At 42.1% G+C, this 573,200-nt stretch overlaps 26 protein-coding genes and 2 long non-coding RNA genes across 78 annotated transcripts in view; 10 read left to right on the plus strand and 18 right to left on the minus strand.

The window, feature by feature from the left end:
- The first annotated feature begins 12,516 nt into the window (after positions 1-12,516).
- On the plus strand, positions 12,517-55,045 carry tmcc1a (transmembrane and coiled-coil domain family 1a). 11 transcript variants are annotated; one of them, XM_071476610.1, is made up of 8 exons: positions 12,517-12,601; positions 13,617-13,697; positions 22,446-22,491; positions 23,632-24,011; positions 48,211-48,468; positions 48,734-49,425; positions 50,893-51,028; positions 52,646-55,045. In XM_071476610.1, the coding sequence occupies exons 1-8, from the start codon at positions 12,521-12,523 to the stop codon at positions 52,958-52,960; spliced, it is 1,989 nt and encodes a 662-aa protein (XP_071332711.1). In that variant the 5' UTR covers positions 12,517-12,520; the 3' UTR covers positions 52,961-55,045. The 11 variants fall into 11 exon arrangements, with proteins under 11 accessions (XP_071332711.1, XP_071332712.1, XP_071332708.1 ...); XM_071476611.1 differs by having other exon boundaries at positions 23,731-24,011; XM_071476607.1 differs by having other exon boundaries at positions 12,538-12,601; positions 23,081-24,011.
- A 2,067-nt stretch (positions 55,046-57,112) lies between these two features.
- plxnd1 (plexin D1) lies at positions 57,113-116,100 on the plus strand. The gene is made up of 36 exons (XM_071476619.1): positions 57,113-58,468; positions 60,354-60,530; positions 63,691-63,822; positions 64,746-64,846; positions 69,547-69,676; positions 70,990-71,167; positions 71,429-71,537; positions 77,059-77,158; positions 78,623-78,721; positions 80,277-80,366; positions 80,680-80,788; positions 81,882-82,039; positions 85,586-85,731; positions 89,919-90,024; positions 91,402-91,541; positions 92,036-92,215; positions 92,541-92,625; positions 93,202-93,471; positions 96,365-96,514; positions 99,197-99,311; positions 99,922-100,029; positions 101,705-101,817; positions 102,885-102,989; positions 104,132-104,262; positions 105,375-105,573; positions 105,677-105,823; positions 106,009-106,165; positions 106,530-106,633; positions 108,000-108,063; positions 109,381-109,415; positions 110,034-110,138; positions 110,337-110,500; positions 110,593-110,740; positions 113,699-113,839; positions 113,954-114,028; positions 115,072-116,100. Exons 1-36 carry the CDS (start codon positions 57,248-57,250, stop codon positions 115,186-115,188), a joined length of 5,709 nt encoding a protein of 1,902 aa, XP_071332720.1. The 5' UTR covers positions 57,113-57,247; the 3' UTR covers positions 115,189-116,100.
- A 200-nt stretch (positions 116,101-116,300) lies between these two features.
- LOC139620770 (rhodopsin) lies at positions 116,301-120,298 on the minus strand. Its single transcript, XM_071476620.1, has 5 exons — positions 119,761-120,298; positions 119,374-119,542; positions 119,005-119,170; positions 118,125-118,364; positions 116,301-117,264 (listed from the first exon to the last, which is right to left on the minus strand). Exons 1-5 carry the CDS (start codon positions 120,119-120,121, stop codon positions 117,145-117,147), a joined length of 1,056 nt encoding a protein of 351 aa, XP_071332721.1. The 5' UTR covers positions 120,122-120,298; the 3' UTR covers positions 116,301-117,144.
- Positions 120,299-120,887: 589 nt separating this feature from the next.
- On the minus strand, positions 120,888-140,506 carry ift122 (intraflagellar transport 122 homolog (Chlamydomonas)). The gene is made up of 29 exons (XM_071476621.1): positions 140,274-140,506; positions 139,046-139,112; positions 138,860-138,944; positions 138,695-138,773; positions 138,521-138,597; positions 138,325-138,391; positions 138,090-138,236; positions 137,207-137,282; positions 136,165-136,356; positions 135,613-135,751; positions 135,078-135,280; positions 133,987-134,124; positions 133,557-133,721; positions 133,124-133,321; positions 132,710-132,850; positions 132,453-132,506; positions 131,598-131,759; positions 130,605-130,771; positions 129,599-129,770; positions 128,168-128,270; positions 126,015-126,155; positions 125,793-125,890; positions 124,522-124,622; positions 123,233-123,398; positions 123,008-123,125; positions 122,789-122,917; positions 122,107-122,183; positions 121,819-121,983; positions 120,888-121,629 (listed from the first exon to the last, which is right to left on the minus strand). The coding sequence occupies exons 1-29, from the start codon at positions 140,309-140,311 to the stop codon at positions 121,543-121,545; spliced, it is 3,552 nt and encodes a 1,183-aa protein (XP_071332722.1). The 5' UTR covers positions 140,312-140,506; the 3' UTR covers positions 120,888-121,542.
- A 506-nt stretch (positions 140,507-141,012) lies between these two features.
- On the plus strand, positions 141,013-144,434 carry mbd4 (methyl-CpG binding domain protein 4). Its single transcript, XM_071476628.1, has 8 exons — positions 141,013-141,140; positions 141,250-141,437; positions 141,821-142,509; positions 143,201-143,266; positions 143,376-143,510; positions 143,606-143,755; positions 143,946-144,049; positions 144,136-144,434. The coding sequence occupies exons 1-8, from the start codon at positions 141,105-141,107 to the stop codon at positions 144,208-144,210; spliced, it is 1,443 nt and encodes a 480-aa protein (XP_071332729.1). The 5' UTR covers positions 141,013-141,104; the 3' UTR covers positions 144,211-144,434.
- A 252-nt stretch (positions 144,435-144,686) lies between these two features.
- On the plus strand, positions 144,687-146,852 carry LOC139620776 (uncharacterized). Its single transcript, XM_071476630.1, has 6 exons — positions 144,687-144,902; positions 145,008-145,144; positions 145,254-145,381; positions 145,475-145,534; positions 145,662-145,851; positions 146,023-146,852. Exons 1-6 carry the CDS (start codon positions 144,893-144,895, stop codon positions 146,131-146,133), a joined length of 636 nt encoding a protein of 211 aa, XP_071332731.1. The 5' UTR covers positions 144,687-144,892; the 3' UTR covers positions 146,134-146,852.
- Positions 146,853-146,857: 5 nt separating this feature from the next.
- Positions 146,858-153,086, minus strand: LOC139620775 (protein disulfide isomerase CRELD1). Its single transcript, XM_071476629.1, has 11 exons — positions 152,359-153,086; positions 150,918-151,038; positions 150,762-150,844; positions 150,480-150,590; positions 149,721-149,812; positions 149,315-149,494; positions 149,120-149,215; positions 148,936-149,019; positions 148,566-148,661; positions 148,330-148,470; positions 146,858-148,237 (listed from the first exon to the last, which is right to left on the minus strand). Exons 2-11 carry the CDS (start codon positions 151,032-151,034, stop codon positions 148,017-148,019), a joined length of 1,221 nt encoding a protein of 406 aa, XP_071332730.1. The 5' UTR covers positions 151,035-151,038; positions 152,359-153,086; the 3' UTR covers positions 146,858-148,016.
- Positions 153,087-153,202: 116 nt separating this feature from the next.
- Positions 153,203-160,411, minus strand: LOC139620773 (interleukin-17 receptor C). Of its 3 annotated transcripts, none has more exons than XM_071476626.1 (16): positions 159,986-160,411; positions 159,154-159,181; positions 158,916-159,050; positions 158,607-158,732; positions 158,360-158,475; positions 157,712-157,832; positions 157,583-157,624; positions 157,216-157,349; positions 157,043-157,105; positions 156,882-156,939; positions 156,562-156,788; positions 156,002-156,049; positions 155,781-155,832; positions 155,452-155,547; positions 155,333-155,371; positions 153,203-154,699 (listed from the first exon to the last, which is right to left on the minus strand). In XM_071476626.1, exons 1-16 carry the CDS (start codon positions 160,109-160,111, stop codon positions 153,888-153,890), a joined length of 2,223 nt encoding a protein of 740 aa, XP_071332727.1. In that variant the 5' UTR covers positions 160,112-160,411; the 3' UTR covers positions 153,203-153,887. The 3 variants fall into 3 exon arrangements, with proteins under 3 accessions (XP_071332727.1, XP_071332726.1, XP_071332728.1); XM_071476625.1 differs by having other exon boundaries at positions 158,345-158,475; positions 159,986-160,408; XM_071476627.1 differs by lacking the exon at positions 155,333-155,371 and having other exon boundaries at positions 158,345-158,475.
- Positions 160,412-161,565: 1,154 nt separating this feature from the next.
- Positions 161,566-169,484, minus strand: LOC139620772 (interleukin-17 receptor E). 2 transcript variants are annotated; one of them, XM_071476624.1, is made up of 18 exons: positions 168,755-169,484; positions 168,530-168,545; positions 168,318-168,425; positions 168,117-168,205; positions 167,927-168,010; positions 167,716-167,818; positions 166,598-166,740; positions 166,418-166,486; positions 166,259-166,325; positions 164,690-164,871; positions 164,554-164,601; positions 164,421-164,466; positions 164,162-164,313; positions 163,984-164,052; positions 163,852-163,903; positions 163,637-163,744; positions 162,552-163,402; positions 161,566-162,518 (listed from the first exon to the last, which is right to left on the minus strand). In XM_071476624.1, exons 1-17 carry the CDS (start codon positions 168,866-168,868, stop codon positions 162,576-162,578), a joined length of 2,277 nt encoding a protein of 758 aa, XP_071332725.1. In that variant the 5' UTR covers positions 168,869-169,484; the 3' UTR covers positions 161,566-162,518; positions 162,552-162,575. The 2 variants fall into 2 exon arrangements, with proteins under 2 accessions (XP_071332725.1, XP_071332724.1); XM_071476623.1 differs by having other exon boundaries at positions 161,566-163,402; positions 168,755-169,483.
- Positions 169,485-171,981: 2,497 nt separating this feature from the next.
- Positions 171,982-184,285, minus strand: brpf1 (bromodomain and PHD finger containing, 1). The gene is made up of 16 exons (XM_071476640.1): positions 184,029-184,285; positions 181,902-182,689; positions 181,352-181,541; positions 180,980-181,267; positions 179,973-180,490; positions 179,639-179,828; positions 179,414-179,545; positions 178,966-179,094; positions 178,173-178,548; positions 176,947-177,255; positions 176,577-176,855; positions 176,340-176,487; positions 175,189-175,322; positions 174,118-174,233; positions 173,843-173,997; positions 171,982-173,144 (listed from the first exon to the last, which is right to left on the minus strand). The coding sequence occupies exons 2-16, from the start codon at positions 182,642-182,644 to the stop codon at positions 172,961-172,963; spliced, it is 3,891 nt and encodes a 1,296-aa protein (XP_071332741.1). The 5' UTR covers positions 182,645-182,689; positions 184,029-184,285; the 3' UTR covers positions 171,982-172,960.
- Positions 184,286-184,673: 388 nt separating this feature from the next.
- Positions 184,674-226,569, minus strand: LOC139620777 (serine/threonine-protein kinase WNK2). 7 transcript variants are annotated; one of them, XM_071476638.1, is made up of 30 exons: positions 225,916-226,569; positions 212,642-212,814; positions 212,188-212,408; positions 211,932-212,089; positions 210,137-210,225; positions 209,422-209,641; positions 206,987-207,266; positions 206,784-206,899; positions 205,542-206,456; positions 203,690-204,901; positions 203,540-203,578; positions 202,829-203,011; positions 201,448-201,771; positions 201,253-201,296; positions 200,159-200,318; positions 199,939-200,055; positions 199,159-199,329; positions 198,830-198,872; positions 198,493-198,591; positions 197,303-198,096; positions 196,850-196,907; positions 196,676-196,773; positions 195,800-196,464; positions 194,448-194,674; positions 194,020-194,244; positions 192,249-192,347; positions 189,354-189,398; positions 188,531-188,832; positions 188,212-188,401; positions 184,674-186,332 (listed from the first exon to the last, which is right to left on the minus strand). In XM_071476638.1, the coding sequence occupies exons 1-30, from the start codon at positions 226,543-226,545 to the stop codon at positions 186,319-186,321; spliced, it is 7,911 nt and encodes a 2,636-aa protein (XP_071332739.1). In that variant the 5' UTR covers positions 226,546-226,569; the 3' UTR covers positions 184,674-186,318. The 7 variants fall into 7 exon arrangements, with proteins under 7 accessions (XP_071332739.1, XP_071332734.1, XP_071332735.1 ...); XM_071476633.1 differs by having other exon boundaries at positions 184,674-188,401; positions 206,784-206,896; XM_071476634.1 differs by having other exon boundaries at positions 184,674-188,401; positions 196,676-196,749.
- Positions 226,570-226,645: 76 nt separating this feature from the next.
- Positions 226,646-239,277, plus strand: LOC139620782 (ninjurin-1-like). Of its 2 annotated transcripts, XM_071476650.1 has the most exons (7): positions 226,646-226,774; positions 227,611-227,711; positions 228,009-228,163; positions 233,477-233,714; positions 235,963-236,121; positions 237,626-237,818; positions 238,856-239,277. In XM_071476650.1, exons 3-5 carry the CDS (start codon positions 228,125-228,127, stop codon positions 236,103-236,105), a joined length of 420 nt encoding a protein of 139 aa, XP_071332751.1. In that variant the 5' UTR covers positions 226,646-226,774; positions 227,611-227,711; positions 228,009-228,124; the 3' UTR covers positions 236,106-236,121; positions 237,626-237,818; positions 238,856-239,277. The 2 variants fall into 2 exon arrangements, with proteins under 2 accessions (XP_071332751.1, XP_071332752.1); XM_071476651.1 differs by lacking the exon at positions 226,646-226,774 and having other exon boundaries at positions 227,600-227,711.
- LOC139620781 (caspase recruitment domain-containing protein 19-like) lies at positions 238,273-244,072 on the minus strand. Of its 3 annotated transcripts, none has more exons than XM_071476648.1 (6): positions 243,408-244,072; positions 241,914-242,059; positions 241,666-241,822; positions 240,815-240,883; positions 239,158-239,223; positions 238,273-238,942 (listed from the first exon to the last, which is right to left on the minus strand). In XM_071476648.1, the coding sequence occupies exons 1-6, from the start codon at positions 243,412-243,414 to the stop codon at positions 238,830-238,832; spliced, it is 558 nt and encodes a 185-aa protein (XP_071332749.1). In that variant the 5' UTR covers positions 243,415-244,072; the 3' UTR covers positions 238,273-238,829. The 3 variants fall into 3 exon arrangements, with proteins under 3 accessions (XP_071332749.1, XP_071332748.1, XP_071332750.1); XM_071476647.1 differs by having other exon boundaries at positions 238,273-238,945; XM_071476649.1 differs by having other exon boundaries at positions 238,273-238,945; positions 243,393-244,072.
- A 138-nt stretch (positions 244,073-244,210) lies between these two features.
- Positions 244,211-250,974, minus strand: LOC139620780 (uncharacterized). 2 transcript variants are annotated; one of them, XM_071476646.1, is made up of 5 exons: positions 250,837-250,974; positions 246,911-247,105; positions 245,905-246,052; positions 245,411-245,575; positions 244,211-245,294 (listed from the first exon to the last, which is right to left on the minus strand). In XM_071476646.1, the coding sequence occupies exons 2-5, from the start codon at positions 246,954-246,956 to the stop codon at positions 244,955-244,957; spliced, it is 699 nt and encodes a 232-aa protein (XP_071332747.1). In that variant the 5' UTR covers positions 246,957-247,105; positions 250,837-250,974; the 3' UTR covers positions 244,211-244,954. The 2 variants fall into 2 exon arrangements, with proteins under 2 accessions (XP_071332747.1, XP_071332746.1); XM_071476645.1 differs by lacking the exon at positions 250,837-250,974 and adding an exon at positions 248,754-249,287.
- Positions 250,975-261,583: 10,609 nt separating this feature from the next.
- Positions 261,584-314,880, minus strand: fgd (faciogenital dysplasia). 3 transcript variants are annotated; one of them, XM_071476641.1, is made up of 19 exons: positions 314,519-314,880; positions 283,506-283,676; positions 280,731-280,932; positions 279,826-280,444; positions 276,189-276,278; positions 273,779-273,915; positions 272,698-272,854; positions 272,349-272,487; positions 270,996-271,054; positions 270,305-270,451; positions 270,098-270,190; positions 269,924-270,003; positions 269,716-269,746; positions 268,747-268,851; positions 268,196-268,249; positions 265,730-265,831; positions 265,464-265,577; positions 264,316-264,456; positions 261,584-263,206 (listed from the first exon to the last, which is right to left on the minus strand). In XM_071476641.1, the coding sequence occupies exons 1-19, from the start codon at positions 314,538-314,540 to the stop codon at positions 262,961-262,963; spliced, it is 2,709 nt and encodes a 902-aa protein (XP_071332742.1). In that variant the 5' UTR covers positions 314,541-314,880; the 3' UTR covers positions 261,584-262,960. The 3 variants fall into 3 exon arrangements, with proteins under 3 accessions (XP_071332742.1, XP_071332744.1, XP_071332745.1); XM_071476643.1 differs by lacking the exon at positions 314,519-314,880 and adding an exon at positions 298,448-298,724; XM_071476644.1 differs by lacking the exon at positions 314,519-314,880 and adding an exon at positions 285,834-286,071.
- A 4,314-nt stretch (positions 314,881-319,194) lies between these two features.
- LOC139620784 (protein bicaudal D homolog 2-like) lies at positions 319,195-362,815 on the minus strand. Of its 4 annotated transcripts, XM_071476654.1 has the most exons (12): positions 362,290-362,815; positions 344,731-344,943; positions 335,556-335,708; positions 334,420-334,634; positions 334,084-334,330; positions 332,116-332,373; positions 331,769-331,972; positions 331,117-331,665; positions 330,423-330,574; positions 324,887-325,118; positions 323,120-323,213; positions 319,195-321,511 (listed from the first exon to the last, which is right to left on the minus strand). In XM_071476654.1, exons 1-11 carry the CDS (start codon positions 362,527-362,529, stop codon positions 323,166-323,168), a joined length of 2,511 nt encoding a protein of 836 aa, XP_071332755.1. In that variant the 5' UTR covers positions 362,530-362,815; the 3' UTR covers positions 319,195-321,511; positions 323,120-323,165. The 4 variants fall into 4 exon arrangements, with proteins under 4 accessions (XP_071332755.1, XP_071332754.1, XP_071332756.1 ...); XM_071476653.1 differs by having other exon boundaries at positions 319,195-323,213; XM_071476655.1 differs by lacking the exon at positions 323,120-323,213 and having other exon boundaries at positions 362,290-362,814.
- On the plus strand, positions 362,747-371,015 carry ptpdc1b (protein tyrosine phosphatase domain containing 1b). Of its 3 annotated transcripts, XM_071476657.1 has the most exons (11): positions 362,747-362,876; positions 364,692-366,393; positions 366,873-366,960; positions 367,421-367,586; positions 367,772-367,852; positions 367,974-368,092; positions 368,170-368,307; positions 368,419-369,446; positions 369,886-370,068; positions 370,188-370,298; positions 370,416-371,015. In XM_071476657.1, the coding sequence occupies exons 3-11, from the start codon at positions 366,915-366,917 to the stop codon at positions 370,548-370,550; spliced, it is 2,007 nt and encodes a 668-aa protein (XP_071332758.1). In that variant the 5' UTR covers positions 362,747-362,876; positions 364,692-366,393; positions 366,873-366,914; the 3' UTR covers positions 370,551-371,015. The 3 variants fall into 3 exon arrangements, with proteins under 3 accessions (XP_071332758.1, XP_071332759.1, XP_071332760.1); XM_071476658.1 differs by lacking the exon at positions 362,747-362,876 and having other exon boundaries at positions 364,445-366,393; XM_071476659.1 differs by lacking the exons at positions 362,747-362,876; positions 364,692-366,393 and having other exon boundaries at positions 366,441-366,960.
- Positions 370,833-374,777, minus strand: fbxw12 (F-box and WD repeat domain containing 12). Its single transcript, XM_071476660.1, has 10 exons — positions 374,580-374,777; positions 374,430-374,467; positions 374,094-374,260; positions 373,867-373,991; positions 373,171-373,377; positions 372,912-373,076; positions 372,532-372,739; positions 371,627-371,808; positions 371,369-371,499; positions 370,833-371,167 (listed from the first exon to the last, which is right to left on the minus strand). The coding sequence occupies exons 1-10, from the start codon at positions 374,679-374,681 to the stop codon at positions 371,068-371,070; spliced, it is 1,425 nt and encodes a 474-aa protein (XP_071332761.1). The 5' UTR covers positions 374,682-374,777; the 3' UTR covers positions 370,833-371,067.
- A 721-nt stretch (positions 374,778-375,498) lies between these two features.
- Positions 375,499-383,572, plus strand: LOC139620787 (protein Wnt-7a). The gene is made up of 4 exons (XM_071476661.1): positions 375,499-375,899; positions 376,465-376,691; positions 379,475-379,746; positions 381,827-383,572. The coding sequence occupies exons 1-4, from the start codon at positions 375,829-375,831 to the stop codon at positions 382,307-382,309; spliced, it is 1,053 nt and encodes a 350-aa protein (XP_071332762.1). The 5' UTR covers positions 375,499-375,828; the 3' UTR covers positions 382,310-383,572.
- Positions 383,573-401,995: 18,423 nt separating this feature from the next.
- LOC139619942 (uncharacterized) lies at positions 401,996-403,631 on the minus strand. Its single transcript, XM_071475007.1, has 6 exons — positions 403,254-403,631; positions 403,118-403,180; positions 402,937-403,041; positions 402,777-402,818; positions 402,504-402,632; positions 401,996-402,412 (listed from the first exon to the last, which is right to left on the minus strand). The coding sequence occupies exons 1-6, from the start codon at positions 403,552-403,554 to the stop codon at positions 402,129-402,131; spliced, it is 924 nt and encodes a 307-aa protein (XP_071331108.1). The 5' UTR covers positions 403,555-403,631; the 3' UTR covers positions 401,996-402,128.
- Positions 403,632-411,836: 8,205 nt separating this feature from the next.
- On the minus strand, positions 411,837-434,670 carry LOC139620788 (fibulin-2-like). 2 transcript variants are annotated; one of them, XM_071476662.1, is made up of 17 exons: positions 434,556-434,670; positions 430,758-432,230; positions 424,607-424,721; positions 424,220-424,349; positions 422,364-422,565; positions 421,234-421,452; positions 420,390-420,500; positions 419,706-419,807; positions 418,706-418,837; positions 416,357-416,494; positions 415,073-415,213; positions 414,639-414,767; positions 413,952-414,077; positions 413,429-413,545; positions 413,192-413,320; positions 412,649-412,772; positions 411,837-412,543 (listed from the first exon to the last, which is right to left on the minus strand). In XM_071476662.1, the coding sequence occupies exons 2-17, from the start codon at positions 432,118-432,120 to the stop codon at positions 412,186-412,188; spliced, it is 3,636 nt and encodes a 1,211-aa protein (XP_071332763.1). In that variant the 5' UTR covers positions 432,121-432,230; positions 434,556-434,670; the 3' UTR covers positions 411,837-412,185. The 2 variants fall into 2 exon arrangements, with proteins under 2 accessions (XP_071332763.1, XP_071332764.1); XM_071476663.1 differs by lacking the exons at positions 413,192-413,320; positions 413,429-413,545 and having other exon boundaries at positions 412,044-412,543.
- Positions 434,671-440,492: 5,822 nt separating this feature from the next.
- On the minus strand, positions 440,493-442,575 carry LOC139620790 (uncharacterized). The gene is made up of 2 exons (XR_011690883.1): positions 442,316-442,575; positions 440,493-441,139 (listed from the first exon to the last, which is right to left on the minus strand). It is a non-coding gene; the product is annotated as an uncharacterized lncRNA (long non-coding RNA).
- On the plus strand, positions 442,575-469,218 carry nup210 (nucleoporin 210). Of its 4 annotated transcripts, none has more exons than XM_071476667.1 (41): positions 442,575-443,239; positions 444,028-444,167; positions 445,799-445,930; positions 446,588-446,684; positions 446,967-447,117; positions 447,642-447,774; positions 447,990-448,148; positions 448,426-448,494; positions 448,593-448,699; positions 449,368-449,508; positions 449,645-449,782; positions 450,005-450,160; positions 451,061-451,259; positions 452,002-452,147; positions 453,100-453,318; positions 453,483-453,656; positions 453,972-454,164; positions 454,446-454,552; positions 455,020-455,124; positions 455,736-455,837; positions 456,045-456,173; positions 456,420-456,547; positions 456,625-456,760; positions 456,850-456,912; positions 457,400-457,579; positions 457,668-457,748; positions 457,835-457,966; positions 458,252-458,410; positions 458,803-458,894; positions 459,055-459,229; positions 459,876-460,051; positions 462,487-462,707; positions 463,075-463,211; positions 463,964-464,078; positions 464,618-464,764; positions 465,477-465,727; positions 465,862-466,066; positions 466,630-466,752; positions 467,257-467,334; positions 467,979-468,075; positions 468,168-469,218. In XM_071476667.1, exons 1-41 carry the CDS (start codon positions 443,079-443,081, stop codon positions 468,169-468,171), a joined length of 5,658 nt encoding a protein of 1,885 aa, XP_071332768.1. In that variant the 5' UTR covers positions 442,575-443,078; the 3' UTR covers positions 468,172-469,218. The 4 variants fall into 4 exon arrangements, with proteins under 4 accessions (XP_071332768.1, XP_071332769.1, XP_071332766.1 ...); XM_071476668.1 differs by having other exon boundaries at positions 466,633-466,752; XM_071476665.1 differs by having other exon boundaries at positions 467,979-469,218.
- A 4,881-nt stretch (positions 469,219-474,099) lies between these two features.
- On the plus strand, positions 474,100-565,339 carry iqsec1a (IQ motif and Sec7 domain ArfGEF 1a). 11 transcript variants are annotated; one of them, XM_071476669.1, is made up of 16 exons: positions 474,101-474,472; positions 491,540-491,569; positions 499,124-499,231; positions 550,055-550,334; positions 550,664-551,943; positions 552,558-552,719; positions 553,046-553,168; positions 553,622-553,788; positions 554,297-554,436; positions 555,535-555,564; positions 557,243-557,368; positions 557,447-557,546; positions 557,785-557,946; positions 558,311-558,487; positions 560,199-560,248; positions 561,553-565,339. In XM_071476669.1, exons 1-16 carry the CDS (start codon positions 474,213-474,215, stop codon positions 562,078-562,080), a joined length of 3,723 nt encoding a protein of 1,240 aa, XP_071332770.1. In that variant the 5' UTR covers positions 474,101-474,212; the 3' UTR covers positions 562,081-565,339. The 11 variants fall into 11 exon arrangements, with proteins under 11 accessions (XP_071332778.1, XP_071332770.1, XP_071332772.1 ...); XM_071476677.1 differs by lacking the exon at positions 560,199-560,248 and having other exon boundaries at positions 474,100-474,472; XM_071476671.1 differs by lacking the exon at positions 499,124-499,231.
- LOC139620798 (uncharacterized) lies at positions 565,187-565,898 on the minus strand. The gene is made up of 2 exons (XR_011690884.1): positions 565,647-565,898; positions 565,187-565,541 (listed from the first exon to the last, which is right to left on the minus strand). It is a non-coding gene; the product is annotated as an uncharacterized lncRNA (long non-coding RNA).
- A 193-nt stretch (positions 565,899-566,091) lies between these two features.
- Positions 566,092-568,160, plus strand: gp9 (glycoprotein IX platelet). Its single transcript, XM_071476691.1, has 2 exons — positions 566,092-566,286; positions 566,594-568,160. Exon 2 carries the CDS (start codon positions 566,595-566,597, stop codon positions 567,318-567,320), a length of 726 nt encoding a protein of 241 aa, XP_071332792.1. The 5' UTR covers positions 566,092-566,286; position 566,594; the 3' UTR covers positions 567,321-568,160.
- LOC139620795 (haloacid dehalogenase-like hydrolase domain-containing 5) lies at positions 567,702-573,008 on the minus strand. Of its 2 annotated transcripts, none has more exons than XM_071476690.1 (8): positions 572,624-573,008; positions 571,063-571,266; positions 570,806-570,918; positions 570,613-570,706; positions 570,489-570,522; positions 569,726-569,900; positions 569,391-569,579; positions 567,702-568,970 (listed from the first exon to the last, which is right to left on the minus strand). In XM_071476690.1, the coding sequence occupies exons 2-8, from the start codon at positions 571,207-571,209 to the stop codon at positions 568,574-568,576; spliced, it is 1,149 nt and encodes a 382-aa protein (XP_071332791.1). In that variant the 5' UTR covers positions 571,210-571,266; positions 572,624-573,008; the 3' UTR covers positions 567,702-568,573. The 2 variants fall into 2 exon arrangements, with proteins under 2 accessions (XP_071332791.1, XP_071332790.1); XM_071476689.1 differs by lacking the exon at positions 572,624-573,008 and adding an exon at positions 572,035-572,299.
- A 131-nt stretch (positions 573,009-573,139) lies between these two features.
- The window catches only part of cnbpa (CCHC-type zinc finger, nucleic acid binding protein a), a 4,345-nt gene continuing 4,284 nt past the window's right edge, over positions 573,140-573,200 (minus strand). For all 6 annotated transcript variants that reach the window (XM_071476695.1, XM_071476692.1, XM_071476698.1 and 3 more), the window contains exon 5: positions 573,140-573,200. This exon is cut by the window's right edge and continues 926 nt beyond it. The gene's annotated coding sequence lies outside the window, so the exon portion shown is untranslated.

Consider the following 573,200-nt stretch of genomic DNA (forward strand, 5'->3'; position numbering starts at 1 on the left):
TTTATTTTTTTTTTAATATAGCTATATCTATAGCTTTTCCATGCATAAATAATACATTTTCCAAGTTTCCAAGTTTCCAAGTTCCGATATTTAAGATTAAGTTTGTTAATTTGTCACAGTCGGTTGTTGTTACAGTTGATGAAAAAATAATCCAACTGCTTGGATGTGTCTCGTAATATATCCTGATATACATCCTTGCCTCTTGAAGATATATCCAATATTAACTGTCTGTTTTTGGTCTCCACCAACTCCATGAGAGCAGTAAGAGTGAACCAAAATATTAAAGTAGTGGGCCTGGAAAACCAAAACAGTGTGCTTAAAAGATGCTATAAAGCTACACAGAGCAGAAACAAACTATATTTGAGTGATAGTTCTCTGTGAGTCTGTCACTAGCGACCACTTTCACATTATACTTCATTTCATCTGTTGTTAATATAAAAATATTGATTATAGCTGCCTTATTTTATTGTTATCCATTTATTTTGATCGATAATTATGTTATTATTAATTTCCTTCAGTTTTTTTTCCAAATGAGTGTAAAGTTTGTATTTGACCTTTGAGTTGGATATACTTGAAAAAACTGTGCATTTTGTGACTGCAGGGACAGAGGCAGGCTTGATCAAACACACACAGGCAGGTCTGCTCACAGATCTCACAGCAGGTGAAGGTGTAACTAAGTGTTTTTATATGAGCACATGTGCAACTGGTCTCAGTGCAGATACGGCTCTACATTCTCGCCATGAGAAACACAGGCAGAATAAATGAGATCTTGACTGTGTGCCTCTCTGAACAACTTCAGACAGATTCCCTTAATAGATATTTGAACATCTTTATCCAAAACACACATCTTATCCTGTGTTTGAATCCACGATAAATTATTACTAATTGGAGAATAGTTTTTGATTCTCTTGGAGGTTATGAGGTTTGTATGGATGGTACTGTATGGATGTCTGTGTGATTATGAGTTGTACTGCCAGGGATTTCGATCAAATTAAATGATATGATAATGACATATATCAATGATGTGCACATCTAAGTGTGTGTGATGCTGCTCCAGTATGCTGTCTTCACTGTGGATGGAAAGCTGCCTTTAATTAACTTTTCTGCTCTTTGATCTTATACAAGCTATAGGAGCAAGTTGCGTTTTGAAGCAGATATGTAGCATTCACACACACACACACACACACACACACACATTATTATCTATTATGATCATCATATATGTGAACGACATGGAGCCATTCAGTGATCGTGAGCTCAGCATCTGCTACTGTGTTTGAAGAAGGTTTCCCTGTATAATACATGAGCAGTAATTGAGGGTCTTCATCGTTAGCATTTATGTAAGGTAGGCTTACATGTAACTAATAATTAACAGGGTTTCCTGACAGCAATTGCCACCCACAAGGAAAGAGAAAGGCCAAGCAGGGTCTCGTATTGTTTGGAGGCAACAGTATGACATCTGCAGGAGAGAATTAAAAAGACAAAGATAGCAAGGGGTTGTTTTTCTCTCACTCTCTCTCTCTCACCCTCTGTCTGTGTGTGATGGCCACAGTGCTGTGGGCTGTAATAGAGAGGAGAGAGCATTAGGCACACTCAACACTGAGGCAGCAGGAACTTGCAGCAGAACTCCACAGAGTCCTCTCCATCTGTAATCAGCGGAGTGAGAGGGGAGTCACACCTTCTTTTTCCTCTACACAAACAATCCCTGTCTCTCTCCCGCCTGCCTCCTTCATTATCGCTGCTTTTCTTTTTTCCCCTTCCATGCTGCCTTCTTAAACGCTATTTTACATTTATGCATATTCCGTTTCTGCTTTGTTTGGTAGGTGTATTGTTTGCTGTCTGTGATATTGTTGATTGGAACCTCAACACATATGCACAAGGATTTCAAGGAAAAAAAATAATAATTTACAGTTCATTGCAATGTGCTCAAATTAAAATACTGTATATACAGGAATGTGCTGGGAAATTCTTAATGTTGGGCCAGTTTAGGCAGAAGAATAGCTCCAAAAACTGAGACACTTTTTCAAAAAGGAATGAAGTCCTGTTAGCTGGTTACAAATGGCAACATTTGCCTCTGTCTGCTGTGACATCATTCAAAAGTGACTCCCAACACAACTCCTCTCGAACATTTAACAATAAGCCTGTCGCTTTAAACTCCTCTTTGCACTTCCCATCCCACTTCTTCTTTTCATCTAACTCTTACCCACTTGCTGAGTCTTACATAACCAGAGACGGCCCTCACTATTATTATTACCTGCTGTTGTCTCCCTCTGCCACTCCATTCATCCGTTGATACCAGCAGGGTTTTCTTTTTTAGAAGATTCATCTCTGTGCCAATGGTCGTCCCTTGGCTCCCTTAAGGAGCCAGTTCATGAATAAATGAATAGAACTGGCAAATGATAGCAAGATTGCTCATTTCGACGCACAACGTTGTGTGTGTGTGTGTGTGAGAGAGAGAGAGAGAAAGAGAGAGAGAGAGCGAGGGAGAAAGAAAGAGAGACTCCAATTCACTGTTTCCTGTTATCTGCACTACCTGAATTGTACTCAGGAGAACTACTTCCAAAATATCACAATGTCATGTCAAAGCAACATCTCAAAGCTACACTTTAACCAAGTGATCTAATGCTGATTTGCAAAATATTCAGCGTAAAATGATGGACACTTCTCTCCCTCAAACTTCGTCATCTTGGCTACGTAGTGGAAGGGTAAGTACCTCCAATGTATTTTCAAATCTGTGGAAATGGTGGCCAAGGAAGGAGGAGTACCCATGTCGCAGGAAAGTAAAATGTTATCTGTAAATCTTAACTCACATTCGCAAAGCAGTAGGAAAGAATTTGGGGGGGGGGTATTTTGTCAACATAAAATAATTGACAAAATACTATAATCTTCATGCCTAATACATAAGAATAATCATGTATCCTTGAGGTTTATCTGCACTAGGAATGATGGAGCGGCTAGAGGATGACTGAGGGAAGGTAGCTAGTATAGGAAACTGCTCTTTAATTCAACATCCATCCAGCCACCTTTAAAGATGGAGCAAAGCCAAGAAAGAATGAGAGGTGGGACCCTTGCAGAGTGCCAACTTTGCACTCTCACGATGAATGGATCTGGATTGACGGTCCTCTATTCCTGAATATCTTACAGTATGTGCTGCTCTGCAGTTGTAAAAGTTGCACCTGACCTGACTGTCTTCTTTATGCAAATCTCTCTTCTTTTAAGTGAATACTGGGATGACAAGGCCATACTGATAACCACCTCCACCAGGCTGCTTTGCCAGGGCTGCCATTATGGTCTCTGTGTAACTACATGTCACAGAAATTACAGCATATGACTTTGTTAAATTTCCCTGCAGGGACCCTAAAAGTAAAACCAAGACTATGGGTTGTGTTCAGTAGAAGGGTGCTATAGATCTGCATGTCATTAAACAAACAAACACACACTCTACAACATACAAAGCACACAACTGCTGACGGTGGAGCCGCCTACTCTCTCTCCCTTTAATTGACTGAGTAAGAAGTTACCGAATGGTGCAGTTGCTTGGCTGCTGTCACTGAGAAGGTCAGAGCTGTCACATGTAAATCGTTTGTTTGTACCTACACACATGCATGTATTTGCTATGGTGTGCCCCTTTGTATGCTTGTGTGTGTGTATAGAAAAAAATGTCCAGTTTTGTAGCCTCTGAACTGATTAAGATCTGCACGCAAAGACAAAACCAGTGAGCTCGACTACCGCACTGCGCAGAGTTTTGGCTTTGAATAAATCAGAACAATTAAGGTTCTTAGAGAAGATATTCACCTGCTGTGAAGACTTTACTGTTGAAACTGAGAGTGAACATACACAAGCAATCTACAGCCCAGTAGTGTAAAGTAAATTTTACATTTTATAGTCCTTTGGAGATGAATTTGTGTTGTATTCTAGTATAGAAATAGTGGCAGTAACAGTTTAAGTAGTAGATTGGAATAAAGGTGCTAAGACACTGTTGGGATGTCCTCAGAAAAGCCTTCTTTTCCAACAGACTATATGTGGCTTTTAATTGCTCACACCATTATGGCCTAAAAGGACTTGCGAGACTTCAGCCAAGAACTTTAATAAGACAGAATGTGGCTGAGACCCAAAGTGGCATGTCCTATTAGCACAACATAAAGAGTGGGGGACCTCAGGGTGTCACTGACACAGACTGAAGCACATTAGGCAAGTCAGTCCGTCGCCTGGGCAATCACCAAAAACTGTAAAGGTGATGCAGAGCAGGTATTATTCGCCTTCCTGCTCATTTTTCAGTGTTTGACTGATACATTTACATTTTCATTCAGTTGCATCAATGGATCATTTGAATCAGCTAAATTACAAACAAGTTCACACTTTTCCATTTTGAAAGGAACAGTTTGACATTTTAGGAAATTAGCTCATTTGCTTTCATGCTGAGGGTTAGATGAGAAGAACAATGATTGGTTTGTTATTGACTAAAAAAAGAAAGACACTTACATTTTGCCCAGTTGAGACAGGCTTGTAATGTTACTAAGAGGACTTGAGCATTGTTAGCTACTTGAGGGGTGTCTTTATTCTGTTTCCTCTTTGCTTCACATCACACACAAAATAAAATCAACTTACAACAGGCTCAACTCAGCGCATTTGCAAATTCATGACAACTTAATCCTTGAAGCAGGCTTTCAGATTACACCCACATAGTTAAGTGACACTACCCCAAATACAGTTTAGTGAATAATCCCAGTGTGATCTGTGGTTTGATGTCTGGTAATAAGGAGCTCACACTGTCCTCATGTTTGTGTTTGTCAGATTAGAACAGACAAACCATCAGATGAGGTTTCAGCTTCAGCTGTTGCTACCGAGCCTTATCCTTTATTAAAAGTTAAGTTAAATCTCGCCATTTCTCCTTTTGCCTGCAAACTTATCACTGCAACTTTCTAAGAGGAATATTCTCTGTGTCTTGATTCTGATGCAAGGCAAAGAGGTGGCTCATTTCTTTAGTTTTCTCTATTGATTAAATGACCCATACAATTAGAATTTGGCACATAATCCAATGTAGTGACTGCACTTTGGCAACGATTTGAATCACCCATTTGCATTGACACATAAGTTCATTATATTGGTGCGATGCCATATGGATTACTTCTGTTCTTCCACAGTCACTCTCATTACATTATCTCAGATCAATAAGACAAGTCACTGCTCACTGTGACCCACACCAGCAATTCTTGTATTTGCTTTGCACTAAGGGGTTAAAAGCTAATTAAAACCAGTTGGACAGTAGGTATGTGATACTAACAATATTAACAACAATGAACATGTTTTTGTCATAAGAAAAGCACAAGTCAACATTATGCACCACCCACAGAAAAAAAAAAATGATGCTAATGTTTTTCCCAGCTTTGGCTTTTAAAGGGAACTACTGCATCTTGTACAGTAGCTTCCACATTCTTATATTAGCCTGTGCTAAAAGTGAGTGTTTTGGTTAATTTATCACCTAATGCAGATTCTTCAGAGACATTAAGGAGTCATTTATGGAAATCCCTCTTCTCTAACTTGAGGTCTTACTCATACCATGATTCACACTAAATTGTGAAGTATTTGTATCACAGCCCACCACGATTCCCTGATAATGAAGACACCTATAAGAGCCCATGGCTGTAAATCAGGTTCAAAGAAAAGCAATTAGGATTCATCCTCACAGTATTTCTCAAAATATCTCAGCAGCCTCTTCTTTTCTATTCCATGACTATCAATGACTTTACATCTACCCTTTATTATGTGCCTCAAATTGAAATTGATAATTCGGAAAAGCTCCTGGTGCCTCTCTAAAACACTCTGCAGAGAATTCACTTTCTATTTACTGTAAATTGGCATCAATCAAATTTTAAGTGTTGTGTTAAATGTTGATATGGATTTTTTCTTTTTTTAAACACAGGCAAATATTTTCATAAGAGCAGACATACATAAAGATGATCATGTAAAGCAGAGAGTGACTTGAGCAACCAAGAGAGTTTATGACAAACAGCCGTTTACAGTGTAGAGATTGTACAGCTACATATACACATATACAGTGATTATAGGCTAATAAGTCAAGAAGTAACAATTTGTGGAGTGCTCCTTTTAAAGAAATGTTAAGCCTTTTATTTAATCTATTCTGTTGACAGTGAAGCTAACATGCTCATAGTGACAGTGTTAGCATGCTGATTTTTAAGCGTTTATCATGTTCGCCATCGCCATCCATAACAAATTTTACAGCTGGTGGGACATTTTGCTGAAAATGTTACTTTTTGGTTGTGGCGCAGGAGAAAAAAATCATATGACTATGAAAGTTTGCAGATTTGATCCTAAGGGGAACATGAATGTCTGCACAAAAGTTCCAAAGAGACTTTACCATCCATATAAAACTCCATGATGCTGGAACCACCTGAAAAATATTTCAATTCAGACCTCAAATAAAAACCGTGTTCAGAGACCTGGACCCATAGTGGCCCTGGGAAAACTCATAGATGAGAATTAGTCTTAATAGTCTCATAATTGCCATGGTGACATATGTTTCTGGAGGTAATTTTGGCAATTCTGGACAGCTGTAGTCCATGTTGTAGACCTGATGGTATATAACAGAAATATTTGGAACGTCGTCTCTGGTGTTTTAGCCATAACAGCTGTCAGCCCTGCTGGCATGCCCTTCCCTCTGAATGCTAATCCAAAATGAGAAATGGCAATTAGTCCTATTGGCATGCTGATCACCATGGCATGCAGGAACACTGAGGAGGAGGCAGAGGGGTCCTGACCTTATCAAAGCCTGAGCAGCAGTGGCAAGCTCAGAATATAGAGTGAGTTTGCGCTTATTCTGTCAGTTGCTCCCCAGATGTGATGTCTCTGATATACCTATAGTATATCCTTTAAACTGACAGTAAAGCTTATGGGCAACCTGTCATTCATAGAATAGCACTCATTAAATTTCATGTTGAAAGGAGAAGCTGGAGTAACTTCCACTCTGGGTGAACAATCACTGCTCTAGCAGGATTATTCTAAAATACATGAGGCTTCAAAAACTCACTTTCCCTTAAGCTTAGCTTAACATAACAACGCTCGAGGCACGAGAGACTTATAACAAGACACACCGCACTTTTTCTTTGCACTATCAGCAACTGAAGTTTGGAGCTCGAGAGGGAGAACAATTTCTAATATGTGAGGAGTGAGCATAATGACGTCGTGAGGTCAGACGCAGACCAACGCAATACACAGACAAAGATGGAGCCATATCTCCTTGAGTGTGACCTATGTATGATAGAAGAAGAAGATCCGGTCCCTCAGTCCCCAGGCTTTCCCATGTTGTCCCCCCAGCTGTGCCCTCACCAGGCTGGGGATCGATCTCTGTCTGCCTGCCTCGGCTCCCATGCTTCGGACTCTTCATTAGGCCCCGCCTGCTAGAGTAGATGCTCTAATTGGCGAGGGCCACTGAGAGCCAGCATCCTCTTCTGCCGCGCTCTGAGAGAAAGGGTCACCAGGCATCAGCCGCTCACACAAATTTTTCCCATTATCCTCTGCTCTTCCGTGGTAGAAGGAAAACAGCCTGCCTGTGGTTTGTGTGTTTTTGTGTGTGCAGTGTATGTTATATTTAGGCCTGTTTCTGTTTGTCTGTGACCACGTGTAAGCTTTGTTTGAGTCCTTTGGCTAATGGGAGCTCAGGTCTGATCAGATCACGTGATAAACAGAGCATCATTACACCCATCTATGACACTTGTTGACAGCTTGGTCTTTGGGGATGATGTTGTGAGGTTATTTTCTGTTCCACAGGATGTTTTTCATGTGATCTTGCTGAACTTTGCTGCTTTGCACTGCACTTCCTGTTGTGTGAGCCACTCTGACACATACATTCAGAGCTTTCATAGCAGAGTGAGACCTAAATCCTTCAAACTCTATCGGCTATACCTGTGTCCCTGCTGAATTTTCACATGAGAGTAGACTGATTTCATTTTCATTCACAGCTCCTCCGATGAGTCATACTTCTCATAGGTCTAATTTCATTCCTTAATCATCATGATTGAACATTTTAATTTAGAAATTAAAGCAATTTACAGCATGGCAATAATAATTTGCAGGTCACTTACAATCCTGCATGGCTTAATGAGAAATTAGATTAAACTATTTTTATTTACTTTGCATGAAGACTTTTTTCCGGGGCGGGGCCAACAAACAGAAAAATGGCACTCGAGTCAGAGAGGGTTGGGGCAGCACTTACTGCTGGAGGTACTAGGAGGAGAGGATGGAGAGCGTAAAAACAGTATAAATGTTACTGAATAGTTTTCTGTTGGGTTTTACTGCAATTCTTTCTAAAAATATTTAAGTATCATTTTCTGACCGATAAAAAAAGCACAATGCAACACAAAACAACATATTAAAGCAGTTACCAAAACAAAAGGAACAAAACAGAAAGAATCTGAGCATATAGAGTAACTAATCCAAATAAAGCAAGTGAAACATATAAAATAAAGAGAAAAAAGGGCATAAATAATAAATAATATTTTACATAAATTTATAAAATAAACAGTGACTGTCAACCATTAGTCCCATTTTTTGTAGTTTACCTGGTGTAAATGTTCCCACTGTATCAACTGACCACCTGGCATCAGCCAGTATGTTTTTCCCTTTATCTTAATTTATGTTTGAATTAAGTTACCATACTGAGTGTTTTCTATAATTTAATATAAAAAAAACAACTGTGCATTCCTAGGCAAATTGAAATTGGATAATCTCTAATTTTCACTTAAAATAAAGCCTTTTATGCAGCTCCTAATTTGTAGATATCCCCACGAGATAGTTTTAGACCCTTATTTATATTGAGAGATACGTAAGAGCTTATGAGCTTTTATCTATGTCTCTCTGGAATGCTCCAAAACCCGATTTTTATGTGATAATGCCTCCATTGGCCCAAAATCATCAGCAAGCAAGCTCACTCCCTGTCTGCATCAACCTAACCTTTTAGCTGCATATTTGGTTGCATTCTTGTTACAAGCAGTAAAGCACAATCTCCATGTGGCACTTCCACTGAAAGTGTTCCCGTTATTATCATATTGTTCGTTTGTCTGACATAATCCGTAGTTGCTCACATCAAAGACACACCTGTGTAAGTACAGACTCTGCTGTACTTTGTGTTATTTTGTAAAGACATTCACGCTCTGTTCAACAATATTAAGCCACATTACTTACAATGGCTTAATGGAAACGAAATAACCAAAGACTGAAGTATATCTACGCATAAATAAAAATACATAAATGAAAATTAGCATGAAATTAATTTATTGGCTTTTATTAAATGTACATGAACTGCACTAAGCATATACAGTAATATGAGATTGTGATTTCTTGTGTTTTATCATTCTTCCTGTCATCATTTTCTATTTTGGTTCTTCAGCCATAGATTTTGCTTGTTTATTCTCCAACATGAAGTGACTCACACTCCAACCTTTTTCGCAATTTTCAAAGTACTCTTATCATTATAAAATCTAAAGATGGTCATAAAAATACAAATTAATCAAAAAACATGATATAGGCGATATAGGGTCTGTGAAACGCAGACCTAGGTAATCAATTTGTGGTCAGTTATTGTTGATATATTGTATCATGGAACTGGTAGGAGTCTAGGCTCCTTTCTTCAAATAAAATGTGAGGTCCATGATGGAATTGGAAAGTGGAAAAAACCCATAGTTTTACATTGTTTTTTCTCGAATTGATTTTAAGCCAATCAGCTTCTATTAAGCAACAGGGTTCTTGTAAGGCTGTAAATTTAAGAAGACCATGATGCTGCCATGTCCAGTTGTCTGGGATCCAACTGTATGAACTTATGGTACAGAAAATGAAATTATTCTCATACAGGAACATAAAACACCCAAAGAGGAAAAGCAGTAATGTGTGGAGACATTACTCCACACTCCCACCTCTTCTCCCCATCTGCCTCTTCTAAACCCCATCAGGAAGCCCAGTGACTTCAGTTCGGTTAAATTTCAACATAGTTGAACAACGGGGGGGATATAGACCACACACAGTATGTTCTGATACAGACCACAGTCAAAACACACAGCTGCTCTCACCAGCATCTGAGTCACTGTTACCATCTAGTGGAGAGAAATTAGACCACAAGTTCAGCAACACATGCCATCACACAGAATTGTAGTCAAGTACCAGATGTATTCCTTCAGAAAATAGCATTTCTCTAACTGCATGACCTGGTGGATTACTGTACATTCATTTAGATGAGCAACACATACAAACATACTTGCAGCAGTTTTTACTTATGAAGACTAACAATCCATGTCACAGATTTTGGATCCCTAAGTGTGCCCTTGATGAAAAACATATATATATATATATATATATATATATATATATATATATATATATATATATATATATATATATATATATATATATATCATATATGTATATTGTCAATCAAAAATGATTCATATGCAAAATGGCAGGCGTTTTTTTACTGACTGTAAGAATAAAAAATGGCATCAAACATGATGATGTACAGAATATATCTTTAGATGTTACCCCTGGATTAGCACAAGTTCCACCTTCTCTGGGTGCCAATTTCTGCTCTTCACCTTATATAGGTCGTCTATGATTACACTGCTGACACAGGCTACTGTATATCAGCCTGTTGAGACTAACTTAATCTTGGACAGAAAATGCATGAAATGTGTGTAAAGGTTTGACTTTATATACCATAAAGTCAGCTTTTTGTTGGTTTATGTTTCAAACACCTTTTCACACCTGAAATCTCAAAGGCATGGATGAAAAGAGCGATTTTCAGCACTGACACTGGAGATACATCTAATGTTGCCATAGCTACCAAAGCTATGAGAAAGAGACCTTGCACTTATTATCCAGAAATGAAATGCCTCTACCGGCACGTCATGCTATCCTCCAAGCAGGTGAGAGAACAGAAAGACTGAAGTTAATGTAGGTTTGATGTAAAACTGGTACTCTGGAATAAGACATTGACATTTCCTTTGTCAGGTTTCAAGCCTCAGTCTGCTGACAGACAGTGGATGTGGACTGAACAAGACCCCTGTTGACCACTGTATAAGAAGTACTGAAGAAGAGATGTGAGAATGGTTAGAGGTCTTTGAAAGGTGATAGTCATGGTGAGGGCTATGTTGGGCTGCATTACTGCTACTATTTCACAAGAGCAATACTCTGTCCTATATAACCAGCCAATACACTTTACAAATAGGCTACCAAGCAATTAGAGTGACTTTATAGGATATTTTAAAAAATATAGATAAGTTGCAAAATAAAATTGCTAACTGAAGATTAACACTGAGTGTCCCAGATGAAAATTATAGGAAGAATGTGAGGGGATCTTTTGTTTTGGTATGAGATAAATCATAACAAATATTTTCGTATTACTAGTTTTCCACTGGGTGGACAGCAGAAGGTTTAGTTATATAATCATCTGTTTTGTATTTGGTGGGTTCTCTGCAGAGATGAGGTGAACTACATCTCTAGAAGTAGAGAGTGGTTAGAAAAACCCTGTAGACCATCTAGTTTTTTAGGAATCAGTGACATGCACTGAATTTCACTGTATCCAGAAAGAAAAGTATCCACATCACACAAAATACTACCTGTCATACCTTCAGTTTTATGCCTCTTGCAAATAGTGCTATCATTTTCAGTTCCTCACTGCAACTGTTCCATAAATTCACACATTTTTCTCAAGTCGTAAGAGCTGGCTTTCATTTTAGATGCTCTATTCCTGACTTTAAACTTGACTTCTTAGGTGCATGACCAAAGGCCCCACATGACTGTTGCAGCACTACGGCTGGTTTCGTCAAACTAAAGGTATTTGTAAGTTTATGGTATGCATAATTCTAAATGACAGGAAACAGGGCTGCGACAAACGATTAAACAAGCAGATCAACCTGCCAATTATTTTCTGGTCAGCTGGATTAGTTCAGTTTTTTTTTTTTTGTCTGACCAATGTCTGACCAATGGTCCGAAGATTCAGTTTAATGTCCCAAATAACAAAAAAATTGAGAAGCGGTAACTAGATTACATTTTTGGATTTTTTTACTTAATGAATAACTTAATCATCATTCAATCATCAATTATTTAAATGTTTTCTTTTGACCAACTAATTAATTAATTGACGAATTTTTTCAGCCCTAGTTGAAGACATCCATGAAAGGTCTGGGTTGTAAAAAGCCAACTTCTTTATCACAGCATTTACTTTAACAGATAAGTTCCTTACCTCATTTTCCAGTGCAGATAAGCTCTGTGTTGCCGATAAAATTACATGAATAAACACAGGACAATAGTATTGGAAAGGAATTATTAACAGAATTTGGTTTAGTTTGCTGTGTAAAGCAGAACACACTTATTTAACCGCGTAATTAGCCCACTGAAAAGACATGAAGTTATCACATTTTAAGCGGGCGAGTGATGCATCTTACCACAGGACGATCTTTGGTTAACTTCCCGCTAGGTTACGTCATGACGTCAGAACAAGGAGGGAGGGTGGATGGTGGGGCGTACGGCACTCGGAGGTGGGGTGCCGCTCGCCAAACGTCTGTGTCAGCTCCAACAGTTTGCTATCTCCCTTGTAAGTGTAAAATATATTTTTTGTTTATTTTTTTTTGGTTTTTTTGACCGTCCGTTTATGTGTTTGTGTGATGTGTGACCCGTCTGTGTCCCACTAGGAAAAGCTGTTAGAGCGTCAATGTAGATATTTCATCGTATTAGCGGCACAGTCCGATGACACATTAACGGGACTGTCAACCTGTGTCCGTTAACACACTGCTGCTCACTGACAACAACGCTGACTGTGGCACTGAAGTAACATTTGAACGGCTTTTAAAGCGTCTTACATGGCACTTCGTGTAATTTCACAATATACACTACGGCTCGTCTCTTATTACTTTATTTCTGTTCAGCGAAAAGTACGTTGTGTGTTACTTAACGGGGAAATTTTAGACTTATGTTTCGTAACGGTCGTTATATTTCATCTCCTGTAGTGTCACAGTATTCATATGCGGGCTTTTTCCTGAGGCACTTCAATAACAAAATGACTAAAATGTTGTGGTATATTGTTCAACACATTTGTCTCTTTACTTGTAAGTTATAGTAGGAAACAAACACTAAAAACAAGAAAATGTATTGCATCTTTAAATAAGACTTAAAGGAAGTTATATGTAGGAGCTTGCTTCCAGTTAATCTATGAAACATTGTTTTTATTTACTATGATGCTGTCATATTATCTCCGTGGCTTATGATATTAGCCATGGCCCTGCCAGTCTCTTGCAAGCCACAGAAGTTTTAATAAACCCTCAGCAGGGTTTATTTTAGTCTCAACTGGCTAATGCAATCTTATGAGCTAAAGACATTTCATGGCCAAGAAAGGATGGCAGTCCAAAGCCTCATTACATCTGATGCCTCGTATTTTTCACAGAGGAGCATTTTTTTGTGTAGCCTATTATTATCAGTGTCTGGGAGACAGACAGACATACACACTCTCACACACAGGCAGGCATCAGGCAGGGAGATGCAGAGTACAGAGTGCCAAGGAAGCATTTAGGGGATTACAGTTTCCATCTCACTTTTTCTCTTCTTTGTTGAAGACCTGTGGGCCTGATGTAGCAGGTTTTCATCTCCTCTGCAATGAAGGAAAGCTGCTCCAGCATCATGATTATGGACTGAAGGTTTGTTTTCATCCTCTTACTCTACTCATCCAACTGTTTCCATCTGTCATCTCTGACCATTTTTGTAACCTGGTGATTTTGACACTGCATTGCATGTACAGTAGATACACATGTAAAGGGTTGGAGAGGTCCGGTATGACATGATCTACCCCACTATCTGTTCAGCATACTCTGCTAAGTGGCTGAGAGCTTGGCTGCCCCTCCAGGGCACTGCTAATGCAGCCATTCATGTCTCACTCCGATGGTCAGACCACCACGATGACGCTGCCCTCCTCTTCCTCCTCCTCCTCCTCCTCCTCCTCCTCCTCCTCCTGTTCCCGCTGCACTCACGTTGTGCTTTCTCTGTTGGGAGCTGAGCTAAGAATTGAGAGTCTTTGTATGAGTGTAATGTGTTTGTGTGCGTATATATGTATGTGTGTTTGTGTGCATGATGCATACAAACTCAGTTGTTTTTAAAGATGGAGTTACCTCCTCATCTGACTTGTGCTCAGTGCTTAATGTAACACTTGAACAGGATGTGAGATGTGCTTATCCTAGATCAGATCTCAAGATTAACACAGCTTACTCTGTGCTCGCCTGCCTGTCACAGGCAGTGACTAATTGGCTGTGTACAGGAAGCTTGGTTTTTCTCACAAGATTTCTGCTGACACTGCAGATAAAAACATAGTTTCTGTTATACATATGATGGTTTTATTTATTTACCATATTGGTAGAGACTTGTAAAGTCTTGTTTTGATAACAAGGCAAGACAGATTGTTGTACATTAATAAGGTTTTTGTGAAGATGGTCCATACATTGTCATCTAACCGGTGTATGACATCATATCTCTTGAGGACCAGCTGCAATCTTTTCATTGTTTACATTAAATTTAACAAGCTATTTGTATCTAATGGGCTGTGTACATTCATAGTTGGTCTTAGTTTGAAAAAAGCTGTCAAACTAACTAAACAAAACTTTTTATGATATTGTAGTGTTTAAATAAGTAACACTTCCTCTGGGTGTTCTGATTTCTTCCTAAATTGGCCTCTCAATTTCCCATAGGTGTGACTGTGACTGTGAACATGACTGTGTTATCCCTGTGACAGACTGTGCTGTCTCCACAATGTACCAGACTTCTCGCGCAGTGTATACCATGCAAAGGCTTCAGCCGCCTGAAACCCAGAATAGGATAAGTGGAATAGAAGATGGCTTTACATGCTTTATGAATATTTTGCCACGTTAAATTACTTTTCTTTTTTGTTTTCTCTTGTTTAGTGCCTAATGCTTGGTTGTTCCCCTCTGTTGCAGAGGTTATGTTGCACTTTAGGTGCAACATATCCTGGGTTGCCTAGGTTCAGTTCTTGGCAGTAGTACCCCCAGCTTGGTTGTGCATTCCAACCAACATAATTGGTAGTGTCTGCGAATGGGAAGCCAGTGAGGGATCATGTCTCTGTTGCTGCACTAGAGATTCCTTCTGGTTTGTGAGGGCACTTGGACACTTGATTCAAGAGGATACAGATAATTGTTTTTTCACCTCAGTTGAGTCAAATTAATCTCAGCATCACTCAGAATTGGCTTTGTTCTCTCAACCAAAGGTCCAACCATGGCTAAAGAGGAAGTGTTGTATCTCAGAGAGGAAACACAGTTTTTCCTTTCACTCTCTCACCCTCTGTGTCACACTGTCTCACCTTCTTTATCATCCAGCTGTGCTTTGCTGCTTAAAAACCAATAGGGTTGCAGCGGTGTCATAGTGCAGTTTCATTTAGATGCCACAGAATTCCTCATCGCTGCTGCAATCAGTAGCATCAGAACGCACAAGAGTAAAAGAGTTTGTCTGTACCATCCTTGCTATTAATGTTCTAGCAGTTGACAGACTGGGTTTCTTCTCTCCAGTAGGACTGACTCCCACACTTAAAGAGTGAAGGTGAAATTCCTTTATAAAGGCTGTGGTTTCTAATGGCAACGAAATGCCTTCTTCCCTCTGATCCCTTCCTGTTTGAAGACAGAGGCAGAAAAGAGGCAGGGGTCACACAGTGTCACAAGAGTTTGCACTTTAAAATATGGCTGAGCTCCATGTTTAAGTAAGTCAGTCAGTACATTCCAAAATTACAGTCTTTTTAGGTTGTGCAGCAAAACCCTGTTTAGACCTTTATCTTAATCTGATGGTAGTTTAACATGTTGGTCTTATGTCTGAATAAGTACCCTTTTACCTAAAAGTCAACAGCAACAGCAACCATACTAGGTTGGATCTAGTGACATTTCTGTATCACTTTCAATATGTCTGAATGCTGTCAGGTAAAAGTAAAAGCGGCGGAGCTGCAAAGAAGTAACAGCAATAGCAGAAAAACAAGAGTTAACATTGACATTGCTTTCCACTACTGGAGATAGCTCTTGGTGACTAAAGGAATGAAGTTTGATGCTGAACAGGCAACGTTTCTTCTAGACAGATAAGTAATCAGCTCTCAGTGCTAATGTTGGCTATGCAGCAGTAGCAAAAACTTACATATGGCACCTTTAACATCCCTTTGATGAACTGAAAATAAAGTGATCAGTCAGTTAGCCACTAGCTTTTATGCATCACAGTAGGGTTGTGAGGTTTCACTCTTGAGTATTCATATCAGGCTCACTGAGTTATTTGGGAAATATTATGCCACACACATTTCCGTCTGCGCAAAATTTGATCATTTTTTATCATCCTTTCGTTTCAGTTTTGTTTACATCTCCTTGTCTTTACATGGTGGACTTAAGAATAGTGGATATTTAGGTTTAGAGGTCAGGATGAATTTTATCTTTCAATTTGAATCTTCTCCCAGACTGTAGACTTGATATTGTTGACCCACAGTCTATGTGCTGAGCCCAATATCACATTCATAGCAAAAGCTTCAAGACCAGAGCTTGGATGTGCTGATCCCCACTAACCCCTCTAGTGAGCTCAAGAGGTGTCTGGTTACCTGAACCCAGAGATCTGACTGAAGAGTTATTTAAATAGGTGACAATATGGATGATTTATATCTGACTGCGTAAAGTTGTTCTCACCTGCTGGCACCACGAACAGCCAGACGCCCTACAGCCTGATAACCTGGCAGGTTTCTCTCCTTAGTTGCACAAAGTGTGCATTGACCCTGACACGCATTCCTTTTCCCGTCCCTTATGGCTGTGCGCCTTTAACACAATCTCTGGTATGAGATTTCAGCTGGTGTGTAGGTGGTTTCCAGCCTGTTGACAGTTGATGATTCTCTGCCAGAGCGGGTGGAATATGAGCTATGTTGGCCAAGTTGAAAGCCTGGCCACTGTTAAACACCTATCAGGTTAGTAAGTGAAGGCCACTTTGCAGGGCTTGAAATCTCTACTAATTTCTCCTCTTGTCCACTGGAAATCCCCTCTTGAGATAATCTGTCTTACTTGTAAACAGCAAGAGAATCAGATCCTCAATACACTGACCATTAGGTCAGCACTGAGTGTGGCTGTAGTTGTAGTCAACATGGACCAGTGTCAAGTCCATGCACAAAGTAAATTATTCATTAGGATACTTGCTGTGGTGTTGTACATAGGTACAGAGGTGTCCCTTAAACAAGGCTTCCCAAGTAAACATACAGACTCATTCAGCATAATGCTTCATCACTCACAGCCTGTCTAGATTTGTTCACCGTCCAGCCCCACTGTACAACCTATACACAGACATACATGTGATATTCACAGCCTTGCACAAGCCTCTGAGACTCTTCGTCACTTTGTTTTTGCAGCTTCCCACTCCGCAGACTCTGTTAGGTTGTTTTAGATGACTCAGACTTGCTTCACACCTAATATACCACCTACTAGTCCCATTGTCGTAGTGTGTGTGTGTGTGTGTGTGTGTGTGTGTGTGTGTGTGTGTGTGTGTGTGTGTGTGTGTGTGTGTTGAATAAATATGTACATATGCATTTTTATTCATTTTTTGTGATCAACATTTTTATGTTTTTCACAGCACTATCAGTGGGGGAGATAAAGAGGGACATAGTTACATAGTTCTGTTGCCTAAATATATATAATACACTGTAGACAGACTTCCACATCCGTAATTGAAAGTTCAACCTCCACAGTCATACATTCATGATGAAAATGTTTTGAAAACATGGTATACAGGTCAGTTTCCCCAGGCTCCTATAATATAGTCTGTTTGGCAGCTTTACAAGCAGACTTTCATCTTTCCTTCTTCAACTTTTGTAAACAAGCAAACAGATATGTGTTTTCTTCATGCCCGGATGTATATGAGTAAATCATTGTGTGTCTTCTGGTTTGTCCTGTTCCTGGAAAGCTGAGCGCAACTTTGGCAGTGCGGCCTCCCTGTGGGTTTCATTTTACACAATAGGGCGTTGTGCCTGCTTCTGTCAGGGAACAACCTGCCATTCACCTTCTTATTCAGACACAATCTCTGCTGAGCGCCCGGGCTGAACCTGACACGGCCAGGCAAAACACGTCGTAGACCGTTGGATGCCTTTGATCCAGCCTGGTCTCTTTCACTCCCTCTGTAACCTTCTGTCTAACCCTTCTCTCACTTACTCCCTCTCCCTGTCTGGTACAAAGACTTGTGTCTCTTATCACACTTTTTGCACTATGCTGAAGTCATCTCCTGCGCTGTCAGGATTGATACAAATGTGCTATTCTCTGCCTCCCTGCCTCACAGGCAGACAAACACACACACACACACACACACACACACACACACACACACACACACACACACACACATAAAAACAATAACGATTGTTCCTGTTTCCTGCCGATGCTGTCATTATGCAGCTGCTGAATGAGATATGGTCCATTTTCCATTGGTCAAAGTCAAGACAACACACTCAAACACACACACTCACATATGTAGGTGCAAATATTCACATTTCCGCACAATATAATTCCCGCTATCTCTCCTTCTTTCTCTGTCCTTTTCTCTCTGTGTCTGATACAAACACACACACACACACACATTCATGCATGCGGTCACACACAAACATCGCTGCCAGAACTCTCTGGCCTAATTCCCCTCTTATTGATGTGTGTCTGTCAGTGAAAGAGGCGCAGCACAAAGAGCAGCGATGGGCCTGTGTGTGGCTCAGTGGGAACAAAGAACAGTCTATTCCACGCCAGCTCTCAGACCCTTCTGGAAACACTGCATGGGCTTGTTTAAGCTATGGCCATATTTTGAATTAACTGACTGTATGTTCAGCAATGAACAACATGGCTGATTCTGTGTCAAAGAGCACAGGCCAGATTGACCTCCACTTGTCTTGGTCATGCCCAGTTTGCAACTTTTTTTAAGTCAAGAGTTGAAAAGTTGAATTAAGTAGAGGAGCCAAGAAGAAACAGAGGTCAGGTTATTGTGCATATATTTGGCGTGGAACTACTGGAGCTAGTCACTGTAACTGCTATTTGCATGCAAAGACTGTAATAGCGCAGTGCTGATACATAATTTATCTTGCATTATGTTAAATTGCAGATTTTCAGCTTTATTGCTTAGCTATTAAAGCTGTCACCTTCACATTTGTAGCTCTGGAGCTTAATCTCGTATTAAATAATTACATTTGACGGTCTTCCTTGTTCAATAATGATAATGGATGTGATTTTAGAACACTTGCGTGCCACATCTTCATCAATATAACCTTTCTGCCTGAATGAAGCTGTGGCTGTTTTATATCCAGAGAGCCAAAGGGAACATTTAAGCTGTGATACTGTAATTCATTGTTAAACACAAGCACTTGACAGAGCTTGTTATCATGAAGCAAATAAGTAAGGAAATTAAAAAAACAAAATGATTGCTGTTTAGTCACAATACCCCATTGTTTTTATTAAGCTGAATCTTGGATCTACCATGTTATTTCACACGTTTGTCACTGTCAGCAAAATGACATTGTAAATGTGTGAGTTTTTTTAAGTCGACCAGTGCCAGAGCTCTGCTGAGCTTTCACCATGTCTCTAGCATAGCTGGCCAAAGACAATGACAGCAGGACTTGATGACTGGAAGCTCAGTCACAAGGTGTGTGTGTGTGTGTGTGTGTGTGTGTGTGTGTGTGTGTGTGTGTGTGTGTGTGTGTGTGTGTGTGTGTGTGTGTGTGTGTGTGTGTGTGCGTGCTTGTATTTATACAAGGGTATGAGTGAGGGTGACAGGGTTCCAGAGAGGCCATTGTCCATGTGGTCATTCGTCATTCACCTTTCACATTGTGAAATCTCTGAGATAACTGCTGACTCACAGAGGCTGCTGACCCCAGCTGTCACTGACACCTGTTAATCACTGAGAATCACACATAGTCTGTCACACATCTGTTGCTGTGGTGGATGGGGTTAAATACACCAAAATTCTATCCCCAGCATGTTTATCTGAGAAGCTAGTGAAGTGAGTATTTTTTCTAAGACAAGCACTAAAATATAAATTTTTTAAAATTTTTTCTGAAGCATTCTTGGGTTAAAGGAATAGTTAACTTGAGATTTCTTGTTCTGTCACATATTTCACAAAAGAAGTAGTTATAACCTATCAACAAAATTTCTTAGATTTTTAGAACTACAACAAAATACTAATTTAGATGTCGGAGTAGTATAATGTAGTGAAATTACTTAGTTTTGGGTGAGAACAGGACAAACATCATTCGAAGACCCATCTGGTGTTTTGTTCTTTTGCATCATCACCCCATCAAGGTGGAATGACAAGCTTTGCTTAAATTGAACAAAGATGCAGGAGCTCTCATGCATACACAAGCATCTACACCAAGTATGACAATACTGCTTTATCCTCTAAAGGCTCCTGAAAGAGGATTTAGTTTGAATATAAAACCATAGGTAATCAAGAAAGCATCCAATCCAGCATCAGAATCAGTTTGGGGATGAAGGAGGGGATTTACAGGCACAGAGGGAGGGATGGGCACAAGGGTTCGGACAGAGCTTCAGGTTCAACTTCAGCTTGAGGACAGGATGAGCTAAGGTTCACCCCCACCAACACTGACCAGCTCCAAAACAACAGCACAGCACACTGTCACAATCAATCACACTTCACTGTGACTGCCAGAAAATGCCACTTAGAAACTGTTTCAATGTCAAGTATCAAGTATGCATGTATGCATGACTATTCATCCTCTATGAGCAACTGCTCAATTAAAGAGCTTGGTCATATAGAAAATACATATCAATAGAATCATAGAATCATATACTATAGATATCTGCAAACATGAGTTTTTGAGTTTTAATTTATTGCCACAATAAAACATGAGTGGTTATAAAATGACCATTATGAAGAAATAATGACAGCCAGTGAAGAAACAAATGCATGGTCATGTTGAATATTAAAATCGATTTTGTCATTGTATTGAACTTCATAGTAATATATAACTATTTTTCTTCAGATATTTTCAGGTACTCTAAACTATAAGATTTCCATCGTATCCCATTTTTTGAATATTGGCAACAGACCTGTATTATGATAACTTGATGTCATTTTTTTCAACATGATTTACTGTATTTCCACTGAAATTTAAAAAAGTGGAATTATTTTCTCGCTGTAATCAAAAACACCAAATTGAAGCTGTTTATATTATTAGCGTGAAAGCCACTGCCTAATGGCTAACAGCACAATATCTTGATCGCTACAGGCAGCAGCCAGCTAGCAGGTGACTAAAGTGAACCTGTTTAACACCTGCTCTCTCTCTCTCTCTCTCTCTCTCTCTCCCTCCCTCCCTCATATTTAACTGATTGGCACCAGCATATTCACACGCAAGCTCTATATTAAGCACATCAGTAACTGCTGGCTTGAATCTGCTCATTGAACAGAACGGATTAGACAAGACCAGACTTAAGATCAGCTTCTGTAGAAAGTAAAACCTTCTGTGTGAATGTGTTTGTGTGCATGAATGCACCTTTTCTTGGCAGTGATAGTGTGGCCATTGTGAAAAGTGATATGTTACCTGCAAGTAGCTTCATGCTCATTCTCTCCTTCTGTCTTTGAACCTAGCACAGAACTGAACAGCTGACTGTATTCATAGTGATGTGAATTAAGACTGTTGCAGCTTCATTTGCATAGATTATACTCTTGCAGTTGTTAGAAGTGTTTGCATGTGAGCTCGTCTGTCTGCCCAACTTTGTGTTAGTCTTCATGACCCGACGATGCAGCTGAAGGAATATAGTTTGAATATGTAACTGTCCCTCCCCAGGCTCTGAATGTTCCTGCCTCGTTTGTTTTGTTGCCCTCAATGGGAGCAGCTATTGATGCTGCAGGGAGGCTCAGGCTGACTGCCTGCCTGTCTGTGGGTCTGTCTCTGAGGTGATCACTTCTCCACCAATAAGATTCCTTTCTTGAGGAAGACAGCTTGTATTTTATCAGGTGTCTGTGTTGGTTTTGTCACTGACTTAAATTCAGCCAGGCAGTGTGCGAGGCTGCAGGAGGCGATCATGCTCTGACCTGTTGTTTGTGACACAACACTGTGCGTCGGTTCTATTGCGGAAACCCTTGTCTCTTGATACTGCCACAGGATAAGGAAGGGTTGCCTTTGGGGATACTAAATGAGCTCCTGAAGGAACATACACACACAAAAACACACACAAAGTTGTGTCACACAGTATCATGCATGTTCTGTTCAATATTCCCAACATGTTCACAGCTCACAGTGAAAATGATAATTGATTGCAATCAGAGTAAGATGCGCAATAGATTGAGCATGTTGAGGTCACTGAGAGAACTGAAGATTGGAGTTTCAAATCTTATTCTCTGTTTTTCTTTCTTTGGTTTCCCTCATCTATCCACCTCCCTCTCAGGTAATTCACAAGAGTGAGTCACACGAGGCTGACAGTTGGGCTGATGGTAGGTGGGTTTTTCTTCTGAGCCGAGTCATCGTTGCTTTCCCTCTCTCACTCCTCTATTCTTTTCTGAATCATTCTTAGTGTCTTGTGTCTTTCTGGCCGCATCTCCCTCCAAGCTGTTGTTTATTTTCTTAACCTGCATGTACCTGTTTACTTTTGAATTAATTTAAGCTTTATTTTGTGATCCTTGTAATATGCTAGCTAACTTGGATCCAGCTTGTTTCCCTTTAATACTTGTGTTTGCTCCTGAAACATTGGCCTTTTTGAATGTTGAATGATTCAGAGGACTAGCACAGCTGTCACCAAGACAGCCTGTCCAACTAATGGTAGTGTATTTATCCTAGATTATATTTAAATTACAGTTGCAAAGTTGCTTATTCATATTTATCCTTCAATGCCGATTAAAGCTGTCCAGCTTACAGACTATAAAACTCTATTCTGATTACTGTGCATTCACACTTTGTTCCATTTGCATGAAATTTGAAAGATGCAAATTGTCTCAAGTAAAAGTGAAAATTGGTGATTGCATATCACTGGATCTAGGCAACATTCCAGCCTCTCATAATCCATCTCCTCTCTCTCTGTACTAGACCAGCATGGCTACTTGTTCCTGAATGAAAGATGCATGATCCCTCTTTGGATTCATCCCCCTGACCGCCACTGAGCCGATTGAACCCTTCATCAGACAGTCTCATCTCCACCTCCACTGTTTTCTACTTTACTCTACTGTAGTCTAGTCTTTTGTCCTTCACAGTTGTTTTCCTGTTGTGACCCTCTGCATGTCTGACAGATAGAGAGAGAAGTGTTAGCAGGCTGTTTAAGGACAGTTCCTCCCTGCTATTCATTAGAGGTCGGTGGGGCTACATGCAGCAGGGGGGTGACAGTCAAAGGGAGCCAGAGGGGGTGGGTCCCAGTTCTGGTCCTGGAGCTAAAAGAGATGCAGAGGGGTCTCAAAGCTCAGGGTGGAAGAGGGCCTCATCCCAGTCAGAGCACACTTTCAGTAAGATGAGCCAGAACGCGAGGGAGAGCATGGGGGTTCTTGGCCAGGGACTGAAACAGCTGTTCCAGCAGCAGCGTAAACACCTCTCCCTCTCTCGCTCCACCATCACCTCCTCATCCTCCTCCTCATCTTCCTCTGTAGTGTCAGCAGGTGGCACCTCCCCCTCTGCCCGTGAGGATGCCTCGGGGTCCTGCTGTCCTGACTCTGACCGCCTCTCTGCTCCTGTGGTTCCTTCTGCAGCTGGCCAGGGCTCAGCGGCTGTGGGCATGATGAGGCGTGGGACCAGCCTGCAGAGCCGGCGCAGTAAGGGGTCGGGATCAGGGAGCGGAGACCGCGACCCTCTCCTGAGAGGTAGCCCGCAGGCCCCACGCCGCCGAAATACCAACGATGCACAACAGCATACCAGCCGCCCACGCTCCTCTTCTACCACAGACACCACACCCAGCAGCCCCGTCCCTGGATATACTGGCGGTGATGTGGTGCTGTCATCAGGCTACCAGTCCACGGAGGAGACGGACAGGGTAAGTGACAGCATCCGTGAATCATATTATCACTAGACAGGCTGATCGATGTGCCTTTTTTCCCCTTTTACTGGTGTCAGGCCTTGTTTGTCAGTGAACTGTCAATCAAAGGCTTAGGTTCACCTTGCTGATGATGTAACACTCCCTGCTGTTTCAGCTGTGGTCTTTACTGCTGTCTTTCAGTACTGCTGTCTGATTTTGCCATGGACAGATATCCATGGTGCAGTTTTAAACTAATAAAACACTAACATACAATAACACATGCATTCACACACATATGGACACGTTAGTGTTAATGTATAAGTTCAAAAGTTTTTAAAGTGTGTCTCAAAACAATAGTCAGGTGCTCATATGAACACTGAATAGGTTTTGCTTTTGTGGTAATCATTCCTCCTCTTCATACTGGCCATTAAGTGATCCCTGTCTAACACACTTTCAATGGAAGTTATATTCACAAAACCTACAAAATTCACATTTCTTCTACACAAATATATATTCCAACTTTTTCTGAAACTATTATGAGGCTCCATCCACAAATCAAGTCAATATCCACAGTTACAGTCTTTTATCGTCCCTCAGTGCAGAAATGCTGTCCAGCTCAACAAAAAGAGGGAATCTTGTACTAAAACTAACTTTGGAAGACATTCACTCAGGACTGCTGAAGCTATTTATTTATGTAGTACATGTGTAGTCTCTTTAAATGACATGTGGTTGCCGTATAGCTTGTCTGTGGATAGCCGTGTCTTTTGTTGTAAGACCACAGTGTGTTTAATCCAGAGATTTTTTAGAGTAGTGTATGAACTGCCTTGTCTGTAATGGAGGATAAATAGCATAGATGTCTTTTGTGTGGTGTATTGGTTTCTTAAAACCTCACAGCCTTTTACAGTCTGATCTTTAAACGTAACCTCAGGTCCTGATTTTTAACCACATTTCTTTAGGTTTTCCGGGTTACAGTTTGATCTGTTTGCCACCAGAGGTCACTGTCAGATCACCTAACCTGCTGTAAGCAGCACTGGGCTTGGTTCATGTGGAGGTTGTGTTTGCATTATGAGCTCATGTTTGTGGTGGACTAGCCTGTTCCTTGTGTTAATGAAATAAGCACAGCCATGGACACTGTATCAGTGTGTCACAGATGGAGTGATGGCCGGCTATCAATCCAGCAGTGGTCAGTAAGTCTAGACCAATGGGCATTGATATCCACAATAACTGACAGCTTTAATCTGTGAGATAAATTTAATATTGTCATTCTAGTCAGTCCCCATTCATCATCCAAAAAACCAAGTTTCCTTCAGTCCTGTGAAAATGACCTCACCTGAGATGACAAAGCAGGACTGAGAGCAGACGTCTGTGCTCCATTAGTCCTGCTGCTGCCGTGACAGGCGACCGTCAACCTCTCCGTGGTCTTGCCCTTGTCTCCCTCATCTCTAGCTAACATCACAGCTCTGTCTCCACACAGCAACACAGCAGGTCATCCAAGCAGTCGCCGTGGTTACGCCAAAACTTGCTGCCTAGAACTACGCCCTGCTTGGGTTGCCATAGTAACAGTGTGGTCGACCTTGGAGGTGTGTGACATCCTGCTGTTAGTGTAGGTCGAGGGTTGTCGAGTTGCAGGAATGATTAACGTTGTGATCAATTCTCCTGTCATATCATCCTCCCCCTCACCCTCTTTCTTTCTTTCTTTCTTTCTTTCTTATTTTCTTTCTTTCCTTATTTCTTAAATTGTTAATTTCTTTTTTAATTTCTTTCTTTCTTCCCCTCTTGCACCCCCCCTTGCCTTCTCTTCCTTTTTCTCTCTCTTTCCCTCCATGTTCCCCTCCCTCTGTCCCTGGAGAGAGTTAGTATAGACAGTCAGCTGGTCCCTCCTCCTCTCCAATCTCCCCCTCCTCCTCCTCTACCACCGCCTCCTCCTCACCCCACCCTTCGGCTCACTGACAGGAAGCAGGAGGTAACCTTGCCTAGATGAGTGAGAGCTGAGCACTAGCTGTGTGTGAATGTGTTATCATTGCTGAGGTTTAGAAGAGGATGTGAGGGGTGTGTGGGTGTGTGACTGTAAAAGCCTCATTTTCATCTGCACGAGTATGTGTGTGTTTGTGTGCGTGTGTACTGGAAATCATTTGTGCACTAACAGCCATGTGGTGTGAGCATCTTGTGTAAGTGACTGTGTCTGTGAGCGAAAGCGACAGAGCTCAGGGGATCACTGTGAATATGAGTAGAGGGCAACACAGCTGAGCTGTCTTTATCTCTCCTTGCTCTCCCTCCCTTTTTCATCTCCCTCTTTCTCTCTCCTCATTTGTGTTTGTATAGTAGACGAAAGTGGCGTGGACTAGAAATGTGTGTGCACATGGATGTTTGGAGAGGAGGGTAGCGTGTGTGCCTTCAGTATGTGTGTGTGTGGAGTGTACTATGTGAGCTGTGTGTATTTTGGAGGGATATGAGTGGAGGAGCATAGAGCAGGGGGTCCAGCTGTGGCTCCATCAGTCAGTCAGTCAGGATGGTGCAGCGCTTCAGTCTTCGTAGACAGTACTCCAAGGTAAGCTTAAAACACACAAGCTTGTTTTTCATTAAAACAATGTCTGTGTGTCCCCATCTCCATGCTGCAGCTCTTTCAACTAAAGGTGCAGTTGACTTAAATTTTTGCTGTTGGCAAAGTCTTTCATTATCTTCATAACGCTTTTGTAATGCTTTTGCATATCGTTTTCCCCCTCTCTTTTCTTTCTCTCTGTCTGTGGTATTATGTCAAGAGCTTGTGGCTGCTTGATCAGAGCTTAGAGTTCTCCTCCTGCTCAAGACAGCAGTCTATAAAATGGTCAAATTTGAATCTGCTGTCATGTACAGAAACAGTGTACATATCAGCAGCCACTTGACAACTTTTTGGGGGGGACTTCGATCCATATAGTAAGTAAGCAGTCCACCTATGCACTTCATGTCAACTCTTGTTAAACAGTAACTCGTGCTGCAGCAGAGCGGCAGTCCATGAGGTCGATCAGAGCCGTCACTAAGGGATGCAATTATTAGTAAACATTGTGTTTGATTATTGGTGACTGGGGAGCATTTATGAGTCCTTTGCAAAAGCAGGGTACTTTAGCATGCTCTAAAACTGTCCATGAGATTCATGTGTCTTTCCCCGAGGGGTAGTTCTGAGTAGAGGGCGTGTATGAAAACTCTGCTTTAAGTCTGTTCTGCAGCTGGTGCTCAGCCTGTGGGATTAATTACAATTAGCTGCTGATTAATTGATTGACTGACTACACCCTCCCTATTCATCTGTGTAATGGTGCTTGGAGATGTTCATATGCCTGGAAGTATCAGCATGTATAGATGCACACATGGGCAAGACAGAAGCACAATCACACTTTCAGACTAAAAGGCCTGAACCCAGACTGATGGAGTCTGATCTAGTCTTGTCTTTTTTCTCCTCTCAGAGGGATGAAGAGATAGAACAATAGTAAAAACAAACAGGGGAAGTGAAGGGCTGGAAGGCGCAAAATGTTTAGTGTCAGGATGTAAGACATGTTTTGGACACGAAATGGGAAAGAACAGAGGAGTAGGTACTGCTGGGATATGAGCTACAGAATTGAGACAAAACAGAAGCTAAGCCTTGGGGCTAGTTCTCTCGCAGCATAGGATTTTTTTGTGTGAGAAAGACTGAAGCTGTGTTTGTCTTTGGAGAACATAACCGTCTCCGGGGCCCGTCTGCAAATGTTCGCTAACCTTTTCCCCGTCAATAGTGCGATGTTGGGAAATATTGGAAAAGAGGGGGGTTGGGTAGATGACCCCGTCTCTTTCCCTTAGGCCACTTCTCCACATGCCCACCTGTCCTCCTGCCCATCCCTTGTTTCTATTGTCTGTCATCATACTTTGTTTTCCATGTTTGATGCTTTGTTCATCTGCAGTATCCATAACCAGCTCAAAACATGCCACAAATTCAAACAAGAGCAGCAACATCCCGCTGAGCTGAGCTCTGCATGCATGCAGCTGTATGCAGAGTAAACTGAAAAAACTCAGTCTGAAAATATTGGCCGGATGATAAATGCATACTTTTTTTACTAACTATTTTGAACAGAGTAACAGAATTTCTTATTTTAATGTGAATTTTTCCTTACTATGTTGTGAGCTCTTTATGCATGTTGAAATATGTGACATGCTGTATGCGATATACACCAAAAAAAGAAAAATTTAGTTTGTACATACTTGTTTGGGAAAAATACTGAATAACACAGAGGAGTGTGTGGGGATTTGTATCCTGATTGCCTTGGATTAAGTTTACTGTGGGGTTTCTCTAATGTGCCTGGGTTAAATCAAATACACGCATATATATTATGTATTTGTCTTGTGCCAAGGGTCATTCTGGTCCGTAGAGGATAAAAAAGAGAACTGAAAGCAAATAATTTAATGCAATATTGTTTAAAAATGGACATCAACAATTAATAGTTTATCTACATTTTTGCCAATTATTATTTTCTATTGTTAGGCTAATTGAACTGTTTTAGCTCTAGTTTGTTCCATATCTCACAGTTTCCATGCTCTATGAATCCATGTTATATCAGAGGAACTAGTTCTTTACTGTCAGATTTTGACTGTTTATAATAAGGTTAATGGCTGCCAATTATAGGATTTGTAATAAACTAATGACAAACAAACAAAAAACTAAGTAATGAATTATTAGAATTCATGTCTGTATTTCTAGACAAGCTTCACTTTTGAAGGATTTGGTCCTCTTGTGTAATTCCACCAGTGTTTTTGTCCTGTAAGAGAGCAGTAAGGAGAAGTGTCAGTGGGAGGCGTCAGACATCACCTGGTCCCCTGAGGCTTGTTCCGTCCCTGCTAGTTTAACATCCTCATCACTGTGCTCTCATCGTCTCTCACCTCCCCAGGCTACTGGCTGTGTGGTGATGAAAGCATTTGTGCCCTTTGCAGCAGGACACCACAGCTCGTCCTGGAACTATTTTAGTGACACTGAGTTATTTGAAAAGCTGCAAAAGACAAACACGGGGTATTGCAAGGCCACAACCAGGGCTGCAGATGCATATGACCACAGTCAAGTCTTATCAAAGCACTGGCACAGCAGCTTGTCCTCTAGTCATAGTAAACACGGTCACAGAAGCACACAGACAAACCCGTGTATATTCAAACAACTGAGTTTCGATTGACTTTCAGCAGTGTGAGAGAGAGAAAGACAGCCATGGGGATGATGAAGCATGTGCTCTCAGTCCCCACTGAAGGTGATGTCATCTCAGTGCTGTTTTTGCCCACTACCAGCCCATAGCTAATCATTTTCAGGCACAGTGTATGTGCTGTCAGTGCACCATCATGACTCTGTGGTTTAGAGTTGTTGAATAACTATGAGACCTTATTTCAGTGTTACAGTCAAATGAGGAAGGGGTTGGCAGAACTGTGGCTTGCGCCTTGTGAGAAAAAAAGCGTTCTTCGCAAATGTGTTAATCTCCCTTCTCTGCTCTGTAATCTTTCCCCCCCTCTTGTCCTTTCCCTCTTATCTACCCTGTAGTCATTTCCTCTTCCTGTCGTTTCTCGCTCATCTTCTGTCCCTCATCTCAGGCAAACAAAAAACTCCTTTCTTTCAGTTGTCTTTTTTCATGACAAGTGTAATATTGCCTCGCCTACTTTTCACCTAAAGGCAATAAGTCCATTAAACCAACAGAATGTGTGTGTGTCGATTGATGATCAGCAGAGCAAACACTGGTATCGACTGTGAATTAAACACAATGGAGCTCCTGTTCTGACCCTTTATCCTGTCCTGTTTTCAGCTCTCTTCTTACATTACTTGCTAGCAATGGGCTGCGTGTGTGTGTACGTGTACTTTACTGTATGTGTTTGTTGGTACTCTAGTGGATGTCTCCAAACTCTACTTAAGGGGTCAAACACCATTCCACCAAATGGTGGCGTTTACATTTTTTTCCAAATATGGAGCTGACAGTGTCGTGCTGGCCAGTTAATTTTGTGTCATATTCCAATTGGTTGGTTTGTGGGGGTGGGTTATAACAGCAGTGTTACTTTGAGAATTTGTATATGAATTTTGGCGCAGGCCACCATAATTCAAATGTATCATCAGTGGACATGTCTCACAGCTTGATCTGCTGTGGGATCACAGTCAAATTGAAAACCAAAGATATAACTAAATTTTTCTCAGGATTGTCAACTTACACCTTTCACCAAAACTGTACAATGTATTAGGCCTCAACATGTCTATCCAAAATCTCCCATTGTGTTTAATCGGGGTCGGACAGTGAAGACTGTAGCAATTGATTCACAAACTTTTTGTACTCCTCAAACTATTCAGTGACTCTCATGTTCTACAGGGTTAGGGTTAGGGTTTTTCTTTAAATTTGGCTCTGTAGCTACGCCCACACTAATACAATTTCATTTTAAAATGAAAATAATCTCTGTCCAGATGAGCATTTTCACTCTATCAGAAATAATCTCCGTCCATACAACACACCTGAAAACACAGACCATTCATGTATACTGGGCATATGCGTGCTGGTGTAAACAAGCTTATTGTCTATTCAGCTGGTTAGTTGCAGAAAATACTACAAAAGAGGAACAGCAAAGGCAGTTGTAGAAATAAAATGCAGAATTTAACTGCACAACAGCTGCTAGCAAAGAAAACAAGCAAACAAATGCTTGCAATTCCTTATCCATGTAGCATTCACCACTGTAGTTGTGACAGATAAGACCCAATCGGGGGTGATTGTGGGTGACTGTCTCAAGTCTCAGTTTCTGCCTGTCCAGACTAAAAGGCAAACCTGGAGGATTCAAACTGAAACAACAATGTTTCCAAAAGTCTCCATTGAAGAGTCTTGAAAACTCTGGAGTTATGTAGACGGGTTTTAAAATTAAAACATATAAGTGTGGATGTAGCCTGTAGCCTGAGTTTATACTATTATACAAATTCATGCATTTATGAGCATGCTCATGCCAGTGTTGTAGCACTCGTGACTTAACTTGGACTTGAGCGCTGATGACTCAGACCTGAACTTGAACTCAAGCATTGACTGCATTCAAACTCGACAGTTAGAGACTGGAACTCTGACTTTTTTCATTTCCTTGCTCGTGTGCATGCTTGTGAGTGCATTTGTTTGGCTATCGTGCCAAACACAGTTAATAAACTCCCTTTGAAATGGTGACAGCTGTCTTGTTTGTGTTTAATGTTGACCTTTTTTGTTTGCCAGCTCTTTGACTTTGCTGTTTGGTGACTTGACCTCGGACTCAGACACAAACACTGGGGACTCGAGACTCGACTCAGAGACTTGAGGTTTAGTGCCTCAACTACAACAGTGGCTCATGCAGTTTTGTGCAGGATCTGTAATCAAACAGAAGGTTTTCCTTACCGAACAAGCATCTGAATCTGCTACTCTGTTATTCCTGTGCTTCACTTCTTCAGCAATGTTTCTTCCTTTTCTCTTTCCGTCTCTACACCCTTTACCCTCTCACTGCGTGTCTTACTTCATGTCCTAGAGACTCTCACTCTCTCTCTATCCCTTTCCCTCTCATCTGTGTCCAGTGCTCAGACATTGGAGTCAGTTGCCCATCTCCATGGTAACAGGGTGATGTTCAAAGAGGGCTGAAGCGCCTTTACCCAGCTGAATGCTCGGAGGTTCAGCGTATGATCTCACAGCCACCTCATCAGTCTGACTGGTGGAACAAAACCTCTTACAGTGTGGAAAAAAAATGTCTTCTAAAATTAAACCCCTGTTCACTTCACCAAATACGCAGACTTTGTATTAAATACTAATTGTTCTAAGCCTCATAATTAAGGTCTCTCTTTTGTCAAGTATTTCAAATGCCTGAGCTGCACAAAAGACATGTTGGAATGGCACCCTATCACTTCGATCTCATTGCTGAAGCGACAATGCTGGTTCCTGTTCCTGTTCTGACACATATTTAAATTAAGTCCTTTGAATGATGTACAAAGAGAGATGTGAATTGTGTGGCGGTGTCACTACAGAAAAGTTTGACAGTTAACAGACCTCAGTGGGACTGCTGTCTTCCACTTCAAAAGGGCATGAACAAAACAAAGTAAATAGATGCCCTGTAAATGTGTTGTTGTACCATGTAAAATCTGAGAGTAGCCTTGAATCAGACGCTCATCTTTATTGTGCAAGCGTGCATGTGTGTGCGTGTGTGTCTTTGTGTGCTTGAACTCTCCACCCAACTGTTTGTGTTCTCTTTGAAGCGTAGCCCCAGCCTGTTTAATTAGGCTGTTGAATATTCATGTTATTATACATATAGGCCAACGCCCTTATCCGGCACTGGCTGCTATTAGCATTCACAACACTGGGAACACGTTTGGGTACAAACACACATCACACCTTCACAGTTGATACATAACAAGCAATTTTGTGTGAAACCATCAAGGCGGATGTGATGGTGTGAAAGGACGGACTAAGAGAATGGCTCAGAAGGCAGATGGGGTGGAGGAATGTTTGAATGATAAATGTAGGTGTGTGTGTGTGTGTGTGTGTGTGTGTGTGTGTGTGTGTGTCTTAGGGTTGGGTTGATCAGCAGGATGGATGAAGTCACGGGGAAAGCAAGGAAGATAAAGCTGTGAGGTTGAAGCCATTCTTCCCTCTGAGTCAGTTTTATAGCTTTCTGATCTGGGTCTGAATGTGGAGGCAGTCTGCTGCAGCTTTCTGCCTGTTTCTCTGCTGCTATTAATAGACAGATGTCTGAACCAGTGCTGGTCAAGTTCACTTTTCAAGGACATTTAGATACATCATAACCAAAGAAAATGTCATAGCTTTTCCTCTCTGCAGATGAATGACATTCAGGCTGTCATGTTTATTGTATAACAATACCAGCTGATTGATTTTTCCAGGAAATATCCTAATATTCTATTGCTAATTTTAACTGGTTATTCTGATACTTACTGGGGCACTTTGTAGTCTGAATTAATATTTTTAAGTTTGTTGTCTGAGCATGAGGTCATGTGCATTTATGTGTGCATGTCAGCAGTGAGTCACTATGGGTCATGCTTTGTGTATTTATTTTTGGCCTGCAGCTGGTCCTTCCTCTTTGGGATGTGTGTGTGTGTGTGTGTGTGTGAGAGAGTAAGAGGACATAAGTGTGGGCATGCATGTGTGTATCTATACTGTTTTCTCAGCCGTTACAGGATTGCCACATACTTGGTCAGTCAGTCACTGAGGATGTTCTGGTCAACCTTGACCCACATGTCTGTTCCTCATACACTGTCCTGATTCATTTTGAGGGTTTACGGTGCTTGTTTTGACTGAGGCACCTGTCAGTATTAACTCTGGATATTACTTCTCTCACTTGTCAGAATATACTGCCGTGCACCTTCCTGAAAGAGTGATGTGTTTGGTTTTCCTCTCTTGACTCAGAGCGACCAGCAGATTGTTTTCAAAGGGAAATTGTTCATTCTGAGAGAGGGAGAACAGAGGCAGACAGATTGAGAGAGGGCATGCTCTAGCGTCCCTGCCACTCCCTGCTCAGTCTATATAATTTGTGTGACTCTGATGAATTATGGATGAGGCTATAGATCGCTGAGCTCAGCTCTGCTCCACTGACCCACTTAGAGCACACATCCACACACAATTCAAATCTGATCACATCCTCTGGGAAAATATGATCATTTCTTCTGTCCACTAATATCCAGAACCATTCCTTGCATTCTCGTGTGTGTCAGCCAAGAGGACCTTAGGAATCTTTCATTTCTTCACCAAGACCAAAATGTTCTGTAGACCACTGACAGTATGTTTTGTTTTTGTTCAGGCAAATAATGCAGTTGGTTGAAAATGTTCCATCTGACGGACATATCATGAATAGGTATTTTCTTTATGCTGACATAGACACATCTTTCATCATCTGACATTGCAGTATGTCCCCTTATCCTACCTTTTCTAATCTCTTCTGATCATCTCCTGTCTTGCAGTGTTTCCCTATATGCTAATACGACCACTGCTGCATATTTTGTTCTCTGTTTTTATGAGATTAGAGTAGACAGGAGAGGAGGGGAGAGGGCTCTGTCTAATCTCTTAAGAAACTAACGTCATATTTATTCTGTGATTCAAATGCTTCATATCCAGGTCAAATCACACACTTGTGATTAAAGCATATAAATGAGGTGTGTACCTGATAAGGACAGCACAACAATTATAACAACAAGCTCTGGGTAGATGTCATGAAGCAAGCAATGCTGATCACAGATTCAGGATACTTAGTCGCTGAAAGGAAAACAGTCAGCAATGTCACAAACACACTCATTAATAGGAATACACAAAGAAACACACATCTGTGACATGGACAACATTTGGAAGATCCATCTTGACACAAAGATAGACGGTAGTCCACATGCACTGATTGTTTTCTTCTTCATGGAGTCAGGCCTTACTTTGCCCCACGTAGTATTTGTGTTGTGTTTGTATTGTGTGTTGATTCCCTTAAAGAAACGTTGTAAATGTAAGTTATTTTGTCATTGCAAATGACATTACATTTAAGTAAATTAACAGTTTAGTGTTTGATAACACAACAGTGTGGTGATGCAAGTTAATTCTGGAAAAAAGGACAGTTTAGAATGAATAATTGAAAGAATGAATGACAGCTAGCTTACACCATTTGCCGCCCTCACTCTGGCCTTTTCTGTTGTTCATCTCCTTGACATATCCTCCCTTCCTCCCTGTTCACAATATCAGCCCACAGGGCACCTGTGTGCCGTGATGTGACTGCCACATCAGGTCTGAATTATGTTACATAACTGGCTGCATGCCTGTCAGTAGGATGAGTGATAATGCAGGAATGTAATAAAAAAAACAAGGACTTACTGAAAGGAAACCTGTCAGGAAATGGTTGCAGGTAAAGACAGACTAGTAACAGAATCAGTCGGTTGTCCATGCAGTAGATGACAAGCACCCTCTAGCATAGTTTGTGGTCTAGCTCCCCCTGGCGGGTCAACCTGTAGTTGGCTGTGGCTACAAAAGCTGTCAGTGAAGTGTGCAGGTTCTGTGGCCCTGTTATTGTGGATGCTGCCTTATATGCATTTCTACTGAGTCTTCTACAAGTGCATTTCTACTGAGTCTTCTACAAGTCAAAATGTTTGGTGTGAAAAAGCTGTGTATTTCCATAGCTACAAGTTCAAAATTAAATGGAAATTTCAGTATGATTATGATCATAGTTTTGTAAGTTATCCTCAGTGCATAAGACAATCACCATTGTTTTGTTAGATAATCACAACTGGGCAATGTGAGAATGCGCTAAGATTTTCATTAGATAATAGCCGTCCAGCACTGATGAGAACCAAATGCCGTTCCTTATTATCTGTCCTCCTGTTATGAAATCTGCTGCATCCTAGTGGCCTAATTCACACAGTGGAGTGTTGCTAAAACTTCCCAAACAGTGCTCAGAACCCAGACTGTCCAATAAGTCTGTTCCAAAGTGGGTAGCGAGGTCAACATGGGGCCACAATTTGAGGTATGGAGTCTGGGTGAAAAGGACAAGAAAACTGAGAAGGTGCCAGACAAAATAATCTGTCAGAGCCTAAAAGCTTGGACTGTTTGTACAAGATTCTTTATCTTCCTGCATATGAATAGGTTGGCAGTGTGTTTGGGCCTGCATACTACCCCATGGTACTCTGGGTATTGTACAGCATCCAGCCAGACCAACTCTGCATTTTGGGCAAGTGCCCTTTCTGTTTTCATGTTGGATAACAAGGATGGGCTGAATGTAAATAGAAACAGCTCCAGCTCCAACAACACCAGCATCCAACCACCACCAATGCTCAGTGTGTCTCCCCACGTTTCCCTTAATGTACACACACTGCTCTATACATACACACATTGTCTGCCTTGATATACCCATAGTATCTCTTGCACCTGCATATCCATTCAACCCTGGAGATTATAACCAGAACAATATTGTCTTTTTAGGCTGATTCCATAAATTGATTATCACAGAGTCAGTGGATAATGATATACAGTACATCAAATGATATCAGTTTTTTGTACATGAACTTACAGCATAAATACACAAAGGATCCTTTAATTTAAAGAATGTCAACATAATGTGCACAGAGCGGGGCGTAGATGACCTAAATTGCCTCCATCTTATCGTATTTCTGTATTGCGATGTTTTGTTACTTACTGGCTGACTTATACAATAATATGGATATATCTGCAATAAGCTAATACCAGCCAATTGCAAGACCAGATCAGTCTAGCTCTACTGAAGGTGAATTGGCATGTTACAGAAACATATTTTCCATTATCTTCTCTCTACACTTTCAACATGCACAGGCAATGCCCCAGTCGGATGAACTACAAACAAACCCTCATAGTGTACACCTGTTCTGCATGTTAATGAACACTGACCTCTAACCTGCTGTAGAGGTCAGTGATCAGCTGCAGATGTTCCAATACCATTTTTCCTTCCCAATACCAAATCTGATACCTGAACCTGTGCACTGGCCCATACCAAGTACTGATCTGATACCAGTGCATAAAAAAAAGAACCCTGTATGGATGTGATGTGATTGCTACCATTGTTGTATGGCATGGCTTTGGTTGAATCCTTTGTAAAACATGAATAGATACATGAATATCATAGAAGCTTTATTATATTATTTAATGTGACTGTCAATCATGAAAAAAAAATCTTGAAATAAATAACACTTGAAATTAAAGCCTTGCATACTGTACTCGTCACATTTTTACTGGTGAGACTTTCCAATGAAACATCCAGCCAAATTGCTGACATTTTGCTAACAGCTAACATTACGGTATTTACAAGAAATGAATTCCTCTTCGACACTCACTTCTTCTTTTACAGTGACTGCATAGCCCAACTTCTTATGTAATCAACTATTTTAGAGCAGCGAAGAAGAATTTAATTCTGGGAAAACTGCCATTTACTCGGGTGTGAAACTACAAAGTTTATTAATGAATTTTGCGGTATCAGATCCCTGCATAGACTAGACCCAATACTGTATTTTAGGCAGTATTGGAGGCATTTCCAATACTAGTGTCAGTATCAGAACAACTCTAGTTTTGACAACAACAATTGAAAGCAAGGTATTTGGTTTGTCCAGAGTAAACAGGAAAGTTTGTCTAGATAGATTATGTTAAATTGTTCAAATCTCATCTTTCAGTGCTTTGAAACCAGATAGAAAATTCCAAGTCATATATCTCAAAATGTGGGCAAATTGGACAAATGGTCAAATGGCACAAATCTGTGTGGCTAGATTCAACAAAAGTGAGAAAATATGTTTTGTGCATGTGTATATTTTGGTGAACTGACATTTAAAGATGTATTTTAAATAGTGGTATTACTAGCATCAACATACCTCTCTGATGTAGTACTGATGCTATTCACTGTTACCGTTTACCAGACAGGGAATTAGACTGAAAACGCCTAGTTATTTGGGTTGTTGTTATTGTCGTTTGTTTGTTTTCCTCCCTGCCGGGCTTTTGTAAATGCCAATATTAGAGTTGGCTACTAAGATGTTTCATGCACTCTCACCTCACCAGTCATAATGGCCTCTGTGTATAAAGTGCCCAGTGGTTTATGTAACTGCTAATAGGGCCATTGATTACACTGAAGCTTAGACTAGGGAGGAGTGGACAGCCTGGGTTGGACTGGGTTGGACTGCAGGCTTCTTTTTATGGGGAAAGTATTGTTCAAAAAGGCCTGAGCCCCAAGTCATGGTTGTCTCTTCTCTCAGGCTTGAATTACCCTCAGTCCATGCAGACAAAGCTCCCGCTCTTCTGCCTTTATGTAACCTCTCACACCCCCAAACCATTCCACAGCACAAGCCATCACAATTTACAAACACGTGGAGGGGACTGTGGTGTTGGCACAGTAAAACATACTTGTGTATAATTTTCATTTTAAAAAAAGTAAAGCCTTATAACATCATGTCCTAACACCAATTGCTCTCACCGCTAATTCTACTCAACTTTTATGTTGACTCTCTGTTTATCATGCTTACTCAACTTGCCCTTTCTCCAACCCTAGTCCAGTTACATCAGAGCCAGTCTCTTCCTTTTCTCTTCTGGATTCTTCCAGAACTTTTTGGCAGTGTGGCACCCGCCTGGCCTCCGTTCAGCACCAGGCTCGGTCCTCAGAGTGACAATGAGTATTATGTATTATGTGAGTCTTGTTGCCTTTGTCCGCTGGCCAAGGAAACATCTCTGCACAAGTTGTTTTCTGTGCCTTCATGTGTGAGCTCATCAACCAGAGTATTGTCTATTCAAAATGTACAGTATCTCTGTTGTTAAACTAGAGAAATCTTATGTATCTGTAGCTTTCTGTAAAACACCAGATTTTTGACCAATTTCACCACAGTAGTAGCAAGTTGCTACATTTTGATAACTAGTAGCGACAAAAATGAAAACTTTACAAAGGTGGTATTAGCAATAAATGGCAAATAGTTCACACAACATCCTAACTTAGTGCTAAGCCTTCCCAAAATGTACATCTTGTATGTGAATTTACTGTCAAAATATTCAAAATACTTGATTTTCCACACTAATGCCAGTTTTGTCATTTTTGCATGCAGCCCAGCCCCCATGTGAAATACACAGGTATAGACATATTGAAATCTGTCTTAATTTACTATAACAATGTAGTAGTTGTATGTGGTTTCCATTACTGTTTTTGACATTTTTTCCTGATTATGCACATGCTGTGTATTCCCTGTCAGTGTAGGTAGCAGGAATTCACATGATGCTGCATCAGTCTAAACTCCTCTTGCCGGGTGTGTCATTTAAGTAGATAAGCATGCCTGCTCTGGATTGGCCACATACATCACGAGTTTAGCAGGTCATGTCCCCTTAACAAATGCATAAAATGCGTGTGTGTGTGTGTGTGTGTGTGTGTGTGTGTGTGTGTAAGAGTACGAGAGAGAAAGATGTATTGTAATTCATCAAACTGGGTCATTGTTTTGTCTGCAAGGCACATCTGTCTCAAACCCATTAAATGAGATGCCACAGAAGGATCTCAGCAGAGGTTTTTTTACTGACCTCCTTTGCACAAATATTGTTGAAATTTTTACAAACGTTTAATCCATTGTGAATCTATTGTAAATGCTTGAGATTAAGTTAACTCTTGCAACTCTTCATTCACATGTTTTAGGACTGGGACGCAACTCAGATCCCAGACGTTTCTAGATTCAGCTCTATTGTTAAGTCGAGCATAGGTCAGGAAAAGATGAAATATCATGAATGGTCTGGATTGTGTTTGAGCAGTCAAATTTCATTCTGTAAATTGAACCACAGTATCTGAGATATCCAGTTAAAAATTTAATTGCAGTTGATTTTATTTAGTTATTGTACCCCATTAGGCCTAGTGGTATGTATTTGTCAAACTCTGGAACACATTACACAGATAAATCATCCTTCTAAGAAATCTATTGCCATCTTAATTAACTTGTAGCTAACAGTTTTCTATTAGCTAGTAATTTTCTGCTCGTGTCAGTAACACCTATGGCAAGCCTCAGCTGTTCTTTCTATCCTCTAATTTTGAGCAGATAATGTGGCACTAATAAGGTAAAACTGCCCTGGAGGCCAACATCTCAGTTTTCTATTTCTTGTCAAGCATCAGTCACTTGTCAGGACATGCGTATACCCCCCTCTGTGACTTCATCATTACGGAGCCACTCTGCAATTCGCGGCATGTTATTAAGGCATGCTACCAGACTGGAGTGTAAAGATGTCCTGAGTCACCCTGAAAGCCTGTGTATTCCTGGACTACCATTAGCCACTGGGGGCCACATAGCCCCCACAGGAGACTTGGACCTTAGGCTGGAATGACACTGAGAGCAGGGCAAAGAATGTATGTTATGCATTCATGTGTGAAGGGAACCTATTAGTCAACAGATCCAGTGTGGGATTCCTCGAAGTGACTAATAATTGACAGTTAAATCATCTGTAAGAAGACCTTAAGATGATTTTAACTTTGATTTATTTCTGTACTTGGTCCCACTACAAACAGTCCAGGAACTAGTTGCACCACCTGCTCTCAAAGCAGCTGTAATAAATATTTTTATACTAACAACGAATCAAATGACAATGTTAAAACGGATCGCTTGCAATGATGAACCTTCAGAGAATTATCACCTGAATCGGCAGCTGCCCATGTAGAGGGGAGCTCGTTGTGGTCTTAACTAGCTAAGACATTTCTTAGGTTATAATGGTGAAACCCAATCTAATGAATCACTAGTTTGAATCTAGATTGTAGTTACTAAGATCTTAGGAAGGACACACAAACCTAGGCATGGATTCACGATTAGCTGGTGCATCCCGTTACAGATACATGTGTTTGTGAGAGGCCAATTTTTGAATGAATAGAGACTAAAAAATATACTTTATATAGTACTTTATATAAAGAAAATATACAGTAGCTTTATGGACATAGTGCTTTGGAATAACTGGCTTTCTTCTACAATGTAACCTCAGACTTTAAACTACTAACGCTGCCATGTATCCCTTTTATTCAATACTGGGGTCAACACTACACGTCACACACTTGCACTTTCATCTGAGCAAGTTGGGTTTGTTCTTACATAAGCAGTTTTTTCCCTAAATCCTACTCTCCCAGCCCCCCTAACTCCTCCCGCTCTCTCATTAAAGCCTGTATTCATGTTCTCCTCTCCCCCTCCCTCCTGTCGGCCTCTGCACAGAAGTCTTTAGTAGCCCTTGTTCGGCCCTTACCCTCTATGCTCCCGGCTTTGCTTGCTCTCCCTAATTGGTTTGTACACTTTTGGTGATGGCTTATAAAACACCAAGGTTTTATCGTGGAGAACAATGCACCAAAGGTTATAAACTGGTGTCTGTGGGAGCATTAGGGCATGAATTTGAAAACAAATTTTGATAGTGATCTCAGGTCAAAATGAAAATATCCACTAGATGGTTAGGATAGTTGTTTTAATTTTAGCAGTTAGTTAATTTCAACCTGACAATTTAATAAGAAACTGTTGCCCATAATTGCCTGTAATTTAGTACTTTATTAAAAATGGTCACTATGCTGTTGCTGTGAAATTGTAGTAGAATGTTGTCAAAGCAGCGCTGAAACACGTCTTTCATCAGAGGATAAGTAATGCAGTGACGCAGTTACAGGCCATAGTCATGTGTGCACATATATGCGTAGTTTTGAATAGCAGCTTTGTAATAATCATATGACTGTCTAATCTGTGTAAGTAGGATTCTACCACCCCTAAACTAAAACTGTCCACTCCTTTGTGTCTGTGTATTTCATGTTGTACAACCTATGTGAAAAAAACATGCCACTTCATGCCACAGTTCAGTCAGGTCAGTATGTGTTATTGTTCAGCAGAAACTCTTGGTCTTGCCCTGTTTGTCAGCGGACACAGGCAGCGGAAGGTGATTCATTACAGCATGATCACTCAGCAACCTGATTGGCTGCGACAATCAAACTGTGTGATAATTGAAAGGAGGGAGTGGAAGATTTTTCTCCCTTTCTTTCTGCCTGAGCTAGCCACTGTTTTGGAGCTGAGCTGGCCTAGAAACTCCAGCAGAAGAAAAGCCGCCCCCCCTCCCTTTCCCTTGACAAAGCTTTCTCACAACCCCTCTCTCCTTTGCTCCCTCTCGCGCTCCGTCTCCGTCTCAGTGACAGCTCCTGGTGGGCTCTTTTTTTCCTGTCTGCTCCCTTGCTCCCCTCACATCCGTCCTCTGGGTCTCTGCCTCTCTTTTCTCCCTCTGAGGATTTTATGCCCGATGGACTCTTTGAACATTTAACTTCACAGTAAACTCTTTAACCTGCCTCCATCCAACCCTGCGAGTCTTCATCCGATTAACCGCCTGGGCTCTGTCACCCCAAACCTGCATCAGACGGACCCTTTGCTCCAGAGGAGTCCTTGTTCTCGCACTAACGCATGCTGTCTGGGAGTCGTGCTTGTCGAAGCGCATATATGAGTGTTCCATAGGCTCTCTGTTGGGTGCTGTGTACTGCAGAGCGTGTGAGCGGCTGCTCTGTGAACCAGCAGCGTGACGCTCTGTAGACTCTGCGGCTATCAATAGTCATGGTTCATAGCTGGAGGGACAGAGCACTCTATGGATTCTGGATATTCAATCAAGCCAACAGTAACTCCTAAGAGTTGGCAAGTGGAGTCTTTGTCCTGTGTACTTTAAGTCAAGTGGACTTTGTTTGGGAGAAGTGTCCAGAGTGATGAGCGCTCTCCCAGTGCCGCGCTCTGCCCCTCTTCCCCGGTTGTGGTCGTTTCCCAAGGGACACACGAGCAAATAGAAAAACCAAATAGAAATCAGTCCAAGCCGTGCACATGCGCCTCGCTGCCATGGAGGTCATCCTCAACCTGGTAACTGCTGACACCTCCCCACTTCCTACTCCCACCACCGTGAGTCTCTGCCTGTTTATAGTGTACCTGTGTGTATGTGTTCATGCTCATCAGTTCCATCACTAATGATTCAAGCTCATGTCACGCCTGGCACGCCTGTTTACATATATAGCTGCTCACTTGTTAAAATGGATGTGTTACTTGTCCTGTGTTTTGTAACTAAAGATGATACCGTATTGAACTCATAAGACTCATAGGACCAGTCTCTTGGTGTGAAAAGGATTTTGCCTTGAAATCATAGGGATTTAAAGTCTTTGTTGTGATAGTGGAGCCCTAGAAAAGCCAGTGTTTTTTTTCTCTCTTTCTCCCCAGACCTGCACTCTCAGCTTCTTTCTTTTGGATCTGAACACGAAGGGCTTTTCTCACACCCTCTGAATTCCTCAGGAAAATTCACTGGCAGGCATTTGCTATATGTTTGTATGTATGTGTGTGTGTGTGTGTGTGTGTGTGTGTGTGCGTGTGAGAGCCTGTCTGTTGTGCATATTTATCAGACCTACTATGTGTTGTGTGTTAATTCATAAGTGCATGTGTTGAGTAAACTGCCCCTTGTCCAGCATCACATGGAGTTATATAATTTTCCATATCTGGTGAATGGGGTTGATTGTTCCCAGAGTGGATCCCCTTAAAGGAAAACAAAAAGCGGATTTCCATTTTAAAACTTCTCTTTTGTGTCAATTTCACCACTGCCTGCATGGCATCACTGGGTGGGAACAGGAACCTTGAGGGGTATGAGAAGGAGTAGCAGAAAATAGGTTTGGGGTCACACACACTAATGTTTTTATCATTATAAATAAATAATACCAAATAAATAAATAATTATTGCAGCTACACACTCCATGGATTTACTCCATGCATACTCAGCCACACATGGCCACAGACACCCTAAGGCACATTACTGTCATATTGTTACCATGATGACAGCATTCACTTTCTGATACTTTGACTGCAGGGTTAAAGATCAGACCAACTAATCAGGAGTGTGAAGTTCAGTCTGCCGGAGATGATTGACTTCGATGCAGGGTGGGTGATGAAGTCACACAGATATAAGCAGTATAAATGGAGAGGAGACAGTTGTAAAATCTAAAGTGACTGAATGTACAGCTGTAGGTGTGCACCTAAAAATCCTGTATCTTACATCTTCTATGGATCCAAGGTCCTGTCCCTCATGGATATTGGACTCTATAGATAAACCAATCTACAACTGCCAAAACTTTGTTGGACCGTGACATATCAGCACTGCACCTTGTCCATAGTACAGATAATGCCGTAATCGGAGAAGTGTAGAGCAGAACACATTTCCCTGAAAGAAACTTGAAGTTACAGTATCCTCATGGTATCATTCTTGCATCTTGGCATGAGAAACCGCTGCTTCAAGAGAAACACAAGCTGACATCACAGGAAGCTCAGAGCCACTCACCAGGAATGCGAGGGTTAACAACCATCAAGGTACTGTTCCTTTGCACTAACAACTAGTAAAAGCTCGACCTTGACCACAGTTAGCATAACAGTTTTTTATGTGTAAAAGAAAATAGAAAAAGGTTAAGATAACTTAAGCGTTTCAGACCAAAATGTTTATATCTAAAACAATCACAGCACAGCTCTATGCTGTTGCTTATGATTGCCATGTTTATGCTAAATACTGTGTTTAAGACTATTATGTAATCTATAGGTCTAACACCTTACAAAAATTATGATGATTTTATTTCATCCTTAAACATGTGGTGTAAAAATGTACACATCTTTAAACAGTAAGCAGCTGTCAGGGGAGGAACTGGAGTTCAAATTCCACTCATCCTGATCTGGTTAGGCTGTAGATATCCATCAGTGTGTGACAAGAAGCTTAAGACTGCGTCTGTTTCCACTGTTTGTCCATCAGAACATCTCGACATTAAAACTTAAACTCACCTGAGTCATCTGACAATACAATAAACACGGATTAGAAGAGAGGAAGCATGTCTGAAGCTATGGGGTCAAAAGAAAAGAGAACTATTAGATTGCTCAAAAAATAGGAAATGTCTTATGACAGCGTCAGTCCATTTTCTGCTCTGTGACCTACATTGAACAGAGAGGAATTTGGGGCATATGTGTGTCCGTGTGGCTGAGAGAGATTGAGATGGGGCTGTACAAGATGTTCTTGTTCTGTGTATCTAATTATGTGTGATGCATATCGAACAACATTAGCCTGGTAATGGTTTCTAAATGCCTGTTTGTGTTAGACGTATGGCCACAGGTCTGCATGTTTAGATTTGGCTGGGCTTTTCCCAGGGTTCTAATGGGTCCTAGGTAAGTCAGTGTTGCCCTTTCATGGCTCTAACCAGCTTTACATAGGATCAGAGGCTGTTGCACAACCAGGGCCACCAGCAGGTGGACCTAGTTTTGGGTGGAGTGAGAAAACATTCTTCCAAGTGTGTGTGTGCATGCACAAGGAGCAGGGGGCAGGTCCATGCAGACCCTTTGTCTTTCCGTCTTACTGATAAAGTGTAATCAGTAGGATCAGGCAGCTCCCCAATTACAGACAGACACACATACACTCAGCTTCCCTCATTAGGCTGCACAGGCTCCAGTGATGCAGTTCCTGTCGCTTCTTGCTTCAGTGGCTCAGCACATCAACATGTTTGGCTCTGTGAACCCTGGGAAATTAGCCTAATCCTTCAGCTCACCATCTTTAATTATATGCATGATTAGTAACAGAAAAACTTGACCATTTGGTGATGACACTGATCGTACAGACAGTTTGTCTGGTAACCGGAACAGGGATGGAGATGAAGCATTTCTTTGCTATGTGTGGTAAAATAAGAGTGCCCCTAGCCTGTATAAAAATCACATCATAACAGTGCAGTGACCACTCATAGACAATATACGGGCTTTCTGTAGAGCTGGAAAAGAGCATGCACTCTTAGAAACCACCTGGCTGACTATTTGTGGTTCCTTCGCATAAGTAACTGAAGGAATTCTGCCGACAGTATTTTTTTTGATCAATGAAAGGGTGTTGATTTGGTGCCAGTGTGTACCAGTCATTAGGCCTTCTTATCAGACTATCTAAAACCTCTGTCTGCTCTGTGCTGCAGGGGTTATCCAGGTTAATGGTTCAGCAGACTCGTCCTTTGCCCTCTCTATCTTCAGTCAGAGGGCATATGTTTGGTTATTCAAATAATTGAGTTATCCGTGAGACAGGAGCAAACTAGGACAACTTCACATTTACCCCTTGAAGTGCTCACATGGATGAAATAAGCACTTCATTCATGCCTGCCCTCATAAAGCTATTAATACTGGTTTGTTTGTAGCCAAGAACAGACCAGACGCTGCTCTGAAACGTCACCTCTTAGTTTTTTTCTGTGCCAGCCCGGCAGGCTATTCTAATTCTGTGATACATTTGATCGCCTTGGCTGCCCGTCAAGAGGATTTAAAAATGATTAGACTTACAGTACAGTGTTTATTAGGTAAATTGACTCATGGATGTGGGCCGTCTTCTGTTTAATGCTGCTGTACAGTGTCTAATTAACAAAACACAAAATCATTGATTTTAAAGGCAAATACCCAGAAGCTTAAATGAATTGCCAAATGTGTAGTGTTTCCCGGCACTCAGGAATGTGCCATTGGCTATGTGAGTGTGTATGTGGTACAAAGATGTCAGACTGGTTTTTCTTGCCCTCTAGTACTCCTCTCTATCGGCTGACACAGACACAGACACAGAGAGACTGGGAGTCGATACAGTCTCACATTGCGGCCCAGACTCTCAGTCTGCCCTGTAGCCTCTTGTTCAACTCAACTACAGGGTTTAGCTTCACACAATAACGTTCTGATCGCAAATATTTATCACCCATGTGTGTAGCTGTTCAGCACATTATATTATAAATTTGCAAAGAAACTTTCTCCACCTAGTTGTACAAGTTAAAGATACTGCTCAGCGAGCAACTCTGAAACTCTGAATCATGTAAGAAACTCATCACATATTTTGTAAGTACATTTTTTAATCTGAAAAGTAAGCTGTACTTTAATTTTGTATTTAAGCATAGGACTTCAGTAAATGTCCGCTACTTATTTACACTCTACCACCACTCAGCGCTGTGTGTAAGTATATTGAGAGCTACTGAGGATCGCGTTCAAATTCCTTGTGTATGTCAAAACACTTGACCAATAAAGTCGATTATTGTAGTGATAGATGTAACAACTTTAACCCCAGTGATGTTTTTTTATGAGGTGTTAAAGCTGTATTCATATTTGTCTATAGGTGTTGTTGGCCCCTCAGTGATCCTCATACAGTAAATTAAAAAAGTCCCTGACTGATGATCTATTTTTGGGTGATTGGCGGCTGCCTGCCGTGCAGCTCAGAGCATGATGTCATCCCCCAGCTGGGAGGGGAGGGGAGGGGAGAGGGGAGGGGCGGGGCTCTCCTCACCGCCCAGTTCACTGAGTTTCAGGTGCGCTTCAACTTTCACAACAAGCCCGTCAGGTTGTAGCTGCAGGACTGTCCGGCGAAACTAGCGGCAATCGGCACTGGGGACTTTACAAGCTAGGATTTAGCTGTCCCACATTAACTAAAGTGTCAGGACAGATGAAACGAAACAGCTCGACTTCACGCTGGAGAAAATGCACTGGGAACAATTTCTCCGTTTGACGAATGGAAAGGTGAGCACCGCTTTTTTTTTTTTTTTTTTTTTTTTTTTGCGCCTGATTTGGTCTCTTTTGTGATAGAAGGTGAATAAAATGCTAGCTCGGGGTACTTTCTCTTTACTTTAAACCACTGGGTAGACAGAAACTTCTATCAGGAGTTTTGGCTTTCTCCCGGATGCGTTGTGGTTTCTGTTGTTGACTCTGATATCTGTCATCAAGTAGTCACGCCGATGTGCGCTCAGGTGAGCCTCCGGTGCTTTGTTTTTACCTGTTATGAGTGTGGTAATCATGGCAAGCCCATTTACAGCCTGAGTGATCTGTGAGTGGCGGACGCCGCTGTGAATAACTGTCACCGGCGTGTGTCTGGGCTTTCTGGCTTGGCCTCTAAGCCCCCGCGGTGTGCTGCTAGGTTCAGCTGCTTATTTTATGTTCACGCTCAGTGATGAGAATAATATTTTGATCACAATCCCCCCTTGAAGCACGATTAGCTCCAGCAGTATCACACTGTTCAGTGCGTTCTTCCCCTGAGGCGTTTGAGGAAATGAATCACACCGTCTGCCTGTGATTGAAGGTGCGAGGTTCATCATCTGCTCAGGTTGAGTTTATCTAGCTTTTTAGAAAATCCAGGAAAAACTCATTTTAGATTTTGTCTTTGATTTTTCCACAAATGCTTCCATGGCCTATTGACAAAATCAGATCAGCAACTGAAAAAGCAACACAGACAAATATTCTTAATCTGTGAAACAGTTGTAAACAAAAACTGATATCCAACCACTATATTGTGGCTCCCTTAACCAAAAAAATACATATAGCCATGGCTAATACTTTTTGTTCCTTTGTTGCTTGTTTAACCAAAGAAAAAGAGACTTGTGGATCACTCTGAATTCACACCGGAAGTATCGAGTTTTGTTTGGATTTGCTGGAAAAATTTAAAGAGATTTTTTTTTTCTTCTTTTTTCTCTCACTTTCTTTTCTTTGCAAAGCCGTGAATAAAATATTAATATCTTGCGTCTTCCGCTTCAGACAAACTGACCGCAAGTGGCCTTTTCAACTGCCTCAATTTTTTTCCAGGCGACTGGCTGCAGAAATGCAGAAGCCTCTGTTTTCAGTGTGTCAGCAAAATGACTAAGAAACCATCATATGCAACTCACACTTTTTTTTTCCTGTCCCCCCCTTAAAATTTCTCATTCTGTCCTCTGTCCCCCTTACCTACCCCAATCTTCCTCTTCCCTCATGTCCTCACTTCAGATCGACCGGCTGGAAGTGAGCGGGCTGGGCCAAACACCCCTGGCTGTGTCTTGTGGGGCAGATAGTTCATTTCCAGCAGGTGAGGATGTCACACCAGACCCTCAGCGCACCAAACAGGCGATCGCCCAGCTGCAGCAGAAAATCCTGAAGCTCACAGAGCAGATTAAGATCGAGCAGACAGCCAGGGATGACAACGTTGCAGAGTACCTCAAACTGGCCAACAATGCTGACAAACAGCAAAGCACACGCATCAAACAGGTGAAATGAAGAGTTATTGTGTTCTCTGAAAATAATAAAGTGTAAGTTTTGTAAAAGATTTAATCTGGGAGACTACTTGACTCCTGTTTTTAACAGACTGGTAAGATTATGTGACAATTAACGAATTAACGTTAAACCTGTTTGCTCTGTTTTGTTTGTACCTAGAGGTAGGGAGGGAGCTTACTAAATATATGGAAGTGGATTTTATTATTGCAGTGTCATCTGTGTTACCCTCTTTAATGACAACTTGTTTTGTGGCTGTCAGGTTTTCGAGAAAAAGAACCAGAAGTCAGCACAGACCATCCAGCAGCTGCAAAGGAAGCTGGAGCACTACCACCGGAAGCTACGAGAAGTGGAGCACAATGGTATCCCACGCCAGCCCAAGGATGTTCTGCGGGACATGCAGCAGGGCCTGAAAGATGTCGGAGCCAAAGTCACAGGCTTCAGTGAAGGTGTGGTGGACAGCGTCAAGGGAGGCCTGTCCAGCTTCTCCCAGGCCACCCACTCTGCTGCAGGGGCCGTTGTCTCCAAACCTCGAGAGATTGCCTCTCTGATTCGCAACAAATTCGGCAGCGCTGACAACATCCCCTCGCTTAAAGACTCTCTGGATGACCCCTCAGTGGACGAGGGTGTGACGGGGGCTGGTGGACGTTCACTGGGCAGTGCTGGGCATCACCTCCAGTCCAGTCCTAAGTATGGTAGCGAGGAAGACTGCTCTAGTGCTACGTCAGGCTCAGCAGGGGCGAACAGCACCACAGGGGCACCTGGAGGCCCCCCCAGTTCCAAGGGCAACACACTGGAGAGGAGCCAGAGCTCCAGCCTGGACATGCTGCTGCAGGAGGTGCAGGAGCTGAGGGAGGGCCAGGCAAGGCTAGAGGAGAGCCTTGATGGCTTGAAGAGCCACTATCAGAGAGACTACACAGTTGTTATGCAAGCACTACAGGAGGAACGCTTCAGGTACAGAGAGAAAAGAGGAAATATCAGTGTGTGTACCATACTTTACTGAAAGATTTCTAGTTAACACATGAAAACCCATAAATCTCCAATTGTGTGTAATCAAGAAGAAAGACCACATTTAGAAAGAGCTCTGAAACACATACATCAATGGCAGCACTCCAACTGCTTGTGCTTTAGACAGCCCCTTTTATCAAAGCTTGCTCAAAGAGGATAAAAACAAAACCCTGACCTGGACCTCATCTACATAAACATGCACAGCTTGCATAAAGATGCTGCTTTTATACTCAGTCTCAAGGCATATGTGCCACTGTCACATTCATTATGCAGATTTTGAGTGGCAGTCTTATTGTTCTCTATATATTCCTCATGAACAGGAGCGTTAGACATTACAAGTTCCTCTAGCATTTATATGAAATAGGTATTAGATTAGCTTCTGCCCTGCATATTAGAGAATTTTACAACAGAAGTGTATATTTAAACTGGTTGCTCCACTAAAGTGACAGACACACCTGCACATTTCACAAGTGTCCTCTAAGTGCAAAGATCTTCGGTGTTATTTCAGCCCTTGTCCCAGCTCTGCATATAGACTCAGATGTCTGTGTGAAGCTTCTGTGGGCAGTTGGCCTTAAAAAAACACATTCACATTCCTCCAGAATGTTCTGAGAGAGGACACAAAAATTAGGAGGGTAAGCAAACCGGCAGCTTAATGGTTAAGGGGGGGCAGTGTAATGAAAGAGCATTTTTCTCCCTAAAATGTCCATTTGAGTCCAGAACGGTCTGTGTTTGTCCTCTAAGACCAAAATAATAGCAAGCAATAAGGAGCTCTTTTCAGCCTGCCCACGGGGAATAATCATTCATAAACCAATCATGTTGCTCAATAGCTCCGCGGGGACTGAATGCATCCCTAGTTTAACCAAGAAATACCTAAAATGTGACTGTCTCAACTAGGGGCTGCAAATAATTATTATTTACCTTGTTCATTAATTTACTTCTGAAACAATGAACCAATCAACACAAAATTAATCAGTAAAATCACATCCCACCACTCAACATTATATATTATACATGGTTTATGTCACCTACCTCAATAAGTATAAGAATATCTGTATAATTCTGTTAAATTCAGGCCAACATACACAGGGGCTGTCTCCTCTCTATTCTTGTCCTATGCTGTCCATCCAATTGTATGTGCCTGCCAAAATAAACAGCAGTATAGCTCCATCTCCTTCTGCTCGGCACATCCCATTGGCCTGTCTCGTACTGTTGACTGTCTCTGATTGGCCAGTTGGATCAGCAGATGAGTAAGCATGTCCTAATCTTGTCAGGGCAAGTCATAAGTTAAGTCAGGTGCCGTGTGGTCAGACGCCTCTGGGGTCTGTTTCTGCTAATTCCTGCATGTGTTTCGTTGTCTAAGCTAATTATGCCACTGACTCTCACGTGTGTCTTTTGTTTCCTGTCCGTGTTCAGGTGTGAACGTCTGGAGGAGCAGCTGAACGACCTGACAGAACTTCACCAGAATGAGATCCTGAACCTCAAGCAGGAGCTGGCCAGCATGGAGGAGAAGATCGCCTACCAGTCTTATGAGAGAGCCAGAGATATCCAGGTTTGTTTGTCAGGCTAACTTCCACAAGCACACCATCCAAGTGTCTGAAATAAATTAGCTGCAACAGAAATCTGCCCTGTCAGAAATACTTTTTTTTTTCTTATTCTTTATTTGTTTTTAAAATTGGATGTGTTATAAATACACAGAGGAATGGCAGTATGTTGCGGGGATGATAATAAATTTTAAGCAGATAAAGCAAATATTCAGTTTTCTGGTCTTCACATGTAGTCATGTTGAGGACATAACAAAATAGCTGATAAACAAACACCAACGTGCTTGACATTTCATGTGAATATAACAGTACACTAACTGAAATTTAGCTTTCACTCATTGAGATAAATAAATGTTGTCCTCTGACATTTTACAAAAGCAATAAGCTGCTAAATACAGAATTTTGTGGTCACTTCTAACATATGGAACTCCAAGCTGACATACAGTATATTACGTAAAAAGATAGATAAATAAATAATCATAATGGGAAATGCAGGGAAACGCATATATGAACCTGTACTTACGTATTTTATATAACTCATATCAATATCTTATCTTTTGTTTCAGTCCTTATGTGGTAGTTTTATTTCGAAATTCTTCAAGTTTCACTGTGGTATTTTTCACAGTGACGCTTTTATTTTTATGTCGGCACTAATCCCTGCTTCCTGGACTGTTAGCCAATCACATGCCCCGCAACCTCTCAGCCCACTCACTACCTGCTACTGAATATGGCCAGGTAGCTGTTGTTAGGTAGAACAACAACAATGTCAAGGTAACACTGAGTTACTGTGATAACAAGTCAAAAATCACAAATTGCTGGTTTAAGTTTTCAGAAGATATCGTTATTTCTCCATGATTTACGTATTTAATTTTTGTTGCCTTGGAGTCCCACATTAAAAGGTGTCAGTGCCCTGCCTCTCTGGCTTACTGCCTTATGCTGTCGTAAGCTAATATGGGCTGCTCAGACTAGACGTCATTAAGTTCAACTGGAACTTTGAGGTGGTCACACACCCTCCAACAGTTCAAGGCATTATCTCATTGTTGACACTTTAAGCAGAAAGATGAGACAGAGAATCCAGTCTGGCCATCTGCATGTCTGTTTGCTCAAAACATAAGTATTTCCTTGTAAATAAGTCATATTACTCCTGTCCTTTCCTGTTATCGATGAGGGCTAAAGGTTGTGTTTGTTTTTTTGTTTGTGTGCACACCTGTATGAAGTGTATTTACAGCTGTAATTGCCCCTTGCTGCATTTCTTTTCCCTCACAGCAGGGGGTGGTAGAGGTCCATGAAATATACTCCCAGTGGCCACTTCATTAGGTCCACCCGTAAAACCTAATCTATCCCAATAGAACAGTTCCACCTTAATGAAGATGATAATTTTAATTTTTACACTATCAGACACTATCAGAGAGGTGTTAATCTAACTATGTGTTTATGAATGAGGTTGTAGTTTTCAGTGGTGTTGAACTGGGCTGCATTATACTCAGGGGTGTTTGTAATGTGTTTCCCACATTGATGTCTCAACAAACATTAAATTGGCCACTGAGTGTGTAATGTAGTCTAGTTTTTTGTTGACGTTTGTATGTGACTTGGCTGACCTCTCTTCTTCTGCATGTGCTCTGCAGGAAGCGTTGGAGGCCTGTCAGACCAGGATCTCTAAGATGGAGCTTCAGCAGCAGCAACAGCAGGTTGTCCAGTTGGAGGGGTTGGAAAATGCCACAGCGAGAACCCTCCTGGGAAAACTTATCAATGTGCTGCTGGCGCTTATGGCTGTCCTTCTGGTCTTTGTCTCAACTGTGGCCAACTGTGTGGTTCCTCTGATGAGGACCCGCTCGCGCACCCTCTCCACCCTCCTCCTCATCCTCCTGCTGGCCTTCTTGTGGAGAAACTGGGACGCTCTCTCGGGGTACACACACCGAGCTCTGCAGTCACCAGGATGACTAGACCGAAGCCAGCACGTGTTGGTTTGGTGACGCCAGATGATGTAACTGTAACCAGAGTCATGCAGGATGTTAGAAGAACACGATTGCCGCTAGGATGGCTTTGTGGCCGGGCACTGAAAATTCAGCTGAGCACTTTGGGACACACCCTGGAATCAAGATGAAGTGGAAGACACAGAGTACAATTGAGAACACTCATGATTTTCATTTAGGAAGAAGGAGACTGTTTACATTTTGAAATGAACTGTTGTGTTGTTATTCCTCACAGAATGCAGCATTGTACTGTTTTTATCTTTAGAGTTTAATCAATTATAATGTTATTATTTCTAATAATATTATTTTTATTTTCAATGTTATTTTATTCAGTATCATGTAGCGTTACGCTTCCCTCACTCTACATGAAGGGGAGTTTAGTCAGGAAACTGGGCTGGCGATTTCGCCCCGAAGGCCCAGTCCAATTGTAGAGACATGCAAATGTGATAATGTGGTTGACTGCCTTTAGGAAGAGAACTCTTACCTAGCTGTGACTGGTAGATTTGAACCATGGCTGAAAACCTTCCCGGGAGTTGCTTCTTTCTTGCTGTGATGAAATCTGTTCAGATAGAACATTCTGAAGGACCGACCATGGCTTTTGATTGTCATGATGACTAGAGACTTTTTGTGCTTCCTTACCATTTCTAATAGCAAAGATCACATGCTTTTACTTATTTCTTTTTTTGAGTAAAACAGGAAAAACTGTGTTACATAGGGGAGATTGTAAATGAAACATAAAGAGAAAATGGGCCAGTTTTAGAGGGAAAAGCTATGCCAGGCGGCTTACCACAGAGACAGCACATAAACACAGAGGACATCTGGTTATTGTCAAGCACCTGCCATATTTGCAACATGTGTACAATGTTGCATGTTTTCATCAAGAAAATTACAAAGGAACCAATTTTCCTTTAAAAGCAATGAGAAAAGGCCATAGTCCTAGTAAAATCAATTTACCAGGATAATTCCCCCTCCCCCCCATGTTTGATTTGATCAGGTTAGGAAAAATTGACCACTGGTGCTTTTCCAGATCCACCTCATTTGGAACAGTAATGCTGCTGGCCTCATATCTACAGTGCAAGTCGTCTCCACTGCCAGTCAAATGCACACTGCCTGTGTGTGACATAGTACTACTCATCGGACACCTTCGCTGCATATTATCTCTGTGGCAGTCTTTCTGTCGTCTACATGTACACTGTGTTAATGGTGTAATGACCCAGTGCCAAACCTTAGTTAACCCAGGGATGCCTGTGCACCCAAAGGGTCCAACCTGAGAGGACAGAAAGGGGAGGTTGCTCAGGTCTATTCAGATCTGTCATGAATGTCTTGCCTTGATGCCAAGGATGTATCTTTTTGGGAGATGTAATTTTTGCAAGGGAACATTTTTTTAGAGAATGCATAATCTGAACATGAACTTGACTCCAGATTCTCAGTTGTGTTTCTGCACCTTGCTTCATTTAGTACAGTTCCTTGGCTCAGAGTCCAGTCTTTCTTACGCTCTCCCTCTTTCTCATCTAGTGAAGGATGTGACAAGATGACCTAGCACATTTAATAGTCCACCCTGCATTTCATTGCTGAGGCTGATTTCCTAACAGATAGTGAGATCATTTGAACCGTACAGCTGCACTTTAGCACACTGCTAGATAACATGTAGGTCAGGCTGAGGCTTGAGAAACCTTTGATAAAGACTTCAAAGGTTGTCACTCTTAAGACATTAGTCCTCAGTGGGATAAGACTAGTTGACTCAGGTCAGGATCGCTGTCATCTTTGTCTAAAGATAAAACTCAGAGAAATTCAGCTCATTTCTTGTCAAAATGTTGACAAAGTGGATTCCTCTCATGTTGAACATGCAATTAAAATGACAGGAAGTAGATTTATTAATCTGTTTCAATTTTGCCATTGTGGTTGCAGCAGACAAGTTGAGAGTGAGCTGACTTTTGACCTTAGCTTGACCTTGAAGTATCTCCTATGATGTAGGGTTGTGTGCTAAACCACTCTAGTGCCTTCTGATGTCCTTTTCTAAGTGTGGAATAAATAAAGTGCATTCCTGACTAACTCATGTGCTGTTACTATTTCTTAAAAGTGACTTGTTTTAATTCAACTCTGTGTGTGTGTGTGTGTGTGTGTGTGTGTGTGTTGTGAACACATTATGTGGTCAATGTTCCCTTGCAGGTTTGTCATGTGACCACTAGATGGAGATCTTTTGCCTTGTATCCCCTTGATGTTTTTCCTATGACTGGAAGGCTGTGGTTAGTTTGTGTGAATGGTCAGTTAGAAGGGAGGTGGGGGTCTGAACACATGGAGGTGTCAGTCCTTATCAGGAAGGAAACAGGTTGGGTGGGAAGGCCCCTTTAACCGCAGTCTTACTGCCAAAAGTCAGAGTGGGCCACCGGGGACATTATTTTCACTATAAACTCAGGAGAGACCATTTCAGCCCCACTTCATTCTCTCTCTCTCTCTCTCTCTCTCTCTCTCTCTCTCTCTCTCTCTCTCTCTCTCTCTCTCACTCTCTCTCTCTCACTCACTCACTCACTCACTCACTCACACACACACACACACACACACACACACACACACACACACACACAGCTTAATTCCGTTGGATGTGTTTGATTGAGCAGCACCAAACCGCAACACTCAGTCACACCTCGCCAGTGATATCTGATGCTGACAGCTCTGACCCACGCTGAGTCTTATCCCTGCAGGACTTCATGTTCATGCGCGCCTCCCCGCGCACTGTTGAGACTGTCGGCGGTTCAGTCACTGTGCTGTGCAGTTGGGGGGGGGGGGGGTCATTATGTTGCACTTTATCAGTGCGCTTTCCTCCTTTTCTACCCTCAGATTTGATGCGCATGGCTGTGCGCCAAGGTAAACACGGGGCGCACTTATCTGCCCCACTGAAAGCTGCAAGTGGTGACGGGGGGAGCCGCTAGAGGAGAGAGTCAGTTTGTCCCTGGGGGAGTCCACGGCAAATAGGCACAAGCGATTGCGCACGATTTAGCATCAACTCTAATTATTGCAAGATATTTCAGAGATAACACTTCTCGGGCTCGCCTGCAAACGGATTTATGCAGTGTCTGACACATCCGTGCTCGCTTCCCAACAAGGGATCATTCATTTCTATTGAGAGATGTGAGCATATGCACACTCCATCCACAGACAAAAATGCTAACCATATTCGTGCATTTTTGAGTGGGGGGCCCATGTGTTGTGCTTGAATATTTATGAGGGAAAGCGCGCAAGAAAGCTATGTTGGATAGATGTGAATGTCAAAAAACCGGAAAGGTGTGCTGATGTGCCCATCTGGTAGCACTTTCACGGTGCTTACCGCGCCGTATGTGCCCAAAACGGAACCCTCCGGATCTGCAGAACTAATCTGAGAGCCGAGGGACTGGGGTGCACAGGAGGTGGGACGATGACCCCTCATTAACCCCGAGATGAGCGGAACCACGCAGGGGCGGAGATTCATCAAGTGGCCCATCTTGAAAGGAAAAGTAGATGGTCATTACAACTTCATATGGCACCATGAGTTCACCTTATACCTTAAATAAATTCATGCTTAAAATGAAGTTAATATTACACCTGGATGATATTCGACATTGTCTTGTAGCTGGACAAGAAAAGATAGTTTCAAATGTAGATGGACGAAATGAAAAATGACATTCAGGTAAAATTAGGTCCGATAATTGTGCAGTGATCGATAACAACAGAGTGGCATGACAGATGGGAGGCGGCATTACAGGAGGGAAGTGCCACTCCTCGATGAGTTGGCGACCCTGTTCCCAGTAAAGCCAATCGCACTTTGAAATGTATAGGCTACTTTAATCATTCTTTATTTGTGAATCAGTCGTCGAATGAGCCGAGCTAAAGCATAACTTGTAACAAGTTTGATCCCCTTAGCGAGGGTGACATTATCCAGAAATTACGCATCAGCAAATCAACTTTAATCTGCCTTTTTTTTTTTTAAATTTCTTGTCACGAGTAGTCTATTGTTTAAAGATCATAAAAATCTCAACGAGGTATTGTGGCTCAGTCCTTCAGGCGAGAGGCTGTTGAGCTGCACAGTGGGCAGAGGGGGACAGAGGAGGCAGCCTGAAAAAGGAAGCACGACTCGCTTATCGCGTCATTCTGGGTCTAGGCGTTGAGCAGGAAACAGCCTTTCCTCTCGGATTGTCGCAGTAGGAACAAACACACAATTTTGTCTTTGCTCAATGCACCCCTCGGCACAGAACACGCGGAAGCCGGTCAGAAGGAAAAATGCCTCCTTCGATAGAGATAGCTGTCCTGCTCCTCGGCGTCCTGGCTTTGGAGACGCGCCGGAGTGCCAGCGCGCTGCACATCCAACAGGCATTCGCGTCTCCAAATCAGACCAATAACTTCGTGGTGGACCCGGTGTCCAGAAAGGTCTACCTGGCCACCGTCAACACAGTCTACCAGCTGAACGGCACCTTGAGTATCGAGGTGGAGAAGAGGACCGGGCCGGTGGAGGACAACCTGTTGTGCCATGCGCCACAGCTGCCCCAGGCTCCGTGCGAGCATCCCAAATCCCTCACTGACAACTACAACAAGCTCCTTAAACTGGACCGAGAGCAAGGGGTCGTGGTGGTGTGTGGGTCGGTGTATCAGGGCTTCTGTGAGCTCAGAAGAATGGAGAATATTTCGGAGATAGCGGTGGAGTTCCCACCTCAGGGCGAGAAAACTGTTTTCCCCAGCATGCTCAACATTGCTGCTAATCACCCGAACGCATCCACTGTCGGGCTCATCTTCAAGAGCCCCGGGGGAAACACCCGGCTGCTCGTCGGGGCCACGTACACAGGGGCTGGTACCCAGTTTTTCCCCAAGAACCACAGCAAGGAGGACCTGCGCTTTGAAAACACCCCGGAGATCGCGATCCGCTCCCTGAACATCAAGGATTTATCCCGACTTTTCACCTATGACATTAACCCCTCGGAGGATAACGTGTTCAAGATCAAACAAGAGGTTAAAACCAAAAACAAGCTGAACTTCGTCCATGCTTTCATCCAGAAGACTTATTCATATATCGCCTTCAATAATGACGCGAAAACGGGCCACAAGGAGAGTCAGCCCAACAGCATCCTCGCCAGGATATGTCTGGATACCGAGAACCCCCGAAAGTCATCCGGGCCGGAGAGCAGGAAGCTCACTGAGTCCTACATCCAGATGCCTCTACAGTGTGGATTTAACGGGAACATTTACAACCGGCTGCTCTCCGTGTACCCCGCGGAGCTCCACACGGACGACGGGCTGGGCTCAGCGCCGTACCTGTTTGGAGTGTTTTCCAAGGACAGACAGACGGACAGAAAGTCTGCTCTGTGCGCTTTCAAGTTCGGAGACATCGAGGAGGAGATCCGACAAGGCCGCCGAAACTGCTCCAACTCTCCCAGCAGCGATGTTCAAGTGCTGGACAGCGTTATCCAGGGCTCCGGGGCAGCCTGCATCCAGAAGGGAAACCTGGTGGTAAGGACCACAGATCTCTTTTGCCTGTCTACATAAAGTTTCATTCCATGATTTCATTTGATCAAATGGGATTAGTCCAAAAGTCCAATCTAACACAGAGAAGATTAGTAGATTAGTTGATACAGCTTCGCTTGACTCATGTTTTCTATAAACCAGAGTCAGCATCTTGGGGCAGAATAACATTAACAGCAAGGGAACAACAAACAATTTATTAAACTCACCAAAAGATTTTCCACCCGATTGAAAAATGAAATGCTTTATTATTTCATTCCTTATTTTGATTCAAAATGGATACACCCCCCCCCCCCCCCCCCCCCCCCCCCCCCCCCCCCCCCCCTTGTAGAAAGCCTGGAGATGAGGAAGACTGGAGGTTTGGTTTATTTATCACCCTTTTTTATGACCTCTACTACTGCAGACCAGAGCCACCTTCTTTGCATGCCTAAACATATGTGGCATATAAACCTGCTTCTCAGTCTGATTTATGAAAGCTGCAGCCCTGTACAGTTGTTCAGGGTGTATGTAATAAGAAAAGCTCACTCATGGCTGCTGTAAATATCTGACAGTTTCCATTTATACTTAGAAGCGGTTATCCTCTGTAGCCCTGAGGCTCAAGACTTGGAGAGAGGATCTCCCATGTCAAGAGTAGAGGTCATGATAGTTGGAAAGATGCTCTAAAGCCACACCCAGGGTTATGGGAAGGGTGAGACTCCTCTCACATCCAGCAGCTCCCATTCTTATCAAATATGAAGAGAGGAAAGGGTCAATCGTCTAGGATGTTTTTCAGTTAAACCGCCAGACATCTCCTTTTTTTTTTTTTATTGCATGTGTGCCTCTAACTACAACTCTGCCAAAAATTTTACACAGTGTTGGTGAATAAATAGCAGCTTTGTCATGAACACATGGTCAGATTATCTTGTGTTTTTAATTTCATGCTTTCCTACTCACATACCAAACAAGATATTTGCTCTTAAGGAACGTATACCATGCACTATACTTGGGCTCCCTGTTTTCCCTCCACGAGGATGTTGTCTGATGATAAAGGCAGAGAAAGCTTTGCGCAGTTTCATAGGAATGCAGTCAAATTCCAGCTTTTCATTGTGGTGGCTTTGACTGACAGAGCTGAGGTCAAAGGGGGCTGTCCCGCGACCACTGTGCTGTCAGGTCAGAAAGTTGCCCCACTCCCCCTCCCGTGACCAGTTTTCTGAATCCTATCTTAATCAGCCCGCAGGCCGCCCCGAGATAGACAAGTGCTCAGTTCAAAGTGGTTGAGAGATATTTATTCTCTCGCTGTAATACAAACTACTTACTCCTCACAGAATAAAGTTAGTCTTTCTTTAGTTGAGCATTTTTGTTGCCATGACTGCTGAAATGTGATCTTTTTTGTAGTCAACAGTCTGAAGGCCAGCGCTGAGGGAAAGCCAGACACAATTTGAGATAAGAGAGACAAGGCCGTGAGCAGAAGGGCCCGTGGGAAACGGCTCTACAAATATCTACTGTGCTTAATTCTTTTTCTTTTTTTTCTTTTTTTGCCTCTGCATGCTCTAAAATATTCAAAGAATTCCCAATAGATCCTGGTGCTCATCCAAGCGTGGCACTAATGTTTTATCATTGCCTGCTGAGGATTTGACAAAAGCAGAGTCTTATGAGTGTTGAAGACCCTTGTAAGCCCTTTTCAAGTATTCACTGAGATGTCTAAAAAGTGATTTAGAAGAATGAGCAGCACCATTGTGATAGCTGCTATCACTTCTTGTTTTCCACTTCACTTTCATCACACAGCGCTCTTTTCATGCTTTGTTCTCTCCTGTTTTCTAATCTGTATGGAGTGCTCCTATATGAAAGCTGATGAGAACTGATCTCTCTCTCCCTCATTTTGTCCGTGTTCTAGTTGCAGCCCGAGCAGCTGGACTGTGGTGCAGCTCACCTGCAGCACCCTCTGGCCCTACGGAGGCCCCTGAGGGCCATCCCTCTCTTTGAATACCCAGGCCTTAGTTCAGTCTCTGTGGACAACGTACACAACCACACTGTGGTTTTTCTAGGAACCAGTAATGGACGACTTCGTAAGGTGAGTCACAAAAGAATTAACACAAACGTCAGCACACACACACACACACACACACACACACACACACACACACACACACACACTATCTGTGCTTATATAGTGGACAAAGAATGAAACTTTTATAAACTAACCTCAGGTAATAAGGCAGTTGCACCACATGGTCACCACAGAGTGGAGTTAATATTTTTAATGTGATTGAGCCCTTAAGCTTGGAAAAACTATAACTGTAACAGTTGCGTAGTCCTGCTCTGATGTGGCTTTCAATAAACCAAACGTAGGTGTGTGATGAAACACTCAGAGCTGCGGCAGAACAAGCAGGAATGTCTGCTTTCATATGATAGGTTCTCAGCGCTGTCACCGACCAACCCCCTCACTCCATTCATCCATAACCCATCCTGGCCCATTTAGTAGTCCTAATCATGTGCTCTAATGTTCCTCAGACTCAGTTATTGTTTGTGAGCTGTTTAACAAGGTCGGTCGACGACGTATGACTCAGTCCTGCCTTGCGTTGGTCTGCGACCTCAGCTTTCGAGCATCTGCAGTGGGTCCAGCTTGTGAAAACCTTTCCCGTCTAATTAACGGCATTCCTTAATTCTGTGTCAGCCACATTCCTAGTCACCCCTGACTGGGCTTGCTAAGTAGCGGCCTGCTTGCAAGCACCACGAGCTCCTTCTCAGCTGTCTGCGGGAACAACATAAACAGACTCTGAAAGCTTTCTGACCCTACTGTTTTGCAATATCCTGGTACCTTTTACAACATTAAAACTGTTCTGCTACAGGGTGTTGTGTTTTGGCCTCCTTGTTTTCCTCCCTAGATGAAGGCGCTGCTTTAGCCCCAGCTGAGCGTGCAGTAATTGGTTTTTGGATGGTTTATGCCAGATGCACAACACTGCTTGGGATGGTGTAAGCAACTGTGTGCGGGAGTGAGTTTGTGTTTGTCAGTTTTTGCTTGATTGCAGGTTTGACTCTGTTTTTAGGTGTTTGACTTTGTCTGTAGGCCAGTGCGAGTGGTTCAGTGATTTCATGTGTTTACTCAGATGAATGCGCACCCTGTGATTATGTGCCACATGTGTGTTCCCTCAGCATGTGTGTCAGTCTACGTATATAGGGAGAGTAGTGTTTCTGTGACCTTGGGCAACAACATGATCTGTGCGTTTCAGCTTTATGTGTCTTTGTTTGTGTATGTATCTGTGTATGTGTGTGTGTGTGTGTGTGTGTGGCAGCGTCTGTGAGTGTGTGTGCTTCTATGTGTGTGTGTCTGTGTGTGTGTGTGTGTGTGTGTGTGTGCCCTGAGGATAGAGCTGTTACAGAGGTTAATGGTGCTGTTAGTGTGTGTAATGTGATTCTGACTGTGAGTTTGGCTCAGACTAAACACAGGGGAACAGTGGTTGAGATTAAGTTAGGCCTCTTTTACTGTCTTTGAGAGAGCCCTCAGTGAAGTAATTTGTAATTACATGCATTTTTTAATGAAGTCTCTCCCTCCCCATTACAGCTGACTTCCATTTTCTGCCTCTCGCAGCGTCTGCCTTTATCTCACTCACTCTCGTCCAATTTTGCTCCCTCAGTCAGTCCTCCCCTCCACTCCTCAGTTCATCGCTTCATTGTCCCCTCTCTTTTACTCACTCATATATGAAAGGCCCTTTGATTCATTTTGCAAACAAACACACTTTATCTCTTTCTCTCTTGTTCTCTCTCTCTTGCCCCACCTCCATCTGTCTTTATTCTCTCTCTTTTACACCCAGGTACACACACAAACACACACACACACACCCATAGAGAATGAGCACAGAGCAGCTGAGCACTCCTTGGTTGAATAGGGTCTTTCATCTGCAGGCAGATAGACAAAGAATAGAGTCAGAGCGACCTGCCAGTATAGCAGGTGTTTTGTTGGTTGACCTGGTGGCACACTGTGTCACTGCTCTCTCCTCACGACTCCTCCTCTCTGCTCTTATTCTGCTCCCTGTCCAGGTGTGTGGGCTGCTGTTTACTCGCTGCTCACTGTGTCACTCTTATGTGTTTGTAGTCGCTGGGGTGTGGGGTGAAGACATAGCACAGCTGCTTACTATCTCCAAGGCAGAAGTGTGTGTATGTGTGTGTGTGTGTGTGTTTGTGAATGGGTGGGTGGGTGATGTTGTTACAAAAACGACAGTGATATTTGGAGGCTGAGATAATGCCTCTCATCACAAGCCAATGGTTTACTAAGCTTCTGTCTGCTCTGGTTTAACACTAACCAGCAAGTCTCAGTGGGTGGTGATGGTTTTGTCTTGTGTGTGTCTGCGTGTGTGTATGTGTGTGTGTGTGTGCGACAGCGTGTTTGTGTGTTCAGATGGAAAAGTGACACAGCCCGTGCTTGTCTCCAGATGCTGGTCAGTTTGCCAGTTCCTCAGGATGGCAGGATGTCTCCATTGAGGAGAGACCCGACAAATCGCAGAAATAAGAGCTTTCACTGTCTGCGTGACAGGAAGTCTCACTCAGCACAGTTTGTTTTTCTACGCAGCTCTGCATGTGTGTGTGTGTGTGTGTGTGTGTGCATATGTTTGTGCATACGCGAGAACATGTCACCCTTTTTATTATCTTGAGTTGTAGGAAGGCCAATGTGTAGATAAATCACTGCTTTGGGGGAACAAGATTAGGCACACTGCTTGAACAAAGGGCCTCCTAAAATATACTTGAGAAGGTTGAGCATGTAAAAAAATACTTTGAAATAAAAGATAAATACACTTCACTAAATCTGGTGGGTATTGTTTATACATTAATTTCATAAACAGTGAGAGCTTTTCGAGCTGTTTTTGTATGTCTCAGGTTCGGAGGAGCTAAAGTTTCCATATAAAAGAATACACTTATCTTTCTAAAACATGGTTGGAAGCTGTTGACTCAAAGTTAGTGGTGTGAATGTGATGTGAAAGTTGCTAGCATGAATCCATCAAACATATATAGAGAAATTAAGTGATGTAAGAAGCTGCTTCTTCTGAGGTGTTGCTGAACAAGCTGCTTATTGAGTCACTTGAACAGGAAACAACTGTGGTTATACTGAGCAATTCTCGTTTATTGAGATGTTGCTCTGTTGACTTTTCCTTGTTGAATTAGCCTTGAGAATGTGTTCATTCTGCATCTTTTCCAAATTCTGTGATCCAACCTGTGTCCTCTGCTCTTTTTCACAGTTGACCCTCCTGGCGAACATGACCTTGGCCAATCAGTGGGCACTGAAGCTGCCAGCCAGCGAAGCAGTCCACCACATCATGACCTTTGACCCCAACGACCGGAATTTCCTTTATCTCATGACCTCTCACCATGTAAGAATGCAGCTGAAGTTTGAGGCTCCAGTCTCAGGATGCTTGTTCATTCTGTCCGCCTTTGTCACTGATTTATTCATGTCAGCATGAAGGAGGATCATAATAGCCTCAATCAGACCTCATTTCACACCTGCTGAATCCTCCTCACCTCAATTTAGCTGAACACTCGCACATATTTGGCAAAGATAGTCCCGTGTATAGACCTTCAATAGGTTTCAGTTATGCATTTTCAAAACCATCATGACAGGATGTGGCTGCATCTACAGCAGCTCTGTTGTCCGGTGTAAAAGCACCTGATTGTTAGTCGACTGTGGTGTGTGCAAGAACTGATGGTTTGATAAGCACACTGGTAAGATAAAGCTCTTTTCAGACCCTGACATGGCAAACACGATCATCCACAGCATGATGAAATGCAACATATAAAGTTATTAGTAACACTTTACTTTAAAGTAATAATCTGTAAGATTTTCATCACTTTGTCAGTTCAAACAGCCAACCTACATTTACCTACAATGTGACTTTGTGTGGCTGCTCTGTAAACACCTGCACTATTTGCTTTCTGAAAAAAAAATTTCTTTAGGGATATGTATGTTTTTTCTTCTTTTTTTTTTGGTTGATTTTTTTGGTCAATAAAATGCCAGAGCGCAAGATGACATATTAAATTGCATCTTTTGTGTGAAACCCCCCCAAATATTCAATTTACAATGAATTACATAAAAGAGACAAAAGCAGTCAGTGTGCACATTTGAGAAGCTGGAACCAGTGAATGTAATAAATTAAAATTTGTAATAATTTTCTGTTAGTTGTTTCAGCACTAGTTATTTGCATATGGTCTGAGATGATCTCGTTAAATAGCTCCTTAAGACTGTTTTAAATTTTTGTCCATGTGTCTGTGTGTTTTGTCTTTGTGCCGTGGTATGCAGATGCTGAGGGTGAAAGTGGCAGAATGTGACCAGTGGAAGAGCTGCAGTGATTGTTTGGGAGCAAGTGACGCCCACTGTGGTTGGTGTACTCTAGAGAACAGGTACAAACACACACACACACACACACACACAGGTTTTGTTTCCCTCTCTCTATCTATCGAGTTAAGCCCCTTCTCTTGTTCTCTGCGTGTCTAAGCCTCTCCTCTGCGGCCAGTAAAACATAATTCAATCAAACAATCATATGTTTTGGTATCATGCACATGCCACATGCTTCTTGACATAATCTCCTGAGAAAATGTGAGCATGTCTGCTCTCTGTGCTGTCTATTAAAGCAGCTGGAGCCGTTTATGGAGTGATTGACTTAAGTTATTGCTACTCTTGAAGCAAGAAAAGATCAGATTGATGGCTTTATGAAATGATTTGAGATTGTTGTTCTGATACTTTTAGTGTTTGATTCACTGAAACCACTGAGACTCGTTTGCTGCTTTTCATCATCCTCATTCTCAGTTTGAAAATGTCGCCTGGCTGAATGAGTCTTGGCAGTAACTGAGTGTGTTTTTGGGGTTGGAAGGCTCTCGTTGGATCAAGCAGAATTGCTTTTCATTAGGCTTCAGACTGGGGAGTAACATCATTGTTTGGAGCGGTCTCTTGGTTCTTTGGTAGTTTCGGGAGGGAGTGACAGTCTGGGAGCGCCCAGCGAGGAGTGACTTGGCTGAAGTGTTACTGTGAGCAAGCGAGAGCACTCTGTGATTAATGTGGCTCTGTCAGGACTGGCTCTCTGGCTCTGTGCTCACTGGCTTTCAGGAAGAATATGTGTGGTGCCGAGCTCTGTTTGTTTGGGTGTTGTTTGTCTGCATGTTGATGTTTGTGTGTGTGTGTGTGTGTGTGTGTGTGTAAGAGAGAGAGAGAGAGATGGTTGGTTGCTTGGTGATTAAAGCAGATCAGATGAGATAGTGAATTTTGTGATGAGTTGTGTTGCAGCTCTGGAGGTTCTGGCATTGCCAGGGGCCATTCAGAGCTGGAAGAGTGGAACTGATGAGAGCTGTGTGTTTGTGTGTGCGCGTGTGTATATGTGTGGTCAGGCTGTCTTGCTGTCATCTCCCTGTCTCTTCTCCTTATTTGTCTATCTGTCGTCTCTTTATCCCAGTCCCTTTCTCGCTTCACTGCATTTTTTTTACCCTTGTGATTCTCCCTCCGTCTTTGGCTTCCTTTTTTCCCTTTCTTGCCCTCATATTTTCCAGTAGCTTTGTGAATTTAGTTATCCCTCTCTCAACCTCCCTCTCTGTCTCCCTAGTCCCTCCTCTTCCCCCAGTGCCCTTGTCCTCCTCTCTATCCCTCTACAAAGGAGCGTTGATTGTGATGATGGTGGTGGGAGGGAGAGTGCACACTGGTTCTTTTGACAAAGAAATGTCAAAGTGTGTAAGCCCGTGTGTAAGTGTCAGCGTGAATGTGTGTCGCTGTCTGGCTCTCGAAGGCCAGGGAGCTGATGTCATGAGTGTGTATTTGTGTGTTTGATGCACTGTTTGGCCAGTCATGCTGGCTGCTGCGCTGGTGCTGTGGCCTCAGAGCCCGGGGGATCAGAGGGTCGATATGTGTGGGTGGATGGTGTCCTCCATCACCCCGCTGTCTGATACAACTACAGACACTGAAGACAGGAAAAAAAAGGACCTCTAGAGAACTATCTACAATCTGTGAAGCCACCACTGTGTGTGACTGTTTGATTTTATGCATAGCTCTGACGTCTCTCAGCACGTCTGCGTGTAGAGAGCATGAAAACATGTCTGTTCGCTTGTAGGATCTGCACTGTAGTCTGAAAAAGAGAGAGCTAGTTCCTCTGCTAGAGATAAAGCTGAGTCCTTGATCACCTCTCTTCCTGCTGGAGCTGGTTTAATCTGCCACATGTCACAAGAAAGCACTTTAATATCTTTATTTGAATCAAATTATGCGTCATGTGCAGTCTTTGCTATTCACAAATTATCATGCCATTCTGCATGTGCTTGTCTCACAGTGACTTTGTGTGTGTCTGGGTGTGTGTTTCTGTGTCTGTGTGTGTTTCCATGTCTGTGTGTGGTTTGAAGCTCATATGTTCTCCTGCTGTTTAACAGTCTCACTGGCTTCCCACCTTATCTGACGTACAGACACTTAGGAGGTGATGAGTTTTCGCGGGTCATATTTTAGCTGCATATATTGACTGTGTTTAGTTTAAGGAGCCGTTTGGAAAGCTTTTAAAGTCAGCATGTTGCTGTGAGGCAGGTGAGGAGAATCTTTGTGTCTATGTGTATGTCTGCTGTGAAAAAAAGATTAGTGTTTTTGAATTTATTACTCACTGCTGCGCTTGATCAAATTGTTGTTGGAGTTAGCAGGAAAGCCATGACTGCATTTTAGGAACAAATAGAAAAAAAACAGAGACAGGAAGAAATATCATTATGTGACTGATTTAGTGCATTTGCAGGCCAGTTGTTACAACTCACATGCTGTTTGTTGATGCTCATCTGAGACTGCATGTCTTTTTCTTGTGCAACGGTTAGATGAAGTTTCCTGGATGCCTGCTTCAGTTTATACCAAGTGGCATTTATGAGGTATTCAGTTCTTAAAGATAAAATCTGGAGTTTACTGGATAATCTAAATATATTCTTCTTCATGGAAAACAAGGAAGGCACATTTGACCCACTGGAACCCAAGAGGAGGTTGTGTTTTACTCCATGATCGCTAAATGAAATTAAAATACTGTATATCTCAAAACACATGCACAAATCACAAATGTTTGCAATTACAATCTCAAAGATAGGGCTGGTGTATTACTGTAAACCTCAGTACTTTTTGAGTACTGTGTGAGTGACAAAAATGTGTCAGCATGTATGTCACTGAATGCATGAATGAATGAAGTCTTGTTTATACATTCACTGGTTTGTTATGTGTGTCTTTAGGGCATGATTTTGGTCTGTCCCTCCAATAAGTTCTTGTTTGACCAAAATCAAAACCAAAATTTGTTTAAGTCTGCAGCTACAACTTAGATACAGCCACGTGTTTACATCAGCATTCTCACAGTGATTGGTGCGTAACTGACATTTGCCATGATCACCATTTTTTCATGCATAATTGCTTATTAACAGAAAATGTCATTAGTTTTACATGTATTTGGTCATACACCAAAGTGATGGAGAAATTACATTTTTTACCTGATGTTGGTGACAGATGAGAGCTCACCAGAGTGATTAGGGTTCATTCCCAGGGGACCACGAATGTCAATAAAGAACCTTTGTGTCAATCCGTCTAGAAGTTGTCGACACAGTTCAGTCTAGACCGAAGTGGTGGAACCACTGACAGACAAGTTGTACAGATCGTTCTGGATCATTTCAGTATTCCTACTGGAACCCAGGCATCACACTGACGGCACTATCAAAACAGTTTCAAGCAGTACCCAGCTACTCTCAAAGAACAGCTTTCAAAACGAAAATTAAATCACTAGCTAAACAAGTAATACAATTTCAGCATATCAGACTGTTTATCCCTAAATCCACTGTAGTGTGACTGTTGAGTTTCCAGAGAATGTGTTCAGAGTTTATGAGTTTGTTTGTGTCGAGGGGATTTTTGTGTGGCTACCAGAGTCACTCAGTTCTATTTTTAGTTCAGCAGCTGACCTCATGGCCCCTCTCAGTCCATCAGTGCCAATGGGACAGAGAATGTGGACGTTCCCTTTCCTTGGACACAAATACTCACACTTACAGACATGCAAGCACACGGAGACACACACTGTATTTTAAAACAACTGCGAACGTGTGAGGGAAGTGGGATGTGCCAAACTCATTATGTGGCATGTTAGGACATTGCTAAATGGGGCCTGTTTGGTTTCTCCTTACTCTGAGGTCACTTTGTCCTTCCAGTCTGCACTGCAGATGAACTGAGCTCTGTGCCAACGGCTGGCAAAGTTCATGAGCGAAGCAGAAGTCAGAGTATGTGGCCACCTTGTTTGTTGAATGCCCTCTTTCAATTATTGTATCCTACACATGCATTATACTCACAGAGAGGCACACACACATACCCTGTATGCTCTATGTATGTCCACACAAGCACACATTCACGAATGCACTATTGGTCCACACGGATAAAGAATGTGTAGTATTTTTTTATTCAAGTATCGGTAACTGGCCCCTGATCTTAGTGCCTGCGGGATGGGTTGCCATAGCAATGTGTGTGACCTAGAGTCAAGTAGTCTCTTGTGTTGAGCTAGACAAACTGACAGCCGAGGTCTGAATGTGACATTAGGAGACCAGAGCACCTCATAAATCTGTGGGAAGCAGACCATGAAACCCCACGGTGAGAATTCGTCAAGTCCTGAAATGAAATGAAAACACAAAGTTCGTGCTCTCCCCACAAAGGATAAAATGTTGACCTTAAAACACCGGTGTGGTGGTCGAATGGCTGACTGGGTCTCGATTACCAGCTGTAGCTTTGACAAGCAATTTCTATACAGGAGATGATCATATTCTGATATGGCACAGATGTGCTGATGGAAAATCTAAAAGTTACACCAACTTTTCAGCTGCAGCCAAGTTTTCTGTGCAAGCTAGCAAGGAAATGTGTGGATAGTCATTACAGTAACTTCTGGATGTTGGTTTTTCTTGACTTTTTCAGTATAAAACTTAACATAACATATATACAGTGCTGAAAACCTCCTAAAATTATAATAATGAAGTCTCTTTGATCTAATCTCAACCAAAATATCATTTGATCAGATAAATATGAAATACCCAGATACAATTTGTAAACTTTCACTCTGTTACTTTCTGTTACTGTCCAGATGTACCATCCAGAAGGAGTGCGCTCAGGGGCTGTCAGCACGCTCTTGGATCAGCATGGGTGAAGGCCCCCAGCAGTGTCCGTCCATGACCCTGACACCCCCAGAGATCAGCATCTCTGCAGACATCAAGGTATCATCAACTCCCCTCATATTATTGTTGCCATCAAACCCTTTGCATAGGTCAAATACACATAACTGCTGTTATAGTCAGTGGGGGCAGTGTATTTAAAGCTGATGAAACAGGATATCTCATGACCACCTGTATAACCCGACGCCTCTCACTATTATTATACACACTATTATTATTATTACCCTGCTGATAAAGTCATGCCAACACTGTTTGCTGCTGCAGCTGCCTCGGCTATAGATAGATAGATAGATAGATAGATAGATAGATAGATAGATAGATAGATAGATAGATAGATAGATAGATAGATAGACCTGTCACAGTCTGTCATTTTATACACCTCACCTACATCTTTTAGAGTATGGATTTGGGAAACAGAGAAACTGTCAGATATTGAGTGCTACATAACACCACCAGTCTGATTTCAATCAAACCTGGCAGGATTATATATGCTGGTAAAAAAGAGTGCCTCCGTCATACTTGGACTGCACCATGTAAACTGTTGTTTTCAATCGTTTCCGCCAGTCAGCGTATCGTGTAATAGAAGCATAATAACAATGTGATAATTAGCTCACCGAATTCTGACACTTGGAATATATTTGACCTTTAATTACAGCTCATAATTAGATGAGGCTGAGAGACGACAGGTCATTAATTGGTTCATTAATTGTGGATATTTGCTTGCTATGTAGGTCATTTCGGCTGCTCTGTAATAGATCCTCCAGCTGCCTAATCCACATGCATCCTGCAGAGTCACAGGAAGCTCGGCTCAAGGTTGTCTCCCCAAACAGGAAGCAGCAGGCAGGAAGTTAGGGCCTGAGCCGGGAAATGATCAATTCCAACGAACAATAGAGCAGATTTTTAAGACTTGTTAGCACATGTTACCAACCACTTCATTTCAGCTTGTAGCTGCTGAGCCACGGAATATGTCATCTTGCATTTCCTCTCTGCCTACCCCCCACCTTTTTTTTTTCTCACATTGAAATCATTTAGCTGAAATTCAGTCATGTCAGTGAGGTGTTATGTTTCTCATTATATGTCTGTCATACTTCATCACATAGCCAGATTTAGATGTGAATCTAGCACTGTGCCATCTGTTTCTTGATTGCACTTCAGTTTTTCTATTCCTCTGACTGAACTCCTGAACAAACTTGAAGTTATGCCAGCACCATTTGCCCTCTATCAAAAACTAACTGTACATACACTGGATTTGAAGACGTGTGTGGGCATGTGGAACTGAATTTCTAATTAATTTCTGTTAAAATCAAGATCAGCAGTTATTTATACTCATGCACCTATATCTGTTCCTATCGTAGGATGTCGGAATCCTGATAAATGGCAGTGTTCCTGATCTGGTGGGCTCCCGAGTGGAGTGTGAGTATGGGCCGGGTGTTTCGACAGCTGCCACAGTACACCTGGACTACGGTCCCGCTCAGATCCAGACCTGTCCCCTACTCCCTCGAGAGAACTATCAACCAATCCTCCCTGGGACAGGTGAGACTGCAAACGGCATTCATTTGGCTGTGTACCAATGCTGCCAGCCATATTTTTCCACATAATACAAGTACAATTACAGTATGTGATTCATTTTTTTTATTCACAAGATGTTGAGCTATATAACAATAAATGTAATATCCCCTTTCGTCTCTCAAAGTCCAGCTAGAAGTGTCTCGCTGTCTAGTTTGTGTTATGACACTGATACCATCTTGAATGCTTGACACATGCAGCTTTGTATACATGCCTTTGTTTCTCCAGATCATCTGACTGTTTCTGTGGCGATAAAAGTGAATGGCACATCTGTGGTATCTGGGAGCTTCATCATCTACGACTGCGAGAGGACTGGAGCAATACACCCCAAGATGTCGTGAGTCACACATCCATTGTCTTCGCTGTTTATCTCAAATTCTTGATTTATTCAAAACTGGTGATGCTTGGTCAACATACAGCATCACTGAGATCCCTCACTTCAGTCATTCACTTAGTAGATGAATTGGCAACAGAGACAGTTCCCCTCTAAACTTCTCAAATGCTTTAATTTAAATAACTATTCTAGGCACAAAGTGTTAACACTACTAACCACATACAATGTACAAGTACAAAAAAAGAACACAAACACATATCGCAGCATCTTATCTCTTTTAAAGTTCCACATTCATCATCTCATGACCCCTCAGATTTATCTTGTGACCCTTTGAAGGGGCCTGACCCCTAGTTTGGGAACAACTGGACCAAACTATTATAGATAGAGGAGCTAAAACTCGTTGCACTTCAAAAAGATACAACAGTAAAATGCTACTCACACACTGATATGGCAAATGAATAATAATAATAAAATAACAATGATAATAAAAATAATATATATCATATCAAATATATCAATCAACAGGGGACATTTTCTCTTCTCTCTGTCTCTTTCTTCTGACATGTAATTACATTTTGCTCATAATATGTCTTATACTTAAATTAAGTAGGATTTCATAAACAGGACCTTTACTTGTAATTGAGTGTTTTTAAGTGCTATGGTGGATCTCAGTACTTCTTCCACCACTGCTCAGACCTTCATCCTCTGGCCATTTCATCTGCAGGAGATCCCTCAAAACAAGCCTTCCTTAATGAGACCTAAATACTAATAAACTATGATCATAGCTGTCCCTAAATGTAACGCTTTGCCAACCAATAGTATCACTCAAATATCAGCCAAATGTCAGCTTAAGTCTCTGTGGCACTGTAGATGTGCACATACTGTATAGCTGGAAGGTGAAAGACAGCAACGCTTCTCTGCTCTGTTTGTCTCAGTGGCCTTTTAGCTTTGTCCCTGAAGTCTCCCTCTTGTGTTTTTTCACCCCTGCTTCCTCTTTAGGCCTCAGTTGCTAAATATTGCCAAAACGTCCTCTTGGAGGGCTTATTGTGTATTTGGCTTGCTTAGGGTTTCTCAGAACAGGATCAAATGTGGAATTAATATGTTGTAAACATTAAGCCAAAGGAAATTGGATATGTATGTCTGGTTGGTCATGTTGATGTTTGTTTTTGTGAAGGACTGCGACTTTTATGGCCCGATCACAAAGAGGGTTTTCTCATGCTCGGGGGCACGCCAGCTGGCTTCCTCTTGCATGTTGGACCATGTCAGAGGATCCACTTTATCTGATGGGCAGATCTTAGGCTTAGATGGGCATTAGTGTGTGTTCCTGTGTGTATCTGTGCGTGTGTGTGTTTCCCGAAGATTGAAACCATTTGGGTGTGTCTCTTTTGTTCACTTTTTCAAAGCGGTCTGGAGGTGTGAACACAGCCGTTGCAGGTACATGTGTGCAAGCCTGCACATAATATGTGCACATGGCCTCAGTGCTCGGCGAGGTCCGGGAGTGTGAAATTAGATGGTGGTTTGTTGAAGGTGATAATGAGCAAAGTGCCATTCTCACAGGATGAGCAATGGGCTGCAAACTGCGGAGCTGCTATACTCTATCTGATTATAATCACTTCAAGATGTTTTTTATTAAATAATCCCTAAGGAGACTCTTATGAGCCACATCTCCTCAATGAAGGAGAGTGGAGTCTCTTTGTTTTGTGTTTCGTGGTAAAAAGCCATTGCTTATGTTTTATCTATGTTCAAGCTGAAACGTTTTTGAATTAATTTTTTATCATCCGCATGGGTGACTGTTATTAGATATTAATGGCAATAATTTGTGATCTGTGATGTGTGATGATGTGTGTGATTTAATTACTTGAGCAAAAACTAATTTTCTGCAGCTGTCAGTGAAGGACATTTTCATTCAGCTACATAGCTGATAACAACACACAGCAGAGCAAGATGATGTCCGCGGTGGGACTGTGGATAGCCTGCCAAAGGCCTCAACAATAAACCAAATTTTAAGGCAGCAATTATGTTCATTATTCATTAATAGCCAAAAAAAAAACATGTCCAAAAGCCCAAGCTTATGTCTTCCCATTGCATGTCTTATCCAGCCAACAGTCCAAAATCCAAATGTACAATTTACTGTCACATAACATGAAGAAAAGCAGCAAATTCTCACTGTTGAGAAATGGGAACTTGATATTGTTTAGACATTTTAAAAATTACAATGCTTAACAATTAATAGTTAATAGTCAACTAATCAGTGAATGAACTAATCATTTACTCTTAAAGAAAAAAGAAAAAAAAATTTTAATTAAATTAATTATTGACAATTTGAATATCTTTCCTATGCTAGGTTAACTCATATTGACATTTTCCTATAATAAACAAATTGTCTGAATTTAACCTGAGACATTTTTTTTATTATTATTTTAACAGAAAGCATGTGTTACACAGTCAGAAGTGGGGTTTGAAAGATTTTTATCAGTCAGTTAGAGTCTAATGGCTTAATTTGTGTTATGGGAAATGTAGGCTCCAATGTTTTGGGACTAAAAGTCAGGATATCTCTGCTTCCGCTGCTTCAATTTTGACCAGTATTTTTAAATTGTGTCTCAAGTGCAATGCTAAATCACCAGTTACCCTTCAAGTAGCCCCACTGTAATGAATTGGGATAAACATATAAAATGATCCCAAATAAGAAAGGAAGTACCATCAACAGATGTGATGAGAAGAAAGTCATTGCTACATTTATCATTATCAAGTCAAAATATCACAATTATTTTTGGTTGAAGTCTGAACAGTACCATAACAACGTAGAGGAAAGTTTCAGCTGTAAGGTCTTCATTCAGGATATGACATATGTTTGTGTGTAAGTGTATTTAGACAGCACTCCCATGACCCCTCTCATACTGGTCACTAGGCAAAGTGTTAACGACAACCAGACGATAGCATTCCAGTCTCACCAGACAGCCCGGTAGGACAAACCACCTAACCCGCCCTCTCTCTGTGCTTCTGTCGCTCTTTCTAGCTCTCTCAGTCACACTCACACTCTCTCAAACACACACTCTTTCTGTGTCGTATTTGCTCTGTACGTCTCTCCCTACTTCTTTCTTTTTTTCTCTCTCCCCGTCTGTCTCCGTCCGCTTGCTCCACTCGTTCTGTCCCTCTCTATCGCTCCCCCTCAGACTGCTCTTTTCTTTTGGACGTATTTCTCTTTGACAGAGACGTGATTGAGGATGTGTGTTTAACCGCTGTGTCCACTGAGAGGCCCTGAGAGTGTGAGCCTGACTGTGTATTTAGTGTGTGTGTGTGTGTGTGTGTGTGTGTGCATGGTCATTATGACTTGAGGTGGGCTGTGTCATAGGGTATTTACTATCAGTGTTAGGTCAAGCAGAGAGAGAGCGAGAGAGAGAGTGCAAACAATCTGCAATCAGTGTGTCTGTGTGTGTGTGTGTGTGTGTGTGTGTGTGTGTGTGTGTGTGTGTGTGTGTGTGTGTGTGTTAACATGCAGGGGTGGTGGTGTATAGGTGTTACAGCGGGACAGAAAGGGAGTCAGGGAGGGAAAACAGAAAACTGCAGCTGATATGAGGCTGTCTGCTTCTAATCACACACACACAAACACACACGAACACACACACAAATACACACACACACAAACACGTTTCAATCACGTTTCTGCATCCTCTTACACCCACTTCTCTCCCCCTGAGAGTGCTGCTATCACCAGAGGCGCTATCATTCCTAGTGTGGGACATCTGTCTCATCCCGGAGGCAATGCAGTGACACACACTCCACTCACACACACACTCCACTCACACACACACACACACACACACACACACATTGTACATTGGAGGTGTTCCACATAAGGTAGTTTATCTGGAACACACATGTTTCTACTGCACCCACAGTAAAGACGAGAATACGACGCATACCCTGAAACACTGGCCTTTATCATCTCTACTACACATCTAACCTCAGCCTCATCTGTCTGTAAGGACAGATCACACAAATCACAGCAAAGCAAATTATTACTAGCAGTCAGTGATGCTCTAACTTGCTTAAAGTGAGCTGATGAATAGCTGCCACTGCGACTTTTATGGGATTTAGCGCCAAAGAATGTAGTGTAAGAGGAGCAAAAGTAGCCACTTTGCTAACATAAGCAACCATATGCTACTGGTCATACAAGACCAAGTAAGGTCATAATAATAAACCCCTCAGTGTACTGAAGTGAGCAAGGGTGTGTTTTATTGCATATGAATTCAATTTTTCATTCATAAGAAGAAGAATGTGTTATTTCTTCTTCTTTCAACAGTTATATAATGTGGCTTTAAAAGACAAGGCTGCTGATCTTCTGAATTTTTGTTATTATTGTCATTAAATCTCATGTCATGATTCCTGTCTGAGCCCTGTATGTGTTGGCCACTCTGCCTCTCAGTGGCTCTCAGTGCCATGCCCATTTGTTCCTACTTAATACATAAATCTTCAAGAACTGGTTACAAATATATACTTTCTTTAAAAAAAAAAAAAAAAGTAAATTCCTGACATGGCCATGCACGGTTGTTTTTTTAGCAAACGTTACTATAACAGGAGTGAGTATTTAGGGCAGGTAAATGGTGAATGTGGGATCGACTCAGTGCTCCCATATATCATAATGAAAAAACAGTGCAATAGTGTGGCTCATTGATGTGTTTAATAGTTTATGGACAGCAAGAGGTCTCTACAGCATAGATGAATAAACCAAGCCAGTGTTTGAGTGCACAGGCAGTACTTGTCAGAAGGACCAATTCATTGTTGGTTGTTAGGTTTTCATGGAATTTGTTGACAATAAGAAAAATGCACAATATCACCAGACTGAACCTTAAACTGGGTCCTAACCATTAAGTATCCCTTTGAACTTAAGGAGTAAACCCTCACTTCACAAACACAGAAATTTTCATCTTTTAGACTCACCACCAGTCACTCCCACCCAGCAATTTATAAAGGGGGGGGGTCTGTCTTTGACCCATATATTAGGGCATGTGTGGACAAATGAGCATGAATTGAAGGGAGTATTAAGCTGCAGATGGACCGAAAAAAGTCATCACTTAAGGTGTTGCTGAAGACTAAATGGATCTTATAAAGACAGAAATGCAGACACATACACACACACACATCATCATCATCATCATCATTTACTGGTCGGAGTGTTTATAGAGAAGTGCCTTGTTTCATCTCAGCAGATTTGGCCCTGTTTGACCTCCAGGCTGACTGTTATAACTGTGGAATAAATCTGTCTGCCACTGTGACTAATCATTACTTCCTTTTATTAAAGCTCAACTTTGATGCCTGTGATCAGTTCAGCAGCTCCGTTTGTGTTACATTCCAAATGAGTCAGAGTCAGCCACATACTCAGCTTTTGAAAAAAACATATTTACTTCATGGGAACAGATCAGAGGGAGATACAAGGGAGAAAACATGCCAGATTTGGTAATATTTGATCCTTGTTTCTCAACTCTTTTCCATGTTTCTGTGCGTGTGTCTCCATCTGTTTCAGATGTGTGAGCTGCCTGAGCACAAGGTGGAAATGTTACTGGGACCAAGAGAACCACCTTTGTGTCTCCAGCAAAGACGAGTCAAAGCACAACCTGCTAGAGGTGAGTAATGCTCCCTTTTCTAATCCATCAACCAAACAGACGCCTGGAGGATCAGATAACATTAAGATCCCACAAGCCACAGCCTCTGACATAATCCAGACTCTGCCGTCCAACATCTCCAAGTGTGCTGTAATGATCTGCGTCCAGACGAGTTAGGCAAGAGCACTCATGTGGTAATTCAGGGTACAAGTGTCTCAACTACAGTATGTAGAAATGTTGTAACCAGCTATAAAATCTTAGGAGACTCTGGTTTTACAGAGACAGGGTAATGTACCATTTTAAAGTTCCTCTGACCTCCTCCAAAGTTTCTCTGTTTGGCAGTTTAGTTTAATATCCCAGCATGTGGGAAATTAGATTCTCAGTGCCCCTATTTTGGTAGGGAATTATTAATAAATGTCAAGACTGCTTGTTGCCTGCAAAGAGACAAATCTACACCTACTTTTTCAACCATGGTTTTATGTATCGCTTCAATTTAATCAGGCGACTATACAAATGGATTGTGTAGGTATGTTTGGCAATGTAAAGCCCCATGAGGGTGTAAAGTACTCTGTAAATCAAACAAAATTAAATAATGTAAAAAGCTTGGCATGAGTACATGAAAAGGCTGTGAAACTGATAAATGCATCCAAAACTAGTACAGCCTCATTGAAACCAATTAAAGCTCCCCAGATACCACCAGGCATTGCGCATGTTCCTGACAACATCTTGACAAAGCCAGCCATCGTATTATTCCTGTTCCCTGTGGAGTTTTATTGTCCAGCCCGGTCCCATGGTCTGTGTGTGGACATCCTCTCAGCAGACTTTGGCCCCCAGGGTGAGGGTCTGACTGCGTCCAGTCACACCACTGGTTCCATTTAGAGGGCAGATGATGTGACTCACAGTCCTCTGGTCAGCTGCTGGTCAACTGCTCAACTGTTAAAGTGTTTTGCTGACATCAGTGTTTAATCCACAGCTTTTTATCACAAGACCCCCCTGAAAAGGAAAGGAGCGCTTTTTGTTAAACAACTGAGGTCATAAAGACATCATTGCATTTTTTTAAGTAAATACAATAAATCTCAGTCAGGTGTGCTGTTTCTGTATCCCAAGATACAGAAAGACAAACATATTAAAGCACAGGAGGCTTGTTCTTTTTAAGTCATTTTTAGTGAAATAAAATTTAGGTTCTTTTTAAACATTTTTTTTTTTTTTATTAGGTCTTTGTAATGTAGGTCATAAGGAGAAGAGAGGGGCTTTTTTTGTTCTGCTGAGCCCATCAGTGTCCGGTGGGTCTGTTTTTGTAATCCCTCATCGTCCCTCTATTTGAAGCTATTGTTGTTTCCCTCAGAGCGAGACTTCACCCTCTCATTTCCTCCTCCTCCAGATAAACAGGACAGGTATTTTGGGTTGCGGATGTGTGCAGAGGAGCCATTGTTTTCTTTAACCACTGTATGTCACTTCCTGCCCCTACACCCTACCTCACCCCAGAATGCAGCTTCCTGTCCCAGCCTGGTTGCCTCAGAGGTTCCTCCATCACCATCAGAAATGGCGCAGGACTTCACCTTATCCCTGAGCAACATCCGGGAGGTACGGCAGACAACCTCCAGCTATAGAGCTGGGCTTGGACTTTGTCCAAAATGCATGTTGTGAAAATGATTGGAATAAAACTGAAACATATGGTGTGTTTGCTTCAAGCTGAGTTAAACACAGATGGATATTTGTGTGCTGTGATTTGGGTCAATGAACGAGCAAAAATTTGAGTTTGGGCAATCTCCGTGTTGTGAGACAGAAACACAAATGAAAAATGAGAAAGTGTCTTTATGCTCATGTTGCTCACTGCTCGGCTGTCTGGACGCACCATGCCTCTGGTATCTTACTGTGACTAGCTGAGTCGTGTCTTCGTCAGCAAAGTGTACAATGTGGAGTCGTTCTGGGGCAGCACACACTGCAGGAGATTTATTTGCTTGTGTTCATTTTAAATTCAGCTAGTCCTTCCGGATCAGTTTTTTAAACTCCTATTCTCATCCTTAATCCACACTGAGCGAGTCAGACGATGATCCTGCATCACTGATAAGGACACAACTGGGATCCTCTAAAAATTCCAGTGCTGACTAGTTGCCAGGTGTGGTCAGTCACACATGCCTAGCCCTGGCAGGCCTTTCAAGCCCTCTCCTGGTGTGTTGCTATGGTGATAGACACTGAGTCACATACAAACTCACACATGTGACACTCAGCCTTGATGTAATTGGCCATTCATATTCCTCTTTATTATGAAAGTTTATACAAGCGGATGTTGTTTGAATGACGTCTTCATCTTGTCTGGAAGTCAACAGAGCAGGAAATGTGGTGTCAGTCATTCATCCTCTCTAAAAAGCATTTTCATCACTCAGACCTTTGTGGAATTTGTGGTCAAGTTTGATTTGGTTCCCACACTTTACTGAAGGACAAGCTTAAAATAAGTTATTTAGACTGAACTGTGATAAACACTTCGCAAAAAGCAGATTCTTGCAAGTTTGTCTTGCAGTGTCTATTAGTTCTTAGACTGCACATAAGAGCAGGAAATTTCGAAGTGTGGTATGTTTTTCTGAGTTTTTCTGGAAAAAAGAAGCCTGCCAGATGCAAGAAAAATCAAGGTTCTCTGATGTCAAAAATCACAGAGAAATATCAAAGTCCTGGAGAGGGTGATCAAAGTAGACCACTTTAAGTTGGCTGGATTCATAGACAAATAGTTTCCTCCACTTTAAGTATTTATCCTTTACTGCTCTAACCTATCTTAGTTTAACCTAACATATATTTTCTCACTTAAACTCAGGACACCCATTTTGTGAAGAATACATTAATATTCATTACTCTGGTTCCCAGATGAGTTGCCGAGGTGTGGGAGCCCAGATGTTTATGAATATGAATTTTGAATAGATTGCCTCTTTTCCTGGCAGGGACAATTATTGTGGGTTATTCCACTTTCCTGTTACTTTTCCAGGGTTGTCAATTGTTCCCAGACAAGTTTGAAAGAGCATTTCTTTGCAGTTTTTTAAATCAGTGATTATATAATTATTTCTAAGAACAGCATAACATCACAGTTTGTTTGCTTGTTATTGTTGAAATACTGCATTTTGTTTGAAATAAGTGCTTTGCCTGACAGGGAGAGGAGCTGGAGTGTGACTTTGGGACAGAGCAGCGATATGAGGCCACATGGCTGAACAGCTCGACTGTCAAGTGCAGCGGAGTGACAGTAAGTATGGACAATGACCTACCAGAAATAACTAGTGAGTCAATTTGCCAAGTCTGACTACAGATCAGTTTATTTCTAACTCCATTACTGTGCATTCATTGGTTCAGTGTGTTGATTATTGTTAGGTTTTGGTGGTGTTTGTAAGTTGTTTTTGTCACAATCTTTTTTAACCCTTGTTTACGAGCTGAATGAGAACCTATTATTATCTAGAGAGCCAAGAGGTTAAATTAGACACAATAGACACACATTCACACCGAGGAGATGCCATGTACAACCTGTTTTACTTGTACCACCTACCTTTATGTCCTTGTAGCTGTCCACTAATCAGAGGAGTCAGGTTTACCACCTCAACCTGAGGAGGAAAGGACACTTTAGTGGACATGGGAGAGATATTTTTGTTGACAGCCCTCATCCCATGAAAGGTAAGACATTAAACCCATGGTTTTGTAGATGTGTAAAAAAAAAAAAAAAAAAAAGAAGAAAAAAAAAAAGAAAAAAACGTTAAAAAATACAATTGCCATCTGCTACGCTTCAGCTGTTTGCTCCACTCTCTGGTATTTGCAGTTTAATTAGATGGCCACAAAAACAAGGCAAAATCTGATATAGCTGCCACTGTTGCTCTCAGAATCCATTTCACCTGCGCCTGGATGTTTTTTGATGAGACTGGTGCATTTGATTAAACCTGGAGAAAAATAAAGAATCGCTTACAGGGACAAACAGTGTTAGACTGCCTTTCACTTGCAATAATAGTAGTTTGTGTATAACAACACATAATTTGCCAGTAACCAGTAATTTGCCATAATATCATATTCTGCTAGTGTCTAATTACACATAATGATTATAGAACATAGGGAACTGCAATTTAAGGTGTTATCAATGCCTCTTACAAGCTATGTCTGCACATATTGTTGCAAATACAGTTTGAGCTCCATGACAACAGTAAGATGATGAAAAGTGGCGTGCAAGTTGTTGAACTTGGCAAGTTGTCTATAGTGCAGCTACGAGCCAGTCCTTGTCTATCCCAGTCCCAGATGTGCTGTTCACAGGCCATGTGTCTACCATGTGAACAACAGCCCTGGGCCGCTGCCAGACACTCTGTTAACAGACATGACAGTCTCTTCATAACATGCAGCGTCATCACATTTTAAAACAAGGCACTCTTTATCACACAGATGCAGGGACATAGACACAAATGCATGCACAGGTGCACATGCAGTGATACAAATGGGACTTCACACTGGGAGGCACATTGGAACATGAACACAATCATCTGTTTCTCTCTGGCTTTGTTCTCCTCTACTACACTAGCTGTCTTTTTTCCTTGTTTATTTTTATAGTCATGAATATATCATCTTTCAAATTCTTATGCTGTTTATTTAGAGCATGCAGCCCATATGGTTTATATAAAGTATAAAATAATCACAGAAGTCCACAGCAGATAGTCACAATTTAATAATGCTGCATTACAACAATAGCTGCTTCTTTCTCATTCCCCCACCTCTCATCCCCCTCTAGTGGAGGTGTACAACTGTGGAGTGGGTAGCTCAGACTGTTCCCAGTGCTGGGGCCGGGAGGATCAGGGCCACCTTTGTGGCTGGTGTGACAACAGCTGTAGGCCACGAGATGACTGCCAGCCAATCAGGGATCAATGCCCAGCTCCTGAGATCAACAAGGTAAGATCAGATGATGAACATGCATGATTGTGGACCACATGTACTTACACCACCCCCAACCCCACCCTACCTCCTCAGTGTAGCCTCCAGGCCCTATTTTAAAGCCATAAAATGGTGAATCACGGGGTCACTCACATGGTGTGGTGCCCCCAAGCCCTGTCTGTCCAGTGTCAGCTGCTGAGTGAATGTTTGCACAGAGTCTCATTAAAGCAGTTGACTCAGTAATAACACTAACACTCACTTAGCCATAGGCCCCTGGGGACACAGCCGAGTTGAGCTGCAATCACTCAGGACGGCATGGGAAACACCTTCTGCCCTGTGTAACTACAGTATTTTTGTAAACTGTTTGGACTGGGGTATGAAAACTATATGTGTAAAGCACTTTGTGAAGAAAACCACAGAAATGAAGAGAAAGCAAATAAGAACCAGGAGGGATTTTAGATATCTGACCACAATAAGACCAAAACCACAATGGTAAAAGGAATTAAGGATAATTTATCTCACACAGGATCTGACCGCGGTCACATCAAAATGGTCACCACGATTACCGGCAGGGCCTTTTTTAAACTGTTTATGGTGCTTATTTGCATGATCATATTCATCTGTTTGTCCAGCTGTAATGGGAACGTGTTTAAAGATGTCCTCCAAGCTTTTTCTGCTGCTATCAAACTATATACCAGCGCGGCCACGGTAGGCAGTCATGGGAAGCACGGCTCACATGAGAACCAGTCGGCCTCAACTTCCTGTAGATAAAACCTGGTCAGCCCAAGAGAATAAGCAAGCAGAACAAAGCAGGCAGACACACATACAAATACACACACATTCTGACATACACACACAGGCCCACAATCTGTCACACAAATAGGCCATATTGAAGCATTCATGATTATCCCTCATTCTTTGTAGCTGTCAGCATACTGTGACTAACAGGATGCTCTGTGAGAGTCTAACTTATGTGGACTTCTTACGTGACTGAAGTTAGCTGGGCTGAGATGCCGTATGCGTGGGTAGACTATTGTTGCAATTTTCTCTCTCTCTCTCACTCTCTCTCTCTCTCCAACACACACACACACACACACACACACACACACACACACACACACACACACACACACACACACTCCCACCGGTTCTCTCAGGAGAACGGGTTGCAAAAAAGGATACTGGGGCTGTGGTTCTGTGGAGTGATGCAATGTTTTGGCAGCCATGTTTTCCCAGAGAATCTGCAGGGGTTAGAGCCTGAGCACTCCGACTTAGGGAGGAAAAGATTCACACAACCCTAAAATTTACACACACACACACACACACACACATATATATGCTGTGCTTTGTCACATATAGTCTCTATCACAGGGTATCAGCACCAGAATGCCAATAATTTGGAGGAGGATTTCATTATTCCCTAAACTTTGCTACACACCACCTAATTGTGAAAAATGCTTTCAATTCCATGCATTGACGTAACACAATGGAGACATTTATTATCTCTGTAGGCCCTTTATTCTCATGGTATGTGTGGGCTGGTCCACTGTATAAAAAAAACATTGATTAGAGGTACTTCAGCATCCAAAAACAGGAACTGCCAGGGATAGTTTATCCGTGACATGAAAAGAAAAGAGAACAGAAGGATCTGGGTGAGACATGAATGGTTTGAGAGAGAGGGTGAGGATGGAGGGCTAGTTGGACAGAGAAAGGGTGGAGGAGAAGTACAGTATAGTGAGAAGCTTTTTCCTGTTTTTGTCCGCACGTCCTCCCTGGTTAGTGTGATGCAGAGGGACTGGAATGAGGAGAGGAAGATGAAAGCTCTGACCTCAAAGCGATCTGTTCAGAACAGACAGAAAAGAAAACATATGGATTTTATCAGATAGGTAGTTTATCTGGTGCAGGTTATATATCTGAGTGTTTTTGGTTTGAATACAAAAATTTAATAGCTCCAGCATTCCTTGTGGAGGATTTTGCAGAGACACATTCACACTCTGTGATCTCCCTGCGGGCCTGGCAGAGTTTGCACTGTAAATCAAGACTCTTAGACCTGTAAGAGGTGTAAATGAACATCATGCCAGCTGATGTTGATGTCAGTGCTCAATGGCACCACAGAGACACACTAGGTGCTGTAAGACGCATAGTGATAATAAATAACTCAACTTACGGCTGAGCTCTGTAGAGAGGGTGGGTGCTTTTGTGTGTTTGTCTGCTGTTCCGTGTGTGCATACATGCTCACACATGCATTTATGTGCTGTTTGTACATGTGTATGAAAGAATGTGGGTATGTGTTTTTGTCAGTGGAAGTGTATACTGTATATGTGGTGTTAAGTAGGTACGGGCTGGTCACACTTTATAAGTAAAAGGTTAAACATAACCACAAAACCATTTACATCATTTTCATGTGGTGTAGATTGCACAGTAATAGGGCAAGCAATGGGATGGTCTCCAACAGTTTGTTTTCACACAATATTAAAAGTAATATATTCTCTCTTTTCTTAACCACCTCCACTTTTAGCTGGGCAATATGTGGTTTATTTATCTGCGCTGTCACTCTTTCAGACTTCAAATTATCTGGATGCAGAGCCTCTCACCTAGACGAAACAGAAAGGCTGTTTTCATTCTTAAGCTCAGTTTCTGATAGAGCCGGAGCCAGGCTAATAACACTGAGGGGTCACGGTGACCTCAGCTCAGCCAGGGGGTCATTCAGAAAAGCATGCATGCCGCTGGGCTAGCTATGCAACAGTGGCAAGATGATGGTAGATTGCTTCTGTCTGTGCATCGGAGATGGTATCTCTAAAGCTGTGTTTCCGTGGTGATTGGAGAGGTGACGGTCCTCTCCTTTCTTTCCATCCGGTCTTGAATGGAAAGTTAAGAGACCAAAGGCGGGGGCTGAAATGGTGCGTGAGAGTATGCCTGTTAACAACAGCAGAAATGGGACTAAGGAATTTGACAGAGCAGACACAGGAAAACAGATGAAAGGGAATAGGACTGTGAATTAATTCTCCTATTGAGGCCTTCCTCTCTCACCGCCACCATCAGCGTTCACCCTCCTCTCGACACTCAGTTCCCTAAATTGCCTCCCCACTCATCCACCTTTCTGCTGCGCTCTCCACCTCGCCTCTCCAGCCCTCACTCTCTCACTCTGTCTGTCTCTTGCGGGATGTGAAGGGGGCTCTTAGGCTGCTCTTTATTTGCATGTGCTGTAGAGGATTAGAGGCTGAAGAGTCTCAGACTGGCACAGTTAAGAGTCTGCTTTGTGTGTGTATGTGTGTGTGTGTATAAACCTAAACCGTGTGTCTATTCAATTAGATCTCAGTCTTCAGCAGAAGAACACTTACCCGAGCCACTTGTCCTTATCTCTCTGTGTGCTACACTCCATGTCAGCATCAGAGACAGCATCTCCATTCTCTTAATTCTCTGTCATGTGCGTTATCACCTGTCATTAGTGGGGTGTTTTTGGGGAGGTAATCTACTTTTGAGCTATAATTTATTGTGCACATTACAGGGTTTTCACTGGCTTTTTCTTTCTCCCTGCTCATTACTTTACTCTGTCTTTGTCAGATCTCCCCCTCGAGGGGTCCAGTGGAAGGAGGCACCATGCTGACAATAGAGGGTAGGAACCTGGGCCGGAGGGCTGGAGCAGTGAAGGTCTTTATTGGAGATGTGCCATGTATTCTCCTGCCTGAGCTCTACACTGTCTCTGTAGAGTAAGTATTACAACATATGGCTGAATTATGATTCCCAGGTCTATGTTGGTGTTTGCTGAAGCACAGCAGTGTGCAGACACCTTTTTTTCCTCTCCATTGTCAAAATGATAAGATGGAAGAAATGAGAGCTTGTACCATACATCAATATCATTTATATTTAAAACCCTGTTAAAATATGCAGTTATGCTGCAGCTGGGACTGCTGAGATGATAGCTGACAAAGACCCGTTGTCATGGCAACCTGACATGTTTTCAAGCAGGTGAGTGTTCAGGTGGACAGCAGAAAGAGACTGAGATTGTCAGTGCAAATGAATGAAAGATTTGTCACGGTTAATAAACCTTAAAGAAGTCCTGACATGTGCAGTTCATCTCAGCTACGAGCACAGTGTGAGCCCAGACCTGAGCCAGTGAAACTAAATTCAGATCAGACAGCACAGCGAGAGCTACATGACTTATTACATTTAATGGGAGCAAGCTGTCCCACTCTAAAATGACTTACCGATGACCGGGAAAAGCATGAAAAAAGTCAATGGTTTAAAAAAGTTTGGGAGCTGTAGAAAAATGTTAAATACCTGTAATACAGGTGTTAGAGCAGGTATCTCGACCAATTTCACACATCAAAGTATGTTTACAGGTCTTTGGGTATTGCTGCATATTTGTTGTACAACATAAAAGTTGTGTGAAGCCTCCCAGTGGGTGCTGCGGAAATCAGAAATCTGATAAATTGACAGATTAAACATCAGAGTAAGAGCATAGCAGACTTAACCCTCAGTAAAATAGGATATTAAAACACTCATGTGAGCCAGTGATACTTTCAGTTTGTAACTGATAAGCTTTCATTTAAAGAAAACCCCAGATAAACCACGTTTATATAAATTCCTAAACTTCCCCTCACAAATCATCATAGATCATTAGCAGAAAACACCTGTCCAGCAGCCTTGAAAATAGAAAGTCTTGAAGAACCTGGCATGGTTTAGTTTGCATGAATTCATGAGGCTAATTTCCACAAATATTATTATGCAGCACACTCATTTGAAATGACTCCATTGCCGTCCCTTTGTAGCTCAGGGACCATCACACTATCACCATGGAGACAGCAGGACAGCACTTTGACACTGGCATAACAGAGCTCGGTGGAAGTCACTAAAGCTACAATTACATCCAAACTTCCATTCAGTATCTGTAATGTTTCTTGAATGGAACTGTTTATCTGGTCTTGCTCCACTGAAGCCAATCATTGTATTAAGACCGGTTCGAGGGCGACCTGTGGGTCGTACCTGTCACTCCAGCTTCCTGACACATTCCTCCAAACCGCACATGCAGAAAACAGCGAATCACATTTCATTCCAGGGGTGATCTCATCTCGTGTCGTCATTCCTTATTGGCTCTCGAGGCTGGTTGTTATGACAGCCAAGCATATCCTCATTGCTGGAAGTGGCACTGACAAATCACAACACGTCAGTGCATCTGACAGTGTCAGCACATTTGACTTACACAAACACACACACATGCACAACACACATATATCTGTCTACTTCTATCCTTGTGGGGACCTCCTTGATTGATTTGATTAGATTTGATCTTATTAATTTGAACTCTTTACATTCAACTTTAACATTTAATCTTACTGTTCTCTAAATTAGGTTTAAACTAAACTTATTTATACCACCTTCCTAAGCCTCTTGAAGACACGAGGACTGGATGAAATAACCCTGTTTTACAAAAATATCCTCATTCAGAAGATCTAAATTCAAACTGGCTCTCACATTAATGCCAGACACACACACACACACTCACCATCACACACTCACCATCACACACAAACTTGCTCATCTGACCTCATTTTCAAGGGCTGTTGAGACAGGTGCCTGCTCGTGTGCTGAGAGGTGAAAGTTCACATCTGCGTGCCAAAAGGAAAATGTGCAGCACAGAAGAGTCGGTGCTCCACTCTCTCGGTGTCAACATTTTAATTAATGGCACAGTCAGTCCAGGCACACCTCATTTACTGGAGCACTTCTCTGAATATTTGGCTCACATCCTCCATACCGCCCTCTCGATCATTTTAATATGAGCCTTGAGTGGCCTTCGCACTGTCCATTTAGCAGAACCCAGACAACAATCACATCCAAACACACAGACTTCATTGTTGATGATCCTCATCATCCACTCGAGGGAAATGATCACAGACATATCAGTCCTAGCCAAAATACTGCCCTCTGAAACCCATAATATCTCCACAGTGGGGCTGTGCAGGAATGTGGAGCAGAGGTCAGTCCAGGCTCTGGCTGTTCCTACTGGGAGTCTGCCTGTCCTTTGACTCAGATCACACTGCATCAACATCACAGTGTGTGCATGGCAGGAATATTAAAAACAATGAATCCAGTTTCCTTAAAAAGGTTTTAGAAGGTATTAAAATCTCTTAAATTTCTTTTATTTATTTTTTTTTTGTATGTTTTTTTGTATTTGAGCTCACGAGTCCTTTTTATGGTCTTTCAGTCAGCACCAGCAACCACTGTCACCACTGCTAACTACAGTAACAGTCACTGTCTTATACGTGTCAAACTCCAATAATCATTTTTTATTGGTTAATCCATCCATTTTGTGCCACTTATGCAGCTAAAGGTCAGATTTATTTAATTAATTATATCATTACAGATTATTGGGATGCACACTTAGTAATAAATAATTATAGGCCATATTGTCCCTACTGGTTTTTCATTGTACTTTCATACTTTGGCTGGTATGAGTGTGAGACAGGTATTAAATTGCTCTATGTGGTATCAAAAAGGTCTTAAAAAAGTCTTTTATTTGATGAACTCTGATGAAGCTAATGTGTACTTTTTAAATGCTACAGACTTCACCACAGCTTTTATCTGCTGTCTGTGCTATTCAAAAAATACTGGTTTTATGTTTGTCTTGAAGCAACCCTAAAGGCTTCAATTTCTTTTATTTCCCTCAGGCTTGAATCTGTGAATAGTCATGTTTCATTTTTATTTGGCCTTTTTTTTTACCTTTTTCTCCTAAATCAGAGCATGTAAAATGATGCATTCTCTTCAAACAGGTGCACGTCTGCCCTCATGGCACGTAACTGACAGGACTGTAATTTGAATGTAACGACATTCCTTACCTGATGCTCCTGTAATTAATGAGCAGGGATGTAGACCCTGCTATCAACAGATGGCTGGTACTGCTGGTACTTTATTTGAGAATATTTTTAACAGCTATTCAGGCTTATAAGGAAAAAATATGTGATTTAATTGGGCTCATTAAATTCTGCTGTGACTCGGGCTCAGGTTCACTTATGGAGCGGAATACATGTCGGTCTGTGTAGAATAAGACCTGACATTTAAGAGCACACTCAGATACAGCTCTCTCCTTAGTCTCAGCCTGACCCCAGCCAAGCCCAAATGTGTCCAGCCGAGCCTCATCTCACCGTATGTCCTGCCAGGTCCTCCTACATAAAACACAGCTCCTCCGCTTATGTAAACGATTCCACTATTCCTCTGTCAATCATTCGATCACTAGCTGAGAATTCATAACCACTGTAGCACCAGGCACCTGACTAAATAAACCGACAGGGTGTCAAGCTGGATTGGGATCATGTGAGGTGATAAAGTTTGTGTGTGTGTGTGTGTGTGTGTGTGTGTGTGTGTGAATGTGTGTGTCCCCGCCGAGTACATTTATCCTGGTGAGGCCCCAGAACAGTAGATCCCTGTGCCGTGGTACACCACCATGTCATTAATATGAGACGTCCCTGTAGAGCATGCACTGATGACACAAGGCTTAATCACAGCCAGGAGGCAGGAGAACAAGCCTCAGCAGCCCCTTAATCTCCTCTGTGGTTAGACACATCTGGTCTGAGGAGCTTTGAACTTTACATCTACTAATATCTGATATCTCAAGGCCTTATTGGATTCCATATGTAAATGCAATATGGTTTGATGAATTAGTTCATAACCACCATTCTCCAAGTTTAATTATGTGTCTTTGTTTAGCAGTCATGATCAAGATCTCCTTCTTCATCTTTATATTGGTTCCTTTCACTTGCAATTTGGGTTGAGCAACTCCCATTTAATGCCTGCTTATTAGAATTATAAATTGCATTTTTGACTGCGTTTTTCAACTGTTTTGTTTTTCTTATTAGCTGATGTTTGATTAAGACGTTCACACTCTTTTTGAATTCCCCAGGCTGGTGTGTGTCACTGGGAGGTCTGCTCATGGCAGGACAGATATTGTCCAAGTGGACGTGGATCAGAGTGGGATGGGGACATCAAAGGAGAGCTTCTCATACTTAGTGAGTATTCTCCAGACATCTACCCTCCTGCTGATCTTTGCTTTCTGTTCTTTCTGTCTCTCCCTACACATTCTTCTTCTTCTACACTCTCTTGTTCCCTGTTCCCCACTGGGAGAGCCTTCCCAAGTGTGTCAGTTGAGTGTTAACAGATGCGTTTTATGATTCAGAGGAATGCGAGTGTGTGGGAATCTTCAAACGTTCATCTGAGCTGCAACTAAGCAGCATTGTCATTCTCCTCTTGCTGCCAGCAAAAACAAATATGGCGATTGTTGGAATGTCCCTTTCCTCTGAATTCATCACTGGTAAAGGCGAGCTAGCCAGCATTGTGTTAATTGACCTCGACCCACGCAGTTTCCCATTGGATTAAGAGCATTCAGCCAGTGGAAATACCCATGTAAGCGTTTTGTTTCTTTTTGTTTACAGACAAAGAGTTTTTCATAATTCGTTGCTGGAAAAGTTTATCATTTGAGCAGCTTCTAACAGTGGCTCTGCCTATGAGTCACCCCACAGAGAAATCACCCCGATCTTGAAGCCCTTCTTGACACATGAGGATGAAGAAAATCCAGAACAACAAACATTATGCTGGACTGTTGTGGGAACTCCCCTTGGGCTTCCTTATCCAACCCCGAGATGCTCAGTTTGAGAGAGGTTTTTACTGCGGGGTTTTGAGGGGAAGATGTGGAAGAAAGGGAAAACAGATTTGGAGACAGGATATGTGCCTCTACTGCATCTCCTTCCTCAAACCTTTAGACGGAAACATCTGCCTCCTTAACGCCCACCCTGACACACAAACGCACAATAGGTCTCCTCCATCCATGCACGCTGAGGAAGTGAATCCTGTCAGTGAGGATAAGAGGTTTCCCTTGAGGCGAGGTTCATAGCAGGGATAGAGAGTTTGGAGGGAGTGGGAATGCTGATGCTGGTTGCTGCAGAGCTGGACTGGGCTATTCATCTTCGCCTGAGGAGCCTTTGTGTGTGTGTGTTTGCATGTGCATATAAGACTGCATGCATGCAGTTTTTTCCTGTGTATGCATGAACAATATTACCCGCAGTATAGCTGTCCTGCAAGCTTGGGCCCAAAGGCCTGTTGGCTTCAGCGCCAATGTAACATACTGCAGCGTGGGCTGTCTTCACAGTTTTCTTCACTAATTTACTGTTATAGTCAGCAGCTGTCTGAGCCAATCTGTAAAGACGAGATATCTGAACCTCAAAGGATGAGAAAAGATTTTATTCAGTGTCAAGAGGAGCATCATAGAGCATAAAACACAGCATAAGTGAGCCTGTCTTTCCCAGTGACAGAAGCTGTCAGATGTCTGGTGATAAATGTTATGTCTTGTTAGTCATGTGCCATCTCTCTCCTCTCCTTTCTGTATTCAGGTCCCGAAGCTGCTGTCCATGGAGCCAAAGAAGGGCTCTCGTGCTGGAGGAACCATAGTGACCATCACTGGGGAACACCTAGACATTGGTTCTCAGGTCAGAGTCAAGGTCAACAACACACTGGAATGCAACATCACAGAGTGAGTATGATTTTTTTTAATTGCTTGTAGCCAGAGTCACATTTATGTCTTTGAGGCAAGTCCAGGTTTAGTCCAGGTCTATCAGAGCAGGTCTTAAATGACAAGTCTTCATGAGTAAATTGTGTTGGTAGTGTTTTTGTCATAGCTGACACCAAGTACGATACATGTGTAGACCTAATAATTACATATGTATGGTGTGTTGCTTTGCTATGTTGCACCTGCTTGAGACTTTTTTCTCACAATTTGAGACTTGAAAGCAAACTCTGCCTCAGTTTGTGATTTAAGTCCAACCCCGGTGGAAGTGTAAAGTTAAAAGTCAACAGCTCTACTTCTAGCTGTAGTAAATTGTCTTCCAAAGTAATGCTTGTATAAAACTCTGCCAAGCTGCAATAAACATAACTTAGATTCTAAGTGGAAACATTTTTTTTTTTGGCTTGAGGACTTGCAAACATCAGAAGATGCGCAGTTACAATGTTTGCCTCATCTTTTTTTAGGAAAACAGATGAAACCATTGAGTGCACCATGCCTCCAGCCTTGCTGGTACACACTGACTCAGTGACAGTGTGTGTGGAGTTTGAAAACCTTCCCTGTCAGAGTGCGGAGCTTAGTACCACATACACTTACGAGAAGAACCCCACCATCAGCTACATCCATCCCAAAAAGAGCTACCTCAGGTAGGTAGACTGCCACACACACCACTAGCAGTAAAACCACAATGTCTCTGTGGTTCGCCTCCTAGAGTCACTGACATAATACTGTCCTGATGTGCAGCATCTTCTGCCTATTGTGTTCTAAATAGCGCAGCATGTATGTGTCAGAGAAGCAGCGTGTCTTTGATGACATGTGTGCAGATTTCACCGCTGTGGAACTGCTTTGCATTATTATAACGGTTTCTTTTCTTTTGGGGCTGTGTCCCAAAGTATTTGCATACCAGTAGGAATTTGACATGTTTTTGTCATGGTTGAGATGTGACTCTCTGTTTGTGTGTGTGTCTCACAGTGGTGGCAGGACCATCACAGTGACAGGCCAGGGTTTTGATCTGGTGCAGAGTGTCACCATGCAGGTGCTGGGAATTGGACAAACAGTGAGTGATCAGCTACATTTGTTTCCCCTTTTTACTTGATTAAACTCTTTCAGCCATATAAGCAAACATGGAATCATACATTTTAACACTACTAGCAGCCTAAAAACCTTAAAGGAATACTTCAAAATTTTGAGAAAATTGATTATCAGCTTTGTGTTAAGAAGTTGGTGCTGTCAGCCAAGAAATAGCCTCCCAACTAACCAACCCCCCCATAAAACCACAACTTTTCATTTTTTAATTTGGTTGTTGTGGAGCCTTTTTAATGGGTTTTACAGGTTTCTGGCTTTCTAGGGAGGTTTTGTTACCTTCAGGTTAGCTGGTTAGCTGCCTCCAGTCTTTACGCTAAGATAAGCTAACGAGCTGCCAGTAGGTAATTATGCTTCATTTAATGAACACACATGAAATTAGTATCGATCCTCTCATCTAACTCTTGGCAATACAACAAAAAAAATATTAAAATATTTCCCAAAATGCCAAACTATTATTTTAAGAGAGTGAATTATGTTGTAAGTGGTTCATGTCATTAACCATGTGAAAGATAAATGAAAAAAACTGCACTGTTTTCTTCCTCTGCAGCAGTGCACAGTGCTCTCCTCCTCCATGATCACCTGCCTGTCCCCGGCATCCAGCCAGTCCCAGCAAACCTCCGTGCAGTTCTTCCTGAACGGAGTCCTCTACACAGGAGACAGCCCCTTCTTCTCTGACGACGAGACAGAGGAAGAGGGGGAGGAGCCTCATAAAGGTCACTTCCTGTTGGAGTACGTGGAGGACCCTCAGTTCTTCACCGCCAATAAGGAGAAGCTGATTAAACACCACCCAGGAGAACCACTGACACTCATCATCAATGTGAGTGACACCGCTGAGACAGGAAGTTCAGATTAGTGCTTCAGTGATATGTTGGTCTGCTGATAAATTGAGCAAACATTCATGTTCCTTCTACTAGAAAATGGATGTTTTCCAGTCAGTGTTTTCCACCTCCAGCTGCATATAATAATTCTGTTTTATTTATTTCATATTATTTTTATTTTACACAACACATTGATTAGATTCAACACAAATGTGGAGTAGATTTCAGGTAGATTACAGTATATACTATTTACTATTTAGCTAAGTAAATACCTCAGCATTTACCAAGGTTGCTGATAATAAATGATAATGCTAACATGCTGATGTATACCATATGATGTTTACTATGCCTAGCATTTTAGCTTTGCATGATACCATGCAGATGTTTGCATTTGTAATTAGAACTGAGCACAAAGTACAGATGAGGATGATAAGTCATTAGTTTTTCAGTTATAGTCATGAACCAATCTTCTATCTTGTCATCAGAAAACACTGGCTATTAACAACCTCGGCTTCCACAAACCTATGTTCAAATTCTGCATAGAACAAGTGATGGGATTTTCTAAAGCTTGCATGTTCCTTGGCTCCCAAGGCAGCACTGCCCCCACTGTGAACAGCAGACAGGGTTTAACGTTTCTTTATTCATATTCACATAAACCACAGGCACATAAAACACATCAAAGGTGTTGATTTCTGTTGGGGGTCTGAGGGGGCTGGAGGGCATGATGGCAGCTCGGTGGGAAGTCCCATGTTCCTATGTTTGGGCTGATCTAAGCACCTGTCTGCCTGGATTCGTAACCCATGTTACACCATACGACACGCACATGCAACAACAGCACAGACAGGGAAATTTGAACATAATGCAGCTTCCTCTTCATGTGTTTGTGTGTGTCAGGATGAGGCCCCTGCAGGAATCGCTGCCTCAGCCTGTCTGCATGGGCGACTCGTGTGTTGTTTCCTGTTTTCTTTTGGATGGTGAATTCCTCTTATGGTGGACCTGAAGGGGGGGAGGGGGGTCTGGAGAGAGAATGAATGTGTTTGTTTAATAGGGAAGCTTGTTAGTGAGCCAGATCCTATATTAAGGACCTGAGCTGGAATGTGGGTGGGTTTTGTTTGCTTTCATCCTGTTTTGGCGTTTAAATTTCATTGTTTTGGTCCAATACGTTTAAGTGTGAAACTGCAGTGTTGTAATGTGGGGGTTATACAGTGTATTTTCCAATATGCTCAAGCACATTTTTTACGGTAGTTTGATGTGTCTTTGTGTCTGTAAGTGCATATTTCATATGTGGATGCATATGTGTGTGTGTATGTGTGTGTGTGTGTGTGTGTGTATGTTTTGTCTATGTTAGGAAGCATTTGTTGACAGAGACCCAGGGGGTGGCATCCTGCAGAAGGGACAGGACAGGGCCCCAAGGGTGTAATCAAAGCAAGGAAGCACACAGGGGATAAACACACACACATACACACACACGCAAACAGTTCCTCATTTGTCATTCTTATATTAAAGGGAAATTACAGCTTCATATAAATTGAGTCTTGTGTTCGTACTTCAGACTATCATTCCTATTGGTAAAAACAACATTATACATACCAAGTTAATTGCAGAAAAGGTCTGGGAATGCTGCCACATCGCTAAAAAGAAGAGAAAAGAAATACAAGCAGACAGGTTGAAGACAAAACCCCCACTTCAGCCAACATTATTCGGAAGGGGAAAAAATAGGGGAGTGGTAAATTATTACCCAAATTGTCTGTTTTAAACATCTGCCAGACTTATCCAAATAAAAGGCTTTAGAAGATCTGGCTAAAACTCAAATCTGGTTTGTTAACAACCGGGATGATCATCTGTCTCCTCATGGGCTGTCAGACAACAAGGTTATCATAGCTTTAGCTGTCATAAACCAAAATTTCCCTTCCAAGAAAAATATGACTGCCCTTTGAAATAAACGCATGATCAACATACTATACAGTGAGTGTTATAGCTTCATGTTCTGTCACTGTAAATCAAATATGGACACTTGCCAATTAGAAATCCGTAGATACTTGATGCTATTGACATTAAAGGGGCATTCCAGCAATTTAGTGTCACACTTCCAGATGTTTTAGGGACCAAAAAGAAAGTTGAAGCAGCAGAGGCTGAGACATCCTCACATTTAGTCTCTAGTGTGAGTCAAGCTCCTCAAACTCTGGATGCTACATCTACCATAATGCAACCTAATGCCATTTCCATGAAGCCTTTCCTGTGTTTTTCAAACTCCATGCTCACAATTTATTAAGCAGGCTTTCTATTTTAAGTCTGTTGTGCCTAAGCTTTGATAACCCTGATGATGTCACTGTGACAACATCAGGGTCTTCTGTGGCCCTAGAGCACAGTTGTTTTAACAGGCTCAGTAGAGCTGCAGTAAGTTATTAAAGACTTTAATTAAACAAGCTCTTAGTGGTGAGAAGCAGGGCTTGGATTGATACAGGACAGAGTTAGATTGATAAAAGAGGCCATGCAGCTTATTCCAACAGGCTCCTGTAAAGGCCCTGAGAATGTTATTTTGGGCAGAGGCAGGGATGACTGTCAGCAAGTTTGTTTGTAGAAACTTCCCTGGCCATGTGAGAGAGGCAGCGGGAATGTTTGCTGCTTTAAGCTGAACTCTAGCCCAAACTGGATGAGTTTTCTGCTGGCTTCCTCTGTGTGACAGCTGTGTGACAGACCTGCCGCGGCTCAGTTTCTATATGTGTTTGTGTGTGTGTGTGTGTGTGTGTGTATATATACGAGAGTGTGTCTACACATATGTAAGGCTTAAAGCTGCTCTTTATGAATGTTATCTGTGCCTGTTCATAGCAGACCCCTCTGGTCTCTTACCACTGACCAGCTGATGTCTGTCTTTGTTCATTTCTGGCGCAGAAAGGGCCGAGCGATCTGGAACTGGGGCCCGAGGAATACTCGGTGATGATTGGCTCCTATCCCTGTAACATCAGCTTCCATAACGACCAGCTGTTTCACTGCACTATCAACGGACTGCTGAGCTCACGTGAGAGGGAGCTGCCTGTCACAGTAAGGACACAAGCATGTAAAACACCAAAATAAACGTAAAAACACACACAACCTTGTGTTAAAAAATATTGCTGCTTAGACCCTGATAAATTTAAGGATATCACCCATCTGTGAGCCAAACATTTAGTCAGAATCCAGACCATCTGTGATGTTCATTGAAATAGATTTAATCTGCACAGATCCACACACAGTCAGTGATTTCTGTGTGTCCTTCTCTCTCTCTCTCTCTCTCTCTCTCTCCATGTATTATGAATGGTTTCTAGTCTCTGGGCATGCCACCATGAATCAGCACTTACTGTGGGTGGTGAGCCATCACTCTGTGCCACAGTGCTACAAAAGAATAGTGAAATGTTTACCACTTAGCCTTTATCTCTTCAATCCTTCCAATCAGCCCGTCTACCATCAGCAACACCATCATCTATCACGCAGACACTATCTGCTGGCACTGGGACCCAAGTCCTCTGAGTCAGTGGTGATTTCCCTCCTCACTTGTGTTTTTATTTTGTCTCCGACTTCTCTCCATAACAATGCAGGACCTTAATCAAGACATGGCCGGGCCCTGTGCATGTCCTGATAAAACCAGACACTCTCTTTCCTCTACCCACGTTTCCCATCTGTTGTTGTCCATTCTGGTGTGTTTTGATATGGCTTTATTATGGGGAGAAAAGTGTTCATCTATATTTAAATATGAGCCAGACTGTAAGTGGTTTGCCGAAGTCGCTCAGAAACATATGTTAGTCTCTCCCTGTCTGTTGAGTTGTACTGTGAGAAGCATTTCCCCACTTTCACACAGAAATAGAAGGAAAGCTCTTCCTCTCTCTCTTTCTCTCTCTCTCTCTCTCTCTTTCTCTTTCCCTCTCTGTCTCTGTCTCTCTCTCTCCCTGTGTACCTGTGGCTCACTCGACTACCCAGCCACCCACCCCCCTGTCTGTCTCTCAGGATGTCTGAGAATAAACACTAGCAATTAGCAAAGACATAAAGGCAGGGCAAGGGTCAAATGAGATGCCATAATACAAATGGGTGGGCTGCCTGCACGTGGGCAGTGAGGATGATTTGTGTGTATATTTGACAGGGGCATAAATACACAGCGCATGTATATTTTTCTTTGTGTCGGCACATTTGAATAAATGCATACATGTTGGGCTGTTGCATAGCTTATGGCCATTCGTGTTTCTTCACTTACTTTCGGTGGCAAATCTATTTTTATATGCCTGTGTTGTGCTTGGCTCTGAAGTGTAGCTGAGCTACAGAAGTGGATGTGGGGAAGCAGTGTTTTTTGTACCCTGAGCGAAACAGGAACATGGAACAATGGCATTTTCCCCTCCATTACACCAGGTCTGGCTATTGCAGTCTCTGGAAGAGGGCCTTCTCTAGCTGGTATGGGTAAACAAATGTCTGGACCAGAATGAGAGAGAGAGGGAATAAGAAAAGAAGGAAGGAGGCCAGTGAGCCAGTTTCCCCCCTCAGAGTAAAACCAGTGTAAGAGGGATTTGGTCTGAGGATTGGAGGCTTTTTATCTAAGGTTCTTTTTATGAAGTATGTTCGGATTGGGGAAGGAGAGGGAAGGATGTGAGGAAGGACCACAGAGACCCTGCTGACTAATCAGAAGGCAGAAGTGAAAGTCCTTTTCTTGTCACATCTGGGTTACTCTGAACTGAGTGACTCCTCTGGCTCAGGCGTGAGACCATTTTTCAAAATCCACAGTGTGTAATTTTCTCAGGTGTTTCTGCACCTGTGTCCATGAAAAAAATGATGTTGTGTGCACTTGTGCATGTGTGCAGAGACATGTGTTCCCATTAAGAACATGTTACACTGTATGCATTTTTACTCTATTTTTCAAAGAAAATACCTAATGCACCTTCTCTCTCTCCCTCAAAATGTTTTTTTTTTTACTGGCTATTTATACAGAACATACATTGTACATACATAACATGTACATTCCTATACAATAATATCATTTAACATTTCTCCGAAAAAAGACAATAAAGGGTTATATTTGACTTCAGCCTGTCGTTTGACCACCAAGGATCCCTGGTGGTACAATCATTCTACCTTCGAGAACAAGAGAAAGTTACATAATGTTTGACATGTACAGACTTCAAGAAAGAAGTCTATGGCCTTATTTCCTCTCACTTGGACTACTGTAATCCTCCTTACCGCTAATATGTGTAATTTTCCAGCTCATCCAAAATGCTGCCACTGGGCTGTTAACAAACGCTAGGAAAACAGATCACGTCACTCCAATGCTTGCATCTTTGCACAGCTTAACTTATGACAATGTATGAACATGTGATTTCAGTGTGTATTATCACTTACATGATAATTAAAGATTTACACTTATTATAAATGCCCTTCATTATTGATGGATTATTTTGATTGAACAATTATGAAGGTCTGAATTGTGTTTTAGGAAGGGAGTCTTTTTTTGTGCCAGATTTTATTTGTACTGCTTAAGGGAAGAAGTTTTTTTTATGGTATATTGTCTTATGTAAGAAGTTGTGTTTTTTTATGACAAATCTTACCATTGTAACTGTATATTCGGTATATGATATGAAGAAATGTACTTTAGCATGTAGGTAATGGTGACAACTGTAGAAGAAAAGCAGTAAAAGAAGAAACAAAAGGAGGCAGATTGTCAGGACCTCATTTCACTTCAGTTTGTTCCTTTCATTCTCTTTCTAGGTACAAGTGGGGAACTTCCGTCACACCATTGCCAAAGTACAGCTCGGAGGAAGCGAGCTGGCCATCGTGGTGTCCATTGTAGTGTGCTGCGTGCTGTTGCTGCTGTGCACTGTGGGTAGGTTGTGTACACATGCTCACCAGCAGATGATGGATGTATGCCGTGGATGCTCCAGATGTGAAACAGAGAGACGTCATAGTTTCTTGCTTCATCCCTCTACAGTACCCGCTGCACAAAGACCTCACTGTTCCCCTCGCTGTGTGTACTGTCTGTGTGCTCATGTATGTCTGTCTGTGGTTATGAGTATGTGTGTGCGTGTGCTGTAATCTTTGTGCGAGTGTGTGTGCAGGACAGGTGGAAATTGGTGCTAGTGTGGATTTTCTCACATTTCCCAGCTTTGACTCTGTTCTCAGAATCTATTCACAGAGCCCTTTTGTTTTCTTCTCTTTGACTTTGAGTGTAACCTTCCTCTTTAAATAATTTGTGCAGAAATTTCGTTTTCACATTCACAAATCTGACTTTCTGAGAAACATTTTACTTGCATTTTCTCATACTCAGAAACATTCATGCATATATTTTTCTCAGGCTCACAGAAGGTTATGTACAACCATTTCTGAAAATAATTTCATGATCTCAAAATCTTTTAGACCCAATTTCAATCCCGTTATTATGTCCTGATTTACTGGAAGCTATTACTGTGATAACAGTCTTTTGTTTTGTTTTTCAGCTCTTGTCGTGTACTGCACAAAGAGTCGAAGGGCGGAACGCTACTGGCAGAAAACTCTACTCCAAATGGAGGAGATGGAGTCCCAGATCAGAGAGGAGATCCGTAAAGGTGTGTTTACACAAGAACGCACACACACACAGACAAAAACACACCCTCCACTCTTGTGTGAGCTCTACTATCACAGAGCTTTAGAGCACAAATGATGGTCTGTGTCAACAGACATGGAAAAAAAGACAAGAAGACAGAAATATTGACTACATATATTTGTGTATGTGTCTGTTTGTGCTCATCCATGTGTGTGTGTTTGTGTTTGTGTGTGTACACGTGCGAAATGTGTGTTTGAGATTTTTTCTGCTATGAAGTGGGAGGGAGATACAACAGTTGACAGATTTGTGTCTAGTAAGCGTGACTCATAAAATACAGAGTCTGACAAATGATCAGTCACACGCAGACACACTCAGTGGCCACATCGCCTCTGCTGTGTCTTCCCTACAGGAAGACACACACAGTGTGTGTGTGTGTGTGTGTGTGTGTGTGTGTGTGTGTGTGTGTGTGTGTGTGTGTGTGTGTGTGTGCATTTGGTTCTGTCTGTGTGCGTGTGTGTGTGAGTGTGTGTGGGGCATTAGAGTAAAGCCGTGTGAAGGCCACTGCATGTCTGAGCACCCAGATTTATGGCGTAGAGATGGAGGGGGACGGATAGAGAAAGAGAAATGGAGGGAGGAAGCGATAGGAGCAGGAGTCAGGGCCGCGAGTCCGAGGAGAAGCAGAAGCGTGGGAGGGAAAGGAGGAGAGGAGAGGAGAGGTTATTTAGTCAGAGGACGAGGATAGATTTGTGGTAGAGTTCAGGGTGAGTGTGCACAAAGCAAGGGATGGATGAAAGATGTGATAAAGGCAGAAGAAGGGGGAGTGACAAACCATGGGAAATTGACATATTCCAGGTTACAGGAATGGGAGGGTTTGTCAAAATGAGGCTGAGGGGAGGTTTGGTATTCAGACCTGCGTCTAATCAGGACTTGATGGTACGAAGTGACTGGTAGTTTAGAGGACACTACAGCGAGCAGGAGGATAAATAACCTGGAGGAGTGATGAAATATGTTTTAAATCCCTCAGGTCTAGTATTGCCTCCTTTCAACACAAACACAGTCTGAAGAAGCTGGCACTGTAACCTAAATACGTCTCTCATCCTGCAACAGGAAGCACTTTTCCATAAAGGGATCTCCAGCGTCTCATTAGAGGAGAATATTATCCCCCACCAGGAACATGCTACCCAATAAAGTGGCTACAATATTAGCATGCAGATTAAGCCCAGTGTGTGGACATGGCGATACTGTTTCTGCATGTAAACCTCAGCCTGCACACATGTTTTGGATGAGGGCCTCGGACTGGATTTGGCTGCTCTGATTTGTCCTTTGGTAAATATTTGTCTGTATGCCGTGCTGAGCTGCACAATCTCGCAGAGAGAGAGAGAAAGAGAGGAAAAAGATCAGAGGATTAGTGTTTGGTATATTTAGTACTGAACCAGAACATGACACCAGGTCTAGGAAATTAAATGATGCTATTCTGTGTCTAATCTAAAATATCTTCCACTGAAATCAGCCAGATTCTTTCAGGTCCCACAGCAGCCTCTGAGAATTTGGTGGTTACTGCATTAGCCTGCGAACAGATTTCTGATTAATTTTGCTTAGCAACAAATTAAGTTTGATCAGCCAGATGCAATAAACCCCTGTGGTTTAAAAACAATCCCACGATTTATAAGCTTTCGGTTGTTTTTTTGTCCTTTCAGGATTTGCAGAGCTGCAGACAGACATGACAGACCTAACCAAGGAGTTGAATCGCAGCCAGGGCATCCCCTTTTTGGAGTACAAACAGTTTGTCACACGCACTTTCTTCCCCAAGGTGAGAAAACCCTTTTTTTTCTCCACTATCTGATTTGAACTGGCAGTCTAACAATACCATTTTTGTCAATGGGGGGTTTTCATTTTTTTCCCCACCGCTTGTAATATGCAGGATAAAAATTCACCTTGGAACTTTTAAACATACAGTAGACGTCTAGCGAAGTGTATCTCAGTATGGCACCCTGCCGGAGATTTAATGTGTTCTCTATAGGTAAGCATTTTTCTGATGTGTGATCCACCCCAAAGGTAGACGGTGGGCCTATCTGTGGGTGGGTGTTTTTCCACCAGTATAGACAGACACAGCTCAGCAGGCTTTGTCTTCCAACCACAGGCATGGACTTTCAAGGAGACAGAACAATGGCGGGCACTGTGACAAGGAAACTTTCCCCCCTGATTTCTCAAAACACACTCTTTACTCAGCTCACACACCCACACAGTTTTGCAAGTATACATGCTCTTGTGCAATCAGTCTCACTGCTTTGTTGCAGTGGACACTGAGCACTGTTTTTGGGTTGTGAAGGAAGTGAGTGGGGAGAGTGTTGAAAAGTCGCATAGAGGGAAACATAAATTCAGGCCTTGCTGCTTTGGTATCGACTCTGCTAAGTTTTCTGCTAAGACAGCAAACACTCCACTCACTGCCCTTCTTGTTTTTCCACATGAGCTTCTGGTTGTCTTAGATTACACACACACACACACATATACACACACACAAAGCAGTGTTAGACAGACTTAGACACAGTTAAAGTACAAGCCAAATGTAGCTGTCCTGAAATGACAGACTGCGTTGAAAGGCTGCCTCTTGGCTCTGGGTCAGTTTGACTCTAAAGCCATTAAGGCTCATGTCGTTTTGTGTCACAGTGTCATCTTTCCTTTTCATGGTCAGTCAGGGCCTATTCAAGGCCTCTTAAGGAAAATTCTACCCTTTGGTTCCAGACTGCAAATGCGCCACCAAAGTCTCAAGGCCAGCTCTTTTTGTTTTCCCTGTCTATCTATCTTCCTGTGTTTATCACTAGAGCTAACTTTGTATCACAGTTTTCTGTGTGTGTTTATGGTTTATGTGTGTTTCAGATGTGCTCAGATTATGAGAAGAGTCTGGTCCAGCCCGTCTATGAGAATGATGCTTTGGGTCCTCGAGCACTGCCGGAGACCCACCCGCTGCTGCAGGACTGGCAGGTGAGGGGTTAAGCCATTAGGATGTTCGGTTAGGTTGCACTTCCTTCTGCCAGAGTGCCTTGATTTGGGTGCTTTTCTGCTCCCTTGCTTCACAACAAGGTCACACTAAGGCTTATAAAGGCTTCACGGCGGGCTTGTTGTTGATGAGGAGTAAAGAATGGCATATTGTGCTTTTTTGCCTTTGTGTGGTTGTTATAATGAGTGTGGGGCATGTCAGTATACTGTATACTGTTTGTGTGCACGTTCATGCTATTGTGTGACTGAGGATATGTGAATACTAATACATGTAATTCAGTGGCTTCCAGTGAGTGATTTTCAGCTTGTCAAACAACACGCAGCCCACGAAGTTGTGGGTTGTTGACACACTTCCCACTGGCTTTTGGACAACCAAACAGTGTGCTTTTCATTGAAATCCATCTCTAGCTGTTGTTGTTGTGTGTGTGTAATGGAGGGGCAGACTGGAGTGAGCGTTATAAAGAGAGAGTGGGAGACGCAACGTGCACTGTCACACACCCTCTGTGTGAATGCATGCTGAAAGTGAAAGCACTTGCGTGTGTGTGTGTGTGTGTGTGTGTATGCGCGTGCACACATTAGAAAGAGAGAAAGTAACGATTGCAGTGCTAGTTTTGGGTCGGCAGCCGGGGGAGCCTGTCTAACGGTGATGAAGTGCCTTGGATCCACTTTGTCTTCCCAGGAAGTGTTTTCCAGGTCACAGCAAATAAATCTCACAGGCGGGCATTTATCTTAATGGACACCCCTGTTCTCCTTCTGTCAGGCTGCAAACCACACCATATGGCTGCAGTCCAGAGGGAAGACTCCATCACACTGCTGCTTAGTCGCACCCATAGATAGGCCATACTCATTAAGCCGACTCGGCACATTTAGAGACAATCACACACAGTCAGGGACCAGAGCATGCGATACAGATACTGTAGAGAGAACCAGAGAGGGATGTGCCCAAGGAAGCAGAAGGAAGAGCTGTGATAGAAAGATGAAGTGTTCACTAGATGGGTCACTCGAGACGAGAGGTGGCGAAACAGATTAGGGAGGGCGCAGCAGGTGTGTAATGCAGTTTAGGTGAAATCACGCAGAGAAATAACTGTTTCACACCCACCCCCCTTTACCCCTCCTTCTGTCATCAGGCCACCAACACAACAAGGCCTAATGTTGAGGAAGGCATCACCCTGTTCTCCACTCTTCTCAATAACAAGCACTTCCTGATCACTTTTGTCCACGCCTTGGAGCAGCAGAAAGACTTTGCAGTACGAGACAGGTAACAGCTTCAACTGGTATATGTTTGACATTTAAAGAAGGTAACAACAGAAAAAACGTCCATCCAGATTGACTGTAGGCCACTAGATCTTTGTAATTTAATTAATTGCACTGAGCACTGAGTGACGAATGTTAGAAGGAGGTTCATTCAGTTCTGTGGTCACTTTGGGGCTTGTAGTTCACAGTGGTATCGTTGTAATGGATTGCATTATATTGTGAGGTGTTTTTAAAGCTACAACAACAGACATTTTTATGTTAACAATGGATCAGGTGATTGTATTTAATGTGAAAGGTGTTGCTTGTGAACCCACAGAGAATTAGCACCCAACTGTGCAGTTCACCTCATCTCCACATTCTGCTTTACCATCATGTATTCTGCCATTGTGTTCATTATGGATGGACTTATACTGAAAATAAATTATTCCCCTTTTGCTGGGGGCCCCAAGAAAACCCCTCAAGGACTCCTGGGGGTCCCTGGACCCCAATTTGAGAACCTCTATTCTACATCACAGCCTTATCCCTTTAACAACCAAGTAGTCTCAACAGAAAAAAACAAGGAATATTTTTTTTTGTAAAGCTGCTGTATTGCATGGGATTACATTATATAGGTGTCATTATTTATTCAGTGATTAACACAAGAATTTTTTAGTTCTCATGCAAGGCTGTCAGGTTGTATCTACAGCTGCTCTGTTCAGCACAACACATTTATTTGGTCATCTATCACTGTAGCTTCCCTGGTCTTAGGTTCCTTAAACTAGCCAGTCACTGTGGGAGTCAGGGAGAAATTCCAGAGGTAAGACCACATCCCTGTGCCAGCACAGTGTCAGCACTAAGTGACTGATGTAGCCTCTTTCTCCTGGATTAAAGGGGCTTTGTTAGGGAAATCCCCTGCACCTCTGGATTTAGTCACCCAGACACTCCCTGCATTAGATCAGCGCTTTATTTGGCTCTGCAGCCACAGGTGCCGTGGGGAGGACTGAGCCTTGTTGTTGTTTCTGTAATGTGTTTTTTTTTTTTTTTTCATCCACTGACCACACACTGACATGGCATCTTTGCAAAGAGTATGGTTTTGCTCATCTGTCTCCTCTGCTAATCTGTTTTCTCATCCTCCAGATGCAGCCTGGCGTCTCTGCTCACCATCGCCCTCCATGGTAAACTGGAGTACTACACCAGTATTATGAAAGATCTGCTGGTGGACCTGATTGATGCTTCGGCTTCAAAGAACCCCAAACTGATGCTGCGCCGCACAGAGTCTGTCGTGGAGAAAATGCTGACCAACTGGATGTCCATCTGCATGTACAGCTACCTCAAGGTGAGGTTGGAAACGAGGGAGGCTCAACAAAGTAACCAGAAGGATTGGAATAAAAAAGTGGTAAACAAATCTGATTTTTGACTCCACCTTTCACATTCTTCAGGAGACAGTGGGTGAACCTTTCTTCCTGCTGCTGTGTGCAATCAAGCAGCAGATCAACAAGGGATCTATAGACGCCATCACAGGGAAGGCCCGCTACACCCTCAACGAGGAGTGGCTTCTCCGCGAGAATATTGAGGCCAAGCCACAGGTCTGATACCTCACCTCATATTCATCCTCCACATCTTTCAGTTTTGCTCAGCAGTCCTCAAAGGTCAATGCCAGACTTACATGTGCAATCAAACTCACTGCTAGAAAGTTTCAGTCATACTGAAATTCAAAACTTACACATTTTTTCATGGTATGAAATATATTTCTCTGTGTTTGCCTTTCCAGAACATCAACGTGTCCTTCCAGGGCTGTGGCATGGACTCGCTGTCCGTCAGGGTCATGAACACAGACACGATCTGCCAGGTGAAGGAAAAAATCATAGAAGCCTTTTATAAAAACCTGCCATTCTCCCAGTGGCCCCGAGCTGAGGATGTAGACCTGGGTAAGAGCACATTTTCTCTGATTATTTTCATCCTCTCCCCTTCCCAACCCTCCAAGATATAGTAATCTCCTTTGCAAAAGGTCAGTTCCTCTCATGAAGCTCAACTAACCTGAGGCTGCAATATAATAAATGACAGAATGCATCGAGGAGAGTGTACAGTCATAATCACAAAGAGTTATTGCTTTCAAAAGCTGTGGAGCCTGCAGAGCTGATTTGATTAATGGCCCGAGAATATTTCCACAGGTCGTGACACGCAAATTTAGAGCAGGGCTGCCCTCTGTCTCATATATATTCTTTTCCAAATTTAGGATGAAATTGTCTAACAACACTTTCCTCCCTTCTCCCGTCTCTGTCTTTCCTCCAGAGTGGTTTGACTCTGGTAGCAACAGTAAACTTCTGCAGGACCTGGATAACTCCTCAGTGATGGAGGATGGCAGAAAGAAGCTCAACACAGTCTTCCATTACCAGGTGTGTATGTGTGTGTAAATGGTGTCACAGGCTCTTTATGGGGTGGTGGGGTGTTACTCTGCAATACATTTATACATTCTTGTATTGGTACTTTATGGCAGCATAGCTGCTGTATTCAAACTGTTATTATGAAGAGTCTGAAAGACATATAGTTCAATATACAGTGTGTTTTTTGTGTAATTTTGTCAATAAGTAGGAAATATTTAATTATTAAATTTGTAATTTCTAACAAATTAATTTAAAAAAATTTTACTTTTTAAATTAGGTACTCATTGATTAACAGTACATTATTTATGAATGTGATTTAATCGGTGATCAGAGCAATTTCATGGAAGGGTTATGCCAGAAAGAAAAGTTCACACATCATGTGAAGCTGTTTGTCCATCCAAATAAGTCATCAATAATGGAAGTTTAAATTTAAGATTTGTATCTATATACTTAAATAAATAATTAAACCAGTGACTTATAAATTATCTAAAAGTATTTGTCCAGTAATTAACACATCGTTGATGATAATAATAACTGATATTATCTGAGCCCTTAGAGCATTTAAATTATTTAAAATACTTTAACTGTTTATTGTCATTCACTACAATACTACAGTGTGTAAACTTAATAATGAATATACTTTTATAATATTATAATAATGCACATACATATTCATTATTTCATGAATGTTTACTTGCATATACATTAATTAAAGTGATATCATTCAATTTTGTTATACAATATTACAGGTAATTAAATGATAATTACTCACAAATGCAATAAATGTATTGTAAATATTTAAAAGTCATTTTGAACATTTATGAAGTTTATAAAAAGCTTTTTTTTGCTCTCACCTCTCTCTAGCCATGCCTACAACTTAAAATAACCACAGAACAAGTAAACTATACTGGTTTCCCATTAAGAATGTTTTTAAGTGTGTGTGTGTTTGCTTATGTCTACGTTTATTTGTGCGTGAGTACACAGACCTTCAGTGTGGCTCGACCTTTGACCTGTTACCTGTACTTGTTAAGTGTTCTGTTTAGTTTTTGCTGAGCCATGGGGACAGAGCTGTGAAAGCAGCGAGCTGCAGCGTGTACTAACAGTCACAGTTCACTGGCAAGGCTGTTCAATCCATTTCACCACGGGCTGACTTTAATGGGCCAGCCAGGCTCCCGCAGACTTGCCACCAGTGTAGATGCACGCAAGGCCAACACAGGCAGACACACAAACATATGCACCTCTCAGCACCACACTCCCCTGGAGGGCATGCTTAATGACGCTGTTCTAGTGCACCCCGGCTCACCCCTGACCCCTTGCCCTCTGTCCTCTCCTTGTCTTTCCTCCCTCCCTCCCTCCTCCTTCTTCTCTCCCTTCACAGATCCCAGAGGGGGCATCACTGGCCATGAGCATGAAGGACAACAAAGAGAACACCCTGGGGAGAGGTACGTCACCTTCAAACACACCCACCCTGTGTCGCTTTGTCACCCACACTCAGCCGTGCTTGGATAAATACACGCACTCACTCGATCACAGGAAACAGCACATGCTCAGTTGATCACGAGAACACGACACGCTCATGTAAACACGCATGAAACCACACACCCTCCCATCCCCAAAAGACACACCAGCCATCTAAACACACTTGCACCTAATAAATCACAACACATACTCTCCAGCTTCACGCAGGAGTTACGCTACTGCTCCTTTTCCGAGTTATAGATGTATTCCATTAACAAATGTCAGCTCCTGGGAAAAAATGCGACAAGTTGGCCCATTGTCCAGCCTCAAGCCGGAATATGATGACTGCTCTGCCTGTTGACAGATGAGTTTACATACAGCCTTTAATGGGCTTGTCCATTTGTTGTCTAGGGTCTACCTTACATAATCAGTACCAGACCACAGCTCAGCTCTGCTCAGGCTCTGTCCATCAAAGCCTCTCCTCTCATTTATACTCGGCCAAAAATAGGCTTATGTGGACCAAACCTGGCTTTGGCTTCAAAGCATCAAGGGGGTGTTATGAGACTGTAGTGCTCCCTGGCTAATATAAAACACTGTCCTGCCTGCCTGTGATCAGTGTTGAGGGTCTGGACTGAGGCCCGCTGGGCAGGAGCATCTCTGGCAGTGCAGCCTGTAATGAGAATACACTCACCCTCACATGTGTGTGTTTGTGTGTGTGTTGCACAAATGCTCTTTGTTTTTGTTGTGTATATATATATGTGTGTGTGTGTGTGTGTGTCTACAGTAATTTACTGTATTTGCTTGTGTTTGTGTCTGTATTTGGGCTTGTGTTTGGATATGTGTCTACATACGTCCTCATAACTGCTCATGTGTATGAGTGTGTTTGTGTTTAGACCTATATATAGACTAGCAAGGTTTAATGCTACTTCCCAGCGTTGGCCAAGCATTACCATCTCATTACACCGGCTCCAGAACCAATCACAGACTCTGTGTGTCTGTCTCCCCTAATCTCTCTCCTTTCTCTCTCCTTTCACTCGTAATCTTTCTTTTTCATTCTCTCAGACAGCTCCCCTCCCCTACCAGCCCACAGTCCACCTTAATCACTTTCTCCTCTCGCATGTACTCTATCTCCCCTGCTCTCCTGTCAATCTCCCTCTTGATTTTTTTTTCTCTCTCCCCTCTATCTGTCACACTCCTCTGTGCTCCCTCCTCCTGTCTCCTCTCATTCTCGCAGGTCTCCAACTTGCTGATTGCACATTGTTTCATGCTGCGTGTTTCTTTTTTTGTCTCTTTCTCCTTAGTCAAAGATCTGGATACAGAGAAGTATGTACATTTGGTGAGTATCCCCTTATAGGTAATCAGAATGTTTCCTGAAGTGGTCTCAGAGTTTATTGCCAGAGCTTTTCCTGTGTGTGCCAGTGCTAGTCAGCCAGGAGCAGGCCTGACAACAGAGAGAATGGGGGTGAACAGAGGTGAAAAGGAAAGCTGCTGAGAGGACATGACAGCCCTAATGCTTCTTAAGCTCTTTTATAAACGTCAGCCAAGATATGGGCCCTTTGACTTTAGAATAATGAGTTCCTTGGAACACAATTTGCCGGGTGAATAGTTAGTTTTACAGGACACCTCTGTAGTCCTTTTTTGACACAAGTAGGTAGAATTTGGCTGCTTTTTCTATTCCCCTACCCCTATTTATACCTGTATGAGCAAGTCAGAGACATGATCCCCTACACAGCAAAAAATCTTTAAAAATTTCCCAACTACCATCACTTCCTCAATTCTGTATATTATTCAGTGCGCAAAATACCCTGATGTGATTTCTGGATCATGTGTCTAATGCATGAAACAGAAAATTCCCCTCTGGCAACTGAGACAGCAGAGACAATGGAGCATTCATTTGGCATATTGCTTCAACCTGTGTGCTGTATGTTGACCTTTGGTCTCTGTTGTGTTCCAGGTCCTACCTCATGATGACCTAATGGAGACCAAGAAATCGCATAGACAGAGCCACCGCAAGAAAGTCCTGCCTGAAATCTACCTGACACGCCTGCTGTCTACCAAGGTAACCAGAAACAAGAGACTGCTTGTGTTGCCAGCACCTCAAACAGACTTCAGTTATAGCCCGATATCTATGTCATCGTTCCATTTCTTGTTTTTATCACCCATATTAGCCTCAGGAGCCGACTAGAAATTCCATCACATGACATGAAACCATGTCTCTGCGTATTTATGAGCCGCCTTTTTTTCTTTTCCTCCACAGGGAACTCTTCAGAAGTTCTTGGATGACCTCTTTCAGGCCATCCTTAGCATCCCTCCGGATCAGCCCCCTCTGGCTGTCAAATATTTCTTTGACTTCCTGGAGGAACAGGCTGACAAACGGGGCATCACAGACCCAGACACCCTGCACATCTGGAAAACCAACAGGTAGATGAGCTAACTCTATGATTAAAGTCCCCTATGGTCACCTCACTGTGCAAGTGCACGACTTTAAATGCTTATCTCCTCCTTCCTTCCAGTTTACCTCTGCGTTTCTGGGTGAACATCCTGAAGAATCCTCAGTTTGTGTTTGACATTGATAAGACGGATCACATGGACGCCTGTCTGTCTGTCATTGCCCAGGCTTTCATAGACGCCTGCTCCATCTCTGACCTGCAGCTAGGGAAGGTGAGTCTGTCTATCTACCTATCAATGTAAGAGTTTTCAAAGTCTCTCTCCGTGAACCGAGTAAAGAATTTAGACACTTATGATTCTTTGTCTTCCTATGATTTTGGAGCCTCTTTTTTATTAGCCTATATTTGTTATATTTTGGCAAAATGGCACATTAAAACTATGGTAATTTAGCTATTAGTTGCTCCCGTTTGCAATGTACAGACAAACTTAAAAACATGAAGATTCTCTGGCAGGAGTCATAAAGAGCATCTTAGTTTTATGACTTATGATTTATGATTTATAACAGATTAATGGATGTTCATTCAACATGTATCTAGCTGTTAATCTGCCTCCCTTGCCCCCTGAGGGGACGCTCGTCTCACCACTTGAAAACCTATGATCTATCAAAATGTAACTTTTTATCATATCTACCTGATTACTGATTAAATACATGATTAAATCATGGTTGTATATCCGGCTATTCATCTGTCTGTCTTTCTGCCTGTCAACATTTATATCTATCTAACACACACACACACACACACACACACACACACACACAAAGACACACACACCTCCCAAGTCCCCCTGAACCCTCATCCCAAAGCCTTCAGACTGTCAGCTCCATCTACCTCTGCTCATGTTATTTCAGCCCAGTCTGCTGATCCAAGGTCATGAGCACCAGGGATCTCTTTTTGTGCAATGTGTGTGTGTGTGTGTGTGTGTGTGTGTGTGTGTGTGTGTGTGTGTGTGTGTTCAAGCGTGCGTATGTCTGTCTGTCCGTGTGTGTGTGTGTGTGTGTGTGTGTGCGCGCGCGTGTGTGTGCTTGCATTTCAATGTCCTCACTGCTCACAAATCCGTCTCATCCCTCAGACACCGTGACCCTGAGCACGCTCTGCTTCCTGTCTCTCTCTGACTGGCTTCCTCCCTGGAGGAAGTCGAGGACTCATCAAATAATGCTTTCACTGAGAAACACTCTGATTTATAAACTTCACTTCAGTACCAAAGCCAATGCACTCACACGTATATGCAGGCAGATATATACCCATGGATATACAGGCATAAAACCAGTGTCTGCAGCCTCCTCATCAACATGTCGCATCTGGCTGTGCAAGTACAGCATTATGGAGTTACCAGGTTTAAGGATATGGCCACATTTTCTCCTGTAGGTCAAGGAGACTGACATGACACATTACACAGTGTTTACAGTCGCTTGTTTGTCCATGTGTATGAGTGTGTGTGTGATGGCCTCGGGACAGGACAGTGAAGGGTACAGGGTCTGGATTAGCAGGGGCACAGCAGGGGTGAGAAAGAGGGGTAGGAAACTCAGCAACGCTCGCTGTTTCCACGGAAACCCTCTTATCTGGCGAGATGCAGACATGGAGGGCCACGGGGTCACAGGGGGGTTACCAGGCAGATGGGCGAACAGCAGGAAGTGATCTTGTGGACAGGAAGAGAGAGGGTTCCCGATCAGAAGGAGCGACTGTGGCCGCAGCCCGTCAGTCCCCCGGCACCTTTAACACACACAAACACGCTCACACACAAACAAACACACATTAGGTGACACAAATAACTCATGACACATTGAAATATTAAGGTGCGCTGTAAGCACATTCAGTGACGCTGAAAGCTGAGGCTGCCCGTCTCTTTTACCTCCTCTTTTTCCCTGCCCTACTTTCTCTCTGTCCCTTCCCCTCATGCTCACACACAGCACAAAGACCCACGCACACTCACTCGCAACAGTAGTCACCACTTAAACCTGAATGTGCCCACAACCTCTTAGCCCCGCTACTTTTCTTCCTGCTTGAATAGGCATTAGTGCGCGAGCCTGAAGTGATTGTGGAGAGAGTGGCAGGGGTATGAAGAAGTATTGTTTACACTGGAATGTTCCCTCTTCAGCGCTGACTTTTTTGAGTCTCCTGTTGTGTGGAAAGGAAACTGTTCCCTCCCTCTATTGTCTCATTTTAGGCTAGTTTAGATTGGCTAATTAACAAATAACATCCAGTGTAACTGAACAGCTCCTTATTGGGACAATAGCACCAGTGATGGAAGAAATACTAGTAGTAATATCACCCTGTAGAAATACCCAGCTACAAGCATACAAAAAGTATTATCAGCTGAATGTACCTAATGTATCAAAAGTAAAGGTACCTGTTGGGTAGAATGTCCCCTTTCAGTGGAGGAGTTATGTAATTGGGCATGTTTATTGTATGTATTGTGTTATAGGAGTATTGTCACTGAAGCATTAACATAGAAGTAGCATTTTAATATGTTAGCTTGCTAAAGTGAAGCTTGATTTAACTCCTTCACATAATAATAATGTATATGATATAATAACAATCCATCATATTGTTTGGATGATCATACATTTTTAAGTGAATTCTGAAGTAAGCAGTGACTGTAGCTTTCAGGTTAGTGTGGTGAATTGAAAGTAGAATATTTGCCTCTGAAATGTTCATGTGGGACGAAAAAGTGGCATAAAATTAGAATAAAAGTACGAGTACCTGTACTTGATAAGTGAACTTGATTAGGGCCTGATTGCAACCAAACAATGTACAAATGCACAAACCTTTTCATCTAAGACTACTGAGGTCAATAATAATACATTTTAATTAACCCTAAAAGTTGAAGTTGTGCCATATATGGAGCTTTGGATAATCTTATAGTCCTGCAGTAGTTACATACATTCTCCTATCATGTATATCCATGACCTGTCTCACATTCAGTCTTCAACTCCAGCCTCTATTAGCATTTAGCTGTTTGTGAATTGTGAAATTTCCTTTTTATGTTTTCATTTTTATATCTCAGGCTCTGCCAAAGGCTCTGCGAGCTCAGAGAACGTCTGTACCAAGCTTGTTCAGATTTTTTCCAGGGCATCACATGAGCCGCACCATGCCAAACTAATATTAGTTAAAACTCTGACATGGGTGTCCGGACTGAAATATGTGTGTGCATATGTGTTTTTTCTTCCAGGACTCCCCTACCAACAAGCTGCTGTATGCCAAGGAGATCCCTGAGTACAAGAAAAGAGTGCAGTGCTACTACCAGCAGATACAGGAAATGGCACCTCTCAGTGAGCAGGAGATGAATGCTCACCTGGCCGAGGAGTCTCGAGTGAGTAAAGTGTTCAGAATGTACCTGTGTGTGTTAACAACCACCTGGCCTGCAATAACATGCAAGATTTATTTTGGAATTTAATCTTAAGTAATGCTGTTTTCCGTAATGCAGAAATACAGAAACGAATTCAACACCAACCTGGCCTTGACAGAAATCTACAAATATGCCAAAAGATACAGAAACCAGGTAAGAGATTCTCACGTTACGTCTCTGTCTTCCTGATGTTAGATTGAGATTAGATGTAACCCGTGTTTAAACCGGCCTTTTTCTGCAGCCACAACACCTCAGTCAACTCCTTTTGCTGTATAAAGTTTCGCAGATGGGTATCAGAGCGTGACGTATCATGGGCATGCTAAGAGATGTATCAGACTGTAAACAGACTCACATCTTGTCACTCAAATAACCAAATATGCTTTGAATATCCACACTAAATGAGCTGTTTTTTCTTTTGTTAAATGTTTTTAGACCAGAAACAATCAGAGGTGCACTATCTCCCGAGCAGCAGCCACTATTCAATGTGTCCAATCCTCCCTTCCAGCCCACATATACCTTTCACTTTAAGCAAACAACATGCTGTTTACCTTCTCTTTATCCACCACCTCTATCTGCTTAATGACAGTGTTAAGTTGCAGCTTCATATCGCTTGTTTCGCTTTGAACTAGCCCTCTTCCAGCCCTTGCTGTCCTCCCCCATGTTTCCTTACTGATGTGCCTATTCTCTGGAGAGGCTTAGTCAGTGGTGACTGTGCCTTAATGGAGCACCCTCATGATAATACAGTTTAGCTGCTTTCCACTGTCATGCTACCGTAGTGACGTGGGCCAGGGGCTTAGGCTCTGATTCACAGAGCTCTGTGAATGGCCCCTGATTGCCTTTTCTCTCGCCCCAGCTCAGTTCGCTCTGCCTGGTAGCACACTGCCGCTAAGAGCCCATAAATCCCACTGACACGGTGACAACTATTGGGCATGAAAAACAGAGCAGATGTGGGTTTTGTAAATATGTGAAGTGCAAAGGCTTTTGTGGTGTGGAGGCATGCATGAAGGCAGGAGAAGAGGCTGAAGCACTTCACTCGCTCCACTGCTGCTCTCCCCTTCGCTCTCGCTCAACTTTCTATGTCCAGGCAGGTGGCTGATTTTCCTCCCTCTCTCCCAGATAGACAGATGCATGAATGCTTGACAGCCACTGAAAGTCATCTTTGTTGTGTTTTTCTTTTCTGCCCCCCCGCCCTCCAGGTGGTGAACGCTCTGGAGTCTAACCCCACCGCACGGCGCACTCAGCTGCACCACAAGTTCGAGCAGGTCATTGCCCTTGTGGAGGACAACATCTACGAGTGCTGCAGTGAAGCCTGAACCTGCCAGTCTCTTCTGCAAGCCACCTCTTTCTCCTTACTGACAGCTGCCTTTCTCCCACCCACATGGTTACTTGGGAACGTCGAGCCACTGTGGAGTTAGCCTTCTTAAGTGTCATTGTTATTCCCGCAGACTCTAACAAGCGTGAAAAGTGGCAGAGCAAAGGACTTAAACCTGCTTCTCAGGCGTTACACATTTTGCGAGGTGTTCCTCCTGTCATCTGGGGAACGGCAAGAAATGTTCCCAAATCTTTCCCCATGACATGGACAGAATTCAGCTATGCTTTAGAGGGAATGTGTAGGAGATGAGGGGCTCTTTTTTTGTGGATGTCTTTACAGTTGCTGGGAGCTACAGTAAGCCCTGGTGGCAGTCTTTAACGCACTGAACCCTTATCTGAAGGGAACGAGCCAATGATGCACTGTACTGTATTATAATGTCCATAGCAATATTTATAGATGTGTTATAATGCTTTCAAGTGGCCTGTTCATCAGGATGAGTAGGAAGGAGCGTGATAAACTCCTCCCATCTCCTAAAGCCTGCAATGTTCTCAGGTGTGAGTGGTGAAGATGGGCGACTTGCTCCCATCGGTGCTCCGAACAATACGTCCCATTGTGCTTTGCAGGTTGATGATGGGTTGAGGGGGAGTGGAGAGTGGAATATAAATGACTGAAATAAATGAAATCAAATGTTATGTAGTTCACTGGGAAGAGCTGCATCAGTATAGAATTGTTGATCAGTGTGCTTGTAAATGAGTGAATATCATGTTGGATTATGACCAATTTAAAAGAGGGAAATTTACATTTATGGAAAAAAAAAATGTGAGCTCAATATAATCTGAAGAGAGACTGTATTTGTGATGCCAAATGACTTGTCAGAGTTTGTGAAATAAATTACAGTATTTAGGATTTTAAAGTGTCTAATGATGACAACATTTATTGTAGTACGTCTCAAAGTGCTTCATTTCTAAATGCATTTCAGCAAAGTGAATTTTAACATTTGAAAACCATTAAGATTTGGCCTTCCACCCAACAGCCCACAAACCAGCATCTGGAACATGTCAGGAAGCCTTGTAAATGTTCTCATGATGGAGCGGGTAAGGGAAAAGTCATGGAGACATTCAGCTTTGTTTTTATTGCAGGACACAGAACAACTTCCACAAGATGCTAGCCTTTAAACAATGATCAAAATAATATCCCCAAATATCAACCCTGTATCTCTTTAATACACACACTGACATTCTGACATCCATTAAATACATAAACATGCACCACACACACACACACACACACACACACACACACACACACCCAGTTTCCTGCAGGAGGCACCTTCTCAGGTCCATCTGTTTACACTCATGTCTCAGTCGATGCCAAGAGTAAACAAACCACCTCAGCTTCTTCACTGTAAAGACAAGAAGAGAGACAGAGAGACCGGAGGACAGCCCTGTCTGATGCCTTAAAAACCCATGAGATATCTAAACAAATTCATTACTAATTTCAACTAAGTATTCATAAATTTGATTGTTCAAAGCGCATTTAGTATTTTTGGGGGCTATATAGCTGCAACAATCACTTCAACAAGATTTGATGTGGACGAAATCATACGGTGTGGTTTGCAGAATTAGATTTTCGCCTATTATGTGTTTTGGGGGCAGTGGGGACTTGGAATGTGTTCAGTTGGATCATCACATGGACAACACTCCCTTGATGCCGGGTTAAACTCTGTAAAGCCAGCTGAACACTTTCCATGATTAAATGGATTGAGAACACACATGCTGGCTCTTGAGTAGGTCAGTCCCACCAAAGGTGCGGTTGTGCCGCTGCAGTGAAGACACATGGAGAGGTAAGTCAAGAGGATTGGCCAATAGAACATAGTGGTGCTTGGCGGTAGAGGGTCCCTAGGTGTGCAGGGACAGATGGGACTTCAAAGAGGAGGAGCCAGGGGGGTGGGGGCAGGTCAAGCGGGAGCCACCTGGCTGGAAGATACAGATGAAGTCTGGGTTTTGGAGACAGCGGCTTCATCGTCTCCAAACGGGTTCTTTCCGCAGCACACCGTGGTGATCATGCAGTTTCTGAACTGGAGGCCAAAAAGAAGAAGAAGATCTGAATCACATTTATGTTACAGCTTCACTCAGGGGTGGAAGAAGCATTCAGATCCCTTACATAAGTAAAAGGACCAGTGCATTGTCAAAACAACTACAAGTTAAAGTCCTGTATTCAAAATCCTACTCAAGTATAAATACAGCAATATTATAAATAAATTGTACTTAAAGTTTTAAAAGAAAAAGTACTTGTTACATAGAAAATCTCCCCTGTGACTGATCTAATATTTCATTAAATTATTAGACTGTCAAATACTGATTATACTGACTGTAACAATGTATTAGCAGTATTTTACTGTTACAGCTGCTCCAGGTGGATCTATTTTTACTACTTTAGGTAGAATTAAGTGGTTTAGGCCACTGATTCCCAAAGTAGCGGTCACAAAAAACCTGACAGGGTCATGAAATAATGAATGGGGTGCAAAAAAGTTTTTTTTAAATGCTAAGAAACAAAATATATTCATTTTTTGTGCCTTGTTTTTTTTTTTTTTGGTGGAACTCCGAACAACTCACTGCTTTTTTAGTAGCGGGTCACAACCCAAAAAAGGTTGAGAGCCACTGATTTAATCTTTAACAAGGTATTTTCTTTTACGAGCATATTATACATTTTTTATGTAAAATGTTAACCTGAAAAGTTACTACAGCTGTCAGTGTACTGGTAGTAGTGGGGTAAGAAGCACAATATTTGCCTCTTCAATGTTGTGAAGTGGACGTATGAAGCGGCATAAAATGGAACACTTGGGTAAAGTACAAGTACCCCAGAATTTACAGTTCAGTACTTGAGTATGTATTTAGCTAGAAAGAATAACCTAACCAGGATATTTGCTTCACTTGCCTGTCTGTTTAGCAGAATGTAGATGACTGGGTTGTACAGAGCAGCACTCTTGGCGAAGAAGGCTGGAGCAGTCATGAATACAGGGCCAAACTCAGCTCCCTGATTGGCAAAGATGTACCAAGCCACGCTGGCATAGGGCACCCAGCAGACCAGGAAGGAGATCACCATGACAATGACCATACGTGTCACTTCTTTCTCGGCTCTCTGGGTGGTTTCAGACTCCTGCTGCTGGGCCGCAGCCTGAGCACAGACAGATACAGCTTATTAACTTATGAAAGGACTCATCTGTGATGCAAATATAAACAGAGGGTCAATCTACTTAGAATGAAAAAAAAAATACACAGGATTAGACTACCAAATTGACAGACAGGTCTTTTAAGCAACAGATCAACAGTAGAAAACATCCAAATCTACCGTGTGTTAGTTATGTTTTCTCATGCTGTTCAAACTAAGCAGAAAAACGAACAGCTTGATATTCATCGTTAAGTCAAACTCCCCAATCTAAATATATCTGTAATTTACGTGTCAAGAAATAATAATAATAATAAGCTTTTTTTTAAAAAACTATTTATGACTGCTAAGACATTATCAATGCAGCTATGCTATTATTAATGAGGGCATCAGGATGACACAGTGAGCAGGCAGACTGCCCTTCAGCTTGAGGACCTGGGTATAAGCTGCCATGCTGGCAACAATCTGCCCTCCTGAAGTGTCCTTGAGCCATTAAATCCCTCACATCTCCAGAGACTCTGCTCTGTGATGCTCTAACCTCCCTGTGGAGTGGAGAAAGGTAAAAAGAAAAAAAAAGAATGTATCTATAGGGATAAACAAGGTATCAATTCCCTATTATTAATATTACATCCGACAGTGGTGTTCTTACCGCTCGGACAGTGCAGAGCAGGCGACTGTAGCAGAAGAAAATGATGAAGAGGGGGATAGAGAAATGGAGGACAAACATATAGATGACGAATGAGGTGTTGTTGATCTCAGGCTTGGGAGTGTAGTAGTCAATCCCACAGGAACACTGCATTCCCTCTGGGATGTACCTGCATCCACACATAATAATAATCCAAGATTTTCCATCAACACTATCACACCCAATATTTGTTACTACATACAGTACGTGTCTTTCAGTAAGTGTGGTACGAGTAAATAAAAATAATCTCTAATGGTGCTCTTATTGTGTAAATGATTAGTTCAATATATAAAAGTCTGGCTAGCACAGTCTATACACTGAAACATACTGTACCGGGACCATCCAAACAGAGGAGGTGCAGCACAGGTCAGGGCCATGATCCACGTGAATCCCAGGCCAGCGATGGCATGTTTTTCTCCAAAGCGGAAGTTGGTCATTGGCTTACAGACCACAATGTAGCGCTCAATAGCCAAAACCACAAGAGACCAGAGTGCAATCTCCCCTAAGACATAAAATAAAATAATTACAGAAAGCACATGCATTTTCACCTGATATTAATTAAGGTATTTTGGATTTTTACAAAATTTCTAAATGTTTTAAAAAATACTTTCAATTATGAAAGAGACACACAAAGGATAACATTTACATTTATCAACATCAGAATAAAAAAAATATAGCACACATGTGAATCTATGCCCCAGTTCACGTTCTCTCTCTTACCTCCTAAGGTGGCGAAGAATCCTTCAATGTTGCAGCCGGTGACCCCTAAGATGAAATATCCATGCAGGGCTGTGTAGAGAGTGACTGTGAAGCCCCCAACAACCATGAAGAGGTCGGCCACCGCCAGGTTGAGCAGTACGTAGTTCAGAGGGGTCCTCAGCTTTTTGTGTTTGACAGTGACATAGAGGGTGAGGAAGTTGATGGGGAAGGCAGTGATGATGAGGAACAGCATGTACGCAGCCACAAGCGAGTACTTCCAGGGCTCGGCCAGGTAGTACTGCGGGTACTCAAACGGGCTGCGAACCAGCCCAGTCTTGTTAGACATGGGGACGTAAAAGTTGGGTCCTTCTGTGCCATTCATGGCTGCTATTAGTGATGGTTTTTCTTCCTCTGAGACCTTGACAAAGGATGAAACAGTCTGTGCCTCTTCTCAGAATAAAATACTGTCAGAGAGTCTTTTGGTGCAGCTGAAGTGCAAATGGGGGAGAGAGGACAGATGGAGGAATGGATCTTGAGGAAGTAAGGTGTGCTCTGCAGCCCCCCGAGGAGGTGCGGCACCTTTTTAACAGGCCAGGCGGATTAGGGATGTGCAAGCAGCAAAGTGTTAGCAGACATGGAATTAAGACACTCTCAATCTCAGTGTCCCTCTCTCCCACTTTCACACTTGCATACACACAAGGCATTACAGGAGAAAACTCCAGGAATAGCTATGCAGTATGTCAAGCATTTTCAAGGTGAGAGGTTACAGCCGAGGCTATCCAAACCCCATCATTACTGTCATCTGCATCAATGCGTCACCAGAATGAGATGAGAGGAGGGAGTAGGAGGATGGCAAAGAGGGAACCAGCCTATCTGTGATTTAAACCATTCAGAGTGGACAAACTACAAATGAAATTTCTTGGGCAATCCAACTTATTTGCATCTGTGAAAGCCTAATCCCTAACCACTGCATAATGCAGAGCTCAACTCATAGCCTTAAGTGTGATCAGAATCAGTGGGGCATACCGCTCATAGCATGCACTCTAACTCTGGCTCTCTATTTCACAGACACAAATCCTAAAGTTCAGTCTGAAAGAGTAAAAACTCAAATTGTCTTAGGAACAATATTAATAAAACTCACTATAATAGAACATACCAAAATATTTTATTGGAAAGGCTTCTTTTTCTAGTAACAATATAAAAAATACATTCTCATGACTAAACAACAGGTGATGTATCCCATACTGTTATAAAACATACAGTATGGCTTCAGGATATAAGCCTGTGGAATGCACTTGTTGGCAGATGTATCTGGCTTTTGTGAATAATAACATTCTCTACATAACAAACAGATTATTCTATATATAGTGCTTATTTTAAATACATTTGTTTCTATAGTGATAATTTTCTTTATACTGTACATCCATGTTCCCTTTAAAGCGATGATATAATCAGTGACAGCTCTAGGTAATCTGATCCTAATAATCCAGTCGGGTTGATTGGCTGATGGTGCACTTTTCTTACACTCTATAATGACCAACTCACAAACACTACAGGTATTACTTCAGCCAGTCAGCCTCTGGCTTCTCTTCAGAGGGAGCTCAAGGAATAGAACATTAATCTAACACATTCATGTGGACTTGACAATAAACAGATGTCTACAATAACTGTATTACAATGAACAAGAATAATGATGGAATGCCAAAAAAAACAACTGCAGGATAAAAATCCAAAGGACAAACACATTAGCTTGAACATATAGTAACTGGAATGATTAAAATAGCTGCTATAGTTTTAAGTAGATCAGTTTGGTTCATCGATGGGTCTGCGACAGTAAGGACAGCAGTTGTGCTGAAGCACCAGGAGCTCGTAGTCCTCACTGTGAAACATCTACAAGGAAGTAGAAAGATAATATAATAATTATTATAACACACCCCCAAAAAAAGATCCGGAAAGAAATGTCATCAATGGAAGCTGTGCCAAATGACATAAAATCAACTAAACCATTGTCAGTGAAAGAAAGAAAGAGGTTTAGTTCACACCAGGCTATAGTAGCTGTGTGTCTTATAAATGCTGTACCTTGAAGCAGGTGGGGCACATGGTGATGCTCACATCAGGCAGCAGGGAGCGGAAGTATTCCCATTTGAGCGGCCTGGGCCAGCGTTTGATCAGGACATCCCTCCTGCTCATGGAGCGCAGCACGGAGTGACTCACCTTGACGGGGACAAAGTTCGAGCCCCCCTGCTATTTGGACACACACATGAACACATGCACATTCTATTATGGACCCCATCCTTTTCACTCTGTGCAGCTGGTTTGCCCAGTTGGTGGAATATTAATCACCTAATCTATTCTGTCCTTTCTTACCTCAAAGCTCATTTTGGCTGTAAATGGGTCTTCCTCTGCATTATCCAAACCATCATCCATCCTCAAAGCCTGCAGCTCTGATCAGTGTTAATCAAGGACAACCAATGCATACATTTCACACATTTTAAAATCATATTTTTTTAGTCGTTCTGCATGTTTTCTGTAATTATATATTTTGAGACAGGAAAAACACTTACAAAATTATTCCTGGGAGACTATTCAAAGAGTGAGAGTGTTCTAAATGCCAATCAGTCGTGCCTGTCAGTCACGTCATGGCTGTGGGAGAACAGAGCAGACCTCAGTGCCCTTGAGTGTCTGCCGGCTAATGCAGGTTAATCCCTGCACTAGGGCTGTGGCTACGGCTCTTGGAGGGTTAGTGTCATTAAGATGAGACAGGAGAGCCTCGCTAACCCTATTAGCTCAAGAGCTAAGATGACTTAGCTCTGACAGCTTACCCACCAGCACAGAATCGAGGCCAACGCAGACTAAACAGCTTCTTGGAACTGTCACAAGGCGGAGGAGAGTCATGTGCTTCATTTCGAAGAGATGTGCAGTGTGTTAGGGCAGGGATACATACTCTCAGGACCAGCAGAGTGAGGAGTTAATAATTCATACAAAGCTTGTGAATCTTCTGTGACTTTGTGTGTATTTATGTGCAGTTACATAAATGATCAAAGGATACCACCATTGTCCGTATGTTGCATGTGTGAATTCCTCTCATCCACTTGAGGAACTTCCAGGTCAATAAGAGACACAGCCTCCTCATCACTGATGCCCTCCTCCAGGTAGAACTGCACCAGAGGCAGCACCTCTGTGCACAAAGAAATACATTAGAGGAAAAAAAGAAAAAGAAATCACCCCTCTGTGGGAAATACTACACACGTGTTTGTGTGTCACTGACCATATGATGAAGCTGAGTAGATGAAAGGCTGCCTGCAGTTGATGCACATACTCCCCTGGTTGTTCAGCAGGGGGTTGTTGGTGGAGCAGCGGTAGCACATCATGCCCTCAATCAGATCCTGCAGTAAACACATGGAAGCTTAATCTATACAAGAATGCAGGCGGATAACAGCTCTAATACTCACAGAGTATTTATGAACAATCTACATCCAACTCTAGAACACACCTCACTGTCGTGGAAAGGTTTGGAGCGAATGGTGAGGCTGCCGCGCTCTATGGACTCCTGGAAGCGAGAGGGAATGTGCAGCTCCTGGAGCTTCTCGTAAGAATACCTGGCAAGCTTATATGCACCCAGTTTTTGACTCTGCTTGGCCAACGCATACAAGGTGTTACTAATAATCACATCAAGGCAAATTAATGTAAGGATAAGGGATATTGTTTTTTTTTTTAGATATTTCATTCATAATGACTTTCTTTTCATGCGTTTGTATGTACTTTAGTGTGCATTTATAAATAGGTATAGTCCCTCTTTTCTCTTAATGAGTAGAACAACAACCATGCTACGCCAGCAACTCTGGCTGATTGCCTTGGAAGTAATACCTTGGTTAGATCTTTGTGGGCTTGTGTGTGCTTACATAAAAAATGCGTGTCTGTTTTTGTGTTTTGAGTTTAGGAAATTGTTACTTATTTGTATTTATGTGGAGACAGATTGTTAGGAGAGCAGCGATGAGAGTGGCTATGACAGGTCAATGAGTTGCAGCTGCAACAGCTCCACGCTGGCACTCCTCCATCACCTAAAACTTAACACAACTCCTCTCCTTTCCTCTCCACACAGCTACTCTCCAGCTCCTCCCACACACCCAGTTCTGTTCCATGGCTGGGGCTGTTGATAAATGCATGTCCTCCTATTGTTTAGTGCAGCTTTTTTGTGATATTGTGTTTAATTGTTCAAACCAAATCCAACGCGACCCAGCTAAGTCCATAAATCTAAGTTCAAAGTTTTCCAGTTTGGCCACAGAGGATCCCAGCTGCTTAGCCTGATTTCCTCCTCAAAGGCTGGGCTTTCCTTCCTCATACCACTGTGTGAGACTACATGGATTTGTCTGTGGGGCTGTGGGGGGCTTTGTGTGTATTTTTTCAAATTAAAGCTTAGTTTAGTGTGTTTATGTATGTACACATATGCACAGAGTTCAGTAATCAGAGCATTTGTTTAGATAACGGAGAATGTGCCTCTTGCTGGCATCGTCTCCTCCTACCCATGATCAGCCCCTTTCATTCTCTCAGCAGCAGCATGGTTTCCGCAGTGGCGCCAACTCTTCCGTTTTCTCCATACTTCTATCTCTGTCCCACCACTTTATCATCAATGTCTCTGCCAGTCTTGATTTAAGATTGCCATGTCTACTCTTGAGAGTTTTCCACAGAGGAAGGGCTCCACAGTACTTTATTCTAAAAATATTTGCTTGATGCTTGACACCTTATGCAATAGTAGGCCTACTTTCTGAAATGGAAGGATACACTTTGGAAATGCCGGGTGGTATGTCCTTGCTGAGGTTGTTCAGGAGGAACCTGCAGATGTTGAACAGCGTCTCTGGCATGTGGGAGCTAAATGGCTCATCCTGAAGATGAAAAGAGTACAAATGAGAGATTGAAGATGAAGGGATTATAAATTGAGTGAAATCTCTGATAAAAGTTTGCAGGTTTTACATTTCTTTAAAAGCTCCATCTCTCCTACTCCCCTTATTAATTTTTTCATCTTTCAACCTGGTCTAAAAGCAGCCTAGCCCTTCACAGTGCCTCATTGGACCTCACAGTGCCCTAAAAGGGCAACAGGAATTTGCTAAAGCAATCAGTAATAGCACTTTATCCCAAAAGTTGATAGTTCAAATCTATTGTGCCTGCCCAGGAGAATTAAAGTGAGATATTGAGGTTTCCTGCTCTGGTCTGTATCACAACGATGCCTCTGTATTGCAGGGGTATGAGCACAGCCAAGCAGAAAGCTGTAACAACAAACTGAGGACACTGACACAGGCCAGGTCACCCATATAGTGCTCATAACCAGGAAGTGCTGGTTTGTAAGTAGGTTAGGACTGGGGGTTTGAAGAGGACCACTGATGAGGGACTTATCATGATCAATCAAGAAGCTGGTTACCATGGTGATGGGGGTCAGGGAGGTTTCAGGAAGCAAACCATTTTAACTGAGGCATAAAGGGCATATCTATCACTACTTGCAGTTATGTTAGGAATGTCCATTTAAAGTTTCCTGTCAATCAACTTTTAAGTAGAACAATTGAAAAAAAAAAAAAAAGTCTAATAATGGCGGCTTCTGCGTAATTCAAGCTGATTAAATCCACTTTCAGTGCTCACCTGCCAAACTTAACACCCTCATCTCTCTCTTTTCTTCACTTTTTAACAACCTCTGTGCATATCTTAATTTTTTCCTTTATCCTGTGACTCTTTTTTTGGGTTGACACAATCTTGCAGACCAGACCGCTTTCTTGTCAAACTCACAGTGGTCTGAAGAAATTTGACAACAAAAGTTGATTAGAAAATGGGCAGAAACACAGTGATCTGTCAGCATACTTCAAGTGGGAAAAAAAGTATATTGAGAACATGTTTGTTTGTACCCAAACAGAAATCTAACAGCATAGAAGGTACTATTTGCAGGGCTCAGCAGTTTCAATCTGACAGCCAATAAGATGACTGCCCTGTAATTTCAAAGCCTCCTCCCAAATTTGTCTGGTCTGGCTATGCAAGATTAAGGTTGACAAAGTGAAGTATGTTCTCACCGTGTAACGCTGGATGGAGCGATAGACATGGTAGAGTTCAGCAAGATGCTGAAAACGCTCAAACTTCTTCAGCATTTCATCTCTCTGGTCTTCACTTTCTGGTTCAAACAAACATTGAAATATCAAAAGAATTAATAGGGTACAATAAATTCATTAAGCATTACAGTAAACGCTAAATGTGGTTGCAGATTGTGGTATCAGTGCATTGAAGATGTGTCTCACCTCTAGCAATATCCAGACACTGCATAGACAGCATCCAGTAATAGTAACCTGCATCATTGAATCTGTTCTCCACCACTGCATTGTGGGTAAGCTGCTCCAGGACTTTCACTGCTTCATTCTGTTGCCCTGCCTTGTGAAATGCTGAAAGTGAAAGAAGATGCAATGCAATGCAAAGCCGGACTTAAAGTGGCAACTCAAGACACCTTGGTTTATTTATTTTTGTGTGACTCCTTTACTGATAAGTTCTCCTGTTAAAGCTGCTTTTACACAATACTTTCCATAAAATATTTCACATTCAAACACTGGGCAAGTATAATGGGAGCTTTTTTAAAATGAAGTTTTAGTTAGAGAAGTGCTCTTTGTTTTACACACACACACACACACACACATATACATACACGTCACATATATAAATGCCAAGACCAATTTGTCCTTAATGAATACAAGACAAAGTTCTCCCAATTTTTCACATGTAATAACGAACATAAGTCTTTTCCAAACAGGGAGGCTGCTCCTGAATATCAAACACCAAAGTACTTTGCCTTTAAAGCCTTAAAAAACATGAGCGCTATTCTTCATGTTCCTATCAGGGGGTAATTAGAAGCAGCTTTAGGGAGTCGACCCCATGAGTGACCCTGCCGCTGCAAACACAGTGGGGGTCAGAGCGTATTAGCGGTAAATATTTATCAGTCTACCTAAGTGGATAAAAACCACATTCAGCTGCTGTTGGTTAATGTTAGGAAACAGCACACATCCTCTTTCCCCTAACACTAAACACAAGCTGACAAAGATGTAGAGTATAGCACTTGTACTCAACATTTTCTGATCAAAGCTCCAAAACAAAAACAACTCACCATGGATTATAAAAGGTAAATAAATATTAGTTAAAAATAGAAATAAATGACCTTATCAATCTGTTAGAAGATTTTACATTGATCCAGTTTAACAAGAATTTGAATGATTGAAACTGAAAAGTATGATAACTAATAAAATATACATGCAGACATGAGGCATAGGAAATCTGAAAAATGAGAAAACAAGCCTTTAGGTGATGATTAAAATGCTGATGATCCACTGGAAAGTCTTTTTGGACTCTTTGAGGTCCAGAACCCCATTCTGGGAACAACTGAGTTTCACTTGAAGCCCTCAAAATTTGTACAGTTAAACATCTGTGAAGCTGTCATTGAGAGGTACCAGCACAGTGGACAGGGGACAGGCCAGAATCTTGGACTCCAATGCAATCACTAATTCTGCATCATCGCCTAACTTAAATACACACAATCAGCAAAATGCATGACCATAAGCAAGCTCCAATACAATCAGGCCTGTTCAGTCATGTATTCTATGTCGAGACAGGCAGAGGAAGATTATGTAGAAGAGGAAGCATGCCTGCTGAGATCATAATTATAAATCTATGAGCTGATTATAACTATGGTTACAGTCGGTAATCATCATCAGAGCTGCTTGTAGTACTGGTGATTAGAGGCATGCATGCATGTCATTCAGTTAACAGGCAGCCCGGCTCTGTTCTGCTCTGCTCCAGCAAAGAGGATCATGTTTTACAGTGGATACAGAGAATCTTTAAGTAGTGAAACATGTCTGCATCCAGGGCAGGCCAGTCTTTATCACTTCCATATGTAAACATTGGCCATGGCTGTAGACTCCAATGTTCACTGAAAGAGTCCTGGAAACATACATTTTAAAGAAGAATATGAATGCACTGGAGACTGCCGTATAGGCTGACTATGGGCAGTTTGAACGATGTGTTGTCTGACCAAGTGAGAAATCAAAAGTGTTTATAGAAGAGGAGACGTGATATTGTTTAAATATGGGGATGATATCACACATTTTAGACAGTCTCCCCTGAAAGACATTCGTAGTGATAAACTTAGTTGTTGAAAAGTGACAGCCGCAATTGGGTCCTGTCTTTCTTTCTCATCTAGGCACAACTAGTGAATCTCGGCGTGAAGTGGGTGTGAATATCAGTCAGTCAGTTTCAGCTCCTACACAGACACAGCCCCCACCCCAGCACCTCTTACAACAACAGAGAGGTGTGAGTGGAAGCTATTCAACCATCCAACAAGTTCACAGGCATACTGAAAGTTTAAATGTTTAAATTTAAAGGGGCAGCCCCGTTGGTAATGCAAACTCACCTTTCTGTGCCTCCTCGAAGCGATCATTCTCAGCCAGCCACTGGGCATAAGGCACAAAGACGTCATTTTTGAACTGGGGGTGCTTCTCCACCAGTGAGAAGGCCTGAGAAATGGGCAGGTGGGAGCAAAGAAGAGACGTGAGCTGTAATGTTGGAATGTAACCAGCTGAGGTGTGAATTTTTAAGTTCTACACATTGTAATATACAGAGAACAGCGTCAGACTGCCATGGGTAATTATGGCTTAACTGCAGTCGATTAGGGACATGCAAGTTACGACACATTATCCAGGGAAACATACATTACTTCCAGTCAAAACATCGCTACAGCATTATTCATTAGTTGAGAACAAAGAAAAGTGTATGAGCTAAGTTGATTTCACACTCAATTAGAACTGCATCTGCAGCTCTTAAGCTGTTTGAATGACAGGGTATAAAGAGCTATTGTAGTGCCCTGTGGACACATATTTACCTGTCATAGTGACTGATTAATTTAAATGTGCTGTGGCAAAATCTGAGCCAAGAAACACAAACCGGTCATACTATACAGTAAAAGAGAGGGAGAGAGTGTGTGTGTGTCCCAGGCCTGTGAGCCCAAAGTCATTAAAAGAAATGCTTTGTTTTAGAGGAGTGGGTGCCATGAATAGCATCCATATGGTCCATGCTGTAACTCAGTCTGTGCTCTGTCCTGTCTTGGTGTCCACCTCCCCCAGTGAAGCACATAAAGCCTAACAGTCCTCTCAACCTCTGCCTCCCACCCTCTGCTCTTTCTTTTTTCTCTCTGAGGATCAAATAAATATCCAGGAAGACTTCCTCACACACTGCAGCAGAATCGTGTGATCATGATTTGATGTTCTGTTTTTGGCTCGTCTGTTTCAGCATACAAATCATCAATGTGCATCTCTGTAACACCTTTAACTCGATTAAAGACTGCAAAAGGATTAAAGAAATGCAATATTTTCTTCTTGTCTGAACTGCATGATCTGTTCTGATGGAGGAATTTGAGCAGAAGCAGAATAGAGCTTTAAGCTGATGCTTTCAATGCAGTAGTTTTTTGTGTTTCTCACTCTCTAATCATCATGTGGGCATGGATTGAGAGAAATCCAAAGCTGGATGATTAGCTCTGCAGTGCGCGCGTGGTTTCAGTTTGTCAGTGTAGGAAATTAGGCAGATGTATTGTCTTATTGTTTGCATTCAGCTGTGATTACTTTAACAAATATAGTAGACTTTTCTGGAGATCCCTGCAAAGACTGAACAAGCCATGAACACAAAGTGGTTTGTGGTTTATGATATGAGTTTCTCTGTACCACAGCAGTTTATGTAGCACAGTCCTATGTGGTTCACATTATATTTATGTGATTGTCTCCGGACACACTATATATAAGTCATGATGAGCGGAGCAGGTGTGCCTCCTGTGCGCCTAAGTGTGTCAGACCTCTTCCCAGTGCCGGGTTTCAACATGCAGCTGCACCAGAGCCTGCAAGTCTCCCATCTTGGAATAAGTCTCTGAGGCATAGCCATGGTGCTTCAGCTTCTTGAAGTAGAGCGCACATTTTCCCAACGGCTCACGTTCAGCCTTGTCCAACTTGCGAGCGATGTCGATCAGCCTGGATGAAAGGAGAGAGGAATGAGCGCACACAGAGAGAACGCGTGCAGATAAACCCTAAAATGGGGGTCTGCTGTATCAAACGATGCTCATGACCCCAAAAATAATATGAACAGGTTAGGGTCACGAGCTGAATGTGATGGTTTGAGTCTTGACTGTGTTAAGCTGCAGTGTTTGCTGTGCTGACCCTCTGGTAGCGGCACAGGAGGCTTGCACCACGCAGACAGTAGGTGAGATAGAGTCAGTGGGGAGTGGAGAGCACGTCAAAAACACCTTTTAATAGCAATTTTCCATCTAAGAGACACATGTTCTGCATATTTACTATTACTACCTTGTGCTACTTGCAACTTAAACTGCAACATGTCAAATCAATAAGATGCAATCGACGGTTGAAGCATCTTGATGCCTCAGTTGGCAAAGGAGTATATCTGTACCAGCTTCAACCATGGATCATGATTTAAATCTGGCACTTTGTTGTATTTTGCCCCTGTAGGTCTGCTAAATATTTTTCATTCCACTAATCTTAGAGTATTTGGTCAATGTCTGTGCATCAAAGCAAAATGACAGAAATGCACCACTGAGAAAAATTGAGACATTTCAGTCTGAGAGCATGAATGTTTCTAACCATATTAACTTCATATTACTAATTATATTCAGTTATGAACTAGAGGAACTAGAACAAGAGGAAGCAGTTTCGAGGATTTCTATAAATCTGGGCTAAATTGTGCACACAAATTTAACCTTTTCTCAATTTAGAAAAGGTTAAACAGAAATGACAGTGTATCTTCAGGTGAAAGACTGATCTGCAATGATTCATACAGTGATTGACACCTACATGTCTGCCCAGCCGTGCTCGCCTATAATGTCTATGGCTTTGAGATGTTCCCCAGCTGACAGGTACATCTCTGCTGCTGCCCGCGGCTCCTTGCTGCTCTTAGCCCAATCCGCCTGCTTGGTCATCAGGAGCCGAGAGCTGTTCGGGTCTGTGGCTCCAACAAACTCCTGCAAAGAGAACACACAGTCTCAAAATTACTAATATACCAATTGATAAACAAGAAATCCTCATTAAGGCTGATGATGAGTGAGTAATCTAAAGAGAAAAAAAGAGAAGTCCAGGTCGGACACACAAAATCATGTGGGTTAAGGCTGAGACAGGAGGAGGAGAGTAAACCAACAAAGCAGGCAGTTCGAAGATATTTCCCTCCGGTGTCCATCCTATCTAAAACAAACAGCCTGTAGGACCAGATGGTTACACAGCCACATAAATATACAGCAGCCGCATCAGATACACATACAATCTGATACATAAGAATACACAAATATACACAAGTCATGGCTGTGTCATCCGCTCCAGCAAAGTAATGGTAATGCAAATGGTAATGTTCAAAGTGTCCCCCCCACATGTAAACATAATAAAGCATAAATGTGTCTCAACTCCTACTGACCTCCTCATCAAAGTGCTCATGCAACAGCAGATGCTCGCCTTACTTCTCTCTATTCGTGCTCCATTTACAACTGTAACTATGTGTGTAAATTAGCCTTGTGTTGTACAGGGAGACGTATGCAAAAGCACAGTGTCTGTGTGTACTGATCAGATGATATATGTGGAGATTGTGGTGATATATGAGGAGGTAAAAGACAGACGGTAAAGGGGGAACGTTTGAACACAGTGCAGGGCCCCAACTTGGCATAACTGCACATGATGAAGAAAAACATATGTTCTACACCCCGAATACAAGCAATGCTCTCCAGGTCTTTCTGTCTATATTGATACAAAGGTATGCTGTACATGTGCATGTATGTTGTTGTCAATCAAAGTTTTAATCACCTTGGCATACTCAAACATGCGCAGGTCAGTGTACATGCTCAGGGCTCTTGATTCATGGCCAGTGCGTTTGTAGAGCTTGGCTGCCTCATGGAATTTCCCCTGGTAGGCATAGACGTCTGCCAGGAACAGCTCATTGTCGTTTTCACCCCGCTTCTTCCTCTCCTGCGAATCAGTCAACACAAACACTGGTATATAAGCAGAGATAAACACTGAAAATGCATGCATACTCACACACACAACAATAATGTATGTGCGTTCACACACATAATGAGTCAAACAACACAGAAGGCACTAAAAATGTTTTTTTGCTGAAGGGAGACGGTATTGGTCTGGTCGACCCTCACTAAACTCTTATACTCTCGATCGTAATAAAATTAGAGAACAGATAATATTTTTTATAAAAAACAACCATTTCTTTCGTGTCACTGGAGGAAAGACCACTCATAAAGATGAATGTGACCATTTCAAAAGGGAACACCGGAGAGACACTCTCCTGACACAAGCCAAGTTCAAAAAGACTGACCTCTGCTTTACATGCAATATTGTCAAGGAATGCGTATCTGTTTAACTGCACGTAAATGTTTGCTTGCACATGTGTGTGGACGGAACCCAAGAAGTTCAGAAAGGATGTAAGTTCCTCGCTTGTTTAAGGTTTTGAAGTAGAGCCCAGAGAAAAGCGTAGCAATTAAATGTATGATGACAATAATAACTGTGATTGCCCTAGAGTCCCCTGAGCCATGTCATAACTTTGATGATGTCTTCTCTAGCCAGAAAATAAATCATCAAACAGAAAATGTGGACTTCACATTACACAATATTGGAAGGGGTTTTTTTTTCCTGAAGAATAAGTATTACCTCAATGCTATTGATGAGCTCCAGGTAGCGTAGGTCTCTGATTCTAATGAAGGCCTGAAAATGGGAAAAGAAAAGAAATAACTTAAAGGATGGCCTCTTAGAATTTCATGTTTTGTGTTTTCTTTTGTAATACTTGCTCGTGTTTATATTTGGTTTCCTGGACAATGTATATACTGCAAACTGGTGGTGAGTCTTTCTAGATGACAGGAAGCCTAAGAATAAGGCTGATCAGAACAGGTTGTGTATGTCTGACTGGCCTTCTTAGCGGTGTCAAAGTCAAGTCCCTCCAGGGCTTCTGTGGCTAAATCCCTCCAGTCACTGTCTGTCACACCCAGACAGGCGATCTGGTAGGCCTCCTTAAACATCTTCCTCTCCAGGTACTGGTACATGGGTGCTGACTGGATTGAGCAATAATACCACCATAAAAAAGCATTACAAAATTAATATTGTGAAAACAGAAGCAAACTAATCAGTAAGTAGGATGACAAAATCGTATCTTCAACACATACTTATCTCAATAATTGATAGACAAGCAGTCCACACAAGTAACTCTTGTCTTTGTAATACAAGCAAATACAATGATATTTAAGATACATCGACCACCGGTAATGATGTGCTCTCGTTTCTACATTATGACCACAAGGAACACTGGCTGACAACATAGTACACACCTGAGGCACCTCCACAGCCGACATGGAATAGACGTGGAGACAAAAGATCTTAGAGCCATTGTAGCCGACCATAAAGCCTTGCATCTTCTGCTGGTGTACAGGGAAGTTGCTAGCCTTGATGTTAAGGTACCCGTTGCCAGAGAAGCACAGCATGTCCTCACACTGGGTGTTCCATGCCACACTGTTAGCATTAGGCTCCTACAGGGAAGGCAAAAGAGAGGAGGCGGGTATAGGAGTGTAGTGGGGAAAATGGTCTAGAGGCGATTGTGGAACTGACCAGGCAGGAATGCATGTGTACAATATGTACCTATACTTGTGGAAAATGATTATACATACATGCATGTTTCTATTTTATTCCATTCCACTGCAACTACTGACATACATTAAAAAATCTGCAAAGTTAGCCATGCACTATACTCCCTGCACAGCTGACCTGAAAAAGAAGCTCTTTACTGTTGATGTCATAGACCAGGAGAGTGTTGTGCTCATCGACCACAGCCAGTTTATTGCGGGAGGCGCTCATGTCCAGACAGCGCACGGACGTTGACAGCTTCAGCAGCGTGATGGGAAACGGGTTGTCAACAAATATCTTCAGGATCTACATCACAAAAACAGAGAAGAAAATCAACACAGAGCATTGGTACTAATGGTAGTTAATCCAGTTATAATAGATGTAAACACTATGGGATGTATTTTATGTCCCATCCTCATAGAAATAAATCTCATCTTCTTCAACAGAAAAACATTCATCGAGAGAAGAAGATGAGTTCAAACTCCTAGACCACTGGCTTGTGAACTTGAGATCCATTTCTGAGTCATCTAAGATTGCTTAATGTGGCAATGCATTTTCTCCAAATACTCACAGCTCCATTTTTTAACCCCACGAGTAGGCCCTCTCTTCCTGGCGGGCCACCAATCACTTTGATGTAGCGAATTAGGGACTCCATCACCCATTCTTTTTCCCTGACGCTGGTAAAGGACAGGCACTGAAGCCTCTTCTCCTGCACCAGAGCAGAATGGGAAAGGTGAGACCACAATTTCATGTTACACACAAGACACTGACTGGTTCAGAGTGACCAAATTACTGTGTTTTGATCATTTCACAGTCCGTAAATCTCTCCCTTTCCGTTATTTAAACACACTTGTAAATGTCTAACAAATCTTAGCACATTGTTTTGTTAAACACTACAAAGTGTGGTTCAACGCCAGAAAGCAATGCTATAAAGATAAACAATGATCTGATTTGACACAGACATACACAGCCCATATGAGCACAGCCCATTTATTGGGTCTAAAAGCTGTCTGAGCCATGAAACACGAGTATGCCTGTTAGAGAGAGATCTGAAGCACCTCTGTCACAGAGACAGATTTAAAAGGAAATAACCTCTGGTGGCTGCTCCTCCTCCCTACCAGCCTCTGTCAAACACATAGAGACAAGAAGCAGAGGGGAACCCCAAGAGACACCCACTGGTTCAACAGACTGTGGTCCTTCCCTTTCATTCAACTGTCTCCCTTTATCCAGTTTGAAGAGGGTTGAGAGGGGGAGAGAGAGACAGAGCCCGCAGAGCACATGCACAGCTGGAGCCTTTTGCAAACCAGGCAGAAACATCTGGGAAACCAGCAATTCCATGATATTATCATTTTTCTCTTGGCTGTTTGGGCTAGTAGTGAATGGCTGACAACTGATTCATTCTGCTCCCATTATGTTAATAGTGCTCAAATGTCTCTACAGCCTCTTGCACAATCTGTCAAGTGCGCATTAGTGTAATTTAGAAAGAGCACTAGGTCAGAGTTTGGCCTGACAAGCATAAGCAGAGGAAAACTGTTTGTCTCATTATGTCAAGAAAAACCCAAAAGGCAAACAAGCTCTGGTAGCAACAAGCAAGAAACTTCAAGTTAGTGCGCTTTAATGCATGTTTTGGACCAAGGAAGTCTTTTCTCTTCTTTGCCTAACCTGACACAGGATGATATGCTGGGAGCAGACTACCAGCAAGTTGCATTCAAACTTCCTGCAAATTTTCTCCTTAATGCGGTAATGCATGTCTGACGAGTCATCTGAATAGAGCTCATAGATGAGGATCTTCTCAGGCAGCTGGATGGCAAGACGGTTTCTGTAGATGGCGATCTTCTTCACCAGCTCACGGCACTTGATCCTCACTGGGGAGAGAAGAAAATGAAAAAGAAAGTGGGCAAGGGTAGATGAGGAAGTTTTATTTATCTAAGACAGTGCATCCTGCTGAATGACTCAAAACTCTCTCCACAAATGATCTTCCCTTTATGTGTAAAGAAGACTTGACCAAAACTTGACTTGCTCTTAAAAATGAGCAGACTGCCTGCCCTTACAAAATAATTAATAACTGGATGACTGCTGATATGACTGCTGTGACAAAAGGAAAATTATAATTAATTCCTATTAAAGTATTTTGCAAGTTTAATTCACAAAATACTCACATAAACACCAATTTCCTGTCACTCAAACAAAATTGTACCTTTTTGTTCAGTGATGAGGTGCTGGACAATGACATCGGTCATGCTGTCTCTATAAGCATAGCGATCCTTGTAAAGGCCGTGAACTGTACTGAAGATAAGTTGGTAGCAGGCAATGGTCCCATCCTGGCAGCCCAACACCTAGATAAGAGATAACAATGTAGCAGTACATCCTATTAACACCTCTAAGAAAAGACTGTGAGAGTGGGAAAATGTTGCTGTTGTTAAAGCATCTACACAGTAGAACTGAGAGAATCTGCCAACAACTAATTCTCTCTTGTATACCTCATCACTTTCAGTTAAATATAGTGAAAGGAAAAGCTGTAAAGGTGTTACTGTAAAATAAAATGAGTTGTGTGTCTGTGTAGCTAAAGACAGGGTGTGTTATCAGACTAAGAAAATATATCAAAAACAGACTCGCACTCTGAATGTCAGGTCTAAGCTTTATCAGTGTTTTACATTCTCCTACCACTTCTCTCACACTGACACAAAAATTATTATTTAAGGGTTGGATAACTTCTCTAGACATATGGCCTCACAAGCTGTAGACCCACCACAAAGTTGGAGTCAGGCCTAACCCGGCACGTCCAGACCCAGGAATTCTGCTCTCCAATGGTGCCTAGCCGCACACCATCTTTCGTGTAGAGGGAGGCCTGCTTATCAGACCCACCCATGACTATATACTCGCCCTTAGAGAAGTAGCTGACGCAACACGGGTCATAAGTGAGGGTCCTGTCTTTTCCAATCTGAGAGAGACAAAGAGAGAAGCGGACATAAAACCAAGAACAAAACAAGTATTTCTCATATTTATTGCTCAGAGGCCTGGGCCAACACACATCAAAGTGCCTCAAAGCCTTTTTTTCTGGTTTAAATAGCCTCTATTGTATTAATGTTCAAAGTGCATTTGCACAGCATCACATCAGTTCCTCAACTTGGTGCATCTGTTTCTCCTCACTCTAGAAAAAAGTTGCCTGACAGTCCATAGTTATGTTGTTTCATTGCAAACAATTGCAGTGGTGTTCTAATCAAAACAAAGTGTTCACTTAAATAGATAAATAGGCAGATGACAATGTAGGAGCCTAAGGCAAAATGGCAGAGTAATGAACACTGCATATTTGTCCATAATTACAGAATTGCCCACAGGGAATTTAGGAGGGGTGGGGGGGGGCAGTGTGGGGGCCATTAAAGCATAGCAGGATCACTTCAAATGTGCTGTTATGGTTTCAATAGACCCTGACAGTCTGATTACAACAGGAAACACAGCTCTTAAAGTTAGTTGTGTTTCCAATACCATATATTTTGAACATAAGTATTCTTTTTTTCTTAGTGCTGTAGCGAGTGATATCACATACAGCGGACTGATAGTATACCAAAATTCTATTAGCCTTTTGGTATCCCCCAAGCAAGATAATGAGACTTTCAGTCATCTAAGTTTCCACCTTGCAGAGTCTGAGGTGACTGAGAAGAAAAATTTGTTATGTTAATATATATTACACTAATGAGACTTAGTATATATGTACATTGCGAAGCCACAATGCTGTTTGAACGTAGGCATATAAATTCAGGACTTTTATCATATAGACTTATGATATTCACCTGCTTTCCACTGAGCTGATAGAAGGAGAGCTTCTGACCCCAGTCTGCCACAGCCAGAATATCATTGTGCTCATCCCTGTGAAAACACAACAAAATTACTTTGGGCGTACATACTTTTTGTTAAGATACTGTACTGAAGGGGCTTTGGTTGTTCAGGTAATGTTGATAGTGTTAATGAGAGCAGAGAGGCCACCCTTCAACTAGGGGACACTTGGTCAAGCCCTTTCCTCTATCTAATAATGGAAAGCAAAGGAAAGCTTTACCACATTTTTACTCTTAACTGCAAGCCAGGAGACAGTATTGTATTTACCTTTATTATTTTTATATGTACCTATCCATCTACACCCTTGTGCTGAAAAGAATTCACCCTGGCTAAGCATCCATGAGCAAGAAACTGAATCCCTAGCTACTCAAGAGACACTGTTCCCTGGGTGATCTGACCTCCCTATGATGACCAATCATATTTCCTGTAGCAACCCAAAAGTAATATATCTGGTGCATCTTGTCATTGTGTCTCATCACTGCCATCTTTTCCTCTGCAATTTTTCATCATCCTGTCTGCCCTTTACTCTCAAATAACCTGTTCGGTAGTCCACTATAGTGGCTATAACCTTTCTCCTTGCTTTGGCTATAGAGGGCATCAAGGAGGAGAGATAGCTGCTCAAAATCATCATACAGCTCTCCCTTACAGAAACAGTCCCACCACTCCCTGATTGACCACTGCCACCTGCTGGCCTCACACAAGCTATGCACTTAAAATTCAAAGTACTCTCATTAGCACAACATTACGAAGAGTCTTGGTAAAATGGACAATGAAAAAGTTTTTGTAGCAAGATTAACTAAATTGTTGAAGGTGCGATAGCAGTCTGTTTTTTCTACTAACTTAGAAGGGTTCCAGGCTATAGACCAGATAGGAGAGGCGGAGCCTCCCGGACGCTCTATCTTAACCTTCTCCTCTCCATTCTTGTTTCGTATGCTCACTACTCCATTCATCATGCCAAGGGCAAGGTATTGGCCATCGTTTGTCCACCTGCAATCAAATTAAACTCTTTAATACAAATGTCTCACATGAAAGTGTACCACTGTTGCAAATAGATACAGCTAAAGATTTCACTTACCCACAACATGTTATTTTACTGCTCACTTTATGTTTGTTCACAGATTTTTGCTCAGGTGACCACAGACCTAAAAATGTAAACGGTGCTCAGATGATCAGTCTTCCATGTGGGATTTCTCTCTTCTTGGTTGGTTTTATAGTATATTATGTACAATACTTCAAAATACAGAATATAATTGCAGTCATGGTGCACTCACCAAAGTCACCAGAGGAGCAGGAGGCAAGTTGGTGAGTGACAGGGTTGTAGGCAACACACTGGATAGAGTCATTGTGACTACAGATAAAGACAGAAAAACACACAAGAGCTGGAGGAACGTGCAATACAGAGGAAGCATTAGTATTTAAGTGATGAGCAAAATAATGACACTTACGTATATTTTAAAATACCCTCCAGTTTAGATGTCCAGATGATGATACTTTTGTCTGCTGACCCAGAGGCAAACCTTTTACCTGAAGAAGAGTGCACTAGTTAGCAAGATAGCAATGATGACTGATGACACAAAATGTTGTGTATGAATGGAAAGCCAGTTGAGTACCATCTTTAGCATAGGCCACACAGTACACTATGTCTTTATGTCCTTTTAAAGGCTGGATAATAGATCCATCTGTAGCATCCCAAACCTGCAAGAAATGAATTAAATGAATTAAATGCAATAATAATCCATGTTCTCTTTAGATATGTGCATTTCTTGGCCAAAATAAACAAAACAAGAAAGTCTTACAAGGACACGATGCCCTGCAGCAATGATGAGTTGGCTACCATCTGGCTTGAAGGCAAGGTCATAAACACTGCAGAAGAGAATAACGGATTTGTGCTGAAACTGTTTTTCAATCGGTTGATCAACAACAATTTGCTGATCCATTCATCAGTGAGGTCATGTATTAAGGAAACATGGCAAACATATGCATGGGTTCCAGCTACTGGATTCACAGGTTCAGATAATTTTTAGTCTCTCCTGATTTAGAAATTTTCACCAACTCTTCCTGCAAATCACTTCAAGATATTTTTAGGCTGTTGTGGACACAAAGCATGTTTAAATTTACTCATCTAGCAGATGCGTGTATTCAAAGCAACTTATAAAAGCTTAAGAACATAAAGTCTAAGATCTTCCAACAGATTTTCAATGATGGTCAAATTGCTCAAGACTGTGAGGGCCCTTCCACAAGCTTCAACTTATGGATTTTGACGTCTGCTTTGCCTCATTGTCCTGTTGTATAAGCCAGCCTCTTTTCAGTTTCCCTTTCTTGACTAACTCCATGACATCGTCATCCAGGATTTTCAGTTTAATTTCTTTTTCTATTGTTTAAGTTCATTAAATCAACACCAACAATAAAACTGGAAGAAAGGCTTGTTTGTAATGTGTATTTGCTACGGGGGGGGGGGGTTGTAATACTACTTTTAGTACTACCTTTTCACTTCAAAAATCAACAAAATATGTAACTTACACTGCAACTATAGAGTAATCGAAAAATAGCTGACAGATGAATCAAATATGATGCCCTGCAGCCCTATCAATGCGTCACTGGCTTGTAAAAACAAAGAATTTGACAGCTGAAAAGTTGACAGAGGTATAGAAAATGTAATATTTTTATATACAGTCATACCCTACTTTATTCACATCAAGCAATGGTGTGCAACAATAACCAAGACCTAACCGTTAACAAGAGCTAGTTAGCTCCGTCCTAATGTTGTATCATGTTTCAAAAGAAAGATGACATTTTACACTATTGATAGGAAAACATATCTTTGCTTGAAAGCTTACATACACGAAATACAAACCGGCTTCAGCATCACCGGTGTTTATCACCGATAATCAAATTGCTGCTGGGCTAATGCTAGCTAGCTGGTTAACCCTAGTTTACATAGCAACCGCCGTTGCTAACCACCTAGCGTTACACCCCAGCACGGAACATACGTGGACAGCGTAACATGAATGTCCAGACTTTTACCATTCACTTGTTTCTTTCCATGCTAGAACGGCTCTCATTTCCACCTTTTAACAGAAGCCGATGTTATTTTATCAACAGGTTATTGCTTCTTGAGCGGTCGATTTTTCATACTAAGCTCTGTTTCCAAGATTCGTTCGCAGTGCGCAGACTCGCATTTAGTGTTGCCAGTTTTGACCGGCAAGAAGTAACTAGCTAATTCCCAGGGCCCTTAAAATGCCCAGCCTATATTCGTTTACACTTTGTAAAAAAATAAAATAAAATAAAGAACGCCGAATTCGCTGTTAACAGTTATTGGATTTAAGACAATATCACCGGAAAACGCGCGATGGTTCTCAGTCAAGTTCTGCAGATACAAGGAGCGCTTATGATTTCGTAGCGCTTTTATGGGCATTTATTTGCGATGGACATCGGAAACGACTGCATCCTCACAAAATAAAAATCCCACTGAATTAAAAACATTTGCGTATCATGCCTGTGGTCAGATTTATGAGTTACGAGTCCGAATTTTCGCACAAAAGCGAAACAAAGTACTTTGCTTTTCTTAAATCACCTGTCTGCACATATGCCTTCCCTCTCAGTCGGTGTATTTGCCTCACTTCTCTCAGTTTATAGATCTCTGGACTGCAGTCTAACGTTTCGTATCTGGAAACCGCCTTATAGTAGAAAAAGTTACCAAGATTATCACAACCCGCCCAAATGAGGACAAATTAGTCCAGTTTGGCGGAAAAACCGACCAATCTGGCAACACTGCTCGGATATACTGTCAACTTCCTGTGTGCAGAGCAAGCGGTTGTGTGTCCGTCTAAACTAGACTTCATCTCCGGTGTTGACATGTTAACAGAACCAGCCTTCACATCTGTCCTACACGTGTGTAAGGAGGGAGTTCGAGGCTGAGCAGTGTCCATGTTTGTATCCACCTTTGAATCAGACTGTTGTATTAACATTTTTCATCCACCGCTCACTCACACGGATTCAGAATCAACAACACATGCATCCCACTACCTGTGACATCCAGCTGGAGACCAGTGGAGACATACATAACGAAAGTCGTAAGGATGGTAATGAGTTGTGCCACACATCCACAATGCCCCCTGGCTGGATCAGAGAAGTGAGGCAGAGGAGAACAGGCAAGACAGCGGGCAAACTGGACGTCTACATTACAAGGTGACACTGTTTTCATGTAATCCTCTTTGTATGTATTCATACTGTACAAGAAAAGAACTAAATCTAAAAGTATTTGGTGTGAGCGCCATTTGCCTTTAAAGCAGCACCAATTCTCAGAGGTACACTACAGTTTTTCAAGGTACTTGACAGGCAGGTTGTTCCAAGCATCTTGGAGAACATGCCACAGTGGCTCTGTGGACTTAGTCTGTCTCACTGTCTTCTGTCTCTTCATGTAATGCCAGACTGACTCCATGATGTTGACATCAGGACTCTGGTGGTACTGTGTGATGGATATAAATCTCAACATTTACTGTGCCTAAAACTTTTATCTGCATTGCAGATGCAGTGAGATCAGAGTCTAATTGATCTTTCTGTTGATTAAGTCCCCAAGGGCAGAAGTTCAGGTCGAGGGCATCCCTGCACGCTTTCCTCCTAGAAGACAGAGAAGGAACCTTGGACATAAACCTCTTCGATTTCACTGTATCCAAGGATGATGTCATCACCACTTCACAAATACTCCCCTCCCAAATGAAACAGAAGACAACAAAGAAAAAACACGCAGACAGACAGCAGGAGTCAACCCAAGATGCAAAAGAAATTCTGGACCAACCTCTTAATAAATCTAAAAGAGCATCTAAAGAAGAAAATGTGAAGAGTCCAGATGATACAGAACATATTAATACTGACATTTTACCAGAGGTTTTAGATGTATGTAGAGACAAAACAGGTGAGGCTGTGAAGTGCTGCATACAAGCTGCGCCTTCAGCCACAGAGGATGATGTCAAACTGCAGAGGAGCCCTCAGAGAGTCGGGCTGAGAGAGAAGCTACTCCGACTAGCTCCATCTAGCAAACAGAAAAACACTTCCCGTGTTCACGAGGAGAAACAGGCAGAGTCGCAGCCTTCTGTCCCAACTCTGAATGTTGAACCTGCCACTGAGAGCGAGAATGAAGGTGAGGATGAACAAGGCAAAGACGAGATGCAGATTCACAGCAAAGGTGACAACAGGGAGGAGGTGTTGTTACCTGACATCACTGGCAGAAGCTGTACACCAGTGAGAGATTCCCAGAATAGTAAGTATAATCTATGCTGTCTGACAGCTTGAAAAAGCATCAGTTCAGCTGAGTTTTCCCTGATTCTACTCTTTTTTTTAAACTTTCATTTAGACTTTTAATACCTTATACAGTACAGTGCAATCAATGCAGTTTTCACGTTTTAACATGGCGCTATTCCTTTATACAGTTTCCAGCAACCTTCACATTTTCCAGCTCTAAATACATTAAAAAAATCAAAAACAAAAACTTAAAGTCACACAAAGAGCCTTTGAAAAAGGAAAAAGTAAATATGTAGGTGTCCGATAAAGAAAAAAAGAGAAGTGTCAATTACTACAGAATTTATGTAAATAAATATGGGTTTATTTTAGCCCTAGTTCTTATGTGATTTGCTCCATCTCATAGGGTTCCCATACTTTTTGAATCCATAATTCGTATGAGGCAGGATCAGGTTTCAAACACTTCATTGTAATATGGTGTCCAATAGTAGGATTTGAAACAAATACATTTAAACTTCCCATTTCTCTTTTTATTTGTAGGGTGTTGTTGAACAGAAATATTTGATATAGATTGGAGATTACTCACGGTCCTCTTTTTTTGCTTTGCAATCCTGTGAGGAACTGTTCTCTTTGTATTAGCTTTTAAACATGTTGACCATGCCGATGTTTGTGCTTTTTTATATACCGTACATGAATGTTTCCTCTCTGTCTAGAGTCCAAGGGTTTGGAAGACAAACGGAAAACGAGCCCTTATTTCAGCGGGAAACACGCTAAAGATGGTAACATTTAAATTACTGATTTGATCCAAGAGTAAGGTTGTGTATATACGTCAGAATTTATGAAATAAAGTCGTGCTTGGTTTGAGATATGTACACTGTACACACTCAGGACTTAGCCCACCCAGGAGGAAGGTCTTCAAGAAGTGGACACCCCCTCGTTCTCCATTCAACCTTGTGCAGGAAACCCTTTTCCACGACCCCTGGAAGCTCCTGGTTGCCACAGTTTTTCTGAACAAGACCAGTGGTAAGACCCTATATGCACACACTGCAATGCAATGGATAGTGTACCAACCAGTGCTCATGCCTAGCATTTCACTCTTTTATTTTCCAATACTCCAGGCAAGATGGCCATTCCAGTACTGTGGCAGTTCTTTGAGCGTTACCCATCTGCAGAGGTGACCCGGGAGGCCGACTGGAAGCCCATGTCTGAACTTATGAAGCCACTTGGCCTGTATGAGCTTAGAGCCAAAACACTCATCCGCTTCTCAGGTGAATGTGCTTGTCCACTAGTATGTGTTGGATTACAGTATCCACTTCTATTTACATGCCATTTACATGTATAATTAGTGTTATTGCAGTCTTAATGTGCTGTAAGAGTAGATTTTTACAGTTTTAGTCAGAAAATATGAAGCAGTGTCACTGGCGAGAAAACCCTCACACTACTTTTTCTCCTGTCTAGATGAATATCTAACTAAACAGTGGCGTTACCCCATCGAGCTGCATGGTATTGGGAAGTACGGCAACGACTCCTATAGGATCTTCTGTGTGGGAGAGTGGAGACAAGTGAGTATAATCCAAACTGTTCTACTTTCTATAGATTACATTAATGTTCATTAATCTGATATTTTATTGATATTTTTCTGTCAAAGGTGACACCTGAAGATCACAAGTTAAACAAATACCATGCCTGGCTGTGGGAGAACCATGAAACCCTTGGAATCTGAAACAAAAAGTATAAGGAACTGCCAGGAAGACATGTTGTGACACATACAAGGAAATCAATTGTATCTCATAAACACTCGCTATATGATCATTATGATGAACTAGCACTGTTAAACCTGAAACACCTTCAAATTATGCAGTGATACTCTGGAGATGTCATTGTTAGCCTTTCTTTAAAAAAAGTTTTACCCAGTTTGTAATAAAACGCTTGGTTTAAAAGTTGAAATGATTCATGAGTTCTTTATTCAGTCAGTTTTCTGGCTGTTTTTTTTTTGCCATGCCTTTACATGTAAATGACATCTGCAGACATATTCTGACTGCATCTGGTTAGTCCATTGTCGCAGGCTAATAATCTGTCTTGTTGTGTGCACTGATGCATGGCCTTACACTCCACACAGCAGCTTTCTTTTGGTGGGTGGGGGGTAACCTGATTCCCAAGGCAACTGTTGCCACCGCAAAACACTCAGTGAATGCACAGGCATGTCATGGTTTAATCTCTAACTAGTACCAGTACAGTAATTTATTACATTTAAATTTGGAGTGGTGTTTTGATTTAAAGCTAAAAGAATTACAACTGTAAGAAGAAAATAAAACGCGCAGGATTTGGCACTTTGGAAAGTTGAATTCCACGCAAAGGCTTGACCTTTCTGGTGGGTGACCGGAAGAAACATCCTGAACTACAAAATGAAACTACGTAAGAAAACAAGCTTTCTTTCTCCATTTGCTGTCTATTATTATATTACAAGTAATCATGTTAAAAATGCTGTGATTATGTTTATTTCAATTTTCATGACCACAGCAGCCATCTCTATAGCTTCCACACCGGTGTGTGTTCCTCATGACACACCTCCTGTGCGGCAGAGTCGCAGTCTGGTGGTCACTCCCATGACCTTTCCCATCATCTCAGATTCTGCCCGGCTGTGGACAAGCAATCAGGTGCACACAGATTCATTGGCTCTCCATTCATTGTGTGACTCTGCTCCTGTCTCATGGGAATATGTTTGCTTTTAGGTAAAAAAAAAACTTCCATAAATCTGTTCCCCAGAGTATTCCAAGACTGAACCCTTTACATCCACCAATGGTCCACAAACGCACCGTCAGTCTGGAGACACCAGCTGTTCACCACCATAACCACCAGAGGACACTGATCATGCAGAGAAGAGAGCATTGCCGGTAGGATCACTTGGCAATGAATCTCTTGCACCAATTCCATCCTTGCTTTGGAGAGCTCAGTTCAAAGTCACTGACTTGTGGTTGATATGTCAGGTATCACCAAGTGTGGCGAAAACCCTTTTATGGAAGCAGCAATGAAAGAGAAGAATACAGGTAAAAGTGTGATAACCCTCACTACCTCCTGTGCTGACGACTCTTTTTATCCTCTAAATCTCCTCTAAATCACATGACATGCTGCCTAGCTACTTCCTAAGGTTTGGTGTCTTTCTTTTTCTTGTAGGAAGGAGCTGCGAGAGCAGTTAAAGAGGCAGATAGAAGAGAAATGTGTAGCGCTGAAGTTTCAGCTGGCCAGTAAAGAGAAGGAAGCAGAGTACATACGGGAAGTGGACCGCCTCGCCCTGTCCAGTGAAAGAGAGCAAAGGGTCCAGCACAGAAAAGCAATGACAGCATACAGAGATGAGAACAAGAGGGTACAGTCCCACACATACATTATACAGCAAACCCACTGCTCATGCTTTTGTGCTGATGCCGCTTACAATGGTGTCCTGAAAAAGCTTCAACATGCTCTCAGGTTACAATATACATAGGGAGTGTTTGAGGTTTTCCTCATGTCTATGGTGTGTGTGTGTGTTTGTGTGCAGCTAATGGAGCAGAGCTGGAGGGACAGAGCACTAACACGCTCCCAGGAGGTCCTGAAGGAGAGAGAGCTGCTGCGCCTCAACCCCATTAACTGGAGTGGAACTCTGAAATAGGTTAAACCTCAACTTCCAGAGTCAAAACTTCAGGCCCTGCTGATGCACTCAGGCATGCATGTGTGTCAGATGAAAATGAGCCACAACATACAGCGTATAGTACATGTAATTTGTGCGGGGACAACTGTAGAAGGAATTTAACATGGATATTTCTATAGTTTTGTACTTTGAACATATGAGAATGCCAATGTGTATCCAATCCTACAGTAAATTCAAGACTTCAAAGAGTACTCCACCAATTTAGCATTGCACTTCTGGAACATTGTCATTTATGGTCAGTTTAACATAGATGAAGCAGAACCAGAGATAGCATCTTCTGAGTCAAAACACGGTGCTTCCATTACCCACAGAACAATTTGACCACCAACAGTTCTGTTTGGGATTTAGGTGTGTTATGTTAGTAGTAACTAAAAGATGAGGAGCAGACCACAGAAGTCTGGTATGCTAGCTTCTCTCTGTCACTACACCCTCGGATTTTCTTTCTCTGGAGCCCCAAAAAACTTCATTTTACTTTTTTCATATACATGCAGTAGTACTCCCCAAGACCTACAAACAAGCTTTGATGTGTAAAATTCTCTTTAAGGGTTTCTGCATCTTTAATTCATGATGCAACATTCAATTGTAGAAAATATTTTCCACATGCTTAATGTTTTTCTCATTATATATATATATATATATATATATATATATATGAAATTTTAAAAAATCAAATAAAAAACATGAGGAGTGATAAACTTTTATTGTAAAGCAAACATCTGAACAATTACTCTGTGGATGACCTCCCACCATAGGAAAACCAAAGACAAGTAGATGGACGGATAAGAACTGATGCTTCAGTGGCCTTTCAACATGATGCTACTATACCTGCTAGAATTACAATTAAATAGATTTTAAAATAGATTAAAAAATGCATTGAAAATACACACAAAAAATGCACAGAGGAAATGTCAAGAGCAAAATATAATGAACATGTTCCCAATAAATATTGCTTTCAAAATAAATTAAAGGCAACCGAAAATGGCTTGCATCATTGAGTAAAGAGCTGGTATTTACCAAAGCACATTCCTTAAAACACTCATGAAGTGGTCAGTAGCAGTAATGTTGGTGATCCAGCAGCTGTCAAAAGTCAGTCTTCCATGCCAAAGTAAGACAAATTAAGAGATGCAGTGTAGTACCTTTCACTTTAATTCCTATTATCATGCAGTATTACGAAAAAGAATCATTCAGGAAGTAAGAAGATAAAAAGTTCTGTGAACATAAATAACCAGCAGTTATTTCAATGAGCTTTCTCTTTGGGCTGATTTGGAAAAAACCTTGAAATTGATCTCATCTCATCTAATCCCATGTCCCTAGCAAAAAAGCTTAAATGTTGCAGTAACCTGGCACGGTCAAAACCAACATACCATTCAAATTATGGGAAAAGCTCTTTTTCACAGCATTGACATGGTGAAAAAACAATGGACATGATGACTGGAGGTTTTGATTGTGTGGAAGAAAACGACATCATTTCTCGAGCAACATCGAGGCCAGATGGAACATCCAAATGCATAATAGATTTCAACAATCAGTAGTGGTCTTCATGTCACCCTTGTTCCCAACAAAGTTGAGGCAGGGGTTTAAGTTCCTTTATATCAGTGCAGTGTATCCTTGTTACTTCCTCTTCAAGATTTACGGCTCCATAGCCTTAAAGTTCTTTCTTTTTCCTGCATTATCCTATTCATAATGATATATGAACCCAAGCCCTTTCAAGTAACTCCCCAAACCAGAATAAATCCCTGAAAGACAAGCATTGTAGGGATAGTTTCCTGCCCCAGTCGAGTCTTTATTCACTTATACTGGCTGGTATTTCAAGGTCCTTTTACTAAATCGTGGCTACAGACAGTCTAGCGTCCCTTCAGGAATCCATCCAGCATGTAGTCTCCCTTTTCTGTCAACCAGTATCCAGCCATAGCAGCCACACCTCCAATGAAAATGGCTGTGAAAACCATGTCACCCTTAGCCGCGAGTGTAGCTAGGGCACAGATTACAACACCAAAGAACATCTGCTGCAATACAAGGACTTCATCATCTGTCATGTCATCAAACAGTCCCTTCTCTGGGTCAGCTGAGGAGGTATGGGAAAAGAAAATTAAGCAACAGATCTGAGAAGATGTCAACACTATATGTTTTTGTGTATTTACTTCTACAACTACTTACCAGGAGGCTTATTCTCAACACAAATGCTGTCTCTTCTGATGAATCCATCAGCACAGTCACAGTGGAAGGAGCCCTCCTCATTGATACAGGCCTCATTGAGTCCAGGGCATGCTATTGCACGTTCACTACATTCATCTATATCTGTGCAAGGAAGCAAAGAAAAACTGTTTAAGGACATCAGGAGAATGTAGAGACGTAAATGGGATACACATTTAGGAGCTAAGTAGTATGCTTACCAAGACACTTGGCTCCTTTCAATCTGTAGCCACGTGCACATTTCTTACAGCGGGCAGGACCACTACCCATGCACCCCACACATGCCTGGTCACAGCCTGGACATGGCAAAATCACAGTGGTCAACACTACATATAGGATTGGGCATTAAGTGCTATATTGACAACTGTTTTTGTTACAATTTGTCCTACAGTGAAAAATGTTCTTATAAAAAACCTAATGAAGTTTTCACAAACCACTCAACTTTAACTGCAATGATTTGGGTTTTAGACAGTTGTTCATATATATATATATACATTTTAAATTATGAAAGGTATTTTAATTGACTTAAACTTTAAGTAACTTAGACAGCAGCTACACAGGAGAGCCTACCTCTGCATTCATAAGATCCATCTGTGTTGTGACAGTACGTGTTGGAAGGACAACGAGCTAGCTCTGTACCACACTCATCAATGTCTAAGAGACAAACAAACAAAGGCAGTCAGACAACACATATCCAACAAACTGGCACAAAGTCGATGATATGTTGCTACGTGAGCTCTGACGCCACACTCACCCACACACTTGTGGTCATGTAGGATCCAGCCGGGTTTGCAGTCGAGGCATTTGTAGTCCTGTGGCCCTGAGCATTTCTTACATGAGTGGTAGCAAGCTACAAAGGAGGGGAGACATGAGACAGTCAATTCTAGATGACCTCAAACAGAATTTAATACATGTAGAGGGTTCAAACAGTTGTCTGAATCTGAGGCACCTGCACAGGCTCCTGTGCTGTCATTGGAGCTTTTCTCTCTGTAGTAGCCATCAGCACAGCTCTGGCACAGATGGCCCGAGTATCCAGGATCACAGACACACTCTCCATCTCCCAGGCGAGTCCCCTCCCCCTCACAGCGGCCCAGACCTCCACACACACCACCAGGGCCTGATGGACACTCTGTATAGGATGAGCATGTCATTAGTGGTACTCTGGAAACTGGAGCTTTGAAACAGCATGATTCTAATTACAATCATTTGATCTTACATCTTGATGAAATCTAAATCATTCATCACATGGGACAACAATGGATAAATTAGGTCTGGCATGGTAAGATTTCACTATACTGATATCAGACAGGGGTAACAGCTTTCAGCTTTTGCTTATTGCTATATGTTTTTCACACCTTTGCAATCAGGTCCAAAGTGTCCAGGTGGACAACAGAGTCTCAGCTCCTCTATGCACAGCCACTCAAACAGGTCTGGTGCCTCCTGCTGCCTACAGAACACAAACATCATGTCAGTCATGGAGGCGCATAGTAATACAGCTTAACAAAATGTTAATTAATAATTACACACACAGCTGGTGCCAACCCTGTGTCAATATAAAAAATAAAATGTGGGATTACAGCTTGTCCAAATTTAAGACATTCCCGTAACGTTGATAACTTTATATTTTGATTTATATTCCTCAAAATATTCAAATTTTTTGTTGGGGGTATGGAAATTGCACCTAAATCAGATTGAACTATTATTTATAAAAGTTTATTTTCTACTACATGATGCACACTAGCCTGGTTTTTCAGCTGTTCAAATAGGACTGGTGTTGTGCCCATTGACGGCTGTTTCTGCCAACTGCAGAAACTGTCGGCCAATCAAAGCTTTGTGGGCTGGATTAAAAATATTAACATCATCTTTGCACATGGCTTAATAGTTACCTAGCAACAACCACGAAAAACAGACAGAGACAAAAATGGCGACAGGTGTAAAAAAAAAATACACCACCACCACAGCTTCTGTGTTGACTGAAAGTGAAATCAGCAAGACAGACATCACTTGCTACATCAGCCAACATTGTCACACAATGTCAGGACGAGTAAAAGAACTAAAACAAAATGGCAATTCAGTCTGATTGTCAGGCTACACACACACACACACACATTTACCTGTGGAACCACCATGTCTCCACTTGGTCTTCTATCTGCTCCAGCAGTTGGTTACATTCAAAATCTGTTTTCTCGCAAGCAGTTTCTACTATCTCTAGGAGCCGAGTCTCACTACAACGAGAAGCCAACAATTACGAGATGCAATACAGAGGTTAAAAAACAGAACGGATGCTGCCCCCCCCCTCCCCTCTCCTGAACCCATCCACAAAAAATGGTGAGTAGGTTAATAAATGAGTAAGTCTTTAATATCAAGAATAACTGAAGTATAAGTGTAACTCTTACCTGCGTGCATACTTAGCCAGCTTCTCTTCCTCCCAGGCAGTGTTACCACCCCCAAAGTTCTTGTTGGCTGTTCTCTCCAAGCCCTAAAAAGAGGGACATTTCAGGACTCCAAATATACGTGCATTAACTGATGGTTCACTGAGGTAATTGCGCTACCTTAATGAAACTTTCAGTGAGTTTTCGGCAGGTCTGGCATGGTGCCGTCTGGACTCTCACCACGGAGAGCTCTGAGAGAAGCACCAGAGCAGGTAAGAACGGCTGGGCCCACCACATGATCCTTCAGACACACACAAAACCAATTTGTATGGCAAATAAAAAACAGATTGATGTTAAATAGTTTTCAGTCATTATTACAGCACGTATCATCAAACACACCTATACACTAAAATGGTGACACTTTAAGTCCTTCTATTTAGAATTTATATGTACGATACAAACATTTAGTAAATTATTTGTAACTCATTATAATGTATTTTAATGTACATGTTTATTAATATAGGTTCATGGTTACTTTATTGTCATTTGCATGTTTCCACATGAAACGAAATTTGTCCTCAGGACCAGCGCGTAATAATAATAATAAAGAATAGTATACAGTAGTAATATGCAGTAGTCAATAAATTAGACCTTCTCTTATATAGACATATATATATTATTACAACTACGTTTTACTTAATTGTTATTCATTATCTGTTTATACAGCCGCCTCTACTTAAAGGTGCCCACAGCAGGAGTTACACTTGTTAACAAATACATTAATAAACAAGCAGCCTCTATCTGCTTACAACTAAATTGCAGTGTGTTTTGTAAACCATTCAATTTAACATTTAAATCCTGCTTAGGAATGCTAAATAGGGGGATTTAAAATGAAGTGTTGCCCAGAAAGATGTTACCAACTGTATGTGTCTTTAGAAACTCTGACATAATTTCCAATTTACTGTAATACAACCCTGTAGTTGTGTAATACGCACTAGCGATATTTGTTTCATATTTTTAAGCTTACAATGATCCGTGTCAGTGGTGATTAATTAACTCTATGGTATTCTTTAAGATGTCGTTTTTGTAGTCATACTGCATTGCATTAGCTATAATGCAGCCCTGTTGTTTTGTCTACCATCTCAAATGTCAGTGGTATTATTATTATTAATTCATAAAGATTAAAGTCATCTTCATAATTCGGGTGAAATTTAAACCGACCCCACTGCACATAACTAAATTCAATCTTCACTTGGTTCAGTTACGGGGCTCCAGATATTTTTACATTCATTCAGACTTGTTGGAAAAGCTTCAAAACACGTATCTTAGCCTGGTTAGGATGCTCCAGTTTCATCGTTAGCTTAGCTAGCTCAGCATCAGCACCACACAAAATTAGCCAACTAGCAGCCGGCTAAGGACGAGAGCTAGCTGCTAGCCAAAGCTAACGTTATATCATTTCATCACACGTTAGTCTTAAATGCTATTGAACTCAACGGCATTGTCCTCCTAAGATATTTCACCATGGTTTTAATAAAGAGTATTCAACGTTAAATATCTACAAAGTGGTCTTCACTCTCACATTAGCAAGCCGAACTGTTTTTATTGGCTGTTCTGATCTTACCTTATTGCAAAACCACCACGTCCGCTGCACCACCGATGATTGTCTGATTCCCTGCTGGTTCATACAATAAAGAAGGAGTTTCATATTTTGGACAGCCGGTTTTAAAGCTTCAAGTTTGCCATTTTAGTTGGCAACCAAAAGCAGCGGTCAGCCAGCCGGATGACTAGCAAGCTAACGCTGGCAGTGCTCACACAGGGTCATGCAGCGCAGGGATGAATGAATGAATGAGGAGCTTCCAGTTGGTTCTCTGCTCTCCATGCAGCTGCCACACAGAATATGGCACCGCCCAAACCCGCTGGGATTTAATTTATCAACCAATCAGTCAGCGCTACACTACACACAGACCGACTGTGTGTCAGCGATGTCAGTGAATACAGGAGCAGTATGTCTGACAAGCCATTCAAACAACAAATAATGTCGCAGCTCTTAAACGGTAAAGTTTACGGTAGCCCTGAGGTGCAAAGCGCATCAGTAATGTACAAGACACATTCACAAAAAAGGTAAACACAGGGGGAAAAAAACATACCAGAAAAAAACAACAACCAAAACCCAAAACAATACATTTTAAAACTCATTAGCAAACACAATAATATTTCAGACAACATATTTCAATAAAACTAAAACACATTATTAAAAACATACATACAAAACAAACATATATATGTGTGTGTGTGTGTGTGTGTGTATCAGAAGCATTTAAATACATTTTAAAGCTATTATGTAAACATTTTGAGAAATATTTGCTATGAGCTGGCTGCGCTGAGCTGTAATTTGATGGCATCCTCTATTTGTGCAGAATAGGAATTGACACTTGATTTGTAGTCATAACAGAGCATAACAAGACTCAAGAAACATTCTTTATTCAATCCTCAATCCACAAAACAGTGAAGACAAAACATAGTATAAAATGGATTCACCCTGCCCACAAAGCAAACGAATATACTCACGTAAACAGGTGATAGCTTATTTTTGTTCAAAGTTTTTTCTTCATGTGTCTCAGAGCTTTTATATTCAATACACGTGCTTGCAGAATGTCAAATACTAGTAAATAAACACACATTTATGACTGGAAAACAGCTGCAGGGTCGGGACCAACCGTGAAGCAATTTGCTTCACTGAGATTCTCTTTTTGTGTTGTTGTGTAATTTTGGTCGTCTACTAAGCCATGCTGGTTTTGAAATACTCTCACCACAGACCACTTTGTAGCTAATCTGTGTCATGCTTGTCCTTGAATTTTCTTTTTGAAGTAATGTGAGGTTTTAACGTTGTGTTTTAATTTCTCTGGAGCAAATAAAATAAAAGCAATAACTAAAAACGGGCTACTGTTTCCGCTGGCAAACACATGAAACACTTCACCCCTTTTTCGGCAGCTACTAGACCCCAGATGTTTAGACTAGCAAATGCAAAAGCAGAAAACAGATATTGATTTTTATGAGCATCTCCCAGAGTATCACTTCATGTTCTTCCCAGTCATTACTGGCTGCTCATTTGAAAACTGAAGCTTGGTCATGGGTCATCCTCTCCTGCTGTCAGACCCATTCCATTTCATTGACCTTGCAGGTTATGTCAGGGCTTGAGCGAGGCGTAATTAGACATGGCTGCAACGGCACCATTTCCCCAGAGTCCTCCTCTCCTACCCCAACACAGCTTTGGGACACCCCTGCAAGGCGTAACACAGTTGTCCCTGCTGTGAACCCTGACAGCCCTCTTGCCAGAGCTCGGGATGCTACCCTGAGCCCCCCTGCCCTCTTCCGTCTGGCTGATGCAGAGGCCATTTGCCGTGCCCCAGCCAGTTCAGTCAGAAAACCCAGGCTCTGGGAGGGGAGGCTGTAGACATGAAGGCCGCGGAAAAGTTCTGGCAGCGGCCGGAAACCACCTGGAGGCTCAGGTGGAAGTGATTCAAACTGTACCAACATAAACCGCTCACCCGCGCGGCCCTGTAAATAGTCTGCTAGGATGCAGCTCAACGAAGCACTGAAGACATCTACACAGGGAGATGAAGCAGGGTAGCTTCTTCCTGCCTCTTCTTCACCTCTGTCTCTTCTCCTCTCCATGGGAGTGTTTCTCTCCCAGCTCTTCGCTCCCCATTCTTCAGCCCTTATCCAGGTGGCCTGGGTTAGGACTAGCACCACTTTGCCCCCCTGCCTTTTCAATTGGTCCAGTCTTGAATGGAGCCAGGGCACGGGGCCCAGTACACTGAGCTCAGCCTGGCTCCACAGGTCTAGAGACACACTGAAGCCCAGGGCCTGGAGGGATGAGCCCAGGTGACACATCAGCTCTGGCAAAGCGTGGTTGTCATTAGGGGGGTACAGCAACACCACGTGACCACCACCCACTGCGCCTGAAACAGAAGAAGATTAAAGTTTTAAGGATTGGTTTGACATTTTAAGAAATATACTTGTTTGCTTTCTGGTAGAGAGTTAGATGAAAAGATTGATACCATGCTCACACCTGTCTGTTATATACACAGCTACAGTTAGGAGATGGTTATCCTAGCTTAGCATAAAAACTAGAAACAGCAGTAAACAGCAGTATTGCATCTGTCAAATAGTTACAAAATCCACCCAGCAGCACCTCTAAAGCTCACTAATCTGCATGTTATATCTCGTTTCTTTAATCCTTACAAAAACCAAAGTGTAAAAACCCACGATTTCCTATTTTATGTGGGATTTGTGCACCAGGAGCAATAACCTTCAGTCTCCACTGCTTGCCTGGTAACTATCAAACTATTCCTTTGAGAATATTCAAAATATGAGATAAGATAAGAGGAGATGATTTTTCTGATTACTGCAGAGAGGAATGAGCCACAACATCTGACAGTGGCAGAAGTGAGAAGACACAGTACGTCATTCAAGGAATACTACACAAGAACATTAATATTCATACATCTCTACAAATGTATGAATTCAGTCATGAAGATGTAATGTAAAACAGTGTTTGCCCAGTTTGAAATGGATGTCAGGCTCGCACATACCTTTAACATCATCTTCCTTCAACCATCTCCACACGTAGCCTTAAAGTAAAATGGAGCAAACATTGAGGTCTTTTGTTAAGGTGCTATTAATATTTAATTACCAACAAATAGATACTGACCTTTCAGGACCCCTTGTACAAAATAAGCTGCTAGTACGGCCAAACATATCAGCAGAAATCCGATAAGGAGTGGCAGGCTCCACCTCCAACGAGATGCTGGAAAAATAAATCAATTATGAAGCACAAAAGTCTTTTGTACTGTAAAACAAGATAAAGAAGTTTCACAGGCACTGATAATGGTTTTAAACATTGCCAAGTGTACAGTGCAAAGCACCAAGGTCTAATTACTTATTTGCCAAATAACAATGAAAAAAATATTTGTTTTAGCTGGCAAGAGTTAAACATTAGACCCATTTAATCTGGGTTTGGACAATAATTAGTAGTCTTACTTGCAAATAGACAGTGGGGCTCTAAGTATGACTCCATCCCATGTATCTTTATCTAAAAATTAGTAAAAGAGTTAATGTTAGTACAGTGTGTAACCTCATGATGTGTGTGATGAAAATTATTTACAGTATACAGCAGGGTCCACTGTATGTACTGCACAATATACTGTGCTGTATGTATAATATTATATTTCATATGTTTTGGGTATTAAGCCATTTATCACCTGAACACAAAGCAGAGGATGTGATGACACATTGAACTCTCCTGTTTTCTGAAAAGTGAATAAAGAATCAAATTAATTAAAAAATTAAAAAGAAGAAAAAGAAGAGATGATTCATTGTTAATCATGATATGTCAAAAAATGAGTTCACGCTGAATCATTAAAACTGATATGCATAATAAATAAATGCATGAGTGCTTGCTAAATGTAACATCACAATCGACTTGCAGAAGAGTAACATTGGCTTAAAATAGATGATTCGTGAAATGATTGAAGATCATTTGGTCTGCTTTATTTATTCATTTATTTACTTATCTTATTTTCATAAAGTTTTACTTTAAAAATTTTTCTTTGTTGTTTTTAATGAGGTTGCAATTCATAAACGTAACTGCCTCTCTCAAATCTCCATATGACTGTAACATAACTTTGAGACAAAAAGAAAGGTGGCCAAATGTTCCCTGACTACCCTTATAAGGCAAGTCTGAAATAACAGTAAAAATTTCACAATGCACCGAAATCCACTACCTGTCTGCATGGCAGGAAATCACTCTTAAAATGTTTACCCAGTGTCCATTGCGTGTTGCACTCCATCCTGCATGGCTGTGCAGTCTCTGTCTGGAGCCCGTCACCTCGGCACACTGGCCCCCTGCCATGTCTTTCTTGCACAGCCACACCTCTGCCTCCAGTCTGCAGGGGGCAGTCACATTCCAGCTCAGCCCTGTGCCACCCTCCCTCATCTGAAACTCCTCCACGGACACAGAGACGCTGTGCTGCATTCTTTCAAGTGCATCTGGAAAAAAAACAGAACATTGCCATGATATCTATTTCATTTACCATGCAGATTTATTTTGATCTGAGGTAGACCTTGGTGAGCTCCCTTTACCTTGTTGGTTCTTGAAAGGACAGAATTCTCTTCGCAGTGCCTTTCCCTTCCACCACACCTGGAAACAAAAGTTTTTATTTATATTATTATCTTACTTATTTCATTATTTTGATCAAAAGTGTCTATTATCTATTGTCTATTAAAATTGATACGTCAGCTACCTGGAAGCACAGGCATGGGGCGACAAAGTTTGACGAGATGATCAGTTCTCTCTTGTCTTTGGGCTGCAAAGTTTAAAAAAGGTTACACAGATATAAACAGACACCATCAATCTTGATATTAGATTGACAGACTGATATGAATACATTGTCTGGATAATTAAGCACTGACTGACCCAAGCAAGAATCTCTCCAGGCATTTCATTCCTCATCATCTGGCACATGAGATCGTCTTGTGTGGCATTAGTGCTTTCCAGCTGGAGGACGACCACATTTCTCTTGTGATCAGTCTCAGCTCGGAGCCTGGGAGCTGAGATAGAGACAAATTAATCATCATAACTCAGAAACGAGCTGTACAGGTGCCAGTCTACAAAACTGTGCTGGCACTCCCTTGGGCATGCTCATCAGAGTGTACACCATGCATACCAAACTAGATAAACAGATAAACCACAGACGGAAGCAAAGGATACCAAACTGTTTTATAAGATATTACCTTAAAACATGTGATCACAAAGAATCTTTGTGGTCTTACATTACTCTTACCATCACAGTCCTTTACAGTCCCCTCTAGGTTCATGGAGCAAACTGAAAAAAACAGGGGGAGGTCGATGTTCAATGAGATTACTCTGCACTACAGTGTGTCCGTGCTTACATCACAACACTCAACCTCACCTTCTTCTAAGGATGGGATTGTGACATTTTGGATGTTGTATGTTCCCTTTGAATGTGCGTAGACCTGGACCACAACAGGACTGCCAAACATCACTTTCTCTGTCAACAGCAGCTGCATTTGCTGGAAACAAGTACATTTGTAAACTGAAACTTTGAATCACTCAGTGAAGATAAACATTCTAAAAAAAACAGTGGTGTTCAGGAAACTGGTCTTTGAGCAATTAATTAAATAGGAATGCAGCACAATGGGAGACCAGCAGCGGTTGGAGAAAATATTTAAATCCTCTACACAAGTAAAATCTTTATCTGGGCTCAGTTTGTTGGTTTAATCTTAACAAGGTGTTGTATTTTATAAGCTTATCGTGTTCTGTTTTTAAAAAAAATCTTAATCATAAAATAACTCAAAAATATATATTTATTGGATAAATACAGTGCAGTAAAAAAGTACAATATTTCCCCCTTAAATGTAGTGGAGATCAGGCATAAAATAACATAAAATGTAACTAATCAAGGAAAATACCTCACAGTTCCTCAACTTTTGACTCATGCACAGTTCTTGAGTCAATCTATTTAGTTATTTCCACCACTTAGCAAAAACAGAAACAACAACTGCATGAGGTTATTCCTTCACACCTGCCTAGTATTAACCTCCTCATGTGTGGGCTGTTGAGAAGCTTGGACAAAACTGGAGTGGCTCAGTTTAAACTGGAGTGTCCTCCAAATTTCAATGGCACCCGGGGAGCTGAGACCTACTTTCACCAAAACTGTAACACAACAAATAGAGAAGAAGAAAACTGTGTTATTAGTTTAGAAAAAAAAACTATGAAAATGTAATGAATGACTGTGACTGAGTGTGATGCCGTGTGTGTTTTGGGTTGAGCTCATGGTTTTATACCTCTTGGTTCAGGGGGAACAATCTGACCACTTTCCTCTGCCATTTGATTCATACCAAGCAACTCCTCTTCATCAGTAAGTTCACCAGACTCCTCAAAAACCTCCTTTGTATTATCCACCTCTGCAACTACATGTGCAATGCAGTCACAGTCAGTACACATGACAAGCTTTATGTACCCTGCACGATGTTTTAGGTTGACAACAGCTGACTAGATGACAAGCTGAACAGGAATAAGGATGCAGAAAATGGCTACTCAAGACAATAACAATGCATTTACTGTGATGGCAGTAAGATTTATGATAAGGTCACCTTCGACTGTGATGATGACTTGCAGACAAGGTTCACAGAGTTGTGTGGCTGGACAGCACAGTATCACTTTAAGCTGCATATGCGTCACATCCACCATATCATTTGGATCGGGCAGGACAGCAGGGTACGGAGAGACTATGGAAAGATATGTGTTTCTGCTTTAGACAAGCTGTGGGCTTATTCTAATACGAGGTCATTGCCATAGTATGATATGCACTCATGTTGATCATGCTGTTACCTGAGCTCATGTGGCAGTCAGTCAAACCCTAAAGTAAACAAGATGTGAACAAGATGAGAACTGAGCGAGTCCACTCACCCATAATGAAACTAATCTCTTGAAAACCCACAAATGTCAACAATTGTGAAGGAGGTGTCAAAAACAAAAACAAAACAAATAATTCAAAATTACCCTAATGAAGGTGGGATTTTTTATAGGGTAGAGTATTTGGTATTATGATGTTGTTTTCAATGGATTTTCCTCTCATAATTACCCCGCAAAATTCAGACAAAACTCAAGCTACGACCAACCCTTGCTGGAAATGGAGCAGGGGAATAAAGTGTCATGCCGAGACACAATAGTAAATAAGTAATGCCCATTAAACTCTGATCTCTCCCTGCTTGTGTTGTGTCCCCTAATCCAGCCCAAAACCCAAAGCCTGCACACTACACTTAGTCATTACGCATGTACCCCATGGTTAAATCAACTATACTATATCAACCTAAGCAATAATAAAGAAAGCTGGTAATGAACCTCACATTATTTATAAAGAAAAAGTAGCTCAACTAAATTACAATCTATAACTTATCTTTTATTTGGCTGCTGTCTTGTATCATAAGGGTTATTGATTGATTTAATAGATGATGGTCTTGCAAATTACCTAATAAAAAACAAAAAAACCAAACAAACAAAAAAAAGGTCTGTCTATTATAATAAGTGGTTAGAAAACCCACTATCAAGTACATAACACATAAATACATAACACAGAGATATCACATAAGTCGGTGTGGTACAGTCTGGTTCCATAGTGACATTATTAAGAAAACTAAGGATTAACATGGTGACTTGTTACCTCGCTACAGGTGAGTTCAGGTGCGCCCTGGTCAATCATCTCCAGTGCGCACACAAACAGCCAGGGGCGCAGCGGGAACAGCAGTAAGAACAGGACGTGTGGCCCCCGGGGGAGCGGGGGAGCCATGTCCTGGAGAGTGTCCCGCGGATAAACCACGCTCCTCAGATCCACACAGAGGGAAGCCCGTCAGCCTTGGGTCCGACCAGCCGCGCAGCATGACAGTCCCCAGTCCCTCCGAGCGAGTCCCTCTGTGCCTGGTATTTCCGCCTGGTATTTCTTTCTGCGCGTCCTTGCCAACGGTTGACAGCTCGGGAGTTGGGCGTGTCCAGATGGGATGAAGGAAACTTGTGGCAACTTTCTGCTTGGTTGGTGAATGATTCGGTGCATGAAATACACTGTTACAAGTGCGACCTGACTGGTTGTTGTGTAGTGTTGTTTGAAGGCATGCATGACTCAGATTGTTGTAAAGCGAAAAGGTGAAAAATCTAAATGTTCATTTTGAGCCCATCAGATAAGGTCAACTATTTTCTAGGTTACCTCACATAGTCTACAACAATGATTACAATGACAAGGCCCCATGGCAATGCACAAGAACACTATTGAACCAACTTTTTTTCCCATGGTCATCATAGTCATTTATTTCTTTTACGCTTTGAACTCTTACAATAGGTGAGAAAGTATTCAGTGTTGCTCAACTGCACATGGCTTTCAAAACACGCATCATTTGGTGTTGCAGGAAATTCAACCTGTGACCATTTAGCTACAGAGTTGTCCCTCTAGAACACCATTGCGCCAAGTTGTTGCTAACATAGTGGCTCTTGTTTGGGTTTCTTCCATTGGCATGCTCTGGTTTAATCATTAACCTCTTACCAAGTGAATAGGTCAATTAAGTCCACTGCTGCAGATGATTATTTGTATTCTTACTTATCTGGAACCATAAAGCCTATGCAAACAGTGCTGCATTACAGTGTGCGCTTAAAAATGCAAATTCTTTGTGCATCTTAAATGTGTTTGCTTGTTTGCATGATGACCTTGTGCCCAACTCTCAAACTCTGCATTTCAGCTCTTAATTTTATCATATAAAGGCTGTTCCCATGTAACTAAACTCATTTCATGTTCATATATGCTTAAATTCAATTAACTCTATTAGCTACATCATTTTTTTTTCCATGGCTGTATTCTTTTACTAATCTGGCCTAGTTTGTCATTTAGTATAATCCACACCTTGAATTTACATCATGTATGTCATAGTAAAATTGAGAAATGTTTGGGTGAGTTCAGCGTCACTTCGCAGTTAACTCTTCTGACGTGAGACCAACCTTTCCACTGTGTTTCTTGAAAGAGATGGGTTGTTCCAGTGTTGCCAAAATGACAATTCACTTCCTTATTAATCCTGTCAAGCAGGTCTATCACGCAGAGGACTGGAGTCTTGTTGTTGTTGTGGTCGTTCAGTGTGACTCATTTGAAGGAAGACATTTTAGAAAAAACATGACGCCTATAAAACAGAGATTAGGATTACTAAAAAAAAAACAAACTGCAATTTTGCCTGTCAGTCAGTCATTTCAGTAATTACACACAGATCTTTATCAAAAGCATATCTTTTTTATTATTATTATTTTCCATACAAAAATGTACAATACCAGCAGTGTTAGGTTAGAAACTCAACATTTTTCACTGAAGCGGACCAAATATTTCCTTAAGTGAAAATCAAATTTGTGTGTAGATCCTGACTAGATCCGAGTTTGCCGTTTGAAATCGCTTTGCATAAAATTTACCGTTGAACTAAATGGAATTCCTGCAATAAAATAAGATCTGGGGAAGTACCCAAGTCATGGTTTTCTTGCTCTAATGCTCTGAGATTTTGAGGTAACCTGTGTATAGTACATGTGCCGTTAATGATATTTGAATAATACTGGCTTTCTCCTTTTCGAGATAAGACACATTTCTCATGTAAGTTTCAGTAACGTTACCAGGTGCTGAGAAAAAAAACCAAACATTTGTTTATACTTGTTCTTGAGTGTAGGAGGTAGTAAGTGTGCAAATAATTAATCATAGGCTCAGCTTTGGCTCGGCGTCTAGAAAATCCTATGCAAATTTACGAGCCTCAAAAACAGCAGTTTGGTGTCTGTGCTGTCACAACGCTGTCAAACATTAAATGCACTCATGAAAAAGGTATGATTTGCAACCAGATTTTCATAGCAGTTAGCATATTTACAGAGATAAGACAGGTGTTTGCTATGGATTCAGTCACGGAAGAGGCATAAAGAGACTCTGTCAGAGGTGAAATGCAGGAGACTGAATGGAGTATTTACCTCCTCTTAATATGCAAAACAACCGGTGACATTTTTGGCATGGCGAATAGCTGGAACTGAGGGACTGGCTCTGAGGTGCTTGCAATGGAAAACCAGCTCATGTTTCCATTGACATATTATGTTTCAAGCAGAACAAAAGTCTGTCCCCGGAAGACGTGTGAAACTTGAGATTAAAGCGTCTCTGCTCTCCGTGGTGACCCTACTCTGAGCCTACTCTGTGTCTTATCTGATATCTTTTTCTGTGATGATGTGACACTCAGCCCTTGCATTTTCTTCCCTCACGTCTGAGGCAGCTGAGTTTGTAGTCTGTGGGCTAGCTGTCGTGCCAGCCATATTGACTGCACTTTAGACAGGAGCCTGGGCCAGCAGTGCCACCTGAATTTACCAGCATGTGTCTTTCTTTTCATCCCTCCCAGCTCCTGTATTAAACCCCTGAAATCCTGTGGTAAGCAGTACCGAGGGACACCTCTGAGGGCTTTTGGAATGTCCCTGCTGTGGCAAAGTCCCTGAAAATAGACGAGGGCCACTCCTTGACCTTTGCACTGCTGCAGCGTCCCCTGCAGGCAGGCCAGAGCAGCTGCAAATACTGGTGCTATCACTGAGGAGGGTTCCTTCTGTGGATACCAGTCTTTACCATCACGTAATTCAACACAATCTTTTCTTCCTCCAGCTTTCTCTTTTTTGCATTTTGCCAGTCTTCCGTCATTTAGTTTGTACTCCTCTTCCACAGCCACTCTTTTTTTCTCATGTCGCACATCTGCTTTGCTGTCATCTTCCTTCTTGCTCTCATTCTGATCCACGTTTGCCCTCTCCTCCTTCCATTTCTCAAAGGCTGTCTTGGCCTCAGGACTCCAAATAATTACCACTTTTCCTTGTGCCTTGCGCACAGACTCCCACTGCCCGTACAGCCAGGGAAGTGGACCCAGATCGGCCACTCCAGTCCTAGTCTCGGTCTCACTTTGTGAGCTTTGGGCCCACAGAGCCATGTGCACTGTGGCACTAAGCTCCCCCTGCAGAATTGAGGCTAAAGCACAGACAGCAGAGACATGGGCTGACTGCTCCGATGAGCACACCAGCAACACTGGCCTCTGGATATACAACCAGCCTAGAGATACGGGAAAAGAAACAGGAGGGAAAAAAATATCATGTATCATTTGTTTGCTGAATTTCAATTAGTTGCTGTCAGGGTAATGCCAATTAACCAAATCAACTAAGACAATAAAGTCGTTAAAATGATTTCAAATCTGAAGCTGTAGACATGCCCAAAAGACACAAACAATGACGATTCAAATGAAATGAACCAAACCACCTTAGTGTTTCAAGAGGCAACTCAACTAACCTGCAGCTCCACTTTTAGTAAGACGGTGCATGAAAATCCCCAGTAATGCAATAATAACCAGGAGTATCAAAGCAGCCACTGCATACATGCCATATCTGTTGTGCGTGTCTGTGAAGGAACAGAAAAAGCAGGTGTTCTATTTACTTTTTAGTTGTGTCTGCATGTACTCATGCATTCATGTATGCATGAAGTGTGCATATCTTGAGAACATTTACAGTCAGGGCACAGAATTCTTCTTCCGTTAAGAGCCGGCTCTGACTGCCACACCTGCGTAAACACAGATTGAAGGGGTGAGAAGACAGAAAAAGTAATGCACCATGTCCAGAAGTTGTAGCATCTAACTTTACCTGCACACAGGGCTTCTCAGCAAGAAAGTGAGGAGGTCTGTTTATCCTTGCCTCAGCAGTTCCCCCCTCCTATAAATGTGTAAAAGGAGTTACATATTTACTCACATGAACATTTAATTACCTTTCATTTTCTCTCTCTTTAGTTCCTTCTCTCTCATAGACACATGCGTACGCTTACCATTCTTAGTGTGTGGACCGGGCCCAAGGGTGAACATCCCATCTCGTCAAGGACACAGAGTTGAGCCGAGAACATTGCTGGGACAAGAGAAGTGAGATATACAAACACACTCTGCTTGCCTGGTCCAATATACACCTCCCATGAAGACATATCTGTAAAGGACAAGGAGAGAGGGAGTCAAGATAAATTTAGACTTATCTCAGTTATAACCAAAAAAAAAAAAAAAACAAAACCCTCTTTTTTTTTTGGTTTAACTCACCAGCTCGGAAAGAGCAAGAGATGTTACGGCTGCCTTGTAGAGAAAACTGCAGAGATGAAACACAAATATGTGAATCTGCAGCTAAGAGGTAAACAACTGGACACGTTTGAATGCAAGCACATCTGTTTCTCACCTGCAAACACATGTTAGGGTGTTTGTCCACTGTAGATGTATTATATATCTGTCAGGGAGATGGATGTTTGAGAGAGCTTTAGTCATTTTTATTAGGAATATATCACCAATATCACCAACAGTACTGCCAAACTTACCAGGTTTGGTCCATCCTCCATTTCTTCGAGCGTGGAGTTGAGCACAGGTATGCAGAGGTGTTCATGTTGTCTCCAGCAGAGGGAGGCAGAGATCTTCAGGTCGCTGGCAGGACACACTGAGCTCCACTGCAAACTGGACTTATACGGTGTGACTTTAGAGGAGTGCCAAACATCTGCAACATCTGTAGAGGCAACATGAACGCAAATGTTTACAACACTATGACAACTATGACCTGACTGTCCAGGGATGCAGTTGCGGGTTAACATAGTAGATTTTCTTTTGCCTGACAATGAATAATAGTATACTGTATTATAGTGTATACAGTATCAAACTGAGTCATTACATTACGTGAACATGTGTTTTTAAAGAGTTGGTTTCTACCAATTTATTAGTCAAACCAAACAAATAATTTAGGTTTTATGTGCTGAGGTTTTGGGATATTTGTCTCTGAAACTTTACCCAGCGTCCCAGCACAATCAAGGTGAATGGAATTACAGTAATGATTTGACTATTTGGGAAATATGTGTCAAATTTGCTTTACTTTATTGCTGAGAGTTAGCTGTAGCCTCTTATTCTAGTGCTACCGGAGTGGTAGCTTATCTTAGCTTGGCATATAGACTGGAAACACTTAGCCTGGCTCTGTCTTAAGGTATCAAAATCCATCTGCCAGCACCTCTAAAGCTCACTGATTGATGCAGTGATCCATACAGAACCCCAAGTTTAAGAAGGACGTTACAAGTTTCAGGGGATTAAAGCCAGACTAGCTGTGTCCTCTGCTTCCACTTTTTATGCTAAGCTAAGCTAAGATAACTGTCTCCTGGCTGGAGCCCTATATTTACCAGACAAATATGGGAGTGGTATTAATCTTCTCACCTAACCTGCAGCAAGAATAAGTGTTTTTTTCCCAAATGTTGAACTATTCCATTAAATCTGTGCCACTTAGAGTAAAAAAAAAAAAAAAATTCAAAAAATGTTTTTTAAATCACATTTTGAGGACCTCAAAAACAACGTGTCTTTCCAGGAACAATTTCTTTAGTAGGAGTTCCAGTGAAAGGAAATGGAAATGGTTTCTGTTTACACAATGATTTCTGCAGAGTATCTATATAGAGTAGCAAGGACATTATTTCCGATAAGACAAGTTACTACTGAGGTTTTTAAAATGTCCTTTTTCAATTTCTATATGAACCACAAAAATCCCTTCAACTGTACTTCTCAAAACCTGGGCTCATATCAAAACCAAAACTATCTGCATGGCCACAAGGGGGGAGGTGGATAAATACTGTATGACTTTTTTTTAACCTTTGCAGCCTTTGGCCTTTTAAAGGGAAGAAGGATTTCTTAGTGATAGTGCTTCTGTTTTCTGGTCTTGTGAAAGACTGTGAGATGTCACTCAAATGCTTAAAGGGACCACTCCAGTTTTGCATATCTGCATCATAACAGAGTATTTCAATTGTCAATTACAAAACAATGGTAAAAGGACAGACATTTCTCCTTAAAATTAGATGTCCCTGCAAGATCTGTTGCAGTTTTCTGTATGACTATAACATGCATCACTCATTACCACTCACCTGTGATCCTTTCCTTTTGAAAAGGACACGTTTTATTTCGCCAGGCATCTCTGTAGGTGTAATATACCTGTAATTGGAGACAAGACGTGCAGGAATGACTACAGACCTATTCAATGAAAATAATAATAATATTTCCTGTATCAAAAAATATATATATACCTGTATGCATACGCATGGCAGCAGGTAAGGGATGTTAAGAACAGCTGATTGAGACTGAGATGGATCAATCTGAAAGGAATATACAAAACATTGCATCAAAAAGTAACAATCGTGCATGCTTTCTTTATTGTGTACAAACAAAAGTGAGTGTATGCATATAAATGTGCCATTGATACTTACAATAATTTGGGGGGAAAGTTGCCCACCAATGCACTCCACTCCACTGAAACACCATTTGGTATACACTTTTTGTCCAGGTGCCACAGTTACAGTGATGGATTTAGACGACCGATTCACAGACAGTTTAAACTCTGGTGCGGGATCTAAGTCACACACATACACAGACATCACTGCTGATGGCTTGAAACAAACAGATGGGTGAAGTGGAGGATAAGTGAGTTGAGAAACAACAGATGTCAGATGTCAGTTTACCAGGAATATAAGAACCATGTTAAGAGACACAGCATTGTCAAAAAATATGGATGAAGCAACGTGGGAAAGTTCATATTAAAGGCTTTTGTAACTCCTATTATTAGTCCTTTAAATCCGTTTGTCATTCTTTTATTTAGGGGATTATCATGCCTTGGGTTTTGAAACTACACTTGTAATATTTTGAGGTCTCTGGCAGATTTTAACAGAAAGCAGATTGTTGCCATGGATTCAGTGAGCCGCAAAAAAGCTGTTTCCATGGATGTACAAACAACTACTAAAGAAGGTCTAAAAACATGAGGGGTTCAACTTCTGGAGTTATAAGGAGCATCTTTTTTTCTGTGATTTCAAAGCGGATTCACAATGGGTATTGGGGATGCTGGCATCCTTGGAAAGTGACACTGAATCTAAAAATATCTGTATCATGTCTGTGTCGAAAATTTCACTGAATACGCCTCCAGCAAGGAGCATGAATTTTGATGCAAAATGTCTCTCCTGCCTCACAGTTTGAAAATCTGTTCTCTAAATAGAGGGTATACAATCGATACAAAGTCATACCGACTGATCACAGGTTAGCAGTGCTCTCAGTCGCGGGATGAGTGTGAATTATGTAAATCTTTTGCTGCAGTAGCAACCTAAAAGGATCCCTAAGACACCTAATGTTGTTTCTTTCCTTTTATTGGTCACCCCTTCTGAGACAGGACATCACACACGACTCTTACACAGCCTTTGTGCTATACAGGCTGCTGTATGAGGAATAAGGGAGGAAAGTATGGAAAATGCAAATGAGAAAAATGTGGCAGAAAAGAAAAATTTAAACAAAGAGGTAAGACATGAGGCCTGATGCCAGAAAAACTTCAGTAATTTACCTGGAACTGTGTAACTGACTTTGCAGCTTGTTGACGTTGTGCTGTATGACACAGAAACAATACTCCCTGCTTCAGCCTTTACACAAGTATATATAAGCTCCCACTTAAAAAAAAGACAAAAAAAAAAACAAACACTACCATCATTGTCATCATCATCGTCATAAAATCATCTGTAGTATGTTAGATGCTAGAACAGCAAATCCAATCTTACCAAAGGAAAACTGGTATTACTATGTGGCAACTGTTGTTTGACACCCCTGTTACAAATGACACACTGATTTCTTTCATTGTTACACTAAGAAAAAGAGAACAGATAAAAGATCAATGATACTATTGTATTCCACCTAATCATCATCATTATGAACATTTTATACAGGTACGAGAAAAAGAAGAAGTCCAACCTTTGCTTTTTTTTTACTTTTTTTCATGGTAGGCCTAATTATCTCTTTATATCGTGAGAGAATTTCAATCTTTGGGGCCTGAGAGAAGTCTGGAAGAAAAGAGAGTGACGCACTTGTCAAATTTTAAAATAAGGCAAGCAAATGCACGGAGGATCATGTGTGGACAGGATAATAAAATGAAGCTGCGGTTTGACTCTGTACCATCAGCCTTCATCAAAACATGGACAGTGACACATTCAAAGTACATCTCCCCAGGCTCCTGGTCCAGGACTGATGTCAGTTTCACAGGGCACCGTCCCTCAACATAATCTGTACAGACAGGGAAGAGCATTAGAACAGCAACGGACAAAATGCGGCTTCCACATGTAGTCAATTCAATAACACTGGGGTCTCACTGTAAATACAAAACTCACCATTTGGATTCCCCATCTACAGTAAAGACAAGGGAGGGACGGCATAAGTTTAAGAAATATCAAACATTCAGAAACCAGCATGTGTGTTTGTCCATGTACCCACCGTGTATTTATCATTACATCTAAAAATAAGTAAAAGACTTTTATATAGGCTGCTTTTTTTGTACTATCTACAGCTGACAGCTTCTGTAATCCAGCGTGTAACAGTGATGGTCTGAGACTCACCTGACATGCTGTGGTCGGGCTGCATTCCAGCTGCAGAGGAAACACCACGGCGGCAATAAACGCCAGCGCGGTGTCCAGACGCATTTTAAATACCCACAGATAAACAGCCTGCATCGTGCAGTGCCCTCACGAAGCCATCGCTCTCCCGCGAACCCATGTAGCCGGTTTCTGCTTTTTCTGGTTTCTGCGGAAACTCATGGTGAGACTCTCACACTCATGTGCGCTCTGCTAAACACTCCGCCCGCCCTGCGTCAAAAGTCGCCTGTGAGCGTCTCAGCAAACCCGAGCGGCCCAGTTCCCCTGTCATTTAAATGTGCCTCCGCCTCACAGAGTCTCAGGCAGCAGTGGGAGTGGGAGTGGGAGAGGTCAGGAGCGACCACTCTGAATCAAAGCCCCGTGTTTAAACGACAGGGGGACACTTTTGTACTGACGACCGGTCTGACTGAAAATGATACTGCAGGGGGGCGTGGAGTGCCAGGTGAGTCAGAAGCGTTCAAAAACCAAAGCATACCGGTAAATGTGTGGGTTTTTTCTCACACACACACACACACACACACACACAGGTTGTCATAGGTCACTTTTGGGGATATTAACTATTTTAACTGCTAACCCAAAAATCAACCCGCCCCCAGTTAACTAATAAACATAGCCTGTGACAGATCACACACACACACACAAAGACACAAAGTTACACTTCCCCCTGCGGCTACAATTTTTTTTTTTTTCTTTCGCAATCATCCTCACATTTCACCTCTCACACTGTCAGACTGGTCACTCCCCCCACAACACCGACACCGAGCATGAAGGACAACAGAGCCCCCCGAGCCCTACAAACCTCGCACAGCAGCACACAGGCGCCATGCTCGCAGGGTCATGTAGCCCTTCCTACTCAGTGATGAGCAGATGCAGCTGCGGCGGCAGGTGGCACAGCCTCCAGTCTGTGTGAGCAGGCAGAGGATGATGACGCAAACAAGCATTTTGTAATATTTGTTGTTAATTTAGGGAAATGCGTAGACAGCTGCTTTCACTTTGACATTAAAGAGTCTTTTTTATTTTGAAGTGTCCAAAAAAAAAAAAAAAAAAAAAAAAAAAGGCCTGATTAAATCCATTCTGATTTCATGCTGTGAAAGAATAAAACATGAAAACTCCAAAGGGGAGAGAATATTTTTTTAATACTTTCATTCTTTTTTTCTTCTAATCGCTTTTGGTGAGTTGTCCCCTAGCGTCATCACTAGGTTGACATTTGTAGTTTTGAGTGAAATATCTCTGAACTATCAGTAATATTGCCATGAAATCTAGTAGCCAATACACTCAGGTCTCCCTTGGGATGGGTTCTAATAACTTGGTGATCCCCTGCCATCAGGTAAAAACTTTTATTTGTCCAGCACGTTGGTTTATCACCAAAACTAAAGACATACCCACTGGACTCTGCTGTTCTTTGAGTTTAGTGATTTTCAAATGCTGATGTTTGCATTTAGCTCAAGAAGGCCTATGACTCACATAGCATGGCTGTAGGCTACAATGTCTTGTCACTCCTTTACTGACAGGCTTTAGTTCCTAGTTCCTTGCAGATAAAGATACATTTAAATACACAAAGATCTTCTGCACACCAGGATCTGCAAACTGTTTAATTGTGTACAAGATTTTGGCCATAGAGCTTCTACAGGAAAGGCACTGAAGAATGGCAATACTGTATATATATCTAAACTACTGATTGTCAAAACCTGTCGACTGAGTGTGCAGATCCATGTTTTACATGTGCTTGTAACTCACCACGTAGCAAGGATTCATAAAGCGATCAGTGCATGAGAGACTGTGTTGACTTAGATTAAAGAACAGTTGTGCTATAACCTAAATTAGCTGGGTTATTTCATCCAGTAAATACATGATTACATTACACATGCAAATGAATGCCCGTGCATTATTATGTGTGTGAACAGAGACTGTGTACATCTGATGTGACAGATACCAGCTAGAACGGAAAAAACTAGGCTGTGGTAGAAAAAACAGGTCTCCACAACACCATAAGGTCACCTCCTGTGTTAGCTGCATCCGTCAAAACCACTGACTGATGCTTATCAGACATTTCCACTCACGTTCTGAGCGTCGTTTATGGCAGGAAACAAGGCATCTTCACTGAGAGCGAGGTCGTTTTGTTGCGAATCTCTAGGCTTACATGTTGTGGTAAGTGGGTGTTGCAGTTGGGTGGGGGATCTTTATCAGGTGTGGAAAGATTGATCAAAAATTCTGGTTTGTGGAGAGGGAACTTTGTTAAGTGAGATTTGTCATCACAGCCAAATGAGCTCATATAGCAACTGATAATGTAAACACTTAGTCAACTTATGGGAAATACAGCTTAAATGGGTGTAAAATGTAATGTGATGAAGGTATTGAAATTAAGTGATGGGGCTGATGTAACTGTGACATCCTGTGATTTTTTCATTTTGACAGGCTATTACATTATATTGGATTATTATTATTATTATTATTATTACACTTTCTTTATTTTATTTTTTTATCCCCGTCATACATGATAAATGTGCCAAGTCACTGTCTTAACATTTATGATGCACAAAGTTTGTCTGGCAACTTGCACAACAAAATGTAAAAAGCAAAAGCTGAGAGGCATTAATGACACTTGGCACATGTGTTACTGTAAAGGCTGTCTGACCAGTAAAACCAGCGTACAGTAAGTCTGTGCTGGATGTACAAAGAAGTGTCACGCCCACACAGAAAAGTAATGACATTTAAAGTGTTACATGGTAAACATCACAACTGAGTGGAAGTCCCATGTGTTGCGATTGAACTCCCTTAGAGACAATGAAGAAAGCCTGAGAGTTGAACAAAGTATTATATATATTCTCATGGTATCAGATGCTTGGACACACAGCGTTAATGCTTTGATAAAAGAGGAAGTAAACTTGAATTTTTAGCTAAAACACTTGTCTTTGTAGTGTAGACAGTCCTGGTTAAGAAGCATAAAACCTGACTGGTTATGTTCATTGACAGCAAAGTCCCAACCTGAACTGAAGTGTTGTGCCGTCACTCTTTGTCAGTATCATACACACAATAAGCCCAATGAGTCACTATTTCCTCAGGAAGAATTAATGGGTGGCTCATTTTCTGCTGAACCTTTGGCAATTTCCCCTACGTGGCAATCAAGCACTAAGAATTCTGAGGGTGAACACAGTCCACAGATGCAGACAGAGAGACCACAATACAACCCACAAGATTAAAAAACTCAATTCTTTTTATTAAACTTCTATCTTTATGTAATCTGTATATATAAAAGTTCTAAAGCCATCAGCCTGAGACTAAGACAGACAGTGAGGCAATCATGTGTTTCAGTTTAGTCCTCATTATTCATTTACCAGCGGTCTGTGTGACACAGATGCACGTTAACAAAACCATAAGAACAGGAGACATGATGAACACATAGTGACAGACAAAAAGAACCACACAATGATGTCTTGTGTAGTCGGAGTGATTAGAAGTAGTCCATGATGAAACAAGTTTGTGGACCTTATTAGGAAGGAGTAAGCAGAATAAATAACATTAATGTTGGTTTGCCCTCGGTTCAGGCTGCAACAGTCTCTCTTTGTGCTCCATTGACAAATGACACTAGCACCAGGCCTGTTTTTTTTTTGTTTTTTTTTGTTTGTGTTTTTTGGAGAACTGGGTGATGAATGTGAAAACGTGCTTGAGCGATGGCATTTGCAGCCATACCCACAGTGTGTGCATTTAATGTACACTACATGCATTTCCCTGTTCACACATGGAAGATTACATGTGTGAATGATGTATGTGTGAGAATGACAGGGAGAGGCAGAGTTGTGTATAGATCATACTGTAATACTATGTTCATTTTTTGAGTTTGTAAACCATCATCTCATTTGTTATCAAACATATATATTGACCACATACAAGGAATATTCTGATTCATGATTCTGAACATAGCATATTTTTCCATTATCATTAATACCACTTTTTTTTCAATTCTCTTAAATACAATATTTTACATGTCGGATTAAATACGGCTTAGTGTGCATGAGTGTGCGTGTCTTGGGGCTGATGTAGTGGATGTCTTTTTCCACTTGGTGCTACTGGCACTATTTCTTGTGTTCTGTGACGTAGGGCTGGGCTCTCTATAGAGAAACATACACTCCACAACAGCTGCAAGGACCAACACTTAAGGTTTGTGTGTGTTCAGTCACTGTCACTGGTTTCACTGCTGGGGTCTCCCTGCACCTTGCTGCGGTGCTGCATAGCACGGTGATAGGCCACCTGCACTGACTTGCGGATGTTGGATTTCCTACCCTCCAGCATCTTCTCCTTGTCCAGCTCCTGGTCCACTCCGAGCGGCACCAGCTTAGAGCGTGGCAGCCACTGCCTGCATGATCACAAATACATATACAGTCAAGTGTTAAAACTTTGTCCATCGGAGGTGCTGTGCATTTAATTTACAGTAAAACATGCATCAAAAGAAAAATAAATACAGCAAAAAAAAAAAAACAGCACAAAGAAATTATTATTTCATTCAAATTATTACAACACACATGGACAGTTAATGGTTTAATGTGAAAAAAAGTATTCTGAAGTCATTTCAGGCACCTGCCAAGTCATTTCAGGCAGAAGATAAATAAGTTTAGATTTTTGTCTCTGCACTCTAAAGAGAACATCACAGCAGTTAAGAGAGACAACTACTGTTGTCATCAAATTTCTAATAAGTGATTATACTGCACATGATGACCTGAAAAGAAAACAAAAAACAGTTCTTTCACTCCTCTTCAGTTCTTAAAAACCACATTTGCCCTATTTCTGCTAAATGTTCTATCATATACTTCGGTACAAGGAGTGCAGTTTCCTTTGAACTAAGACCACAGAGTCAATTGTATGCACACATCCAGTAACATCAGACGCCTATTTTGCTTGCGTCTTGTGTTTTATTGTACATTTCATCAACACTTTGGGAAAAAAAACAAGACAGTGTCTGTGAGAACAAAACAAAGAGACAAAGTTTAAGAACATTTAGTGACAATAACATTAGTCAGTACAAAAAGATGAGTCAAGATGACCCAGAGCACTGACCAGGTTCTCTTGTTGTCAAAGAAGAGAACCAGGAAGAGGTGTTCCCTGGCTTCCTGGGTCATTTGTTCCCCAAGTTTCAGCACATCCAAAGGGGGGACAGGGATTGGGACTCCCCGGTGGAACACTCCCTCCCTGGGCATCTTTGGGTCAATTATCTACAGGCAAACAGTGGCAAGAGGAGAGCTTGACATGCAGTCATTAACCTACAGAATGTCATCAATATAACATTGCACTAGTCTACAGTATGCTGTGCGTGTTGTCTACTTGTATCTCACCAGAGCAGGATATGAAGGATAGCCTCTGCACTTGGCCCACACCAGGTCCAGAGCTTCCAGAGAGGAATAGTCATCAGAAGTCATCCAACATCCTGACCTGGCCCGGCCACGCACCACTGATGTGAAGAAAGAGAGGAACAGGAAGATAGTCACCAACCTCCCTTGTAGCTAAACATTGGTTATGTCCACAATCATACTGTTCTAGGTGTTTCATGCAAAAAACATCCATTTCCTTTGAAATGCGTGAAAAACACTGTAATGATAATCTGTTCCTGTAATGACGCAACTGGAATGGCCATGAAAGATCCAGTCATTTGAGCTTAAAACCTCAACACTTCATCACAGCAGCTGCCCAAGTCTAGAGTTGAAAAGGTCATGTTTCATGTGACCTGATTTACTCTCAGCTTTTTCATTAGACTTTGAACTTTTTACTATTACGACATCAAGCACAGACAAGAAAATAAGCAGTTATGTCCTGCAAATGCCTCTTATGCCATCTTTGTAATGTGCTACTTCGTACCATAAGGACCAATTCAGTCTTGTTTCTATTTTGGTGGAATAAATGGGATGGTTTATCTTTCTTGGCATGAATTGTTGTCACATATGCAGTTAAAAAAACAAACAAAAAAACTAAATATATAGAAAGAATATCATAAAATACAAGGGCACTGCATGTTTCATTTATCAAATTGGGCTCCAGGAAAATTTGAATGACCCATTAGTTTGTTGCAGACTCAAAAATGCTGCAGCTTTCCTGTACTGGATTAATTCAATTCAATTCAATTTTATTTGTATAGCGCCAAATCATAATATACATTATCTCAAGGCACTTTACAGGGTAAGGTCAAGACCTTACTTTGTTACAGAATAAACCCAACAGTTCCCACAAAGAGCAAGCGCTTGGCGACAGGGGGGAGGAAAAACTCCCTTTTAACAGGAAGAAACCTCCAACAGAACCGGGCTCGGGGTGGGCGGCCGTCTGCCTCGACCGGTTGGGTTTAGGAGAAGATTACTGACCCCATTAAGACTCACTTCTACATAAGCAGACAGTCTTTGTGAAAAAGTGCTTACAATGTGACACGCCCCGTGACCCTCCAACAGAGTAGGAATCGTTCTCGGTGCCTGATGTTTCCTCACTGCTGTCTTCCTGGAAAGCAGAGCGAGAGAACGATGCCTTTCCTCTGCCCTGTTTAGAGGGGGTCGTACTGAGAGAGAAGAGAGACAGGACTATAAAGATGCATAGAACTTAATTACAATTTGACTGGTCAAAGATGTTAACAGCTATTGATTTTAACATCATAAAATACAGCTAACCACACTTTACTGGTTAATTAACTGTTGAGGTAAACAAAACGTTGCTGATGGTCTTATTTTCTGGTTTTATACTTTTGTCTGTTTAGTGCTACTGAAAACAAAATGCTGCACAAAACCCATTATTACTATGAGATGACAACTTAGAATTTTTTTTTTTTGGCTGCGAGTTAAATGAGAGAATGAGTACCACTTTCCTATCTCTGCATTAGCTGTGGAACTATCTTTGTCTAAGATAAGTTTCATAGTTAATGCATGATACAGAGCAATTCCTGATTTCTTTATGCTAAGGTTTAGCAAAAAAGAAATCAGGACTCACAGGGTGAAGCAGCTAGCTTGGCTCATGCCAAAGCTCATAAAAACACAGTTTTTTCTATCTGTACATAAAACACAAGTTGTCAAGTTGTGGTTTCACAATGAGTAACATACTGAAGAGGTTTCTGGCCAGGAGCAGTGACTTTCTGGCATTTCTGTGGGCTGCCTTGTCACCTTACAATCTTGACAGGATTCCAGGAAGTCAAAGCAAATACGTGTATTTTAAAACTGCATCACGATTTTGTCTTTCTTTAAAAGGTAGAAGACCTCACAACAAACACACAACTGTTGAATATCATTGCCTTATACATGCCATATGCCATATACCTGCTAATTGTTGCTAATTGCTAATTGTTCATCTGCAGTGGTTAGAAACAAGGCTGATGAGAGCGGTGGGAATAAACCAAGCAGAGTAAATCTTTGTTGACAAACAATGAGCTAAAAGAGGCTAAACATTTCATTAGAGCTGCAGAAATGGTTGATAAGTCTCTGTGGATTTGTTACTGCAAATGACCTCTTTCATTTGATTTATTGGTAACAGAAAAACTGCATTTACTTTGCCGGCCTCGTGATTATACAGTTTGTGCACTAAGTACCTGGTCCTGTCAGAAGCTGCGCTGCTGCTGCTGCTGGTCGTAGACTCAGAGTCTGAGCTGGAACGAGGGAGGCGGGGCTCATTCCTGTACACACGGAAGCTCTCAGTTACTGGCTGGTTTCCTCCGTCAAAACCATTACTTGGCAAACCTGAAGAAGAGAGACAGAGAGAGGGGGAAAGTGAGTGTGTGACTCCAAAACTGAGAATCAAAAGTTTAATTTTAATGTGCCCACTGTACCTGGCAGCAGGTCGTCATTGTCACTGTCACTGTCAGAGCTGGAGCTGGTGTGGGGGCTGCGAGGCCTCTTTCTCTGCCTGGCTGGTGACAGCAGGGGCAGCTGTGGGGGACCAATAGGGCTTTGGCTCACTCCTGCCCCAGCGTAGGCAGCATCCCGGTTCTTGGGAGGGCGTCCTGGCCTTTTGGGGGGTCCAGTCATTTTTTGGTTCTTCTTGGAGAAGAGGACAGATGTCCGACGGCCCACCTCTGGAGCCAGGGCAGACGAGGAGACACTCAGATCTTGAAGAAGAGAGAAGTTTATAGGTTAGAAATGCGAGCAAATGTTAATTTAGTTTTATTATTATGATATTTTGCATCTTCCTAGACGCACCTTTTCCACCAATCTCCTGGCTACTGCTTTCTCCCCCCTCGTCGTGGTGTCCTGAAGAGGATGGATGATGGGGAAGAGAAGAACCCCTGTCTCCTCCTCCCACAGAGTCCCGCCCGCCCATGCCAGAGCCTCCCTCCCGCTGGTGTGCGAGCTTCCTCTTTATGACACTGATCTCTTTTCTCAGAGCTTTGGCTCTACGAGACTGACCAATGCTGTGCTTCCCAGAGCTGACCTCATCAAGTCGCACCTGCAGGAAATGCAGCTGCTCTTCGAGCGGCAGCCGTCGCCTGTTCTCTGGCAGGAGCAGGTCTGTGAGAGGCAGAGAGAGGTAGATGTTAAACAACTTCAGAGGACGTAAGGGAGTCAAATATGACTGCGGTCAGTGTGTTTGGTAGAATTTCTGTCAAAAGACATAAGAAGAAGAAACAGTGGGAGCCCCAGTTCCCAAGAGGATTTGAGATGATGCTTTTAGTTGATCAGTTGCATGAATGGCATGTGCCATCTTCTGGTCAAGAGGCTTTACTGCGCCTAAGATTATATTTCTCTGCAATATATTCTTATTCAGCATCTTAATCAACACACACTCTAATACCGTTTCAGTGTTTAATCCTTGAGACAAGGAAATTATTGTAACTGACATTCAACAAACATAGAAAGCTAAACCTTTGTATATACCTTTACTTTTCTCTCCTCTGTTAATGTAATATCTGCAATTCATACTCTGAGCCTTTTATCCCTGTCCCATCAAGACACTCCACCTCCCATTTTCAATCACATTTGTGTTAAGCAAAAACTCCTGCACACGATACACATGTAGTATAATATTGAGTATAATATTGTATAAATTTTCTTACTGCAAGTGTATGTGACAGTGTGCGGGACTTTTTTTGCTCAACCTCAGTTGGCCCATTGTCTTCTCCAACGCACCCGTCAATTCACAGGTGTGCAAAAGCTCTGCTTCCTGCAACCATATTTGTGTGAAATGACGCACAAATGTAAAACTTCTTCTAGCTCCTAATGTGCCAAATGTTCAAGCATTACGTGTGTAGCATTTTAGAACACATTGTATCTTCACCAAATGTAAGGTATTAACTGTAGTCGGACGACATAGAAGTTTTCTTTGATAAGATAAAACATTTAAAATATTTTGCCTCTCACTTATTTTTTTCACTTGTTGCTTAAGAAAAACGTGCTTTGGCTGCCAAATTCCAAAGTGAAAGACTTACCATCTTCATTGGAGGACAATGGTCGGTCTCTTTCTCTGTCCCTGTCTCGCTCCCGCTCCCTCTCTCTGTCTCGCTCTTGGTCACGCTGACTGTCTGGACTCGGCTCTCGGTGGAGGTGCATGCCAGTCTCATAGTCGAAGCCGATCCGTTCAGCTTGGCGCCTTGCTGTTCTTATCACGGCCCCGCCCATTTCTCGGAGGCGCAGGGCAGCACGGTAAAACACTGTATCCTTGGCGTTGTACTTGAGGCAGTTGTTGACAATGAGGCCAAAGTCTGCCTCAAAGGCCTCAAAAGTGAGGTAGCGATGGGACTCCAGCAGGTTCCACATGGTCTGGAAGTCCATTGGAGTGTCAATATGGTCCAGGTAGTCTGGCACCTGGATAGTAGCAGGTAAACATGTTGACACGTTGTGTGTATACCACGTTCAGGCTCAAATCCTGACCCTGAAGTTTTGTGGGTGATACAATTATCAGAAAGGTTTTAACAAAAACTGGCCATGCTAAGATTTGTAAAGGTAGAATATGTGACAGAGATGTTATACTGAACTGAAAAGGTGCACCTACTAAATTGGCCAGGGAGTGTAGTATACACATTTTTATTTTTGTGTCCATAAATTACTCTAAATAAATAGTAAATGCAATAGATTGACGGGGGGGAAGACAAATATAAATTAGTCCATGTTCTCAGATTTCAAAAATTCTAAAAGTAACTAAACTAAAAGTAATTATGCAAACTTTGTGTGTGTGTGTGTGTGTGTGTGTGTGTGTGTGTGTGTGTGTGTGTGTGTGTTTACCTCTGCCAGTGGTACAGGCTCAGTGAAAAAGTTGTTAGTGTCTCTTTCCTGTAACTGTTCCAAGGTACTCCTCAGCAGCACCAGGAAAGGAGTCAGCTGCATCTCCAGCGCCATCTGCTGCACTTTAATCTGATCATAAAAACATTTTTTTTTTAACAATGTGAACCTCCTGACTCTTTGAATAAAAAAAAATCTGCAGGGCCTTGCCTGCAGTTTTTTTTTGCCTTGCTGTTTTTGCAACTAATTCTTAAATGTTGGCTGTGCCAGAGCTTCCCAGCAGCACCTGACTGCAAGAAATACACTCTTAACCTTTAAGAAAAACAACAATTAACGAAAACTGCAAAGGGGTGGAAAACTACTGTCCTACACAGCTCACTGGGAATAATAGTGTGTTATTGCTTGTATTAAGATTTTGGTGAGTGAAACAAATAAAATTTTCGTGTCTCACCGTCTCTCTCTTGAGCTTTTCCCTCTTGCGGATGAGCTCCACTAGTAGCCTGGCTCTCTCTAGGTCATGTCTCAGTCTCTGCCATGCCTTAAGCTGCTCCTTTAGAGCAGTCTGTTTCTCCTCGCTGTCCCTCTGCAACACCAACAAGCATAACCCCACAGAAATGTTAAGTCAACCGATTGAGGCATGTATAGAATTAGAATAATAAACCCTAAAATTACTTACTGTCGGAAGCTGTGATGAAGGTGGTGGTGGGAGTGGGTCAATGTGTCGTTGTGACTGCAGGTGGGTTTGGAGCCGCCGCAGCAGAGGTACACCATTGCGACTTTGCCTCTTCAGGGTCCAGTAGCTGTGAAGCCGCTGCATGAACTGGCTCTTCCTGGGTACCGTCAGATTACTAGTGATTTTGCTGAGCCTGGAGGGAAACAAACACTGCTTTAATTCTTGTACTGCCGTGTCATAAATGATTTAAATTCTTTATTGGTATATGGGAAATTTCCCCTGTTCCACATGAATAACAGAAACGTTAACATGATTAAAATGTGGTGTGTATACCCACCTGTGGGGAGGTATACAGGGTACGGACACCACTGGCGCAGCAGCTCTCCTCTCAGCTAAGATCTTCCGCGCTCTCTTCATCTTCAGCCTGGATTTTGCCTTCGCCCTCTTGGCTCGCTCAGAGCTCCAGCCCTTGGAGTCATCATCGTGGCCGATGCTGGGCTCATCATCCTCCTCCAGCTCTCCTTCACTGTGAGATGAACCCATGCTGGCCCCGCCGACTCCTCCCAAAGGTCGGGCTGATCCTGGCGGTGTGTGGATGTCACAGTAAGCTGTCTTGCGGACGCTGAAAGAAGTGCCGTTGGCCCCAGTCTCTCTGACAGGCTCCATTTTCATATAGAGGCCCGCCTGCTGTGCACAGGTGACGTGGAAGGCTGTGTAACAGTTGGCTTTGTGACACTGGATGCAGGCGCCTGAACCCCGCTGCTTGCAGATGTAGCAGGTAAGTTTCCAGCGTGCAGGAGGAATGTGCTCAATACTGTCAATCGGCTCCAGAAAGACTGTGTTAGCAAAGCAGACCTGAGGGAAAGCAGCAAAATTCACCTTATAGCAATACTCTAGTCAAAGGGTTAGGGTAGTAACAAGATAACAGACTGACTGAGCACGGCTAAACTGTACAATAACACGTGATCAACTGGCTACATATCATTTTAGTTGTGCTTTGCATTTTATGATGTATATATCCAGTGCTATTTTCAAATCACTTGCATTTAAAATGTGATCAAAAGAGCTGAGCAAACATCAGCATAAGTTCAACAAATACATGTGCAACATTCTTACAAGATCCATGATGCATCTATGTATCATGCTCACAGTCTAGGAATATGCAAGCACGAAAATTGAAGAACCTCTGATTTTTAGGGAAACGGAGACTAATACTGAAATCTATGTGCAGCAGAGATGAACACGGCACAGTGCAGAGCACCTCAGTAGCTGCATGATTATGTAATTCTCATCAAACATGCATGTGGTGGTGGTGGTGGTGGTGGTGGTGGTATATGGATTTACCTCTGGGATCCAGAGGGCACACACTACATGCGCCCAGCGTGCATCGTCTGTCTGCTTGAAAGCCCCTCCCTTGTTTGGACAGAGAGCACAGTCCACAGCTCGACTTGGTGACTGCAGGCAGCGCCGACATAACCACTGGCCCTCCGGGATGTAGGGCACGCCATAGCACTCTTGGTGTACTGCCAGGTTACACATGTCGCAAAACAGGATCACATTGCTGTTCTGACACTCTCCATCATTACAGATGCAGCAGACGGCATCTTCATCGATTAGGGTGCTTGGGTCCGCCTGAGCAAAATGAGGAGAGATCAGTTTCTATATATGTTTCCCTTTTAAAATATCATCTTGCCCTCAGTATACCAGTTCAGGTACCTTGTTGTGGCTTTCAAAGTAGGACTCCTTCTCTAAGCGGTCCATGAGGTACTCAAAGACCTCCTGAGGGATGGGTGTCACACCGTCACGCCGCCGCTTGTCGTTCATGATGTCAAGCCAGATGTAGTCCTCCTCATCAATGTCATACTCCACCTCCTCATCCAGCTCCTCCACAGACTTATCAATGTACCTGAACACCAGAGAGGAGAAAAATCTGTTTTGAAAAGCACGTATTTAAGTGGGAGTGTAGGATTAGCATCCACTTCATCTTTCTGCAGAAAGAGGAAATAATGACACAATAATACGAGGAATCTGCAGTGAAATTAACATCCTGGAACATAAACGACATTGAACTGCACGGCTACAAACAAATGTGTAATTGTGCGCTTTAAATATTTCCAAATCAATTTCTGTATGAAATAAGACACCTCCTCTATACATGCACCCCTTTGTCTTTAAAGTGCCTGCCGTGTACTTAATAATTCTGCCTCTAATTATTATACCTGCTATGTAATTATTAATGAACCAGATTGTAATTCTCAATGCAGACCTGTAGTAAGATGACGGCCGTGGAGGGGCATCAGGTCTCTCTTGGTCCAGCTCTCTGAACACCGCCTCAGGGAGCTTGACTGCAGGCCCGGACTGAGCGCTGTGATGATGGGAAGAGCCGTCCTTCTTCTTTTCTTTACTCTTATGCTTCCCAGACTTTGGGGTGGCTTTGCCCCCATTAGAAGATGGGATATCTGGCCGGTCCTTGCCACTCCCTCCTACCTCACTACCTCCAGCTCCACCGTCACTACCGTTACACACACCTCCACCACCACCACCTGTACCAGATGGTGGAGCATCCTCTGCGTCGCTGTCTTCCTCTGACACCACATCAATGTTCTCAAAGATGCTAATGCGGTGAATGCGTCCTTGAATGTCCAGCTCCACCATGCGCTGTGCCTGAGCATAGGTCATTGTCTCTCTGCCTGGGGAGTGGGAGCGCTCTGACCGGTTGGGGCTACCAGGGGTGTTCCCCCCATGCCCCAGTCCCCCGCCTCCATTGCCTCCACCATCATCTGTATCTCCTGACCCTGCCAGTGATGCTCGAGGTGGCCGCCCCTTTCTCTTCTTCTGGGGTACAGTCTGTGCAGGAGTTGGGTTGTCATGGTCATAGTGGTAAAGGTGATACTCAATGCCGCTGTAGCTCTTGTAAACCTTACGGCAAGTCTCTACTGGACACTCATAAGGGGGCTTGGTGGCCCGCAGATTGTGACAGAATGTCTTTACATCAAAATCCAGCCCCATTGTGCCAACAGCCACTGCTGGGACAGATGCTGTTCAAGATTACATCTGAAACAGGGGGACACAGAGGACAACCATGGGAGGATCAGTTCCAGAGACACCATCCATACTGCTGTGCTATGTGCTCAACATACATTGGTTAGATACAGATACAAGATGCTGCCAGTGAACTCTAGCTGCTGGAGACAGCAGTCTAGACAAGTCGTGGCTGCACACTGTGCACCTGTTATGGTGCAGTCACATGACGAGGACCCCCCAGTCTCAGGAGCAAACTCGTTGTTTTGTTCTGTCAGTGAAATAACAGGTGCAATTCAGGTCAATATTTTTTGCTTCTGTTGGTCCTAGCCAGCTACAGTTGATGATCGGTTACCGTGCAAGGGAACAAACGGCACAACACTTCGCCTGGTTGGCAGTGAATTCAAGCCCGTAGATTAGAAAATAAATCAGGTGAAACGGTGCAAAGGTGAAATTTAGCGTGAAAACCCCGAGGATTACCAAATGGCTTAATATATACCAGTCCGGCTAACGTTAGCCGTAGCATTTTGCTGCTGCTTCCTCCTCAAACAATGAAACATTGCAGTCTGCCTGGCGCTGTTAGCCAGCAAGCTAACAGCAGCTAACAACAAACCCCAATTCACTTTCCAAATCGCACGGCCACGGCGAACACAGCCACCACTCACGAGTCAATGTTACAAACTAGCTTTTGCAAGTGTCCGTTAATTATTATTATCATTATTATTATTATTATTATTAATCTAAATCGACGCTGAGTGTTTCATTCAGGTCGGTAACGTTAACTACTTGGTTCAAATCTTGAGCTAAGCTGTAGCTGTACTCGTAGGACAGACGTTAGCTACGTCGCTTTGACGTTACAGAACATTTTAGTACATTTAGCAGCAATTTAAGAGCGAAAGAGTGTGTGAAGTTACATACGCTGCAGCCTTAACTTAGACGACCACTCAGCCCTCTCACAGTGTTTCCCTCCACAATGACCTCATCCCGGGAGCAGCAGACAGACGCTGAGCGGCGAAATCACAATGTAACGCCTGGTTTCGTGCATGTACCAAAGCACCACAGCAGATGTGATTAGGTTCAATACTAAAAATCAAATATCTAATGTCGATCGAGCGATTAGCCCCCCCACCACCCACCCCCACCCACCCCCTCCCCTCTCTCTCTGTGGTGAAACAGCTCTAAAAATGTGCGATACGAGGAAAACAACCAGGCTTATTATTATTATTATTTTATTTTAATTTTTTTTGCATTAGGGCTTTACTACTTCGTGTTTTGTGTTTTTACAGAAATTAAAGCCGCTAAATCACACGCAGAGCGCCTTCACGATGAGACACATTCGCTACAGATCTGGACCAACGTTATAAACACTTACTACTCCACGTTCCTCAAGACTGCGTGCTTCGGAAACCTCACGCCAGACCGGAGGGCTGCAGGTCGACTTTTTAATTCATGAGATAATCCCAGACGAGATCACGGGAAGCACAGGCACAGAGAAATGATTTTATGAAACAACATAACATCCCCCGATCATTTCATTGTGTTGGGAATAACTCAGAAACTCGGCTGAACAAAAGGGGCAACCATTGCTGTAACGTTACGCCGCAGACGCGGGTTGACACATTCGCCACGCAAAGCGGGATCTATTTTTCCACTTCGGTGTGAAATCGGAGCCTGTCTGCGTGTTTTCACCGCGGTTTCGTCGCAACATAAATTATATTCCGCGCGTAACGTTTGCTGAGTGATTTTATTTTTCATTTGTAGTCGATCAACTGTTATTTTGCGTCGGGTGTCGCGAATCTGTGGCTTTGTTTCAAAGATGTCGGGCAAGTCTGGTTATGAGCATAATTTTCAAGTAAGTGTTTTAACACTTCAACGCATAATAACTCTAGATTGGAAATGTTTCGATTGAATTTATGGCATTTGTTTATCTGTGACATCAGCTTATTCAGAAATACACTTTTACTATCATATCGCCACTGATAAATCCATATGGAAATAAAAACAATGACACACAGCATCAAGCACAAAATAATATTTATTTCTCTCTCAACATACAGTCTGTGATTAGAGTGCTGCAGGGTAGGGTGGGGTAATGCAGTGGGACATCCAGCAGGCAGAAGCAATCCCACACAGTTTAAATACAAGCTTTGAACGACCAGAGCATATTCACCAGGGGGCAATGCTGTCCAGAGAGAAGTGAGATGAGCCGAGCAGGAAGTGTCAGGACTGCCCCTCCTCCTCCTCTATGCATTTCAGCTCTCCCTTTTACTACTGCACCCATATGAATATATTAACAATAGTTATTCCCTCCTCTGCTCACAGTGAGTTAGCAGCAAGGGAGGTGGAACAAAACGTACCAGATACAAGTGACAGAGAACAGAAATCTCTTACTACTGGAAGTATTTCACCAAAGCAGAAGACTCTGCATAATATCCTATAAAAGTCCAATTCAAACCGAATTGATGGAATAATATACATCAAAGCAACCCCTCCAACACCACTACCGCCGCCACCACCCGCAAACAGTTCAACAAACAAAATGTACAAATATAAACTACAAGAAAACTGTACAATTCACAGCTTGGAAGGATTGGGGTGCTGAAACCTTTCAAATGTGTTGTGGAGATGTGATATTTCTAACCATAGTAGCTGCATTGTTTATCTTTGCTCTGTGGAACATGAAAAGTTGGCCATGCTTGTCAGTGATAAAACAAACAAACAAAAAAAAGTACAGGCGGTGAAACCCACTATATACAGTGTAGGAAATTCTTTAACATATGTTAGAATTAAGGGAGACTATGTGTTGTGCAAATCTCCCACATCAAGTATCATTTAAATTTAGCAATATATTACAGACAAGAAAAAAAAAAAAGGCTATCATCAAAAGCAACCTGGGAAACCAACACATCATCAAAATTTCAACAAGGCAATAACACTGCTTTGTGAGCGTCTCATTTGTTATTTAGAGAAGTCTTTTATTTTTAAGTACCATCTTGTGTGAATAGAATGCTTAACTGTACAGTGGAATCACCTCAGACAATAGCAGCATCATAAATCAAGCTTTAAACATCAAATAAGTTAAAAACATCAGACTTAACTGGTGATTGCACAGAACATTTTACATACAGTGTACGCTGTAATAGGACAGCCAAGTTGAAAGAACATTTAGCAGTAGTGAATTCAGAGTCTGCAGGGTGATTTGTAATATTTATACTTTGCCTGGTAACTTCTGCCTGTTGCTTGGTGATTTGTATCTTTGTTCAACTTTTCAGCTTGCTCCTGTTGCACACATCAGAGATAAGGCTTGTGGCAAAGCCACGATCAAAGCTTTGTGGAGGGGTTAAATTGCACTTTTAAGCCTCAAGCCATCACACATTAACTGCTACATTCTGATCCAAACACTACCGGAGGCATATACTGTAGAGAGAACTATGCACAGTATATATGGCTCAGGACACTGCCTTTCCTCTGAACACAAGGGTACAACACTGCCAACTCTTGTGCTGTCCAACACATCTGTTGTCTTTTCAAAAAGGGGCTGTGTCCAACTGAACCATTTGACCTGAAAGAGTGGATTTTGGCTGCTGGCGTAATTATTTTTCCTCCTCTCATCAGTCGTACACTAACCATTTGATTCTGCAAGGCAACGGTACGTCTCACCACTATGGCATTCCATCTGTCACAGGGGTGGAAAGTATTAAAGGATTAAAACATGATTTTATTATTTAAATAAGAGCATATACTGTGTTAATAGTGCAGTACTACAAGGGCATTCATATGTAAACCAAAAACAAAAGTGTCTGTAATGCATTTAAAAAAAAAGACTGCAGTCAAGATACCATCAATTAAACATGGATGCAGACATGCTTCGTTTCACAGAAGGGAAAAAAAAAAGTGGCAATTTTGGGTTTAGACCCTTTTGCGCTCAACAATAGGAAGTGGCTTCAATCTGCCAAGATTAAAGCCGTGAGCAGCAACGAGCAGGTTTTAGGCTTGACAAAGCCAAGCACATCAGCCACTTCAATTCTGTTTAAAGAAGTGAGACCAACCACACACTTGTTTCACAATCACTTAGCGTTCTGCCATTTGTATCTCCTTTCATCGCATTCGAATTAAACTTGGTGTGTCTGTTTGGAGACAGCACAGGATGTCTCCAGTTTCATCAGGATTGCTCAAAGGCATCTTGAGTTATGAGCAAATATATGACAGGCCACGCCCACTTACACCAATTAATATGGCACTTCAGATTTTTATTAATACTTCCCCAGAGCATACACACCTAAACTGGTGAAATTCTGTCAACTGGGTTTGGAGATGAACATTTGTTTGTTATCTGTGCTGTCCTCTATGGGTCACTGGACTGAAAATATCTACCAAGATTTATGGAGATTGGACACATATTTAGTGAGTTATGGCTAATTTCCTTCTAAGCCCCGCCCCTGTGAAGTTTATTGATCACTTATCTTGAAAACTAAACAAGACATCAACAAACTTTACACAACTTTTGAGCTTGGTCCAATTAAAATTTGGTCGCTATTGGTTTCGGAGGAGATGTCAAAAATGTGTTATTCAAAAAATCAAAATGGCAGAAAATCCATCATGGTGGATTTTTGTGGTCCAAGAGGCTTTATTGTGAAGTATATTGAGCTGAACTTGTGTGTCCAATTTCAGATCAGCCGGACTTGCGGTGGGAGGGGCGTGGCCTTTCAAAAATTGCATTTTTAGGCCTTCATTACAGCGCCACCATCTGGCCGATTGGGAAGCACATGCATTTCCAGTTACTGGCCCAAGTTTTATGTTTCTAGCTCATTCCAGCTCACAGCAATCTGAGCTGCGACAGAAGACAAAAAAAATAAAATAAAATAGAATAGCATAAAATAAAATAATCTGACAGAAAAACATTAGGGTTCTGCCCCTTTAAGGCTTGAACCCTAATCAATGTTCAAGGCACTACATTCCTTCAAATATCTTCATCATAAATACTGTCCTGTTACTGTTTCTTAAACCACTGGTATTTGGATTCCAATGTAGTGTTTAAAGTGTACGTAACACAGAGAAAGGCAAAACCAATGTGAAACTGCAGTAATAAAGAATATAGTGAAATGTTTTCATGACCGCAGACAGAATGTCTTGTATGGCTGAGTTTAGTCAAGACCAAAGCCAAAAAGCATTAGGTATTCAGACATACTTAACATGTACTGTATAGTAGACACACACTCACACGCACGCACGCACACACACTATTTACTACAGATATATGTGTTGTATAAAGAATATCAACACTGTCATATTATTTACAGTATCAGATTATGTACAGTTGTGGCTCTGGTGAACCAGAACAGAGTGGAGTTGGACTATCCAGCTCGCACACACTGACAAATTCTAATTAGCAGATTAGGTAGTCCTAGTGGTTTTTGGACAGGGGCCATTCTCGGGCTTGTGCATGACCAGAGGGTAGCCTTGGATCCCTGGGTTTGCCATTGTGGCATAGGGCATCATTCTTGCAGCACCAAGCAGGCCTACAGGACCCACGGACCCTACAGGACTAGGCATACCGGGCCACTGCTGAGGGTAAGGAGGACTGGGAACCATCCCGCCATAGGAGCCTGCTGGCAGAAGGTACCCAGGAGGGAGCATAGCTGAGGAGCTGGGAGCTAGGCTTGTAGGCATACCAGGGCCTAAAGCAGCAGTCAGGGGGCAGGAAAGAGGCAGCTGGAACTTGCTGGGACCAACATGGCATTTAATCTGGAACAGAAGGGAGTTGTTTTACAAAATGGTGCAAAGACCACCTCATAATTACATTAAAAGTTTTAGATTAAATTCCAATGAGCTGAAATCCTCCATCACTGAGTGCACACTATATTTTTCGAATACCTCATGTGTAGCTGCTCCCATGGGTGGTGCTCTGCATTCCAGGTCCCGTTGTCGTCTCTGCTGTTTGATCTGGTTCAGGGAGGGTCGTGGTTGATTGGCTGCAGCAACATTCTCCTTCGTCCAGTCATCTACCAGCTTGTGAAGATCATCGGTGAACGTGCCTCTCTTGTTGTTGCTGTTGTTGGTCTGGACCTGAGCAAGCCGTGTAATTGGCTGAGGAGATGGTGAGGGTGTGGCTGTGGTGAGTGGTGGCTGTGTCTGACTGGAGGCTGTCTGAGCTGTGGTGGTGCTGAGAGAGGACCCTGAAAAGACAAAAAGGTCTTAAAAATCTGCCCAGTCAAATAAAGATGACTGTCAAATCAATTGGCTACTGTATGGCATAATTTAAGGCACTTTTGAGACACAGTGAACCTTTAATTTCACCTCCATGAAAGCCTACTTTCAATACTTTAAGAATAGTCCTAGTGTTTTTGTTGAGGCCAGAGTAAATGTGTATACAGCTACGACTGTGACACATATTTTGCCAACATAGCAGCCAAAGGATTGCAACATGACTTAGACAAGTAATTGTAGACAAATGAAATGTCTGATGTGCAAGCAATGACAGAATTCAAACACGTAGGCATACTGCCATGCAAAACAACAACAAATGTTAATTAATGCAACAATCTGAAGAGTACCCACATTTTCAACAAGAACCGCCACATTTTCATAGTGCCAAAACAATAAAGAGAAAATAAAGAGCACATACAAACATAAGGAGGACTAAAATAGTGAGGACAGTAAGAAAGACAGAGAGTAGGAAAGTAAATGAGATAGTTACTACTACTGCGCTCTTTGCCTAGACATAGTCGTTTCAGAGTGGACCCTATAAAAGGTAAAACAGCACAAGACAGAAACAGTTAGGCCAGAACACACTGCACACCACAAGTATGTGGACAAGCTGCTTCAAAAGCACATTCAGCTATCAAAACAATTAGGGAAAGAGAGAGAGAAGGAGGAAAAGGGGGACAAGGGGTATAAAAATCAGTGAGGAGGACTGGAAAAGAGCCTTAGTGTTCTCTTTAAAATGGGCAATCATTTGAAAAGGTGACTACTAGAAAGTGGACCTGATATGCTTAAGAAAGAGAGCACACCTGGCCTTTGTTTGCGATGTTGCAAATGAATCAGTCCTGCATTTCTAGTGACTTTGTTAGGGTGGAGATGATCTGGTTTTATGCTGTCTAGTAAATAAACTTACTGACAATGTTTTCTTTTTTTGTGTAGAACAGAAATCTGCTTAAGTAAGGTCACTATCATCTTAATAATAAATCTTTGCATATAACATGTGGAATAATTTTGATTTATTTGTAAAATTTAGTATGAATTATTGGTCCATTAGTTGGTAGGGAGAGATCATAACATAATAGTGTTTCCTAGAGAAGGAGGACTGGAGCCTGGATTAAAAAGGGATCCCTTTGTCGATGTGAGAATGCCTGTGAAACAAAATTTGAAACCAAAATAAATAAAACTGAAAGAGCACACAGATACTAGCTGGAACTCATCAAAGTTAGCACTTGTCAGAAACATGCAGGTAACTCAGGAGAGGTGGAAGGAGAAAAAAAAAGTAGTAATATTGATGATACAGCCCTTCATATGGCGGAGCAAGTCTCCATCAGTGCACTGCCTGGCGCCTGCACCATGCACGTCTTCTCCGTCCAAACATGAGGGACAGAGAGCGCTCTCCTCTACCACAGCAAACAGCCCTGCCTATCAGGGAAGGGCTGGGGGGATTTCTCTGTGTTAGTGTACACAGGACCGCTGATTTGGGCAAAGTGCCTTGACTTGGGAGATGTTATCAAAATTAACAGTGGATGGAAACACACAACAAATAAATAGGGTATAAAGGCATTTGCATTCTCTCTCACACACATTTGTACAAACAGGCACACTGTCATATTTAAGATCTGACCTCAGGCCCATGTTTGGAGAGGACTAGCCATTCACAAGCCCTAGTGTGCTTATGGGGTCTGTTTTTTTTTTTTTTTATAAGCCAGAAGCACTGCACAAAGCATTTGTATGAGCGGGAGGAGGCATCGTACCCACAAATGAATGGTTATGAATGTCACTGGTTCTGTGAATTGTGTATAATTGCCAGAGGAAAGACATTGTACAGATAGGTATCTACAATTATTGTTATTGCCGTTATTTGAAGTATTTTAGTTCATACATACAGATTAATAAGAGATATGCACACCCTGGAAATGTTTCCTTTTCCATCTTCATGCAAAGATACTGAATGGTGCCCAGACTCTTTGGGGTCACCATGAATTCATAGAAAAGTGACTCTTTGTTCTATTTCAGTATTTCTCACCACCAAAGACTGTATTTACAGACTGGTGGACTAATGGTTTGTGATTTGTATTACTTACAAATCACTGTGAGCATAGTGGTAAAATGGCCACTGCTAAAAAATTACACAAGGCCATAATTACCCAGTGTAAGCGCACAAATCCATTTCGACAGCCCCTGCTTTACAAAGACATAGCATTGTATTTCAACATAAAAATTTAAATAACAAATCAGACTGCTGAAACCTAGTTGTCACCTCAACACAGCATCTAAATGCCTACACGAGGCACAACACGTCTGAAGTCATCCTGCCACTGTTCGGCAGAGATAAGGGATCAAGGAAGGGTTGCATGAAGTTGAAAATATGTAGCTGACATTATTTATTTTCAAATGTAGGCCACTCTTTTTTTGAACTGGTGATGATTTAACATGTCTGTGTGTTTTAAACACATCTTACATATATTATTGTCTGTCACGGTGCCTTTCATAACACTATCACTGGTCACAAAGTGGTTGTATAGTGTATACAGCAACAACTGCCTACAGATAAATTATATCAGAAGAGTGAGATTACTCCATCACACTGATAGTATCCTTAAACAAATGTCAAATTCAAAGCCTGGTTTCTAAAATTAGGGTTTTTGGGAAAAGTCATGAGTCACAGATACAGTTACTTCTGTCCCATAAAGATTTCAGAGTAGATAGTTGACTTCTGAACAACAGATGCTTAGAAAATGCAAAACAGCCATTTCAAATCCATTGCTCCCTAGGTTTTAAATAAAGGCTGATACAAAACTTAACCTGCTAAAAGGGCATAGATTTCAATAATTGAAGGCGTACCTGCTGAGCTCTTTTTTTGGGAAATCAACAGGACTACTTTCTAACTTAAAGTGCCACAAACAAGTGTCCACAAACGTTTCTGCACCAGTTAGGTGAGGGGACTTCCAGCAAAGTTATAAGCCAAAACTCAAGCTTCTCAGAAATACAACCTATTTCACTGATTGCTTGAAGGAAAGGAAACATTTTCTGGCTGCACAAGCCTTTTATTCTGGTGGAGTGTGCCTGTATTAGACAGATTCAACTGACTTTCATATGTGTTTAGCATACCAAAATCACATGTGCATGTGATGGATATCCTCTGGCTGTCAAGAAAAAAAAAAAAAATCATACAGAACACAAGCTTTGAGGTCGTAGAGGGAAAGGGTGAGTGGTAGGAGTAAAAAATGGATGATGTATGTCAGGTGAGGAGGCCTGTGAGGACAGTGAGATAGAAGATCCACTATATTATATTTAAATAAAACAAACTTGGATGACAGAAAAGAGAGGTAGATTAAATAAAGAGAAGATGGAGATGAGTGAGGGGAAATAGAAAAGAACAAATACAAACAGATGGACAGAGACACAGGTCCACTGAGGAATCTAGTGCGTGGTTTGCTACTAGATTTATAGGTGACTCTCTCTGACGTTTGGTGGTAAACCGTCCAGCCTGTAAAAATGAATATAAGAGGGAAGAAGAGAAGAAACAAGAGAGACACTTTGTAAAAGTGCACATAGACTGGGATGAGAAATCCCCACCATCAAAAGCACCAGCAAAGGATACTAAGAAGGAGTGCACGATATGCAGGATCCCACTACATTATCTGGTGATTAATGGAAAACTCAATTATCGTCCATCTGATGAAGGAATTTCAGCCAATAATTACAACTGATAATAGAGATTCATATCAGGGGGGTCAGGAAAAAAAAGCACCAGATAAGGGTATTGTGGCTGTCTTCTTTGGTTTTACCATTTGTTTGTCTGTTTATTTACTGTTAATTTATTAGGGTCAAAAAAGTATTTCGAGTTTTTATGGCATGGCGCAAGCTGTCCCTGGAAGTGCTCTTGGAGTAAAACCAGATAATACACTTGAATATTGACAATTAAAATGTAGTACCACTTCAAAATGTGCATCAAAACGATCAAATAATAATAATAATAATATTGACTAATATTATTCAGGTAAAATAAAATAAATTTAAACCACAACAAGTTTCTGCAGCTGGTTTCACAAAGATTAGTTTGGCTGATACATAGATCTAACAAAAAGAATTCAGATAGAAATGCACAGTAATCAGCAGCACAAAGCTGTTGAGTTCTTGACTATCTCAAGTTCAACTAGCTTGTTATGTATTGAGTAAATTTAAACATTTGAAATAAAAAAAAACTGCAAACTGCTACAGATTCAAGGGGAAGAATTTAAGAGATGCAATGGCACACGGATGCTGTGGTCACTAAATATTCTATCCCTTCTTATTGATATCTTCAAAATATCGTTAGCAAACTACAAAAGAGCTATGTCTTATTATCCGTCACTTGTTAGCAAGTGTTGTTGACTGTTAGGCCAAAAGTAAAGTTACCAACCTTTCAACCTTATGTATCTGTCTCTATTTTTGTGGTATTGTCTAACTTGGAGTAGACTAATACACATACAGCTTTGGTTAATCATTTGGTAATATAATGGCTACTGAAAACAGTGAGCCATATTTATCAATTATTATCATATAACCATTATTCTCTGTTCTGTGGATTATAGTAAATTCACTGTGAATAATTTTCCATGTTTTCCTTTATTTTATGTTTTATTTTTAGTATCTGCATTTGTCAGTTCTTGCCATGAACTAATATTAACTCACTGTTCTCGACCCCTTAATTTCTCCTAATGCTACACGATTGAATTTTTGGATATTTATCAGCAATTATCGGTTATTGTTATCGGCTTAGAAATTCCACATCTGTGCATCTGTATTACTCGCGACACAGATGGTATATCGCAGAAAACAATACACATATATAGCACAAGTGCCATTTCTGCTGTCCTTAAACCAACAGATGCTAATCACCTGATGAGTAAATTTACAAATTTGTGTGTCAAACATACGGCTTATATGTTAGTAAATACATGTGATGTTTAAGTGGTCCTATGTACAGAATGAAGGTCCTGTTTGTGTCTTTAATCCTTTAAGGTGAAATGCCTTTCATCCTTCTATTTGTACGAGGTTGTCTATGGACGGTATCGACATTAACAATTTTAAGCGTTTACCTTAACCCTAGTGGCGGTTAAGTAGATAGCATGTCCCATCCATACACACCAGCATGCACATGAACCTATAGTGGGTACCTTGGCCAGGGCCTGCTTGGGTGGCCATTCCATCACCGTGTAGACCAGAGTAGATGTTGTCTGATGAGAAAGAGCCCTTCAAGGAACAGGGTTGCTGTGTGTGGACCTGCTCTGGGGCGGAGTTGGGCTGATTGGTGGAGCTGAAGCTGCCACTGGAGTGGGCAGAGCCATCTGACAGAATTGAACTTTTAGCTGGGGAGCCGGATGAACTGGCAGCACTTTCACCTTGAGGCAAAGAAAAAAAAAAGAGAAAAGCATGAGTCAGAGTGAATCACTGCGTGAATCACACACTCCCACAGTTTTCTGAGCGTGATGCCATCCCTGTGTTTCCCACTTTGGCAAATGTGTACCTCAGAAAATGCACTCCCATACGCAAAAATCATTACATAAACCACCAGTCGCCCCACCATCCCAACCTACACACACACCTTTCATCTCAGTGGCGGTGTTAAGATTGTTTTTAAGCTGCTGCACCATCGGATTGAGCAGTTTTCCAGCCTTCAGCTTGTGTTTGCTGGCCCTACGCCTGCGACCGCTTGGAGGCGCTGCATGAAGTAGGCCAACATTGGGGGGTAGAGTTTTGCCCAGCTCCTTGTACAGACGCTCAATCTCACTCCTCTGGAACGCCTGCAGCTCAGAGATCTCCTTCATGTGTCTGGTGAGAAGGTACAGGGAGAGAACAGACAGAAATTAGCTTAAAAGATTTGGGGAAGGCCAATGACAGGCTGCTTTTCAATTTCATGGTCATTTTTTCCCAAGCCTCCTTCAACAAATGACTCTCTGCATAATCCACTAAAGCCTCTGTCATTATGGCATGCAGTCGTGATACCTGCGTCAAGTGTCAGTCTCTCCTGATACGTGTGTCAGGTTACTGAGTCATTCAAAATCTTTCAGAAACATGTCAGCTGAGTTGAAAAACTTCAACCTACTACTAAAAATACTGACAGAAGACAATAACATGTTCCCTGACCAAAATAGGGTACAAGATCCTCTGATCATATCGTGTGCCACCCAGGCACCCTGGCTACCTGATCTAAACTTTCCACACACCAACACTGACACTTTTCATGAGCACGGTGCACAAAAAAAAAAGTTTTGTCATATTCTAAGAACATCTCTTATTTGTGCATTTTTAGTTTAATGTTATTAAGATCACAGTAATGTAAGTTGCATCTGGCAAAAGCAGCAGTAAAAACAATGAGTAATATTCTGTGTATTTAGGTTAATTGTGTTATCAAAGGCAAGTAATCTTCATAGTGCCTTTACTCTTTATCCCCAATATATCACAATAAGCCTAATTTGACGAAAGTGTCAGGAATCGCAACCAGTCATGACCATTAAATATCACTGAGATCACTGGGATTTTTTCTGTCTTGTATCAATTGGCAGTTTACACAATGTTGGTTTCTTCCAAATACCGTAAATGAAATCATGCAGAGGGAACAAAGGATACAGTTTTAATTTCTGGCTTTATGAGCAGAACAGTAACAGTACTAGACCAAATGCTTTACTACTGTTGCTTACTGACTTTTGAAAACTGGATCAATGTACAGAAACTCCAGTAAATTCAAAATATTTTTCAATTAGCGCAGTCAGACCATAATAACTGAAAAATGTACCGTCCGTATTGTAGGAAATATGAAACATCATGTTTTTTGCAAATAAAGCTGTAAGAAACAAATATTCTATAACGTAGTTAGGCAACTATTCATGAAAAAACTTTGCAACACATTTGTGCAGCTGTGAGTGCATGTGTGTGCATGTGTGTAAGTCACTTTACTTTTCTCTGAGTTTTTGTAGCTCTTTCCTCATATCTGCATCCTCAAACTCAGAATCATTGTCACTACTGATGTAGGATGAGTGGGCATGTCCTGCGGAAGGCGAGAGAGCATGACCATTCATTGCCACGGGCTGTCGGCTTGGTGAATCAGAGCTCTGTTCACTTTTGGTCCGACCAGAGCGCCGCAGGAAGGCCACTGCCCTCTTCATGAGGTCGCTACCACTGTGCTCAGACAGGGCATGAGCTGGGGGAGCTGGGTGGGCCAGAGGGAGGGCTATGCTGCTGCTATCCTCATCTGCTGAGTCAGAATAGAGGTGAGAGGATTGGTGGTAGTGGTGATGGGTTGGAGTGTCAATGGTCTGGGCCCGGGGGATATGACGTGGGGTGACATCAGGGCTGGAGGAGGGGGTGGCCTGGTAGAAGTTGGGAGGGGCAGAGTAGCGGTTACAACTATGGGTTTTGGATGCTCCTGCACTCTCAGCTTCTGCTGCAGCTGTCACGGAGAACCTGCCCATAGCCACACTGCCCTTCTCTTTACTGCCTGGGCCCTGGGTCTGGCTGTGAGACCCTCCAGAACCACTAGAGGGTGCTGCGGAACTGCAGGAGCTGCAGTTTGTCTTGCTTTTCTCTAAACGATGAATAACATCTGGCGGAGTAGGGATGATCTGGAAGGAAGAGAAGTGTGTGTTCAGGATAACATCAGGTTCAATAAATATCATCAACTAATGCGGTGTTCAAGCAACAATCTGGACACAGAACAAACAACAACATAGACGACATCATGACCTGGCGTAATATAATTTAATTTGGTCAAAGGACATTTTAATTGAGCAGATTTTCTCAATAAAAGGAAAAAAGTGAAAAGTGGGTTCTTACTTGAAAACGGTTTTTGGAGCTGTGTGAACTGGAGCTGGCAGTCACATCTTTTCCTTTTAAAACCCTGTTTGCAGCTAAAGGACCAGGAAGGAGAACTTCTTTCAAAACAAACCAATTTTAAACTCTCATGCAGAAATAATGTGTTTTGGACATTACATAAATAATGTTACCCACCTGCCACTGCAGAGTCACTTAGTGCACCCACACTCTCTGTGCGCTCGGGAATCTGAGGCTGAAGAGAGAAAGAGAGAAGGGTGTGTGTGTGGGAGGTTGCAATCATTTGAATAGTGGAAAATGGTAAATAACTAGATGTGTTAGATCAGTGTAAGGCTTGCTATTATCCTCTCCTGACCTCAGTATTGTCTGAATAAGTCGAACCCTGATTCAAAATGAAGCTGCCAGAGGAAGGGATCATGATGAATTATCGTGCTGACAGCAGTAATTTTGTTAGTCCTCCCCTCTTTCGAGGCACAGTATTATGCTTGCTCTTTACAGCCAATAGTAAAATCAATAGCACAGTACAGGGAAACGATTTAATGACGATTCCATTAACGTAGCTCCTAACCAGCTCTCACACATGAACACACACACACACACAAACAAACACATGCACATAGTGTATTTTACCAGTGGGTCCCCCTTCTTCTTTGTAAGCCCTCCCTCAGTGCTCTGGCCGTCTGAGACCGGAGGGGAACTGACTCCCTCTGTGCTGGAGGCCTGGGGGTCAGATGCCGTGCTTGAAGGCTGGGAGGGAGCATGCTCCTGGTACAACAGGTTTCTTAGCTTTTCATCCAAAGTCTTGATGGTGCGGTCAACAAATTCCACCCTGCGTGGTCCCTCACTGTCCGACTCTCCAGGTCCCCCACTAGCTGACTGCTGGTGGCTTGATGACTGGGAGCTCTGGGAGGTCTGATGTGCTGGACTCTGGGGCTGGGAGGTAACCGTCCCAGGTTGCATGGGCGTGGCATATGGTTGCTGCAGGACCACAGACTGATGAGAGCCCAGCTGAGGGGGAAGTTCTCCAGTGGGACTGGCCTTCTCATTGGGCTGATTGGTTTGAGATGAGACCAAACCACCAGCTACAACTTTATCATTGGCATTCACATCAAGAGAGACAGGTGGCACAATAGCACAGCATGGCATGTCCGTCACCATAGAGACAGCAGAGATGCAAGGTTCTTCCACAGGAAGGGAGTTCTGATGGCTCACACCAGCAGCAGCACGGGCATGTTTAGTTACACAGGGCTGAGTCTGCTGGACTTGGGCAGTGCCGGTGTTTTGGTCTGGAGGTTGCACTGAGGTCTGAGCAGTAGAGGGCACAGAGGAGGAGGACGCGGTTTGAGAAGATAAAGATGCGACTGGGGTAGTCACTGCAGTCTTGTTGCTGTTGGGCCTGACTGATGACGCAGACTTTTCAGATTCTGAAGAAGGAAAGAGAAGAGTTCATTAGCGAGGGAACAGATTGGGAGTTAAACAGCCAAGGCCATGAAGAAGAGGGTCTGGGCCTTGCGAGTGCCAAAGTGTTACATCACTGCTTTTCTTCCCCCATCAGGCTCTGTCAGCTGGAGTATAAATCCTGCCCCTCATTTCTGCCTAGAACCACTGCAGAGGCACTCTTACATAACTGACCCCAACAGATGAACCACTCAGACGTTGAAGACGCTGCACATGCATTAAAGCATGTGCAGCATCTTCAGTATAAACAGCAGCGCAAACGATTAATTTTATTCTATATAATACAAGACATGATTGCAGAAAAAACAAACCCTCTTATTAAAGAATGTGGTTTCATAAGCAGTCGGTAATGTGCAGCATACCCTGGGCTGTAGAGGTGTGTGATGTAGTCCTCTCTTTGTCTAGCATGGGCGTCTCAGCCACGGGGCAGATGATAAACCAGCGCTTGCCAGTGTGGAGGACTGTCAAGGACAGAGAGAAAGAAAAACTCATCACTCACTTTAAAGCAAAATAACAAAGAAGGGGAGAATACAAACAGATTTTTAAGTAATTCATTAAATAATTCTTCTTCCAGTGCCTCATCATAAAAGGCCTCTTAAGAATCTAAACGTACAAGGAAGCAGTTAAGTTAAACTAGAACTGGAGTGTGTGGGTGGATTTTGTTTGAGTGAATGGCTGTCTGGTGGTCAAAAGCCTCACCATTTTGTTGGTATACCAGCTGTGGGGTGCTGGGTGCTGAAGCCTTCAATCCCAAAAGAAAAAGAAGGATTACTACACAGAGTTGGTGCATGTGCATCAGTTTACATTTAAAGGGTTTCCACAACGAGCCAAAGAGATGAACTTTAGAAATAAATTCAGTTAGATCAAAATGTCACATCAGCAAGAATGGTATTTTTGGCATCTCTTGTTGGCAGTGTTGCATGCAAAGTCATCTTGAGAGTGCTGTCAGGATGATGTATCCAAGGCAGAGGCACTTGTAGACAAATTGCGCTATCACAGCTATTAACTATCAGCAGTTCCTTTCTCACCTCTGTTCCCAGCGTGTCAGCTCCTTCACTCTGTTTGGGACTGCCTCCCTGGTCAGAGTTTCTCTCACCCTCAGTGTCCTCACTCAGCATGTCCTCAGCTTTGTCCACAATGTCCTTCAGCTGTTCAATGAAGACCTCTTTTTCCAGAGGTAAAATGAAATCATTCTCCACCTGAAGGGGAAAATGGAGAAAAAGACATCAGAACTTTAAAATGGTTTAATCAATGCTTAAATTAAAACTGTGGTTATGGCTGTGCCAGGAACAGCAGATGCATATTTATGTAAAGAGTAAACAAAATGATGAACTACCACATATATTCTCTTAATGTGTTTTTCCTGCCAAGATAGAGCAAATGTTGTCTCTGTTTAATTTAAGAAAATCAGATGACTACATTTACATCACATGTTAAGTATTTATATTTCAAAACATTTCACATCACGAAATGTATTTAAACATATTGCTTTAGAAAGCTTCAGAAGGAGGTGTTTGCCTTGGACCAACTATTTTATACATGATAAGTGAGTGGAGCAGTTATGCCATGAAATATTCATCTATCTATCTATAAATATGAGCCCAATATGAATTGGTTGGGGTTGGAGGAGAGAGAAAGAGCAAGAGACAGACAGAAAGATTTTTTGCTGCATTGCAGCTAAGAACAGCAACACAGAGAGTTTCAGAGTTCTGAGCCATAAGACAGCATCTCAGGAAATTCACAACTTGCAGCAGACTACAAAGGCCTTTGTACCGACTGAACTGGCAGCTACTTAGTTTCCTACTTACCATGTATGTAGCAATCTCCTCTGGTGCATCTCCATCCAGGTCAAACTTGAAAGTGACCATTTTATGGTTATGAGTTTCCAACTGACACTCTACCATCTTATCCCCAGTGTTACACACCTGCAACAGGAGAAGACACAATAAATACGTTGTCTACTATTACATTATTTTTGAGACTGGGCTCAGATGTGCTTCTTGCTGGAAATATATTTTGGCTTCTCACATTGAGCATGCTGAGCTTTGGCCTGCTAATCTTCTCTTGACGAGAGCGAGTGCGTGTGGACCTGCGGTGGTGTTTGCGGACTTTGCCTTCGCCTTTACCTCCATGTGTCCCCTCACAACCGTCACTCATCTCCTTCCCTGACGTGGCATCAGAGTTGACACTGGTTTTGGGAGCAAAAGGAAAGTACATCAGTGAAAGTGCTGTTTTATTCGTTATTATCTGAATACCAAACACACAGCTCTACATGTAGGTATTGTGGTTTCAAGATTAAAAAAGCGCCTGCAGTTAAACTCTATTCAGTATGCCAAAGATGGTGGATTAGCAAAGAGATAGTTAGTAAATAAGGTGTGTGAAAAATAAAACAAAAGACCTAAGTGAAATTTTGTGAAGTTTATTGCTGCTCTGTAGGATTTCACAAGTCTGATATATCAAGTCAAAGGTTCACAGGCACAGGTGTTAAGATTTTTGAGGGACTGTCTACCTGCTATCTATTATGAAGGAACAACTGAATTTCTGAAATTAAAAGAAGAGTTTCAGCTACTGCTGGTCTCAGTGATATGAAAGATTAAAAGATCGACATCAGAGAGTTCAGAGTGCTCTCCGGTTTTACAGGCATGTTTGTGTCTAATTGAAGCGCTTTCCTTTGGTCAACATTCTGCCAGAGAAGAAAGAGAGAGCATAATAAACTCCTCAATTAGGTCCACATTACAAAATAAATAATATGACAAACGGCACCCTTTCTACTTTAGGAGAAGAGCCAGCTAGTTATAAGTTGTTTGGTGGAACGCCCTCAATGTTTTGTAAAGGCAAACAAACAATATTTTTGCCTCCGGAAGCTTAAACCAAAACAACAACAGTGCGAGGTTCTGTTAGGCATTCAACATTTCTGTTTACAAGTGGCATTTTTCAGAGTTTCCAAATTTCAAAGTCTGAACTAAGAGAGGTCCAAAAACTGTTAAAGACCATGTGCGTTATTATTGTTACTGCTTATCAGGGGATTGTCAGTTTGACACCTGAGATTACTCATATCCAGTATGCATTTATTAGAGGCACTGTCACCTGCAAAGATTGTTGAGGGAAAATAAGATAAGTACCTGTCATAGCTCTGTCCTGCAGTGTGCTTCTCTGCAGCTTGATCCTACAGACAGAACACACGAATAAAAGAGAAGCATGTATGTAAGCAAAAGATATTACATGTGAGTGCATGGTATCTTTTCAAAGCAATGTGGGCAGAGGAAGAAATAAGCAGTGAGGACTAAAATGTTTGGAAGTGAGTCATGTGTCCATACCTCCATGTTGGTCTCTGTTGGACCCAGACCTGCAGCTCCTGTTAGAGTAGTGAGATGTTTCTGCTGAGTCACACTGGAACTGGCAGACCCAGATGATGCTCTTTGAGACTCAGAGGGCTGCAGCACAGGAATTTGGCTCTGAAATTGGCTCTGGGCCTGGGCCTGGGCCTGTAGGGCCAGCTGGCATGGATTATTGTTGTCCAGATGGGCAGCGGTGGTGACTGTGCCTGGGTCAGCCCCGTTCTGCATAGGTGAGGGGAAGAGTGCAGGCTGGACTGGCTGAGCAGAGGGGACAAGCTCAGGATGGCTGATCTGGGAAACCTGCTGTAAAAGACAAACAAGAAAACACATTATTATTAGTATTATCATCATTATTATTATTATACATAATTATTTCATCTTGGAAGCCTCTAAATCCTTCCATATTCAAATATGTACAGTGTGTACAACAACTTGCAAAGATTTGAGTCATTTCTTCGTCTGCATTATTTAATTAATCTGATTTTAACATATCCTTCAGCCAAAGAACAACAGCACAGTCACTTTAAGCACAAAACTTTTTTTCAATGCAAACAGAGACGTAAAAACAATTGAACAGTGACTTTAATAATGAAAGTTCCACTTAAAACCACCTTTGACACACACAAACACTCAAATTCCAGTTCACACCTTCTTGGTAAACATCTGCACTTCATTGCAGCCGTCATAATTACCTGTATCAGAGGCTGAGTGCTGCCATTTGTGGGAGGGTGTGTGTTTTGGGACAGTGAAATGTGCGTGTGTATGGGATGGGTGGTTAGTGCAGATATAAATGCAGGTTGTGAATGAGAAGCTTCACATCTAACACTCTGCTGCAGAGCACTGGTTGGCTGGTGCTGTGGGGATGTGGGTCCCATTTTCCCAAGCACAGGTGAGGGGGAAGGCATGAGGGACACTGGGATGGGTGAAACTAACGCACTTTCAATGTGTAGAGGGGAGAGAGGGGAGACAGAGGGGGTTACAGGAAGAGTCTGTCCAGGAGAAAGGAAGATGTGATTAAGAGAAGAGGAGGTTGAAGGGTGAGGGGCAGTGCAGGATTGAGGATAGGAGGATTCACAGTCAGTCACAGCTGCCATCACCTGGACTGTGGGATACTGTGAAGGAAACTGAAGGGAAAAGAAAAAGGGAAGATACAGAGGAAAATCAAATAATCTAGAGAACTAAGTTTAAACACAGTAGGATGATGCATCAAGACAACTTGCTTCAAGTCAATATTGTTACTGTTCTGTAAATATAATCCAAGCTAGACTGCTGAGACATACAACAACTAAGACTCAAGAAAAATGAATGGGTATTACCCAGGAAAGATGTTTGTGAGAGCAGTGAGAACAGACCACAATACCTGGGGTGGGTGAGAAGTTGATATCTGCAGAGGCTGGAGTTGCTGATGGACAGTAGCCTGAGCCACTGACTGTTGAGGAGGAAGTGCCTGGGCCAGAATACTGGAAGAAGGCTGGCTGAGATTCTGCCCATGGCCTTGTCCTTCTTGTCCAAGCTGTGAAATGCTTTGACCAACAGGAATATTCTAGAGACAAAGAAGAAGAAGATGGAGAAAAGGAGGGGGAAGTTCAATAATGGCAGGGATTCCAGTTTCATCTCTCAGTTTGGAAATCTGCATTTCCTGCTATTGGGCCAGATCAGAATAGCTCACATTTTCCATCCTGTCTCTAAGCCTGGAACAAGTCAGAATCTACTGGAGTACTTTGTACCACAAAACAAACACAGATCAAGCCTGGGAGGGCTAGCGGATGCAGCGGCTAAAACCACTGTTATTGTTTTCATTACTGTTTCCATTATCTCTCTGTTGGCTGTTGTCTGAGGAAACTCCTATTTATTGGGCTGTTCGTTTTTTCATTCACCTACTGTCCACCAACACAGCTGCTTCCAATTCAGCTGTACCAAATCAAAACCAGGCACCATAATATGAGTGGGACAAAAAGTAGCTACAGTACTGCCCTAAATAACAATGTTAAGATGTTTAAGTGCATGATTTTCTGTCCCTCCCATAGTGAGTCCCAAAGTGACAAAGTGTGTTGAGACAAAGGCATTCTACCTGATTCAGGAAAGCACCGATGCAAAGATAGGGTTGAAACTGATGAAAAATAAAAACAGGGCGAGGTCAGAGGAAGGAAAACAAACAAAAAATTAAAAACTGGGGCACTATGTATGCCACCCAACTACAATCTACTGCATTAACACTCACCTGCTGGACAATATGTGCAGGCTGGCTATGGTGGGAAGAGGCTGGAAGGCTCTGAGGAGTCACTACCTGGGTAGCTCCTCCATAGGTCTTTGGAGCAGCGCTGGACTGTGCAGATTGGTACTGGCTCTGAGCTGGCCCGGTCTGTTGCTGCAGCGTATTGAGGGTTGAATGTGCATAGCTCTGAGAGGCAGCATCAGGCAGACCTGCAGCAGGGTAACTCTGATGTGTTGCTGCAACCTGCACAACTGTGGGATGAGGCTGAGAAGCTGGGGTCTGAACCTGTTGGACTGTAGACTGGGATATACCCTGGCTCTGCTGTGGAACTGCTGTCTGCATGGCTTTCTGGCTGTGCTGCTGTAGAGTTGAGGTTTGCAATTGTTGCTGACCAGGAGACTGTTGACTTTGAGATTGGTGTTGTGGCTGTTGTGCCATTTGTTGGTGTATGGGATGCACAGTATCTTGGTTATGCTGGATTTGAGGTTGAATATAAGCCTGCCCAGCATTTTGTGTTTGTTGTATACTGGATTGAGTATTTTGTGGTACGGGCTGTTGGTGCTCTTGCTGAATCGGTATCTGTTGGCTGTAAAGTGCTGGTGTGGAGGGGCTCTGACCAGGCTGCTGACTTGGCAGTTTGACTGTAGCTTGGATGTGCTGCAGTGCACTGGGAGCTTGTGCAGGATGACACTGGGCTGTGGCTGCCATAGTTTGGGCTACAGATACAAGAGGGTAGGTTTGTGCTGGCTGCTGTGCTGGCAGGGGGCCTGTTGCTGCTGTAGTCTGTTTCTGAACTGGAGTAGGATATCCTGATGCAGACTGAGCCTGTTGCTGAGGTGGAGCCACACAATTCTGACACGTTTGATGGCCTTGCAAAGGAAAGGTTAAAGAGCTTGCTGCTGTTGCTTGCTGCTGCTGATGGCCTGGTGCTTGGTGGCTCTGTGCAACATGTTGTGGCACAGCTGATGCTGAAATACTTGCTGCAGCTTGGGTCTGTTGCACACTTGGGGGTGCGTAGCTAGCAGAGTTGCCTGCATGCTGGATGTTGACTAAACATAGACTAGCTGGAGCTGGTGTTGGAACACTAGGCTGACCAGCATATGGAGCAGCAGGGTAGCTGTGTCCAGGCTGGAGATACTGCAGTGGTGTGTGCCCTGCTGTGCTGGAAGAAGGCAGGCCCTGGACAGATGGTTGATTCTGGTGACCTGCAGAATTGGTCTAAGGAAAAACAAAAATAGAGAAATTGAAGTTAGATCCTTTTAGGGGTGAATTTTTCTGGTCATGAATGAAATCCCACAAAAGCTAATAACTGTGCCAATTAAATTAACTCATACCGGATGGAAGTATAATGAGAGGATGAGGGATAAAAATAAGTTAATGAAACATCAGTTTCAACAATGAGCAGGCAGTGACAGGTGCGGGCTAAAATAAGGGCACAAGGGAAAAATAGCAGGAGCCGAGAGGAGGGAGATCAGACAGCAAACCCTTCTTCAATCAGAGGCCGTCTTTCCACGGCAAGCTAAGACATACAGCTGTGGCATTGGGTCAGTAAAGCAGAAAGGAAAAAAAAAATTAAAATCTAGGTCATTTCTAGAAGGGATTGGTTAGGATTAATCAGCAGAGATTGTGCCTGTTAGAGATTGTGCCATTGTCCTCCGACACGAGCAAGCTTATGATTTCTAAGAAGACGGTCAGCTCTGGGGGCCTGTGAAGGCAGCAAGACTCAGACAGTAGACAGGAGATAAGACCAGCTCCATGCAGAATAATGTTGTGCCTCCTACAGGCTGGGAGAAATCAGTTAAGCAGGTGTTTGCCCCATATGGGAAACAAAAATGACTTGTCTGCTACTGTGACCTACCACTCCCACCGCCCTGGTAACTTGCTGCTCTCCAGCACAGAATCTATCCTCGCTGTCCTGGAGGGGTTCTTGGTCCCGAACTGAATTGCCACTCAAGACACAACTCTTCAAACTGCCGTCTCCATCACTGTGGGCAGGCCTGTGGGTGGCTGAAGGGTGCAGCGGTGAGGCTTGGGTGTGAGTGTTGTGGCAAGGGGCTGCTTTGCGGCTAATTATATTGAACAGGGACTTCTGAAGCAGTGAGAAATCAGAGCAATCATTGGAACCTTTAAGGCGACCATAACCAGGGGTGGTCGTTGTTCCACCAGAGGACGGGTGGTGTCTAAAATCACATGGACACTGGTGTGTTGGCATGGCAACGGAAGAGTGGCGGTGGCTCCCCTCTCGTGACCTCAAAAGAAGCAAAGAGATGCAAGCCTGGCAAATGTGAGATTTATGTATTCCAAGATGGTGGTTATGATGAGAGGTTATACTCAGAAGACTACTAAGGTCAGAGTGTCTGCGTTCACTTGGCACAGGCAGTGTTAAGTTCTCACTGGCCTCTGATGCCGGTCTGATGCTGGTGTCGCTAAGGCGGCGGTACTCATAGGGTGAAGAGACGGGGGAGACCTGCAGCACTGGCAGAGCACTCTGGAAGGGGAAACCATTCTCAGGCTCTGTGTGAAGTTCAGAGGGGCTGAGTTGTGACTGGTTCTCTGTTACTGTTGGGGTGGGACTGACTGATCTCTGAGACTGGCTGAGGGCATGGAGTTGAGCAATGTGGTTTGCCCTGTGAGTGTCAATAACAGGGGCACTTCCTCTCCGGGCTGCTGCTCCCAATCGAGTCCTGAGGTCTGGGCTCAGGGTGGCCCCCCATATTTCACCCTTTTCACAGGAGTGAGGCCGATCTGTCTGAAAAGGGCCACTGCTCTGCCACTGATTGAGCAGCAACCCAAAAGCAAAACATGTGTTACTCAAAATGCACAGATCAAAAGAAAAAGAATTATATGATGAGATGAGGATGAACAAACTTGCTTGCCAGGACATGTGCGTGTAATGTGCATGACTGGGATAATGAAGATTGATCATGTCCAAAAAATGTTTGCAAGTTGACTCTGCAGATGAACGTTCTTTTTAAGTGTGTGGATGCAACACCTGCGTCCACTGTCAAGGCCACGTGAGCAGTGAATGCTCTCAAATGTATTATTTCAATAAATTCAAATGTACATGGTCCACCAGGGTGTGTATGCTCTTGATACAGACCTGCTGCGTTGCCATAGTAATAGGCTCCAGCAGGGACTGGTAGAGGACACTCTGCTGGCTGCTGTGGGAGTCTGAGTACACAGTGGAGCCCATGCCACTGTCAAGTGTGCCGTCTGCTGCAGAGACACAGAAATCATGTATCATAAAAAAAGTAAAAGATTAAACTTATGTGTTTTTGAATAGAGGAGAAGAGAATCTCTTACATGTCACTGAGGTGGCACTGGTCGGTACGTTACGCAGCTTATTGTGCTGGTCAACCTCTGGCTCTTCAGGTTCCAGCAAAGGGGGCTGTCCTACATGTACAGCCCCAGCAGAGATGCCCTGAGACGGTGTCATCTGGACCCTGTGTCCTCCTTCACCCCGATCCACTGCAACTGCAGCAGACACTGTTCTCTCTCTTCTCCATTTGATCAGTGCCACACGGTCCCTGATCGACTTTCCCACAGTCTTAGCATCACTCTCGTGGAAGAAGCCAGACTCCACCTGACAAAGAAAAGGGAAGAGCATGACTTCCAGGGTATTTTTAGCATTGAGCATGTGAGAGAAGAGAGGGTGCATTAAAAAGGGGAGTGTGTGAGGGAGAGAGAAAGAACAAGAAAAGGAAGGAATAGAAAATCTATTTTAAGGGGATCAGAGCAGTGGGGAACTATTCCCTTTGTCAGCAGTTTGTTCATTGTTCACAATAGGACTATTACATCTGCAAATAACAAATGAAGACAGTGTATAGAACACATGGTGCATTTAGGCATCATTAGCACAAAAGCAAAAATGAAAGACCAGAAAAAGGACATCCATGTTCATCACTTTAGAAAAATGACATCTCCCAGGTTGCCTGTCTGGAGAGAAGTTACTCATTATTGTGGTTGAGGAGTGACGTGACATGGGAGCATGCTGGCCATACAATCTCACTGTGCTGTTGGTCCACATGTCTGCAGTCATCCGCAGGTTAATTGTTACAAAGAGGCCTTAATCTTTTTTTCTGGTTTTCTCCACAGACTGGTCAAGACCAAAAGAGAACCAACAAATCAAAGAAAAGAGAGCGGATGCCTCCGCCAAACAGCCCAGTTGCAGGAAATATAGTAACGTATTTCGTGAGTTACAGTGTTGAATAATGACCAGAAGTAATTTTGCAGAACATTATGATGTCACAGTGAAGTTGACCTTTGACCATTTGGATCTAAAATGTCATCACTTCATCATTTTATCCTATTAGACATTTGTGTTAAATTATGTCATAATCAGCCTATGCATTCAGTTCACCCTTGAATCTAAGCAAATGTTTGTGTCAAATTTGCAGAAATTCCCTCAAGGCATTACAGAGATATCACGTTCACAAGAATGGGACATACAGACATACGTGTGGATGAACGGACAACCCAAAAACATAAGGCCTGCAGCCCTGGCAGTCGTGGGCACGGAGGCATTAAAAGAGAAAGCCAGGAAAGCAGGTTATGTCACTGATTGGATCAGGTGGTTGAGTATTACGCAAAATGCTCCTCCTTTTTTAACAAACAGTACTAAAGTGATTAAGTGGTTGAGAGCAACTTCTCTCTCACTCCTTTACTTAGAGTGCCTACAGAGTGAGATTTCAGTGATCTTATAGGTTTATTGCAGGCTACACTGTGCCACTTGGATCAATAGATGTGGGTATGACATCAGGTTTGATGTACATAGGGCACATGATGATTAACACCTACAGAATTGTAGGCTACAACAAAGTCAATATCCAAGAATATCCAAGAAATCATGAGTGTGCATCATTCATTTGTATATTTGTATTTCATAGCAGTAAACAATGGAGCTATGCAAAGCATTGTTGTCATGCAACATTTTTATTGGTTCTTTCGTAGATGTAGGTTGAAGCAGCAGTCACATTGTGAGATGAACATCCTAAATTTCTGACATTGTCAGAATTTTGTCCCAGTCTAGCTTTGGTCGCAAGACATCTTTGAACATCTCTCACAGTAGGGCCACTGTCTTGGAGCCATGACCAAAGATTTTCATCAAAACCTGTTTTAGCCGTCAGTATTGTCAGAACAAAGCCAAACAATGGCAACATTTACATTCTCCAGCTGACGTTAACTTGATTCTCTTGATCCCATAACACAGTTATGGAAACTTTCATGGTATTGCAGAATGTTAGATGAATGATATTAAAGGCTTGAGGTCAGTATCATTAGGACTCCCACACAGAGAAAGCTTTGTTTATTTCCGGACCAGGTTTTATTGCTGGGCCTGTGAGCACCTTATCTCATGATCTACACTGGAGAAAACCATGTAAACAAAAGGAAAAAATAAAACCCAATCGCTGTATTCCTGGAATAGCAGGGTGAGTTATCACCAAGCATCTGCATTTGAGTGCATTCCCCACTGATGAGATACAAGCACTCCCAGCAACTAGAGCGCACTAAGCCACAAAGACATGCATAGCGTAACAAACTGTATTAACAAGCATGGGTTAAAACTAACGTCCGGAAACGCAAAGGATTTTGAATAGGTTCAACCATATCTACATGACAGTCAAATATTTTTAGGGTAATCAGCACAATGTAAAACAAAGAGATACAGTAAGTCACAGGACACCAAATCCAGATTTATCTCCAAATACTTTTACATGCATGAATAATTAGTCACTCACCATTTCTTGTGCCACAACCTCAGGCACCTCCTTTTCCAGGTCAAATGTGAACTCGATGGCTCCACTCTCCTTGTACTTCCCTTTTAACTTCTTGTGGTCCTCCACCCACAGTTTGAGGGCTATTGAGGCCTTTTTCCCATCGTCCTCTTCAGCTAGCTCTACCCTCACACCCGTGTCCTCAGCAAAAAAAGCATGGTTCAACAAGTCCTTGATGGTGTACCTGGGAGAAGAACAGTGAAGTTCAGATTGTGGCACAAACATGTACTACACACTTCAGCCACTTATCCGCAATGTTGAGAGTCTGCAGATAGAAATGCCATCAATAAGTTAGCTGTGGTACAAGAACCCTGGTGTGTTTACAGTGAAAGGAATTGTTGGCCTGGTCTAACACTGTAATTAAACATACATGGTCACAGATTACCTGTGCTGCCAGGACAAAGTCACTCAATGATTTCTATTATGCTGCAATAAAAAAAGGAAAACCACTGGAAGCTAATTAGGGTTTTTCCCCCCCTCTGTATACAAACTTATTACATAACAGAACTGAACAGAAAGACACCCTGCAGATATGGAGGGAGACTGCAGCACTGCTGAGAGCCCAACTGTCAGCACCGCAGCAATGAAGCAAGGGAGGTGACACAAGGCAAAAAGATGAGAGGGCACCTTGTGGGCCCTGTGGGCTGGACACTGGACAGTGATCAGGACATTCACTCACCGCTCCTCCTTCTTTTGGCAGATACATTCCCCAATAATCTCCTTGATTTCAGGATCCATGACCTTGTTGTAGCTGGCTGGCTTCACTCCCTGAGGAAGAGGAAATATAAACAAAACGTAGAGGACATGCCATTAAAGGATGCCGTCTTCATGAGAAATAATGATGAGAGAAAAACAAAGGAAAGGGTGTATGGGGATGTTTTTGCGATACTCCACCCCAAATCTTATGTTTTGAGTATCACACGCTCACATCCCGCATGCTTGTCGACCTTGACAGTGCACAATAACTGTGGTCAGCTTGAATCCAGGAGTCCAAAAAAAACACAAAAACCATCCATAGAAATCTCTCAATATACTCCTGCAGCACAGTCAACTTCTCTTCACGTGAAATCTTAATATAATCCCCAAATTGTAGCTTGCACAACTTCCATCTCAATTCTCGGACACAGCCTTAATGAGTTCATTAAAATGTACACGTTTGTGCAAATTAGAGCACCCATCTTCTGCTCTTCCATTTGTCAGAAGAAGCAGCTGTCTTGAGTCTGCCCTGGTCCTGATGTTGCTTTGTTTGTACACTATAATTAGAACACAGCTGGTATAAATTCCTATGGTATTTCTACTGCTCTAAACATCGTAGGCATATGGATGGACAGTGAACAAGTGGATTATGTGGTAGGAGTTTCTATAGACATTTGTCTTTTACACTGTGAGGTGTTTGATACTCAATCACTTTTAGTGATTAAAAAAAATCCCACACTGTCTAACTTGCAATAAACAGTTTATTTGCAACATAAATCAGGCCTGATGAAGATCTAGCACCAAAACGTTGCAAATAAATTTATTGCAAGTTAGACAGTGTGTTCTTCTGTTTTAAAATATCACTTAATACTACATTTATTTAGTCCAGCACTCTGAACCTCTGTGTTTTTTTTGGGTTTTTTTTTTTGCAGGCACATCTTGCCCTCATCCTCTCTATCGTGCAGCTGTATGGGTGGTGTTGACATTAACTTGTGAGATTGTTAATTTCTGAAACAGACATTTTCTGCATCTGCAAGATAATCTATGTACATCCTCCGCATTAACATTCCTACCAATTATGCAGCTGCATACTGTATGTATTCAGCGAATGGTATAAACTATCAGGGTTTCTCTTTGATCAATCTTCTATTAATATCCTGCAGTGCTCCCTGCAGGGCACTCCGATATGCATATGGTAACAATGCAGAGAAGAGTATCTAGAAACAGCTACATTGATGATGCCCAACCATTAATATGAGCAGAGGTCTTTGCTTCTTTAAGAGCGGGTGAAAGAGTCTTCTCTCAGATTCCAACCCTGCCAAGTCTCAAGGGTGGAAAATCAATACTCTTCATCAAATCAGGAGGTCTATCATGACTTTAGACACCCCCTAATCTAAAAACAGTTTGCAGTATGATTTGCTAGTAGAGGCACACTCATTGAAATGGAATGGAATACAGCCTTCAGGCTTTATCTAAAAAACAAAGGAGATTTGGACTCCCTCTGTGACTCCATATGGCTCATTAGATCCTTCACCCAAGAAATTCAAGGCTGAGGATCCATATAGTCGAAAAACGGAGCAGCTCTTGTACTCTGTAACAAAAAAGCTGCATTTTTTCAATTAAAAAAATCAATTAAAAACTCCCTGGCTTTTCTACTTAAGTAAAAGTTCACAAAACATGACCTTGAATTATAATACATGCTCCAAGCAGGTATGAAATTTGCAGTGAATATTTTCCCTACATATCTATCTGGAAAGTTATAGAGTATCTGGACTCACACTTGTGACTTTGCGGTAAATCTGAGCAGCATTCTGACATTCGGAGTAGGGGTATTCTGAGGTGGCCATTTCTAGCATACACATGCCAAAGGCGTAGACATCCACAGCCTCGTCATAGTGCTCCTCATACATCTCTGGAGCCATGAACTCAGGGGTGCCTAAAAGGAGAGAATGGCCAATGGATATGTAATTTACCCTTTTACTGTTTTACCTTCACTTTAAATCTGCAATGTTTTGACATTTTTAAGTCTCCTACCTATGACACTCTTGGCAAAGGAAGCTGCTTTGAGTGTCGCGAGTCCTAAATCCCCAATCTTGACTGACCCTGTGGGTCCAGTGATAAAGATGTTATCACATTTGAGGTCCCTGTGGATGATGGGTGGAGTCCTGGTGTGGAGAAAGTGGAGGCCTTTCAGGATCTGTCTGCACCAGCTCCTAAGCACCTTGGGCTTCATTACCTTGAAACGCTTTAAATAGCTGAAAAAAGGAGAACGAAACATGTGACCTGACAATCATTTGAGTTACAAAATACATTTTCAGTAAAACGACATTTCTTTACAAAACTATAGGAACAAGTGAAGTGATACGTTCACTTTAACCTTTGTAAAAGTCTCCCTATGGCACATATAGCTGTTTGAATGTGTTATATTTTCTTTTCACTAATTAGTCAGGAGTTGCCTTTACTATATTTGCCTTCATTAAGTACTCACGTTTTAAGAGTCCCTGATGTCATAAGCTCTGTAACCAGAACAATGCACTTCTTCCCTTTCAGGGGTGACTCCCAGAAGTCATAGAAACGGACAATGTTGGGATGTTGAAGACCTTTCAACATCTCTGCTTCCTCCTTAAAACGCTGACGCTCGACTTTTGACAGCTTACGATCCTAGAGGAAAGATGACAGATGCAGCAGAAAGAAATAATAAATATTAAACTCTAACTGTAGATACTAATTTAACATATTTGCTTGACAAACACTACCAGATGGAAGAGGCCATCACTTTGGAGGCACTTCCCTGCACATTTTAAATTTGTGCATCCAGTGTGTTTTAGTAAGCAGGAAAGACAGTGAGTGAGAGGAGAATTAGTGATAGTCTTTGAGCCATATATACATCTACATTTGGACAATATGTATATCAAAGATGATTACAGTCTGCATTTTGTGTGAGTGGAAAAAAATCCAGATCACTGGCTTCTCAAGCAGTAACGAGACTCAGCTTACATATCCTGCATGTACATGAAGTTTGAAGTATACATGTATTTAAAGTGTAATACCAGTCAGATGTAACCTCTCACTTGTTAGTTTTAATTTATCCAGATACATAGAGGCTGTGTAGAGACGATAGAACGGTGACAAACCACAGCTACAATGACTCCAGGGGGAGAATGAACCCACACATTAACATGGTCACACCCACGACACTCTGCAGCTAAAGGTGACGTGTCATTGATCTCTTCCATCTTTCTCCATCTTTTTCACTTGCATGCTCACTCTCTGATCCACTACCTTTTGCTGCCTTCCCCCTCCCCCCATATCTGCAATCCTTCTCCCTCTCTGCACCACTAACACCAACCACTCCCTTCTCCATCACCAAACATCCCACGCACACACACAGAAACTCATCTTCCGTAACCACTCCCTCTCAATTCCTTCCCTCTCCAATTCTCTGTAAGGTTGAGCCCACACTGAGACCACCTTACTCTAGGTAGCGCCAAGGGTATCTTTACTGCGATATCCGTTTTTTCAACCACCTCAGCAACGACTTACGTAACAAACACACACGTACACTCAGCACTGAGCATGGACTAGAAGCACGACCCCACCCCTTACAGAGACTGACTATACAGACGGTGGAATGCAATGAACACAACCTAGCAAGATCTAATCTATTTAATTATTCAACCACAGTAAACTCCCAGAGAGAAGAAATAACAGAAAAATACAAAAAAATCTGCCTGAATAACCTAAAAATTATCAATGAAGCAAGATGTGCTGTGATGCAATGTGTTGAAGAGTGGAGTAATAGGATGATAAGCATGGCGTGTGTGTGTGTGTGTGTGTGTGTGTGTGTGTGTGTGTGTGTGTGTGTGTGTGTGTGTCTGTGTGTGTCTGTGACATATCAGGTTTTGTGTGCAAGTGTGTGGGGGGTGGGGATTTTCACCACACTCTTCCGAAGCCCCATGAATAATTCAGTTCTGCAGAGAACCCTTTTTACTGAGGCAAGCTGAGCAATGGAAGGCTGGGGCTGGGGCCGCCCAGGTTGAGCTAGGTTATCCCCAAGTGCTCTTTGCTGCACAGTAGCAGCACATGGACTGAAGTCTACCTGAAACACAGGTCTAAAAAGAGAGAGAGTGAGGAAGGAGACAGACAGCTAAAAGCTAAATTTAACCCCTGAGCGATGCAGTTTTCTTGCCTTTAGGCAATACTGTCCTCTTATCTCCACATTGCTCCTTTTTATTTCTCCTCTCATCATTTCTACTCTAGTCTTTGAGGAATCCTGCTTCTTTTCCTAAATAGCCCCCATAACCCCACCACAGAGTGTTCCCAAAGTCCCAAAAACACTCCCCACACACACTTCCATTTGCTCTCCCACTTCTCTTTTCCCTCTGAATAGACATTGGGGCTTCTGCATAATTCAGAAGCCACATGTAGGCACAGAGGTGTTGTGCACAGCATGGTGAGATACACAGACAGAAACATATGCATATTGAGACACTGGAAGAATGTCACTCCCAAGACATGCACACACACACCAGACAAATCATATAGCAGAAGCATCAACATATGAGACTTGTTAATTGCTTTGTAGTTATTGTGAGGGATGTGAGCTCTGCAAGTGTGTGACTCATTATTGCATTATTTTTGAAACCAGAAGAGTGCAGCAAACATAAACATCAAGTGTTTGTGTGCATGTTTTCGGGACTCTTATCAAGGCTGTGCTGAATACCTGTTCAAAGAAAAGGCTCAGCTGGCTATGGCAGCGTGTGGAGCCGCCCAGGCGAGGTTAAACACACACACACACACAAAGCCATACTGGGCAGCAGTGACAGAAAAATAGATTGCTTCCTGCTAATGTCACAATCTATAAAGCTGTGCTCCACTCTGCTGCCACCCACTACATCTGTGTGCTGAACTCTATTTCTTCCACAGCTCTGGTAGGTTATAAAGCAGCACAGACATATCAGAATGAGACACCAAAACAGTGGGCCTATGGAGAGACCAGGTAATAGATTAAAGTATTAGTCCTGGGAACTTTGCTGGCTCATATACCATGTAATTGCAAAACTATGTGTTGAAATCAAGTTCCTGGCCTAATGTCACATGTTGTTTCTACTGCATACTGTCCATTTAGGAAGAAAGCGCCCTTAGTGTGGAGAGATGGCTATCAGCTAAGCTACTTTACCTGAGGATCTAAGCATAGACGCAACAAAGCTGTGGGAGTTACAGTTCCCAGTTAGATGAGCTAACTGGTTTTATATAAAAGGCTCTAGCTGTTCAACTGTCAACTAATAATCAGCAATGTATAATGTAACTCTATAGGTAACGCTTGCCTTAGTTTGGAGTTTAAATTACACTGAAGCCACCTATGCTAAAGAATGTACAGTCAGTATGCACTGGTAGATAGTATCACTCCAGGTGCCTTTGAGTCCCAGAAAAGTGGATATTTTGTTTATGAGCTAGACTCCTTGCCAAGTATGCAAATTTATCTGGAAACTTGACAAACCTCAGATTTTTTTGTTTATAAGTGCAACATACTGAATAAAGAAATTGCCATGCCTGAGTTGAATCTTTGTTACATAAATAGCTTTGATTACTGAAGAGTGTGATGTTGTTCTTTTTATTGACAAAATAAGCTGTGTAACGTAGTCAACTTAGGATAATAATCAAGCTTGATTAGCTATCAAACACATTCAGAGAGTAGAGACAACAAGAAATGCAACACAAATCTGTCAAACAATCAGCAATCTTCAAATGAAATTAGTTCTGGAAGATTCTGTTTTCCAACACACACACACAAGTACTAAGCTAGTAGTAGAAAGCTCTGAAAGCATGTCAAAGGATTTACCATTAAATTGGAATTTTTGCCATCAACAGAAGCATAAAAAAACAAGAACAACTTAGGATCAAACAACATCACAAACACTAACAGTGTGTACACACACAATGTAGGCCCAATCATGTAGACAGGTAAGTCAAAACATAGTTTCATGAACAACAGCCAATTTTTCCTACAGTAATTGCACTTTTTGTTTGATCAAAAAAACATAGCGAAGTGCCTCATGTGTTGAGGGGGCTAAAGCAGGATGAGTATCTACAACTGATTATCCACTAACAAAATCAGACTGTTCCTGGTAGGGAAGAAGAGTGTTGAGGCAGACCACCTCTCTGGAGCATCAATCTAAGAGGCATATCCCAAATAGGGTGACAAACTCATCCGTACCCACACACATACAAAGATGCCAATGGCGTTATCAAGCACAGAAAAATTTATAAACAATCAATTCTAAGGCTGAAAACTCATCGATAGTAAATTATTAACAACAACTCCCATCTATCATTATAAAATCATCACACACACACACATACACACAAATTTGATTTAGAAATGCAAAGCTGAGTCATGACACTTATAAAGATGGATTCTTAACATCTCATACCTGAAATTGCAAAACCCAAATTAAGGGTGCAAATTATTTTATAAGCCTTTAGCCTAGAAAGGTACAAACAAATTTTGGTATGGCTTACAGCAAGTAAACAGACAATAACTATTTTATATTAAATTTGTTTATTATTGTAAAATGTTAGTGGTATGCAACAGCCAAATAACTGAAAAATATGATAAATAGTTTTGGATTTAAACACGATATTCTAAAATAAGGGAAAGACTAAAACTAAATTTTAAAAATCTGCTGATTAGTCTCTTCATTGAAATGATCAAATACTTTTGACTTAATGCTTTGTAGTGAACACACAAAAAGGTGTTGCTAGTTCCACAAAGGAGAAAAAGCCAGTAGCAAAGCACAGATGAAAAAGAAATCTTAGGACCATAATGGTTCTGTTTCATACATGCTCCATCAGGGTTAACCAAGTAACTTATACATTTTTAGACATTGGCCTGACTGGATCTATAAAATGATCCAAGTCACAATCTCAATGGTAAAGCTAAGAAGAGGGTGGAAGATAGACAAGTTTTTATCTAATATTCAAATGTTTAAGATCAGTGACCCAGTGAGATCCATAGCCAGGGGACTAAATGTATCAGGAGAGTAACAGTTTTCAGCATTAGGCCTGATTATGGAAGCTAAATTACACACAGTATTAGGTTGGTCTTTCTGCACAGCGTTGTGTTTCTAATTACAATTTCCTCTTTCCCTCATTAACTTGGCCTCATCCTGATCCTTCGTTAACAAGGAGCAGATTTGCAACATTTGGAGTTAGTAACAATTGTGTGACAGGGATTTATATTCAAATAACTTGTCAACAACTTCTACTATAAAATCTACACAGCTAAACCCAGCAAACTCAATATGTGTCACAACATTTGGCTAAGAAGATTAAGGAATAAAATATTTCACCTCAGGATGTACTGAACCGAGCTAAAACTGGACTCTTATGAAAGCATGATCACATTTAAAGGCAAACAGATAAACCTGCATAGATTTATTTCATTCATACACTAACTTATATACTTGTCTTACATTAGTTGTGAGGACACTCATTGACATAATGCATTCCCTAGCGCCTTACCCTGACCTCAACCATCACAAGTAAATGCTTAACCCTAAACCACATGTACTGCAATGATGACTTAGGTTCAGTGATGCTTTATTGATCCATGCAGAATGACTATACTGCAGGCCAGAGTGTGAAAGAACACCACCCCTACAGCTGTGTCTTAGTCACAGCTTATTTTGCCTCATTTCAACAATGAGGCAGTTTGGACTCGATGCACATGAACCCTGGTTGCTAGGTTGGAGAAGATATGCTAATTTACTTGGCCACTCTCTGCACCCATCCCTTATAACAGATGACTATTGCAGTGCTTCTGCTCCTGTAACAAAAGCTGCTGCGGGACGAGACATGAGGCAGCAGACAGCCACAGCTGAACTGTGTCCCATCAGTCATGACTGCAGGAGGCTTTGGCCAGCACCTGTACCGGTAACTCCATTGTCTCTGTTTCAGTGTTACTCTGCCATGCAGACACTGTAGTACATTAAAGCTCTGCTAATTGGCAGACTGGCACCCATGGTGGCACAGTATAATATCTGAAATGGGGAAAAGTTGAAAAGGGGGAGCATGTATCAGCCAGCCTTGTCAAGGAAGAGCCTAAAAGACAGGAACAAGATGACAAACCACTGAGATAACAGTGACTGATTTTAACAACAGTGCTGTTAAAATCAGTCTATGACCAAATGATTACTCTGCTCTCTGGGTGTGCTGGGAGTGACCTACGGACAGATAAGGAAAAGCTATAAGGAGGAGATGTATGACAGACACCATCACACCTCCAACACTCATACTTAACAGTATACAATGACAAACATTTTCAAACAAAGTATTGTGCCACTTATGACTGAAATGAACTCTAAGTGGCCCATAGTGACGGGCACCTACAATATGTTTGTTTCATGAGTGTTTAGGTGTGTGTCTGGCTGATTGTGACTAGGAGTTAGCCAATATGGATTAGGGCATACAAACCTCCTGTAAACCTCTTTCCTGTCACAGACTAAATGCGTAGGCTGACAAACAAACAGTTCTTTGACACAGAGACAAAGAAGCAAAAATTGCTGATTACACACTTGCCTCATCAAAAGACTAATGCTGCTTATGCAATGGGCATGACAACTGCCGACTGATCACATCTTTGTTTAGCGCCTGACCGGCGGTGGATTTTTGAGGCCAACCCTGATATCAATATTTTAATCTTAAAAATCAGGTTAAGTATTTGTAAATATCTGGCATTATTATTTTTCTTACATACACACATCACAGACAGATATTCTTAAAAAGATCCCTCAGATTTGCTAAGGTATTATGATGAATATATGTAATGAGGTGCAGGATATCTAAAGGTTGAACTTAATAATTCCAGAAAATATAAGATAAAACCATATTTCAGTTTAATTCAATTTCTTTTTGCATATCTGATATACTGATCTGGACTGATCTGTAATGAGATAAATGGGGCTGCTACCAATGAAAATGTTGATTGATTTGCCCATCATTTCTTTGATTAATCAATTCATTCATTTGGTGATAAAAAGTGAGAAAATGGGGAAAACAGCCATCTTAATTTCCTGAAGCCGGAGGCAACATCTTCACATTGCTTGCTTTGTCCAACCAGCAATCCAAAACCCAAATATTTTCCATTTACAATGACATAAACCAGAGAAAAGGGGCAAATGCTGGAGCCATAGAATATTTCACATTTTAACTATTCAATTTGATGAATCATTTGATCGGCCAATTGTTTCAGCACTAAAGCCAAAGAAACACAGTGAAACAGAGAAAGATGGAGTCTGATGATCTTCTTACAATTGCTGAATACATATTAATATTGATGACAACTATTATTCATTGACAATTATCCTTTATTGTGAAACTCTACAGTCAGCAAAGAGCATACTAGATCATGTTCTGGGCTTTTTCATTTGTGATCCACAAAGCTTCATTGCTGGGGAGAAGTATTAACTAGTGCGTCCAGCAGAACCTGAGCTACGACAGCTGGTGGTGACATCCTCAACACACACTCTTGAACAGACACCAAACATTCATGCTTAATGGGAACACGCTGACACTCAGACAGATTGTAAAAACCATACCAGCTACAAATAGCTGTGGTGCTATGATACCCAGGGTGGCAATTTCACCCATCTGTTCTGAAATTGAAACAAATATTCACAAATGTGCTTAATGCCCATGTAAATGACTAAAGCCTAATGAGGCCAGCGTGGACTGGAGCAAGCCAGAAGGTGAGAGTGTGGAAGGTGAGTGGTCTTGCACATGTGACCCTTTTCCCAGATCACTGGTGATGAGGGTTTGAGCTGAGACTAGGCAGAGAACAGTTGTGTGCTGGGCAAAGATGTCCTGAGCCGAACTGTGCGGCATGGTCAACCCCCCCACCTCCCTTGACCATTTTATCATCCGCTGCAGTGTGGGGGCACAGAGCCAGAGAGACAGCCTTGATTCAGCATAATACCCTGACCCAGACTAAACACCACACAGGCAAAACACAAGCAAGGCTCTCCAGCATAGATAATTCAAAAGCAGCCTGTTTCTTAATTTCCGTGGCGCCTTCACCAAAACCTGTCCAGGTCATCAATAATAAAACCAATTCAATGTGTGTTCAATGCATCACTGCCAACTGTAACTGCAAATGCTACTTCAGGGTTATGGTAGGTAAAAAGACACTACAACAGCAGGAAATGTGAGCTAAACACTGCTGGCCAATAAAATCATTATTTACTGACAAGATGTCAAGCAGGAGGAAGGAACCAATGAACCAATGATGTCAAAAGTCAGAGTATTGGTGTTACAGACAAACTTGTCCCCCCTGTTAAATGGCAACGTGTGGAAACAGAAAAGCAAAATCTAAATGGATGCCCTATTGGGCACATTCATACATGGTTACTCAGTATTCTTAATTTTCAGGTATTTTAAGAGGTCACACCTCTGGTTCCACTGTTACCTCATCATAAGCCAGGCAAAATCCTGAAGCACACACACATAATGAAAATCTCTGAAGAATGACATACAAAATGCATACATGGCAGCCACACAATCCTCACAATTTCAGCAATGGTATTAATAAAGCAAAATTATTCAAAACACTATCCAACATTTGCTGCACATAAGGGGCATATGAAATCAGCTGTCAATATAAACGTTAATAACAGTTTACCATTACAGTGACTAAAGACTAAGTGCTGCAGTGAGGCCATATGTTTTTCACTCATTATTACATAAATAGCTTAGTGATGCAGAGGTCAAATAGAGTGTGTCATCATACCACAGAGCCTAAGCAGGAGGTTTTAACAGGATACAGAAGTGCTCTAGATTCATTCATACAAAATAATGTCCTTAAATTCCTAAAGGGATTACTAGTCCTAATGAGTTGTTGTGACACGTCCTATTGTTGGGGAAAGGACGAGGGAGGTCGAAGGCCATTTAGCTAAATCTTCATCTGTTCAAGGTTAGACTGCAAGAGTGTAGGTGTGCTAAAGGTGTTTCTCTGGTGGTTACTCTGGTGGCTTAATACTGGAATGACTGAAGAAAATAATATAGCATTGGGGCACAGCAAGCAAATTCGCATGCTGACCACTTACCAGTAGTATGTATCGGCTTTAGTAAAAATCTGACCATCACGGTTTGTTAAAGCTAGTTTTAAGTCAAAAAAAAGCAGGACACATAGCTACAGGAGGGCAGAGAGCCACTGCTGGCATTGCTGCGGCAGTGATGGCTAACACTAATGTAGAGCTGCAAGGATTAGTTGAGTGGTCATTCAAAAGTGCTATAAAAGCAGTCAATTTGCCATTTATTTTTTACCATTTTCTTACATTTTATAGACCAAACAATTAATTTGGAAAATACTCAGTTGCAGTCCTACTAATATATAATGTGACAAGGAGAGAAAAGTGCCTTAAAAGTGACAAAACAACAAATGACAAGCATTAAGAGCTTCACCAAAGAGATATTGGAATGCTGTATTGTATATGAGGTCTTTCTTAGTCCATCACTGTATTTTTCAGCTGAAACACTAAATTTATACAAGCATTCTGAATACTGGAAATGTTCTTATAAACACTTTTATACTTCAGCCTGTAAGATTCATTTCAACAGATGAGACAGGTTTTACAGCTCCAAGCTACACTGCTTTGATAGCCTTTTCTTACAATATGCAGAGAGGGTAGTGAGCCATACACCCATCTTTGGAATTCTGAGATTGTGTTTGTGTTGTTCAGCTTGTCATTCAAACTAGTCTTATCTCTGATCTGTAAGAAAAATGTTAACATGGCACAAGTAAGCTTTTTAAAATCTTTAATTAACTAGCCTCTTACCAACAAGCCTGTTGGAGCTATTCCACAGACCACAATGCTGTGGCTCTAACAGGCTTGCCCTTCTTCCCCCAGGGTCCTCAGTTGGCTGAGTGACACAGGAGCTCAGGCATGCCAGAAGATGGGGTCCACCGATAAGGCACTGTTAGCTACAGCCACTGGCTCTGGCTGCCCTCACTTCCCTGAGACTCCTGAAGCCAAATGGGCTGTAACCAATGACCCACTTGGGTTTCTCCAACTTTGTTTTCCTTTTTCCATCTGACCAGTCAAGGAGGGGTTATTGGTAACACTGTACATGTTAATCCAAAGAGACAACCAAAAGCTATGCTCAAAAGCATATTACCATCCAATAACGTGGCCCAATTTAATATTCCATTACAGTCTTGTAACCAAAATATTGACCTAGTGACTCATGGTGTCATTTGTTAGGTCTGTTTGGATCAAGAATGCCCAAATCTCCTGCAAATACCCAGAGACATTGATGCCACGGTATCATGACCAGCTCTGCATTCACAAGCTGAGAACCAGATTTAATCTACAGAACAACAAGCTCGCTGCCAAATACCACAGAGAAGTCTGCACATAGTCAGAAATAAACTATGTATCTGCAAGTGTGCACAAAGCATTCAACACTGAGATAAAAATCTATACACAGAGCCACAATTGGCAGAAACGAGAAGTTTCCAAAGTTTAAAAAATAAATTCCAGAGAGCAATGACAGAATGAGACAAGGCAAACAGAGGCACAAGAAGTGTTTCTTCTCAACAATAAAAAATTCACAACAGGCATCTTTCTCTCAGATTAACATCCTTGCCTGAGCCAGGGCCATCTGTGTTATGCCAGCAGCCTGGCACAGGACAGAGATGTGGGGGAGATGGGCATGGGAGGAAAGGGGCAGAGGGGTGAGACAGGGAGGGTGGGGGAAAGGAAGAATAAACACAGGACCAGATTAAAATTTCTAGGCAAGAAAGACATGTGACCACTGGAAGCAGGGAAAACAGTGGAAAATCACAGTCATATCTCTTTTGCTCCGTCTAACATAGAAAGCTCATCTATCATCCACTGTTTTCTACCACAATTCACTCAGCAAAACAAAGCTGGCATCACCTACATGCCACAGTGAAGAGTAAACATGCAAACCACAGGCATAAAATTCTCACTATTTTGGCTGTAAGCCTAAGACTAGTTGAAACCTGCACTTTCATTACGCTGAGAAGATCTAGTGTGATTGTGGGCAGTGTGGATTCTTGGCTCAGACCACCAGTCTCGGTCTCATGTTTAGGACGTGTTCAGTTTCCCCCAGCACACAATAAAATAACTTCCAAATGACTTGACTTAAATAACACACCGATTGTGGCATTGTGTGCTAGAGCAAAATAAAACATACACTGAAATGTTAACAATGACTAGAGTTGGAATGATTAGTTTATTTATCGATTGTTGCCAACTAATTGGTGATCTCCAAATAAATTATTTTTTTTTGCAAAAACACCAGAATGATCCTGATATCAGCATCTCAAATGTGAATATGTGCAGATGGTTTGTTTTTTTACCATCTTAAATTGAATACCATTGGGTTTTGGACTGTTGGTCGGACTAAATGAGACATGACGTTGGACCTTATAATTATTTTCATTATCTGATTAGTTTCTAAATTAACTAGTTTCTAAATCAACTGACATTATCTGATTAGTTTCTAAATTAACTGGTTGATTTATAGAATACCATTAAAGATGGTATGAAGAAAAAATGCTGATTACAATTTTTTAGAGCCCAGAGTGAAATTTTCATATGTCTTGTCAAACGTTTTGTCAAAAGTCCAAAACTTAAGGACAACCAAATTACTCTAATGTAAGACAACAAAAAGTAGGACATTCTTACATTTTAGAACCTGGCAACATCTAATTTCTCATTTCAGCTTGACTTTAACATGAAATGGTCATCAAAATAGTTGCCAATTAGTTTTCTATCAACTAATTGAAGAATCTATTAATCATGGTAGCTGTATTCTCTAGATATCACCTTAGACTCTGGGAACTTTGGTGACTTAACAATAATTTACATACTAAACAATATAATTTATAAAATAGCCAGCAGATTAATCAATAATGATAATAATAATTGTTAGCTGAAGCTGAAAAAATGACTATTTTATATTAAGTTTTGCATTTACATATCTGCCAAACTTTATTAGTATCTAACTCTGCACAACCCTAATGACAGTTTGATTGAACACTCCTTGTCCTAAACTGCTTAAATAGTTTAATTTTATAGAGGCAGAATTAATCATCATAAGATCACAAACAGTTCTGGTCATCTTAGAAGGCCCCACCTCATTGACTCAATCACACAAAGTCTCAATCAATGGTTCTGATCTGCTCAGAAAGCTGATGTTGCTCTTTAGAAACACATCAATCAGGTCAGTATAGTATTTTGTTTATTAACATTAACAGTTTTTATAGAAGCTGCAAAACTGTATATGAGAGAGCAACTACATGAGAACAAGATTGCGAAGAAAGATGATTTGTATTGTGATTAACATCTATTATTGATTGACCACTAGAGGGAGTTTTAATATATGTCACTAGGGAAGAATAAAATGCAGTAAATTGTTTCCTGTTGTACAGCCTATCATCTGAGTCCAACTGCAGATCAGTGCTGTCAAGTTGAGGGAGATGTGGGACTGCTCACTGTTACTACCGGTCTGTATGACCTCATCATCCAAATGAAATCATTGTGTCTCTCTCTGCACTACTCTTTCTTTACTCATTCCCAGCTAATGGCATGTTATCTTTCCAGTCCTTTCCAGTGATGAGATGCATCACTGTCTTGTGATGCTACAGTCATACAAAACAGGTTTAGTTCTTTTCAATGCATCAAGCCGTCTGCATTCTTTAGTCTCTCAGGTTACTGACGCAGCACATTTTCAGGATCCTAAGCTAAGTATTCACTGAGGCCACAGGACCATCACACACTTCTCAGCAGGCACCAACGCACTTCAGCTGCTTCCTGTCTGCCTACCTCCTGTTGCACAGAGGGAGGGAGGCAGGGAGTAGCACAGCTCATAACATACAGACACACTGCTGGGACAGAGCGCACACAAGCATCCTCTGCACTGTCTGCTCCAATAACTGTGCTTCGTGTCATTACATTATCAGCTGGGCAAATGACTACAGCAAAAATGAAGGGCAGCTGAATGTAAAATGAACCCTCAACTATTTTAATCTGAATGGTGCAAGAATAACAAGTCACAATGCAGGTTTTCTTTCTTTGAGGGGGCCAGTCATGCTTACTGTAGTCCCCCTTAAACCCAAGAGAGGGAGAGGGAGAGAGAGATAATCCCTGCTGCAGTCTCCAAAGGACGGAAATAATTAGTTAATACCTTTGCACAGTCTAAGCTGGTGATTTTCTTGAGTCTGTGTAATGCAAGACAAGATAGACTCTCCCTGTGCATTTGCAAAACTGCTGATCACTATACTTCAGTGGTGGCATGCATCTCCACGTCAGCAGAGAATGCTTGTCAATCACTTTTCCTGTGTAAACCATTTAAAATTTAGTGGTAACCCATTAGCAACTTAGTGGACTCCCTCGTGAGACTCTGGGTGATTGACAGCTCCCTGAAGACATCACCGTTATCATGATGCGTGAACCCTCACTCACAAAGAGCACAGAGAGTGGGCCTCCTGCGAGAGTCAAGCTTTCCACCACTCATATAAATCAGTGATTTACAGAAAAATAATTTGCATGTATTTTTTGTAGTGAACAAAAATGTGAAGAGGGTTATTTAAAATGTTTCAATAAATTTCTAAAACAAGTGTTTCAAGTGTCTCCCACGCCCATCAGCATCTAAAAGAATTAGGAAAAAAGGGACTATCCTAGGGTGTCACAGAGAGACAGACTGGAAATCAGTTGGACATCTTTAGTACTTTACCTGCAGCTCACACCAGGCAACTTCCACCCAGGTTTCGGTATCCAGGCCCTTGTAGACCGTCTTGAAGGACCCTCTCCCCAGCTCAATGTCAAATTTGAGGAACCTTCCTCCTGGGGATGTAGAGACTGCTTTCATCTCTGCCTCCTCCTCATTCTCCTCACTGGCTGCCTTGATGGCGGTTTTAGCACCATCACTGCACGTAACATTTAATGCATCTCCACCTTTTCCCTTCTCCTCATCGGCACTGGCGCTCTCTGTTGCACTGTCTTTTTGCCCACCTTGACTTTCAGTGCTGGAACCCTCTTGTACCCCACAACTAGTCCCCCGAGTCCTGTCCACTATTGTTCGCAGGTTTATGTTTAGGATCGTACTCCTGTTATCACATTCAGGTGCTTCAAAGGCCTGCTCATCTGTGTCTGAAAACCACAGACTTCTCCTGATGAATCTCTGATGCACATTCCTCTGATAGCTGGATGAAGGGTACGCACTGGGGTCACTCCCACCTCTCACTACTGAGTCCACCAGACTGATGTTTCCGTCCCCCATGGCCAGTTCACACTGAGAGTTGGGTACGGATGGATATTTCAGTTCTTGGTGGGCCACGGAGTTTGAATTAGACTCCGGCTCCATGGTGATTTAAGAGTTCAGTCACTTTGGTTTCCAGGTCATTCGTGTCATGGCTAGACTTCCCGACATGCAGATTTAGAGATGGATACCTGCAGCGCCCACTCGGTGACGCAGTTTGCCAGCAGAGGCCCCGAACAACACCGTGATGGATGGCACAGACGAGATTTCATCCGATATGAAGACCTGCAAAAGATATGTTGCCAGTTAGTGGAGCTAAACCCCACGATTACCGGTGCGAAAGCTACTGTTATAAAGCTATGAATTAGGTTTATGGGCGTCCGTCACTGCGGAGTTTAAGGGTAGTTGGTGTCAATAAAAGCAGGTGGATGAAAAAGACAAGCCTGCGAGTTAAAAGCACATTGTTAGCTAAAGCTATCGTTGTTGAGGTGAAAGAAAGACTAGCAAGCTGGTTCCGACGACACCCGTTAACGTTAAGTTTCACATTTCTGAACTAAGTTTACTCGGGTTTAATTAACCTCCAGCATCCAGATAATATCGGCGAGTCCGCAAACACTCGCATAACAGTTACATTAAACAGAGACAGGACTTACCTAGTTCAAAAAAAGCGAAGAAAACCGATCAAATAACCTCGGCTAAACTCATGCTAGCGGCACAAGGCACATGCAAACCTGCCAAGTCCAGAAACCTCGCTAACGTTAGCCGACCGTCCACGACAAAAGGTGGACTTTAAAAAACGCCCTATCTGCACATTATCCCCATTTTCACGGACAAGAGCTTCGCCCAACGACCGCAAACAAATTCAGGTTCAACTCGCCGTTTGCTAACTGAACATAAACCCCATAATGACGAGGGGAAAAAAAAAAAAATCAGGAATACGTTTTATTTATCTCCTTTCAAGTCCTCGCATCCCTCTCTTCGGGTGCAGATACAGCAGCTGACGATGCCCAGTCTCTCCACGGCTCCTTCGCGGCTGCTGTATGCGGAGCCTGTAGTTAAAGAGCAGCCGGGCCGCTTTAGGATACCGGGGATTTTAGTTCGCCTGTCCTCCCCTCGGAAATTAATGTACGTGTACAACTGTTTTCGCTTGTCATCGTCTCTCCCCTTTAGGTTGATACACCGGCGAGGCGCACAAATGTGTTTCCCATTCAGTCCGCTTGGTTCCACGCCCCTGGTAACGACTGGAGGCGATCGTCCAATCACACAGCACGGTGGGACACCACGGAGATCCTATACTGCAAGAGTGACACATATTTCACATGAAAAGACCAACAAATGTTTAGAGCTAACGCAATAAATGACAAATCAGCTGTGTTAAAAAAAAAAAAAAAAAAAAATCTTTCACGCCCTTTGAATGAACCACATGTCTCCCACTCAGAGTTGAACAGTCATATGCACAATACAATTTCTTTCTAAAAAAAATAAATATATATATATATATATATTATCTCTGTTGCTGTTGTGGCACATATTAGAAAAACTGCCTGTGCATCTGTTATTGTGTTCAGTGGGCTACATGCCCGCAGGACCCGTTTTCTCTTCCCCTACATCAGGATCCACTTCGCAGCTGAATCTTTCAGAGCTGCAGCCTGCGGGTGAGATGCGGTAGCATACGCATAGGAAAATGATGAGCATCAGCAGCAACAGGAGAAGTGGAACTGAGGTAGGATATCTGAGAGCATTTTTTTTTTAAATAAGGAAAACATGTAAATGCTGCATTGTGCCATACTGCTATGTGAGACTGATGTTTTGAAGAATTTGGTAAGGTTTGTAAATTGTAGGTTGCACAACTTGCAATTGCAAGAAGTGGAAGACGCATCAGTAGTTTTCCCAGGATGCATTGTTTCTCAAGATTTTGTCATTCTTGCAAACAGTTGTAGAGTGGAGTGGGGAATGTGTGAAATAAGAACCACACTGGGGTCATAGATGTACACGCAGAAATCCAACAGGGGCCATACAAGTGCACAGAGATGTACGAGGAGCATTAGGTAAACACAAATGAATTTACTGCAGCAGTCATGCAGTAAGTTCTAAAGCTGTTCAGCATGGTGGAAGGGGTGCTGCACTGCTGCATTTTAATGAAAGGTGATCATGTTAAAATATCCCAAAAACTGCATGAACTGTGAAGAACAGAAATTATGCTGAATGCAATGCATCGCGTGTCCACACAGAAACAAATCAATAAAGGAAAAACATTTAAACAGAGATCTTCATGTCTGTTGCAGGCATGCTGGGTCAGATGACAGTCTGGTTCAGTTGAGGAGTGAAGCATTGTTGGCACCTGAGTGACCTTATAAATAATGAATGCCCTCCTTTGTTTCCACTTCACCGGCCAAAATGCACACACAAACACATGCACATACACACAGATTTACATTATATAATGTCATCTTACTGCATGCCACAACTAGATTGTTGCAGGACAGGGACTGTTTATTGTGTTTTATGTGGTGATTGAAGTTGCCATTTGACAAGTAATTGCAAGATATTGTAGTCCAGAGCTGCATCCAGTTTTACAAGGAAAGGAAATGGCCTTCACTGTGTCATCACCAAAGTCTTAATAGCACCATTTAATTTCAGATAGATGTGTGTGTGTGTGTTTGGGGAAGAAGGGAGGAGGAAGAGAGAGAGTGACCCTTGCAGCCAGATACTTCTTTGTGACTGTCGGAGCTCAGCCAACAGATGCAGAATGTAATACCCTTACGCTCGATAAAATGAGCAATTGGTCTCATTTACAATGTGTCTCCCACCAGTGTGAGTCAGTAAGAATGGAATCAATGCATGGTTGTTTTGCGGAGTAAAGATCTTATATGCAGGCTTTCCACAGGCTTTTAATGTCTGTGTCTTTGTTACACTGAAATCTAAGACTAATCAGATTCTGTGTCAGATTTCAGCACAGCACAACAGCACATTCTTGAACTGCCCTTTTGTCTTTTTTATTGATAACAGTCGGTTTTACACTGCGCATTTCTGCCATAACAGGATAGAGTACGATCTGAAACGGCCATGTTTGCTTTGCACTGTGTAAAGCTGTAAAAACTAAAGGCCCTACAGAGAATCATGGAAATTAGATTTACACTTGGGTCGATCCTCATCTGGAGGAGGGCCAGAGTTTGAGGTGACTGAGAGAGGGAGGCCGCTGATAGGACATGATGGATGGAAAGCAAGGAAGTGCTGATGTATAAGAAAAGGGAAAAAAAACACAAAAGGAAGGGAAACACACACCCATGCAGTTACAGATGTGAGTTCATTTGCTTTTTCATCATGTTGCTGAACAGCAGCGAGTTCAATTAACTAAATGATAAGCGCAGGGTCTCACCGTGTCATGAGTGGTGTCATATGCATTGCTGCTGCAAAGAGCTTTCTGTATGTCAGAGGCAGAGCTTAGTGGTTCAAAACAAGAGTCATCGCTCAGTAACTGACATGCAGGTATTTAGCATAACTGTAGTCAGTCAGTGTGACGATGTGGGAAAACTGCAGGATTAGGTGAGTTCGTTTCTGTTGCTTGGAACTCAGCCAAAACTTAAGTTGGTCTTTGAATACACAAAGAAAGTCTGTTTTTGTGGTTCAGTTAGGTTTAAGGTTTGGGTTCAATCTTTAGTATCTAATCTATTATTTGTTTTTAAAGCACTGCATGAATTGGCACCGGTTTAAATCTGTCCTGCTTTGCCTGATCACTCCCTATTAGTTTCTCATCCCAGATACTCCTCTCCATTCCACATTCCAGGTGATTTTCTCCATTTTTCCATGTGTTGTACTCAGAGAGATCAGATTTTCTCTTCAATTTACTATTTAAACGCTGTTTAGAAGATCAATCTTACCACTCAGTCTACATCAAAGTTATTGTGACTATGATTATCCATATTTATGTGTTATGTGTTCTGTGCGCTGTGCTTTTTCATGTTATTTTTTAAATTAAAAATATAGTATACAAAGGTAGGACTAAAATTGGAAAATATTATATGTGACTTTCTATTATTAAAATCTATTTAAAGTATTTAAATGCATCTTGATTTGTCAGAGATCCACTATAAATAAATGATTTGACTATCTGATTTCCTTTGCACCACACTCTCTTACCCACATACTGACGCGTGATATGATTCTGCAGGAAGCAGGATATGTGAAATATCATAGCATGAATCTATCAGTTATCCCACTATGACGCATAAATGAGAGTTATTACAGATTCAAACAACTTTCCTATCTCTCACTGTACCCCCACCCCTCCCCACCTCCCATCCTCCTCCCTTCCTCTCTCCTCAGTGTGTCCCCTGAGTCTGTTTCAGACGAGGAATGCAGTGTGAATAATTCATCACAAAAATCAGCATTGAAACCTGGGACCAGTACGGAACGATTGCCTTAATGAGGAACTTTTGTTTTAGATTGTGCTGAATGACAACCGATCTGTAATGGCTATAGGTGACTGACATCTGCTCTGTTTTTTAAATGAGGAAACCAAAGTTGGTGCAAATATGCAAATGTGAGTTATCTTCCGTGTTTTTCAATTTGACCTATTATCCAAATGAAAGCCTGATCAGCCTGCACGTGTAGCATGTTTTTTTTTTTTTTTTTCTTTACCCCATGTGACAGTACAATGTGACATGCCATGGCCTATATTCACTATCTTTTTGTTCTACATGTCTCCTCTGCTGTGATTAGTCATTGTCCTATGTTCTCAGCCATATGATATGAGTAGACAGCAGGATTAATCCTGACAAAAAGCTTGGACTGGCTGAGTTGGTGGCCTCTGTATCTTGGCCTAGTGTGTACACAACACAAGCATCGTATACATGTGAAGAAGTCCATTATGTTTGCTGGTGAATTCTGGAGAAAATTCATCTGCCGTGTTTCTAGACATATTGACTACACGTTTCCAACCTGTGATCTCACAACAAGCATTATCTCATGCGGGCTGTTGACTCGGGGATAAAGGGCAGTCTCTGAAAAGCCGGTGTTAGTGTTTGAGAGCAGAATGGCTGACCCTGACACGTCATGACAGTGTGCCATTTGTGGCGTTTGGCACAAATCACAGTCACAAGGGCACTGCACCACACCACATTGCTTTTCCCGTGGAATCTGGGGGAACATGTTTTGAAGAACTGTTTAATATGAGCCGTACTGGGGGGCATTATGGCTCTGACTGAAAAGGATTTGGATAAAAACCCACAGAGACATTTTTTTGGGAAGGTTTGCTGGATGTTATGAGGATGTCTCTGCAGTGTTCACATGAAGCTATGCCAAATTATAAAATCTACACAGACAGATGCACCGCCGGATGAAAAACTTGGCCAGTGACACATGTAATCCATGTCCTAAAAAGCGAAGGGTTATTAAGAGAATTAAACATTGCTTGTCCAGTAGTAATCACAGGAATGGGAAAAAAAAAATAACAACCTCACCAAAAGAACTACTGCAACAGGAGTACATGCTCTTCTTCTTCAAACCCCACAAACCACACCTATGGTTCAGCTTGTACTTCCCCCTCGTACATCAACTTAACCATGCCAGCTGATTGTTGTGAATCTCCTAAAGACATTGTAATTCAGCTGTAGCCTACCCTGTCGCAAATTAGAGGGTGCAGCTCTTCTCGTCTCTCTTTTTGTCTCTATGCCTGAAGCAGCGGGAAGACAGTTTGTACCAGCTCTGTGGTTTGGTTAATCTCTGACAAACTATGCTTTCGGCAGCTGCAGGGGTGTGTTGTGAGAAAACGGGAAGCTCTAGTGTTGAGGAAAAGCACTGCTGATTATTTTATGTGCACAGTGAGCAAAAAGGCTTTGGCCTTGACATGACCGAATCTTCAGTCAAGTGATAGCCAGGCGTCTCTTCTCTGAACAGTAGGGGATGGATTTTCATTCAGCAGCGGTACTCCAAAAGAAAATGTTTTCTCACTATTTAAAAGAGCGCTTTTTCTTATTTATCTACAAGCAGACTGTTTATCCAGCACCTGCTCTTTTTCTCTATACGGTACGGAGTCCACTGGGATGTAGTGGACACACACACACACACACACACACACACACACACACTAACACACACACACACACAAAGCCTAGCTAATCTTTTGTTACATAATCATCACCCACACAAGAATCAATAGGTTTTAAAAATCACCTTAAAATCAAGAGGATGTTTTTTATTAAATGCTTTTATCACCCATTGATCAGTCACAGCAAGGATACAGCCTAAATCAGTCCCTAATTTATAGTGCAGGTAATATAATGAATAATGTACTGTGCGTGTGTTATCGTGCATTCCATTGCTGCTCGATAAATCAGTGACATGTTGGCTCTCAGAAAAACAGGGATTAATGAGGCAACTTTCACCCAGTGCAGTTATCCAGGTGACTGTAATCCTGCTTCGAGAGGCAGGGACATGAGCAGCATATCACTGAAGGCTCACAGTGTCACACACTGCCAGCATGTTTACACACAAGTCAGTGAGTAGTCAGACACACTGCTTCGATTTGAAAAGTCAACAAAATAGTGGAATAGGGGGCTGAAAGTGCATCTCACAGCAACACACGCAGTATAATATGCTCAGAGCTCACTGACATTTGACGTCAGCAAAGAAAAGGTCCAGACTGAATGTGATCATTTGAAACTGTAACTAAGTGGGAAGCCTTGGACACTGCACATGCTGACTTGTTCATGTTCACCACCTTTTAATGGGTCTGTTCCCAGTGTGTCAGTTTCTCTTTGCTGTACTAAAAGCTCCGTTTTGAAAGGCCACTCCTCTGTAAGAGCTGCTTGTTGTGCTAATTTGGTCAGAATGATAACCAGATCTTCACCATCAATGTGCAGGAAGCACAAAAATTACTGCTGGTCTCATCAACATGCTGCCTTGTTGCTCTATTGGGAGAACGAAGCGCCGAACAGAGAGTGCCTTTCTGTTTATTTCCAGGCATTCTTCTTCCAGGCATTATCTCAGAGCCATAAACATTATCTCTGTGTCGATTACTCTCTGCTTTCCCCAGGCTTCCCATCCAGATGTTTGGCCCAGCGGCCCAGCCCCACTGAACATGGACCACTACACCAATAAGAAGAGTGCAGCTGAGAGCATCGTGGATGTGGCTCTCCTGATGGCCAACGCCTCGCAGCTGAAGGCGGTGCTGGAGCAGGGACCAAACTTTTCCTTTTACGCCCCCATCGTCACCCTGATTAGCATCTCCCTCTGTCTGCAGCTCATAGTTGGGGTCCTGCTTATCTTCATAGGTGAGAAATTTAACAGAGCCTGAGCCCTTTTGTTATACTAGTGTCTTCTTTGTTGTCTGGCAAGCCTCACATCTCCCAACCTTCACCTGCCCTTCCTCTTTCATCCCCTCCACCCTGTCCTTCAGCAAGATTGAAGCCTCCCATATGCCACCTTTTGCCCTACAATGCATCCCACTCATCAATGTCAAGTCCACTGACTCCTGACAAACAACCCATTACCAGCTGGAGTCTGGTTGTAACCATGGCAACCAGGCCTGACACCAGGTCAGAGTTCACTTGGTTTTAGTGCTGCTGTCAGCACTTGTGGGAGTCAAGGGAAGGGGAGAGAGGTTGTTTCTCTCTCTCTCTCTCTCTCTCTCTCTCTCTCTCTCTCTCTCTCTCTCTTGTTGTGTATGTGTGTAAATGTGTCAATACATGTCATTGTACATGTACAAAAGAGAGCAAAAAGAGAGCAAACAAGCATAGACTGTATACAAAAAGTGCCAGATAAACTGGGGGGTTAGGAAAACAGGTCCATGAGGATGGTAAGATGAGTTAGGATGAGATGTACCGGTGCAGGTGAGGCTGTAGCTCATTTCACTCTGACAGACTGAACAACAGGCCAGTGAACTTCAGCCAGGTCACACTGACTCATCTCAGCTGCAGCAGGAGGAAAAAACATGAAGGAATGTTTGTCAGTATCATCTCCAAGCCTGAAATGTAACTGCCTATATACTGCCCCTCTCCTCTTTCAATAATGATCTAAAAATAATCAGTTATGAGTCAGATATTTTAGGACACACCCCAATGAATGTTTGGTTTAGTTTCACTTTAACTTAAACCTCCCTTTTTATATATTTCTACAATAGATATATCGAGTTTGTTTGTTCTGTGTGTGTAACCATTATTAATTGTAATTATTATAATCAATCATCAAACTGTTGGACAAGTTTTGCTGTGTATTTTTAAGGACCACGTGTCAGAAAGAAGGCTGGTGAGCATGTGAGAGGCATCACACATTCATGAACGAATGCCCCCTTTGACCCCCCCCTCCCTCTACCCACCAAATCCTCTGACTCCACTGGCCCCACAACAACCACCACCCCCTTAATCTTTGTCTCCACCGGAATATCAAACACATCTCATTCTCATTGCTCTTTTCATTCCCTTTTCTTTCATTTTCTTTGACTGTTCTGAACCCCGCTACCCTCTCTGCACCACCCTCCCTCCACCCTCCACTCATTCCCTCTCCCTTGGATCCAGCTCTGTCTAATGGAGCCAGTGGTGCATGATGTGAGTGGCCTACATACCACCCACCCCCACCCCCAACCCCAGCCCACCCCACCAGAGGCAGATCACAAAAAAAACACACGCACACACACACACACAGAACTAAGCGGGGTCCTTACACCATTTAACCTTTGGTAATCTCCCACAAATACACACATCCACACACGTACACAGTAAATGTGCCTGTGAATCACAGCTACTGTACAATCCCCCTACACACACACACACACACACACACACACACACACACTCACACGTACTCACCGACATGTCCCCGATCACACCTTAATTTTAACATTATTCATAGGCCAATCCCTGTGATGATGATGCTTGGTGTGTAGCAATTATTACAACATGGATTAGTTGTTTAGATCGAGTGAAATGAAGCAGCGTCATACAGGAAATAAAAGCTTCCCTTGATCACTTTCTCTCTTCCCCATATTGTTTTTCCTGTGTGCTTTGAGTCAGATAGCTTTTTGTCTTTGCTTGTGCAACATTACTGAATTTTGTGCAAATACTGGATTTTCCGTAGAAATTTAATGCACTGTATGTGTTATTTATTTATATTTATAGATGGATTTTAACTGATCCACAAAGTATTAGTAAATGGTAAATTAGAATAAACCCTTTGTAAATAGTGCCTTATTAGAAAGTGGTTTTGTTTCATTGACATTTGTGTCCCACTCATCTGTGGTTCCAACAACTAGCTGATCAGTGAAAAACTGAATCGCATTACTGCATTATCCTCATGTGCCCTTGTTAAAATGAAATATCTGATACCCTGCATTTTTGTGGGATCACTAATGAACACAAGAGCTCTCTGAAACCAGAATTAAGTAAATGTGGATTTATGACTGACAGTAAATCTGTTTGTCATAATGAGTTGGCTTGAGTCCTAGAATAAAGTAGATTGCTGACATTTTAATAGACATTCATTGAGTGTGTGTTGTTAAAGTTGGTTTCCTGGCTTTGTCCACAGTTCAGTGGAACTTGAATGATGAGCAAAAGCGTTGGAGGCTGAACACTATGGAAAACTTGGCCACAGGCCTGGTTTTTATCATCGTGGTAGTCAACGTCTTCATCACTGCCTTTGGAGTCCACCGGCCGAACCGCGGCGACTGACCAAGAACACACACAGGTATTCTTTCTATTTTTGCTAGACACATAGATTCTTTATTTCCACCCTCTTTCTCTGCTCCGTTCTCTCTATTCAAACAGGCATTTTCTCTCTTGCCTTACTGTGCAGTTTGTTCCTATAGACATTCATGCAGTCAGCATGTTTTTGGTCCTCTCCTCTCCTCTCCTGAGCTGACCTTCACAATCCCCTCCCTGACCTACAAACACACTGACCTCTCCAGGCTCACAGAGAAATTTCCAAAAAATCAACATCTTTTCTTTAACTAGAAAATCAATTGTCCTACACTGCTGCAGGCACAGAGAAAAAAAAAACAGTGAACAATAGAGAAAGTGGGAAATTGACAAAGGAGTCTGGTGTGTAAACAACACAACATTTGTTCCTAGTGGACAAACAGGAAAGTGGAGACAACAGCAGTCATGCACATGTGACCTCGTGCTGTCTGTCTCCTTCGCTGCCCGAGAGTGACCCCAAACACTGGCCAGACACGAATGCACAACCACAGTCACACACACGTGCACACAAATGCTGACTGCGGAACAGGGTTCAATTTTTAATCACGCCGATGACGTTCGAACAAGATGTCATGGTGCTTTTCCAGACGACTCGGACCGGGAGGTTTGATGGGTCTGCTGAGCACATGTATGCAGAGCAGGGTGTGCCTCATCTGACTCAAAACTCTGACCCACAGCTCCACAGCTCTAACCGTACCAACACATCTGTCCTCAGCCACAGGCGTCATACCTAACATTCAATTATAACAATGCTTGGTCGAGCCATGACTCCCTGTGCTATGAGCAAAGCTGGAGTGTGTCTGTGGTTCTCCGGACCAACAGCAGCTGGTGAGTCAGAGTCAACACAGCACAGACCCCAGCAGAACTGCTTGTTAAAATGGAAGCCTTAATTAGACTGTGTTTCAGCTATGTCACTGAAACCCCAATTAGAGCCCAAGCAAATGCTCATTTTATACACTTCAGCGGCTTCAACACAATAATATGAAAGCAGTCTGTTTCACATAATTATCCGCTAAATACCTGAAGAATATTTATGTTCCTATCTATAATTTCTTCAATGTGATTGTGACAAAGCACCTTTCAGATGACAAACCAACGTCACAATCTCATCCTTTTCCTCCTCCACAACTATCATTGGTAACCGTGGAAACAGCCAGACGAGCTGAGAGCCAGATAGATGACACACACAGCTCCACTCAGGGCAGATCTGTAGACTGATATAAATACATAATGTATATCTTTGGCTCCTATGCTTCTGGCGCCATCCCAGTCTTGAAGTTTCACAAACTGCCTCAGCGGGAGGTCGAAACATCCGCGGATGCAACAAGGAGTTTTACGTCTTGTGAAGCAGCACTATTAATAGCTCTCTCTCTCGCTCTCTCTCATGGGAATGTGGATGCCAGTACTCAAACTGAACAATCACCCTAGTGACACTTCCAACCCCCTTTTGCACCTCCCCATCCCTCCTCTTTCTTCTGTTGCTCTCTTTGCAGAGAAGACAGAGATGGAAAAGTGTGGCTCAATGCTGCGGATCTCCTGAGATCAGACACCTGTTCCTTCCTCCAGAGCTGCACTTTGCCATCTTAGATGTGGTCATTTTCCTACTGAGTCATTATTGTAACCTTAAAAGCATCTGAAATGAGTATGAAATGCATCCAACCTGCTTTCAAGTCTTTGAGCAGTCAAGTAAGTAAGATTTAATGTAGCATTTAATTAAGTTGACTTTACTCATTCAATCAATTTGATTGTCATTATTAATTAATGAGGGCTGTCTCTTGCTCCCTATTGTCATTGTTATAGCACAGCAGAACATTTTCCACCCTCCTCATTTCTGACTTTGCGGCACTAAATGAGGGAGCAGTGCCCTCTAGTGTATTTACTGATGCACTTCAATCACTGAGATGAATGTTTTATCATCATCCTCATTTCATGTTGACAAAACAGGCAAACTTCTTGGCCTAGTAGCAGACTGAACAGTCGCAGATACGAGTCTAGGAAAGCTAATCACTGTACTAGACATTACTGTGAATGCAATACCATACAGTATATTACCATATATCTGAAGCTGATAAATTATATGCATATTTCTATGTTCTATATTCTATATTTCTATTATTTAAAAATAAGATGCAACTCTAGGTGATGTCAAAAAATATTTTGTGCTTTATTTGAGCAAAAGTTGAGCATTGTTATAGTGCACTTAAGTCAGTAGGTTTTAAAAAGTCTCTTTATCACAGTATTAGAAGGCACTCAAAGTGGCTGAGCTGGTGAGCATATCGACTGTGTTCAAGAAACTGGAGTGTTTACATACACAGCACTGACAAATTCAACTTACTTTGTTAAAGCCTCTGAAGTTACTCAGACATAGTAAGTTAATATTATGCTCTGCTTTAGGTTAAAAAGTGACAAAAAGTGACAAAAGTGAAATATTAGCTCTATACTCACAATACATTCCAGCGAGACTCATAAGTACTATGGGAGAACATTACACTTTTTTCATTTTAGGAGATGTCAGCTATGTGAAAAAGTGATAGAATGAGTTGTGTCAATTTCAGCTTCTCAGAGATTAAAAAAACATATCAGTTAGTGCTTGTTAAAAACTTTATACCTCTGAAAGCATATATGAGCTTGGCACAGCAAAGTGGCTTGTTCTTCTCATAGGGCTAGTTCTTAAGCATTCACGGCACCTTTACAGCCTCATTTTTTCTGCTTTCCAACCTCAGCATAGGTAATGAAAACATCTTTAGCACCTTTACTGAGCCTTGCTGCAGAGCAGTGAAGAAGCGGACCAGTGCATCTCAGTGTCTCACCTTCTGTGGACAGGAAGAGTGGCAACAAAAGATTTTTAAGAAATGTGGCGAGAGTCATTTAGAAATATGTTAAACAGGAACAGAATGGAAAGTGAGTTTTGCATATGAAATAGAACAGTTAGAGGGGCTCTAGATGATTTTGTGCACTGCTAATTCTTGATATTCAAATGCCAGTGACAAATAAGTCTGAACATTCATAATTGTGTATGACTCACCTCCATAATAGTACAGCATTGCAATAGCAACTACAAAACTGAAACAGCTCAGGAAGAACATTGGTCCTGTTGAGGGAAAGAGAAGAATTAAAGTTCACTCATCAGTGACTATTAATAAATTATATACACAAAAATATTTGATCAGCAATAAATGTGAATAGAGGGTTGATGTCTTCCTTGTAGATCATTTGAACTAAAAAACTGTCAAGAGTCTGAAGCTACTCTGTGAAAACAAAGCTGTCTTGTTGCTCACAGACTAAACAAACTGTCACTTCTTTGTATGATTGGGAGTCAGTGTCTCGCTACATGGCTGATGACCCATTTCACTGCTGACATACCTTTGACCCAGTGGATGTGCCCCTGACTGTTCAAAGGAATGCAGGACAGAGGAAGCTGTTTTGGATGGGGGGGTTTACACGTGAGCTTAACTGACCCACAAAGCCAAAGCCCTGAATGTAATGGGATGATGAATGGTGGGGCAGTGCAGAGCAGTGGGGCCCACGTTCTGATTCTAGGGGTTAAAAGGTTCACAGACATCCACGTTTGGTAAAGAACAAAGCTTAGTTGGGCTTAAGGGGCTTATCTTTGGGTCAGTGAGGGGTACGGCGGCACCCTGTCACACACTCACACAAACTCAAAACACACTTCTTTAAAAAAAAAAAAAAAAACACCCTACCAGTCATGCAACCACATTAAATGTCTACGCATGAAATCAAACATACAGATTAAAGGCTTGTTTTGGCCCATTCACAATAAATTATTAGTTAATTTGCACCATTATCCACCTCTATTTCCCAAAGTGTAACATTTGTTTTGAGAACGACCCCCTACTTTCCACCCAGCCCCAAGTTTAAGTTCATAGCAGTATACAATATCAATTTAGTTTGACTGTATATGTAATCAATCAGTTGTCTTGTTTGTTAGTTCTGCTTTTGTTTTCATTACGAAGTGTGTTGAGACACCCTTGTGTGATATAGCACTTTAAATAAAGTTTGACTTGACTATATATGTGTTGTTGTGTTTGAAAATGAACATGAAAACACTTTAATACAATTAATAAACAGAATAGAGGAACAGAACAGTTTAGGTCACTAGGGGTAATGCCTACATGAGACTGGGTTTTCTGTCTGTGAGTAGTGTGTTTAATGCAGGGAGATTCAGGTTTGATTGATGGCTGCAAACAGTAATGCATTTATGGTTTGTGCTGTGCTGTCTTGGAATCCAATAAAATATAAATCAGGTCTATATAAAACAATTGCGGCTACTGAGAAAGGATTAGTCTGAATTTTGTGGTTTCTTAGATTAACAAGGTTGGCTTTTGGTAGGTCACCAGAGAGGAAGCCTATTCATTCCTGCTCTCTACATGATGACAGCATAAACCAAAGATGATTGATTGCCTAATGTGATGAATTACCTATCTCAAAAAAAAGTTTTAAATTTTAATATATGTTTTGAATATTGTTCTAAAATAAAATGGAAAACAGATCATCAGTTGTATTGTCAAGTATACTGCAGTTATTGGAGCTTTCTGTTACCCCAACACTCAGGTAGAGAATACCTAGATTTGCAAATTAACATAAAACCATAAATGAAAAACATTAATCATATGTGTTGCTCTGCTGTAATCAGCTCTACTGCTCTACTCGATCAGATTTACCTCTGTCATTAAGCACAAATCGCTCTGGGTGGACTGTCACATTTTTAGTCCGTTTTGGATCTGCAATCTCTAGAACAGAAAGGGAAAATGGTTTATGAGTAAACACCAAACTTTAAATAACATCCTGCAACGTGTTGGATCCACAACGTGAGCTGCAGTCCAGGCAGCACATTGGCTTCTCTCTCTATCTTAAATAGGATAAACCTACATAAGGGCAGACAGAGCATTTACACAGCAGGGGGGGGGTCCACCATTATTGGTCACAGGGGATGTTGCTAGTGTGATTTTTATGTCTCACTTAAAACATACTGCACAACCTAACTTTGAAACATGAAAGACAACACAACTGGCTTTTCTGCCTGATAATGTGTTGATGTAATTACTTCAATTACATTATGCACAGGAATTTTAGAAAATGATAAAAACAGTTTCTGAAACCCACAAGATGATGTATTTGGCGTATACGTACAATGGCGTATAACTATTCCCCACACACACACACACACACACACACACACACACACACACACACACACACACACACACACACACACCACAGATTAACACACATTTTTGGAACTCTCTGGCTTTATTTACCAAGAGCTACTTTTTCTCATTATAGTCAGTGTGCTATATATAAAACCTGCTCTTATTCTTTTGTTCACTTAATTTTATCTCCACACTAAACTACTGATATAACTATATTTCTCCACTTAAGTACATCTCAAAAATTCAGATGCGCGTCTGCGGGGGCCGCATCTTTTGAGTGGAGATCGTCCTCACCTGACTGCAGTTATACTTGGCAATCCTCATCCACTAAAACGCCTGAGAAGCCTTGTTCGGTGCTTTACCTCTTTGTCTGACTCGGGTGGGAAGGCTGGAGTAGACGTCTTCAGCGTGAATGTGAAGCCCACTGTAGAATTCATGACATGCCTCCTCCCCCTTCCCATGCAGGTGCTTCAGCAGCTCAGCTAACCGCACCTTGGTGGGTATGCTCAGGTTCCTGAACTACAGAGAGACACATGCTGAATTGAATCACTGCACATACCAATTCAAAATAACCAGATTTTTGTTGTTGCCATATATTATCTGGAATGACCTTGTGGGCTTCCTTGTCACTGAGTATCTGGGGGTAGATCCTGTTCAGCTGCAGCACAAGTCTGTCAACAAGTTCAGTGTCCATCCTTGGATCTGTGCACAGGAACTGAGCATCCCTCCGGAGCTGCTCATGGTAACAGTCGATGTCTAGTCAACGGAAATTACAACATTAAAGAAGAGACGAGACAGCTTCATTCTTCATTTCTAAATCCCAGACCCCGTGAAAGGTCAGAAACAGGTTATGACCCTGTACAATTAGAACTTGTTACAAAGCTCTAATTAGAGGTCTGCAGATTTTATGTCTAGTCTTAAGTAGCGTCTTTGTAAGCTGGTCTTGGCATCAGCCCTGCTCTGAAAATAAGAGACTAAGAGGTTTATTCTACCATTTAGAAAGGTGAATACACTTTCTGCAGAATTGGCCACGTTTTATGTGAACAGATTCATGCTAATACTAAAATCAGGTCACTGTAATGTACGAGTATCATGTCTACTGAGTTATAAATAACAAAGATAAATTAGAATAGAAAGCCAGAGAGGCCTGCAGTAAATACCAGTTTGGTGAGGCTATTGTTCTTTGTTGGCTGTTAAAGGTGCTGATGGTTTTTTTGAGACTGTGCACAAACAATGTCCTTTAAATCAAATCTCACACTTCTTAAAACTAGATCCTTAACACTGAGGTGCCATGGCAGCAGGCTCCCTGAGCACAGTGAATGACAAAAAGGAGACGTATAGAAGTAACCATCCCAGTGTCTTTTTCAGTCAGTCTCGCTGAGGGTCTACAGGAGGTGTTGATCTTTGCCTGTGCAGTTTTATGTTTGACATTTTCTCATCAGGATTTCTGAAAAACTTATTGTGGCACATAACAAAGTTTGCAGCTCATCAACAGCCTGTAGAGGTGCAGCAAGTAGGTAATTGATCAAAATTATGCAGGTAAGAAATCAAGTGGAGTTTGTCTGTTGTTAACATTTTATGGTCTAGTTCATCTCTGATCTGTATAGTATTTCCAGTGTCCTTGTTTGTTTGTTTGTTTGTTTTGCTGCCTGCTGTACACAAGTTATGTAGGCTAAAGTATAGTCAAACTGTCTCATCCCAATGTCTGATTTATGCTACTTTTTTATGGGGGAAAAAAAAGATTAAGACCAGGCTCAAGATTTGAGAGTTTAATCATATATATCTTTAATAAAGGGCTGGTGGGCCCTGAAAGTGGCAGTCCATAAAATATCAAATAACATGATGTAAATGCTCCTGGCTTATTTTTAGCCTGGATATCCGGATAGGAAATTCAGGCTGCGCCGATACTTCTTAACATGAGAGCGACATTACTGTATTTACACCGCCGCGGCTACGATCGCACTATAAACTGTGGACCTGGTGCAACAAGTCACGGCACCGTGGGCGCTCGGCGGTCGCCCTGCGTGTCCTGGAAGTCAGCGCACAGGGTTTACGGCAAATGGTTTCACAATAAGACAAAACATCTTACCCTTGATTCACAAACCTGTCATACTGACAAAACAAACGGCGTGTGGAACTCGCTTAACCGACCGACAGCCTCCCGATAAAAACAAAAACAACAACAACAAAAAAAACAAACTTCCTGTTCTTCACGGTGTGACGGGTCCCGTTGGTCCCGTTACATCAGCCGCTCGACCGCTGCGCCGCCCTTCGCCTCCCGAGGCCACAGGACGATTACCAGGCCGCGGACGGTGACGGTGACGGTGGACTGAAGTGAGCAGATTATCAAGAGGAGCCGCGGCTAAGCTTCCTGTTGCACTGAGCGCCGAGCCCAAGAATAATCATTTACAATTTGATTTCATTCTTCCTCTGTTTATTACAAGGACAAGAACTTTATCAATTGAGTCTGGCAATAATAATAATAATAATAATCATCATCATCATCATCATCATCATCATCATCATAATAATACACTTTTGCCTAGAATACACTCACAATTTCTTTTGAAATTCCCCATCAAACAGGTAACGTCCACTATGGCTCTCTAAAGGATACACCTTGCTTTCCCCTTAAGGTTACACCTTTAGAGGACTTTCTAGGGACGTTCCCTAAAGGTTAAACGTTCCTAGAAAGTTCTCTAAAGGTGTAACCTTAAGGTGTAAGGTGTAACCTTGTTTGCTTATATATTCTTCCAAAATATATTCCCTCAGGATGGTGGCTACAGCAGGCCGTTCAGTTTGCCTGAAATCTGTTGGCTGTGAAGGCGGCATCACATGATTCACATCATTCTGATCAGTCCATCTACTGGCCTGCTCATGCCCAGGCTGGAAGTGATAATGCATTCATTACGTTTCTCCACTCATTTATTAACATTTTCCTTTAATTTGTCACCCACCTGTACATCATGACACAAAACAGTCAAAATTGTTGTACCGCAGCCTTATCAAGTCGACTTGTAAAGCTGCATTCATCCCTTTCAAGGAAATGCACACAACTGCTCTCTTTCTTTTGCAATACAGTCTCACTCATTGTCAGTAGAAGTCTTTAATTGATTTACATTCCTTAAGAATTATATACAAACATGCAAGTCCATTGCATTCCAGCCGCTCTCCTCCTCCTCCTCCTCCCTCAATAAAGTGGACTTTCCTGCCCTGACATGAGTTTCTCAAACAACTTCCTCATCAGCTTTTTATGTGGACTATGTCCTCATAAACACCTAAATCATTAACCTCAACCTCATCACAATGACTTAATTTGAGCTCAATCAAGGTAAAGGAAATCCAATGACATTCTAATTACAGGGGGTCTCATCCAAAAAGGCTGGTGTCCTGAAAGTGCAATGGCTTCCCTTTTCAGACAGAGGGCAGTGTGCTGTCACAGTTTACAAAAGGCACATGCGTCTGTCAGTTCAGTATGCCTACAGAGTCCTTATACTGTGTAGAGCTGCATACATAACATTTTCAACAAGCCCAGGAATGTTCAGTGATTATTTCCTGTACTCCTCATTGATAAAGTTGACCCTGTTGTACATATTTGGTCATTAAACAAGTTCTTGACTGATGGTATTCACCTCCTGTTTTAATGTGTCCTTACACCGATATGATCCTTATGGAAAATTCTTTGGCTGGGTTTAAATTCCTTGTGTTAGACTCATCTGTAGATGACGCATTCACTCCTGACAAACTGCTCTGCTGTCTTCCATACTGCCACACCAAACCAGGCCCCACTGCTGAGATCTGGACGAGGCCTGGGCTCGTAGTTTGACATGACGACAGGGGAGGTCCAGGGTATTGAGGTGGAGCAGAGATCTGTGCGGATTCTGTGTTTTGTGGTAAGAGAGGCTGGTCGTAGTCATGCCCGGGTAGAGCAGCAAGCGGAGTGGTGGGGCCATATGTGCAGACGGGACCATAGGCGTACTCCTGGTGATATCTGTAGAGGAGAAGACAGAAGGTTGTTTCTTTAATGTTTCTGCTGATCTGTAGGGATATTTAATTTTTCTTTCCTCCCCTTTTCAAGATTCAAGCTAAAGTCAGCCCATGTCTCACCTGCAGGCTTGCATGTTGTCACACATGGCTGGGCTGTGGTTGGCCCACATAGAGAGCATCTTCTCCTGGGTGTTGTTGTTGTTGTTCCTGCCTTTATGGCTGTAGCGAGACCTGTTGTCCTCCTGATGTTGGGCCTGCTCCTCCCATTGCCACATATCTGACTCCCTGTTCAAATCAGTCAGTGTAAACCTTCATGTCAGTATATCAGTTTATAAATATTAGTTCCATCAAAGACACTTTTCCTCGCTAACCCTCCCAGATAGATGTGTATAGCCTACAGTAAATACTCATCCAAAGGGATTTTTAATTATCCAATATTTCATTTTTAAAAAAGCAGCAGAGATTAAAGAAATTTATGAAACAGAACTTTGTTTTGTTTTTTTATTTTAAACGATGGACCTTTACTTGTAATACAGTACTTTTATACTGCGGTATTGGTACTTTTCAGTAAACAATCCGAGCATTTCTTCCATCTCTTCTCGCTTCTCACTCACGTCTCCTGCTTTTTCCTTTTGTCCTCTTTGATGCAGTCGAGCAAACAGCAGGTGATGAAGGCCATGGACATGAGGAGGATTATGGCTGAGCTCACAATGGATGCCAAAACAGCCACACGGAAACCATAGTCCTCGTAGGGAGCCATAGCTGGAGTGAGGGAGAGGAATACTGATTTATTGACTTTATTTCCACTTCTTGCACACAATGTATTAGACAACACCAATCACCACACAGCAAAATCTATGTATAACAATTCCTCTCCAGACTCAAAAAAATGCTATCACTTTGTTCTAGTTTATAGATAAAGTCTGCCACAAGGCTTTCATTATTGTGTGACCAGAGGAGACTGGCAGCAATAAGAAGTCATTTTCCAACAAGTGCACTTGCCAGCTCGAAAGGACGAGAAAACATAAATTCAATTTTTAATTTCTTTCAGTTTCACATCAGACAGCTTCTTCTCTCCCATGATGACTGATTCTGAAATATAATTAAGATCCTGCTCTCACTTTTTCCACTCACTCACCAAAATAATGACTAAAAGCGCACCTGCTTGAAATGATTTCTCTCTACCTGCATTAGCATTAATATTATCCTTTAATGAGCTTTTTCCCCGAGCAACAAATTATTTTCTCTCAAATGTGTTCTCACATAATCTAGAGCATTGATTATTCTGAGCCAAATAGGCTACTATCTTAAGGGTCGTCATGTAACATTGCCCGTAGCCACAATCCTTATCATATAATGTTTCATATATAATCTATCTGACAAGACAGACAGTGCAGGGGACGTTTTGCAGCCACTGCAGTTCTACAAGTAAAAGACTTTGGAACATTTCATCTGCATGCACGCGCATACATGCACGCACGCACGCACGCACGCACATTTTGGTTGTAAATAATTAGATTGATAAAGTGACATGCACATTTACAACTAGAAAAATCCTACATGTTATTTCTATATTTATATGCATTTCTATATTTCTTATATTTTTCTGCTTTTACTTACGTTTACAGTAGGTCTGCCCCACCCAGTGGGTGCTGTTGGTGTCCATGACACATGTCAGCTGTTTTCCTACCAATCTGTGTTTGGCAGGGCACTGCAGGGAAATGACTGTGCCCACATTGGTGCCATTGCCCTGGATGATCTTCTGGGTACCCAGGGCGGGCAGTGGGATGGGTGTGCACTGAGACTGGGACTGACCTAAAAGAAAGCGCTGATGGTGAGCTGGTGATGAATCAGATTGTGTGCAATGAAAACTTTAGGCGTGATTGAATTATGTTGCAGATGTGTTGTTGCAGCAAAAGTTCACCCAAAGTTGGCATACATATATAATTCATGTTATCTTCAAAAGGACATTTGTATTCACAGAGATGATCAGACAACTCAGAATTCAAAAGTAGCGCAACAACAATTCAAGGTGAACAATATGAACAACAAAGAAGAACGGAGCACTGCAGATGAGATTCAGAGTGTAATGGGACAGTCATTCCACAGCTATCAGAGCCGAACCCCTGCTGCACAGCACCGCGTGACAAAACATTGCCCCCCCCCCCCCCCCCTCCCTCCTAACACTCTGGTGCTGTGCTGCATAGAATTCTAACAGTATCGAAGCAGGAGAAGAGATAAATCATTAAACAAAATGCCTGCAAGGCTGGTGAAAACACACAGGCCATCTGGAGCCATGCTAAACAACCGGTTATCATACAGCACAGCACAGTGCTCAGCGTATTACAGGAGGTCTCAGCAGTCTGGCACGATGAATCCACAACATAAGTATCACTTCATCATGAGACAGGCTGTTGGAATGCAAATAAACACAATGACATCAACTCGGTGATTTCCAACAGAACTGGGAAGGATGATGTGGGATGGGATCAGGTCCAGGAAAAGGCCAAACCAGCTGGTTTACTGAGGGAAACCTGCTCCCGGGTTTTCACTAAAAACAATGTGACAGAGGGGAGGTTTTCGCAATGTTCCTCTTTGTAACTATTACCTGAAGGAAAATATCAAAAAAAAAAAACAAAAAAAAATGTGAGAGCATTTCCAGGAGAAACATGTGGGGCAGTTGTGTCACCACAAGGGACAACAAAGTTCGTGTTTTTTTTTTTTTTTTGGACAGACAGAAATAAAAGCATATGCTCGTTTTGCTGTAAAGCCTTACACAATTACGCATGTTTAAATTCTCACAATGATACTGGGCCAGACACAACTGGGGAAAAATACTCCCCCGAAGGCCATTAGCATTAGCTCACCATTATTTAAGTTTATGTAACACAAGTATGCACTTCGTTGGCGGTAAGCAGAAAGCATCACTTTTATGTAACGTGTGCGCGCGGATGAGATGCCCAGCTGTGCATCCGTGTGAGGAGCCTCCTCTTTTCATTTCCTCTTTTTTAAAATCAAGTGATTAGATCTGGAGGAAAAGGTGTTGTCTTTGCACGATGCGAGATGAATTTGTTAGGTATCTATTTCTCACAAATGCCTCATCAATAAAAGACATCACATTATAAACCTTAACTATTAGGCCTAATCCTACAGCAGTTATTAGGAAACTGCCATCACACCAAACAGTAATAGCCTATTGCGCAAGAGTAAATACAGGTCTACAATTAACGGAACACGCACACACACACACCAAATAGATGTTGTGATGATCTTCGTTAGGGGCCAATGTTTGAATAAGGCGCACAAGTTATAAGAAACCTCACAAAATATGTCTGTGTAAACCCCTAAAATACAATACTTTAGTGAAGAGCAGAACTAGAATAAGTGCAAAGTCCCACACACATCCGCGCACTGGACTCCGCTGTAAATTAGACACAATCCGGTTTGTTATTTCATCTCTTACCTAAGTTATTCCGGTCACCGCCGTCATGATTGTTTGTAAAATCAGTCCGGGACACATCTGCTATAGAAGCCGTTGCCGCTGACATGGTGGAGACAGACAGACAGACAGACAGACGCCCCCTCACTCCCCGGTCCGCTCTTTCGGTGGAGCTGCGCAGCGGTGTTCCTCTGTGCCCGGTGCAGGGTAAACAAGCCGGGATTCCGTAGCTGGAGTCTAGCCTGAGCTTCTGTGTGGTTTTATCCGCCTCTCTACCTCCCTGTGCACAGCTTGTCACCCAGAGTCCTCCCACAATTCCTCCTCACCGCGACAGGCACTTACTCTAATACCCGGCTCGGACAGCGCGCTGTCTGCGCCCGCAGCCGCGCAAGCGGATGAGCACTCGAGCCGAGGACGAAGAGAGATGAAGTGATCAGTCGAGACCTTGTTGACCAAAGCAAAAATGACTTTGAGGATTAAATCAGGTCAGGTCAAGTTGGATATCAGAGCTTCGCTTTGAGGAGAGGACGGTGATCAGTAACTACAGCGGCGTAAACTGCTCTTTGTGGGAAGGAAGTCGCACCGCTGTTCTAGTTGAGCCTATCAGGACGTGGGGCTTCAGACGGGCTTGAAAATATGCGAAACGCACATCATAAGTGACGTGAGGTGAGCTCACCTGACGCCATTAAGACAGTGGTTTTCAAACTTTTTCACATCAAGGACCCTTAAACTGACATAGGCTATTATCACCACTAGACCCCATCTGAAAAGACTCGCTTTGAGATGTTTTATGATACAGTGTTTGAAACCCATGACCAAACCAGTCCTACATTCTGTTAGTGTGTTACTTATGAATGAAATAACAGTAAAAATGAATAATTCCCCTTTTTGCAGGGGACCCCCAAGAACCCTCTCAAGGACCCCTGGGGTCCCTGGACCCAACTTTGAGAACCACTGCATTAAGACACACATGACTCAGAGTGGCTTGTTACTGTACAGCCTCCAGCTTGAAGAAATGTGAAAGTGTGAGAAAGGTGTGAGAGAGATGGGGGGGTCTTTCAGCCGGGACCAGTCAGGGCCTTTTGTGCGTCACACAACAGATTTCAGTTAATTTACTTAGCATGGGATATATTTCAAAGTATAATATCAAAGTTCCTGTCTCTGTAATGTTACTACACCCCTGACTGTTTAAAAAGTGTGGTTTTATTTTCACTTCTCTTTCTGTCTTGCGTCAGAGATGGGTTAGGCTTCTGGTGTGAAACCAATGGTATGAATCATTTAACTGTGGTACTGTGCTCTTTTACTGTCGTTTTTGTCATCATATAAATGAAACAAGAACACGTTTTTTAAAATCACGAGGGAAAAATACCTGATGGATTTTCCTCCATGTTTTGCAAGTACATCATACAACAAAAACACACCAACACAAGTTCCTGTTTTCACATTGCACTCACATCCAGAAGCGGCACTTTCCTGTTGTTCAAAGTGCATGTCGGCGTAATGTCATTGAGGATTCTGGGCATGCATGAGACAGTTTCTGCTGTGGGTGATAAGTATCTCCACAGGCACAGCTCTGTTCACCTGAGCACAACCCGCACACCACCTCACACACCAGGAGCCTCTGTTCAGACAGCAGTTTGACTCATCATTCATGAATATATTAGCATAGCTGATTAAAAGTCTTGAGAACTATGTAAATGCTCAAGAGCTTTGATAATAACTGTCTTAATATACATTGTTTGTCGTGCCCTTCATGTCACGGAGTAACATGGTTCTTCAGGACACCCTCATCCAGAAAAAACTTCAGAAGCACAAGTATGTGCTGTTGTTGCGGGAACAATTATTTCCACTTAACTTGTCATCAGTCTCCAGGCATGAAACACGTCTCCTAAAATGTAAAGATTAACAATGCAACTCCTGACATGACTTCAGCTCCCAGGATCACACATGCTTATAGCAATTGTTTTTATGAGTAACAGACTGAATTTTAATATAGTTGAAAGCAAGTAAAATCTCTGAATATGCACCTCCCTGAAACACTTAGTGTTATGACAGTTATCACACTTTTGATTCTATGAATTATGTGTTTAAGAATATTTTACATTACCTTCAGGTAGGCAAAGAGGAGGAGGAAGAAGACACAAGGAAAGAGACACAGTGGATGAGGACACGTTGAGAAATTAGACTGTTTAAAGTGTTCAAGTTTTCTTCTGATTTGGAGACGGTTGCTACAGCAACAGTTAATGTGTTCTGGCATTGTCTCAGCAGGTACAGTTTGGACTCTCAGTGCCTTCCACTTTATTTTCTGCCCAGGCCTCTGTGCTCTGTACTTTGTGCAATCCAATAGACAACCAGGAGGCTTGCTAATGAAGCTTGGAACAGTCAATAATGTGTCTGTATTAAAAGGAATCAAGCTGATATTGGGTGTTTTGCGTACCAAGTGCCATCATTACAAAATAATGCTTCAACTAAATTTCTATTTAAAGAACTGGAATGCAGAAACTTGAAAAAGAAAAACAGTCAGAGGCAAAAAGCAAAAATGCACAAAGAAATATTCACCTGACCAAAAGGAAAATGCTCTCTAGCTGTTGCCATTTTATTATGAAGCTTTTTTTCTGACAAGAGAGACAGAGAAAGTTGAGGAAGGTGAGCTTCGCGTGTCCGCTCTGCCCCTGACACAGTGGGACACAGTGGCTCTTGACGGGTGGGGGTGTGAGGGGGGACCCGCTCCATCTCACTGGTAATTAAGTAGAGCAGGAGGGGTACCACCTCACACTGCCAACAGCCTCATCAACACTGCGCTCAAACCAGACCACATATGGCTGGAGGTCTGGGTGGAGGAGACTGAAGGTGCCTTCTCCAAAGTGTCCTTGGTTAGTTCCTGAAGTGATAAAATAAACATCCGGAGAGATTTAAGTGTGAACTGCTTGACCAGTACCAGCAATGATGCAATTATAGCTTCTCTATAGGTGATGAAAAGCCTTGCAGAGTAATTTCTGTTATGCAAATGAAGCCCACATCACAGAAAAACCTGCAAATCAGGCTCAATTTTCAACAATGGAAACGTGTGCTTTTTAAAAACAGTGTGCTTCGGAATGACCCAGAAACCATGTTATTAAAGATGAACTCTGTACCGCTGAGAGATGCATATGCTGGACATCAATTGTTAAACTAAGTAGCGACAAATTCCGAAATGACATTCCTCTCTTTCTTTCTCTCTCTTTCAGTCACATACTGGTGATCTGTCCATAACATCATTAACACTTCTCTCTCTCCCTTTTCTGTCTGTAATGACTGAACAAATCACTTTTTCAGGCTAGATTGTGGCCACCAGCGACCACTGCTCCATAAATCTACACCTCTATATATTTGCTGAGGGAGAGAGAGAGAGAGAGAGAGACATAGAAGGGAGAGGCAATACGAAATGGGGTGGCAGGAAAGAAGAATGAGACTTCAGGAGGAAATTGAGTTGATCAAGCAATTCTTTGCCACAGTACTACCTCAGACGTGCACAGCTTGCAAGGCAAGACGTTACACATGCACAGCGTTTCTCAGAAACCACAAAGGATGAGGGACAGAACTACTGTGGCAGTGCTGGGAGGAGAAAGTTAGTCAGTTATAAATAGATTTAATCAGAGATTTGTTTGATAAGGCAGGCTGATAGCAGGCTTTACTTAAAAATCCATGAGCTTAAATGGTGCACTCTTTCCTGTCTAGGTAGTGGTTAGTTTTCATCACACATCTGAATAATACAAGAAGCATTAAATGTTGAAACTAAGTGAGCAATGCCTGTGCAACTAAAACACAATGCTTAAACTGAATTTGGCTTTTGGTACTGACGCAGAAACATGAGTAACGCTGGCATCATACCAAACAACTTCTCAAACAATTTCACTCTCACAGACTAATTTCCAATGTCTGAATTAAGTCATAAAATTTCATAAAGTCATGAAAGTTTTGCTCCAGTTGTGGTGTGCTCCCATCATCTCAATCGTTTGGTATAAGGTGATCATCTGAGCTGTTGTAAGTCAGTGGTTTTTTTTTTTTTTTGTCTTGATGTTCCGAGAAAAACAAACATGTTTTTTTTTTTGTCTTGGCTTTCAATGTGGTGAACACTGTCAACTTCTCCAGCATCAAACAGGAAGGAGCACGGAGGCAACATCAGGGAGGTGTAAGAATGTCAGTTGTTTGGGTTCAAGGCCAGCATAAAATACATATAGGGGGGCAAGAGTAATAGGAACAAGGAAAAATTATTTAAAAATAAAACAAGAAATCGTAAATACAAAGTATAAACACAGTCACTTTAGGAGGTATCATGACAATTATAGGGTTGAGTTACTAGCTTTATATAATGTTAATAATAATAATAATGTAGAATTTCAAAGAGCAAAAAAGTGTGCTCCAAAAAAAAAAAAAAAGGAGCATGATGGTAAATAATGTGAAAGGAATGAAGTCAAGATCTCCACTCTTTACAAAATCTTATAGTGTGACTTATGATACTTTGACTTTATATGTGAAAAAGCAGGTAAAGTTCATGTTCACTATTTCATTTTGGGGTGTTCGCATGCTGACTGTTGCTAACTAGCACAAAACACAAATCACACCTGAGACTGATGGGAATGTCATTAGTTTTGCAGGTATTTAGTCATAAACCAATATTGGATAAATTCAAATTTTGACTCGATGAGGGCGAAGCTGAAGTAATTACAGTCTGTCTTATGAACGTTTGTATCAAATTTCATGGCAATCCATCCTGCCGTTATCGAGAGTTCGAGAATTATCGAGACATTTCACTCAAAATCACAGAAGTCAACCTCAACATACGGCAAGCATCAGTAAGAGTCATCATCTGGGAATCATGTATGTGTGTATCAAAGCTGACATTTCATCCAGCAGTTGTTGAGATATTTTAGTCTGGACTAGGGATGTGCACAATTTGTCAACTAGACGATTAAACGTTGCTACACTCACTAGTTGACTAGTCTGAATTTGAATTTCAGTTTAATTCATGAGAAATTAGTCATAAGGAATACTAGTCTTAACCAAATGGGTGGACCAACTGACCAACATTTACATCCCTAAAGCCACACTGCCAATGTAGATAAAAATGCATACTGTAAGTGATTAACTTTATTGATTACTGAGAAGAAATTATTTTTTTAAATCCCCCATAGTGAGGTAAGAGTGAGCAGACAGTTTTTATATCACATTGCTGCAATACTTCCAGCTAAATATGTCATCCTGCAGCCCTGCGCCCAATCATCTTACAACCTCTGTCACTAGAGAGGAAGAAAACAGAAGTGAGCACAGAGGGAGAAAGTGAAATAAAGCATGAAACATAGCAAGGGAATTGCATCAGTTTCATCGTGTCACAACCACCCTGCAGGTCCCTTAAGTGCTTGTACATCCATGTGTGCCAAGCAGTGTTAATAAGACTGGTGCAACCGGGGACAAGTCCCACTGTGGTATTGACAAAGAGCTGACAGCAGGGCAGCCCAATGGTGCTGAGGACAACAAATAAAGGATGAGAGGTTTTTGTGTGTGTGTGTGTGTGTGTGTGTGTGTGTGGAAAAGATGAGTGAGACAGACAGACAGTGCTAAAGTAGCACAGGTAACCCAAAGTATCCGTTTAATCTACGGCAAACAGAGAAGGCTGCATCACCTTTGTTAAATTTTGCAAAGGAGTGGCTAATGAGAAAGAGGACAGATACGGCACTGAGTTTCAGGGCCAGAGACCTTTAATGAGGCAGGTGCTCAAATTTAAAAAATATTTTCAAACACTATACATCAACATAATTGATAGCACAACCTGTTATATTACACTAACCCATATTCAAACAGAAAGGAATGGAATCATGCTACAAATCCCATCACACTATATCATTGATTATCACCTATTAACCATCACAGAGTGGCATTGCCCTGACCAACAAGTGCACAGGCTTGGGTGAGACTGTTTATCCTCAACCACTGCGGTCAGCCCTTCGCCATGGTGCTGACCAAGAACCTGACCTTATTTATTTCTAAGGCTATAGTTACAAAGATAAAGTAGTCAATAAAAAAAATGGACCTATATTTATTTGTGTTCAGTTTGCTTGACTCTTTGTGCGACCATATGCTTTGAGCCAGGCAGAAAACTTACTGAATAAATAAATTGCACAGATACGTCAGTTAAGTTACATTGAAACTTTAGAGCTACCTGCCTCTGAAGTGCCAGCAAATGAAACGCCAGTAAATAGTCACCGTTAACTAGATTAGCCGCCACTTGTGTTAATGCTACTCGAAGGTAAATTAATACAATTCGCCCATGACAGAAGAGAGTCGTTTATTCCTATATGTACAGAAACAAGGCGCCCACCGAAACCTGCTCCAATATCAACGTCACTGCTGTCAGCCGGGGGCTAACGCATGCTTACTGCTAAAAGTGCATATACACACACATGTGCGTGCTCACCATGGAGCATCTGTTGTAAAATACACCGAAACAAGGCGCACTCACCGCTGCAGAACACACTTACCTGCAGCTGAACTCCCCCATTTTGAGAGTTAGATACAATCCCAACATTTCTCCCACTGAGTGTCTGTCTGCGGCGCCCTCCTCCTGCCACTCGTTTGGGCATATGACGGATGCCCTCAGGTGAAAGGTCATCCATCATATGGCAATAAGCTGACTGAGCGCAGCTGGCTCATATTTATTTATAGCCAAATCCTTATTGATCGTTAATTGTTCCTCTTGATAAGGGCAACGAGCAGACCTTCACAAAATAAATAAGTAAATAAATAAATAAAATGAACATGCATGCTGAGCTGAATAACAGAATAACTGTGATTTTCATATTAAGGCTGCCATGGTCTGGTGGCTCCACTGTTAAATTAATGCAGGTCTTATCTTGGCAGATTTTTAAACTGAACATTGAACATATTCTCTGAGTCCAGAGTGCCTCATCCGGGCTGAGTAGCCTAACTACTAAAGTAGAGCCTGGATGCACTTATTTTAGATTAACGGTGCGTTTCTAGGTTATGTTTGTGTGCATGCACACATGTATTTTGTTTCGCTGCATCACGCTAGACTTTTTATTTATATGCTATTGCCAAATGACTCATTCTGAAATGATTGTCGTTATACCAAATGACTCTGTCTTTGTTTCACTGAGCTTTAAATGCTGCCATGTTGCTTCATGTCATTTCACAATGTTCCATACAAGTGGATGAGATGTTAGATGTTCTGTATAATAAGATATCCAGGTCTGGTGTTTTACAACATCATTTGTTCAATGGCCCAGAGTAGACAGTGCTCCGTTATGGATCATGTTTCCCCATTTAGGCTGCTGTATAACTTAATATAGTGTAAGTGTGAGCGAGTTCACACACATTTGCAGATTTGTCAGAGTAAAATAGGTGAGAAGGTAGGGGGAATACATAATATTAGGTCTACTTAGGAATGAATAGGGAAATACTCTATTGTTCCATGAAATAGTGCTGTTTTGTCTTGAGGGTAGAAGGAAAGAGGCAAAGTCATGGGTGTTCAAGCTAATGGAACCATAGATAATATAGTTCTTCTGAGGCCATTGTGGTCATTCAATGAATCCATTCAATAGACCTCAAATCATCATCATCATCGAATCCAGTTTAATGATTTCCACTTAGCATACAAAGATAGAATGGCCACCCTCTCCAGTGGCTGTGAATGTGAATGAGATTTCCTGTTTTTTTCCAGGTCCACTCTGGCTGCGAATGAGACAAGGATGTGAATGATGTTGTCTCTGGTGATGTATTGTTACTATTACTGCAATTCATCATCATCATCTAGAAAATCTCTTGCATGTACCTTCAGACCTTCAGTAGGACATTTCCCCAAGGTGTCTGATGGATTTTTGTTTCAGCGAAGAGGCTATATTGTCAAGAGTTCAGATCCTCCAAAATCCTGAAATTAAATCTAGGATTGAACTTCCAGAAAATCTTTTGGTGAATTGTAAGAGAAAATATCCAGCTTGCATGAACGGCACTTTGTGCCCTTTGGCCGTAGAAGAACATGGTTTCTGGTTTCAAAGTGGTCTGACATAAAAAAAAACACAGACATACGTAATGAAACTGGAGGGAACAAACCCTCATCTCATGTGCTGTGTACATAAGTACAAAATACAATGATGACAGGAAACAGTTGCAGCCACATCCTTTACAGGAATGGAGAACTGTCAGCTATAGCTTCTGCTACCACAGAATGCAGCGACGCATCTGCATTTCTGTGTGGGTGTTGCTTCAGCTTGGTGGCAAAGGGTAGCATGATGCAACACATCCACACTATACATGACCCTTGGTTATTCAGGGAATCATGTTTTTAAATATAGATAAATGATCCAAATGTAAACTGAACCCAAACAAAAACCAGCAATTTAATTCAAAAGGGTTTATCTTCTGTCCTAAAGTGAGTGTTTGAGGACATCTCAGATTTAGCCTGCACAGCTAAAATTGCCTCATCTTCCTTTAGAATCTAAAGTATTGGACTTGCATTTACCAGGTGGCCAGAAACATGACTGCAAATGAAAGACAACTGCTGGATGTGTAAATAAGCAATGGTTTGCGAACAAGTTCGCCACAAAAGATGATTATTTGCCAATGTTGTGTTCACAACTTGTTTCCCCTTCCCCCTAAATCAGTTATTGCAGGTTTAATTTTTCAAATGTCCTCATACCAGATGTTCCTAACTTTTTTTTACTTGAGACAGTTGTGACACAAAGTCCTCTCAGTGTAGGTGCAGTCAAACCAAAGTGATTTGCTCATTTTAAATGCTTTCTTTTAAGCAGTTTTTAGAGGCCTGCAAAACGATCCAGTATTTAACACACACAAAAAAACATACTTTGTTCAAACAAGGTCTAGGCTGCAGCTGAAAAATCAAAATAATCTCCTTTCCTAATCACTTTTCCTTGATCTTGATGGAAAACGTCATGAGGTCAAGGAAAGATGTGAAAGAGAATTCACGAGGACCTGGAAAAAGACACCCATGCTGTGGAGAGAATCCAACTGCACTTTTTTAACCAACTTTATTTATAAAACATGGACAATATATATATATTTCCTAACCACACACCCTGAACAAAAAGGATTGAAATGTTGAAATAAGATAACATGAAAGAAATTTACATGTAGAAAGAGTTGAGCCATTCAAATAATAATTAAATAAAAATATGCAACTGTGTAGGGGGCAGAATTCATTGTTTTCAGATATGAGTTAGCTATATAGACTTTTTTAGAATTTTTTTAGTACAGTGAGTGGGGCTTTGAAACAAGATTTATGTATAGATTGCTAAGATGATGATGATAAACATGATATGCTAGCTGTTCATGATGATTTGAACTGGATTTGAAGGAAAAGAATTCTATGTTAATGAATTCGGAGCTCAGCCAATTGTTCAAGGATTTCCATAAGTTTTGGATTGTTGCACAAGCATTAAAAAAGATGCCCTGTTGTTTCTACATTTATGTGGGTCTGCCATGATAAAACAACATTTGCCCGTTGTCGCAAATGTTGCTGCAGCAAGGAATTGTGGGATGGCATTTTCTCCTTTCCTTTTGGGAAGGAATGTCCAGTGTTTCCTATGCTGAAGGATATAAGATAGGAAGCGCAGAAGCTCCTTTCTTTATCATTTAGAAAATTCACCCAGCTCTTATCATGCTTAGATATTTCCAGGTCATTTCACTCAGTTAGAAACCTTCCTGAGCAAAAAAGACTTTTCGACCGTACCCCTGGAGTTTTGAACCACAAAGAGTTAATGGGAATTCAGTCAAGAGAAAAGAAGTGAAAGGTAATTAGTTCTTCCTGGTTTTCCCAGATAGGTAGGTCAGCAGGGTGTATGTATTCAGAGGTTTTTGGATGTAAAATGGAAATGTCTCTGGGCAACACAGATGTACAGGACACACACATACACAAACACACTCACAAACAGCTGGTAAGAGGCTTATGCTCCAGTGGCAAACGCAGCTCTCCCATTAAACCTTTTTCCACTGCTGTTGTGGAGGATGAACCAGCAGCACAGAGTTGTATCCAAAACCTGAAACCCTGAACAAATGATCTTCATCTGAAATTTTCTGCTTGGTTTTGCCTTTTACTTACAACCCTTCTCTATTACATTTTTGGCAACAATAATGGCTAAGTTCAACCAACCTTGCCTTTTGTCCTCATTCAAAGAGTTCTATGCCCTTGATGAATAGAGCCATTACGGGAAGCCTTGCGGGTTATGATGGAGGTCAATTTCACAAGTTGCAGTTCCAGTGCAACCTTGGTAGAGTCAGCTGTCACTGGCAAAGATACATAAAGACCTGAAAGCAAGAAAGAGAGGTGTGAGACAATACTCAACAAGAACCCACCCTCTCACAAATAATTAGGTAGAAGCAAAATTTCCTGCCACAAACTTCGGTTGTCGGCCAACTGAACAACCAATTTCACTGCTGAGAAAAGAGTTGCTCGGATACATTTTCCAAGAAAAAAAAGTCAAATAACAACGCAGAGCCTTGGGTTTTCTAGGAGAGGACTCTAGAGAGATGATGATAGCTTATCTCAGCATGGTCTCTGTCCTCCAGTAGACACAGTACCCACCCAGCTCCACTCTGTTCTAGATGTACGGCATGTAAAACTATGACAGAAGGAGGCAGTCAGCAGTTTGCTCTCTATCTCTGCACCACAGCTCACAGCTCCACAGAGACGCCAACCTTCCAATTCATCATTTTGACACTTAGTGTTGACTTGCTAAATAAAGAAGTTATGGTTCATACCACCTATCAATAGCTGTCCTCTCTCCTTTTTTTTTTTTTGTAAATGCACATCAATATGTTTATGCCCGCAAGAACTGCAAAAACAGCGTAATGACTGCAGAGACAAAACAGAGAGGGAAGATGAAACTGAATCAAATCAAGATGTAGAAACATGAACCTAAGGCAGCTGCAGTAGCTTTTCTACACCCATTTTACACTGTCTTTTATTTACACATACATACTGTGTCATAGGGGTGAAATTATCAGTTCAAGTACCCAATCTTTTCAGTACAGTTTTTCTGCAATCTGTGTCTTTCATTTCCTTCAGTCTATTGAGACCTGCAAAAATAAATATACTTGTGGACGTGCGAAGTGTGAATTACCTACCCACAACACAAAGTATGTTGTGCGCAGGGCGGATGTTTGCATACTAAACATGCAAACACACAGATACGCGATCATGAACCAAAAAAACAAAACCTGTGTGTTTCTCCATGTTGAGAAGCTTGTCATAAGTCAGCATAGCACGCAGAGTTTCAGTGCTGTTCTCATGGTGACAGCTGGCTATACTGCTGCACACAGCAGGCAACGTGTTTTTAAAAAGGCACAGTGTACTTGACTTCATGTCGATAAAGGCCTTTGTTCCCACAGTTGCTACAGATCTATCTTGTTCAGCAGTCTGAATCCATATCAAAACTCTAACACAAACACATTCTCACACGCCAGCAAAAGAATGCACAAAGCCAAAGCAACTGAATCATGGCAGACAAGAACTGAGCACGAAAAAAGTAAACAGGGAGGCGATAAACCCTGAATTTTTAACTGAAAATTACGATCACAAACTAATTATTTCATTATCTCAAGATACCAAAATTAATTTATCTTGTTATCTGGAGAAAACAAGAGGCTGATTACTGGAAGATAACAAGATAATCTGTCACATTTATACAAGTGTCTTGTTCTTTTGATCACATCTTATTGATTTCAGCCCTCAAGATCACTGTCATGACTGGGAGGTTTATAACTGAACAGTAAGTTGAGGCGTAGATGTGTAGATGAGCTGACATTTTCAGATGAAATAAGTGGAAACAATGTTTTTTGTGATAACGAGTTATCACGCTCTCTTATCTTGCGATAACAAAGTTAACACATTTTCTCAATGTAAATTAAGCTGTTATCAAGAGAAAACAAGCTTTGTCATCTCGACATTATGAAATAATGAACTTGTGAACTTGAGATAATACAATTTAAAAAAAAAAGTGTGTAAGTGCAAGTATGGCCGTCCTCGGCTTCCGTAATGAAGCAAGATTTTGAAAAATATTGTTTTGAAACAATCAAAACAGCTAAACCTGAGCATGAACTAAAATAAACCAACACTATTCCCATCAGTGTCAGTACTTGTGTTTACTGCTCATTAGTAAATGTTAGCATCCTAAGACACTAAGAACATGCTTCATATTATATCTGTTTAGTGTCGGCGTGTTAGCTTCATTACTGTGGGCCTATGGGCATCATGTTCTATCTCCAAGCACCTTTACTGTGCTGGAGTACAGCCCCACACAGCCACTAAAGCAGCTGTAGACTCCTAGCCTTGTTTTAAAATAAACGTTTTTTAAAAAAATATTATGTTTAACCTCTGCTTTCACAGTGCAGAGCGAATCCAGAAATTCAGGCAAAAATACTCAACAACAAACTCATCCATACAAGATCAGTAAAGATAAGTGAAAACTGGAAGCAAACATGAAACGAGAAGGAATGGAACTGAAACTACAGTATATTACTCCCATGCGATATGTAGACATGTACACAGACATACAGTGGTCTATGTGCTACACTGATCCTCTTACATCCCATCATCATATTAAATCAAATATCTGCTGAGCTGATTATTGTTATTTCATATGCTGTTTGGTGTGTGGTATCAATACATGATCAGCAACTGGAGTGAATGAACATCAGTTTATGTCTTTGAGTGGAGAGTTCGTGGATTGATCTTACACTTTCTCTAAGGGTAAGTGAAACGCCTATAGTCTGTGTACTTGTGTGTTTCATTGCAGAAGTGATAAGTGAAACATCTGCGAACAGAAACTCAAACCATGTGAAGCTCTGCTTGGACAGCGTGGTGCTGAGTGAACCACAACATCTGTTTATTGATGATATGCTTGACTGTTTTACCACTGTGCACAATCCATGTTTAAAACACTCAACGCTGACTCTGCTCACTTACAGTACGACAAGAATGGATTCTGGAGCATAAAAAGGGGGACAAGATTTCAAAGCACGGTACATAAATATGAGTGAGTTTACATGCACAAAGAGATCCAATGAATTGTTTTTGTTTTTTGTTTTTTTTTTTTTTGCTTAAAGGCTGGTGCTAATAGGAGCAGGGTATGGGGGGAAAGGCAGAATAAACAGTTTTACAGTACAGTACTTGGTTTCCATCACATCACCAAAGGGAGACAAGCAAACAAATGGTTTCTATGCTGAGAAAGAGAGCGAGAGAGAAGTATATGAAAAGGATTTATTTATTTATTTCTGAACCTGCAGCAAAGGATCAGAATTGAGGCCATGTGATCCCGTTCTGGCTGCGTACTCTCATCTGAATGAGTCACAATAATGAGAGAGTGGAAATGTGTTGGATCAGAGGTCTCAGTGTCCAAAGACATTGACAGGAGGGAGTTATTACCAGTATAGGAGAGAGAAGTATGAGTAGGGAGTCTGTAAGATGGGAGCCGACAGTGGGAGCATCAGGTGGCCAGCCACAAGTGTACACATCTCTGTGTGTGTTTTTTTTAAGTTAAAATGTCTTTTTTTCTTTGTTTCCTTACATTGTACTATAGTATACATACTGTACAATACCCACTGAACTGCCACTGTGTCCCCATACAGGACTGAAGAGAACAGAGAGGTGGCGCAGGTGTCTTACACTAACATTCAATACTTAATAAACATGGGAGTGGGCTCACATTCAAACACACACATATATACATACACACATTCGCACAAATGGAAAGACAAACACATAAGAGTTAATGCTTCACAACACAGTCGGATAATGTACAAGGAACTTCATCTTTTAAAAAGAAAATCATACAGGAACCTTATTCAGATATATTACAAATAAAACATGAGTTCTTCAAAGATCCTTTCTGGCTGTTGAAAACTCTGACGGAAATAAAATATCCTAACCACACATACATACAGTGCCGTTGGCGGCATGGCGGCATAGTCCTTCTTTTTGTGTGTATTTGTTCAGGAGAGACAGAAAGGTGGAAAGAGAGGAAGAAGAGGCTGTGTGGTCATGAAGATAAGAATGAAGTGGCATAGGAAGGATTGAGTGGTCCTCTTAAAAAGGAAAAAAAAAAACAAAAAAAACAAAAAGTGCCAAGGTAAAGTGAATTCAAGTAATGTGTGCTCTATACACAGGAGAGGAAGGGAGGAGGGAGGGAGGGGGCGCGAGTCCTTTGGCTCCACCATGGCCACTACTGGCTCTTCCTGTGCTCGGTCAGGCTCGTCGATGCATCTGTGGGCGTTTCTCCGCGGGCAGCTTTGGTGAGGACGTCCACCCACTTGGCCTGAAGTTCTGCATCTTGGGCACTTAAGAGCAAAGTTTGCTGGGTGTGATTGAGCCGGAATGTGTGTTTGACCTCCGACTTTTCAGCTCCTGATGGCGGGATCACGCTAACCTCGAACCCAGGAAGAGGCACTGCCCGTGCCCCCTTGGAATCCTACAAAAATCAATAAAATAAATCAATAAGAGGAAATCTGGTATTATCTAAAATTGGGTTTACCCTGAATAAGAATTCTTTTGAAGAAAAAGGAAATATATTGTAAATACAGCAAGTAACAGCTTGTCTCTTCAGTTGCAGGAGAATATATTCCACCAGGCATGTATAATAAACCCTGTCCTCATCTGTCCCTTCCCCCTCTTTCTTTCTGTATAATCGGGAAATGCTCGTCCAACTCCCATTAATCCTAATCTTTGGAATGGCAGCTTTCTGCAGTGGGATTGGGATATTAGTCTTGGAAATGAAACCCGGGGAGGTTTTAACAGGCTGACTTCCCTTCTGTGCCATCACACCATGATATGAATGACAGTCTCTCGTTGAAAGCTTTCCAAACATGATTGCTTTGGGAATTTTTTTTTTATTTTTAGCAATCATATAAACCGCTCGTTATATGCATCTCCTTGGGATGTTCTGAGCAGATGTATTACTACATACAGACCCAAGATTTCAAGGAATTACAGTAAATCCAAAGACATGCTTCATCTGGTCAGTGCAAACGAAAACCCAGTCACACAGGGCAGCAGCGTCACTGACAGCGGCTATACCTGTGAGCAGATTCAGGACAACCAAATCCTCCTGGCCCAAATCTACAGAGCACAGACAGTGCACAGACGACCTGGCACAGGCAGGATTGGATAGATCTGACTTACACACACCCAGTGATGTGTGCTGGCGCTACACTGCACAGATGTCCTGCTTCAAAAAGAGGAAGCAGACAGGATGTATAGAAAGTCCAGACGGGTGCAGCAGAGGATCAGCAGATATACAAGTGATGACCGAAGCACAACGGCCAAGTGGCCATGTGGGTGAACGTTTGCAATGTTTGTCATCCTTTATTTACTCAATGCTTAACTTAACAGGGGACCACATGTAACCAGATCTAAGATAACATTTGTATTGTAAATGATGACTATATAAAAGAAATAAGGTATAGTTAAAATATATAATCCTAAAGCTGAGGAAAAGGACATATATTTTATAATTGACTCTGTGTGTGTGTGTGTGTGTGTGTGTGTGTGTGTGTGTGTGTGTGTGTGTTTAACTCTTACCTGTCCACTGCTCTGCAAGTACAGCACCAGTGGCTCAGTCTTGGTGACAGCCACCCACATCTTGGTCCAGCTCTTCCCTTTCTCCTGCACTTGGAGGTGGCCACACAGTAAACAGTTCTCCCCCGTAAGAGACGTCTGTCTCTACAAAGATACAATGAAACAGAAGCATATATAAGGGGTCTAACCTCTGATCAATGATTTATAGACTACATCACTGACTGAAAACAATATTCAGGAGCACAATTTAATCTTGATTTTCTAATGTACATCTCTTTGCAACTCTCTAAAATGATGTTTGTTATCATGATTATTATTATTGATTTGAAATAGTTTGTAATGAAATCCATCTGTATCACGTGTTGGAGATTTAAATTTGATGAGCAAACGATGGCGCAGGTCTTCTGCAGTTCACCATTACATAACAGCAATGTAGGACACAGTGAGATTTGTACGTGGACAGGTGTTCAAGCTCCTGCTGCCCCTTGTCTAACCCTGGTTTGGTCTACAGCTCCCCCATGTGGTGACTAATCTCACTGCAGATTAGATTTTTTTCTGGACTGAATGAACCCAAATTAGAATCATATGACAATTTCAGCGTTATATATAGACAGTATCTTCCTGTCAGCTTTTCAGTGTAACCAGAGTGTCCATCCATCCACAGAATCTCAGACAGACAGTGGCACAGACACCTGAAGCAGCCAGACTGTTGAGTCAGCGGGGACGGCTGGCCCTGCATAAGCTGAGATCTCTTTATCATATTAGTCAGCAAAGAGGAATTAGTTGATCTTTCAATGTTAATATGTGTAGGCTATATTCACACATGTAAATATACTGCATGTGTACAATATGTGTTGGTACAATGATTTCAGCCCACACAGTGACTTTAGTATTCAGGAGAAGCAGTGTATGGGGCTCAGTAAGTGCACTACTGTGCTTCCTTTTTGTTGCCATCAGCGCCGTCTGGCTGCCGAACCCTGGTTGACATTGAGCAGTGGTACGACGTGGAGAGACGGATTTCATCGGACTGGCACGATTTAAAGCAGAAAAATAAACTGCTGTGCACATGCTGTTCAGTCTTTCTCAGTGTGTGTATGTGTGTATGTGCTTGTTCTTTTTTTTTTGTTTGTCTCCAAAGGTGTGCATCTCACCTCAGGCCCAGCTTTCCTCTTCTGTTCACCAGTGCACTGATTCTCCTCGAAACACTCTGGGCACATTCTGCTAGTTTTGTTGTCCAAGGTCTTTGAACACTTTGCACAGATGGCCTGCAGAAGGAAGGAGAGAAAAGGAGAGACAGTGTTGAGAAGCTGCTCAGTTGTTAACAGTTCAAGAAATGTTCCACTTGTTTTTTGACTTCTCTCTTCATCCCTTCATTTCTACACAGTGCCCAAATATCTCTTGCTCCATCTGTGCTCACCGCTCCACAGATCTTGCAGTGATGTTTGCGCTTGGTGAAATTGAAGCTGTCACTGCAGCCTTTACATGTTTGCTTCTCTTTCTCCTTTTTCCTGGAACTTTTCTGAAAAACAAAACAAAACACAGGAGTCATGTGTAAAGATCATCAGCCTGGTTATTTTCCAAAAGGAATGTCTGACTGCTCGTCTTGCTTCATCCTTTGTTCGCCTGGCTGCCTATCTTCCATTTCTCCTTTCTATTAACAAAAGACACAGGACGACAGACACCCACACAGACACACTATCCTTTTCTGAAAGAACTAAAATGGAGGTCAGATGGTCTCCACAGCAGTAAAGGCTGTCAGATTGTTATTATAGATTCACATCTCCTGTTTATACAGATGATATGAGAGCTATCTGTCTTTTTACAGTGGGCTGGTCAATGACAAAGAAACAGCTTTTTTTTTTTTTTTTTTTTTAGCTAAGAAAAGCAGACAGATCCATTTTCATTGTCTACCCAGCATTATAACCATCACCACTATCATCCAGCCTGAGGTCAATGTACCTTAGCATGACAAGAGCACAAGCACCAATCTTACTACTGTTTTTTATGTTTTTATTGATTTTTACAAAACTGCTTTGTGGTTGTATGCCTCCACCAACCAGCCAAGCTGCAGGAAATATGGTCACAATCTGCCCTTCCTGAGTTACAGTGTTGAATAATGGCCAGAAGTGTTTTTGCAGAACATTGTGATGTCACAGTGAAGTTGACCTTTGACCATTTGGATATAAAATGTCAGCACTTCACTATTTTATCTGATTAGACATTTGTGTAAAATTGTGTCACATTTCGGGTATGAATTTGGTACTTATGGCCAAAAACACGTTTTGTGAGGTCACAGCGACCTTTGTTCACCAAATTCTAGTCAGTTCATTTTTGAGTCCAAGTGAATGTTTGTGCCAAATCTGAATCAATTCCTTCAAGGCGTTACTGAGATATCGCGTTCACAAGAGTGGGACGTACGAATGGACGGACAACACAAAAACATAAAGCCTCTGTTCCCTGGCTGTTGCCAGCACAGAGGCATAACAAGATATTTTCAAAACAAACAGAGTCCTTTAAAACCCATTTATCAACCAGATTTTATGTTTGAGTATTGTAGTAGTAGTATGAGTATTACTCCAAAAAAGGACAGATGCGTTGTTGCAGTTTTACATTAAAGCCCCTCAACACCCATGTTTCACACTCACAGGTGTTTTCACTTCTCAGGACTGTTTGGGTGTGTAGAGACTGCACCTGACTGACACCTCCTTCAGCCTCTTGTTAGTTTTTTCACAACTGTTAAGGCGGGACTAGAATAGTCGTTCTCATTACTACATGGAGCAGGTAAAGGTGTCAGGACACAACAGCTAATGAATACAAGGTGTGCTAGTTTATTCATCAGTGGCATCAGTTCACAGACCTACAGTGCTTATATAACACATATATCAACACACTTTAAACAAAGTCTCACAACATCATGTTAACTTGTTAACATGTTAGATTTTGGACCACTGTTCAACGAAACTTTACATCTAATGAGACCCTTCTCTTCCCCTCCAAGATGTTCTCTATTACAAGCAGTGTGGGGCTGTAACATCATCAGTCTAACTGATACAACTGAGCAATGAGTCTTTTTGACAGAAAACAGTTTGAGCAATAACTCTATAAACACCCGAAAGCTGTTGTTTTCCCCCCTGCAACACTAACGCTGTAATTTACATTCAATGCGGTCTTCTGGAAATGAGGTAATCACAGAAAATTTTGGTGTTATCAAAAGTTAAGCAGAAGATGCAAATGAGCTGGTGATTATACACTAGAGTCCATCTCAATAAGTCTAATGATCTCATTACATTGCATTGAAAATTAAAAGATAAAATCACAGATTTCCATTAAGTATTCCCTTAAGTATTGAGCCTTAAGGGAAAAACTGCACTGCCAACCAGACAAAGCAGGCAACTGCCCCAGGGCTTCAGATCCTCAGGGGGACCCAGGGCTTCAAGTTCAACATATGGCAATTTAGTTTGTGGTAATTTGATTAATTTTCCAATGACTAGTTGGTTAGGTAATACCATGTACACAATAAAGGTGGCCTCAATGTGACACTGACACTAGTACATAATTCAGAGGCACCTTCTCATAGCGTTAAAATCTAATTTGTTATTTCAGAGCATATAGTATTTACATGATGCATACTACTACATAAATTTGTATTTAATCATCACAATCACAAGCTAATTAATAATAACTAACTAACTAACACATACACAATACAGAATCAGGGAAATTAACGACACCTCATTTTTGCCCTGAGGCTCCCTGTATGGTTATTTAACCTCTGGTATGAGATACTTAGAGACAGTGCTCACATGGTCTAACCAGTACTCCTTAAAGTGCCACCAGCACCCCACATGACAGCAAGTGTTATTTATGTATAATAGCTTCTTACCCTTTCATGAAGTCGTTCACTATCTGAGTCCATGGATGTGCTGCTCCAGGGACCCTGAAGAGCAGATCCAGCATAGGTTACATTTATTTTTTACTTTATGTTGAGCAATATCAGCTCCATCCTGCAGTCAGGTATCTCTACCACTAGGTGTCAGCCTGGACCTGCTGAATCTCATCCTCTGGCTCGTGTCACGTTAGGTTTGGCCAGGGTCCAGCTCTAGCCAGCCCAAAGTGGGTCAAAGCAGATCCATAAGAGTTTTGTATACACTTTGACTTGGGCTTTCCCTATTAGGTCATGAGAGAGTTCTGGGAGAAGAGACTCGCAGACGCTACGTGTGCGACTGTCAGGATGGAAAGAAAGAGCTTCTTTATGTGTGTGTTTTGTGTGTATGATACTGCCACATCCATAGATGGAGAGTTGTTCAAGCAGACAAAGACCAGCCTATGACAAACCCGTTTGGTCTAACACTAGCCTCCCGTGATTCATTTCTCAGGATGACCCGCTAATTGACTGATCGATGAAGTGATTGGTGGAAAGAGTGGGTGACTGACCGGTGACTCTGGGACATGGTCATCCTCTCGGGAGAAGGAGCTGTTGAAAGCTTTATTGAACGTTTCGCTGTTTTGTTTGTGCTTTTCGATAGTGGCCAGGATCACCTACGAGTCAGGAGAGATTTAGAGGAGAAAGGAGGAGGGATGGAGAGATCACACAGGGGAAAGAGAGGGGGAGACAAAGAGAAGAGATGGATTATTGATCAGACACATCTGCATCTGAATGGATATATTTTTTCCATGGTTGTCACAAGACCAAAGACAGAGCAAACATCCTAAACTGCAGAATTACAGGGTGATGTGAAAGTCTCTGATCGTTATGTTTTGTGTCCTACAGAATTGGTTTCTCGCTTGTGACTCAAGCGAAAAAGAGAAGATAAAAGGAGGTGGAAAGAAGCCTCTCCTTTCCTCGCCTGAATGGGAAACAAAGCGAGCGTCTGTGGCGTGCTGTCTGCCCTGAACACGCACCAAACAAATGACATCACATCTCCCAAAGCATCATGGTCCTACTGCTATAACCTCAATGCCAGAACCCAGCACGACTAGCAGTTTTCTTTTCTCTTTAAAAAAAAAAACCTTTTGAGTTTACATTCCACTGTCTGTCAGCTGTTCTGAATGCTCCCTCTTTTCATTTCAGCCCCTCTCTTAGGTTTTTCATACAGACTCAAAACACACAGGAAAGCTCCCAAGCCCCCCCTCTGCAATATGCCCGCCCTCTTCACCAGCTTGTGAAAATGTTTTAATCAGCTTTACTCTGCTGTAATGGGCTAAATGAGCAATAATGAGGGGCTTTAATAGAGACTATATTCCCAAACACACCCAACGTGTGTGGGGAGGAAATCTGCTAATCCATTCTTTAATAAAGCAGAACTACCAAAGGCATAGGCCCAAAATGCTGCATGTGAGCATGACGGACAGATTGTGTGTGGGTGTACTACATGTATGTGAGCACGTGTGTGTGATCCTTGCCTGAATCCAGTCCTCCTTCTCCTCAGCTGTCCTGTGAAGCAAATAAAAAATCATGAGATCATTTTGCCATGACAAAACAATACAAAGCACCACAATGGAACGGCTAGAGCTGCTCACGTATGCACATAAAGTAGTGCAATCAGAAAATAAGCCACGTTGGAATTGGCAAGTGTGCAGCCCCCAAAGTGATAAATTCAGATGTCTTTACCTGGCTTGCAGCTCCAGTGAACGCTGCTTGCCGATGATGGCAAACGTGTGAGGAAGGTTCTGCTTCACATTCTCCTGCACCTGAGGTCAAGAAACAGAGGAAATTTGATTTTCGCCCAAGTAGAATAAATAATAAAAAAAAGGCTGTCAAACGGGTTAAGAAGCAGGACTGCACCTCCATGCCAGCAATGTTAATCCTCTCTCTGACGCTGAACTTCTGTCCCATCAGTCTGAGCTTAGGCACACAGTATAGCACCATATTGTTGAACTAGATCAGAGACAGAGATACTGCAGATGATGAACAGTGCAGATAATAAGGTGGTAACACAGACATCCTCAAGCGGTCTGGTATTTCTCTAATTAAACACTGCAGCCCTCTCACCAAGTAGAGGTATCGGTCTTGTGCTGTTCCGTTTTTGGCTGACATCTTCTTGATATGTCCTTCTTTGATGAGCTCATTGGCTGGGTTAACTATGTCCTCTTCACCCCCAAGCCGCTCATAAACCTCCAGCAGCTTGTTCATCTTCTCCTGAAAACATCAGGCAACAGGACGATGAGGAAAAGCAAAAGCAGAGAAGACAGGAAGACACTAGAGAGCGAGAAAACAGATGGAGCCGTAAGCCAAACGCCACCAGAGGGAGTTATTTTGCTATTAGCTAGGGCTCTCATTCATTCATGGGTTTTCCAGTAAGGCAGAAAGCAGGTATTATATTTCTTTATTGATTCATAAACCATTTGTCTGCTGAAGTTGTTTCAAGGATGTGAGAAACAATATCATGGCCAGACAGAGGAAAGAGATGAGGCGGATGAGTGTTGAGTAAAGAGAGTCAGTCAGGCTTCCGCAAGCTATGAAACTCGAGGCAGGAAACAGCAACTTCCTGTCTGTACAAATTCAATGTGTTGACTCCCTCAGACAGACACTTGCAATGTTTCAGACTGACAGTACAGCATCAGCAACTCTTTGATTGGGAAACACATTTATAATGAGACAGTGGAAGAGTTTGGAAAGAGATGACAACAACAAAGAAGACAAAGAACATAACAGTGAAGTGTGGTGTTGAGCAAAGTCTTACCATTTTCCTGATTGCTGCGTTGGAGTGGTTAGCTGCAGTAGAGATTAGCTCCAGTGCCTCTGTAATACACACACAAATGTAGGCATGTTATCATAAAATCCCAAATTAGACAAATGCTGCTTCAGATTATCAAAATCTCAGACTACAGACACAAACGCACACATACGCAATGTGTCTGTTGCTCGTTGGACAATAATAATTATGTTGCATTTCTATATTTACAAGGATCAAACACTAAATATGTACACTCTTAACATTAAACACACTGTGTGCATTTGCCTGGCTTTTAGCCAGTAGAGAGCACCTGGGAGAGAGCGCATCGGTCACCTTAATCATGGCCTACATAAACAGAAGAGACACACAGCCGGGGGAAAATGAGGCCAAAACAGCTGTGATAAACTGCTTTTCAGCTGTGAACTCTCGAACAACACAGAGAGATAAAGTTAAAGCTCAGGTAAATGGACACAGGGATATGTGGGGATGTTCGATCATATTAAATTGAATTTGTGGAAATAAAGAGTCATCTATTGACATGAAGTGTTTAATGTGTACCAAAAGGCACTGGAGCTGCTGAATGTCCTGCCTTCATCTCCATGACAGATTAAATTAAGCAGTTATCCTAATGAGAGCATCACTGTTCATAGTGTACTTGTCTCCACACAACATAAGAACTGTTTACCTTAAAGAGGGACTCCTGATTTTATCTATTTATTTGTGCTGTACACATAATCTCATAGATTCTTGCTGGTGTATTGGGTTAATAAACTGTGTTATATACAGTATATACAAATATTCATACAAGTCTCCCTGGATTTGAAAGGTCAGTTAAGATGAATTCTGTGGGCCCTCCTCAACAGAGAAGGAAGAGCCAACTGTGTTGACCCCTGCCGACCCACCATGTTGTTGTATTCTGGCAGAAACTGAACAAACCCTTGAAAGCATTAAGAACTTAAAACAGTTTCAGGAAAGTCAGTCTCTACTACATCAAATATGATGATATCGTAGTATGGTGAAGAAAAATGTCAATAACTGTCTCCCAAACAAGGTTTGAGGTGAGCAAAGTAAAGGTGAAGCAGAAATGAGTCAGAGGGTTAGTGTTCTCAAACAAGCTGTGTTCACGTGCAACACAGTGAATTTTTGGCTCCTCCTGACCACTGCAGAGGTTTTGCAGTTGGGGGGAAAAGCAGTCGTCGGCTATGTGAACGGAGACCAATTCTGTGTATAATAACTAAGATCTCAAAGCTTACCAGTTACCACAAGAATCTCACACTCAAACACTTTCTACTTTCTCTTCCTCCCCTTGTTCAGTCACAAAGTCTGTTCCAGTAATAAACAGTCGGTTCAGTATCTCACTCTCTGCGTCTTTTCGGTCGAGAGCGTCGTCAGGCAGCTTCTTCAGGTAGTCTTTGAGCAACAGCTCGTAGCGAGGAATCCGTTGGACTGGCTCCAGCATGTGGTGCTGCAACGTCAGGTTCCCACACACATCCTGTTTCTGTAGTTTCGAACCCCAAAACAAAGATTTTCACTGATTAATGGCAGGAAAACAGTTGTTTTATGGGGAAAAATAAAATTGCAACTAAATCAGGAGCTGAATCACAAAAACACACAATAATTGGATGCATGTGACCAGATTTTTTCCCCTCTGCATGCAGTTGAGCATGAGAAAATGCAAAAAGTAGTCAACACAGAAACACTCGCCTACCTGTATATTCTGGACGACACTCTTGAACTGCGAAGACCGCTGTGTCCAGGTGTTGACCAGGTCCATGGCTCGGTCGAAGTTCTTTACATATTCTCCATACATCTTCATGAATGGAGCCAGTTTCTGGAGGATGTCTCCAATCCGAGGGTTTGTTTTCCTACAGCGAACACAAACAAACACAACAACAAGCTTGTCACTGTTTTTATTTTGTTTCATGTGAAGAAGCAGTAACATTTTTTAAAATTTCTATTACTTTCAATGACAAACCGTTGATATCTAAATCAACCTGTAAATTACGTTACTTGTTTATGTAAAAATAAAGTCAGCTTTATAGATGCAAATGCTATGAGTCTGAAGTTTTGGAGGAAAATCCCCAAAGCCTCCTGGGAGATTAGACCTCTTCACATTTTCCTACTTAAAACAGTGAGGTTTATAATTAAAGGTTTTTCCTGCAGCTGATTCAGTCACATCGTTTCTCCTGATTTTTCACAAACACAGACTTACATTTTAAATGCAACACAGGGTCTATTACTATGGTTCTAAGGCAGGATACATTGATGTCTTTCTTTGTGAGTAAGAAACAAAAGCAGGCTCATAAAAGATGAGACTAATCCTAAGAACATTCCTGGATGATTTCACAAATGAAACCTTCTTATGAACTTTCTTCCCCAGGTGCACTTTTCTGACTTGTTGTGTAGATGTAACACTTTTCAGGTCTTTCTGTCTGGGCCAATAAATTTTAATGAGCTCCAGAAAATATTGTGACAGGTGATTTCCCTAAACACAGCCCTCTAGAGGAGTCATTATCTACAAAGGGTGGTTGACGTTGGCACAAACACACACTGGAGGTTAATTTCCTACTTACTGAGAAAAAGACAGAAAATGACCTCAATCTGCACTGACAACACTGACAGCACTGAAAAGCTGACAATAATACCCCCCACTGCCGCCCAGCTGTCTGAGAGTTTCAGCCAACACCAACGGCCTAACTGACCACTACTGAGCCAAACCACCTCTAGAATAACATCACACACCGATGCCTCAGGAAAGCCACTGAACAGCCGACTGTTTAGCCCTTTACCATTCTCCAGTAATGCGTGTCTTGAGCTCAGGGAGCAGGAACTTGTCATGGAAGCAGTAGATAGAGGAGATGTTGGAGAAGATCCCTGTAATGACGTCCTGAGGGATTCCAGCCTCTGTTAGCTTAGTGCAAAATACCTGCAGAGGAAAAAAAAAGCAGCATTTGTATATAAAGAACTAGTGCAACTATTTCCAAACACCCTGAACCTGGCTCATATTCATGGAGCAGGCATGTAAACAGACGCAGAGACATTTCCATGTTGTTGTTTATTCACACAAACGTTCATTTTCTCCTGAACTGTGACCAGCAGGTAGATGTGAGTCGACTAAAACCTTACCACTCGTGTTATTCTGGGACACATAATCTACAGAATATGAACTTGATGAACAAGTTACTTTGATCTTAGTTTGAATTGTAAAGTAACCGCTGACAAGTGACACTGATTTGTTAGAAATCATCTCATTACCCGAGGAAATTATAATGATTATTTTCACTGCCAATTGTTGCTTCTGTTCACTTTTTTGTCTATAAAATCATAAAAATTGCCCTTAGTCAAATGCGACGTCTTCTATTGCCTTCCAATAGTTATAAAAATGACAGTTAAAAACTGCAACTTCAAAATCATCACATTTGAGAGGCTGGAACCAGAAAATGTTTAAAAGTTACTTAAAGGTGCACTCCACCGATTTCACACGTCAAAAACAGTTTTTCAGTGGTGGTTGATGAACAGCTGAGGTCATGGTGAACAGTTGTATAATATCCTCTGTGGTTTGGTCCAATTTTTGTCAAGCCTGAGAAAATAACCCTGGTGATGAAACTCGAGTTGTGGATCTCAGAAGCAGTTGGGGGAGTCTGTTGAAAGATGCCGTGCATTGCATTAAAAGAAATGTAGGATCCAGGATTTGTGGAGCTTGGACCCACACCAGGAACTACCAGTCAGGATATCTTCGCCCACCACCTCTATCACCTTACGCTTCCTTCCCAGTCACAACAACGGATGGGCACTATTGTTTCCATGATGTGAAAGTGGTGTGTCAAAAACAGGAAGTTAATTGTGAGGGTTCTCTGCCCTCAGTAGCAACTAAACCATAGCTGTTCTGTGATAGGGCAGCTGTGCATCTCCTCCGCCACATGAGCAGAGCAAAGAGGAAGAAGAGTCAACCACTGGGAGTAAAGTCTCATCGCAAACACAAAGTCTCAACACAAACGGGCTCAAACAAAACTAAAAAAAAAAAACTCTAACCCATTTACAAAAATGAGGAAGAATCACACAGTGCGAGAGCACCGAGTGTTTAACAGGAGGAGGTCATGACTTGTGATAGTAGGGGAGATGGAGACCAGAGTCTTAAGTGTGATGAAGGGAGTTTTAGAGGAGACAGTATTTGAATTCAGAGCTGAAACAGTTGATAGATTATTGGAGTAAACAGAAAATTAACTTCTTCCAGCTTCTTAAATGTGAATATTTACTGCTCTTCCTTGTTTTCAGTGACATTAAACTGATTTAGGGCCACAGATAAAACCAAACAAGGAATATGAATATGTCAACTTAAAGTATGTGAAATTGAAATAGGCATTATTGACTATTTATGACATTTTACAGACAAAATGATAAACAGATTCATTGAGAAAATAATCTCATACATCACAGCCAAGAGTGAAGTTTATTTTAGAGCTAATCTGATCTAAACAAAGCTACACCAGTTAGCTAAACTGTCTTGAAAGACTGTCACTACAATTCAGTGGGGATTAATACAAAAAACTATTTCACAGCATAGGATTTAGTTTCACTATGTACTGTTAATAGTATTATTTTCAATGCATGTTGCAGATTTTTATTCATATTTGTGCATTTTAAGTGTTAAGAAAACAGTTGACTTCCTCTAGATGGCTAAAGCTGGGCAGCATCAGCAATTCCAGCTGCCTTTCTAATTATAAACACAGCTAAGAGTCAGGAAACACACATCTTTAATCCACAGGATTTACACACAAATAGTTGTCGAGCACTGTGAAAGCCGTGACACTGCAACACACTCACACCAATACAAGCATGTATTCATCTTTAAGGACACGCACAGTTAGTGCACATGCTCAGCTTCATGCTGCACATCTATAAATATAAACCCCATGCACATAAATACACAGGCCTGCGCCCACCCACACACACACACACCCACACACACACACACACACACACACAATTTCTCACATGATCATGCTTACACTGCTCTGAGTAATCCAGTCAACAGAGGAAGGGTTGTTTTCCCGTGGATCACAGAGCCAGTTTTCAATCCAGCTCAGCCCTGATCTCAATCACCACTGACTCACTTAGGATGTTGACATTTGGGCCGGAGGCATCCAAACACACTGTCACACTGACAAAGTGACTAATAGAGAAGGAGCAGAGCGTTACCTGGTCGAGGAGGTTGAGTCTTTTGACGTAGGCCTCTTCGGTGTGGAGAAGCTCTTTGGCGATGTTCAGGAGCTTCTGAGCCTCTGAGCACTGAGGGGAACAGACAAACACCAGGGATTATATCTGAGACAGCAAACAAAGACAAGATAAACATTTGAACACACGCTCAAATATAGTATATGAGATTATAAGAAGAAGAACTGAAGTTTTCAGAATCTGCAGAGTTGAAGGCTGATGGCATCTTAGGTTTTCAAAATTAAAGCATGGTCCATGGTCATGGAATTTTAAACAAGCTTCACATCAACAAATCATTCATCATAGTCAACCAAAACATAGAACGCAAATTTGTGCTTTTAAAATGAAATTAGGATGTTTTTTTCCTGGAAAACAGTTCAAACTGTTTCCTGGAAAACAGTTTGAAGTTTGATATATATGTATATATACATACATATATATATATATATACGTGTATGTATATATATATATATATATATATATATATATATATATACACGTATATATATATACACATACATATATATATACACGTGTGTATATATATATATATATATATATATATATATATATATATACACGTGTGTATATATATATATATATATATATATATATATATATATATATATATATATATATATATATATATATACACACATATATATACATATATATATAGGTTCTTGTTGTGAACTTATCCAAAACAAAATGTTTACTGTAAAGATCATCACTCGTTTTGTTTGGGCTGGTTTTTGTCAGAGATAATATTTTTCTCCAGCTGTGTGGGCTCTGTGTTGTGTCCCATTTACAGCTGTTGTCTCAAATCCATGCACCTTCAGCAGAGCAGAGCATCACTTGCTTTGACATTGCCTTCAAAACTGGAAACTGAGATTCACTTCAATGATTGAAAAATATAGTATAATCTGGTTTCCCTTCACTTATTTGCTGAAGGATAAATCCTTTTCAATAGTTCCTTCTATTCTGAGCAGCAACAGCCTCTGCAACTATTTAGAAGATATTAGGATCATTATTTCATTTAACATATTTATTCTTTTCATATTCCAGGGAATGATTGGCATTTTTTCACTAGTTTTGCTTGAATAATAGTTCAGAAGTTCCAGATTAGGTCAATCAACTTATTGTTTCAGCTTTACATTCATTTTTTTCTTATTTCCTGTCATTCTTTTCTGTGCAATTAACACAGTTTAAATAGGATAAATTAATAAAAAAGCTGTTGAATTTTTACTGATCCAATCTGATCAATCACAATGATCAGAAGGTGCATAATGGAATCAAAATGAACAAACTTGAGATTACTTATTGCTTTTCTTATGCTTGCAAAGGACAGTTATTACAGATTTGTATGTAACAAAAATGAACTAAAACATGTGTCATTCAAATGGCCATTATTTATTAACCAAACAAGGCTAGACCTACAAAATGTGTCTCAATATTTTCCACCTTCCCAAACCTGTCTGTGGCTCTCAGCCTCCAGCCCACTGGTTCCTACTAAAGACATAAGTCTGAAAAAACTAAGGCTCACAAATACAAAGTTTCATTTTTTTCAAAGGCTGAACAGGTGGCCACTTTGTACTGTTTTTAGGAAACTTTACACAAAGGGGAGAAAAAAGGATTTATTAGGGATATTCAGCAGCTCTAGTGAGTACCTTCCTCAGGAGGATGGTGAGTGTGGGATTGACTCAAAATAAACTACAGTGTCCACATTCATATTAATGAAGGAACACATCATCCAGTGCAATCGGCTCACTGATGTGTTTTTAATAGTTTCTGGACAATAATGGAGGTGAATGCTATAGAGAAACAAACTGTATCAGGCTTTGGCAACATAGTTGTTAGGATGATCAACTCATTATTACTGTTTTTTCATGGGGTTTGATGACTGTGCAGAAAAGTTTAAAATATCAGCAGATTATCCATTTAATGCTTCTGCTTGAGGCAACAGTGCGCAACACTCACAGCCGATTAGTGTGAGCTGGCATTCACAAGGCTCTATTTTCATCTGCGGTTTAGGTTTAGCAGCGGTCACCTATGAAACTGATGTATGTTATAAGCTGAGTGGTGAAGCTGAAGACCTGTCTCTTTCTCTCATTCTGACTTGTTGAAGCTGAGATGACAAAAGGTTGTATGATTAAAAAGAAAGATTATGTTGCTGACACAGTTCATCTCAGTGACACACATCAGCGTCCTGAAACACTGCGCCTGTTGCGACAATGTGGGTTTCACAACACGTCTCTCACGTAAACACACATGCACTCTTGTACACAGAGGAGAGATGAGATGGTGACATTCACCACAGACTGTGTGCTGTATCAAAATCTAACATTAGCAGCTATTACTATGCTAACAAAAATGAAACTCAAAAATTTTCACTGTTTGCAAAGTGGATGTTACAAAGTCAGCAAAAGGTTATCTTTTTTTTTTTGTCTCTTATCCTCTTGCAAAGTGCATCACTGAAAACCCACATCCTCTGTGACAAGGTTGTCATTATATAGCCATCAACATGTCAGCTGTCGTGTCAGAGACATTCATGAAGCCACATACACAGAAAGATGAACAAGTGCAGGCACACACGCACACACACACGCACACACACACACACACACACACACACACACACACACACACATAACAACACGCCCTTCCTCTGCACAGCAGGGTTGGGATCAGGAAGCACTGGAGAGCAGAGATACCTCTTCCCAAAAGACCGTGGGTGTGGGCGGTCAGCAGAGGCCGCGTGTTTTGTGTATTCATCTGACATTTATGTGAGTTTGGGGTGTGAGGGGCAGCATGAAAACAGACTTAGAAAGACAGTGTAAGTCTACATCACTGCTGGTTTACTGAAACTCTGGCCTGAGTTTGTGCCGTCTAACATTTTCCCCTGAGCTTTTGTCTTTTTGTCTTTCATCACCTCCAGAATCTCTTCTTCTTTGGTATGCCAGTATATTGTAAGACTTTACCCTGATGCTTTTATATGAGAAGCTGTTTGTCTTCAATAAAGGAAGCACTGGCGGCATACTGTATATAGGCCACCACCAGGAAGAGTATGTACACTCTTTGAGGTATCAGTGTTGTTTACAATCAATAGTCAAACTGAAGGACAAGAGAAAACTGAAACTTCTGTGTGGAGACTCTTTGATCCAGCAGCCATCACAAGCTCCTGTTACAGCTTTTGGGCAGGTATTCATCCTTTTATGTAACTGCAGAGCTGCTTTTAGACTCAAGTCGGTCACTTATGAGCAGCAAACTGAGGCTGTAGCAGTGTCTAACGTTTCATGCACCAGTCTTCTTTGAAACTGTTCATCCAGGCTGAGATAATAATAGATACAAGCTACTTTTTCCACGACATGAAAGGCAGCCTGACTGTCTGAGATGAGGCTTTTAAACCTGCAGGATGAGCTCAATTTAAACATGCTGTTAAAGATCCTGAAAATTATGATGCAACATGAAATATAAATTAAAAAGTCAAGGTGGGGGGATAGAGGGAGCTAGGAGACACTAATGACCACCTTGGAGGTAAGGGGGGGTTTATTCAGACTTTAAATTATGGTTGCTCAGGTTTATGGTTATGACTTGATGAGGCTTAAGCATGCGAGGTACTCACTTTGTACGCCTCTGAGGATGTATCCGTCAGATATCCAGTCTGCGTGTCTGTCAGAGAGTGCATCTCCCCACTGCTCCCCTCATCCAAGTCACTGTCCTCATCCTGGGTTGAGTCTCGCTTGTTGCCCAGGGTAACACAGCAGGACACACTCTCAGTTTCAGTGACACTGTCGTAATGGTCTTCCTCATCAATGGCGTCCTCGTTAGGGAACACCTCTCCTTCTGCGGTGCACGACGGGCTGTCGATGCCACTGTCCCGGTTGGGAATCTTCCCGTTCTGCTCCGAGGAGTCCGGATTGTCCAGGAGCTCTTGGGAGGAGCCTTCCTCCCGCTCCACGTCGTCAAGGCAACCAATGCCGTGTGTTATGTCATCCTCCGCCTGTAAATCGTCCAGCGCAGCGTCATCTGAGCCGTCGATGTGCATGGAAGCCAGACAGGAAAGGTCAGAGACCTCGTCAGTCCGTTCGGAGGTGCCGAGTGCAAGTTTGTCCACGGGGGAGGAGTCTCCTGCAACCTTCACTGTGGGGTCCTGGTCGCAGGAGGAGTTGATGTCAGACGCAGTGTCCATTTTCAGACACAGGTGCAGCTGGGACCGTGGGAGCACCCCCAGGATGGGGACCCTAGGAAAATAAAAGACACAGTCACACCTTCTCTAAGAAAAAAAAAAGGATCATTACACTGTATTGTGTTTCCCACAGAACAAATAATGAGAATATGAATGTTTTTTAAGGTTTTCTTGTGTTTCATCCTTGAGCAACAAAATTCAACCTGACCATGTGAGAAAAAGGTACGAGTTCACAAAATGAAACTTTGTACACCCACACACACCTGAACAGCGCAAACAATGTATCTCACAAACTAGCCAAGCAAGATTTCTGATAAAGTTTCCTCCAGATGATGCCTTACTTTGAATTCTCAAACCTCTCGATGAGCAGCCCCACCTTCTGGGCCTCTCTCTGTGGCTGTGCTCCCGGGCCAGGGGGGGTTTGATTGGGCTTTGGTTTAGGTGGAGGAGGGGGTGCTGGCAAAGGCCTGGAGGGCGCTGGGGGGATCCTCTTAGGTTTCTTGTCTTGCCCAAGGGCGAGCAGGTGCGCAGGTTTAGGGGGCACTACAGATGCAGAAGTCCAGACAGGACAAGAAGAGCAGAGGAAGAGAGACGCATGAGGCTGCAGACAGTCACAAAAATAATCAGGTAACACGTATAAATCCGAGTGAGAAAACCTCCATGGCTGAGTCCATGAGTTAAGCCTGCTTGTTTCCTCAAGACAAAAATCCTCAAGACAAAACTCCAAACAGAAAAAAATTACAGGTTAAGATAGAAACATATAGCAGCGGTGCAGAGCGAGACCAGTTCCGAGCTTCACTGCCAACTTCCTCATTTCAGAACAGGATGCTGATATCTGTGCATAAAGCCACCGCAGTTCCAGTTACATTAAAAGACAGCCCAGACAGAGACACAACAGAGCTGTCTTCAAAATGCGCAGTGCATTCATGCATGCCTGCACGCTATGGGCAATTTCACTGTCATTCACATGTACATTTGCATTTTTGGAAAACTTAATGTCTGAAACCAGGAAATGTGATGCTACGTTACACTTGTTAACTTGAGCACTTCCTCTGTGTCTGTGTGTGTCACTGTCAGATAACACAAAAGAGGTTGAGTAGACTTTAAAACAATGTAGTGATAAATCAGATGGAACAGACAGGTCCGTTTCTAAATTTAGTTTTGTTTTCTAAACTTAGTTTCATAACTTTCGTCTGTCATTCGGAAACTTTTTTTTTTTTTTCTTCCAAATTGGAAGACAATAAATAGGGAAGTACAGAATACCACTATATAAATTTCAATACATGTGTAGTTAATAATTCAGACTGTCTATTCACAGAAATACTGAGCAGAAAAACGGACAAATAAGAAACAACAACAATCATTCAGTATTTCAAGAGGTAAAAATATATACTTTCAAAACATATTTTCACCTTTACTTGAAAAATTGTGTGAATGATGACTTGATTATCAAAAACAGTAATTTCCTGTTTATCAACTAGTTGTTGTCATTTATTTATTTTTGTAGCATTATTAGAAATGAAAGCAGGAGTAGCTGAACAAAGTGACATAGTCAACAAATGAAGTAAAGTATACGACGACGTGATACTGGCAACATACATACTGGCAACAAAGGGATGTGCAAACATGGTCTCTCAAGGTCCCTTTGTTGCTTCACCATTTTCTGACCATAGGGTTTCTTTTTCCAAAAACTTGCATTACAGTACCAGAATTTTGACGAAAGGAAACTTTTAAAAAATTTCCTGCTCCCAAGTTATTACTTCCCTGCCACTCTCTCAGGATAAACTGAGTGGAATAAAAACGCTTTGGAGAGGAAGTTCATCCTGTCAGGTGGGAAGCACGTATGAAAATACACTGCCACTGTGTTAGAACTATGCTTAGAAATAATGATATAATTAGTTCCCTTGTCTTTAAGCACATTAATATTACTGGTAGTTCATTTTGATAAAGGTGTTTCCTACTTTGACAGAATGACCTACTTTTATTTTCACTTTTAAACCCCTATAAATATTATTGGTAATTTATTTTGATAGAGTTTTTGATAGCTTTTTAATTCCGATGGTAATTCATCCTGAAAAAACTTGAATCTGCAGGTAGAGCAAAATAATAAATGCCAATGCTTCCACACAGAGCACTGAGGGGTCACTGACTGGTCTGATTAGCATGACAATTATGTGAATCATATGTTATAGCTATAGCTGAAATCATTAGCTGATCAATCATCAATCATAATCATAATCGGTTAACTGTTGCAGTCACAGTTCCTCCATTTTTATCTGCTGCTTATCTCTGTTTGACATACTGATCACTGTAAAATGAGCATCTTTGGGTTTTGGACTGTTGGTCAAATAAAACTATCCCAATATGAATATGTCACATTTGGCTCTGGGGAATTTTCACAGGTATTTTATGGACAAAACAATAATCAAGAAAATAATCCAAAGATAGATCGATTCTGCAAATAATCATTAGCTGCAGGTCTATTTATGGCTTTTTGAAATGACAATGGGAGATTTTGGACCAACGTGTTTTTCATCACCAGCAGTCTTTGCCAAGGTGCAGTGAAGCTGTTCTGGAGGCTTATGGTGGCTTTCCTAGAACATCTTCCATTATTGTGACCCATCTGTATGTATAAAGATGCTTACTATTATCAAAAAAGCATCACTGACAACCAATTGACAACATGTTGTAGAATGATAGGGTTGATTTGGATCATTCTAGCAACATTCCTCCAGAAAACTTTCAATAGTTGCGAGCCTCTTAAATATTGGGGCCAAGTCTATGGTGTCATGTCCTGGTATGTATATCAGTTATTCCCTAAATGTAACACATGTTTTTTTTTTATATTTAGCATTCTTCAAATCAAATGACGTCCAAACACAAACACTTGGGAGCCACTGCCCCCCTTTACACCAGCCCCTCTTGCAGAGGTGACCTACTGAGCCGTGTGAGTGACAGAGTGAGGCCAGACAGCTGACACACACCATGTGTTATCAGAGCAGAATAAATGACAGCTCAGTAGTAGGGGTCTGATCTTGCCGCACCTTTCAATTATAGTGACGGCCCCAGTGTCAAAAGTGGCCTTGAAGGGGCCGTGCTGTGTCGCACTGTTTTACCTTGAGGTTTCTGTGCGGTCGGCGGTCTGGGTGAGGTGGAGGGCTGGGGCCGGGGTTTGATGGCAGGCCTGTCGTGACATGGTCTGGGGGTCGGACCTTTCTTTACCAGCCGTGGAGAGCACAGGTAGTCCACTGATCCACACTGGTACTGCACAGGGGAGGCAGGGAGGTCTGCAGAGAAGAGACGAGAAGAAAGACAATATCAGGTATTGATCGATATAATGAGATTCATCTAAACACACACGCACATCCACAGTGTAATCCTGTTACAGCGATGCAGTGATGTGCAGCACTGTAGGTGAACGACCTTGAGCTCAGGATGTTGCCCTCGGACAGAGAGCGGGGGGACCAGAGAGGAGAAGAGAACCTCAGGAGCATTGATCCGCGCACCAGGCCTGAGGCAGCAGACGCAGAGCCGCAGAGGCTGCGTATTGGTTTCTCTCACGCTCTCTGATAGGCCCGCATGTGACTGACTACATCTAATCTTCTGTGGGCACTGCCTGTAAGTAGATTGTTTGTGTGTGTGTGAGTGTGAGAGAAAAAGCAGCTTAATAATGCAGAATTGTCTGAAGGCCACATCAAAGACACTTTTCCGTTGCCCTGTGATGGAGAATAAAGTGCTCTGATCCTTTGGTTTGATCAGACGGACATGTGTTTGGAAGACACAGGACTGAATTTCCGTTCATTCATTTGTGTTGATTTACACATAAAAATACACAAATTATCTAAAGAGGCAAGTTGGTATGAAGTTTTACAAAATGACCAAAACAAATCCTAAGTGCCACATAGGCAGTTCTTGTTAGTTCTTGTTTTGGTCTTTTGTTGGGAAAAAGAAAAAAAAAACTCATTTGCAGATATGCTAAATGTTTTGTTGTCATGCACCCACATGTTTCTGTTCTAGGTCCTCTTGTGACAAACATAGCTCGGAATATTTTACTGTTACAGGAAGTGTTGGGGTGTGGTGAGGGAGCAGAAATGAGGTGCTGATTATGCACTAAAATTCATTTATGCAAGTAAAGAAAAAATAATTAAGCAGAAGATAATTTCTTAAATCAAATTTCCACTTAGATTAATAACTTAAAAAAAAAATCCAATTCTATAATTTTTTTGATGTTCAAAATAAAGAATGATAAATGGTGTACATAGCCATCCCAACACACAGAAATGTTAGAATTTACATGTGGGTGTGGCCTTACAGTCATTTGTGGATACATGATTTTTGAATTTCAGTCAAGAGAAAAAACATCTGGGATTTTGCAACAATCACAATACATTGTGTGTGTATATTTGTGCTCTGACCACTCTCTGTGTTTTTGGCATTGCTGTTATCTGATGCGTCTGTCCATTACCACAGAGTGATGTCCCTCAGTAGATTATGATAACAGCTATGCAAACTACAGCCACACATCTCTGTTCCTTTGGACTCATGGATTTGATCTAGTCGGCCCAACTATTTCTCAACTGGATTACAGCACAAAATTGCACCAAGCCCACACAAGAGCCTTGGCACATCTAATTTGGTGTTTTTAAGCTTTGCTCCAGGCAGTGGAAGGAGAATTCAGTCTGTAATGAGTCCTGTTACGCTGTCTGCACCATGTGGCACACTGCAGGCTTTCCCACCATCTCCACACCACAATGGAATAAGAGCAGGCAGGAAGAAAAGATGAAGCTAGCAAACATCTCTCACAACTCTAAAGGATACACGTATTAAAAAATGTGAAACTGTGTTTTCTCCACAGAGGATCACAGATCCTATAGTAAATCGGTTTTGCACTCTCTCTGACTGTCCTTGAATTTAGTCCCTAGCAACAGGAATATTGTGAACCTCTTGCTGTGGTTTCTGGTAACATCATCTCTAAAATCAGAGATGACTCGCGGGTTGAGTCACAGGAAAACCTTGACCTATGATCAAGTGAACAAGCAGGTCCTTCAGCCAATCGACTGCTTGCTGAAGAACTCTCTGACCCAAGACTGGCTGGGGTCGTTCCTGGGAAAAACAAACAGCAGTGAAAGACAGACGTATAGGGGCTGGTACCTATGGAAACTCAGTGCAGCCATGGTTACCTGAGAGCAAAACCTGGCCCTCATATCAAACTGCCCAACACCAAACAGGAACTTGACAACACAGCATAGCAAGAAGAGCTGACACACACAGTTTCTCTGAATGAAAATCTCACAAACAAAGAATAAAATGGCACAACAAGTCATCCTTCGACAGCGCCCAAGGAATACACAGTGAGTACAGAACAAGTAGAAGAATAGAAAAAAAACACATAATAATCAGTCTTAGAGCATATTCTGAGAAGGGAGCTGGTTAGCCGACGTTACCTTGCCTCCAACTGTTCAGCTTCACACATCCAAAGTCCAAAGTAGGTGGAAAAGTCTCCCACACAGCCGCAGTTAATATCAACACAAATCCTGCCCTCCCAGTGCGCGTGTGCAACAGAGACTAGTCTTTGTGGCAAACAAACACACACCCTACAAAGTCCTTCAAAGCTCAGTCCTGCATCACACCCAAACAAACCACACACACACACACACACATTCACCTATCCTTTCCCAGGTGCATTCGAGGAGCTGCACCTATCTGTTCACCTGCCAAACCTGATCCACGTACCTCCTCCTGAGGCCAAAATGACGTGGCTGTGTGTCACTGTGGAGGCCCAATGATCCCAGCATTCTTTTACAGCTGGCCCACAGCTTCGTGCATAACATACAAACTCAACAGGCGCTGTCATCCTTCCAAAAACCGACAATAACCAAAACAATGTTCAAAGCAACGGATCAGCCAACTAATTGGTTTGGACTCAGAGGGATCCAAGTGATGAGATTAATATCGTAACTGTAATTTTAAGAGGGCTTTTGTGATAAAGCACAAGAGAATACTGATCTGAGCTCATAAATTTTATTTGCACCGTGCCGGTTACTAAGGGATGGATGAATAGGACGATTAGACAGGAATTACACATCCGAGGATTTTATCACCACCGCACCCGTATGTTACTGTGACAACCTTTTTTTCTGCAGAAACTATTTCAGGCAGAATTAGTCACTATACATCCCTTTATTTAGGCAAACCAAACAACAAATAACCTGTTCATTCGCAGCTGTGATATAACACGCTCTTAGGAAGCGAACAGAACAAACGGCACCCAGAGAGCACAGGGGACATTTGGAGTTGTAACCTGAAAGACTGCATTACACTGTATCTCTAAATATAATGAAGTGGACTGTTGTGTACCTGACTTGTAGAAATATTCAGATACCTTCAGGTATGTGACAGGGACATATTGAAAATGGAGAGATACTCTCACCCCTCCTTCTTTCTGTGGGAGTGAATCTCTGGTGACACTGTGATGGTGTCACAAGAGAAAAACCTAAGGAATCTCTGTTATGTCACTAACAGGAGTGTGTATGAGTCTGTGTTCGAGTCCTTTCACCTTTTTTTTTGCATTTAGAGACTCACTGACAACACTCACACTCTGTGCGCTCTGTTTAGAAAATTCTTAATAAACAATACTTTTTGCTAATCAGTCAATGAAATGTATTTCCTTAAAATGGCTGAGTATCAATCGAAATATTTACTGATGAGTTTTGGCACCACACATTCAAACTGTGAGGAATATAAAAAACTGCAGGGATGGCTATGGTCTAGACTGAAATATCTCAACATCTACTGGATGGCCTGGCAAACAATACCTGCAAACATTCATGGCTGCCAGATGATGAGTCCTAATAATGTTGGTGATCACTGACCTTCCCTCTAGTGTCACCCACAGGTCCACTTTTGTGGTTTTGAGTGAATTGTCTAAACAGCCATTAAATTTAACTGCCATGAAATTTGGTACAAACATTCAAGTCCCCCTCAGGAGGAATTGTAATAACTCTGGGGGGGCTTTCAATTTAGCACCTCATTAGGTAAAAATGTAATCTGTTCAATAATAATAACATTCTCATTAGCCTTGGCTGTTCTTTTTGTTCAGTTAGCAATTAGAAAGTGTTAGCATGCTAACACGCTAAACTAAGACAGTGATCATAGTAAACTTTCCCGTGTTAGCATTTCCTTTGTGAGCCTGTTAGCATACTGACATTAGAACTTAGCACAATGCACCGCGGTGCCTCAGCTAAGCCTCACTGCAGCTTCTCAGATGTTAAATTGACACAACCAGCAGTACCAGTAACTTTGCCTACATGAAGTGATCTAAAATTGGTAACAGTTCTATTAAATTTGGGAATTATTTTTATGGCGGTAGCTAATATGAGACAGCAGCTGTTATTTCTTTAGAAACTGGCGAATGCCTCATTTTGGAACAAATGTTCTTTGCTCTTTCTCCTTCTTCTCAAACACCCATGAGAGACACAGATTCAAAACACACACACACAAAAATTGCACAGACCTAGCTGGCTGTCAGTCACTGTCAGCCCTGAGGCGACCCCCTCAAGAGTCATTTATTACCCATCATCCCTTGAGTACAGTCCTCTCGCCCCAGTGCTGTCTGGGAGACAGATCATTCAGATTCAGCAGAGTCTCCCCAGTCAGGCAGTCAGTCAATCAGGTCTCCTCCCCGCAAACCAACCCCTGGTGAGGCTGAGCTGACATCCCTGCTCCCATCACTTCAACCAACCCCCACTTCCCCACCAAGACATAGCTGAATCCCAGTGACACTTTTTCGGAGTATGGCGCCTCATTATTCCCATATCACCATCAAATTTCCCACTTTCTCTGCCTGCTTATCAACTCTGCTCCTCTCATTCTGCCTGTGTCCATGTCTCTCTTTTGCTCTCTCTCTGCCCTCATATATACCATATTGATCTAGTTTTTGCAGTCTGTTAGGGGAGCTGTCTCTCATCCAAAGACACTTACATTTATAACGGACATCGTACCACTCAACAGAGCAAAACAGGGTGAAGAGTGGAGAAAGCAAAAATAAAACTACGGCTAGGAGAGAGCGGAAGTAGTGGAGATGACAGAGAAGTCTCTATTACTTTTAGCATCATGTCAACTTTAACTCCATATCTATGTCTCCTATCCTCACCCTGTTTCTACCCCCCCTGTGCAGAAGGAGACAGTAATGAGCGCTCTGACCTTGATCTGCTTTTCAGTGATTACCCAAACACTAAAAAAAAACTTTGCTGATTATTTTTATATTAATCTTTTTGTCTATAAAATGGCAGAACATAGTATAAAATGCGTGTTATAATTTTCCCCAGTCCAAGGTGGCATCTTCAAATGTTTTGTTTTTTTCTGACCAATAGTCTTGAATAGATAGAACTTCAACTCTGTTCATTTTACTACCATTTGTGACAAAGAAAGGATAAAATCCTCATATTTGAGAAGGTAGAAACAGCAAATATTTGACATTTTGCTTGAGTAATAAATAAAATGATTATAACCTCATTAGAATTGACTAATTCACTAACTGTTGCAGCTCCACCTTAAAAAAAGAGAGAGTGGGTAGAGCATCACTTTAATAGGATCTATGTCACATACACACTGGGAACAGAAATAGAGCTGAGAGAAGAAACACCGGTGTCAGTGCAACAACAGCTGCTCCAGGATCTACAGTAGGACAGATCCTCCATCTCTGACAGCAGATTTTCCTCAAGGCTCCAACTAACAGTTCACCACAGGGTGTATTTACACACACACACACACACACACACAAAGACACAATGACACAAACACACATGCAATCACAGGGACAGAAGGATCAACAGCTATGCAATCACAAAGAGTAGCATCTGGCCTCAGATTACAAAAATGTATATTCATCTATTTCTCTTCATACTCTGTTATCATAACCAGTCACATTCTCTTTGTCAATCCCTTCATTAGTCTGTAGAAAATATGTGCTGTGCTGTTTAAGAATTAGTGGCGCCTCAAGTTTCACTGGTATCATCCCAGGGGCTGGGGGAAAAGAGGGGGAGGGGAGGGTAAGTCATCTTGTTAGGTTTGTCCTCTCCTCCTAAATCAGGCCAGTGGGCACAGCAGGCACACTGACATGTCTCCCACACTAAGTGGGAGGATTTCACCAGCTCCCACAGATTAGAACCATGAGATTTTGGGGGGATAAGCAAGCCAGAGACTGAGAGGTTGAAAAGAGGATGAGGAGGCAGCAGATGGCTGGAAAGTGTTGATGAAAGTCATAGCCTACTGTTGTGGAAGCAGAAAACTAATGGATAAATGAAAATGAGAGAGACCAATAGGGGGATGAGATAAAGTAGAGCTGAGTGGTTTTAATAAGAGGCAGGAAGTATGACAGCAGTAAGAAAAAGTGATAAGTTGTGTTAGCAATCTTCAGCTGAAAATACAGTGAGGAAAAAATAGGCCCGCCTGCTTTCAGTTCCTGTGATAATAAGCTGTAACTGTAAAAAATTGGGGAACACTAAACATTAAAAGACTGATGAGTTAATATCAGTGGCATCGTCCTTGTGGAGCCCCAAATAAATCAAGTTACTCTTGAAGAATTCTCCTTCACTGTGCCCTGAGAAACCAAAGAAGAGGCTATTGCCATGGCAACGATGCTGATCTATTTTGCTAATATAGTAGGTAGGTCATGATGAACTATAAAGAACTACTTTCCTTTCAGCAGGCACACAGTTCAAACAGTTCAGACATTGGTGGACTGATAAATGTCAAATGAATGAAATGAAAATGAACAAATGGATAAATCAGGAAGCATCCTGGCCACTGTCCTTTACGTCTCCACATCAGAGGAGAGCAAAGACACCATCCAGTGCTCAGTCCTTGCTGTTGCTGGCAGGACAGGCGAAAGGCTGAGGATGAGGGATGACACAGTCACTGACCTTTTTCCTACAGCATGACTCAAGGCTTTACAATCCAGCTGCCAACTTTACAGATACAGATAAGTCACGGGCGAACACTCAGAGTTTACAGTAAGTAGCACAGTGATGTGAGGTCATGGCAACGGGATGATTAAAATTTATCATCAAACGTGTGACTTGCTGCACACGAGCAATGGCCTCTGCAATTCTGGCCTCTTGCCTGTCCAATTCACAGCTCCCCCCCCACAACCACAACAGCTATAACAGGACTTTTATGAGGCACAGTGCAGGGAAGTAAGCTTCCATTTGTCTGGCCGCGGTGCAGTACGGTAGCCCAGAGCATTTACTGTAAAGGAAGCAGCCACAGATTGGCAATTAGGGCAACACACACACAGGAGAACAAGGAGGTTTACAAACCTGCCTGTGGAGATGACTGCTCAACTGTCCCAGAAACTACTGAAGCCTACTGTAGCTGCTCTCAATGGCAGCTTTCACTGTGTAACCCAACTGGCAGTTTCGCACAACAATCAGGGCAAAGCTGAGCGGGAGCCCATCTTTTCCTCCCAGTCCATTTTACCGAACACCAACACACCTTCACTAGCAAAGGGAATTTCTAACTGCTGGTGCTGGAAAAAATACTCCAGCTCTTTCCATTCCCACAGGGGGTGGGGGAGGTCTTAACAAACACAGGTCTGCTTCATGAGTCATCAGCACCCAAAGCCTGAAATAGCATTTTCAAAACAAATTTCAATCATGCGCTGTCCTAAGGAAGCCATATTGTACTGTGGATTATGCAGTTTAATCTTCTGGGTCCAGGCTTGATCACTCTTTGTACTGATGGAGAGTCTCTGAAGTGTGAATGTATTGATTGTATTACCATATATTGATTGGTGGGATTAACCGATCATTGTGGTGGACAACACCAGCTAAAAACTGGTCATCTGGTTGACATGCATGATTGATTAATTGCTGACTGATTGATGACCGCGACATTAACACACACCACCCCCACATCCACACAGACACATGTGTATGCACATACATGTAAACATGCACATGTACACATTGTTCTGTCACAAAGCCTGACCACTTTATAGGAACCCATCTGCAGTACACACCACAGAATTACTCTGACACTTAACTCATGTCAACATTGTTACCATTTCACTGTGATCTGCTAACGTTTTACAGCGTGCTGCAAAGTGCTCCTCTGCGACCACAGGAAAACATTCAGCAGCTACCAAAAACACTGCCGACCAAATCACTCCCTTTCCCAAATACAACGCAGCCCACACCGAGAGAACATGTCACAGGCAACCAAAACACACCTCTCATGACCACAGAATTACACCTCTGGAAAAGCCAGTCTCTCCCAGCAGAACAACAGAAGGAAGTGGTGTGTGCAGAGCATGTCCACTGAATTCAGCTTTTCCAGTTTACATATGGGCGTGTTTGTTGGAAAAGAGGCATTTATAAATTAGAAGGAGGAGCGGTTTCCAGCAGACTTGTATATTTTTACTGTGGTTGTCTAGGGCTACAGCTGATGATTATTTTAATTAGTGAATATGTTTTGGATAATTGTTTTGGGGAAACAATTCGTTTTTCCCTTTGAAATAATAAATGCGTTAGTTGAAAATCAACAGAAGTTAGTTGACAGAAAAATTAACTGGACATTTTAAACAATGTGCCACATTATATTTGCTAGTTTCAGCTTCTCAAATGTGGGGGCTTGATACTTCTCTCCGTGAAACGTGATAATAAACTGAATATCTTTGTCTTTTGGACTGTTGGCCAGAAGAAAACAAGACTTTTGAGGGCATCACAATGTGTTGTGCAAATTTTTTTTTATAGACAATTAATGGATGAATCTGAAAAATAAACATGATAAAAAACATATATTTTGTCAGACCAACAGTCCATAATCTGAAGGTATTGTATTTAATTTACAATGTTAAAACATGAAAAAAAACAGCTAACACTCGGCTTGAAGATGAGCGTGTTTTGCTTGAAAAGCTTAATCAACTGTCAAAACCGTTCTCAATTAATTTTCTGTGCTGATTCACAATGGACTCTTACGCCGTACACATAGAGCAAGGGGTGTTATGTGGACATGTGGACATGATAATATCATTTTCCTGTTTGAAAGTGACAAAATTATAGGAAGAGAAAGTAGTCAGTTTTCTGTCAGTGAAAAGTCACTTGACTTGAAGGAAATAACTAAGTTCTTTTCTAGATGTAGAAAAGTATGGCAGTTTTGATTTTCTGGAGATTAATTCATCAGAAAATTGATTCAATTTTTTCATGTCTATTTCAGCATTACTTCCTTCCACAATGTCACACCCCATGCATTCACTTTTTGCAAACTTTATTCAAAGTTTTGTCCCGTGGGCCTCCATTCTTTGAGAGCTGTGTGGTGGCACTAGGTGAGGTGGACGTGTGCCCACCACACCACCCTGCATCTGTTCCAGGCAGGATGGATGTCAGCATGTGGAGGGGAGTGTCTATGAGGCTGCTGACAGTCAAAGGGTCCCAGAGTGCGACAGCCCAGCCCAGTACAGGTCAACATGTCGCCCATTCCAGTCCAGCTCAGTCCAGTCTGGTTGGGATAATTCAGAAAGGGTGTGTGGACCTACAGGGCTGGGCTGATGAAAAAGAAGGGTTGCGGGTGAGGAACAAGGGGTAATGCACAGTCTCCTCCCCTGTCACTTCTCCTCTGTGCTGATACACACTGGACTCTTACCAACATACACACAGAGACAAAAAGGTCATTGTTCACTCAACACCGACGCGTCTTCTTTGACGTCAGAATCATTTTCAAAATGTCACTTGGCTCCTGAATGGCAGCGTCAGCAATGGGATGTGTCCAGCAAGGAGCATCTGAGGCAGGCAGCCTCTGCCAGCTTGTCTAAACTTATGAACTAAGTGTTTGACACCAGTTCACTGGGCTGCAGCTTCTTGGATGAGTCACTCAAATTTGAAAACTGAGAATACTTTTAAATGTCAGCAATGGAGAAGCCTAAATTAACATTTTGTGCAGGGAGAGTCTTGAATGGAAATCTAAATCACTGAAACATTTTCAATCTGAGGTTTGTGGAGGGCAGAATTAGCTAAGACATGTGAGCAAGAGGCCAAGACATACCAAGTAGCATGAACACACACACACACACACACACACACACAAATCACTGTACAAGGAGACGCCTGTTATAGAAGCCAGGTGTACACTAGACAGACTAATAAAGGCTCCAATTTCCTCCCTAATGGCTCCAGTATTTCCCCTCACAGCACTGCAGTGGCCACAGCCCTGTTAGTGTACCCACACAGGAGACAATGGGACCGCCAAGGGTCGGCTTCTTATACATTCAATCAAATATGGGAAGCTACTCTCACTGTCTGAACCTGATATAGAGATGCCGACCCACTGTTGAATGCAAATACTGTTGAGTATAAAGAGATTAAATCAAACAATTTATCATGATTGTGCTATAATCCATCTGACCCTTTCATTTTATATTAGTTCACAGATAACAGATTTTCTCCTTCAGGAATAAAATCTGCTACCATTACAATCCATTATGTACTTCATCATATGTCAATCATGTGCACATAAGACAGCTAAGGATCCCTTTGTCACATTTCTGGATTAAACACAGGGGATCCAGGTTAGGCTGCAATGAAAGATTATTTTCATTATTGATCAATCTTCTTACTGGTCTATAAAGTATCAGGAAAGAAGTGAAAAATATAGACCACAGTTTCCTGAAGCCCATATAATTGTTTTGTGACACTTTACAATAGGGTACATAAAAATACCAGTAATTGCTAAGGAGTGAGGAACAAATCAAGAACAGCCTGATAAGTGATGACTCATAAATAGCTCCTGGGGGACTCTGAATCAAGGATGATCACATAGACAGAACAGACTTTGAGACTCTGCAGTCATGAATCACTGCTAATGATAAGGCTCTGTGACACCAGTAACAACCACTTTCTTCATAAGTCAGTCCTGATTAACTCTGAACCAGCAGCTTCTTCTGTGCACTTATTGCGAACCACACCGAGTAGATCCAGTAGTTCCCTAACCCTGTTCTACCAGCGGTCAAACAAGCATAGTAGAAAAAGAAATCACAACTTTGTGTAATTGTTGTAGTGAACTGTGCTATATAAATAAAGTTTATTATTGTCATTGTTGTTGTTGTGGTGTCGCAACGCTGTTGCCTTTTTATACTGTCATCTTAAATCTGTCACATCCAACTATGGCCCTTTCACAATCAAATACTTCTGTCTTCTGTCTGAGTAAATGTCAAAATAAAAGCCAAAATACGTATAAGATCTTGAACTTTAAACATATTTATCATTAATACACCCTGTACTGGCATCATTTACACTGGCTATTATATTGTCTTTCACGTGACCATTGGCTAAATCACAGCTCTTGCTGAATTTCAACAGAATGTGCTGCAGAGAACCACAATCGGCTGCAGCAGGAGCTCTGTCATCTGTCACCTGTGATACCTGCAACAGCTTGTCTCTGAAGGGGGTCTGAAGGGTCTGAAGGGTCTGAAGGACGAGGCGAGGATTGATCAAAGAGCGTCCAATTAGAGGACTGCTGTTACTGCTGCTACATGGTGTCAACATCAGGGGTCCACCAGGGATGTATAGAAACAGCCCGGGGCAAGAGCTGTTTCTATACATACCTGGTGTGATGAGACGCAATATTTTATAGATGGTCTAGAGTACTGCTAAGCCCCAGTTAGCTTGATATCAGTAACACATAACTGCTACATATTCTTCCTTTCTTTCCTATTTCCACATTAGCAGATTTCTGCTGCCAGGAAACATCAGCCAACCATTGTGAACTACAAAACTGGGAGATCACTAAGAACAGCTTACTGTCCTGAAATTTACCATTTATGGTAGTTCCCCAACTACTGCAAGCGGCTCCATGTGTGCACAGGTACTAACTTTCCACTTTACGAGGAGACATTAAAGCCCCCCCTCCCCCGATGTGAACATGGCAGGAAAGGATTTTCCAGTCAAACATCCCTAAAGGAAAGTATATTAAAAAAAAAAAAAACAACTTAATAGTAGCGTGCATGCACGAAAACATGCACACATAGACATAAAAACACATGCACACGTGTACTGTACATGCACTCACACTATGCCCTGCAGCAGAAATTCATTAAGTATCTTTTTACTGGCCACTGGAAGCCATCCCTCATCCTCTCCAAAACAGTAGGAAGTAACTACAAAGACACTTTCGGCATTAACACTGAAACCTCGTCAGCGTTTGAAGAGAGCAGCGGTTTTAAAAACAGGAGACAACAATTAGGTTCAAATGGGCTCCCACCCCCCAACAGAGGTCAGATTAAAAAGATGTTAGTTATTACTCTGATTGAGTTTGGCATTGTTGTTTGTGAATGTGTGTTTGCGTGTGATTTTTTTCTATTTCTCCTACTGTCTGATGCCAAAGGCTCATACAAAGACAACATACATGCTTCACTGGAGACAAGAGAGCTGCTAACACTTTCCGACTGACTGCCCAGACCAAATGGACGAGTAAAGGACACACGCACGACTGGCGTATGCACGCAAAGACGCAAGGACACACATAAACAGAAGAAGACAAAACACTTGCATCTTCTTAGAATGTGAGCGAAAGTTCAAACTGAGAGTGTAAAATCAGACGGGAAGTGTGCTCTACTTAGGTGGTTGCAAGATAAGCCCTGTGAAATATGCTCTGTCACTTCCTGTTAAGAGAGTGGCACGGGTGTCTGCTGATCCATCACTGTCTGATCACTTGACGTTTCGTTTTGTTTGCTGATTCCTTTAATTATCGTGCCAACGCCACAGGAAATGGCATCAGCAGCTCTAAGTGGAGGAAGACCCCAGGTGCCCCGGGTTTAGAGGAAGTTGTGGGTATAATTACCAGGGTGATGGAGTACACTAATCAGGATGACTGTTAAACACGGTATCTGCCTTTGTGTGTGTGTATTTCTCTGTTTGTGTGTGGCTTGGTCAGTATCACCACAAGTTCTCAAGCTTCTCTGACCAATATGGAGCGTTCTCTTCCTCTTGATACAACCGAGGAATGAAGAGAAAACCACAAGCACGTCTTTAATGAGTTCATACGAAATCTTCATCTTCATGACAAAAAGAAAGAAAAGACTCAAGTTTTTGAGGAAGATTAAAGATACAGAAATACAGATGTAATCATCCAAACTAATGGCTCCCATAGCATGGCTGCCCTCACATAACAGACCCACCCCTGTATTAAATAGTTGTGGACACTGTGGGCTAAAGACATCCTTTCCTTTGGCTTGCTCTAGAACTAAACCTGTCCAGACGTAGGAAAAAGGGTGAAACATGACTCACCACTTTTTCCACTGCCCAGGGGTTCTAAGATTTTGCCTTTCACATGAGGTTACTGTGTGAGTCTTTGTGTGTTGGCCTTGAGAGCAGGCGGTTTCTACATGGCAGCCTTGCCATAAATACCAGCTTACTGGGTTCATAGTGCGACTGACAGCTCATGACGGACTGTTTTTTGTTGAGACTGTGTCACAGAGGTGCTGATTCAATTCATTTTCACTTTTGCTCATGTAGTTGTCTGTGTTAAGCCTGTTTGTCTTTAGCAAATTAAAGAACTTTGTAGTTGAAGTAAAGCATCAGTAATTTGGACACTGGTAAAAAAACAGGTGTGTTTTGATGTTCACCCTACTACGATTTGGTTGTGCAGCTTTATTTCCTGTACATTGTGGTTTTTTTCTTTCGAAGTCCTGTTTCATGTGGTGTTTCTGTGATTTTGTCCATTCATTACATATGTAAAATTACCCCCCTTCAAGGACTGCGAGGTCAGGATGTCCAGTACCAACAGAGACTTGGATATTCAGAGGTCAAGCTTTAATTACACTTAAAATAAATCCATCTAATAGACGTGATTATGTTGATATATGAGAAGCCTGCTTCTACACAAAACCTACACCAGTCTAAGAGGATCAGATGGCTCTGTCGCCAGTGAAGCCTGCGATGTTCCAGGAAATGTAAGCAGCCGTACAGCTGTACAACGCTGGCGTCGTACTACGGTATATATGTCAGCCAGACCCTGTAGCTGCTTGGCTCAGCACCACCCCATTGATCTGGGTCAAAAGGTCGTTGATTAGACTGAGTCTCAGTCTCTAGGCAATGCCACAGTGCCTGCCACACACTCAGCCTCGGCTCGGCTCACACAGCTGCTGCTGGTTGTCATGGAAACACTCAGACTCCCCGCTCCTTAAGACAACTCCCTAGTCAGCTAAATTATAGTGTGCCAAAAAAACCCTAAGAGACCGAATACAAACAGCAACATACCAGCGGTGAATAGGACAGAATACACCAGAGCTGGCTGTGCGATCAGATAAGCTTTAAATCATCTCTGAAATCACTGTCTCCTTGCCATGCAATGACATCACTCAGCTAGTGGTGGTCATCACCGTGTCACTTTTTTTCATTACAACCTCAGCCGCACCTTCAGCGAGCATGTATCGACTGGAAGTTGTAAGATTGTCAGAGCAAAAATAGTCACCTTATCGGAAAGACATCACAAGGGCAATGAACCCAAAAAACCCTGGCACTGTTCGCATCTCACTACGTTACTCACCACACATCACTTGTTCAAGGAGCCAGAAGGCTCAGCTCTCACTCCTAATTACACACTGTGGTATAGATGAAAGAGAAAACCAAACAAACTAGAACCGAAGCCCAACATACGCTGTCCCACTCAGAAATTCCCTGAAAAAACACTGCAGGGAATCCAAGAATCAAGGCAGCGGAAAATTGCCCCCAATGTACGTTCTCAATAAAACATGCAGACTGCCATGTATATTTCAGGGGGCAGTGAGAATTAGCCCACATTCAGCAGACAGCTGCAAGCCCACACACCCAAACATAATCCAGACAGAGGTTTGGTTTGGAGGAAAACATGTATATTTAGTACAGCAGCATCAGCAGCAGCAGCAGCAGCACCTGCTACACACACACTCATACACACCAAAACACATATAAACCAAACACAAGCCACATCTTTAAGCAAAGCTCAAGTGTGCACATGTTCACTGCCACATAAATACACATAAATCTACAACAGAGAGACGATGAAGCGCCATTAGTTAACTCACCAGCTAAACTCAGTTTGCCATCTGCCTTCGATGTTTACTCTGTTTTCATTCTCTGTCTGAAATCTCTGTGGATCTTTTCGTCTCTTGCTGTGCGACATAAGCAAAAAAAAAAAAAAAGAAGCAGAGTCCGATCTAGTCCAGCACTGAGCCACGAGGAGGCGGCTGTCTGAGGAGCCTGGATGTTTTACGAGTGCTCTCGGGGAGACGGCATGAGTCTGCTACTGCTGCTACTACTCCTGTTCCCTCGTCGACTCTCTCCAACCACCACGCTGCCTCTCTCCCTCCCTCTCTCTCTCTCTCTCTCCTCCTAGTCGTTCCTCCCCTCCTCCTCCTCTTCCTCCTCCCCTTCACCCTCTACACTGTCCCTGCCCCAAAAAAAAAAGAAAAAAAGTGCTCCTCCTGTTCTGCGCTCTCCCTGTCCTGATCCCCACACCATTCAGAGCAGCGGACTAAACAATGCCTCTGCCACCGCCGCCGCTCTGAAAGGAAACCAGGAGCAGTTCTCAGCCGGCAATAATGCCTCCCAACTGTCACCATGGAAACTAATGACGGCCCAGGCTGGCAGCAGGAGGAGGGAGGGAGGGAAGGAGGGGGGGGGGAAAGGGGGTAGATGGAGAGGGAGGGAAGAGTTAAGTGAGAGAGAGATGAGTGGAGGAGGGAGAGAGGGAAAGAGGTAGCTATATGAAAGATGGGGGAAGTGTGTGTAAGTATCAGTGGGTGTGCCTGCACAGTTGTTGCATGAGTGTGTGTGTGTGAGGATATGAGTGACCTGGAGAGGAGGGAAGGTTTTGGTTTGCTACATAAGTGGAGTCTTCTTACTATTACCAGCAACTAATTATTATTTTATATTTCATCATCAATTAATTATCTGGTCCCTAAAATGTCACAAAGTAGCGAGAAATGCCCACAACTTCCTTTAAATTGCAGACACTTTATTTACAATGATATTAAATACAGCAAATACTCTCTGACTGATGTTTTTTCTTGTAAAATGGTTATTGTTCATGTCTATCAACCAAAAATAATTTGCATTTCTATTATGTAAATAATGATACAAAGCAAATGCTCACATTTAGCTAGAATCACTGGACGTTTGACTTTTTCTTTTTTTTTTGCTTGATAAATGACTCAAACAATTAATCAAACATTAAAAGTGTTGCTCAGTTGTATTTGTGCGAACTGACACACTGAATGATCGTTTCAGCAATAGTTCTTTCTGGAAAATAATTTGTATTTCTGTTGTGTAAATAATGAATGTTGCTGTATCCCTTGGGGAGCCACTTTACCACAAGTCTCTGGGGAGTACATCCGTGTCTCTGTGCGACTTCCCCCCACAGACATGAGGATCACAAAAGCTGCCAGGGTGACGCGCCCAAGCTGCTCCAACCCCTCTTCATATGCACATATAATTACAACCAACCCCCCTCTCCATATCTCTCTGCGTCCCCCTCCTCTTCCCACTCAATAGTTTGGGGTGACATCGGCCTGAAAGACGGGGTGACATTGCCCGACACCGGCTCTGAACCCTCAGACGAATGCCACCGATAACCATGGAAACACTGCAGGAATATCCTCGCTTCCAAAAACGATAACAGGGCTTTAAAGCTGAGTGTGTGAGGAGAGGAGCGGAAGAGAGGGAGAATGTAAAGAGGGGGATGGGTGGCTGTGTTCGATTCAGATTCAGGAAATGCAGGAGCTTTAAAATTGGAGGCGAGCTGCGAGTGGCTGAGAGTGGGTTAAAATGGGGCCTGATTGATCCTCCTGTTGAAACAGCAACAGTAACTACATCCTCCTGTGTGAGCCCCCTCACCTGCAGCTGCTTATTGTAGGCCATCTCTTGCTGAACTGATTGAAATTCTCAACACAGTGAATTGCACTGGATGGGGTGGGGGGGGTGGGGGGTTGGCGGACAGGTGCTGCTCTCCACAGTAATAAAACTGGCTGCTCAACCCAGCAGACCTGCTGAGGTGAAATATTCTCGCAAGCGGGAAAGACGAGATAGAGAATTGGTGCCGCAGCCACCCTGAGGGGGAGTCCAAATAAAGGGAGAAACCCATTTCAAATAAGAATAGAGCCTCGCCTTTGTGGGTTATCTAATGAGGCATGGTGCTCGTGCCCCCTCTTTACACCAAAGAGAGGAATGTGAGCTGTGGTTCAGGGAGGAATGTTGAACCTCTCGCCATCTTGTTGCCTCTTTTTAGTTTATGTGCAACAAGAGATTGCTGCTCAAAGTAGAATTTGGCTTTAAAAAGGGAAAACTTTCATTCCCATGTAGCAGCCTGGAATAAGCTTCCAGACACACAGCTGGATTCACTGACAGAAAATAGAGGATAGAGGAAATCAGGCAAGCTGGCACAGTTCTACTGCCCCTCTGTCACCCCTTACCACTCTCACTAATTACAACAATGATCTCTTTCCATCCGACCACAAAGAAGAAACTGTGTGATTACCAGTCGTCTCTGTCGCACATAAACCCACTGGGGTATTGACGTCTGACACTAGTCTAAATCTTCTCTGCTCTACTGACCTAAGGAGGGCATCTGCCACACATCTGCTCAGTGGGATCACCAACCACACACACTCGCTTCCATCCCTGTGTTACTCATACAGGGATGGAAAATACCACTCACTGCCTGCTTTTTTTATATTAAAAAAGGATGTGTATATCTTCCCTATTTAACATCATAATTAAGAACAGACTTTTTAAACTGTAACTGTTTAAACGGTTTCTTTCATAAGTTGACATGACAAGAGACATGGCAGAGAAACACGGGTATGTTTGCCCTTCTGTCTATGGATTACACTCTGCAGACTTTAAAGCATAGGATGCCACAGTTCACCGCCCGCCCTTGCTCTGCAACAAATACAGAGACATACACACACCAGTCCTGTCAACAATATGCAAAACACCGCATCAGCACTGTTTGAACGCCTGCCAAACTTCTGTCAACTGGCTTTGAAAGGACTGTGTTGAATTTGATCTGCACAAACACACAGTTTCCTTCTCTGTATCTAGTCCTGGTCTACTGCAGGTTCACTGAGGACTTAGCCCAGTTAGAGTCAGAAATCTGCATTGATAAATATTTAGATTTAAAAAGCCCAGATCAATAAGAGGCTTGATGCCATGGCACACTTGGTTTAGCTGCCTCGGCATGCACCCTGCGGATGAAAGCCGGAAGGAGGACACTGGGCTGTTGTCATGGAGACAATTCACATTCCACAGCATGTTGACCCGACTCCAGGATTTTTTCCAAAAAGACAACACAGACTCGCATGCACACGAATAAATCTACACACAGACTAACACACACACACACACACACACACTCAAATGTCACATACACACGAGCTGAAGCTGGGAAAACGAATAACTATAATGTTCACACGTCTCTGAAGGTCCAGGAGAGCCAGCAAGACACAACATCCAGACAAACCTCAACAGAGGAGAGAGGTCGTGGAAGGACACAGTTAATGCAGCCGGCGTCTTCCTCTGTTGCCGACACACATTCATGTTGACTCACTAAGCCCGGGGATCAGCTTTCTCTGAGGGGAATTACACTCACAAAGATTCAATACAGGGATCAATTAGAGCTTTCAGAAGGAAATAAGATTCGGTGATAGTTATGAATGAAGACAGGTGATCTCATGTGTCAAATATAATTGGTGTGCATCTGCCGTCATTGAATAAAAGTCTCTTTAACAGTCTGCCTGCTCAAATATTGACCCTGACGGTCTCTTTTACCTTAGCGCCTCAAACATTCAGCAGCTGAAAATCAAAGAGATTTTTGAAATTACTCTAACAAGCACACTGCCATCTTCCCTCTCTTAGGAGCCAAAGCCTCTCTTTAAAGGAGGAGTCATTAATATTTCACCCAGAGGAGAATCTTTTAATTCATTATTAATATTTAAACCTATCTGCTGCAGTACAGAGGTCTTATCTGAATTACAAAGAGGCTGGAGTCTAGCATAATCCGAGTATCTATGTTACCCCCTGATAGAAAAACAACAGACTAGACCTGCTGTTTCCTTTTGTTAGAGCAGTGCCAACTGGTGGAAGTGAGATCTGGAAATTGTATTTCTACACTGGTCCCATGCTGACTGTGGGTGCCTGGCCCTGGGGCATGGCGGAGATGGTGGGTGCAAAGCAGAAAGAAAAAAAAAGAAAAGAAACAGTTGGGGAGGAGACACGAGATACTATATTCCTTAAAAATAACAGCCAAAAAAAAAAAAACTTGCTTTATGTACATGGGTTACTAAGGTTCAGACTTCTTTGGTTTCATTCATTACATATTGGGGAGCAGTTTTGCTGATGTACCCCAGTTCAAACCATAACACTCAGTGGAATAATTATAATATAATTGCAAGAGTCGTTATTGTATGATCTGTTTTTCACGATGCTGCATCTATGAAACCAGGGGGAGCAAGTTTTTTAGAGTTAACCTGCAGTCAGCATTCTGCTAATGATCTCAATAAGCAGTAAAGCAATATTAGAAACAGCAGACAACAAATCCAGTGGACTTGTTATTTGACTTGAATCCCTGTCTGGAGGTCAGATTATTGTATTCTGTCTTGAGCAAAGATTAGTTTGACAACGCAAAAATAATAAACCACTCACATTTCCACACAGTTTCTTTTGTTGGTTTTTTTCCTGCAGCACTTGATTGTGCTTGACCAGCTTTGAAGTGCAGCATTCTGCCGGTGGAACATCACGATGCGGTGTTGAAAATGGTGTGATTTGGTTTCAAATGCTTTGCTGTTTATTTCCACTGAGTTACACTGCATTGCTTTGTTTGTCCTTGAGTATGGGCTTGAAAGGTGTGATGGAAGTGAGCATCCCTGTGATGGTTTGTAACTATTAAAGGCGTGACCGTTCGTGTATATGCGAGTGTGTGAGAGTGCGCGCACACGAGTGTGCGTCCACCCACGGTGCTTTTGGTCATCTGATGAGCTGCAAGCTCCTCTCTCCCTACAGCGCCCAGATGGCCTACGATTATGCACGGCTCAGTAGAGATTACTGTGCAGCAGAGATAGAGAGAGAAACACAGTAAAAATAAATGGTTCAAATGAGGAAGAAGTTGGCACACACAAAATGAAATGAGAGCACGAGGTATGTGGGGTCAAAGACACAGAGCGAGGGTGATGATGATGCAAAGCGGCCAGCTTCACCCAGCTCAGCTTCAACAGACGGCAAACACAAACAACTCCATCTGCACATAAAACATAAAACCTCTCAACTACATATCATTTCCACAGTTCTGTTTAGCTTTGAGATTTGTTGCGGAACACTTGTGACCAAAATGACACACTCAGATTTCATGTGTTGGAGTCACGTTCAGGAGGAAAGGGTTTGTAGGGTGAGGTAGCAGGTGATGGATGATGAAGGTCTGTGTGTTCGTGTGTGTGTGTCTCTGATGGGAATATCTCTAGCAAGGAATACACACGAGGACATTTGTCACCAGCAGCGAACTGACATGATTGATCACAAACTGGCAAGTAAAGTACACCCAAAAGAGCAGTGTGAAAAATGAGCAACGCTTCACTGAACCAACATCATTTAACTCTGGATGTGTTTACTGGGAGAGCTTCCTCTGGAGGGGAATCTGTAGAATCTACTCAACAATGAAATCTGCTTGAACGGTTTGGCCCATGTGCCTTTATACAGAGCTGATAGGAAAAGTCAGTGTTGCAGTATTTTAAGTATTTTCTCAACAACTTTTACACTGTAGTCTCCTGCTGGGGGCGGTTGCAGTGACACGCATGTGATTTAGAGACTACAAACTGTAAGAACACTGGGAGCAAATGCAGAATGCAAAACATCCAGAGCTTCCACTTGTGAATGAGTGAGCACATTCATACCTCACGCAGCTCACTGAAACTGAGATCAGCAACCCGGTCATATTTCTTCCACTGAATCAGATACAACAATGATGCAATCCCTCGCAGAATGTCATTTACAGAAGCAGGCCCACGAGCTACTTACCGTAATAGGGCTGAATCTTGTTGTGGTTATGAGCGCTTTACCTATAAGTGTATTGCTGGCACACTCTCCCAGCCGTCAACTAGATTAGAGGAGGGTGACTGCCGTCTAGCTGTTTTGTTTTTGTTTATCACTTACTGACTTGCAAGCAGAGCGCAGCAGCAGAGTCATGCTGCAGAAGGCCAGCATGATATGTGTGTATGTGTTTGTGTGTCTTAGCTTAATGAGACTCATCGTTTAGCTTTGAAGAGCAGTGTAGTGATAGATGGCAGTTTTACAACCTACAGTATATGCACTTTATATTTCAAGCATGTTTTTGGAGGAAATTAATTACAACGATTTAGCTTCAGAAGCGTAAATCAGCACAGAGAGCAGGCTTTCCAGGAAATCAGCTGACACGTGTGCATACACATATGCACACACACACACACACAGACACACACACACACACACACACACACACACACACACATGCATGGATTACATGCAGATGCCAGGCAGCTTGCGGCAGTTAGTTGTTTTATTACATTTTGACCTTTCAGGATCGATGTAAATCTAATGAAGGGCTTGTTAGTGAATTAGGGCCTCAATGAAAAAAAAAATGCTGAAAGCCTGAAATAACTGTTTGAGGAAGATAATCCACAACGGGCCACGGGAACAGGATCCATCTGTGTGGATGTAGCTCTCATCTCCTCATTAGGCGCAGGGTGTTACGACTGTCCTGTGATGAGAGCTGTGGCTGGTGCAAGGCATGCTGGAAGCAGGCGGCGCAGTGCAGTGGCCATAGAAGCTCACAGGTTCAATTCTCTGGGTGACAGTTTATAACTAAGGGAGGATCTAGGTGACACATCTTAACAGGAGGAGGGGGGAAATTCACCACTTCTAGTGAAAATGCAAGTCACTGCAAACTGCAGCCATTAAAGTGGTCAGAGTCCACACCTCGCTCCCATAAAATGGTGCTATCTTGTTTCACAAAGTCATTACAGAGTCAGTGCAGTATAGCATGATAAGATAAATGGCTGACGGGTAGTGCAGACTATAATAGGAAAAAGGAGAGGAGACAGTGGAGAGTCAGCCTGCTGTTGTCAGGGTGACCTTCAGTGCGAGACACCTTGATGTCACCCAGAATGAGAGCAGAATGAGCTCCAGGTCTGTCTGGAGCCCAGAAGGGGGGAGGGAGAGGGAGAGGGAGAGAGAGGGAGAGAGAGAGAGAGAGAGAGAGAGAGAGAGAGAGCGAGCGCACAAAACTTCACAAACACATTACTCTTCAGCAGCAGTTTTTAAAGACCTTTTAGAACAATGGCTGTGACAGGAGGGTTTCTTTTTGGCTTGTGACTCCTAAAAACAAAGCAGTTGACTTACGACTTCTCATCTCAGCTTTTCTATCTTTTTTTTTCAATAACTTCTATAGGTCTGCAGAGGTTTAGAAAAACAGCAAAGACTAGAGTTAACATCATTTTGTGTGTGCAGAAATGTGTTTTTTTTTCTTGCTTCCCTGTCTCGTAATCATGTCTGATTTATTTTGCAACACCTTGTGGGAGTCCTGATACCCAGACTGAGATCCACTTCTTTAATCTAGACCCATATTGTAAGAATTTATTAATGATTATTACTTAAAATGCATACTGAAGGGGAGGTAATGATATCCTGTCTGTTATTTCAACTGCTGGTTAAAGAACTTCACAGGAATAACATAACGGTGCCATCTAGTGGTACAATACCTGCTGCACACTCAGCATAGTGGTGAGCGACAACTTACTACAGTTGAGAGATTTTTTTTTCTGTGGAAAATATCACCATCTGATATTATAAATGATATTTGTATAAAAAGCTGTGTCTCCTGCTTTATTTCATGCCCCTGAGTGAGCATATCATGGCTGACAGTAATAAGAGCTGACACTTAGAGTAAGAAGATGATTCTCAAAGCACACAAGTTTAACAAGAGAAGATGAATACATTCATAACAAATTACAAAAACTACAATACATAAATACACAATGCAATAAATACACAAAGCTTTCCCACTGACGGCAGCATCTTTTCTCATAATTATAGCTGTAATACCAAGACACTCAGGCAATAACACACTCATAGCAGTTGGGACTGTTGAATGGTGAATGCCTGCATCGAAAACAGAACGGCTGCAAACAATACAACTCTCACTATCTGGCAGTGCCTTATAGAGCACTAAATGAGAGCCCTGTTCAAACAGTTGTGCCATTTAAAGAGGAGCTTATCTGTGTCAGGCTAAGACTGGTAGTGTGAAAGAGAAAAGAGCAAGGAAAAGTTTAGAGCTTCCCGCTGACTGACAGGCCCCGAGGCTGTGTGTGTGTGTGTGTGTGTGTAGCCCACCACGATGCTTAAAATGTTAAGAAGGTCATTTAAGTGTTGGCTTTTAGTAGCATAACCGAGTGCTCTGCAGGATTTATTCCGTAACAATAATATACAGGCTTAAAGGAAGGAAGAGGAAAGGGAGAGAGACAATGGTTAATGACAACAGAAGGGCAGAGCAGAAGGGGGGGTGGAGGGTGGGAGGGCACCCAGGGGAGAGAGCATGGAGAATTCAACACAGGCTGCCTTTGTTGGCTGCAATCAGCCAGACTAGGAAGACATTTACAACATGGTTTATGGCTGTATCAGGTGAGTGAGTGTGAATGGTGGAGTGTGTGTGGTGATTAGGAGAGGTGGGGGTGTAGGGGGGGTGGTGGACCAAACTTAGCTGAAAGGACGTTAAGTCCTCAGGGATCAATCATGATTTTGCAAATCACGTACAGTTTACTTTACTGTTAACCATTTTCTAAAGCATATAAGAGTTTAGATTGATTCCCTCTCCTCCAGGCAGCCGCTGTGGTATAAAAATCAACGTCCAGAAATCTGAGATGGGTTATCGATCATCGTTTCATTGGTAGAGTTACATGCGGCTGCAACCAGGGACCAAACAGCATCCATGTAATGCAGGAACATACCAAACCATATCCATGTTTGGCTGCTGACTGGCTTTTTAATGCTGCACTTCTCAGCAGCTGAGTGTCCTTGAAAACACGTCCATAGGGAATTTTTGCAAAACAATTCCTGCTCATAACCAGAATCTCACATAAAATAATTTAACCTTGACAAAAAATAATAAGCTGAGTGTGAGTTTCTGGAGGATTTGAATCCAGAGAGAAATATGTATACAGTCTAGTATATATATAGATATTTCACAATTTTTAAAAAATCTAATAATAATCAGCATATTACTAAATTCATAATCTCAATAGGCTTGATGCAGATCTCTTGAGGGATAAGACTGGTGGTATTGTCAAGAAATCACATGAGAAGACCAAAGGCAACAGTGCTTTACTGCATCTCTCAGTACATCTGACTTCCCCAGCCTGTTTGTGGGACTCAGCCTAAGCCCTCAGCCTAAGTAGAGTTGTGTGGCTCATTGATGTTAATTCAATTCATTGTTGGCTGTGTTTTTTTCATGAGATTTGTTGGCAATAAGAGGAATATAGAACATCACAAGATCCTTTCCTTTATATTTGGTTATTGAATGGTGACTGTATATACTGAACAGGACATTTTACAAACAAACTTGCCAACACTGTTTCTAAATGATCTCATACCTCGGTTTCTTGTTACCTATCGACCATTCAGATGTATCAGCCGGGCTCTGGACACAACTGTTCAACTATTTTTTCATGGGCCAAGATTCACACTCTGGATTCAGTGTTGCCATTAAAGCTGTGGGAGCCAGAATGCAGATGCTCACCATTTAACCTAGAAGTGACCTCCACCTGGCTCCATCTCCCTCTTTCTCTCCCTCCTCCTCCTCCTCCTCTTCCTCCCTGCCTCCCTCTTCTCCAGATCCCCCTGCCTCACCCCAGTGTGTACAGGAAGCCCTGCTTCTAGAGAGCCTGCTCTTCTGATGATCAGAGAGGAAAAACACAATGCCTTCAGTGTGCTAGAAAGGAGCTCAACTCATAAAATGCGCACAAGCACACACACACACACACGCACAAAGGGAGAGAAATAGAATGGAACATGCTTTTACTATTAAGGCTCTGTTTTTTTCTTTCCATATGACTTTCCCAGGAAAATCCCCCTCATCAGTGTAGGTCCAGTCCAGACAGACAGCAGACTGGAGAAGAGACACAGATACACACAGACGCAGAGGGCTGTGGAGAAATTGACCTTCTTATCCTGTGACTGAGTCACAAACAAAGACTTTTAGGGTGTTAAAGGCCACCGAGCTGGGCCCTTTCTCTGTTTTATTTATCAGATCTCAGCACTGACCTCAGATTTCTTTTTCCCCATTTTTAGGCAGGCCACGAAGAGTCAGTCATTGACCTTCAATGAGCACGCCCACTCTCAGAAGATTAAAAGTAGTACAGACTAGCATCTGGCTTACATACGACTCCATGTATCTAGACGACCAGGATGAGATTAATTTAGTCTCTGGGGTAATGCTCAATATTTGACATGTCTGTCCTTTATTGGGTGACACCGAGTAATTCTGTCCATTTCTAGAAGGCCTCAACAGTTGGTACCATTTAGAAAATCTAGGTCACTTCCGCCTTCTGTGTGTGTGTGTATGTGCAAGAGTGTGTGTGTGTCAGCCAGACCCGACTATAAGCCAAGAGACCTCCAGTATAAACATATTGTGCAGGAAGGAGTGCTGCTCTGAACAGAAACATCCTAATACCAAACAGCATTTGACTCAACACTACTGCTATCCCTGCTGTCACACTCCAGCTCACACTTACTAATCTGTTAAAACTAAGTGTCAGTCTGATCCTCTGATGTGGCTAGTGGGTCGTTTGTATTTGAATCTTGATTTTGATACCACTGCTTTATTGCATACTTCAGCTGAGCCCTAAAAGCTTGACTGTTTTGTCACAGACCTCTGCCTAAAGATGAGTGAGAGATGGAAATTTATAGCCTTTTTCCTCCACATGGTACAGACTCAACTTAGCTCTACTCGCTTTTGGTACCAGGTATTTCTTTTTCCACTACAGATAGTACCCACTTGATGCAGCATTGTTACTATAGCCATGGAGCACCTTACTATAGCTACGAACCAACAAAGCTATTGTGCAACAATGGAGGATATCAAGGGGGTACCAACAGACGCAGTAGTGATGATTATTTCTGACCAATTATTAGTATGCAGAGCTTTTACATCACCTTTTTGTATCAGCTCACTTGGAGCCTCAGCGGAGGTGATACCAAAGAAAAGGTACCAGGTACTGTCCACAACTTTTGCCAGATGGAAAACCAAAAAGGCGAGAAGAGTCCAGTCCAGTTGAGCTGGTACCCTGCAGTGGCAAGGAGCTATTAAAGCACTAACTTGTTTGCTACGTGACATTGATGCAAAGACTAATATTACAAGTCTGTCCAGCTATGGTTCTGATACAGGTTCTTCTTCTACACACTGTAATCACGAAAAACAAACATTTTGATTCTTGGGAATTTTTGGGACAACAAATGGCACATTTTCTTATTATGGTTCCCAAGTCGGTTGTCAGGACCCTTCCAGGGATCATCACAAATCAAAAGCAATGGGAACCACCCATCGTTCCCAACAACCATGGCCTTACAGGCTACTTCCAATTCAAGAGAACAGTTAGGAGTGGTGACAAGTTGAGACAATATTATTTTTCAATTATCATGCAAATTGATGTAACAACTCAAATATGGCATCGTTCAAAACACACCTCTCAAAGGAGCGTGCCTGCAAATGACTCAAGAACCTGTTAAACAGGAGCGTCAATGTACAGCAACCACAAAGTATTCACTCTGGCTATAGACGTAGGAACCATCACAAACAAACTAGTTTCGAATAACACCCAGTTCAGGTTTAATGCTTTCAGTCCAGTGTAAAGTCATCATCCATGTGTCTTATGTATGCTTTAGTCTTATGTTAGCAAACCTAATAAACTCCTGTCTTATCTAGTGTAAAGGTAGACTTGAGGCGTTTTAACACGATCACTGTAACAACCTGACATGATTACAGACATTTACAGTCTACAGGAAGCTCGGGTGAAGACTTGAAGATGGGACTCCATCATGCAGTGCAGTGCAGAAAAAAAAGGCTAAAATGACCTGTCAGAAAAAAGGTCAATCACATCAGAGGCTCCTTTTAAAGACACACACACTCACCCACACACACACACACACACACATACTTGTACTTCTATCTTTGTGAGGACTCTCATTGACATAATGCATTCCCTAGCCCCTTACCCTAACCTTAACCATCACAACTGAGTGCCTAACCCTAACCCTGACCCTAACCTTAACCTAAACCTAATTCTAACCATAACTCTAAAACCAAGTCTTAACCCTCAACATGTGATTTGAAGGTGTCTCAAAAAGTGAGGACCGGCCAAAATGTCCTCACTTTCCCAAAATGTCCTCACTCTGTTAGTAAAATACTTTTTTTGGTCCTTATTATGTAGCAAGTACAAGTACACACACACACACACACACACACACACACACACACACACACACTCACTCACTCACTCACTCACTCTCACACACACACAAAGTGCAACTCCGTCTTAGCTGAAGTCTTTGCAACAGCAGGGCCCACACATGACCACCATTAGGAAAATCAATGTGACACTCAGGCAGGACAGGAAAGAGCCTGAAGCTCCTGAATGGCCCTGAAACTGAGTCATGCTCGCTCTCTCTCTCTCTCACACACACACACACACTCACACATAAGCAGAATGAGACAGAGACGGAGGATTTGAGTATTTAGGGGACGTTAGAGATTGGTGCCTTACGGGAACACAACTTGTTGGATGACTGGCCTGTTGGTCACCTTGAGAATGTCAACATCAAAATCATCCATGAGTACAACAGTAGACTGTTTGCTTCAGTGCTATCGCTATGCTAAGTGATCATAACCAACTGGCACCTTCCCAGGTAGTGGCACTGATCTTTCAGTGATAAAGAGTAGAATCTGACCTATACATCAGTGGAGCTGATATCATCAGCTGAAATTAGCTTCTCATAGACATATCAGCATTAGTGTATATGTCGACCAGTAAGTAACAAAATAAATTGCACTACAGAAATGCCAAAAATAGCCAGTTCAGGATTACAACATTTGTCCATCAGAGCAAACAATGGCAAACAATTTGTATATGTCAATACTTCTGTGCAGCATCTTCAGCTACAGTCCAGATAACATGGGTGAGCACAGGTTTTGATTCTGGACTCTGTCATAGAGCGCATATATAAAGGTTTTTATGTACAGTCTATGGTGTCCGTACAGGCATGATAGTACCAAACCTGGCAACCTCACTGAGACGACATGACTTAATTGTCTCAGTGAGGTTATCTTGTTAACAGTCACAATATCAGATTTTCACTAAACAATTACCATCGCCTAAAACGTCACGATAACAATATTAACATCATTTCAAGCTATAGAAAATTAGAAAAGGCAAACTGATAAATAAAATATCCACAAGACCTAAAAAAAAACAAACAAAAAAAAAAAACCCCAAAAACAAATTGATATTTCATTCTTTAAATATCACAGTCATACTGCTATATCGCAACACCTGTAATGTGCACAGTTCCAGTTCAATTCAGCAATAGTAAAGTAGTAAAGGTGAGCCATTGCTCCATTGCTAAATTAAGCTCATGTATGACAATAAGTGGTAGGCTACGTACGACCCATAACAGCCGGAGGGAATGTATGGCAAACGGAAAACACGAATATTCCATCACCCACCACATTTACATCGGATCTGGAAGTAGTTCAACAGTTCAACGATACAGCAACCAAACTATTTCAATCGAAACTCTCGCCTGGTGATTTGGATCCAACTTCCTCTAAGACATTGTACCATCTACATGATCGAGCTGCTAATCACCTCCTATCACTCTCTACTGTAACACCACTACAAGAATCATGGGGTCTGTGATGCACTGATCATTTTCATGCCTCTGTCCTCATGACTTAAAGGAGTCACCAATGGACCAATAGTGCATTTACTGACAGCAAATTAACTGGGTTTTTGAAAGAGAGACTAACAGCAGGGGTGTCTGAGCTCAAATAAGTGGGAACAAAGGGAGCTGGGCAGATAATATTCTCACCGTACTCCTCTCTAACTCCCGTGCTCTATGTTTATCTAACACGGGGGGGGGGGGGGGGGGGGGGGGTGTTTACATTGGCTTGGTTAAACACAGACAGGCCCAATAGCTTTTGTTAATAATAAATAACCTAAACAGCCAGCCAGGACATCCATGCTGGTGATTTCTGCTGCCAAACGTGGACCACCATTGTCCTGCATCTGCAGAGGGGACACTTTCACCCACATCTGAGTGAGACGTGGAGCATTAAAGAGTGTAAAGACTGAGCGTGAAGAAAAGTTTATGGAGCTGGAAACCAGTCTGAGGCTTGAGGTGGAATTCAAACTGAGCGGCATGCTATCTATCCAACCGCAGTTTATTTGTGATGTGGTTTATTTTAATAGATTCTCCAATGATTTGATGCGAGCAGCCTACAACCCTTTTGACCGTCCCATCGTAAACATAAAAATAAGCATTGGTGAGTGCACGGGATGGTTGGATTCCCATGTGGGTGGAAAAGAGTTGAAGGAACTTTAGGAAAAAAATTAAATAAAATTACATATATTTCATCTGATGGCAGCTGCAGTGAGCATGAGTTGTGTGTGTGTGTGTTGGGGAGGGGGTTTAATGCAGGCAGAGAGATGAGGGGGCAGAGATTGATCTGGGACAGTGTGGGAGAGAAAGAGGGAACTGTAAAAAAAAAAAAGAGAGAGAGAGAGAGAGAGAGCAAGACCTTGGGAATGAATGTGTGTGTGGGAGAGAAACGATACACGGCTGGACTGCCGGAAAAAGAAAGTCAGCCAGGAGGACAGCAGATCGATTCCTCCCCAGAGTCTCACAACAAACACACTCTTTTTCTCTCTGCATAGCTCACCTCTGCTGCAGCCTGATATCGTCCCATCAGCACTTCATCTCTATCACTCTCTCTCTCTCTCTCTTACACCCCCCCCCCCCCCCCCCTTTGTCTGCATGCTAGCACTTCATTCTGTGGCCTCTGTGAACAGGTCTTGAGATTTAGCTGAATTTTCTATGGAGACTGGTTCTCACAGTAAATCACTGTGGTTAGTTGATATGAATATTAAACCGAGTGCCCCAGATCTGTCATCTCAGCACCATTGCTAAAACACAACACATGACACACGGACAATGATCTGGACACGGCGAATACTGAACAGTCGATTCAGAAAGAAAAGCAAAAAGTAGCCCTTCTCTGAGACTGTGGCGGAATACTGAGAAGTAGCCTCATCAAAAATAACTTTGTTTGTAATGCAGAGAGGAAACCACACACTGACATACACTTTACCTCAAATACCAAGTAGTCCTCCCTCCATCTGTCCTCCCAGACAGACTCGCAGATACTTTCAACACATCTCTAATCTCATGAGCTCTGCATCTCACACTCACACACACACACACACACACACACACACACACACACACACACACTGCAGCAGGGAGGAAGATGAATGACTGTATCATTCTAATCATTATCATCTGAACTAACATCCTCATTGTTGTTAGTTTGTTTTCAAGTCAAAAGCAACACATATAACACACACACACATATATAGAGACAGATAGATAGATAAACAGACAGATATATGTGTGTGTGTGTGTGTGAGAGAGAGAGAGAGAGAGGGGGCCTGCGTCAGACTGGGGGAATGGTGAGGTCACAGCTCCTTTACTCAGGGTTTGGCACGGCTTTGCTCCTGTTCTTGCCATGTCAGCTCAAGCCCGCCGATAGAGCATGAACGCTGCCCTCGGAGTGTTTGTGAAGCGGCCTGACACAGCGAGACAACTCTTTACGTTGTTCTGGAGTTGGCGCAGGCCCGCAGCTGCCCCGCTGACAGCTGGCAAAAGCATTTCGGAATTCAAATCCTGTGCGCAACACAAGCCGTGGCCGTTTGGAAACAACTTGAGAAAACCGCAGAGAGAGTTTCTTTTTTTTAAAAAAAAAAAAAAAAAAGAGAGAGACAGAGAGGGAAATCCGCCCTTAATCATCGGGACGATTCACTCACCAGTAGCCGAAACCCCCTGCATCTTGCACAGAGTTCTTCTCCGGTCTTTCTCTGCCGATCCCGTCTTTTTCTCTCGGAGAAACTGGCAACAACAGTGGAGTCTCCTGCGTACGGCGGACTACACACTCGGAGGAGCGCCTCCACTTCACAGCCCCCCTTTCCTGTTCACCGAAACACACACACACACACACACACACACCAGAGGACACTTCATGGCTTCCTAACGCGAAAGATTTGAGCCCGGGTCATTTCTTTTCTTTTCTTTTTTTTTTTTTTTTTTTTTTGGTTTTTTTTTGTGCGTGTGTGCGCAGAGTAAGAGCGGTGTGGTCCTCTCCGTGCAGCGCTCTCTCTCCTCCCTCTCAGAAAGCAGAGCTCTCTCCTCGCTGCCGCTGGAAAGAAAAAAAAAAAAAAAGGAAAAAGATAATGCGCGTCCCCGCTGGTGCGACGCGCGAGCACGACAATTCCATTCATTGAGTGTGAAGATTAGCATGGGGGGGGGGACAAAGAATAATTTCATCCTTTTATCACCACTCGACTTTAAGGCAGAGGTCATAGCCGAAAGTAGCTTCCTCTGTTTTATCCCGTGTCTACTCAAGATGTAGTTTATGCATCTTTAATATTAGGCTACATCCTCGACCATGCTGTGCCCGCTGGCACAGAGGCAGTCATGAAAAGGATGAGGGTTATTTCAAGAGATGGCTCTGCTTAGAAAATCACACAGCTGCCTATTAGCCTGGAAAAAGAAGGGAGCCTGGAAGACAAATACAAACTGGCAATGCATTTCCATGTCAGTGCGCAGGCTTTCTCCACATCTTTTCATTGATTATTTGGAGTTTGCAGCCAGCTGAAGGGGGCTGTCAGCTGCCCCTGTGAATCATTTGCAGGAGCTCACAAGGAAGTAGGAGAAAACAAATCTTGAATTTGCAAATCGTTATAGTCGTAAAATGCAATTTCTGTTGTGTATGTTTATCCAAAGTCCAAAGTCTGACAATAGGCTATTAGATATTATTATTCTTCTCTGGTGGTGGGAAGTAACTGAGTACATTTAGTTTACTCAGGTCCGGTCAAGTGCACACATTTTTTTTTTTCTTCTATGCTGCTTTATACTTCTACTCCTACATTTCTGAGGTAGATGTTGCACTTTTCACTACACCTCTTTATTTGACAGATAAAGTTTGTACTTAATTTTCAGTTGGACATTTACATACATAAAAAAAAATTATGTGATACGCGTATAAAAAAATGCAGTGCATCCTGAAAGGTTAAACCAGCAGTTCTCATCTCTTTTGACTTTTTTTTGTGTAGTCACCTTTCAGACGACTGCGATTTGTTTGCGTTTTTGCCAATAAGGTGATTTATTCTCTAAACGTCTGAGATGGTTTAATTTGACAGTTTGAGGCCCAAAGAGAAACAAAATGTTATATTATTAAAAAAGGAAAGTTAAAAGTTCCGTTTAAACAAGCTACAGCTCGATCAGCTCTAACAGAAAAAAATGCACTTTAATAATGTAATGTTTGATAATATCTCAGTCACAGCTGCCATTTTTCTGCAGAATGGGTCCTTTTATTTTTGAGACTTTAAATACATTTTGCTGATAATCCCTCAGGACTTGAACTTTTATTTGTTTTTGCAGTATTTTCAGATTGTTGTGTTAACACTTTAACTTAAGTAAAGGATCCGAGTTCACCTTCCACAACTGCTGGTCCATATGTCAATAATGTTTTTCCTCAGTGATGTGACTATTTTCAACTAATCTTCAGGAGGACGACTGTGTGGCAGCTAACCCTCCTTACCCCTCTCTGCCCTCTCTGTGTCTGTCTCCCTGTTCAGCCCTCCATCTTTTTGAAACCCGTGTCGACTCAGCTACGCGTCATTAACCCCTTTTGTGGCTGGTGCTGTTGCTGCACGCGTTTCATCTGCCTCAGATCAACACAGACAACAGCAGGGTCTCTAATGATAATGCCTCCCTGTCTGGCTGCTTGCCAGGCAGAAGGCCACTGTGCTGACCTGTACTCCTCTCTAATAAGCTGCATATATACAGTATATGTATATGAGCTCTTCTATACCAGCTGTCTGACTGCACTCTAATCACTTCATTTGCAAAACATGACTCCTATTTTGCAAATCCAGGCAAATCCAAGAACAGAAAACATCACCTCAATTTTGCTTTAACTGTTTTCCTTGTTGCTTTAGAGAATAATTCTGAACATGTCAGTGGAGAGTCTGAAAGGCTGTTTTGTGGATGACAGAACTCGTGTTTTAAATAGACCAGGGGCCCAGTGCCCCTGTTAGTGCCTCCGAGTGCATGGAGCTGCTTGTCAGCCCGTCTGGGGCATGCTGGTCCACAGAAAGCAGAACACTAAACAGCCCTCTGGGATACATCCTCTCCTTCGCTTCCCTGGGGCTCCTCCTCTCATAAGAGCAGAGCTTGGTGAAACAACATCATCCCCAGAGAGGGAGGGAGGAAGAAGAGGGAGGGGAAGGGAGTTAAAGTAAGAGGGGGGAAAGGTGAGAGACAGAGGGGGTTGGATGAAAAAAAGAAAATGAGGACTAACTGAGTTGGCAGATGAGCAGCCAAGCTGATGGATTGGTGTGAACGTTGACACAAATAAGTGTGAGATGAGCTACCTAGAGCTTTTACACTTATCTGAAACCATCATGGTGTAAATGCCCCAATCACATGACTAATCACGCTCTAGCCCGAGGTGCCAGGCTGTATTCGTTCACTCTTTTTCAGGTGTAAATTAAAGCCTCATACTGATTGAATCAACACTTTGTCTGTTGTTTGAGACAGGTGTTACCATGGTAACCTGCCGTTTCTAGACCACACCAACAGATTTGTGAAGATAATACCGACAGATCAATGAGTCACAGCAGGGAGGGAGGACACTCAGCCTGCGTCCAGTGTCAGGACTAAGGAATGCTTTAATGCATCATGAGGCTGAGCTCACACTCCACAGGCCATAAATTTGTTAACATCCTCAGAGGTATTATTTCTGTTCCAGTGGAGCTGTTCGGAAACGTGCGTATCTTGCGGGTGTTTGAGGCAGATCCATGTGAGGCATGTGTGATGTTGACAATTGGTGCTGCTCATCCAGACCAGCTGATCACAGCTCCTTCAGGCTCCACATGGACTCATCACATGACAGCGCTGGCTGATGCACATAAAGAGGACTCTTTGTACATGCAAACACATTCTGCCTCTCTCTTTCAGGCCAAAGCTCGACCTTAAGGTAACTTATTGTGTGGACTCAAGCGGCTCTTGAAGACATCAACCACTGTTGTATGGGGACCCCAAGTGGTGAACTTTAATAATGCATCAGCTGAGATGTGAAACAGCTGCTCTGCTGTATGAACCATCCTCCTTCCTGAGTATAATCACAGCACCTGCATATTAATAGAGCAGGACTGATGCCATGGAATAAATCCCACTGACCCATATTTCCTCTGCCAGTCGAGCCCTGGGTGGGGAGGATATAAGAGGCAACTGGCACCAACAAAGGATCCTCTGTTGCTACAGTGATGTCATTGGTTGTCAGTGAATTGACCTCTTCCCTCTGGCTTTCATTAATACTCTGACATTCAAATTCAATCAGCGTGGCATATGTTAAATGGAAGCAACTGGTCTTACTGCGCTAAATCACAGCAGTGACATGATCATTAACGAAACTGATTCCAGGTATATTCAAGTTTTCTCATTACTATAACTGAAATGCTGTTTAATGTGTGTTTGTAAGCACATTTTAAAAACAGTAATTGTGCATTCACTTATAGGCACCATTTGTAAGTTTTCTTTGCTGCTAAATGTAGCTTCTTGCCAGAAGCGGGTGGTGCTGACTGATGCTTGACAAGAGCTTCAACCATCATTGAGTTTACAAGACAAGAGGTAAACAGCGCTACGTCTTCAGGGCAGATTGGAGATTACAATGAGTTGCTATCAGAAAGTGATGAGATAGGCCAGAGCTAGCTGGTTAGCATGCTAACTTCAGGAGAAGAAAAGATGTGATAGAGACTGGTGAACACTTGGCATTGCTTTCCGCCACAGCAGATAGTTCTTTGTGAGTAAAGGAATTGAATTTGATGTTGAACTCGCAAAGTTTCTCTTAGTCTGGCAAGTAAACACCAGTTAATGCAAATGATGGCTTTCTCAGAACCAGGAATTATGAATATGAATTTCAGTATGGGTTGTTTTTGAAACAGGCCGACAGCATTTCTCCTGCATTTTAAATCTCTGCAAAGTAAATCACTGCAGTATTAATTGGGCAGAGCGCCGGCCTCCAGAGCCTGGACAGGAAGTGCTGGGTGTACCAAAGGTCAACAGAAACTGGCTCTGAGTGTGTGGGCGTATCTCCAGAAGGCAGGGAGTGGGGAGGAAAGGAGTAGAAATGGGAAATGGAGAAAGGCCGAGGCGGGGGAGGGAGGAGCAAGGTTTAAGCGAGACAGCAGAGAAAAGACAGGGAGAGAAAGAAGGGTTGGAGGGGGGAAGTGTTTTTGTGCATTGTGTGAAATGTGATCATGTCCTGGAGCTGCTCAGACAGCTGGGAAGTTCCCCTGCCCCTCGCTTCCAGCTGGGAACACTCTGAGGAGACACCAGGGCTGCAGATATACTTCTCTGGTTAACCCTTCATGTGCTGCGGCTGCTGTTGAGGAGTCATAAATAACAACACTGAAACGCCTTGGAACTTAAGTCACATTTATTGATTTTAGCCAGTATGACTACCTTTACACAGACATACCACCTCTCTACTGGAAAACAAACAAAACACTTTCATAGGATTAGTTCAGCAGTAATACATCAGACTTAACTCTTGTCTTTTCTTTTTTTTTCCCCTCCCCGTTTTGTTTTGTTTTTTTTTAATACCATGACAAGTTTACATGTTTGTTTTCAACTCTGTGTAAAGGTCCCATGACTGAGAAACATGCATATGACATTTAGCTGTAATCAATATGCCACTAATCATAATGCACATTATTGATAAGAATACAGTACTGCATGACAATTCAAATAAATACCAACATACAGGTGAAGTCGTTATTTCATATAAAGATATCAAACTCTCATTATGGATCAATACTGAAACACAATATGACAATATAAAGTTTGCACAGCTAATTTTATTATCACAATGCTTTCGCTTCCAGCAAACAGAAAACCTTTTCTTTTTTAAATGTAAAACTGTATCTGAATTGCACTTTATTTTTTTCAGCTTCTTGTCCGTATTGGTAACTTTAACGCCTCAACAAACAAGCATTGGCTATAATGGCACTATTCAAGCTTGTTGATGCTTATTTTGTTTTCTGTTTCCTGAAAACATAATGCTCAAAGATGATGTAAAAAAAAAAAATAATTCAAGAATAATAATAATAAAAAAAAACAACAAAGAAACCTCAAATTGGACAAAAAGAAAGGTAAAATGCGCTCTCTGCACATTTTTTCAACAATACTATTGATATCACATTACCTTCACCAAACATAGCTAGAAATACGTAGATGTTTCCAATAGTACACTGATCTACCCCAACACATTACAGATGCTTGGAGCATTTTGTTCAATAACAGGAGGCCAAAGGGATTTCTTTTGGTTCCCAAAGTTTGATAAAAAAAACAACCTTTTCTTAATACCCCTGAATTTATTGAGTGGATCACTGACCCGCAGAATTCAATACAATTTCAGTTTCATTGAGCTAATTTTAAAACTATCTCACTCATGCAGAAAGGGTGGACATTCCCTTTGCACTTATTGCTGCTCACAGTCATTTTGAACCCAAAGTCCTCACCTATAAAAAAAGAAAACATAAAACACTAGTCTAAGATTCTCCCTTGAAACAATGAAAGGCACTACTGGTCAGAAACGAAGAACTGAACAAACCAAAAACAAAACCCCGGCGCTTGCATGGAGAGCCATGGCCCGAATTACGCCTTTCTCAGTGGCGGCTTGTCTTCTTTCCAAGTCTTAATTCTTTTCAACCTAAATGGTGTACCAAGATTTGGCACGATAAACGAAGAGAGAATGAAACAATTCCAATTTGGAATTTAATCGTTGCACTTGCAGAGAATTCTGAAAGTCAGTGATCCCGTTTCAGTGGAACACCCTCGGTAAGAAGCTAGGAAAAGCATATCACATCACTCAAATTTTTCCCAAAACACAACTTACCTATCTGAGTCAGGGCGTTGTCAAGTTTCATTGTGTTATTTTGAACTATTCCTAGGAATAATAAATACATGAAAAAACCCCAGAATTTGATCACCCTGGATTTTTTGTATAGAACATGGCAGTAGAACAAACATAAAAGAAATCCAACAGCATAACATATGATGTAACAAAAACAATTAAGAATGATTATTCGATGGATAAAATCTTGAGGATAAAGTCGTAATAGTAGGTCTGTGGTTTGTGAAGCCCTTACTGGAGCAAATTGTCTCTTAAAAATCAGGTGATTCAGGAGGACGTATAATCCTATAGTCTTATACCTATACTGAATAACTCACAAACCATAGTACTACCACGCTTTCCTATAGGTTAATAATAGTCTGTTATAATCCTATATAATGAAAGTGCACAGATTAAGAAAACAATAAACTAAAACGACAAAAAAAAAGCTTGTTGATTGACATTGAGAAAAATAAAACCCATCTCCCCTGGCCTCTCATTGGAGGGTTATATAAGCCAATCACAAACACCGTTTCAGAATGTCGATCACTTCCATGGGACCTGTGAGAAATTGGCTTCCAGCAGCAGCACGCAAAGGTGAGAGCAAGTGTAATATGCATCACTTTTTAGTGTTCAAAAGGAAAAGGAAGGACTTGATCTGACTTAAAAATCCGTGTTTTTATTTAGCATTTTCTCTTATGTTTTGCTGTTGTGGCTATTTTTTTGTCTTCATGTCCAAATAGCCTACAGTGCTAAATCTTTTCGGCGAACTCAATCAGCTGCGAGAATGGACCTTGTGTCGGACCTTGTGTCATCATCCGCGCAGAGCTACTGTAATTTACTGCAAAATGGAGAAACAAACAAATGATCAGCATTAGCATTATTGGTCAATCTTAGAGCGACTGTTAACATGGTCAGCAGCTGAGTTCACACAGGCAAAGTAAACGGCGGCTATAGTTAGTCAAAGCAACAGAAGCCAATGTTAGGAGCCCTGAGGCAGCTGATGTTATGTCAGGAGCTTTTCTGTCACATCAACATTATATTTCTGAGGAGCTGATGTGAAAGCACATTCACCACAAATTATCCTGCGCGTGCAGTTAGGAAGCCAATGACTCATGAGTACCATGACCTTTCATTCATAGGACAGGGTTGAAGCCACATCCCACCACCCAGGTCAAAGGAGATGGGTCTTTCTCATATGCCATGCAAGTTAATGAAAAATGGATAATGGGTTTTTGACATGCAGGCTTACAAGAAATCAGAAACTCGATGCATCATGTGTAGTAAAACTTAAAGGTGGAGTGGGAGGAGCCTGCAAGCAGAGGTAGGAGGAGCTTTTTAGGTGGCATGCTGTTATGACACCAGCTAAGCCAGACATTGATTTCAAACTAGACGGAGCAAAGTGGGAATTCATCTATCTAGGGAGAGGGGGCTCTAATTACAGTCACATCCTGCTCAGTGATTCCACTGAGCCTGTACAAGGGGAAGGTTTAGGGGCTCAACTAATTTGAATCAATGTCCTCTGGTTGATTGAGCAACTAGTCTTCTGTTTTGTTTTTTTTTTTTAATTCTTCCTCCGAAAATTACCAGGAGTCCCCCCCCCCCCCCAGGAAACCCCTGGACTCATTTCTCCACAGTCAGCTCTCAGCCAGACATCTGGTTTTCCTCACCAGCATGTCTAGCTTTCTTATCTCCTCTCTCAGGAGCTGGTTTACAACAAGAGTAGTTCTCCTTCCTCTACTCCTCAAACCTTTTCTCTGTCAGCGCAAACTGATAGAAACAGAATATATCGCACCTGTAAGTTAAGTGAATCTCAAACGTAAAAGTGATTGACCTCTAAGGAGGTTGCTTTTTTTTTTTGTTCTTTTTCACTAACGTGTACGATAACCTTGTCTCCATGCTGTGTGCTGTGGCTTATAGATGCACATTAAAGCAGGGTTGACTGCTGACCTTGTTCCGTTTTCAGAAGGAATAAATGTAGTCCCCTCTTTATATATGAGAGGAAGGAATACTGTAGTAGGATCCTGCAAGATTATAACCTGAACATGATCATATTAAGAATATAGAGTTTAATATATAGCTTAGTAGAAGTAGAAAAGTCATAATTTGAGAAATCTTGCAGGATTTCCTCACATCAACCCTGCTTTTAGCATCATAAAGCTAACGTGTCTATGATCCACAAGCAGTACATGGATTTATTAAACACAAGCCCCACTTATATTTTTTCCTATTTGCGTAACGCTAGCTTGGCGAGGGGTTAAAGCTATTGTGGATACTAAAACAGTACGTCGCTTTGTTCTCACACATCATACAACAAAGAAAAAGAAATGAGCAACCCTCCATCTGCAAAGGTTCAAAACATAATAATACACACATGAGGGCCCTTTCACTTCAACGCTGATGTACACACAGGCAAAAATCGGGAACACAACATACATGAGGACGTTACCTGACGAATAATATTCAGAGGGCAATTTTCCCCACAATTCCTCATTCTAGTTAAAGGGTGAGTGGTGATGCTGGGGGAGCAAGCTGCTGACAATCTACAAGAGAGAAGGTCGTTATGGCGACAGAGCGACAAGACACAGATTAGAGACATGAGGAAAAGAGTTTTCGGCCATATAACCACACAGAAATTATCTGAGTGATCTCCCAAAAATTGAGAAAGGGGACAGAGGATGATGGGGGTTGGGGGGGGGGGGGGGGGGGGGGGGGGGGGGGGGGAAGAAAAAGAACAGCTCAAGATGAGACACAAGGACAGGGCTTTACATCAACAGATAGATAAATATATCAAGTGTTTGAGTCGACAGGCACTTTTGCCAAGCGGTCGGTTGGTTTTGTTCGCAGATTTTGTCCGGATGTTGGTGCCTTTTTGATTTGTGCTCTTTCTAGGATTTGCTCCACATTTAAAAAATCTTCTTTGATCAAAACTATATTGTATCTCTGTTCACAGTAATCATTATATCCATTTTTAAGCAGAAGTAGGAACCTGAGGCACCTATGCTGAAGTGCACTTAATTTGGGTATGGAGATCGATTTGTCCAACTTTCTTTCTCTCTTATAATATGGCTCTGAAAGAATCCATCGCAACATAATGGGTCACATGGAATAGATAGCCCTCCTGTATCTCACCAGACACCGAATAACTCCTCTTCTAACAATGTAGAGCCCTGTAGTACATCAGTTTGTCTTGTACCACACACCCGACAACAGAAAAACAGTTAAAAAGCTCATAAGCATTTTTAGCTGCAAAGCCATGCGAATCTACAGACCCTATTGTATTGGTGTGCTAGAATCACAGCTTTAAAATGATCCTGAAATAAACACCTGTGGTCACAGGTGCTCCTTTTCCGCCCGAACAATTCCATCATAAAACCCACTTCTGAGTTTTGAATTTCTGTGTAGAATCACACTGTGCTCCCCTTGCAAGACAGCAGAGGGAGATTGCATATTTTAGTTCCTTTTTCTTCTTGTAAACATTTAAGAGTGACCTGATTAGACAGTGGGCTGCTGGACACAGGTCAGTCCTGGGGGACCAGGACGGAGAGGCAAGGGAGAGAAGGGGGGCTTTTTTTTTTTTTTTTAAAGGAGCACCAATGCCAACAGACGAGCTGAAGAGCAGAGGATGTCATATTTAGATACAAGAGCGTCAGATTGACATCCTCTTCAAAAGTCCCCACCCCTACAATGTGTTACTGTTACCAGGCAATACACTCAGGGGGGCAGAACAAACAAGCACAGAAGCTGCCACCTTTTACATCATACGTACAGCACCATGACAGCGGAAAGAATAGACACTCCATAATATCCACAAAACCCCCAATATAACCGGGGCCTTATTATCCACATGCCATATATGTCTACTACAGTCCAAACGTCTAGTGCACACTGTACATACATCTGCATTCCCCTAAGCGTTTACACTAGCACACACAAGCAGCCGGTTAGTCACACAGCAGTCCCTAGAGGAGCGCAGGCTGGCCAGGGAGCTAAGCGAGCGAGTGGGGCTCTTTAACACTAAGGCAGGGAGGGTTTGGCCCGTTGGCCCCCTCCCCTCTGTACACAGCAGTCCCTTGCAAACTTCTCAGCCGCCTCAGTCGCAGTAGATCTTGTACTTCTCGCTGCAAAACACCACGGGGCCTCCCATAATGCCATTGGGCATAGCATTGTTGTGCTCTGGTCGGCCGGAGCCAGAGCAGGTGAGACTCTGACTTACGTGGGGGTTGTTGGCGGTGCCAGTGGTTGCCTTGCTGCGGGCCTTAGCCCGGCCGGCGGTGCCTCCCCGGCGGGTCTGCTCGTGGTCAAACTCCAGGTCCTCCAGGCGCTGTGTCAGGGCCAGCTTCTGCTGGATAGCCATGCGCAGCAGAGAGTTGAGGGTCTTCTTCTCATCCTCTGCTGCAGCGAGCTGCCTCTGCATCTCATCCAGCTGGGTCACATACTCGTCACAACTGCAAGAGACACACGGAGAGAAAGCTGCAGAAGTCAGAAGTCACTTTAAACTGGCACTGAAGCATATCAACAAGATGTTTCTGCACCAACAGTAATTTCCAGTGTCGTACCACCAGGAGGCACTGCTACTTCTGATAATATAGAACAGTCCTCGAATCAATGGAGAAAAGAATTTGTTGGCTTTTTTAAAATATTTGCATTAAAGCTACTGCAAAACAATTGTCATCACACACATACATCAACTGCATGTTTCAGATACTGACACCAATACTCATGAAGATTTAAACCACTGAATTTAAAGCACTCTGATCATGACCTTTCCCCTGGTTGCACAGTGTTTTTGCCACCACCAGGTGGAGCTGTGGAGCCGCACAGTACAGATGTGACGCCACAGAAGAGCTGCTGCATTATTAAAAGATTTCATCAGCCATTTCAGGGCCCTTCAGCAAACTTGAGCAACTAAAATGTTTATCATTTCAACATCAAAATGTCATTTTGACTTTTTCTGGAAAATAAACTTCTGGTGCCATCACTTGGGAATGTCTGTCTTAACTGAGTACTCAAACTCCCTCCTTCAAAAATGATAAAGTCTACCTTTCAAAACCAATCTCGACCTTTCAGTTTCTTTACAATTCTTTATATACTTTCAAAAATGATATGCAAAGCCACGCTTTGGGGGTTTATATGGCTGCTGCAGGTAAGACATCTCCGGGTACTCATCTCATCTCAGTGTAGGTTACAGCTTCTCTGAATAATGAGAGGAGTGTATGTGTGGTGAAAGTTAAGAATAGATCACACACACACAAAGGATGAAAGCATTAACCTCGGGGTGACTGAGAGGATCCTTTCTGCGTCACCTGCGGAACAGACTGAGGAGGGGAGTCAGAGAGGGGAGAAAAAGGAGGAATGCGGTTTATTGCTCTGAGCTCTAGCTGGTAACACCTGATCTCCACTTTTCCAGTTGGAGTGAGACTGCATCACTTCTGTGCGTCTCCTCTATCTCCCGTATGTGTGCAACAGCACGCAGTACGAAATCTGTCTACCTGCCGCTCCATTTTACTGAGTGCTGCACTGCGGCATTATCACCTGCCTCCCTGTGCCCTTGTGTGTGTGTGTGTGTGTGTGTGTGTGTGTGTGTGTGTTTCTAAGACTGGACAAGTATAAAACTGGGTCACCAAAAGGGATTTTGAGGTGGGTGGGTGGGGGCTTCATATCTCCATGCTCCATCTGCTGTCATGCTCACCTTTCATTTTCATCCTTTTCTCCTACGCCGACCTTTTTTTCCCCCTTTTCATTACCTTGCTCTCTCACTCATCTCAATCACAATCACGTCCTCTCTCCTGGCTCTTATCTTGCCTCTTAAGCTTTTTTTCCCCCCTGCATTGCTTCCTCGCTGCTGTCTGCATCTGTCTGCCTGTGTCCGTAACTTTCTCTCTCCCCATCTTGTTCACCTCTACTTTCTGTGTTGCTGACAAAGCAATAGCAGTGACATTCTTCAGTAATGACTGACACACCTCTACGAGGGGAGGGGCTGGATATGTTAAACAAGCAAGCATCGCCTTATCCTCCAACTGTGCAGCACCAAAACTATTAACACATAATTTCACTGGCAGGTAGCCTCACCCTACTCCCTTTTATGCATCTACTATTAAAATATTAACTGTATTTGGGAACACCCCAACCTCTGGTGACAGTCTGCAAACTCCTATAGCCACTGAGAAACCACAAGAATGCAGAAATGTTACTTATGTCATGTAATTCATCCATTGTATTCCAACGTCTGTAAGCCATAACTGTCACTTTCCCAGTGAGCATGTTAGATCTGTTATTGTTTGGTCAGTGGTTAGTCACTGCTTGAACTGTTGCACTGTAAAAACAAACAAAAAAATCTCCATCTTATATATAATTTAACTCCATATATATATAATTTAAAATCATATTTATCAGTATAAACAAAACATCTGTCTGCAGGATGAGATTATTCCACCCATTTCCAAAGAAAATAAACTAGTTTTGATTAGTTTCTTTCTTCTGGTGTTATCTCATGATAGTCGTCCCCGCAGTCCTAAGCCTGTCTTGTTTAAAGATATGGTCACTTATTTTTGGAAATTTACTCTAACAGGCAAACTGCATTATGAACAAGCTGAAGTGTTTAAACCAACCTGTGAATTAGGTTCTCATTTTAATGAATAAAATAATCTAATAAGTCTTGAAGGCAGAGTCTAGGACCAAAAACATTTCTAACCGCAGATGTTTTTGTTTTGTGTTGCGCTGCACGTGGTTGTGCGCCATGTGAACTCTGGCCTTGCCAGACCACCATACAAACATAAACCATACCCTCCCCTCTTGTGTATGCAGTTTGATTCCCAGTGGGCCACACACCCAGACAATAGGGATCAGTGCTGCTTCATTAAACCCAGTATGAGATGGGGGGGACGACCCAGGAGGGGGGGGGCCTGGTGCGCCTTCAGACGGTTCAGCCGCTCTTGCATGGGGGGTGAGAGGGCGTGCATTTTTCCCGGGAAAAAAACAGAGAAGTCTATTCTAGGGAGTGGAGGGATACAATAGGAGCCTTTTTGGGGTGCTGATGGGGTGAGGTGTCACAATGGCTGAGGGGGGCCGAGAGGCGGCTGCTGGTCTTTTGAGGATGAACAGTCGTCATATTCACTTTGACACACAGGCACTTTATCTGCATATTGCTGTGATGATTTACTGTAGTCAATGGCATTCATGGCCGCATAAGGAAACACCAACTATTGCAACATTCACGTAGACATGGTTCATAATCACTATTGCAGTCATAGCACACACACACACACACACACACACAGACAACCTCCTCCACTGTGGTCTTGTCTGGAGCTTGATTGGTCATGGTGGGATGGATATCAGAGAGAGAGCAGGAGGGAGAAGGTAGGAACAGAATGGAAAGGCACAACGATGGAGACAAAATACTAAGAGCAGAACAGCAGGACAACTGAGCTTGGATGTTTGAGGAGAAAACGTGACTGGGGCTAATGGTTTGACTGTTAATCAGTATGAGCAAGAGCTGAGAGCATGTCGAGGCATGTCTCAGGAATGTGAGAGGCAGGATCTTACTGTTAACATGACACCGGAGACTGCAGCTGCAGAGGCACACACACTCACACACACAGGGACACAAAGAGAGGCACATACACACACTTGAAAAACATGAAAATTCTCACAGAAAGAAATAGACTTTAAAAAATCTCAAGTAACTCTCATGTATAAGGCAGGCACAGGCTGCAGCATGAGGCTCAGACAAAAACCTACACATTCTTTCAATTCCACTCTTCCCCTTTGTCAGAGACCACACATTTGTATCTGAGGGTTTTCCACATCTCAGAAATCCACCTTTACAAACTTTGTCGAGTGGTGATTACCATGAAAAAAAAAAAAAGAAGACTGTCAAATTAGGCTCCTGTAGTGGGCTTTAACTGAAAGCCTGCCCCCTTCCTCTCTTTCTTTTCCAGATGACTAGAGAACCGGGTGTTTGGCGATGAGGAAGGGGGGGAGACACACAAAAGTGGGGGGAGTGTGGGAAACTTCTCTCAGGCGAGTCCCCCAGCCTCTCAAAGAGCTCCCTGACCTAACTCTGTGCCGTATAGGATGGAATTTACATACCAATACATGAATCCCATAAACACACTGAAAGTTATTCATGTATAGGCTCCAGAACAGTGACAGACTACTGGGGTTGGAGCCTCAAGATCATCATCATCAGGGGAGGTGTTTTTGTGCGTGGGGACGAAAACACAGGCCATAAACAGCAAGCTCTAATGTGTTGTCAATATCTTAAAGCCCTCCAGCAAAACAGGCTTAAGGAAACAGACACTTCTCAATGGCTCTGCTTCTTCTCCGTATATAAGATCTCACACTTTCACTACACTGCTATAACAGTGACAAGTGATACAACTCATGGGCCCCTTGTGTGAAAAAAAAATCAAGTCATTAGTGGGAGCAAAATCTGGTTCTCTGTTCGCCCTTGTTGCCTTTGGTCCAAATAGTTTAGCATTACACCTACGTCCTCGAACCATCTGGCTCTGCAATGCGCCACAAAGCCACAGAAAGCAGACAGAGGAGTTTTCCTCCTGTTGCTAATTGATTAGCCACTGCAGGTATATGGAGTTACTTCAGCGAGCACACTTCACTTAGGTATTGAATTACTGCAGGGGTGAGCAGAGGGGTGCTGGGCTGCCCACACATTCCCTGCAGCCTCTGTAACCTTCATTCTATAATACCATCCCCACCCTCCTCCTCCTCCTCCACCTCTCCTCCCTCTGCACAGCTTGAGCTTTGCTGTGGATTGCGGAGGAGTCTTAAATGCAGAAGGGAGAGACTGTCTCAGCATCTCAGCGCAGACCATCTGGACCAGTGCTGATATTCACGAGACAAGTGGACGTCAAAATGGTAAGAGAAAAAAGAGGAAGAGCAACTCAGAAAGCGAGTTGTGCATCCAATGTGGAGTCACTAAAAATGGGTCCATCTAAAATTACATACAAGTGCCCCTACAAGTGCACAACCACTCATATTCTTACCTTTCTCAATATTCATGCACACGCACAAACAATCTGTGCATGAGCACTTAGGCTACTGTGTGTTTAGGGGTGAATGTGTAATCCAGACCAAACTGAGGTGGGATTAAGTGCAGAACCTTTGACCGGCTTGTCTTCGGAATCAGAAAAGATTAGTGAGTGTGTCAGCCCATCTGATACACACACACACACACACACACACACACACACACACACACACACACCACATACACACACTGGTTAAAAACACTACTTAAGTGACATATTTAAATGATACCCAGATTAGATACCTTCTGTGCTCCACAGTCGGTGTCAGTGCTGCTAGAATTCCCCCAAACAAACAATATCCTCCTTAAAAATGTCATGTGACAATAATACAGCCAACATAAGGTAAACACGGATTATATTATGATGGTAATCTAGTCTTTATATTACCTGCTTATATTGTGTATGGTCTTTGTATGGTGCAATAGCACAAAGTCTGCTGTGTTAGCACTGCCTCCACAAGATAACGGCTATAGTAGTGCAGCATTTAGTCACGGTTGGGATTCATGCCAGACCAACAAACAACAAAGACTGCTTATATAGCAATTTCTTCTGGAAATACTATGAGGGCAAATGTTTTGTGAGGTTTGAAATGTATGTCAGAGAAATGCTTGTGTCCTGACTGGCTCACATCAGGATGAGTCAAACAGATTTTGTTTCTTTGGCAATGTCCACACAGCAGGTGGTGGCTCAGTTCCTTACCGTGTGGCGAACATAGCTCGGAGAGAGGAGAAGGTGGCAGCGTCCTCCTTCAGGGCTTTGAGCTCGTTCCTCAGTTTCATCATGGTCTCGGTCACCATGGCCTTTTCGTTCTCGTACTTGCTCTTCAGATTGGTCAGAGCAACTTCAGCTGTCTGTGGGTGGGCAAGAAGAACAAAAGGGTCAGAGCAGCTGGACGATGTCGGGGATGTATTGCCTGTCTCAAAGCTGTCTACCTCTGTTAATATGGACCACATGACCTATTTTTTTCTGTCACATGTAAGTCATTAAGGTAGCCATGTGGCCTGTTTTAAGCTGTTATTGTTAAGTTGCTGTTTTAAAAACCATAGGTGTGTGGTTTATGAGGGGCTTTCATGTTTGTGTTCTGATGGTCACTGAGTAACCACACACATACTTTAAAGGGCTACCAGAGCAACTGCATACACACTCTGTCTCTGGGTTACGGTTCTAAAGACACAGATACTGTGGGCAGCTGGCACCATAACACTGCTGTCTCCACCTGTGTTTGTTACGGATCTTGTCTGCAATGCATTTGCTGCAACAGCTGAATAGACCTGAAATAGCTGCCACTTTCTTCTTCTGTTTCTGTCTTTCAGGGGAGAACTGACAAATGTTTGGTAGCGATACCAAGTTGGTGAAAAGATGTTTTGACCGTATAAAAGACAGAACAACCAACCTGCTTGTTGGCCTTCAAGACGGTCCTCAGGGTTGCAATCTGCTCCCTCTTGGTGCTGAGCAGGGATTTCAGTTTGAGGATCTCCTCCATGCAGGCTTCCTTGTCCTTGTCGGCCACAGTGCCGAGCTCCAGAGAGGCCACCCTCTGGCGCGACAGCTCAGTGGTGCGGTCCACGGCCAGCTGCAGGTGTTTGATCTGGTCCCTGATGATGGCCACCAGATTGTAGATGTTCATAGGCTCGCGGCGGTGGTCAGACACAGGAGAAGGCAGGGAGGAGACTGGAGAGGGGGCTCCATCGCTCAGGTCGGTCTTACCAGGCTCGGGGAACAGACCCTTGGTGAGCAGGATGGGAGAGCGACGGCCACGGCCCTCAGGGCTGCTCCGGCCACCCTTACCTTCCTTGTAGAAGTCGAGCATGACACGGTTGGGTGTCTCGTTGTTGCACATGCAGACGTGGTTGTACAGGGTGGCCAGCTCTTCACTGAAGGTGACTAGCTCGTCCTGGGCCACACTCAGGCTACCTTGGGACTCGCCTGCAACGTCGCTCAACTGAGGACACACAAAGAAAAATGCATGATTTACCCACTTTTTTGTCTTAAAAACACCAAATCCTGCATTTGGTAGAAGGTCAGTATCGAGCGCAACATCTCACCTTGCGCAGCTCCTTCTCTAGCTTAGTCTTCTCTTCTCTCTCTGTCTGACTCGTCCTCTCCAGAGTCGCCAGCTTCTCTCCCAGTGTTGTGACATCATTCTCCAGGCGGTTGCGCTCCTCATCGTAACGTGACTGACAGGCCTGGTATTCTGCTTTCAGAGTCTTCAGTTCCTCCTTTAGCTCTCCTGCCTCGGACACAGCAACCTAGCAAGGCAAGATCAATTGTGGAGGATAAATTGACCCCAAATGTATTGTAAGATATTAGAATTTTTCTGACTTCACTTGATTAAATAAGGCTTAATCTGATATTTTGTGCCACCCATTCTGAACTACCACAAGACATTTACCTTGTATTTGCACTCCAGGATCTCAGGCCCGTTGATGTCCACCTCGTAGTAGTCTCCGTCTTCGTGGCTATCGCGTTCTTTCTCGTTGTCCAAGGCGGACTGGCGCTCCTTGCTGGCCTGGAGCTTGCGGATGGCGTTGAGGTTCTCCGTGAGGCGGTTGACCTTCTCCTGATGCTCTGACAGAGCACCGTTAGCCTGCTCGAGCTGCTTCTGGGAGTCCTGCAGGGTGGACAGCAGGTTGACCTTCTCACGCTCCATCTGAGGAGAGATGAGGACACACAAAGAGAGATGACACGCCATCATATTCTGTCCAGGATCCAAGTGCTGTACTCTCTGCTTGACGTGGTGCACACATGTAATTTCACACTTTATTTTCTTGGTCACTCGATAGTGTGAAGGACTCTTGCTTTGGACTTAAAAGATCATATTAAATCAGTGGATTATCTGTCAACTGGTAACTCTACCCACTGTCAGGCTTGTGCTGCCAGGCTGTGTAAGGCTCATTGCCCAGTAGCCCAGCATCAGAGTCAGGATGACCTTGACAATTTGCTGGACTCAGTTCAGCTCAGTGCTGGCAGAGACACCGGGTGGGTCGTCTTACACACATGCACACAGCTGTGCTGATATAAGCACTGAGCTATTTCAGAAGCTGATCTGTAAATAATATAAAAGCATCATGGTCGTGCTCATCTGCATGCGTTTTTTATTAGTGCAGAATATATAATGATGATTAATCTCAAAAAGAGATGGCGTGTTTGAGAGTGTTGAAGTGAGGGCTTCTCCTTTGTATCACATATCATCTGTCATGTGATTATTTGAATACGATACAGCTGACACTGATCTTTTCACATTTTTAAAATTGAAGATTATTTGTGACGCCCATCCTACTCCTGCAGAATCCATGCTGGATGTTGTTATAGATTGTCAGGGACTAATACGGTTATATCTGAAGAGTGGGTCTGGGATTGAGCACTAAGGACAAAATCAATAGCATGATATAAGGTAGGAGAGCAACAGAGCATGGCTGGTTGAGCAAAGGAATTTTTTTGTTTCCTATGCTCTGATTCCTGGTGGGAATCTTTGGAATGACTTGGCAGGCAGAATGACACGCTGCTGGCTCATATCAAACACAGGGTTTTGTCACAGTCCGCCACCTTCACCACTACAATGGTCAGGTTGAGAACCAGAACGGCGCCCATAGCAGGACAACACCGAGGTAACTTCAAGTTCACACATTAATCCAGCAACTGTGTTTATGTTTGACGAAGGGAGATGAAAAAAAATCTTAATCCCTTAGTCCTCTAAACAATCATTATCCACAGGTTCCCCGTACTTTCTGGTAACCATGGTGCCCAATCAGGCATAGCGCTGGACTCATGGGGTGATGAGCAAGCAGATGGCAGGTCCTCCGGTGCCACCACCCGTTGATACGCAGCCCAGTCGCGCCTGGAGGGTGTGTGCGTCTCCCTGGATTAACTTTGCTATAAGGGGATTTAGATCCCTGCAGTGGGCTGGGTCAGGATCTAGACCAAACACTCCACTGACTCACTCACTCCTTCAGACACACCTTCAACTTACATACGTAGTCCTGCTGTTTTAATTTATTCTGTGTTCACTGCTGTCATATGGTTTGGTTTAAGAGCAGCACAGTATTGGTATATCATATTTACATGAGAAAATAAGCAAAAACATCTCATCAGTCTCTTCATATCAAGGAAAATATGGAGGAATAGTTGAGGTGCTTTATTTCTTTTGATTCTCACTAGTCTGCTATTGATTCTGTCTTTAGTGAATACACCTAAAGCGAATGCAAAAACTGCTGACACGAGTCATTTACATCACAATCTGTAAGAGCAACCAGCTTTTCAATTTATCGATTCTGTCTCTGTCTGGAGAATGGACGGTTATTTACTGAAAGAGGATCGCACTGTTAACAGAAAATGTTTTTCATGGTGATTAGGAACAAACCTGTATCAGCTGCTGTTTCAGCTTCTGGATCTCTGAGATGTTCAGCTCGCTCAGCAGGTCGTCCACGAGGCTGGGCGCAGGATGGAACAGCTCTTCCTTCTTGGGCGTGGAGACGCGGTTGTCATCAGTGATGGCATTGGCCAGTTTGATGAAGCCGTTCTCGTATCCGTGGAGAGCCTCGTCGTTGTTGGGCTCAGTGGCGGCATCGTCGCTGAACTTGAGGCCATCCAGAGAGATGCTAAGTGGGCTGAGGGAAAAAGAGGGAACAGGGTGTGATTTAGTGTTTGTTACAGACGGTGCTGGAGCTGGAGAGCGCCTTGCTTGTGTTCTGTTTACCTGTGGTACAGAGTGTCTCCAATGCTCATGTAGTGGGAGAGCTCTTTCCTCAGGGAAGCCTTCAGCTCGCGCTCAGTCTTGATGGTCTCCAGGGCCTCCCCTAGCTGGCGCTCAGCGATCTCTTTCAGGCGGATGGCATCCTCCAGCTGGCTGTTCAGGAACTGAGTGTCCTCCTCCAGACGACGGATCTCATGCTTCAAACCCTCAAACTCCACCTGAGCAGACGAGGAGAAGGAGCCACTTTAACGCGTTTTGGATTCACAGAGAAACAAATTATGTAGATGCAGCTCCAGTGAAAATGAGCTGTCAGGTATGGCAAACCAGCTGGATCAAAAAGAATGACATTATTCAAGACAATTTGAATCAAGAACATATCCATTTAATCCTTTCTAATTAGTTCTAAGTTGACTGGATTTGGGAAACCTTTTTATACTGGTTGTCTAAGGAGCCGCTTTGTTTCATGCTCCTCATGAATAAAGAAAACAATCCAAAACAATAAAGAGAATTAACGGCTCAGGCATAAAAGCAAGCATCAAATGGACATATCCTACTTGGAAATTCAGCTCTGTTCTATATTTGCAGATCTGCAAACTAGATGTTTTTTTTCTTTGAGTTCACTTGAATAAAATCAGGAAGTGTGCTTTGTACCATCAGTCTCTGGTCTGGAGAATGATAGCTGTTAAAGAGTATGTAAAACACTTCCGTAATCAGACGGCAGCCCTCTCTCCAGGCACTGGGAAAAACAAAAGAAGCTGCTTATCTCCTCGCTGTGTCAGAGGATGTTTTTATTATCGTAATTAAATCTGAATATTAAAGAGCTCATGCTTCTTTTGGCAGTCTAATCAGTGAGGGAGGAGGAGGGCCTGCAGGGCTACTGAGATGCTGTAGATAGTGTGCAGTACATGTGTGTTTAAAAAAAAGGACTTGGACGAGATGCCTGAAGCTATCAGTTTAATTAATGGAATGCATCATGATGACCAGCAGCCAAGACAAATTTACCAAGGAGGGGCTGTTCTGCATTCATCCCTCTACCCATCGCTCCTCATTTTTATACAGCAAAATCCACAATTCTTGCCATTTAAATGATTCACACTTTGCACAAACTTTGGAGAGCTGTAGTACTGCTCCCTCCTCACCTGGCTCTGTTTGAGCATGGAGACCTGCTTCTGCAGCGAGATGTTCTCCTCCTCCAGCTCGGTGTAGTCCTGCAGCAGGCGAGCCTCCCGGAACTTGTACTCCTTGATGTCATCCCGCAGCTGATTCCTCTGGAGCTCCACCATCTGGCTGTTCTGCAGCGCCAAAGGAGGTAGACAGAACAGAGGGAGAAGAGGAAGAGCTGTCAGTGACCACTATTTCAATCTTGCTTGACTGAGTGTGGGAGAGACGGCGATTGATTGGATATTCTTGCTTTACTGTAACCGTTTGTGTCACGTTGGCTCTTTAACATTCTAAATCGCGAGATAAGAAAGGGCTCCCATCTGGCCAAACCGGCCGTGTGTGTGTTTGGTGTGTGAGCCTGTTCGAGTCTGAGAGGGAGGTGCCAGGTGTCTCGTCGGGCAGTGGGCCCACGAGCGTGCTTGCCTGCCAGCTCTGATGGCACCAAAGAGACTGAAGCCTACTTATCTCTCTCATGGTGCCAGGTCAATGGCCAGGAAGCTCTGTAACAGTCTAATTTTCTAAAGAGGAGGTAGATTAGGTTTGATTCTCTGTAGAGGAGGATCCAAGGACCAATCAGCACAAATTAGGATTGTAGAATTCAGAAATCAATCTGAAATTCTGACCATTTCCAGTTAAAATTTTCCAATATTTCGGGTGCGTTAACTTAAAAGCCAGCCACTGGTGCCACTAGTGTTCGTAATGTGCTGTAGGGGCAAAAGGGTCCCTCCTGCTGAACAGGAAAGGCATCATTAATTATATAAAAGTCTAAGAAACGTGCCCTTCCCCCACTTGTAGATACTGACACTAACTGAGAGCCAGAAGGATCCGATCAGCCCTGCTGAGCCGCCTGTGTCCTGACTGCGTGATACATTGCCCTGTTTAACCCTCCATCCTCTTCTTTCAAGGTTTGTCGCTGCCCTGTCTGGTGGCTCATCGCAAAACAAAAGAGTCTCGCAGGACATTTGGGTGGGTGGATGGGGGATGAGGGGCCTTAACCAGTGGCTGTCAGAAGTAGGAGATAAAAGCTCTGAAGTAAGGTGATACTTGCAGAAGGAGGGTGAGCCTCTCACTCTTTTTGCACTGAATCAACAAACATACGTGTGTGTGAGTGTGTGTGTAATGTGAGAAAGAGGTGGGAAAAGCATGTGAAATAGATCTCTGTATTCAGCAGTGTCTGAACTGACCTTGAATGTTCATGTGTGCAAGCGAGCATGTAACTTTTAGAGTGTGTGTGGACAGGTCAGCAGTATGGTTACGATTTGCATGTGTGTGTGTGTGTGTGTGTTTGTGGCTATGTGTGTATGTGTGTATGTGTGTGTGTGTGTGTGTGTGTGTGTATGTATGAGATGCGTCTTTCTCTGAGAAGAGCTGGCAGAGATAACGCAACACCAGAGGGACAATTAGCCCTGCAATCCCCTGCCAGGTGGCCCCTTCCTCTCATGCTGTCACCATGCGGCCGCGTCACAATCCTTGCTCTCCGATCTTTACAGCGACCACAGGAAGTCGATCCCGAGAGGCTTTCATTTTGCAGAATTTCTCATATCAGCACTGCCTTGAGACTGAATGAACATCAGCAATATTACTCACTGAAATAGAGTGGGTAATAAGCTGGTGGTGACAGGTATCCTGATGGATAGAAACTAGACGGTCAGTGGTTTGATCCCTCTATCTGTAATGTGCCCAGACTACATTAAAGTTGAATGTCCCTTTTTAACACACTACTCACAATTGAGTACAGCATTACAAAATAGCTTTAAACAGCTTCAATAATAAAAATTCACGCTTCAAAGTATCGAACTAAAGTGACTCTGGAGACTATAACCCATCTGTTTTTGTTGCGTTCTCTGTAATTGGTATTTACTCACTTATTATAGCTCATCGAGAGAAGAATGCACTGACAAACACTACGTTGCTAAATCCCCGCTGATGAAGCGCACATGCTGCTTGTTTGCTCTGTGAAATTATTAATCACTATGTGCAGAGCTGGTTTGAAGCTGACGTTTGAAGGCGCATTAATATTCATCAGGGCATTGCGCATGTCTAATGAGTGTGGGTGTTTGGTGTGGGAAAGCCATGATGTCGGTGCATTACTGAATAATGCATGAGCTTACAATACAGATCAGTCCTACCACTAAGCCTGCATACAGTGGTCCTGACTTCTGAGGGAGAACTGAATTAAAGCGCAAAGGGGGGAAAAAAAAAAAAAAAAGAGCTGGAACCAGTCAAAACATTAACAGATTCGGTTACTCTGTCAGCTTTGGAGAATTGAACAGCGTAGACAGAATTATTTCATAGAGATTTCATCGGTAATCTCTGGTGTTGCAGAGCTGTTCCAGCTGGTGGTTCAGGTCTCTTCCCGGTCAGGGCGATGTGCCTCAGCTGGAGGGTCAGTGCTGTTTGGTACTGATGAATACAGGCCGCCCCTGAAACTGATTAAGATCCTCCTCCAATCTGATTACAATGCATATCAGGGTTTCGACCTTCCACCTTGTTTCCACATCCTCTGCTACACTTAACCCCTCAGAGACTGAATGGGGGGGGGGGGGGGTCGGGGGTTTGTTGATCTGACTAAATTCACCAGGGGTTGCAGTGGCCATGTGCTCTCCTGCTATAATGTGAGAATAACATTTAATCACATATGGGACACATACTTCTCCTGGGAATGTAAATTATGATTGTGTGTGTGTGTGTGTGTGTGTGTGTGTGTGTGTGGCTAGTTCAATGCTGCGGTGTGATAATCTAAAGGCTGTCTCAAGGTGCCACCAGTGGAGAGCTTGTCAGTGAGAAGCCTTTCATGGCCATAGGACTGTGTGTGGTTGGTGATTACCCCCTGCCTGCTGTCACTCCAGGTGATGTCTGGACAGCTGCTTACACACACCCACACACCACACACATACAGACAAATGTGTCAATTCCATGCAAAGCGGGTGGCAGTGAAAACACCAGGTTGTACTACTATACCATAAACTTGCAGGGTAGGCATGATGAGGATTAGTGCATGTATGTGTATATACTTAATAAAACATATCAGTGGTTTCCTGCTCTAGTGAAGTCTCTCTTGGACAAACAGTGCTACAAAAATGTCACAAGCACTTTTCTATGGGTCAGAGCTTCCTCCACTTGTATGAACTCTCACTTTCAACTGTGCAGATTTCTTTTTCACCAGTAAACTGCTTTTGACAGCACAGTGGGGCTGAGCCTGCTTAAATCCCACCAAAGCTCTGAGTGAATTTCTCAATGTGTTTGAGCTGCTCTAACCTCTACTTCTATAGGAAATAGCTCCATTACTTCATAAGCCACGGTGGCAAAGTTTCAGGCTTAACACAAGTGTAGATTAGGAATGTTTTAATTCTTTGTTAAAGGCAGCTTAATAACTCCAGAGAATCCAGCTTGCATTTCTGTAAAATCCATATTTACTGGGCTCTTACTCCCTGGTTTAGTTCCCTAGAGAGTGCTGACCCAGACTCCTATATGGAAAAATACTGTATTATTGATATAACAGCACAGACAGGCTCAATACACAGTAAATATATATATATATTTTTTCTATCCCTCTCATACTCTCACTCCACTGACCTCCATTTCCCTCTCCATCCTGCTCTCTTTGCACTTCAGTAAAATGCACACATAGAAGATTTTTTTTTAATTTACCATCCCTGCAAAGTGCAGAGGGCTCAAAAATGACAGGACACCAAGTGCACACCAGCTCAATACTATTTTTATTTTTTTACCCCCATCTCAGCTTCTCTGTCTGATACCACTGACCTCCATTTTTTTACCATTTTACCAACACGACCACTGCGCTCATTTTTCCAGCCCCCACCTCCCCTGCCTCCTGCGAGTGTGTCAGTGTGCGTTTAGAGGGCATGTATCAGTCACAGCTGAATTCCTTCTTCATACTGAGCTTCGGTTCCATCATATCTTCCTATCAGATAAAAAAGGAAGAGGGCAGGGACAGCTTTGTTCACCTCTGCTGGTAGATCTCTGGTGATATTGTGCTCCAGAGTGCACTTTTGGACTGCAGGGGAGGGGGGCAACTTTGAATGTCCTGTAGCCTCTGCAGCATGTCAAGGTCACGTCAGCCCCTGTTAAATCTAACTCTACAAAGCCAAAAGGATTTCAGGATGACTTTCAGCAGAGATGAGAAATGAATCACAGATGCAGTTCAGCTCAACCCCCCTCCAGTATGGCTTTAGACAGAGCAAAGGAATAATGAAGCTCAGGGGCCTATTGCTGCTGTCAGAGCCGAGAAAGTAGGTGAAAGCAGATCTGCTTTTATCCTCCTCTTTACTGCGAGCGACTGTCATCCTATTCAGCCTACCCAGACTCCATTAGGGAGCGACAGCACCGCCACACTTTTCAATGAGACAATTAAAAAAATGAAAAAGTGAAAAGGAACCTTGTGACTTCGTGGCTGCTGGTACTTTGCCCAGCGTGTGACGGATGAAAAGCCCACAGGGTGAAAGTGTGTCGGCACGCACTTAACAGTGAATTAGTGATTTCGAGGTCACTTTGATGGAAGTGGAGAAATGTGCACAGGAGCATGTTTAAAACCATTAGTTGAAGTCAATGTGCAGCACACTGTTTGTGTGCGTGTTCTTCATTTATCAGGGTTCATTGATCTGGTGTGGAAAACCTTTTTGGTGCCAGGGGCTTAAATCAAGAACGACACATTTTCAGAGCTTCATAAAAGCCGATACCAAAAGACAAACATCATTAGGACGAAATGGAAAATCTTTTAACTGTCTAACGGCTTGAAAAAGATAGTTAGCTGGGTATGTTGGGTGCTATGAGCAGAAAAATCAGATAACATCTGGACGCAGATTCCTCAGATAACATCTGGAGGGTTTAGAGAAGGCTGTGAGTCATTTGTGATGGTAGCAGTAGCAATGAAACCGAAGTCGCACATGTCTGTAGAACATGTTTTCACACCTCTTCTCTTCCTCTGCTCATTATATTCCTCTGTCATTTCAGTTAGTCCTTTTCTTTCGAGATCAATTTTTCAATCTTTGTTTCCACACTGTCCCCCCCTTTCCCCCCACCAACTACCAGAGGACAGGAGGTGATCTGTCTTGGCATTAATGTCACAAGAAATAATAAGGGGCTCGACATCAGCACCCCAGAGCCCTCTGGAGGAGCCCCGTTACATTAGCCTCACGTCAAATGATAATAAGAGAACAAAGAGCAAGTGCCCTTGGATCCCTTTACCACTCAACTCTGACCTTTGAATAATCAAGGTAAAGCCCCAGCACGGCAGTGACAGCTGAGGTTCTGCTCTCATGTCCATCTGCCCTGCTGGTCCACCACTGACAAACTGCAGCCGTGCACTTTAATTGCTTCTGATTGCAACAACAACAATGGCCTTCCTCGCAGTGACCTTACACCCCTGCCTTCTTCTAACCTTTTAAACTCATCCCATCAGTGCAGATACCTTCCCTCTCTGTTGTCTGTCAGGTGTTCAATCCAGCCAGTTGAAGCAGCACTTCAATTAAGCTCCAGCCATTGTGTCAATGAGGTGGAAAAACCAATCATGTTCAACCCATTACGGTGATTGACAAAACCACAGTAACCATAATTTATGTGCCTGTGAGGGTAAAAGTGAATTATTTCTCTGATTCCTGAATGCAGCGCAGGCGACAGTTACTACGTCGACACTGCATCCTGAATGATGCAGATGGAGAGAGGCGGGGCGTCGAGCATTCATGCGCTGATGCTAAAGGTGGAAACACATGAGATTTTCTGCGAGTGTGAACAGCGAGACTGAAGCGTGCTGATAAGATTTCTCAGCGTCTCTATCTTTGGCTTTGCTTGATAATTTTCTGAGAGGCGGGCGTTGGGAATCCCCATTCTGTGAGGATAATGGCAGCCATCACTGAGGGCACATTCCTCTCCAGACATGAGATTGAATTTAATGAAGTCATGCCTATTAGAGTCCGCCTCCTTACAATGTTACTGGCTCTTTGTGGAGGTTTTAATCCTGTAGACTGAATCATGGCAGTGAAATACGTCTTATCAGTGCTCCGGGCTAACATTCTAGTCTTTGGCATGGGAAAACTGCCTGGGAGGTTTAAATGTGACGTATGTAACCAGCTGAAATGCTGTAACTAAACAGTTGTGAATGAACTGGCCTGCACAGAGACAAAAGCCTTTTCACACCGAGTGAAGCTTCCAGATCTGTGGAATTGCAACACCTTTCTATTGATTGATTTGTGGACTCAACCGTCAAATTCCATCTTCTTTCAGCTGTATGTGAAAGCTCTCACCATAACTACATCTTTATTTCACTGAGGAACCTTGTAAATATGCAGGGAGGAAAAAAACAAACAAACAAAAAAGGCAACAGTTACAGCCCAACTGTCAGTTGCATGCCACGATGAAATTGAGTCATTCAGTCACCCTCCTGACTCAATATGATTAGCCACGCTGTCCAAGACAAGCAGCGCCATCCACCATCGGCGCTGAATTAACTCTCATTAAGCTTTTCTCCTTCTTTAACGGATTTTAGGCCTCCTTCTCTTTCTTCCGCACCATTCTCAGCGTCTCCTAGTGCCCGCCCTCCCCCTCCTTTCCCTCCTCTCACAGCCTGAGCTTTTGGGCTAATTTGAAACCCAGGAGACAAAGACCTCTTTCAGCCTGGTCACAATGCCAGCCACAGTGCCCAAGCTCCCTCCATTTGCCTGCCACACACACTACTCCTAGCACCCACAGAAGTACCATTAGAAGGGTGTCATTATCTCCTATACATGGGGCGATTTACACTCCAGCCTCTTTTATTTAGCCAATTAGAGCTGGCCGGGGCCCACGGCGTTGCATGGGGGAGGGTATGATGGGAATGGCACCTGCAGAAAGGCCATCATGAAGGCCACCAGTGGAACACCAGTCACACCATAGCTGTAGATCAAGATATGCAGAAAATACCGTATTCCCTTTTCTCTAAGAAAAGATATGAGCAAATAACCTCAGGTGGGAGATTTAAGAGGCATCTTGTCTTTGTTGACAGTAATCATGTTCAAGTCGTCTCTTGGCTGACTGAAGAAAGTTCAGTTTTATCCAGGGAAACTCAAAAACATGTCTGGTGAGGCACATCTGGTTTCCATAATGCCCAACTTATACCAACTTCAAATCAGAGCTGAGCAGCGGCCGACCTAATTATAGTGGAATTTATAGCTTTCTGGAACTTAAGTCGTTGTGAGGGACCAAGTCTTTTTTCACTAATCTCAGTAAGAAACGCTGCTGACATCTGTCTCAAGCAGTGACTCTCAGAAAACAGCAGTAATTCCTGCAGCTGTCTGCCAAAGACTTTAAACTCAACTCAGGAGGGGAGGCCCATTCTTCAGCCCCCTACCAATTACACTGGAATTACCAACTTGACCTGCAACAACAGTGGACCCGGCTAAATCTGCTGTGCACAAACATGGGGAGATTTGCAATACTGATGGGTTTAACTACTCCAAAAGAAGAGCATTATGCAGAGGGGAGGGGATAAAGAGCCCCCTGAAAATAGGCAGAGAAGCACATATAGGCCTATACTTGACTATTTAAACAAAACAAGGGCGCCAGGGTTTTCTTTGTGCTAGGAATGAATACAAGATTGATTTTAAAACACCAAAATGTAGTTGTCCTCAATTGGAGCAACATAGCTCCTGGTAGGTAATTTACCATGCACCTACCTAGAGCTGCGAGTGTCAAATAAATCAATCAACCCACCTGCCCCCTTTATTATTCCAACCTTTACTTCACTGTCAAGGGAGCATGGACCTTTGCGTCAAAGAAACCCATCTGAAGGTGAGAGGCTGCCCATGCCGTCCTGTCAGACCATGTTCAGCTTTTTTTTCCCCCCATTCTTTTATTTCTCCCTGTCTTTGTGTCAAAACAGGCTTCCTCAGAGCTCCTTACATCTCTCGGTCAGCCTGACTTCAACCTGTCTCCTCATGTCCGACTTCATCACGCAACATCGCACATCCATTGGCAAAGACTCGCATCCCGCTCTCTGCACTTCACTCATGTCTGTTTTAATGAGGTCATTTAGCTGTTGGAAATGGCAGCAGTGAGCGAGGTCAAACATTGTCCAAAGTGGGGCGCAGACAATAAAGGTTTGTGTTATGATAGTTAGGGAAGCTCAGGAGAGCAGAATATTAATTTGTTTGCTGGAATGTGTGTGTAAAGGGTGTGTTTGCTGGGATTTAGGGGACATGGCTTGGTGATGCTCCAGCCAAACAGATTTCAGATCTGTTCAGTAGCACAATTCACCAGGCTGGTAAAGGGCTTGTCTGGGGTGGAGTTTCTTGTCACTAATGTCGCAGCTGGGGCGAAAGGGTAAATGTTATAGTCATGCAGCGGTTCACACAAATTTAAGACATTAAAACTGTCAATCACGCATGTAGGATCATGTTTGTCTTTAGCATAACAGCAAATTTCTCACGGTCTCATTGTTTTTCCTCAATTTGTGATTCGAACTCCGTCCTAGATCACAGCAGGGGTGGAGGACTTCACAGGCCTGAAGGCAAGGTGTTGCTTTTAATCAACTTGTTCTCTGTCCTACAGTGATTACAGTCTTGTCTTAGCATGTCAAAAACACAAAGCCGCTGACTCTGCAATCACACCCTAAATAAGACAGGCTTGCACAGTAATACTGAAAGGATCAAACGTGAATGAATCTATCGGCTTGCACTTCAGTCTTTGGACTAGTGCTCCAAGAGGACAAGTCATTTAGATCTTCATTTGAAACTTCATTCTTTGCACCCAATAAAAAGTAATAAACAGTGACATGCCGTATGCCCCAGTTTCCTCCTGAGCCCAACCACACAGGGCTTGAGATTGATCATCCGTGAATTTCCGTCATGATTTCTGCAGCTTCAGACAGATAAAAAAACTCAACAGAAGATAGCATCAACAAACACACCCATTGTTTTCAGCAGCTGCGGGCAAACAAGAGCAGACGCAGCCCTCTGCTTCAACCCAGAACTGAGTTCGTTTTCAAAGTACTGACGTGAGAAACTGTCTTCTGATGAACAGTAAGAATCATTGAAGTGCCCCCCCCCATCATCCGGTGATGCTTTTCCAGCTGACCGAATTAAACGGTGTAAAATTCAACACCTGCCGCACCTTGGAGCGAATAATCTGTGCTTCTGACCCTGTGCCTCGCTCTCTTACCTCTCTCATCTCTTGGGAGATGGTGTTCAGGCGTTCATTCTCAGACTGGGTGTTGGTGAGGATGTTGCGTGCCTGGCGCAGCTCGGTCTGCAGCTCCAGGACCCTCTGCTCGTAGTAGGCCTCCTTACACGCCGACTCCTGGATGAGAGACTCCTCACGGCTCTCCCCATCTGCTGCCACCTTCCTGTGGTTGGAGTAGGCTTGTCCAAAGGCCTGGAGATACAGTAAAGGAGAATTTGTTGTTGGTGCATTGTTAATACTATTCAATGGCCACATGAGAGGTATAACATAAATCAGAAGATGAACCATTAACTGGCTGTTAAGATGATGAAAGCGAGGATTTTAACCGAAAAGAGTTCACTTTGTGAGTCGCCCATTTCAAAGTGACACTGATCTCTTCTACTGTGGTTCAGCTGGGGACAGGGGCCCAAAAAAACCCTCCCAAAATACCACCATCGCCTGTGGAGATAATCAGTTAGACTCCATCTGGGCTGCATCATCCCGTCTTCCCTCAGCAGATATTTGATGTTTACAGATTGGGCAGAAGGAATGAAGATTATGAAGATAAAATAGTTATAAATGACGTATAGGTTTTAGCCTCTACCTTCTGTGTGTGTGTGTGTGTGTGTGTGTGTGTGTGTGTGTGTGTGTGTGTGTGTGTGTGTGTGTGTGGGGTTTCTCTGTTGAAAGGTGCAGAACAGGACTGTAGTTTGACTGTGCAAAATGAAACACCATTTGACTATTATTAGTGCTGCATTAATTTTGACCTTAATTTGTTAATGGTCTGCAAGGCAGTGACAAATAAATGTGGACAGATACAGAAGAGGGGGAGAGAGAGAGAGAGAGAGAGAGAGAGAGACCATGACTGCAGCAGAATCTGGGTTAGACTACTCCCTCCCTTCTCAAAATAATCAGCCCACTGATTACAGATTTCATTTCCAATCCTGTAACCACCGGTGATCCAATGGAAATTCTGATTCTCATCTCGCCTCACAGCTCGAGCGCAGCCAGTAATCTGAAATCACCTGAGGCACAATATCTGACCTTGTTTGCATCTGCACCACACACTCTCATCCCTCTGACCTGCTACTCCCTCACATCTGCACGTGACTGGCTGCTGCAGGATTTCCTCTCTTTCACTACATATTGTCTTAATCCCAGTAAGGAAAATCTGGAAATTTGTATTAGTCGAACTGACCTACTTGCAGGGCGAATATGTGAATGTGTAAAACTAGTTTAATGGGTTACAGAAGTGCGTGACATCATGTCTCGTGCATGGTGGCAAGAGAATATCTCTCACATTCCAGGAAAGATGGCGCTCCGTACAGGGAGATAGCAAAGATGAGCAGTTGAACTCTCACGCTGTGGCACCGTGTGATTTATTTAGAAGAAACATCTATGGGCAAACCTCCTTGTGAGCAAACACACTACTGCTCATGCCTACTGAGCGAATGCACTGAAAAAAATGTCCCAGTACTTTTACAGATGAACTGATAACGGCCAACATTTTCACCCAGTAAGATCAAATACCCACTGATCCAACACACTAGATGTGAAATTACTTGACTCATTGAGTGACAGAAAATTAAACAGAAACTATTTTGATGATTGATTAAGAATTGAATAAGAATTTAAGTAACAAAATGTCAAATAAAGCCTTATTTCAGCTCAACTGGGAGGATTTGTCTTACCTGACAGAACATATTTTTGACTGTGGGCCGGACAAAACAAGCTATTTTTTTTTTTGGGCCCAGACAATAGATTAAGTTCATCAAAAGAACAATCTTCAGATTAATTTATAAAATAATCAATTTATAATCACTAGTTGCTGCTCTACAACACACCAACATCATCAAGGTGCTCTAACCACTGGGAGGTGCTTCAGTAATCTTATAACCAAGGTTGACAGTCAACATGTCTGTCAATAAACAACTAATGTCAGTAACTCTAGATAAGAGCGTTGGTTGAATAACTTCCCTCATACCTTCCCCACCTCCTCCCTCCCCTCCAGAAATCACACCATTCATCAGCAGGAGTCTGCATTTGATTAGAAAGTCATTACAAGAGGCAGGATTAACCTAATCAGAAACCAGGGGGAATCCCGTCATTATAATCTTGGCGCATAGTGGATATCGAAGGGACTCCAATCAATCCAATCTAAGAGTCCTGTCCTTCAAACATAAAGCAGAGCCTCTGACCAAAAACCCACTGACCCAAGGTCTTTAATCTCAGCTCCCCAAGCGTGGGTTTAGGATACTTTTAGGGGAGGGTAAATTGGGGACGCACGCGACCAAGCCTATAATCTCACAGTGAGCTGCCTACCCAATTTATAATTCATCTTTAGCTCGCCATATGTTGCAGTTTTTTGTTTTTTTTTTAACATCAGATATGTGAGCATGGATTATTAATCTCTTGTAAAGCTAATCAAAGGCAGGTCTTTAGTCATTTAGACCAGATTTCCTCAGCGATTTTCCTCACAGACAACTACAGCAAAAGTTATGATGCTACACAAGGAGAAGTCAATAATTTAGGAGATCTATTGCTCTATAGAACACGAGTTCTGATTCCAGATGAGTGCATTACGGGTGGAGGTTAGCCTCCCCGCTGGGCTGCTCTTTATTCTCTAGGTTGCCATGTGAGGAGGATCAAAGTCCATCATGACCGATCAAAAGCATCATGTGACTGTGGAGTTGATTAAATGAGACGAGCCACCTCAGATCTTAGCCATCAAAATTATTTCAGCACTTCCCCAAACATTGCTCACGCCTCAACAGAGGATCTAGTCATATGATTAACACAAGGAAATGTTCAAAAGTATAAATAAAGGCGCCTGCGTGGGTGCATGAATGCAGACTAATTTAAGGAAGGAGCACGTTGCTATGACTGCATTTTGGTTAGAGTCTGTGTCTAAACACTGGTTTCTCCGGTAATGAGGCTTACTTTTACACCCAGGGTGTTAAACTCAATCAGCTATCTGTCGGTTTATCTTTCTGCAAAACAAATGTTGCTACAACAGTGTGTTATTTGACGGGGCCGTCTGAGATTCAACAGAGACTGCTTTTGTGTTTGTGTTCAAAGCATGTTGGAACATGATGTGATCGTTGTGTTGTCCTCTAATCTGACCCGAGACACAGCCTTCAAAGGCAAAGTCCACTGATGATGTGATCCCTGTTCAGTAACAGAGGGGAAATGCTAAATACTTGCTTCTGAAGGCGATAGCCCCTGCTGCTAACGGTCAACACCTTACATGGTATAGGAAATGAAAGCAGAGAGAATGTAGGTCACAGAGTGCACTCTGGTTTCCCCAGCTCAGAATCCTCCTGCACATGTGCCTCTAATCCGGTGAGTCAAGCGCAGGAGGGAGATGGGCTCCGGGTCTCTGACAGGTAACAAACAGATCAATGATGCTGGTCTCAGAGGCCCCGTGGAGCTGGAGTAGACCACATCTAAAATTCTATTTTCAGTTCCTGTTCCGCTGCCAGAGAGCTGTGTTTGTGTGGCATGAAGTGAGAACAGTGAGTGGGATGTGAGGTGTCTCAAGAGATATGATTACTGCAGATCCCCTGGAGTGGAGAACAAAGCCAATGGGTGCACTCAAATTAATGCATACACACATGAACTGTACACAGGGCTGGATTTAAGAGGGCAGGAGTATTTCAATCAATATGAGGGAGTCCTGTTGAAAAGCCCTGCCTTAGGACCAAAACCCAGTTAGGGCAGTCTGGATTTGGGTCTGCTTCTGTTATATCTGCTCATTGTTAAAGTTTCCATTTAGCCCCCAGTGGTCTCATTGCCCGGCTCTGCTGGAAAAGCAAAGCGTGCTGCGAAAAGAGGAGGAGGAGAAGGAGGAGGAGGAGAGGCAGACAGAAAAGCAGAAATGGAAATATGATAAAACAAAGAGAGGAGACAGACAACGTCTTTGTTGCTGAGCCAGATCAAAAGAAACACCACTTTTCCCACATACAATCACATGTAGATGGGATAGTGGAGAAATTAGCTTTGTATTTTGCTTTACTTTAAGGCTCAGGGACCCACTGACTGTAGTGTTTTCTATGGGCTGATAAATCTGAGGAAAGTGAAAAGCAAGAGAAATTAACAATAGAAAAAATGTGAGACAAAAAAAGTCTCATCCTGTGAGATCATTTTTTTGGCACATCCTTTGGAAAAAGTCACATTTGAATCTGACAGGACAGAATAATGGTGAGATGGCTTCCTTTATCCACACACTGATTTTGAGGCATCCTGCTGACATCTCACTAGATGATGCCAGACAGGGCACAACAGGACATGCCCTCTGTGCGATACCAGATGAGACACCCTCCAGATGCAAATCTTGATATGAGAATGGTCTTCGCCAAATACAGAGTGGGCAGATTTTGAGCTGAGATCTTCAGTCTCTTCAGCAGCGTTCTTGTGCTATGACAAAGACAGCCTGTGGTGACTGCTGAACAATATAACACTATGCCATTTAGCTCAGTTTGGTTACTCATACAGATGGTCAGAGTGCTGGGGTTGACCCCGGATGCTGCAGCAATGTTTCAGCGACACTGAAGGCTGGTCAGTGTTTATCAGGGTTGTCACTGTAGGCGACCGCGGAGGAAGAGAGGTGGAGCAGAAAGAAAGAAAGAAAGAAAAAAAAACTACACTGAATAGCTTCTCCTGCCTCGTGAACCGCAGCTCACGTGGACTCACAGTTTGTGATGATAAACAGAGACATGCTGTCTTTCTCCCTGTTTCCGTCTCTCTCTCTCGATCTCTATTCACAGGCCACTGCGCAGACAGCGACGCTGAAGGGACAAATAGCTTCGAGGTGTGTGATGATTCTATATTTAGCTGCCCACTATCAACTGTTCATAATACAAATCTCTTGGGGCACCAGGTTAAAAGGCATCTGTCGGACCAGTGGCTTACTGCGACACATATGCACGACCCAGCACTGCAGGGTGACCCAGTATTCTTCACAAAACAGCCTCACTGCACCAAACTTAATTCATTTCTTTGGGACATAATAGCTCACTGTGTTATTTCTTAGTCAACAGGCTGTATAACATGGTTCTGTGAGGAATGCTGCCCACCTCACGTGGCAGTGTGATTGCTTGTTTTAGTTAACTCAATCTACCGTGAGCACTGTTGCTGATTAGTGCATGTTATGCCAAAGCCAATAACTCTCGCTATAATGTGTAACAGAGAAGCTAATTATTTACTTCAGTGGGGGTGGGATGGAAATGGAAAAGACAAGACATTCACATTCATCCCACGACAAATCCACAGACATTATGATCAACTCTCCACTGCTTTAAATGCAGCCCCCCCCCCCCCCCCCCCCCCGCGAATCCCAGGCACTCTACATTTTTCCAAGGCACAGAAATAAGAACAATTATAGGAGGGGTAATCCTAAAAAAAATGGAGAAAAAAACTGTCATATTTAACAGTTGGATGTGTGAGGTGTTATATGTGCCAAACAGGAGGAGAAAGAAGGAGAGAGGAAAAAAAAAAAAAGGAGGTGAGAGAAATGCGAATGCGGGAGGCAGAGATATTTAGCCGCTGCCTGGCACAGAGCCACATTGATGCACTGCATAGCACAGAGCTGTTGGGCTATTATTCGCACACAGGCCTGGACAATTTCACAGACTCAACACGCATACATGCACGCCATTTCCAATTTTCCCAGTGTGCCCCGCAGTCAGCCGTACTGCAGCACCTGGCACTCCGGCCATGTCGGGGCTTGCTCTCCCTTCGGAGATAAAGGAGGTTGGAGGCTGGGTGTTCAAAGCCTTGTACAGGCTCCACCAACAAAGCATGCACCTCCTGTTTTCAACGCATACAGGAGATGCACTGCATGCCAAAGGCAAGAAATACTCCGCAGAGAATATAAGAAAAACAAAGGTTAGAGAAACATACCCACATGTGAGCATACGAGACACATATTTCCTTGAAAAGAAATTATTTAGCCTCAAGTAGACTGGCTTTTATTTCTTTATATTCTCATCACGAGACTCTGTGCAAAGGACGTGAACCTCCTGAAAACAACCACGAAGCTGTGCCAGATTGTGGATCTGCTGAGTTGCAGGGCAGGACAGAGAGAACTGGAGGGGATGGAGCCACTCGGAAGAAGTAGACACATGCAATTAAAGCACACATATCTACACATACACACACACACACACACACACACACACACACACACAGGTCTCTAGATATGAGTCATGTACTAATCAGACTCATGAGGCCCTTTACATGCCTCACTGAAGAAGTCACCCTCAACCATCAAATATATCAGAGTAGCCTAATTGGGCTGCAGGAGCTCAGTGATACAGAATCTCTGCATAAATTCTCCTCGCTTACATCAGGCTGTAATGATGAAGCGTTAGTTCACACTTTGATCAGACCTGTCTGGGGAAAACTACATGTCATATTTTATTCCAGCTTCGAACACAGGCCTCTAATCTGAGGTCTGCGTTACAGATTCTGTGTGAAGTTGGTCTTTGGTCAGATGAAACCTCGTGTTCAAACATGCTGCTGATCTGTATTCATCACACGTTCACAAAGACGGGAGCTTGAGGGAGGAGAACGTGTCACCTTTATAAGGTGAAACACCTGCAAAAGGAGGACAACCAAGCCGCCTACTGCCATTATTGTGTCTGTGTCAGCCTGAAGGCTCTGTACTGCTGGTGTTCATGGACTGGCTCCTGTGTTATTACAGGGTAAAAACAGTCATTATGCCTCTGGCAGTGAGCTGAAGAACCTGGATCGGAGCACAGTTTATTTAGCCTTCAGTGTGTATGTAATATAATGATGAAGGCAGCTTTTACATGATACTAAAGAGGCAGTGTCATGAGAAAAGCTCGATTTCATGCCACTCATGAGTGAAATACAAGATGAGCCTAAAAACAAACCATGTTCCTCTACCAACATTTAGAGAAAAAGCAGATTTCAGCGGGGTTAAGCGTTTCCTGGGAAGGTTTGTCTTGACTTGGGTTACTGTTTTTGTTTCTCTCTTCTTTGCCACAATGAAAAACTGCCTGTTCTGTCTTGCACAACGTGAGAGATGAACAACATGGTTTTAAAATATACTCGTCATCAGTATTTAGCAGTCAATTAAACAGGAGGAGGGATCTGTTTTTCCCTGGCTGTTTACTGGGTCTATTGTTCAGCTGCTGAATGTCCAACAGAATAAAGGAAAAAGCCAGCGTCTCATGGGAGAGCACAGATTCAATAGGTTTGATATATTGCACCACCATATCGACGTCTGAGGTGGAGTCTGGGTTCTTTATCATCGTTCATATCACTGCAACGTTCCAGTTTGGGGCATTCACAACCTCACGCATTTGCAATGCAAAGTCAGCCTTATCTGGGCCTGCCTGTAGTCAGGCTGCTGGCTCCCCCTTTCTGCCTGACACTCTGCGTCTGGATGAGATCTCCCAGGTCCACGCGCCCGCACCCCAGGGGAACAGCCGTCGTTATGGTTACTATGCCAATTACAGTGACAGAGCGAGAGGCGGTCAGTAAAGGCAGGGCAAAGCGGTGCCACTGACACAGATGGCTGTTACAGAGCTCAGCCTAGCACAGCTTGCTCTCCTCCCTCCTTCTCTGGCAACAGTCCTCACCATCCCTCTCCAAGCTAAGATCTGTTTGCACAAAGAGCATGCTGCTCTGAGGTTGCTTTGAAGTATTTTTGTTTTTGCTCCGTGCTCCCTGGCCAAGCCCTACATCATTGTAAAAAAGCAGTGAATCAGACTGAATCTCTGTTTGGTGTATATTTCAGCCTATTTCCCAAAAGACTCTGCTCGCTGTGGAACCATTACATATGACCTCCACAGTTGAACAGCCTCTTGCTGTTACTGACCGAAAGGACAGAGGAGGGGAGCAGCTGGGGCTGCAGCTGGGGTCAGGCACACACGTAAACGCATATGCATACATTTGTGAACTGAGAGACACACCCACACACACACACACACACACACACACACACACACACACACACACACGCGAGATAATGTTTTCCTCCAAAGTCCATGGTCAGGTTTGCAGGAAGAAGGTGGAAGGTGAAGTTAACAATGAATCTATTTGTTTGTGCATTTGTTCAGGGCAGAGGGTGTATCCTGACCAACAGGCATTTATTAGATAAATGCTGTATATTATACCCTAATGCATTTCCCCTTATCGTCCCGGCCACATCCATTTGTGCTGCGACATGTCTAATCAATCAGGGTGAATTGACACGGTGGGGGAGGGACGGCAGAAACTTCATTTGCCTTCTTCCTGAGGTTTTCAGTCAAAGGGTGCCTCATGCGTTGCCACTTGAACACAGCTATTCATCATTCCTGATCTACTCTGTCAATTTTTTCCACCACTTCAGTTATGAACAAGGCTAGAGGTATCGCTCCAATCTCTTCCATGTGCTGTCCCTGACTCTCCTCTCCTATCCCTGCATTCACCAAACCCAGAGGATGGTCTCTTGGGCAGGTCCTGCCCTTGCTCCCAGCCAGACAGAGACTAATGACCTCTATTCCCTATTTGCAGTAATTAAAACCTGTATGTGACGGTGTGAGCGCATATACACTCTACCAGTGAGGTTAAGTCTTGGGTCAGGGCGGCAAGCCTTCCATATGAGACCATGTCAGTTTGTAAAGAATGAGGTGGGGGCTCACTCATCTCACTACCACTGTGCCCATAATAGATCATATCTGTGTGCAAATACATCCCAAGGTTAAACAGAAAACAGTATCTGAATACAGCACACAAATTGTTGACTTTGGTTTGCAGTAACAATAAGTTCTTTCATTCCATGCTCAGTACAATCCGTGCTACAATACCTCAGTCTCTCTCCACCAACATGTTGGTCGAGTATTCAAGGAACAATAATGGAGGAAGATGAAAGATAAGCCAACACACAATGGCCTAAAGTGAACGCTGCACACATGAGGGAAAACAGCAGACTGCTCTATGTTGCTATGTTTTTTGCGAAAAAAAATATAGCTGGTTTTAATTCAGCACTTTAAACTCATTACGCCAGCTGATAGAGGAACCCCTGTTCTCCTCCCATCTAAAAGAGAGCACACTGGTTCCCACAGGAAACCCTTGCATTGCCCAGTGCCCCTCCCTCAAAAAACTTCTCTCCCTTTCTCTGTCTGCTATCCCCATTTCTCCAGGACCCCTGAGAGACTGGCACACATCCAATTAAAACCCCTCCTCTCCTGTCTCTCTCTGAGCCCAAACTCTAATGTTGTTATTGCTGTACAGCCTGCCCCCTGCCTGACTATACAACTCTTATCTCCCCTCCCTCTTACCCCTTTTCTGTTCCCATTTCCGCCCTCCCTCTCTCTCCCCTGTTCTATCGTGCCTGAGGGTTTCAAAGCGTGGACTCCATGAGACTTGGGTACACTGCGACAGGGAGACCCCGGGCCCACTAGCCTATTTACAATAGGAATGAGGAGGAGGCGAGGGTGATGGTGGCGGGGAGTGGGTATGGGGTGTGGAGAGAATGTAGACATACTGCTGTTCTCTGATTGCACTGTGGTGTTGAAGGACCCCCAGGGCGAAGGGACAACCCTTTGAAATTGAGTTTGCTAATGTTTGAATAGATGGCCTATTAAAACGAGGAGATGCTTTCCAGAATCTGCCCTCTGGTTTAATTAATTTAGGTGAGATGGGAAGCGCTCCTCTGGCAGTCGGGGGATAATTGAGATGAGTGGACTATGTAGAATTTCAGAGGAACCGGAGATGGGTGTGTCATGTAAAAAACAGAACACTGTGTGTTTACATCTCATCCCTGATCTCTTCATCTCCTGCACTAAACCAGAAAATGCCCTGGTACAAACCACAGAGAAGAAACTAAACAACAAAAGCCCTCTTTAGTGGGAGGATATGGGTGGGGCAAGTCATACTATTTAGATATGTGTGCATGTGTGTGTGCATATCAAGGGATGGGGTTGGGGGCACCCACCATCTGTCCACTTAAAGCTACCGCAAGTTAATTCCTGCTTGTCATATATGCTAATATACTTCACCCCCCTCTCTTATCTTTCGTTTCAAAACTCAATATAGCTTATGTGTCATAAGCTTCTTCAATGTAGGGAAATGTGTTGGTTTAAAAGGACATCAACATTTGCTTTTTTTTTTTGCATGTTTCTTATTGCTTACTATGGAGCTCATATGGTTGCTGGTGGAAACCAGCAAATCCACCTTTATCAAGGTTAAAATGTTTTCAATGCATATGGAATGTCTGTAAAACCTGCCGATGACCAAGCCCAATGTATTTAATTTATTACATATATATGAAAAAATTATGGGCAGCTTTTAAGGCATAAAATAAATTATATTAAATGGTTTAGCTAGGTGAATCTATAAGGTTATTGGAAGTCCGTTCCTGTCTCTGTTGCTGTGGTAATGCCCAGAGCAACATAATGAGAAAGGAAATGCAGCATAATGAGTGTTGATGTTAACACAGCAGGAAAGGCAAGAATAAAAAAAAAAAATCTTTATTGTTGAGACTTATTCCATGTCTGTTGTTCAACACAGATGACAGTGGTAACCTCATGAACCTCATGTGGTCATTTCCTCTGATCCACTAAAAGATATCCGGATTGATACAGAGTCATATTTCATATGCTTCCTCATCCGCTGTAAGAAGCCAGACTCCTCACAAGTAAACAGGATGCAGATCGGAGGGCAGGGGAGTGGAGTTGTGACTGATTTCAATAGGAGGAAAGAAGGACGATTTGGTTGAACTTTGCCTAGACTCTGTCAGGGCTCTTATGGTTACCCATAGCCAAGATTTATAGCAAAACACACAGCTATAAACAGCCAATAGGGACATGTTTTCATATGCCATTCTGTGCTGATCATGTTGCTTGGATTCTGTGGACAATATGACACAGCCCAAAGACTTAATCTAAAGACTCTATTAAAGGGATGATGCAGGCAGGGTTCAGAACAAACTCAGGCACAAAGTTATACTCTACCCACATGCCGAGCTGATTCATCGGTTTACGTAAGACACCAGAGTCTCGGAAACAAATAAATATGTCCGTCGTTTGAACTGGTTAAGCCGACCATAAAAGTAGTTCATAGGCCTACAGCTGACTAGAGCGTGTGATTTAACAGACAAATGGAGTATCTGTCTCAAACATGATGTAACACAGTACCTTGAGTTACAAAAAGTGTATGCAGCAAGGTAATGTGACTGTGGAGCAAACTTACCTAACGGTTACCTAACACAGTTATCTAATGTGTTATTTTTTAATGAAAACAAACTATACCCATAAAAAAAGTCCAAACAAATAATTCTAATCAATTTAATCCAAATTAAATTAATAAAGAGAGCCAAAAAATTGTGTTGATAAATGTAAAATATATGGTTGGCTTAGGTTAAAGCGGCTGTTGAAAGTAAAATATGCAAAGCAAGAGATAATGAAACTACACAGGACAACTGGACATGTAGTAGAGTAGGGATAAGTAGCCATTGTGTTTCTTGCACACACAATGGCCACTCACGTGAGTGCACACAGGGTTCTTTGTTGACGGATTTATAATAGTTTATAGTTGTTATGCTGTGCAGGAGAATGGAAACCGGAGAGTGGCCTATTGGCTGGGTGAACCATGTTGTATTGTCAGAGGCATACAGTCATTACTATGACCTCATCCCCTGCTTTTAGCCAGGACTCCTGCCTGATCCAGCCCTAGTCTTCAGTAATTGGATTACACCGCTAGAATCATGACCCTGCTGGGCTGCCATACCGCTTCTCTACGCACACTTTTGACTTATGCGAATCTTTGGCAGAAGTCTTTACATAGGGTATTTTAAAACGTATAAATTTTACTATGTGTAATAATTGTAACTGTTACAGTAACTGTAACTTAAAGGAAATACTCAAAATAAAATCACCCACTTCACTGCTGTTCAACTATGCTTGGGTTAAATTGTATGGACACACTTAATGTGGATTATTTAACTTTCTTACTTAATAACTTCATCCTTATTTAGAGTAGCCAGAGGGCAGGTCTCTGAGGGTGACCTGATGACGCACACAATATTAGATAATAACAGAACAGACACAATGCTATGCTCTTCTATCAGTACACAACAACAACAACTTCTGACAGGCAGTTTGATTAAATGACCTTAGTCATGTTAGTCATGCCTATAAACTCCTACATACCAAGACCACTGAATATATGTTCCTTCTACACCACCCCCTGCCTGTGCAGGACTTAACAGAGTCATGATTATTTTCATTTAAACACACTTCACAAACACACCACTCTTCAAATATGACGCCCAAAAACATTTCAAGCAGGCCAAACAATTCACTGACTGAGACCTGGAGCATTCACACAGCCACCCACTCATGCTGCAGAGTAAATACGGCCTCTACTTGAACCGTGGAAGGGTGCTGATGGTATTTTGTTTATCAGAGCTATGGACAAAAGCTCTTATAATCATTACAGATTAGCAGTGGGGCACTATACCTAAAACTAGGCGGAATGGTTCTTTCATTACTCTGCAATACCATATGGCTGTCCTCAAGTGGCTCTTGTGGAGAGACCAGAGCCTGTCTGGACACTTAATAAAATTTACAGTGGAAAATTTTTACAAAATGATTGTGCGGGTGGTCATAACAATGATTTGTTGAGCTGTACTGAGGCGGAGATTCATGTAGGAGACTGCCAGGCCTGACAGCACTCAGAACAGACTGCTGGGTTTGGCAGCCACTGGAGTAGGCTACTGGGCCAGGTGAGAGAGAACAGGGCAGTTTCCAGAGAGCACCTGACAGCCTCTGTGCAGCATTACCCCAATATGCACCTACCTGGCCCGGGCTATGGAGTCTGATGAGTGTGGCTGGCCCTGGCAGACTCCCAGACCTCTGTAAGCCCTGTGCATAGCGGCTGGGATTCATCCTCTTAGGCCCAGAGGGGAGGGGATTTGGGACTTTATTTAGTGCCATTTAGAAAAGATTACCCCTTAACTGCAGTCTTGCTGTCCGGTAAAAGATATTATGGATAAAAGGGCCTATCAGAATACCCCAAACAATGCTGAAAGGTTTAGCAGATGCTATGTAACAAATAGAAGAACACAACACAGACAACGATTGAGTGAGGTGTCTTGAACAATAATAATAATAATAATAAGGACTGGGAGTTTGTGATAAGCTACACAAATGGCTAAAGAAAGAAAAAAGAAAGATTATGAGAGCCTGAGAGGGGCAGCTGGTGATGAAATGTGGCCCAGTGTGGCAATCCAAATATATGAGCCCGACTTTATTTATGACTCATCATATAAGCGACCAGATGGGTTTTTCTTGTATTTTCAACTGATGTCCAATCAGCATCCAACCCATTTAACACCACAGAAAGGGCTTAGTGTCACACCAGATATCTTTGTTTAAGGACATTGGGATATATCCTTTAGTGATCTGCTATTTCAAAAGAGACAAAAGTGACCAATCCTTTCAAATGTAACCACAATGGGACGCCTCTCTCAGTCTCTCCTTTGTCATACACTGTGTTCTGTTCTGCATTTAACCCTCTCTTCATCTGTGACACCCAAGACCCGTTAACCCCAATGGACTCAAACACACAAAGGGACACACAGAGAACCCAGGTTTTACTGAGCTTAACAATATTTAGGGTTCTGATTGTCTGGTTGAATTCCACAACACAGTACACAGCTGCCGCTACACTGATAGGAGAGTTGCAGGGTCTGTGGGTGACTCAGTGACTTCAGTGTGGTCTCTGACAATCATTGCAATGTAGCAAGGACCCTAGGAGCTTTAGGGCCTTTGTTAAAATGCCATTAACTAAGTGTCTGTAAAATAAAGGACCAGTATCAGAAAAAAATATAGGATAAAGTAAGGACACTGAGATGCTGTACGGGTTTGTTATCTTTGGAGAGAAGACGCCTTTGTAGCCACTGTGTTCAATCTTATTTCATTCACACAGATGTGAGGAAGGCCGACGGGCTAAACATCGAGACCACCACACACAACAAAACCTCTCCAGTTCTCCATACAGGCGCAGACTATACACTCCTCCCTCAGAACTGCATTACCCGGTGGAGGTGTGGCACATGATGTCATCTGAGTGGCTTAACTTAAGAATATCAGCAACAGCTGAGGGAACACCACCGCATGCTCTTACACTGCTGCAGTGTCTAATGTCATTAGCTCCTTTTACCGTGTGCCCGAATCTGTACTCTGCAGTCTGTGCGATAACTGGGTAAAAGTCCACGCAGCTTAATGGTATCTATCATTAGCAGCCAGGCGTGCAAGGGGGCCTTTATCGGAGCACTGTTTGAAGAACGTGCTGTTTATGATGTAGAAATCAGCTGTTGACTTAAAGATAAAACGCACTGGGTGTCAAATTCAATTTCCTTGAGGAAAAGTTGCATCATCATAATACATGACCAGGCAAGTGGTCATACTAAGTCTTAGCCCAGGTGTCCAAGAGTTCGCACAGGGTGGGGAGGGCCAAGTGACTCATTATGTACCAGCAGATGGACCTCTCTGTTAGGCTAGTGTAGAGGAGTGAAAGAGGGAGAAGATGGATAATGTTAAGGGGAAATCAAAATATTCATAGCGGTAACCGTGGTGACGGATGTCAATGTACAGGAAAGTTGATGATGGCCAATGATAAGACGGCATATAGATATATTATTCATGTAAATATGAAATCTACATAAGAGAACATACAGGAACGTCCTATAAACACCATTAACCAACAAATGGTTACTTCCAGCAATTTACCATGTGTGTATATGCCACTAGAGCTAGCTGTGTGCAAACTCAGAAAGCAGCACCTGCTGAGGAAGCAGCACGGCTGTTCCAATTCAATCACAGAGCTGTGAGGTTACTAAGCAACAGCAGTGCACAGAATTCCTCCATCTTCCTGCCTCAAGAGTAGCATGTACGTGGGGGTGTGTTTACGTGTGAAAATCAGCGTCCTGCCCAAGGGGAGGTGAGGACTCGCTAAATGGCAGTGGAAGTTTGCCACTCTGTCATGATGATTTCTGATCGATTGTCTCTGTCCAAACCGAGACAAAAGAGTAGTATCTGGGCATTTAAATCACTCCGAAAACACATAAATCTGAGCTATTTTCTATTGTGTTGTGTTTGTGCATGCCAATGAGTGAAAGGAGAGGTTTGCGGTCACTGGAGAGGGTCCTGTGTTGAGCTACTCTGTAAATCTCCCAGACAATCCATTCCAGACTGCCGAGGTCCTCGAAAAGAAAAGAGACTTCCAAACATTGCTGCCAATTGTGTAAATAGTAGCCATGTACTTAAGACAACCTGGTATTTGTACCTGACCAAACAAATAACTCTCATATGTGCTTTAACAGCAGCTGCAGACAAAGTCACACTGGTCAGTTTGACCCGCCTACTCAAAAACATCCCCCAACAATCAGAGCAAGCGCGTGACACTGATTAATTTGACATTTGTCTTGTCATGATATCTCGAATCATACATTAGGATTTTCAAGTGGAAACCGTCCACTGAGATAAGCTTTATTTTCAGCCCCTGCTGCGACAGTAGCTTATCTTGTGTTTGCTCCCCCTTACTGACTGTTCTCCTACAGACAATAAAGAGGAAGTGAGAGGGATGTCAGAAGAATGTGTTTGTATTTCTCTTGTGATAGCATCACTTCTGCCCTTCACACAGAGGCTGGACTGGGGGGATGGGGGGTGGGGGTGTAGGGGGTAGAAGGATAAAGGACCATAGTCTATAGTCTTTCAAATGTTAACATCTGATCAGTGATCTACAGCCAGCATAACCCAAGCCCAAGGCAAAAGAAAGAACCTCTGCCACAGCAAACAATTGAGTTTATTGCCCATACAGAGGGATGTTTGTCCCCCCCTTATGACACAGAAAGACAGATTAGACACAATTCAGGAGTCCTAACAGACACACAACGAGTGCTTCTTCTCTTAAACGAGCATATTTTGAAAAAAGAAATCTCCAGAAAATGTCCCTGTTTCTTTTATTCGCTTTTTGTTTGCTGCCATGGGGACTCTTTCAAACCGTTTCCAGTCTGTTTCTTCTATTCAGAGCTTTTTGCTGTCATTCCTCTGTGGCAGAGCGAGGCCTCCTTGCCAAAGAAATGCATGGGAATCTAAGCAGGAGTTGCTGAGACAGCCCCGAGACCTCCTCCTTTCTGCAATAGCAGCCACTAGTAAGAGAGAGGGCCACTGGAAGACAGACAGAGAGAAGAGGGGGGAAGCAGAGAGCTGAAAACCTCTCTATGTGTCTCTCCTCTGAAAAGCACAAAAACCCATGGGTGTGAGGAACAGATTTCTGGCATGGCAAGAAGGGGTTTACCACACAGTCAGCTTTGTCAGCTATTGGTTGCCTGGCCTTGTAGAAGGACACGGGAAGAACCCATATCTCAAAGGAGGATGTGAGCAACCATGAACAAGCCTGTGTCAGAGCGGGAACTGTGGCCAGGGAAAAAGTCAGAGGCCTCAGCCGTTGGCGGGACTGTCTGTCTAACGTCACTGTGAAGCAATACTTCTCTCCATCTAAATCACAACACACTGACAAACTGCTGCTCTAGTTTCACAGTGTGATACAACAGTAGGGAATAGGTCCGGCCACTGTTCAGAAAAAACAGGCACATCCTTTATCTGACTCTCTAGCCCAGCTTGAACCGTCACTCTCAACATTCTTTCCATTCCCAAAGGGTCATAACTCGTCGGTTTTCCTCTGCAAGTTGTTCATCCCTCTCTCTTCTGAGCGGGAAGGTTCAAAAATTCAAACGCACTCCCGCCCCTTTCAACTAAACTAGTAATTCTTGTTCACAGAGGAGGGCCTGTCCCAGCTGAGAGACACATTGACAAGATAAGTAATGCCAATCAAACATATACTACAATTGTATATGTTTGAGCTCAACATGTAAATGTCATCTTTAAAAGTCAAAATATCTCTGAAGAGTAGAGTTAGACAAATCAAATACAGGATACAAATGAATGCTACAGATCACTTTTTATGTCCCATACCAAACACTCACATGCAAAAGTATTGCAGATCACCGCCTGTAATAATGGTCATACCTGTACAGTTAACAGATCCACTCCTGATTAAGACATTACAGAAGTGGGGGTGGAAACACACCAGGCATAGACTAGCTGTGAGTCAGACAGGAATGCCTTGAAGAAGGGGCCATAAGAGCTGTATAAATAAATAAAGGTGGCAGTGCAGTGGGGGGGGGGGGGACACAGAAGATGGGGTGGGGTGGGGGAGCAGCCTACAGAGGGAGCATCCCGTCCTCATCTTGCAGTTCTGACCTTGTACGAGGCAGAGAGCTGTTTTATGGCTGACGTCTGTCAAATGTCACAGCAAACCAAACCCCGGTCTAGGATATTGTAGTAATGAAAACATACAAATACAATAAAAATGGCAAGGGCAATGAAAACTCAATATTTATCATCTCAGTTAGGGATACCCCCAAAATACATACAGCCTAAGGTTTGTGGTTTTAGGGTGGATACCTAAGGCCTATAACAATACTATAATTTCTTGGGCATGTTCTGCGATTTATTTATTTTTTTTTTTTACACAGCCTACCTCTTTCAACTGGTCGAGCTCCTGCCTCACGGCCTCGTACTCGATCTCCAGGTCATCGTACTGCTGTTTGAGCTGCTGCTTCTCCTCTAGCACCGCCAGCCCGTATTCCGCCGCCTGGATCTTCTCGTTCGTGGTCTCACTCAGCTCTCGGGAGAGACGCTCGACCTCAGCCCGCATCCACTCGGGCCCGGCCTCCAGCAACAGCATACCGTCGGGGTATCCCTGCTCTTCCACGGACATGGTCGGCACCGGCGATGATCAACCAACGTGCGCCAGCTGATCTGCGACAAGGGGGATGTTGGGGCGTCTTCAAGCGGTGTAACCTTGAAGAAGAAGCTGTTGCTCAAATTCGTCTGTATTTAAATTGCATGATTGTTACGCTTGCGTTTCTCGTAGCCGGTCTTGTTTCTTTGGTCATGTAGATGACTGTGATCGGTTATCTCCGACGGGGGAGCTCGCCGTGGACTCTTATTAATGCTCCATCGCAGATATCCTGCGTCTCCTTCTCCTCTCCCCCGGCTTGTCGGAGCGATAGCGCCGGAGCAGGAGTACCAACTGCCAAGACGAGACAGGATATGCAATGTCTGGTTCGTACTTTCAAAATAAAACGTTTGTCGACAAAAAAAAATATGCGTCAGACCATGCAAGGGTGCAGCTTTATTTTGTTTTATTTACGTACTGAAATGTGAACAATGTATATTTTAAGAGATAGTATGTAAACTGATAAAACGCAGTGATATTTTCCAAAAATATCTAAACTTACGTCTTTTATTTTGAAGATAAAGTCGCGTCTATTCCGGTAGTTTCATTCTGCGGACACCGGCTGGTTTGAAACAGCTGAACGGTCCGTTTGCACCTACGCAACCAGCTGGGGCAGCTCCTACAAGAGCGGAAGTGGTTTTTGGGAAATGTAGTACTTGTGATACGGGCAGTCATTCACATTGCTCTACCGACACCATGAAGAGAACTCATTTCCCATTAGGCTTTGTTTATTTGCTTATGTGGAGCACGGAAATCACTGCCCGAGCGGTTTGTTTTCATAGAACTAGAACGGATAGACCGGTTAAAGGCTCCTCCGAAGCGGTTGACACTTGTATATCTGCTGCCATCTGTCGGAAAAAATCATGAATTAATCTTTACAGATAAACGCATTGCATAGTCGACAAGTAGCCCACCGGTATTCACACATTTGGTCCGCTATCTTAGTCGCTAATAGTACATTATAAAATATGACGCAATGTTAAATATTTCTCTTCCTAACATTATATATATATAATAATATATAGAGATAAAATTAGCTCCACCCAGCTAAACCACTGTATTCCTTGGGCCCCCATTAATGCATTAACAATTCAGAAATAGACATTACAATCATAGGAGCCATTTGTTCTGCATAAAAAGAACTTTTATTTAAGGATCAAAAGTGTCAATCCGATTTGCGGAAATAAACATTTCACTTAGTGGAAATATGTTTTCCTTGAAGAGTTTGAACAAGATAATACGACTCCGTATAACACTGCCAGAAAATGTGAAATAAGATGATATTTTCTATCTGAATTCTATCTATCTGAGTTTTTTTTTTTAAATTAAAAAAAAGAGAGAGAAATTGTAAGATATCTAACAGGGTTTTAAGAAGGCAAGACAAGACAAGGCAAAGCAAGTTTATGTATGTACCACCTTTCGGACTCAAGCAATTCAAAGTGCTTTACAGAGGCATGTAAATACATTCAAATTAGAACATTAAAAACAACAAAGACAAATTTGAATAAATAAAATTGAAAAAATATATAAGTCATTTTAAAAGAAGTGCCGCAGTGATAAAAGGCATTAAGAACAGAGAATTATGTGATTTATTGGTAAGCTGCAGCAAATAGTAAGCTTTTAAGCCCTGATTTAAATGAGCTGACAGTTTGAGCAGATCTCAGGTGTTTGGGAAGCTTGTTCCACAGATGGGGAGCATTGAAACTAAAAGCTGCTTCACCTTGCTTGGTTCTGATTCTGGGAACACTGAATAAACCTGAACCAGATGACCTGAGGCGTCAGGAGGCTTCATATCGCACAAGCAGCGAACGTTGCAGGAACGTTTCTGGAAGGTTATGTTTGTAGAACTTTAAGACAACTTTGAAGGAACGTTCCCTGAAAGTTCTCTGACGGTTCTCTGAGGAACCGGAATAACCTTTAACGAACGTTCGCTAAAGGTTAACCTTTAAACCTTTAACGAATGTTCCTGGAACGTTCCTGGAATGTTCCCTAAAGGTTGCGAAAAATTTGACCTTTAACGAACGTTCCTATAAGGTTACCTGCTTGCTAGATGAAGTTAATTTTCTTAATTTTAATCAAATAAGATTTTGTATGTACCAATTCATAATGGAGTATTTTACAGTGTGGTATTGCTTCCACAGATATCCTGCCTTCCTGACTACTCCTGTGACACAGCTGGTTTCCTCATAGCTGTCTGGCTGAAGCAGGGCCTTTGTGAGGGAACTTTAAGAATATGGACATGAGGCTGAAGGACAACTATTATTTTTGTGGTTCTTACACATTAAATCTAAAATATTACATGTCTGCTTGATGGCCCAGAGGTGCAAAACACAACATTTCAAACAACAAATTAAAACAACAGGAAACACAACATTTCACAAAATTAAAAAGTTAGTCACAAACTATCTTCAAACTCTGAACACTATCAGAACCTCATTAGAACTAGAATTGGATGTTAACGTGTTGTTGTGACTCCTTTAGCCTATTCTTCATTTGTTTTATAAAATGTTGGTGTGCTTTTTCTTGTCTTGTTAATTAATTCTGTTTCACACTGTACCATAGCTCAAGAGAGTTCAGAATCGTATCCCAGCATCTATGGTTGACTCTTGTCTCTGCACTCCTCTGTATTTGTCATGGTAAGACTGGTAAGATATGCCTTAAAATCACATGCCTGTGATTTACTCTGGGTCTTACCCTACATACCTACATCTTATCCTACCACCACATGTCATGCATTTAGCTTTGTATTTTTGTATGTTGCCTAATTTAATCATAATGCAAGAATCCAAACATTTCTGCAATGTTAAAAGCAGAAATCTGAACCCCTGTCCACATCATAATGACAACTAACAGAAATCCATTCTGAGGTTATTTAGGCTATATCCACATCTAAATTCAGAATATGGTGATTGTGTGAGCAGAACAATATATGCCTATACCTTTTTCAGTGCCTGTTTTTGATGTCTAAAAAGGTGTACAGCATCACTTTGGGATTATTGGCTTTTAAGTCTCTCCAATTGCTGTACATCATAAACTGATCTCTCCCTGCCTAACCAGCTTTAGCAAGGTGCAAGGTAAGCCAATCAAATTTTATCTACTTGCTATGTCACTGAGGTCCTACTATTTGTAGCAGCAGCGTAGAAGAGTGAAGTAGTGTTTTAGAAATGCTCTGAACTCTCTCATGACAAAAATCTCAAATCTATTTGCATTTATCCACAACAATAGGCATGACTAGAATCAATTGAGTCAACATGATGAGAATCTGTTCCGGTGAATTGTTGGTCAGATGTTAACTGTTGTCAATATGTGCATTAATAAACAGTATTTATTGTTAGTCATTGTATCTCATAACAGTCTAGCAGGACTCAGTGGTGATGTGGCTATAGTATGAGTTTTTGTTGAGGAGTGGGTGCTCTATTTTATACCCGTACAGTAATAAGATTAGTAGTCTAATCCAGGAGGAGTCAGGAATAGCACTGCACTCCCCCCAGAGCAGAGGGAGGAACCTGTGCATGAAGGCAATTACAAAGGACACAATCTTTGCAAATTTTCAACACATTCTTGAGGTGAATTTTACCCATACTTGATCCGTCATCCTGGTGAGATACATGGGTTTCCACCAAGGAGCACACAGGATACTTGCGTCGCCCCACCCGGCTACACAGAGATAATCTGAGACGAATCAAATCAAGTGAGGCCACAGGATTGACTTTCCACAGAGCTAGAGAGGGAAAGACAACGTCAGAGCGGTTGAGGTTGATGTCAGAAATGTTGGCAACTGCAGTTGTGAGCCATTCGTGTTCTGAGATGGTGATCACAAACAGCTCGTCTTACTTAATACAGGTAAGTATGTTTTTTTATTTTATTTTTTAAGGAATGCATTTTATTTTGTTGAATTCATTGTTAGATTAACTGTATTTCCTTCCTTGATGGCTAATTCAAAGTTGATTCTTTTGCACATTAGAGGAGTGATCGTGAATTTTGTACTGTGATGAGGTCCTGAGGTAAAGAGGAGTAGCAGATACCAAATCCCTTAAAATGGATTATGTCTGCTTGATCTATGATGTTGATCCTGGATCAAGCTGTGTATTTGTATGTGGTTCTCTCTAACTCTAACTCTACATATATTGGTCACACAGTTTCGGACAAAAAAAACTCAAATTTAATGCAGAGGACTGGTTATCTGTGAATGGCATTTTCCAGACTCAGAAACTGTTTACGCAGCATTGTGTTTCAGGCATAAAGTAAATCCATCTGCGCCACTTGTTTAGCATAAGATAGAGTATATGATATGGTGTAACAAGGCAGATATGTGTTTCCAGGTTCTGCTATGACTGTGGATGTCAGTCTGAGGGACTGTTCATATGGCACTCCATGCAAAGACGAGAGGTGGAGCCCTGATGGAATACCGTAAGTAAGATTGGTGAAAACAATATCTGAAAAATGTATCTGTTAATAACTAATAGTCAATTAGTTGGTTGGCTACAACCCTATATTTACAGGTTTATAATTTACCAAAATACAATGTTAAAATGTATTTCAAATGTGCCAAAAGAGTAGCTATTTTTACTGTAATGCCTTGGTGGCAGACTTGGATCAACAGACAGGGATTAGACACCTCTAAGTGAGCCCTCACCACTGATGATCTTAATTATTTAGACCTACCTAGCTTTGATGGAGTCTTTGTGCTGGACTAAGCATTTAAAACTCCTCATAGGATTTTAGTAATAATAGCAGCTTCAATGTACATTTTAAAATTTAAACTAAATACAATGATCATGTCGTCAATTATATTGCTTACAATTTTAAAGACTATTTGTGTAATATCAGATTTTCCTTCTTTTCTTCCCCTCTATAATAACAATAACAGTCACAGCTCCCAGGGCGAAGTACACAATAGTAGGAGAAGCTATACGTTATGTCATCCCTGGACATATGCAGTGCTCAATCGGCTGTGGAGGTCAAGCCTGCAAGTATGACAGCCCGAGTTATTGGAGTGATGACCAACAGGCTATTAAAGGCCTCTACTCATCCTGGTACACCCGCTTCTTCTACTTTAGTAGTAGTTGTGATAGAACAACAAAACATAACAATTTTCTACAAAAGTATCTATTTCAGTCAAATGTTTTTTTTTTAAATATTTTGTAGTAGTGTGAGTTGTACTAAAAATGCATTTATTCTGCACTTTACATGCCACTAATTTTCTTTTCTATTATTTTAGGGTTACTGATAATCTTCTCGCTATGTCCAGACCCTCAACAGAAATCATTGAGAAATATAACATTATTGATCAATTCACAAGGTATGACAAATATTTGTTTTACGGAATCTCATTAGCTTCCTGACTATTCATCTTACTTTGAAGATGACAATGACTAAGTGTACATGTCTCTCTTTCTGTGTGTGTGTGTGTGTGTGTGAAGTTATGGTATTAAAACAGTAATCAACCTACAGATACCTGGCGAACATGCCAGCTGTGGAAACCCTCTAGAGCCAGAGAGTGGCTTCTCATACCGCCCTGAGGTCTTCATGGAAAACAACAGTAAGGGCTTTATGCAATAATTCTTCATATATCTGATGTGTTGCAAATGTGTAACTGAAAACATCTTACCATTTCAGTTTATTTCTACAATTTCGGCTGGAGTGACTATGGAGTGGCCAATCTCACCACTGTGCTGGACATGGTGAAGGTCATGGCCTTCGCTCTGCAGGAGGGAAAGATAGCGGTTCACTGTCACGCTGGTCTCGGCAGAACAGGTAGTTTTATAAGGAATGGTGTATGAAGAGTTTTAGACTATTCAGGACAGACTGATATTTCAACTGCACAAGCTAACATGCAATGACGGCTTTCCCTGTTCTTCCCTCCAGGTGTGCTGTTAGCATGTTTCTTGGCCTATTCTACCAGGATGACTGCTAACCAGGCTATTGTATATGTACGTGCTAAACGCCCTGGTTCTATCCAAACCCGAGGTCAGCTGCGTTGTGTCAGACATTTTGTCCAGTTTCTTGCCCCTTTGAGGAGTGTGTTTTCCTGTGCAGAGCCTCGATTCAACCCGGTCACGCTCTCTCAGTACCTGAACCGCCAGAGACACATACTGCATGGCTATGAGAGGAAGGAGCTGAGGTACCTGCCAAAGATTGTCCAGCTAGTGTCTAGACTGCTGTTGGACATCGCAGAGAATCGACAAGTGATCGAGGAGGACATTCTGGAGGCCCCTGATATTCAGGACATAGAGATGACTCTCAGCGTCATTGAGAAGCTGGGCCCTGAAGTGTTTGCAAAGGAGCCCCGCTTACCAGGTACACCCTCCTTACCCAGACATTTCAACGAGCCACCCATCTTCTACCACCGCAAAAGTCTGAGCTACAGTGAGTCCGACTTGAGACGACTGGGCTCACAGCTCAATCTCCTCACCCAACCTCTCGGATCCCTGTCCCAAAATAATGTTGAAATGACCATCTCCCCATCCGAGGCCGCTCTCCCTCCATCCCAGAGTCAGGGTTCGAATAACAACATGTCTGAATTCTCACACAGCTCAACAGGCTCATTGTGGAATCTCAAGAATGAAGAAAACCATAAAGATGGATCCATTTTGCTGAAAAAAATGAAGCGGAAAACCATCCAACGTAGTGAGTCCATGGGGAACAATGAAGCTACCAAAAAGGGTAGCATGCTGTCCAGATGGAAGGCAGAGCGCAGGGGAGAGTTAGCAATGAATGAAATGAAGTCTCAAGGTAAAAACGAGGATCATTCAGAGAAGTCAGAGGTGCCCTTCATCACTCTGCAGTCAGAGTTGTCCCTGGATGCGAGGAGGTTGCTAGTTGCACAGGCCCTGGCAGTGGATCTTTTTCTTGATGGGGAAGAAGAGCACAAGAGCAAAGTCCTCACCTGGCAGGTAACTGACCCCTACCAGTGGTGTAATGGTATTTATAGAAATGAGACCATGTGTGTAGGATTGCATCACAAGTTATGCAGTGCTTTGAATGTGTCCAGCACAAAGACGTTATGCAAAAACTATTCACAGCCACAACAAAGGCTTTATTGCCTAGGTCCAAGTCTAAAAGGCGCAATCTGACCTGACTCGACATTAGAATTACAAGTAAAGTACAACAACGCACCCCTAACCCACACACAGATCCATACAGTGACTGCTACATGATGAATTAATAAATTAAACTGTGTTCTATCTTTGTTGGTAGTATTAAAAAGATACCCATGTCCGTAACATGCTATAATGACATAAGAATTCAGAACAAGTTGCAGGCACTGTGTCTGAAAAAGTTGACCCACTCACATAGAGGAAAGCAGGGTTTAAAATGACTGAATGTGTGCAGGCAGAGCTGAACCAAGGCGGTGCGTGGGAAAGGCTGTGCATGGAGCGAGATCCCTTCATCCTCACTGGGCTCATGTGGGCATGGTTGGAGCAGCTTAAGGAGCCAGTCATCTCCATTCAGGATGCCAAAGCCCTGAACCCCGACAACGCTGATCCTCAAACTGCCCTCAATACACTTGACCAGGTCAGAAGCTACTCTGTGTTGATTTACGTTTGAAACAACAGCAGTACTACAGTGAAAAACCTGGAAAATGAACCTTTAATTTTTTTTTTAGCTTTACTCTCCTTGTCACATTTTCTCAGGCTCCTAAACAAACATTAACCTGCATACTAGATTGTATGGCTCATATGCTGTTTATACCAGAAGAGGTTGAAAATGCTTTCCTGAATCGCACTATCAAGGCTTTCACATGGGTGAGAAAAACAATACATCTAATTGTTTGCAGTATACTTTGACAATTCAGTTCATTTCCTCATCACTGGTTGATTGATGTTTCGACAACTTAAGAATCTTGTTTTGCTTTTGAACAGATGGAAAATAGCTCTGAGGATGGGAGCAAAGTGTACGAGTCCATGACTCCAGTCCTACAGTGCGTCCTTGAGCACATTAGATGCAAGGCCATCGAAGAAGATGAGGCGCCTATGTCTCCCTTCTCTTTACCATAGGAACTCCCAGTCATGTATGTGTGGTGCACTGCCGGAACCTCCATGTGGAAACATGAAAGAGAAAATGATGCTTTTGTGCCTTCTGACATAATTATTTGATAAATAATTTGTCGATGTGGGCTAAATATAAACATTTATGGTATGTAGTTCATTTCCATTAATACATAACTAACTTGCCTCAGTACCATTTTACCAGAGTAGTGAGTGGAGGCAACATAAGGAAGAACAATTTATGCCTTAAGCCAGGTCACATTGAACACTGACATACCTCAGCTCCAAAAGCATAGTTACAGAGCATTTTATCTACAAGCATGTTGTATCACAGTGTATCAATGCCTTTCCTACAACATAGTGTTTCTTATCTATATTATATGTTACATTCTCTTTTTTGTAAATACAGAACATCATAATTTTTAGCACAGTATATGACCAACAGTTCATAATTAAAGCAAATGTTCCTCCGTCCAGTGGGTTTTGGAAACTGCGTGCAGGCACTTTTTTTGTGTGGCAGCGATGCTCAGTGGGTAAAATAATATGCTTTTAGGACGTCTTTCCCATTTTTCCCCTCTACTGAAGCCACAATGCTGGTGTAGTCACAGGCAACGTGAGTGAACCCTCTAGAACACAGGGCACAAAGCATAAAGTCACAAGATTAGTAAACAAAGGGAACATAACGATGGTGCAAATATCAGGTATTATTTATATCATATCAAATTCAGAGAAAATACCTGTAGTCAGGCTGTTAGGAATGAGATGCATTATGGGTATACTACTGATGCTGACTTGGATGCTGTCAATACAGCAGAGAGATACAGTACCTGGACATTGTGTGAGAGCCTCCCAGTAAGTGGTATCTGCTCTCCAGAGTCAACCCATTGTCCCTGTCTTTTTTCCATGTCAGTACTCGTAAGGAGAGGTCCTGAGATGCTGTCACAACACGGAAACTATCCTGTCAATGTGAAGACACACGAAAAACTCTTTTCAGACACACAGAGAGTATACTGTACTCTATAAAAGAAACTATTTCAACAGGCACATGGATATTTCTTTGAAATCCAAATGACAAAACAGCCCACCAAACATATAGAGGAGATAGGCATGACATGCTCTTTGAAGCTAGCCAGTAGGGCTCCTTTCAGAGAGTAGACCCATAGCTCCTCGTCAGCCGCCAGCACTAAGCAGTTGCTGTCTTTAGCCTCTAGAAGGATGGGTGAGGACCTGGTGTTCAGTGTCAAGGGAGAGGACTCCACCTGCTGGACTAATATGAGAAGAAATTCAAAATTATACTGGCAAAAGCCAAACTTTTGAGGGAAAATCCATCTTTTAAACCCCCAAACTGTATTTAATGATTTATTCTGTAGTGGTGAGTTGCCATTTAAAATTTTGTGGTATCAACTTTCACTCAGTCAACTTAATTTACATCTAATTCAAATTCTTACATTTCCCAGAATAATCTTTGACAAAAAAGTAGGTGCAAACTTGTCGCACTCAACTGGGGTTAAATCATGTATGTCAAAATAGTAATAACTACACTGGGTGTGGCAGGTTTTCCACTTGAGAAAACTCTGGCCACTTATTCAAAAAGTTAGTTTTTTTGATTTCTCTGTTGCACATCACTGAATAATACTGAGTCTTGAAACAAGCCCTCGCTCTCTTCTAATTTTGAGGAGCCGGCACTAAAAGTGATCTAAAATAGGTCAACATTTTTATTTAATTAAACTCCAAGTGTTGCTGTGTTACTAATGTCTTGAAGTGACGGCATGTCAGTCATTCACCAGAAAAAAAGCAAAATACACAATGACAAATAGATCACATGCAGCAGTTCCTGTATGAGCAGCTGCTCTCTACGGTGTCTGCGGTTAAAAGTGGGTTTTACTAGAATGATTCACCAGCTCTCTGATATTATCTACTTTCTATTTTAAGATTCAGTGTCAGATCTAAAGCATACTACAAATCAATCTACACATATCTCTGTCCTCACCCTGGATCTCTGACTTGTACTTAGTCTTTTTAATGCTGACATCGAAGACAGTGAGGGCTTTGTTGTTTGAGCGCTCCTTGTGGATGATGGCCAGTCTGGCAGGCTGGGTGGGTATGAAGACAGCAGCCTGGCACCCAGTGACTGGCACAGACTGGTACAGAGGATCTTCGTCCTCAGGCGGAGAGGTCAAACTGTCAGTGTAAATCACCTGGCAACAAACCAAACAACAGAAATCAACTAAATGTGTATTAATGCTTCATTGTTCTTATCTATGAACACATATGTGGGCAGAGGTAATGTGGTAAAAGAAAATGCACAAGAATAGACCAGGGCAGGGAAAACAAACATGAAGCCAGACTGTCAAAGACAAAAGGACATACCTTTGGACTTAAATCATCATTTTCCTTGGTACCAGCTGCAATCCATTTTTTGTCGGGTGAAACTAGGAGTATGTTGACTTTAAAGGTGTCACACACCATCATGCTGGACTTCTTAGTCAAAGCTGAATCAGCAAGTGTACACAGAGTTCCCTGAGTGGTCCCAACCTGGAAGAAATAAAAGCAGAAGCATGTGTTACTTTCCTTAAAAAAGAAAAATGACTTTAGGATGTACAAAACAGGAAATTGTGAGGTTACTTACAGTGAGAAACCAGTTGTTGTTGATATTGTACTGGAGTAATGTACAGTGTGGAGATGCTGTTGAAAATGAGGCCATCTCCTGGCCAGTCTGGCTCTGCCAGGTCTTAACGAGGCCTGTGGAGTCTGCTGTGATCACAACGTCGTGCTGTTCATCGCTTACAATCTCCGTCAAAGGACTCTGCACAGGACTGCACCACAGAAGCTCACCCTGTGACAAAAAAAACCCCAAAACTGTCATATCAGGTAAGTGGCCTGAGAAGGAGAGTTTATTGCTGTGGTCTGCAACTTTCAGCCAAGTAGGGGGGAACCACTGGAGAGCGCTTGTTTCAATAGTGTTTAGCTGGGCTGTAATCCGCATACATGTGGCTTTCAGCCGCACATGATTGCAGTACATATCACGGGTTTAGTGTAGATAAAAGGTGTGAAGGCAGTAAGCCCACATCAAAACATTTTCACTTTACTTTGTGGCATCTGAGATAAGGACTGATGAGGGCTGACAGCATGTGACATACAATGTTGAGTTTTACATAAGAGTCAAAAGTCCAATTTTACGTCAGATGACAAACAAATTCCAAAAATCTACATTTTAAGTCAGTAACCAATCTTTAACCAAACAATAAAACATTTTGCACTGCTAGAAATATTTATTAACAAGACCACTGAGCAGCTATGGTGATGCTGAAGGTGTTGCACTGACATTTTGGATGTTCCATGCTCGAACTGTACCATCGGTAGAGGCACTGCAGACTGTGGATCTGCTGTTCCGGAGGTCAGGATGCTGGGCTGAATTCCCCTGCAGGTACACCAACCCTACCACCCTGCCTGATGGACAATGCACATGGGATGAAGTCATGTAAAGGGGGTTCCAGTGTGTATTTGTGTGTGTGTGTATGAGAGAGAGAGAGAGAGAAAGAGAGAGCATACCTGTGTGTCCTCTGAGGCTTTTGCAGGTGTAACCTCCTGACCTCCCTGTCGTCATATTCATCTCTAAGTGGCACCGTCGCAGGAAGTATCTCTTCCAGGAGAGGTTCCCGTGTTCACCCCCCAACACTGCAAGATTACAGAAAGTCCAGCGCTGCAGACACAGCCTCCTGAGGGGAAACAGAATTGTTGTTGTTGTTGTTGTTGTTGATCTCGGGGGGGTTCAACCGCTCCATCACCCCATTACACCAGATATTATTATTAACTTGTGCATCGTCCAGCCTACTGGATGTCATATTTACGCTGGAAAAGACAGAAATGAAAGCGCAGCCAGCTCACCTCCATAACCAAGGAGCGTCTGCAGTTTCATGCCAGTGCTGAAAATATATGCGCGTATGATCAGACACAGCAGGTGAGACACTTTTGTGAAGTATTTCATTAGTAACAGATCTGTCTCTGGGCTACTTCCGCAAGTTGGACACTCCTTACCTTACACACATGTGAGGCAATGATTAAATCGTCCTCGGTTAGGAACGTAAAAATATGAATAAGGCAATCGCCGATCAAGTATTGCGGGTGATGGGGGTCCATGCTGACGTGAATAATCTCGCACCCACTCACCAATAACCTCTTTACAGTGCATCAAAGCGTCTATAGGCTGTACCAAATTTGGCCAAGCTACGGAAAGAATACAGGGACAAGCGGAGTGGGTTGTTTAGCTTTTTTTTTTTTTTTTTGCCTGCAAAGCCCAGTTTGCACCACCAGATGACGCCATAATAAAAGGTCGGTGATTCAGAGGGGCGACCAGGACAGAGGCGCACTGCAGGTACCGCGCACCACTTCCATTCATATTCCTACTATAAAAGTGAGAAGTGGATGGATTCTTCCTTTGACTATAAAAAAAAAGACCTAAAGAACACAAATGCATATGTTGAATTTCAGTTCTGTGATTGAACCTCATGCAAACTAGGAGAGAGTATTCTTCAGTCTGAGTCTTTTTTGTTGTTGTTGTTGAGGGAATAATTCAAATAATTAAAAAAAAAAAAAAAGAAATCAGTGCATTTTACTTGGCTTAGTTTAGTTTTATTATATTATATTATTATAAAAAACAATGATAATTCTAGTGAAGCAAACCAAGTGACATCTCCGGAGGATAAAAGCTTATGGTAACTTTAAACTGGGCCCTGACCCACTTAATAACCAAATAAATAGCCATCCCAATCAGTCAAGGTGAATTCACAACAGAGGAGCGTGTGTGTGTGTGTATGTGTGTGTGTGTGTGTGTGTGTGTGTGTGTGTGTGTGTGTGTGTGTGTGTGTGTGTGTGTGTGTGTGTGTGTGTGTGTTGAGATTCAGCCCTGGCGGGATTCTTCAGCAGGGCCCCATGTCTCCTGTGAACACGCCCCAGATAGATGAGCCAGATATATAGCCAAGACCTGCGGGTTGCAGAGGAACTGTGAGAAAGAGATAATCGCACTTGCTCACCCCACGGGTTACCTGTGACACCCTCGCAATGACAAGAGGGCCCAGTGAAAGGGGGCCAAGTAAAGGGAGTTTGGATGATACCCTATAGCCGGCAACTTGTGAGAGTTTCCGAGCTGCACTAGTTTTTGATGCTGTTCGTCATTTTGGAGTTCCGCTGGAGTTACCTGGGCCGTGATCGATCGGAGAAGAAGCGTTGCTCATAAGTCACTCATCAGCTCCGCAGATCGTTGCATGAAACTGAGAGCGGGGCCGCAATGAGTCGGAGAACGCGACGCTGGATTTTAAGAGTTTTGCTTTGTCTGGGAATCGTTTATTTGAAAATTGGGTGAGCTGCGTACATTTGACTTCTCTTTAGTTTGCTGTGCGTTACTCTCCAACGCGAAAGACAATAACCTTTATCTGTTGCTGCTCCTTCAAACCCGCCGATTGTATCCCGTAGTAGCTCCGGAGCAGGTTGTTGACTTTATACATGACAAATAAAACGTTTAGACAAGAGCGTAACTTATCTCTGTTAGACTCGTGGCAACTGCGTGCTTATCACTTGACGGCATTTCCTTTATTTTAGCCTATCTTTAATGCTCGGCAGAGCTCATACTGGCATAATCATTCAGAGTACCTGCAACTTCAGTGCAGCCTATAACTCACCGCTTTTCTTATGGGGCTGTTTTAGACATGTTATAAAATCTAATCTAAAGTGGAACAAATGATTTAAGGATACATTTTAGTGTTAAAATACAATTATCCTGACAAGTATCAGTTTCCACAGGTAAATATTAAATATCTAGGCACCAGTTAATAAAGAAAAAGTGCAGATACTTTTGCCCATTAGAGGAGAAAAAGAAATAGTTGAAGGCTTCTTTTTCTCAGTCCTATCCATCTTCCATTCACAGTGGCTTCTCGTCGGTGGTGGCCCTAGGTGCGAGCATAATCTGTAACAAGATCCCCGGTTTGGCCCCCAGACAACGGATTATCTGTCAGAGTCGCCCCGATGCCATTATCGTCATCGGAGAGGGAGCCCAAATGGGCATCAACGAGTGTCAGTTTCAGTTCAAAAACGGGCGCTGGAACTGCTCTGCGCTTGGAGAGAGGACAGTCTTCGGAAAAGAGTTGAAAGTGGGTATGTTGCTGTCTGTTAACGTTTGTTTACAATTTGATTTTTATTTCTCCAGCAGCTGATTTAACAAAAACTTTTGTCAGTCACCTCGCACTTGGATGCGTCTTTGTGCGCGTTGCGCGTAAAATGTAACCAGTCTGAACTGTGGCTTCTTTTGCGATTCCCCTCGAAAACAGTCAGTATTTACAAAACACGTTCAAAGAGAACTGCACGATTTGAATATATTTTGGCTTATCAAGAAGTTAAAAATATGACGTGATGCCCTCTGGAAAAAAAAAAAAAACCCCACATCTGACAGTTTTGACTTTGACATCCATCCTTTGTCTTTATGACTCGCAAAATATAATCATATAGCTGGTGCACTTGCTCCGCAGTCAAAATCCGCACTGGGCAAATTTCTTCTGCAAGTAAATCATCTGCTTTACATTTCTTCGTCTATAGTATAGGGAGCATCCCATAAGGAAGCAGTGTCATTTACATCAGCCCTAGTTTTGCTCCAGACTTTTCATTGAGTAGGGCTTTCTGAGCATGTATAAAAGGTTTCTGAAGCCAGCACTGTAACAAAGCTCTTGTGAATGTTGGCAGCCTTTCTTTTCAGCCTGACAGAGCCTCTGGAGACACATTTTCACTGGTCTTTATCCCGTCTAGTGATGGGTGCTGTGGCTCCCACTGTAAGGACTGTAGATCTTACCACGGGTATAAGTTACAGTGGGGAAAAGCCAAGAGTAAAGTGGGCTTGAAAGTACTAAATTAGAGAAACAAGTAAGTCCAAATCAGCGCTCCTGCTGGGACAAATGTCTCCTGTAAAGACAGGATGAACATGGCAATGCTGAAATGATGTCTGGGAGTTTTGCGGCTTTTTTGTTCGGCTGTTATAAACTGACAAACTGGATTAAAGACTGTCAGATATTGAGGGTACCAATACCAGGAAGACCTGGTTTAAACAAAGTGTAATGAAGTATAATGATATTTTTTTCTAATGACACCTTTATGGCTACATTGTAGGGAGTTTGATAACCAGAGGTGACTTTGTAAAACAATTTTATACAAATCTTACATACATTTCAAAATATTTTACTTCAACCAGAGCTATTGGAGTAGATTAAAAAAAATAAAAAATCCAAACACCCTTTAACACAATGGTCAATAGCTTGGACCAGCTGTTTGAGGCCATCTTGCATGCTGCTATTGGAAAAAAAAGGATTATCTCTTCATACTGTTGAAATGAAAACAGTGGTGTTTGGCAATCTGTTCCTTTATGAATGAAAAGTTTTAGCCCATCAAGAGATTTGGGCTGTGTTTCCAAGAGAGGAGTTTAAGTCTAAGGCTTGGACAGCCATACCAAATAGATTGGTTTCACTGATCAGATTAGCGTAGAGGGCGAATGGTTGTAAATGAATGCCATTGTTGATGCCCCTTCTGAGCGGAGCTGTGTAGCTTGCAATTGTTCTTAAAGGGAGGAATGACCAGTGAACTGACATAATGCTTAGGAGTAACACAAGGTGCGTCAGCACTGAGCCATTTAGTATTTTAGGCTTCAACTAAGTTTGCACTTGAACCTTGTAGTTGCACTAAACCGTATGTGATGAGGACCATATAAAGAGGCAGCACATTGAGACACTGCAGAGATGAAAGAGAAAGAAAACGTGGCAGAAGAAGAGTGAGCTGACACTCCCAGTTTAACTTACACAGGCTTTTGTCCAGTCTCCTTTTAATATCTTCCACCTCTCATTACAAGGGTATGAAGAATTCATACCATCTCTTGTGGTGAACCCATGCTCTCAGAACTGCAGGGGAAAAATTAACAACGGTGCAGTCAGAACTGACACACCTTCTTTTTTGGCTCAGAGCCCATCAAGTCTATAAAAACGTCCACATAATTGATGCCTCAATATGAGTTTTTTTTTTCTTTTTTCAATGGCAAGGGCACACATTCAAGATGTTTATCAAAAACATGGCAGCTTTACTTAGTGAAGCGGGTGGCAGGAGGAAGCACAAAGAAGGTATAATGTTTGTTTTGCACAAACAGAGACAAGAGGAGTTTATTTACACTTAGATATGATGGATGTTGTAGTCAACAGTTTCCTGTTTGCATGATAATCAATCACAGCTCTGAAAATGAAAACTTGGTGATCATGTTTATGAGTATGCACATATTACATTGTGGGCTTTTTTGACATTGTATTAGAAGGAAAAAGCATTGCCTTGTTTGCATTATTTCTGGCTTTGAATAAGATATATTAGATTTTCTCTTCGGAGTGTTTTTTTCTTGCCTTCTAATTTGACTCGAGAACTTTGCTGCAGGATCTTTCTATGAGTCCTGTCAGATTAACCTTTAGTTATTTGTCGATATTTCCGTGTGTGTGTCAATGATTTGTTAGCCGGACTTGGGTGAGATAACGGCAGGATGAAGATTCTGATGTCAGTCCCTTACGAGTTTACACAGAATGTGACAGTTTCTGAGCGGATCAATAGCCCTTCCTTGCCGACAACCCTCTTATTCATGCTGCTTTGTTGACTATACCGCCAGCAGCCATTTTGGTTCACGGACAGGACAGTCTCCAGGTCGGGTTTCAAAACACTGCAGCCCTTGAGTGATATGTCAGTAAGATTGTGATGTAAGCACACACACCGTTAATAATTAATCTCTTTTTCCTATTTAAAAATCCTTACTGTATTTCCCCTAAAAGTGGAGGTGAAACACCATGACATTCTCTATTTCACTAAATCTAAATCTAAACGAGTTACATTTTATTCATCAACTTTTTTTCCCCCTTCTCCTCTAGGTAGCAAAGAGGCTGCATTCACCTACGCCATCATTGCAGCAGGGGTGGCCCATGCCATTACCGCCGCCTGTACACAGGGTAACCTGAGCGACTGTAGCTGTGACAAGGAGAAGCAGGGTTTCTACAGTAAAGACCAAGGCTGGAAGTGGGGAGGCTGCTCGGCAGACATCAACTACGGCCTGGGCTTCTCTAAAGTGTTTATCGATGCTCGGGAGGTCAAACAGAATGCAAGGACACTCATGAACCTCCATAATAATGAGGTGGGACGCAAGGTAAGTGATCGGCACCTGGACTGGCATCACATCTTCACATTAAAAAAAGACACAGAGAATACAAGAGAGGACTAAATGTGGTGGTGGACTAGAACTAGACTAAGGCTGGTCTAAGTCCCTGTTAACAGTCTCCGCCATGCTGTGGTGTGGGTGAACCTTGCCAAGGATCTGGGCAATGGGGCCAAGATGAAACAAGCAGAGGAATAAAAGGCTGCCTTTAGGGGAAGAGCTGTCTAAGTGGCAGGGTTTGATTACAACCCAGATCTCTGCTCTGAAAACAGATTGACACTGTACAAAAAGGCATTAGCCCTGTCCCCCCATGCTTTGCACCATTGGGACAGTATACAGTTACCTTTATAACAATCCCCACCCACAATTTCTCTAATATCATAAACCCACATCAGGTGCAGTGTGCTTGTACGTGCACCTCATGGGTGTTTGCTGTTTGGTTACGTTTGTTTAGAAGAGTGTAGTTATATGCACTGCACCCGCAACTGTAACCACAGTTTTAATCACACCATTAGGCATTCAGTCCAAATTGGATCTTCAGCAAGTGATAATTGATTTTATATGCCATGCCACTGGCAATGCTTACTGCCAGACAATCGTAAAATAACGGTAAGCTTTTTTTCTTTGACAAAAGCTGAATTCTAAGGAAAAGTTACAGGGGCATCGCAACAAAAAACAGAGAAAACAAAAGTACGATAGAATACAAATTAAACATGAAAGGATACTTTTATGGTGTGTTTGATTGCTTTTCTTCATGCATGGCTGCAGAATGCTGCAGAGTGGCAAAGAGACTCCAGTAAGTCTAGAGGTTAGAGATTGAGTGGAGTAATGTGTCCAACAGCTGAAGTGAGGTTGGAGTTAGTGAAGAATAAAGAAACAGCTTTGCCCAAGTTAACTCATATCCCCTCTCTCTATCTCACTGTGCCAAAATAGCCTCATTCACAAAACCAACACGTCCAACACGGCGGCTGAAAAGCCTCCTCGCACACAATTGTGCTGAGAATGAGTTTCTATGTGCGTTTCAGGACCATGAATTCAAATTGGCTTATCTGGATGGCTAAACTGCCTCTCAGGGAAAAGACTATACGTGTTCAATTCAAACTTTGAGCAATTTTGCTTCTTTCCCATTCTTCCTGCTAATAAATAGACTCTCTGTTTTGATAGCTACCCCCCTCCTCCTTTATTTATGCTAATCAAAAGCAGTGACACTGAGCAGGAGTGCCGGTCACAGCTCCCTAGTCGAAGACGTCAGGACAAAGGCTGTCACAAGTGTTGGTCACAGGACAACTGATGGATTAGAGAGTTGAAGCCAAGGGTTTTATGAAGTGGTTTGCTCGGGGGAAAGTCGTTTTTTTGCTCCTTGTTCTCATGTCTGTATTTGGGTTTTATTGTTACACCTTACTTGCCAAGAGCGCAGAGGCATAAATATCTTGTCACTGGCTGGAGGAGATCATATCGCAGACCAAACACTGAGCATTTTAGCAAAGGGAAATCGCAATTGACCTTGTTGGGAACGAAAATTCCAGTTTCAGTCAATGGCTCTTCTCATTGTCATCAGCTCAGGGTTTAGCAGTAATCCCAGTCACTCGGCGCCTTATACAGTCACTCTTGACATTTGTATGTTGTGTGTGGTAACTACACACACAGAGCCTGAAATCTGATACATTATTTTGGCTCCTGTGTATATGGTATCACACTGCTATATGGCGGGGTTGTATTTAATCCCCAACTGTAGTGTATTTGTCAGTCACATTGTTATTGTATTGTAAGTTGCACTTTTGTCGCTTGCCTTGAAGCCACAGTGTTAAAACGTGGATTGAAATACACCAGGTTTTAGAATATGTAGACTTTGCATGAATTTGAATTCAACAACAATTCTGAAATACGTAACATAATTGTATTTCTTTAACTGATAAAACAAAAAAACCCTTATTATAGCACAGTACATGACAATTGGTTTTAATGATCTAGTATGGCTCTCATTCACAAGAGTACAACAATCGCTCGTCACTAGTGTGTTTTTATAGTTGCCAGTTGTTACTATGTTCCTAAGTTGTTTTTGTGTGTCTAGATCCTGGAGAAGAACATGCGACTGGAATGCAAGTGTCATGGTGTCTCAGGCTCCTGCACCACCAAAACCTGCTGGACTACACTTCCCAAGTTCCGCGAGCTTGGCTACATTCTCAAGGAGAAGTATGCCCATGCGGTGCACGTGGAGCCGGTGAAAGCCAGCCGCAACAAGCGCCCTAAATTCCTCAAGATCAAGAAGCCTTACTCGTACCGGAAGCCCATGGATACAGACCTGGTGTACATAGACAAGTCGCCTAACTACTGCGAGGCGGACCCTGTGACGGGGAGCTTGGGGACACAGGGCAGGGTGTGTAACAAGACTATGATGCAGCACATCAGCGGCTGCGACTTGATGTGCTGTGGTCGAGGATACAACACACACCAGTACTCCCGCGTCTGGCAGTGCAACTGCAAGTTCCTGTGGTGCTGCTACGTTAAGTGCAACACCTGCAGCGAGAGGACAGAGGTGTACACATGCAAATGAGAATATTTATTGGATGTTGTGTGTGTGTGTGTGTGAGTGCATGTGTGTGTGTGTGTGTGTGTGTGTTTGTGTTTGAGTGTGTGTGTATGTGTGTGTGCGTGTGATGATGTATGGGAACGTGTGTGTTCATATCTTTGTGTTGTCATGGACAAACTGGAACTGTTAAACTTAACAAGAAGGCTGTTATTGCAGTCTTTTCATACATAATGAGGAACTACTGTACTGTGTATACAGTAAGCTGAAGATGGGGCATCATGATTCTTTTGCACACAAAGCTCTTCACTCTTCTTCTTGGATTGTTGTATTGGTTGGGGTGCAGTGTGGAAACAGTGTGGCAAAGCGCTGTTAAGGGAAAAACTGCACCGTGGCATATGGGACTGGGTGGCCACAGTGTGCGTCGCCAAGGCAAAGTGTCAAGACTTTAAGCTATATGGACATGTACTGAAATTTTGACTGTTTGGACTTTGCTAATGCAGATGAATTATGGTGGATGTGATTGCTGGGCAGAACGCACTGCTGTAGTTCTCACTCCCTGTGTACAGATGAAATGACACAACCATTTGGAATATTTAACATACTGTATTTAGAGAATGAAAATAATTAATATTAATTTATTCTATTAAAAAAAAACTACTGATTTTGTCCATTTTGGATCAAAAGTAACTAAATGTTGGGATGTTGTTAAGGCAACTGAAACTTGTCCATGGTTAACACACTGGATTTGAATCTGCCTGGAACAACGTGTGGTATTGTAGAATAATGTTGTTCCAGATGAAACTGCTGTAGGCTACTCACACTGACCTTCTGACCTTCTCATGAGTTTGTCTTCCCTCTGTTTGCTGCTAGTCTAGAGAATCCCACTTGTTGAGGTAGAAGGCTGTCCGCTCTACTGACTGTCTTCAATGGCATTGCTGACTTCAAGCTCATTTAGCTTAACTTGACTTATTCACTGATCAAAAACATGGGCACATTTTCCACTTTTGGTAAATATTGGTTAATAGAGTATATTTTGTAAAAGCCTATTTTTATATGAATGTCTTATTTATATGTTTTGCATATTCAATGTCAACTTCTGACCCTGACACCTGTTTTGAGACCCTTGTGAAAAAAATATCTGATATATGTAAGTTGGCCCCTGCTGTCACTGCCATAGTTGTAAATTGTAAGTGATAGAAACTGTTTATATGTGTCTTGTGTTCAAACATCTGTGTTTACTGCATTTCATGACTACTACTGATGGAATACAGGAACAGAATAACACTAGCAAGACATGATTTCCTTTATTGCTTCCTCATTCATTAAGTCTCACTCTGACCATAACCAAAGAACAAATGAGTATGTCACATAATAAGGAAAAACAAACCATGAGGACTATGTAGTTTTGCAATAGTATTGCAAGAATAAAACATACTTGAACAGTTGTAATGTGCTGTAAATGGCCAGTCACAAATTACTCATAACTAAGATGGAAAATTGAGAAAGAAACTGCTGGTATTTTCTCGCCATAAACAAGCTGTAAAATAGAGTTGTTGAACTTTATGCCATAAATTAACCTAATGGCTCATTAAATAGGAATCAGTTAAGCGCTAGAGTCATTACTTTCAGATGAACATTAAGTTAAATCTTCATCAATAGTAGCTGTGCAGTGGTTTGCATCATCAGACACTTGTGAAGTGTCATAAAATAAAGATAAATGTTCTCAATTATTATATGGTCACCATGGAGATAAATCAGCTCTCAAAGGCCTTTTCCTACAAGTACAATGCGAGCAATACTCACCCACAGAAAGAGATCTGCTCTTTGAGAGGGGAAAGTTATTCAGGCTTAATTGAGGGCCCATCTTGCAGACTGGGAAGCAGTTGAATGTGTCCAGGGAGAAACGTGTTTGTGCTCTAATGGTAGGGTACCAGTGTAATTGATGAGACTGGCCGGGCAGACTGTCACGGTGATGACTTGCTCAGTCGGGGGAGTGGGAGCTGTCAGGTGATAGATGACTCGCACATCTGCTTCATTCACTCCTGGGCCACTAGTTGCTACAACAACTCGAGTGCAGCAGAGAAAATGCGGGGCAGTCTCCAAGAGAGGCCGGCCAATGTGTCAGGGAAATGTTAACGATGCTAAAGCCCACAGTCGTTACAGATTCCACTCTCATTGGCCTGGAAGTGCAGTCGGGAGACGGGCCTGGAGGTGCTGACGGAAAACCTGCTCCCAATAATCTCCTGCGATTGACAAATGTAGCCTGTAAAGTTTTTCACCTGTGCTGTGTTTTCGAACAATTCCATGTGGGTATTTTTCCTGTACTGAATAAGCTGAAACACACGAGAATTCAGGTTTAATTTACAGTAGATTAGCCATATCATGTGTCATTGGCAGTGATAATCTGCCCAGAATAAAGAGAAAAGGGTGTGAAGGGGATAATAATAGAGGCTTGTCCTTGTCTCACAAAAGCTTTCAGCTTTCATAATATTGATACAAAAGACTCACGCATAAGAAGAGGCAGCTGCTCAAAAAGCTCTGGTTAAACCTAAACTGGGGTTTTGTGTGCGAGACACACATCACATCATCTCATGAACACAACAAAAACAGTCTTTTATATGTGTCGCTTCTTTATTTCCACCTGTAGTAATCTAACATTTGAATGACAAGCTTAAAACCCACAGGTTTTTGTGGATACTTTGAACAAGGTGCCCATCAAGGTTTCACTATTGAGGATCAATAACCAAGATTCACATCAAACCTCTGAGGTCATTACTTATAGCATAATATTCCTTAAAAAAAAAAAAAAAACAGTGTTGTTTAGCTGTTTTTCAGGATAATCCACCTGCAGTGTTTTTCAAGTCAAGTGCAAAACACCACCACACAGAGGCCACAGCCACTTCATCTCCATTGACTCACAAGCACAAAATACAACCTTCTTTGATATCGCAGCCTAAGTCAGACACCCTGCAGGATCACTGAAATGCTAATTATACTCTTAGCTATGTTTCTCCATAAACAGGAGCAGGCCCATGCCAAGATGTTCAGGGGTGTAATATCCATGTTGCTCTGAAGTGGGGTTTGCTTTACCCTTTGGAGTTTTGTTTATAAACACATAAATACACACACACACACACACACACACACACACACACACGCACACACACTCACACACGTCACCCGTGATGGTTGGAAATTGGTGGTAGCTGCAGATTTATGGTTGTAGACTGGCTCGCTCCCTGTGTTATTGCTGGAGGCCTGCCACAGCTTCCCTATCTTCTCTCATGACCTGTTACATCAGGGCAGCCCAGCAGTGAGCCTCAGCCAGCAATTAGTGTCAAAGCCAACAATGAGTCTTTTAAAACATATTTAAGCAAGACCCATCCTGCTCTCTGTTTTATCATTAGACCGGCTTGTCAGTGACCAAATTTATAGCTGAAATTAAAAATTACCTGATGATGCAGACGTTTAAGATCTATTTCCAATTCGTATCACGAAGCTAAACCTAATTGTATTCTCCACAGTGATCCAATCTCTTTACCCTTTTATTTGTCAGCATGGCAGCTAAAAAGTGACACATGAAACATAGAGAGCATATTGCTCTTACTTTTCCTCAGAAAACCTGTGGCGACTAAAAATATGCCACCAGTGAATAAGGAAATGACTCATAATTTCACAGTAAAGGAGTTGTTAAATCATACATTTTATGGGGCCTTCATCAACACAAGGCTCTCTGTGTGTGAACTATTCCGTTTCAACAGCTTCCAACATTTCACTCAAACAAGTGGACAGCGCTAAAGACAATAATTTGAAGAAGGAGGAGGAGCGAGAAAATGCGCTCTCCAGTTTTTTCTCTACCCTTCGCTCTCTCTGACCATAAATCTTCTGACACATGATTATGTCAGTCATACTTTTGTTTTTCCTCTGGTTGAGACATGCACAAGCACCTGAGCGCTGCACAGTAAATTGCAGAGCACAAGGTTGTCTTTATGTGATTCCAGAGATACTGTATGGGTGCAGAGCTCATTCATGCACTCTCTTAACAGCGTGCTGTTTGAGTCTGTGTGATGGAAGCCAGAGATAGCCGACAATATCCACTCCCCACAAGAGAGATCCACAACTGTTTGGCCCTCACAGGGTCTATCTGACTTCCCATGGTCTATCTGATTTTACAGGTAAACACAGTGGTCAAATAGCTTCAAGGTATTGTCAGGGGCATTAAGGTAAGAACACACGCTCTCTGGGGGGATTTTGAAGGAGCCATTTACAATGATTTGAATGAACTTAGCGGCCCACTTAACCTGCCTTTGAAAGCTCCTGAAATATGTAATCATGGAACAGTAATGCGTCTGAGAAATGGGGCAATAAGAACTTTGAGTGAGTATGTTAAAAGCTTCCTTTGATGGCGCATAGTGTTGTATCTTCAAATGATCTGAGCGCCCCATATGATACTTTTCCTTGTTTTTGGAGTGGTTTGGAACAGACTTATGGAGGGCCCTCATACCTGCCCCCCCCCCCCACCCCCCCACCCCCACCAACCCCCCTCCACAGAAGACGTCACCTGAGCTAAGCTTACAGTAATCCTCCGACGTCTCGGGGCGTCCTGACACGGGATGTTTTGAACAAAAACACCACACTCACTACAACCCCGTAAGACTCAGAGACGCTTAGCAAATAATCACTGATCTTCATCCAGCGTCATGACTGTCAGCCAGCCAGATTCTTAACCTGACAGCTTTTCCTTGCCCCTACAAAGAAGAAGCTGGCATCTTCTCCCCTTGATTTGATTGTTTCTTGTTGGTTTGACAACGTGGCAGGTTCATTATAAACCACAGTCTCATTTATGAAGCTTCACACCTCAACTCCTCTCACTTCACTCCTTTCTTGATTACAAAACCTTTTCCTCACAACTTTTAGACAAGGTTAGAGAGAATACTGAAATGAAACTGTAAACAGAGCCGAGTATGATTTTTTTTTTCCCAGCTGTATATTAGTCAATGCCAGTGGTGTTTAAATTTTTAATTTCTCCGTCTGTCAACAGGAAAGGTGCACAAACAAGTCGCTGGGAAGTAAATATTCTGCGTGTACTTCACTGATGGTGTCATAGCTTCCAAGCTCCTGTCTCTTGGCTGAACAGTTCAGAGGGAGTTGCAATGAATTCTCTCCTCTAGCATCTTGTAACCTGTCCAGACACGCTCCTAAATGTATCATTGCAGAAAGCCATGAAACAATTTGAGCTGATGCTGCCAGTTTAAATAACTAAACCGTGTGGTCAGAGCTATTATATCATTAATCTTCTCCCTTTCTCCACTCATGCTTTGACAAGATATGGAAACACCCTCACCTTCAACCCAAAGAGGTAAAGAGATACCTGAAAGTACTTCTTTTGATATGTATCCCACAATGCTGGTGACAAAAGTGTTTTGAAGTCAGAGCCACGGTCCTTTTCAATTATGTTATCTTTATGTCATTTCCTGCTGCTGGACTGAAATGCATATTCCAGAAAAGCCTTTGAAAGAAAATGATTCTTCTGTGACAACACGTAGCAAATGTGTTCTGCACAATTTACAGTTTGCGTGTGTGGGTCACAAACGGGCCTTCGCATGTGGTTAACTACGTACACAGTTCATGACACTGATGTCATGAACTGTAATAACCACTTGTATGAAGTTTTATGTCTGTGGCTCCCTGTAAATAATAGCCAGTGTTGGCTGTAAACAAGGTAAAGGCCTCTGTAGAGATGTCTGACAGGTGGTATCTCAGGTCATTCTGTTCATTCCTCTAAAGACATTTCATTTTTTCCATTCCTCACTTTTTCCTCTGCAATGCATTCACGATCACAATTCAGTTTCTAAACCCACTTTGAAAATAAAAAAGACTGAATTGAAGCGAGTGGGTAATGTGCACCGAATGACCTCAGAGTCATGGAGGTCATTCAGTGACAGTGGTAGATGAGGCTGTGACAGTGGTAGATGATCCTGCAGTTCAGCGTGGGGTCAGAGGTTTGTCTGTAGGGCAGGGGAACACAGCTGGATGCTCAGCTTCAGTGATGGTAATGAGATAAAGAATAGGACAAAAGGGAAACGGGATAAAGGGAGTGATGAAGGGGAGAGAATCTCACTTTCACTTGCCTTTAATGATTTTACAGAGGCTTTATACCTACAGTATGTTGATTTATGGTTATTGTAATGTTATATCGCTGTTGTTGTCTTTACAATAGAGGAAACACGCAATACAAATGACATTTTCTTTTGGCTGGCCATTCATTAGCAAGTGTCTCCTCTTGGCCTAGTTAAATCCAGAAAGAAAGCCTAATGGGCAGTGACTCCTGATACTGTGCCAGACAGTGACAAACACCCTAAAGGGTTTCTGGCAAGAAGTCTTTAGATTTTTTTTGGCTCTTTTGCAGCCAAATAAATGACTCTGTCATGCACTGACAGTAATATTAGTAGGACACATAGAAAGACACTCTATCAGGATCATAGCTATGTGTGCCTCCTACGGTTGTCACAAGGGGAAGAGAGAGTAAACATGATCCAGACTGTGATCTGATGTCACCTGCAACTCCCAATGAGAGAACAAAAGCAGTTGGAGCATTGTCAGCTGGCACAGATACCACAGCGATCACTTCCATCATAAATCACCACTCTTCAAAAGGATAGGTGTCTAGTGACAGGACGAGTGGGCTGAACAAAGCAGTGTGCGCTGTGACAGAAACTCACAGGAAGTTGAAGAGGTTCTTCGTTGTGACGATGGTTTCTGCTGAGAGGACACCTGCAAAGCAGACTGGGAGAGTGAGGATGCATTCCAATATGGCTTTCTTCAAAAAACTGTCAGACAAGTTTTCCTCATCCGGAGGCAGCCTGATATTATCAGTGCCTGGAGAAGAAAGTACACAGTGGTGAATATTGGGAGTGTTTTATTTCCTTATCATTCTGAAATTTTAAGATAAGACTCTCATGTGCATATTACACTGTTAACCAGCAATCAGTTAAAGTTAAACTGTGATATTATAGACCACCAAATCCAGTTTTATTGTTTTTGCAGGTATGATAAGACTGATTTCATTACTGGATTTCATTGATTTTTCCCATTCTTAATTTCTTAATTCTCCCTATTTTTTCCCAGCTGTTCAACAAAAAGGAAGACTGTCACATGTTTTACCTCCTAATGGCTCCGGTCTGTCACTATCAAATAAGGCAAAATGTAAGGTGACTTGGAGACAGTGGAAAACAAGCTGTATACAACACTGACATATTATCACTTTTTTAAGTCACTATGACAAACATTTGCCTGTTTACACTTCCAGCCATTATGGAGCAGCATTAGCATTCATTTGGAGTCGTGTTTCTGGTCACGACTCCAAACTTGATGAATGTAAGTCCAATATTTTCTCCCCTTTTAACTCTGCTTTTGGTCTCTACCAGCCCATGAAGGCTCTTAAGTTCCTCACTGTTCCACCAGTTTCACCAGCTAGCCGCTAACATGATGCTAAGCAGGCCTTATACGGTGGACTTTTCGAGCTTTGTCGCAGAATCAGCTGCCTGCTGTGGCATAAAATGAGAGAGCTGTGAAACAAAACTTCAAAGGAGTTTTGCTAGTTCAACACAGCCAGCGTTAGCTTTAACAGCTGTTTACTTATACGGCACGTTGCAAGTTCAGCATCAACCTTCGTTCCTTTGTTCGCCATGAGCTGTCTCCACCGCTGGAAAGCAACGCTGATGTTAACTTTTGTCTCAATTGTGTCTTTAAATCTACTGAAGTTTGCATGTTAACCATCTCGTCACTTTGCAATAGTGACTTACCGTAGCCTCCGATCTGCCCTGTAGATACAGTGCTGCTACAACGGTGTATTATAACTTCTTTTATAATAAAGACAAAGATGGCTGAAGCTCTTGTCCAGCGACAATCACCGCCACCCACTCCTGGCAAGAAACCACATTTGGCGGCAGAGAAAACTTACAAATAGCTCCTTTAAAGTTGCAGGTTTTGAAAACAAAACAAAACAAAACAAAAAAACAACGAGCCAAAAGATGATGAAACTGAGAGGAACTGCAGCAAGCAGCCCCTTTCACATGCAAGCAGTCATGTGAGCCATTGTTAATATTGAATATTGATTATAACTTCCTTGACAAACACAATGGCAGGTGATAGCTGGAGATGTTCACACCACCACAGCCTGTAACAGGTTGAAGCTTGTTGCAGGTGGCAAGTCCTCATTGGTCGCAGAGGGAGACACATCAAGACATCAAACTGTGCTGCAGCATAACAAGAGGCTGCATGCTGCCATATTGTACATTCATGAGCGCCAATAAGGTCAGTAAAGTTCAGACAAACAGACAAAAGTAGAATATCAATGCCTTAACTTTAATTATATAAAGCTGAGGAGTTTTATAGTTCTTACAGATAAAGTGCAGACAACCTGGGGGCACAAACATGCTAAAACAGCAATGACTCGATTATTTGGAAAGGCACAGAAGAGTTTTTCCTGATGGATTCACACATGAACATAAAGAGAGATAAAGAGCCAACAGAGACTTATCACTACAGGGCCTCAGGCTACATGATAAAATCTGAGTGATATTTGGTGAATTGCAGCAGATAAAAAGGCCACTTCTGTCTGTTTTTATTCCCCAGTCAACTGATGTTACCATTATTGACAATGAGGGAAGAGAATAATGGTCACGTGTGTTTAAAGAGAGAATCCAAAGTAACAGTCGCCCCCTACAGTCAGGGACCAGAATCAATAAGAGACTCCTCTGCTGCTCCTGGGAAGTGGAACACTGGATCACAACTTTCTGTGTTCTCGTAAAAGTTCGACACTATTCCTCCGAGAAGAAATAAAAAAGGAAAACAGAGTCAGAATGTGACAAGTTCGTCAGTGCTCTAATGACAGGTTTATCTTGAAGAGAGACAGAGACAAACATTACCTCAGAGCTGCCTCCTCTACTGCTGCTGCAGACTTGCTGTACACCCCAAAGACAGCGTCAGTTCATCGAGTCTGTCCTGGGGGAAATTCCTTTCTACTACTGTCCCTCTCTGTGCAGACTGTAGTTGTCAGTGTTGGGTCATACGATGATATATTTGTGTCTTTCAATAACGGAAAAATTCCACTATTGTGAACACATGCTTGAACTGCAAGGCTTAGAGCTCAAACTGAAGACACGTGCAGGATTAAGATGGGGACCAGACAAGGTGTAGCTTAGGCGAAGTCAAGAAAGACAAAACAACTTGATGGATTGTTAAAAAGCCAAATTAAACATCAAGGCAAATATCAGTATCAGGAGGTGAAGGACGATTTGGGCATCACACTTGTGCTGTTCAACCAGGCAATTTACTGTGGCACACCTGTAAGAGCTCTTAGATGTGCCAACAAAATTGGACCAATGATCGAAAGTGAAACAAGTCAAATTACCTTTTGGTAATAGTAAGCGGTTAGATGTACTGTACAATGTGCAAAATACTTTGTCCCCCCTTTCACAAGCTGCCTCAAAGCCAGTCAGGCAGGTTTTCTGTAATTACATGAAAAATGGCTTTGGTCCCTCCGGGATCTTTGGTGTCTTTGCATGTGTGTGTATGTATATACAGTATGTATGTGTGTGTGTGTGTGTGTACATATGTGTGTTTGTGTGCATGTGTGCATGTAACTGAGAATAGGAGAAACACTGACAACAGTGAGCGGTTAATCTGTGTGACTGGTCAGCTCTTATTTTGTTACCTGACTGATGCCAATGCTGGAAAATTCTCAGCAAGTTTAATCTGACATAGCAATGAAATTGGCTGTCAGTGGTTCTTTGATATAAAGTACACAGCAGTCAGTGAAGTTTCGGTCAAATGTCAATTAACAGATCTGTCGCCATCATGAATGAGACCAGCTGTACTGTTCCAGTCTGCTTCAAACTGTGTACAACTCTAAATGCCACTGGCTTTGAGCATCTTTGTGTTTTTGTTTTTTTCTTTTCTCAAAGGCTTTCATGATCTGTGTTAAATTGTGAGATTCCTCCCTTAACCCTGGTGATCAATCAAAACCTTTCAAAAGCAAGCCGTAGGCTGCATATTCAGGAAAAACCCTGCTGTGTGAGAGCTGTGGAGGAGATGTTGAAGATGACTGTGAACCCTCCTCTCCTGGGTGAATTTATGATTAATCTAAGTTGTATCAACAAATTCAGTATTTTCCTACAAGCTAATTGAAATTCCCAACAACAGCTAACTGGTCTAATCTAGGGCCCAAACAGATGTTGTCTGTGGCTTGATAGATTTGGGTGAGTGTGTGTGAGAGCAGGATCTGTCTGGAGCTCAGAAGCCTGCCAGATGCTTCTGTATCAACACCTCTTTTATCACCTGAAGAGAGTCATCCTGCCAACTATGACAGTAATTCCATCTGAGAGGGCCACACTGACAGAGGTATCCCATCATGGATGAGTGGGATTGACTGAGTGTGCACATTTACATTTTGCAAGATGCTTTCTGAGAATTCTCCCGGGTAGTGAGCACTGTCGGCCGATGTTTGGACTTCCTGAATTTATGTATTCATTAAAAAGAAGAGCGGCACATTCCTTCACAGTTCTGTGCCAACCTGCATAACTGTATTTGCACATGGAAGCCCTGTTACATGTGTAGGAGAACGGCAATAAATGGGCTGCCGTGATGGCAGGTTAATCCTCCCACATTAACACCCAAGCACACAATGATTTAAAATCAAAACTCCACATGCAAGCTGCTGCTAAAAGCAAAGGAAACAGTCAACACACTGCCTGATGACTTTCTGGCTTAGGTAAACAGTGTCTTGTTTTAAGAAAAACTCATGTTGTTTTACACTTGTCAGATTACACTAACAGTCATGACGTGGGTCTCATGCTATAATCAACTAATCATGTGGCAGCACTCAAAAGGCATACAGTGCAGGGAAGGTGCCAAAATGCAGCAGTGTGCTTTTAATAGCCCCGGGTGTTTAGGTAAGTTGAGTTGTGCTGTGTTTTGTGGGAAGGATAAATGCCCCTGCACACTGTGGATGGATTTGGCAGCTGTTCATTTCATTCTCAACTGCAAATTAAAATGTAGTAAACACCTTTATTTATTTATTTAGTATTGTTTATCGCCACCTTGCTCATGAAAACAACAGTGATTACAAGTTTGTTTAAGGCATATCTGCTGTCTTGTGCATGTCATAACTTCACCACAGGTGGGGATTTCTGTTTGTTCCTCTCTGACGGAAAATCTTAATTTTTAAAGGGTTGATGATTTGAAATAAGAAATGCACCCATTTCTATTTCCATAAACAGACCAGAGATGATTGAAACAAAGGGATAAGACCACTGTGCAAAATGTAGTGTTTTGTGATGGAAGATGGCTAGAAAATTACAGTAACTGGAGGTTCTCACCTATCCTTTTTATGGTGATTGCAGGGCTAAATCTATCATCATTCATCATGTCAGGAGAAGTTGAACAGTAACTGCTGGAATTTTCTGTTTCATCCAGGTGAGGTGAGATTTTTATCCAAATCAGTAAAAACCTTTTTTTTTTCTAATGTATTTGTGGTTTATCTGAAGAAAATTTCTCAGATCACACCATATTCAGCCCTACTATTTTTGGATTCTGTTTTTTTTTTTTTTTTTTTTTCTACTGAAAGTGTATTTGGGAACATCAAAAACAAATCCCTCGCCACGTTTTCTCTTGAGCGCAACATGCCACAGCACAGTCCACAACCGTATGACGATTGCACCTTGAAGAGGAAAAAATGTCTTTTGAAATAACAAACACTTGAAGCCAGCTCATTACTCAGGTGACATTGTTTCTTCCAAGGCAAGCCTCAACTTTTCATCATTATACAACTTTGCCCATTGCTCACCCGCAGAATATTTATTACCCTCACTGAAATCCACTTAGAGTAGACAGTATGCATTCCATAGTCGGTTGGCTGTGAGAACCAAAGCAGTTTTGTGAGGAATGCCTTACACCAGCTGAGGAGATGTCATGTATGAAGCCACCGCTTGATCATAAATAGATGATGAAGATTAATTAGTGCAGTCGTTCAAAGAGTACATTAGCTAAATGCTAATGTGAGCATGTTAACAATGATAACAATGCTAAACATGATGATGTTTAGTGGGCAAAATGTTCACCACCATAGTTCAACATGTTAGTATGCTAACATTTGCTGATTAAACAGGCTGATGGGAATGGCTGTAGTTTTGTAGATATTTGGTTTCAAAGTATAGGTCAAACATAATTTTGACCTGATTGGCGCTAAAACAAATATTAAGGATTCACCAGAGTTATTGCAGTTTATCCTGTCGGAGGCATGATTCCGGTCCAAATTTAATGAAAAAAATTAATGTTAGATTTAATTTATCTCATGGTGATGCCAAATTTCATGACAAAAAAAAAAAAAAAAAAAAAAAAATTTGTTAAGATATTTGGACCAAAGTGGTGGACCAGCCAACATTGCCGTCTCCCCCTACCTTCATGTCTCTGCTGTAACACAGTGTGAATAATCCATATTTTGCTGATATTGCCTTTTTTTGCTCTCATTTTGATTTGCATACTAATTCGGTTTTCTCCAGGAGCTTGCGTTGTTTGCGTAACCAATCTGATGGGGAGGGAACATGCCAGGGTGTGGACTGGGGAGTGCACTTGCCTCGGGACCCCAGGGCTTTTAATCTGCACAAAGTACAGAAGAGAGAAACACAGCTGTCCTGCCATTCTCTGTAGACCTCTGTCTCCCTTGCAACATTTAGCTGTCTTTGAAGTTTTGATTAGGGTCTGTAGGATAAATCGCAACAAATCCAGTTGTTTCAGACCTCAAAGATCTGCATTCTCATCATGCATCTTTGAAATCATTTTGAGTCATCAGCTCCTGTGGGAACAAGTCTGAAGATAACCCATTCAGGAAGCCCATATTAGAGTCAATGAGGCAGAGTAGAACAAAAACACAGAAAACACAGCCCTGCAGGTAAAAATACTCATGTAAAGAGGAAGCTTGAAGCTAGTTGAATAGACTGCCATGCAAAAAACAGGAAAAGGCAGTGCCGCTAAATGTCGACAAAATAGGAAGAAAACGCACCTTGAACACAACTCAGCCACCAGGTTAGGCCTGAGCTTTCTAAGATGAGAGCTAGATGTACCGTAGATACTTTGTCATTCAGGCCAAACACAGCCTCCTGTGTCAGGGGTGACACATCTGACGAGCTGTTGAGGGTGAAAGATCTATTACCTCACACACAACAAGGTCATTTGATTTTAAAAGCGAGAAGAAACATAAGATAATAAACAAAATGTTTCCTGAGCTGAAACTTCAAAGCCTGATGGAGATTGACACACTGTAGATAGTCACAGTTGTGTATCTAGGTTTTGACTCTCAGGAACCTTTTGGGGGCCACCCAGAACTGTGTTTCACCAAACAAATGTCATCAAGGTAGATAAGCACAAAGCCAAAGTAAATAAGACTGCGTCACGATGTTTTGTTTTGTTTTGTTTTGTTTTTGTCTTGTTTCTTTCGGATGCAAAGCGCTTCACAGAAATGAGCTATAACTCACTCACAAACTCACAAAGCCTCTCAGCCCCCTGTTCTTGTTCTTTTGAACTATTATTTTTTTTTGTTTGTTTGTTTTTTGTTTTTTCAAAGTCAGCACTTACCTTTTATCAAAGCTATGTGTTGGGAGCTGCATTATGATTTTGTTGTCTTGAATAATGGCAATAAATGTAATTAATTAATCTATTCATTCATTCATTCATTCACATTAAGCAGGCTGCTAATTCTCTAGTAAGGGGAGGTGGTGGTCATTTTGTTTCATGCATTCATCATTAGACCAGTCACACAGATGTCAGTGTGCCAACTATAGGAAAGTAAAATAAACATCAGCAGGTTCAGAACTGCAGATGTAAATGTGTGATATCAACACATCAATGTAAAAATTAAAGGAATAGTTCCACATTTTAGGAAATTCACTTTCTTGCTGACAGTTAGTGGCTGACAGCTGGTTAGCTTAGCTTGTTTAAGGTTGTAATATGTAACTTTTACACGTTAAAATGTTTAAAAATGACTAGACCTATGTTGAGTTGTTTACTTACATTATCCAAACTGAGAGATTTTAATCATGGTAATAGTAGATTTCATTTGGTTGTCATCTCCCCAGTGTGCATGTCAGCCTTGTGGTTCCCCTGAATGTTTTTCAATAAAGATTGGGGGGGGAAAAAAGATCATTGTGGTTGCTTGCTAGAAGCTCAAAATGGACTTTCGCCCTGTTTTAAGTCACATTTCACCCCTCTATCAGATTTGATCCCCTGGTCCACGTCTTATGGAGAGGAGGGCTTCTCAGGGGATAATTCAGCTGCCTGTAAAAACATCCCCAACATCTGGTAAATAGGTTATCACAGAACCTAAGGTGAGGAGTCTTAGTTTCAAGCTGCCCCAAGACATCCTGTGTCTGCCGAAAGTGTCTGTGAATCACTGATTTTCAAAGTGACACAACTTTATTTGGTGTTCCTGCTGGTTTTAATCCCCTGGTCTGTTTGTTACGGAGAGGAGGACACCATTGTGGATAATTCGGCTTCTGGTTAAAAAAAAGACTCCTGATTGACTGGTTCATAAATTAACAGTTAGTTAGTTAGATTAGCATACTTAGCTCCTAACTCTTCCCTGATGTCCTGTGTCTGCCGTACAGTGCCGCTGAGTCACAGATTTTTAAAGTGACATTGCTTTATTCACTGTTTCCACCTATTTTAACCCCCCGGTTTGTTTGAAGGGAGAGGAGGAGGACTGTTTTTCTGTGTGAAATTCTAACCCACCAAGAAGATGCCCACAAATTATACTTAACAAAGTCCTCCTATGGTGAAGCCAGCCCTGCATATGAACATCAGTCAAGTGTCAACAAGTGTTCATGATCTGTAGAAATGTCACCTGTGGAGCTATTCAGTTAACATCAGATAGCTTTTTTAAAAAAGCTTTTTTTCAACACTACCCAAGTTTATAGTTCACATATTCAGCACCAAATATAGTCAACATATAGTCATTTACTCGACATATTTCAATTTTTTTCCTGTTTGTTTTGGTTAGGACTCTGCTTATCTGGAGATGGTGGACACTGGCATGTCTGCATCTGCAGGTGTAAACTTCCCTCATTGAAGGTGAGCCAGGTTTGAATGGAACTGCAGGTCCAGAGCTGCAGGTCTGAAACTGCTGGCAGTGCAGCTCTGCAACTGGATGATACCGGCTCACCAAGGCTGATTCAAGCTTTTTGCATCCATGAGACTACAGTATGTCTTATTTTTAAGCTCTTTTGTAAACCAAACCCACTATAACACTGGGCTTTGTCAACAACCTTTCATGTAGATGTACCCTCATAATGTAGTTCATGGAGAGACCAAACTGCCCATGAAGTGCATAAAATTTAATAGTGCAGTTTATTTGAGGTTAAACCACTTAACATCAGCAAAAACATGCCTGTGTGTTTCAGCTTGTGCAGCTTGTCTGGTCATTTACAATGTTCAGTATTTGAATGTGAGTAGTCATGTGTTTTCAGGGCAGATGTACAGGGTTCTGAGTAGATATGCATCTCTAGACTCTGGCCATGGTGCAGGGCTTCATTTCAACTGAATTGTTGGCTCAGAGCTGCCCTCTGTGTGCATACCTGTGCTTGTGCATGAGTTTCTGCATGTGTGTGTGGTTCTTTGTGTGTGCATGTGTGTGTGTGTGTGTGTGTGTATGTGTGTGTGTTTTGCTGGCACCTTGCCTGCACCAAAGCTTCTCAATCACGGAAACTGAGAGGAACGTGGTGCGAACAGGGCAGCAGAGGTAGATGTGTAGATTTGGTGGCTGGATCTTTTGTGATGCTGCACAATGTTACGTAAAAATGTCATGCATAAGACGGAAAACAAAGCTTAATTTGCTGCTAATAGAAAGGTTCTAATCTTCTACATCGAGCTGTGTCTCTCAACATTTTTACATTTTCCCCTGAGCAACAGAAAATGGATGGAATCAGCATTAGAGATAAATTTCCACAATGGTCACATGACTTCTAGCTTTTTATAGACAGGATTTTGATCAAGGAATGCCTCCTGCTCATCTCTGATCATTTAAGTGCATAAAAAAAGATGAGACTTCTCTTTTAAATCAGGCAGAAAGGAATGCACATGTACTCCCAGCTCGCCTTGGGGCCTTTACTTGCACCAAACATGTTTCTGGAGTCAGAAAAGAAGACTAACGGCACCTACTGGGGGCTCCCACATGCATACAACTGTATCATAAACTGCCATTATGACTCACCTTCAAGTTCTTTCATCAGAATGAATTAATATTTTTATGGTATCATATTAACAAGCTGCAAATAGTCACACTGGAAATATGCCAATAAAAGGGCAGAGTGAGCAAAATGCACTGTAATCAGACTGTTCTCATTTGATTTTGGACTATTTTATTTTAATTCACTTTGCAATTGCTGTAATGTTATTGCAATAAATTACCCCATCATTAGTTGTTCTCTACGAAGATTTGATACTAATCTCACAAAATGCTGATTCTTTTTCCCAGAGCTGACTTTATAATCCTATAATGAATCTGTCCTTTAATTTTAAAGTCAACTGAAGTACTGTCATTCTCTTGTTGTGTGTGTGTGTGTGTGTGTGTGTGTGTGTGTGTGTGTGTGGGAACACATGCATACAAGTGGAGGCATGAGTGTGTTTCTGTGCACTTTCACTAATTTTTCAAACATGTCTGCCAGCTGCTGTGCTTTGGCTGTTTTTCTGTGCAAAATCCTGACCCACCAAGACGATGCCCACAAATTATACTTAACACAGCCCTTCTCTGGTGAACTCAGCCCTAACCAAAACATTCACAGTTCAATAGATCCTCTTGGAAAAGCTGTAAGTGAGGTAGAGAGAGGCACGCAACTTTCCCGGCACTGTCACAGCTTTAATAGGCCTTCACTCCTTAAGCTTCACAGAGAGACAAAAAAAAAAAAAGAAACCATCAAATGAAAGACTACCTTTATGAAACAAAGACTTAGGGTTTTCAAATTGAGAATTCCCTCTCTCATTAAAGACTCTCAACCATGATCCATTTCCCAAGCTACCACGTTCAAAAGCCACTAAATTATGCCAAAACAAAGGGGTGTGCCACAATATCACACGCACACACACACACACACACACACACACACACACACTGTCAATTAAGAATAGACTTTGTTCATGGGAATAATTGGAATATTGAAAATAACAGGGATACAACTTAATATCTTGTGTGTTCCTGTGCTCTTAGAGTCAGATCAATAATATTCCCTCTAAATGAGCAAAAGCCGCGATGACAAAGGTTGAAAAGCTTCTCCAGCTTAGCCTTAACCTTAATAGTGGCACTGTGGGGACACCTAACATAGAATTAAATGCAATTATGAAAAAATGTTTCCAACCCAAGAGGTGCCTGTGAGAAGGAAACCAGAGAAGCTGTATTCATTTCACACAGCCCCGGGTGCTGAGAGGATATGGCAGCCTTTTTCATATTGGCAGCTGTTTGATCAGACTAACAGCGCTCTTTAGCCGTACCATAGCTGCAGGTCTGATCTAAACACCTCATCAGATTCAAAGGAGACGCCGCGTCTCCACTGCACTCCAGGCTCTTTCCATAAACACAGCTGAATTATTCCTTTGAGCACCCTTGCTCAGGACTGGCCTCCATTTTTCTTTCAGTAGACAAAAGATATGGCGTAATGTTGCCCACTGTTTTTTTTCACAGCGATATCTTCCAGCAAGGGTGTGAAACTTTACTGTGAGGGCATCTGATAGTTTGTAGATGGATTGTAACTGATAGTCTTCTCTGTGCATTGTGGGAAATAACAGGGAATGTAGAAAGCGGCAAAGGAGAGGGAGAGAAAGAATTCACCACAGACACTGACAGTGAAAGGAGGTGTAGCTTGCATGGCTCTGTGTTGTGTGTTGATCATGGTTATCGGAGCCATAGTAGATGACTGATAACTGAGGTGTGGTGTTGTGTAAGTATGCGTGTGTGTATGTATGTGCGTGTGCTCCTGTGCGATCTGAATGACTGCACAACAAAGAGCCTGAATGGATTTAGTCAAAGCTCAAATGCTGATGCAGCTGCATTCCGGGAGGTTTATGATGTGAAACACCAAAGGAAAGGAAACAATGATCACATTCATGAGATGTCATTTTCTCCCACTTTTATCTGAGGAATTTTTGAGTTTTTTTTTTTCCTGTCTCATAACGTAATGTGTCCACCTTTTCCGAAGTGGTCCTTTGTTTAGAAAGCTTGACCTCATGCTCACTAATAGGGTGCAGAACAGTTACCTCTGCCGTCCATCCTGACATATACGAATACTGCAGTCATGTAAATGCACTTGTTTGGTTAAAGCCCCCCTCTACTTGAAGATGTGTTTTGCTTATTGTTACTTCACTTGGATGTTTGACCTTTACTGTGCAAAATGATATATGTTTGACACTAAAAGGCTGTAATACATTATTCTACTGAAGGGGAAAGGTTTCTCTGTGCTCACCTAAGTCTCATTTCAAGACGTGTCTGTACGAGCTGAATTTGAGACATCACAAGTCTTGGAAGCCAATTGTTGTTCAGTATCAAGGTCAGTAATTTTTTTTTCTATTAATGTATTAACTATCATAAAGAAAGTATTTTATTTGCAATATATATATAAAAAAATAACAGTTTATTTCTCTTTTCTTGTTTTTGACAAAAAGTACACATTCAGAAGGCCTCTACCCTACCTTTATTTTTTTATTTTGATACACAGTTTTCTCAACGACAATATTTGCACATCCAGAAAGAAATATCCCGCACACTGCTCTTGTGTAGCATCATGATTTACTGATCATCCTAAATGTATCGTCTTTATGATAATGAAAAAAACAGAATTGATGTAATCCTTTTCAATGATAAGAAATATCGTTAGTTTATGTCATTCTATAGATAATAATGTTACTTTGTTTTTATTGAAGAGGTCAATATATATTTAAGTTTTTAATTAATGTTAATGTTAATGTTAATGTTGCATGCATGTCTGCAGAATGTTACAGTTTCAAGATTGACTTGGCCTCTGGTGGTGGGGTGGAGGGGCCCAATGTGTTACCCTTAAAGGGGCCAGAAAGCCCTGGCAGCACCCCTGGATGTCAAGAATTAATGAACTTTTCTGTAGAAAAATCATATCAGACACAAATTATTGCTCTGAACAGAGTATTACCAATTAATTTGGAGTGTTCTCTCCAGAAAAAAAAACCACATCATTCACTCATTCAAAAAGCGTACAGTAAGCTCTGTTGTTTTGAACAGACACACTGGAAGGTGGAGGGAAAAGCTGTCTGTCACAGAGAGGGAGAAGATACCATATTATTCAAAAAATATGTAGATTTTCAGATAGTCTCTCCTGGAGGGCATTCATAATGTTGTACTCAGCTGTTCATTTTAAAGCTGAACAAGAATAGCTACTTGTGAGCATGTCACCCTAATGCAGCCTGCTGACTACCAGAAGGATTTTTAAATCTTATTGATTATGTTCAAAGTAAAATCAACTCTGACCCTAAGGCTTATTACTTCATTGTAAACCTGGACATGCTTTCTGGAGACACATTTTCAAAGACAGATATGACAGTGACAGTGTCATTTTGTGTCATTGTCTATTTTGGATGTCTGGGTATTGTTAAAAAGGAAAAACAGGAGGACGGAAGAAAGATTAGAGGAGGCAGGTGTGGAGGTGAATAAAAACTTCTGTTTAGTTATTTTTATTTTCATAGATCCTGTTATATGGTAGCCTACAAAAAGCCGCCATTGGTGAACCTGACACTAACTGAACGTAGCTCTCAGGTTGTCAATTGTGATATCTTACAAAAGAAATAGCAGGAAGCCACTAAAGGTTGTTCTGTGGTAGTGGTCATCCCAAACATCTCCAGAAAGTTGTACTGAAACAACATCTCCCACTTCTAACTGCAACACTACACCATTGGAAATACTGTCCTCAGGATCTGTGGATGTGGTGTGACGCTCCCCTGTGAAAACCATGGAATGTCCGTTCTTGACAATTCTCATCCCTGTGCCCCAATCAGTGTGTGCTACATGGCCAGTAAATCTGAAATAATACACTCCTCTGACTGGTGCAGTGAAGTAACCTAAAACATAGACAGAAAAGATCAGTCACAGCTGAGAGAAGGGAAGATATTAAAACAAATTTCTGAAATAAAAGAAGCCTGATCAGATTACCTGTGTGTGAGTTGTAGTGGTTTCCAATGTTGGTGAAGACATTTCTGTAGATGAGTTGAACAAAATCTTCAGCGTTTGTGTTACCTTCACCAGAAGCCAGTAGGGAGGCAGAAAAAGCCAGTTTTCTCACTGTGGTGAAGTTAAAGAACAACACAAGGTCAATTCTGAACCACTTTCTGAACTTCCTCACACACTCACACACACACACACACACACACACACACACACACACACACAAAAACAAAACAAAGCAAAGAGGCAACATTTGTTTACCTCTGTTGGTATCTTGAAGCTGCTGCACAATTGCCTTTTGTCCTGAAATGATGACACACACACAGTCATAACCATATGAACACGAACTGTAAACCTTCAGCAACAACATCAAAACCAGCAACAGTTTTTTTTTTGTAGCTCATCAGTGTTTAATCTTCACCTTCCTGCTGTTTCTCCAGCTCCTCCACGTCGCGTTCACTGTCCGTCAGTCTTTGCTGCAGAGTGTTGAACCTCTGCTGAGCCACTGCTAGCTCTGCAGTTTGAGCTAAAGTGACACAAAAGTGAAGAGAGTCAACACAAAATTGCGTGAGTGCAAAGCGAAAGCACAGAACAGTGTTTACCGTCACTCTCCATCTGCAGTTCCTCTGCCAAGCTCTCAGCAGCGGTCATCCTGGCCTTCATGGCTGTGACAGGAGAGTTCATGTAAGCTCATGTAAATCTGTTTTGTTGGACAGTGAGTCCTGCATTACACCGTACCTGTATTCTCCTTCTGCAAGGCCTCCACCAGGCTCTCAGCAGCTGTTACTCTGGCCAGCAGGTGCCTCAGCTCTATTTTTTGCTCCACCACCATGTCTCTCAGATTCCTCAGCTCTGCCCAGATATCTGAGTTGGATACCTGCTCCTCAGTCTCATTCCCGGGCCTCTGTGTCTCAGCCGTCTCCTCCCCGCTCTCAGCATTAGGAGCTTGAAGCAGGATAACACAGTCGCTTTTGTATTTCTCTGCCCCGCAAAGAAAGCATGCCACCAGCACCAGCGAGAAAACCAAGAAAGTCTTCATCTTTGTTCGGAAATGATCGGTGCTTGGTTTCCTCTCCGTCTGGATAAACACTTGTGCATTGGATCAGTCATTTATGGGTGGCATCAAGGTCAGATGTGTCAGGTGCACAGTGATTTGCCAAGGTTGTGAGAAAGCACACCTGTGCTCAGAGTAAGTGTGGCAGGGGGTGGAGATAGAAGCAGCACGAGGCCACGAGCAGAGGCAGAGCAGTAACAGTGACTCACTGGTTTTAAACACAGGTGGTGATGGAATCATGCTATCTTCCCACAGGCCCATCTCCTCTCATTCACTTTATTAAACATACACTAATAATGTTGAGTTTTGACTGACTGACGCTGTCAGGGGTGTGTTCATTAAACTACATGTTTTTTTATTGAGGTTGTGGTTTGTAGTTGTGTTGAACTGGACTGCTTTATATTGAGAGGGGTTTCTAATGATTTGCCCACCCCGTTTACAAATGAACACGAGAAACACAGCACCACACAACAGCACCACTAACTGCGGCCTTAGTAATAAACATATACAAATTAAAGGTGTATTAATTGTCCTGGAAAGGTGTTGGACCTCCACGTGCTGCCAGAACAGCTTCTCTTCTTCTTGACATTGATTCTGCAAGTCTCTGGAGCTCTGCTGGACAAATGAGTTTTTCACAAGATATTCCCTCATTTGGCGTTTGGATGAGTCACTTCGTGAGACTATTCAGTGACCCCTTGCACTCTGTGGATGGAGTCATTGTCATCTGTTTCTCCACTCATATTGCAGGTTTTTCCTTTAATTTGTCAGTGACTGAATTAACCCCTCCATGACAGTGTCAACAAAAATGCAACACTGTAAACTTCCTAAATGTAGAATTTGTGTTGTCTGTCCTCTGACCATAGACAGAACTACCAACCGATATGGTCAGATATCTGAAAAACCTGGCCAAATAAAACCAAAGCTATCTGCATTTCAACATGCTACTGTAGGGGCAGGTCAGGATAATGTTGTGTTGTAATTTGGGTGAACCAAGGTTTGGATTTAGTCAACATTAGCCTTGACCTATTTTCCATGGCACATGCTCACATAACATTTGATGTTACTGTCCACTTTGCGTCAGAGAGGAAAACAGATCTGAAAGGACTCAGGCCTCATCCTCGTTCAATACCTTTGCGGTGACACTGCTTCAACATGATGAGAATTTCCACTTATTCTCTGTGGCTGTTTTCCCCCCGTCAGCCAGAAAAATGGCTTTATGTCAGGTGAAGCTTTTCCAGTTGTTTATTACTTGCCAGTTATTGGGAAGAGTTAGGGAAATTTCCCACTGCAACAAGGCCATTATGTGGGCGTGTTGCTTGTGAGTCATAAGCGTGTGCATCAGTGACAAGTTAGACAATTAGACAGAAATAACAACAAATCAACCTGTCGTTAAAAAAAATATATATTTCTTGAAGCGAATAAAGTGCAGTGAATGACATGATTTATGCTGATTGCTGCTTGTGTTATGTGAATAAGAATATTGAGCAGCTGTCAGTCCGAATGAAACTGCTCACTGCCACATACAACAGGATTTACACCAAATAAACACACAGGCATCAATCTTTCTAACAAAACACTCCCAGCGCTCAGGTGGTGGGCAACTGAGTGAGAATGTTGTCTTTACCACGACAGCGGACGTAGTGCGCAGCCTCATATCTAATTATTCAAGAACTGTCAGAATTGTCTTAATGCTATTTTTCAGCTCTTTGCTTTCTATAAATGAAAGACCTGTCATAAAAAAGACTTTGCTGTAGGGGTAAACACAAACAAATGTGTATATCCCACAGAAGATTTAAAGAAGGGTTTTTTTTGGAAAGAGAACACAAGGTTTTCTACCCTGGTGCCGGAGGGGGCAGAGATAAAGAGAGTAATAGTTAGACTGCGGTCACATTGGTATGCAGACAGTCATGAAAGCAGTGCAGTACCTGTTGCATCTTGCAAATTCATTTGCTGAATATTGTGAAATTTCACTGCTTAAATTGGGGAGGCCCATTTTTTTCATCACAACTCTAGGCATTGGTGGTATGGTTAGATAAACACCAATGATTTGGATTACAGATGGTCTTCACTGATATACACAGGTCTGTTGATGCATCATCATCTTCATTATCGCTGTCATCATCAATTAAGGGGGGAAAATAGGTATTTAATTATAATAAATACATAGATGTTGACTGACTGAAGATGTTGGCTGATGAAATTCGGTAAATATCAATTTGACTAAAAGTGCAAACACTGCATAAACTTCACAGTGATTACTTTATTTTTCTATTATTATCACTACAATATTTCCAGATTTTAAAACTAGGTCTAGTCTACATAAATTTAACCCAAGTCCCATATCTGCAATTAACAAGCACACAACTTCACCCAGTGTCTACAGCCATGCTAACGACTGTGTGGTTTGAGGTATAATTGTTAACATCAGCATGCTAACACGCTAACAGTGACAATGCTAAGATGCTGACATCTGGAGAGTAGTTTTTACCATGTTTTTACACCATTTAGTTTCTCAGCATGCTAACATTTTCAAATTAGCACTAAACACAAAGAACAAAGGTTCACAAATTAAATTGTTGATGATGATGATGCTGGCTAAAAGTGGAGGATTATCAAGTTAACATTTTTACAAATCATCCTCAGTAGGAAGATGAATGTCCAAATTTCATGGCAATTCAGCCAATTGTTGTTGAGACGTTTCACTCAAAACCAAAACTGGAAAGTTTAGAGAAAAAAAATCAGGGAATCATCAAAGTAATTAATATTTGTTTCCTGGGCACCGTGAATGTCTGTATCAAATTTCATGGCAATCCATCTTATAGTTGTGTATAAATGGTGGACCTACCAACTGAAAGACCAACATTGTGATACCTCTCACTGACCTATATTGAAGTTTATACATGAAGATAGTTTTTCTTTTATTTGCCCGGCTCTTAAATGAGCTGGGTTCTCACGGGTCAGAATGTCAACATGATGACTGGTGTCAGGGCTGATGTGATCCCACCATCTCTGGTTTTATTTGTCCAGCTTTTTGAGTTATCATTTTCTGAGACTTCTACCTTCTCACCATTGAAATGGAAGTGAACAGAATTTAGTTTGTGGTGCTCATATCTTTGAAAGTTAAAAAAAACTACAGACCTTCTTGTGATGGGATCGCCAGCTGTGATGCCCTTCAAAATGTTGATGTTCAGACCCATGAATACTCAATAATCATTACCACATTACTACATGAGTACTCAGTAGTCATGGGTTGGACCACAGTCATCTTCAAAACTGGACTTCATCTTGATCTCATTTACACACCTGTAAAAGTTTGTAACTGTATCTTGTACGGTTGTGATGCTATTGCATTGACAAAATCTGCCCACAGATGAACACATGCTTTACCTTAGTTCTCACAACAGTAGGTCTCTCCAGGACCACAGTTTGGCGATGATCACACACACACACACACACACACACACACACAAGGCAAAAACAATACTAGCCACTCTGTCACAGCTACGTACCATGAGCGGTAAGTGAACAATTATGTTTCTGTAATTTGGATGAACTGACCCTTTAATAATATATTCCATACTATACACTTTACAAATGTAACCCTAATTATGAGTGAGTCCATACAGTAGATCCAGAAAGTAGAAAACATGGTTTGTGGTGTCAAAAGTCACACATGCCAAAGATGTCTAGCATTACATTCTGTCAAAAATGGCAGTTAACAAGGCGATCATCTGTGGCTCCTCTCCCATTGGCCAGAGAACCTGTTGCCAAGGTGTCGACCTGTGATTAAGACTCCAGTAAATCTTCCCACCCAGGGAGCCTCAGAGAGGAGTTTCCCCTTGGGTCAATCCACTCCTGCAGGGATGAGCCTCATTTTCCTCTCGATCTGCCCTGAGGGCTAAATCTCATACTCTAACCTGGATCTCTTCCTCCTCACAGGTCGGACTGGAGGTAAAATGTCATTTTTTAGGGCTTGGTTCGACATTTATGTGCTTGCAGTATGATGAGCATTCACAGAGGAATATTAGGGATATGGTGCAATATCTGCTCTGTGCAACAAGATGACACTCAGGTTGAGCTATCAGGCGCCTCAAAGTGACAGGCAACTGTACATACCTCCCTTCATTCTCCTCTCAGGCAAATTCCTCTGTCTTTCTTTCTGCGTTTCTCAACTCTTCTCTCTTTTTTCCTCTTTTTCCTTTTACATCTGTGTTAGGACAAACATAATGTCGTGCTCTGTACTTCACCATTCTGAGTTTTTTAGTTTTATTTTAACCTGTTGAGGTTTAACCTTACTGAAATGTTCCCGGTGCTCTCCATATGTCTTTTCATGCTTAATCCCTCAGCCAAATAATTGTGATCCACCCATCGAAATCATATTTGCTGCAGGGTTATTTTACCTTTCAATAAACTGTCCTGAAGCACTTTGGTTTTTCACAGACTGAGCTCTGGTAGGCATCTCAATTGTCTCCCAGTGTAATTAAGGTGTTCTACAAGTGGTCAATCATCATATCCTATTGTCAGTTTAATTGCGTATAACAGAAATGTTGACACATAACATAATCTACAATAATAACACTTCCTGTGATGCAGGTAATCACTCCACAAATTGACCAATCAAACTGCAGCGCATCCAACGCTCACATTTGACCCAGCCAATCAAACTGAGGAGGAGGAGTCCGGAGGTTGAGTCTGTGCACTGTGCACACTGCCAGCTACTGTACAGAGTGGGCTTGACTGCAGGTCGTTAGCTTGAGCCTAATCTAATGATGCATACTTCCCCCTGTTTATGGCAGCCAGGGAAGAGGGAGCGCTAGCCTGTGCTTGTCTGCTGCTGAGAATGCCCATTAACGCTCTTTTCCCCCTCAGGTGATGACCACCTGAGCTATCAAAGGCAAGCGTGTCTGTAACACCACCCTCCCCCTCCACCCCTTCTCATCACACTCCATCCACACCCCACCTTCGCTCCGACCTCCACCCAGACACATGCTGTACAGTCGCAGTGGTTTTTTCCCTCCAAAAATGGCATCTTAAGAGTAAATAGATTTTGTATAAAATCATCACCGTCATCATCATTGTAATAATAGTCATCATCATCATCATCATTTTCTAATACAATGTTTTTATCCAATGAAGACTTACAGTAGCCACACACTTAACAAGGGTTATTATTTTTCTTTATATTTTTGAATGAGTGAAGGGACCTTTAGCTTTAAAGGGGGGCAAAGCCAGGGCTTTGTCAGTTTGAGATTTCTGTCACCCCTACCAAATACAGTGGCAGTGAATAGGACTTTTTTAAAATGGAGATTAAAACAAAATATATATATATATATATATATATATATATATATATATATATATATATATATATATATATATATATATATATATATATATTTAAAAATTCAACAGCCAACTTGCTTTCCAGGAACAATGCCTCGGGATAATAGAAAGAATAAAATATTAACTCATTTCACTGGAACATCTCTCTTGATCCCTCCTCTGTTGCTCTTCTTGAGGTTCTTCAATTTTTTTTCTCACATTCAAGGAATTTTTCCTGATTCTGAAAAAAATAAGGGAGGATAAGGGATAAACGACAAAGGACATTGTGTTTTTTACACATTGTGAAGCACCTTGAGGCAAATGTGTGATCTGTGATATTGGGCTATATAAATAAAATTGAATTAAAAAAAAAAAAAATCTTTTATGCCTTTGGTAAACCGCAGAAAGTCAAAAGATGAGAGGAAACTGACGACGGGGAAGCACACCCTACAGAGGTCCACAGCTGGACTCCAACTGGTTATGCTGCTGTTCATGGTTGGTGCCCTGGTGAGAAGAATTTTACTGTGTTATTTTGACTATGTCAAGTCTTGTGATTAAACCATCACAAATGCATATTGTTAGCCATATAAAATGATGTGCATATGACTTAAAAAAATGATAACAGTCAGTAACAAATACTGACGTGCAAGCTTCAAAAGAGTTAAATCATAAGAGTTTGCAAAGTTTGGGGAATCAGCCTAATGCTAATGTCAATTAAAATAACACCAACAATAGGTCAAAACCACCAATAGTTTTGCTCCAGCAACGTGATTTGAGTGCCTTGCCCAAGGGCATGTCATCATTTACCACTGACTGAAGGGAGAGCATTCCCCATTCATTTTCCTAACCCAGATTTTCCCAGACCGTCCCTCAGATCCCCTGCAGCATTCAAAGATGAATGATGAATAAATTTAACGCCTAAATTCTGCAGCATTAGCAAGAAGAAGAATAATAATCAATTTTGTTTACAAAGTGATTTAGGCAGCAAAATCAAGATAAAACAGTTGAGGAGTATAATTAAAAAAGCTTAAAGTACAGAGATTGAAATTGAATAAATAAAAGTGATTAAAAAGATATCACTGATTCTTAAAGAGCAAATGTAATTTACTTAATTTATTGGTTATCAGTGGATAATTTAAAAAGTCACCAAACACACTTGGGATAACACTGAGGCCATACAGCATGGCCAATGATCTTCAGTACAGTGAGTTTATAGCACTGTTTCTGTCTCTTCTATAACTACAGTCCCTCTTCCTTAGTCCAGGACATTTCAAAACTTCCTGTCAGCGTCCCTAAACCCATAATAGATGTGTGTATCTTCCCCTGCCTGGGATGCATGATTCACTGTCCCTGAAACACAGCACCACCTAATCTTGGAGCAGATAAAGCTAATTAGGGGAAAGAGACATCAATCACAGCTCTAGGGCTCGTTATGTATTGTACATACCAAGAGTGGCATCTCAGTCGCTGGGTGTGTTTGAAAGCTCGAGTCAGTCACACACACATAGCTATTATTGTGAGTTATGTCAGGAGGAACGCCTCAGACAAGAGCTGTATTGATTGTTTCCTTGATATTTCTGGGACTAACCAGCCATTATCATTTTCACCAAGTGAGGGCTAAGGAACTAAAATTAGTGCAGAAATCATAGAAATCAGTCTCTTTTGTTGAAATGACCTTTGACAGTATAACTCATCCAAGAGAGCAGAAAACTGGCGAGCGGCTCTGTTTGGATGTGCAACATGCATTAATACAGCTGTCACAGAGACACTCACACCCTTTCCGATGATTACACCAGGTACAGGAGGTTGGCTGAACTCTGAGCAGGGGCAGCAGGTCACTCGATGGCTTAAAATGGAGCTGATAAAAAAGAGAATCATCTCATTTGTTTGTCAAATTTTTGTGCTTTAATAGGTTTAAATGTCTGCACAATGAATAATTAAAATAGGAATTTCATGCACCTTCCTTTATACTGTATGTTTTTAAAAGTGCTCTGTTGTATAAGAGACTTCTGTCGCCTTGGAGGAAAGCCAACGTTTTAGCGTGCAGGGCTGCATTCACCCTGTAGGTGGGAGTGTAACTCTTTCTATGTTAAAAAACTGCAGTAAACACAGTTCAACTGTGCAGCCTACAAGACTATAGTACTTTTATTTCAGGTGTCAGACACTACATGATCATTGCTTTCATTGTCCATCATAAAATGTGCGTGCATCAAACTGCTGCATGCTAATGGATGACACTCATGTTGAGTTTACGAGCAAGGTGTGAAGAGGTATGTAAATAGGCTCGGATATTTACTGTGTGACGTGTCCTGACAAGAATGGATTATTGGATTATATACTTTACCAACTTCACTGAGGAATAATGTTCTCCATATACAGTGTATTAGCAAGAACTGGTGCATGACAAGTTTGACACATGGAAATTGCTGAGGAATGATTAGAAAACAAAAGCACACACACCACACACTCCTCCTCCACTCACAATATTCCTCTTAATAAATACAATTATCCAACACTCAAAACCACAGTGGTGTTTTTTATATATATATATTTTACTAAAATACTTTGAAGCTTGTGAATCTAGCATAAAAATATGATACATCCATCTATAATATGTCTGATTACAGGGATATAAAAATACACCACATACTATAGAGTAACATTAAATTAAGTTTTAAAATACCTCAAACACAAAACAAAGACAGCAGCGTAGGGCATAAGGGCAAACGACAATGGTGTTTAGGCACTGTAATAGAAAACAATTTTGCTTTCAGAATAGTTATCAAACTACACATCATCTGATAACAGATGGAAACTTAGATAAATACATAAAAAGCTGGCAGAAGCTAGAGGTTGTCTGTCATCATTTTTATGTTTTACCAACATCTGGTTAAGATAATCAATGTTAATGGCAACAAATCTCATTATTGTAGTATCTTCATATTTCCATATGTATTATTTTTTATTCAAATGTCAATGGATTTTTGAAAATAAGGAATGGGTTTAGACTGGGTTTTCACATCCAAGGAAATGATTTGACATGATGTGTGAAATGACAAGAAATGACAAGGTTTTCATAAAATCGCAGTGAAAACAGAATCTGACACATTGCAGACAGTTTCATTCTACTACTCTTCCAGCAAAGTTTTAATATTCAGCTGGACAGAAGCAAGATTAACTACTAAAACCAATCACGAAAGACAGTGGTATATCTTATGACATTGTTAAATAGTGATATGAAAGTCCTCATTTGCTGTATTAAGGTCCATAGTGGCCACTGGTCAGCCCCAGCTGTTAGAGTGAGTTGGCTGTGATGAAGACGTAGATCCTGGCCTGGAAAGTGGTAAACGTCCCCCGTCTCCAAAGCTTCATCTCCACAGTAATTAGGAAATCTCTTGGACCCTCAACCTGCCGGTGCAAGTACACAGCACCTGTGTAGGCGTTCAGCTTCCTGGTGCTGAAGTAGTTTTCCTCATTTCCCTGTGTGATGCTGACGATAACGTTGTCCCCGGAGTAGGCCGGGGAGGGTCCGATGCGGAAGATTTGAGCAGGGATGACGATGTTGGACTGGAAGCTGAGGTAGTAGTAGGTGATTCTCAGAGGAGAGTTTTGACACTCCAGGTAGTTGGGACAGCTGATCCTCTCACAGCGCCTACATGGGACACAAGGGAGGACAGAAATGAGATGTTTCTTTTCCAAAATGAGTGTGGGATCATACTGAACATCGGCGTGGGTGTTAAACTGATGTCCAGCTTACGTGTCGGACACTTTGCGGTAGTTGGGTGGACAGCTGAGGGAAAGGCAGCGGTACCCTCCTTGGATGTTATAGCAGGTCTCAGCTAGAGAGCAGTTATGGGCCCCTGTGGCACACTCATCGATATCTAAAACACACAGTTATACACAAGCGCTGGTTTACTGCCTGGGGAGGAGGAAATGTGCGTTAGTCAGAGGACAATTGAACTTTGAGGAAAAGCCTCATTGCTGAAACATGTAGGAGAAAAACTAGTCCGTGTAAGGAACAAAACTGCTGAAGTAAAAAATTCAAATTAGTGAGACAAGACTTTTAGGCCAATAAAGTTTTATAGACTGTGTAATTACTGAGCCACTGTAAAAGTACCAATTATAATTATCTGAGCATAACCACTACTATACACTGTGTAGAGTGAAACGGGTGCAGAGCCATTTTGTGAAAAACCTATTTCAGAGCAGAACATTCTCAATAAAGCAATTAGAGTACAGAGCGTGCATGCATGATTTTCTTCTTTTGTTTCTTTGAAGGAGGAGGGGGGGGGGGGTTCACCTCTACAAGAGCGTCCATTTGGAGACATGGTGTAGCCGTATTCAGGACAAGCACACTGGTAACTGCCAGGAACGTTTACACACTTATAGGTGCAGAGGTGGCCAATGCTCTGGGAACACTCATCGATATCTGGGCGACAGGGAGGACGTAAAAGATGTGAAGCCGATTTATAAACTTGTCCAAACATAAGCGCGGTATAAATATGACGCTCGTGATGTGTAATAGAGCGTACCGCACCTTCACAGGTGTGCCCATCCTCCCTGAGGTAGTAGCCCTTTCTGCAGTAGCACTGGTAGGAGCCGTAGATGTTGGCACACTCCTGACTGCATGGGCTGGCCAAACACTCATTCACATCTGGAGATTAGAGGTTAGAGCTCATTACTGTCACAATTCACCAGATCAAAGGATTTTCAGTGGTTTTAACCTAACATATAAACAAGATGTTGTTATTAAGCCAATTATGTTTTTACTGGTTCATGCTTGAAGGCATGGCATGATATACAGTATAATACAGTAATACCTCCAACAACCATCCCTCTTCTGCAATATCCTGTACAGTGGCCAGCACTAATCTCAGCTCAGTCTATGAACCTGCACTGTTCATGCACACACGCAACCCTGGTTCACCAACAATCACATACACACACGGGCATATTTTCACACGTAAATTCACAAAAACATACGACGTGCATCAACACGCTCACATGGATGCACACGCACCCACACGGGCAGACATTAACACACACACACACACACACACCTTCACAGTTCTTGCCATCACTGGATAAGCGGAAGCCAGAGGTACATGAGCATTCATAGGAGCCTGGGGTGTTCTCACAGGTCTGAGCACACAGACGACTTGGGTAGCGCCAACACTCGTTCACATCTGAGAAGAAGAAGCAGAGTCATCATACCTCTGTGAATGTGTATTGCACTTGTGCGTTTGCACCCATGCGTGCAAGTGCACGCATAGCCAAGCATGTGCGGGTTTGCACACGACTGTGTATGTGTGCGTGCCTGTGCATGTTTGTGCGCATGTCGACGAGAGTGTGGTGTGACGGGACCAGCTGCCTGCTGATAGTCTAAACACTTGAGCAGAGTCCATTATTATGAGAGTCACAACACAGTGAATCACAAACAGAGGGAGCAGTAGCAGGGGCAGAGCAGAGCCCTCTGCAGCAGGAGACGTGATCGGTAGCCCAGTGGCGAAAGCAGAGGCTGAGAAACAGCAGCAGCTCTCCCACCACAGAATAATAAAGAGGAGCAGCCGAGTAGACAGACAAAGAAGAGAGGTAGCTGTACAGTAAGAGCGATAGGGCGATAGGAAGGAAAGGCGAGAACAGACTGAGCAGGGAAAAGCAGGAACACAAAAAAGCTCCAGGTTCTTTCTTTTCAAACTCAGCATGTGCACTTCTTCTGATGATGATGTGCGCGATGGCCAACATACCTACACACATCCTCCTGAATGAGTCATACTGATAGCCCGTCTGACATTCACAGCGATAGGAACCAGGCAGATTGTGGCACAGCTGGCCCTCTCCACATCGATGCAGACCGCTCTGACACTCATCCACATCTACAAGACACACAAGAATGATAAAGAGACGGAAAAATCCATAGAGTGACAATGATGAGATTCAGCTGCCACCACTCAAACAGCACCAGTCGTGGGTGCAATCGTTTTTTGATATCCTATGTAGCATTATATTATTTATTCAGTAAGAAATACAAAAGAAAAATAATATTACTCTCTGAGTATTTAAATGCAGGAGCAAAACTCACACTCTTTCGCCTGCATCACATTTGCTGCTGACAAAGTTCTCAAGTCTGTGTATCAAATCTGATTACACGCTCTTCATGTGTAGTAACTGCAAATCTTACCGACACATCGGGATCCATCAGGGCTGGCATGATAGCCACGGCTACATATTATCTTCCTCTGGCACATGTAGGATCCTGCTGTGTTGATGCAGTTAAATCCTGGGCTACAAGGCTGGGCCAAAGCACCACACTCATCAATGTCTGGTTCAGAAAGACAGAGAGGTGGTGAGATAAAGGTGAAGAAAGATGGAAGAAGAGGGAAGACCCAAAGGCACAAAGGCAGGACATGAGACACCAGAGGGCAGCTCTTCTGCCACACATATCAAAGCAAACACACATCACACAGATGCATTCCCCTGGATAACTTTGTTCTGTGCGTGTATCTGACATTTACTCCGTTTTCTCATTTCTCAGAGCATTTCTTTTACACTCCTTTTACAGTGGCGTCGACTGCCTCGACATGCCCCAGTTCCTGCCCCTGGGGGCTAATTCCACAGCATCAGTTTGTACTGGAGGAGGACAGAGGATTGGCTTTTATCCACCCCTCTGCAGCCCCTAACAGCAACTTCTCTGATCTCCTGTCTGTGTGGCATTTAACCCCTCTGTCACTGTGGCCCTGCTGATTCACCTGCATGGTGCGTAACCGTGTGTCTACACAGAGTCTGATTCACCTGTGGGGAAATTTTATTTTTTGCTGTGTCTCTTCCTGGTTCGCTCATCTGTGTTTGGGAACAAGATAAGGAATCTCTAAAACAAAAATAATACTTTCTGTAATGCAAAACACATCTGTTTTTATGCTTTTATGCTTTCATATGGCCTCATTACCACTGTACCACTGTTTATCCTTGTTCAAATCCTTTTAGACTGCTATTTATATTTGTACTACCAGTTTCACATCTAGATTTTTTAAAAGTTTATAGCCTTTGAATTTTTTTTGTTTTGTGATTAGCAATATTCTTCTTTCCTATCTGTTGTGTGTTAATCTTGGTGGCAGCGAGCTGCTGCGTACGGTTGCCCTTACTGCAAAGAATAAAGTTGGATTGGAATTAATTTAACTGGATATTTGACCCTTGTTTGCTTGATATATAAAATTTAACTCTTACACAGTGACGCACACAAATACTCGGTGACTTTTCTTATTCCAAACAATCGATTAATGACTTAATTACTTCCTCTACCAGCACGATATCAGTGAGAAAACAAGATGTAATCATTGAGTGAACACATCAATACATTTGGCTCTTGCCCAAGACTGGGAAACAGTGCTGTAACGACATTAATAAATCAAAAAATTATATATGAATTAAAAGAAGAATAAGAAATTAAGAAAGTGATTTCCCTTACCTACACAGTTGCCCTGTGCATCCTGGGTAAACCCCACGGGACAGCGAGGTTTGGGGTTGCACCTGAATGAGCCCTCGGTGTTCACACACTCAAAGCCAAGCCCACAGTTGTGGCTCATCTGCACACACTCATTGATATCTGAGGAGAAGATAAATAAATTAGCTAATGGGGACAGAAGGAGCGATCGAGTACAAATAAATCACAAATCAAACATTATTAGTTTCAGTCTAGGAATCTGCTACGTGTTGCGAGAGGCACACATGTAATGCCACATTTCACCACTGGATGGCAATGTGGTTAAACGGCAGCGTGGACAGGTGCTCACTTTTTTTGCTTTTCATCCATGGTGACGCTCTCCCTCTCAGTACCTCAGAGGTTAATCAAGCGTAAAAGAATTGTATTACAACGTAGGAATCTTATCTATGCTAATCATGCTTGTTACAAAAGAATGGCCTGAATGACAGTCCATTATTTCAACTAGATTAATGAGTCAAACCAGCAGAAGTCACATGCAGTAGTCTTCCTGTGCAGTGTGCATATATTCCTCCAGAGTCCTCCAACACTGTCTACTAAGGGATTTACCTCCTGTCAATCAGCCTTCCACATCTGTTGCCATAGTATGAACCGAACCTGGAGGGTGGTGCATATGTGTCTGTGTGTGCATAATGCATAATTATCTTCTGTTTTCAAGGAGGTTTGCAGGATTTCACCACTATAATTATTGTATGGAGGCCTAGACCAGCTCTGGCAGGGAGCCCTGCGGATATAGGGTAGGTCTCTAAACAGCAGATAGTGATTGAGCATCTTGCTCCTGACACAGGCCTGGCAGAGTCGACAAGAGCTGAGTGAGCCTGACACTGAGGGAGACGGAGAGAGAAAAGCCAGGAAGCAGGATGAATGCGTGAGAGAACAGTGGTGACCTCCCAGTGAAAGCAATGAGCTCAAGCAACCTAGAAAGGTCACAGAGTTAACTTACTGTTTGTGAGAGTTTAACCTCTTGAGTCCTTGGCTGCTCTTTCTCTGATTTCACTCCCTTTATTTACAGGACTATGGCTTTGCGTCTTTGTTCATTTGAATAAAATATGAATGAATATATCATAATGTAAGTGTTCCAGGGATTCCACTGATTGTGAAAATCATAAAATAAAGCAAAATGATATTGACTGTCTCTCCTGTTTTTTTGTTTTTGTTTCCCACTGTGCTTTGGATGATCTAAAACAGGAAGTTTAATACTACCATGAGTTGACCAGACCCCCATTTTTTTTCCCAATATTGTTTATATTTTGGAAAATCTGCACAATAGAAAATCATGCTGCCTTCACTAACAGATATTCTTATTTGTACTGTAACTTTGCATGTACAGACCATTATCTGGATTGTATTTAAATAACCTTCTACTTTTGGTAGTAGGCATACAACTTCTATGCATCCTGGTTTGAATCAACTGTGACAGAAGAAGTGGCGAGATTTTTCCCTAACACACTCAGTTACAGCGAGTGTTGATGCAAAATTGACTTAACTGAGTCATTCTGTTTAGACAAGGGAGAGGAACACAATTCAGTTTTCCCCTGTGCAGTGACTTTGTTTCATTTGTGAAAGGAGGCATTACTGTCTCTTAGTAAGCCATGAATAGAAAATAGGTAGTACAGCACAAAGATGTTTTCCTCTCTCACCACTTACGGCGAGGGCCTGAAGTGGCAGCTGTTTTCAGGCTTACCGCTAAACATACTTTCTTGTTAAATGCTAGTTTTGCCTGATTGAACATTCTTTAAGTTCACAAGGAGCTGCAGATTAGCCGAGTCTCCTTGGCTGAGCCCGGAGAAACCCATCCGCAGTGGCAAACAGCACTTACGGCACATCTAAAACTCATCTAAGGGGGTGCCTCTCGCTGAACGCCACTGCTGCTTTATGAATGAGACCTCTGCACAGGAATAATTTATGGTGCATGGAAATAATGAGACATATTGGGAGGTTTACAATTGCATCTGAAAGCTGGGCACCACCCTCTAAGACAAGCCAGGCAGCTCTTCATACTGAGAGTTACCAGCAAGCAAATACCATGGAAAGTGCTCTCTGGAGTCACATTACTAATTATTCCCTCTTGTCTGTGTGCTCACATGTGAAATTACATAATCATTGGATGTCAAAAAATTTTTTTTTTTTTTAAATCTCATTTTCAATACTTACTCTCAAAGGTGGTGAAAGTGATTGTTTGCCTGAACAATGTGTTTTCCTTACATTGTGAACACGCAGTAATACAAATGCTCCCCTGCTGGTATTTACAACATATTCACTGTGGGTGGAAGTGAACACTTTGATGCTGCTTAATGCTGATAAGCTGTGGTGTACCTTCACAAATGTCGTTGTTGATCTGGTACCCCGGGGGACAGGTGATCAGTCTCTGACAGACATAACTCCCTGCAGTATTCACACAGCGTTCATTCAACTGGCAGGCGCGCACGGACAAACACTCATTTACGTCTGCAAAAAAAAAAAAAAAAAAAAAAAGGAAGAAATGACAAATGTGTCAGTGAGAAGAAAGAGAGTTGAGGGGAAAAGAAGAAGACGCTGGAAGAGGAGGTTTAGAGATGCATAACACATACTGTCAGCTGATCCATGGTTTGTGTATAACAGTCAGCGGTAAGAGGCAGATTAAAGAGTCAGGTCAGACCCTCCTTTGGGAGAGAGATTAGGGGCAAGGCCGCTGGGTATAACATCCACACAGTGGGAAATTTGTCACCACACTGATCTGCTCTCTGTGTCACTGCCACAGTTTTCTACTGTCAAGCAGGAGACAGACCAGTGGTTATGGCTTAACTTACAGATATATATCCCCAGGGAGACATCTTAGACACATAGAGCAGTAGTTGATCAGCCTCATGATAAAACACACGGCCCACAGCCAGTCTGTGTGGCATGAAAATAAAGGGTATATATGGCATGCAGCCGGTGAGATATATCGTGATAGTGCATGGATAGTTGGGATAATCCCTCTGGTAGAAAGTCTGTTTAGGAGTGAGATGAAAAGAAAGTCTCCCATTTATGTTTTTTTTTTTTTTTTTTGGTCTGTGTCACAGTGTGATGCTGAGAGTGAAGGGGATTAGTGTCGTATCTCCCCTGCAAATCTAGAAGCGCTGATGAGACAAAGAGACAAATCAGTAAAAGACATTCTTGCCAAGAAACTCTCCTCAACTGGAACCAAACTCCTCTGGCTGAAAAAGAATACTGAAACCAGGGATGAAACTGCAGGCCACACTACTCACATCATAGGACTGTGCGAAATTTCCACATTGTCATTGTGATGTTAGATTTATTTTTTCTGCATTATAATTAAGTTTTATGTCCTTACCTTCACAGGAGTGTCCATCAGCCCTGAGGGAGAATCCTGGGAAGCAGGAGCACTGTGGCCTTCCACCCACTGGGGTGCACTGTTGCTCGCAGGGGCCGTTTCCTGAGAAAAACAGGGTGTCGAGAGGTCAAATGCAATATACTGTACTACTACTCCACACATCAGTGTGTAGGGTGAAACAGAGGAGAGTTTTGTGGCTCTGCGTGGGAGACTGAACACTATTTACTGTATTGCCATTTGCTCATTTCCTTTTTCCAGGTTGATCCCTGACCTGCTCATATTGTATTTCCTACTTTTGGCCCACAGTGCTGTGGACCTCCACCCTGGTGTCATGGAAACCAAACAAGAGACACAAAATGTGACCATGCACACATTATGATATGAAGAACTCGTGAGAATGAATGACCGATGCTGAAAACAAACTAACCTTTGATACCATCTCACTGCTTGTGTTTGACATTTGCAGCACAATTACATTTCATGGGAAGGGTGAGATTGAAATAACAACATGTCAATCTATAGCAGCCTGTGCTGGCTTCCCCTCTAAACACATTTGACTACATCAAGATGCAAGCTCCCGTCTGATTAAGTTGTGAGGATGAATGAAAGTGCTCATTGGGAGCTGTCAGCCCTGCAGCTCTCTCTCTCTCTCTCTCCCCTCATTAAGATGTAAATGTTTCGAACCTTCACAGGGGTTGACTGGGGCAGTGGGCTGGGAGGGAGGCGGAAGGGTGGAGGTGGGCTCCGATGCTGCTCTGTCATCCTCCTTCAGCGTGTTCTCCTCGTCCACCGTCTCTGCAGAAAGATGAATAATCTCATCACAGGAGCAATGAATTACAGTGTAATCCAGATCTCCACCTCTCCACCTACTGTGGTCTTAGTTAGAGACTTAAACCTTGTGCAATTCCTGCATCTTCATCCAGTGATAGGAGGCTCGTGTCTACAGATGAAACTTGTAATAGCAGTGAAGGTGAGACAGGAAAAAGCACAGCCTGCAGACAAACATTTGGTTTTATTAGTGAGCCCCATCCCATCACTGTAATTTGCTGAGCGCTCTGACATGAGTATCCTGTTGAGACAGGCTTGTGTTGGTGAAAGCCACTGTTGATTAAAGCCTGGTACACTGCAGAAAAGTCATACAGCATTACCTGAAAACACATCTAAGCAAACCTTCAGGTTTTAGTTAGCTTTTTCATCATATGAAAAGCTTTTTGACAAAAACAAAAATGTGATTAGTTGAGCATTGCTGTCAGTCCAGGAAAGGGATGTTAGGGTCTGATTACAAAAACTATTATTAGGCAGCATCAGGCCTTGCAGACAGGAAGGAACTCAAAGAGACCAGGAAAATAATACACTGTAAATGTGTAGACAAATTACGACAAATGGGGTCTTCCTGGCAGGAATGAAGACTGTAAATCACATTGCAAAGAGCAAATGGCACAGAGAGTCGCTTTCCTGTCCACTGGCATCTCTGGAAATATCTAGCTGGCTCTGTGCGACAAAATATGATTGGTGGTCTTCACTTTACCTTGCGCACAAGTGAAACCGTCCTCTTGCAACACGTATCCAGTGAAGCACTCGCACCGGAAAGAGCCTGGCGTGTTGACACATCTGTGCTGGCAGATGTTGCCCTCATATATCAGGCACTCATCCATGTCCTCCACCTCCACAGGACCCTCCACTGCGTTCTCTCCCTCCCTCTCTTCGCCAATGGAAAAGGCCTCTTTAGGGTACAGGCTGTCAGATACTGCAGCACATAGAGAGAGCTGCTGATGTTAATTATATAACGATATGAAAAACTGCATCAAAAGATTGAAATAGTTTTATCAGTGTCCCTAAGGGGAAACACATTTTACATATAATAATTAAAAGGAGGACACAATGGCCACAATGACAAGGAGGGTTTCTTTTCTCGTTTGTTTTTAGAGTAATGTTTATTTTTACAGAGATAAGTACATAATCATCAACCACTGCCACATACCACATCATTCATATCCTGAACAAATTTGCAACTCCCTTCCCTCGACGGCCTCTTACAAAAATACACATGCAGCATGACAAGACGCACAAAATGCACCAACACAAGTAACAGTAAAAATAAATGTCAGGATTGATGTCTTTCTTTTTGTTTTTTATTTGTGTTACTGAAAAATGTCCGGCTGTATTTCTGACGTGTCATTTGCGGCAGTGTTCAATAGGAAAATGTAGAATGTTTAATGTAGAAAAAATCCTAATGCAACATACCAGATCACCCATGACTATATGGCTGACCAGTTTTTCACCTTGCAGCCAGACCAAATCAGTACAAGAGGACTTCTAACTACAGAGTGGCTGACTGAAACAGATGTGAATCCAACTCTAGGCAGGCAGACAGGCATTAGATTTCTTAGAATTACAGTAGAGAGGTGAACTGGGCTATGATACTTTGTTCTGTGAGACCCATGAGGTGTACTATTTTTTCCAGAGATCTTGCTACAATGCTTCCCTTTTTACAGCTAGTATGAAGAAAATTGATCGTCTTTGGTTTAAATCACTCTTTTTCCCTGGCAGTGCACCGGTGTGTATTACATTCGCCCACCCAACAACATCCCCTCCATTGGCATGAAATATGCATTTCAAGATTGTGTATTTGTGTGTGGAAGTATTTGTTGACAATACCTCTTTTTGGTGGTGGACTGGAGTCAAGGGCGGGCCTTTCTCTCACAGTGTGCCAGCCGTCTTGGCTGCCAGCCACTCCATCCTCCCCCTTGCAGCAGTTTAGAAAGACGTGCCTGCAGTGGTAGCCCAGGTAGTGGTGGGCTTCGCAGTGATGCCCCTCACTGCGGAACTGCAGCCCCAGTGAACAGCAGCCACAGCACTCCTGCAGGTCACACAGTCAATCTTAGCACATATAGTCTATAATATACAATACATTGTATAGTATACACACCTGGAAAAACATTTCAAAATCCTTCTTTTGAAAAACAATCCATAGCCTACGGTATGCAAGTGTTTTTTGGGTTTTGTTTTTTTTTTTTTCTTTGTATTTGCAGCATTGCTCTGGATGGCAAAGTTGGTCTGTTGGTTGGTCCTTCACATTGGTTCAGACTGAAATATCTCAGCATGAATTGCTATGAAATTTTGTGCTGACATTATGGTCTGGAGAGGACAAACCTTACTAGTGCCACCATATTATTGTCATTGCCATGGTTGTCATTGTCTTTTTGTAAACTGACTCAATATTGGTCAGATTTCTCTGAAATTGACTTTAACCCATGTAGTGAAATAACATTTACTAGACAGATTGGCAAAAACTTTGCACAGACATATGGTTCCCAGATGAAGAATCGTAACGACTTGGATGATTCTCTCAGTTTTCCTCTAGCACCACCATGAGATTGACCTTTGAGATTTTGAGTGAAATCTCAGCCATCATTGGATGAATTCCCATGAAATTCATGTTCCAGTCATGTTTCCCTCGGGATGAACGGTAAAAACTTTGGTGATCTCATGACTTTTTATCTAACGCCATCATTAGGTCATTTGGTATCATTCTGAGCTTTACTTTGTGTTTACTGCTTACAGCAAATGTTTGCACGCTAATACACTTAACTAAAAGGGACAATATGGTAAACATTACTTACTGAACATCTACATGTAATCATGTCTTTGTGAGCATGTTAGCATGCTGATGTAATTTAGCTGAATGCATGTCCTCTTGCTCAGAGCCTCTCACTCTGTTTCCCTGTAACTCTCAGCAAGATCACCACTGAGCTGGCATGGGGCATGGCGAAACATTAAACTAAAATAATGGCCATTGCGATGTAGCATGGCTGTAGATGGCATAAATTACTAAATCTACAGGGGTCCCACAGAAAGGTGGTGAAAGCTGATATTTCACAGCTGTACTGCAGCTCAGAGTTAATTATGGCCCCATGCTGCTCAAGGGCCTCTGTGTAGGTGAGTTAGTCCTTCAACACACAGGTCAGCTGGCAAATGAATGGATTTGGGACGAATACAATAAGAGTTACGGAGTCATCATGACTTGACTCTCATCGACTGCAATAAAAACCTGCTCTCTGCCACTGCTACTGTTTAACTACATCAATTTTCAGTCCGTGTCTCCACAATTTCAGAGAGGGCAAAGCACTGACCTCTGATGATTCCTATTACAGAGGTCAGCTTTGAAGACAGTAAAGCTTTAAAACTGTGGGAATCTTCAATTGTAATTGGGCTTAAATCATTTTATCTAAATTAAATGAGGTAATTAAGCAACAGGGAATTGGCACCAATAGCAATAATCCTCAGAGGAGATATTGAGAGTAAAGTTGCTCAAACACTGCAGAGAGTCTCTTACTGGCTACAGACTAATACCATCCACACATGTTTTCAATTCTACAGTGACTAATAGAATTTCCAATCACTAATTTAGACTGTATTAGGCTTAATTAGAAATTTACAATGTCATTAAGTTTGACTGTGCACCCAGTGAACTCTGTTTGCCCTTGCCGAGCTATCTTGTCACAGATACTTGCCTTGTAGGAATCGATTCCGCATTTATCACCGGCATCCTCTCCACACATACTTCCCGCTCTAGCTGCATTAATTCCAGCCAAGCACCGGCTTTCTCTCAGGGAACCGAGGCAACACTGTTGTTGGGCAGTCCTGGCAGAGAAAAGTATGTATTAGAAAGGAGTGCAGAAGTGTTTGCACTGCAACTGTGGCCATTCGACAATGTGTGGGATAACTATTCTTCTCATGAGTGCTGCTACAGAGGTGAACTGTTTTTTCGATTTTCTATCATTTTAACTAGAAGGACATTTTGTTTAATAATGGCACTGTGCTAATATATCTTCAAATCCACCACTACTGAAGAAGATTTACAGTGTGTTGCATTAATGAGCATTTAATAATGGCCTTACCAGCAGATGGAGTGCCTATCCTTTGTGGGTGGCGCCATGTTTTTGCAGTGACCATTAGCTGAAGCCCATTTCTCCCCTGTCTCACAGCAGGTTTTCACCAGCTCCTTGGCAGACACTGGAATGAAACCAAACCATCCAGATCCAGATTTATCCCACTCAGTGAATGATTACAGAGTGAACTCAGCTGGAGCAGGATGGTGAACACGTACGATCTGAGAATCCCATCACTGAGATGCTGTAAAATCTGGTTACACGATATTTGAAATGCAACTGAACCTCATCTTTCGCTGAACACTTGTCTTATAGAAATAGACCTAGAGCTGGTTTTAGTGACTACATGCTGAGCATAGTAAGTACAATCTTTGTTTTTCTTTTCAGACTCCCTGACCCTGCTCTCACTTTCATTGGCAGGGAGAAGTATGAAACCCAAGACTCTATAAAATTACCTTCAGATCCAAATTGTCCTTTTTTATCATATTGTGGCTAATCAAAGCTGGAGCAGAGTGAAAGAGTAACACATTAGCACTGTGTTTCAAAGTGGGTCAGGGAGCAGACAGCAAAAACACATTATCCAGTTTACAGGGAAAATTCATACGTGTTCCTTCAATAACAGGGCAGTGCATTCCAGCTTTGATTTGTGGCTCCTGCGCCACAGTAAAGACACAACTCATGACATCCATGACTTCCCAGTACTAAGTCACAGCACACATGACAAAATATTCTTCAGTCTGGATCCACACAAAACACAATTTGTTAACTGTGTCTTGAGCATTTTAACTTTAACTCATCCAATCCAATCAGAACCAGATTTTTAGTTAAATTTATTATTTCTGTAGTTTTATGTGAAGACACTGGCCACCATTGGATTCATAATTATTTATTGCTTTAAATAATGAAGTGTTGTTAATATACGGTGTTTCGAGCTCTAGTACAGATGCAAAGTGACAAAAAAGTTAATAATCTACAACCATGGTAGCAGCTCTGGACTCAAAGCGGTGCTTTGAGCTAAATGCTAATGTCAGAATGCTAGTTTCGTGTGTTAGCATGCTAACATTTGCTAATTAGCACTAAACACACAGTTATTTGGAGCAAAGCGTTTGGCGAATTGTAATTTTAACCCGATGATGGCACTAGATGAAAAGGTACAAGATCACCAAAGTCTGTGGGCTTCATCTTCTGGGGACCACGAATGCTCGTGATAAATTTCATGTTAATTTTTTTCCTATAGTTTTTGAGATATTTCGGTATGGACCAAAGTGGCAGACCAACCAATGGGCTGACTGCCATCCCTAAAGCCACATTGCTAATGATACAAACAACCTCCTAAAAGCTTAAATTAAAAAAAAAGCTTTTAATGAGGGTGGAAGTCACACAGAGGAAAGACCAAGAAAAAAAAATTGTATTGGGATTCTAAACAGATGAAGCTCAGCACAGAGAGTGAGAGTGCCCAAGGTCATTGTCACATTCGGTCTGTTTTCGTTGAAACACCTCTCTTTGACTTACCTATACATATTGAGATCAACCCAATTACTCACAACAGAGCAAGTGGCGGCTGCAGTGAGCATAATTTAAAGGCTTAGAAATGAGAAAATCTAAACCTTGAAAGGCACAATGGCTCTTTGATACATAACTACAGTATCTGTGCCAGCCGTGCAGTTAAACAAGTCTCTTTGAACCTCAGTGAATGTATATTAAAAGACAGAGAGCATAATTATTCATCCCCCTTTTGCTTCCTATTCATTTTCTCCAGGTGGAATCAGTTCACTCATCATGAAGATTACACAGATTCGTGTCTATCCAGAATGTGGCATGTATACATAGTTGAAATACATACAGTTCATGACCATGTTTACAAAGGATTTAGTGGATCAAATCACTTTATGTTTCACCAAAATAGGTACTGGGGATGAAAACAACGATAAACCATTTTTGCTAAGTTATAGGCTATCTGAGTCTAAACAAGTCTCTTCCTGTCTCACTGACACATCTTCTAATTAAGCCTGTATAGCAACTTGTCCCATTCAGCTGTGCAATAATAAGTTGATATATTGTGTTTGCACAATGTGGGATCTAAAATGCACACTTGAAAGATAGCTTAGGAACATCTTTGTGTTCCAGACCTTTCATTATATCTGTCCATTAGACTAGCATTACCACCAGATGCTTTGCTCTTGTCCAAATCCAAAAGTGGTGACATCACACCCTCTGAAAATATGGAGCTAGAATAACAACCTAAAAAGGGGCAACTCTCAACATGTCCAGGGGTGTCATAAAGCAGTGCGCTGCCACTAATCAAGGCTCATGGGCCTTTTCTTTTGTGGACTTGGCAGTGATATACAATACAGGTGGGCTGGAGAGAACAGGACCTACAATGTGAGTAACATACAAGCTCATGTGGTTGAACATGTCAGATGATTGATGCTGAAAGCTTAACAGAATGTTTGTGTTTGGGAATATTTGTGTGTGTATGTGTGTGTGTCTGTATTTGTGTGTGTTAAGCATGGGAGGCAGTGACACAGAGTTCTTCTCACCTTCAACATGAGCACTTGCAGAGATATCGTGTCCTCTGAAACACATAATCACTGTCCAAGAACAGCTGGCTGTGACATAACAGGGAGGGCTCTCCTGCTATCACCATGACTTCATATCCAGAGCAGCCAATTCAGGTTTCAATTACTGACTACTTTTGTCTTAATCTCCCTGAGATTGTGAGCCGACAATCGTGTGATCCACATTTTTGTTGTCTTAACTGCCTCGGCTTGCCTCAGTCTTTGATGGTTTTAAATAGTAACCTCCAATCCCATTACACCTTTTTGTGGTTAGATAACCTGAATGAAAGACTAAAACACAAACTTTTAGGGCTTGTCACTAATGCTGCATTGAATTATATTGAGAGTTATAGCTTTTGTTTCTTATAGATGCTGCACACACCCAAACAAACACCCCCCCAGAAGGTTTTACAAATGTCTGCTGTACAACATCTGTATTGAGAGTCTTTGCATTTAAAACGGTTAACGTATATTCCCCTGCATGCCTCGGGCCAATTATTCTCCCCAGTCCTGTAATTTGAACCTGTTTCCCATTGCCTTATTATTCCTTATATATTCCAAGGTTTGCTCACACACCAGAACACAGGAAATTCGCTCGTTGCTTGCCAGAGGAAACCCATCCAAATCCTGACTTTGGACCTGATGGGCGAAAATAACCCTGAGGAACAATATTACCTAATTGTCGATTTTCAACTTTCACAAGTCCCATTAGTAGTAACTATTTTTTGCATTAGAAATAATTATATCAGTGAAGCTTGAATATAATATTTCATGAGAAAGGTTTACTTTATTTCATATTTGGAGGAGAAAACATGAGTGACTGCTTGTAAATTAAGTCTGAAAACATCTGTATCCAGCTACATTTTGCTAATATGCTAATGACAGATGTAGATGAGTGCAAAAGGCGAGTCTGTTTTTATGTTACAATTTATCACCGATCTCTCTCTACTTATACAGTGGGTCTGTTTTATGACTGGTTTCCTGCATCTGGTGTTGGTGAAGTTTTTTTTGTTTTTTTTTATAAGATGATGTGTGGAGTAAGGACAAGCTGCGGATGGGAGACATGCCAAATTTCCTGGAAATGACCTGGAAGGCACCCTAGATTAACCAGAGTGAACTGTGATCTTCAAACTGATCCTCACAGTAGCGGTGTAGCAGGAGTGCACTCTCACATAGCCGTAACACTGGAATTCACCCTCCTTTTCATCCTAAGGAAAATTATACATCTGGTCAACCCGCACCCATGTGCAGCGTGTTGTGACAGTGCACTTGATAAAAACAAGTACTTGTGATGATGAGCATGTTTCAGCCATGTGTCATATCAACTCATCCCCATCTAACATCCCTCTAGTTCACTTCAACACCATGGTCGGTGTTTGGTAAAGTAGGAAAGGGGAGTTACTGAGAGGAGCATGTGTGGAGGTGTGCTTCAGATGAGGCGATTACTAGGAAGATTGGGAAACCAGCAGCCTCACGGGAGACGGGTAATCACACCGGCTCATGAGGGAGCAGTGAGTAGCGTCTGGCAATCGAGCCACAACAGTGGGCTCATTCATCACATGGGTATTATGCCGCTCACAGGTACAACCCCCAAGAAATCCTATACCAGGTCCAGCCCAGCATCAGGAAGCCTAAACAATCCCATCCCCCTTCCGAGCACACACATGTCTGGTTTGAAAGAGAGAGGGCAAATGAGAGGGAGTTGTTGACTGGAAGAAAAAAAAAAAACATTTATCTTGGGCTCTGCTCCACAGCAAAGGCAACCCATTTATAATCTGTGAAAAATAGTTGTGTGCTTGTTATTCGTGCTTTCTCTTTTCCTCTCCAAATAACTTTGGCATACTCAGATAATGGCATTGATAACAGACATTAGTCACGGCCCTTATCAGCTGGGGCTTTCCTGTCTGTGCTATAGCATGTCAATGCTTTGCAGATCTTCACTTGTCCATTGACCTTCTCCAGTGAACCCTCACACTGTCATTCCATCATATAAACTGAGCAGCCAGACCAGTTAGTTCAAGCTCCGTATCCCTGGAGAAAGCCCCGTCCTCCTCAAACTCTCTACCATGAAGCTATAATTTACAGTTGAATAGCTGGACTTCATCCTAATGCATTTACAGATGGTGTGGAAAGCCTTTGAGGGCATCTGTCAAAGCATATATCTGTTTTTTCCCTGAAAAAAATAAAAGAGTTTCTATACTAGCTCACATTTTGCCCAGACTTGATCTAAGTCTGTTGTCTTGCTTAATAAAAAAAAATTAGACTTGCTGTTTGCAAGTCTCATTGCAAACAGCAATGAGAAACCATGAAACCTGTGTCCTCCAACTTTATGCTGGTAAATTAACTTGACAGGTACCTCTGAAGCTCACTCCCACAGAAACACCTCACATATGCATTCGGCATACTACTATACATACCTATGGAGGCCAGGTGCTGAAAGGAAAGAAAAGCCCTGACAGGTCTCAACAAAAATCATAGTGTTTAAAGTAGGTTAACCCCACACCCCCACATTGTGGTTTGCTGGACGAAACACCGCTTATAAGAATCCTGAACCTCTCTCTTTAGTAACTTAGTCACTGAAGTGGTTACGAGGATGAAATGACGAGGCTAATAAATTTCACTCATTCATAATTTAGTTCACTTACATCTGAGGAAATAAAGTGAGACTACCCTGTGCCATAGGGCTATAAAGTATGGGGAAATTATGATCTAATCAGGTTTTCCTCGGCAGGAACTTTATTAATCATTAACACTTATGGAACTGCATACACATTATTCGTTAAAGCTGAAGCAACACAAATCTGAATTGTTTAATGGCATTGTATGAGATTAATATTATAGGGCAGATTGAGACATGGTGTATTTTCTTTCCTGGGCAGTGTAACTTATCTTCTGGACACCCTGGTAATTACTTCATCATCTGCTTTCTATCCCACTGCCTGCAGCAGATTGGCCTACACGCCTTGATATGGGCTGGTCTGTTTGAGAACATGCTTCATGATAATCACATGAAGGACATAGGCAGGAGGCACAACCCCAGTCCTCTCCCGGGAGGGAAGTAGGGAGAGAATTAGCAATTTCAGCTGCTCCTCCAGGATTTATTAGATATATTCAAAGTATAATAATGCGAGTATGGAACCAGGTTTACAATTTCTTGGCATTCACAAACCTCTAGAGAAATAAATATAACATTATCTCAACCTGTGTGAACACACACTAAATATAGTTCTTTTCTCTTCTGAGTAAGGTAGATAAATGCTATCTGGGGAGAACAGACTTTCCATCGACAATTGTTTTTCCTGGTCCACCGCCAGCTTGAATAGAGTGATTATGAATTCCTTCTCAAAGGACAGGATGTGAGAGGAGGAAAAGGAAGATGTCCTCTGAAAAAGTAACAGCCTAACATTGCCACCACTAGCCCATAAATGATCACCAATGTGATGTATTTTGATATAGACATCGAATGAATCAAAACATTTTAAATTTCAGATTTCTTTTAAATTTAACTGCTTTCAGTCATTTTATTCAGCAAGAAGAGTTCAGACACTGCTGATAATAAAAGGTCAGGATTATATAAAACTCTGTAGTGTATGCAATCCTACCTTCTGTGTCCTCTTCCACATCCTGAGACTGGTAGTTGTTGAGGGTCTGGGGCTGTCTTTGAGGCTGCTCGCCATCCTCTCTCAGCCTGACTGGGGCTCTGTTGGTGGGGTTGAGCTGCACTGTGGGGTACAAGCCCTGCTCCTCTTTACTGAGCGTCTGCCTGTGTTCCACTGGGACCTTTTCTTGTTCCTTATGGCCAACAGAAAGGGAGCTGCCATTATCCGCAGTGCGACTGCCTTGACTGCGTTTGTGATGCCCAAAGGGCCTGCCTGCCTTGTTAGCATGGGTCGTGTACACTGTATCTTTTAAAGTGTCCTGCACCACTCTGCTTCTCTCACTGTCCTGTGTTATGTTCCTTTCTCCACTTCCCTGTTGTGGCCTGTGGTTCTCTGTGGCCACTCTCTGTGTGGTTGTGGTTGTTACCAGTGCTGATTTTTCGCTATGAGTCCCTGTAGTGGTTGGACTGATGTTTTGTGTGACCTCATCCTCGCTGCCCCTCACTGGATTTGGGCTTTCTTGTGTTTCCCTCAGCTCATGTCTCCTGTCATCATGGGAGCTGAAGGAAGTGGAGCTTGACTCTGGGTAAGCTGGTGGTACTGTAGTAGATTCCAGCGGTTGGGCCAGATCTTGGATTGTGGAGGACGTCGGCCCTGCCAGTGTATAGTCATAATCCTCTGTGCCAAAACTGGGTGGGTCCTGCTTATACAATGGTAGAGTGTTTCCCACTGCCAGCTTGGAAAATGGCTCTACGGGACTCATTTGTTGGTCGTCATGACGGCCGGTAATGTCTCTCAAAGGTTTGTTGTTTTCAATGGTTGTTACCCACGTGGGCTTCTCAACACTACGCAGGTCACAGCCAGGAATAGGTGAACACATTAACCTTCCACCTTCTTTTGGACAGTGGCAAACCTGGCACCGGTCTATCTGAAAGGTGTGTCCCGCCTCATATTTCTTGCTGCCATGGGTACAGCCAATTCGCCTACATTGCGTGCATCCATCTGCAGGCTGTAAAATTTCAATGCAGTTGGGGGAAATTTCAGGGCACGGAATAAAATGACAGCTTATCTTCCCTCCTCCCTGGGGACAGGAGCATTCAGTGCTTCCGAAATCCACAAAGTAAGACTCCCCCTCTGGGACTTTCCCTTTCCGGAAGCCCGCTTGGATGCAGTCGTAGTACTGGTATCCCTCACAGGTGCAGCCCCTCTGTGTACAGGTGGGACAACAGGCACCTTTCTCTAGAACTGTTTCAATGCAGTTCTGCAAAACAGGACAATCCACGCCCGTGCAGTCTTTCTGGCTTAGACAGATGTCCATGCACAGAAGCATCCAACATAGAAACAATGATGCCTTCTGAATGTTCATTTTTGCGAAAAAAAAAAAAAAAAAAAAGTATTCCAACTAGGTTCTTCAAAGTAAGCTTCTCTTCAGGCTAGATTTTACTCCAGATGAGAAATAATTTTGTGTCTTTTAGCCTGTGAAGGTAAACAGTGGTTAATGATACATTTAGAGTATAAAGGTTGCCTGGCATTCAGCTTGTTAACAATCAGTGTCTTGTTCTTTTGTTGTTTTTTTTCAACGTTATTATAAAAAACACATGCTTTAACTTCATACCCTGTCTGCTTTAATTTCACCACCTGCCAAATGTATATTTTTCCATGCCTACTCTTTTGGCACCACAGGGAATTAAAGCTGTGATTTATGTTTGATTGCGCATGGAAATTTGGCCAAAAGTACGTCTGACTGAGGGAAATATGTACAATAATAACCCAACAAAAATTGTCAGTTGTTGAAAAAATAATGATGAAATAATAAACCCTCCCTTCTATGACAATGTTATACTTTGCCATACAAAAACAGTGTGTTGATTGTGTTGTACAGAGAACTGCTTCTATGGGTTATCAATTTGCAGCATGTCCATTCTCATAAAATCGTCTGCTTCCGCAGATTATGGTGGGGATGTTGTGCAAATATCCACTACATGCAGAAATGACATACAAGTAATGCTGTATAAACGAGAAAAAGCACTAATATAAGTAAATTTGACATGTTATAATGTAGAAAGTAATATAAGGCAAAGCTATGAATGTATTTGAGGAGAATTCTGGAGCTCTCCTTTAAATGTCTGTGCAGAGACAGTGGCAGCACGAAGTCAGGATGTGACAAGCTTGATCCTGCGAGTAAGTGATGTGACTTCATATGAGAGAGCACATTGAAAACCAGATGTTTTCTATTTTACTTGTTCCTGTTTTTCCCTCACTGCTTGCATTTGTGCCAGTCGCATGAGACTTATATGAAATCCCATGCAAAAATGTCTGGTTCAAAATGAGACATTAAACTCAAAATAGTTCTGCACGACAAACTTGTCTTTAGACATTTCCTGCTGAAATGTTACCAACTACTTTCAGTGGTGCTCTCACCACAGTGTTATCACATTTTTCTCTTAATGCCCTAAACTCCATGTCCTTGGAATAGATTCCCACCAAGCTGTTTACAGATGACTTTTTCCTCAATAGAAACAGTCCATAGTTGCATTCTTTTGAGTATCCACAGGTACTTAGGTATGACATATTATATTTATCTGCAGTAACAAGGTTACTTATTTCAAGTGAATCAGCCAAACTGTGCACTGAAATTGAGAAATCTATATCCAGCCTATTTGCTGGAAATAGATTTCTCAATTTTCTCAACATGCACAAAAAAACTGCAGTGCACGTGTTTGAAAATAATGAAAACAAAATCACCAAAATGTTCTAGGGGTCATTAAAGAAAGAAACATCTATAGCTCTGTCTTCCTTCATCATCCGGGCAAAGACACAGAACAACACAAGGTGCACTGCAGCTCCAGCAGAATCAATGATGTCTTTGTGTGCTGTGGGTACAAAATCATTTTACCAGATCTTGCGGTCTTTCTGCCATGGTGCTTTACACAGTGTTGAACTCAGTCCTGAAGCACCGAAACCCAAACTTTGTGTTTGTCTATGGCCAAACATTCATAGGAAGTGAGAGGGAAAAATTGAACAGGGTAAAACGGGGGCCACTTGCTGACAAGGAAATCTGATGGAATGAACATGAAACTCATGTGGCTGCACCTTTGAAAACCTGTTTTCTGTGTGTGTGTGTGTGTGTGTGTGTGTGTGTGTGTGTGTGTGTGTGTGTGTGTGTGTGTTGGGGGGGGGGGGGGGGGGGTGTTTGTTCAGCTATCAGTTCAGGGAATGTCCTACAACGTATTTCAAACAGTGACTGTGTGCGTTACCATCTCACTAAACAAAAATTGACCTTTATGCTTTATGCGCACGATGACACGCACGACACACACACACACACACACACACACGTGCAAACACTAATACCTCAGCCCGCGATCACACACGTTGAAACTTCGATCCTTTAATATTTCAATGAATTAAAGAAAGAGGGATGTTGCAGAGTAAAGTGCGCACACATAAACCTCAGCCTTCAATCACTTGTGATGATCAAAACACTGAATTATTTCTCAGTGCGTTGAACCTGAGACCCATAGCTGGGGATTAAAACGCTAATTTTCATCCCTCACGTCATCAAGTCACGACCACAAACAACAGATTTTTTTTTTTTTTTAAATAGCTCGCAAATAAATATTATCCAAGATCCCAAAAAATGTGATCCATCGAGATCACTGAGCGTGGAGGATAGTTTAAACATTTGTCCCCGCGTCCCCACGTTGTGCCGTGAGACTCGTCAAAAAATCGAAAATGCTCATGGTATTAAACTGTGCGATGGCATCGAGAGTTTTCATTTCTTAAAGTCGTGTCACCTACCTTGCGTCTCTGATCTCTCGGCGCTGCTGTGCTCCTGCAGAAAACTCATGCGTAAAGTTTATGCCCTGACTCCGACTTGGGAGGCTGGGAGCGCCTGCGTTCCCCTCATTTTTTTTTTTTTTTTTTTTTGGGGGGGGGGGGCGGGACAAACTTCCATAAATATTACCAACTCTTTTGAAATATTTTCTGTTCCTTTTTCTGCATTAAAATAATCCGAGATACGAGAAATGATCTAACATGCGGCGACGTCAGTGGAAAATAGCTTGCTGCGCTTGTTGTCAGCATATCAGGAGAATTATTGTGACACAACTCAAGGGTACTGTGTAAAAGTCTCTATTAGAATATATGATTATATATCAAATTATAATGACTAATAGTGGCTCTGGTCTTATGAAACTATTAGAATAGCATGAAAAACACAGACTCATACAAGCATCATTAGACATCACATAACGTCTGTGATCTTTGTCAGCAGAGCTTTTTCGATGGGTCGATGGTGAAGTTTAACACATGGCGCAAGTGGCTCTTCTGAACAGGCTGTACTGATTTTTATGTTTTCAAAATCGAATTTGTTTTCTAGTTTGATCTTCATCGAGAAGCTGGTGAGAATAAATATAGACAAAGGCAGCTTCAGTGGATGACCAGACTCATCAGGCAGACAACCAGGAGCACTGGGGCCTTTGTCCACTTTGTTTCAGGGGTCTCCCTCGACTAATCAATGACAGAGATGAGTCAGTGCCCCCATTATTAGCTTTCTCTCTTCATTATAGTCAGATGCAGGCACAGCTGCACAAGTCACACACTATGAAGTGCCCGTCGTGATTTAGTGAAAGGTTTATCTCCCATCTAATTTGATAACCAGCTCAAAAATCATCTGTTTTATAGAAATGATTTGTGAGCAGTATTTAATTAAATACACACAAATGGAGATACAGATTTGTGTACTACCTGACAGCTGTCTAATAATCTTACCTGCATGACTTATGACACCTGTATTGGTTCTTCTGTTTCACTTACGTTGTACCGCCACAGAAAGCACATGTACCATGCAAGTCCACTGAACACGAGTTCAACTTGCAGTTGACACACTCATACATTCATTTATAACCTGAACACATGAGCTAAGTGGCTCTGGAGCTGGTTAATCCCCAGGGAAGCTGTTGTCACTCTTCTGTGCAGCCCTGCCTCGCTATGGAGCCTGAAACGCAACCAAGCAACACCCATCAGCTGCTGGTGAGCATGTAAAACCACCATCAAAGGAATTAAAACCTGACATGAGCCATTCTTCCACAGATGTTGTAAAAATCACAAAGATTACATAACACACATTATCCACTGCAGTAACACCCTGGACTATTTTGGCAATTACTACTTAAGAAGTACGTTGTCCTTTTTGCCATTTCAACAACTATAAATGCTGCTTTCAGTTCGGAATTTTTTACTTTCAACAAGCTCTACATAAAAATAAATCATCTCAGTAATAAAACCTAGCAGTTGAACAGAAATGAATCCCTAAATGCTTCATGCTTTGTAGGTTTAGAACATTTGAGGCCCTCTGACTCCAGAGAGATGTCCTCATGTTGCAGGCAGAGACCAAATGGCCCGTTCCCCCCACAGTAGTTGACCTCTTCTTACTCTTCTGGGGCTAGAAACCCTCAGTGCAGTAATGGCTCTCAGCCTGCAAGATAATGTCATCTGACACGCACCGATTTGGGAGAGGTAATTGCACTCCACACTGTTGTAATTTCTCACTCATGCATGTTTGAATGGTGACTTATGCCACTACTAATTGCCCAAGCCCACTGACCGCAACCCTGTCTCATAATAATCTACCTAATGGGCACTTTCTCTATTTCACACTTGGAATATTGAATTAAAGTTTAAAGTTTAATAGGATGTGTTTATTATTTGTTCTCCAAGCAGAGTGAAGTCATTCTCGCCTAAGTTCTTTCGACGATAGCGTAGCCTTAATGTTCTTCAGAGTTTTTATTAAAAGTGATGCCAGTGATTGTGACATCATTGTCTACTTGGGCCTCCTAATGCAGAAGGCGTTAGTGTTATCTGTCCATTGTGTGATACATTGTCCTGCTCTTCTGTCTTTGTTTAAACAGGTGGATACAGCCTCGTGGTGTTTGTTGCAACCTTTGATCACAGAGGTGGTGTGTGGGAGGTGATTTAAATTGATATATTGTATCTGTTCATTCCATGAGTAATTTCACATGGACTTGAATGCAGAATCATCCTTAGACATTATCACATTACAGCACTGTGTAATATATCAGCAAGAATCCCAGCAACAAGTACACATATACAAATACAAAGTGCCAGATGATTCTTTTTAATCTATTAATAATAGTGTTCAGCAGTGACAAACCTCCCATATGGCTAATAACCAAGTGTTTTAAATTTTTTTTTTTTTTTTTTTGGCCACTCAAATATGTTTTTTTGCACCGCTGCAGGTCTGTAAGATAAAGTAAAGAGAGGAAGTCTTTAAAGTAAACCAGAAAAGACAAAGCATTGTGACTCTGTGGGGGGCCCACATTATGGGAAATTAAGACCCAAATGTAATGTGGTGAGAGTGACTCCCCACCTGTGCCTTGTAAAGACTTTCCAGGCTGTAATTAAATGGCATGTCTGCTGCGGGCTACAGATCCATGGTGCAACAGCTTTAGGTTTAGCTATGAAATAGCAAAATGATCACTTGCTGCTTCACTTCACTTGTGAACTGAATGTTCAATTTATATATTCAAATACGGTGTAATATCAATAAAATGGTCAAGAGGGGGTTAAAATTTAATGTCACAAACAAGTCTAAAACAAGTCTATATGCTATTATTGATATCATTTTACATGATGTGAATTTAACTAAGTAATAAATGTCTTTAAAGGGTAGTTAGTATACATTAAATGCAGTGCAGATGGAAGCACTTTGGCAAGATTACACCTCCACTCTTCATGATTATGAATGCATTGAGCTGCAAATACAAACCCACTCAGCTCTATCCACCTAATGTCTATGCCCAAGGGAATTTAAAGCATGTAGTAGATTGTATAAAGGGACTTAATACTTACAGCACAGCTCTGTAGACTTCCCCTGTTCTGTTTTACTTCATGCAGACCAAGTTAATCTGTAAGTGAAAAGGCTTATTACCTCTCAGGGGAAAAGCTGATATTTAAGGAGATTCATTTTTCCTTTTAATACAATTAATTAAAAAAAAAAAAAAAAATTGTCCACCATGAAGTTCACCAGATTACAGAGAAAATATCAGAGTCAAGACCCTCTGGACATTAGCAGTCTTATCACAGAGGTGAACCATGCTAACCATTTGAAGTGGTTCCACCTCCTACAAAACTCTTTTACATTTCGTGGAACACATAAGGCAGCTCCCTGAGGCAAAGGCTGATTTCACTGGATAGTAACACCTTTTTATTATGCCCACCTACAGCGGTTTTTACTGTGCCTCGCACCTAGGGGAACCTTTAAGCTTCACAAACTATTTGAAGCAGTGACCCTTCTAGAAGCCTATTACATTTCTGGTGAAAGCAGACCTACCCGTTGAGAACATTGCCACTGAGTAAGCTCTTAAGTAAGTGCTATGGTCTTCTGCACCCACTTGTTTTGGCCAAGCCAAGCATGGTTGCTAAGAAAAGTTCCTGACTTCACAACAGGAAGGATGCGACTGCTGATGCATGCCAGATGAGGAGACACTGGATGGAATTGCAAAGCAGCTGCAGCCATTTGTGATATAGGAAAAAAATTTATGTGCAACATATGTGGTGTTGTTGCATGTTTTTGGGCCAACAGCCTGGTTTCTGGTGAATACATAATATATTAGCATATATTTATAGTAGTATTTCCCAATATAAAAGTCATTGTATACAACACAATGGAATTTGAAAGAACATTTAAGAACAAATAGTTAATTAAATGTAGAGAAATCAGTAACATTTAAAGGTTATGACCATTCAGCTATCCAAAAACACAGGCACAAAGTCTGACCCCTTTTTTCCTCTTGTTATTGGCTGCTGAGCTCCACCACTGCCTGTTTTGGACTGGGGAAATCACATAAAGATCTATCCATGACCCAGAAACAACTCTACATTACAAGCACTTTTCCCTTTGAACGAGTTCAGTCTGGTACTGCACTTTGTGTTGTCTAGACTTAAGCCTCCGTGTGAAGTGCTACAGACAGAGAGTGTGACATTCAGGTATTGTTTTCCATGTTCTCAGACATTACATCATTCACTCCTAACATCAGTTGTACGTGCACTGCCCACGGATAGAGCAGAATGATGAAAATAAACATAGAACTGAGGCCCACACAAAACAGCTTTGTCAAAGTAAATGAAAGTTGTAACTGTCTTCTCAGGTTTCATTCTCAACTACCATCATTGTACCGAGGGAAGATACGGTATGTCATTTTATTTCAACCCAAAATACCTTGAAAAAGTCAAATCGGGTTAGAACAGGCTTCTGTGGTGTGACCCATGTGTACATGGCTGTCGTTGCAATGGTTGCCAGCCTGTTGGAACGCAGCAACAGTCAGGGATGGGCTTTTATCGCTAATGCACTCTGACTCAAACAATATCTCACCTTTGGCACATAGCAGCATTATGTAAAACATGTCATAACCACAATAGAGCCTATATCTGCTAATCAAGCTGTGAATCTCTCTGTGTGTAGAAAACTAGAGGCACAATCCAGGAGGAGCATTGCTCTAATAACTTCAAAGCAGATGAGAAGATGGATCAGAACTCAGACTGCATAATTAACAATCTGTTCACAATTCATGTTTCATCTCAGGTCCAATTTTGATGCCAGAAAATGATCTCACACACAAACAAACAAAGGGGAAATTAGATTTTAGATGTTTTTAGAGTGATTTAACTCCGCATTACACCTCACACATGTTGCCATTTTGCTCATTTTCAGGCCTGGTCTTTTCAGCCACTGTTCTTTTGTTAAACACTGCATTGTATAATGGCACTGATGACATTTCCCTTCTTTACCCTGTCATGAAATAAAAATGTCCCCTACTCACTGCTGCCATCAATGCCTGGATGGGAGTGATGTATAGGTAGCTGTCAGTGACACCTAGGGGTGAAAAATTGTGTATTGCAGGTTCTTGGCTGAATACAGAAGAGCCAGACAGCCAAACAGATGCATCCAAAAGATGCACTGCAATAATGACTTGTCGTGCATCTTTAGCATACAACGTCTCTCTTGTCTAGTTATTCAGGTTAGTTTTATAGATTCATGTAAATCTTATTCAAAATCTATTAATCTTATTCAAAATCTATTAAACTGTCCATATTTTTTCAGTTACTTATTTCAGCCAGATTTTAAATGCCCTACATACTTCATTCAGTCACTTGTTATTCTATAGAATTCAAACGTCATGTCTATTTATTATTATTTATTATTGCTTGTACATACTTATTCTTTTGTTCAAGCTTTAAAATGCTTACTTTGAATTCTTTTCTAAAAATGTTACATCAAAAGTGGCGATTGTTATAGTTACTTTTTTCAAGGGTTCACCATTTTTTAAAGCTGACAAATCACTCTCTAAAATCTCTTTTCTATGGGAACAACAGCTGGTATTTTCTGCACCTGAAAAATGAAATACTATGACCTTTTCCCATAACATAGTGTGTGTGTGTGTGTATATATATATAATAATAAAGCAGGTAGAGCCTGCAATCGAACATTTAAACCTTACAAATTAAAAAACATGAGGAACTCCTGTAAAAATATTTTTGCCATTATTTGGCTTACATGTTAGCATGATAACAAGAATCTTTATATTATCCTTATAACAAACATCCACATCCAAGTTTTCCCTTTACTTGATTTTCCACTCAATAAGTTAAAAAATATACTTGATGAATTTTTCAATATTGTACTCAATGCTGTTGAAATGATGAAATACTATAATATTTGCAGATGCAGATTGTTTATTTATTTAGCTATTAATTTACTTTAACTGAAAGCAGCATTAGACATCTGTGAAGAACAGCATCTAGATGCTTTGACGGCTTCTGCGCCTGCAGTGTCCCCTGTTTTGTGTTCTTTAATTCTTCTTGTGTACATTTTTAGGTCTCCACGGTTTCACCTGGTGGCAGCCGCTTTGGTTGCCAATTTAAACAGCCATATGTATCCAGTCTCATCATCTCTGAACATAGGTCTTCCCTGTCACCTGCACTAGATGCCTGTCGTTTCAGGTAAAGGGAAGTTTCCTCTTCATCAGGTTGTTAACTCTGCTCTGCAGGTGGTTACCTACCTACAACTTGATCTTCAATAACATCTCTGAATGACAGAGGATAAGTTGAAACAATCTTCGTGGCAATTTCACTAAGATGTTTCTTCCCTGATGTGGGGAAGATGGTTAAGGTCTTCCCTACAATCAGGTGAATGAGTTCCCATCTTTCACGTCCTGTTGGCTGCTCTTTTTTTTTTTGACTTTCCTAGTAATCTCTGATGGCATTTTGCTCCAGGGGATCTAAAAACTGTTGTTGTCCACTGGAGTGTCTATTATGAGCTGTGGGTGCACTTGAGCATGACGTAGACAATGGACAGTATTCACCTGGAGAGGGCACACAAAAAGAGCAGTGATTCAATACTTGTAGCATTCACTATTGGCCATAAACATAATTAAAACATAATATGTTTACAGCACACACAACAACTTTGTTGACAGAGATTTGCTCGGTTGTGTTTTACTCTGTATTACATTTAAATCAGATGTAGCTCTCACCATGCAACTTGTTACCAGTTAGTATAACTAATTTACTAATTTTATTCATAATACAAATTGATTTGTAGGTATTGATTGATACAGATTTTATTTCAGTGGTGCTTTTTCACAAATACATTTACAATCAAGTGAATTGCTTCAAACAAAACCCACTGTCTGGTTGAGCTGTTCACTTTGGTTTGTAGTTAGGGGATTTAATTAATTAATCAGCTGTAATGCTAAACCTTTTTGAGGTGTGCAGGGCACTCAGAAGGCTGACATATAATGCTAATACAAACAACCATTCATGCTCATACGCACACCTACAGGCAAATTAGAGAGCATTTACAAGTAACCTTATGGGAACGTTCCCTAATGGTTCCCTAAAGGTTACACCTTTAGAAAACACTCTAGGAATGTTTGTTAAAAGTAACATTTTCACAACCTACTTTTGTTATTTATGTGTTATTTATGTTATATTTGTGGAACCATCAGAGCACCTTGAGGGAACTTTCCCTCAAGGTGCTCTGAAAGTTTGACAAACATAACCTTGGAGAAACATTCCTGGAACGTTCTCTAAAAGTTATTTTTGTGGAACCGTCAGAGAACCTAAAGGGAACATTCCCATCAAGTTCTCTCACGGTTCCACAAAAATAACTTTTAACTTTTCACTAAAAGCTGGAAAAATGTAACCCCCAGAGAACCTTAAGGTAACGTTCTTAAAAGGTTCTAAGAGGGATAAATTGTAGAAACCTCAAGAAATTCTGCGGGAAAGAAATCTAATGGTAGAATTTCTTGGTTGACAAAAGCAAATAATTCTGCTGCAATACATAATGTGCACTTGTTACACATTTCCCCGTCTTATAGGCAATAATAATAATAATAATAATAATAATAATAATGATAATAAATTCCCCAGCAAACAGGTAACCTTCTGGGAACGTTCCCTAATGGTTCTCTAAAGGTTACACCATACACCGTATATTTTTACCAAAAATGAACGCTAAGAAAACTTTCCTGCATTACCTTAGGGGAACGTTCCCGCACCCTCCAGCAAACGTTCCCGGAACGTTCCCGGAACCGAAAATTGTTAGCTAATATTAGGGGAGGAAGCCGGAGCGCCCGGAGGAAACGTACCCAGGCACACGGTGGGGGACATGCTAAGGCTACGGCGACAGTGCAAACCACTACTAACCACTACACCACCATGTCGCTCAGTGGAATTGATATTTAATTTCGACCGTCTGAAAAAAACAAATTGTGCCTTTAAGAAAAAGCGTCATCCCTCCCCGTTGCAGCCTCATCTATGACGCTTCCTTACTCCCGGCATGCACACTGGAAGTCCAATTATCGCTAATGGCGGGTATTTGCGCAAAACATACTTATTTTAAGCTATCGCTTGCCGACTATATGTGGTGATATAAAACCGGAGATTGCAAATTTATTGTCGTGGCGTGTTTCAAATCATCTTCGAGGACGAACAAAACGAAGGACTTGAATAAGAGGAGCAGAGGACATTGTAACTGTTATCATCATGTGGCTGATTTTCCGTCAACTACTGACATAAACTGAAACCGAGCAGGAAGACAACGTGCTCGAGTGAAGAAATAGCTCCAGTAACGATGTTAGCTCACCTACACGCATGTCCCAGAGCTGCAACTTCAAAACTTTCACACAAGTAGCTAACTTAATGGGACGCAGGAAGTTTGGCTAGCACAGAAGCTCCGCGTCCATTCATTCGACCGTTAGTCTCGCTGCCAATAAATCTCCGCAGTCCCATGAAACGGAAATGATTTCGTTTAAATTATCAGTGGCTGTTTTGCTATTATCTATAACTGTTGCTCAAGTTAATGGTAGCTCGAAACTTAATATTCCCAAAGTGCTGCTACCGCTTGCCAGAAGTACAAGAATTAACTTCACACTGGAAACTACTGAGGGCTGCTACAGATGGTGAGTTTAACGCATGGTGTCTGAACCCCGCTCGTAAAACTGCACCAGTGTCATATTGCATGGGGCTTGTCTGGCCACATGTCTTCACTGTACTGTACAGTCAGTTCATGGTAACATGCGGGGCCACCGAAACCGCAAAACAGCAAAGTTAGACCTTCAGGTAAATCATTTTGGAGGTTAAACATTGATCATATTTGATGGAGGAGGGCGTTATACTCTATTTCCAGCAAAGCAAAGGAAACCAATCTCTCAGTATTTATCCCTGCAAAGAAACGCCAGATCTGCTCTTTCCCTGTGAGAAGACTTTGCGATTCTAGGATCGTCTGGATGATCTTATTCTCTCAGATCAGAGACATTTTCAGCTATTTTGACACGCAGCATCAAACACTCCCATACATAGAGAGTAGCTTTGTTTTAATGGTAAAATTGTTATTACACAAGCAAAGCGTAATGAAAGATTATACCCAATAGCCTCATTTCTCAGCAGGAATAGATTCCTTACTCACCTCTGTTAAATTGCTTAAAAATAATCCATCTCTTATAAATTAGGGGAAGCTCACTATCCCACACTTTGAAAACCCCTGCTCTAGTCCATTCTCTTGTGTGTTTAGTTAGTGTGAAGTTAAGCTGCAGTTCCACCCCAAATATGAAAATGTTATTCCACCTGAAATCTTTCTATGATGAACATGGGGTCAGACTGCTTTGTTAGAGTCTAATGAACTTAATTGCTGCCTCACTGTATATTACTGTATGTACATGATCTTTTTTTTCTGGTCATATTCTTCCAGGTCTTCCACCAGACCAGAGGTAGCAAGCATCCAGGCTGTGGATGAAGTGAGCGGCAGAGGCTGCTCCAAGAAAGCTGTTCTCCAGGCTCTCTCCACCCAGCCCTCCAGACTGACCAGCATCATTCTAGCTGAAGATGTTGGTAAGTACGGTGACGCTACATGAATCAGCAGTTAACAAACACAAGTAGCTCATTCAAGAGGAAGTCCCTATGTATTGATAAAAAATTGAAACCTGGAAAAATGTGGACTATTTTATTTTTTTAAATGATGAAAAACACAAAACAAATGAGAAAAAATTAATTGACCTTGAAACAGTTTTGTGCTTGGAAATTATTTTTATGGCTCAGTTTATGTTTTTCTGTTTGCTGAGGATCAACTGCAGCTGAACTTAATAGGGTTGTGTTCAGGAGCAGATAAGGTCCAAAGTGGTTACTTCAGGAGAATATTTATATAAATAACTTTGTTAGTTTATGATGCAAAATTCTCTATGAATTTGTTAATTATATAGAGCACCCAGGGTAACATAGACATCATATAATTAGATAAGGGAACTTGCCTAACTTGCTCAGCAGCTGTTGGTGGGTATAAAATGCTGCTGGTTTTCTCTTCAGCGTTCGTGCGCTTCTTAGCATAATTTTATGGGCTGGTGGTCACTACCACAAACTGATTTTTTTTCCCCACTACATGTTCATCTTGCAGTTGCCAGCACCTCTACTGGCTTGTTCTATATGTAGTGTCAGATTCACTGAACTGTTTTGAGGTCACATTTTTACAGTTCTATAATATGAAAACAACACAATATATTTAATATGTTATTCTGCCGTTACTGAAATGGGAAGCATGCACAACAGTAATTCATAGGTTTGGCTTGTTGAGTGTTTTTATTTTTTCATCATCTTTCTGATTTTACATGGATTTATGGCTTAATACTGTAATGAAGAAAAGAAAATTAAAAAAAATAAATAAATAAGAAGTTCTAAAAGCCAGTGGTAGGTACAGCCAAGGTACAAGTATGTAGGGGGTACAGTAGTTTTCTGTGTGATATGTGTGTTATACCAACTGTTTGTCATCAAAATCTAATGGAAAATAATCTCCTGAAAGAATGGAGACCCTGAAATGTGCACTGGTTCAAAATGCAGGTTACATAGAAATATAATCAGAATATAAAGATATGCTCTATTCCCTTCACAGTAGCAAATCAAATGGACAGGGCCATGCAAATAGTCGTTCTGCTGCACAAATGTGTTCCTCTATGCTCTGTGTCATCTGCTGGCTCTGGCACTTTTGGCATGTCAGGGATGACTGAGCATTTGCTTTGTAATCAGGAAAATAAGACACATTGGCCCCTCCACCTACATCTAAAATGTCTCTTATAAATGAAAAAAAAAGGGTTCTGTTCTCACCACAGTCACTGATTTGGAAGGACACTTAAATTGCTCCAGCTGTTTGAGGTTTACCAAAACATAATCTGATATAATCTGTCACAACACACCCAATTAGCAGACAAGGAAAGCCACAGCATTTGACTGGATTGATAACACACACTCTTCTGCCAGGGGCAGAGGAAGTTTCAGAGCTTTTAATCTCCATCGGCATTTCCATACGCTCATAATAAAGTGTTTTAGCCGGGAGATAGATGCTGTGCTTTGTGCCTCAACGAGCATTACTGTTCCTTTACAATATCAGGCTTTTTCCTTGTTTGCTGAAAGTACATTATTGTATTCCAGTATTTATTGTGTAATTAATGTTTTGTCCCCTCTTCCATTTCCAGTTACTGGACAGGTACTGCGCTGTGATGCTATTGTCGACATCATCAGTGAGATCCAGATAGTGTCGACCACCAGAGAGCTACATCTTGAGGACTCACCACTGGCACTTAAAATTCATGCACTGGACTCTGAAGGTGATATTTACTGGCTTATCACGGGATGAAATGATTCTTATTATTGGCTGCTGGTGTTGAATATTCCCTCAAGGCTTTTAGGAATAATTTACATCAGTACTTGTAATATTACTCCATTCTCCTATGGTAAGGAGTCCACATTTATTGTTTATTTGTTGCTCTAAAGACTTCTCAGTGTAGTGACTGAGCTGGCTCTAGGCAGCATTTTCTTGCCCCTCAGGCTGCGACTGGAAGGCGGCTGTGTTTGTTCTGTTCGACTAGTTCCATTTAGGGCAGACACACTTAGTTTAATGAGCTGTAGCTACAGCCTGATTCTTTCTGATGATGGCTCCAGGGCCTGGTGCTTTGTTTTTGTTTGCTTTGGCCTAAAAGTGCATTTTAGATTCCTTAGATGGAGTAGATTGCGAAAGGACAGCATGCATCCTGTAATGAAATGCCTATTGGTTTTGTTTTAGACTGATTCAATTGCCAGGAGCTTTCAGAAATTGTTCTCACCATTCATTATACACTCAAGCATACAGTAGTGACCTCAGCCTTATAGCACAAGTTGAAAGGTCTCATTATGTCTCACATAATCATTTTTAGTCTCATATTTAAGGCTTAAAGAAAACGCAAGACCCACTCCTGTCTTTTTTTTTTTTTTTTTTTGAATTGCAGGAAACACCTTCAGCACCCTTGCAGGTCTAGTGTTTGATTGGACCTTAGTGAAAGATGTAGATGTGAATGGATTCTCCGACTCTTACAATTCATTACGGTAAGATTCCCTGTGTTATTAATTCACTCAAACTCTAATGTGCAGTCTGGTTTATTAAAAAGTCTTATATCAAATCAAAGGTTGACTAGAAATTCATCAACTGACACTGATATACTAACGTAACCATAAATCCTGTTGTTTTGTCAAAGTAGTGTGTGGTGGTATTTTACTTCTTGTTTCCTCTTCCTCTGAAAATAATTCATTCTTGAGGGCAGATGCAAGGGCTCATACTGAGTTGAGTTTCTTATATATTTTCGAATCTGTCTCCTTTCTCTCCTCAAGGGTACTTAAATTCTCTGAGTCCACATACACGCCTCCTGGGTACATATCTGAAATGGAGCGTGTTGGGAAGCAGGGTGATATTATTTTGGTGTCAGGACTGAAAACAGGGCATGCTAAGCTGAAGGCCAAAATACAAGAGTCATTATATAAGGTAAGCTGTTAAGTTGTACAAAACATGTGTTTCTTGGCTGCTGACGCTACTACAAAGTTTCAATAGTACAAACTTTGTCTGGTTTATTTTTAATAGAAAAAGGGAAATCAGAAGATCAGAGTAAGTTCTGGTTAAACTGTGCCCTCTGTGATAGCTCATCTCCTGAGATACGGACTAAAAATAGCTGAACACTGCATAATAGTAATGGCTCCTTTCCACCTTAGCAGCAGTGACAGTTAAGTTGTGTCACTGTCTTTTCAAGGAATTTGTAGCTCACATTTCTTTTCATCAGGCAAAACTCAGATCTTAGTAATTATTCAGACAAGATGGTATCAAAGTAAGAGGGAAGAAAAGTTATTTTAAGTAAATAATACTCAGAAAAGAACCAACAGCCATATGCAGTTTAAATTTGTTGATTTGATTCATATGACTTATTTCTGAAATGCGCCAACCAGTTTATTCTGGTTTGTTAAGGCGGGTAGCTGAAGCTGTGTTGTCCTGTAACCATGGTATCTGTACCACAGGATGTGGGTGCTGCGGAGGTGAGGCTGCTGATTTTAGAGAACATCCTGCTGAGTCCTGCACATGATGTCTACTTGTTGGCGGGAACTTCCATCCAATACAAAGTCCTGAAGATAAGACAGGGCACGATCACAGGTCTGACTCTGTCGATCATGTTACATTTACTTTACATATTGCACTGTTTATGAAGCTCTAAATATGAAGCAAAAATGTTGGTTGACTCATTGACATCACTCGCTGTGACCAGCTGAGCGGAGCAGCTGCGCTATTTCCTTTTCAATTTCAAAGCCCTGTGCAGTGCAGACATGCCACCTCTGAAGTGAATCTGTGTTTGTGTTGTGTTTGTCCAGAGTTGTCTATGCCATGTGATCAGTATGAGCTGAATCTTCAGAACAGTGTGCTTGGCCCTAATGGAAACCCAGATGTTGCCGTGGCCAGTCTGGATCCAAGCATCTCCGCAGTCACAGCAGTTCAGTTGGGACATATCAACGTGGTGCTGGATCATAAGAGTATCCTTCTAATAAATCAGTTATTATAATGGCATTGTGTTATGCCGTTTGCCATAATATCTTCAGCTGATAATGTATATGTGGTAATTTGTGTTTATTAATTGCAGTGATGAAGGTGTTTTTACACTAACTCTTGGTTTTTATCTGTGAGGAGAGAATCTGATTAAAATACTAGTAGTATTGTGAATTTGGCAAAAAAAAATTGGGCAAGTAAGTTTGGAGCTGTCATTATCAATGAATACGCCTGACTTAATTTTCCTTAGTAGCTTCTATATAGGCCTTCGCATGCAAGGAGTATTTCGCCTACCCAACAGCACTCTGTATGTGGTTGAACCAGGCTACCTAGGTTTGTTTGTTGCTCTACCATTGAAAACTTAATGAAGTATTTTCATAGTGTCAGGACATTAAAGAGCTGGCTAACTTCTATCTCTTTAATTTGTTTAGGCTTTAAAATTCATCCAGGAGACAGCTGGGTTCTCGAAACAGGCAGAGCATATGATGTCTTCATTGAAGTATTTGATAAATCCGGCAACAAAATTCACCTCTCTGATGTAAGTACACTTCAGTAAAATCACTTGGTTAAAGGTGGAATAAGGGATTCTAGAGAAAGTCTGTTGATATTTGAACAAAAAGCAAAAAAAAATCACCCTCCTCAGTGCTGCTTCAGAGGCTTTATTCTCCAAATTCAGGGATGCACATTGCAAAGGCAACCTCTCCACCATAGTCAGACTGGCCATCAGCATTACCAGGAGAAATCCAAGTGGGATGGTGGACCGTCAAAATATCCATAAAATTTTTACTGGCCCCGTCAGTCTCTTTGCCCTCTGTGTGTGCCTGTCATTCAGGGTGCTGGTCAGTCCCAAGTCCAGGGCTGAATTTCTCTCCTAGTCTGACCATAGAGTCTCCACTTTGAGAAGCCTCAATGTTAATGCAGCTCTTTGCCCTTAACATCATTTTTTAACTTTTTTCTTCTGACTGTCTCCTCTTTGGCTGATCCTTGGCCATTATGTTATGGAGAAAACGTGGCTCTCACCCTGCTGGTAGACTTAACTGCATGCTCACGCCTTAAAGTCACCGAGTATATTGGATTACAAATGCTTACTCCACCTTTAATTAAAATAAATAAATAAATAAATAAAAAGTTTGAAACCAGGCTTCTATCAACAGCGATAAAAAAGCATAACTTTGAAACTGTGCATTGTTTATTTTGTTTTTGCAGAATGTTCGTATCAGCACTGGTTTTCCAGCGGAGTACTTTGAACTCCTGGAGTCCTCTCTGAATGGATCTTACCATCGTGTCAAAGCACTAAAAGAAGGCCTAACTCTCATTGATGCTACCCTAAAGGCTGTTGTAGATAAAGTGAGTTTAATTGCCACTTTTAACCCATCAGTCTGTATTTCATTAGGACCATCATTATTGCATTAACCTTCTGCCCATTCCTTCCACTTGAATAGAGAGAGCTTGCTCATTTCCTGTGGCCTCTGTTCTGTTTCAGAGTGGAAGGGTCCATGCACTTGCCAACCCAGTCCACAATGAACAGGATGTAGAAATCTATAACCCCATAGTTCTTAGTCCCAGCATTCTCACATTTCCATGGCAGCCCAAGGTTGGAGCTTATCAGTATACAATAAAGGTAATTATTCATTTTATGAACTTGAATGGTTTTTAATCTGTCATTGGACAGAAGTGTCACGCACATGACACCTTCTCTACTAGAAAAGGCTTTTAGTGATTACTCTTTTTCTGCCGCAACAGTCTCAATTGAGGTTTGTTGAGGTTGTTTTTGTAATTTTACCACCGAGTCTGAATGTGAGATCAAAAATGAAAGACAGCTATTCTCTGGTGCTTGTGACAGGCGACAGGAGGGAGTGGAAATTTCAGCTGGTCTTCTTCCAATACAGCTGTTGCCACAGTGACTGTGAAAGGAGTGATGACAACAGTCAGTGACATTGGCATCAGTGTAGTTTATGCTCACGATCTACGCAACCCACTACACTTTGGCCAAATGAAGGTAAGTTGACATGGAAGACATTGTGTCGCATTGTGAAACAAAACACCTGTAAAATATTAATATGACAGTTACAAATGATCTTGTACTGTTATTGGTTTCATCAATGATGATTATAAATCAATAATGAATGATGAATAATGAATGAAAACCAAGACCATGTGAATACACAGATTTGGTTATTTTGCATGAGATATTTCTTTCTGTGCTGTTTAACGGACAGAACAGTTGTAATAACAGTTGTTAGGTTGCCAGGCCACTATCAAATCTTCTGAAACTACACCCACACAGTCCAGAAAAAGCAGAATAGCTGAGTTTTAAATGAGTAATGAGTATTTAGTGGTATAGAGAATTACTTAGGATGTGAAACAAAATGTTGACACGTTTTCATTATCATCCTGTCACCAAAGAACATTTGGACACTCGAGAGGTGTTTCTCATTATGTTTGTTCCCAATGTAGCCACCTCTTAATTATGTCAGAGTAAGCCCTCATTCACCCAAGCACACAAAATGTGCTTACTTGTTGGGCTTTTGTACAAAAGTATTTCAAGGAAAAATATATTTATCCCATTAAAAACCAAGGTGCTTCATTTTTTTCAAAGATAGATTAAAGTGAAATTTTATCCTGTTTCTTCATCTTTCATTTTTATTAAAAGTTGTGATCTGACATATTTAATGGAAGTTGTCCAGTTTACATAGGATTACATAAAGTATTTCCAAAGTGCATTATTATCAATCATGAAGTGTAACTAACTTTTTATATAATGCCACTCTGCAGCTATAAAAGTAACTATATATTAAAGCCACACTGCATTGTTATAGCTCAAAACTTCCAATTTTACTGTTATTCCCAGATTTGAATCTTGCACTCTTAAAACCCTTTTGATCCTCTTTTCCCTCAGGTATACGTTGTTGAGCCTGTAGCCATGGACTTTGCACCTTGCCCAGTAGAGGCTAAGGTGGGTCTGGTTCTGGATCTGCCTCTCAGGATTTTCGGGCTGCTGGAGGAGGTGGAGAAAGAGCGGGTTATGTTGAGCGACTGCTCCCACTTTGACCTGCAGGTCGAGGAGGAAAGCCACGGTGTCTTCCAACTGCTAGACGGTGAGCCTGAGTGATCTGACTGCATCAGACAATTTTTCAAGAACAGAAATAACATTATTCTCACCTAGTTTTACTCTCGATAGTTATGACTCTTGGCCAATGGATGGTTGGTTGGTTGAACCTGAGACTGGCATGAAAATATCTGAAATTATCTGAGGCCTGTCATGATGCTCGTTTTCTTTCATCAGTATGTGTGTGGTCTAGTTACTGCTGTACAGCTGTGTTCAGTCCAGTGTGGGAGGGGCACATCTTGTGTTCAGTGTTGGTTGTTGCAGTAGGAACTGTAATTAAAAACCAACCACTTTCTAAAGCAGTTTCACATTAAGGAGGGAAGAATTAAAGAATTAAAGAAAGTATTAAAGAAATGGTAGATACTGTAATCTGTATGTGTTGACAACCCAAATAAATAAAATTGGGAAAACAGGGGCTTGTGCTTGACAAACAGTATTGGCGCAATCCTCTAATACTGAAGCATTTTTAATTATTTATGGCTTTCAGATTGTCCTTACAGAGTTTATCTCTTTGAAAGTTCCTCTGTTAGAAACATCTACAGATTTTCATTTTGGAATCTTGTATTATTAATCATTAGAGTGGGCTGGGACAAATAATAAGACTTCTCTGCACTTCAGTGTGGTTTAAGATAGGAAGACACATTAGTATGTCTCTGTGGTTATTTGCACATTGTCATATTGCATCCTTTCTTACTCCTTGGCTTCCTTTAATCCTCCTCCTCCTGATGCAGGGAGGTTGGCTCCAGGCCAGGACCACTGCAGTGGGGTGAGAGCCAAGGCTCTCGCGCCTGGGTACACCACGCTTACTGTCAGCTACACCCATGGCAACGTTCACCTCAGTGCCAAGATCACCATTGCTGCCTATCTTCCTCTCAGAGTGAGTCCAAAGGTCTTGTCCTTCCAGAATCTTGCTCATCATGAACTTATCATTTTGACCTCTTTTGGACATAATGGATATTTTTCTCAAGGCCCTCCACAATTCATTTCCAACTGCTAATTTCCTTTTGTGTATTTAATGATCTACCTCACATATTTTTAATGTTATGGGGCAACTACAAGGTGTAATGATGTTGAACTTTTGCTTTTATTCTTTCATCTCATTTCAAAGCACCAGTTAGCTTTTGTCTTCTAAGGACACAAACTCACTCATGCACACACATTCTCTCTCTCACACACACACAGTCTCTCCTTATAGTCAAAGCAGAAATGCGATGATCAGCGAGTGCTGAAATTTTCTCCTCCTGGGTTTCCTCTCTGCTCTATGCATTTTAATAATGCATTATACACTTGCTCCACTGATTTGTTTTCTATGCCTGGGTGATGGTACCACACAGGACTGAAACTGACTTCAACTGTTGTGGTCCTGAATTTGACAGTATGACATGTATATGATGAAGTGACCAAATCTATCATGAAACTTTTAGTCTTTCCTGAACCACAAGTAACAGCAGCTGAGGTTTTCCTGCATATTAGATTCAGAGCATCATAGAGTAAGAAGCTGTTTGATGCCACTTTTTAGACTTAGTGTTTTTCATGTGTCATGGGATTGAGTAATGTTCTTCAAAATATTGCAGACATTGTGTAATATTTCTTCACATGTTGTGCCCTGGCAGCTAAAAGATGACCCAGTTTTGTTTCTTTGCTATGTAATACTGTGTATTTCAGCATATTTCCCCAAGTTCCTCTTAACGCTAGAACAACCAAGCATATATAAATTAATATGTGCTTTTCATTTCTTAAGTGAACTGTCTTTCTCTTTTTACTGTTATTACAGTTTGGTTGTTGAAGTGTCCTGTTATAACATACATAAAAATAATGTTATTTGACAGGCTATTGATCCTGTGTCTGTGGCTGTGGTGACTCTGGGATCATCTAAAGACATGTTATTTGAGGGCGGGCCACGGCCGTGGGTTTTGGAGCCCTCAAGGTTCTTCTGCAACCTGAGTGCTGAGGATGAGGCCAGCGTGAGCCTTACTCTGACTAGTCCCTCATCACACAGCTATAATCAGCACTGGGTCAGAGCAACCTGCAGGGCCCTGGGAGAGCAGGTGGGATCTACTGAAATCCTGTTGTTTCTATTTACCATTCATGTCACCAAATAAAGAATTCTAGCTTTACAATCCACCGATAATGTTCCGCTGTGTGTACAGGAGTGTCCTTGCTGTATTATTGTGATGGCTGCTTTCGTCATCAGCTTTATGTTCCTCTCCAGGTGCTGGAGGTGATGGTGGGGAACAAGGCCAGTGTAACCAATCCGTATCCTGCAGTGGAGCCCGCTGTGGTCAAGTTTGTGTGTGCTCCTCCGTCTCGCCTCACCTTAGTCCCAGTGTATACCAGCCCACAGCTGGACCTGAGCTGCCCGTTGCTGCAGCAGAACAAACAAGTGGTACGTATGTGATGTGTTGTAACAAGGATCGACAAGCTGTGTATATTTGTTTTGTTTTATAGTGGTGATTGTTCTACATTGATGACTTAACTTTATCCATAGCTCTTGACACTGGAATGCCTGAAGAAGCGTCATTTTGGTGTTTTTGACATTAAAGATTTTGTTTCGAAAGGAGACACCTGCCATTTGAAGAAAGCAATAATTAAGTTATTTAAAACTTAGCTTTTATTTAATGATGATGATAATCAATGATGTTTTTCCATAATAGAAGTAAAATGTTTTCAATCAATCATACAAACAATCTGTTTCAACTAGGTACCGGTCTCAAACTACCGGAACCCCATTTTGGATTTGGCTGCTTTTGATCAACAAGGAAGAAAGTTTGACAACTTCAGCTCCCTGAGCATGTTGTGGGAATCAACAAAAGTGTCGCTGGCCAGTATTGAACCCACTTTGCCTATGGAGCTGCAGCTGTTCAAGGATGGCAACAAACAGATGAAACTTCACGGTAAAACATTTCCAATTGGCCTAAACCTATTTGGTTTGCATTTTGTTTTAAGAGAGAGTGGGTTGTTGGTTTAACGTCATTCTTTTGTTCAGATGTAATTTATGAGGTAAAATCAGGCTTTAATTCTAAAACAGTGGTAGCAGATGGGGAATTATCCATTCACTATCACAGAGAATACATTTTTATTGTTTCCTGTATGATTCAATAGATAAGTGATGACAAAATGCTTGAATTGGCGTTGATGTAATTATTGATTGTTTTTGTTTTTGTTTCTGTGGCAGGGCGTCAGACAGTTCTTGTCCACCATCAGACAGGCATCTCTGCCATCACAGTGACCGCTCTGGGTTACCAGGTTTCACATCTAGCAGCAGCCAATGTTCCCAGTCCAGTACGTGAAAAACAATAGATCAACCATGAAGAGAAGTCAGAAAGTTTTTCACTTCCTCTTAAAATGCAGAAGCAGCTGAATAAAACATTTTTCAAAATATCAATGTAGTTCTTGCAGTAAGGGCTTCCTTTGCAAAAGACAACCTGGACTCATGAGATTACTTAATTAAACAAAAGTTATATGTGTCCTCACTCCCGTGCAAGTCTTTGTCAGATTGTTTTAGTCAAAGATCCAGCTTTAGAAGTTTTCCCCTAGACTTGCAACTACGTGTGTTGTGCATATAGTGAAGTTTTTTTCTGTTCTTTTGGTCAGGATTCAGCTTCAACTAATTTTCCATTTTCATTGATACACTCAGTTTGTCCTTCATAATTAGCCATCACCAGTATAGTGTATTGTCTGATGTATAATATCTACGTATGTAACCATAGCTCTAATCCTGTTTGAACTCTTCTTCCTTTTTTGCACAGTATGACCCCTTGACCCCTGTCTCAGCTACTCTGGAGCTCCTGTTGGTTGAAGATGTGAAAATCTCTCCTGACACTATGACTATATACAACCACCCAGATGTTCGGGTAAGTGACAGATTTCAGTGTTATGGTTTTAGACACATACAAAGGCGTTCTCTCTCTCTCTCTCTCTCTCTCTCTCTCTCTCTCTCTCTCTCTCTCTCTCTCTCTCTCTCTCTCTCTCTCTCTCTCTCTCTCTCTCTCTCTCTCTCTCTATCCTCTCGTGAGGGTGAGCACCGATAGACACACTGGCTTCCCATGGCTTGTTTTACTGAAAAGTATAATTGCATTTGATATTTAATCATAAATGGTATTATTTAATCTTCTCTGCTGCAGGTCAAACTGTAGATTAATTCCATCACACTGGCAACCACGGAATGAATTCAAATGTTAATGATTATTGCACTAGACAAAGTGGAAACTTTGCTCAGTGGGTGTCCCTCTCCTAATCCTACGTAATACAGGGGCAATGTTTAGCAGGTGTGGAGGATAAATAACAGCTAGTGACCTGTGTAAGAGGATTTAAAAGAGAGCGTGGGCAGAAGTCTCCTTTGATGTCACATGCAAGGCCAGCTGCCTGTCACCAAAACAGACAATTATTATATATGTTAATATTATGGAATTATTTCAGTCACATAATCACTTTCACAGGGCATTAATTATATTTTTTCTTGTAGGTGAACCTGGCCCTGCAAGAGGGTTCAGGACACTTCTTTGTCAATACCAGTGTTAAAGGGATTGCGGACGTGGTATTCCAGGAGGCCCATGGAACAGCTCAGGTAAGAAGGAACATCTCTGGGCTGTAAGAAATTAGTTCTGGGGAATAAACAATTGTGATACTGAGCCACATACTGTGAAATTTCTAAGAAGGTTTGTGATTGTTTTCCTTGGCTGGATAATGGATTAAAGTACAGCAATGCTTGAAAATGCAGAGAATTGAGATTTTTGTGATGAAAATATTACTTGGATTTGCTGTGTGTGCCCAGGTCTCTCCCGTGCACCCAGGACTGGTGAAGGTGATGGTTCACGACCTCTGTCTGGCATTTCCAGCACCTGCCGAAGCCACAGTACACGTTTCTGACATCCTGGAGGTTTATGTGCGAGTAGTTGACAAGGTCAGTTTTCATCTTTGGGGGTGGGGTCCTCACTCCTTCACTAGGTGATCCCCATTATCAGTACCACACATTCCTGAAATGCCTGAATGATGTTTAAGTACTGAATATGCTTCTTCCCTTCTCTCACTTTTCTTCCCAATTTTCCTGAAGGCTAGCCTGTCTTGAATTACTGTCTTTAGATTTGCCCAGTCTGTGAACCAAAATCATTATTTTCCTAATGATGGATGTCATTCATCTCAATTACAGGTGGAGATTGGCAAATCTGTGAGAGCTTATGTCAGAGTCTTGGATGATAACAAGAAGCCCTTTCCGGCCAGCTATTTCCAATTCATGAATCTAAAACTCAAGGCAGCATCTGCATTAGTCTCTCTAAAGTAAGTAATGAGAAATTTAAAAAAGATAGATTTGAGAACTTGCAAGGATTCCAGTAATTTTCTGTCTTTTTTTCCAGACCATTAGCAGAGTCCACAGAAAATGACACAGCTGTTTTCCTGGTGAAAGGTGTGTCAATTGGTCAGACCACTCTGTCAGCTGTTGTTGTGGATAAAAATGGGAAAAAAATTGCATCTCCACCTCAGCAAATTGAGGTATAATTATTTAGTGAATTTCTGTAATGTCAGTTCAAATTTTGACTGAATATGTGCACATATTGTAATTTTTTTTCTCTTACTTTTAGGTATTTCCACCATTCAAACTCATCCCAAGAAAAATGACTCTTTTAATTGGAGCAATGATGCAGGTGCGTATAATCCTAATGCCTGGGCCCTGTCTGGAAACAGCTGGCCTTAGTTCATCTTGCCAGAGGAGTTCATCTGGTCCTCAGTTTATCTTCCAAAAGAGCCTCTGCCAGGACTTTTCTGGAAGATGACGTTAGCCTAATTGCTCCTGGTTTAAACATCCAGCTTGCCTTTCATTTGATTCAACTCGTGCTCTGAAACCATTTGCCATCTATCCAAGAAGAATCATAATTGCTGAACATTAAACTCAGTAATACACATGCACTGCATGTTATTTGTGTTGGATCTCCATTTTCCTAATTTTGAGTAGTTTAGTACATGAAGCATAATGGCTTTCAGCGATTTATCAGACCCCCGCACTGATGAATGCAATTGACTAAACTGTCACCGTCTCTCATGTGAGAGTGATACTCATTTTTTTCATCTTTTCCTGTTTCTCTCTCTCTCTGAAACCATCCCTCCCCTTTTCATTCCTGCTGTCATTTATAGATCACATCTGAGGGTGGCCCTCAGCCTCAGTCCAATATCCTTTTCTCTATTTCCGATGAGGAGATCGCTTCTGTTAATGGCATGGGCCACGTCAGGGGCATTGCCATTGGTAATGTTACTGTGACTGGACTGGTCCAAGCTGTTGATGCTGAAACTGGGAAGCTAGTTGTTGTGTCTCAGGTAAGTGTGTGTATATGTAGTTGATCTGGACAAGTGGGTGGCTCACTTAGGTTTTAGAGATGTGAAGCTTTTTCTCTTGTTTTCTCAGGATCAAGTAGAAGTTGAAGTTGTGTTTTTGACAGCCATTCGAATTAGAGCGCCTATTACAAGAATGAAGACAGGAGCACAGGTTTGTCAGAGGAAAATAATTCACTGCTCTCTATGAGTGGTATTGTACTCACTGATTGCCTTGATGAAGCTTGTTTCCTTTTCTAGATGCCTGTGTATGTGATGGGTCTGACCAATAGTCAAACACCCTTCTCCTTTGGCAATGCTTTACCTGGGTTAACCTTCCACTGGTCCACCACCAAGAGAGACATCCTGGATGTCCAGTCAAGACACACTGAGGTACCCTGTGCTCAGGGTTTTTGCTCTTGTATTTGATATCACATGCAGTTTCTGTCACTGAACCATTCCTATTTTTGGCCCCTGTTGTCCCTTCAATCCTTTTATCAGATTGACTTAAGATGTGCTGTCCCTGCATTACAGTGTGATTAAAAACCAGCATCTGTCTTGTCTCTAGTTCCTTGTCAGCCTCTGCCTTGTCCCTGCTTCCTCATCACTCTTGCCTTTTTTTATTTGATTTGCTGCTGCTATTTTTGCCGTTCTCATAATGGCGTCTGTCTCCTTCAGGCTAACGTGGAGCTCCAGTCAGAGCACAACTTTGGCATGATGGTGACTGGAAGAACAAGAGGGCGGACAGGGCTGAAGGTGGTGCTCAGAGTTACTAGTCCCGAGACAGGGCAGCTGGTGGGGAACCTTCAGGAACTCAGAGATGAGATCCAGATCCAGGTACACCACTGAAACTCTGTAGATATCCCTGAAAAACACTGCAGTAAACATTATATCTGTGTGTCTGGAGCACCCGTGATATAAATACTGTATATGCAGATATTTTATGAAGACCTCTTTTGTGGAGTGCTTTGCTTATCAAGACCATGTTCCCCTGCTGCTTCTTCTTAGTGGAGAAAGCTGCCATTTAAGGCATCAGCTTGCTGAAGTTGCTGAGCTTTGGAATATCTGGAGCTGTTAACTTTGTTAAGTGATAAGACTGCAGATTAGTTGGAGCTGAATGCATCCAGCTTCAGACTGCATTAAACTATGACATGTCACTAGTGCCAAAACATCAAAGAATGATCAAAGTTCTCTCATAATTGGAGTTTCAACATTTCGCTTTGATCAAGGTCTATGACAAGCTGCACATGCTTAACCCTGAAGTGGAGGCGGGGGAGTTACTGATGGCTCCGAACTCAGCCCTCAAACTCCAAACTAACAGGTGAGTTACAACTGCCTGCAGTGGTTTTTGTCTCTTCTGACGGCATTTGCACAGCATATGTGGATTCCTGTAACTTTCTTTAATTGCACAATGCAAAATGACGGGAACATCTGCATCAGTAAGAGACACCTGATGTGATTGTGTTCTTCTTTGTCTCCAGGGACGGTGTGGGTGCACTCTCTTACCGGATGCTGGATTTCCCCGACCAGGTTGTTATCGCTCAAGTGGATGATAAGGGCTTTCTCTTCTCTGGCTCTCTCACGGGCATCTCCTCTCTGCTGATCACCTCGCAAGAGACCTTTGGTGTCAATCAAACGCTCATCCTTGCTGTGAAGGTCAGTTTGAGAGCCGCTGCATGAAACGTGTTTCAGATTTTGTTTTGTTTTGCTTTGAAAGCAGTATCCGACAGATATTGACAGTGAAATCCATCTCACGCAGGTGATTGGGTTTAACACTAAATTATGATAAAGCAATTTGTCATTACAATATGCACTGTGGAGCTAAAGAAAAATGGTGCCCCCTAAAGGGTAGATGTTTGGAGAACGGGAGTTCAAACAACTTCTCTTAATATGAGAACATTCTCACGTCCTGTAGAGCTGGACATTTTTTAGACTTTGGTTTGTATAAAAAATGTTTATCTACAGTAGTTTTTTTTTTTTTTTTTTTTTTTTTTTAAAGAAAAAAAAATGCGAGATTTAACAAATATGAAAGCAACTGTTTTATCCATCTGTTAGGCTCCAAGCAAGAATACATAAGGAATATTCTGCTGTCCTAGATTTTAATAAAACATCTTTGTAAAAACATTGTCAGTATATCACATAATAACTATGTATCATCTGTCATACGAAACCTTGAGCTGTTTGTGTTGTTACATCTGATACAGGTTTATTCTTAGTGGATTAGTGTTGAGCCTGGAAATGGCAGCTGACCTTGTCCCTGCAGTTACTGAGTGTGACCCTGGTTCCTCCTTTCATTTCTCAGGTGGTGCCTGTGTCCTATGTGCGCTACAGCACCAGTCCAGTGCTCTACACACACACCCGAGAGAGCCTGAAAGCCTTCCCTCTGGGCATAGTACTCACCTTCACCGTCCACTTTCATGCCAGCACTGGAGAAGCCCTACACAGCTCCAACTCTCTACTTACATTTTCCACAAACAGGTCGGTTACACAACCTATAGGCTCCTTAACACTTCTCATTATGTTTTACAAGTTGTTGTCATTTATCGATATAAATCATACATTAATTCACGCATTCTGTGTGACACCATGAGTGAAACGTGACATCTAGACAGGCAAAGGAGGGTAGAGGATATGTTCTGCAGCTTGCTTCGTACCCCAAGGATGAAAAGCTGTTATCCTGCTGTTCTGGGCTATATATAGAGAGTGAGCACTGAGGCCTTCCTTTTGAGTGGTCCATTCGTGCAACCTCATTCAGCCTTGTGTGACTTAATGTCTCCCACTATTTCAGATTCTGCCAAACAAGTCATGTCAACCCACAAACTACTCACCCCCTACCAGCTCAAAAGAAAATGTGTTTATTTTTACAATTTAATTTGTATGTATTTCACATAGTGTATTTTTATGATATTGATCCACACGAGATATACCAATAACGCTGAAAAACAAGAATATTTTCTATACAGCCCGTTCTGTGATACATCACACAACTCATTTTTGTCCAGACTGTGTGCATTAATATTTACACAGTGCAGCCAGAGTAGTTAAGCCCATTGCAGGGTTTAGTGGCAGGCTCTATGTGGAGTTCACAACCTTAATTTACTGGGCTGTTCCTCATTTCAGATGTAGTAGTTTCCACCTGAGTGAGTGAGCTAAATTAATGGGAGTGTTGGGCAGGGAGGAGATGCGCTCCCGATGAGGGACTCCCTCATCTGTCTGAACAATAAATGGATTCTATTACCTTGTTCTTCAGGAGCTGACAGACAATTTTAGGGCGAAAGTATCAAAATCAGAGTAGTAAAAGGCCGGTAGTCTTGGGATGAAGAGGGTTGGCCTGCGATTAGATCCTATGTCTCCAAGGAGCCTGTTGGATTTTACTGGTATCTGTGGTGGGAACACTTTGTTCAGCATTTGTTCAGAACAGTTGCTTTGGAGATTAAGGTGAAAAGCAAGGCATTTTTTCAGCGGCAAAAGATACATAAAGTTGGATGTTGGACTGTTGCAGTGGAAAATTAAATACTAAAGCATGCAAGTTTTTTTATTTTATTTTAAACTCCTTAAATGTGTGATTATTTTAAGCACATATAATAATATTGGCCCAGTTCAGGTTGCCAAGGTCTTCAGTAATGAAGATGATGCCATTTTATGATAACAAATGAGTTCATTAGAATGACAGGTAAGATGCAGCGGGTGAATGAGGAGCACAAAGGGATGACCACACGGTCTAATGGAGATCAATGATGGGCCTTGAGGTGTCGCAGTGAGGGACTGGGTGAGAAATTGGATCAGAGCAGGACGTGGTCTTTCCTCCTTAAACTTAGTTACATTAACTTGACATGACCCATGTTTGATCCTTACTGAGCACTTCATTAGGAACACCTATTCACCTGTGTTATGCATGCATAAGATCAAACGTAGAGATAGGAGCTCCAGTTAATGTTCCCATCAAACATCAGAATGGGGAAACAATGGTGCAAAAAACAAAAAGCCTTCAGTGAGCAGCAATACCTTGTTAATGAGAAATTTGTCGAACATTGAGGCGGATGAGAAGACTACGTCAGGTTCCACTCCTGTCAGTGTCCAGATGAGGAGTGGATGGTAGGGTCAGAGTATGTCTTCAACAGCATGAATCCACGGACCCAACCTGCCTCGTGTCAACAGTCCAGGCTGCTGGTGGTGTAATGGTGTGGGGGATGTTTTCTTGGCACTTTGGGCCCCTTAATATCAATCAATCATGGTTTGAATGTCACAGCCTGAGTATTGTTGCTGATCATCTTCATCATTTTATAGCCACAATTTACCATCTTCTAATAGTAATTTCCAGCATGAGTCATTTCCAGCATGAGTTTCCAGTTTCATGGAGATGACAATGAGTTCAGTGGAATTCAGTGAACTTCAGTGACCTCCTCAGTCATTAGATGTGAATCCAGTAGAACACTTCTGGGATGTGGTAGAACAGGAGATGTGCAGCCTGAATGTGCAGCTGACAAATGTACAGAAATGATGTGATGCAATCATGTCAACATGGAGCAGAATCTCAAAGAAAGGTTTCTAACATCTTGTGGAATCAGTGCCACAAAGAACTGAGGCTGTTTTGGGAAGAGAGGGAGGAATTACCCAATATTAGTTTGGTGTTTCTGATAAGGTGCACGATGAGCGTATACCGGTTGTGTTCCCGAAATATAATTGTTATGTTAATAATTAAAAAGAGGGTATAAAATGCAACAAAGAAAATTAATAAATAGTCATAGTCATAACACTCATTTTTCACTATACGTAATACTTATTTTATTTATTGCTTATTCTCTCTTTTCAATTTACAAAAAAAAAAAGGAATTCTATAAGAAATGCTGAATAAAAAACAAACAGATGATAATTCCATAACATAAAACCTGCACTTCTGTTTTGTCCTGCAGAGATGACCTGGTGCAGGTGGGGGTTGGGCCTGGTAACCACACTCTGACAGTGCGGACGGTCAACGTAGGCCTCACCCTTCTTGCAGTGTGGGACAGTGAAAACATGGGAGTTGCAGACTACGTTCCAGTTCCTGTCGAGCATGCTATTTATCCTCGTGAGGCCCACAGACTGGTGGTGGGAGATGTAGTTTGCTTCACTGCCCAATTAAACAGCCCAGACGGTGAGAAGTTTACTTGTTATTTAAGCAACTGATCCGCTGCATTATGTATGTGTGTCAAGCAATCAATAAAGAACCATTGTGAACAGAGAGAAAGAAAAAAAACACCTTGAATTTAATAAAAATGTTGCCTTTTTATTTTGGCACTCAAACGATGACAGTCTAGTTATGAGCTGCCTTTGTATTTCTTCTACATCAGTATCTTTCTTGCTCTGCTTTTTATTCAATTTCCTATAACGATAAAGTGCTTTTCATCTCAAGTCCTTTGGAATTCTTGTGCGTCTCTTGGCTGAGGAGAGCCCTGTATTTGTACCTTTCATTTTACAAGCAGTTTTTTTTAAAGCTGGATATTATCTTGCCTTCTCTGCAGGTGCTCATGGTACTTGGAGTTCCTCAGCTAATGGTGTTCTTCAGGTGGATCCTAAAAGTGGTGCAGCTGTAGCCAGAGATTCTGGGACAGTAACTGTGTACTATGAAATACCTGGTGTTTTGAAAACCTACAGAGAGGTACGTTATCTGTAGGTACAACCTACAATCTTAACTAACTATCTGGCAGACTGTGACAAAGCATAAGGTGTTCCCTGATATATATTCCTTTTAGTCAAGGCTGTGATGAATGAGTTACAAGAAGCAAGTTCTAAGTGTTGTAATTATGCAAACAGCTCACGTCTCTGCTTTCTTTTATTTCTACTCTCGACACCTCTATTCTCCAGAGCTTTTAATCTTCTCTACCAGTGCATCGCACTGTATCAATCCTTCCGCAATATATCATAATGAGAGTGAGAGTACAAAAGGTGTATATTGTATCCATCATGGCCTTTCAGCACTATTGTGTCTGCCTAATATGTGTGCATGACATTACCACTGTGGAGAGTCTCACACATGACGGTGCGTGGAGTGGGGTGTCACCGTGCTCTATCCAGTTACGCTCCTTCCTGCTCGAGAGCTTGATGATTGATGAGATTTGGTGCGAGGTATTTTATCTTAAACAGAAAGCTCATAAGCATTATAACAAGATGAACTGACTGAAGATGTGTGTTTTTTTTTAATCGGCATTGGAGGAGACATTGATAGAGGGAGCAGTGATGTTATGTTGAAGCACTCAACTGTGTTTTAATGAGTTTGTGTCACTGACAACCTGACATGATTGATGTAAACAGTTAGTCGTGGATGTAAATAATAATGTGATTTATTCCAAACACACACCTGAATCTTCTTTGGATTTATTGGCTGTTCCCTGTCTCTCTATGGTTCTGCAGGTAGTAGTGGAAGCAGCTACAAGAACAACAGCTATGGCACAGCCTGCACCTGTCAGGAACGGCAAGGAGACAAAGGTCCTACTCTCTACCAGAGAAAGAGGAACCAACCTCATTGGTAATAAACTGACTCAGTATATCTTGTTTTATTAAATCAGTACAAACAACAAAGTGTGAAATCAATATTTCACTGTTTTAATGATGCTTAATATATGCACAAGTATTTCTTGAAGCTGGCCTGTTACTTTAGGAGGGTCTTTTGGCTTCTTGGCACCTGCACAATTTTTTTTTTTACATTGCCATATTTGTATGAATTTAACAAATGTGATCTAAATATTAATTGGCTTTTGAGGGAGGTGTTGTGAGATGATTTTGTTACATTAGGATGAAGCAGCTAAGCTGTCCCCCTTGTTTTCAGTGTTTGTGCTAAGCTAAGCTATCTGTCAGCTGTACATAGTTGCATATTTTATCAATCATCTTAACTATCTAAACAAGCATATTTCCAAAAAAGCGTAAACCTTTTGCTTCAAGAACTCCTGAATAAATAAAAGTCAGAGTGATTAATATTGATGTCACTTTTTATTGATTTAATGACTAATGTGTGCGATGGAGCACAAAGCTTCTCTGTGTCTTATTCCAGTGTGCTCTACCCTGCAGGAACCTGTTCCTCTGCCCAGACTGAAGCGATTCCTCAACTGCAGCCAGAATCCTTGATCGGCTGCCATCTCAGCTTCACCAGCGATGCTATTGACTTCCCTGCTTCTGATGTCTTCAATACACACATCAGCTTCGACTCCAGCATTGGTAAGCCTGATCTGAAATCAGACCAGAGATCACAGATGTGATGAACAGTGATGGACCATGGTCATGGTGTTGGGGCTCTCAATTTTCCTTACATTTACACCATGGATTGTACATTTTTTAAAGGTAGTGGTTTGAATGACACTTTTCCTGTTCACACTTTGACACTCATGTCATTTTCTACCTTTTTGAGAGGCATTTTGTTTTCCAAAATAAAATTACTTTTAAACCTAACCCAGACACGGTGTTAATGTGTATGCTCTGCACGAGGGGCAGGAGAGTACTGTTTACTAGGCCATAATCAATACCTGCATTGCCCATGGAATGAATTTAGCGGGCACTATAAACGTATTGAACTGAGGAGGCTCCCTATGACTAGAAAGCACTGGTCTAATTGTGTTTGGGGTTTGGGATTTTACCCCAGCTTGTTGGCTAATCTCTGAGGGGATCCACAGTGTATGTACAAGGATATAACCACTCAGCTGAATCGCACTGACATCCTAATGGGAGCATGTGATTGTGAGATGACTCTCCATGACAAATTCAGAGTGGGAATACGCTGTATATTCCTTATGTGTATCTTGCACCATTTTTGAGACCGCATTGACACTATAATCACACACACTGTGACATCCAGAGTAATTTCTTGTCCCAAATGCACACATCAATAATTAATGTTGAACTACAATTTTGCCTCTCTCAATTCTCGCCCCAGGCCTCTACACATGTTCCATGACCTTGCAGCCAATGTCTGACCAACAGACCCGTGTGCTCAGCATGTCCATGACCAACCTGCTTGTGAAAGCAGGCCTGGAGGGCGGTGCTTTCTCTGGGGAACAAGTCAGTGCCAAGCTGCCCATAGAGCCAGGCCTCTACTCCGACAAGACCGAGCTGCTGCTCTCAAACCTGCATCCATCAGCTGAGCTCACAATCTACGGCCCCACTGCCGCCCTGACCAACATGGAGGTCAGACACCAACTTTGTTTCTAGTGGAACCTTTATTGAACTGTTTTGTGTTAGATGTGCGCATTTAGTATGACCATTGTTTAAGTAAACCTCCTTTAAAGAAAAACGTTTGCATACGTTTTCTGCTTCTTTAGGTGGTGTCTACTTCTCCCAACATTGCTGTCCAAGAGAAGGAGGCACATCAAGGCTTTCCTAGTTTCTCAAAGTACATCGTCAGTGCTGTGGACCCTCAGGCAGCAGTTTCTGCTTCTGTTTCTATAAGCAGCACTTCCTCCGGCCAGAGTCTCCTCATCCCAGTCACTTTGATTCACGTTGCTGATCTCAGCGCTGCAATGCAAGGTCAGATATCCTGTCAGTGCAAATGACAAGTCACTGTGCCTCAAGCCACAGTGATTTTGCTTTAAGTGCATTTTCTGTGTCACAGGAAAGTAAGTAGGGCTGTCACCTATTCAGAAATCAAGTTTGAACTATTTGTACTAATACGGAATTCATTTTAATTAAGTTGCAACCCATGCAGCCTACTCCTTAAGTATATTGTTTCATTAATTTGCTGCTGTACTGCCTGACAAGCTAACGTTACTGTAAGGCAGTTGCATTGTGCAGTGTTACTGCTGAAGTAGAGGTCACGGGCTGTTGAGTTTAGATTTTTTAAATCAGAACGTATGATTACAGATAAAAATTTTAAATGTTGTGTAGTTTTGTTCAATGATCTGTATTAGTCATCTGTAGGAAATAAGCAAACTGACAAGACAGGTTTTCAATAACCATCCTTCAGTTTTCAGTGCCATAACAAGCGTCATTATCCCTCTGTGCCATAGCTAATATTTGTTAGTGTGTCGTATGTTCTCAGCACTTTGAAGAGGTTTTGACAGGCTGTTATCTCATCCGCCGCTCTGTCTCAGCAGCTGCTCCTCCAGTTGTTAACATGGAGGGGGACCACTCCCTGCAGAGCTTCACGAACAGCTACCAGATGATGTTCTTCACCCTGTTTGCTCTGTTGGCCGGTACAGCTATCGTCATCATCGGTGGGTCAACTCATTCCTGCTGGAAATGCTATATAACTAGATTATTTTGTATAATAATGAGTAACATTTATGCACTGGTAGAAGTTTGGATTCACAGTAACTGTCTTTACTTTAATCATGTCATTCATTGTTTGATGGACTTAGTTTTATGTGACTGGGTTTTCACTTTCGTCCATTATTTGTATTTTCTATGTAATAAGGGCAACTAAGCCAAATATAATTTCCTTTCTATTTATTTGAAAATGAGAGCCTCCAACATTGCAATTGCTGGCTCACTTTGTCTCTGATAACAAAAGGAATGTGACAAGTTGATTCAAAAATGAATCACTGTCATAACTTGACAATCTGTTTGTGTCCCATCAGTTGTGGTCACAATTTGAAGCACTTAAAGTTATGAGGGTATTTTTTTGGATTGCAAGAATTTTTTTTTTTTTTTTTTTTTTTTTTTATACTGAGCTTTCCAGGGTGATGGCATGTTTGAAATGTATTTTTTATTCTCTACAGTCCTCCACACAGTGTTCTCTCCAAGAGAACAAACTTATCACCCTGCTTTCATCCAGAGGACACCACCACCCATCACAGGTAGGACACTGTCACTGTGACACTTTCTTGCCATGGCTATTAAGCAAATAAAGACTAAAGCATAGATTCGAACAGATAAACCTTTAAATGTCACTGCCTTTTTTTTAAAGATATTTGAGCTCTATAGTTCACTGATCTTTAATGAGTAAAAAGAAGTTTGTATAATCCCTAAATCTGTGATGCTACTAGACTTTAAAGCTCCATTGAGAATTAATTAGAAACAATAGAAGAGGTGTCTGATAGAATCCAGGCCATTTATGTGGCAGACAAAATGGATTTTTTGAAAAAGAAGAAGAAATGCGTCCTCACCCATTGTAAATTAAAGGTCATTTGGATGTAAAACCAAGCAAAAAGCTTCAGTCCTCAAATCGACTATTTATTGCAAATAAAAGCTGCTGCAGTGCCTGTGTTCTGGCTGCTACTGTATGTGTGGCAGATATTAATGTGTGTTATCAGTACAACTCAGGCTGTTTGATTGTAACTTTTAAACCAAGTGGTGTTCCCTATAAATTCTGCCACATTTATCTTTTATTAATTATTTAACTGATTTGCTCCTTTTATCTTTTTTTTCTGTCCATAAAATGAACTTTATTCTGCTGTAGATGCTTCATTTACCCTGTGCTGCATTGTGCTCTTATTTTCAGGTTTAGACTCTCCAGCAGGGAATTCCTTCAACCGCACAATACACAGGACTGACCCAAACAGCAGCGCCAGGTTGCGTCTCTATTCTCCAGACTACAGGTCAGACTGAAGCCCTCTGTCTGGTCTCTGTTCCCCAAAAGTAGAACACCACAGGCCGTTAACGCATACTGAATGTGCCTCTGTCCCTCCAGATGAATGCTGTGGGACGTGACTGCGAAATCTCAGTTCCATCGTCTTCATGTGATACAAAATCTCCATTTTCAGAACAGCATAGCAGAGCTGCGAGACGATAACAGGGCTATTTTCTGTGTGTGTACATTTTTTGTGTGGAAACAGGTTTATATATACAGTATATATGTTGTTTTTTTTTGTGTGGTTTGGCATGGAAATAGTTTTTATACAAGACCACTCTGTTCTAAACCGAGATCTTTTGAAGAGTGCTTAAAAACCAAATCACTAGTTTGTGCTTCGAAAAATGTTGCTTTTTGTGTTTGTTTGATGTTTACTTGTGTGCTACTCATCTTTTTGGATGTGACATTAATAACTCAGGATGAACCCGTCTTGTATTTTTTTGAGCAGAAACCGTCTTTCATTATGTTGTAGCTTTTACATTTTGTGAAACAGTCGTCCACTGAACCCGTCCTCCTCAAAGCTGATGAACCCTTCAAATGTGCAGAGTCCCAACCAGAAAACGGTTGGCTTATTACAGTTTTGGGCATTTCTGAGGGAATTTCAATTCCCAATTATTTAACATTACTGAGTTTTTGAGCCACAACATATTCAGCGCTTGTCTAATTCATTAATGTGAAACACTTAAGAAATGTGAACCATCATTCAGCTTTTATACCTGTGTTGCTTCTTTGCAAAAGCAATCAAATGTGACGTGGTCTTGTTTCTGGAAATGAAACGATTCTCTGTTCTTACCTGCCCCCACATTTCCACAAACATGTCACTGTAGCACTGAGTTGCTGGGACATAGGAGTGTGACTTAATTTTAAATAACATATTTTTGTATTTGATGAAAAAAGGAATGGTATTTATGTTAGTTAGTGACATTCAGTTTTACTGAGACGGGAATGTGTGTGATGATGAATGCATTCAGTGTTTTTGTGTTGAAGACTCCTAGTCTTGCCTTACAATCATATCTGAACAGCTTTCTGCACATAATACAGACATGAGTTTGTTTGCTTGTGTGAATATGCTCTTGCCTTTGCTAATTAAAGTTTTCACTTTTTACGTCCATTTTTCTTGCACTGAAAAGTCTATATTTAAAAAAACAAATCTGAAAATAATAGTGAACAGGCAGATAACAAGCTGCTTCCCGACACACTGTCCGTCTAACAGAGAATTTTGACAGACGAACAATTGCACAGAAAGCGTCTTTTCATCTCTCAATAATCAGAAATACACATACAGATGCAGTCTGAACTAAAAAACTGGTTTTCCTCCACTGGCAACACTGATTCTGTCACTCACCCACTCAACCTGCAATTTTCTACACTAACATCCCCATGAATTAATTTTCTGCCTCAGTGCTGTTTCATTTATCAGATTTTTTTTTTTTTTTTTTTTTTTTAAATGCACATTTTGTATTCCTCCTTGGTACATGTTGTTGACATCTAATCAGTCTTTCCTATTCAATATTGTTCATGTTAGTCTACAGTTTTGGTTCATGGTTGATTATTTCATTGTCTTATCTGCACTATTTCTTCATACTTTCTTTCCCTCATTTATTGCGTATATGTAGAAAACCTCTCAAGCAGCTGCTCAGTAAAGGGTGAGGGGTTGACAGTTTAACAGGAATAATTTAGCAAACATTGATTACAGCACAAGAAATAAAAAAAAAAAAAAAAAAAGTAAAGCAAGGGAAGTAATGCCTAAATGTGAAGCTCCTATCTATTTTTAGAAATTGGTGATGTTGTGTATTGCCACTGGCTGAACTCCCATGTATCCCAAAGCCACCACACTCTTATGCATTACACACAAACAGAGGGGATTAGGGAGGGTGGCTTTCTCTCCAGCTCCCTGAGGATGTGTAAAGGTCTGCAACCACTGATCAAATATCTCCCATCTGTCTGTGACACTGCTCTGGGCTGCTGTGGTGGCTCTCAGTCACCTAGCTCATTTGTATGCCCCCAGCAGCTGCCCGCATGTCAGCAACTGCTACACAACCTGGAGTAGGTGAGCAGGCAAGGCTGCGTACCATGGAATCATTTGCAAAACATCACTTGTGGTACACCTCGGGGCGGCAGCTGTCTGACTTGCTTACATGGATTTTTGTTTGTGGTGTTTTATTTATTTAATTGTTAAAGCATTTACACTTCTCATTAATTCTATGATTTGTCTTGTCTACGGCTGTGACCGACGATTATCTTCATTATGGCTTCATCTGCAAATGTGTCTTTTGAGTCGATAAAATGTAAAAAAAAAAAAAAAAAAAATAGTGAAGATTTCTCAGGTTGCAAAGAAAAGCAGCTAATTCTTACATTTAAGAAGCCGAAACTAAAGCATATTTTTCATTTTTGTCTGAAAATGACAAACAATTACTCCATTATCAAAACAGTTATTTTCCCTTTCAATCTACTACTTGATTAAGTGACCAATCGGCTCATCTCTAGTGTTATCATTACTCAAGGCTGATCTCAGGGGTCCTTGACAATGATGTTAACAGACACATAAAAACCACAAACATGCACTAGTGAACATAAAAAATAATAAAAAAAAAAAAAAGATCCTGAGTGGAACATAAACAACACCAGCCACAATCTTTGCACTATTTCCCATAAGCTCCTTATTTCTCAGAGGGTGTGTGAGGCAGACCGAGCTTCAGCTCATGCCTGAGAGGTGTTTATGAGGAAACACACGAAGACCAGCTGCGTGGCTCCAGCTATGGCCACAGCAGGGCCTCAAGGGTATTCTGAAGGTGCTGGCTGCAAGGAGAAGGAAACGCGTCAACCGTTTGTGTAGTGTGAGGGAGGAAACACCAGCTGACTGGCTATCCACCTCAGCAGGACAGTAGCACATAAGTTATAATAATATTAATGCATTGAAATTCAAAAGTGGATATGACCCTTTTTTTTTTTAAATAACCCCCATCAAATGATTGTGGCATGTGGGTTTTAAACGTGACCGTACAGTATATCCATAGCTCATTAAGGCAGTCATCCATGTTAAGCTAAAATGACACCCAATTTATTCTCTCCATTAAAACACACTGGTTGCATAAACCCCACCTGTCAGCTTGTCAAGCCGAGAGCCATCGTGCCACGTCCCAGATGGCTTGCTGTGCTGTCAGTGGAGGGGATCAATGAGGTGGGGCGTTGAATGAGACCTGACAAGAAAATGGTAAGGCAGCTAACACACGGGGGTCTTCAGGGAGGCTGTGGGAAGGTCTGCCTGGAAAGCTGTCTCTGCGAGGGAAGTCGGATGTTTCTGTTTTTGAGCCCGATGAAAAGCTTTATCCAGTTTCCAAATGTAGTCCATTTATATCTCAGCTGCAATGAATTCAAATACAGTAGATTTAAAGGGGTTTTCATTGGTTATGTAAGGTTGAGTGGCTCCTCAGAAAAGAAGAAAGTTTATGTTGCAGTTTTCATGTAAAAAAAAAAAAAAGGCAACACAAACCTAATCAAGCTCCCTCTGCATTCTAGCTGTTTTGATTTGTTGCAGGGGCGCCACTGAGGAAACTCCCTAACCTATTTGGTTTTGATATTTATGACTTTAATTATGTATTATATGAACATCAGGGAATGGATTAAATTACTTTATTACCATTACCTACAGTGTTCCCTCTGGTGTGTCGGCTCAGATCCATCACACAAACGCGCGTCCATATGAGGTGCTTGTTGGGCTCAGCAGACACTATTTGGCATTCTCAGGGAGAAAAAGAAAAAACTTTTCCACTCTGCTGGTTAAATGATTGGGGGACCCTCTTCAATCACAGCTGGCAAATGCTTTGTAGGTGCTTCCGAGTGGTTTTGCCTCAGTGCAAATATATGAGTGATTTCAGAAAATAAATCTCTCTGGCTGGAACCCGCACTGGCACCAGTGTGTGACTGGTCAGCCAAAGAAAGAAAGAGAGGAGCGGGAGCCCAGGAGCAAAATGAGGACAAGTTGTGGTTAATATCTTGTGCTTGCTGGCATTCCTCATCCACAGGTCATGAGGCAAACTCCCAAGAGTTTGAAGCTGTGTATGACTGATGGAGCTGCATGGTTTGCTGGTGTAATTTTGGATTAGAAAGTGTGAAAATATAGGATTTAAGTTTTGAGGGATCTAATTTTATATTGTGGTATACTTTTTTATCTTTTTTTTTTTTTTTTCCAAACACAGGGTCACTTGAGGAACAGCAGCATCAGAGCTGGAAGGCATTTACTAGCTCGCTGAAGGACACTCTAAGTGGTGTAATATGTGCTGAATGAGGGACCTTGCAGCTGAAGGATAACACTGATGGTGGAGCGTGGTGCTTTGGTTGGTGAGGGGCCCACAGTAAGATGATGGTATGTGCTGTTTCTGAGGCAGTGTTTACCACAGGAAAGGAAACGCGTCTTTGAACTGAGGCGTTTGGCAGTGTTTGACATGCAACGCCACCCTGGGACTATTGGCTGTGAATGGCTGGGTACTGTAAATCCTTCTGGGTGGCATGTCGAGCCTCTCGCAGCCCTCCTTGGCCCACTGCCATGTGGATTAGGGAGCCACACAGAAAAACCTAATGTACTCCATCTGTAATCTATGTCCTTATACTGCTTCCCACTGTCTCTGGCTTGCTCCGGCTCTGCCTCCACCTTAAAACAAGTCACATCATCTGAGTGCAGGTGGGTATACCGTGAAGGAAGCATTCATCTTCTCTTTATTTGCGCTGTAACTGCATCCAAGAAGGCAGAATCAAGCATAAGTGGAGATGACAATGGCTGAGTGTGAGTGTGTATATAGCCATGGGGCAATCACAAGACACAGGGAGCAGGGCAAATAATGCCAACTGCCTGTCAGAGGGGGTATTTGTGCACTGGGTATAGCTTTAAAGCTTTCAATATTTTCAGTTCCACTAAAATCATATAAAGCAATTTTGTTATTATCAGTTGTTAAACATTTTAAAGGCTCATTCTCAGGCCAGGCCAGATGGAAACCAGATGGGTCACCCGTGAAACTTAAACATCAGCCTCGTTAAACCAGAGAAGAGCCGCAGTTCGCTCACACACACCCACGGGACACAGGCTCCCTGCCGCACACACAGATCTCGGCCGTTTTCGGATTCAAACGCTGACACACACTGCTCCTATTTACCATCGCGATCATTTCAGCCGGCTGGAAGAAACGGCCACAGGCAGACAGCGCGGTAGACAAGGCTGCGGGCGAGGACGCAGCACCGCTCCGCGTCCGGCGGACTGTGCAACAGCCCCGAACACAGACACACCAGTAATGCAACAAAGTTGTTCAGCGAAATATGCAGCCCAGCGTTTGCCCAGATGATGTGGGAACATACTAACTGAGCAGCACATGCACTGAAAATGCATGAAGGATATTCTGGACTGACGCAAGGAAGAGGACAGGAAAAAGACATGTGCCGTCTAACTCCAGACCCCCTTCTCCTCCTCCTCCCCCTCCCCTCCTACGGCGGCTGCAGAAACCACCACCACCACCAGCAGCACCAGCAGCACATCACAGCTGCAGATTCATAAAACTTGAAAACCCCGCCCACTCGACAGCCAGCGTCTGTTTACGAAAAGTCACGGGAGCAGCATGGAGCGAAAGGTACCCAAGAGCAAATGTCACACGGTGCCGCCAACAGGAGGAGGAGTAGGGGGGGGGGGGGGGGGGGGGCAGGCAGACTTCACAGAGAGCCGGCCACACTTGGTTGACTGATATTTAGGCGCCTGCTGACATTTGCAGTTTGATGCGCGGTGAGGAGCTTGCGGCGTTGCGCGGCGGGGACTTCTTCCGGACGCGTCCGCCGGGAGCGTTTTTTTTTTTCCCCTGACTGAATTGTCCCCCCCCCCCCCCACACCGACTTAAAAACAATGGCGAGGCGTAAAAGGCGCAACCCACCGAAGTGTTGCGCTTAAACCCAGCCTGGACAACACAGACACATCCCCCCCCCCCTCCCACAACCACCCACCCACCCACACACCCCCGGCGTCTGCGATACAGACGCACAGCGCGCAACAACAACAAAAAAAACAACAACAAAAAACAGGAAAAAAAAAAGAACAAATAAAGAGAGAAGGGCCGTCGGAGCGACATGGAAAGCCCGACCGAGAACCCTACCAGGGCTGCGGAATATCTGAAGGAGCTTAACAAGATCATCGAGACCCAGCAGGAGTTGCTGGAGAGGCAGAGGGGAAGGATCGAGGAGCTGGAGCAGCAAGTGTCCGACTTGTGCGCGGAGAACGGGGGTCTGAAGGAGCAGTACCAGCGGCACCTGGCAACCTGCAGGCTGCTGCAGGGCAGCAACAGCCTGCTCACACTGGGAGCCATAAAGGAGCACATCACACAGGAAAAGTAAGCCATAACAACACCTCATATTGTGTTTTCTTGTTTGTTTGTTTTTGTTTTTTTTCTATAAAAGTCACATAAGCTATATTGCCTGCACTGGCCTTTCGCAAAGTTGAAAATTGTACTTAATTCAAGTATAATTGCTAAATCAGACCCGACGCTGCACGCCCGGTGATCCGCAGCTGCAACTAGACCGCTTTTGCATCTTTTCCTTTTTGCTGATGTTTGCTGATGGAAAAATGGGTCGATTACAGGAAAACGGGGTACTGTTGAATATCACAGAGCTTTTCTGATCGCATATTTGGAAACATGCAGCCGGGAGTTTGACCGTAGATCCCAGCATCAACAGCCCCGATGACGGCAAACCAGCAGCTTTTCCCCGGCAGATCATTTTCAGTCCAGTTTTTTTTTTTTTTTTTTTTTTCGTTTTTATTTTTGCTATTAGGTGACTGCAACTGTCAGTGTGCAAGATTGAAATATCATGAGATCCAGTTCAGATTGAGATATCCCGTAAATTACACACTGGGTCAAATTTGTCCTAAATCTTATATAATGTGCACTTTCAAATAGTCTCTGATGATTTCTGCTTTGTCATCTTTGTTTGTATTAGTTTGGTACTTCTGTAACTTCAGCAGGTTTAAGTCTAAACTATGGCTGTCCTCAGTGGTCTCAAAAGAGGATTTCATATGCATGGGCTGGCACATTAATCCATGATGTATGGAATGCAATAACTACAACCTCTGGGGAAAAGGTGCATACAGAGGATTGCTCCATTATGCAATTATGTTTTAGGGCTGGTCCTCTCTGCAGGCAGTGGGTTAAGCCCCGAGCAGAGCAGGTAGGGCGGATGTGGTAGAGCATGATCTCAGTAGTGCTGGTATGGACCTTGGTAGTCAGGGTTACCCACCCTGGACCGGCTCTGCGTTGAAGTTCACTCTCTGTTGGCTGCATCTCCAGAATGCCTCAGCATGCAGACATTTAACCCAGAAACATGTGATTGTGATTGACCTTTGTCTCTGGGGGCGTGTTAACTGTCGTGAAGATCAGTGGCAGCAAATCCATACCGATGACTCATGGACTGTATGTCTTTGCTGTCTGATCCAGACCAGTCTCGTGTGATCAGGGCAAACTGTAACACCGACCTTTTAGTGTGCTGCCTTTATAAATCTTACTCGGGCACTTTGGACTATTCTCTCTGATTTCCCTGGAAAATCACTCTGTCACCGTCTCTCATTTTGTATGGTCACAGTGTCTGAACACTATTTCGGTCCAGCTCTGGTAGACTGACACTGGGGCTGCTGTGGAGCCTGTAATTACCCCTGTGAACATGATGAAATATGACAGCTGTTAATAATGTAAAAGGTGGTTTATGGATACAGATACAGAATTTGAAATGTCATTTAAGTGCAGTGAGTAATTTAAGGAATGCGGTGGTTTTTCAGCAAGACTGATTCTAAGATATGCAAATGTCATTTTGGCATATCAAAAAAGGGATTTAAAGTGTGCACCTGGATATTAAACAGTCTGGACATCCCTTTTTGGCCACTTGCAGAGGTCAGGGACACAGTGGCAGCAGAGCAGCCCAGATGTCTTGTCCTCAGTGGCTTTACTTCTGGTTTTCCTGAAGAATTCCCATGAATTCCCAGGATGGGGGGGTCATCTCTTAATCTGCCTTACTCTGCATACTTTCAAAGGGAGGTCTGAGCAGCTGCTGGAAGGTCTGTTATCTTTGGCCCCACTGGCAACATGGCTCTGTTATTGTCGAGGTCTATTCTCTGGTTGGTTAGTTGTACTTTGTGCTTTGTGGTTATCGCTAATTAGCAGATGTTAGCATGCTAAAATGTAAAATATGGTAAACATTCGCCAACCTTTTGAGCAGTAGCATCTTAGCATTGTCATTTTGAGCGTGTGAGCATGCTGGCGTTAGCATTTAGCTCAAAGCTCACAGAGCAGCTAGTGTGACTATAGATTCTTAGTCTTGTTGACAGTTAATGGACCAAATCATTACTCAAAGAAACATTGTAATTGAGTTGATAATGCAAATATTTGCTGCAGATAATCAATAGCTCATGAAGTCGTGTTAAGCCTTTCACTTATCAGCATACATTCAAGTCACAGAGCTAAAAGATTACTCAGTGATGTTTGACAAACTCAGAAGGTTGTTTTAAAGCACTTACTGTTCTTCTGAAGGCATTCTCTAAATCCTAGAAATCTCCGTAAACCATCTGGATGAAAATAATCTTCAACCTTCCGAATAATAAGAATAAAAGATTGTTAACACTTTTTCCTGAGTTGCGCGTCTGTCCAAATCAAACCCAAGATGGTGTGTTGGCTATCAGATTAAAAATCTTTTTTTCACTGAGCAGTGGATAAAGTGTTTTTTTCATCCTGGCTGTCAGAAGACTCTTTAAGGATTCAGAGAATACCCTCCTAACAGTGTGTCTCTAAATGAATCAGTTTTTCAAACGAAGCCGTTTATTTATCTTTTAGAGAAACTGACAGTTATCTTCGTGACCCGAATGAATGCTAATGCATGGGAGGCACAAAGTGCGGCGATGCTCATTGCAGCTTTCAGAACAAGATCATCCCGTATCTCTGAGCAGAGAAACCTCACTTTTGGAGCTTGTTTTGAGACGACTCCCTAACATGTCCACCTGCTCGCGCCCTACCTGAATAGGGCTGCCTCTTTTTTTTTCTTCTAGGGCCTCACACATGGAAATGTTGGCGCTCACTCTGACCACAAAAGGAAACTGCTGAAGGGCACTCTGATGCAAATCAGAGATCACATGCCTGAATATCAACAATATCTACAAACAGCAAGCAGCGACCTTGAGTTCTGTTGACATGCCAAGAATGTAGACATAGCTCTGTTTGTGCTGTCAAGCCGGTCTTTTGTCCATGGTGGTTGACTTTCTAGCTATGTAACCAGGAACTGCTTGCACCCACTGTAAGGAAGCATAAACTGCCATTAACTAGCTGATATGATGGAAACCAGTTAGGATATTCTTCTGCTGTTTGATCTATCCACAAAATACAAGTTGACAGGTTTAGAAAAGTCCTCTGAGCCCTCAGTTTAAGTCAGGCCTCTTCTCTAAAGATAGTTTGACATTTTGGGAAATACGCTTTTTCACTTCCTTGCCAGGAATGAACACGGCTATGATAACGGTCTCCTCGTTCTAGCTTCATATTTACTGTACAATCATGAGAGTGGTAAAGATCTGCTCATCTAACCCTCAACAAGAAAGCAGCTAAGTGTATTTCCCCATATTACAAACTCTTCCCTAAAGACAGGGAGGTATTGCTTTTTAGAATAAGATGTTTAGTCATAGTCAAGCATCTGCTCCCTTAGAGTTAGGTTTGAACTTTAGAGACAAGAATGGGAAGTGCTGAGAACGGATGCCAGTTTTTTTTATTTGTTTACATTTTGGAAAGTTAACTAAGCCGAATGAGCTATTAACTGTTTCATTTTCTATGTACCATTGGATGTTCTGCCAACTATCTCATAATTACTTTGATGCCAAACAAATCTTAAAAACCTGCTGATTCTCAGTTAAGTTCTGAAGTGACCTGAAGTCTAAACTGTATTGTAATTATGAGAATTGTTTATCTCATAATTATTATGAGATCTCTTATCGTAATTATGAGATCTCTTATCGTAATTATGAGATCTTTTCTGATAATTATGAAATAGTAGGTGATATTCACGAGATACGTAATTCATAATTATGAGACAAGGTCTCTCAAAATAGTTTTCTTTTATGGCTGCAGTGTGTATCCGTAGCTGAGCTCCTGCTAAGTGTTCAACTTTTCATAAGGAGTAAAAATAAGCTTGGGTTGGGGTTTTGGGGAGAGGACCTTCTTATAGAGTGAAATTATATTTTCCTTTTACTTTTTCTTTCTTGGCATATTTATTGTCAGTTTTAAGTGGTGTCATTGCCGCTTTGTAGAATTTCTTTTTGCTTTTGCTTTTTTTTTTTTCCTCCTCTCAGTGTGTGCAGGCTTGTCATGTAATATGCAGTGGATTTATAGTCATATTGTGTTTTACTTTCAATAGGGATCTTAATACAGTTCAGATACCTGTGTCAGATTGAATAGAAGCTTTTATTGTTCTTTGCTTCCCTTTTCTTTTCAGTGCTTGTTTGTCAGCTGATAGTACATGTCTGCATGCAAGAATAGTATTATTTATTTGTATTGCAGTTGGTGCTTGTTTGATATATCATCATTAAATGACATATTGATGGAAAGAAAGGAAATACAGGCATATTCAGTAGATTTTTTTCCGTTGAAGGATATAGCAAGATGGCAGTAAACATGGTCTAATGGTTGTTTGCTGCTATCTGGGGCTGGCTGCAAATGGAAGGCTTTTCCCTGTATGTAGTTTATATGGCTTTTCCCTCTACTCTGTTTTAGAGACAAAGTGCAGACAGCAGGAAATGTGATGCACCACTTACAGTGGAACCTGTAGTGCCAAGTCAACAGATTCCTCTGTGAATTCTGCAGAACAGGCTCCTGGGTAACATCGTTGGTCATTGGAAATCATCTCGGTGTGCAGTGACCCTGATGTGGATCCATAAACTCATCCCCCCAGGTGATTGTAACACCTCAGGAGCTGGTTGAGCAGGATAAGCAGAGTGGGCGTCGCTCTGTGTCTTAGTGCTTGGTTTCTGTGAATGTAAAGCCAAAACATCCACTCCCTGTTCCACTTTTCCTTAAATTTTAGTCTTTAAGTTAAAGTCTGTGTAAAAAGATAGTTGGTGTAGCACTGAGGCAAGAACTAGCAATCACACACATATCAGGTTTGGCTCCTGAGTTGCCTGCCTTGTCAGCCCTTTAGTCCAGCAGGATTTATGCTGACCACATGCAATTTTCTCTCCTAATGGTGTTTGTTTTTTAACAGCACTCTACAGTCACTCGTATCCATTGCGCTCACTTTGGAATTAAATGACAGGTAATACAAGATGTTGTTGCACATTTTGGCAGCACGCGGTTGTGATAAATTACTTTTCATCAGAAATTAAGTCCAAACCGACTTCATATGTTTTAGCAGATTTTCAGGGCAAATGCCTAGTCTATCTGGTCAGTGATTATAATCTGCTGTTGTGAAAACAAGTGAACAGTGAACAAGTGAAAACAAGAAGTCATAAATGAATATTTAAAGGAAACAAGAATGTGTTGTTGTGGTAAATGTTTTTCTGGCATGATGCAGTGGAGGCTGGTGGTTTAATCAGACTAGATCCACCGTGATCTGAAACTGTCCTCTGGGCTTTGCTGTGGAATAGTGTCTGTAAGTGCTCTCCTTTCTGATCTCGGCGCTGGTGGATGCTGCAGCTGCAGATGACAAAGAGCCGAGGTGTCGTAGTTTTCAGATGTCTCAGGAATACCATAAAGGAATTTCTTCAAATTTGGTACAAATGTTCACTTAGAAGGGGTAACAAAGTTCAAAGGTGAAGATCATTGTGACCTCACAAAACACATTTTTGGCCATAACTCATGATGGAAATACTCTTAATAAAATACTCTTGTGATATGAGTCTGGACAGACATGGATGTAAACTGCAACTTGACTGGTAGGCGGAGACATACAACCGTGAGGTCAGCCAATCGTTTAAATTCAGTATGAATCCCAGTCGGTAAAGAAGCATGAGTAACCGTGACTCATCAAATATTGATGGATAACGTGACAAATCATTGCCAACTACAACGTTCTCCCTGTTAATGCTTTAATGCAGCAATTATGAATGTTTCAATACTGATGAATGAGCAGCAAAGCTTTCAAACTGTTACCCCCGAGGTGGAGGTTATGTTTTCATCAGTGTTTATTTGTCAGGATTACGCAAAAAGTACTGAACTGATTTTCACTAAACTTGGTGGAGGGAACCTGAGAAGAACCTGTTTAAACCCATTTGATGCTGATCTGGTAAAAGAGATCCAGGAATTTCTTTTTTATCAATTTCCTAAACATTGCAGGATAGGGCATTTTTTGACACTGTCATTGTTGGCTTCTCAGGAAATAATGTATGTATCTTAATGTGGAAGAATCAGACATATTAATGGTACTGAGATCTGTGACTTTGTACAGTTTGGTGCCAATCCAGATAATAACCTTGATCTCACAGTCATGTGTTGGATTGTTTGACCTTGCTGGAGGCATGCGCTCTACTGAGTGCCCTTCTACTTGATTCTGAGCCAGATCTGTGCCAGGATGTGTGCCACAACAAGGCCTGGTTACTATTCCTAAGGGGTGGGGAGAAATAAAAAAAAAAAAAAAAAAACTGTTCAAAGTGCAGCTGAATATGTTTGACAAGTTAAGTCAAGATGATGCAAATAAGAGTTTTTGATGGAAGATGAATGCTAGAAAATGTGTGTAGTTGTAGTGTGATTTTGTGAACAGTGATCCGATAATGTTATGCTGCTGTTTTAGGGCTTTGTTTTCATTGTCATCTTTAGAAAAGTCTGAATAAATTCTCTAGGAGTAAGATGAATTTTGTTTAAAAGCTTCACAACAAAATCTGAAAACATCAGGAATGAGCTGTAATGTTGGATTTCATTGTGTAAACCTTGCCAAATAACTGATAAGTGGAGCAACAGAAATCGGAAATTCAATCAATTTAAGTAATTTTTCAAGAAAGAAGTGTCAAATATTTGATTTGCGACCTACGACTTTTCCATGTCTTGTTTTGTAGTAAGACTGAATATCTTTGGGTTTGGACTGTCGGTCAGACTTCAAAAGAAATGTGGGAACATGATCTTGGGCTTCAGGGAATTGTGCTGGACCTGTTGTTGTTGCTATTTTTCTGACATTTTCATGTAAACTAGTGCTGCGCAATTCATCTAAATATAATTGAAATCGCAATATGGCCAAGTGTAATATCCAAATCACAGGAGCTGCAAAAAATCATAGGAGCTGCAATTTTTTTTGATAAAGGTAAAATGTGTCACAAAATTGTTGTGCTTTGTTAGCACCATAAGCATTGTGGTGCTACAGAGATGCTCTGTCCTACAAATCATGTCTACAATCTCCAGATGTAAGGCTCGTTTGGTAAAGACCACAAAAAAATCACATTATCATTTTAAATTAAGATATCTGCTGAAATAATTGCAATATGATTTTACTGCAATTTTATGATTATTTATTTATGTTTTGCATATCGTTCAGCCCTAATGTAAAAATATGAAGAAACTTGGACAAAAAGCAAATACGGATACAAATCAGATACCAAACCTAATTGGTTGAACAAAGAGGTGAATAAACATAAATCTAAAAATCAAAATTTGTTCTTTTAACTACTTTATTAACTTTGTAGGTTCATGTTTTTAGAAGGACTACAACTGAAATTGTGATGTTACAAGGTGTTGTGCAATATTTCACCAATTTCATGTTTCCACACTCATGTTGATATGAGTTCCTCAGGTGTTTAGGTCCATTTCATTCATCTCATGCAACCTTCTCTATTACACAGTGCATCTCTCATGAGTCTGGAGCCAAGCTGGAGGAGTTAATAGTACGGGGATTTAATCAATAGATCCTCAGGTACTTGATAAAGGTTCTTTAAGGTTGTCAATTTTTGCCCAATGGTGAATTATCTCTCTAAAGTCACTGGTGGTTTTAAATTTCCGTCTTTATTGGTTATAGTGACTGTGTCTTGGCTTCTCTCCTGTAATTTGCTACCTAAGAAAACCTCAGCTGCCCTTACTGAGCCCCCTGGATGGAGCCTGTAGACTGGAGATTGGCAAGTTCATAAATAGTTCACCCCAAGCCAGGGTAACAGCTTTAGCATGTGTTTTGGGACCCCTCGGCAGGAAATAATAGCATGATGGAGAAAGCTGCCTCTTGTGGCTGGCGGCGTCCACTCATTTACCCAGCGATCTGCTGAACAATCAGTGTGCCAAACCAAATTTATGAGCACATGAACTCCCTCTCTCCAGCAAAGCCCCCTCTAATGAAATACCCCTGGTAGATTAATGTCTACACAGGGATGATTTGCATTCAGACTCACCTATAAATCTCAAGCAATGGCCAAAGACAGTTTGCAACTCGCACTCAAAATTCAACTGCAGGCTGCCTTCATCTGTAATGGACGTCCATTCTTCCCTCTCAGTGTGGCTGCACTCTTGCTGGAAAGAAGCCAGGCACCGCTGACCTATAGTTCCCTCAATCAGGCCTATTAAGATGGAGTTAAGGTTGTTTGTTTTTTTTGTCCTTTGATGTAGCTGCTTGTCCCATGAGAAAGGATAATGATGGCTTTAATGATCACTGTTAAGTCTATCTGATGGTGCTGCTGGTAAAGGCCACACCAAGGGGGGTCGGATGGTACATCTTAGTATGAGGGAGACGGCCATGTTACGTTTAAATCACCAAACTCAAACACTTATGTAACTTTTAATGAGCAAGAGAGAAAAAGAGCAAGAACGAGCAAGAGCAGCACAAGTCCTGCTATTAATGCCTGTGACATTTGATGATACTGATTTGAAATTCCAAAACATTTGCAGGATAATGTGACTTCATTTGAGGCATGTATTTCAAAAAACACTGATCTTTAGATTATGATCACTCTCACAACTCTCAGATTCCTAGTTCTCAGCTAGAAAGGAATCACCGTGGTGTGGAAGCAGAGCCCTGTGCCTCATTGCTATTCTGCCTGTATGATCTGCAAGCAGGAGCTTGATGGATAAATGGCCGATTATGTGTGTAACTAAGGTGCGTTGATAGACACGTATGGCTTTAACTAAAGCCCCCATCTGCGATCAGTGTTGAGCCATTCAGTTGAATCTACATGGTTTCACTTCAGTGTCAAATTTTAACCGCTATAGTTGAGTCTGATTTGCATTGAAAAGACACTTAAAGGTACCCTGTGGAGTTTGTGGCTGTAGTAGTGACACTCGCCATGTTTTTGTGAGTCGGTCCCCTGGTTTGTTTGTCCTCGTGAGGACTCAGATGCACGCATCATGCACAAATGTTAGTGACGAGGGGCAGAGAAAAGAAGAATGCCAGCTAATAAACATAGACGTAAATAATGCAGAGTTTAAATGTGAAAAAAATGGCTTAACAAATGTTTTCGCAGGAAAACAATTAAATTCAACATGTTTGTTAGACCTCAAAGGTGTTGGGGTCTTCTACATCAATAGTGGATCAGGGGTTGATTCTTATTAAAGTGGGTTTGACAAACAAGCCTCAAAGGAACTGTCTGACATTTTAGGTTCTCTGGCTGAGAGTCAGATCGATACCACTCTTCATGTCTGTAAACTTCATATAAAGCTACAGCCATCAGCTGGTTAACTTAGCTTAGCATACAAAAACACAACTTGTCATTTTTATTTTGTTTGTGTACTCAGTGAGTAAATAATTAGCTTTAGAGGTGCTAGCAGATTTTATTACATTGGTGTAATGAAATCATGGCCAGACTATCCCCCAGATTTTCCCCTGCATTCAGACTTAGATTAGTTATTTCTTATTTAGCTTATTTAATCTTATTGGTGGATCTTATTTCTCAATTTGTTAACATAGTGAATTGCTCATGGAAACGGGCAACGTTCTGTGATAGCATATATAATATTAACTTAACAGTTCTCAGTTTATGATGAAAAATCCAATAGAGAACAACTCTAACATGCATTCTGTGAAGTTGATGCACAGCTTATATTTAATTTACCCCTTTTTTAATATTTCTTTCCACCCTCTTTTGCAAATTGTAATCAACGCTAAATCAACACATTTGGTGGGTCCACGAGGCCGAAGTACAGTCGCCTGTTCATTCTTTATTTCTCCACAGTTGAACCAATTATCCGCCTCGCAGCTGTCAAAACCAGCTGATGCAGCAGCTGAATTGAAGGCAATTTGTAGCATAGTACCTGTGGAGAGCTGTTTGAAAGACTGCCACTAGTTTTCTGCCAAGTGGGAGTGCAGTGTGTGTCTGTGTCTGTGTGTGTGTGTGTGTGTGTGTGTGTGTGTGTGTGTATGTGTGCGGGGATCACTGATGAGGTGGAGGCTGAGTCAACAGCTAAACACAGATGAGGAACTAGTGCTCACACATCTTCTTAGTCATCACGGGTAGATATAAAACACAGACTTCCTCACTGTTGGCTGGGCCTTTGACAACCAGTATTTGGGTTGAAATTTCTGTGGGAAGTGGTTTGGAGTCATAAACACTACGCTTTAGTGGTTCACAACATCTCCTCTGCAGTCGTTGTGCTGATCCTTTTGTCTCGTTTGTGTGGTTTCAACATAGTTGGCATATCTGACATCATTGGACAGAGAATGACTCGCTGGTTCGACCTCATTGCTTTCACTCGTAGTTGTCGAGCTGTGTTTCCACAGTGGCTGCCGGTGTGCACTGCTGTTTGTGTTCCGTGTAACCCTGACTTTACAAGAGATTCTGGGAACCGGTCTAAATCCAAGCAATATGTTCAGGAATGCAGTCAGAGAGAAAGTGAGATTTCCTCGTAGCCAGCTCCCAGCGTTAGGTCAGGTGCTTGCTGCAGTCAAGGGTGGAGCAGTCTGCCTTTTCAGCATGAACAGGAGCTTTAAGGATCTGAGATATAGAAGTCAGATCTTATTAAGCTCAGACTTTAACATTTCTGAGTGTGTTTTGAAACACTGAGACGGAGAAGTCCTTTTTTTAGTTTTCATCTCGGTCAGAAATATCTGAATTATGTTTGCAGATTTCAGTCCAAACTTCAACTTTAGATGTCAGATTTCACCTTGGCACGCATGACCTAAATGTGGCCAAGACAGATGAAACGTCTTCCAGATGCTCATCAATAAATGCTCCGCTCCCAACTTGACAACATTACTGATGAGTGACAGAGTCAGTATATCAATTCTTAAAAGTCAAGTCCCCCTGCTGGTGCATCTCAAGCTCCTTGGCATTTGTTTAAACAAGAAACCATGTTGACTCAGAGGGCGACGTCAGCTGAGTAGGCGATGAGAAATGAAAATGGATGAAGGAAGCAGGTTGTACAGCTACGTGTACAAGTGTGTGTGTGTGTGTGTGTGTGTGTGTGTGTGTGTGTGTGTGTGTGTGTGTGTGTGTGTGTGTGTGTGTGTGTGAACGGCCGCCACCCTCCCTTTGTGCAGGGTCAGACAGCGAAGTGGGGTCACACACCAGTGACTCCTTAGAGATACACAATTTGACAGCAGCATGAGAAGCAAACAACTACACAGGACTGGACTGACTCATTAGATCTGCTTTGCCAGACACCTTTCTGCCTGTAATTAGTTGCTGATTAATGCAGATCATTTCGGTCTCACTACTATGGACACCAGAAGTATGTGATGCACTGAGGAGCCTAACACTTGATGAATCCCCTCCATTTATGCAGCAGACTGAGAAGAAGCCTTAAACCATGGGAAGAAGGCATAAAGGCACACATGCATGTCATTGGAGAAGCAAAGAACAAAATCTACATCCTGAAAAGCTGTGTGCTTTATCCTGACTGCTGTGATTTTTTTATTTTTTATTTTTGTATGTATCTTATGAAATACTGACAATAAATAAGAAATACTGTACAAGAACGTCAAGCTTCCTCTGAGGAACCTGTCAGTGTGAGTGAGCTGTTGTAGCGGACCGCAAGTTCAAGTCATTGATCATTTGGTGACATTGTTGTGAATGGAGGCAACAGCCACAAAATTGCAAGATGTGCTGTGCTCTTTTTTTTTTTTTTTTTTTTTTGGTTAGAAAGTTTAGTAAACGCAACGCTACTTTGGATGTGATTTATTCTTTTTCATCACAGCTTGAAGGGGTTTGTTTGCTAAAGCTTGAAGCATTTCATGGCTGTCACGGTTGCCGCCGCATGACAAAGTATATTCAATAAACCCAATAACTGTTTGGGTAACTTTGGAAATAACTTTGGTCTGAGCAGTTCAGTTAAGGACTCTGTATAGTTCATAATTAGTTAGCATCTTCAAGCTGAAGTTTGAGCTTTGTGTCCTGATGTTAAACTTCAGGGATGGTAAAAAAAAATATATATATATATATATATATACATATATATTAGGAGAAAGGTAGGGAAAATAATGATGAGCTCAACATGTGGTATGGCATTGTTTTGTGTGTGCTGTCATTTCCGATGCACACACATACTTAAAAAAACCTTCTCACTTAGAAAACTTCACGTCATCATTCACACACTGTAATTACCTGATTTCCTTCTGAATTCAGGAAAGGAAATAGCCACACATGTATTTCCTTTATTGCCTTAGCACTCTGCTTTTTTCTTATTGCTTTAATAAGGGTGGTAATGTGATGAAATGCTAGAAGCTATTTCTTCATACTCAATATTTTACAGAGAAAAACAAATAATGGGTTTATAATTACACTGGAGCAGGTCTTTCCTGGAGGAGGCGAAGAAAGTTAAACAGCTTTAAGGGAAAGTGTCCAAGCCTGTATGATACACTGTACTGTTTTTGAAATTACAGAAGTTGTTAAACTAAAAATAGGCTCCAAACACATTGAGAACAGGGAAACACTGGCAGCAGGAATCGCTGCAGCTTTGCGGCCCACAGTATGCGTGATGTTCCAGTTCATTTGAAGCGATGCAGGGAGCTATGATTAAATGAGCAGCCTTGTGCATTTCTGCGGTCGTGTCCGGTTGCACTTACTCCTGCAGAAAGGCAGACTGATAAACTCTGAGTCAGCATTTTCTTTCTTTTTGCACTGGGTGTGCCCTCTGTCCGGTTTCTCTCTCACAACAGGAAACAGGCTGTCCTCATTGCAACAGACTTTATATCTGAGCCAGAGGGAAAAAAAGGGCACAAATGTATACTATCCACACACACACACACACACACACACACATATGCAGGCAGTACAGTAAAGGGCAGGTCAAAGACACAGACATGGCAGTAAAGACAGAATTTTAAGATTTGGTTTAAGGAAGCAGCTGGGTTTGAGTCTTAATTCTGCCAACGGAGATTTGACTTCTCTGTTTGCCACTGTGGGAGAAACCAATCTCACAGCTTGTGGAGGCCTTCCTGTGGAATGATACCTCCAATGGGATTTGACATTTCATGCATTATTAATAGGCTTTGGGAATGCACCTGAGTGAACCTCAATAGCCAGTGTTTCTGCGCAATGCAGAAGATAAACACCAACTTGGATTCTAACTTCCGAACACATATCCATCATCATAAGGATGATAAATTCTGCTTGGATAAGGCAATGAAATGTGGAACTCGTTCATTTCATGACTAGACAAATGAGCTTTGTCTAGACAGCACGCGGAATTAATTAACACTTCATCATCTCATATATTCATGCATTCTGAAAAAGAGGTTTCACTTTGTTATGCCAGATGTATCGCATTTTACCTCAAATGCAAAAAGTACAGCTCCCAGAGGGGTCTTGATTCCGTTTCGCTCAAAAAAGCAACTCATCTAAATTGCAGTGCTGCAGGTGTCACACATTTCCAGAATAAAAGAAGATAAGTGAAAGTTAAGTGTGTCTCTGCTGTCCCCTGCAGCTTTAACTTAACAAGCCAGTGGCTCAGAAATGTAGGGAATAAAGTGATGAAGTTCTGCTTGACTACCAATGACTGATGACACCTCACACCGAGTAAGATGTAGCAGACTGTTGTCCAGCTGTCTTCTGTGCAGGTGTGACACTCCTGCAGAATGTACTAAAAATAATCTGGGCATGACCCAGATAGTAGTAGTGTAGTAGTAGTAATAACAGTTTGCCTTTCTTCAGGACAGAGGAGCTGTCCAGGGTTCTGACCACTTCATCTCGGCTGTGGTTTGCTCTGAGGGTGTTGGGTCTGCGTGGTCGGGTGGGAAGCAGATTAAAAGATGCACATATCATTCAGCAAAAGATTTGTGCAATATGGGTACGGTCTGATCATTTTTTTTCAGTGATGCATTGTATACACAGCAATCGATAGCTTTGGTAATTGCCATCGGATCTGGACTGCAGCATGTGTGTCAATTAATCTCATCCTACTGCTGCATTATATTGACCCAGCTCTGGTTTTTAGCAGATTTCCACAGTCATAATGGGGGCTTGCTCTAATGAAAACACCAGCGGCATCAAGTTTGTTTTGTGTTTTATGGAGTAATTAAAGGATGTTTGAACCTCTTTGCTGATTTTTAACACAGCTAACACAAAAGCAAACAAACAAGTAAAGTAACTATGAGTGGTGGATTGGGGGGTGGGGGGGCATTAGGCAATAGAGAGGATCATTATTTCCACAAACCAACTTAACATAAAGCTGAACAGTACACCCCCTTCTCAGGAGAACCTTTGCAGCTATGGGACCTACTGGTATAGTCAGTCACTGTATTGTCTTCTCACCATGAATAGCTCATTGTTTTCGTCATGTGAAAAGTGAAAAGAGGCGACAAGGGGGCTCATAAACTTGCCCTGATGCAGCCATGCAGTCACTTTACTGCTCCCCGGTGCTATGGTTCACAGAACAGGCTACGTTTTATTTCTGTGGTGTAAAGAGTACTTCTCTTGCCATTTACTGCCGGACGTTTCTAAAAGGGCCTATGAAATTTCATGACAGAGATGGAGAGCGCTGAGTGTATAACAGCAAACACACAGAGCCAAAGATGCATCAGACTGATGGTTTGATGTGTTTTTACTAGTCCAACATGATGTGTTAAAAAAAAAATATCCATATATATCCAAGTAAAGTGAGCTCTGCCACTGAAACGCTCAGCACTGTTGGATCAACACTTTATTGAACCTGTGCAATGTGATAGGCCGTCTTCACATAGTAGGAAGAACACAGGGGTACTAGTAACCTTAACTCAAAAAAAACATGATAGTCTGACAGTGATACAGCATGAAAAATAGAGTTGTGATGTGGGAGGTGCCACTGGTTCAGAAAGTGTTTCCTCAGTCTGGATTTCCATGCCCATTTTATTTCTTTTAATTTTAATGAAATCCTCAATGTTACATATCACATAAGCACAGGAGTCTCCCATATAGATAATGTGATGGCATCAGTTTGTCTATGATACTGTCATGGTGGACACATATAGGAAGCCAGTCAGAGGTGTCAATTCAAAATGCTAAAGAGTAAAACGCAGCCCCATCCTTTAGTTGCTGAATTCATCCAAAATTACTCCAGAATCAAAAATAATTTCTTAATATGTGCTGTAGATTGATTTTTTTCAGTTCAACAGTATAATTCTTGGCTTCCCCCGCCCACTAGAAGTGCATGTAACATAATGTTAAGCTTGGTGATTGTAGTTTAGTTGTCTCTTTTATGTGTTTAGGACTGTCATGGCCATCTAAGCCATGGGAGTGCTCCAGATCAGAGGCATATAAGATTGTCTAAGGGCATTTCTTGACCAGCTTTTAGCACATCAAAGAGATGTAAAACCAGACTTTATCTCTTCATTGGTATTTGATTGTTTCTTAGATAGGAAAAGTAACACCAAAAACACTGTTATTATTGCTGAGGTGTGAACTCTGGACTCATACACATGCATACACGCACACACACACACACACACACACACACACACTCGGTCCTTCTTTTGATAACAGAATGTAGAAATATAAAATAACCTGTTTAGGACAATAAACAGGTTGCTGTTGCTGTGTAATCCACATTAATCTGTTATCAGTTTTAAGAAACATTTAGTACGTTGTTTGATCAATTTATCAGTTGTACTAGGTTGAAGGTTTTAAATGATACTAATATGAAATCCACATGGTATTGTTTCTTTCTTTCACTTTGAGCGCCGTTAGGTTCATAAGTTGTTTCATTTAATGTTTTATGGGTCGTGTTGGAAGGCTAATGTGTAGTTTTTGTTAGTAAACTCCAGACAAAAAATCCAAATGTTCGATTGAAAATTACTCGCTTCTCCAGTCTAGGCAGCCCTCAGGGAAATAAACTACTGGAATCACTTTACTTTGCTTGTTTTTTGTCCATATGTTCTTTGTTCTTTCTTTCATCGATACCAACTGCATCACATGAACATAAGTGCATCAGAACAGTTTTATAACTTTTAAATATTATTATCACGGTTTTGTTTTGAAGATTGTTGAAAGTTTTTGAGTCATCTGGCCAACGCCTTTCTCCTCTAAAGTTATCTCGCAGCAGAGCTGGTTGCCGGTAGCTACATGTGGTCTCCAGGGAAACCACCTTTGAGTATGCTGTGAAGAAGTCAGCAACTACTGCAGGTTCAGACCAGGAAAATCTCTAGCTACAGTGCAACTCGTTGACGATGAGATAAAATGATATTTTAACGATCAAATTTTACTTGTAGACCTCTTATTATCATTTAGTGGTCTAGCCTTAAAGTAAATGGCCAAAATACATTCTCTCCCACTGTGGCTCACTTCATTACACAGTTCATTTTATCAGCTATTGATTAAACCTGTTTTTTTTCCTCCACTTTCCATCTTGGTGATTATCAGACATTACATTTGCCCAGTCCAGTTAGTTAGTCAATACATTTCATTATTTAAAGTCCGTTGTCCTGTTGTGTTCCTCAATAAATGTATTAATCGAAGTTCTTCCCTTGAAGTGGTGCCCTGTCAGCGAGGAGTTTTCATTGCTGATGTGTGGCCTTTTTTTAATGTTGCATTGGACTGCATGATACTGGGAGGTGTTTTCAGTGTTTTGCCCACCACAGTGTTTCTTATGTATCGGTCACAGTAATTTCTCCCCATCAGATAACATACCGCCTCTCACTATGGCCTCAAAAATGACCATAGAGTTTAATCAACACCAAACCAAATAAATAGGCTGTTTGTATCTTCAAGGACAAGATGTTTTGTATGAATTATAAGCACTGTATTGGTAGAGGAGACTCAGAATATTAATGTGTGTGTATATATATATATATATATTTATATATATATATATATATGTGTGTGTGTGAATGTCATATTTACCTTGTTGAAGGAATTTTAAGTGCAGCCCTTTTTTAGGAGACAAGTTTGATCTGCTTCAAAGTGCCCAACAGCTAAATTTGGCTGCAGTAATGAAGTTGCTGAATCAAGTGTATGTGGTCAGTGAGTCGTTTTATATTACGGGACATGTCATTAGCTGCCATGCTGCAGTATCCTTGTTTCTGTCTGCTCAACAAAGTCTTTCAACCAGTGTTTTTCTGTCTTCCAGGTCTGAATGTGACACGTCCAGAATGGTCAGGTATGTCCAGCTTGAATAATGTACTCAGGATTTTACATCTGCTTGTGAATATTCTCCCTTAGAAGTCAAACTGCTTGAGAAAATGCTTTGGTGAAGACAAGGTGTTATGTAAGTCTTTTGATCTGAGTGCATAAAGCTGAATAACCAAGGATCGGTGTTATTCAGAGTGAACTTTTCCTCTGTCTGAAGGATTGAGGGCAGGCCTGATGTGGCGCCTGTTGTCGGTGTTTGTGGACACTGCAGTGTGGAGGAAATGATGAGATTTCATGACAAGTGGGGTCCAAGGTCACATCCCACTGTTGTTAGCTTGTTGGCTGTGTGAACTTTTGTGTCTGCTGACAGAGTTAAGATGTGGGCTGATTCAAAACTGTAAAGTGAATCCATCATCGCTGAGTTAAGAAATATGGGTTGCATGCAGAGAGTCGATGTGCTTCTGTCAACTGGTAAACACACTCCTTATCTGCAGCTTCTCTCTTTAGGGAAGCCTCGCCGTGGGATCCAAACCGCCTCTTCCTCTGCCTCTGCCGCACTGTGTATTAAGGACCCGACAGTGTCTAGACAAGTTGAAGAGAGTGTAGCAAAGCCTGTCCCGTGTTTTAGTGAAAGTTTTCCAGGCCATGCCTGTTCTTTCCTTAGGTGCTCTACTGTCTGTGCTGCTCCCCAGGCCGCTTTCTCTTCTGCTCTAAATGTCCTATTACAAATTTGAAGCAAATCTAGAGTCACAGCCGGGAGATGTGTGCCAGTCTTTGTCTTTGTACCATCCCAGTAAATGTGCGTGAGTGTGTGTGCTTGTAAGAATGAGAGATGTGAAGTGAACTCAGCAGCATCCCCACCAACAGTAGTGTGCCAAAAAAAAACCCAACAAAACAAATCGGCACAGAAAATAGGTTATATCAAAATTTTATATGTCCTGTATAAAATCAGCTGAATAAAAAGATCTACTCAGTTTTTAGCATTTCCTGTTGCAGTGTTTTAGGTAAAATATAAACTCACTCCAAACATCTAAATGATGTAATGAATGTTATTTGAAGATTTAAAAGTTAGAGAGTGTTTTCAGTTACAAAACTTTGCCTCGGGTGAAATTGCTTGTGGACAATAGAAGGATTTTCTGAAATGCTAAGCAATTCAGCTTTCAATAATGTAAGTCCTGAAGTGTTCTCTTACACTGGCCAATCTTAAACACTGGGCTTGCACAATCAGTTTCACTCCTATCACTGGCATTCAGTCCGACTCTGCAGCTCCCAGAGTCGATAACTGAAAACAGTCAAGAAGTATTTATTGGAAAACATGATCGGCAAAAAAAAAGTGTTTGTTTTTAGTCCTTTTTTTGACTCTGTTTGGGCATCACTAAGCGAACCATCAATGGTTCCTTTTATTAATTAAGTTAATAAATGCCAAGATTCAAGTGTCAAGTGTTAGATTTCTAAAATAGTTTGCTGAGTTTAGTCCAATGCACAGAACATAATTTTCTTTTCCCTACATTAACAGATTTGATGAAGAGTATATTGACATCATCAAAAGATCTTTGGATCATGATATATTTTTTTTTTTCACATCTCTCAGCCCCAGCTAGTGCTGCTGCTGACAGTAGAATCTAAAAGCATTGCAATAGAAATGGAGGGCAAGGCTTCAGAGGCAAACAATCCCATCTCACCAAACTGATGCTTTGATGTGGTCGGGAAGCTCCCAAACGGCAGCAGCGTTCTGTGTGCCGTCCTTGGTTGTGAATTTGGCCACAGTTCCTAGAATCTTTCCTTCATTAATATGCAGCTGGCGTGCCAAGACTGTTACTGTGCTACTGTATGAGCTGAGGTTCAATCTTCAAGTGTCACAGTTTGGATCATGTGTGGATCATGTGACGTGTTGGCGGCTTCACACATAGATTGGATGAGATTTTGAATTGAACTGCTGATTGCTGACAGACAGTGATGGCACTGATCCTGCAAATCAGTGAAAAGCTTCAAGACGTCAGACAAAAGCAGATCATCCCCCACTGAGTCAGGTGCAGTTGGTGACACTGTGGTGATGTTGGATCTGCTCAACATTTGACCCAACCATATCAAGTTAGAGAGGCAATTGATATGGAGGTGTGTTAAATGATATGTAATTGGACAGTAAAAGAGGAAATGATAAATGACTTTACAAATCAATAAATGAAGCCATTGATAAACACACCTAATTTCAAGGCAGATAATAAATAGAACACCACATTGTGAGAGCTGAATGAAAGACTTCGCAAATAAATCAGTACAGGGAAATCTAAAATAAAAAAGTAACACTTCAATAAATGGTGGATTTTAAAACTAATCTCACAAATAAATTTTACAGGTGAAAATAAAGCAGCCTTTTTTGTAAATTATCATTTTAATTAAAAAACTGCCTCCCCATTTACTTTTCATTTTGCAAAATTACTATTCATATGGCACCCCGGGGCTTTGTTATGCTTATGAAATCGGCTGATTCACCGGGGACAGAGCAAGAGCCCTCTTTGGTTATCATACTTGACAGTCTCACACGCACCCACCACCACAAGGACAAGTGGCACAACAGTGAGAGCCCACTGCAGATCAACAAAGTGGTTCCCCAACAAAGAGGCATTCATTGACAGCATGTTAAAAAAGATACAGGCCCATATATTCAAGAAATGCACTAATTACCAGATAAGTGTTCCGACACTGTGTTTTGCAGCTACTTATGGAGGCAAAGAGAGGTCAGAAGGATTTGAATTGTATGAGGAACTGAATACTTAATTATGAAATGTAGCCACAGCTGAATACTTCATATTGAAATTGAAATATCAGTGCATTTATAGCATTGAGATATTTCACTTAATTCGTGTGGTTTAAATTCACTCCTTTGAAATTTCCAGAAGGTAATTTCAAGTTGTGCAATATCATAAAGCTGATATTAAGCATTACTTATTTATTTACTATTCTATACTACTTAACCATTCAATGTCGTATTTTCAGAACTAAAATTCAAGTCGAGTTAAAAAAGAAAAAAAAAAAAGTTGCTCAAATTGGATTAGTGAAATTCAGACACCAAAACTCAAAAATAAGAAAACTTGTATCGCTGGTCTACCAACAATAAGCAATCAAGCTTGTATTGAATCAGTCAGACCTCTGTCCGGTCAGATTCAGATGAGTGAGTGGAAATCCTGGACACTTGAAAACTTGAAATGACCTGGGAATTTCAAATTCAGATATATGGGTTTCTAAGTGAAATATTTCAATGCTATGATTTTAAATTGTAATGATATGTATTCAGTAGTGTTTAGATTAGATGTTAGATATTCATTTGTAAAATTCAAATTATTATGGCCTCTCCTTGGCTCCATACTTTGCGTCACTGCACTGAATGGAGTAATTAGCCTGAGTAAAAACTTACTGGCTTTAATGCTTTCCCTATGTTATGGATATAGCACAAATATCTCAGTGTAAATAACATCTCTTATAAATGAAGCAGCAGCCAGTTTCAAGTTACTGTGACTGTTACTGTGAATTTCTGTCACATGGTTTATCTTGGCACAGAGTTCCCTTTTGTATCGGAGCTAAGAGCTGTTTAAAATCACTGCAACTGCCAGCACAGCACTCAGCTGACGACACACAGCAGACTTACAGTCGCTTACATCTCTCACCCTGTTAATATGCCTCACCATGACACAACTGAGCCTGGCTGTTCTAAAATTTTGTGTGTTACATGGGTTGGTAGGTTTCATTATCATTAATAATGGAAAAGCCACTGAACTTGGCACAGGCGCTATAAATAAATAAACCCTGCTCCCGAAGGATTTCTTTGCACTGGTTTGATAGTGTGTTTTTTTTGTGTGTGTGTGTGTGTGTGTGTGTGTGCGTGTGTATACATGTGTGTCGAGAGAGAGATTGGCCCTGTCGGTGATTGGGGGGGGGGTTATTCTCATACACACTCCATGGCTAATGAGAGAGGAATAACAACATGGCAGTGTTTAATTGGTCTACTCTTCTTCTGTAATCAGAATGGATGGCTTCATTCAGATGTGATTAGAACCTGGGTGAGATAGGCAGGCAGACAGGCAGGCACTCAACAGCCTCGGTGACCTGCTTTTATTGGATTGTTCTTCAGTGAATGTCTGATGACAAGATGTTCTCCCACTCCCTGATGCACTTCTGTACAGCACTCATTCATAAACCCAGTCTAGCAAATGACAAAAAGCCTACAGCTTAGGAGTAGTCTGACACTTTATCACACCAATTGCTATGTGAGTGGGGGATGAGAGTGCTCTTGTCTGCTGCTGAACAGTTTTTGAAAGTCCATTTGTGTTATTTATACCTGTTTACTTGCGCTGGGTGAGCTCGTGTATTGTGATGGATGGCAGTTGTTTCATTTGGAGTGGTTGGCAGTGGGGAGGCTAATTGAAATTTCATGTGGTTTGAGATGGTATATCCATGACTGCAGCCCTTTTGAACAGTGCACACTCTCTCTCTCTCTTTTCTTTTTTTAATTGAACATGTTTGGTCCGACACAATCAAAGGCCAGAGAAGCTCGACAAAGAGCTGCAATATAGCGACTGACTGGAGAGCTTCGGCAGGGTCTGCAGCTTTTATTTCCCGATGAAACTCCACAGAGAGTTGGGGAAACAGAGAGGCAGGGATTATAGAGCCCCCCCCCCCCATTATTGTTGAGATGACAATGAAGAGGGTAAAGCTTTGCTGGGCTGTTGTTGTGGGGTTAAACCCTCTCTAAGAGCGTGTCTCTAAAGAACTCTAATAAGCAAAGTGTTTCCAATCAATTTAAACATTAATTCAGGCCAACTTGTCGTTATATTTATATTTACGGCAAAAGGATTGTGGGATCATTTATAAAGTACAGTGACATGCTACAGGAATTACCATAGGCTTTTAAATAGAAGCAAAGAGACTGTACTCATGCAGCATCTTTTGCCTCTAGCAGATGAGGTATTTGCTGAAATAGCTATGGAGCTGCAGTTTTCTACCTGCAGGCAGGACACTTCTCTAAAACAGCACAATGTGTGGACTGAACTGTGTTTAATTCACCCAGAAATCTAACTCTAACTTAAAAAGAGCCGGCCGGCCCTCTGCAGCGACAGTACGCGTCAGGGCAGCTGAACTGATATTTGTCTGCAGGGATGAGCGGTGACAGTGCTGTGTTCCAGGATCGGCCTAGTGCTGTCTCTCACCCTCGGCTGGCGCTCTCCGAAGGGATCACACAAACCTATCATCTTCTCCTGTGTCCTTCACCATCTCTTGTTGCTATGGAGAGCAATGCTTAACTTCAATGAGTGGGGCCGAGCCTGCCATCTTTGTGCTTGTGCGAGTCCCTTTTGAATTCAGCATGTCTTTTTTTTCTATCAGGCATCATTCAGAAAACAACTTCCCTCCACAGGAATTGAGCACAACACAGCAGCTCAGCGCAGTGTTTGGTGAAACAAAGCAAAGACAACGAATGACATGGTTTTAAAGTCGTAGAACATCTCTCCCTGGTGAAAAAGAGCTGCCATTTCTTTTAATGAACTGTGGGTGTTTGTGCGTTAGTCATGGCACTGACAGGTCTCAAGCAAGGTCTGACACTCTGCATCGCTATCAGAGTAAGTAATGGCAGAAAAGTCTGACTAATTCAAGGTTCACAGCTCCCAACTCAGCCAGAGCAGAGACATTAGCATTTTTGAAATTAATAATTCATTATGCCGAAACAGCAGCAAATAACAGCAGCCATGACACAATTAGCCACTGATATTACACAGGGCCTCAGTGCAGTGTATTTTTTTATACAGAGGCTGAGTACAGGCTGTGTCAAACAATGAAGGATAATTATATTTTTTGGTACAAATGCTTTCACAAAGTGTCCAACAGTAATTTAAAGGATGGAGTCAAGCCTTATTGAGTATTTGGAATAAGGTTTTATTTGGCTGGACACATGCATAGTTTGACTGTAGTACTATCATCATAGGCTTGATATCACTCTGCATTGAGCCAGATGTTGCTTCATGTTTTTGATGAAGACCTCATCCCCTGAGACAGAGGGGTAGGTTGTTGGTGTTTGACTGCAAGTTGACAGCCTGAGAAATGTGCCTGGCCTGTTGTGGGACAGCCAGCCCAAAGGTGGCACGGCTCAGTGAAAACCTTAACAAACAGCAGATGAGAAAGAGAGGCCTCTGAAGAAATGGTATCCAGTGGAAGGAGATGAGACATTTCTGAACAATCAGAGGGATCAGAGACTAAACTCCCTCAACTGCAGTACATTGAGCACAAAGAATGAAGCAGCACAGACATTACAAATAAACCTACCGCATGTGTAACCTTTTCTTTTCTTTGTTCATCCAGGAGGTGGTCTTTTCTCCCAAGATTGTGACATTTTCACATTCCTTTAGCTACTTTTACAAGTGGTCTGTTGTTTTTCTTTGCACCTGCTACTGGTCACAGTATCAAAAAACATGAATGGTTCTGTCTGGAAACAAAATCTGACAGAGAGACGTGTATGGTAACATATTAAATGTATATTTATATATTGGGCTATATGATTCAAGTAGGCCTAGATGCAAAATACACCATTCGTGCAAAAAGTGTACTTAAATACACTTAATTACATGGTTTCTCAAAATAGCACATTCATGTGCACTTAATTGTAATCAAGTTCAGGTAAAGTTGTACAGATTATGTATCATGCTAGCATATGTGCTGTAAGTACAGTAATCATGAGTGCACATGGAAGTATACTTAGTATACTGAGTATAATTTAGGTTAAACACCGGATTTGTAAAAATGACCACACAAACATTATAGCTTGTAAAAGAGGAATGACATTTTTAGGGAGCTATTTGTAAGTTTTGCTATTGCTACCTAGCCAGCATTAGCATTAACAGCTGCTTCAGAGCTTCAGACATTGTTGTGTTTACAATACAAGCAGTTATATTACGCCCTGTGAGCAGCGCCGTGTCTTCAGGGCAGACTGGATGCTACAGTGACTCAGCATCAGAAAGGCAGACTGGCCGACCAGCGGGGGCTAGCTGGGTAGCATGCTAACTTCAGTAGAGGGAGAGAAGTGATAGAAACAGAGGCAAAACAAGAGAGCTGCTTTCCACCGCTGGAGACGGCTCTTGGCAAAAAGTGAAGTTTGATGCTGAACTCACAATTTTGCCTCTACAGCGGTGAGTAAACAGCTGTTAGATGCTAACATTGGCTGTCTAGCGATAGCAAACTTACAGATAACTTATCTAAATAAAAAACTTGAAAGGGCAGTGAAAATATGTTGACTTTCCACTGAGTTGTTTGCTTCTGACACATTCACAAGGCTTTTTAAATCATTCTGTGGTGCCATCTGCAGGCTATGTTACAAGTATATAACAAAATTCTACTTTAAAGAACACAGAGGTAGAATGAAGAACACAGAGGTAAAAGCACCAAAGTCACAGATCCCCTGTGGGAACCCTCCGAGGGTAAATGGATGATTTTCATTCAGAGCGGTCGCTTCCCATAAAAAGGTTTCTTTAATATCTGCCCTTGTATGTCAACGGTCTGAGAAGTGTGTCCTGTTGTAAGACTGTTTGTCCTTCTGCAGGAGACATGCCTCCCTGCCTGTCGAAGTCACTGAGAATCCTGGGAGGTTAGTGTCTGCTGGCTGCAGAAGAGTCGTCCCCTGCCGCAAGTGGAAGTCGGCTTCCTTTGGGTACAGTAAGATGTTATCTTTATGATTGCGTCCTTTATGTTTAGTTTGTCCCATTCGCACCACAGCATTTCCAGCACCAGGGCAGAGCATTTTTTCCTTGTCTTGCTCCGGCCTTGTTGATGTTTAAAAGTCAGCTCTTGTCAGTGCCCTGCTAATTAGCCTTTCTCTGGCAGATGTATTGGTTGTAACGGCTTGACAGTAGCAAACTTTGCTGTGTCCTAATGTTTTGAGTCTAAGCAGCTGTTCTCCAATTATCAGCTTTTTTTGACACAGCAGTTTTGGTGCTGCAATGTTGTTTTACTGATGTGCGCAATGAACTCCGGTGGCCAAATGCACTGTAAGAGGAGATCATTTAGCCTAGCCTTAATGAAATATAATGAAATATGATCCCTGCGAATATGAGCCTTCATTGCTGCTCACCCATTAGCCTGTGCTGAGCTTGGAGCTTGAGACAGCCTCTCAACAAACGAGGGGAGATGAGCGCACAGTCGCATCGCTGGGACAGACTTAAGGGGCTTCAAAAGGCTGGAGAGAGTTTCAAACACACCTCCTACTCCTGTGTGCTTCATCATCAAAAAGCAAAGTGTGCCTAATCCATAGCCCACTTTTGGCTCTTGTGCAGCCCAAAAATAAATCCCAGTGCATAGCGGGAACGCGTTCTATTTTTAAAGAGCAGTGTTCAGAAGTTTCTGATGAGTATAAACATCTGTGGGTTGTTTTTAGACTTTGGTAACGTTGCAGTATTGGGGAATTTGCTATTTCTCGCTGATTAATACCTCACTCATTTGTGCTCTCTTTATTTGTCTCAGTGTGATTGTTGCTCTGTAAGTAATTTTCAAGCACAGCTGAGAGCTAATAGGTTAAATGGATCATGACTGTAAACAAGATGATGGCTGTGATCAGAGGTTGATTGCTTTCCTCTCCAGCTCAGCAGCATTGTTTGCTCCTGTTTAGGCGTACCCATCTCACTCAGGCACACTGTTGCAATCCACTAATTGCTAAATGATGACATCTAATACCTGATCATTTTGACGTTGCAGATTTATTACAGGTGGTTGCTTTATTTGCAATCATTAAATTAGAAGAGTTCATTTCTGTTGATCTTTTCCTTTATTTGCAGAACATTCTGTGTCAAACACTAGTGGCAGTTTAGTCCTTGCTTATGCTACATTTCTGCCCATCTTGAAGGACGAAAATGCATGTGAGTGGGCAGTGCAAACAACTGAATGTATGCCCTCAACACAAGGATCTCACACACACACACACACACACACACACACACACACACACACACACATTAACACACACTCTCACTTGTTCTCATAAGAAATGTTAAATGACAGGGCTAAATAAAATATTTTGAGTTATGCAGTGCATCACTATATACAAATAACAAGCAGTTATTCTAAAGGCCTGGGTTACAGCTGTTTTTTGTCATGTTTAACATTTTTGTGCATCATTTCCTTCAACAAGACAGGAAGCTCACTTGACATAACATGACAAAGGTCTTGGGCCAGATTTGAACCCAGGATGTTGCACTTACGTGCCGTGCACTGTACACCGCTGAGTCGCAAGAAAACAACATTTTTCACAATATATCTGAGAAGAAATAGCAAAAAGTGTTGGGTAATTATTCTCCACTGAAGCTGTGTGGCTGTGTGAGGCTCACGGTGAGTGATTGATCTCTGCGGTTGTATTTTTGTTTGTGTGGCACTAAAGACAAGGGAGGAAGTGAAATATTAATTATTATGTCATTTGCGAGGTGCTGTGCCGTGCCCTGCAGTAGTCTGAATCACTCCACATGTTTTAGATGTTTCGAACGAGCATATTGGAAAAATTTGAAATAAAACTTTAATTATAGGAAGTGTTTGTGGTTGTAGCATTATTTGGGAGAAACGACTGATGCAAAAAGATGTGACTTGCATTTTAGTGATTGCGGCCCAGCTATTTTAAGCCTGTGTTGTTTTCAGACGTCGGTTAGATGCTGTCATTGTCTAAAAGGTTCAATAATTGCTACAGACTTTGGAAACTAAGTCAAAGAAGGAATTAGGAATTAATGGGGTAACTTTGGTGTTGGAACGGGGTTGTTCACGGAGACTGGCTCGCTCAATGTGCTTAATGCCAGAGCTGGGGTGATCTCAGGGGAAACCAGTCGCACTCACAGCAAGCAGGGCGGCTGCTAGATGTAATAGCAAAAACATACCCCAGGGAATAACTTCAATAGTTGCCTCTGTTATATACTTTTCTTCACCTCTCTTTCCTTGTGACGGGCCCTGGGCCTCAAGACCGATTTCCTGTTTATTTGGTTGCTGGGACTTTGGTTGATTTTTGTACATGTCCACACACTACACACATTACTGATGTACATACTTAATTTACTTTAAAGAGTCATGTGAGGTCTCCACATTTTGCCCTTCCTCTGAGCCAGGTCGTGACGTCCTTGCTTACATTCATCTTGTATTACTCTGCGTCCTGTCCCCTGCGGGGGCAGCATTTAATCAGCTATAGTGCTACACAGACACTGTAATAGCTTAGATTTTATAGCTTATTTCCCAGGCGTGAACATGCATATTTGAGTCAATGTTGTTAACTAATGATACAGTTGTTGGAACACTGGTTATGATGATTCTGCCACTGAGCCTGCTAAGCAGAGGGAGTGTAGAGTAAATGAGCTCAGAACTACAACAATAAGCCCACAAACCGTTCACTTCACTGCCACTGGAGTGGAATAGCCAGCTCATCCAAATGTCTGGAGAACAGAAGGAAACTTTATTTGCTTGTTATAGTTTTTGTAAAAAGGTTCTTCAAAGACACACAGTACAGTAATCACAGAAAAAAGATGACAAATCAAAGGGAAGTTTTTTTGTTTAGTAAGCTTTTTTCAGACTCGACAACTTTAATGCAAAGATGTCTTTGACATTTATGTTGTAGATTTTATCTCTCCTACACTTTTAATTTAAGGCTGCACCTGATGATTAAATGTTAATCTGTTTAATTTCTCCATTAAATGTTGTCTATGTCCAAGGTGATGTGTTCAAATGTGTTCAAAAAAGCAGCAAATCTTCATCTTTAAAATGCTAGAGCCAGAGAATATTTGCCATTTTCTCCTATGTTAAACAACTTTAACAATTAAGCAGTTATCAGAACAGACCAATTGTAATAGCTAGCTTTATTTAGTTGACCAAATTGCACAAAAAAACTACAGTTATAGCCTTGCATTGCAGGAAACATGATCACAATGGGTAACAGCATTGAATAACAGTCAGAGGTGTTTTTGCAGAACATTATGATGTCACAGTGAAGTTGACCTTTGGCCATTTTGTGTTAAATTGTGTCACAGTTAGTGTATGAATTCTTGGTTTACAGCAGAAAAAAAGTGTTTTGTGAGGTCACCGTTGACCTTTGACCACCAAAATCTAATCAGTACATCCTTGAGTCCTAATGAATGTTTGTGCCAAATTTGAAGATGTTCCATCCAAGGTTACTGAGATATCGCATCCAAGAGAATGGGATAGACACACGTATGTATGGACCAACAACCTGAAAACAATATTCCTCTGGCTCTGGCTGTTGCTGGCGCAGCAGCATGAAAACAAGGTTTTCCTGATTCTAACCCTGGTCAAGATGGTAATTGGAAAAAAATGTAGAGATGAAATTCCATTGGCTTCAGGATTCAGCACCTTGGACAGCGAAATGTTTCTGTTAATGTGACTGTAAAGGTTTCACGCAAGTAAAAACTGTTAGCATCAGCCAGTTGAATTACAGAGATGTAACAGGTCAGATGCAATAGAATACCTGAACCAGAACAGAGGTGGGAGATTACCTGACCTCTGTCAGAATAACCCAGATCGAATCAAGGAACGTGTTCCTCAAGGGATTTAATGTCTTGACTCGCCTGCTCTGCTTGCTCACACAGTCAGTTAGCAGCTGGCTGCTAAGTGTGAGCCTGTATAGCCCAAAGCAGAGAGGAGAAATTCTCAGCAAAATAAAATGTAAAGCATAAAAGAGGTAAATGTTTAAGGGTGAATAAAGTGAAAGGAGGTAAATTACCTCGAGATATAAATAATAAATCAGATACTTAAATACTTTAGTTGTCATTTGGTACTAAAATGGTTCAACTGGCAGCATAAGTAAAAGACATGAAAATGGCTTCTTGATCTGCTACGGTCCATCTAAATAGAAGGCTGTGGCGCACATAAGACTAGACAGTTTCATATACACGTGTACATGTAAAAGACACATTTTACTCAGTCAGAAACTTTATGAAACTAATGTATACCCTACATTAATGTGTACCTTAATGTAAACAAATCTCTAATTTGATATGTTAGTATGGCAAAGATATTCAGAACATGTTCAGTTTGTGTTTTTGATCACACATTCTGAAACTTAAGGAGAATAAAACGAGTGGCCGGCCTCGACACCGCATAAATCTAGAGGAAACCTGGAGTTCCACCAAACAAGATGGATGTGTTGCCATTATACACCGCAGGAGTTTTGTGTGTGTGGTTGAGTTTTTGAGTGTGTCTACGTGCGTGTGCAGCTTGCTTGTTTGCTTTGTTTATGTCCTTGCATGTTAGCGTGTGAATACCAGGGCTGTTACTAACAATTTTTATCATTATCGATGAATCTGCGGACAATTTTCTTGATTATTGACTATGGTTTTCTCTGTGAAATGTCATAAAATAATGAGTTATGCCCATCACATTTTCCCAGACTGCTTGTTGTCCAACTAACAGTCCAGGATCTATTTTGACCAGTATAAGCTTATTGCAAATATATCAGTATCAGCATTTATGTCGGCATATAAGTAACAAGAAATTGCAGTACAGAAATATGAAACTAAGTTGGAGGCAATGTATAAACATGCAGCTTGTTCACCAGCGACCCATAACAAGTTGTTTTTTCAACTGTAGAGCTTCTCACTCAGCATGTGTCTTGGTTCTTTGGAAAAAAAATAAAAATAAAAAATCCATAAATCTAATGGAACAGTATCAAGATGGTTGTTTATGTTACTATTGGCCAATTTAAATCGGTATCAGTCTCAAAATTCAGTATAGTTTAAAAAAAAAAAAAAAGATAAATAAATGAATAAAAATGCTTCAGCTTTAAAGTATTACAACAAAATAAAAATCTAAACTCAACTCAACAAATGGGGCATATTTCCAAATCAGGTTGCAGAGGCTCCAGCTGGGTTTGCTCTGACTGGGTACTATAAAAATATATACAAAGCTTTATAGCTACACAACCCAACTCTCCTCTTCTGAGGGGTGTACGCTATACCTACTGAACATAACATCAACATTTCCACTGATTATTAAGTCTGTGAAGTTCGCTCATTTTTGGTTTTTTGTCCTCTTACATCCCACCCTTCCCTTTCAGTCCCGATTATTTTCCAGTGCCCCTCACTTCCATCCTCTCCCATACTGCTGCGAAGGAGTCCCTTATAAAAGGAAACCCTGTGTGAAAAATATCCCTCGTTCTTACGGCTGTTGTTACTTTTGTAAAGTCTTGTGGCTCTTTGGTTTCAACTTCTCTCCTGCTCTTATTATCTTCACATGACTGCTGTGTGTAGAGTGCTCTGCAGCAGTGAGAGGTGAGAGCAGGGAGGGTGTTTTACGTCAGGTTGAGAGAGGGAAAGTGGAGCAGCCAGCCAGGCCAATAGAGATGCAGAATTGCAGCTTATTGTGAGAGAGGATAATTGCTCTGTACGGTTTACAGAAGGGTAAAGAATCAGAGTTCTATCTGCAGGCATGTGCTCGCAACTCGAAAGGAAATGGCACAAAAGCAGTTATATACTATATTAAATGATCATAATCAATAGAGGAAAAACAACTTAATTCATCTTTGGCAGTTCCTTAGTAATAACAACTCCATGAACAAAAAGCATGTTTTAACTGACTTGGTTGTTGCCTGTGCAGTAGCTGCTGTATTCATTGCCTGCAGCTGCCTTCCAGTTCAGTCCTGTCCAGAGTTAAGACCTCTCTGCGCTGATCAAGCCCAGCTCAAGGCTGAATGAGTGCTTTTAAATACCCAAGATGCTCTGCCTCTCCTTTTTGCCTCTCTTGGCGCCTGTCTTTTGATTCCTTATTTTTTTTTTCTCCAGATATTCTCTTTCTTCTTCCACTCAATAAAAAAACCATCTGCTGCTCTGCATTCTCTGGTAATTGTGCTGCTGCCTGTCTTGTCCAGGACGCTCCCATGAAAGAGATTTTTAATCCCAAAGAATTTTCCTGGTTAAATAAAGGTTTCACCTTCTCTTCCTTTGTTTGTCTATCTGTGCCTCTTTCTTTCTGTCGCCTTAATTAAAAGAACACATCTGACTTGATTAATAGCTACAGGCAGAGGCTTTAGGGAAGGTAAAGGTAAGGCTGGGCAGTCATAGTGAAGTGTAAATCTTTCTCCAAGTGTTAGCCCCCCTTTTTTAAAGCCCCCCTGGTATTACCAAAAGGTCATAAAGCTCCAAATATTGCACTGCTGCATTTATTAGTGTTCTGGATTCTGATGTGACCATTAGAACTGATCTAAACCAGGAGCTCCATTTCATGTATAAATAATTCAGATGCTTTATGATCTTCATTATGGTGAATGACTGTTTCAGAACAGAACCTGTGATTATCTCCAGGCCCTCTAATAATACCACTGCAGAGCCTATTGATTCATGTGAATGGCCTGCCTTCCCAGGATCACAGACCCCCAGCCTGCCTGCTGCAAACAGCCTGTGTGTTATTGGCTGATGGTCGGAGGCAGGAAGGCAGCTCATGAGGCTGTGGTCTAGCCGCAGGGGTGAAGAGGCTGGACAAGTGACACGCACAGCAGAAATAGAGAAGTATTACCATGCATACTGTAGGATCTTGGCCCTGAACGGTGGCTGTCGTATGTATTCTACTGCAGCGTCCTCCCTCTGTACGGCCTTGACAATATCTGAGGGCATTTAGAAAAGGCCTTAACGACACAGTTAACATTTATTGTGTATGGCAGCAACCAGTCCTTGGAAAATGAAGGAGCAGTTGTTGTGTGGAAGAGTTAGTGTTAGTTTAAAAAGCCTTCCGCCTCCCATAAAATTCAGCCAGTTATATGAATTTTTTTCTTTATTTGCCCTTTTTATTTACTGCTGTTATTATTGTAAAGTTTTGATTTCACCAGATGGGAAATGGCAACTGCACAATGATTTTTAATAGACCTATGAAACAGAGCGCCCACTTCCATAATGTGTTTGAACTCTTGGGAAAGCTCTCGGTTGTCTTTGAAGTTCCCAGCTTCTGTTTCGTCATCACATTCTCTAAGAGTTAATTACAGGCTCCTTGCTGCGCTATGAAGCTGGATCACTGGAAACACACTCTTTTGAATCTGGCATGCACACAGGCCATGTGGCTTATGATAAGTTGCTTTGACTCTTAAGTAACGGAGGAGAATGTGAGGCTCTTTGTACCATGTGCTTTTCACTCCGCTCAGTTCTTGCTGTTGATTCTTTTTGGCCAAGAGAGAAATGCATGAATGTGTGTATTTGCATGCGTGGCTGTTCTGTGTGTGTGTGTGTGTGTGTGTGTGTGTGTGTGTGTGTGTGTGTGTGTGTGTCCCTTTCATTGTTTTGCACATAAACAGTTTTGAAGGATCATGACACAATATAATAAAGACTGGCCAGTATTCAATTGTTAGAGTGTTGGCTTTGTTTCATATGTATTTTGACTCTTTAAGGATTCTAGATGGATTTAAATTCATGCTGGACCAAAATGCATCATTGATAATATGATACACAGTCATATTCCCAATGTAAAATGTATTTTCATGAATATAACATACTTTTTCCTCTTTCAGTCACGTTTAATTGGTAAAATATACTCACTTTTTTGAAATGAATAAAATGTGTTTTTATACTAATGATTTCAAATGTTTTACTCAAAACAGATTTTTAAAAAATGCAATACACATAAATATTGTAGAAACCAGTTGTCAGTTGATTAGTTGCTGGACGGAAAATTAATTGCCAACAATAACGATCAATCATTACAATCATTTATCAAGCAAAAACACTAAACACTGGCTCCGTCTTCTCAAATGTAAATATTGGCGCCTTTTACATATTAAATATTTTTGGGTTTCAAACTGTTGGTCAAAACTGTGCATTTTGTACTTTCAAAATGTAGTTTATTGTCAAAAATAAAAAAACAGACCAATTATATGTTGCGGGCCTACACACAAGAGAACATCATGTAATAAACCGGAGTAAACAACAGCTATGTAAAGAAGAGTACAGTGGTCACATTTATATCTGTGGGAAAAAAATACACCTGATGATAAATTCCGATCATGTTACAATACTGTGTCTGCTACCTACCACTGAGACGTTACCCAACTTATTGTTTTCGTTCGATCATTTTCTCTTCAGTTTATTCTGTGCTTATTCAAAGGCCAGAGCTGTGAATCAGAGTGGAAGCACAAGATTACCTTGACTCGGTATTAAGCCATAATAACCAACGTGTCCTTTGACACACTACCAACAAACACACATCACGCACACACTAGCAGTTGCGAACTTAAACCCATGAATCACGCACCAGCAGGCAAACCCTCCCAGTAATTGGCCATGACATTATCAATGATGGGGTCATGGAGAAAGGCTGTGCACACTCGTGAAGTGTTAATTTCTTGTGTGTTTTTGTGTATGTTTGCGCCCCTCTTCAGAAAGGCAGCAGTTTGTGTTTCAGTCAAGGTTGAGTAAGTGCAATGTGCCTGTGGCAAATGTATCCCTTCAGCAGTAATGAAAAGATACCCAGGTGTCGAGCGACAGTGCACAGGTGTTACATTTCAAGACAAAATCATGTGTGACATGAGCGTGATTTCAAAAGCCTCTATGAGATACAAGCGCAACCGATGCACCCCCCCCAGCCCAGCGAAAACATGTCACAGCATTTCCTCAAACAGTGCTTTGCTTTCACTCTATAACCCACTGCCACCTTCCCTGGTAAATTCGATATAGTAAGAGATTAGTGATACTCTCTCACATAGCTTATCCTTTCATCAGCTCCATGCCACAGTAATATCAGAGCGTTTCAGATCTATCCGCCAGTCCGATGGGAGGAAGCTGCATTTCCTCTAGCTGCATCGCTGGTCGGGTCGAGCAGAGGGAGAGCTCACAGGGGAGAGGTGAGGTAGTAAGGAGTCGCGCACTCCTCCCCAGGAAATAAGACCGGAGAGCATGATCGCTTGTTCTCAGCTGCTTTTTCAGCTCTAGTGCTCGAGAAGAGGGATTTGTCTGTGTATGTGCAAGATTATAATGATATACAAGATGCCGCTGCTACTGCTGCTGCTGAACGTGTGATCTATTTGTGTGTGGAGGGTGTAATCCTCTGAGAGCGAGGAGCAGAAAGTGCAGATGACATAGGGATTAGATTGTGAGAATAGACTTTTTTTTTTGTCATGGGCCATAATGAGAATAAATGATACATGCACGAGCAGTGCAACCTGCTCAAGGAGCTCTGGACTTGCTTTTCATTATGTCTTTGTATGTGTGACATTGCATACTGATGGCATAATAAATACTAAATCACCATCTCATTGGCCCTCACTCTAGATTCACAAGCAACAAACTGGAAAATACATTTATTTTTTCTGCTTCTTCCGACTGTATGAATCAAGAGGGTACATGAAGGAAATAAAGATACATTACTTATTTTCCACAGCACAAAACAGTGGAGTGGAAACCCAAGACAAGCTAACAAAAACAAGACGTGAGACCTGACAATAATCTGTGACCCCTGACAGTCCTGCTTCCTGGCTAGGATGATCTGCATCACTGAAAGAGTGATGGTAAACATCTAGGATGACTGTGTTATGGTTGATTTTGGAACCAGTGGTGGAAAGTAACTGAAAACCTTTACTCAAGTACTTAAATAGACGACTTAAACTTTGTGGCATTTGTTCTTGAGAGGGAAGCATTGTGCTTTTTACTACACTGTCTTATCCCACAGCTACACACATGATCAGGTTAAGAGTTTGCATAAAAAACAAATGAATAGCAGGGCAAAATACATTGGTACATTGGTAAGATTAAACTAGTGGCTCCCAACCTTTTTGGCTTGTTACCCCTGACAAAAAAATGTTGTGTTTAAGGCCCGAAAGGGTAAAATGATCCAATATGGCCCTCAAAGGCAGCCAGCATAACATTATCATTTCCTCTTCCCAACCACATTTAACATCTCACAACTCCTCAGATTTATTTTGTGACCCTTTTGACGGGAGCCTGACCCAGTCGTTGGTAACTTCACATCAGTATTACTGACTTCAGCTTATCGAGAAGTCTGAACTTGTGCGATGGCAGCGGAGGGCATCAGCAGAGGCCTGAGGGGTCAAGAACTGGCTCTGTCTGTGCTTCACAGTTCGAGGCAGAGAGAAAGCTCTTTGTTTGGCCCGCTATGAAAAGCTCGTCTGTCTCCTGCCTCTGATGTTCTCAGGCTTGAGGCCAAGTCAGTGACAGCAGGAGCCTTTGCACAGCGCTGTGCCCTCTGCCCAGAGAGCTGCAGAGAGGCTGTGCTGCGTTGTTACATGGAAAAACAGCAGGGAGAGTAAACCTCTCACCTCTCAGCTCCAGAGTAGAGTGGAGAGGGTCACTAATCGCTGGGGAGTTGTGTTTTTCCAGCTGCTCACACTGACAGGAGCGCTTAGAAAAATGTTTTTTATGGAACAAAAACTTTATAGGTGTATTTTTAAACAGAGCAAGCTACAACAAAGCTGAAATAACTGCAGGTAACATGGGGCGTGGTGTTTTTATTTTATTTGAGCTGTAATCTGTTGTGACGAAGCACATGAACAGTACATGTTCAGGTTGGTTCCTGGTGACTCGGTGCAGATGTGTGGTTAATGTTGCTAAAGCAAGTGTGCGACACGTGCTTCTCCTCACTTGGCCTGTCACACATGGCCTGATAATAACCCTCCGGAGGGAAATGTTTTCCCAACATCAGTAATGCTATTGATCACCTCAGCGCGATGTCGGCCCATTCAGAGGAGGTGATGCACTGCCATCTTGTGGTGTGCAGCTTCTAGTGCTGTTGTGAATGTCAGTTCCCTCCCACTTCTTCCTCCCTCTCTCTCTCTCTCTCTCTCTCTCTCTCTCTCTCTCTCCCTCCCTCTTTCTCTGTCTGTCACACTCTCTCTCTCTCTCTCTCTCTCTCTCTCTCTCTTTCTGATGTGTTTGAAATTGGGGGGGGGGGGGGGGGGGGGGGGGGGGGCTTATGAGAGGAGACAGGACCCCTGCAGAGCGGCTCAGCTGAGGACAAAATAATGCTTCCTCCTGTTGGGCACAGACACTTCCACCAGTGCTGTTCTCCCTACATATTGTGCAGGCACATATCTGCACCCTGAACATGTTCAAGCCTGATAAGATCCAGCAGGGCCCAGCCACCTTAAGGACAGGAAAAAGAAAATGCACTTTCATAGGAATAAAGTGCTGCATCAGTTTTGAGAAGGTGTTTTGTCACCTCTACCAGCTGCGCATCTCTTATCTGTCTCTATATCAGCCAAGGCACAGACTGACAGCCAATTCAGCTAGACACGGTGTTGTGAAACATTGCCCTGTCAGGAAATTCTGAAGTCTGTGATTGTCAATTCCAATTGTTGAGTGTCTTTATATATTTATTTTTAATCTTTATTGTTTCCTTTTGTTTTGGCTATTCCATTTTTCATTTGTGCAATCGCAGGTTTATAAAGCAACAGTCAAACCAGGGAAACAATGTTTAATCTACGATGGTGCTGTTGTGCAGTAGAGCTATTAATTGATATGTTGATCGACAGAAAATTAATCAGCAGTTATTTTGATAATAGATTAGTCATTTCACTCATTTTTTCCCTTCGCTCATTTTTCAAGCAAGGTTGCCGAACATCCTCGGGTTCCAGCATTGCAAATGTGATCGCTTGTTTTTCTTTTTTTCAGTAAATGTAGTATATTAATGTTTTAATTTTTTTAAAAAGAAAATCATCTTCGATTAATCTACAAATCCATTTCTCTATGAGCCCATTAGTTGCCCTGTAAATGCCCTGCGTCTGTAAATGACAGAAAATATTAAAGAATGCCCATCACAAAAATGTCCACCCCTTGCATCCAGATTGCAAATGGACATCTCTAATTGTTTTGTCTTGTCCGACCAACAATCCAAAATCCAAAGATAATCAAAACCAGTGAATATTCACATGTAAGAAGCTGGAACCAGTTCATTTTAAATTTTCTGTCAATTAACTAATTGATGAATTGTTTCAGCTCTCATGTAAGAACATCGGTAAAACTTCCAGCACTGCCATTTAGATTTTTTTCAGCTTGTTAAGATCCTTCTCCACTGACTGTTGGTTCTCTGCTGCTTCTCCACTAATCAGACTGGTTTCCTTAAGTTTAGAAAACGTAGGCTCGTTGTAGTTGGCTCCTTCTTCTGGAAGACAGGCATGAGGCAATTAGGTTGGAACTCATCATTTCCTCTGACAGAGAAAGTCCTCTGTGCCGTACTGTATGTATGTATGTCTGTGATTTGTGTGTGTCTTCATGTGCTACCAGGCTGGAAAGCCTTCTGCACACATTCCTGCAGAAAATCCTACTGCTACAGTCCAACAGCCCACATCATAGACCCGGGCCAGCTGGATTAAAAGGGGCCATAAGGTGGCAGAGGAGACCGGGGAGGTTGGCACTAGAAGGCCAACGCATGCAATATTTGTACATCTAAAAGGCCACATGGCAACATGTCCTGATGTGTGCAGGGCCACATTAGGCCACAAAATAAAATGGCATCTTAACTATATACTTCAGTGTAACTGTGTCTGTCCTTGTGTTTGTTCTGTGTGTGTGTGTGTGTGTGTGTAAGCGTGTGCAGGCATCAAAGCCTGCGCTTTTTTTTCTGTTGAAAGGCGTGTTGCTGAAACCATGAATTTAAGGTTGTTTGTCAATTTGAAAGCTTCTCTTGCTCACCGCTCTGCTCCTCTGTCTCTCTGTGTGTGCCCTGATTGCTAACACTCAGCTTGGGGTTTTGCCAGTACACACCCGGTGTGTAGGAACAGAATGGAGCTCACCGTTGCCCCATTCAGAGCCCTTCCCCCCTACAACCTTTTGCCATGCATGAACACACAAACATGCACGGTGAACATCTCTAGGAGAAGGATCCAGATTAGCCAACAGACAACCTGCAGGTTAAATTACATGCCAAGCTTTGGGAGAATTGTCCTTGAGTTTTATGGGAACATCACACTAATGAACTGTCTTTGTGCTCTGTCGGTGACATCCTGTTGAGGAATGAGGAGTTAACTGGTCTTACTGTGTGCAGGCCTGCTAGTTAGTGGCTGCAATATTTACTATGTCCAGCCACTGAAAATGTGGAATAGACATGTCCATTGTGGTAACTTCAGAGCCTTGTCTAAGGCAAAAAACCTGAAGTTTGTCCTTGCAGTTATTAAAATGAGGGTGTATCTTCCTGTGGTCCCTGTAAATTTCATTGCAATCTGCATATTTTAAGAAATATTGTGTGTGAAGTGGATATCATGGCATGAGGGTGGTACAGAGAGGAAAGCTCATGGAGTCCCTAAAATGAAAAAGGTTCACCTCTGAAAACATGAGTATTCATCTGGGGAGCATGAACACAGTGCACTGGCCAGTTGTTGTTGGGAAATCTTGTTTTGGATAAGTCAATATGAATTGAAATGGATGGTGACAAAAAAAAAAAAAATTATACAGTGTGCACATAGGCACACATACAAACACACACATGCTGCATACTAAAGAGCTGAAGGCACCAACACTCGTGTTTAGAGGCTACATATCCAGTGTAATTGCAATAAGGTGGACCACGTATACAATTAGCCACAACTTATGTTCATTACCAAAAAGACAAAGATCTGACAGTACTGGTCACCTTGGCGTTAACACTCGATACATCGACGGTGCTGTGTGCCGTCAAGTCTGCCTGGAACGAAACGCATCCTCCCCTGGAGACCGTAAGAGATCAGCCCAGGGTTCCTGGCTCTAGCCTACTGTGTGTCTGTGTGTGTGTGTCTGTGTGTGTGTCTGTGTCTGTGTGTGTGTGTGTGTGTGTGTGTGTGTGTGTGTGTGTGTGTGTGTGTGTGTGTGTGTGTGTGTGTGTGGCTTTATAAAGTCTTGATGAGAGCTTGTCTCCATAGACACCCTCCTGCCTGCTTACCGTCCTGTCTTGGATGCTATTACTTGGTGAAGGTGTCAACAACAGTACTGTACAGCTACAATGTAGGAAACCATAACATACTGTACACCATCTACAGTTTGTGTTCATTTTGACCCATTTTGCAGCCAAAACCTCCACTTTCACCACGAATGAAGATGAAATCTTCAATAATGTTGCTTTATTTCTACTTAAAATTTCACACTTCCTATCTGGTTTTGGAATCACTTGTATGATGCAATGTGTGTGCAAGCCACATAGTTTCTATTTCACTAACTTAAAGAGCAGCAAGAGCAGAACTATAGAAGCACACTTTCTAACTCCTTTACCAAATGACTTTTTTTCCAGCTGATTACTTTACATTATCTCATCTATGTCTTAGGTTTGTAGCGTTTATTTTTGCTGCAGACATGAATAACCAGAGCCATGCAGCATCTGTAGCTGTTTGCACCATCTGTCATTTGACTGGAAAAGCCTTGTGTGTTTGTGAAAGACACTACAGAGAAAAGTGCATTGATTCCAGAGGAGAGAAAGATGGAGAGGGTGGATAGGTGGGGGGGGGGGGGGGGGTGAATATGTGAGAAGAAGAGAAATGGGAAAGGAGAGAGAGAGAGAGAGAGAGAAGGAGATGAGAGAGGGAGTGAAAACAAAATGGGAGGGAGGTTAGAGAGAAGGCATGATAATGAGCCCTACCTCTGACACATCCTCCTGTTTCTATGGAGACCAAGGAGCCAATCGTGTGGCCCTGCTGAGGACTGTACTACTGAGAGCAGATAAGAGGGTGGAGAGAGGCATACGCAGATGCTTCTCTGTGTTTATGAGAGGCAGTAAAATCTCCCAGCAGCTCTCCTGCAGGTTGTGTCCTCTTGCTTTTATTTTGAAGTGCTCACCCCCCCCTTCCACCTCTTGGCACTGACACCAGTAAAGAATTACCCATCATCTACCAGGTTTTAAACCAGAGGCTTCTCACCAGTGACAGCTCCTTTAGCTCCTGGGCTCTATGAGACTCCCTACCCCACCACCCCTCCTCCTCTTCCTCCATCACCATCAGCAGCTCCCCCCACCCCCCCACCAGCCGTCAGCCTCTTGGACGCTCCTTGTTACATCACACGCACTGCTCTCTAGCAGCCCGTGTTTGTGACTGGGAGGGAGAGGGAGAGTGAATGTGAGGGAGCCTGTGTGTGCACGCCGTCCCACCGTCGAGTCCCATTGACCAGCATACAGGATGGACAAGCCAAGCGTGTGGCGCGCCGTGGTGAGCAGCACAGACCCCAGACGGACGCGAGACCCCGGGTCCCACTCAAGCAGACCGGGCTCTGCCATGGGTTACCGGCTCTACGACATGTGAGTAGCATGCTTAGTGTGAATGGTGTTGGGCAGGCAGACGGGCGGGCTCGCCACCCTGGGCGGCACTGGTGTAGCTCCCATTCATGGAGACAAGCCGTCGAGTGGGAGGAGGTGGTGGAAAACACGGTGTCTACCTCTCCATTGGCTATGCTGAGTCACCTATAGCATCCAGACCTTGCTCTGTTCTCTCATGTTCCCTTCCTGTGCTCTTAGTAAACAACGTCCCTCTCCCGGGGAGGGGTGGCGAGATCAGTTTGTGTGAATGAGACGCTCATATTTCAACGAGATCAATCATTACTATGCGTCCTCATACAAAGTGTTGAAACCTGAGTGTTGTTTTGTGTATTTATTTGAGAGCCTTACATTATGACTGAAACCACAACAGAGTCATGTGAGCGATGGTTTTGGAGCCTCGGGGGGCTGAGGGGGAAAATGACTCATTTCTGGATGATGCTGTGACAGTTCTTACAGGGCACATGAGTTCCTCGCAGCTTCTGCCGTATATTTGTGGGTGTGAGTGTGTTCTTGTGTGTGATTGGTACAATGTGTACGTGTATGTGTGGTATTGCTCAAATGTGTGTGTGTGTGTGTGTGTGTGTGTGTGTGTGTGTAAAATGCGGCTGGTTCTGAGCTGTTATTTTTGGGATGGCGATGAGTCCTACAGTCTGTGTGTGGAAACCTTGTATTTCTCCTTCACTAAATCATGAGTCAGTTCTGCTGGGAGGAAAGGAAAGACAAAAATGATGTTGTGTTGTTTTTGTTAGGGTTTGTATTTTTGGTAGAAGATTTTTCTGCACACATTGTATCCTTACCTACTACACAACACCGTCAGTATTTGGCTGAATAAGCATTCTCCTGCCTTATTTCTCCGCAGAGGCACATTTAAGTTTGTTCCCCTTGTTGTAGTGTGTGTTGTCTGCATCATGTGGGACCGTCTAGATTCCTTTACAGCCCCGCAAGTGTAACCGTGTACGTGAACACTTGCATTTTTCACACATTTGCTTACCAGCTGGTGCATAACGTTGAGCTGAACTACCCTGTCATGTCATGATCTAATACCATACATGGGGATCAGTCATCTTAATGAATATGAGACCTTCACGGGTCTCCACTGAGTCCTTCACAGACAATATCCCGCTGCCATTCACTGGCTTAATTCTCTGCCTTGTTTCCGTGTGTGCGACACACAGTAATGCATGAATACAGTCCTCAGATTCCCAAGTTCCTTTAGTGTACCACTAATTATAATTTTATTACATGATTGATTCTGTTTTTGTTGTTGCATAACAGGCAGTTGAACATTTCCATCTGTCTGTGGCTCTGAGATAGTGGCTGATTTATTTCCACCCTGTTTCCTCACAGCCTCAGTCCAAGGAAAGCTTTAACCACAGAAAGTCACGTGACCGGGCCGAGAGCCAGAGCTCAGGAAGGTGAAAGCCTGGTGCAAATCAATGACTTTGTGAAACATTTATTTCAGTTGTTGTTAAAGGGCAGAGGAGATGTGCTGCAGATTGACAGTAGTATGTTGCCTTTTCCCGTTTGTCAAACAGACTGAGGCTCCCAGTCTCTGGTCAGTACTCCTTTGATTAGGATCTGGAGCGGGATGAGTCTGTTCTCTTCTAAATGTCATTTCATCATCACTGGCAGCTCCGGTCCTTCTGGAATTCTAATGCTGGGCCTACAGCACTGGAAGGCCAAGAGCAGGACATCCTGAGTTTGGCCTTTAAAGATACTACACTTCACTGCTCTGGCCTCAAGGGATGCAGGGGTTGCCTTGGGTTAAAATAATGTGAAGTGGATTGTGTTCAGTTTAGCACAGTGGAGGCTTACTGTCCTGAAAATGCATACTTTTCATGCAAGGGAAGCTGAAGATGAAGATGGAAGATGGAGTAACTGAGGCATCATCAAACCGTGTCTGTTAATGTGCCGACATGTGTTAAGCCATCTGACAGAGAGTTTAGGTAACTGGTTGTCATACAGTTTACTGGTGCAGAGCTCTCTGCAGCTGAGCTTCACAGCAGGGGAGCGCACTGTATGTTAACACTGCATAAAGCAAAATCGTCACATGGTGTGATAACAAAATTTTAACCGGTATGTATTTTGTGAAATAGAAACAAAAAAATTTAAAAAATCATGGTATTGTAAAAATCCACAGTTCATGAGTTGACTGACTGTGTTTCATCTGCGTGTCATGGATGTGTAGATACTTTGCAACGGTATTTCTGCCCAGCTTCGTTGTGCAGTAGTTGTTGGTTCATGAAAAAGGAATAACTGCTTTCTGACAATATGTAAATTTTAGTTATTCCAAATCATGAAAGATGAGTTGTGTACACTTTTTTTTTTTAAACCAAATTCTTGGTAATCCTATTATCCATGACATTTCTATGCAGGAGGTTTGATCTTTGTGCATGGTTTATTTTCGGGGATTCGTGATCACTTTTTCTCTGCACGCTGAGTATATAACACTTGCATGGACAAGGTGGCCAATAAACATCATTGGGCTTTACCCTTCATTTAAATAATGTCACGCATTCTCAGAGGGGGTTCAAGCCGTAAAGCTGTTACAAATTTCCTATTATTGGCCGAGAGGTTCTTAATGTGATGGCCCTGTTTAAGTGACGCCAGCTCTGATGAAAAAGTGAGTGCGTCACCAGAGCTGTAAGGCACTGACAGCACGTTCCTACACTTTGAGCCTGAGCCTTTGACAGCAGACTGTGCGAGGACAAAGACAACTGCTAGCATAACTCTGAATATGCCTCCATTTGAGAGAGCAACTGTAGGATGCGTGCAGCTATTACATAAGACAACAACTGAGTTCCATGCATGGCATTGCCAGCACATGGGTTGGCACAGAACATGCTGTCAGTTCATATAGCATCAGTGGATGGGGGCATAGTGCTACAGAGCAGGAAGTGAGTCACTTGTTAAAGCAGGGATACATGCTGTATGTATGCACAGGCCTGTCATCATAATAACCCTTTGATTTTTCACTTGTCTAGCTACAGTAGCTGTACACTGTAATAAATGACGGCTGCCATTCTGTGAAATGAACATAATTATGGTCATTACAACATTCTTAGTTCGGTTTTTATGCCAAGGACTGTAAAGTGTGTGTATTGATCAACTGCTTGATCCCGTCTTATTCACTTTGACAGAGACAGGACATTCACAGCCTGACATTTCCTCTCCTGCTCCGTCAGGGATGTTCACTGACTAACAGAATTTCGAATAACGGATCATGGATAGATAAGAATGGATTACAAAAGGTGTTTTGACATTGGAGGTGTAAAAAAAGCTCAGATAGTAAAGCAGCTTACTGTACCATTTTCCCCACCAGTGCTACAGTAGCATTTTGGCTCTTGCCAATAGCACAAACTTGGCTAAGGCTAAGCTCGATCAGCTCATAGGCTGTCATTTGCACACTAAAGCGTCAGCAGCTGGACATCTGTAGGCTGGCACCGAGTTGGCTGAGTTTGCAGCTGGAGCTGTGTCAGCCATGTGTAAGGATTATCAAACCAATGGGATCTGTTGGGCTCTCGAGGGCACATCTCAGTGAGTTCAAGTTTCTTCAGGGGAAAAGCTAGTGCTGATGCATCCGTGGTTTGAAACAGCCCATAATAAGCCCCTGCCTTTGCCAATAGCAGCATCAGAAGCGACAGCACGGAGGAGAGTTGGTTGCATCAGAAAAGGATGCATCTTCAGAACATTTTGTTCCTCTGGCAGAAATAAAAACAGATATGAGGATATGTTTATCAGCAACAATGTTATATAATAATAAGCACACCAAGATATCATTGAGCACATTATCTGACATGTTTATTCTTATTTTCCATGGATTCAGATTCACTGTTTCATAATAGAAATAAGCTGTTTCTGCAGAGTGCGTATGGAGTGACTCATGCTTATACAGTATATTCTGTCTATGCATTTTTTTGCTCTCATGACTCTGGACTTTCTGTATGTGCTGTGTTTGCTTACTTCGTACAAGACGTGCTAATCCTATCAGGGATTTCGAATGGTGAATCATAGCAATGTGGTAACAGTGGGTCAGTTATAAACCTGTACACATCATTCCACAAGCCATATCATTCTTTTGGTTATGAAAGAAGATACGGTCTTCCTCTATATTTCACAGGACACTTGAGCGGTGGACTTCCTGCTCTGTTGGACACGTGCTCTGTGCTAGTGATCCGAGGTCTAAGTGTACCCTCTTTGACAGGGGAGATGGTGTTCTTCATCGGTTCTGCCCCGAGGTTATGAAAGGCCTTAAAGTTCGCTGGCAGAGACTGAAGACTATGGGATCCACCTCCAACCAGCCACAGAGAATTTTTCTGCCTCCTTTGTTTTCTTTTTCTTTAGCTTTGCTGTTTGTTGCTCTGCTTGTGCTTTCTCCTCAAATACAAAGCCAAAGCTGGAAGAGTGAGTCTGCTGTTATTATGGACCCCCCCCCTCCCCTTGTCCTCCCTGTCTCTTTCTTTCTCCTCTTCATTTTGTCTCCTCACCCTCCTTCTCCTCCTATCTTCTGCAAGATTTCTTTCATACTGGCGGCTACACAGCTGTACTGTACACTGTGTGATACAAGAGCTTGTGCTCACTCAAACTGTGCTAACTTTCATGTAAGATGATCTTCCCAGAACTCCTCTGTAAAATGATATTATCTGCCCTGTAGTATAAACTAACATGCGACTGAGATCTTTTGTGCCTCCCTCTCTGTCAGTGTTGGTATCTCCCTGCTCACTGCAGGAATTTGTTTTTCATCCCGAACAGAAGAGGAGGCATAAGTGTGTGTCACATCAGAGCGGCAGAGTGTAAGTTTGGTGGTATAAATCAATCTCATGAGTCACCCTGCCGCACACTCTCAACTGCAGTTTCCATTCAGCGGCCATAAGTTGCGTTTAATGATCTAAAATCTTTTTTATGTAAACATGTCCAAGTGAGCCGCCAGAGGTCTGAGGTCTGCCATTTATTGAATGCCTCTCTGATGCCGTATGAATAAGAAATAAGTGAATTTCCATTATGTGTTGTGTTGATGTGCTCTGAGTGAATCAGCATGCCTGACAGAGTCCTCATTCCCCCCGATCACATCATCTCGTTGGCTGACGGGCTCTGAAAGCACGGAAGCTACTCCGATCTACCACCAGGGGGTGAACTTTTCTAACACATTCTTTCAGAGAGGCTGTCCTTCACATTATTATGTGCTCATGTTCTTTTATGTACTTAGTGAAATCCCAGTTATCGTGATGTCTTTATGGATTTTTAGTAGAGCATGACATAGCTTTTTCTCTATGATCTATGAAGGTTAATATTATATCCTCTGCTATCTACCCCTTTTGGATGGATCCGTTTTTAGGATAACAGGATAACAGGACAAACAGAGGGTCATGGGTAGGGTTAGGTTATTAATTTTTGAGGTCATTAAGGGTATTAGTAATCCTTGTGGGCATGATAGCAATTTTAAGGTCCACCCATAACTGTTATCTTATTGCATGTGTGTATATGATCATTATTCTTGCTGAAGCTTCTCCTCCATGCATTGTTTAACCAGTGTATTTAACAACCTGAATGGGACTCACTGTCCACTCTTTCCACTCACCTCCATTTCATACCATCCGTTCATCAGGTGACCAGAAGATTTTCTGCAGTAGGCCATTTTCTGCTGAAGTGTTTATTGACTGCACATCTCTCACTCAGAGCAGGTAATGGTGAAATCCTTAGGGCAACTTATCAGTAATTGACTGGGTCAGTCGCAGGGAGAAGTGGACACCCTGCACTGTGGTGCTCAATATCTGTGTCAGTGTACCACAGTATGATGCACGAGACACAGAGAGACAATAAGGACTTGTCCCGAGGCTTTTCGCATGAGGTCATTTATTCAGATTGATGGCTGAGCAGATATGATTTTCTGTGTTTTATAGCCTTTTGATCTCTGTGGGAGTGTAGATTCATATTGATCCACCTGCAGTGCAGTGTGGATTTCTGTCAGGAGGAAATGAAGTACTTGTCTTATTTTTTATTTTTTTATATCCTTACTGGACCTTTTGCAATATTTTTTGAATTACAAACACATTCTTCAGCTTCATGCAACCCATTTGATAACTGACCTTGACTCTGTCCTCTCCAGAAATGCACTGACATTGGTTTTCAGGGCTTGTACTGACATCACAAAGTCAGGGGGGAGCATTAAAAGTGATGGTTTTTGGGTGAGTCCTGGTGGCCTATTGGTCTGACGCACTTCACCATGTAATTATGTGGCTGTGACGTCTCAGAGTTGAATCTGTTAAGTATCTTTTACGCTCACCTGTTGCCCACCTCCTCCCATGTTTTCCCTTGCTTCCCACTTAACTGTTTAAAAAATGTCTCTGAAATAAAAGAACAGGTTGGAAGTAGTTCACACCTGTCGCTGTAAACAGAGTGCCCCTGTCAAACACTGAAAAATACTGACAGCTTGCATGTATTTACCCACACCTAGCAAAACGTAGGTGTTCGTGGAGGCATGCATTGTGATAAGTGGAAAGAATGTTCATTAAGCGGGCAGTTCTCTGCTCACACACACAGCAATTTGCCACATGTATGGACATGCCAGTGCATGCCATGTAGAAACAATCTATCTACTCATTAGAGCAGATCCTGGTGCACTCGTATACGCACTTTCTCTCAGCTCTTTATCCTATAAAAACAAATAATAGCCTGTCATGTGCGCTTGAATCAGAGACATCTGCGTTTAATGCCAGTTAGTGCTGCAGTAATTGCTCTTCTTTGCTTTTGACAGACTCGCAGAAACATTGGGGATTTCACCCACACTCACCACTCAGGGCAACCTCACGTGAATTAGAAACAGGGAACTAAAAGGCTTCTCCATCTGGCGTGACCCACGTGAGGAACAACAGGCACAGTGAGCATTTGGAAGCAGTGAGAGATATGTTTTTAAGTGTACTTGCCTTTCTTTTAACCGTGGCCCTTGATTGTGGTTGGTGGATTTTATCTCAAGCGTTATCCCCCTATCTTTAAATATTATCTGATAATCTGTGCTAACTTCTCTGATTTTCTGAGTGCAGAAAGTTAAACAAGGATAATCACACTTGTTATGTAGGGAGAATTTGAAATGCTAAGTCTCGGAAAAGCAATTTCTCATCAAGGCAAATTGAGATGAAGAGCGCAGATAAAAGACTCTGCCAGTGTGTGGTCATTTTCTGTGAGATGTGTTTAAATCAGGGGGCCTGAGTTGTGACAAAAGGCTGATGAATGGTGTGAAGATGAATTAATTCCTCGGTGTCCCTGCTGTTCACACAGTATAGTCTTTGTGCTGCTCTGGCCTTTCTATATGGTGGCTTGGGAAAACAGAGGAAGCCCATATCGTGCCAGGAGGTGTGTGTGAAAAGAGTCATGCGGAGATGACTTGTCAGACGAAACAGATCTGACTATACCAATTAGTGTGTTGATGTGTAAATATGCACTCACATTATTGCATGTTTGTTTATTTGTGTCAGTGTGTATGCAGAGCCGAGTCTACTTGTTTGTGCAAATATGCAGCATTTTCAGTGTTTGTGTGTTTGGACACTGACAGTGGCTGAATATTGATGAGAGGCCCCTCCACACCCCTTTCCCATGACTGCTGGGACTGGGTGGCACTGCAGTGTGGCACCGCATCTCAGCCAGAGAAAGAGCAGCACTGTGCTTGTGTTCAGATGCAACCCCCCCCCCCCCCCCCCCCGCTTCCCCCTCTTTACCAAGAAAAGACAGCGGCAGCTTGTGTATAAGTCTTATAGCTTTGCTAAGCACTGCAGCTCACACACCAACATGTTTCTATTGAGAACACACACCTCTTTGATTCAGGTTTAACACACTTGCCTCCTTATGCGCAGAAGCAGAAATTTCTGTATTCCTCCACCATTCCTATCTCAATCATTTAATTCAGTTCATGAATTGCTCTATTGACCGTAAATGAGCATTTGCACAAGTTATCTAGTTGCAATTGTATTTTCTGTAATGCTTCCATGACCTTGATGAGTCAAAAAAAAAACAGCAGCATTTCCTCTCCTTTAATAGACATTGACAAAACATGAGAGCACTTCAAGCCCATATTTATTTCAACAAAGCATTTGAATAAACTCATGTGGTCATACAACATTGCAGCAGCCCCTCCCCGCTTAACACTCGACCAATCACAAGCTGCTCTGCTAGGCTTCCATTTGAAGCTTCAGTAGTATGGTAGTGTTGCCCAGCAACCAGAATCGGCACATTTCTGGGAGGTCCTGTGTGGATGGCAGCAGCTGTAAGAGGGAAACGGAGAGAGTAAGAGGGAGAGGATCAGGAGAAGGGGACAGAGATAGGAGGAGAGAAGCTTCAGCATTTCACCAGTGGAAGGAGGAAAGGAGGAGGAGGAGGAGGAGGAGGATGGCGTTAGGCTGAAGCATTACCACGCTGAGAGTGCGAGAAAGGACCCAGTCTCTCCACTCATGAGAAACTTTGTGCTTACAGCGAGAGGAGGAGACAGAAGAGGAGGCCTTTAATGATCACTGTTGCGTCTGCGCCTGTTCAAACAGAGATGAGCGAGTTTTGGAGGATTCCTCCTCATCTCCGCGCTCCCACACATTCCACTACCTGTGCCTGCTGGAGCGGTGCAGAGCTTCGGATGTAGCCATGATGTCTCAGAGGATCCTGGGCTGACGCACTGTGTGGAGGGACCGGCACAGAGGACGGACTGACTGACCTGGATAGGAGCTAAAACGGAGCCGAAGCAGCCAATATAGAGCTTATTTTTGGGAGGTGGATCCCGAGCATTAATACTGGGTCCAAATCTCTCCTATAGAGGGTTCCTGACAGGCCTGGCTTTCTGGGTTGGCGATGACTGAGACAGGTCCAGGAGTGATGTGGTTGTTCTGGGCGGGTTAAAACCACTCAGGCTGTTATTCAGCGGCAGTAGAGTCGCGAGGCCTGGAGCTCCAGAGGACGACAGATCCCATATCCATGCAAAGGGATTCACTGCTGAAGAAATGAGCAGGGTCCTGTGCTTCTGGTACCATGGTGCCTTTTAATGTTGTTGGATCCCACTGCTGTCCTGCCCTGTTGATTTTCTGAGCTGAGGATGTGGAAGTTCAAAGCATTTTGCCTAGATTACTGGCATGTGCTGTGTTTGCACCCACACAACAACTTTTACAAGAGGTACGTTTTTCAAACTGGTTGCATTTTGCAGTCCCGTTTGTCAGTGTGTTGATGCCTCTCCCTGTGTTGAGGGACTCCCAATGTAAAGCAATCAGTATGTTTTAAAACAGACTCTGGAATTACTTCAAGCATGGCTGATTGATAGAGGAACTGTTGTGCTGCTCAGCTCTGCATGCTGACATACTGGCTGACAGAGAGAGAGAGAGAGAGAGAGAGAGACATTACTCAGGGGTGCGTGAGCTGGCTGAGCCATTATCGATTTACTTAAGAGAGAACTGGGTTACGGCTGTTATTTTGTAGAAGCACTTGGTTAAGTAACTTGGCGCTCAGAATGATCTTGTTTGTGTCGGTTGTCTGTTTAGTGTTGGCACTGCTGAAAACAACAAGATGAGCTGGCTCTGACTGAATTCATTCATCTCTGCCCCACTGGGACCTTCCCTCATTCACCTTTCACCTACTGCATAATCTACGCCTGATTGGCGAGTCTAGCTGTGCAGCATCACATCAAGTTTGGCAGCTCGAATCTATAGTTTATGAATCTGTAATGTGTTTTGGGAATTTGGCGTCTTTCTCCGCACCATGCCGATCATATAATCAGATTTGATTTAATGGCTTTTGGTGATACTTCAAAACTGTAAATCACAGCATTAAATCCGAGGATGCAAAATCTACTGTGTAGCAGCTGGAAGATGACTGATTGGTTTCCTTTTCTTTGAACACAACTTATTAGAGGTTTCAACACTGACTTCTGTTTTTCACAGCTTCTAGGTAGGTTTAAAAGGTGCACACTCCTCTCTCACACTCTCACTCTCACACGCTGTGTAAATTACTCACCCCATCCCCCTGCTGCTGTGTTGAGACCATAAAAAAAACACTTGTGTTTTACTGCCTATCATGACACAGATATCTGATGCTTATCAAACTGAGATTCATATTGAGCACAAGACAACCATAATGTGTTGAGCATGTAAAGAAAAGCACAGGGGTGAATGATAAAGGTGCTTGAATGTTTGGGTGGTCTTCACCGTTGGCTTAATTTACCCTGTGTCTGATGCTCTGTAATCTCACATCTGTATTTCAAGCTGCAATTTCAGCTTCAGGGGACTGTAGCTCGTCAGAATTGCTACCTTCCTCTTATACAACATAATTTAGATACCAGGTTTTGGATTTGTGCAGAAAAGAGCTGAGAGTATTTTTGGTCCTTTATCTTCCTGCTACACCAGAGAGATTTAACCAGTTGTGTTTGCAGACTGTGCAGATGCCGCGAGGATGTGTGAAAACCAGAGGCACCTGCCTTCTGTCACAGCTCTATATGCTAATGCATTCACACATATATAAACATAGTTTGTCATAAAAGCATTAGCATTCTGAAGATAAGGACACAGAATGTCCGTGATTCATTAATAATGCATCACAGATTGAGCTGGCAACTCTTCTTTGAACGTAGGCTTGAGGGAATCCCCCCAGCTGTAGGTGCTACCTCAGTACCAAATGCCTGTGGTATTAAAACCATCTTTTTAGTCAGATTTTGTTTCAGTTATTTACTTATTTCTTTGGGAGCATTTCAAATCCCGGACTTCAAAAGGTGTGTTCTACTTAGTTGTAAATAATTAACTAAATCTTTTTTCTATCTGCTGCTAACAGCTGATCTTAGTCTATGACTCAGTGGTCTTTGGCTGTTTTTTTTTTTGGTTTTTTTTCCAAACACTGTGAACAACTCATTGCGTGTCTAATCTAACCAAGTCACTGGAATATCCTGGTCATTGGGTGTAACTCATTACATTGCTCTGGCCTCCAATGTAACATATTCAGATTGTGTCCCAGCACTGAGGCTGTGTTGTTAAAGCGAGGTTATTGTAGTAACTTGAAACAGCCTCTCCCAGCTGCTGAACTGGGCTTCACCCTCCCTCCTGCACAGCCTTCCCACTGAGAGCAGTGTGATTGTTGGACATGGGTCCAAGTATTACCATACACACAGGGACTGAGAGCTCTCTCATGCTCCGTCTATCTATCTCTATCAATCTCTCTCTCTCTCTTTCTCTCTCTCGCTCTCTCTCTCTCTTTCTTTCTCCCTCACGTTCACCTAAATAAGCAACATCAAACACACAGCATAGGCCCTGCCCATCAGCGCTGGGGAGCACGCATCATGGGAGCACCAGATGAGTGAAAGATTGCATTGGACGGCACAAAAAGGAACAAAAAGGAAGGGGTGTCTGCAGAGAGGAGAAAGAGGACTGGTGTGTGCTTCGTTGTGGGTGGAGAGCTTTTGTTAAGAAGAGGGATGATTTTCTTCTGCTATATGTACTGGGCCTTTACCTTACTTGGTCATCAGGCAGCTTGCTAGAGCCCAACATAAACTAGGGCAGGGAGAACTTCGGAAAAGGCGCAGACAAAGTAACTTTAGCAGCAAAAGAATGAACTTCTTTGTGGGTTTGCTATGGAAAGTGAAGGATGTGGGGTGTAATTTGTGGTTGAGAAGGGAGTGAGCACAGACTGTACTTCTGCTGGCTCTTTTAGGGGGAGTTGCTGCAGTTTTGTGTTTTTGAAACTTTTTTTGAAACTTCCTTTTGGTGCCATGCGCATTATTTTCGGGCATGTCTGATGCCTCCAGTGATGTCACTGCCGTGTGGAATGCGATGTGGAAGTACTGCATTTCCAGCCGAACTATAAGGTAGGAGACCATCTGGCATGAACCAGTTTGGATGGCAGTGGCCTGCAGTGTAAGTGGTGGTTGTCTTTCCGACTGACCGCAGAAGTCTGTGCAGATATTTCTGACGTCTGACTGATCAAATAACATTCCTGTCTATATGCTCAAGCCTGGTGGTTTCCTCTCTAGGACCATGGAAATATATTATCACTACTGCACAGCTGAACGAGGCAGACAGACAACAATAAAGACATTTTCAAGGTTTTTCAGGGCAGTCTACTTTATCAAGGACATTGGTAATAAAGACTTAAGAATAATCTTTCCATTCTTTTTATCTCCTTTAAGCCTTATTATCTTCTTATCTTTGTCTTTCCATAGACGACTAAAGCAGTTATATAAAGCAGTTATATCCTCTGACGTACACAATTTGAATCTCTTTGTGAATGAACACAGAACCTGTCACATACATAACCATTATGTTCCATAGAAAGTCCATAGACCTGTTCATTTTGTCTCTGTACCTTTCTGCTGCGTTTACATTCAGCCTGAGACGTGCAAGGAAATTCAAACATACTCACCTCGTTTCTAACACTCCTGTAACTGAGAGTTGACTTTTCCAAACTTACAGGACTTTTATAGAATCTGTCTCTTTTTCTCTGAACTGCTTTTATACTTTTTTTTCTTTTTTTGGTTCTGATTCTCTTGGATCAAATTTAAAAATATACAGGAAGGATCTTTGTCATTATGCCAGTCACCAATCCAAGAATGTATACATAGTACACATATACATAATACTGAGGCCTGTACCAATGTGGATATTTAAACTTTTGAAAATCTGATAACAATAAATCGGCCACTGTTCATTTTTTATCGTAAATGAATAACATTATCACCGACATTTCTATTTCTCACCCAGTAAAGAATCTAATACTTTGACTCAAAGTGTCTGTTGATATCGAACACTGCTCCCATACAGGGGCTTTCCTTTTCTCAAAATTTAAAATGTCTTTATACACAAACTCAGTGAAAGATAACATGAAGCCGGGCACTGCTCATTGTGCCTGTAAAACTCAGCGGCCCAGGGTGGAAAGACCAAATGTTATAGTGACATTGTCAAAGAAACTGTGTTTGATATGGATCGGTCACATCTGATATGTGATCCATTGATTGAATAAGGTTGGTGTGGGCCCGTGATCCAGATCCAGCAGGTTGGATTGGTGCGAACCTAAATGTAAATAAACATTTTAGATTACGACTCCTTTAATAAAAGAGTTGCCGTAACTGTCCAAAATGAACTCCTTCTTACTCATCCAGCCCCTCCATGCCCATCTCTGCTATCTGTCCTTTTATAGCCCCCTTTATTCCCACTTTGCTGATGGAACATGGGGAAGGAAACAAACAAATGACAAAATGACAAATCAAAAAAGCAGCAAATTATAGTTGGAAACCCCCGGAATGCTTCTAATCCACCAACACTTTACTGTGACAAAAGGGTTGATGCTAACCTGCTATCTGAGTAACAAGATGCATATACATCTGACTGCTGCAGGGATCCTCTAGCAGCGACACCGTAGACATTAGAGGACATTTGATCTGACTCTGGTTCTGTGTCAGACAGTGTGACAACTAGAGCATTACTTATTTAATGTGTGTGGATCTGGAGCTCGTCACCTCCTTGTCCCACAGTGGATATCCATGGAACGAAGCACATGAGAAAGCGCTGTAGAGTCTCATCTGAACGAACTGGCATCTGAAACACCTCCAGAGAGACCTGCGCTGCTTCGTGATAGGTAAATGGCTCCAACGGGACTTAATTCTGGGCACATCAGCACAAATTGATGGTGGACCTAACGCTGGAGAGTAGGTGATTCCACATAGATCAAATGAGAGCAGGCACTGACCCCTCTGTTGGTTCCCTGTTTTGGTACGCTGGCTATATGACAAGTGAGGTCTTTTTTTGGGGGGAGTTGGGAGGAACTGCTTGTAATGGAAAAGTAGCAACCTGCCAAAACGAGCTTGCAGTTCCACTGTGGTGAGTGAAAAAATACTCTCCAGGGTGGAAAAGCTTAGACGTGTCTAGGATGGAAGTCGTATTCTGGTCAGAAACGTCAGGATGATGGAGATGTGAAGAGGCTGGTATAGTAGTTCATGAGCTGTAGTTAACCATAACTGAAAAGTCAACTGGTTTTCTGGCTTCCAGTATTGGTGCGGAAGAGATTAAAGTTTATAATCTTCTGATTATAGTTTGGTTAGTATAGTTTGGTTTTTTTTTGTTTTTTTTTTACAGTGGTGGACCACAGTCACACAAACTAGTGCTGAGCCCGAATGTCAGTGATCATAGTTGATTCACCATATTTCTGGTCAACTGTTTGTAAGTTTTATTTTTGCACTCATGCTTGTCCAAATGCTTAACCGGGTGGAAAATAAGTTTACACGGCAACAATCTGTATCCTCGGGCTATTTCCATGGACTGGCTTTCACAGAGGGATACATCATTATGGATTTTTTTTTTTTTTTTTTTTTTTTTTATCAATGTCCATGACTGGAAAACGAGCTTGGTACATCTTTGTGCTTTGGTTTATGTGAGGTTTACATGGCATCTAAAGCACTTTATATGTGCAGGCTTTGTCTGCTCTATGCTTAAATTGCAGTCAGTGTCCACACACCACTGAATAATTTACACTCATGTTCTCCCAGAGGGACATCAGCACTGTGCGAGAAGATATTTTTTTCTTCTCTGTTTATTACCTTTTTCTGTAAATGTTTGGCTACCTTGTTTTGCTGAGAGGACATTCGAACTAGATGTTAATAAATGGTTTGCTGTGGTGTGGCCATAAGGAAAAGGCTCGAGAACAAACTCCAGTCTCACTGTCTCCTCACCCTTCCATTGCTGCAGGGTTGCAACATTATGGGGGAATGTATTCGGGAGCATTGCCTCTGCTGCAGTATCTACCACTGCACATTTAAAACTGTGCGGCTTTTGAAATGCTAATCTTCTGAGGAAGCCAGTTTGTTTACTCTAATACTCAAGAATTCCACCCCTGTAGAGAAGGGTGCGTTTCATGTTCAGGCTGTTTACTGAGGCATCTGATGAGGAAAATGCTCACAGTAGAAATAAAAATGCGAATGTAAGGAAAAATTGTCACGTTTCTCCAATGTCTCCTATTCTTCCTTTTTGTGCACATTATGTGTATAATTAAAGCAGGGCCAGAACATGTGCTGCTTCTGCTCTGCTCTTTGTGATCAGTGGGGGGACTGTGAAAGCTCTTAGAGAAACACAACTCCTGTCTCTTTCTGTCTATTTCTACTTTTGATGACATATTCCTTTGCATCTCTTCACAGCGCCTGCCTGGAGAATAATGAGGGTGTGTGCTGCATTAACTTATGTAATGGCGAGCGAGAGGAGGGGTAGGATGGGGGGTGGCAGGGCAGTGAAGGAGGAGGGGGAGAAGAGAAGAGTGATGAGCTCATGCTGCTGCACTGCAGCTCTTGCATACACGCTCTGCACCTTGTGGTCTTGATGCCATGTGCACACTCTTGCACATGCACGGATGCATATATGCACAGTCTCAGTTTGTGTGCAAAATCATCAGTTTACTGATTGATTTGCATACGAATCTGTATGCACATGCAGACACAGATTAAAGGAGAGCAGCCCAATATTGCATAATTAGAACCCAATTTAGCTGCAGAATCTGGAGGCTGGCATGCATGTCTGCACATCTTTATCCTTGCTCGTGTACGATGTCCTCTACCTGCATTACTGTAGGTACAGAGAGCTTATTCCCAGCTGTGAACAAGCTGAGCCTCCAGAGCTGAGGTTGGTAATTGCTAATAATCCACAAACTCTTTCCTGCGACAAAGCAGACCCTCATTATCCAGAGTGTGTTTTGATTTATGTCAGAAATGAGCTAGGTGGGGGTAGGGTCAGGGGATGGGGGAGTTGATAATGGCACAACGGAGCATTTACTCTATAAAAACTGAGTGGTCCCTTTGGGGGCTTTCCACTTTGCCTCAGCCGGCAATGAATAGATGAATAAATGGATAAAATACTGCTCTTGGCAGTAGACTAAACATTAGGACGCCATTGTCCAAGATTCTTGATGCTAATATCATAAGCACATGGATCATTTGTAGCACAACTGAGGAAGGAACATCCATCATCCCTATACTCAGTGTCTTCATTATTTAAGGCTGATTAAAAGCAGAATTTGACATTTTCTCATCTATTAATATTCGATCATGAGCTGAATTGTTTTGCATGCATTGTGTGGGCACATGAGTTGTGAAATTAGCACACGTCCCTGCATGAGAGTGAAATAACCATGCTGTCAGGGAGGCTGGGACTGTGGCTGGTAAACAGTCATTAAAGTTAAATGTTTATCCTGTTTGGACTAATTGCTGTGGGCTGTGTGTGTGTGCAAATGCGAGGCTTTGCTTTTTGTTTTGCACATACACAAATATCTATATCTTCATCTATGGCACGGACGGTGCAGTTTTTTTTTCTGTCAGCCTTAGCCGTTGCCTTGACAACTGGCCTCAGAGATCTGTGCACGTGAATGCAATTTTGATAAATTCTGCCTTTGGTCTACGAGGCACTGTCCACAGAGACACATTTAGTGCCTGTATCACTCAGGTTCCCATAGTCACATGACTTTTTTTCTTTCCTTTCTCAGTGACATCATTCACAAAGATTCACTTGTTTCATACAGATATTTTTTATTGTTGATTTTTTTCCCCCCTTTAGACTGCAGTTACTCTGACTGCAGAAAATGAATCAGTGGTTATTGATAATTATCAGTTTTTTTGATACTGATAGTACTAATAGTTGTACTGTGGCAGGAAGATATTTGTTTTCAACTTACTGTGGATGTCGGGGCTTATTACCCAGAGTAGAGACAGTGCCTTTCAAAATAAGGGCCACTCAAGGCTGGAACTGAAGAGTCATCTCTGACAAATGAGTCTAAGAGATCAAACCTGTCTTGTCATACAGACCCGAACATGTCCGCCTACAGCTTAAATGAGCTCCCCTGGGCACAGCAGAATAAAGTTCCTCTGCCTCCCTTCCTCTGCCTCCCTAGCTGTAGCCTTTGCACTCACTCCTATCTCTCTGCTTACCCCCCACCCCCCCACCACTTTTTTTCTGACAATAACCCATAACCCTCCCACTGCTGCTCTACTTTACATCAACTTACTTCCTTGCTCCCTCTTGATAAAGACGAGTGGGAGTCTTTTGATCAGTCATATATCCTTAAACCCCTACATCACTCAGTGCAGTGTTGACTGTACACCAGCGCCATCTGTTGGTAGAGGCCCTTCAGGACAGAGAACAGCCTCAAGGTCTGAGGAGATCTCCTGTGACAACTTGATAGAGGTCTTATGTTCATCTCCCTCCCACTGTGTGGATAGTCCATGGTTCATTCTTCATAAAGAAACTGAAAAAGTTGCTCATCGACTGAGTGGCCTGTCAATGGCCACTCAGTCGATGATTCAGGCAATCCACTGTGAGCAAGTCAAGGGCAGAGAGCTAAGAAATTGAACAATAGGAGATTTTTTAAGTCAAATAAATGAGCAGCCCTGAATTCCACTGTGAGCCACTGGTGAGTGGAGCGAAGACAAATGAAGGCAGATGGGGGCTCTTGCCTGGTCTGGAGTCCCACTGAGGCTGCTGCAGCCTTGTAGTCTGTTGCTCTGGCTTTTCTCCCAGATAGCTGCTACAGACATTTACTGCCAAGGTTTACCTAATAATGATTTTACCTGGGAGCGCAAGTATTATTTTTTTAGCAGAATGACTCACAAGACTGGGGTTTCTGAGTTATTCTTGTAAAATACACAGAGCAAGAAAGTATCTTGCTCATAGTTGTATTTTTGTTGACATCATAGTCAACCCCACCAAGTGCGAGTTCATTTCTGAAAATCTCTACTCTTTTTTTTTTTTGTGTGTGTGTGTGTGTTTTCGTCAGCTGTGGCCAACTGGACATAACTGGCCTGAGCAGGACACAAAAGCAGAGGGTGGACGTTCTCAGGACACAATCCGCGAGTTACTTACAGATACAGTGTCAGCGCAGCATGAAACGCCACACACAAGTTTCTTTTCCTCAGTAAGAAAGATAAATTGTATGTTGACCTGTTTACGATTGTCCATTGGCACTTAAACATGTAAATCTCACATGAATGGCATTGCCAGTTCTGCTCAGCTTTACAGAGCTTGTTAGATGACCTGTTATCTAACTACATGTTGGTCTGTGCTCTGGCTGTCTGAGGATGTGTTCTGGTTGAGAGCTCAGATTCCCCCTTCGGCAGCGACATGTGTCCTGAAGAGGGAGGAGAGAGAAAAAAAAACAAAAAGACAAAACAATGGGTGACCTTGCAAAGCTGCAACACACAGGCTCCTGACAGGTCCTCACTGAACCACAGACATCAACACGGCAGCTGAATAAATGACCACAGACTAGGGTAGAGAGGCAAGTTGGGGGTGAGAGTGAGCAAACAGCTGAAAGTGAAGAGGAAAAAAGAGAGAGAGAGAGAGAGAGAGAGAGAGAGAGAGAGACTAATGAAAGAGAAAGAGAGATTCAAAGAAAGTGTGAGGCTGTGAGGGACACAGCTGAGTGAGGCAGGGGGAGGGTGCTCTGTGTGAGGAGAGCCTCCTCTTTTCATTGACGTTTAGGGGAATGTGCTGATTAGTGGAGAGTAAATCAGATGGAGGTTCCCAGTCTCCTGCGCCTGACGGAGCCCGCGTAGCTTTCCAGTAACCACCTCACCTTTCTGTAAAGAGCAGTGGAAATCCGTCATCAGAGCCTGGATTGTGTTTCATACAGTATGGGACAAGCCAGGGACAGCTGTGTGGAGGTAGGTGGGCCCTCCTCTGAAGGTGTGTGTGTGTGTGTGTGTGTGTGTGTGTGTGTGTGTGTGTGTGTGTGTGTGTGTGTGTGTGTGTGTGTGTGTGTGTGTGTGTGTGTGTGTGTGTGTGTGCGTGCGCGCAGTGCAGGTTCACATGGGTTCCACAGCAGAGACAGCAGCTGTTTATATTGTCAGACACTGCAGGTGTGTGGTGACCTGGTGTGCATGCATGGCAGTGATGCTGAAATGACTAGACAGAAAAGGAATTACATGCAATTTTGATAATTGTTTGTGTTATTTATCAAACAAAAAATGCCAACTATATAATCAACGGATTAGTCGAGGATAAAAAAAATAAGCAGTCCTACGGGGAGATGAATAGAATGCGCTGGGGGTGCCAGTGCCGGGGGGGGGGGGGAGTTATTAACATTTATTATTGTTTCTTATCAATGTGCACAATATATTTAAGCAAACGTTTGTGATTTGCCAGCAGCTGTATCAAGAAAGAGAAGTCCACACAGGGTGTTTTGCCCGCAGCATCTCGCTGCTTGCATCTCGCCCCCCGTTTCCCATCCCAACCATGTTTCTGAGTCACAGCACATTCCTGCTGATTGTCCTGCTCATGTCAAGCATCCTGTTGACATCTTTTCGATGAAACCTATAAGCAGGACCTCTGCCGATCTGTTTTCTCCATTTGTTCATTAAGAGCTTGTGTGTGTTCAGTCCACTCAGACCTGCTCTCATTAGACCTGTTAACAGAATGGATGGCTCAGTGAGGCCGTCATTAGAGCCTATTAGATGCACAGAGCATCAGAGCGTGAGGCAGCTTCTTCCTCATCAGTCTAACTGTACGTGAGAATGGTGGTTTGAGAATACAGAGCTGCACTGTGCTGAATCTGTGCACAGTTTGCACGCTCTTTACATCACATGCAGTTCACCCCTTCTCCTCTGTCCTTCCCTCAGTCCATTTCCATCACCCCCCCTCCCCTCCCTCTGCCTCCAATCTCTTCTTTCCCTGCCCTGTGTTTACACTCCATCAAGTCACGTGTTATCTTGCTGTCCTAGTGCAGGACGTTGCCAAGTTACATTTTGTGGTACAGCAAATGAAAGGCTGTATTCCCCTCTGGGGTCATTAAGCAGAGTGCAGAACCTATGAATCTCAATAGCTTTTTATTACACAGAATTCCTCGGTGTTTCATCATTAAATGCAAAGCAATGGCAAAAACGGTGATCGAGTGGCTTCTCAGGATACGCTGTTCATTATTCTGTCATATTCACATGGGAAATAAGGTCTCAAGGCCGCTTTAACAAGACGCTGAGGAGCAGGCATCTCCTGAAAGCATCTTATCCCTATGCGGAACAGATGTTCATGTGCTTGAACAGGAGGTCCAGCACACAATACAGTGAACCTGTCACACTCAGACTGGGCCTGCTCAAGCTCTTGGTGCTCAGCTGCAAACACAGGGACTGATTATACAAGGAAAAGGATCTCATCCTGTTGCCAGAGTTGGTTTGAGGATGTTACTGTGTTGCTGACTCACCATATCCCTCCCTCTGAAACTGCTCCTCCCAGCTGTCACTGCATTGTTTTTGTAGCATGTTGTACAGTTTACGAAAAGGTTTAAGTGAGGCAGTTGACCTTGTGTACTCAGTGGACTTGTTGAGCAGCTAGGATGGGGAAGTCTCTGAAAGGCGGACACAAACTGTAAGACATGGTGTGTGTCTAATTACCGATACATTATTAATACCTGAGCTCAGCATGAATATGATGTAAACTTGCAGACTTGTGAATAAGGTCTCCTGCGCATTACCTGAGGTGGACCAGATGTAAAACAGCGTCAGACTGCTTTTTTCCTGCAGATTAGATATTCGCTTTTCCACAGCATTATTACTTCACCCAAGTTCTGCCAAGCCAATATATCAAATTGGGAAAAAAGATGAAGGCCAAGTGAACTCCGGGAATTCAGACTGTAACTTTACTGTAGAGGCGGCTTGTGGAAACAGGCTCCACCAAAAGAGAAAACATTCTCAAATGGGTCCATGTTGATCTTTACGTCAGTCATAGATTACCATATGGGTGTGAGAAGAACTCCCTGCTGATACAGCCGCCTGGTTTTGATTGACACCTGAGGCTGTTAGGAAGTTCAGTTGATTAACGTGACAGAATTAGGACGTTATTCACTCAAAAGCAGCACGTTCAAACACATCCGTCTCCTGGCTGCACTCTCAACCTCTCAGGCAGATTTGTAGGATCCCAGAAAACGGGCGTTAGAGAAACATCCTCTCTGCCCTCTGATATGTTCACATGCCTGTCCAAGCCCAATTTATTTTGGGTGCAATGAAAAAAACAAAAATAAGTCTTACTTGTGTGAAAAGACCTGAGTGTCAGTGTCCCCTGCTTTTCAGAACACCTCAATCACTTTTGTTAAAACTGACGTATCTTGACACAATTACAGTTTGCAATACACAGAACCAGCTGCATAAAGGAGCAGTTCGTTAGCCTGTGGGCTCAGAGAGCTGGGACAGGGGGTCTCTAATAAGTTACTGAGGGGCTACAGATCGATGGGCCCTGCAGCCTGCAGAGCCCTGGGCTGTGCTTTCAGTCAATAAAACAGAAGGCTTTATGGAGCATACATCAAACCTCCAAGGATATAACCAAGGCAGCAGACAGATTCATTCCACATTTGAAATCTATTCCTCTGTGATGACAGGAATTTGTCTTTTTTTTTTTTTTTTTTTTAATTAGACTCCTCTGATCAGATTATGTATGTTGCAAGCAAACAGGCGGCTGGCTGTTCTCTGACTCGCCCCTGAAGGACTTGTGTTGTTATTGAGCTCCAATTTGTGCTAGAGCCCGTCCAATAGGCTTAGGTGATGTGTGAATTAAACGAAAGCCCAACCACATTAGCTGCTGTCAGGTAGTTTGTCATAGAGATCGTGAATGAATCCATATGCTCCTTTGTAACCCTCATTTCTTGTAAATGCCTTGGCACTGTCTCAAGTGGAGGTTAGGGGAGTCACTGAGAGAAATGAAACAATAAACATGGCGCTGTGTAACTCCTCAAAGGGGCTGTTATGATGAGTTTGAGTCTGCTTGTTATTCTCAGAATCTCTCTTTAGCTCTGTAAAGCCAGGCTCCATGTCCGACCTCGCCCGCCTGAATGGGGAGTATGTTGAAATATAAGATCTGCTGACTTGCACCCACCAGGTCTTGGGGAAATGCGGAATGAATGGAACTTGCACACTCAGGATATCTTGTTCCAGTAGAATATGTCAACATGAATCCATTTCTCAGCACTCTCGTGACCTGCACAAAAGGTTCCATCAGCTTCCTCTTTACATTCCAGAGGAGGAGGAATGTAGATCGAGCATGACGGCTTTATCTCTGTGCTTTTGTTCTGTGATTGATTGCTTCCTGGTTGTCTGTGTTACTTTGCAAAAAAAGAAAAATTATTCACTGGTAATTTTTCTTCTTTTTTTCATTGCTTTTGGCTCATTGTTAACCTCCTAAAGCTGACGTGTGTTTGGGGGAGGCATAAACAAGAGTGATGGGAATCATGAATTATTTCTTTTTTAATTCTGCTTTCATTGTCCAGGTGCAATTAATATTTAAATACAAACTGATCAAGTTTTCATTGTCACTGGGCAAAGTTCTTATCACGTGTAAACTGATCCGCAGTTTTCTATTGTTCATTCTTGACTTGGTCTGGAGAGTGGAGGATGTTTCCTGCTTGGATGTGCAAAAAGAGGGGAAAAAACCCAACAGTCAGTGTTTCCTTTGACAAATGGGATCCTGATGCAGCACTTTCACTCAGCTACTGACTTTCATTATTGGCCAAACTAAAAAATATATGGAAAATGGTCTTACTTGATAAACATATTGGACCAAATCCATTTAGATGTAATTGTTAATTGTATGAAAAATATTTCAAGTTGTGTAACCTGTGTAGTCTGATTTCTTTAATTATTAGGGATATCTTTGAGTTGATGAAATGACTTGAGTCATAAGCCTGAAATGAGGTTTATCTTTATTCTAATGGCTCCTCCATGTTGAAATGTATGATGTTCATATTGGGTCTTCAGGTGACTTAACAGTATTTGAGTAGCAGATCATGATACTCATAGCTGCATTCACATCTGTATTCAGTCCACCTATTTCAGGCACCTAAAATAACATTATGTTTCCCGAATGATTCTATCACTGTCAGCCTAATGAGGGCCATTAAAATGAAATACGTTTGGTGCTTTAGCTTCCAAGTGGAGCAGAAAGCGAGAGAAAACTTCTAAATTCTTTATGATGCTGAAATCACATAAGGACAGGCTCAGGAATTTGAATGTGGTTCTGGGTCCCAACAAGAAAGCAGCAAATATAATTTGACATATTGACACATCTCATCCCTACGGGGCGGCCCCTGTTGTTTAGTTACTGTGTTTTTCCCGAATCAAAGACTGAAAAGTCAGACATGAGAAAGGCTGCCTTTATACACAGTGCCAACACAAACAATGGCCTGTGCCAGTGTAGACGGCCGAGCCGGGAGGCGCTCTTCGGGGGCCTCAATAGCCATAGTGTTTCTGCTGTGGGCTTCGCATGCCACGGCGGCACCGTTAGCTTCGCCAGGGAAGGGCAGCAAAGAACAGCAAGTACCTGGCTGTGGAGTCCAGGGCTGCAGGAAGGCAAAGCGGAGTGAAGTTGTGCTAAAGTGATTAGGCAGCTGTGTGTGGAGAGGTGAGTAGTGTTGGAATGTAAGCCATCGCAGTCTGAGTATTGTAGGAATGTAAAGGTTTCGATCTCTGCTTCCTCCCTTCATCTGTTTCTCCTCAACCTTAATCCCTCATCTCTGTCAGCGTATTATGTAGCAGAGTGTGGTTCTGTTGTATGGACAAGTATTCATCTATAGCTGAAGCCAGTCACTAATTTAAGAGCATACATCAATTCAAAACCAGCTGTGCAATTAACATGTCTGTCAACTGGAAACTTATTTATACTCGAATCAGATCTAAACCATAACACCATTTCACGCTTGACTGCTAATGAGATTGTGTGAGTATTATTTATTAATTTATTTATTTTGAATAACTGAGCAACACAACATGTTGAAGGTGATCAGCTGTTTATCTGATCCCTGATGCAGTCGACAATGAAAGGAATCTGATTGAAACAGCAATTATTGTCATTGTGAGCCTTCCAGTCAATTTACCCTGTTCAATGATGTCATTTTGCTCATGGCTCCAAATTGATTGCATTGCCAGGCACACAAATGCATCCAAACACAGACACATAATTATTTTAGGGACATGTCTGATTTATGTGAAAGTTTTGTTTATTATTCTCTGCGATTACGCTGATGGATGGCTCCTGGAAATCAGTTCTGGAAATAGGGCAGCAGAGAGACGTGATTTTAAAGTGTTTGGCTGATGTTCCATACAAGTTGTGAGTGTGTCTGATGATTGATTGGCTACTATGGTGCTGTTAGGTAAGGAGGCAGACGATGTAGGAAGGTTATGATTGAAAACTGATGGAGACATCTGAATATTTTGTAGCATTTTTGTATTCTAAAATGTCCATATTAATATAGTTACTGCAGAAGTGCACAAGTTGATGTGCAATTGCTTACACTGCACACTGCATACTGTTATTTGCATTATGTTTCGCATTAAATGAAATTAAAGGAAAATGTGGAAAAAAATATGCAGTGTATATGACATAAAAAATGATTTTTAAGGTAATCTACGCAGTTATTAATGAAGAAGAGTAATGTAGGACACGCTGAACAGGTCTATGCTGACATGACACATAGTGCATGTACACCGCAGGACTTTCTCTGCGTGCCTTGAGACAGGTGTGAGTCTGACACTGCCTCAAATAGATTATTGCCCCAACCCACCCCCCCACGTCCCAGCCGACATCTCTCAACCAGAAAAAACTGGTCTGTTACTCCCTGATGCCTTTGAATAACCCAGCCACCCTCCTGACTTGCAGCCACGACAAATATGTCTGACCTCAGTCGTCCTGAATGACATCAGTGCCACATGCCCCTCCACCCCCACCCCCCCCAAGGCCTAGTGCGCATCTCCAAAGGAACGCGTAGTATCATTTCTAACCAGTGGGTGGCACTGTCACTCTGAAAGCTCACTGTGGACTGGGTCTCATCACATGAGGTCTCTGTCGAGTCTGTTTTGTCGGGTCGGGCTGTCGTGTCACGGTTCTGTGACCATCCTGACCGCCACAAGTATTTATACCCGCTGTGGCTTTGGTCACATTTACAATCCAGCTGCTCTGAGCTTCAAGCACTGGAGACACTGTCTAAGTCTTGCACTGTTTTCCAGCAGACCTCAAAATTTCACAGTGTCATCAAAAAACGCTGCACATCGATCTGCCACAAAGGAGGAGATAATGAGATGAAATCAGCTGGACATTTAGTGGCCATTTTTTGTGTTCTTCCTCTTGTTCTCCACAGCACTGTTCATCTCTTCCACTGAGTGTTTACTGGAGTGTGTCACCTCACATGGGTCTATTTTTAGCAGGGGAGAATTGTACTGTAGTGTGTTGGGGAGGGGCTATGGTGAAGGGCTTCAGAGAAATATGGTATCTGGTAATGGAGTGAACTGAAAGGAAAATATTGTAAATGGACAAACAGGGCCCACTTCTAATAATGGTAACAGCACAAAATACATGACCTCTATCTGCCTTTTATAGAGAATGAGAGAGAGATAGCGTATGCATGCAATCCGGAGAAATACGCCTTTGAAGTCCTGTATTTACCATGGTTCCCTGAAATATATTTTTCTCTGAGAACTGCATATACAGAGAGGATTACACAAACATGCGGCGGAGCTGTAAAGTAAGTGTTTGTTTGGTTTCCATCGTAAGGGTGTCATTTTATTCATGCGTTTTCTCCGCCAACTCAGTTGTTTTGAAGATGAGAGAAAATGGGAGGAAAATAAATGCCCAGGAACAAGTCACTAGATGCCCATGTTCATATTTTTGGCCAGTTTAAAGTCTCCACCCCACCTGACTGGCATATGTCTTTGGAATGTGAGAGGAAACCAGTGGAAACCCACGCAAACACAGAGAGAACAAGCAAAAACTCCACCCAGAAAAGACAGAGGAGCAAATCCAGATCCTTCTTGCCCCAGGTGTTACTTTAATGCTGGTGATTTAAAACCTAGCCCTGTAACACTGGTGATAAAACTCAGACTCAAAACAGTGAAATATTTGGTTAAATGTCTGGTATTAAATCCAATGCTACAGCCAAGGTTATCTTAGAGTAGCATTAGAGTGGAAGCTGGGGGGGGGGGCTAGCCTAGCACTGTGCTAAATCATCTACCAGCACCTCTGAATTTAACAAATGATAACTTAGGTGTAAAATTGACTAGTTCTGGTTCTAGGTGGAGGTTTGTGTTGAACTGTTTTTGTATGGCTGTTTTGGACAGTGACTTCTAGGCTGACTGTCCAGTTTTTATGTTAACCTAAGCTAACTGTCTCCTGGCAACAAGAAAGAAAATGACTCAAACTGTCCCAAAATGTCAAACTATCCTTTTCAAGAATGAGTTTACAAGCCTTCAGTCCTGACCAGGCATCCAACACCAGCTGTTGTTAGTGGACAGTGTTTGATTCTTTGTGCTGCAAACACTCCTCAGTCTTTTCATGTGTCTTGACGAGCAGATTGTTTCTGTCTAGATTGGAATTACTTAGAGATGAACATTAGAAAAGCCTCTCAGCCATCACTTGCCACTGATGAACTTTGATCATTCCCATAGGATCCCACAGGCAACACATCTGCTCTAGCTTTGCTGCCAGGATGTGATGAGCAGAGGCACCATATCCTTTAATTACTCTCATTTCAGCTCTATTTATACATCTGCTGCCAGACCCTTCTTATGTACAAAAATTCTCTGTGGCTGAGAATTTACAGGGAAAATGTGTTTCTTTTTTTTTTTTTTCTATCTATACAAAGTCCTCTGTGTTCACAAAGCTACGCCGGGCCACTACATCTCATTTACTATGCTGTTGTATCAAACTATGACATCAGCCCATTCTAATTGTTTCCAGACCAGGCAAGGGCTGAGTTTTCGTTTTATTTTCCATTTCTTAGCGCAGGTCTCCGTTGCTCAGCATCCAGCAAAAGCAGATAATGAGAAACGGTGTATGATGTCATGTAGCCGGGGCACACACGGCGCCAAAATCTTGTGACCAACTTTCCAGGAAGTTATCACTTTGCCCTGTCATTTCCTTCGCTGTCTTTTCCTCTGCTCTGTCTTTTTTCACTCTCTCTGCAATGGGAAAATCCAAGTTTTCCTGTTCGTCTGATAATGTTCAGGTGCTACATCTGTGGGAACGCACCTGATAAAGGCGTTTGTGTGTGGCTGACCTGCGGATGACTCTGGCTGTGTCCCAAGTGTAATATGTCTGACTTTCTTTACTTTAAAACAAGAAGGAAGAGGAAAAGAAGGGAAGGCACGGAAACTCAAAGGGAGGGAAGGGAGGGGGGGGCTTAAACGCAGAGAGACCATATGTACTGAGTTGAAGAAATGGCGTTTTATGAGCGCAGAGTGGGCCTCTGCTTGGAATTCTCAATGACATCATTCTGGAGCAGAGAGCGCTGTGCAGCCAGGAGTCAGGAGATGGAGTGGGCCTTCACTCAGCCACGGCGACTAGACTGGAGCGTAACACTAGAGGAGGATGACAGAGACACTGAGGCAGGCAGACAGAGATAATTACACAACCTTGTTAAGTGTCTTTAAGTTTGTGAAAACTTTTACAACTCAGTTTCTTTTAACCAGGAATTCAGCTAATGTGATCATTTCAGCAGAGCTCTCCTTGATGCTTAACCCAACACTGCCCTTGAGCCTCATACTGAAACAATCACGACAGGCTTGGGGTTTTTATGAGCATCACATGCTTACCGTCAAAATGAGACCATGATATTGCTTCATATCTAATTCTCAAACAAATAAACTCCAGTTAGGCACTCCCTGTGGTCTGCCAGCAAAACAAACCCTGCACCGGGGCTAATATCTAATATCATGCACACATTTCAAAATCGAAATGCCTGCCTCCATCTGCACCTCGTGGGTGACAAAGTGCAACACAGTGATAGAATAATGAGGATGCCAGTTTTATTAAAGAGGTGTCTTAAATGGCCTTTGTTTCCTTTTTTTTCTGTTTTGATTACAGGCACTCAGGAACAAATGGATTTCAGTAAGAGTGGAGAGATTGCGTGATAGTTGAGCTCTGTAAGTTGAGTCAAGTGTCTGCAGCTCCACGAGGCATTAGCAGCTGTAGTCACCAGAGTACAGGGCCAAGGTCTCAAACTGAAATAGATCAGTTGGCCGGTCACTGCCTGTCTGCGTTTCTGCAGTGCACATAATGATTCTGCCTGAGTCACACATGGCAAGTAAGTCTGTGCGTATCCCCTGCTGTGATTCATGCCACATGTTAAGATATGCAAACTTTTTCCTTTCGGTAACTCTTTTCTTTTGCTTTGTCTTTCTTTCTGCATTTTTCGTTTGAAGGCTCAGATGAAAACGGTCCAGAGAAGGTGATCATTTTAAAGGCTCAGGCCTGTAATTAGAAGACATCAACGTCTCCCTCCAGACACTGGTGTGTGTGTCTGTAGATGATTGGTGTCCCTGTAAACTGGCTCCATGTGGGAGCCATTCTCCTCTGTTTCCTGTGCCTGTTGTCATTAGATAGAAAATACCTTTGACTTGGGGGCAGTTTACCCCAACCCCCCTTCTCTCAGAGGGGTGATTAGTCTCCAGCCTGTCGAAAATACACGGTGAAGTCCAGAGACAAGACGCCGTCAATTCAGGGTCTGCTGCAAAGTGGGACTCTGGATGGAGGTCCTGGTGAGCTAAGCAGTGATGGTACAATATGGGTGGCATTTTAGCAGCATAACATTATCCTTGAAATTACACAAAGCTGATCTGGAGGAGGTTGAAAGCATAAGGGTGAGAGGAGAACAACCTCTACAATGCTGTGAGTTTCTGCAGCAGAGAGGCGCAGAATCCTGTGTGGTTCTTTTCTTAGAGCCCATCTTGACAGTCACTTCTCAGCCCTGAAAGGCTCTATTAATAGAGGTGCTCTCTTGTATTTGCCATCTCTATCCACTATATCCTTTTTTTTTTCCTTCTGTGTAATAAAAAAAATCCAACAAAAGGTAAACCCTGTTTCCCCCAGCACTATCTCCTCTTCATGCCAGAGTCCCCTTATGCTTTGTCCTTTTTACCTGTTTCTCCAGTCCACTTCATTCCTTTATCTACTACACCTATATGCACCTAACTAGATCAAGCTGTGACACCCCCCCCCCCACCATTTCTTTGTCCCCCTCCCTGCACGATTAATGTTGTGCAGGAGGTGTTTCATCCCCTTCTCTCTCTTTCTACCCAGCTACAGAGCCACCACGCTCTCACACCCTCTTCCCTGCACCCCGCCCCCTTCCATACTGCTCAGGGCCTGGCAAAAACCCACACTCCCGTCTCCAAGCCTCCGCCCCCCCTTATACTCCCACTAGCCCGGCGCACCGAGGACAGAAAGGAAGAAAGAGAAAAAGAAAGAGCCCCACTTGTCTGTCAGAGATTACAGACCACCACTTACTGTCGCACTGGCCTCCTACCGTCCACAGGAAGCTGCTTTCACAAGGCAAATACATGGGAACGTCTGTGAGGAGCAGAGAGCTGCAAGCTGTAGCAGATGGCAGTTTTGAGATCTGTATGTCTGTTAGAGAAACCTTTTAGGCAGCAATGGTGACTGGTGAGTGGGACCACTGATGTTTGGAGTACGTCGTCTTGTGAGTGCCGGCCAGCATGTGGTGTTTGCAGTGTAATTCAGAGAAGACCCAGTCACTGCTGGAACTGGAGCGGAATGGCTGGTAAGAATAGTGGAAAGGTGTAAAATGCGAGTGTGTTTGTTTTAGTGTGTGTGGGCGCGTGCACGTGTGTGTTGTGTCATTGGATGGGGTTACACCAAGGTGCAAGAGCTTGTAAGGCTTTGTTTAATAAGCAGCAGAGAGACGGTGCATGCTTGTGAAAAGAGCACAGCTCACACACTGTATTAAATGGCTTCTGATGTGTGTGGTTTTTTTTGTTTGTTTGTTTTTTTTTTGGTTTTTTTGCATAATCCACAATGGAAGATGACAAGATTAATGTGAAGCTTCAAGATAAGTCCCAAAGACCAGGAACTTTTAAAGTGGGGTCTGCCATTTCGACTTTGACGCCCTTACAATGGAAAACAGATCAAGTCCCCTCTCTGAGTCACTGTATGCGTGTGTTTAGTCTTACTGTAGAGAATCCATCCCCCCTCCTCGCCTCGCTCAATTGAAGGGCATTCCTGTTCTGTGTCGTGGCCCTCCCGCTTACCGGCCGTGACTGTGTGGGTTTTCATAGCCCGATCTTCAAGGGCAGGTGCTGAGTGTGGAGTTCAATTATTCATTATCAAGAGATAATGAAAGCAGTTCTGTTTGTAGGTGTTGTTGTTGTTGTTGTTGTTGTTGTTGTTGTTGTTGTTGTTGTTGTTGTTGTTGTTGAAGTCTTGACAGCAGGGAGGAGGAGGGATGCCTTTGTTCAGACAGAATGAGGCCTGGCAGCTAACGAGGGAATAGTATTGATTTCTGATTACTTGAAGTAACAAGTATGTGGACGGCATTAACAAAACATCAGTCAGCTGCTCATTGCCCTTTTGCAGCATCCGTATTACCCTAATAAAGCTTAAGTCATCTTGAAAAATCTAAAGATCTGCGCAACCTGATCATGAATCAGCTTATGAACTGTTCAGAGGCATAACAGTCTGATGACTTTCATTTATCCATCAAAATGTCAAGTCTGCTAATTGCCCTCAGTAGGCTGTGATAGTTGACGCTCTAATGGTAAACTTAATCAGATTAATCCTGTTGTACTTTGCTATTGAAGATGTAATAAGGTTAGAGCTTTGATATGGGAATGGAGCCATTCAGCAGACTGTTGTACTGGCTTTACTTTGGTAACTGATGTGTCTCTGGCCAGATCCAAGATGACAGTTTCTGATTTGTAGACACCAGAGTCCTATAGCTCTCAGACTTGACTGTATAACTTACAGTAGTTACCATGACTCAACCGTGAGTCTTAGGCTCCTGTCGACTGTCTGCCGTCTGCTGCAAACTCTCAGGAGTGATTCTGTCGGTCGGCCGGCCAGCGGAGCTTTCCAGTTTGCAGCTGTGTCAGACAGTAAATCCCCGACCTGCTCCTCGCTGTCTTTTTGTTGCTGTTACAAAATCATCCATTAGGTTGGTTATTGGTGCTGAAGTGGCTGATACATTGGAGTGTTTACTGGCCGGTTTGGCTTTTTAATGCCTGACTTCATTAACATGTTACTGTGTGGTCTCCTAACCTCACATCTGTATTTATGAGGTCTCTCTGAAAGAGAGCAAACATCTGCTTTTGTTGTGTTTGGAGCGCATGCTGTCGGAGCATGTGTGGTGAGAATTTTGATTATGAAGGTTGTGTTTGATTTGATTCGAAGGGTCAGTTAAAAAAAAAAAAAAAAAAGATAATAGTGAGATGTCACGTTAAGGCTGGAAAACGAATTACATGTGTTGCATGAATGTTATCGCTCATATTTTCTATTAACCCCCCCCCCCCCCCCCCCCCCCCCGACAATAAAAGAGATTGCAATGTGTTGCTCTAGCATCACTACAACTTTCAAACATGCACAAGGTGACTTTTGTGCGCAGATGCTCACACTTCCATGAGTTGGTTAAGTAATAGAGTTCAAAAGAAATTAGCCACAGTAATTTGATTATTCTTCATCCTTTAACCTGAAAAAGGCAGTTTAATTGTATGTTTACATAAGTGTTAACAAAATCAGATCGCTGCCAGAATCGAGGAGTAACCAGATTACTGTTGCATGTATGTAAGTGAATTGCTTGTGGAAAGATTTTTCCATAAATATATAGCGTGTTTCTCATTTTAATGGTTTTTGGAGTTCACAGTTGAACGGGGAATTCAATTATGCTTTATTAAAGTTAAATAAACCAAAACAAAAAACATCCTAAAATACAAATTAGAAATTCTCCGTTGACTCTGTGTCTTCGTTCAGGGGTTATGTTAGTTCCACACTGCAGCTCTCTCTTCCTCCGTAGCTCCAGCCTGCACTTCATTAGCCTTGTTCTATTCCCAGAACTCCTGTAGATGTGACTCCTCTTTTCCGGGATGGAGGAATGTTTCTCCCCCAGGTCCGACTGATGGAATGGGTTGAGGCCTGGACAGGGGTCTGGGCCTGTTTGTTCAGGATGTGTTGAGAGGGAAGAAGGGAGGAAAGAGAGATGGTTGGACTCCCCCCCTGCCTTTTACTACCCAACCCACCCCCCAAATCCCTGGATCCCATGGCTGAAAATCACTGCCAGCTGAGCTGACATGCTTATCCATGCCTACATCAGAACTAACGGGGGCTCCTGGTGGATACAGACCCAGACGGAGGGACAGACGCCGATGGCTTGCAGTTGTTAATATAGTGAGATCATATTTCAAGGGCGGAACTGTCAGTACATGGAAGCAGTCTTGGGACAACCATCACTGCTTCATCCTTTACCTCCAACAACATGTTACAATAACACAGCTCTGAGTCCATATGTGGTAACTTCTGACTCCTCTGTGCAATAATGTCGCGTAACTTCCTGCTCTGCTGTAGTTCGCTCTTTTTTCTTCAGAGTCAATTACAGCTTAACACATCAGCTCTTCAAATGCCGCTCTCTCTTCCCCTTTTTCCTCCTTTTTTCCCACCATTTTGAGGAACTGACCTCACTCTATGGATTAATTCAGTGACTTCGCAGCAAAAAGTACTGCAGCACTTATTCCCACTGCACGCCCACAGTCACACACAGTCTGGATGCTTGGTTGATATAAAGTGAAGCAGAAAGAGCAAAATGGAAGGAAAGATGCTGGCTCCAGGTCTCAGTGGGGAAGGGCAAAGCCAGTACTTACTTTCAATTTATTTCAGTTACATAGGTCCATATCAGGAGAAAAAAAAACAAAACATACAGGACAATGGCACAAAAATAAAAACATCACAATTAACTGTAGCGATAATTTTGACTTTGTGCCTCAAATGTTTTTGGAGGTGACAGGGCGAGAGAGCAAACCCCAGACGAGCACTGTGGTAGCTATTCAAAGCAGCTTGTAGTTTATTGTGTTTTCAGTTATTTAATACAGACTCAATTCTCATTCCCCCAGCCACATTGTCATATGGCATAAATTGAAACATTAATTTATTTTGGATCCTCGATAATTACAAGCAATTAGGCAAAACAATGGAAAGGCAATTACCCCCAACAAAAGAGTTCAGTAGAAAACAAAACAACATCATATAATGAAACTAAGTGTCTGCAGCCACGCTAGCTGCTCTGTGAGGCTGTATTTAGACAGCTCTGCTTTGAGGTAAATCTCTAAACAGGGACACAGTGCAAGGCTAAATATGTTTCTACAGACTGAACACAACACAACCTATTTGGCTTCAAAAGCAAAGAGCAAACAGAAGGGTTCAATACTGTACTGTGCTACACAAATGCCAAAATATCATTTCGATCATATGTTTTCATATTTTTCCCCTAAATTCCTTTAGCATTTTTAGAATTTGCAAAGTATGCCACATGCTTTCACTTTCTCAGTTTCTTAAATGTAGATATACACTGAAACATAATGATTTATTCTTCTACATGTCCATTCCTCTCAAGTCATAAAGAATTTTTTCATTTTAATATAAATATACTTATGTTCCCCGGTGCTTCCTTTCATCATCATTTTATCCAGGTCAGCAGTCAAAGTTCTGATGAAGAAATCACAAAGCCAGAAATGACCACCGGCTGTATCCTGGTGCTGTGACAGCATGCAAGGTGTGACTTTTAACTCCAGGGACGGCGGCTTCACAGTTTGCCTTGACAGATGGTAGGGGAGATTCGTCCCAACGGCGATTATGCAATGGAGTATGATTTTCAGTTTGCTGTGCAAGGTTTTATATTGGTCCAGCAGCATGAAGGCCTTCTCTTTTGGCTTGGTTGTTACGTTGCTACTCTGAGCACTGTGTCTAGCTATTGCCCCAAGGGAGTCAGTTAGCATCTGCTTACCATGAACTTCCCCTTGTGTCACCGTGGCCTCAGTTGACACTGAGTGGGTCATCTCTTCTCTGTCAGGATGCCACTTAAGAATTCACTCTACTGCAGCATTTGGCAGCCAAATTCAGGCTAACAACGTGTTTTATTAATATTGCCTTTTTTGGAGAAGTCATTTTCTAAAGCATTTCTATTTATCCAGAAAATTGATGTTTCTGAAGCCCTTGGAGATCAAAGTGATGTATGAGTCTGTGAGTCACTTCCAGTAAACTTTGATTTATATTTACTTTATATTACATTTTTATAACACATTTACACTTGTTAGAAAGGAATTACCAGACAGAAAGGGAGAAGTTGTGGGTCGCAAATTAGATTCAAATATACCAAATAACGGGCCGTAGATAACTTTTGTAAACATTTTGTTGGCACACTGTGCTGAGTGAGGTTGTCAGTCAGTAAATCTATATTCAGTTCAGAGCAAAAAATAACTGAACTTACAAAAAGAAAAAGAGATAACAAATACATCTGCTGTTTGAACTTTTGACCATACTCAGTTCCACTTTTTCTCTCCGCACTGTTTGCCAGCAAGCTGTTGTTGCTGAATGTTGATTGGAGGCTGTCTAATGAAGGAAGTGGATTGTGTACACTGTATGGGTGTGTCAAGTTCAAACACATTAGTCTGCCAGCGAGCAGTGAACGCACTGTACCATGAGAGAGAGGAACTATTAGTCTAATGTTAGTTATTGAGCAGGTGGGCACTACGTACACCCACAACGTAGCTATTTCTAAGGGACCGCTGACATTGTATTTGCGGTGTCATTCATCTCTAAACTGGACTTTGTAACATGCATTGGAACAGTGTGTCGTCGCTCCGGCAAACATGATGCAACTCCCATTGGTCACTGATTGGCTCATAATGTGGCATAAACTTTAGTTTCCTGGAGGAGCCTGTGTACTCTGGACTTCACTTGACTGAAAGAATGGTGGACAAGATATGGAGGAAGAGCTGGCAATTTATAGAAAATAGACGGTCTTTCCGCAATAAACAACCCTCTAGTAAAAGGGCAGAATGTAAGAGTGAGTGAGTAACCTCTTGTCTTTTTTTTCACATGAATTGTGTAAGAGGTAATCTTTTGTGGACTGCAGTCCTTAGGATGTGTTCAGTGTTTGGAGAGTGTTTACGTGGCATTTGCTTTTTCTGCCTGTAGCACAGCGAAGTTTATGGCACATTGTAATTATCACAGATACTGATCAGTATTAGGTAGCTTACAGTTGAATGAAATTTGGGTTATACTGTATATCATAAAGCTGAGGAATCAGCACATCCCAGCTTCACTCATTTACACACTCTGCAGTTCACTTCTGTAATGCTATACTTTTATATTCTGTAACACTTGACTTGACTACTGATTTTAAAACTTTCTTTTATAAAAGCTTAGGCCATAAGTCCCATAAGTTCTTACGATGGATGAGAAATCCTAGAAGTACTTTAAAATCACATCCTGACATTCTCATTGTTTAACTCTCTTAGTATGAAAATGACATCTCTAACTATCCCTCTGCTCTCTCACTGCAGTGTGGAAGGGGATGGACGGTCCAATGAGAGTGGCCCTTCCCTGGATGGTGGAGCCAGCTATGGCCAGGGCCCGGTGACACACGGCTCAGCCATCAGCCCCGACCGATTTGACAGCCCGCTTTACAGCCACGGCGTCCAGCCTGGGCCTCAGAGGCCACGTCGGCCCAAACTTCAGCACTCACAGTCCATCCTCCGTAAGCAAGCTGAGGAGGAGGCCATCAAGCGGTCACGCTCGCTCTCCGAGAGCTATGAGCTCTCTGCTGACCTCCAGGACAAACAGGTATTCCAAAGTAGCCTTGCTTAATAGTTTAATAGGTCAAAGTTTCTCATCGTCTCACGACATTAGATAGATTAAAAGTGTTACATGCAATTTTTGCTTGTAATGTCCAAAATTGTGTGTGGGTCGCTTATCACTAACCCAGCTGTGTGAGATTATTAAGTAGGAAAGTTTTATTGTTGGGTTGTCACTAGCAACTGAGAGAAACTAATTATCAGTGACATCCAGGAGGACAACTTTATAGACCATCTACAGTTAAGAAAACCAATTTAATATTCCATGGGTGTCACAGTTCCACAGTTTCACAGTTTAGCTCTGTCTTCTCTCTCTAGGTGGAGATGCTGGAGCGTAAATATGGTGGACGGTTCATAACTCGGCATGCAGCCCGCACCATCCAGACAGCCTTCCGCCAGTATCAGATGAACAAGAACTTTGAACGTCTCAGGAGCTCTATGTCTGAGAACCGTATGTCCAGACGCATTGTTCTCTCCAACATGAGGATGCAGCTCTCGTTTGAGGGCCCTGAGAAGGTGCACAGCTCCTATTTTGAAGGGAGGCAGGTGTCCATGACGGAGGATGGCACCCCACTGTCCATGGTGCAGTCTGAATGTGGAGATATAGAGGTTCACCAACAGGCCAACATGGTATCTCACCCACCTCCACAGAGTGACCTGACAGATGCCATCACGGAGCTGGAGGACGCCTTTTCCCGGCAGGTCAAATCCCTGGCAGAGTCGATAGATGATGCACTGAACTGTCGCAGCCTTCAGGGGGACGAGGGCCCTGACCCAGAGGCCATGGGCTGCTCCGAGGTGGAGAGGGAAGTGCCCTATCAGGTGAAGTCCCACCGTAGGGCAGCCGGACGCATGCACGATGAAAGGATGGCATCATATAGTGATGTTACTCTGTTCATCGACGAGGAGGACATGTCCCCCTCTATTGCTCTGTCGAGGTCAGGGGATCAACCTTCCAGCACAGAATCAGACTTGCGGTTGCGGTCAGTCAACTCCTCCCAGGAGTACTGGCCAATTGACCCTAAAGATGAGGGTCGTGACACAGACACAAGCTGCCGCAGCACTCCCTCTCTCGAGTGCCAAGAGCAGCGTCTTAGAATGGACCATCTTCCTTTGTTGACCATTGAACCTCCTAGTGACAGCTCCGTAGAGCTCAGTGACCGCTCCGACCGAGGCTCTGTCAAGCGGCCGCCCGTGTATGAACCTCACGGCCACATCGTAACGTCATCCCAGGCGAGCCCTAAACACATTTCCCACGGACCCCCGCCTCGAGCTCCCTCCCGTGACGATGACGCACCCCTGCGCCACCGCCACCGGCAGCTGGAAAGCCATCTAGCCATTAACGGCTCAGCGAACAGACAGAGCAAGTCAGAATCTGACTTCTCCGATGGGGACAACGACAGCATCAACAGCACATCCAACTCTAACGACACCATCAACTGCAGCTCCGAGTCCTCGTCGAGAGACAGCCTACGAGAGCAGACGCTCAGCAAGCAGACCTACCACAAAGAGACTCGCAACAGCTGGGACTCGCCCATCTTCAGTAATGATGTAATTCGCAAGAGACACTACCGCATCGGCCTGAATCTCTTCAACAAGTAGGTACTCTGAAGAGGCTCTGATGGAGCAGGGGCTTGACCAGTGTGTCTGGAGTGATTAATTTCCCACTGAGTGGACGCAATGTTAGAGAAGCCTCTTGGAAAATCATTCACTCACTGGGTGTTGACCTATAAACTGCAATCAGTCACATTCATTTCAAATCCAAAGATATTTTGAAAGATATTCGTATGGAAGAAGAAACTAGGAGGATAATGTGATTTATGTGCAGAATGAAACTGTAATGTAACAATTTGTTTTTCTCTCTGTGATTCTGATAAACCTGAAATTGCACCACCTTTGTTTCATTCTTGCCGGAGACGCCTCAAAAAGAGAGAGATTTATAAACGATGAGAAAATCAAACTGCCTTGATTCAAACTGACACAACCACATGAGAATGACGTGTCAAGGATGAGGTGCAACGTACCTCAATTTACGTCTTTCACCAACAATTAGAAAAGGTTTTATTTTGCATATCTGTTTGCACCAACTCCTGATGAGGAGTTATGACAGTTTAAAGATCTTTGTGATATTTCCCTTCAGTTTTAAAGTTGACCTGTATCTAAATTGCAGAAATTTGAAGACCTAACCCTGTGTCCATGTTGGATTTTTCAGGAAGCCAGAGAAGGGCATCCAGTATCTGACTGAGAGGGGATTCATCCCTGACACACCGGTCGGCGTGGCTCACTTCCTGCTGCAGAGAAAGGGGCTGAGCAGGCAGATGATTGGAGAATTCCTTGGCAATCGACAGAAACAGTTCAACAGAGATGTTTTAGAGTAAGTATGATTTTATTTTTTTCCCGCACACATCCTCCCTTAACTTCAGTACCATTGTATAAAAGTGATCAGAGGAAAAACCAGAATGATTAGAGTGAAATTAGTGTAAACATACTGAAATCCAGGATCCTTGTCCACATGCACATTTCAAAACAAACTAAGTTATTATTAACAACAAAGAAAGACAATATAGAGATTTCCTCCATGGTAGAATCTACACCAGCCAAGCCCTGTAAGATATTAAAGAATTGGTGTTGAGCAGAAAAAACTTGTCCGCCATGTTTGTGTTTCATTTTCCTCTCAACATCTGTCTGCTTGTGTACCAGCTGTGTGGTGGATGAAATGGACTTCCAGGGCATGGAGCTGGATGAGGCCCTCAGGAAATTTCAGAACCACATCCGTGTCCAGGGCGAGGCCCAGAAGGTGGAGCGGCTCATCGAAGCTTTCAGGTGAGATGACTCACTCTCAGATGGCATTTAAACATACTGAGGATAGAAAACCTGTCAGGACATCTCCATTATCAGAGATCAGAGATGATCTGATTCTGTGTTCATGCTCACACATCCATAAAATACAACATGTCTGTTGCCTGTAGGTGGAGGAAGGTTGCTAAACCCAGAGCTTGTGAAGAAAACCGATAAATTGCAATGATTATTAAACCACACAGATCCTGAACACATACTGTATTTCCCTGTGTTTCCATTCTGTATTTGCTGCTGGTGTTGTCTGGATAATTACTGGTACATAAAGAGAACCGGTTCTAGCATTACTTCTGCTTTCCTCAGGCAAAGATCGAAACATTTCCTCTCTATGAGCACATTTCATCTTTGTGTGTTTTGTAATCTAAGTTTGGTTGTAAATTGAAGGTTTGGTCACATTGCTCTCACCTCTCATGTCTCTAGCCAGCGCTACTGCATCTGTAACCCCACAGTGGTCCGACAGTTTAGGAACCCTGACACCATCTTCATCCTGGCCTTTGCCATCATCCTCCTCAACACTGACATGTACAGCCCCAACGTCAAGCCCGAGAGGAAGATGAAGCTGGAGGACTTCATCAAGAATTTAAGAGGTAAAAAAAGTAACATGGTACAAATAGCATTGACAACAGTGGAAGTGTTTCCAGGGGACACAAAAAAATTATGAACCCAGTTTCTGTATTTGTTTGGGTTGTGTGTATTTGCAGCACGTGTGATGTCGGTTTGATGATGTTTTCTTAATTTGCTTGTGTTTTATTTATTTGCTTGTGTTTTCTTTTTCGGTGCATTGAGCTCGTATTTTATGTTTACCGGTATTTTTAAATGTGCTACATGTGAAATTCGTCCTAGGATTATTAAAATAATATTTGCATACACTTCAAAATTTCTGTCCAGGGCATATTTGTCATTGCTGGAAATTTGAATGTCACTTCCAGTTGCACTTGCAAGGATTAGCTTCATGAGTTCCTCCGCTCAGTTTCTTTATTTCAAATTAAACCATTTCCCATTTGTCCAATTCTGATCCACTGACACAGCAGGCACATTTTAACACAACACTTGACTTTCACATTGTAACTCAGCTCCTTGCTCCCTCTGTTCCAGGTGTGGATGATGGAGAGGACATCCCCAGGGAGACACTGGTCGGTATCTATGAGAGGATCCGTAAGCGAGAGCTCAAGACCAATGAAGACCACGTCTCACAGGTGCAGAAGGTTGAGAAGCTCATTGTGGGAAAGAAACCAGTGAGTAATGTTTATTATGTGCTCTATAAAATTCACTAAAACATCCGTTGGATTTCTTGTTTGTTGAATATGCTTTATTCAGTACTTCCACAGCTATATATATCTTCCCAGAATCGCTTTATATGAACAACAATGCTGCTTCTCTCCTTCTCTCCCCAGATGTTGAAAGATTAAGTCATAAAGGAATAGGGAGATTTATAAAGTCTTTTGTACCTTTGGGTATTATTGTGTGAACAGGGATTCACGCCTCGGCTTAGACCTTCACGCTGGTGGTTTTAACACACCCAGAGCCCTTGAGCAATGTCGCCCAGTGCTGCAGTCCGATGAAAAATGGGCACATGCTGCCACCTTTCTACATTATAGTCCCCACCTAGTTTTAGAGGGAGAAGTAGTTGCAGTGTTTGAACACTGCAATGTCACCACCATACATTGCAATAACCCATTGATTCTGTTCTTATTAGTCAGTTTATTTCTGAGTAATAAAACTGAAACAGAGCTATTATCAGTCTTGACTGCCCCTCAGGAGCAGGGAAACAGCATTTCATGCAGTATTCTGCAGGTAATGACGTCTCTCTCATGTGTGAAGGTTAAAGGTGTGATTAACCTATGCAGCCTCAGGGAGAGGCTTGTCTTGCATAGAGGACTTTGTTTCAGTCTGTTTCCAGTAGGTTGGAATATCCTCTGCTCTGCCAGTAATAATTGAATGTATTGAAAAATGATCCCTCGTCACCATTTAGCAGCAGAATTAAAAGCCCAGGAGGTTAATGCACTTTAACATAAAAAGCACATTGGAATTCCTCCCCATAATAATCTGGTCCACTGGTGCTGCACAGAGTGAGCCTCTCTCCAAAGTTCTCATTCCAGCATCATTTCAGACTCACTCGAGTCCAGCAGTAAAGAAAGACTGCCACCTAGTATACAGAACTCATGAGAGGTGCATGCATCTTCAAGGCCACTTCAATGGGCTATAGGTGTACAAATCCTTATATGGGCTCATTCATAAGAGAAATTACATTTTGTCACATTATAAAAGGCAAAAGTATAAATCATCCTAACTTTACAGCTGCATATAACTTTATCTTTGTCTTCTGTTTGTAGATTGGATCCCTCCATCACGGCCTGGGATGTGTAAGTAGGCTAAATAAACATAAGTCATTCTAAATTTGATCATTTTTCATTCGTCACTTTCCTACATGCACAGCTTTCTGTCTCAGTCCCTGGGAATTGCAGTTAATGCACATCATGCAGGTAGTTTTAGAGTCAGATTACCTACAAAGGCAAGAATGTTTGCCCCCCCCCCCCACCACCACCACCGGAGCTTCACATCACTGCTGGATGCATACCACACTGATGCCTCTCTCTCTCTCTCTCTCTCTCTCTCTCTCTCTGAGTTAGCCCTGTTAGTGGTTGCTAACTTTGCAGCACATTAATTTTTTTTTATACAGTACTTGCCATCAATACTTCTCTTGACTTGTTTTCTTGTGTGCCAGGGCATCTCAAAGTCCATGTTAACAGTGTAACAGTTTACATCAGTGCAGAGGGTAACCTATATAAAAATGAAGGTAACCATAGCAACAAAACTTCATGCTGTTTTACCAATGAACTGTCATTGGTGAAAAAAAAAACCTGATATGTGTTAAAACGACAACATGCAAAATAAGAATATGCTTTAAAAACAACTACTCTTAATGTGCTCCCAATTTAAAATATACAGTTAACAGCAAAATAATACAAACAGCCTATTTTTCTACAGTGAGTCATAATGGTATTCACATGCCATAGTGATATGTAATGATTTGATATAACAAAAAAACAAAAAGAAAACAGACTTATTGGAGGGAACATCTTTCTGATTCCCATTTCAGTATTCACTTTCAGCTGTTTTTGTATATGAGATCATGTATTATTGCCAACACATTCAATCATTTGCGGTAACACATTATCCCACAAGTAGCGTCACTCCTTGAGTCTCTCCCAGATTTCCCTTGAGTCTTGCTCTAATTATTGTTGTTCAGATTTTTGTCTATAAATGCTTTTAATCTCAGGATCCATGTGGTCTGCTTATGAACAGTGTAAGAGAATGAATTACATCTTTAAAGGATAAAGTTAGTGATATTTTATATTTTGACTGACAACAAATCCCAAGACAAAAGACAACAGTGCGTTAGTCAGTCTAACAGTAATACTTTCCGAACTTGTCATTCTCTCTCAGCTCCAAGCTGAACCCAACCCGACTGCAGACTTGAATCTTTAAAAAAAGGGGCCTGAATATAAACCAGACAATTTCATAAAACAGCTGCCCACTGTAGTTTTTAGCTTGCGTTACTGTGTCAGAAGTAAACAGTGCATTTGTTAAGGACTATTTTCAGCAGCAGGTTTAGTGCGTTAGAGAGCAGCAGGACCAAGTATGTGAGATCAACTCAAAATCATCTGAAGTGGCTGTGTTTGGGAGGAAATATGTCACCCAGTGCAATGATGTGGCTCTCTGTTGCGTTTTTGACCATTTTTGGAGTCACAGAGGAATGAGCTATATTGTGCTGTGGCACCACAGACAGTACTTGTTAGTAGGATCAGGATAATTCAACAGGAGTATCCAAATGTTAACACATCTCCCCATAAATCACTCTGGATCCGTGGTGAATGAAAAGCACATAGGTGCAGTAACTAAGTCATCCTTTGGCTACACTGTCTTTAAAGTCTGCTCAGGGGGAAAAGGGGACTTTTGTTGCTTATTACCTTGTGGACCGAGGCTATAATGACCTCTGAAGTGTTGCTATCTGTGCTCTTTTTTTATGATTCCTTGTAGGTGCTGTCGCTGCCCCATCGCCGGCTGGTGTGTTACTGTCGCCTGTTTGAAGTGCCAGATCCCAACAAGCTCCAGAAGCTGGGCCTGCATCAGCGGGAGATCTTCCTGTTCAACGACCTCCTAGTGGTAAAAGTCCTCTTCCTCTCCTCTCCTCTCCTCTCTTCTCCTCTCCCTTTACACCAACCTCTCTCTGCATTATTTCAGGTAACCAAGATTTTCCAGAAGAAGAAGAACTCTGTGACGTACAGCTTCAGACAGTCCTTCTCTCTGTATGGGATGCAAGTCATGCTGTTTGAAAATCAGTGTAAGTGGTGCAGGGTATATCCTTTTTTTTTTTTTTCATCTTCTGTAGTGTGTTAGCTGACAGTGTTTACATCACAGTTTTTGATTTAGCACAGTAACACATCCAAGTCAAGCCGATTGGCTGTGACATTGTTTATACTCTCTGAACTTCAGACAAATTCATCCAGTGTGTTTTAACTTGGATTTGATCAATGGCCCTTGTGTAAAGTTCTCTCCCTCTCTGTTTGCCATTGCCCCAGATTACCCAAATGGAATCAGACTTACATCAGCGATACCAGGTGCAGACATCAAAGTCCTCATCAACTTTAATGCGCCCAACCCCCAGGACCGCAAGAAGTTCACCGATGACCTACGAGAGTCCATTGCTGAGGTCCAGGAAATGGAGAAATACAGGATAGAGTGTGAGCTGCCTTTTTTTTTTTCCTCCCATCCCCCTCTTACTCAGTCTACCTCAGGCTCTGTAAAGTAGAAACAGGGCATGGTCCTCATTACTCAACTGTGGACAGTTTACGAGGGAGAGTGTTTACAGAGTTCACAGGATGGTGAGCACAAAGGAGATCTTTTTTTTTTTGTTTTGGACATTAGAAAGGCAATTCCTGCAAGAACAGGATGTTGGATGTTTGATCAATAGTGGGTGTTCATGAGTTTCAGACAGGGAAAGGTGGCCGAATACATTACTGAGAAGCTTTAAAGTCATTCACTAGTCAGAGCGAGCTGCAAAACCACTGCCACTTACCTCAGTCTTTCCTTGGCTCCTTTCCACAGCTGAGCTGGAGAAGCAGAAGGGGGTGGTGAGGCCCAGCATGTCGCAGAGCTCCGGTCTGAAGAAGGAAGCTGGCAATGGGAGCATGAACCGCGCCAGTCTGGATGATACCTACGCCATGGGAGAGGGCCTGAAGAGGAGCGCCCTCAGCAGCTCCCTGCGAGACCTCTCCGAAGCAGGTACAGCCGAAACGTCTTTGTTTAACCAGCCGGGTCTTTCATGGAAAACTGTTCTCCTTCTGTCATCCGCCTCTCTGTGATGACGCCAAGGGGATAAAAATAGCAAAATGTTGTTTCACGGCACCATACGTTGATTTCAGAGTTCTCCCCTTTTAAATCCACTATCTAACTCACTCATGACTGGATAGTTTGGTGTAGACAGGTACCTTCTTTTGTACGCAGTGTACTTTGTTTTTGAAAGACTTAAGGTGTGCTCCACCGTTTCACAATCCAAAGACTGAATACAGACCTATTTGAGAAGAGGCTAATTGTTGAGAAAGTGAAGATCGATTTTTTTCTAGATCTGTCTTCTCAGTGATGAATGAAATTGATGGGCAGTTATCACCCCTAATCATTTGGATGAGTTTACATTACATTACCATTCATGTTTTCATCCTCACTTTTTTTTTTTTTCAAATTTACTCAGCACTTGTGCATTTCTAAATTTCTTTTTAACCGAGGACATTTCATGATAATCTTATGTTTGACTCAAAAACCATGTGGCATCTCGTCTCACGTATATTTGTGAACCAAACAAATCTGCGCTGACGTTCACCATTCTTAAAGCAGCAACAAGATCGAGATTTAGTTTCAGTCTTGGTGTTAACAGTCATTTCACATCCATGACTACCGGTGTTTAACACGGCCGCTGTGTCTCTGAAGCAAGAATACATTTCATTCATTACAGATAACAGCTATGTGAAGTTATCGGGTGATTAACTTGATAACAAAATGAAATCCAGCCAGGGGTCTGCATCACTGATACGCTTTGTTCGTATGATCACTTCTTCAATGGGAAACGATGGGTCAGACAGTGAAGCAGTCTGTAGAAGTCCCTCCTGTCTCCTGTGTTTTTTTTTCCAACGCAGGATGTGGCATGTTAGTGGGGTCATTTTTGTTAAGTGTTTTCTTTTTGGGGTTTTTTTTCCTGCCATTCTCCATTTCATGTGTATTTATTGTGGTTTTTTTTTCCATACACATCAGGTATTTTCCTGTTTATGTGTGATTATTGGTCATGTATCATTGGCTGAGTGTGCCTAACAATGGCAAAAGTGCTCTGTTCGCCCTCAGACCTGTATATGCCTGTACATCCCATGTGCAACAACCACTGTATTGCTTTTGATGTGTCTCCTCCTTTGTGACTGTCACTGAGACTGGCTACCTAGACCCTTCAGGAAATCTACATCTGGTGGCAACATTAAGACATATTTTATCAAAGACAAAAATCTGGGGGGAAAAAAACTGTATAGACATCAACCCTGAGCAAAGTTTTTAGAAGTATCCCGCAATCTTTTGGTAAAACTTCACTGTGGACATTTTCAAACTCAATGCTCAGGGAGACCATATTTGTTGAGAGGATGCATTCAAAATTTTTAAGAGCCTCCAGTACAAAGTGCGTTATTAAATTTAAACCACTGAAATTTCAACGCAGCTTTAGTTTTCAACCGGAGTGAAGATGTGACTTCACTGTACAGTTAGCCACAGTAACACCTGTCACCCATCACACTCCCAAACCTGAACGCCCTCTCCCCTTCCCGCCCATATTTGGACCTTACTCACAGTCACAATCCATTGCACTGCCCCCTACGGGACGGGTGGGCGGCCTAAACGTCTGTAGTCGATCCAGGAGTGCTGTCGATCTCTAATCTGTGGTATTGCATGTCTCGGGCAGGCAAGCGGGGGCGTCGCAGCAGTGCAGGATCACTAGACAGCAATATGGAAGTAAGTTTGAAGCAGCTGGTATCCAAGCTACTCTCTATGTGATGATGTGCACTGTGAAAACACACCATTTATTTTTGGTCTTACACCTTTGCTTCATAGACTCAGTCCATTTGTTTGGATCATTTATTTTTCTTCCTGGGATGCCTTATAACCTGCTTGCCTCAGTTAGTGTGCATGCATGGGTTGCCTGCCTCTGATCGTGCCCCTTTTTTTGGAAGCCAGAGATCTCCTGTTTTGGTCATTGGTTACATGACCGATATACACTTTATCTTCAAACAAGCATGACTCTACTAATCCCTCCTCTAATCCCTCCCCTTGTCGCCTGTCTCTGTCTTTCATTCAATCACATCCAAGCGGTTTTCATTTGGTTCCTCTTCTGTGTGGCAGGGTGGTAGCTCTGTGCGACACTAGAAAACAGTACATCTCCTGCAGCCCCTCTCCCTGTCCGGGTCTTTCTTCTTCTCCTATCCACAACTTCTCTTAAATGCCGTAAGGTTCAGGGAGGAATGTCGTCTTCACAGTCAGAGGTCTACTGATGGGTTTCACACGGACTTTTAAAGATGTGGATTTCATTCATTCATCTTTCACTCATTTCATGTGTCCATGAGTTCCATGTGTTGGGTTGAAGTCTGGGACCCTGAAAATTTCATTCTGCTTTCAAAGTCGTCATATGGTCTTTCTCCAGTCTTAGATGAAGCATGTGCCAAAGCAGTTTTTTTAGGAGAGATTAGTGGCTAGTGTTGGACCAGAACAGGGGGGAAAGTGTCCAGGCCTGTCATGAAGTCTGCACACGAGAGCTTATTTCCTCCTGCCTCCTGACGTCTAGTTGAATGCTAATGTGTGGATGACGAGTTTGCCTGTCACATCCTCTGCATGTGGAAACTCTGCCTCCATTGATTATAACATGTTGCATGTGTGACTCTCAGAGGGTTTGGCACACTGACTGCAATGAAGATGAAATGTCTTTTCTGCCCTTGTTGATGTCATTATTTATGTTTCTAATGGTAATTACTCTTGTTACAGATTTACTGTTTCAGGCCAGTTAGCTCCTTTGAATACAGGCTCCTGCCATCAGGAAGTGTTTGCCCAAGCTGAAATATTCTTAGTGTTGCTGCTGCCTACCATGACAACATTTTTAGTTTCTCATTTGCATGCCCTATAACATTTTGCTACTTGTTTACCTAAAATAAGACAAGTGTGAATTCATCCTGCCGGTGCCTTGCAGCTGTAGTTTAGTGGCTGTTGTGCAGCAGTGCTTGCACAGTGTCTGACGGACATGCTGTTGCCTTGTTTCCTTCCTGCAGGGGTCCATCATTAGCAGTCCACACACACGCCGGAGAGCCACCACGCCTCGTGAGGGTGCACCCCGCAGCCATCCCTCCATCCCTAACTCAGCATCGACTTCCATCCTCGGGTCGCTCTTTGGCAGCAAGCGAGGCAAACCGCCATCCCAGAGTCACCCCCCTTACCCTCAAGCCGGCCACCCCACCCTCATTTCCCACAAGCCTCACCCGACCAACCTACACCACACAGCACAGGCGGTGCAGGCCCAACTCCAAGGTCACCATCCCCAGTACTGCCAAGTCCCACAGAACCCGCCGCCTTACCACCACCATCACCACTACCACCCCCCTCCCCACACGCAGTACCACCAGCACCCAGCCTACACCTCACATGCACACCAACATGCCCATTCACAGCACAGCCATTACAGCCAGCATTCCCATCACAGCTCGCACTCCCAGCACGGTACCCACCACCACAGTCAGCAAGCGGGTTCGGCACCTGGCGGACCCAAACCCAAACACAGTGGCATCAGCACCGTAGTGTGATGCTCCTAACACAGAGAGGAGAAGTGCGGAGGGGACTGAATGACAGAGGGACAATTGCTTACACCAAAGGGACTGACAGCATAACTCTATGGCCTGTCCACTGTGTTTTACTGCTGCTGTGATGGAAACCAATCACACGCAGTCACCTTTTTCACCTCCAGGTCCAACAAATATGCAGGATGGAAATCGGACTCAAATCTTCCACTAGGGGCCTTTTACTAGTTTGCCTGAATAGGGCTTGGCCCTATCAGGGTTTTGGGGGGGGCAGGGAAGGGGGAATTCTGTACAGGAAGATCCTCTTTGTTTTCCACATGCACACACACACACACACAAAACGCCCGGCCGTGACGGCTGAAGAGAAAATGTGTTTTCTCAGCAAGTCGTTCCCCACTCCTTCATCCCCTCAATAGCGTGTCTTACCTTCACGTAATCAGGAGGAAAGACGACCTGAGACGAGAACATGGCTGACTGTTTTCTCTGTCACGGTGACGGCATAATTTCTTGTGCACAGCCTTTTCGGAAGTCAACTCTCAACTCCTTGGTTTGCAGATCCTCCCATCATATGAATGCTATGTGTTGTTGCCTCCCGTAGAGCTCATATGTAGTGAAGAACCTAGGTATAATCATTTCACATTAACTTAAATCAAAGGACAGGTAAACAACTGAGTCGACCATCTCAGTCATAGTAGTTCTAGTGCTGTATTTACTGTAGATGACAGCTATATGTGTTGTCTCCTAGCTCTCATAAATAAATGTGCCAATTATTAATGCATAATCTATTTAGTCAAGACTTCATGTACAGTATATATTGTGCGTAAAGTAATTTGTAAGATTATACTTACAATTATTATTATCAGCAAAAATGAATTTTATCAGTATTATACTGACTCTGTGGTAACAGGATGTAGACCTGAAAGGAGTGAACTCCCATTCAGTCCAGCTTATAATCTGTTCTGTAATTTTTGCCTTTCAAACGGATCAGATGGAGGCTCTGGATGGCAGCTGTTGCATATGGGCCTGGAAACGCTGTGCTGCCACAGCTGAGGCCTCGAAGCAGACTTCCTGTCAACTCTCACAAGTGATAAACTGGGCTGATGGGTTGTTTTAATCTCAGTTTACTTCCCGCACTGTGGCTGCTTAAACGGTAAAAAGTAACGCAGATCGAGAGCGAAAAGACACTCGGAGGCTCAGTTGATGTTACAGATGGACCCACAGAATGTGTTGAACAAGTTAAGTCTGTTACCTTTAGCATATACAACAGCTGCTCTCTCCGGACTCTTCAAATCAGAAACAGAAATACTTTTTCAAATCTTCTTTTGCCTTGTTTAGTATATTTTTTTTATTCACCGACGAGGTTTGGTGAGTGAATAAAATTGGTTCCTACATAGTGAAGTATTTTTTTCATTGTTTTTCTATCATGTGTGCAATATCTTTGTACTGATTTTGTACATTAAGAACACGCAAGGTGTCCCTCCAATTTGTGCGTTTTTCATGTTGCGTCATTATTTATTAATTTTTTTTTTTTTTGGTTTTGTTTTTGACCCCTGTCAGAGTCTTTCAGTAAATTAATGTGTGACTGTCCTCGTGGTCTTGCGAGCGAGCGGTACAGACTTGGAGTTCAGTGGAATGTCTAGTGAGTGATTTTTTTTTTGCATGTAATGTTATTGATGTGAGGCTATCCTCTGCACATTGTATAACAAAATCAGTGTTACCATAGCGAGTTTAAGTGCAATCATGTTCAGAAAATGCAGACTTGTACTTAAGAGTGGAGGTAAGTCTGTTATCTTGTTGTCCAGGATGAGATTCAGGTGAAAAAAAAAAAATACTTTTTTCATTTAAGAATATATAAATACTTACTTATACAGTTCACAGTAGAAAGAGGAATGTGTGTATATATTTTAATAAAAGGAATATGCTACTCTTTGGGCTGAACAGAAATATTTTGCTGGATAAGCACATATGAAAGAACACTTTCATTTTTTTCAGGAAATGCAGTTATAATATACAAAATGCAAACTGAACAAAGGAACTGGGTATATGTAAAGAATAACTTTCTACATTCTACAAATAAGAGTCTATTCTAGTGTGTAAATTAGTGACAGTAATCTGTTTGTCCCGATATTCAGGTTGTAAATGTATTTTAACATTCACAAAGAAAACCATTGCCATAAGTCAGGCTTATTCTCACACATTAACAAAGATGGTTCAGGCTGCAGACATATCACATATGGGACATTAATGATCAGCTGAATGTGTCTTTACATTGATTCCATATTTTTACAATAATTCTGAAATCTTGGGATGATGTAAAACCGAGGAATCTGTTTCTTTTATTTTAGTGTGTGTTGTTGTGCTTCCCGTGTCTACAGTCATTTTTTTGTGAGAAAGTACCCCAACAATGCACTGCATGGTTCTGATGCATCATGTGTCCTATTCACTGTGAGCTGATGGGATTAAAAAAAAAAAAAAAAAAAAAATCAGCCTATAAATTTTGACTTCTGCTTTGGTTTTGACTCTTTTGGAGTTTTTCCTGATGTTGACATGCTCTTGTTGTTCCATGTTAGGGCTGGTAGTCACTGACGCTCAGCATGCATTTCATCAACAAAACCATTGTGTAAGTTACAAACATAAAGAATATTGCACTTCTGTCGCTGAGGGCTTTCATCATGTAAATATGGGATTTTGATGTGTAAACTGAAACTGTGTGGTAAGAGGGTTTATCTTAATGAAGCTGTAAAGGGACCAAGACGGGGGCTAAAGGAGCTGTACATAATGTGTATATGATCAGTAATCTATTCTGATATCTGCAGTCAAGATCAGGATGTATATACATCACCTCATAGATGGATGTGAGAGGTGATATATGAACATATCGATTGTCTCGGCCTCCAGCTGTCGTGAACTGACATTTGCTGTAGAAATTAAAAAAACAAAAACCTGACTGTTAGAAAGTTCATTGCCATTTACATCCAGCTCTCTTTTCATACATGCACCCCCCCACACACACACACACACACACATACACACATAAATACTGTACACACGGACAAACGTACACACATCCTGCTGCAAGCTGTTCAGTGTGGCGTGAGACACATTTTTAGAAAAAAAAAAAAATGGAAACGACAAGAACGGCCTCATTTATATGTGCATTCTGTTTGTACAGTGAGTAGTGAGTCAGTAAAGACCCCAGTTATTGTAAAACTTCAACTGTGACAATGTTGAGAACGCAAAATAAACGAATATATGACTTATGGTACGCATGTGTTGTCTTTGCTCTGCTGTGTTTTACCATTCGCCTGCCACTGTGACTCAAAGGAAAGTGAAATTGTTTTATTCCCCTTTTTTTTTGTTGTTGTATAATGCCTTTCCCATTAGTGCCTCATCCTCAGGCTCTCATATCTTCCAGGCTCCAACAATACTTTCCGACCACGGTTGCAGCATTTCCACAGAAGGACGTGCTGTAAAAACGAGAAGGAAAATCTGTGCCATTACACCACCTATGGGTGAAAAGAGATTCTGCTACACAGGGTCACCAATTGAAACATGAGTGTCCACACACTTACCTCTCAGCTTTAAGCCAGTTGTCTTAAACTGTGAAAGTGTGGGGTGGTTTTTTATTTATTTTTTTTTTATCTTTGGATTGTAGATTTTACTGCATCCCTGGTCATTCCGCCTCAGTACTCATGTCCATTCTGCTTTGTAGCTCAAACTTTTCCATTAAGAAACATTTTCCTTTTGGCCTCAAGCTCATTCAGAATTTGGCTGCAAAAACATCTCATTCAGATCCACATAAAGCTGCACATGCTCCCAGCCGGGCTCTGCAGTGAAGGGCCTCCCTGTGCCCTCAGCACTGCAGTGGGTGTCAGTGATGAACGCTGTGTGGGAGGGCTTCAGATAGCCCCCCCACCACTCTTTTTAATAGATAAACTCTTATCTCCTGCAAGCAGATGGATTTCCTTCATGTCAAACGCGCCACGACTGGGCAGCGTTATTGGTGGGCTCCTCACACTGACGTGGTCTTGTATTGGGAGTTTAATAACACGTCAGTTACAAAACAGGGACACCTTGAGGTCGGGGGAACTTTGGACATACTCTTAAGCTCAGAGGCGACATTTGGACAAGAGTAGTGAATACATAATGAGATTTTAAGGATGACTGGCACCACAAGCAGAAACATCCAAGTTGGCTTCACTCTAAAAAAAGGTTTGTTGTTTTTTTTTTAACATTCTGATGTAGATTTAACTTTCACTTTGTCATTTGGCCATATCTCAATACTTTATCTTTATTACAGCTTCAGGCTGCACAGGAACATTTTATCCAAGTCACATTCTGGACTGTTTTTGTTTATTGCTTAATGTTAATCTTGTCCTAACACGCAGCTTTATGTACAAGTACAATATAACAGTTTGCATTCTCTGAAGCATCCCCACTATTTTGTAATCATTTCCCCTTATTATGCAAACTGGAAGTTACAATGCAAAGAGGGAATAACATTTTCCTCATCTTGCAGGATGCTTCCTGGATTAAGTTTAGCTGTCTTCCTCCTGTTGTCCACATCAAGTGCACATACTGTCGGTCAGCCGCGGTTATGTTCAGCCCTCCTGTCTACTGGTGTGAGAATGAACTGCAGCTCTTTAAACCTCATGGAGCTGCCTCCCCTGCCCTCAGACACCACAGAGCTCCATGTGCAGGACAATCGGCTCACCTCAGTGTCTCCAGGCCTGTTCGACAGACTGGTTGCTCTGAGGAAGGTCTCACTATCTGGGAACCCCTTCCACTGTGACTGCAGGATCCAATACCTGAGGAACTGGCTGCTGAAGAACAGGGATATTGTTTTAAAGAAGCCCACCTGTGCCAGTCCGAGCTCTGTGGCTCAGAGAGCCATCACTGAGCTCAGCGACGACTACTTCTCTTCCTGTGTCCTGACAAGCTGCACCGGTGGGACTTACAACGCCGTGCTGGGAGCGATGCTATGCTGCGTCATCGCTCTGCTTCTGTGGTGCCTGACGCTGGCCAGAAGGTCCACCGTCACTCTGTCCATAGATGAGAGACACACGGGATTCGAGGCGGACTCTTTGCGCTCACTGAAGCCCAAACACAGGAGGAGGCTGCACAATGCACCGTCTCTGGACAGTTTCACAGAGGTTCTAGAGAGGCCTCTCACAAACATGGAGTTACTGCCACAGGTTCTGGATGTGTTGCACAAGAAGCACAATATAAAGATAAAGGCTATCTGAGAGACCTCGTTACCAAAAAAGTTGATTTCCTGCTAAACCTCCGTAGCTCTGACTGCCTCCAGGTAACTTTTTTACCATGCAACCTAACTTTCCTCATTTCAGCGTAAAACACACCAGATAAATTCCATTCTTTAAATACTTTGGTTTCGTATTGTGTTGGAAATGAATGAGACCTAAGTGGAAATGTCTGCATAATATGCATTATTATACATACACATACATATTTGTCTTACATATGATCTATCAGACCTCTGGGCCTCTGAAACTGTGCTCTTACAAAAACACTGAGCTAGTTGAACATTTACGTCGAATTGCACAGAGATGCTGTATATCTTGGCCATTTTTCAATAAGCTGTTTGAAAAAAACACACATACAAACAGTTGTGTAACTGTTCCTTATATTTTCTTAAGTTAAGGTATTTACAATGATTGAATTACTACAAATGGTCAGATATGAAGCGGTAAAGACTTTTGATTGGCATTGTTCCTGTATCTAAATAAATTTTTTATTAGCTTTTACCTCTGGAATTAAAATTTCTACATTATAATAAACAGGTTATGGCAGGAAGAGAATGGGAACATTTAACAAAGATGAAAGATCTGTGCAAATACTGGTCAAAGCTCTCACAACTAGACATAATGCAGACAGACAGTACTATTAGAGGACAATATTGCACATCAATCAGTTATTTTTGTTGTTGTTGTTGTTGTTGTTTTTTACAGTACAAGTATTACTCTTATATTCATGCATAGATTTTTCCAGGATAAATGGGTAAACAAATGACTAAAAATGCAATAATAAAAAGTCACCTTGAGAATAAAGGTCAAATGTTATCTGAATATGCGTCTTAAAAACACTGGTAAATTCTTGTAATAAATATAGGATGATTTCAGGATTCGTAATAATCTAAAACATTACTATCATCTAAAAAAATACTTGGAAGTAGGGTCAAATAAGGCAGATCTTACACTTTTCCTTAATGAAAAACAGGTAAGTAAAGACTATCACAAAAACAATATAAAAGAGCAGTTGACAGTAACACTAAAATGATTAATTTTCTCTTAAGTTTGTCTCATTGTTGAAAGTTTAGAAGATGACCTATAGTTCGTCCTTGCCCTGTCAGGTGGTTAAACAATGTCCACAGTGTTAGGCTGCCACAGGTTTATGCATTAAATGGTAAACCCAGTTTAACGCCCCACACCTCCTCTACTAGTACCTCCGCCAGCACATAAAACCCTTTACTTCAAAGGCTCTACTGAGGCACAAACTTCTCCCGCTCAAAGATCAGGTCAACAGCTTCTGCCACATCCTGCACGATGTGGCCCGGCTCCACCAGCGCGGGGTCGAATCTGAAGTCCCGGTGCCCGTGGAACACGGTCTCTTTGATGCAGCGGCTCGCATCAGACGGCAGCTCCGCTTTGGGGTTGTAGACCCCTGTGCAGACCAGGACAGACTTACAGGAGGTCGCAGAGGGCAGCGCTAGCTCGCTCTCCCACAGGTTGTCGCTCTCCTCCTCCTGGGGCACTGCAGTGGTGGATCCTGTGGCAGCCGCCATCTTGGCAATGGCTTTGGGGTTCTTTCTAGCAACTCTCTCATCCAGGTAGCGGTTGTATAGATTGGCGCCGTAGATGTCAGTCATAAGGTTATCCCTGAGAGTGCAGGAGATATTGATACAGCATGTGCTGAGAGTGTTTTTATTTTCCGCTGCTCTATGCTGACGCTGCTGATGACGCAGCACTGGTGCACACACACATACAAACACTGTTATAAAAAGTTGAAGTGAAACATGCATGTTCTGACACGCTTGCGGGCCAGCTGACGGGGAGGAGTTCTGTTTTTCACATATATTTTCTCACCAAATTATTGCGCAACATGTCAATAAGGTTCACCTCCATTTTAGTCCCCCGTACTTGTTCCTGCTTACGCCGTTTTAATTACTTACACCTGCACTGCCATTGCACGGCATTAAAGGTGAATTGTGACCATGGTGCAAGTCTGACTGTTTCCTTAAGTGTATCCCATGTGCTGTTAAGTACATTTGCAAGACTGACAGAAACTTGGTGTCTTACCCTATGGCATAAAGGGAAGTGATGGGCAGTTTCCATTGCCGCTGCATGGCCTGGCTTCTGATGAGGTATTCTGCAAAGTGGTAGGTCAGCTCACTGGGTTTTCCCATGAGCGCCTCATACTTCAGGTCTTTGCCAGTGATCTTCTTATAGATGTTCTCTAGGCACACAAGAAAGGTCCCGTGGCCAAACCTGAGGCAAAATGAGATGGTGAAAGACAGAAAGATAAACTGACTCATTAACTTGGCAGCGTCCAAGACTGTGATTTAGTCATTGATGTTAAAAAAATGAAATTCTTTTCCATTTTCTGTGACAGCGCTTGTTTTTAAAGGTTTTACCGTGGAGAATGTGCCTCGGCCATCCACATGAGGTCCATGTTGCAGGCAAGCAGGGGGAGGTGAGGCATCTTTTGGTTTTGGTGAACACTGCTGAGGTTACCACTGGTCAGCAAGACATCAACTATCAGCTGCAGGTTGGTCTCCCATCGAATCGGCTCCCCGAACAGAACCACAGCTGTGTGTTGAATTATTCGGGAGAAATTTGAATCACTGACATATTAATAAAACCAGAATTACCGCCTCGTGGTTGTATGCCTCCACCAACCAGCCAAGCTGCAGGAAATGTGTTCACATTCTCTTCTTCCTGAGTTACAGCGTTGAATAATGGCCTCTAGTATTTTTGCAGACCATTAGGATGTGAGGGTGAAGTTGACCTTTGACCATGTGGGTATAAAATGTCATCACTGCACTATTTTATCCTATTAGACATTTGTGTTAAATTGTGTCATACGTAGCAAATGAAATCTTAAATTATGCCCAAAAGGTGTTTTGTGAGGTCACAGTGACTTTGACCTTTGACCACCAAACTCTAAAGACTCCATCCTTGTGTCCGAGTGAATGTTTGCACCAAACTCCCACAAGGTGTTACTGAGATCTTGCGTTCACAAAAATGGGTCGGATGAAGGGATACACAGCCCTGAAAACACAAAGCCTCGAGGCCTGGCTGTTGTTGACATGGAGACACAACTCTGACAAAGCCGATGTCGGTGAGTAAGAACAGCTCTAAATCCTGTGAGATGAAATAAGAGGTACATGTTCTTACCTTCAACCTTAGGAAGGTTACCGACAGGGTTGGACTGAAATGAAAGAAGGGAAAGTAAACATGTGCTGCTGAATATGACCAAAGAACACTTTTATATTTCTAAATTCACTTGTAAATATCTCACCGGCAGTTTGGGTCTCCTGTTGTGATCCACCATGTCCAGCAATGGGTACGATTCCCTCAGCATATCAACACTGACAACATTCTTAAAGCCCAGACTAAAGACAGAGAGTTAAGGAGAAATGGAGATAATTATTCAAGTACAACTCAAAATAAGTCGGGCATAGAGAACGTAGCAAATCAGGATTCCAGGATACTTTTTAGCAATTTCCAGGACCGGTCCTTGTCCTGACACCAGCACACACTTATCATGGAACTTCTTGAACATCCTCAGGGGACTATGGGACATGATGACTTGATCTTGTGTGATCTGCAAACAGATCAAGAGTGAGGAGAGGGTTGCAGTAATAGCGGAGGTGACAGGGTACACCAGATTCATCCAAAAACAGAAGTGCATGTTTTATTCAGAAATAACAAATTCCCCTATAGCGGCCCCAACGGTTCAACAACTCACAGGTACTCCCAGGATGTGAGAGAGCTGGTCTGCTTTAGTTTGTCGGAGGCAATTCCCTGCATTTGTGACAAAAACAAGTGGCACCACAAACTGTCCCTGAGAGTCGACCAACTTCTCAAACGCCTTCTTTGCTGCAGGGATTGGCATCCTTCCCCGGACAAGAACGCCATCAATGTCAAACAACAGCCCAAAGCTTGGCTGCGGCTGCAGAAGGGAAGGACAGGAAACCAGTTAGTCAGCTGAACTGCGAGCAAGAAAATCAAAACTAATGGACTCTAATGTGGCCAGTTATGGAAAAAAGGAGCAAACTGGTCAACTTGTGACCATGCACAATATCAAAGGCTCCATTTTTACACGAGAGGAATTACAGGATCATCTGTCATGTGAGATGACTTAAGTTCATTTTATAGTATGTAGAATGTCTGTTTATATTGTTTGCACACATGACAGTGTATTTCTACTAACAATAATGACAGGGTAACACAAATATGGGCCCTTTTTTGTCATATTTGCAACATACAGAGAACCCACAGTGGGAGTCCTCTGGTGACACAGCAGTACAGAGGGGTATTTGGTTACATTGTTGGTATATAACAAATAACCCCACAGCTATCCAAAGAGATATGTACAAGATCTTTCTTTTTGTGCTGTTCCTCAATGTTTTTTTGTTTTTTTTTTCCTGTAAGTGGGGCTGAAGAACAAACTGGGAACACAGTGTATCAGCGACTGTTTTTCTCTCATGAGGGAAAACACAGTAGCCTGAGCCACAGCTGGTGTCGTCCCTTATGACACATCCCCCGTTGTTTCATCCCTGCCAGCGCATCCACATCTGACAAAGTTGCATGCAACATTGTATGCAACGTCGATTTGATAAAGTCTAACAAAAAAAAACAAAAAAAATCTGAACAAAGTATCGCCGTGTCAGCGGCGTATTGTTCGCCTGAGCCGAGGCAGCAGCAGCTCCTACCGTACCTTGCTATTAGACTGAGTTCCGCAAAACCCGCACCGAGAACCGACAATCCCAGCTTTTCGTCTGGCTTGACGGTTACTCAGGGTGTACAAGCCCCGGTAAAACGGTACGAGTCCCTTCATCTCCTTTATTTATCACCGGGTTAAGGTTTTTTTTCTAAAAAATAAAAAAGACACGGATCACAACGAGCCCGCACAGAGCATGAGCCGGCTCGCTCCGGCCGCGCTGCCTTGTTTTTTCCGATGTTTCCTCGCCGATAATTTGACTGGGCGAGACCCGATGACGACAAATGAGGAGGAGGAGGGTCTCTCTCTGCATCTCTGCTGGGAGGAGCCGCAGAGCTGCATCTGCACCGCAACCTCCGCTGCCATTTTAGACACCGAGGTGGAGCTTACTCGTGTCCTGACCGCACAAACACCTCCGCGGATCACAGGCCGGCGCGGCGCGGCGCGGCACGCAGCAGCCCGGAGACCCCCATCACCCTGATCCACGGTTTATCATCACCGCAGGTTTCCCACAGTGTGTGGGCCCATACACTTCAGGGCGGGTCGCCTGTTTGCAGCATGAGGCACAACATGGAGACTGACGGACCTTCAGACTTTGTTCTCCATTTTACTCCTCCACTCCCATCTTTGGTCCACCCTCTTGTCCTGGACGGGGTCTCACCGTGGCTAAATTTGCTGCGAGAAACCAGAAGGAATCTGAAAGAGAAATCTGACCCTTCCACCTTCACCCAGCATACTATGTAAATGAAAGCCACCCACCCTTATTTAAAAAAAAAAAAAAAAAAAAAAACCTGCACACAAATGTGTGGTTGCAAAGGTACTGGATGCACATTTCAGGACAAATGTGGCTGCATTTTATAGATGTAATGCAACAAAGCACAAAAAAAAAAAGATGTGGAGCAAATAAGACAAGGTCCATCGTATCTGCTGTTATCTTACAGCTCAGATTAAGTGTGTATCTATCACATTTATCTTCCCTGTCTTTGAAGGTTTATACAGGAAAGGCCGACGGACCAATTGAGACCAAACACCTGCAAAGGAAAGGCATTTTAAAACAAACTTTCAAACTCTATATATTGGAATCAAATCAGACACAAGGTCCTCCCCGTGCTCCTCCAGCTTTATTGATAGTTTAAAATTACATTTCTATTTTCTAGGACTTC

The sequence above is a fragment of the Trachinotus anak genome, unplaced genomic scaffold (assembly GCF_046630095.1).
Source record: "Trachinotus anak isolate AG129_WGS33_773 ecotype Australia unplaced genomic scaffold, CSIRO_AGI_Tana_v1 ptg000004l, whole genome shotgun sequence".
NCBI classification, from domain to species: Eukaryota; Metazoa; Chordata; class Actinopteri; order Carangiformes; family Carangidae; genus Trachinotus; species Trachinotus anak.

What these genes read in the sequence shown, in the direction of transcription:
- LOC139620772 (XM_071476624.1), bottom strand. Translation starts at nt 168,868, where the DNA reads ATGCAGGCTGTTTATCTGTGGGTATTTAAAATGCGTCTGGACACCGCG. An exon ending in TGGAGGATGGACCAAACCTG is followed by an intron (nt 164,602 to 164,689) that starts GTAAGTTTGGCA and finishes TCTCCCTGACAG; the next exon opens with ATATATAATACATCTACAGT. An exon ending in CGGTCCACACACTAAGAATG is followed by an intron (nt 164,053 to 164,161) that starts GTAAGCGTACGC and finishes ACACATTTATAG; the next exon opens with GAGGGGGGAACTGCTGAGGC.
- fbxw12 (XM_071476660.1), bottom strand. Translation starts at nt 374,681, where the DNA reads ATGGACCCCCATCACCCGCAATACTTGATCGGCGATTGCCTTATTCAT. An exon ending in ACAACAACTGGTTTCTCACT is followed by an intron (nt 373,077 to 373,170) that starts GTAAGTAACCTC and finishes TATTTCTTCCAG; the next exon opens with GTTGGGACCACTCAGGGAAC. An exon ending in GGCTCTCACACAATGTCCAG is followed by an intron (nt 371,168 to 371,368) that starts GTACTGTATCTC and finishes CCTGTGTTCTAG; the next exon opens with AGGGTTCACTCACGTTGCCT.
- LOC139620780 (XM_071476645.1), bottom strand. Translation starts at nt 248,838, where the DNA reads ATGTCAGCGGCAACGGCTTCTATAGCAGATGTGTCCCGGACTGATTTT. An exon ending in GGGGCAGACCTACTGTAAAC is followed by an intron (nt 246,053 to 246,910) that starts GTAAGTAAAAGC and finishes CCCTCACTCCAG; the next exon opens with CTATGGCTCCCTACGAGGAC. An exon ending in GACAACATGCAAGCCTGCAG is followed by an intron (nt 245,295 to 245,410) that starts GTGAGACATGGG and finishes TCTCCTCTACAG; the next exon opens with ATATCACCAGGAGTACGCCT.
- LOC139620781 (XM_071476647.1), bottom strand. An exon ending in CACCCGAGTCAGACAAAGAG is followed by an intron (nt 240,884 to 241,665) that starts GTAAAGCACCGA and finishes TTTCTGTTCTAG; the next exon opens with AGATTGCAGATCCAAAACGG. An exon ending in ATTTGTGCTTAATGACAGAG is followed by an intron (nt 239,224 to 240,814) that starts GTAAATCTGATC and finishes TTCCCTCAACAG; the next exon opens with GACCAATGTTCTTCCTGAGC.
- ift122 (XM_071476621.1), bottom strand. Translation starts at nt 140,311, where the DNA reads ATGAGAGCCGTTCTAGCATGGAAAGAAACAAGTGAATG. An exon ending in CGGCTGTGGAGGTGCCTCAG is followed by an intron (nt 132,851 to 133,123) that starts GTGTGTACTATG and finishes TGCTCAATCCAG; the next exon opens with TCAGCACCCATGTACCAGTA. An exon ending in AGCTCATCAATAGCATTGAG is followed by an intron (nt 131,760 to 132,452) that starts GTAATACTTATT and finishes ACTGATTCGCAG; the next exon opens with GAGAGGAAGAAGCGGGGTGA.
- gp9 (XM_071476691.1), top strand. Translation starts at nt 566,595, where the DNA reads ATGCTTCCTGGATTAAGTTTAGCTGTCTTCCTCCTGTTGTCCACATCA.
- LOC139620773 (XM_071476625.1), bottom strand. Translation starts at nt 160,111, where the DNA reads ATGGCTCCCCCGCTCCCCCGGGGGCCACACGTCCTGTTCTTACTGCTG. An exon ending in TGACTGCCACATGAGCTCAG is followed by an intron (nt 159,051 to 159,153) that starts GTAACAGCATGA and finishes ATCTTTCCATAG; the next exon opens with TCTCTCCGTACCCTGCTGTC. An exon ending in AATCCCATCCTTAGAAGAAG is followed by an intron (nt 157,625 to 157,711) that starts GTGAGGTTGAGT and finishes TGTTTTTTTCAG; the next exon opens with TTTGCTCCATGAACCTAGAG.
- ptpdc1b (XM_071476657.1), top strand. Translation starts at nt 366,915, where the DNA reads ATGGCACTCCATGCAAAGACGAGAGGTGGAGCCCTGATGGAATACC. An exon ending in CGCTGGTCTCGGCAGAACAG is followed by an intron (nt 368,308 to 368,418) that starts GTAGTTTTATAA and finishes TCTTCCCTCCAG; the next exon opens with GTGTGCTGTTAGCATGTTTC. An exon ending in CTATCAAGGCTTTCACATGG is followed by an intron (nt 370,299 to 370,415) that starts GTGAGAAAAACA and finishes GCTTTTGAACAG; the next exon opens with ATGGAAAATAGCTCTGAGGA.
- LOC139620784 (XM_071476652.1), bottom strand. Translation starts at nt 362,529, where the DNA reads ATGTCCGTGGAAGAGCAGGGATACCCCGACGGTATGCTGTTGCTGGAG. An exon ending in CCATGCTCAAACAGAGCCAG is followed by an intron (nt 334,635 to 335,555) that starts GTGAGGAGGGAG and finishes TCGTCTGCTCAG; the next exon opens with GTGGAGTTTGAGGGTTTGAA. An exon ending in GGAGACACTCTGTACCACAG is followed by an intron (nt 334,331 to 334,419) that starts GTAAACAGAACA and finishes TTTTTCCCTCAG; the next exon opens with CCCACTTAGCATCTCTCTGG.
- LOC139620782 (XM_071476650.1), top strand. Translation starts at nt 228,125, where the DNA reads ATGATGAGCATCAGCAGCAACAGGAGAAGTGGAACTGAG. An exon ending in ACAGGAGAAGTGGAACTGAG is followed by an intron (nt 228,164 to 233,476) that starts GTAGGATATCTG and finishes TGCTTTCCCCAG; the next exon opens with GCTTCCCATCCAGATGTTTG. An exon ending in GGTCCTGCTTATCTTCATAG is followed by an intron (nt 233,715 to 235,962) that starts GTGAGAAATTTA and finishes CTTTGTCCACAG; the next exon opens with TTCAGTGGAACTTGAATGAT.
- LOC139620775 (XM_071476629.1), bottom strand. Translation starts at nt 151,034, where the DNA reads ATGTGGTGGGCCCAGCCGTTCTTACCTGCTCTGGTGCTTCTCTCAGAG. An exon ending in GAGACATGGTGGTTCCACAG is followed by an intron (nt 149,813 to 150,479) that starts GTAAATGTGTGT and finishes TGTGTTCTGTAG; the next exon opens with GCAGCAGGAGGCACCAGACC. An exon ending in TGTTGAGAATAAGCCTCCTG is followed by an intron (nt 148,238 to 148,329) that starts GTAAGTAGTTGT and finishes ATACCTCCTCAG; the next exon opens with CTGACCCAGAGAAGGGACTG.
- LOC139620787 (XM_071476661.1), top strand. Translation starts at nt 375,829, where the DNA reads ATGAGTCGGAGAACGCGACGCTGGATTTTAAGAGTTTTGCTTTGTCTG. An exon ending in CGGAAAAGAGTTGAAAGTGG is followed by an intron (nt 376,692 to 379,474) that starts GTATGTTGCTGT and finishes CTTCTCCTCTAG; the next exon opens with GTAGCAAAGAGGCTGCATTC. An exon ending in ATAATGAGGTGGGACGCAAG is followed by an intron (nt 379,747 to 381,826) that starts GTAAGTGATCGG and finishes TTGTGTGTCTAG; the next exon opens with ATCCTGGAGAAGAACATGCG.
- plxnd1 (XM_071476619.1), top strand. Translation starts at nt 57,248, where the DNA reads ATGCCTCCTTCGATAGAGATAGCTGTCCTGCTCCTCGGCGTCCTGGCT. An exon ending in AGAGGGAGCTGCCTGTCACA is followed by an intron (nt 96,515 to 99,196) that starts GTAAGGACACAA and finishes TTCTCTTTCTAG; the next exon opens with GTACAAGTGGGGAACTTCCG. An exon ending in GACTTTGCAGTACGAGACAG is followed by an intron (nt 104,263 to 105,374) that starts GTAACAGCTTCA and finishes CTCATCCTCCAG; the next exon opens with ATGCAGCCTGGCGTCTCTGC.
- LOC139620770 (XM_071476620.1), bottom strand. Translation starts at nt 120,121, where the DNA reads ATGAATGGCACAGAAGGACCCAACTTTTACGTCCCCATGTCTAACAAG. An exon ending in ATTCTTCGCCACCTTAGGAG is followed by an intron (nt 119,543 to 119,760) that starts GTAAGAGAGAGA and finishes TTTATGTCTTAG; the next exon opens with GGGAGATTGCACTCTGGTCT. An exon ending in TGCTCTGCACTGTCCGAGCG is followed by an intron (nt 118,365 to 119,004) that starts GTAAGAACACCA and finishes GTCTGTGCTCAG; the next exon opens with GCTGCGGCCCAGCAGCAGGA.
- brpf1 (XM_071476640.1), bottom strand. Translation starts at nt 182,644, where the DNA reads ATGGGGCTGGATTTTGATGTAAAGACATTCTGTCACAATCTGCGGGCC. An exon ending in AGCCTGTACCACTGGCAGAG is followed by an intron (nt 178,549 to 178,965) that starts GTAAACACACAC and finishes GCTACTATCCAG; the next exon opens with GTGCCAGACTACCTGGACCA. An exon ending in ATCCTTCATATCCTGCTCTG is followed by an intron (nt 173,998 to 174,117) that starts GTGAGATACAAG and finishes GTTTGCCTGTAG; the next exon opens with ATAATTGACCCAAAGATGCC.
- LOC139620777 (XM_071476632.1), bottom strand. Translation starts at nt 226,545, where the DNA reads ATGGAGCCGGAGTCTAATTCAAACTCCGTGGCCCACCAAGAACTGAAA. An exon ending in CAGTGCCACCTCAGTGACAT is followed by an intron (nt 206,900 to 206,986) that starts GTAAGAGATTCT and finishes GTGTCTCTGCAG; the next exon opens with CAGACGGCACACTTGACAGT. An exon ending in ACCTGTGTCTCTGTCCATCT is followed by an intron (nt 189,399 to 192,248) that starts GTTTGTATTTGT and finishes TACCTTTTATAG; the next exon opens with GGTCCACTCTGAAACGACTA.
- fgd (XM_071476641.1), bottom strand. Translation starts at nt 314,540, where the DNA reads ATGCAGGGGGTTTCGGCTACTG. An exon ending in GACCGCACAGAAACCTCAAG is followed by an intron (nt 280,933 to 283,505) that starts GTAAAACAGTGC and finishes CTGCATCTGTAG; the next exon opens with TGCCCCCTAAACCTGCGCAC. An exon ending in AAGACCGATACCTCTACTTG is followed by an intron (nt 270,191 to 270,304) that starts GTGAGAGGGCTG and finishes TCTCTGATCTAG; the next exon opens with TTCAACAATATGGTGCTATA.
- LOC139620795 (XM_071476689.1), bottom strand. Translation starts at nt 572,154, where the DNA reads ATGAAGGGACTCGTACCGTTTTACCGGGGCTTGTACACCCTGAGTAAC. An exon ending in GAACTCAGTCTAATAGCAAG is followed by an intron (nt 571,267 to 572,034) that starts GTACGGTAGGAG and finishes TCCCTTCTGCAG; the next exon opens with CCGCAGCCAAGCTTTGGGCT. An exon ending in GTCCTGGAAATTGCTAAAAA is followed by an intron (nt 570,707 to 570,805) that starts GTATCCTGGAAT and finishes CTCTGTCTTTAG; the next exon opens with TCTGGGCTTTAAGAATGTTG.
- tmcc1a (XM_071476607.1), top strand. Translation starts at nt 23,355, where the DNA reads ATGCAGCAGGGGGGTGACAGTCAAAGGGAGCCAGAGGGGGTGGGTCCC. An exon ending in CCACGGAGGAGACGGACAGG is followed by an intron (nt 24,012 to 48,210) that starts GTAAGTGACAGC and finishes TCCTCACTTCAG; the next exon opens with ATCGACCGGCTGGAAGTGAG. An exon ending in CTACAGGAGGAACGCTTCAG is followed by an intron (nt 49,426 to 50,892) that starts GTACAGAGAGAA and finishes GTCCGTGTTCAG; the next exon opens with GTGTGAACGTCTGGAGGAGC.
- nup210 (XM_071476665.1), top strand. Translation starts at nt 443,079, where the DNA reads ATGATTTCGTTTAAATTATCAGTGGCTGTTTTGCTATTATCTATAACT. An exon ending in TGTCTTCCAACTGCTAGACG is followed by an intron (nt 451,260 to 452,001) that starts GTGAGCCTGAGT and finishes CTCCTGATGCAG; the next exon opens with GGAGGTTGGCTCCAGGCCAG. An exon ending in CAGCCAATGTTCCCAGTCCA is followed by an intron (nt 454,553 to 455,019) that starts GTACGTGAAAAA and finishes TTTTTTGCACAG; the next exon opens with TATGACCCCTTGACCCCTGT.
- iqsec1a (XM_071476669.1), top strand. Translation starts at nt 474,213, where the DNA reads ATGGAAAGCCCGACCGAGAACCCTACCAGGGCTGCGGAATATCTGAAG. An exon ending in TTCAACAGAGATGTTTTAGA is followed by an intron (nt 552,720 to 553,045) that starts GTAAGTATGATT and finishes CTTGTGTACCAG; the next exon opens with CTGTGTGGTGGATGAAATGG. An exon ending in CGGCTCATCGAAGCTTTCAG is followed by an intron (nt 553,169 to 553,621) that starts GTGAGATGACTC and finishes TCATGTCTCTAG; the next exon opens with CCAGCGCTACTGCATCTGTA.
- LOC139619942 (XM_071475007.1), bottom strand. Translation starts at nt 403,554, where the DNA reads ATGAAGACTTTCTTGGTTTTCTCGCTGGTGCTGGTGGCATGCTTTCTT. An exon ending in GCTGGAGAAACAGCAGGAAG is followed by an intron (nt 402,819 to 402,936) that starts GTGAAGATTAAA and finishes TCATCATTTCAG; the next exon opens with GACAAAAGGCAATTGTGCAG. An exon ending in GCTTCAAGATACCAACAGAG is followed by an intron (nt 402,633 to 402,776) that starts GTAAACAAATGT and finishes ACTTCACCACAG; the next exon opens with TGAGAAAACTGGCTTTTTCT.
- LOC139620788 (XM_071476662.1), bottom strand. Translation starts at nt 432,120, where the DNA reads ATGAACATTCAGAAGGCATCATTGTTTCTATGTTGGATGCTTCTGTGC. An exon ending in TGTGGAAGAGGACACAGAAG is followed by an intron (nt 424,722 to 430,757) that starts GTAGGATTGCAT and finishes GTTTCATTCCAG; the next exon opens with TGTCTGCCAAGGAGCTGGTG. An exon ending in TGCACAGGGCAACTGTGTAG is followed by an intron (nt 415,214 to 416,356) that starts GTAAGGGAAATC and finishes TTTCTGAACCAG; the next exon opens with ACATTGATGAGTGTGGTGCT.
- mbd4 (XM_071476628.1), top strand. Translation starts at nt 141,105, where the DNA reads ATGTTAACAGAACCAGCCTTCACATCTGTCCTACAC. An exon ending in TTTTCTGAACAAGACCAGTG is followed by an intron (nt 143,511 to 143,605) that starts GTAAGACCCTAT and finishes CCAATACTCCAG; the next exon opens with GCAAGATGGCCATTCCAGTA. An exon ending in GTGTGGGAGAGTGGAGACAA is followed by an intron (nt 144,050 to 144,135) that starts GTGAGTATAATC and finishes TTTCTGTCAAAG; the next exon opens with GTGACACCTGAAGATCACAA.
- LOC139620776 (XM_071476630.1), top strand. An exon ending in GGCTGTGGACAAGCAATCAG is followed by an intron (nt 145,145 to 145,253) that starts GTGCACACAGAT and finishes TCTGTTCCCCAG; the next exon opens with AGTATTCCAAGACTGAACCC. An exon ending in CAGAGAAGAGAGCATTGCCG is followed by an intron (nt 145,382 to 145,474) that starts GTAGGATCACTT and finishes TTGATATGTCAG; the next exon opens with GTATCACCAAGTGTGGCGAA.